The sequence below is a fragment of the Loxodonta africana genome, chromosome X (assembly GCF_030014295.1).
Source record: "Loxodonta africana isolate mLoxAfr1 chromosome X, mLoxAfr1.hap2, whole genome shotgun sequence".
Lineage (NCBI taxonomy): Eukaryota > Metazoa > Chordata > Mammalia > Proboscidea > Elephantidae > Loxodonta > Loxodonta africana.
In genome coordinates, this window is record NC_087369.1 from 54,680,499 (window position 1) to 55,257,214 (window position 576,716).

Consider the following 576,716-nt stretch of genomic DNA (forward strand, 5'->3'; position numbering starts at 1 on the left):
TATTGACTGACTCAAAGTGAGGAAAGGGACTATTCAAGCTCCACTGAACTGTGGATACACTCCTGCCTGTTAGAAATCAGCAGGGGCAGCCACAGCAGAGTAGTGCAATCCAGCCAGGAGGAATTCAAAGAGTACATCATCAAGTCATTGCCTGATGGGTCACGGGAGTAAACGCTCCCAGGCAGAGGCAGGTACCAGGGACCCCTCAGCAGAACACTTAACTCCACAATCAAAAAGCAAGCATAACTCAGCTCATGTCCCCTGAAATTACTCACCTCAGCTCCTTGGGTATGGGAAAAGTCCAGCAGTACCCCCTCAGTAGCAGCTGCTCAGGTCTGGAACTTTCTAACAAACGACTCCAAAAATGATTTGCTGACCACTGTTGTTCTCATGCTGCGGCAGTGATGGATGGCTGCAGTGCGACAGTTCCTCTGCACAAAAGCTCAGTGCTCAGACTTTGTTCTGTAAAACTGCCAAACAAGAAAGGGCATGGCAATCAGGAAGAAAACCATGGGAAAGGAGGAAGTGATGTGTAAGGAATAGGGTGGTGATGGGGCCAGTGAAGCATGAGTGGGCACGTACAGTGGTCTTCAGCTCCAAATACGACTGATGAATGGTGGGCAATTAACCACCCTCCATAGCCTCCCTCTCCTCCCCCCAGTGTTCTGAACCCTGGTTTGTTCTTCCACCAAACAATATCAAGAGTTCCTTGTCCTTCAGACTTTGCTGAGGGTCTTTACACCTCTAGGGTTCAGTGCAATATTAGGTGATTTGCAATAATTTTTACTAGTCATTCATGTTCATTGCCAAAACTGAAAAAGTGCAAGTAAACTAAAGAAAACTGAAATCACCACTGAAAGGTAACTGTTACAGATTGAATTGTGTCCCCCAAAAATGTGTGTCCACTTGGCTAGGCCATGATTCCCAGTACTGTGTGGTTGTCCACCATTTTGTCATCTGATATGATTATCCCACATGTTGTAAAATCCTAATCTCTATGATGTTAGTGAGGCAGGATTAGAGGTAGTTATGTTAATGAGGAAGGGCTCAATCTACAGGTTTAGATTGTATCTTGAGTCAATCTCTTTTGAGATATAAAAGAGAGAAGCAAGAAGAAAGGAGAGGGACCTCCTATCACCAAGAAAGCAGAGCCAGGAGCAGAGCGCATCCTTTTGGACCTGGGATCCCTGTGCTGAGAAGCTCCTAGACCAGGGGAAGACTGATGACAAGGATCTTCCCCCAGAGCCGACAGAGAGAGAAAGCCTTCCCCTGGAGCTGGTGCCCTGAATTTCTAGCCTCCTAAACTGTGAAAGAATATATTTCTTTTTGTTAAAGCCATCCACCTGTGGTATTTCTGTTACAGCAGCACTAGATAACTAAGACAGAAACTAATGTCAACATTTCAATAAGTATTCTTCTAGATTTCATATTCATACATACTGCCTCACCAACGCAGGATCACAGTGCACTTGCTTTTTTTAAAACCTGCTTTTAAACCTGTTCTTAAATTAAAAGAAAATTCCACAGCATTTTTAAAGCCCATGCAGTATTCCCGTTTGCATGTCATATTCTTAACTAAGTTCCTTTTTCTGGACATATAGTTTGTTTGCAAATTTTTGAATGCAGAAAATATAGTTAACATCTTTGCAGCTTTGTGCACGTTTATGATTGTTTATCATAAATTTATAAAAATGGAATTCTTGAAACAAAGAAGTTCTCAGGTTGTTAATGGTATATGAAGTAGATGTCTTTTAACACAAGTCACACAACTGTCCAGAAAAAAAAATACCATGTGCAAAATCCAGCAGAGCCCTAAGGGAACAAGCTGAAGCATCCAAGCCCGCTTCCAGATCATTCTCCCCAGCATGTAAGGGGTTTTCTAGGCTAGTAATTGTGGTATCGTGGCAGTATCCACTGATCTTCACCCTCCTAGTTCTGCCTTCCTAGATCTCCATCCTTTCCCCAGAGCAGAATAGAATTGCCATGTCCCAAGGGAGCTCCGAATTTACCCCTGCTTTTTGTTTCCCAGTGAACTCGAGGCAGCTTTTAAGAATTTAGGTCACAACCTTAAAAGGAATGTCTTAACTCCCTCTGTTCTGGCTGCTTTCTATTCCACCTGTAATTCACTTCATGTTTCTCCAATCCTTCACCTCCCCAGAAAAAAAGAACGAAGGGGAGGGAAGGGAAGGGAAGAGAAGAAAGAAGAAAAGAAAGCACTCTCACACAGTTCTTCCTCTGGAAACTGCACCTTATGTTTTCTTTACTTGTAGTTCACTTTGCTCTTTTTAATTATGTTTAAAATAATAAAAGTAAATTCATGTTTAATGTCTTAATATGCATGCAAATAACTAGCCAAAACAATCCCTATTTTTTCTCCCCCCAGCACCACAGTGTAGATGCACTCACATCAATTTAATATACTAAAAGCATTTACATATGTATCATTTTGTGTGTTTTTACACAAATGTCATCATATTCCTGCAACCCTCTTGCTTTCTCTACCTGATTATATTCTGGGTGGTGTTCCTTTTCAATACATAAAGTCTATTTCAGCTCCATTCCGTAGTATGGGTACATCGTTTAACTATTTCTCTTGATAGATATTCAGATTTTTATTTTTTTTTACTGGTGGATTTCAACTGCTGACCTTTTGGTTTGCAGCAGAATGCTTAACCACTGTGCAACCAGGGCTCTACTCCCCCAGAAGAAGACTATTGCTTCTTTGGTGTTTTTCTACACACTTGACTGCACTAGGTAATATCAGCCTTTTGGTTTCACACAGTAGAACCATTACAAAGCACAGGGCCTCATCCTAGTTTGAGTTAACCTTTATTAAGAGTTCAACTGTGCCTTGGCAATGTGCTAAGTACTGCCTTACTTCTTAAGAGTCTGGGCTCGGGAACTAACCGAGCAGTCTGCCTGTTCTGTCAGTTTTATTCAGTCAACCAATAAGTACTGAGCGTCTACTGTATCTGTTCTCCTTGTTTGATATACGACAGTGAACACAATCTCAGGATCCTTACTCTTGCAGGGCTTACTTATATTCTAGAAGGGGAGACACGCAATAAACAATAAACATGATAAATAAATCACAGGGTGAGTTGGAAAGGGATAAGTGCTATGCAAAAAAAAAAAAAAGGATCCCTCTGGTTTACTAGCTACGTGACTTTGGGCACGATAACGAGCCTCCCTGTGCCTGGTTTCTCCCTATAAAATGAAGATAATCGTAGTACCTACCTCACGGGGTTACTGTAAAGGCTAGTGCAAAACACTCAGAATGATGCTTGGCACTTACTAACCACTCAGAAAGTAAATATTCGCTAAATAAATCAATGGATCAATCAATCCATCGTTGACCCGCAGTTCCGCCCCCCATCCCTCACCCCCACGGCCCCCGTCACTCGCCCCCATAGGGGCGCTAACCAGTTACCACAGGAACCCTCCAACCTTTCCAGTCAAACCCGTCACCAACACCTCCTCCCCCTTACTTGGCTATTGAGAACCGGAAATGACGGAGGCGAATAACAACAACCAGTCTGAACTCGAGTTACTCTCCGGGGTGCAGACCACTTCCGCTTACCTTCCCGGGAGCCTGAGACACGCGCAGTAGGGGCTCGGAGGCGCCCATTCCCTGCAGCGAAGAGCTACAGTTTAGGGAGGCGCTTCTGGGCGGGGAGAGGCTATCGGGCTCACAGAGGACGGTGGCCAAGGTCCTGCTCCTGCCCCCTCACCGAGGCGGAAGCCCCTCTCCCAATTCCGCCTCCTGCGCGGTGGGGCCCTCCTCCTCTCTGTGCACCCGGGGGTGCCACGCGCCCCTCGACTCCCCAAAGCCATGATTTCCGCTTCCCTGAGCTACTTGGAACGGGAAGAAAGATAACCGTGCCTGCTGTGGTCAATAGCGGCACAATAGGAGCGGCTATCTTGGGAGGCGGGCCGGTTCCATACAGGAGCAAGGCTCTGATCTGGGGCTCAGCTTGTGCTGAGAATAGGGGTCCCACTGGGTGGGGGAAGTGCCTTGGGGGAGGGCTTTGGAGCTGGGCTCGAAGTCAAGCAACCTCCAGAAACGCGGGAAGAATCCTTGAGTCTAGATTCTCCTGCAACACGTTGATGAGCTGCTGTTTCTGGGCCCTCAGAACCTCTGGGAGAATCTGGTTTTTGCTTTTTTAAAATATGCAGCTGGTTGCGCACAGGTGTTCTGTCTGAGAACATCAGCCAGTGGCAACAGTACCCCCTCCCCTCCATTGCCTGCTAATAAGGGCTGCGTGCCCTTGAGGGAATTTTTCTGTTTCCTGTCAGGGTCTAGAGGGAAGCAGCCAAGTGTGTGCTCTGTTCTTGTTCCACCTGCCTGGTCACCCAGCAGGTCCCCTTGTGCCAGGCATGCAAAGGTGTCTGTCTAGACATAGCTTCTTCCCATGTCTGTACTAGAGCAAACGTATGTCAGGCACTGTTCAGAGACTCACGTGCCAGACAGTCATGGAATCCGCCATACATTTTTTTCATCTTCCATTTGAATTTGTTGCATTTGCCTTCTCTTTCCTCTCTGATGGGGCAAGAAACTTTTTCCCAGGGCTTTCAGTTGAGGAACAGTTCAAACCTGCAACCTCAAGCCTGAGTCCTTCTGGGAGGTGACCTTGTTTGAGCCCTGTGTTGAAGTCTCAAGAGAAGAGACTGTTTTTCAACCTTCTGGAATGTTAGCAGTGAATTTGTCACCCAGTATGTGTTTTCTCTATAGCGTAGGTACAGAAACCAAGCTGTTTGTTCCTAGAGACAAGGTTACCTGATAACCTTCTTTTTTAGGCACCACTGTCATGAGGCAGGGGAGGGTTAGTACAGTTTACATGACTTAGTGTCCTGAAGACAGTAAAGAAACCCCCAGCTCTAGAAACACTTGGTCTGTGGCCCTGGCCAACCTCTCCCTGTACCCTGATTCTACAGGAATAGGTGCTTCCACAGAAACAGAAGGGGCTGATGTTTCTGCTGGGGCCTGGCGAAGGACAGGCTGATGTCACTTAATGTAGTGCCAGAATATCCTAGTCATGACATTGGCATCTGGCAGCCCCCAAACATGCTGAAGTGTTCTCTCAGCCCAAACTCTTCCCAGGCTATTAGAATCTACCAATACATGGAAGATGAGGCTTGGATTCCATCTCTACCGTAACTGGCCCCTCGGGCCTCCAGTCACCACACCCACTGGACCGCCTGCCCTAAATGGCTGCTGGGATTGTTCAAGGCAAGCAATATCTCTGCAACCCCAAGTCCGGGACGTGAACTATGGTAGGCGCCTGGCGAATGATAGCAGCTTCCTTTGTCCTCTCCCACACACTGTGGAAAATGCTGGTGTAGTTGGTGTGTCTTCCCACACTGGGAGCTTCCTCTTTGCTTCCTCCTTGCACAATTTTACTAGTGCCTGGCACCAGCCTTGCCCTGATCACCGCTCATATCCAGGTGAAAACATTTTTTAAAGGAGAAATTAGGCTTCTTGTAAAGTTGAAATTCATCTTTTTTATTCCTGATGCTTCACTATTATCAGATTGGTACACGGTCTACAGTTACAACCATCCCAGAGGGGTGAACCTTCTGAAATCCAGTGTAACCCTTCCCTCAGCAAATCATTTTCTGAGTGATTTGTTAGAAAGTTCCAGATTCGAGCAGCAGCTACTGAGGAACTGGAGGGCAATGCTGAAAGTTTCCCACATTCAAGGAGCAGGGTTCCTAAGTAATTTTAGGGAGCATGTACTGAACGATGCTTGCTTTTTTGCTGTGCTGTTAGTCTTCTGCTGAGGGTCTGTGGTATCTGCCTCTGCCTGGAGGCGTTTCCTCCCATGACCTTGGCAGCAGCCCCATCAGGCAATGCCTTGACAGTGCTCTACTCTTTGAATTTCTCCTGATTGGACTGTATTGCTCTTTGCTAGGGCCACCCCTGCTGATTTCCACAAACAGGAGTGTATCCACAGTTTAGTGTGGTTGGAATAGTTCCTTTCCTCACTTTGAGCCACTCAATATTGTTCAAAAGCTTATGGTAAAGTCAGTGCTCATCTCATTTCATCTCATCTGCCAGATGTCTTTTCAAAGTTCACTTTTGCCATGACATTGTTTAATGTAATAAAAATATTGCCTATTGCCAAATATATGTTTACAGCTCTCCCTGCGTCTTTGAGACCTGTATTAGAATATCACTTCTTTCCTACTCGTAAATTATCTGTGTATGAATTTCCTGTTGGTTAATAATGTGTGAACCACAGAACAAAATCTTTAGTGTTTGTCTCCAGTGTGAATTATCACACAGTAAGCAAGGTATGAGTCGGAATTGACTCTACGGCAACGGGTTTGTTTGCTTTCTCTTTTCCTTTTTTAAGCTAGGGATGATGGAAGAATTACTGTTATCTAAATTTTATTTGTTTTCCAGTATGAATTATCTGGTGTTGTATGAGATATGAGCTATGGTTAAAAACACATACATTAACTTCATATTATTTCTATTTTATATGAGTTATATGATGTTTAGTAAGGGATGAATTCATTCTGCCCTTTCCACACTCACTGTATATATAGGTTTTTCTTCAGTGTGAGTTCTCTTATGCTGGCAAGGGTGCAGCCATGTCTAAAGGATTTTCAAAATTTAATACTTTTATAATACACTCTCCAGCATGAATTATCTCTATTAGCAAGGGTGGCGTCATATCTAAAGGCCTTCCCTCATTCATTTCATTTATTTGGTTTTACTTCAGTACAAATATTGTGATCTTGAACATAAGTTATGAATATTTACTAATTCCAGCATGTTTATAAGATTTCTCTCCAATATGAATTATCTACTGTTGAGTAAGTTGTGGGTATAGGCTAAGACCTTTTCAAGTTCCTTGCTTTAATAAGATTTCTAACCAATATGAACCTTTTCATGTGGAAAAAGCTGTGTTTCAGAACTAAATGATTTAAATTGTATGTTTTCTCTGCAATGTGTGTTATCTGATATGTAGTGCCTTATAAGCATTAACTAAAAGTCTTTGCTCTTCCTTATGTTATTGGGATTTTCCTCTAAATTAAATCCTTGTCCTTGAGCAAAACAGGTAAAATTGTTTTCACATTCATATTTCAAGTGTTTTTCTTATTCGTAAGCAACTTCCATTTATTACGATTAAATTTATTTGGGAATTTGTATCACGTATATAACATTGAAGTTCTTTTACTTTTTGTGCAAATGCTCTTTAAAAACCACTGACTTCGACACCCATTCATGATAAAAACTCTCAGCAAAATAGGAATAGAAGAAAATTCCTCAACAGAATAAAGGGCATTTATACAAAGCCAACAGCCAACATCATCCTAAATGGAGAGAGTCTGAAAGCATTCCTCTTGAGAACGGGAACCAGACAAGGATGCTCCTTATCACAACTTTTATTCAACATTGTGCCGGATGTCCTAACCAGAGCAATTAGGCTAGATAAAGAAATAAAGGGCATCCAGATTGGCAAGGAAGAAGTAAAAGTATCTCTATTTGCAGATGACATGATCTTATACACAGAAAACCCTAAGGAATCCTCCAGAAAACTACTGGAACAAATAGAAGAGTTCAGCAGAGTATCGGGATACAAGATAAACATACAAAAATAAGTTGGATTCCTCTACACCAACAAAAAGAACATCGAAGAGGAAATCACCAAATCGATGCCATTTACAGTAGCCCCCAAGAAGATAAAATACTTAGGAATAAACCTTACCTGAGATGTGAAAGACTTATACAAAGAAAACTACAGTACGCTTGGGCAAGAAACCAAAAGAGACTTACATAAGTGGAAAAACATACCTTGCTCATGGATAGGAAGACTTAACATTATAAAAATGTGTATTCTACCAAAAGCGATCTATACATTTAATGCAATTCCAATCCAAATCCCAACGACATTCTTTAATGAGATGGAGAAACAAATCACCAACTTTATATGGAAGGGAAAGAGGCCCAGGATAAACAAGGCATTACTGAAAAAGAAGAACAAAAAGGGAAGCCTTACTTTACCTGATTTTAGAAACTATTATACCACCACAGTAGTCAGAACAGCCTGGTACTGGTACAACAACAGATACATAGACCAATGGAACAGAATTGAGAATCCAGACATAAATCCATCCACATATGAGCAGTTGATATTTCACAAAGGCCCCAAAACAGTTAAATGGGGAAAAGACAGTCTTTTTAACAAATGCTACTGGCATAACTGGATATCCACCTGCAAAAAAATGAAACTAGACCCGTACCTCACTCCATGCACAAAAACAAGCTCAAAATGGATCAAAGACCTAAATATAAAACCTAAACGATAAAGATCGTGGAAGAAAAAAATAGGGACAATGTTAGGAGCCCTAATACATAGCTTAAACAGTATACAAAACATTACTAACGATGCAGAAGAAAAACTAGGTAACTGGGAGCTCCTAAAAATCAAACACCTATGCTCATCCAAAGACTTCCCCAAAAGAGTAAAAAGACTACCTACAGACTGGGAAAAAGTTTTTAGCTATGACATTTCTGATCAATGTCTGATCTCTAAAATCTACATGATACTGCAAAAACTCATCTACAAAAAGACAAATAACCCAAATAACCCAATTAAAAAACAGGCACACTTCACTAAAGAAGACATTCAGGTAGCTAACAGATACATGAGGAAATGTTCACGATCATTAGCCATTAGAGAAATGAAAATCAAAACTACAATGAGATTTCATCTCACTCCAACAAGGCTGGCATTAATCCAAAAAACACAAAAGAATAAATGTTGGAGAGGCTGTGGAGAGATTGGAACACTTATACACTGCTGGTGGAAATGTAAAATGGTACAACCACTTTGGAAATCGATTTGGCGCTTCCTTAAAAAGCCAGAAATAGAACTACCATACTATCCAGCAATCCCACTCCTCAGAATATATCCTATAGAAATAAGAGCCTTTACACAAACAGATATATGCACACCCATGTTTATTGCAGCACTATTTACAATAGCAAAAAGATGGAAACAACCAAGGTGCCCATCAATGGATGAATGGATAAATAAATTATGGTATATTCACACAATGGAATACTATGCATCGATAAAGAACAGTGAGGAATCTGTGAAACATTTCATAACATGGAGGAACCTGGAAGGCATTATGCTGAGTGAAATTAGTCAGTTGCAAAAGGGCAAATATTGTATAAGACCACCATTATAAGAACTTGAGAAATAGTTTAAACAGAAGAAAACATTCTTTTGTGGTTACAAGAGGAGGGAGGGTGGAAGGGTGGGAGAGGGGTATTCACTAATTAGTTGGTAGATAAGAGCTACTTTAGGTGAAGGGAAAGACAACACACAATACAGGGGAGGTCAGCACGACTGGACTAAACCAAAAGTTAAGAAGTTTCCTGAGTAAACTGAATGCTTCAAAGGCCAGTGTAGCAGGGGCAGGGGTTTGGGGACCATGATTTCAGGGGACATCTAAGTCAATTGGCATAATAAAATCTAGTAAGAAAACATTCTGCATCCCACTTTGAAGAGTGGCGTCTGGGGTCTTAAACGCCAGCAAGCAGCCATCTAAGATGCATCAATTGGTCTCAACACACCTGGATCAAAGGCGAATGACGAACACCAAAGACACAAGGTAATTACGAGCCCAAGAGACAGAAAGGGCCACATGAACCAGAGACTACATCATCCTGAGACCAGAAGAACTAGATGGCGCCTGGCTACAACCGAGGACTGCCCTGACAGGGAACACAACAGAGAACCCCTGAGGGAGCAGGAGAGCAGTGGGATGCAGACCCGAAATTCTCATAAAAAGACCAGACGTAATGGTTTGACTGAGACTGGAAGGACCCCAGTGGTCACGGACCCCAGACCTTCTGTTGCCCCAGGACAGGAACCATTCCCAAAGCCAACTCTTCCGACATGGATTGGACTGGACAATGGGTTGGAGAAGGATGCTGGTGAGGAGTGAGCTTCTTGGATCAGGTGGGCACTTGAGACTATGTTGGGATCTCCTGCCTGGAGGGGAGATGAGAGGATAGAGGGGGTTAGAAGTTGGTGAAATGGACACAAAAAGAGAGAGTGGAGGGAGATAGCGGGCTGTCTCATTAGGGGGAGAGTAATTGGGAGTACAGCAAGGTGTATATAAGTTTTTGTGTGAGAGACTGACTTGATTTGTAAACTTTCACTTAAAGCACAATAAAAATTACAAAAAAAAAAGAGTGGCTCTGTTTTTAGGTGCCGTCAAGTCGGTTCCGACTCATAGGGAAACAAAATTGTAAGGATGAGTTTTCTAAATTGGTTCTCAAATCTGGTAGTCTTAAAGATGTTGATGACTCTGCTTCCGGTAGTAAAGAGGGCACTGCCAATCCATGGCGTGAGGTGGCAATAGAAATACGCAAAATATCACCACCAATAGATCAGTTATTTGTAAAAGGTGAGGCTCTGGATGATTGCATGTGTGATATCTTTCTTCAATTTTGTCAGAATAAGAGGTATAAGGAAGCTGGTTGGTTGGTCTTACTTTCACTAGACAAACTGGTGAAAGAAAGAGATGCACTCAGGGCTTCACGGTCAAAGCTCAAGTGCCGCATAAATGACCTCAAAGTTTCTTGTCAGAATAAGAGGTATAAGGAAGCTGGTTGGTTGGTCTTACTTTCACTAGACAAACTGGTGAAAGAAAGAGATGCACTCAGGGCTTCACGGTCAAAGCTCAAGTGCCGCATAAATGACCTCAAAGTTTCCAATTGTGCTTTGAAAGAAAGCCTTATTTCTTGTGGTAACAGAGCTGATATTGCCAAAAACCAAACCCAGAGTCTTATTGTAAGAGTGGCTGGATTACAACACCAACTCAACTACCAACCTCAAGAAGTGTCTGAGGATAAAGTGAGGGCATTTATTGGGAAGAAATGAGATCCTGAAACTTTGGATGGGGACATATTGGCAGGTAATCAGGAAGGTGGAGACATTGAGCCCCTAAATTCCATTGAATCACACCTGCCAATAGAGCTGGCTCTGTCACTCCCATCTGAAGAAATTACTCCATGTTTGTCAGATAGACCACCTTGCCCCAAAAAAACCATTAGCCTCTCCACCCCCATCTAATGAGATTAGCCCAGCTGCCTCTAAAGAGCCCTTGTCTGAGTCATTGCTTGTGGCATCACTTCAGGCAGATGCTTTGCAAGACAATGCTGAACTTTCTCAAGACACTTCACCACTACCAATTTTGGCTTCTAGACCTGTTACTGGACTTAAGTCCCAGTGAGCCCCAAAAGGTAAAGTACAAAGTGTGACCCAGGAGGAGGTACACTACACTTCAAAAGAAATGCTTGACTTTTCTAATGAGTACAAACAAACCTGGGGAATATGTGTACGAATGGCTGTTAAAAGTGTGGGATAATGGTGCAAGGAACATAAAGATGGGTCGGTCTGAGTGTATTGATATGGGTCCACTAAGCACAGATTCTTCATTCAATGTTTCAGCTTGAGAAGTTAGGAAAGGATCTAATAGTTTATTTGGTTGTGTTGCTGAAGCAGGGATTACAAGGTGGCCTACTGGGTTTTTTACACTAAATCAAGTTGAAGTACCAGACCTGTAGAAAAAGGTATCCAAAGGCTTAGGGAAATTGGCATGCTAGAGTGAATTTATCAGGTTAGACCCACAGACCCACACAAGGAGTGCCCAGAGGACACACCTTTTACCACAACTGTGAGGAACAAATTTGTGAAGGGAGCTCCAGCATTCCTGAAAACTGCAGTGGCTGCTATTTTATGTAAATCAGATTTGAAAGTGGGAACTGCCCTAACTGAATTAGGACACCTAAATACAATGGGGCTGATTGGACCCCATAGTAGTAGGGGCCAAGTGGCTGCACTCAACTGACAAAGACATTATGGGTGTGGTTACAGTAATGGACAGCAGAATCAAAGCAGTAGTCAGAATAGCCTGACTCGTATGGACTTATGGCATTAGATGCTTAGTCACGGTGTGCCTAGGAATGAAATAGATCAGAAGTCTAATAAATATTTACTTTATCTGTATAAATGGGTGAATTGTAGGTAAAGTGAACAACATTCTAACTCGAATCGCCAGAATAGAGAGTCATGGTCCCTCAATCAATTCCCAGACTTGAGCGAGTTTAAAGATCCAAAACCCCTTGAATGAAGGGGAGGTCAGGTCCCCTTGAAGAAAGACTCCAATACATTGCCAAAAATTTATACAGTTAATCTCTCTCCCAGCCTTCCCCAAAGGGATATATGGCCTTTTACGAGAGTGACTGTTCATTGGGAAGAAGGAAATAATCAAACTTTTTGGGGATTACTGGATACTGGCTCTGAACTGAAACTAATTCCAGGAGAACCAAAAAAACACTATGGCCCACTAGTCAGAGTGGAGGCACATGGAGGTCAAGTTACTAATGGAATCTTGGCTCATATCCATCTCACACAATGGGTGCTCAAACCCATCCTATAGTGATTTCCCTAGTTCAAGAACGCATGATTGGAATAGATATACTCAGCAAATGGCAGAACCCCCACATTGGATCTCTGACAAATGGAGTAAGGGCTATTATGGTAGGAAAAGCAAAGTGGAAGCCATTAGAACTGCCCCTACTTAGGAAAACAGTAAACCAAAAGCAATACTACATTCCTGGAGAGACTGAAGATATTAGTGCCAACATCAAGGACTTGAATAATGCAGGAGTGGTGATTCCCACCACATCCTCATTCAACTCGCCTATTTGGGCTGTGCAAAAAATGGATGGATCTTGGAGAATGACAGTAGATTATAAAAAACTTAACCAGATGGTGACTCCAATTGCAGTTGCTCTTCCAGGTGTAGTTTCATTGCTTGAACAAAATAATACAGCTCCTGGTACCTGGTATGCAGCTATTGATCTGGCTAATGCCTTTTTCTCCATACCTTTTTTCAAAGGACCATCAGAAACAGTTTGCCTTCAGCTGGCAAGGCCAGCAATACACCTTCACTTGCCTACCTCAGAGCTACATCAACTCTCCAGCCCTATATCATAATTTAGTACGCAGGAACTTGATCACCTTCCCCTTACACAAGAGGTCGTGCTGGTCCATTACATGGATGACGTTATGCTGATTGGACCAAATCAAGAAGACGTCTCAATGACTCTGGATTTATTGGTAAAACATTTGTGTGCTACAGAAATTTCACCTTAGTGAAATTTCTAGGGGCCCAGGGGTGTGGAGCATGTTGATATACTCCTTCTAAAGTGAAGGATAAGTTATTGCATCTGGCTGCTCCCACAACTAAAAAGGAGGCACAATGCCTAGTGGGCCTCTTTGGATTTTGGAGGTAACATATTCCTCTTTTGGGTGTGTTACTCCGGCCTATTCACCAAGTGACTCAAAAAGCTGCTAGTTTTTTTTAAAATAATTTTTATTGAGCTTTAAGTGAACATTTACAAATCAAGTCAGTCTGTCATGTATAAGCTTATATACACCTTACTCCATACTCCCACTTACTCTCCCCCTAATGAGTCAGCCCTTCTGGTCTCTCCTTTTGTAACAATTTTGCCAGTTTCTAACCCTCTCTACCCTCCCTTCTCCCCTCCAGACAGGAGATGCCAACACAGGCTCAAGTGTCCACCTGATACAAGTAGCTCACTCTTCATCAACATCTCTCTCCAACACATTGTCCAGTCCCTTCCATGTCTGATGAATTGTCTTCGGGAATGGTTCCTGTCCTGGGCCAACAGAAGGTTTGGGGACCATGACCGCCGGGATTCCTCTAGTCTCAGTCAGACCATTAAGTATGGTCTTTTTATGAGAATTTGGGGTCTGCATCCCACTGATCTCCTGCTCCCTCAGGGGTTCTCTGTTGTGCTCCCTGTCAGGGCAGTCATCAGTTGTGGCCGGACACCATCTAGTTCTTCTGGTCTCAGGATGATGTAAGTCTCTGGTTCATGTGGCCCTTTCTGTCTCCTGGGCTCATAGTTGTCGTGTGACCTTCGTGTTCTTCATTCTCCTTTGATCCAGGTGGGTTGAGACCAATTGATGCATCTTAGATGGCCGCTTGTTAGCATTTAAGACCCCAGACGCCACATTTCAAAGTAGGATGCAGAATGTTTTCATAATAGTATTATTTTGCCAATTGACTTAGAAGTCCCCTTAAGCCATAGTCCCCAAACCCCCGCCCTTGCTTCGCTGACCTTTGAAGCATTCAGTTTATTCTGGAAACTTCTTTGCTTTTGGTCCAGTCCATTTGAGCTGACCTTCTGTGTATTGAGTATTGTCCTTCCCTTCAGCTAAAGTAGTTCTTATCTACTAACTAATCAGTAAAAAACCCTCTCCCACCTTCCCTCCCTCCCCCCCTCGTAACCACAAAAGTATGTGTTCTTCTCAGTTTATACTATTTCTTAAGATCTTATAATAGTGGTCTTATACAATATTTGTCCTTTTGCCTCTGACTAATTTCGCTCAGCATAATGCCTTCCAGGTTCCTCCATGTTATGAAATGTTTCACAGATTTGTCACTGTTCTTTATCGATGCATAGTATTCCATTGTGTGAATATACCACAATTTATTTAACCATTGATCCGTTGACGGACACCTTGGTTGCTTCCAGCTTTTTGCTATTGTAAACAGTGCTGCAATAAACATGGGTGCGCATATATCTAAAGCTGCTAGTTTTGAGTGGGGCCCAGAACAAGAGAAGGCTCTGCAACAGGTTCAGGTTGCCATGCAAGCTGCTCTGCCACTTGGACCATATGATCAGCCTAATCCAATGGTGCTTGAAGTGTCAGTGGCAGATAGAGATGCTGTCTGAAGTCTTTGGCAGTTCCCTATTTGTGAATCCCAGCTCAGATCTTTAGAATTTTGGAGCAAAGCCCTGCCATCCTCTACAGATAACTACGTTGCTTTTGAGAAACAGCTTTGGCTTGTTATTGGGCCTTAGTTAAGACTGAACGAATAACCGTGGGGCATCAAATCACCACACAGCCTAAGCTGCCAATCATAAGCTGAGCGTTGTCTGACCCACAGAGCCATAAAGTTGGATGTGTACAGCGGTACTCCATCATTAAATGGAAGTGCTATATACGAGATTGAGTCTGAGCAGGACCTGAAGGCACAAGTAAGTTACATGAGGAAGTGGTCCAAATGCCCATGGTCTCCACTCCTGTCACATTACATTTCATTTCCCAGTCTGCACCTATGGCCTTACGGGAAGCTTCTTATGATCAATTGACTGAGAAAGAGAAAACTCGTGCCTAGTTTACAGATGGTTCTGTGTAATATGCATGCAACATTTGAAAGTGACAGCAGCAGCACTACAGCCCCTTTCTGGGACCTCCCTGAAGGACAGTGGTGAAGGGAAATCCTCCCAATGGGTAGAACTTCTAGCAGTGCACCTGGTTGTTCTCTTTGCTTGGAAGGAGAAATGGCCAGATATGCAACTGTGTACTGATTCTTGAGCTGTGGCCAATGGTTTAGCTGGATGGGCAAGGACTTGGAGGGAACATGATTAGAAAATTGGAGACAAGGATTTATGGGGAAGAGGTATGTGGATAGACTTCTCTGAATTGGCCAAAGAAGTGAAGATATTTGTGTCTCAGGTGAATGCTCACCAAAGAGTGACCTCAGCAAAGGAAGATTTAACAATCAAGTGGATAGGATGACACATTCTATGGAAACCAGTCATCCTCTTTCCCCAGCTATTCCCATCATTGCTCAATGGGCTCAGGAACAAAGTGGCCATGGTGGCAGGGATGGAGGTTATGCATGGGTCTAGCAACATGGACTTCCACTGGCCAAGGCTGACTCGGCTACAGCCACTGCTGAGTGCCCAATCTGCCAGCAGCAGAGACCAACACTGAGTCCCTGATATGGCACCATCCCTCAAGGTGGTCAGCCAGCAGCCTGCTGACAAGTTGATTACATTGGACCACTTCAATCATGGAAAGGGCAGCATTTTTTTCTTACTGGAATAGACACTCTGAATATGGTTTTGCCTTCCCTGCATGCAATGCTTCTGCCAAAACTACCATCTGTGGACTTACAGAATGCCTTATCCACCGTCATGGTATCCCACACAGCATTGCCTCTGATCAAGAGACTCAGTTAACAGCAAATGAACTGTGGTAGTGAACCCATGCTCATGGGACTCACTGGTCTTACCACGTTCCCCAACTTCCTGAAGCAGCTGGCTTGATAGAATGATGGAATGGCCTTCTAAAGACACAATTATGGCATGAGTAAGGTGGCAATACCTTGCAAGATGGAGGCAATATTCTCCAGGAGGCTGTATATGCTCTAAACTAGTGTCCAATATATGGTGATGTTTTTCCCATAGCCAAGATTCATAGGTACTTACCATATCTAACCCCTGGCAATCGCTAATTTTTCTAATCTGTTCCATTGTTGTTATTCTTAGGTGCTGTCGAGTCAGTTCCAATTCGTAGTGACCCTATGTACAACAGAACAAAACACTGCCTGGTCCTGTGCCATCCTCACAACCGTTGCTATGTTTGAGCCCATTGTTGCATCCACGGGGTCAATCCATGTTGTTAAGGGTCTTCCTCTTTAGTGCTCACCCTCTATTTTGCCAAGCATGATATCCTTCTCCAGGAACTGGTCTCTCCTAATAACATGTACAAAATACGTGAGACAAAGTCTCACTCTCCTTGCTTCTGTGCAGCGTTCTGGCTGTACCTCCTCCAAGACAGATATGTTCATCCTTCTGACAGTCCGTGGTATATTCAATATTCTCTGTCAACACTGTAATTCAAAAGGATCAGTTCTTCTTCGGTCTTCCTTATTCATTGTCCAGCTTTCACATGCATGTAAGGCAATTGAAATACCATGGCTTGGGTCAGGCACACCTTAGTCTTCAAAGTGACATCTTTACTTTTTAACACTTTAAAAAGGACTTTTGCAGCAGATTTACCCAATGCAATATGGCATTTGATTTCTTGACTGCCGCTTCCATGGGCGTTGACTGTGGATCCAAGTAAAATGAAACCCTTGACAACTTCAGTATTTTCTCTGTTTATCATAATTTTGCTTATTGGTCCATGTGATGGTCAAGATTGTGTGTCAGCTTGGCTGGGCCATGATACTCAGTGTTTTGGCAGTTGTATAAAGTTGTGATCACTTCCCTGTTGAAATTTGATGTGTGATCACTCCTATGATGAAATCTACTGAGTAGTACCAGCAGAGGAGGAGCCTGTGGCGGCTCACCACTCCCTCACCCTTCGTCTCTTTGCCCTCCGCCACCTACTTCCTTCTTGCTCACCTTGCCAAGGTTTTTGGCTTGTTCTGGATCCTGTAACTGCCACTTGTTTGTCTGACCTCTGGTTCTTGGGATTAAGCTAGCAGTTTACCTGCCAATCTTGGGATTCGTCAATCTTCACAGCCTGTGAGCAAGAGCACTGCTTTCTGACCTGCCAATCTTGGGTTCACCAGTCCCTGTGGCTACGTGAATTAGGAGAAGCCTCTATCCTAATCCATGGGCTTGGGACATTCCAGCCTCTACAATCGCGAGAGCTGTTTCCTTGATATAAATCTCTCTATATATTTATATGCTTTACTGGTTTTGCTTCTCTAGAGAACCCAGACCAACACAGTCCAGTTGTGAGGATTTTGCTTTATGGTTGAGGTGTAATCCATACTGAAGGCTGTAGTCTTTGATCTTCATGAATAAGTGCTTCAAGTTCTCTTCCCTTTTGGCAACCAAGATTGTGTCATCTGCACATCACAGGTTGTTAATGAATCTTCCTCCAATCACGATGCTGCATTCTTCTTCACATAGTCCAGCTTCTCGGATTATTTGCTGAGCATACAGAATGAATAATTATCGTGAAAGGATACAACCCTACCTCACACTTTTTCCAGTTTTAAACCAGGCAGTATTCCCTTGTTCTGTTCAAATGGCTGCCTCTTGCTCTATGTACAGGTTCCGAATGAGCACAATTAAGTGTTCTGAAATTCCCATTCTTTACAATGTTATGCATGATTCGTTATGACCCACGTAGTCAAACACCTTTGCATTGTTAGTAAAACACAGATAAACATACTTCTGCCATTCTCTGCTTTCAGCCAAGAACAATCTGACATCAACAATGATACCCTTCATTCCATGTCCTCTTCTGAATCTGGCTTGAATTTCTGGCAGTTCCCTGTCGATATATGGCTGCGACCATTTTTGAATTATCTTCCGCGTAATTTTACTTGCCTGTGATATTAATGATATTGTTCAATAATTTCCATGTTTTGTTGGATCACCTTACTTTGGAATGGGCACAAATATGGATCCCTTCCAGTCGGTTGGACAGGTCGCTGTCTTCCAAATTTCTTGTCATGCATGAGTGAGCACTTCCATCACTGCGTCCGTTTGTTGAAACATCAATTGGTATTCCATCAATTCCTGCAGCCTTGATTTTTTGCCAATGCTTTCAGTGTAGCTTGGACTTCTGCCTTCAGTACCATCAGTTCTTGATCATATGCTACCTCCTGAAATGGTGGAACATTGGCCAATTCTTTTTGATAAAGTGTCTCTGTGTATTCTTTTGACGTGCTTTTTTTTGGTCTTTTTTATTGTGCTTTAATTGAAAGTTTACAACTCAAGTCACTTTCTCTTACAAAAACTTATACACACATTGTTATATGACTCTAGTTGCTCTCCCTACAGTGTGACAGCATACTCCTTCTCTCCACCTTGTATTTCCCCTGTTCATTCAACCAGCTCCTGTCCCCCTCTGCCTTTGCATCTCACCTCCAGAATGGAGCTGCCCACGTAGTCTCTTGAACTAAGAAGCATACTCCTCACCAGTATCATTTTATGTCTTGTAGCCCAGACTAATCTTTGTCTGAAGAGTTGGATTCAGGAATGGTTTAGTTTTGGGCTAACAGGGAGTCCGGGGACCATGACTTCTGGGGTCCCTCCAGTCTCAGTCAGACCATTAAGTCTGGTCTTTTTACTAGAATTTGAGGTCTGCATCCCGCTTTTCTCCTGCTCCATCAGGGGTTCTCTGTTGTGTTTCCTGTCAGGGCAGTCATTGGTGGTAGCAGGGCACCATCTAATTATTCTGGCCTTAGGCTGATGGACTCTCTGGTTTATATGAACTTTTTTTTTCCTTGGGCTGATATTTCCCCTGTGTCTTTGGTGTTCTTCATTCTCCTTTGCTCCAGGTGGGTTGAGACCAATTGATGCATCTTAGATGGCCGCTTGCTAGCTTTTAAGACCCAAAAAGCCACTCACCAGAGTGGGATGCTGAACATTTTCTTAATTAATGTCGTTATGCCAATTGACCTAGATGTACCCAGAACCACGGTCCCCAGGCCCCTGCCCCTACTACTCTGTCCTTCGAAGTGTTTGGTTTTATTCAGCAATCTTCTTAGTTTTAGGATTAGTCCAGTTGTGTTGAGTTCCCCTGTATTACGTGTTGCCCTTCCTTTCACCTAAAATAATTCTTGTCTACTAGTTACCGAAAACCCCCTCCTTCCCTTCCTCTCCACCCTCGTAACCTTCAAAGAATGTTTTCTTCTGTGTTTAAACCTTTTCTTGAGGTTTTATTATAACGGTCTCATGTTACTAATTTCACTCAGCATAATGACTTGCAGATTTTCCACGTCGTGAGATGTTTCACAGATCTGTTGTTGTTCTTTATAGTTGCATAGTATCCCGTTGTGTGAATATATCATAATTTGTTCATCCATTCCTCTACTGATGGGTACCTTGGTTGTTTCCATCTTTTTGCTATTGTAAACAGTGCTGCAATGGACATAGACGTGCATATATCTATTCGTATGAAGGCTCGTATTTCTCTAGGGTATATTCCAAGGAGTGGGATTGCTGGATATTATGATAGTTCTATTTCTAGCTTTCTAAGGAAGCACCAAATCAATTTCCAAAGTGGTTGTACCATTTTACATTCCAATCAGCAGTGTATAAGTGCTCCAGTCTCTACACAAACTCTCCAACACTATTATTTTCTGTTTTTTGGATTAGTGCTGGCCTTGTTGGGGGTGAGGTGGTATCTCACTGTAGTTTTTTTTTTCAATTTTTATTGTGCTTTAAGTGAAAGTTTGCAAACCAAGACAGTCTCATACAAAAACTTATGTACACCTTGCTATATACTCCTAGTTGCTCTCCCCCTAAGACAGCACACTCCTTCCCTCCACTCTATTTTCATGCCCATTTGGTCAGCTTCTGACCCCCTTTCCCCTCTCACCTCTTCTCCAGACAGGAGCTGCCCACATAGTCTCATGTGTCTGCTTGATCCAAGAAGCTCACTCTTCACCAGTATCATTTTCTATCCCACAGTCCAGTCCAATCCCTGTCTGAAGAGTTGGCTTTGGGAATGGTTCCTGTCTTGAGCTAACAGAAGGTCTGGGGACCATGACCTCTGGGGTCCTTCTAGTCTCAATCCATTAAGTCTTGTCTTTTTATGAGAATTTAAGGTCTGCATCCGACTGCTATCCTGCTCCCTCAGGAGTTCTCTGTTGTGTTCCCTGTCAGGACAGTTATCGGTTGTAGCCGGGCACCATCTAGTTATTCTGGTTGCAGGCTGATGTAGTCTGGTTTACATGGCCGTTTCTGTCTCTTGAACAAATAATTACCTTTTGTCTTTGGTGTTCTTCATTCTCCTTTGCTCCAGGTGGGTTGAGACCAACTGATGCATCTTAGATGGCCACTTGCTAGAGTTTAAGACCCCAGACGCCACTCGCCAAAGTGGGATGCAGAATGTTTTCTTAATAGATTTTATTAAGCCAATTGACTTAAAAGTCCTCTGAAACCATGGTCCTCAAACCCCGCCCATACTATGCTGGCCTTCGAAGCCTTCAGTTTACTCAGGAAACTTCTTTGCTTTTGGTTTAGTCCAGTTGTACTGACCTCTTCTGTATTGTGTGTTGTCTTTCCCCTCACCCTAAATAGTTCTTATCTACTATCTGATTAGTAAAAACCCCTCTCCTTCCCTCCCTCACCACTCTTGTAACCATCAAAGAATATTTTCTTCTCTGTTTAAACTATTTCTCAAGTTCTTATAATAGTGTTCTCATACAATATTTGTCCTTTTGCAACTGGCTTCTCATCGTAGTTTTGATTTGCATTTCTCTAATGGCTAATTATCATGAGAAATTCCTCATGTATCTATTAGCCTCCTGAATATCTTCTTTGGTGAAGTGGTCTGTTCATGTTCTTTGCCCATTTTTTAATTGGGTTATTTGTCTTTCTGTTGTTGAGGTTTTGCAGTTTCTTGAAGATTTTATGGATTAGACCCTGATTGGATTTGTTATAGCCAAGACTATAGGTAGTCTTTTTACTCTTTTGGTGAAGTCTTTGGATAAGCATAAGTGTGTGATTTTTAGGAGCTGCCAGTTATTTAGTTTCTCTTCTGGTGTTTGTGCATTGTTAGTAATGTTTTGAATACTGTTTATGCTATGTATTAGGGTTCCTAGCATTGTCCCTATTTATTCTCCCATGATTGTCATTGTTTTAGATTTTATATTTAGGTCTTTGATCCATTTTGAGTTCGTTTTTGTGCATAGTGTGAGGTACGGGTCTTGTTTCAGTTTTTTGCAGATGAACATCCAGTTATGCCAGCACCATTTGTTGAAGAGACTGTCTTTTCCCCACTTAACGGATTTGGGCCTTTGTCAAATATCAGCTGCTCATACTGGATGGATTTATATCTGAATTCTCGGTTATGTTCCATTGGTCTATTTATCTGTTGTACCAGTACCAGGCTCTTTTGACTACTGTGGCGGTATACTATGTTCTAAAATCAGGTAGTGTGAGGCCCCCCACATTGTTCTTCTTTTTCAGTAATGTTTTACTTATCCAGGGCCTATTTCCTTTCCATATGAAGTTCGTGATTTGTTTCTCCATCTCATTAAAACATGCCACTGGAATTTGGATAGGGATTGCATTGTATCTGCAGATTGCTTGGGGTAGAATAGACATTTTCACAATTTTGAGTCTTCCTATCCGTGAGCAAGGTATGTTTTTCCACTTATGTAGGTATCTTTTGGTTTCTTGCAGTAGTGTCTTGTAGTTTTCTTTGTATAAGTCCTTTACATCTCTGGTTGGATTTATTCCTAAGTATGTTATCTTCTTGGGGGCTGCTGTAAATGGTATTGATTTGGTGATTTCCTCTTCGACTGTCTCTTTGCTGGTGTAGAGGAATGCAACTGATTTTTGTATGTTTATCTTGTACCCTGATACTCTGCTGAACTCTTCTATTAGTTCCAGTAGATTTCTTGCAGATTCTTTAGGGTTTTCTGTGTATAAGAGCATGTCATTTGCAAATAGAGATACTTTTACTTCTTCCTTAACAATTTGGATGCCCTTTATTTCTTTATCTAGCCTAATTGCTCTGGCTAGGGCCTCCAGCACAATGTTGAGTAAGAGTGTTGATAAAGGACATCTTGTCTGATTCCCTTTTTCAAGGGGAATGCTTTCAGACTCTCCATTTAGGGTGATGTTGGCTGTTGGCTTTGTATAAATGCCCTTTATTCTGTTGAGGAATTTTCCTTCTATTCCTATTTTGCCGAGAGTTTTTATCATGAATGAGTGTTGGACTTTGTCAAATGCCTTTTCTTCATCAATTGATAGGATCATGTGGTTCTTGTCTTTTGTTTCATTTATATGATGGATTACATTAATTGTTTTCCTAATGTGGAACCACCCCTGCATACCTGGTGTGAATGCCACTTGGTCATGGTGAATTATTTTTTTGATATGTTGTTGAATTCTATTGGCTAGAATTTTGTTGAGGAATTTTTTACTAAGTTCATGAGGGATATTAGTCTGTGACTTTCTTGTTTTGTGGTGTCTTTACCTGGTTTTGGTATCAGGGATATGCTAGCTTCATAGAACGAGTTCGGGAGCATTCTAGCCTTTTCTATGCTCTGAAATACCTTTAGTAGTAGTGGTGTTAACTCTTCTCTGAGAGTTTGGTAGAACTCTCCAAAGAAGTCGTCATGGCCAGGGCTTTTTTTGGGGGGGAGCGGGGTAAGAGGTTTAATTACCTTTTCAATCTCTTGTTTTGTTGTGGGTTTATTTTGTTGTTCTTCCTCTGTTTGTTTAGGTAGGTAGTGTGTTTCTAGAAGTTCATCCATTTCTTCTAGATTTTCAAATTTGTTAGAATACAAATTTTCATAGTATTCTGTTATGATTCTTTTAATTTCAGTTAGGTCTGCTGTGATATGGTCCAACTCTTTTCTTATTAAGTTATTTGCTTCCTCTCCTGTTTTTCTGTTGTCAGTTTGGCTGGTGGTTTAACAATTTTGTTAGTCATCTTAAAGAACCTTATTTTGGCCTTGTGAACTCTTTCAATTGTTTTTGTATTCTCTAGTTCTTTTAATTCTGCTCTAATTTTTATTTTTTGGCCTCTTCCGGTGCCCGAGGGCTTCTTTTGCTGCTCTCTTTCTATTTGTTCCAATTGTAGCATTAATGTTTTGATTTTGGCTCTTTCTTCTTTTGAATGTGTGCATTTATTGCTATTAATTGTCCTCTGAGCACTGCTCTGCTGTGTCCCAAAGGTTCTGGTGGGATGTGTTTTCAGTCTCATTTGGTTCTATGAATTTCTTTATTCCCTCCTTAATTTCTTCTATAACCCAGTTGTTTTTGAGCAAGTTGTTCAGTTTCCATGTGTCTGATTTCTTTTCCCTGCTCTTTCTGTTATTGATTTCTACTTTTATGGCTTTATGGTCAGAAAAGATGCTTTGTCCTTTTTCTATGTTTTGGATTCTGTTAAGGTTTGTTTTATGACCTAATATGTGGCCTATTCTGGAGAGTGTTCCACGCGCATTGGAAAAGAAAGTATACTTGTCTTCTGTTGGTTGGAGTGTTTCGTATATGTCTATGAGGTCATGTTGGTTAATTGTGGTATTTAGATCTTCTGTGTCTTTGTTGAGCTTCTTTCTGGATGTTCTGTCCTTCACCAAAAGTGGTGTGTTGGAGTCTCCCACTATTATTGTGGAGCTGTCTATGTCTCTTTTCAGTGGTATTAGAGTTTGTTTTATGTATTTAAGGGCCCTGTCATTGAGTGTGTTAATATTTATTATGGTTATTTCCTCATGGTATATTGGCCCTTTAATCATTATATAGTGTCCTTCCTTATCTTTTGTGGTGGATTTAACTTTAAAGTCTATTTTGTCAGAAATTAATATTGCCACTCCTTTTTTTTTGATTGTTGTTTGCTTGATATATTTTTTTTGTCCTTTGAGTTTTCATTTGTTTGTGTCTTTAAATCTAAGATGTGTGTCTTGTAGGCAGCATATAGATGGATGATGTTTTTTAATCGATTCTGCCACTCTCTGTCTCTTTATTGATGTACTTAGTTCATTTACATTCAGCGTAATTATTGATAGGTATAGGATTATTGATAGGTATAAGATTAGTGCTGTCATTTTGATGCCTTTTTTTCTGTGTGTTGTTGGCAGTTTCTTTGTTCCACTTACCTTTCTGTGCTGAGTCATTTTTCTTTATATATTTCCTTTTCCTCTTTTTCATTATTGATTTTGTATTTGCTGAGTATGTTTTTCTTGTTTTTTATTTTGATGTGTAGGATTGTTAGTTTCCTTTGTGATTACCTTAATATTTACCCCTATTTTTCTAAGTTTCAAGCAATCCTTTATTTCTTTATACCACCTGGACTTCTTATCCATATGAAAGATCTGTGACTACATTTTTTAGTCCCTCTTTTTTGTTGTAATGTTGTCATCTTTTACATAATGATGTCTCTGTTTCCCTGCTTTGAGCATTTTAGCTTTTATTTATTTTTGTGATTTCCCTAACTGGATTGATATCTGGTTGCTCTGGCCTGTGTTCCAGTTTTGGTTTGTTATCTGATGTTATTGACTTTCTAACCGGGGGACTGCCTCTAGTATTTCTTGTAATTTTGGTTTGGTTTTTGCAAATTCCCTATAGTTCTGTTTGTCTGGAAATGTCCTAATTTCTCCATTGTATTTGAGAGACAGTTTTGCTGGATATTTAATTGTTGGCTGGCATTTTTTTTCCTTCAAGGCTTTATATATGTCATCCCATTGCCTTCTTGCCTGCATGGTTTCTGCTGAGTAGTCTGAGTTTAGTCTTATTGACTCTCCTTTGTAAGTGACTTTTCATTTATCTTTAGCCGGTCTTAAAATTCTCTCTTTATCTTGGTTTTGGCAAGTTGATTGTAATATATCTTGGTGACTTTCTTGTGGGATCTACCTTGTGTCAGGTTCAGTGAGCATCTTGAATAGATATCTTCTCATCTTTCACGATATCAGGGAAGTTTTCTGCCAACAAATCTTCAACAATTCTCTCTGTATTTTCTGTTATCCCCCCTCTTTCTGGTACTCTAATCACTCGTATGTTATTCCTTTTGATAGAATCTCACATCATTCTTAGGGTTTCTTCATTTTTTTTTAATTCTTTTATCTGCATTTTCCTCAAATATTTTGGTGTCAAGTGATTTATCTTCGGTCTCACTAATTCTGACTTCCATTTCCTCAGTTCTGCTCTTATGACTTTCTATTGTCTAATTCTAAAATTTTATTGTTAATCTTCTGAATTTCTGTTTGCTGTCTCTCTATGGATTCTTGCTGCATATTAAATTTGTCACTATGCTCTTGTATAATCTGTTTAGGTTCCTCTAATGCTTTATCTCTGCATTCCTTGGTTTGTTCTGCATTTTGCCTGATCTCCTTCCTGATCTTTTCAAGAGTTCTGTATATTAATCTTTTGTATTCTTCCTCTGGTAATTCCAGGAAGTTCTCTTCAGCTGGAAGATTTCTTGAGTCTTTGTTTTGGGATTTCATATTGACTGTTGTCTCCGATGCATCAATAAGTTATTGTATTCATTTATTTTATGTTTCCTTACTGTGTCCTAGCTTCTTGTTTTGTTTTGGTTTGTTTTGTTTTGTTAAGTCCAAATAGGCTGCTCAAGAGAGCTAGTTTGATTATTGGTGGCTTTGAAGCTCTAATTTCTTGTCACTAGGTGGTTAGAGCTGTTACTAGGTATGTGAGCCCAGGATTCCATTCACTTTTCTTGTATGGATTCAGCTCGGGTGTCCAGATAGTCAGTCACCAAGTGTGTGGTGCAGGTTCTCACGTATAGTCCTAGACAGGCGGGGTGATTGGTGTAGGCACAGGTATCTGGGTACAGTAGGGGGTCATGCACTGAGCAAGGCAGGGCCTGACAACTGCCCCTGAGTGTCTGTGAGGAAAGCATGTTCCTGTTCCTTAGAGTGCGTAGGTGGGTGGATTTTGCATCCAGACTATGGGCGTCCATTGCTGTTGGCTTTAAGGACTGGAGGCACCACTTATTCTTGGACCCCTCTCACAGGTGGCTAGGTGTCATGGGTTGAGCCACCAGTCCTTAGGCCGCTGATGTGGGTAAGTGAGGACCCTGCTTAATAGTCAGGGCAGTATCAAATGACACGAACTTGCCTCTTCTCCATGCAGCTGAAACAGTTGAAGTTAAGACTTCAGGTATATACCCTGTTGTACTGTGCTAATGAGGGCCTACGCTATCAAAATGGGCCCACATAGGTATACGCAGGGGTGAAAGGCATTCAAAGTCTGTGGACCCCTTATGCCTGTGCATAGGCAAAAGAGCTGTTTCTGCCCTGAGTTCCTAGCTTAGGGGAGCTGGCAGATTATTTTTTCACTGTTTCTTAATTTAGTCCCTCTCCAAGGCCTGGAGAATGTTTCAGGGTGAGTGCAGGGTGCTTCTTCTGGCCTAGGGGATGCAGCCAGCTGGGATCCAGTGTAGAGCTGGAAGGGAGCAGATAAGTGGGTGAGAGGTTTTTCCCAAAGGGGTATTTTTGGATCGTGGTAGGTTAAACACAGGTACTTATCATTTGCCAATTGTGGGCCATTTCCTGCTTGGTCTGGAGGGTTGAGCCGACTCTTCACCATTCAGCTTCCCCAGATGTGGAAAATGCATTAGAAATGCCTCTGCTTGCCTCACCATGCTTGCAGCAGTGGCAGAATCAGGCTGTGGTGTACCGGTTCCCGCTGAGTCAGGTCCGGCAACTCCTCAGTACTTCTGAACCATTTCTCCTTCCCCCAGCTGCTCAGTCCAATTCCTCAACTTTGCCTTCGATGTTCAGGGCTCCTAGCTTGTCATATATAATCGATTCACTTGTTTTTCATGTCTTTGTTGTAAGAGGGACCACAGGAAGTGTCTAACTACTCCACCATCTTGGTCACGCGTCTCCATCTGGTTTTGATGCTTCCTGCATGGTTTAATATTTCACCCTTAGAATCCTTAAGTATTGCAACTTGAGGCTTGAATTTTTTCTTCAGTTCTTTGAGCTTGAGAAATGCCGAGTGTGTTCTTTCCTTTTGGTTTCCTAACTCTGGGTCTTTGCACGTATCATTATAATACTGTACTTCATCTTCTTGAGCTACCCTTTGATATCTGCTGTTTAGTCCTTTTACATCATCACTTCTATTCACTTTAGCTACTCTATTTTCAAGAACAAGTTTCAGAGTCTCTTCAACACCCATATTGATCATTTCTTTCTTTCCTTTTTAATGACCTTGTGATTTCTTCATGTATGATGTCCTTGATGTTATCCCAGAACTCGTCTGGGTCATTAGTGTTCAGTGTGTCAAATCTGTTCTTGAGATGGCCTCTAAATTCAGGTGGAATATACTCAAGGTCATAATTTGGCTTTTGTGGACTCGTTTTGATTTTTTTCAGCTTCAACTTGAACTTGCATATGAACAATTGATGGTCTGTTCTGTAGTCAGCCCCTGGCCTTGTTCTGACTGATGATATTGAACTTCTGCATTGTCTCTTTCCACAGGTGTAGTCAATCTGATTCCTGTGTATTCCATCTGGTGAGGTCCACTTGTATAGTCACAGTTTATATTGTTGAAAAAAGGTATTTCCAATAACTGGATCATTGGTCTTGCAAAATTCTATCATGCAATCGCTAATGTTTCCTTTACCAAAGCCGTATTTTCCAACTATTGGTCCTTCTTCGTTTCCAACTTTTGCATTCCAATCACCAGTCGTTTTGAGAATGTTATATAAATGGATCCATACAGTTTTTGACCTTTTGAGAGTGGTGTATTTCACTTAGCATAATGCTCTCGAGATCCCTCTAATTTAAAAAAAAAAAATTTTTTTTTTATCAGTAGTTTGTTCCTTTCTTTTTTTTTGCAAACTAGTAGTCCATGGCATGAATTTACCACAGGTTGCTTAACCTTCACCTATTGTAAGTAATGATGAGCCGGAGTGGCACAAGCAGTTTACAATTGACTGCTAACTGACTGAAAGGTCATCAGTTCAAACCCACCCAGTGGCTCTGTGGAAACAAAGTCCTGGTGATCTGCTTCTGTAAAGATTACAGACAAGAAAACACTATGGAAGAGTTCTACTCTGTAACACATGGGGTCACCATGAGTCAGGGGCCAACTCCATGGCAACCAAAACCGATTGTAAGACATTTTCGTTGTTTCCAATTTGAGACTATTACAAATAAAACTACTGTGAACACTTGTGTACAGGTTTTTGTGTGGACATAACTTTTCATTTCTCTGAAATAAATGACCAGGAATGCAACAGTGTGGTTAGATTTTTAAGAAACTGATGAACGTATGTGTCATTTTCAATTTCCACCAAGAATGTATGAGATCCTGTTTTTATGTAGCCTCTCCAAAATTTGGTATTACCAGTATTTTTTATTTTAGCTGTTCTAGTAGACATGTGGGAGTCCCTGGGTAGCACAAAATATCAAAGTGCACAGCTTCTAACTGAAAGGATGGGGGTTCAAGTTCAACCAAATAGACCTCAGAAGAAAGACCTGGTGATCTACTTCCAAAAAATCACCCATTGGAAACTCTGTGGAGCACAGTTCTACTTTTACACACATGGTGTCGTCATGAGTTGGGATTATTGACTGGACGGCAACTGGTTTTTTTAGTAGGTTTGTAGTAACATCTCATTGTGGAAAATTTACATTTTATTAATGACTAGTGATGTTGAACATCTTTTCAAATGATTATTTCCTATTTGTGTACCCTTCTGGGTGAAATGTCTCTGTGTCTTTTGCCTATTTTCTAGTTAAATTGCTCTTTTGTGTTGAGGGTTGAGAGTTCCTTATAAGCTAGATAGTAGTCCTTTTTCAGATATGTGGTTTGCAAACAATTTCTCCCATCTATAGCATGTCTTTTCATCCTGTTAACAAGGGTTTTCAAGGAGTTAAATTTTTCAATTTTGATGAAGTCCAAGTTAACAATTTTTCCTTTTATGGATCGTTCTTTTGCCATCAATCTAACAACTCTTTGCCTAGCCCTAGAAGCCAAAGAGTTTCTCCTTTCCTGTCTTCAAAAACTTTTATAGTCTTACATTTAAGTCACTTTGATTTAATTTTGTATAAGTTCTGATACTTAGGTTGACTTTCTTTTGGGGGGGGCTATAAATGACCAATTCCTCCAGCACCATTTGTTGAAAAGGCTATCTTTATTCCATTGTTTTCCTTTTGCACTTTTGTAAAAAAATCACTTGTACATAATTTGTGTGGGGATATTTCTGAGTTCTCTATTATGTTCCATTGATTTATGTTTGCCTTCTCCTTTGCTAAGTCTACACAGCCTTGGCTACTATAGCTATCTAATAAGTCTTGAAATTGGGTAGAATGATTCCTCCCACTTTATTCTTCATTTTCAAAAATTGTTTTAGCTATTCAATTTCATTTGTCTCTATATAAATTTTAGAATAATAATTTCTATATCTATAAAATTATTTCTGGGATTTTGATAGGAATTGCATTAAACCTGTATATTAATTTGGGAGAAAACTGAAAATTTTACTATGTTGAATCTTCTAATCCATGAACATGGTGTTTCTCTGTATAAATTTAAATCTTCTTTTATTTCTTTCATCAGCATTTTGTAGTTTTCAGCATATAAGTCCTGTACATGTTTTGTAAGATTTACTCAGAAGTATTTTTTTTCAGCAATTGTAAATGGTATTGTATTATTAATTTTGGTGTCAAAGTGTTCATTGTAGTATATAGAGACACAATTGACCTTTTGTGTGTTGATCTGATATCTATCCTGTGACCTTGCTGAACTCACTTATTAATTCTAGGAATTGTTTTGTAGATTCTTTGTGACTTTTCATGCAGACAATCATGTCATCTGCCAACAGGGACAGTTTTATTTCTTCCTTTTCAATCAGTATCCTTTTTATTTCCTTTGCCTGCCTTATGTTATTGGCCAGGACTTCCAGCACTATGTCGAATAAGAGTGGTAACAGCATGCATCCCTGTCTTGTTCTCAGCCTTAGAGGATGTGATGGTTAATTTTTTGTGTCAACTTGGCTAGGCTATGGTGCCCAGTTATTTGGTCAAGTACTAGTCACCACATTGCTGTGAAGGTATTTTGTTGATGTGATTAACATTTACACTCAATTCACTCTAAGTAAAGGAAATCATCCTTGGTAATGTGTGTGGGTCTTATCCAATCAGTTGAAGGCCTTACGAGCAAAAACTGAGATTTCCTGGGCAGAAGAAGAAATCCTCCCTCAAGGCTGTAACATAGATATCCTGCCAGAGTTTTCAGCCTGCTGCCTGATCCAGATATTTTGGACTTGCCAGCCTCCACAATTGCATGAAACAATTCCTTCAAACAAATCTCTCTCAATCAATCTCTCCGTCTGTCTGTGTCTGTCTGCCTTCCTGCCTGCCCATCTGTCTGTCTGTCTATCTACCTAATCTCTTATTGGTTCTGTTTCTCTGTAAAACCCTAATACAGGAGGAAAAAGCATTCAGTTTTTTGCCTTAAAGAATAAGGTTAGCTGTAGCTATTTTAAAATAAGAACTAAGTTTGAAATTACTTGACCCCAACAGAAAAAAATGAAACTAACATACAAACCAAAAGAATTTCTAAATTTTATTCAGATGAAGTGTTTCTTTTCCACAGGAGATATTGGTTTCCTAAAGATCCCTCTAAGGTTAAGAAATACTATTATTAAAGCCATAAAGTGGTTGGAGTTTTTTTTTTTAAACCTTTATGCTTCCATTTAAATAGTATAAAGTGTCTCTTTGCTATGAATCCATGCCATGCCAACCAATAATGAAGAATGAAGAAAAAGGAAAATTCAGTAACACTTATCCTGTCATTATTTAAAATTTTTATATTTTGTTCACCACTAATTTTTTATTTTGATTTTTTAAAAAAGATTTCATTAAGATATTATTAATCTGAATTACTAAGTTTTTTGATTGTTGTTGTTAGTTGCCATCAAGTCTATTCCAACTCATGGTGATTCCATGTGTGCAGAGTAGAACTGCTCCGTAGGGCTTTCAAGGCCGTGACCTTTTGGAAACAGACAGCCAGGCCTATCTTCCAAGGCACCTCTGGGTGGGTTTGAACCACAACCTTTCATTTAGTAGTCTAGAAGTGCCTCATTCACGTCAACCAGTCCTGGCCTATGGATGATGAGGTGATTATTACCCTCATCTTTCTTTTATCTCTCAGTGTTCATATTTACGTTCTGATCTCCAACCATACTTCCCCCAGTCATTTGGTCTTAGTGTTATATTTGAATAAATTCATTCATTACCTCCAATCAATTCAACATCACACTCTATTCCTGAATTTTTAATTTTATTTTTCTCTTGATTGGCTTTTGTTGATGTCACTTTTCCAAAAGAGCTTGAGGGTACTATATTTACTGAGTACTTTTATATTTGATAACGTCTGTCTTTTGGCTTTATACTTGAATGGTACATTGAGTCACAATTTCTTTTAGATCTTTGTGGCCACTGCTCCATTGTCTTCAGGCGTTCAGCTTTGCTTTGAAAAAGTCTAAGCTAGCCTGACATTTTGTTCCTTATAAGAGATTTACATTGTTAAGAAAAATTATCCAAAATTTGGAAATAAAGCAAGATGACTGTAGGTCCTTTCAATGCCATCCTAGGGCATTTTTTTCAAAAGACCTGCCTTGGGATTGATTCCCTAAGAAAATGTACCTTTGTTTGATTTTACAGTTTGCTATTTGATTAGAACCCAGACATTGTCAAGTTTCATTTTAACCTATAGATTCCTGTCCAGGAGAAAAGATAACCTCAACGTTCCTGTAGGACATTAACCACTTTTGTATATAGCCTTGAAATCTTATTCTAACTTTTTTAAAAACAAATTTCTAGAAATACCTAGTTTCTCAAAATGGTCTTTGAACCAGCTTTGCCATCTTTTTGGTTACCTCATTAATTAACGAGTTGAATAAAATTTTTGACACATGTCCATCCTGTTTTTGTATGACTCATGTTTTTAAGTGTTTAAAATTATGCTTGACAAAATTTTCTATCCCTAGATACCTGAAGAATTTTTTTTCTTAATACTTGAATCTTGGTAATTTAACCAAAATGTGTTTCAGTGTTAATTGGTTGGTGTCTTAGTTTCGCCATGCTAGCATAACAAAAATACCATACGTGTGTGACTTTAAGGAATGTAAATTTACTTTCTCACAGTTCTGAAGGCTAAAAGTCCAAATCGGGGTCTTGGCTATGGCAATTCCTTCTGTGGGCCTCTCTCCTAGGTCCTGGTAACTGCCAGCAATCCTTGGTGTTCCTTTGCTTGTAGAGGGATCTTCACATGGCATCTGACTTCCCCTGTGTGTGTCTGTGTCTATTCTGCTCTTCCACAACCGTCTATCAGTTTGCGATACTGTGGTAGCTTATATGTTGCTGTGACGCTGGAAGCTATGCCACCGATATTTCAAACACCAACAGGGACACCCATGGACAGGCTTCATTAGAGCTTCCAGACTAAGACAGACTAGGAAGGAAGGCCTGGTGATTTACTTCTGAAAATTAGCCAGTGAAAACCTTACGAGTCACAACAGAATATTGTCTGATATAGAAACGTCAACAGGAAAGACCAATCAGTAGAAAAGGACATCATGTTTGGTAAAGTAGAGGGTCAACAAAATGAAGGAAATGCTCAATGAGATGGATTGACACAATAACCATGACAATAGACTCAAATATAAAGATGGTACCGGACCCAGCAACATTTCCGTTCTGTTGTACGTAAGGTCTCCATGAGCTGGAGTCAACTCGATGGCAACTAACAAAAACAAATAAGGTAGCGATGCCAGAACTGCCTTGGCAGAGTATTGAGTAAGGGGTCAAAAGGCTCAGAAAGGAGGGCATGTTAGAATGGACTTACTACATAAGGCCAGAGAATTCCCAACAGAACTACGTGCTACAGATTCCAGAGGACATTCCCTTTATTAAAGCGACAAGAAATCAGTAGAGAAAAAAACAACAAAATCAGCTGCCGTCGAGTCAATTCAGACTCATAGCAACTGTATAGGTCAGATAAGGAACGGCTCATAAATTAGAACTGCCGACCTTTTCGATAGCAGCCAAGCTCTTAACCACTGTGTTACCAGGGCTCCACTGGTGAAAGAGGTACTGATATCACTGTAAAGCTAATTGCAGCTGTCCTCAGTAGATCAGGGCTGATGGGAGGCGAGGCTTCCTAGAGGAGCTCCCTAAGATTACTAGGGATGATAGAACTCCAGAAAAGGAAGCCAGGGGGCAGCACTCTCAGAGGTAACGTGGACATAAAATTGCCATGCCTGGCAGCAAGACTAGAATGGCGACCAAGAACAGATCATCGCCCTTCTGCTGCTCTACAGTTGTTGATTTGGCCAATACATGTTATTTTCAATCTCCATCAAGAAGGAGAACCAAAAACAATTCATATAAGCCTGAGAGAGACAGCATTATAGATCTACTATTTTGTCCCAAGGCTATATTAACTCACCAGCTCTTTGTCGCAATATTGTCTGAAGGAACTTTGATGATTTCTACATTTCCCAGAACTTTACACTGCTTCACTGCACTGCTAATCAGACCTGGTGAACAGGTAGTAGCAAGTACTCTGGATGCCCTGGTAAAACATACATGTGCCAGAGAGTGGGAGATAAATCTTATGAAAATTCATAGGCCTGCCGTTTTAGTGGTGTTTTTAGGGATCCAGTGGTCTGGGACATTCTGGATTATCCCTTCCAAGATGTGATCCTGAAGGATGTGTGTCAACTTGGCAGGGCCATGATTCTCAATGGTTTGGCAGTTATGTTGTAGTTTGACAATCGTATAATAATGTGATCACTTCCATGATGGGATCTGCTGTGAGAAGCCAATTAGTTGAAGGGGAGTTTCCTTGGGTGTGTGGCCTGCGTTCAATACAGGTGAACTTTCTGACAAAGCTCGTGGGCTTTTGCTTGCTCTGGATCCTGCAGCTGGCTCCTGTTTGTCTGGCCTCTGGTTCTTGGGACTTGAGCTAACAGCTAACCTGGGGTCTTGCCTGCCAATCTTGGAATTCATCCATCTTCACAGCCTGTGAACCAGAGCCCTTGCTGTCTGACTTGCTGATCTTGGGTTCACCAGCTCCTGTGGCTATGTGAATCAGGAGAAGCCTCCAGCCTGACCCATCAACTTGGAACATTCCAGCCTCTACAACCCTGTGAGCTATTTCTTTGATACATACATACATACATACATACATGTATATATATTTACATTCTTTACTGGCTTTGCTTCTCTGGAGAACCTAGCCTAAGACACTAGGTAAAGAACAAGTTGTTTCCTCTTGTACCTCTTACCACTAAGGGTTACAGAACATGGTAGACCTCTTTGGATTTTGGAGGCAACCTATATCATTTTTTGGGTAACTTGAAAGGCTACAAGTTTTGAGTATGTGCTAGAGCTATCCACGGTGAATAAGGACACTGTATGGAGCTTCTGTCAGGTTCCAATACAAGAGTCATAACACAGACCCTATTTGGAGAAAGGCCATGCCATCAGAAGCAGAAAACTCCTCACCATTTTACAAGCAGTTCCTGGCATGTCCATAGAATAGAGTAGAGATTGAGCATGGGACAAGTGACTATGCAGTTGAATCAGCCTTTCATAAGTTGGTGTTATGGATTGAATTGTGTCCCTTCAAAATATGTGTTGAAATCCTAACCCCTGTACCTGTAAATAGGGCTCTGTTCAGAAATACGGGTTTTCTTTTGTTATGTGAATAAGGCCTTACTAGAGTAGAGTGGGTTCTAAACCTAATCACTTCTGAGTTATAAAAAAGCAGAATAGACACAGAGACACACACAGGAAGAAGACAAATGCCATATGAGCTGGTCTACAAGCCAAGGAAGAAAAGAATTCCCAAGGCTACCACAAGGAAGACAGAGATACGGCGAAGACCCTGATTTGGACTTTTAGCCTCCAGAACTGCGAGAAAGCAAATTTATGTTCTTTAAAGTCACCCACTTGTATTTGTGTTACAACAGCACTAGGTAACTAAGACAGTTGAGTATTGTCAGAACCACCAGGACATAAGTTCAGGTGGATGCAACAGCACGCTATCATATGATGAACCCAAGCAGTCCAGAGGGTACAAGTAAATCTCTCAAATCAGTGGCCTGAGCTCGTATGTTACTTACCTCCATTATATTGCCTATCCTTTGTCTCACATCTAGTGGCCTCACAGAATTCCCCAAGATTATATGATAGTGATGGATAAAACTTGAACCAGCTTCACAGATGGGTCAGTTTGCTATGCTGGTGTGAGACAAAAATGTACTACTACCACATTAGAGCCCAACTCAGGGCTGGCCCTGAAAGACAGGAAATCCTCCCAGTTGGGTAGAGCTTCAAGAAGTACACTGGTTTATCAATTTTGTGTGGAGGGGGAACTGATCCAGGGGAAGGACATACGTGGACTCCTTAGCACTGGTGAGTGGCTTGTCACGATGGCCAGGAGCCTTCAAGAAGCAAGAAGGGAAGAACAGAGAGAAAGGGGTCTGGGAAACCCGTGGAAGTGGGCACAAAGTATGCAGATTTTTGTATCTCGCTTCAGTGCCCACCTAAAAGCATCTACTGCAGAGAAGGCACTGGTCAACTGGGCAGACAGAATGACTAATCCAGTGGATGGCAGTCAGCCTCTGTCCTTAGCCACCCAAAGGGGCCTATGAATGGAGTAGCCATAGGGTTATAAGCCCAATAGCATGGGCTCATTTTTTTTTAATTTTTATTATGCTTTAAGTGAAAGTTTACAAATCAAGTCAGTCTCTCACACAAAAACACATATATACCTTGCCAAATACCCCCAATTATATACTCCCAATTGCTCTCTCCCCTGGTGAAACAGCCTGCAGCTTGGACTTCTTCCTTCAGTACCATCAGTTCCTGATCATATGCCACCTCTTGAAATGGTTGAATTTCGACTAATTCTTTTTGGTACAATGACTCCGTGTATTCCTTCCATCTTCTTTTGATGCTTGCTGTGTTGTTTAATATTTTCCCCACGGAATCCTTCACTATTGCAACTCGAAGCTTGAATTTTTATTTCAGTTCTTTCAGCTTGAGAAACACTGAGCATGTTCTTCCCTTTTGGTTTTTGCATCTCCAGCTCTTTGCACATGTCATTATAATACTTTGTCTTCTCGAGAGGCCCTTTGAAATCTTCTGTTCAGTTCTTTTACTTCATCAGTTCTTCCTTTTGCTTTAGCTGCTCGATGTTCAAGAGCAAGTTTCAGAGCCTCCTCTGACATCCATCTTGGTATTTTCTTTCTTTCCTGTCTTTTAAATGACCTCTTGCTTTCTTCATGGATGATGTCCTTGATGTCATTCCACAACTTATCTGGTCTTCCCGTCACTAGTGTTCAATGCATCAAATCTATTCTTCAGATGGTCTCTAAATTCAGGTGGGATCTACTCAAGGTCGTATTATGGCTCTTGTGGACTTGCTCTGATTTTCTTCAGTTTCAGCTTGAACTTGCATATGAGCAATTGATGGTCTGTTCGACAGTCAGCCCCTGGCCTTTTTCTGACTGATGATATTGAGCTTGTCCACTGTCTCTTTCCACAGATGTAGTCAATTGGATTTCTGTGAGTTCCATCTGGTGAGGTCCATGTGTATAGTCGCCGTTTATGTTGGTGAAAGAAGGTATTTGCAATGAAGAAGTCTTTGGTCTTGCAAAACTCTGTCATTCCATCTCTGGCATTGTTTCTATCACCAAGACCATATTTTCCAACTACCAATCCTTCTTTGTTTCCAACTTTTGCATTCCAATCACCAGTAATTATCAATGCATCTTGATTGCATGTTCGATCAATTTCAGAGTGTAGCAGCTGATAAAAATCTTCTATTTCTTCATCTTTGGCCCTAGTGGTTAGTGCGAAAATTTGAGTAATAGTCGTGTTAACTGGTCTTCCTTGTAGGCGTATGGATATTATCCTATCACTGACAGCGTTGTACTTCAGGATAGATCTTGAAACGTTCTTTTTGACGATGAATGCAACACCATTCCTCTTCGAATTGTCATTCCCAGCATAGTAGGCTATATGATTGTCTGATTCAGAATGGCCAATACCAGTCCATTTCAGCTCACTAAACGCCTAGGATATTGATGTTTATGCATTCCATTTCATTTTTGTCAATTTCCAATTTTCCTAGATTCATACTTCATACATTCCAGGTTCCGATTATTAATGGATGTTTGCAGCTGTTTCCTCTCATTTTGAGTCGTGCCACATCAGCAGATAAAGGTCCCGAAGGCTTTACTCCATCCACTCCATTAAGGTCGACTCCACTTTGAGGAGGCAGCTCTTCCCCAGTCATGTTTTGAGTGCCTTCCAACCTGGGGGGGCTCATCTTCCAGTACTATATCAGAAAATGTTCCCGCTGCTATTCATAAGGTTTTCACTGGCTAATGCTTTTCAGAAGTAGACTTCCGGGTCCTTCTTCCTGGTCCGTCTTAGTCTGGGAGCTCAGCTGAATCCTATCCTCCATGGGTGACCCTGCTGGTATCTGAAAACCGGTGGCATAGCTTCCAGGATCATAGCAACATGCAAACCCCCATAGTTTGACAAACTGACAGACACGTTGGGGCCTTCAGTTGTATCCAATGTCTAAAACTCAAAATCAGACTTTGTCTGGCATTCAAGCACTGTCAAATCTGGTCAAAGCCATCTTTCCACAATATCTTCCCCCCATTCCTTTCATACAGACTCAGTGTTTCCTACACATGCGCCCCTTACCCATTAGTCACCTTTGTACTTTATTCAAGCTATTTCTTCTGCCTTAAATACCCTTTTCTCTACTCACCCCCATTCCCATCTCTGCTTGCTAAACCCTGGCCATTCTGCAATGCCCTGCTCAAAACCTGCTTCTTCCTTTAAGCCTTCTTCAATTTCCTGTTGGAAATACTCTCTTGCTCTTCCAAAATCTCTTTAAAGCACTTACCGTGCTCCTGCTTACATAGCATTGTTAAATGTAGAAAGGCCCCAGCTCCCCTAATCCACTCTAGGCCTCTATCTAGGCCAAGAACATGGTCTTCTGTTTTATACCAATCATAGTACTTGACACAGTAGTGTAGTAGAGGTTGATGCTCACTCAATAAACATTAATTCATTAATTATTTCCCTGAGATACCTACCGTGAAAATATAGCAAAATTTCTTCCCTCCCACCACTACAGTCGTGAATGTCATTAAGCCTAGTAGAAAACTGACTGGATTCAAGATACCAGACAGGGGACTCTCTGCAACTCTGCAGAAAATCCTCATTACCAAAGGAATACTCCCAGAATGGACATGGGTGTGGGGCTCCCAAGGATCTTTGTTTCCTCCCCCCCATTTGCTTGCTAACATTTGTTCAGGCCTTGAGAAGAGCAAGGGTGGCCTCGCTCATTTGGTTTCCACACACTGGGGAGAAACCTTGAGAGTCAACCACCTAGTCAGAGTGACTTCACTCCTTTGGGCTTGAGCTGCAACTGAAGCCAGGAGCTCACGACACCAGAGCCTTCTAGACCCAGTTATCATTCTTCTTGCAGATGAATTTCCTGATTGGTTTATTTATTTTTTTTTGTTTTCCTTTGACAGGGGGGTAGGTAGGCAGAAGAAGGATTTGCTATGAAGGGAAATCAGGACAGGAAAATGTCAATGAACATCACAGACAGATAAAGAGGCTGGCAAAGGCCATCAACATTGGACTCAAAATGGTATCTCCAAAAAAAAAATCCAGTTGTCTTCAAGTCAATTCTGACACATACTGACCCCATGTGTGTCAGAATAGAAATGTGCTGTATAGGGATTTCAATAGCTGGTTTTTCAGAAGTAGATTGCCAGACCTTTCTTCAGAGGTGCCTCTGAGTGAACTTGAACCTCCAGCATTTTGGTTAGTAGCTGAGCACGTTAACTGTTTGCAGCACCCAGAGACTCATAAAATGGTCTCAGCTACATTGAAATACTAACAATAATAGCTGACACTTACATGGAGCTTACTCTGAGTCAGTTCTTTTCAAAATACTTCATGGATATTAACCCAATTTACTCCCCAAAACAGTCATAAGAGATAGGTTTACTTACTCTCCCCATAATAATACAGATGAGAAAACTGAGACACAGAGAGCTAAGTAACTTGCCTGAGACCACGCAGTGAGTAAGTGGCAGAGTCAGGCTTCAAACCCTGGGAGTTTGCACCAGAGCACATACTTTTAATCACCGTACCATGTTGAATCTCAGGAAGACAAGGAACTCCCTGCAGTTAGACCAAGAAGAGACCAGGTCACCACGGTGGAAGAACGCTCCTCTAAGTCAGAAATACAGAGACTATGATGCCAGAGGCTATAAACCAGTGAGGCTGGTAGTTGGACTAGATATTTTCAGTGTCATGAGTAAACATCGTTAATATGTAAATATTTCCCTATAAACACTTTATTTACTGATTGTATTAATGTAATAAGGAGAAAACAGAGGGCACTTCCAGATAGCTTTTTTTTTAACAGTGGAAAGTATCTTATACTTTTTATTTTTGAAGAAACTCATTTTGAGTGAAGCATTTAGTTAACTTTCCCTTTTCAAGAGTCTAATTGTCCTATAATCTAGAAATGGGTACATTAGGTTGACTTAAGAGCTTCAGAACTGGTCAGGAGGCACAAAATTGCTTTGAGGTAAAGCTTCAAAGTTGTTGGGAACTCCTGGTAGGAAAACATAAGACCGAGTGCTGCAACCCAGGCAACTGAATTCGTGCTGGAAAGTACAACAGCCCATTTTTTAGACACAGTAGACTTTTTTTTTTTTTAACATCTCACTAATGCTTTTAAAAAACACCATGGATTTTGACATCTATGAAATCAAGGCAGGTATTTATGAGTAGCACCTTTAAAACATTATTATAGCTTTTTTTCCATATAAAAATAATAGAACTCCATCATATATTTGGAAAAGAGAGAAGGAAAAAACAGGGTAACAGCAATGTTATTATATAAACGAAGACAACATTAAAACAATAAAGAGGAACTAAGAAATGTAATCATAGATCTTCCATATGGAGAGGAAGATACGGCAATACAAAGAAATAAAAGTTAGGTTTAAATACAGAAAGATGGGGTAAATAATGAGGTAACCACAAAGGAGACAAACTATCCTATATTTATCAAAATAAAATACAATAAAAAATAGAGATTCAGCAGAAACAAAATCAACAACAATGAATATGAGGAAAGGATAATAGATAAAGATAATCTACTCAGCACATAAATTTAAGTAGGAAAAAGAAACTGTCAACAACACACAAAAAAAGACATCAAACTGATAGCACTAAATTCATACCTATCCATAATTACGCTGAATGTAAATGGACTAAATGCACCAATAAAGAGACAGAGAGTGACAGAATGGATTAAAATACAAGATCCATCTATATGCTGCCTACAGGAGACTTAGACACACAAACAAACTAAAACTCAAAGGATGGAAAAAAATTATCAAGCAAACAACAATCTAAAAAGAGCAGGAGTGGCAACATTAATTTCTGACAAAATAGACTTTAAAATTAAATCCGTCATAAAGGATAAGGAAGGACACTATATAATGATTAAAGGGACAATATGCCAAGAAGATATAACCATATTAAATATTTGTGCACCCAAAGACAGGTCTGAAAGATACATAAAACAAATTCTATCAGCACTGAAAAGTGAGATAGACAGCTCCACAATAATAGTAGGAGACTTCAACAAACCACTTTTGGCGAGGGACAGGACATCCAGAAAGAAGCTCAATAAAGACATGGAAGATCTAAATGCCACAATCAACCAACTTGACCACATAGACATATACAGAACACTCCACCCAACAGCAACCAAGTATACTTTCTTTTCTAGTGCACATGGAACATTCTCTAGAATAGACCACATATTAGGTCATAAGGCAAGCCTTAGCAGAATCCAAAACATTGAAATATTACAAAGTATCTTCTCTGACCATAAGGCCATAAAAGTGGAAATCAATAACAGAAAAAGCAGGGAAAAGAAATCAAACACTTGGAAACTGAAAAATACCCTGCTCAAAAAAGACTGCATTATAGAAGACATTTAGGATGAAATGAAGAAATTCATAGAATCCAATGAGAATGAAAACACTTCCTATCAGAACCTTTGGGACACAGCAAAAGCAGTGCTCAGAGGTCAATTTATATCAATAAATGCACACATCCAAAAAGAAGAAAGGGCCAAAATCAAAGAATTATCCCTACAACTTGAACAAATAGAAAGAGAGCAACAAAAGAAACCCACAGGCACCAGAAGAAAACAGATAATAAAAATTAGAGCTGAATTAAATGAAATAGAAAGCAGAAAGACAATTGAAAGAATTAACAAGACTAAAAGCTGTTTCTTTGAAAAAATCAACAACTTTGATAAACCATTGGCCAAACTGACAAAAGAAAAACAGGAGAGGAAACAAATAACCCAAATAAGAAATGAGATGGGCGATATTACAACAGACCCAACTGAAATTAAAAGAATCATTACCAGATTAATATGAAAAATTGTACTCTAACAAATTTGAAAACCTTGAAGAAATGGATGAATTTCTAGAAACGCACTACCTACCTAAACTAACACAAGCAGAGGTAGCAAAACTAAATAGACCCATAACAAAAGAAGAGATTAAAAGGGTAATAAAAAAAACTCCCAACAACAACAAAAAAAGCCCTGGCCTGGACGGCTTCATTGCAGGGTTCTACCAAACTTTCAGAGAAGAGTTAATGCCAATACTACTAAAGGTATTTCAGAACATAGAAAAGGATGGAATACTACCAAACTCACTCTATGAAGCCACCATATCCCTGATACCAAAATCAGGTAGAGACACCACAAAAAAAGAAAATTTCAGACCTATATCCCTCATAAACTTAGATGAAAAAATCCTCAACAAAATTCTAGCCAATAGAATTCAAGAACATATCAAAAAAAAAAAAAGTCACCAGGACCAAGTGGGATTCAGACCAAGTATGCAGGGATGGTTCAACATTAGAGAAACAATGTTATCCATTACATAAATAAAACAAAAGACAAGAATCACATGATTTTATCAGTTGATGCAAAAAAGGCATTTGACAAAGTTCAACACCCATTCATGATAAAAAATCTCAGCAAAATAGGAATAGAAGGAAAATTCCTCAACAGAATAAAGGGCATTTATACAAAGCCAACAGTGAACATCACCCTAAATGGAGAGAGCCTGAAAGCATTCCCCTTGAAACTGGGAACCAGACAAAGATGCCCTTTATCACCGCTCTTATTCAACACTGTGCTGGAGGTCCTAGCGAGAGAAATTAGGCTAGATAAAGAAATAAAGGGCATCCAGATTGGCAACGAAGAAGTAAAATTATCTCTATTTGCAGATGACATGATCTTATACACAGAAAACCCCAAGGAATCCTCCAGGAAACTACTGAAATAGAAGAGTTCAGCAGAGTATTGGGATACAAGGTAAACATACAAAAATCAGTTGGATTCCTCTAAACAGACAAAAAGAACATGGAAGAGGAAATCACCTAATCAACACCATTTACAATAGCTCCCAAGAAGATAAAATACTTGGAATAAATCTTACCAGAGATGTAAAAGAATTATACAAAGAAAACTATAATACAATTCTGCAAGAAAGCAAAAGAGAGCTACAGAAGTGGAAAAACATACCTTGCTCATGGATAGGAAGACTTAACATTATAAAAATGGCTATTCTACCAAAAGCGCTCTATACATTTAATGCAATTCCAATCCAAATTCCTTAATGAGATGGAGAAACGAATTGCCAACTTCGTATGGAAGGGAAAGAGGCCCCAGATAAGTAAAGTATTGCTGAAAAAGAAGAACAAAGAGGGAGGCCTTCCTCTACCTGATTTTAGAACCTATTATACTGCCACAGTAGTCAAAACAGCCTGATACTGGTACAACAACAGATACATGCACCAGTGGAACAGAATTGAGAATCCAGACATAAATCCATCCGCATATGAGCAGTTGATATTTGACAAAGGCCCCAAAACAGTTAAATGGGGAAAAGACAGTCTTTTTAACAAATGGTGCTGGCATAACTGGATATCCATCTGCAAAAAAATGAAACAAGACCCATACCTCACTCCATGCACAAAAGCGAGCTCAAAATGGATCAAAGACCTAAACATAAAGACTGAAACGATAAAGATCATGGAAGAAAAAATACGGACAATGTTAGGAGCCCTTATACATGGCATAAACAGTACACAAAACATTACTAACGATGCAGAAGAAAAACTAGATAACTGGGAGCTCCTAAAAATCAAACAATTATGCTCATCCAAAGACTTCACCAAAAGAGTAAAAAGGTTACCTATAGACTAGGAAAAAGTTTTTAGCTACGACATTTCTTCTGATCAGTGCCTGATCTCTAAAATCTACATGATACTGCAAAAACTCAGCAGCAAAAAGACAAATAACCCAATTAAAAAGTGGGCAAAATATATGAACAGACACTTCACTAAAGAAGGCATTCAGGTAGCTAACAGATACATGAGGAAGTGCTCACGATCGTTAGCCATTAGAGAAATGCAAATCAAAACTACATTGAGATTTCATCTCACTCCAACAAGGCTGGCATTAATCCAGAAAACACAAAACAATAAATGTTGGAAAGGCTGTGGAGAGACTGGAACACTTATACTTTGCTAGTGGGAATGTAAAATGGTACAACCGCTTTGGAAATCAATTTGGCGCTTCCTTAAAAAGCTAGAAATAGAACTACCATACAATCCAGCAATCCTGCTCCTTGGAATATATCCTAGAGAAATAAGAGCCTTTACAGCAACATTGCAGCACTGTTCACAATAGCAAAAAGATGGAAGCAACCAAGGTGCCCATCAATGGATGAATGGATAAATAAATTATGGTATATTCATACAATGGAATCCTATGTATCGATAAAGAACAGTGAGGAATCTGTGAAACATTTCGTAACGTGGAGGAATCTGGAAGGCATTATGCTGAGTGAAATTAATCAGTTGCAAAAGGACAAATATTGTATAAGACCGTTCTTACAGGAACTCAAGAAATAGTTTAAACAGAGAAGAAAATATTTTTTGATGGTGACGACGGGGGGAGGGATGGTGGGTAGGAAAGGGGTATTCACTAATTAGGTAGTAGATAAGATCTACTTTAGGTGACCTGAAAGACAACACACAATACAGGGGAGGTCAGCACAACTGGACTAAACAAAAAGCAAAGAAGTTTCTGGAATAAACTGAATGCTTCTGAAGGCCAGCATAGCACGGGCAGGGGTTTGGGGACCATGGTTTCAAGGGACATCTAAGTCAATTGACATAATAAAATCTATTAAGAAAACATTCTACATCCCACCTTGGAGAGAGGCATCTGGGGTCTTAAACACTATCAAGCGGCCATCTAAGATGCATCAATTGGTCTCAACCCCCCCGGATCAAAGGAGAATGAAGAACACCAAGGACACAAGGTAATTATTAGCCCAAGACACAGAAAGGGCCACGGAAACCAGCAACTACATCATCCTGAGACCAGAAGAGCTGGATGATGCCCAGCTACAACCGATGACTGCCCTGACAGGGACAACAGAGAACCCCTGAGGGAGCTGGAGAGCAGTGGGATGCAGACCCCAAATTCTCGTAAAAAGACCAGACTTCATGGTTATGTCATCTGCAAATAAAGATACTTTTACTTCTTCCTTACCAATCTGGATGTGCTTTATTTCTTTATCTAGCCTAATTGCTCTGGCTAGGTTTTGCAGCACAATGTTGTATATTTTGCTGAGAGTTTTTATTATGAATGGTTGTCAGACTTTGTTAAATGCCTTTTCTGCATCAATTGATAAGATCATGTGGTTCTTGTCTTTTATTTATGTGATGGATTACACTGATTGTTTTTCTAATGTTGAACCGTCCCTGCATGCCTGGTATGAATCCCACTTGGTCATGGTGAATTATTTTTTGGATATGTCATTGAGTTCTATTGGCTACAATTTTGTTGAGGATTTTTGCACGTAAGTTCATGAGGGATATAGGTCTGTAATTTTCTTTTTTTGTAGTGTCTTTACCTGGTTTTGGTATCAGGGATATGCTGGCTTCATACAATGAGTTTGGGAGTATTCCATCCTTTTCTATGCGCTGCAATACCTTTAGCAGAAGTGGTGTTAACTCTTCTCTGAAAGTTTGGTAGAACTCTCTAGTGAAGACATCAGGGCCAGGGCTTTTTTTGTTGTTGTTGGTAGTTTTAAAATTACCTTTTCAATCTCTTCTTTTGTTATTGGTTTATTTAGTTGTTCTACCTCTGTTTGTATTAGTTTAGGTGGGCAGTGTGTTTCTAGAAATTCATCCATTTATTCTAGGTTTTCAAATTTGTTAGCATACAATTTTTCTTAGTAATCTGCTATGTTTCTTTTCATTTCAGTTAGGTCTGCTGTGATATCACCCATCTTATTTCTTATTGAGGTTATGTGCTTCCTGTCCTGTTTTTCTTTTGTCAGTTTGGCCAATGGTTTATCAATTTTGTTGATTTTTTTCAAAGAACCAGCTTTTGGTCTTAACTCTTTCAATTGCTTTTCTATTCTCTATTTCATTTAATTCTGCTCTAATTTTTATTATTTGCTTTCTTCAGGTACCTGAGGGTTTCTTTTGTTCCTCTCTTTCTATTTGTTCCAGTCAGAGGGATAATTCTTCGATTTTGGCCCTTTCTTCTTTTTGGATGTGTGCATTTATTGCTATAAATTGACTTCTGAGCACTGATTTAGCTGTGTCCCAAAGGTTCTGATAGGAAGTGTTTTCATTCTCATTGGATTCTATGTATTTCTTTATTTCATCCTTAATTTCTTCTATAACCCAGTGGTGGATTTAACTTTAAAGTGTATTTTGTCAGAAGTTAATAGTGCCACTCCTGCTCTGTTTTGATTGTTGTTTCCTTGACATAATTTTTTCCATTGTTAGGGTTTTAGTTTGCTTGTGCCTTTAAGTCTAAGGTGTATCTCTAGGAGGCAGCATATGGATGGATCTTGTTTTTTTAATCTGTCCTGCCACTCACTGTTTATTCATGCATTTAGTCCATTTACATTCAGCATAATTAAGGATAGGCATGATTTTAGTGCTGTCATTTTGATGTCTTTTTTTCGTGTGTTGGTGCCAGTTTCTTTTTTTCTACTTAATTTTTTGTGCTGAGTAGTTTAATCTTTTTTTTTTTAGTTTATCTTTATATACTGTGTTTTCCTCTTATTCGTTGTTAGTTTTGCTTTTGCTGAGTCTTTATGTTTTTCTTGTATTTTATTTTGATGTGTAGGATTGTTAGTCTCCTTTGTGGTTACCTTAATATTTACCCCTATTTTTCTAAGTTTAAACCAAACTTTTATTTCTTTATATGGCCTTGAATTCCTCTCCATATGAAAGATCTATGACTTTGTTTTTATACCCTCTTTATTGTTTCAATGTTGTCATCTTTCACATAATGACATTGCTGTTTCCCTGTTTTGAGCATTTTTTAAATTTTGATTTATTTTTTGTTTTCCCTCTCTGGGTTGATATCTGATTGCTCTGTCCTATGTTCTAGTCTTGGGTTGATAGCTGATGTTATTGATTTTCTCGCCAGAGAACTTCCTTTAGTGTTTCTTGTAGTTTTGGTCTGGTTTTTACAAATTCCCTCAACTTCTGTTTACCTGGAAATATCCTGATTTTGCCCTCATATTTGAGAGTCAGTTTTGCTGGATATATGATTTGTGGCTGGCAATTTTTTTCCTTCAATGCTTTATATAACTCATCCCATTGCCTTCTTGCCTGCATGATTGCTGCCAAGTATGTAGAGCTTATTCTTATTGACTCTCCTTTATAGATGACTTTTCGTTTATCCCTAACCACTCTTAAAATTCTCTTTTTATCTTTGGTTTAGGTAAGTTTGATTATAATATGCTGTGGTGACTTTCTTTTGGGATCTATGCTGTGTGGAGTTCGATGAGAATCTTGGATAGATATCTTCTAGTCTTTCATGATATCAGGAAATTTTCTGCCAGCAAATCTTCAACAATTATCTCCGTATTTTCTATTATCCCTCTCTGTTCTGGTACTCCAACCACTCATAGGTTATTCCTATTGATAGAGTCCTACATAGTTCTTAGGGTTTCTACATTTTTAAAAATTCTTTTATCTGATTTTTCCTCAGATAAATTGGTGTCAAGTGCTTTATCTTCAATCTCACTAATTCTCACTTCCATTGCCTCAATTCTCCTATGACTTTCTATTGGGTTGTCTAATCCTGAATTTTGTTAGTCTTTTGGATTTCTATTTGCTCTCTCCCTATGGATTCTTGTAGCCTGTTAAATTTGTCATTATGTTCTCATATAACCTTCTTAAGTTCCTCTATGGCTTTGTTTGTATGTTACTTGGCTTGGTCTGTGTTTTGTCTGATCTCCTTCCTGATCTCCTGAAGAGGTCTCTATATTAATGTTTTGAATTCTAAATCCGGTAATTGCAAGACCTTCTTTTTCTCCAGGAGGCTTCTTGGCTGTTTGTTTTGGTCACTTGCTGAAGCCATCATGCTCTTCCTCTTTATGTGATTTGACATTGACTGTTGTCTCTGAGCCATCAATAAGTTATTGTATTTATTTATTTTATATTTGTTTATTGTGTCCTATCTTCCTGTTTTGTTTTGATATGCCCAAATATGCTGGTCATGTGAGCTACTTTGATTATTGGCGCCTTTGAAGCTTTCATATCCTTTCACCAGGTGGTTAGAGCTGCTGCTAGGTATGTGAGCAAAGGAGTTCGTTTACTTTTCTTGTGTGGATTCAGCTCAGTTGTCCAGGTTGTTGGATACCGAGTGTGTGTTGCAGGCTCTCACCTACAGTCCTAGACAGGCAGGGCTACATAGGGGTTTTTGGAGCAGGCACAGTATCTGGCTGCAGTAGGGAGTTATGTGCTGAGCAAGGTAAGGGGCTGACAGCAGCCCCTGAGTGCCTGGGTGAAAAGCGTGTTCCTATTCCCTAAAGCTCATAAGTGGGTGAGTTTTGCTGCCAGACTATGGGCACCCAATGCTGTTGGCTGTAAGGGCTGGGAGGCACCTCTTATTCTCAGACCTCTGTCATGGGTGGCTAGGTGAAGTGGTTGGAGCCACCAGTCCTCAGGTCTCTGATGTGGGTAAGTGAGGACCCTGCTTAATGGGCAGGGAGGTATCAAATGTCAGGAACCTCCCACTCCCCCTTGGCTGTTGCAGTTGAAAATAGGTTTCAAGTATATACCCTGTTGTATTATGTTAATGAGGGCCTAAGCTGTTGAAATGGGCCCACACAGGTCTAGGCAGGGATGAAAGGCATTCAGTGTCCATGGACCCTTTATGCCTGTGCCTAGGCAAAGGGGCTGTGCCTGCTCTGAGGTCCCAGCTTAGGAGAGCTAGCAGATTACTTTTTCCTGTTTGTTATTTGTTAATTTGTTCCCTCTCCAAAGCCAGGAGAATAGCTTGGGGTGCAAGACGGGACCCACTTTTGGCCCAGGGGGTGTGGCAATCACTGAAGCCAGCCCAGAGACAGGAGTAGAGTGGGGAGGGAGCAGATTAATGAGAGAGAGGTACTTCCCAGAGGGGAAACGGTTTTTTTTTTTTTGATCAGCATGGTAGGTTAGACACTTGCACTTAACTTTTGCAGATCTAGCACTGCTTTCCCCTGGTCCCACAGGCTTGTGCAGACTCTCCTCTGCTTGGTTTCTTCTGGCGTGGAAAATGTATCCCGAGTGCTACTGCTTGCCTCAGGCCACGCATGTCGGCTGATCCAGCCTGCAGAGTGCAGGCCAAGTCAGGCCTGGCAAATCCCCACTGCTTCTGAACTGTCTCGCCCTCACCCTATCACTCAGTCTGACTCCTCACCTTTGTATTTTATGTTCAGGACTCCTAGATTGTCATATATACTCGATTCACTTGTTTTTTCAGGTCTTTGTTGTAAGAGGGACCACAGGAAGCTTCTGACTACCCTGCTATCTTGGCCCCACCTCTCTCACCAAAGGGTTTTAATCAGTTCCTTCTCTACCTTCAGATCGTATCTTAAGCGTCCTTCTGGTAAGTCTTCCCTACACACCCACACATGTACATGTACACATACAGAGTCTATAGCAGGTCCTTTTGTTATATACTTTCACAGAACTGTGCTCTTCTTAATAGCACTCAGCTCAGTTTGAGGTTATTCACACACTGGGAGGTTTATTTGGTTAAATGTGGTCTCCTCTCTTAGACTGAGAAGGCCATGAGACTGAGTACGGGGCTTGTTTTGCTCATCATACACTTTCTCTGTCCATCACTGCCCCAGGCACATAACTGCCACTTAACAAATATTTTTGAATAAGTAAATATCAAGATATGAAAAAATAAAAAGGTGATGTTTGGCCCTTTTTGAGGAATTTGATCTCTAGTTCAAGTTTTGATAGTAGAAAAGATGTGATTTTAGCACCCTTGTTTGTAATGTATGAAACCTCAATGAAAAAGAGAAAAGGTACCAAAATAAATGAACCAAAAGGAATACTTTTCTCATTTTCCCAGCCCAAAACCTTGGTCTCATATTTTTCTCAGCCAAGCCAGCAGATTCTGCCTTCCCAGCCTCCATGCATCCATCCCTTCCTTTCCCACTGCTATCTACTTCAAATTCTCCACTCCTACTGCCCCAACAGGTCTTCTGCCCTCAATCCCAGTCCACTGAACATACGCTAGCAAAATTATCTTTGGAAAGTCATATCTGCTAACATTACTTACTCCCTGTCATGGATTATGTCCCCCCAAAAATGTGTGTATTAATTTGGCTGGGCCATGATTCCCAGTATTTTGCAGTTGTCCTCCATTTTGTGATTATAATTTTATGTTAAAAAGGATTAGGGTGGGATTGTAACAGCACCCTTACCCAGGTCACATCCCTGATCCAAAGTAAAGGGAGTTTCCCTGGGGTGTGGCCTGCACCACCTTTTATCTCTCAAGAGATAAAACGAAAGGGAAGCAAGCATAGAGTTGGGGACCTCATATCACCAAGAAAACAGCACTGGGAGCAGAGCTCGTCCTTTGCACCTGGTGTTTCTGTGCCTGAGAAGCTCCTCGACCAGAGGAAGATTGAGGACAAAGACCTTCTTCCAGGGCTGACAGAGCGAGAAAGCCTTCCCCTGGAGCCGATGCCCTGAATTTGGACTTTTAGCCTACTTCACTGTGAGGAAATAAAGTTCTCTTTGTTAAAGCCATCCACTTGTGGTATTTCTGTTTTAGCAGCACTAGGTAACTAAGACTCTCCCTCAATAAAAATCATCAGTGGTTTGCTTTAAAAGACCAATTACCTAAAGAGCTGCCTCCCAGCAGTCACTTAGACAACCAATACTTATTGAACATCTACTATTGTGCTTGTTTCTGGCATTCAAGTTCCCTAATAACATAACCTACAAGCCTTAATAATTTGGATCTTCAGCCAAAGCCCAGCGGGAAGCCATGACAGGCTCTGAGCAGACTGGAATAAATCACTGACTTAAAATCAGAGGATGACAGTGCAGAAACAGAGACTGGCTGGGCAGCTTTCGCAGTGCTCCAGGGAACAGATGATGGTCACTGGGGCTGGAGTCATAGCATTGTCAATGAAGAGAAGTGAATGGATTGAAGAGATATTGAGGAGGTAAAACCAGCCTGACTTGGTGATAGACTGGATTGAAGAATAGGGGCTGAGAAAGAGGGAGATGCCAAGGAGGAGTCCAAAAGTTCTGACTGCATAATAGTTTGTTTTGCCATTCACATGTAAAAATTGAGAAGACCTTGAGAGGGTAAGTACACCTGTATTGTCTTCTATCCCCCTTTTCCAGAAAGGAAGCTGGAAATCTATCTGGGTCTGGAGCTCCAAGGAGAGGTCTGGGCTTGAATGTCAATTTGGGGTCATTGGAGAGGCCAGAAAGTGTGAGGAAAAAAAAGGACTTACGACTGAGCCTTAAGGAATTCTAAATTTGAATGACCAGGAAGAAGAGGATGTGCTCCCAATAACAGCAACAGCAATGACTGTAACTCATAATATTTGAAACTTACTGTCAGAGGCATATTAACCAGTAAGCAAGGTAAGCACAGGCTTACAGTAAGATGGTACGCAAGGCTTAATTGTGTTTACTTACTAATCTGTAGTGCACAATTTCACATGGGTTTCACCACATCTTTGCTTCCAAGCTGTGCCTGGGGCCCAGGAAGGTTTGGGACAGTTTCTTGAATCACTGTCAAGATGAATCATACAGCCATTTCCTCTTGAGTCCTGCTCTGCCCTGACTCGTTGCTGGAAGAAGGGCTCAGGTGCTTGCTGCTGTGGGGCCCTCACACTTCTCTCTCTCCTTCACACTACCCCAGCCTAAGGGAAAATTCTCAGTATAGGGGCCAGTGGAGCACTGCTCTTTCCTCTGCTTCTCCAAGATGTTCTGTTGAAGATCTCACATCCTCTCTATATCAGCTAGCTTTTACTGCATAACAACCTCCCCTAAAGGTAGTGGCTTACAGCAAACATCTATCATTTCTCCTAATTTTGTGGGTCAGCTGGGTGACTCTTCTGGCTTGGGTCAGTTTGCTTGGGGCTGGAGGGTCTAGGTCTTACTACTTAAAGTGTGGTGCATTAGCAGGACCCAGGGGTTTATTAGAAATTTAGAATCTCTGGTCCCACCGCAGGGCTAATGAATCAGTTTCTGCATTTTAACAAGATCCCCAGGGTTATTTGTATATACGTTAAAGTTTGAGAAGCATTGGTCTAGGATATCTTTTCTCAGTTGTCTGGTGGTTGGAAGGCTGTTTGGTCTGGGGATAGGGTAGTGTTGGGGCTCAGCTGGGATGGCTTCTTCTCTGATCCATGTGGTCTTTCATCCACCAGAAGGCTAGACCAGGCTTCTTCATATGGCAATCTCAGGATCTCAAAGAGCAGCAAGAGAGCAATCCCCAAGAGCAGAAACATTTTTCAAGCCTCTGCTTGTGTCATGTTTGCTACTGTCTGTCCCATTGACCAATGCCAGTGACAAGGCCATCTCAGAGTCCATGTGGGAAGGCTTTGCGAAAGGGCATGGATATTAACAAACAAACAAACCCATTGCCTCGAGTTGATTCCGACTCATAGCCACCCTATAAGATAGAGTAGAACTGCCCCATAGGGTTTCCAAGGCCGTAATCTTTAGGGAAGCAAACTGCCACATCTTTCTCCCGTGGAGCAGCTGGGGGTTTGAAGTACCAACCTTTTAGTTAGCAGTCAAGCACTTAACCACTGCGCCTCTGTAGATAGAGGAGGAGAATAATTTATGGTTATTTTTAAAATTTGCCATACTTTCCAGTACTGGCATTTAGAAAGAATCGCCAAGGGGACCTTTTGCATTCTGCTCAGCCAAATAACTTCGCTGAGACAGTGAGCGCAGAGCCTGCTTAAAATGGAAGAGGGAAAAGTGAAAACACAGGGAAGAAAGGAAGTTATAGATTAATATCAGAAAATAATATCTTCACCACAAAGGAGAAGATAGGTACAGAGGTAAGTGGAACTGTGGGTCTGGTGGTGGGAAATTGAGGAATTGACTAAGATGGTTTTATTTTCCCTATGAAGTAGGAGGTAAGGTCATCTGTTAACAATGGTAAGGGGAGGGGGTGTCAGTGGTCTTAGGAGAGTAGAGAAACTTTGAAATAGTCGTAATGGAACTTGAGACTGGCAATTGACATAAATGTATAACATTTCAGGAACCGTTTGAGGTTGATGATTATGAATTTATCTTGATGGCAATCTGTCCTATGGGGAAACTTTTTGCAATAATGCTTGCAAGCACAGAGAAAACCAAAAGCTACGTCTTAGGGCTTTTGTTAGATGAGTGATGAAAAGATAGAGTCCAAGGGACTTTAGGTTATTGGTAGAAGTTTTATTAAAATAATGGCCCATGGTCTCTTAGCCCCAAAGGAGAAAATTGAGTAGAAAGTGTGGATAGTGGTCAATGAAGTTGGAGAATAGGGAAGATTCAAACAAGTAGTTGAAAAGAGAGGGAATTGCGACAGAAAGCAGGATGCTTGAGCCAGTGATTTCAGAGGTGGAGTAGTTTCAGTGACAAAAAAGACCAGAGAAGATTTTTACAGATGTTTTTACTTTCTCAATTTGAACAGCCTTCTCCCTAATGGGGAAACCCTGGTGGCGTAGTGGTTAAGTGCTACAGCTGCTAACCAAAGGGTCAGCAGTTCAAATCCTTCAGGTGTTCCTTGGAAACTCTATGGGGCAGTTCTACTCTGTCCTCTAGGGTCACTATGAGTCGGAATCGACTTGACAGCACTGGGTTTGGTTTGGTTTGGTTTTCTCCCTAATGGAGATGAGTAGATTTGCTTTCTATCTTTTGTTAATCTTACAACACCTTCCTCATGGGGGTGAGATGAAGTTCTCCTTTCTTCCTTTATCATCCTGCTGAAATAGAGCAAAAATTATCCTTCTTGGTTCTCTTTTGGATTTCAGTAACTCTACATTTCATTCTGTTATACATAACGTCGTCACGGGCCAGAGCCGACTCAACGGCAACTAACAACAACAACAAAGCTTAATTTGCCTTTTGGACTTCCTGTCATTCCTCTTCTGAGTCATATATATACATATATATATATATAAACCCTGGTTGTGTAGTGGTTACTATGGCTGCTAACCAAAATGTCTGTAGTTCGAATCCACCAGATGCTCCTTGGAAACTCTACAGGACAGTTCTACTCTGTCCTATAGGTTTGCTATGAGTCAGAATTGCCTCGATGGCAACGGGTTTAGTTTAGTTTATATACATACATACACATATTTCATCTATCCTTGGGTACATGTCCCTGTTATGGGTCCTTTTAAAAACTGAGCTCCTGAGAAAGTTCACCAACCTGTCACTTTGGTTCTGTAAATGTCTTCTCTTGCAAGTCAGAATTAGGCTAGGTTATGCTGTGGTAACAATGATCCCCCTCCCGCCCCCTATCTCACGACTCCAGTAGGTAGGTAGGCACTAAAAATTATTCTCATTTTATAAGTGAATAAAACTGAGCCTCAGAATGTCTGTAAAATGTTCAGGGCCCTCAACCAGCAAAACCCTATGGAACACAACACTCAAATTCACAGAGGCTGGACCTTAACAATTAAACGCACTGCGTTAATGCGGTAGTACCTCTAACCTCTCCTGGACCACCATGCAACGTGCAGTCGTGTATGTTTATCTTAGTCGCAAAGTTTTCCTCTCAGAACTCAGTAACACCCAGTCTGGGGCTAATGGAGACGCTGGATAGAGATAGTGGACCGGTGGCTCCGCCCTAAATAGTGTGGAGGGGCGTGGATATCTGCCTAGCACTGAGATGGCCAGGAAGGAGACATAAAACAAGTGAGGTGGTGGAGTTCTCCTATTGGGGTCCGCGTCTAGTCATTGGGTACATTCTGTACACACGAGCCCCTCACTTGCCTAAAGTCAATTCATGAAGACTTGATTACGGAGGGGTTGGGAAAGGTGCGGTCTGGCTCGGTAAGCCCCAGCCAACGTCCCCACCCCCCGGCCGCCCCTCCCGGATCTGGCGGAGCCGGGCGGCGAACTCCGGCGGATAGAGGCGGGGAGAAGCTGCAGGGTTAAGGGCGGGGCAGCTGCCAAGCCGGCCAATAGGCGGCTCTCTAGGCTGGCCGAGCTGAGAGAGGGCAGAGGCTCCTCAACTAGCCCGCCACCTCCCAAGTTTCCCTTGTGGATGCACGTTCTGGAGGTTCTGCTCCTCCAGGCGCAGAGGGGCCCGAAGAGGCCGGAGGAGCGGCCACGGGACGGGATTTCTGAGGCAGGGGAGAGGACGGGCGCCCGACCCGCTGTGTGTGGGGGAGGGGCTCAGTGAACGATGAAGAGCCGCAGGCGGCGACGCCGGGAGTACTGCAAGTTCGCGCTGTTGCTGGTGCTCTACACGCTGGTGCTGCTCCTAGTCCCCTCCGTGCTGGACGGCGGCCGCGACGGGGACAAGGGCGCCGGGCACTGCATGGGCCTGCAGGGCAGCCTGGGAGTGTGGAGCCTGGAAGCTGCGGCGGCCGGTGAACGCGAGCAGGGTGCAGAGGCGCGGCCCGCTGCTGAAGGGGGCGCGGGTGAGTCCCCCGGGTCCCGGGGCAACCTCAGCGGCGCCGTCGGGGAGACGGTGTCTCGCGAGAAGCAGCACATCTACGTACATGCCACCTGGCGCACGGGCTCATCTTTCCTGGGCGAACTCTTTAACCAGCACCCGGACGTTTTCTACTTGTACGAGCCAATGTGGCACCTATGGCAGGCGCTGTATCCGGGAGACGCCGAGAGCCTACAGGGCGCGCTGCGTGACATGTTGCGCTCGCTCTTCCGCTGCGACTTCTCTGTGCTGAGGCTATATGCGCCGCTGGGAGACCCCGCCGCGCGAGCCCCGGGTGCAGCCAACCTCACCACGGCCGCCCTCTTTCGCTGGCGGACCAATAAGGTTATCTGCTCGCCGCCTTTGTGCCCCAGCGCACCCCGAGCCCGCGCCGAGGTCGGCCTCGTGGAGGACACCGCCTGCGAGCGCAGCTGCCCTCCCGTGGCACTGCGTGCCCTGGAGGCTGAGTGCCGCAAGTACCCGGTGGTGGTCATCAAGGACGTGCGCCTCCTGGACCTGGGTGTGTTGGTCCCACTGCTGCGTGACCCAGGACTCAACCTCAAGGTAGTGCAGCTTTTCCGCGACCCGCGGGCTGTGCACAATTCGCGCCTGAAGTCTAGGCAGGGGCTGCTGCGCGAGAGCATCCAGGTGCTGCGCACCCGCCAGAGGGGCGACCGCTTCCACCGCGTGCTGCTGGCGCACGGCGTGGGCGCTCGCCCTGGGGGCTCGTCCCGCGCGCAGCCCGCCGCCTCACGCACCGATTTCTTCCTGACTGGCGCGCTCGAAGTGATCTGTGAAGCATGGCTGCGCGACCTGCTTTTTGCGCGCGGTGCGCCCTCCTGGCTGCGGCGCCGCTACTTGAGGCTGCGCTACGAGGACCTGGTGCGGCAGCCGCGCGCCCAGCTGCGCCGCGTACTGCACTTCGCCGGGCTGCGCGCGCTCGCCGCGCTCGACGCCTTTGCGATGAACATGACGCGCGGCGCGGCCTATGGCGCGGACCGGCCCTTTCACCTGTCGGCGCGTGACGCCCGCGAGGCAGTGCACGCCTGGAGGGAGCGCCTGAGCCGAGAGCAGGTGCGCCAGGTGGAGGCCGCCTGCGCCCCAGCCATGCGTCTGCTGGCCTACCCCCGCAGCGGAGAGGAGGGCGTCGCGGAGCCGCCAAAAGACTTGGAGATATCGCTGGAGATGGAGGCCGAGGGCGCCACGTAGCCCCTCACTGTTACCCCCGGGGCGGATCCGGGTAAGGTGGTCCTTGGCAGGGCGGGGTGGAGAAGGGTCTTTCGGGAGCCTGGAATGGACTGCGCGGGGAGGGATGGGTTGAGGGAAGGGAGGGGACAATGTTCCATATCTCAACCTGTCAGAGCGGGTGAGGAAGCCCATCTGCTCTTAGGATTTAGGAAATACATTGGATCTCCATCTTAGCCAACTGCCTCCTCAGAGGACGACCCTGAGACGAGAGAGGTTGTCTCAGTGTGGACAAGGCGGAACCCAGTGTCCACACTTGAAGTCCAGTGCTCTTCCCGCTCCATGAAGTAAGAAGTAAGGTCATCTGTTAAGAATGGCAGGGGGCAAAAAAGAAGTGTCAGAGGTCTGAGGAGAGTGGAGAAGGTTTGACATAGTCATAGTGAAACCTGAGACTGGAAATTGACATGAAAAGTGTAAGATCAGGGACCGTTTGAGGGTGATGATTATGAATTTATCTTGATGCCAGTCTGTCCTGTGGGGACTTTTTTGCAATAGTGCTTGCAGGCACAGAGAAAGCCAAAATCAGAATTTGGTGGAAAGTGATGACTGTAATCCTATCTACTTCTCTGTCTGTTTCATATTCCTTCTCTGTGTCTGTCTCTGTCTCACGCACAGTTTCCTGGGCATTCCTCCAGATTAGCGAGCATGCAGGCACAGTCAGGCCATTCTTGCAACAGTTTTTGCCTGTTTGTATGTCTCAGGCACTGGTAAAGTGGAGTAAAATAGACTTTGCTTTCCCCTGGCTCATATGGCCTCTCTCCTTCCCTCCCCCTACCTCCTCCCCCTCCCCCTCCCTCCCTCCCTCCCTCCCTCCCTCCCTCCCTCCCTCCCTCCCTCCCTTCCTTCCTTCCTTCCTTCCTTCCTTCCTTCCTCCTTCCTTCTTCCTTCCTCCTTCCTCTCCATTCTGTCTCTCTCCCTTCCTAATGGTCAGCGTCTTTGCAGGATATTTGACCCTGTCTCCTTCACATCAGGTCGCAAAAGCTGCCTAGTCAGCTTCCTCTAATGCCAACAATATCTCAGGGTTGGATTTCCCCCACTCCGCCCCATCTGTTTGAGAGATGGAACCTTAGATTAGCAGTAGCGGCTTTGCCTGTGACTGCAGAAGAAGCTTTGTGAAACGAGCCCCCCCACCCCCTTAGTTTTTCTTTTACTATTTGTAAAGCTTCTGTCTTAAGAAGCTAAAATGGAGATTAAATGATCTAAAAAGGTGTCCAGTGTTTGGGTCAGTGTATGGACTGCACATTGGGCTAAGGGAAGAGTTTGTTCTGCAAAATGCTGACCTCGGGAGTCTGGTTAGTGGCATGGGAATTGGTTTCTCCAAACTTGGTGTGAGTTGGAACAGGACAGCCTACTGCTCTGTACAGTCCAGAGGAGAAGGAAAAGCGGGACTGAGTGGGTGGAAGTGACTTCAGTTTCCATTCATTATTTTATAGTGTAATTCAGCATTCCCCTGGGATGAAGCTCTGAGGACAAAGGTTGAAGATGTTAATGAAGATGGATTTTGTTGTTAATACAGCCAGGGTTTCAGAGAGATTTCGGAAGCTGACTAACACTGATTTTTCTCCGAGTAATCAAGTGGCATTCTTGGTCAGTTTCTGTAATTGCTAGGAACTCTGAGTTCTTTCCTGGAGTAATGGTAAGGCAGGCACACGGTGACTTGTCACATCTTAACAAAAACATCCTTTCATTTGCTAATCCTGTGTTTACAGATGTAAGGTAATGGCCTCTAACCCTCATTCACAGGCCTGAGGGAACTCCTCTCCAGGGCAAATGTTGCATTTTATGACTTTAAGAAGTGACAATCTCCTCAGATCTTTTACTTAAAAAAAAAATCTGAGTTAACATTTATTGAGTGCCTGCAGCCTGTGAGGTGCTGGCTGAGAATGAGGTAATGAAAATACAGAGGAGGGTTAGAGGATGTCATGGATTGAATTGTAAAAAAAAAAAAAGCCCACTGCTGTCGATTCGGTTCCGACTCATAGTGACCCTATAGGACAGAGTAGAACTGCCCCGTGGAGTTTCCAGGGTGCGCCTGGTGGATGCGAACTGCCGATCTCTTGGTTAACAGCCATAGCACTTAACCACTACACCACCAATTGTATCCCCCCAAAATATGTATCAACTTGGTTAGGACATGATTCCCAGTATTGTGTGATTGTCCTCCATTTTGTGATTTTCTTATGTGTTATAAATCATAATCTCTGCCTGTGGTTAAAGAGGCTTAGGATGGGATGTGACACCCCTGCTCAGGTCCAGTCCCTGATCCAATGTAAAGGGAGTTTCCCTGGGGTGTGGCCTCTTATCTTTTATAACAGATAAAAGGAAAGGGAAGCAAGCAGACAGGAGGGACCTCGTAGCACCAAGAATGAAGCACTGGGAGCAAAGCGCGTCCTTTGGGGCCGGGGTTCCTGTGCAGAGAAGCTCCTAGTCCAGGGAAAGATTGATGACAAGTACCTTCCTCCAGAGCCTGCAGAGAGAGAAAGCCTTTCCCTGGAGCTGATGCCCTGAATTTAGACTTCTAGCCTACTAGACTGTGAGAAAATAGATTTCTCTTTGTTAAAGCCATCCACTTGCACCAGATAACTGAGACAGACAGACTTTGTCCTCTAAGGAAGTTAGAGTCTGTATGGGTGACATTGACTGTGGGGGAAGACAACTGCTGCTGCTGTTTGGGAGGCCAATGGGGCTTCCTTTAGGGGGCCGCAGGGACAAAAAAAAGTTTGGGGGCAAACTTTAGGCTCTTCCATACTTCGGTGACTGAGCTCTTCTCTCCACATTTTCTCTGGAATTATTGGGCACTTACCATGCCACCACCCATCAGTGGATTTATTAAAATCCAGTTGAGATCACAAAAGTACAAATATTGTGTGACCTTACTTATATAAAAAGATAAGAACAGGCAAATGTATAAAAACCAAAGCTTATTAGTGGTTACCAGGGGCAGGAAGGAGGCGGGAGGGAGGGTTATTGCTTACGGAGTACTGAGTTTCGGTTTACTGTGGTGGAAAAATCACATTGCTTAAGGGTACGGTTGCACAGCCAGTTATTGTAATTGCTGTCAACAAGTTGTACACTTGTAAAAAGTTGAATTGGTAAAAGTTGTGTGATAGATATATTTACAACGACCAGAAAAAATAAAAAGAGTAGCTGCTGAGGCTGCCTGTGTACAACAAAACACCTCATGGGAGTTGTTCCCTTGGTTTGGAGGGTTAGGGCCATGGTTTCATGGGACATCCCAGTTAATTGGCCTAATAATGTGTTCAGTACTTCTGTTCTACCTCCTAGTTCATTGAGTATTTCCTGGGGACTTAAAAGCTTGCAAGTGACTATCCAAGGCACAACAATTGGTGTCTATTCTCCTGGAGCAGCAGAGGAAGGAGAGTCAAGAATAGGAGGAGGAAATGGAGCGCGTGACTAATTGCCTCCGTAAACAACTGCGTCCTTTGCCATGAGACCAGAAGAACTGAATGGTGCCCAGCTACCATTACTGAACATTTTAATCAAAGATTCATTAGAAGAGTCCTAATCAAAAGAGGAAAAATGCAGAACAGAATTTTGAAAACTAAACAATAATTGCTGCAAAAGACCTCTTTAAAGTGTTAAAAAGCAAAGGTGTCACTTTGAGGACTAAGGTGCACCTGACCCAAACCATGGTATTTTCAGTTGCCTCATATACATGTGAAAACTGGACGATGAATAAGGAAGACCAAAGAATTGATGCCTTTGAATCATGGTGTAGCTGAAGAATATTGAATATACAATGGACTACCAGAAGAACAAACAAATCTGTCTTGGAAGAAAGTACAGCCAGAATGCTCCTTAGAAGCTAAGATGGCAAGACTTCATCTCATGTACTTTGGACATGTTATCAGGAGGGTCAAGTCTCTGGAGAAAGACATAATGCTTGGTAAGGTAGAAGGTTGGTGAAAACGAGGAAGAACTTCAATGAGATTGATTGATCCAATGGCTGCAACAATGGGCTCAAACGTAACAACGATTGTGAGGCTGGCACAGGACCAGGCAGTGTTTCCTTCTGTTGTACATAGGCTTGCTATGAGTCGGAACTGACTCGACAGCATCTAACAGCAAGAACAGTAAACAAAAGTCTGCCATGAGCATTATGCTCTTTTAAGATCTACCTGTATGGGATCAAATTGACAACAGCAACTCAAAAGATTAGATAGGAGCCTTAGGGACAGTGAATTTATGTTAATGGGAGAGGAATAATTCAGAAAAGGACAGTGAAAATGTTTGCACAACTCAATATAATCAATGTCACTGAATTGTATGTGTGGGAACTGTTAAATGGGTGTATGTTTTGCTGTGCATATCCTCAACAACAACAAAAAATAAATAATTTAAAAAAGTGAAAAAAAAATCCAATTGGGGATGGCATGCCATGTATCCATGGTTTCTAGAAAGACAACATTATTGATGGATATTCCAAAAGCTGGCCACACTCTACTCTAGGGAAGGGGGAAGGAAAGGGGATGGATACTTATTGAAGGGCTGTGTGCCATGCATTGAGTTAGGCATCCAAGTCAAAGAGAAGTAACTTGTCCAGAGTCACACTTGGGCTGGTGAGAGTGGAACAGGGTTCAGTGTTAGACATCACAGATCATAATCTGTCCATTATGATACACCCTTACCTGGTCCTCCTTGGTGTCCCCTGGCAGCATTCCTGGCACCCTGGCCAGGCTTAGAGGCTAGTCTTGGGGGAGGGACACACTTAGCTTTATTATTAATATGTTTCAATCACTGAACTAATCAACAGTGTATTCCTGAGCTGCCGGCAGCACCTACACAGAAAAGTAGGTGACTCTACAGCTGTCTTCTCCATGGCCGTCCTCCCCATGGGGTATCTGTGTGTGTTTTCAGCCCAGCAGTGAAGAGAGGCTCCACGTGAATTATCCTCAATGACATTTTTATGGCTTATACCTGATAGCTGGAACTTACGGGGAGGGAGTCAGTGTACTTCTTTCAGTCTGAGTGGTGACTGAACCAAGTCACCAGGGACCTAGACCCTTTCTGTTTTTTGACTTTCATTCTCAAGCTCGTTCTCCTGCTTTCACAAGATGGTAGCCCCAGCTCTAAGCATCACATCCTCACACAACTACATAGGGTTGTTAAAATGCAGAAAAGAAGGAAGCTGGATAGTGGGTACCAGGTGGGGGTGGGAAGCTTTTTCCTCATGTGGCTCCTTTTCCTTTAATCTGGTTATAAAACCTTTCCCAGAACTCCCTGCCCCTGCAAATGTTATGTCTTATTGGCTAGAACTGGGTCATGTGTCCTGCCCTAGCCTAATAGTTAGCAAAAGCAAATGGAATAACCACGATTGGGTTAGGCCTCCTCCCCTGAGGCCTTTTATTTTTTAATGTCAGTGCCTGAACTCCACCCCCAGAGATTCTGCCTTAATTGCTCTGGGGTGGGGCTCAAGTATTTGCATGTTTTAAAAGCTCTCCCAGGTGATTCCACTCTAGCAGTGTTGCGACCCACTGGCTTGGACCAAGTATGATTCAGCCCATGGGCTGAGTCCATTGCCACCTGAACAAGATAAATGGCTATCGATGAACTGTGAACATTGTCTGCCACCATAATTTATGTGAAAGAACTTGGAGCTATGAAGTGTCAAGCAGATGTAGGGTATTACTATGGAAAGGGAAATGTCTCACTTAAATTATACATGGCCCCACTCATCACATCTCACATTCCTTCAAATGTTTTGTCGCCTGTAGTTCATTATCTAATAATCCACTATCCACTACTGTTTTGATCAGAGTGATATGATGTGCTGTCCTTTTTAGCATGTCTTCCTTTGACCTCTGCCCTTGGTAGGCCCCAAGATTTTATTCCTGTAGGCATTTTAGGTGCCATGGTCTTTGTTCTTGACAAAATACATGCACCCTCTGAACAAAATTAGGAAAGGAGGCAAGTGTGCTGTAATCTCAGCCCCAACAATCAGCTTTCTTTCTAAGTAAATCATCCAAACAGAAAAAGAAATGTCCACCCACTGTCAAATTCCTAACAAAAGCATTTGGAAAGTTATTCCATTTTAATGAGGATGTTGAGTCCCAAATGTTTTGTGTAGGCTTATGTATAAATATTACTGAAAGGAGAACCTCTTGCTTAAGCACAGACTGCTGAAGAACAGGCATTTGTTAAACATTGCTCCTGTACAGAATTTCTCATTCAACAAAATGTGTTTAAACTCCCAATAACAAATCAGCCTAGAGACTGTGTTTGAGCCAATGGACTGGAAGTTAGGATGGGTGTGTATGTGTGTGTGTGTGTGTGTGTGTGCGTGCGTGCCCGCACATGAGTGCACACAGACAGGTACTTGAGTGGCTGGGCTCCAGTAAGGTGTGATCAATAGTTAAAAATACGTCTATGTCCAAATCCTCATTGCCCCTGCTGAGGTTAGCGCTGCCTTTGATCAAGACATTCTTAGAACTCCTGTTTGAGCCTGCCTTCCCTGTGCATTCCTAGGACCCCCTCAATGAATGGTGGATTTGGTTTTTAGGAAAAATCAAGACTTATCAAGTCTGGTGAGTGAGATAGGGGAGGAGGCTGGTCCTGCAAAGTGAAATGTGGCCATAAAGTAGGGACAGAGCTATTCTTTTGCTCATATGAAGTCAGTTTAGGGCTCAGGAACCCAGCTCTTCTGGTCACTACTTAATTGACTTTGACAAGTCCCTAAATCTTTTTTGGCTTTAGTGTTCTTACCAATAATAAAAGGAGGTCGGACTAGAGGATTTCCAAGGTTTCTTGGAACTAACTGGAGGTGGAATTTATTGAGCGCCTATTTTGTGCACTGTGTTACATGCTTAATGCATACTGTCTCATCTAGTCCTCATCCCAGCTCTGTGCAGCAGGTAGGATCTCCATTTTATGGATGATGAAACAAGCTCAGAGAGGTTAGATAATTGTCAATGCTAACAAGGCCAGATGATGAAAATTCACGTGCTCTCAATTTTTTTTTTATTGTGCTTTAAGTGAAAGTTTACAATTCAAGTCACTTCTCACACAAAAACTTATACACACATTCTTATGTGACCCTGGTTGCTCTCCCTATAATGTGACAGCACACTCCTCCTCTCCACCTATATTTCCTGCGTCCGTTCAGCAAGCTCCTGTCCCCCTCTGCCCTCTCATCTCACCTCTGGACAGGAGCTGCCCACATAGTCTCATGTATCTGTTTGAGCTAAGAAACATACTCCTCGCCAGTATCATTTTATGTCTTATACTCCAGTGTACTCTTTGTCTGAAAAGTTGGCTTCAGGAATGGTTTTAGTTTTGGGCTAGCACAGAGTCTGAAGGCCATGTCCTCTGGGGTCCCTCCAGTCTCAGACCATTAGTCTGGTATCTTGTAGATTTAAGAGATTAGATGCTGATCAGATTTGTAGTAGCCAAAATTTTTTTCCCAGTCCGTAGGTTATCTTTTTACTCTTTTGGTGAATTCTTTGGAAGAGCGTAAGTGTTTGATTTTTAGGAGCTCCCAGTTATCTAGTTTCTCTTCTGGTCTTTGTACATTGTTAGTAATGTTTTGTATTCTGTTTATGCCATGTATTAGGACTCAGCATTGTCGCTATTTTTTCTTCCATAATCTTTATCATTTTAGATTTTATATTTAGGTCTTTGATCCATTTTGAGTTAGTTTTTGTGCACGGTGTGAGGTGTGGGTCTTGTTTCATTGTTTTGCAGATGGATATCCAGTTATGCGAGCACCATTTGTTAAAGAGACTGTCTTTTCCCCAATTAATGGACTTTGGGCCTTTGTCAAATATCAGCTGCTCATAAGTGGATGACGAATTTACGTCTAGATTCTCAATTCTGTTCCATTGGTCTATGTATCTGTTGTACCAGTACCAGGCTGTTTTGACTACTATGAAGGTATAACAGGTTCTAAAATCAGGTAGTGTGAGACCCCACTTTGTCGTCTTCTTCAGTAATGCTTTACTTATCTGTGGCCCCTTCCCTTTCCATGTAAAGTTGGTGAATTGTTTCTCCATCTCATTAAACAATTCCGTTGGAATTTGGATCGGAATTGCGTTGTATCTATAGATCACATTGGGTAGAATACACATTTTCACAATGTTGAGTCTTCCTATCCATGAGCAAGGTATGTTTTTCCGCTTACTTAGGTCTCTTTTGGTTTCTTGCAGTAGTATCTTGCAGTTTTCTTTGTATAGGTCTTTTACGTCTCTGGTTAGATTTATTCCTAAGTATTTTATTTTGTTGGGGGCTACTGTAAATGGTATTGATTTGGTGATTTCCTCTTTGAAGTTCTCAGTGTTGGTGTAGAGGAATCCAACTGATATTTGTATGTTTATCTTGTATTCTGATACTCTGCTGAACTGTTCTATTAGTTCCAGCAGTTTTCTTGTGGATTCTTTGGGGTTTTCTTTGTATGAGATTATATCATTTTCAAATAGAGAAACTTTTATTTCTGCCTTAACAATTTGGATGCCCTTTATTTCTTTTTCTAACCTAATTGCTCTGGCTAGGACCTCCAACACAATGTTGAATAAGAGTGGTATTAAAGGACGTCCCTGTCTGGTTCCCATTCTCAAAGGGAATGCTTTCAGACTCTCTCCATTTAGGATGATGTTGACTGTTGGCTTCGTTTAAATGCCCTTTATTATGTTGAAGAATTCCCCTTCTATTCCTATTTTGCTGAGAGTTTTTATCATGAATGGGTATTGGACTTTGTCAAATGCATCAATTTCTGCATCAGTTGATAAGATCATGTGGTTCTTGTCATTTGTTTTATTTGTGGGATACATTACATTGATTGTCTTTCTAAAGTCAAACCATCCCTGCATACCTGGTATGAATCCCACTTGGTCATGGTGAATTATTATTATTATTTTTTGATATGTTATTGAATTCTATTGAGGATTTTTGCATCTAAGTTCATGAGGGATATTGGTCTGTAATTTTCTTTTTTTGTGTTGTCTTTACCTGGTTTTGGTATCAGGGTTATGCTGGCTTCATAGAATGAGTTTGGGAGGATTCCATCGTTTTCTGTGCTCTGAGATACCTTTAGTAATAGTGGTGTTAACTCTTCTCTGAAAGTTTGGTAGAATTCTCCAGTGAAGCCGTCAGGGCTGGGGTTTTTTTGGTTGGGAGTTTTTAAACTACCTTTTCAATCTCTTCTTTTGTTATGCATTTATTAATTGTTCTACCTCAGTTTGTGTTACTGTAGGTAGGTAGTGTGTTTCTAGAGATTTGTCCATTTCCTCTAGGTTTTCAAATTTGTTGAAGTATAATTTTTCATAGTATTCTGTTATGATTCTTTTGATTTCAGTTGGGTCTGTTGTGCTGTCACCTATCTCATTTCTTATTCTGGCTATTTGCTTCCTCTCCTGTTTTCCTTTTGGCAGTTTGGCCAATGGTTCATCGATTTTGTCGATCTTTGCAAAGAAGAAGCTTTTGGTCTTGTGAACTCTTTCAATTGTTCTTCTATTTTCTATTTCATTTAATTCTACTCTGATTTTTATTATTTGCTTTCTTTTGGTGTCCGAGGGTTTCTTTTGTTGCTCTCTATTTGTTTGAATTGTAGGGTTAATTTTGGCCATTTTTTCTTTTTGGATGTGTGCATTTATTGCTATAAATTGACCTCTGAACACTGAACCCAAAGGTTCTGGTAGGATGTGTTTTCATTCTTATTTGATTCTATGAATTTGTTTATTCCACCCTTAATTTCTTCTATAACCCAGTAGTTTTTGAGCAAGGTATTGTTCAGCTTCCTTTTATTTGATTTTTTTTCCTTGCTTTTTCTGTTATTGATTTCAACTTTTTTTACTTTATGGTCAGAAAAGATGCTTTGTAATATTTTGATGTTTTGGATTCTGTTAAGGCTTGCTTTATGGCCTAATATGTGGTCTATTCTGGAGAATGTTCCATGTGTGTTGGAAAAGAAAGTATACTTGGCTGCTGTTGGGCGGAGTGTTCTGTATATGTCTGTGAGGTCCAGTTTGGTTGATCATGGCATTTAGATCTCCCATGTCTTATTGAGCTTCTTCTGGATGTTCTGTCCTTCACCGAAAGTGGTGTATTGAAGTCTCCTACTATAATTGTGGAGCTGTCTATTTCTCTTTTCAGTGCTGTTAGAGTTTGTTTTATGTATTCTGGAGCCCTGTCAATGGGTGCATAATATTGTTATGTCCTCCTGGTGTTTTGACCCTTTAATCATTGTATAGTGTCCTTCCTTATCCTTTGTGGTGGATTTTACTTTAATGTCTATTTTGTCAGAAATTAATCTTGCCACTCCTGCTCTTTTTGATTGTTGTTTGCATGGTATATTTTTTTCATCCTTTGAGTTTTAGTTTGTGACTTTAAGTCTAAGGTGCATCTCTTGTAGGCAGCATATAGATGGATCGTGTTTTTTTAAATCCATTCTGCCACTCTCTGTCTCTTTATTGGTGCATTTAGTCCATTTACTTCAGTGTAATTATTGATAGGTATGAATTTAGTGCTGTCATTTTGATGTATTTTTGTGTTGTTGACAGTTTCTTTGTTCCCCTTAATTTTCTGTGCTGAGTTGTTTTTCTTAATATATTTTCTTTTCCTCTTTTTCATTGTTGTTGATTTTGTATTTGTTCAGTCTTTATGTTTTTCTCTTGTTTTATTTTAATGTGTAGTATTGTTAGTTTCCTTTGTGGTTACCTTAATATTATCCCTATTCTTCTAAGTTTAAACCAGCCTTTTATTTCCTTATATTGCCTTGACTTTCTCTCCAATCTGAAAGATCTGTGACTACATTTTTTAGTCCCTGTTTTTTGTTGTAATGTTGTCATCTTTTACATAATGACATCTGTTTCCCTGTTTTGAGCGTTTTAGCTTTTATTTATTTTTGTGACTTCCCTATCTTGGTGTCTGGTTGCTGTGTCCTGTGTTCTCATCTTGTTATTTGACGTTATTGATTTTCTAACCGGAGGCTTCACTTCAGTATTTCTTGTAATTTTGGTTTGGTTTTTGCAAATTCCCTAAACTTCTGTTTATCTGGAATGTCCTAATTTCACCATCATATTTGAGAGACAGCTTTGCTGGATGTATAATTCTTGGCTGGGAATTTTTTTTCCTTCAGGTCTTTATATATGTCATGCCATTGCCTTCTTGCCTGCATGGTTTCTGCTGAGTAGTCCAAGCTTAGTCTTACTGACTCTCCTTTAGGTGACTTTTTGTTTATCCTTAGCTGCTCTTAAAATTCTCTCTTTATGTTTGGTTTTGGCAAGTTTGATTATAATATGTCTTGGTGACTTTTTTGGGGGATCTACCTTGTGTCAGGTTCAATGAGCATCTTGGATAGATATCCTCTCATCTTTCATGATATCAGGGAAGTTTTCTGTTAACAAATCTTCAATAATTCTCTCTGTATTTTCTGTTACCCCTGCTCTGGTACTCCAGTCACTCGTAGGTTATTCCTTTTGATAGAGTCCCACATAATCTTAGGGTTTCTTCATTTTTTAAAATTATTTTATTTGATTTTTCCTCAAATATGTTGGTGTCAAGTGCTTTATCTTCAGTCTCACTAATTCTGACTTCCATTGTCTCGATTCTGCTCCTATGACTTTCTATTGAGTTGTCTAATTCTGAAATTTTATAGTTAATCTTCTGGCTTTCTGTTTGCTGCTTCTCTATGCATTCCTGCAGCCTATTAAATTTGTCATCATGCTCTTCTGTAATCTTCTTAAGTTCTTCTATTGCTTTGTCTGTGTGTTCTTTGGTTTGTTCTGCTTTTTGCCTGATCTCCTTCCTGATCTCTTGAAGAGTTCTGTATATTAATCATTTGTATTCTGCCTCTGGTAACTCCAGAATATTTTCTTCATCCGGAAGGTTTCTTGATTCTTTGTTCTGGGAGCTTGCTGAAGCCATCATAGTCTGCCTCTTTATGTGATTTGATATTGACTGTTGTCTCTGAGCCATCAATAGGTTGTTGTATTTATTTATTTTATGTTTACTTAATGCATCCAAGCTTCTTGTTTTGTTTTGCTTTGATATGCCCAAATAGGGTGCTCAAGTGAGCTAGTTTGATTACTGGTGTCTTTGAAGCTCTGACATCCTCTCACCAGGTTGTAAGAGCTGTTACTAGGTATGTGAGCCCATTTACTTTTCTTGTATGGATTGAAGTCAGGTGTCCAGATAGTCAGTCACCAAGTGTGTGGTGCAGGCTCTCGCGTACAGTCCTAGATTGGCAAGGGTGATTGATGTAGGCACAGGTATCTGGTTGCAGGAGGGGGTCTCGCGCTGAGCAAGGCAGGGAGCTGACGATCGCCCCTGAGTGTGTGAGTAAAGTGTGTCCCTCTTCCCTAGAGTGCGTAGGTTCGTGGGTTTTGCAGCCGGACTATGGCACCGAATGCTGTAGGCTGTAAGGCCTGGGAGGCACCACTTATCCTTGGACCCCTGTTTTGTGTGGCTAGGTGGTGTGAGTGGAGCCACCAGTCCGCAGGCCCCTGATGTGGGTAGGTGAGGACCCTGCTTAATAGGCAGAATGGTGTGAAATTTCATGAACCTGCCTCTCCACCATATAGCTGAAACGGTTGAAGTTAGACTTCAGGTATATACCCTGTTGTAATGTGCTAGTGAGGGCCTACACTGTTGAAATGGGCCCACACAGGTCTATGCAGAGGTGAAAGGCATTCAAAGTCCCTGGGCCCCTTATGCCTGTGCCTAGGCAGATGAGCTACTTCTGCCTTGAATTCCCAGCTTAGGTGATCCGGCAGATTGTTTTTTCCCTGTTTGTTAATTTGTTCCCTCTCTAAGGCTGGGAGAATGGCTCAGGGCACATAACAAGTCCTACTTCCAGCCCAGGGGATGCAGCAGCCTCTAACCCTGGCTCAGACCCAGTGCAGAGCGGGAAGGGGGCAGGTAAGTGGGAGAGAGGTTTTTCCCAAAGGGGTGTTTTTTGATCCGAGCAGTAGGTAAGATGCATATACTTATCTTTTGCCAATCGAGCAACACTTTTTGCTGATTCTGGAGGCATGAGTAGACACTCGCCGCTCTGTGTCTCCCTTTGTGGAAAACACATCCCGGATGTCACTGCTTGGTTCACTGCTGGCGCCAGCCAATTCTGGCCTGCAGGGTACCGGTTTCTGCTGGGTCAGGTCTGGCAACTCCTTGCTGCTTCTGAACCATCTCTCCCTCCCTGTGCTGCTCAGTCCAATTCCTCAACTTTGCCTTTGATGTTCAGGGCGCCTAGTTTGTCACATATAATTGATTCACTTGTTTTTTGGGTCTTTGTTGTAAGAGGGATCACAGGAAGCATCTGACCACTCTGCCATCTTCACCCTGCCTCTGTGCTTTCTATTTTTAAATTAGTCTTTTTTAAATTTGTAGAAGTAATATAAGCACATGTTAGAAAAAAATTCAACAGTGTAGAAGGGTATAAAATTCCTGCCAGTCTCACTCCCTTGAAGCAATCTCTAAGTTTCTTGTGATATATGTGTAGAAATTTTTATGCAAACTCATATAAATTTATAGCCTTTTTATACACGAATGAGATTGGATTGCATTTATTGTTCTCGCTTGATTTATTTTTTCACTTAATACTTCGAAAATCTTCCTACATATTATTTTTAATGGCTATATAATGTTTCATTGTAGGAATATATTGTAACATATGTAAGTAGTTCCATACTGAGATACTGTAGCAAAATACATATAACATTTCATTGCTACATTTTATGTAGCATCTTTATATTATCTTTGCATACACGTGAGTATGTCTGTAAGAAAAATTCCTACAGTAAGGTAATCTTATATGTGTGTGTGTGTATGAATATATATACACACGTGTGTGTGTACATATGTATATATATAGCAAAAGGTGTATGTATTTTACATTTTGAGAGGTAAAGTTCTTCAAAGTTGCACCAGTTTTCACTCCTACCAGCTTCCTGTTTCTTAGAGTGTCTGTTTCCCAGACTTTCAACAATATGGATGTTTATCCAATTTGTTCATCTTGGCTAGTCCTTTCCCTAGCACTTGTCTGTCTGTGACCCTGTAGTTCATCTCAGAAGATGAATGACTACCTCACACCTCGGATTGGGGTAGCTAGGATGCCAAGATCAAATCAGCTTCTTAGCCTTTTTGCAATCTACATTTATTTGTTAAATATCATTTCTATGATTATCGTGAATGACTGTGCACATTTAGAAATAAAAATTGTCATCCCCTTACAAAACCACGCTTACATATGACGTCAGGGTTTACAAAGTTTCTTTTGAAGATGGCCTTCCAGAACTGTTGCAGTGGATTGTACTGGAACAGCAGCTCTTTCAGGAGACTGGGGAAATTAGGCTGATTTTAAATGAAGTTTAACGCTTCATACAAGGAGCCCTGGTAGTACAGCGATTAAGTACTCAGCTACTAATCGAAGGGTTGGTGGTTTGAACACACCCAGAGGCTCCGAGGGAGAAAGTCCTGACAATCTGCTCCTGTAAAGATTTGTTGTTTTTAGGTGCCATTGAGTCAATTTCGACTCATAGTGACCCCATGTGAGAGAGTAGAACTGCCCCATAGGGTTTTCTTGGCTGTAGTCTTTACAGGAGGGGCCCCGATGGTGCAATGGTTAAGTGCTTGGCTGTCAACCAAAAGGTGGGCAGTTTGAACCCACCAGCTGCTCCATGGAAGAAAAGACCTGGCATTCTGCTCCCATAAAGATTTTATCCTAAAAAACCCTACTCTGTCACATGGGGTCACTGTGAATTGAAAATCAACTCAATGGCACCTAACAACAACAACAACCCTTCATACATTTTCAGTACTATCCAGAGAGCCCTCTTTGTAGTCTCAGGGGAGGAAGGGCAAAAGTGCCGATCTGCCCCATTTGCAGTTTTTGAGGCAGGATTCAAAGGGTTTTCAAAGAGGTTTTTTAGTCTGGGTAGAGAATTTCTTCCCACGAGTACAAATGTAATAGAAGTAGTTGGGAGTGACGCTTTTAAAATAACATTATAAACAACTGGCTAAAATTCCTCAGTGTGCCCCTTGTCAGCCTATTCTTAGCTTGAGCAGCGCAGAAGAGAATGAAACTTAAAAAGCTAAACTGCCCGTGCTTTTTTGTGTCTGACATTCCAGTCAAACAAGGTGACTAATAAGTGAACCTCTGTCTCTGGGAAGTCTCGTGGCTCCTCATCCTCTTGCTTCGTAGTGGAACTGAGAGAACTTGCTCCATTGAAAGAAATGTTCAGCTTAGGGGCAGTATAGAATAAGAACAGTAGGGACTAAGAAACTGCCCTGGCCCAAATTCAAGAACACAGGGAAGTGGAACACTATTTGGGAGCCGAACAGGAAGCGGTTTCAATTGGATAAAAGTTGAGAGCTCAGTGATGCCTTCATGAGAATTGGAGTTCTTAAGCTTTGCTCCTCCCACCCCCCTCACCCCCCTCCCCTTTCAGCCCTGCAGGCACCAGGCCAGCAACCGGGTATGACATTTTCTACAGCTGGCCTTGTTCTTTTAAAGACCATCATGCCAGATGCTGAGAATAAATTATAGTGTTGGCTGATGGTGAATATTTTTAAATTAGGAGGTGAAGAGGCTGTGAAAGAGGACTACCACCTTTGAGTTCAATTATGAATATGTTCCAACTCAGTAGAATCCCCTCCCCCGCCTTGAAATGGACATGAGCAGCAAGAAGCTTTACTGTAGAATTACACTCTGAAAATAGACACTGAGGTAGAAATGTTTCTATTTGTGAAATCTAAGCCCTTTACGTGTTATGTTAAGGCAGATTGTTCCTGGAGTGTTAAAAGGAGGCCCAGAAGTCACAGGGAGAGCTGTGAGGACTCAGGGCAGTCTCTGGGGCCAGCCAATTGATGTTGTTAGTTGCCGTTGAGTTGACTCATGGTGACATTGCCTGGTCCTATGCCCAACCATTAAAAAAAAAAAAATTTTTTTAAGAGGCCTTAAATATGGCCTGAAATCGAAATGCCTGCAGGGACCTCTTTGGGAGATTTATGTTGTTTGATTGTGGTAACTAGCAGGCTGGAAGTAGGGAAACAAGCTTGCATGAAGGCCTGAAGTGTGTGATTCTGTTCTGAAATAGAACATCACAGAAGCGTTTGACTGTGGGCTCTTTTGTGTATGTGTAAAAATGATGAGCTGACAAAAGTTATGAGCAGCCCCAGAAGTGAACTGAGGGGCCAAATCAAAGAAGTCATTACCTACAAATAAGATAAACATGAGGAAAAAAATGCCCCAGAGCTTTGAGGTCACTTCCCCCATGACTGAAACCAGACTTTACAAAAAGGGAATCATTACTGTCTCAGAGAGACTATGGGAACTAAAGTCAAGACAACATTTTTAAAATAAATCTTTGTTTCAATGAACTGAGAGCTGGCCTATGTTAAGTATATAGATTTTATAAGCAATAGAAGTAGATGCTGCCTCTTGCTTTAATAAAGGATATCACCAATGAGGATGAATAAAGGAAACAATACATTTATTAGATTCTGCAAACAACAAAAACGTTATGCTTTGTTGTCTTTCTGTGCCACCCCCTCTCCTCAGCTGCTAGGAATTACAAAGAGGACTATTTTGCAAAAAGGGAAATGGCTGAAAATAAATATACGTCCCAGGGGCAGATTATCCAATAGCAAGGTAAGGTACCTTGCTTACCAGATCATCTGTAGTGAACAATTTCACATGTTTTCACCACATCAAAGATTCTGCTTCTAGGTATGGCTGGCATCTGTCTCTCTCCCAGCCTCATAGCACCTTCCTGCAGAATCAAAGCTTCTTTTTAAATTTACAGTCCATGACAGGGGCAGATGACCCAGTAAGCAAGGTAAGCATGGGTTTACTTGTGCTTACTTACTAATCTGTAGTGAAATTGTTTTGTTTCACTTGTTTTGCTTCTCTAAAGAACCCAACCTAAGAGAACTGGTTTGAAGCTTGTTCTTTTTTTTTATTTTTTGTTCTTGAGTGAGATAAAAAATGTGAGAAATTTTTAGCTGGGGGGGGGGAATCATAAAATTGGAAACATTTTATTTTATTCTTTGGGAAAATTTAACGGCCATTTAATTTTTGCACTGGCTGACTTGGGGCTTGAATGACTCACAGGGATTGAGGCTATTATTCTGAATTCTGGAGCATAGAGACTGGTCGTTTCGTTTCCTCCACGTGGGTGAGGCAGCAGGGGGCAGGAGTGTGGGTCATCTGCTCAGCTCTCATCATGGGCTGCGCAGGTCCTGGTAAGTGGCCTCTCCCCTAGCTTCCACCCCTCCATAAGAGTTTTGTTCCTTGTTTTTACTCAGTTCCTGTTTTTACCTGAGGCGAAAGTTATTTCAAGTTAAATGTGACTGAAGCTATTATTGACTATTGCAGGTATAACTGGCACCCCCTGCCACTGCCACTTAATTCTTCAAATTGAAAGCATGAGAATCTTTATACATTTCTAGACTATTAGGGGGTACAACTATATTAGCAAACCAAATGTTTCATACTAAATTTTGCTTTAGAGTCACAGTGAAGGAATGCTTGCACTTTGACATTTCTGGTATTTCAAGAATGATCTTCTTAACATTACCCCTAAGCAGCTTCCTTAAAAAAAAAAAAAGTTAATGGCTCTATTGTTGTAAATATTGTCAGTCATTTCCGTTTTCCTTGGCCCTGCATGTCACTGATTTGAGGTGAAAACAGGAAGGTTAAGAAAGCTTAACCTGGGTTAACAGATAAGCTTAGATGTTAACATCATCACAAAGGGTGGTTCCAGTTCAGGATGCTGGAAGAAGATCCCACAAGAGTGCATTATCGTTGAAAAGGAGGTTAAAGCCCTTTCTTGGCCCATTTGTTCTGGATTTGATCCAGGAGGAAGGCTGTTACAATAGGCTGGAAAGTAATTCAACTTGTGATAAGGGAACCTGCCGAATACCCGGAAATCTAAGCTCTCTCAGCTGAAATGCTAAGTCCCGGCATTGAATTTTAGCACCTGTGAAATTGCTTTTGATGGTAAATCCAGGGTGCCTCACCTGGTGAGGCAAGTGTGTGGGCAGTGACAGGATATAGAGGAGTCCAGTCACAGGAACTTACCTTCCAGAGGTGAGCCTCCAACTCTCCTGCTTGACACTGACTTATCTACTTGAAATTTAATTTATTATGCCATGGTTGGTGTGGTGGGCAGAGTGGGGGCCTGCCCTGAACACAGGGGCCCTGCTGAGCAGTGGTCCTACCTCAGATCTCTGGTACATGACCAGACTCCCCCCAGTGCTGCTGCTAACCTCATATCACCCAGGTGGGGCCCTCTGCAAGGGCACCCTTGAGAGCCTTGACCTTCTGCCTGTCCAGACCAGTTATTCCCTAGCCCTTGAAATACCACTTTTTTTTTAAGGTCCTTGCAGGCGGGACTCTGGTGGTGTAGTGGTTAAGAGTTTGGCTGCTAACCAAAAGGTCAGCAGTTCAGATCCACCAGGTGCTCCTTGAAAACCCTATGGGGCAGTTCTGATCTGTCCTATAGGGTCACTATGAGTTGGAATTGGCTTGACAGCAATGGGCTTTTTTTGGAAACCCTGGTGGCGTAGTGGTTAAGTGCTATGGCTGCTAACCAAAGGGTTGGCAGTTCAAATCCTCCAGGCTCTCCTTGGAAACTCTATGGGGCAGTTATACTCTGTCCTATAGGGTCTCTATGAGTCGGAATTGACTGGACGGCACTGAGTTGTTTTTTTTTTTGGAAGGTCCCCACACACTGAATGATGGGGGAGTGAGGAAAGGGAGCCCCCCAAGAACTGAGGCCCCTGCCAACCCTGCTCAGCCTCCAGCTCCCCAGGGCTGAGCTGGATCTGATGCCCAGACACAGCTGTTGAGAATGGGCCGGGGCCACCTCTCCTACCCTTTGACATTGTTTCCCTGTCCCTCGTAACCAAACGAGGGTTCTTGTCCTATCCTATAAGCCCATAGAAATAAGATGGATGCCACACCACCAGTTACAAGGGAAACAGAAGGTGGAAATTTATTGTCTGCGCAGACAAGGACTAAGGAGGGGTCTAGTGACCATAAGGCCATGTGCTCGCTCTCTGCGGGGGTTGGGGAGCTTTTTATTTCCAGTGTTGTCTGAGGGTTGGATTTGGTGCCCGGAACTCTCTGCCCTTAGCCCTCCCATGTCCACATTTGGAGGTCCGGATGTTGAATCTTGTTGGTGATGTTCAGGTCCAAACAGATTGAGGACACAGTGGTCCAGGTCCTGCGCATGCTCTAAAATCCTCGTTCACATGCGCGGGCTTCTGGCACCAAATTCAAACTGTAGTTATGGCTGCAGCGTGGTCAGGCCAAACCACAGTTAGAAGCTGTGGCTTGGCGGGCTGTGAGTGGGGTGGGGATCCGGCAGGGGAGGGGGGAGGAGGAGGAGGGGAGTCTCAGCGGAGGCTTCTGGGCCACTCCTGTGTGCCTGTTGGTCTATTCCTGGGAATCTCATCACTGCAGGCCCTGTGCCTTCCCAGTCTGTTTGACCCATACTGCTGTCCATAAACTGATATCTTACTAAAAAACAAGAAAGAAGGGTGGGTAAAAATTTACAAGTGCAATTCAAGGAGGGGAAGTGAAGTGGGCGTCCTGGTACAAGTTCCTAGAGCCACTAGGGAGGCCCAGGGCTCTTTACCTGACTTGAAACAGGGAACAAGAAGGGAAGGCCACTGAGATACGCAGAGCTACAGAACTACAAGTTCATTTGGTTCAATCTTCTGTTCTCAAACTTTAAAACCAGCAGGAAGTTGACTCTTTCCCTCCCCCACCTCAACTTCAAAGGTTGAAAAAAGTATGATTAAAATGCTAAGAGTGTGTTCCTAAGTTATTACACCGTAGCCAGGGGAGCCTCAGCTGAGCCAACTGCAATCCAGACTCTGTAAACCCAGAATTAAGTTTTCCTTTGAAGAGAACAAGGCTATTAGTGGGTTAACCAGCTGCAGTTATTTAAATACTCAGGAGAACTCTTGTAAAAAGGTAAAATACACCCAACTCATTGGAGTGTGACTTTGAATCTGTAAATAAACATAATCCATTAAAAAAAGTGAAAGCCAATTTATGAATTATTTGAATATTAAGGAATGATGTCACACGTAAATACCACATATTAAAAAGACCTTTTGTACATGCGTCTCAAAACCATGATATACAGAAACCTCTATAAATCCTGAAATGCATTGCAATAAGACAATTTTCTATTATTTATTATCATATAAAAACAAAAAAATAGGATAGGTTTTTAAGTAGCTCTGATTTATAAATAAATGGAAGGGTCTACCCTTGTTTCAGAGGGGACAGGTAGTAGCGCATATTTTCATTCTTCCCAGACTCTGGGAAAGCAGAAGGAGTTTTAACCAACAAGTTTGTTGTTTATTGTTAGTTGCCATTGAATCAAGTCCTACTCAAAGCAACTCCATGTGTGCAGAGTAGAACTGTGCTCCATAGTTTTTTTTAGTGGCTGATTTTCTGCAATTAGATCACCAGACCTTTCTTCTGAGACACTACCTACCTTTCGGTTAGCAGCCAAGCTCTTAAGCATTTGCGCCACCCAGGCACTCCCAAGAAGTTTAGCAGCTTAAAATTCTTCATTGTGAAAAATCTATCAGCTAGAATAAAAAGGACACAACTAGATACCTGGTCACTGTAGCTGCTGATAAACTGAGTGTTTGGCTTTTAAATATGCACCCACAGTTGAATATTTCATAGTTCCATATGAACAGGACTACATGGTATTAAGAAGAGTTGGGGCCTGGAGTGAATTAAATTACTAATTCTATATCTAAGGTACTAGGGGCTTAAGAATTTTGGGGGAACCGCACACTAAGAATCATGGACATACTTATGTTTTAAATACAACCAAATATCTTGAAAACTGTTAGGAAGTTAGCTGATAGTTTCTTTAGGGTCCACGTGGTGGGCTGCAGGCCCATGGAGGGATAAGTCAGAACTGGAAGGTATATGAGCATCCCTGGCCTAGTTTGGTGACATTCAAGAACTAGAGGGTGAAACTGGAGGATGGGAACCTATTTCTATTGTGCAAAAAAAGGGACTTGTGAGGTTGCCATGTATTCATTGCTGGCTGCCCGGCCTGGATTAGGAGAACTTCAGTACTCCAGAGGCAATAATAGTTCTTTGAGAGATCCTCTCTTTCATCTCCTCCCACCATGTATTGCCAGTGTTTTGGGTTTCTTTTATATAATTTTATTTATTTTGTTGTTGTCATTGAGAATATACACAGCAAAATGTACACCAATTCAACAATGTCACATTTAGTAACATTGATTACATTCTTCAAGCTGTGTAACCATTCTCACCCTCCTGAGTTGTTCCTTCCCCATTAACACAAATTCACTGACCCTGTGGTTCCTGTCTAATCTTTTGAGTTGCTGTTGTCAATTTGATCCCATATAGCTAGTTCTTAAAAAAGCATAGTGCTCAAGGCAGATGTTCTTCACTAGTTAAACTAAACTATTATTTGATTTTAAGAAGACTTTAGGGAATATTTTTGGTTTAAGGTTTAAAGATTATCTCACAGCAGTAGTTTCAGGGGTTCATCCAACCTTCATGGCTTGAGGAAGTCTAGATTCCTTGGGTATTTGAAATCTGTTCTGCATTTTCCCCCTTTTGATGAGGATTCTTCTATGGAGTCTTTGATCAAAACGTTTAGCAGTGGTTGCTGGGCACCATCCTGTTCTTCTGGTCTCATGGCAGAGGAGGCAGTTGTTCATGGAGGCAATTAGCCACACATTCCATTTCATCCTCCTAGTCCTGACTCTCCTACTTTCTGTGTTGTTCCAGGTGAATAGAAACCAATTGTTCTGCCTTGGCTGGCTGCTTGCAAGCTTTTAAGATCCTAGGCACTACCCATCAAACTAGGAGGTAGAACAAAGGTGCTAAATAGTTATTAGGCCATTAACTGGGATATCTCATGAAACCATGATCCTAACCTTGAAACCAAGAAACCAAATCCCATGAGATTTTTGGTTGTACATAAGCAGCCTCAGCAGCTACTTTTTTTTGTCATTCTTGTAAATGTATCTATCACACACCTTTTGCCAATTCAACTTTTTACACGTGTACAACTTATTGACAGCAATCAATAATTGGCTGTGCAGCCCTACCAATATGCTATTTCTATCACTTTTAACCCCTATTTTCTCCCTCCCTCCTGCCCCTGGTAACTACTAATATACTTTGGTCTCTATACATTTGCTTTTTCTTGTTTATTAGTATTAGTATACAATATTCATCCTTTTATGATTAACTTATTTCATTCAGTATAATGTCTTCCAGCTCCATCCATATTGTAGCATGTATCAAGACTTCATTTCTCCTACTGGCCAAGTAGTATTCCATTGTATGCATGTACCACATTTTGTTTATCCATTCATTTGTTGATGGGCATTTAGGTTTTTTCCACCTTTTGGCCATTGTGAATAGTGCTGTCATGAACATTGCTATACAAGTCTCTGTTTGGGTCTCTATTTTCAAGTCTTTTGGGTATATACCTAGGGGTAGAATTGCTGGGTAATATGATAGTTATATTTTTAGTTTTTTTAGGAACTGCAAAACTGTTTTCCACAACAGCTGTACCATCTTGCATTGCATTCCCACCAGCAATGAGTAAGGGTTCAAGTTTCCCCCCATCCTCACCAGTATTTGTTATTTTCTGTTTGTTTTGTTTATCTTAGCAGTCCTAGTGGGAGTGAAATGGTATCTCATTGTGATTTTGATTTGCATATCTCTGATGGCTAATGATGCTGAGCATTTTTTCATGTGTTTTGTGACCATTTGAATGTCCTCTTTGGTGAAATGTCTATTCAAGCAAGTACTTTGCCCAGTTTATGATTGGGTTATTTGTCTTTTTGTTGTTAAGTTGTTGAAGTTTTATATACATTTTTGGTTATTAGATTCCTCTCAGATATATGGTTTCTGAAGATATTCCCCCAATCAGTAGCTTGTCTATTCACTTTCTTGGTAAAGTCTTTTGATGAAGATAAATTTTTAATTTTTATGAGGTCCCATGTATTTATTTTGTCTTTTGCTGTTTGCTTGAACCCCCATGTGTCTGTCAGTTTGTCATACTGTGGGGGCTTGCGTTCTGCTATGATGCTGGAAGCTATGCCACCGGTATTCAGATACCAGCAGGGTCACTCATGGAGGACAAGTTTACAGCCGAGCTTTCAGACTGAGACAGACTAGGAAGAAGGACCCGGCAGTCTACTTCTGAAAGCCATTAGCCAGTGAAAACCTTATGAATAGCAGCTGAACATTGTTTGATATAGGGCTGGAAGATGAGCCCCCCCAGGTTGAAAGGCACTCAAAAGATGACTGGGGAAGAGCTGCCTCCTCAAAGTAGAGTCGACCTTAATGACGTGGATGGAGTAAAGATTTAGGGATCCTTCATTTGCTGATGTGGCACGACTCAAAATGAGAAGAAACAGCTGCAAACATCCATTAATAATAGGAACCAGGAATGTACGAAGTATGAATCTAGGAAAATTGGAAATCGTCAAAAATGAAATGGAATGCATAAACATCAATATCCTAGGCATTAGTGGGCTGAAATGGACTGGTATTGGCCATTTTGAATTGGACAATCATATAGTCTACTACGCTGGGAATGACAACTTGAAGAGGAATGGTGTTGCATTCATCGTCAAAAAGAACGTTTCAAGATCTATCCTGAAGTACAACGCTGTCAGTGATAAGATAATATCCATAGGCCTACAAGGAAGACCAGTTAATACGACTATTATTCAAATTTACGCACGAACCACTAGGGCCAAAGATGAAGAAACAGAAGATTTTTATCAGTCACTGCAGTCTGAAACTGATCGAACATGCAATCAAGATGCATTGATAATTACTGGCGATTGAAATGTGAAAGTTGGAAACAAAGAAGAAGGATCAGTAGTTGGGAAATATGGCCTTGGTGAAAGAAACAATACTGGAGGTGGAATGATAGAATTTTGCAAGACCAACGACTTCTTCATTGCAAATACCTTCTTTCACCAACATAAACGGCGACTATTTTTTTTTTTATATACATGGACCTCGCCAGATGGAACACGCAGAAATCCAATTGACTACATCTGTGGAAAGAGACAATGGAAAAGCTCAATATCATCAGTCAGAACAAGGCCAGGGGCCAACTGTGGAACAGACCATCAATTGCTCATACACAAGTTCAAGCTGAAACTGAAGAAAATCAGAGCAAGTCCACAAGAGCCAAAATATGACCTTGAGTATATCCCACCTGAATTTAGAGACCATCTGAAGAATAGATTTGATGCATTGAACACTAGTGACCGAAGACCAGACGAGTTGTGGAATAACATCAAGAACATCATCCATGAAGGAAGCAAGAGGTCATTTAAAAGACAGGAAAGAAAGAAAATACCAAGATGGATGTCAGAGGAGACTCTGAAACTTGCTCTCGAACGTCGAGCAGCTAAAGCAAAAGGAAGAATTGATGAAGTAAAAGAACTGAACAGAAGATTTCAAAGGGCGTCTCGAGAAGAAAAAGTAAAGTATTATAATGACATGCAAAGAGCTGGAGATGGAAAACCAAAAGGGAAGAACACACTCAGCGTTTCTCAAGCTGAAAGAACTGAAGAAAAAATTCAAGCCTCAAGTTGCAATAGTGAAGGATTCTGTGGGGGAAAATATTAAACAACACAGGAAGCATCAAAAGAAGATGGAAGGAATACACAGAGTCATTATATCAAAAAGAATTAGTTGATGTTCAACCATTTCAACAGGTGTCATATGATCAGGAACCGATGGTACTGAAGGAAGAAGTCCAAGCTGCCCTGAAGGCACTGGTGAAAAACAAGGCTCCAGGTATTGAAGGAATATCAACTGAGATGTTCCAACAAACAGATGCAGCGCTGGAGGTGCTCACTCGTCTATGCCAAGAAATATGGAAGACAGCTTCCTGGCCAACTGACTGGAAGAGATCCATATTTATGCCTATTCCCAAGAAAGGTGATCCAACCGAAGGTGGAAATTATAGAACAATATCATTAATATCACTCACAAGGAAAATTTTGCTGAAGGTCACTCAAAAATGGCTGCAGCAGTATATTGCCAAGAAACTGCCGGAAAATTCAGGCCTGTTTCATAAGAGGACTTGGAACCAGGGATATCATTGCAGAGGGATCCTGGCTGAAAGCAGAGAATACCAGAAGGATGTTTACCTGTGTTTTATTGATTATGCAAAGGCATTCGACTGTGTGGATCATGACAAATTATGGATAACATTGGGAAGACTGGGAATTCATTGTATTCTTTCACCATACCTATTCAATCTGTATGCTGAGCAAATAATCCGAGAAGCTGGACTATATGAAGAAGAACAGGGCATCAGGATTGGAGGAAGACTCATTAACAACCTGCTTTATGCAGATGACACAACCTTGCTTGCTGAAAGTGAAGAGGACTTGAAGCACTTACTAATGAAGATCAAAGACCACAGCCTTCGGTATGGATTGTACCTCAATATAAAGAAAACAAAAATTCTCACAACTGGACCAGTGAGCAACATCATGATAAACGGAGATAAGATTGAAATTGTCAAGGATTTCATTTTACTTGGATCCACAATCAACAGCCATGGAAGCAGCAGTCAAAAAATGAAGAGACACATTGCATTGGGTACATCTGCTGCAAAGGACCTCTTTAAAGTGTTGAAGAGCAAAGATGTCACCTTGAAGACTAAGGTGCGCCTGACCCAAGCCATGGTATTTTCAGTCACATCATATGCATGTGAAAGCTGGACAATGATTAAGGAAGACCGAAGAAGAGTTGACACCTTCGAATTCTGGTGTTGGTGAAGAATATTGAATATACCATGGACTGCCAAAAGAACGAACAATTCTGTCTTAGAAGAAGTACGACCAGAATGGATGGCAAGATTGCGTCTTACATACTTTGGACATGTTGTCAGGAGGGATCAGTCCCTGGAGAAGGACACCATGCTTGGCAGAGTACAGGGTCATCTGAAAAGAGGAAGACCGTCAATGAGGTGGATTGATACAGTGGCTGCAGCAGTGAGCTCAAGCATAACAACGATTGTAAGGATGGCACAGGACCGGGCAGTGTTTCGTTTTGTTGTGCATAGTGTCGCTATGAGTTGGAAGTGACTCAACGGCACCTAACAACAATAACAACATTCTTGAAAGAAGGCCTGACAGCATTGGCCCTGTTTGTTCTGAGAATTTTTGGTTTTAGTTTGCACATTTAGGTCCTTAATCCATGTTGAATTTGTTTTTGTGTATGGTGTGAGGCATGGACCCTGCTTCATTTTTCTGCATGTGGAAATCCAGTTTTCCCAGCACCATTTATTGAAGAGAATCTTCTTTCCCCATTGAATGGACTTAGCACCCTTGTCAAAAATTAGTTGACCATAGATATGTGGGTTTATTTCTGGACTCTCAGTTCTATCCTGTTGATCTATGTGTCTATTGTTATACCAGTACCAGGTGTTTTTTTTTTTTTTAGGCTGTTTTGATTACTGATATAGTATGTTTTAAAATTAGGAAATGTGAGTCGTCCTACTTTGTTCTTCTCTTTCAACATTGCCTTAGCTGTTTGGGGCCTCTTGCCATTTCGTATAAAGTTGAGGATTGTTTTTTTTATTTCTGTAAAGAGAGCTGTTAGAATTTCAATGGGGATCATGTTGAATCTATAGCTCATTTAGGGCAGTATTGACATCTTAACAATATTAAGTCTTCCAATCCACGAACATGGAACATCTTTCCATTTATTTATTTAAGTCTTCTTTAATCTCTTTAATCAGTATTTTATAGTTTTCATTGTCTAAGTCCTTCATGTCCCTAATTAGATTTATTCCTAAGTTTTTTATTCTCTTAGATGCTATTGTAAATGGAATTATTTCCCTAATTTCCCTTTCAGATTTCTCAATGCTGGTGTATAGAAACCCAACTGATTTTTGTTTGTTCATTGACCTTGTATCCTGCAACTTTGCTAAATTCCTCTGGTAGCTCTAGAGGTTTTCTTGTTGACTCTTTGGGATTTTCTATATGTAGGATCGTATTCCCTCACACAATCTGTCAGTTTGTCGTACTGTGGTGGCTTGTGTGTTGCTGTGATACTGGAAGCTATGCCAGCAGGGTCACCCTTGGCAGATGGGTTTCAGTTGAGCTTCCAGACTAAGACAGACTAGGAAGAAGGACCTGATGGTCTGCTTCTGAAAAGAATTAGCCAGTGAAAACCTTATGAATAGCAGTGGAACATTGTCTGATATAGTGCCAGAAGAAGAGCCCCTCAGGTAGGAAGGCACTCAAAGTACAAACAGGGAATGGCTGCCTCCTCAAAGTAGAATTGGCCAGAATGCTCCTTAGAAGCAAGGGTGGTGAGACTACGTCTCACATACTTTGGATGTATTATCAGGAAGGATCAGTCGCTAGAGAAGGACATCATGCTTGGTAAAATAGGTCAGCGAAAAAGAGGAAGACTGTCAACGAGATGAATTGACACAGTGGCTGCAACAATGGTTGCAAGCATAGCAATGATTCTGAGGATGGCGCAGGAACGGGCAGTGCTTCGTTCTGTTGTACATAGGATCGCTATGAGTCGAAACCGACTCAATGGCACCTGTCTAGTCATCTAGTGCTGGTATAACAGAAATACCACAAGTGGATGGCTTTAACAAAGAGAAATTTATTCTATCAGAATCTAGTAGGCTACAAGTCCAAATTCAGGGCATTGGCTCCAGGGGAACGGTTTCTCTCTCGGCTCTGGAGGGAGGAAAGTCCTTGTCATCAATCTTCCCTTTGTCTGGGAGCATCTCAGCACAGGAACCTCAGGTCCAAAGGACGTGCTGTGCTCCCAGCACTGCTTTCTTGGTGGTATGAGGTCCCCCACTCTCTGCTTGCTTCCCTTTCCCTGCCCTCCAGACTCTAGGTATTGGCCACACTATCCAGATTCTGAGTGGAGGCCCTTCGGCCCTGGGCTTCAGCTCCACCTTCCAGACGCACCATTCTCCTAGTCCACCTGAGTGGCGACTCCACAGTTAGAAACACCTGAGGCCATGGCTTCACCCTTTGAAACCCCAGAGGTCCTGGCCTTTTGAGACTGAGGCAGCTTGGCTTCTTGTGTTCCTTGTCTCTTCAGCTTCTGCTTCCTGGTTTCTTGGCTTTTGGGGCCTCATGTCCACATCTGCCCTGCTGGGGCAAGTGTTCCGAAGCTCTGTACCTTCACCGATAAGTGCCCAGAGGCACCCCACTCTGCCAGGAAGCCTCCTGTGCAAGTCACTGTGTGGGTTGGCTCCAGCACTGTGTTGCACTGGTCTCCTGGTTCTGCTGCTGCTGCTGCTGGCTCTCTGCTGCTGCCTCTTCTCCGCCACTGCAGGCTCTCTGCTGCTGCTGGTCCTCGGCCACTGCTGCTCCTCTATCAATTCATAGTTTCAGAACCACTTCCACATTTTTAGAGCAGCACCCCACTCTTGGTACCCAATTCTGTCTTAGTTATCTAGTGCTGCTATAACAGAAATACTACAAGTGGATGGCTTTAAAAAGAGAAGTTTATTTCTTCACAGTAAAGTAGGCTAAAAGTCCAAATTCAGAGTGTCAGCTCCAGGGGAAGGCTTTCTTTCTCTATCCGCCTTCTCATAGGAAAATCATAAGATGGAGGACAACCACACAGTACTGGGAATCATGGGAATCATGGCCTAACCAAGTTGACACGTTAGGTCCATGACAGCACGTAACAACAACAACAGGATCATAGCATCTGTAAATAGAGAATTTTACTTCTTTTCTAATCTGGATACCTTTTATTTCTTTTTCTTGTCTTATTGCTCTGGCTAGGACTTCTAATACAATATTGAGTAGAAGTGATGAGAACAGGCACCCTCATCTTGTTCCTGGTTTCAAGGGGAAAGCTCTCAGTCTTTCTCCATTATGTATAATGTTGGTTGTTGGCTTTTCCTATATACCCTGAATCATATTGAGGAATTTCCCTTCTATTCCAATCTTCTTTAGGGTTTTTGTCAAGAAATGGTGTTGGATTTTATCAAATGCTTTTTCTGCATCAGTAGAGATGATCATGTGGTTCTTTACTTTGTTCTATTGATGTGGTATATTATGTTGATTGATTTTTTAATGTTGCATTCCTAGAATAAATCCTACTTGGTCGTGGTGTATGAATCTTTTAATACTGCTGTTGGATTCTGTTCGTTAGTATTTTGTTGAGGATTTTTGAATGTTCATAAGAGATAGTGGCTTGTAGTTTTCTTTTCTTGTGGTGTCTTTGTCTGGTTTTGGCATCAGGGTTAAGTTTGTGTCATAGAGTGAATTAGGGAGTATTTCTTCCTTTCTTTTCTATCTTTTGGAAGAGTTTAAACAGCACTGATGACAGTTCTTCTCTAAACATTTGGTAGAATTCCAGTGAAGCCATCTGGTCCAGGACTTTTTTTGTTGTTGTCGTTGACAGGTTTTTGATCATTAATGTGATCTCTTCACTTGCTATGGGTCTGTTGAGACTTGTATTTCCTCTTGAGTCAATTTGTATAGGTTGTGTGCTTCTAAGAATTTGTCCATTTCATCTAGGTTATCTTGTTTGTTGCCATATGGTTATTGATAATATTCTCTCATAATTCTCTTCATTTGTATTGGGTCAGTTGTAATGTCCTTTCTTTCATTTTTTTCTTTTGATTATTTACATGTTTTCTCTCTTTTCCTTTTCACCCTAGCTAGAGGTTTGTCAGTTTTATTGATCTTTTCAAGGAAGCGACTTACGGTTTTATTGATTGTCTCTGTTGTTTTTCTGTTTTTGATTTTACTTATTTCTGCTCTGATCTTTGTTGTTTCCTTTCTTCTGGTAGGTTCAAGCTTAGTTTGCTCTTCTCTTTTTAGTTCCTGGAGTTTTGAGATAGGCTGTTACTTTGAGATCTGTCTTCTTTCTTTATGCAGGCATTTGTTGGTATAAAATTCCCTCTGAGAAGTGCCTTCACCGAATCCCATAAGTTTTGGTATTTTGTGCTTTCATTTTAATTTGACTTTAAGAAATTTGTGATTTCTTCCTTGACCCATTGGTAGTTTAATAGTGCATTGTTTAATTTCTAGATCTTTGTGTATTTTCCAGGTTTTTTTTTTTGTTATTGATTTCTACTTCACTCTGTTGCGATTAGAGAAAACACTTTGTATGATTTCAACCTTTTTAAATTTATCAAGACTTGCTTTGTGACCTAAAATGTGGTCTGTCCTGGGGAATGAGCCATGTGCTATGGAGTAGAATATAAATTGTGCTGTTTTGGGGTGTAGTGTTCTATATATGTCTGTTAAGTCTAGCTGCTTTATAGTGTCATTTGGGTCCTCTGTTTCCTTGTTGATCTTCTTTCTAGATGTTCTGTCCAATATTGAACGTGGTATATTGAAGTCTTTAACTATTGTTGTAGTACTATCTGTTTCTCCCTAAAGTTCCATCAGTGTTTGCTTTATATATTTAGATGCTCTGATGTTGGGGGGCATATATATTTATGGTTGTTGAATCATCTTGATTAATTGAAACTTTTATCACTATATAATGTTCATCTTTATGTCTTCTAATAGATTTAGTCATAAAGTCTACTTTGTCTGATATTAAGTTGCCACCCCAGCTCTCTTTTGGTTATTATGTGAATGGAATATTTTTTTCAATCCTTTCACTTTCAACCTGTTTGTGTCCTTGGGTTTAAGGTGTGTCTCTTGTAAACAGCATATAATTTGGATCATGTTTTGGGTTTTTTTTGTTTGTTTTTGTCCATTCTGACACTGTTTGCCTTTTGATTGGAGCATTTAGTCCACTTACATTCACTGTAATTATCAATAAGAAGTAACTTACTTCTGTCATTTTGTTATTTGTTTTTTGTGTGTCTTAAGCCGTTTTTATCTTTGTCCTTCACCACTGCTTGCTTTCGTGTTTTGTTAGTTAATTCTAATGAGCCTATTTGGTTCCCTTCTCCATTCCTTTTGTGTATGTTTTTTACATATTTTCTTAGTGGATAGGGCCCTGGTAGCACAGTGGTTAAGAGCTCGGCAGTTCTACTCTGTTTTATGGGGTTGCTATGAGTTGGAATTAATTTGATGGCAACAGGTTTGGTTTGGTTTTGGTTTTCTTAGTGGTTACCATAAATATTATATTTATCAGCTTATATTTATAACATTCTAGGGTAAGTTGGTACCAGCTTGACTTCAGTAACATACAAGAAATTCTTTATACCATTTTTCTCTCCCTTTTGTTGTTGTCATCAATATGTCTTTATATCTCTTGTGCCCTATAACATAATTTTATCCTTGCTTTTTATATATTATTAAAAAACATGAAGGACAAACCATTTAGAATTATCAAGCATGAATACCTTACTACTGGCCCTTATGCTTGTCCATGAATTTCCCTTTGTTAGGGATCATTCTTTTTATTTATAGCTTTGGGCTGCTTTCTCATGTACTGCCAGTGTTTTGATAAAAACTTTGAACTTGAATGAAAAGCAGCTTTTCAGGTAGATAAAAAAAATTTAAAGATGACTTTTAATAAAAAAGGTTTTAAAAAGATTGGGTTAATAGTACTCTTAATAAATATTTGTTGGGAAATGTGATCTGACCAGGCAACATTTAGCACTTGACATTTGACAGAAAGCCATTCTGAGTTACTGCTAAGCATGTTTTTTGAGGTCTTTAAAAGATCTCAAGTGGAGAGCTGAACACATTGCACAAAGGAACAGTGACAGAGGAAATTTTTTTTAATCTTTTTATTTTGAAATAATTATGGACTCACAGAAAGTTGCATGAAACAGTACAGAGAAGTCCAGTGTTCCCTTCACCCAGCTTCCTCCAAAGGTAACATCTGTAGATCACTAGGAAATTGACATTTGTACAATCTACAGACCCTATTCCATTTTCAGCAGTTTTTTTAATGCACTCATTTTTATGTTGTGTGTGTGCATAGATCTGTGCACTTTTAACATATAGATTCTTGTAAGCGCCACTACCATCAAGATACAGAACTGTTCTATCACCACAAAGACACTCTCTCACGTTATACCTTTATAGTCACACATTCCACCCCTTTCCCTGGCAAACACTAATCTGTTCTTTATAATAGTGTTATTTCAAGAATGTTATGTAAATGCAATCATTTGGGATTGGCTTTTTTCACTCAGCATAATTCTCTGGAGATCCATCCAGGTTGCTGCATATATCAATATTTTGTTCCTTTTTATTGCTGAGTAGTATTCCATGATATGGTTATGCCACAGTTTGTTTAACCATTCATCCATTGAAGGACATTTGGGTTGTTTCCAGATTTTGGCTATTACAAATAAAGCTGCTGTTAATATTCATGTACAGGTTTTTGTGTGGACATAAATTTTCATTTCTCTGAATGAGTGCCCATAAGTACAATTAATGGATCATATTGTGTTTAGTTTTATGAGAAACTATCAAAGTATTTACCAGAGTGGCTGTACCACTTTACATTCCTACCAATGATGTATGAGAGATCAGTTTCTCTACATCATCACCATCATTTGGTATAGTCAGTATATATTTTTTAAACTGTTTTAATGGGTGTATAGGAGTCCTAGTGGTGCGGTGGTTAAGAGCTATGGCTGTTAACCAAAAGGTTGGCAGTTCAAATCCATCAGCCGCTCCTTGGAAACCCTATGAGGCAAGTAGAACTGTGAGTGAGAATTGACTCGACGGCAACGGGTTTGGGTGTTGTTGTTGTTTTTTTTTTTTTTTTTTAGTAATGGGTGTGCAGTGATATCTCATTGTGTTTTTAATTTGCATTTACCTAATTATATTATTTATTTAATGTCTAGTGATGTTGAACATATTTTAATGTGCTTATTTGCCACCCATATATCCTCTGTGGTGAAATGTTGGTTCTCATCTTTGCCTGCTTTCTAATTGGATTTTTACTGTTGAGTTTTAAGATTTATACATTTGTTGTTAGATTTGTGATTGCAAATATTTTCTCCCAGTCTGTGTCTTGTCTTTTCATCCTCTTGACAAGGTCTTTCACAGAGCAAAAGTTTTAAATTTTGATGAAGTTCAATTTATCAGTTTTTTACTTTTGTGGATCGTTTTGGTGTCATGTCTAAGAATCCTTTGGGTCTAAGAATGCTAAGGCCCTGAATATTTTCTCCTGTTTTCTTGTAAAAGCTTTATATTTTCATATTTTGGTGTTTCTTAAAAAAATTAGGGGGGGCGGAGCCAAGATGGCAGACTAGGCAGACGCTACCTCGGATCCCTCTTACAACAAAGACACGGAAAAACAAGTGAATCCATCACATACATAACAACCTACAAACCCTGAACAACAAACACAGATTTAGAGACGGAGAACGAACTAATACGGGGAAGCAGCGATTGTTTCCAGAGCCTGGAGCCAGCGTACCAGTCAGGTACGGCACAAGCACAGAGAGCTGCTCCACCCCCCTGAACTAACCCCGGGAGCGAGACCAGCCAGTTCCGCGGGCGGCGTGGGACGCAGCCGGTAGGAGAAGTCCCCGGGAGGCAGTGACTGGTCTTGGAGCAGGAAGAGCAGCGTCCCAGCCGGAGAACCGTCCCGCCGGGATTTGGACTGGACGCAGGTACGGCATAAACACGGAGAGCTGCTCCACCCCCCTGAACTAACCCCGGGAGGGGGCCCAGCCGGGTTGCGCGGGCGGCATGGGACGCAGCCGGTAGGAGAAGTCCCCGGGAGGCAGCGACTGGTATTGGAGCGGGGAGAACAGCGTCCCAGCCTGGACACTCGGTCACGGCACAAGCACGGGGAGCTGCTCCGCCCACCTGAACTAACCCCGGGAGGGGGCCCACCTGGTTCGTGGGGGCGGCACAGCCACGCGGCTGGAGGGACGAGAAGTCCCAGGGAGGCAGCGACTGATTTTGGAGTCGAGAGTGCATCGTCCCAGTAGGGGAGCCTTGACGTTGGGCGTGGGGCTAGAAGCAGAGGATCTGACTGTGACTCCAGCGGGCCAGACCCCCCGGGGGCAATCTCCACACAGCCAGCACACATAGGCGACACGCCCACGGGAATCTCAGATATAATAGTCATTCCAAGCAAGACAAGCAACTCTGTCTATATTCTGAGGTGCTACTCTCCTATCTCTCTGTTCCCTCCCCCACCCTCCCCAGGCGGCTTCATTAACATCCGAATAGCCTGAGCCAGAGGGAGAACTCTGATAGGGATCTGACTGCATTTTTTTTTAGCGGGTTTTCTGGAAAAACTAGTTTCCCAGTGATGGCTCGGAGACAACAATCCATATCAAACCACTTAAAGAAGCAGACCATGACAGCTTCTCCAACCCGCCAAACAAAAGAATCAAAACCTTTCCCAAATGAAGATACAATCCTGGAATTATCAGATATAGAATATAAAAAACTAATTTACAGAATGCTTCAAGATATCACAAATGAAATTAGGATAACTGCAGAAAAAGCCAAGGAACACACCGATAAAACTGTTGAAGAACTCAAAAAGATTATTCAAGAACATAGTGGAAAAATTAATAAGTTGCAAGAATCCATAGAGAGACAACATGTAGAAATCCAAAAGAGTAACAATAAAATTACAGAATTAGACAATGCAATAGGAAGTCAGAGGAGCAGACTCGAGCAATTAGAATGCAGACTGGGACATCTGGAGGACCAGGGAATCAACACCAACATAGCTGAAAAAAAATCAGATAAAAGAATTAAAAAAAATGAAGAAACCCTAAGAATTATGTGGGACTCTATCAAGAAGGATAACCTGCGGGTGATTGGAGTCCCAGAACAGGGAGGGGGGACAGAAAACACAGAGAAAATAGTTGAAGAACTCCTGACAGAAAACTTCCCTGACATCATGAAAGACAAAAGGATATCTATCCAAGACGCTGATCGAACCCCATTTAAGATTGATCCAAAAAGAAAAACACCAAGACATATTATCATCAAACTCACCAAAACCAAAGATAAACAGAAAATTTTAAAAGCAGCCAGGGAGAAAAGAAAGGTTTCCTTCAAGGGAGAATCAATAAGAATAAGTTCAGACTACTCAGCAGAAACCATGCAGGCAAGAAGGGAATGGGACGACATATACAGAACACTGAAGGAGAAAAACTGCCAGCCAAGGATCATATATCCAGCAAAACTCTCTCTGAAATATGAAGGCGAAATTAAGATATTTACAGACAAACACAAGTTTAGAGAATTTGCAAAAACCAAACCAAAGCTACAAGAAATACTAAAGGATATTGTTTGGTCAGAGAACCAATAATATCAGATATCAGCACAACACAAGGTCACAAAACAGAACGTCCTGATATCAACTCAAATAGGGAAATCACAAAAACAAATTAAGATTAAATAAAAAAAAATACACATAACAGGGAATCATGGAAGTCAATAGGTAAAAGATCACAATAATCAAAAAGAGGGACTAAATACAGGAGGCATTGAACTGCCATATGGAGAGTGATACAAGGCGATATAGAACAATACAAGTTAGGTTTTTACTTAGAAAAATAGGGGTAAATAATAAGGTAACCACAAAAAGGTATAACAACTCTATAACTCAAGATAAAAGCCAAGAAAAACGTAACGACTCAACTAACAAAAAGTCAAACACTATGAAAATGAGGATCTCACAATTTACTACGAAAAACGCCTCAGCACAAAAAAGTATGCGGAAAAATGAAATTGTCAACAACACACATAAAAAGGCATCAAAATGACAGCACCAAAAACTTATTTATCTATAATTACCCTGAATGTAAATGGACTAAATGCACCAATAAAGAGACAGAGAGTCACAGACTGGATAAAGAAACACGATCCATCAATATGCTGCCTACAAGAGACACACCTTAGACTTAGAGACACAAACAAACTAAAACTCAAAGGATGGAAAAAAGTATATCAAGCAAACAATAAGCAAAAAAGAAGAGGAGCAGCAATATTAATTTCTGACAAAATAGACTTTAGACTTAAATCCACCACAAAGGATAAAGAAGGACACTATATAATGATAAAAGGGACAATTGATCAGGAAGACATAACCATATTAAATATTTATGCACCTAATGACAGGGCTGCAAGATACATAAATCAAATTTTAACAGAATTGAAAAGTGAGATAGATACCTCCACAATTATAGTAGGAGACTTCAACACACCACTTTCGGAGAAGGACAGGACATCCAGTAAGAAGCTCAATAGAGACACGGAAGATCTAATTACAACAATCAACCAACTTGACCTCATTGACTTATACAGAACTCTCCACCCAACTGATGCAAAATATACTTTTTTTTCTAGCGCACATGGAACATTCTCTAGAATAGACCACATATTAGGTCATAAAACAAACCTTTGCAGAGTCCAAAACATCGAAATATTACAAAGCATCTTCTCAGACCACAAGGCAATAAAACTAGAGATCAATAACAGAAAAACTAGGGAAAAGAAATCAAATACTTGGAAAATAAACAATACCCTTCTGAAAAAAGACTGGGTTATAGAAGACATCAAGGAGGGAATAAAGAAATTCATAGAAAGCAACGAGAATGAAAATACTTCCTAACAAAACCTCTGGGACACAGCAAAAGCAGTGCTCAGAGGCCAATTTATATCCATAAATGCACACATACAAAAAGAAGAAAGAGCCAAAATCAGAGAACTGTCCCGACAACTTGAACAAATAGAAACTGAGCAACAAAAGAATCCATCAGGCACCAGAAGAAAAAATAAAAATTAGAGCTGAACTAAATGAATTAGAGAACAGAAAAACAATTGAAAGAATTAACAAAGCCAGAAGCTGGTTCTTTGAAAAAATTAATAAAATTGATAAACCATTGGCTAGACTGACTAAAGAAATACAGGAAAGGAAACAAATAACCCGAATAAGAAACGAGAAGGACCACATCACAACAGAACCAAATGAAATTAAAAGAATCATTTCAGATTATTATGAAAAATTGTACTCTAACAAATTTGAAAACCTAGAAGAAATGGATGAATTCCTGGAAAAACACTACCTACCTAAACTAACACATTCAGAAGTAGAACAACTAAATAGACCCATAACAAAAAAAGAGATTGAAACGGTAATCAAAAAACTCCCAACAAAAAAAAGCCCTGGCCCGGACGGCTTCACTGCAGAGTTCTACCAAACTTTCAGAGAAGACTTAACACCACTACTTCTGAAGGTATTCCAAAGCATAGAAAATGACGGAATACTACCCAACTCATTCTATGAAGCCACCATCTCCCTGATACCAAAACCAGGTAAAGACATTACAAAAAAAGAAAATTATAGACCTATATCCCTCATGAACATTGATGCAAAAATCCTCAACAAAATTCTAGCCAATAGAATCCAACAACACATCAAAAAAATAATTCACCCTGATCAAGTGGGATTTATACCAGGTATGCAAGGCTGGTTTAATATCAGAAAAACCATTAATGTAATCCATCACATAAATAAAACAAAAGACAAAAACCACATGATCTTATCAATTGATGCAGAAAAGGCATTTGACAAAGTCCAACACCCATTTATGATAAAAACTCTTACCAAAATAGGAATTGAAGGAAAATTCCTCAACATAATAAAGGGCATCTATGCAAAGCCAACAGCCAATATCACTCTAAATGGAGAGAACCTGAAAGCATTTCCCTTGAGAACGGGAACCAGACAAGGATGCCCTTTATCACCGCTCTTATTCAACATTGTGCTAGAAGTCCTAGCCAGGGCAATTAGGTTAGACAAAGAAATAAAAGGTATCCGGATTGGCAAGGAAGAAGTAAAGTTATCACTATTTGCAGATGACATGATCGTATACACGGAAAACCCTAAGGAATCCTCCAGAAAACTACTGAAACTAATAGAAGAGTTTGGCAGAGTCTCAGGTTATAAAATAAACATACAAAAATCACTTGGATTCCTCTACATCAACAAAAAGAACACCGAAGAGGAAATCACCAAATCAATACCATTCACAGTAGCCCCCAAGAAGATAAAATACTTAGGAATAAATCTTACCAAGGATGTAAAAGACCTATACAAAGAAAACTACAAAGCTCTACTACAAGAAATTCAAAAGGACATACTTAAGTGGAAAAACATACCGTGCTCATGGATAGGAAGACTTAACATAGTAAAAATGTCTATTCTACCAAAAGCCATCTATACATTTAATGCACTTCCAATCCAAATTCCAATGTCATATTTTAAGGGGATAGAGAAACAAATCACCAATTTCATATGGAAGGGAAAAAAGCCCCGGATAAGCAAAGCACTACTGAAAAAGAAGAAAGTGGGAGGCCTCACTTTACCTGACTTCAGAACCTATTTATACAGCCACAGTAGTCAAAACAGCCTGGTACTGGTACAACAACAGGCACATAGACCAATGGAACAGAATTGAGAACCCAGACATAGATCCATCCACGTATGAGCAGCTGATATTTGACAAAGGACCAGTGTCAGTCAAATGGGGAAAAGATAGCCTTTTTAACAAATGGTGCTGGCATAACTGGATATCCATTTGCAAAAGAATGAAACAGGACCCATACCTCACACCATGCACAAAAACTAACTCCAAGTGGATTAAAGACCTAAACATAAGGACTAAAACGATAAAGATCATGGAAGAAAAAATTGGGACAACCCTAGGAGCCCTAATACAAGGTATAAACAGAATACAAAACATTACCAAAAATGATGAAGAGAAACCCGATAACTGGGAGCTCCTAAAAATCAAACACCTATGCTCATCTAAAGACTTCTCCAAAAGAGTAAAAAGACCACCTATAGATTGGGAAAGAATTTTCAGCTATGACATCTCCGACCAGCGCCTGATCTCTAAAATCTACATGATTCTGTCAAAACTCAACCACAAAAAGACAAACAACCCAATCAAGAAGTGGGCAAAGGATATGAACACACATTTCACTAAAGAAGATATTCAGGCAGCCAACAGATACATGAGAAAATGCTCTCGATCATTAGCCATTAGAGAAATGCAAATTAAAACTACGATGAGATTCCATCTCACACCGGCAAGGCTGGCATTAATCCAAAAAACACAAAATAATAAATGTTGGAGAGGCTGCGGAGAGATTGGAACTCTCATACACTGCTGGTGGGAATGTAAAATGGTACAACCACTTTGGAAATCTATCTGGCATTATCTTAAAACAGTTAAAAATAGAACTACCATACAACCCAGAAATCCCACTCCTGGGAATATACCCTAGAGATACAAGAGCCTTCATACAAACAGATATATGCACACCCATGTTTATTGCAGCTCTGTTTACAATAGCAAAAAGTTGGAAGCTACCAAGGTGTCCATCAACGGATGAATGGGTAAATAAATTGTGGTATATTCACACAATGGAATACTACGCATCGATAAAGAACAGTGACGAATCTCTGAAACATTTCATAACATGGAGGAGCCTGGAAGGCATTATGCTGAGCGAAATCAGTCAGAGGCAAAAGGACAAATATTGTATAAGACCACTAGTATAAGATCTTGAGAAATAGTAAACCTGAGAAGAACACATACATTTGTGGTTACGAGGCGGGGAGGGAGGGAGGGTGGGAGAGGGTTTTTTTATTGATTAATCAGTAGATAAGAACTGCTTTAGGTGAAGGGAAAGACAACACTCAATACATGGAAGGTCAGCTCAATTGGACTGGACCAAAAGCAAAGAAGTTTCCGGGATAAAATGAATGCTTCAAAGGTCAGCGGAGCAAGCGCGGGGGTCTGGGGAACATGGTTTGCGGGGACTTCTAAGTCAATTGGCAAAATAATTCTATTATGAAATCATTCTGCATCCCACTTTGAAATGTGGCGTCTGGGGTCTTAAAGGCTAATAAGCGGCCATCTAAGATGCATCAATTGGTCTCAACCTACCTGGAGCAAAGGAAAATGAAGAACACCAAGGCCACACGACAACTAAGAGCCCAAGAGACAGAAAGGGCCACATGAACCAGAGACCTACATCATCCTGAGACCAGAAGAACTAGTTGGTGCCCGGCCACAATCGATGACTGCCCTGTCAGGGAGCACAACAGAGAACTCCTGAGGGAGCAGGAGATCAGTGGGATACAGACCCCAAATTCTCATAAAAAGACCAAACTTAATGGTCTGACTGAGACTTGAGGAATCCCGGCGGCCATGCTCCCCAGACCTTCTGTTGGCACAGGACAGGAACCATCCCTGAAGACAACTCATCAGACATGAAAGGGACTGGTCAGCGGGTGGGAGAGAGACGCTGATGAAGAGTGAGCTAATTATATCAGGTGGACACTTGAGAGTGTGTTGGCAGCTCTTGTCTGGAGAGGGGATGGGAGGATAGAGAGAGAGGGAAGCTGGCAAAATTGTCAAGAAAGGAGAGACTGAAAGGGCTGACTCAAGAGGGGGAGAGCAAGTGGGAGTAAGGAGTGAGATGTATGTAAACTTATATGTGACAGAATGATTGGATTTGTAAACGTTCACTTGAAGCTTAATAAAAGTTATTAAAAAAATTAGAATAGCTTGTATTTGTCAATATTTAAATCTATGATCCATTTTGAGTCAATTTTTGTACAAAGTATGAGGTTTAGGTCAAGGTTTATTTTTTTGCCTATGGATGGCTGACTGCTCCAGCACCATTTGTCAAAAAGACTATCCTTCTTGTAGTGAAATGCTTTTGCATCAGTTAGCCGTACATGTGTGGATCTATTTTTGGGTTCTCTATTCTGCTCCATTGATCTGTGTGTCTGTTCCTCTGCCAGTACCACACTGTCTTGATTAATGTAGTTATGTAGTATTTTAGACGGCATTGGTGGTTCAGTGGTAGAGTTCTTGCCTTCCATGTGCAAGATCCAGGTTCAGTTCTCAGCCAGTGCACTCATGCACAGCCACCACCTGTCTGTCAGTGGAGATTTTTGAGTTTTTTATGATGCTGAAGAGGTTTCAGTGGAGCTTCCAGATTAGGAAGAAAAGGCTGATGATCTTCTAAAAATCAGCCAGTGAAAACCCTATGGATCACAATGGTACAATCCTTAACTGATAATGGGGATGGCACAGGACCAGGCCATGTTTTGTTCCATTTTGCATGGGGTTACCATGAATTGGGGGATGACTTTTTGACACCTAATAACAATGTAGTACCTAAGTATTTATTCTGAATAATTATAAATAGTATAAGTTTTTATATTGCTCATATATTCTATAACCTTGCTGAATTCACTTATTATTTCTAGATTTTTTTGTATATTCCTTGTGATTTTCTGTATAGACAATGTCATCAGCAAATATAGACAGTTTAATTTCTTCTTTACCAGTCAGTATGCTTTTTATTTCCTTTTCCTGTCTTATTCATTGACTAGTACTTCCAGTACTATGTTGAATAAGAGTGGTGAATGTGAACATCTTTGCCTTGTTTCCCATTTTAGGAAAGCATCCAGTCTTTCAACATAAGGTTAGATGTAGGTTTTTGTAGATATTCTATATCAAGCTGAAGAAGTTCCCTTCTATTCCTAGTTTAAGAATTTTTATCATGAATGAGTGTTGAAATTTGTCAAGTTTTTTTCCTGCATCAACTGATATGATCATGTGATTCTTCTTTAGCTTGTTAATATGGTGGATTACATGGATTGATTTTCAAATACTGAATAAGCCTTGCATCCTAGAATAAACTCTACTTGGTCATGATATAGAAACCTTTTTATATATTGTTGAATTTTTGGCTAATATTTTGTTGATTTTTGCATCTAAATTAGTGAGATATTGGCCAGTCATTTTCTTTTTGTATTGTCTTTGTCTGGTTTTGGTATCAGGGTAATACTGGCCTCATAAATTTTGGAAGAGATTGTATAGAATTGGTGTGAATTCTACTTTTAACATTTGGTAGGATTCTCCAGTGAAACCATCTGGGCCTGGAGATTTCTTTGGGAGAAGTCTTTTAACTATGAATTTAATATTTTTAGTAGTTATAAACCAAAAGCCCAATGCTGTCGAGTCAATTCTGACTCATAGGAACCCTATGGGACAGGGTAGAACCGCCCCATAGGGTTTCCAAGGAGCAGCTGGTGGATTCGAACTGATGAAATTTGGTTAGTAGCCAAGCTTTTAACCACTGTGCCACCAGAGCGCCTTAGTAGTTATAGGACTATTCAAATTATCTACTTCTTATTGGGTGAATTATAGTAGTTTTGTGCTTTTCAAGGTATTGCTTCATTTCATCTACATTGCCAAATTTATATGTGTAGAGTTATTCTTTGTTGTCGCTGTCAAGCGATTCCAACTCATGGTTACCCCATGTGTGCAGAGTAGAATTGCTCCATAGGGTTTTCAAGACTGTGACTTTTCAGAAACAGATCACCAGGCCTGTCTTCGGAAGTGCCTCTGGTGGGTTAGAATCGCCGATTTTTTGGCTAGTAGTCAACTGCTTAACTGTTTGCGCCACCCGGGGACTTCAGTTATACTTCAGAGTTATTCTTAGTATTTTTTAAATCCTTTAAATGTCTGCGAGGTCTGTAGTGAGATCCCATATCATTGCTGACATTGATTAATTTGTGTCTTCTCTCTCTTTTTTATTGTCTTGATAGAAGTTTATCTTTTTTTTTTAAGAACTAGCTTTTTGTTTCATTGATTTTCTCCATTGTACTGTTTTTCAGTTTCTTTGATTTCTGCTCTTACCTTAATTATTTCCATACTTCTGCTTGCCTTGGGTTTATTTTGATTGTCTCGTTTCTTGAGATAGGCACTTAAATTTATTGATTTGAGACTTTTACTCTTTTCCAATATAAGCATCTAGTTCTATAAATTTCCCTCTCAGCATTGCTTTAGCTGTGTCTCACAAACTTTAATATGTCACATTTCCACATTCATTCAATATATTGGTTTTTTTGGGGGGGTGTTGCTTGAGACTTCCTCTTTGGCCTATGGGTTATTTAGAAGTGTGTTCTTTAAACTCCAAGTGTCTGGAGAATTTCCTGTTATCTCTCTGTAATTGATTTCTAGTTTGATTCCATTATGTTTAGAGAACACACTCTGTCTTATTTCAGCTCTTTTAAATTTGTTCAGGTTCGTTTTCTGAATCAAGATATGGTCTATGTTGTCAACGTTTCACGTACACTTAAAAAGAATGTGTATTCTACTGTTATTGGGTACCCATTACCCATTACCATCCGGTTGATTCTGACTCATAGCAATCCTATAGGACAGAGTAGAACTGCCCATAGGGTTTCTAAGGCTGTAATCTTTTTTTTTAATGTAGATTTTTAAAAATTTTTTAAGTGAAAGTTTACAAACCAAGTCAGTCTCTCACATAAAAAATTATATATACCTTGCTATATTAAAATTTTTTTTATATATACTCTTAGTTGCTCTCCCTCTAAGACAGCACACTCCTTCCCTCCACTCTCTATTTTCATGTCCATTCAGCCAGTTTCTGACCCCCTCTGCCCTCTCATCTCTTCTCCAGGCAGGAGCTGCCTACATAGTCTCATGTGTCTCCACAGTCTCATGTGTCTCCTTGATCCAAGTTCACTCTTCACCAGTATCATTTTCTATTGCATAGTCCAGCCCAATCCCTGTCTGAATAGTTGGCTTTGGGAATGGTTCCAGTCTTGGGCTAACAGAAGGTCTGGGGACCATAACCTCTGGGATCCTTCCAGTCTCAGTCAGACAATTAAGTCTGGTCTTTTTATGAGAATTTGAGGTCTGCATCCCACTGCTCTCCTGCTCCCTCAGGGGTTCTCTGTTGTGTTCCCTGTCAGGGAAGTCATTGGTTGTAGCCAGGCACCGTCTAGTTCTTCTGGTCTCAGGCTGATGTAATCTCTGGTTTATGTGGCCTTATGGCCTTCTGATCAGAGAAGATGCTTTGTAATATTTCGATGTTTTGGATTCAGCTAAGGCTTGCTTTATGACCTAATATATGGTCTATTCTAGAGAATATTCCATGTGCATTGGAAAAGAAAGTGTACTTGGATGATGTTGGGTGGAGTGTGCTGTATATGTCTATGAGGTCAAGCATGTTGATTGTGGCATTTAGATCTTCCATGTTTTTATTGAGTTTCTTTCTGGATGTTCTGTCCATCACTGAAAGTGGTGTGTTCAAGTCTCCTACTATCATTTTCAGTGCTGTTAGAGTTTGTTTTATGTATCTTGCAGCCCTGTCACTGGGTGCATAAATATTTAATATGGTTATATCGTCCTGGTATATTGTCCATTTAATCATTATATAGTGTCCTCCTCTTTCCGTTGTGATGGATTTAACTGTAAAGTCAATTTTGTCAGAAATTAATATTGCCACTCCTGCTCTTTTTTGATGGTTGTTTGCTTGATATATTTTTTTCCATCCTTTGAGTTTTAGTTCATGTCTCTAAGGTGTGTCTCTCGTAGGCAGCATGTAGATGGATCGTGTTTTTTTTATCCATTCTGCCAGTGTCTCTTTATCAGTGCATTTAGTCTATTAACATTCTGTATAATTATGGATGGGTATGAGTTTAGTGCTGTCATTTTTATGTCTTTTTTGTGTGTGGTTGACATTTTCTTTTTCCCACTTAATTTTTTTGTGCTGAGTAGTTCATCTTTATATATTGTCGTTTCCTCTAATTTGTTGTTGTTGATTTTGTTTCTGCTGAGTCTCTATTTTTTTCTTGTATTTTATTTTGATGAATAGTGTTGTTAGTCTCCTTTGTGGTTACCTTAATATTTACCCCTATTTTTCTAAGTTTAAACCTAACTTTTATTTCTTTATATTGCCTTGTCTTCCTTTCCATATGAAAGATCTATGACTACATTTCCTAGTCCCTCTTTATTGTTTTAATGTTGTCTTCTTTTACATAACGACATCACTGTTTCCCTGTTTTGAGCGTTTTTTTAATCTTGATTTATTTTTGTGATTTCCGTATCTGGGATGACATCTGATTGCTCTGTCCAGTGTTCTAGTCTTGGGTTGATACCTGATATTACTGATTTTCTATTGAGAGAACTCCCCTTAGTATTTCTTGTAGTTTTGGCTTGGTTTTTATGAATCCCCTAAACTTCTGTTTATCTGGAAATATCCTAGTTTCGCCTTCATATCTGAGAGACAGTTTTGCTGGATATATGATTCTTAGCTGGCACTTTTTTTCCTTCAATGCTTTATATAAGTCATCCCACTCACTACCTTCTTCCCTCCGTGGTTTCTGCTGAGTAGTCTGAGCTTATTCTTACTCTCCTTTGTAGGTGACTCTTCATTTATCGCCAGCTGCTCATAAAATTCTCTCTTTATCTTTGGTTTTGGAAAGTTTGATTATAACATGTCTTGGTGACTTTCTTTTAAGGTCTACCTTATGTGGAGTTCGATGAGCATCTTGGATTGATATCTTCTCATCTTTCATGATATCAGGGAAGTTTTCTGCCAACAAATCTTTGACAATTCTCTCTGTATTTTCTGTTATCCCTCCCTGTTCTGATACTCCAATCACTCATAGATTATTTCTCTTGATAAAGTCCCACATGATTCTTAGGGTTTCTTCATTTTTTTTTTAATTCTTTTATCTGATTTTTCCTCAAATATATTTGTGCCAAATGCTTTATCTTCAGTCTCACCAATTCTGCTTTCCACTTGCTCAATTCTGCTCCTTTGACTTTCTATTGACTTGCCTAATTTTGTAATTTTATTGTTAATCTTCTGAGTTTCTGATTGCTGTCTCTCTGTGGATTCTTGCAGCTTATTAAATTTTTCATTATGTTCTTGAATAACCTTTTTAGTTTTTTCAGCTGCTTTATCTGTGTGTTCCTTGGCTTGTTCTGCATTTTGCCTGATCTCCTTCCTGATTTCGCTCCTGATGTCTTGAAGAGTTCTGTATATTAATCTTTTGTATTCTGCATCTGATAATTCCAGGAAGGCGCCTTCATCCAGAAGATCCCTTGATTCTTTGTTTTGAGAGCTTATTGAAGTGATCATGGTCTACTTCTTTCTGTGATTTGATATTGACTCTGTTCTCTGAGCCATCTGTACATTATTGTATTAGTTTATGTTTGCTTACTGTATCCTAGCTTCTTGCTTTGTTTTGTTTTGATATGTCCAAATAGGTTGCTTGAGTGAGCTGGCTTATTTTTGCCTTTGAAGCTCTAACGTCCTGTCACCAGGTGGCTAGAGCTGTTATCAGGTATATGAGCCTAGGAGTCCATTCAATTTTCTTGTATAGATTCAGCTCAGGTGTCCAGGTAGTTGGTCAGCAGGTGTGTGGTACAGGCTCTGTCTTACAGTCTTAGAGGTTCAGGGGTGATTGGTGTAGGTACAGGTATCTGGTTGCAGCAGGGTGTCATGCTCTGAACAAGGCAGGGGTCTGAGAATCATCCCCTGAGTGTCTGTGAGGAAAGTGCATCCCTGTTCCTTAGAGTGCACACTTGGGTGGGTTCTGCAGATGGACCTTGGGTACCCAATGCCTTTGGTTGTAAGGACTGGGAGGTACCAGTTTTCCTTGGATCCCTGTTGCAGGTGGCTTGGTGACCTGAGTGGAGCCATGAGTCCTTAGGTCCCTGATGTGGGTAGGTGAGGACCCTGTTTCATAGGCAAAGCAGTGTCAAACATCAAACACCCACCTCTCCACCACACAGCTGAAACAGTTGCATTCTGCCAACAGGGGTCTATTGTCCTGAAATAGGTCCGCACTGGTCCATGCAGTGGGAATGGTATTCAAAGTCCATGGACTGTTTATGCCTGGACAGGACCACTTCTGTGCTTAGCTCCCCAACTGTGAATTTATTCCTTCTCCAGGGCCAGAAGAATGGCTCAGGGCATGCAACAAGACCTATCTCAGACCCAGGGAAATTGACAGCCACTGAAGCCTGCTTTGGGGCTGGGGGTGCGGTAAAATATATGCAAGTACTTAGCTTTTGCCGAGAACACCATTCTTCTCTGGTTCTGGAGGTGTGAGTAGGCTGTGCAGCTGGCTGTTTCTCCCTGAGGAAACTGCAGCCGAACGCTACCACCGGCCCTCTGCAGTCGCTCCCGGGAATGGTGCCTGAGGGCTCCCAGCGATTCAGGTCCGGCAACTCTGCTCCGCTTCTAAACCATCTCTCCCTCCCCCTGCCACTCAGTCTGTTTTCTAACTTTGCCTTTGATGTTCAGGGCTTCTAGCTTGTCATAAATGTAATCGTTTCACTTGTTTTGGGGGGTCTTTGTTATAAGAGGGTTCACCGGAAGCGTGACTACTCCACCATCTCCAAGGCTGTAATCTTTATGGAAGCAAACTGCCACATCTTTCTCCTGCAGAGCAGCTGGTGGGTTCAAACTGCCAACCTTTCAGTTAGCAGCTGAGTGCTTACCAACTGCACCACCAGGACCCCTTTTATTGGGTATAAATGTCAATTCAATCCTGTTGGTTGATGGTATTGTTCAGTTCTTCTATATCCTTGCTCATTTACTATCTAGTGATTCTATCAGTTATTGAGAGAGGGTGTTGAAGTTTCCAACTATAAATGTGGACTTATGTTTCTTTGTTCTTTCAAGTTTTCCTTTAGGTAATTTGAAGCTCTATTGTTTGGTGCATACACATTTAAGATTGCTATGTCTTGCTGGTGTATTGACTCTTTTACTATATGTACTGTCCTTCTTTGTCCCTGGTAATTTTATTTGCTTTGAAATTTATTTTATCTTACAGTAATATACCCACTTTTCCTTTTTTTGATTAATATTTGCATAGTTTATCCTTTTTAACATGCTAATATCATTATATTTGAAATGAATTTCTTGTAGACAGCATATAGTTGAGGGTGGGGTAAAGAATTTAGATTTACCCAAAGTAAGGTGGCCTTTAACCTCGGTTCCTGAGAAAAAAAACCTTGGAATAATTGAGGTGCTTTTGTCTAGGACTTCCAGGCCACATCTGAAAATTTGTGCTGGTGAATGAGGGCTAGCAGACCAAAAAAGACTCACCTGGGAGGCCAATACCAACTAGCCTCAGGAAGCATGATTTATCCAGTCATGCAGGACTGGCCAATTAAAGCGCCAGAACAGGAAGACTCAGAGAGCTTCCTGGTCACTGAAGGGAGGGTGATTCCCCCTGTCAAACACAGAAGCTCCATGTTGGGTGTTGGGGACCCTTTGAGACCTTACGCATGTGTCTCTTCCTTATGATGATCTTGAGTTGTATCCTTTTGCTGTAATGACTTCCACAAATTATGTGAGTTGTTGCAGTGAATTATGAAACCCAAGGGCAAAGGGGGAGCCAGCAGGTGAAAGTGAAGGTGTCACGTGGAATCCCAAACTTGTGGCTGGTGTCTGTCTCTTTAGCTGTCTAAAGGACTGTATCCTTTTCGCCTGTCAGATCTGACCTTGCTCCAGGTGGCTAGGATCAGAGAGTGAGTGTGCTGCATGGGCAGCTGCTATCAGAAATGATTGAGAAGTAGAAAGGTAGGGACTGGATCAGTCTTCATATTTTGAGGATCGGATTCATGCTAATTCTTATCCATGAATATGATCGTCTGTTTTTATTCATTCTGCCAGTCTCTTTTAGTTTGTATATTTAGCCATTTACATTTAGTGTAATTGTTGATATGTTAAGGCTTAATTCTGCCATTTTATTATTTGTTTTGTGTTTGTTCCCTTTGTTTTCTGTTTCTCAACTCCCCTTTTCCTGCCTTCCTGTAGTTTACTTGAACATTTTTCAGAATTGCATTTTGATTTATCTGCAGTGTTTTTGAATGTATCTCTTTATATGCTTACTTTAGCGGTTTCTTTAGATAATAGATTATACATAATTTATCACACAGCCTACTAGTGTCAACATGTTATTACTTGGAGTGAAGTGTAGAAACCTTTCCTCCATTTAGGGTCCTTTATCCTTCCCCCTTTATAATATAATTATCTTAAGTATCTTCTCTCTATGTATTGAGAACCATACCATACAATCTTATAATTTTTGCCTCAACTATTAAACGTGATTCTGCCTAAGCGCCCATCAACAGATGAATGGATAAACAAACTATGGTACATACACACAGTGAAATACTGTGCAACAATAAAGAACAATGATGAATCTGCAAAACATCTCACATGATGAATCTGGAGGGCATTATGCTGAGTGAAATATATCAATCACAAAAGGGCAAATACTGTACGAGACCACTATTATAAAAACTAATTAGAAGGTTTACATACAGAAAGAAACAATCTTTAATGGTTATGGGGGGCTGGGGAGAGAAAACACTAACTAGACAATAGATAATTGGTAACTTTGGTTAACGGTAAGACAGTACACAGTACGGGGGAAGTCATCACAACTTGATCAAGGCAAGGTCATAGAAGCTTCATTAGACACATCCGGACTCCCTGACGGACTGAGTCACTGGGCTGAGGGCTGGGACCATGGTCTCAGGGAACATCTAGTTCAATTGGCATATCATAGTTCATAAAGAAAATGTTCTACATCCTACTTTGGTCAGTAGCGTCTGGGGTCTTAAAAGCTCGTGAGCCACCATCTATGATACTCCATGGGTCCCATCCCATCTGGAGCAAGGGAGAATGAAGAAAACCAAAGAAACAAAGGGAAGATTAGCCCAAAGGACTAATGGACCACAACTACCACAGACTCCACCAGACTGAGTCCAGCACAACTAGACAGTACCTGGCTACCACCACCAATTGCTCTGACAGGGATCACAATAGAGAGTCCTGGACAGAGCTGGAGAAAAATGTACAACAAAATTCAAACTCACAAAAAAAATACCAGACTTACTGGTCTGACAGAGACTTGGGAAACCCTGAGAGTATGGCCCCAGACACCCTTTTAAGTCAGTACTGAAGTTACTCCTGAGGTTTATCCTTCAGCCAAAGGTTAAACAGGTCTATAAAACAAACAATAATACACATACTTCAACCATGTATATGAGACTAACTGGGCACACCAGCCCAGGGGCAAGAATAAGAAGGCAGGAGGGGACAGGAAAGCTGGACAAATGGAAATGGGGAATCCAAGGTTGAGAAGGGGAGAGTGTTTTGACCCATCATGGGGTTGGCAACCAGTGTCACAAAATGATATGTGTATTAATTGTTTAATGAGAAACTAATTTGCTCTGTAAATCTTCACCTAAAGCACAATTTAAAAAAAAAACCTAAGAGGAAAGGATAGTCTCTATTTATTCATATTTTTACCCTTTCGGTTGTTCTTTCTTCATTTGTGATGTTCAAGTTTTGTTCTTTTATTATTTCCTTTTTATTGGAAAAACTTCCTTTAGCATTTTTTTACAGCAGTTTTGAACAATTTTTCTTAGTTTTCCTTCATCTAAGAATGCCTTTATTTCACCTTTATTCTTGAAAGATATTATTATTATAGAAGTCTGGATTCACAGTTATTTTTTTTCAGCACTTGAAAAATGGTGTGACATTTCCTTCTGGCCTCCATGGTTTCAGATGAGACATCCACTATCATTCAAATTGCTGTTCTCATAAGTAATGCATCATTTCTTTCTAGCTGCTTTCAAGATTTTTTCTTTGTCTTTACTTTTCTGAAGTTTGATTATGTGTTTTGGTATGTATTTCTCTGGGTTTATCTTGTCTAGGGTATGCTCAGCTTCTTGAATCTGTAGGTTTGTATCTTTTGCCAAATTTCAGGTAATTTCCAGCCACTGTTTCTTCAAATACTTTTTCAGCTCTGTCCTCTCTGGAATTCCAATAACACAAATAGTAGATCATTTATTGTAATCTCACAGGTCCCTGAGGCTCAGTTCATCTTTTTTCACTATATTCAGTTGATCAGATTGGTTAATTTCTATTCTATTTTCAAGTTCCCTAATTCTCTACTCTGTTATCTCTGTTTTGCTATTGAGCCCATCCAATGATTTTTTTTTAAAAATTTTTGCTTATTGTACTCTACAGGAATTTATATTTGGTTGTTGTAACATTTCTTTCTTTACTGAGACCTTTTGTTACAGATTGAACTCTGTCCCCCCAAAAATGTGTTATCAACTTGGTCAAGCTGTTATTCCCAATATTGTGTGACTGTCCACCATTTTGTCATCTGATGTTTTTCCTATGTGTTGTGGTTCCTACCTCTATGATATTAATGAGGCAAGATTAGAGGCAGTTATGTTAATGAGGCAGGACTCAATCTATAAGATTAGGTTGTATCTTAAGCCAATCTTTCTCGAGATACAAAAGAGAGCAGAGAGACATGGGGACCTCATATCACCAAGAAACAAGAGCTAGGAGAATAGCGTGTCCTTTGGACCCAGGATCCCTGTGCTGAGAAGTTCCATGACCACGGAAGATTGATGACAAGTACTTTCCTCCAGAGCCGATAGAGAAATCCTTCCCCTGGAGCTGACATCCTGATTTTGGACTTCTAGCCTCCTAGACTGTGACAGAATAAATTTCTCTTTTTAAAGCCATTCGCTTGTGGTATTTCTGTTATAGCAGCACTAGATAACTGATACCTTTTTGAAAAATTTGTTTCAATGTATCTTTTAATTGCTCATTGAAGTATTTTTATGATGTTGTTGTGTGCTGTCGTGTCAGTTCTGATTTATAGTGACCCTATAAGACAGAGTATAACTGCCCCATAAGGTTTTCTAGGCAGAAATCTTTATGGGAGCAGGTCACCAGGTCTTTTCTCCTGTGTAACTGCTGGTGGGTTCAAACTGCTGACATTTTGGTTGGCAGCCAAGTTCTTAACCATTGCACCACCAGGGCTCCTATTTTTGATACCCCAAAAAAACTCATTGCCATCAAGTCCATTCTGACTCAGCGACCCCACAGGACAGAGTAGAAATGCCCCATAGGGTTTCCAAGAAGCGCCTGGTGGATTTGAGCTGCCGACCTTTTGGTTAGCAGCCGAACTCCTAACCACTACGCCACCAGGATTTAGGTACTTTAAAATCCTTTTCAAATAATTTCATTATCTGTCATCTCAGTGTTGGCATCTGTCCACTGTCTTTTCTCATTCAAGTTGAAATTTCTTTGGTTCTTGGTTTGACAAGTGATTTTTTCATGGTCATTTAGGGTATTATGAGTCTCTAGGTCTAATTTAAATAGTCTATTTTACTACGCCTCCACTGACACCACGCTGGTGGAGGAAGGGGTGCACCACCTGTAACTGCCAAGTGTGAGTGGTAGTCTGGAAGTCCTGGCTTCCAAATAGGCCTCTGCTGACAGGAAGGGGGGATTTTTTTTTTCTGTAGTACTTGGCTGGGATAAGGTGGATATAATAAAAATATTTCTGTCTTTCTAGGCTGACTCTTGGTCTTTTAACTACAGATAACAGACTTTTCTTCGGGGTACTTTTTTTTTTGTCAATGACTATTGGTGTTTCTAGCCTGCTGGCTTCTTCAGTGCCCATTACAGGATATTGAGAAGGCAAAAAGGGAACTCATGGCCATGTTGTTCTTTAATTGCCAAGGTCCCTAGTCAGTCTACTTTCTTGTCTCCATCCTTTAAACTTGTTTTATCTTTGTTTCATATATTATGTTCAGGGTTTTAGCTGCACTTTGTGGGAGCAATAAGGAGACGTGCATCTATTCCACCTTGTCTGGAACCAGAAGTCAGCCCATCTGGAAACTGGTTTTTATTAAACTAAACTATACTGAAATTAAGTTGATTCTTTATGTAAATAACCTGTACTAACAATACTAAAGATTTATAGAAAGGGCTAAAGGAATTTATAAAATTACCTTTTCCTTAATGTGTGAGTCTTTATTGCACATTTTAAACCATCCTGAAAGTGCTTCTTTCTCAAAACTTACATTACTAGTTCTCTTAAGCTAATGGACAGTTTCACCTCATTAGAAAATAATACCAAATTTTTTACACATTCAGGATCGGGGAAGGTTCACAAGAAAGTGAGAAATTGTTAGCAGAAGTAGCACAAATGTACCCAGAGTCAGCCTACCCTCCACTACCCACACATATAGTAACTCAAGTAATGTGTTTAAATGAAAGAAAAAGTTCAGCTGCCATGAGGTAGGACTCTGAACTCATTGCTTATATACAGCCTTGTTTTACAGAACAGTTGATTGTTCTTGGCATGATTCATTTCACCAATATGAACCCATACACAAGTGAAGAATGGATGGTTACATGGTTGGTACCTAATGGTAGTTTCAATCACAGCACCCCCATACTCACCCTCCCAGCAGATCCCAGAAAGCTGAATTCTCCTCAACAGGTGCTCTACAGCAGCAGCTGCAGAAAACAGTAATGCTGACAGAAGTGGCCCCATCTTTTATCTTTACCTTCACCAGACAAATACCTCTTGAGTCACATTTTCTCTTGGTTTGTCTTCACAAACTAGAAATGACAGATACAGATTTGGTATGGATTTCCAGCATTGGATAGTGCAGTGTGGATAAGGAAGATTATAGGTTTCATATTTAAGAGGACTTACATCATCAGGGTTTAACAGGCTTCCTATTTATGAATTTATGTGTTCTGAAGTTCAAACATCCTTTGTTCCTTCCCTTCCAGGTCAGTTACCATGAACTGAGGCACTCCGTGTGCTGCCCCACCACTGAAGAAGCAGTGCTGTGGAGACAATCCACCATGCTGTCAGAGGCTGAAACTTGACTTGGTACCAACTCTGTACAACACTGCTGAGCAGGAATCTTGTGAGCTGTTAAATAATGATGGGCACACAGGCTGAGATGAAGTTTCCAGTAAGGAAGTGACAGTGCGATGTGGACAATTTTGGCCATAAGAAGAACTTTAGTTCCCAGCCTGAACCTGCCTCCGCTGGAGCCATTTGAACAACATGTCCTCACAACAAAGAGGAGATGTGATTTGGTACCATTTCACATCAGCAAGTGTCTGGACAAAAGCATCAATGTGAATAAGGGCCAAGTGCAGTCCTGTCTCTCTCGATTAAATTACTTAATATTAAATAAAAGTTCTGAGTGGTAGTGTTTTAAACCTGACTTACTCAGCTCTCTTTCAAATAGATCCCCTGGTTAGAACTTATTAAAAAACAGTATTTTTTATGTCCCTGGGGTAGGAGAACCCTAATGAACTGAAACACATTTTTATTGCTTTTAAATTATTCTATCTGGTGTTTTTGTAACTTTGGAGTCATGTTAATGACAGGATTTTTTGTTTTGTTTTGTTAGAAAGCAGCATTTATGATATAATTTAACAGCATGGGGTCAAGTAAAAGCCAGTCTGCATACAAAGGAATACAAAGGAAACTGTATATTGGGTTTAAGAATCTTTGGAATTATCCATTAACAACCTAAGCGTAAAGCTGAAATGCCAAATCCACTTGCCTAAATCTTACAAATTGGTGTTGCTAATACTCAGGGTTTTTTAATACTCAGTGATGCTTTGTACAGGGTTCTACACTCAAAGCCTGTAAAAGACTTATAGGTCAGGAGAAATCGTAGGCAGAGGTCAGGTTTAATGTATTTCTTTTAACCCTAAGGCACATTTTAAAAATTTCAAAAATCTGTTGCCATGATTTTTCAACCCTATTTTAAAACTGAATTTCTTCAAGCATCTAAATCAGGAGTCAGCAAAAACTTTCTCTGGAAAGGGCCACATTGTGGGCTATACAGTCTCTGTCTTAACTCCTCAGAGCTCTGCTGTCATTGCAGCATGAAAGCTTTCACACACAGTATGTAAACTAATGACTTTATTTACAAAAATAGGGCTAGATTTGGCCCATGGGAGGTAGTTTGCTAACCCCTGGAGAAGAATAGCTTCCACCCAGAAAAGAACTTCCTTGATAAAGAAAGGAAAAAAAGAAGACTAGGAATAAAATCAGCCTTTTCTGCTGACAGATGATACTTTTTTAAAACACAAAACAAGATTAGCTCAGCCAGTAAATCTTTTTATTTTCAGTTTTAAAAAAGCTTTGAGAAAAATTTGTTAAATATCAGTAAAGCGCAGGAAAACGTGGATAGCTTTAACAATATCAATCTAAACATACGCACAAAGGCAAACATTAAGTAAAATGATAGGGAGAGATACCACTTTAGGGGCTTAACTGCAGTTTTCCTTATTGCACAGAAAAATTGCTGATAACGCTAGATTTTCACAGTTATAACATACTTTAATGTTGAGATTTTTTAAAACCACCCATTTGTTACTGCTGAATGGAAGGAGAGAACAAAATTCTCCCCAATTATAGTATGTAAGTGTCTATAAACGTTCTCAGAAGATCACATCATCCCATGTTAAATTCATCCAATTCTATTTTTAAAAACTGCTTTTCAGCTACTAAATGAATCCTGGTGAACTTCCCGTTTACTTAATCATTTTAATAAACCAAACCAAACCCATTTGTAAAACTTCTAAGGAGGAAGTACGAGCTGTATTTTCTGTATAAATAAATAAATAAATAAAAGACAACCTAGGAGGAGCTGACCCTACTATGAAATCACTTTAAATGAGTGGTTCCATACACTTAACACCCAACACAACTGAAAATCATTCCTGTGCTTCTCCAAAGCCCTGAAATGGAATAACTACAAGAAAAATCGGCCCCTACACATCCATGCAATTAGACCACCACCCAGGAACACTTAGATCTTAACTCTTTGTAAGTGCTTTAGATGGCAGCTCTTGAGTTCTTCGTGCTACTTATAAGTCCTTTTCTGAGTTCCTCCAACACATAAAGGACCAGATAATTTTCCACTGGCAAAGAGTCCATTTGACCATGATGTTTGGCAATTCTTTTAATTCCTGTTAAAAAGTGGCCACCAGAATAAGAAAGTGACTTCCCTTATGTGTTCTCATATCTGCCTCAGACCTTTTCAGAAGGTGCCAGAGCAGGCTGACCTTCCTCCTCGTCTCCTTTCTACAAGGAACAGTTTTCTGTCTGCTCATGTAACAGAAAACCAGCTGCCTGTTTATTCCATCTGGGCCATGGTTATAGCATACCCTACTTGCAAAAATAAAACCAACATCAAAAACTTTGGTTTTGCTCTTTATAATTTTGGCTAGCACTAAGTAAAAAATCAAGATGTGTTTGTTAATTAAAATCTCTGCCTATGAAAATTGAAACTGGAAAAAATGGTTTATTTCTAGGTCTTGTTTTGAAAGATAGTCCAAGAATCTACTTGATTTTCCTAGTTAGACACTGGCATTGATTCCTAAAGTATTTCTCTGTCTTATTAGGTTTTAGAAAGGGGGAAGGTGTTTTCAGGTATCAAAGTGGTGAAAGCAACATTCAGATGGGTTACTTCTAAAATATAACTGTTGGCCACTAGATACCTTCAGCTTACTGTATCAGACACTCGCAAGCCAGACTCTTATTTAAAAAACTACATATGAGATCAAAACTCAGTAATACCATTCTAATGTATTTGACAGACTAACTCCTGTATTAACTAATCTAAGAACATCAAAAAGCAGGCGTGAAACTTGTCAAGTCCCCCACTTCTGAAGTGGAATAAGAAGTCATATACTTATTAAATCAGCAAGCCGACTTTGCAATAGCCCTCATAATTCCAGATCACATTTAGAGCTGATGGTAAGATCGGCTTTCTGATACATCTCTTAGAACTCACAATGGGGACCAAGGTAGGTTTCCAAGTGGATGATTTTCATCTCTGATGAGTAGCTTAACTGCCCTGCCACTGGCCTTCCCTAAGTGCATCAGTGGTGTTTCTACAGTTGGAAATAACTTGTTCACATTAAATATCTGACAAGAGTACATTAGCTTCCACTGAAGACAAAGAAAAGATGTGATGGAGGAGGGATGGTACACAGAATAGACCTCCACTTTGCCCTAGTTGAAATGTCTATGGATGGCTGAGATAACATTTTTCACATTTTCTAAAGAGATGTCATTTGTCAGTCAAAGAACAGAGGACATTTTAAGGTCTAGAGAACACAGCCTAAAGAACCCCTTGCCGTTTGCTTGACAAAATGTTTGATGTCACAGTGTGATTTTTGGCTTCAAGGCATCAATGCTTATTTGTCTGGGCACCCTAGTAAGTACCCTGGATGATCAGAGTCCATTTAATCATGTATGCCCTTCCGATACTTGTTTCCTAAGAAGAAATGCAACCTTAAATAAATTCCAAATTTCCTTCTCTAGAAGTAGTTTAGATTTCCTTATAATCCCCAAAAAGAGTATTAAAAGAAACGACAAGAATTTTGTTATTCCCTTTGTCAAAGTGTTATACAAAAATGTGCATCTTCCTAATTACCTGCTTCCCACACTGACAGCCACCATCTGACAGCAAAGCAGTCACAGCCTTCCACTTAATGTGGGACCTTTTCCCTGGCAGTAAGTGGGCCCACCCTTCATTCTGAGGAATACAACATGGATTTAAGCATGGGAACAAGTAGAGTCTGAAGAGAAGGAAAGTCTTTGACTGCAATACTAGATGAAATAGAAAAGATAGCTTCCAAGAAACTTTCACATTAGTCAGTAGCTCAGTTAAGACGAAACCTTTTTTCCATAAATGGGGACAAAGATGAAAGGTTTTAAATTCTCATACATATACTTATCACCCTTCTCCCCCCACCTTCATGCTTTAAGGTTTTCAAACATGACATTTTCGGTTGTACTTTATGGAGTATGTTCTTCACAGCTGCCCAATCTGTATTATTGATCAACATGGTTTGTTCCACTTGACTAACAATTTTAAAAATCCCTAACTTGCTAGGCCTTTTCTTCAAATAAGGTTCCAAATAAGAGTCTACTGCAGGCTCTTGACTAAAGGCTCTCAACCCTTGCTGCCCATTGGGACCGCCTGAGGTTCCGGAACAAAGTATGGATGCCCAGGCCCCACCCCAAACTGACTGAATTGAATCTCTGGTGGCAGGCCCTTGCATTGGTATTTTGGGAAAAAAAAAAACTGGCCAGATTTGAGAACCTCTGCTCTAGAACATTAGACTGATGAATTGCCTGCCATCTTCCCCTCTCCACAACTCAGAACAAATGTTTATAATGTGACTTTTTTACCCTCTCAGAAGAACTTTGTTAAGCTGCGTGTACCATTACTCATCAGTTTCAATCTAATTTTATGTGATTGGCAGCAGGTAGTTCACCTTGAATTAAATGGTTTCTGGGCTTTGTCTGCAGCTTAGGCATAATGCTTCTAGAGTTGGAAGCATTTTGATGAATGGACTCACCTTCCCAGAACCCCTTGAAAGGTCAGGATTATTCCCCACATCTTACAAACAGAAAAATTAGAATTATTGGTCAAAGTGACTTACCCTGATCCACTCAATAAAAAACGTAATCAAATAACTAATCCTAGCTAAATTTTGGTCATAGCTAATATCTATTTTTATACTGAAGTATGGGTCAGAATAAAATGTTTGCTATGAAGACTATGAGACCCTCTGGGGTAAAACACAACAATCTATGCATTGACCTAAGACTAGGATGGGAAACTCGGTGGTTATTTTTCCTTCCTATGAGGCTAATTTCTTACGATTTGCTGAAAGTTTCCTAGAAGACCCAAATGACAACAAACCCTTAAGGTTAGTGGGGACAGGATGTATCCTACCTGGTTGACTCTTAAGAACCATCATCAGGGTTTTTCTGTTAGCTTCTTTTCTCCAAAATTAATGTAAATAAATAAGCAACATATGAGAAAAGCTAGGCTTTATGAAAAGCCAACTACCCTATCTTCTACCCTGTCCAAAAAAAAAAAAAAGTCCTCACCTTTTAAGTTTATATGGCATAACAGTCATTACTGAGACTACTAAAGAAAAACTCCTGTGCTGGTTCTGGGCCAGAGCACATACATCCATCTCCAGCCTTCTGTTAAGCCTGGCAGCTGCTGTCTGTAGCCTGAAAACCCACTGCTGTCTAGTCGATTCCGACTCATAGCGACCCTATAGGACAGAGTAGAACTTCCCCATAGGGTTTCTTAGGCTGTAATATTTACTGTGTTCGAACCACTGACCTTTTAGTTAGCAGCCAAGCGTTTAATCACTGCAGCCTGAGACCACAACATAATAACCTCTTTTCCGGGGGCTCTCTAAGAAAGCTGTTTCCCTGGCTGTCAGTTGTAGGTTTTCTTAAGTCCTTCATTAGCCTAGGTAGCTCTGAGGCCTCATGGGGTTAGGTAAGTTGTTTAGCTTTTTTCAAGTTTACAAAGCCCATGGACAGTTATAAAATCAAAATGGACTTTATTGTAGAGAGAAAGGAAACAGGACTGTCTGATATAAAATTCATTCAATTATATTGAACCGTATGAAATTGTCGTTTCTGTTTTTCAAAAATGGTTGGGTATCAGCACTTTCATATGGTTCATACTAATTAATTTTTCTTGGTTTACACAAGACCATAGAGTGTAAAGCAATGTCTTATTTAAAAATTAACCATTTAAAATGAGTTAAGAAGATTAAATGTCTGATTTCATTATGGGTGTACTTGATTGGGACACTATTTTGTTTTTTACCATAATAAAAATGACATGTATGAAAGCATTTTTAAAAATTGGATTGCCAAATGTGATAGCACTAAAGCATAGAGACATGGGGAAAAACTCAAACTTTTCCAAGAATTCTCAGTATTTCACTTGCTTTAGGTAAGGGCGGGTAGAATAGCTTACCCTGAAATAATCCAGACTAAAAAACTAAGTTTAACTACACCCACACATTAAGCTGATGCAAGTCTCCCCAGATGCCTTCTCAACATGGCACTCAGTGGTGTGAAGACACCTGGATTCTTGAAAGTATTTTTATCTCAGAGTATCCAGAACCTTCAGTGGGTTGGATAATATTGAACTTTCCATTAACTCCCCTCTGATTCCTCATGTGGCCACTGAAATCTCACACGTTCACCAGCTCAAAGTTTGGAATTCTACCCAGTCTTTAGAATACTACCTTGCATTCTCTTTGCAGTAAGATTTCTTTCTCTTCTCTAAATACCAAGCCTTTTGCTCCTCAGGTTGCCTTCCCTTCCCCAGGTAAAAGCATCCCATAATTTCAGTGTGATTTCTAAATTCACAGTAGAGATCTCAGTCCTATTGAATCATTTCCCTGTCATGCCCTCGGAGCAAAGTTCAAGTATCAGGCTGTCAGTTCATAGGGTGGCCCTCAAGAGTTGAATTATTTTTGCAGTGTTATCAGCAGTTTGCAAATACCTCCTGTCCTCAGATTAAAAAAAACAACTGTGTAATACTTTTGCCTTTGGTTTTAAACATTTCAGTAACTGCTTCTTTATGGAGATTTCCAGAGAAGGAGCTACAATTATTTCCCCCATGTTGAAATGTTCACAGATATATTTTCCAATCTCCAGCCTAGACGGAACACAGGTAGCATAAAAGTCAGGAATGCTGATATGAGGTTGCAGTCCTGCAGACTTTGTCTCTGGAGCCTCCAATCAAATTGACTTTTCTTGTTTTCTGTCCCATTTAACACCAGCGTCCTATAATCCTTGCAGGTCTAACCTCAGTTGCCTTCCTTTGTCATCTTCTAGCCTGTTCTCCCCTAACGTCCCCTCCTAGAGCCCAAGCTAGACTAGCACTGCTGTGTATTAATATGAAGCCTCTCCTGGGAGGAATCCCCAACACCTGCCTCAGTTTATTCAGATATTGCAGGTGAGTGAATTAGGAGTCCATTAAAGCATGCTATTTTGTTTGTTTGTTTAACTCTGAAATAGCTCACTACTATGTGAAAAAGTGGAAATAGGTCTGCATTTGTCTTGATTTAGAAACACTTTAGCCCCACCATCTGCATCTTGGGTTAAATTTTAAGTGTTAAGATATCTTCAGACCCCAATAAAATAGAAGCATTAGTTTAGTTCTGTCAACACCCCACCTCAAACAACACTGGGGCCTGCGACCATCATCACCCCACCGGTGGGCCTACCCCATCGGTTCAGGGGCTCGGAGGAAAATCATGCATTATCCTCCAGAGGAAATACTAGGCGGGTACCGCGGCTTGAAACCTTTTGGTCCTCCATTCCCAGGTCCCGTTCCAGCACTTCCTCAGAGCTGCTCTTTGTTCTGCGGCCACCCTCGAGGCTTGTGGAGGCCGTGTGGGAGCCTGAGGAGCCATTCGCAGTCACTGTGCTGTCCCCGTAGGTCAGGGTGAGGTCGCCCTCAGTCAGGATAAAATCGGAGTCTTCCTCTCGCAGTGGCTCTTGGTTCTAAAAGGGCAACCAACAAAATCAATGGGAGACTGCTATCTTCCAGGGCTGGAGCCAACCCCAACTCCTCATCTGAGATTGTGATATTTGCCTGCCTTGAGCCTCTAGAGGGCTAACTGGATGTAAAATATAGGGTGCTATTCAATGTAAGCTACAGTTACCTGAACCAGGAGTCAGAACACCAGAAAGCAGCTCTGATTTCAAATGTGTGACAGCTTGGATTTAGGCACTAAAGGAAAAAAGGGGGACCAGCCTGGTTTTTCTGCTTCCCAAACCAAAAAAGGAAGGACAGGATTAGGTCTCTTGGAAAATCCTGCAAATAGGTTTAAGGTATTCTCTCCTCTGGGCAGGTATCCTGGGTGGGCCTCACACCCTACATAAACCATCCTAAACCCACCTTATTTACATTTGAACTACTCTTTGTCCTAGTCAGCAATTGAGGGAAGAGGACAAACCACAAATGATTTCCCTCCTATTTTCCCTCTCCTATTTTTTTTATTCCCACAAAGGAAACCCTGGTGGCATACTGGTTAAGTGTTATGGCTGCTAACCAAGAGGTCAGCAGTTTGAATCTGCCAGGCTCTCCTTGGAAACTCTTTGGGGGCAGTTCTACTCTGTCCTATAGGATCACTATGAGTTGGAATCGACTCGATGGCAGCGGGTTTGGTTGGTTTTGGACTCCCACAAAACAAAACCCTTATGGGAAGTCCTCCCTCTAAGTCCTCAGGTAGACAAGGCCAACTATAGGGAGGGAGAGTACAGAGAGAAGTAAATTTTACTGAGCCTCTATTATATGCCTGAAGCAGCCCTGGTGGCACAGTGGTTAAACGTTTGGCTGCTAACCTAATGGTCAGTGGTTCAAGCACACCATCTGCTCCGTGGGAGAAAGATGTGGCAGTCTGCTTCCAGGAAGGTTAACCAAAAAACCCAAACCCACTGCCGTCAAGTCGATTCCGACTCACAGTGACCCTATAGGACAGAGGAGAACTGTCCCATACAGTTTTGAAGGCTGTAAATCTTTATGGAGCAGACTGCCACATTTTTCTTCCATGGAGCAGCTGGTGGGTTAAAACCGCCAACCTCTTGGATAGCAGCTGAGCTCTTTAACCACCATGCCACCACGGCTCCAAAACAGAGCTGTGTCAGAAGTGGGATTCGAACCTACACCTCCATTTGCAGACCAGAAACCCTGAATGCAGGAAGTGGAAGCTTGAGTCTGACACTACCCGTAAAGATTACAACCTTGGAAACCCTATGGGGCAGTTCTCCTCTGTCCTATACGGTCTCTGTGAGTTGAAATCCACTTGACAGCAATGTTTTGTTTTGTTTTGTTTAATTATATGCCTGCCAGGAACTTCACATAAGCTCTAGTTTGATTCTTATCCCTCCCCTGTGAAGGGTGCAAACACTCATACTACAGAGAAGGAAACCTGAGCTAAGAGAACCTATGAAATCTGCCTGTGGTCATCTAGCTGATGGGAAACAGAGTTAGGATTTATGTTGCCTCCAGACTGGTTTACCCACATAAAAAAAAAAAAAAAAAAACACATAAAGGATGTGAAAAATCACCCCATCAGGAAAAGGACTGGAATGGCATCCCATGTTAAGCAGTATCATCGCAAAATAGACAAGGCTAAACAAGGCAGGCTTTAGCAAAGCCACAGTCATTTGAGACTAAAAGACAGTGGGGGCAGTGTTAGAAAATAGCATGAGGTCACAAAGAACTTCCATCTCCAATGGATTACCAGGCAAGACAAACCAAAACCAAACCCATTGCCATCCAGTCGATTCTGACTCATAGCAACCCTATAGGGAAGAGTAGAACTAGCCCCATAGAGTTTCCAAGGAGTGCCTGGTGGATTCAAACTGCTGACCTTTTGGTTAGCACCCACAGCTCTTAACTACTGCACCAGCAAGACAAGGGGAGGTGCAAAGCCCACTCTGCCACTGCACTGAGGTCTGTCAAACACTGTGAACTTCTTGAATAGCAAACACATACTTTCAACACACCACAGGTGTGTTCTTTTCTCTCCTGTTGCCTTCGGCCCGTCAACACTCACCTGAAGTCCTGCATCCTTGACACAACAGGTCCTCCTCAGTCCAGGATGCAGAACATGCTCATGGCCCTGACACTCATGGCTTGCACCCAGTCACACTGCCTGAAGCCACTAGCAGATACTCCTTTGTCAATGCCTCCCCATCTAGATTATCAACTACCAAACGGCAGTGACCTTATTCTCCTCTTGGCACTCTTCACTGTGCTTAACTTGCTAAATGCATACTTGTTAAATACACTGATCTAGGGAGGATTCATAGGTTTAGTCTACCTCACTTTCTCCCCTTCCATTTCTGTGCACTTATTGGTGACAAGCACATGCTTGTTTTCTGCATTGTTTCTCAGTGATGTCAACTCCTCCACAGTCCACATTGCTGGCACAGTGTGACTCCACTTAACCAATGCTCCAGCATTTTTAACATGCAAACACGCAAATCCTCTTGCTTACTGCCTCAAATCCTCACTGGAATGAGGCAGGGTGCTAATGTACAATTAAATAAAAAGCCTGGACTCATGCAAATATTTAGAGGACAATTCTAAAACTCACTCCAAATTCCCACATTTCCCCCTTTGTATTAGTTTTTAAAAGTCCTGAAATTCAATCTGCTCTACCATAGTTTTCTTAATAACAAATGAGGTCATGTGCCCCATCCAAGTTTCCAACTCCCAGGGGAGTCTTTCTTCCCTGTTTTAGCACGTCTCATTTCTCTCATTCATACATGTACTAAACAATGTTTTTGTTTATCTCTGTCAGTGTCTCTGCCAGGAATCTTGGCTCCCAATTGTCAAGGAGTCTTTTCTGGCATGTATTTTACTATTTTCAGGTTTGTAGCCACAGAAGGACAGAGAAGAGTACCGAGCAAGTGCGTGTAAGGGTAATACTGAAAAGTGGGGGAGTCCTGCCCCAGCACCACAGAGGAGCCCCAGAAATATGAACTCTGATGTGGCCTGCTCTGATTCCTCACAGTGGTAAGTAGGGCCAAATGCAGTGACAGCTGAAACAAAACAAGATGTTGACCCATTCCATTTAAGAAAATCACAGGTCCAGACAAATAGTACTCAAGGTGAGGTCATTCAGAAACAAGGACATATTAAAACCCAGAAGGAGAGTGATTTCCAAATCAAAGCCTTAATGAATGCTGTATGCAAATGATGAAACCAATCCACACCCTCAAATTCTAGATGATAGGATCAACAAGAGTTTTGTTAAGCTAAAAAAAGAAAAACTCTGTCCTATAGGGTCGCTATAAGTCAGAATCGACTGGATGGCAATGGGTTTGGTTTTGGTTTGTCTTGCCTGGTAATCCATTGGAGGTGGAAGTTCTTTGTGATTACCAGTGAAGGCTGCTATGAAAATGCAGTGAAATAACCCTGAGAACACCTGCAAACAAGAGTGCTGTGAAAATGTGCATTTTACATAAGCAGAGGTCTTTTTCACAAATGGAAGAACACTGTTTACCAGATGCCTATCAAATCTAAATGCTATCCATCTGTCAAGTCGATCATACTGTGGTGACTTGCGTGTTGCTGTGATACTTGAAGCTATTCCACCGGTATTTCAAATACAAGCAGAGTCACCCATGGTGGACAGGTTTCGGTGGGGCTTCCAGACTAAAGCAGACTAGAAAGAAAGGCCTGGTTAATTAACTTCCGAAAATTAGCCCATGCAAACCTTATGGATCACAACAAAACACTGTCCGATTCACTTGCTTTGGACATATCAAGAGGAAGAATCAGTCACTAGAGGAGGACATCATGTTTGGTGAAGGGCCAGCAAGGGTGAGGGAGATCTTCGGTGAGACGGATTGGCATAATCGCTGCAATGATGGACTTGAAAATGTCAGTGTTTGTCAGGATGATGCAGGACCGGGCAGTGTTTCATTCTGTTGTACATATAGTCGCCATGAGTTGGAGTCGAGAACATCCCTCCCTCCCTCCCTCCCTCCCTCCCTCCATCCTCATATTCAAGCAATTTAGAGATAGTGAAAATAATTAACGAACATCTTAGCTATCTCCTACATAAATCTGGTGAAGTACAGAATGCCCCAGGTAAGAACCACACAACAGTGTGTCAAACTGCTGTGAGAACTGCACAGTCACTAAACTCTACAGTGAGTCCCTCTACCTCTCTCAACTTGGGTTCCTCAATTACTGGCAATTTTTAAAAGACCTTGCTCCCTCTCTCTCAGCAGCAGGCTTCACCCAGTGTGTCTGGAACTGGCTAAGACCTTGATCAGGACCCCAGACCAAAGCAGCAGCAGCAGCACTGAGAGTAAATTTGCTTGTACCCCAAGTTACCTCAATTGTATCGGGAGTCCACAGCCCAAACAATACTCCAGGAAGGAAACCTTAAGTAGTCTCTCAAACTGCTGAGGGAAAAACTTTAAATTGACAAAACTAAATTTATTAAGTTTATGCTGAGTTCACACTAGTCTGTTGTGGTTATTGTTGTTGTTAGGTGCCATCGAGTTTGTTCCGACTCATAGTGACCCCATGTACAACAGAACAAAACACTGCCCAGTCCTGCACCATCCTCAAAATTGTTGCTACGTTTGAGCCCATTGTTGTAGCCACTATGTCAATCCATCTCGTCAAGGGTCTTCCTCTTTTTCACTGACCCCCTACCTTACCAAGCATGATGTCCTTCTCCAGGGACTTGTCCCTCCTGATCACATGTTCAAAGTACACAAGGCAAAGTCTCGCCATCCTCAATTCCAATGAGCATTCTGGCTGTATTTCTTCCAAGACAGACTTGTTTGTTCTCTGGCAGTCCATGGGCCATTCAATAGTCTTTGCCCATGCCATAATTCAAAGGCATCAATTCTTCTTTGCTCTTCTTTATTTATTGTCCAACTTTCACATGCATATGAGGCTATTGAAAATATCATGGCTGAGGCGGGGCCAAGACGGCAGAGTAGTCGGACACTTCTGGTGATCCCTCTTACAACAAAGACCCAAAAAAACAAGTGAAATGATTATATTTATGACAAGCTAGGAGCCCTGAACATCAAAGGCAAAGTTAGAAAACAGACTGAGCAGAAGGAGAGGGAGAGACGGTTCAGAAGTGGTGAGGAGTTGCCAGACCTGACTCGGCGAGAAGCCTCAAGCACCTGGAGCAGCCACAGCAGTGCTGGCAGTAGTGTTCCGGATACAGTTTCCTCAGGGAGAGACAGCCAGCCACACAGTCTACTCACACCTCCAGATTCAGAGAAGAATGATGCTCTCAACAAAAGCTAAGTATTTGTATATATTTTGCTGTGTCCCCAGCCCCCAAGCCACTTCAGTGGCTGTCAATTTTCCTGAGCCTGAGATAGGCCCTGCTGAGAATCCTGAGCCATTCTCCTGGCCTTGGAGAAGGAATAAATTCACAATTGGGGGAAAAGATAATGTGCCAGCTCCACTAAGCTAGGGAGCTCAGGACAGAAGCAGCTCCTGTCCAGGCACAAACAGTCCGTGGACTTCAAATACCTTTCCCCCTACATGGACCTGTGTGGGCCTATTTCAGGAGACTAGGCCCTTATTGGCAGACTGCAACGGTTTCAGCTGTGTGGTAGTAAGGTGGGTGTTTGACGTATGACACCACTTTGCCGATTAAACAGGATCCTCACCTACACACATCAGGGGCCTGAGAACTGGTGGCTCCAGCCACGTCACCTAGCCACCCACAACAGGGGTCCAAGGATAAGTGCTACCTCTCAGTCCCCACAACCAAAAGCATTCGGTGCCCATGGTCCAGCTGGAGAGCTCACCCACCTGTGGACTCTAGGGAATAGGGATGCGCTTTCCTCACAGACACTCGGGAGATGATTGTCAGCCCCCTGCCTTGTTCAGATCGTGACCCCCTGCTGCAACCAAATAACTGTACCTACATCAATCACCCTTGCCCCTCAATGACTGTAAGACAGAGACTGTACCACACACTTGAAAACCAACTACCTGGACACCTGAGCTGAATCCATACAAGAAAAGTGAATGGACTCCTAGGCTCATATACCTGATAACAGCTCTAGCAATCTGGTGACAGGACGTTAGAGCTTTCTTCGAAGGTGAAAATAATCAAGCTAGCTCATTCAAACAGCCTATTTGGGTATATCAAAGCAAAACAAAGCAAGAAGCTAGGATACAGTAAGGAAACATAAAATAACCTAACATAATAATTATAGATGGCTCAGAGACAACAGTCAGTACCAAATCACATAAAGAAGCAGACCAAGATTGCTTCAACAAGCTCTCAAAACAAAAAATGAAGGGATCTTCTGGACAAAGGTGCCTTCCTGGAATTACCAGATGCAGAATACCAAAGATTAACATACAGAACTCTTCAAGACATCAGGAACAAGATCAGGAAGGAGATCAAGCAAAATGCAGAACAGGCCAAGGAACACACAGATAAAGCATTTGAAGAAATTAAAATGATTATTCAATAACACAATGAAAAATTTAAATAAGCTGCAAGAATCCATAGAGAGACAAGAGTCAGAAATTCAGAAGATTAACAATAAAATTAAAGAATTAGACAACTCAGTAGAAAGTCAGAGGAGCAGAACTGAGCAAGTGGAAGGCAGAATTAGTAAGACTGAAGATAAAACACTTGGCACCAACATATTCAGAGAAAAATCAGATAAAAGAGTTTTAAAAAATGAAGAAACGCTAAGAATCATGTGGGACTCTATCAAAAGAAATAACCTACAAGTGATTGGAGTACCAGAACAGGGAAGGATAACAGAAAATACACAGAGAATTGTTGAAGATTTGTTGGCAGAAAACTTCCCTGATATCATTAAAGATGAGAATATATCTATCCAGGATGCTCATCGAACTCCATATAAGGTAGATCTCAAAAGAAAGTCACCAAGACATATTAAAATCAAACTTACCAAAACCAAAGATAAAGGGAGAATTTTAAGAGTGGCTAGGGATAAATGAAAAGTCACTTAAAATGGAGAGTCAATAAGATAAACTTCGACTACATAGCAGAAACCATGCAGGCAAGAAGGCAACGGGATGACTATATAAAGAATTGAAGGAAGAAAATAGCCAGCCAAGAATTATATATCCAGCAAAACTGTCTCTCAAATATGAAGGCAAATTAGGATATTTCCAGATAACTGGAAGTTTAGGGAATTCGTAAAAACCAAACCAAAACTACAAGAGATACTAAAGGGAGTTCTCTGGTTAGAAAATAAAAAATATCAGATATCAACCCAAGACTAGAACACAGGACAGAGCAACCAGATGTCAACCCAGATACGGAAATCACAAAAATAAATCAAGATAAAAAAATGCTCAAAACAGGGTGATAGCGATGTCATTATGTAAAAGAAACCTCATTAAAAGAATAAAGAGGGACTAATGTAGTCATAGATCTTTCATATGGAGAGGAAGGCAAGGCGATACAAAGAAACAAACTTTAGGTTTAAACTTAGAAAAATAGGGGTAAATATTAAAGTAACCACAAAGGAGACTAACAATCCTCCTCATCAAAATAAAATACAAGAAAAAAAAACACTCAGCAGAAACAAAATCAACTACAACAAATAAGAGCAAAAGACAATATACAAAGAGAAACTACTCAGCACAAAAAAATAAGCGGGAAAAAGAAACTGTCAACAACACACGAAAGAAGACATCAAAATGACAGAACTAAACTCATAAACCTATCCATAATTACACTGAATGTAAATGGACTAAATGCACCAATAAAGAGACAGAGTGGCAAAATGGATTAAAAAAAAAAACACGATGTGTCTATATGCTGCCTACAAGAGACACACTTTAGACTTAGAGACAAAAACAAACTAAAACTCAAAGGATGGAAAAAAAGTGTATCAAGCAAACAACAATCAAAAAGAGCAGGAGTGGCAATATTAATTTCTGACTAAATAGACTTTAAAGTTAAATCCACCACAAAGGATAAGGAAGGACACTATATAATGATTAAAGGGACAATATACCAGGAGGATATAACCATATTAAATATTTATGTACCCAATGACAGGGCTGCAAGATACCTAAAACAAACTCTAACAGCAATGAAAAGTGAGATAGACAGCTCTGCAATTATAGTAGGAGACTTCAACACACCACTTTCAGTGAAGGATAGAACATCCAGAAAGAAGCTCAATAAAAACACGGAATATCTAAATGCCACAATCAACTAACTTGACCTCACAGACATATACAGAACACTCCACCCAACAGCAGACAAGTATACTTTCTTTTCCAGCACACATGGAACATTCTCTAGAATAGACCACATATTAGGTCATAAAGCAAGGCTTAGCAGAATCCCAAACAATGAAATATTACAAAGCATCTTCTCTGACCATAAGCCAGAAAAGTAGAAATCAACAACAGAAAAAGCAGAGAAAAAAAAATGAAACACTTGGAAACTGAACAATAGCCTGCTCAAAAATGACTGGGTTAGAGAAGACATTAAGGATAGAACAAAGAAATTGACAGAAACCAATAAGAATGAAAACACTGCCTGTCAGAACGTTTGGGACACAGAGAAAGCAGTGCTCAGAGGTCGATTTATAGCAATAAATGTACACATACAAAAAGAAGGTCCAAAATCAAAGAATTATCCCTACCACTTGAACAAATAGAAAAATAGCAAAAAAAGAAACCCTCAGGCACCAAAAGAAAGCAAATAATAAAAATTAGAGCAGAATTAAATGAAATAGAGAATAGAAGAACAATTGAAAGAATTAACAAGACCAAAAGCAGGTTCTTTGAAAAAATTAACTAAATTGATAGACCATTGGTCAAACTGACAAAAGAAAAACAGGAGAGGAAGAAAATAACCCAAATAAGAAATAAGATGGGCAATATCACAAGCAGGGTTTGGGTTATATCACAAGAGACCCAACTGAAATTAAAAGAATCATATGAAATTACTAGGAAAAGTTGTATTCTAACAAATTTGAAAACCTAGAAGAAACAGATAAATTCCTAGAAACACACTACCTGCCTAAACTAACACAAACAGAGGTAGAACAACTAAACAAACCCATAACAGAAGAATAGATTGAAAAGGAGATTAAAAAACTCCCCCCCCCCAAAAAAAAACCCTGGCCCAGACGGCTTCACTGGACAGTTCTACCTAACTTTCAGAGAAGAGTTAACACCACTACTACTAAAGGTATTTCAGAGCATAGAAAAGGATGGAATACTCTCAAACTTATCCTATGAAGCCAGCATATCCCTGACACCAAAACCAGGTAAAGACACCACAAAAAAAAGAAAATGAGAGACCTATATCCCTCATGAACGTAGATGCAAAAATCCTCAATAAAATTCTAGCCAATACAATTCAACAACATATGAAAAAAAATAATTCACCGTGAACAAGTGGAATTCATACCAGGTGTATAGGAATGGTTCAACATTAGGAAAACAATGTAATCCATCATATAAATAAAAGACAAGAACCACAAGATCTTATCAATTGAACACAGAAAATGCATCTGACAAAGTTCAGCACCCATTCATGATAAAAACTTTCAGCAAAATAGGAATAGAAGGAAAGTTCCTCAACATAATAAAGGGCACTTATACAAAACCAACAGCCAACATCATCCTAAATGGAGAGAGTCTGAAAGCATTCCCCTTGAGATCGGGAACCAGATAAGGATGCCCTTTATCACCACTCTTATTCAGCATTGTACTGGAGGTCCTAGGCAGAGCAATTAGGCTAGATAAACATATAAAGGGCATCCAGATTGGTAGAAAGAAGTAAAAGTATCCCTATTTGCAGATGACATGATAGGATTGCTATGAGTCGGAATCGACTCGACGGCACTGGGTTGGGTTTTTTTTTTTTTTTTTGTATGATCTTATAGACAGAAAACCCTAACGAATCCTTAAGAAAACTACTGAAACTAATACAAGATTATCAGGACAGAAGATAAACATGCAAAAATCAGTTGGATTCCTCTACACCAACAAAAAGACCATCAAGGAGGAAATCACCAATTCAATACCATTTACAGTAGCCCCCAAGAAGAAAAAACACTTAAGAATAAATCTTTAAAAAATTTATTAAAATTTTAAATTAAAAATCGTAAAAGCTGTATAGAAAGAAAACTACAAGACACTACTGCAACTAACCAAAAGAGACCTACATAAGTGGAAAAGCATTCCTTGCTCATGGATAGGAAGTCTTAACATCATAAAAATGTCTCTTCTACTGGAAGCGATCTATAGATACAACGCAATTCTGATCCAAATTCCAATGACATTTTTTAGTAAGATGAAGAAACAAATCACCAACTTCATATGGAAGGAAAAGAAGGCCCAGATAAGCAAAGCATTACTGAAAAAGAAGAACAAAGTGGGAGGCTTCACACTGCCTGATTTTAGAACCCATTATACCACCACAGCAGTCAAACAGCCTGGTACTGGTACAACAACAGAAACATAGACCAATGGAACACAGCTGAGGATCCAGACATAAATCCATCCACATATGAGCAGCTGATATTTGACAAAGGCCCAAAGTCAGTTAAATGGGAAAAAGACAGTCTCTTTAACAAATGTTGCTGGCATAACTTTATAAACCCCTCCCAAAAAACAAACAAAAAAATAAACCCACGGCTACCGAGTCGACTCTGACTGATAGCGACCCTATAGGACAGAGTAGAACTGCCCCATAGAGTTTCAAAGGAGTGCATGGTGAATTTGAACTGCTGACCTCTTAGTTAGCTGCTGTAGAGCTTAACCACTATGCCACCAGGGTTTCCCATTAGCCAATAGAGAAATACAAATCAAAACTACAATGAGATTCCATCTCACTCCAACGAGGCTGGCATTAATCCAGAAAACAAAAAACAATAAATGCTAGAGAGGTTGTGGAGAGACTAGAACACTTATACACTGCTGGTGGGAATGTAAAATGGTACAACCACTTTGGAAATCGATTTGGCCCTTCCTTAAAAACCGAGAAATAGAACAACCATATGATCCAGCAATCCTACTCCTTGGAATATATCCTAGAGAAATAACAGCCTTTACACGAACAGATATATGCACACCCATGTTCACTGCAGTACTGGTAAGAACAGCACAAAGATGGAAACAACCAAGGTGCCCATCAATGGATGAATGGATAAATAAATTGTGGTATATTCACACAATGGAATACTACGCATCGATAAAGAACAATGATGAATCTGTGAATCATTTCTTAACAGGGAGGAATCTAGAAGGCATTATGATGAGTGAAATTAGTCAGTTGCAAAAGGACAAATATAGTATGAGACCACTGTTATCACAACTCAAAAAATAGTCTAAACAGAGAAGAAAATACTCTTTCATGGTTGAGAGCGGGGAGGGAGGGAGGGAGAGGGGTTTTCACTAATTAGGTAATAGATAAGAACTATTTTAGGTGAAGGGAAAGACAACACACAGTACAGAAGAGGTCAGCACAACTGGACTAAACCAAAAGCAGTTTTCTGAATAAACTGAATGCTTCGAAGGCCAGTGTAGCAGGGGTGAGGGTTTGGGGACCATGGTTTCAGGGGACATCTAAGTCAATTGGCATAACAAAATCTATTAAGAAAACATTCTGCATCCCACTTTGGAGAATGGTGTCTGGGGTCTTAAACACTAGCAAGCAGCAATCTAAGATGCATCAATTGGTCTCAATCCACCTGGAGCAAAAGAGAATGAAGAATATGGAAGACACAAGGTAATTAGTTATAAAGGGCTACATAAACCAGAGATTTACATCAGCCTGAGATCAGAAGAACTAGATGGTGCCCGCCTACAATTGATCACTGCCTTGACAGGGAACACAATAGAGAACCCCTGAGGGAACAGGAGAGCAGTGGGGTGCAGACCTCAAATTCTCGTAAAAAGACCAGACTTAATGGTCTGACTGAGAGTAGAAGGACCCCGGAGGTCATGGTCCCCAGACCTTCTGTTAGCCCAAGACAGGAACCATTCCCTGAAGACAGGGATTGGACTGGACTATAGGACAGAAAATAATACTAGTGAGGAGTGAGCTTGGATCAAGTAGTTACATGAGACTATGTGGGCAGCTCCTGTCTGGAGGGGAGATGAGAAGGCAGAGGCGGTCAGAAGCTGGCTGAATGGACACGAAAATAGAGGGTGGAGAGAAGGAGTGTTCTGTCTCATTAGGGGGAGAGCAACTAGGACTATATAAAAAAATAGCAAGGTATATATAAATTTATCTATGAGAGACTGACCTGATTTGTAAACTTTCACTTAAAGCACAATAAAAAGTAAAAAAAAGAAAATATCATGGCTTGGGTCAGGCGCACCTTAGTCCTCAAAGTGACATCTTTGCTTTTCAACACTTTAAAGAAGTCTTTTGCAGCTGATTTGCCCAATACAACACACTGTTTCATTTCCTGAATGCTGCTTCCACGAGCGTTGATTGTGGATCCAAGTAAAATGAAATCCTTGACAATTCCATTTATCATGATGTTGCTTATTGGTCCAGTTGTGAGGATTTTTGTTTTCTTTATGTGGAAGTGTAATCCATACTGAAGGCTGTAGTCTTTGATCTTCATTAGTAAGTCCTCTTCCCTTTCAGGAAGCAAGATTGTGTCATCTGCATATTGCAGGTTGTTAATGAGTCTTCCACCAATCCTAATAATCACATTCTTCTTCACATAGACCAGCTTCTTGGATTATTTGCTCAGCATACAGAGTGAATAAATATGGTGAAAGGATACAAGCCTGACGCACACCTTTCTTGATTTTAAACGATGCAATATCCCCTTGTTCTGTTCAAAAGACTGCCTCTTGGTCTACAGGGTCCTCAGGAGCACAATCAAGTGTTCTGGAATTCCCATGCTTTGCAATGTTATCCATAATTTGTTGTGATTCACACAGTCAAATGCCTTTGCATAGTCAATAAAACACCGGTAAACATCTTTCTGGTACTCTCTGCTTTCAGCCAAGATCCATCTGACATCAGTAATGATATCCCTTGTTCCAGGTCCTCTTTTGAATCCGGCTTGAATTTCTGGCAGTTCCCTGTCAATGTACTGCTGTAACCGCTGTTGAATGATCTTCAGCAAAATTTTACTTGCGTTTGACATTAATGATATTGTTCAATAATTTCCACATTCTGTTGGATAATTTTCTTTGGAATGGGCACAAATATGGATCTCTTCCAGTTGGTTGACCAAGTATATTGAACAATGCAGGATGCATCAAAAGCAGATGGAAGGAATACACAGAGTCACTGTACCAAAAAGAATTGGTGGACATTCAACCATTTCAAGAGGTAGAACATGATGAAGAACCAGTGGTATTGCAGGAAGTAGTCTAAGCTGCACTGAAGGCACTGGCAAAAAACAAGGCTCCAGGAATTGACAGAATACCAATTGAGATGATTCAACAAACAGATGCAGCACTCGAGGTGCTCACTCGTCTATGCTAAAAAATTTGGAAGATAGCCACCTGGCCAACCTACTGGAAGAGATCCACACTAGTCTAGGTTTCCCTAATCTATGAGCAAGGGAATAGTAAAGTTCAGACTAGAGGTTTTTGTTAGTTATGTTAGTATTACAGGAACATGAAAAGTGACCCTCATTAAAATTTAAATAAATGGAAGTCTTGAGGAATTGTTTGAAAGAGACTAGAGCTAGAAGACAAAGAATCATGTAAATGCAATGAAACAGGTCTTAATGTATAATCAGTTGGAGCTTCATTAGTGGGAGAAATAGAAATGCTGAGTCAGCACCCTTTGTCTCAGATGATAAAACACATCGGCGAGGTCCACAGTGTCATTTTGGACAGAAGTCAAAACTGAGCAAACTACTCAGCATTCAGAATAAGCAGTTTTTATTAAGTTATTATCAGGATGGACAACTATAAAATAAACAATCTATTGGTTTGTATCCTTCGGACATAAAAAGTAACTAGCATTATTGTTTAGGCTGATAGATATTACATTAAAAACTTACCACAAGGTGTAAAAAATCACTTAAAAACAGGAGCAGTTCAGGGAAGGAGCTAGGAATGCTGGAAGGGTCAGCTAACTTTAAGAAAAGGAGACATTAATGCTGTTCTCCATCACATTTGGTGAAAACTCAAAGAATAGACCGTGGCAGAACTGCATTTTTACCAGGCAGAACCTGCTCTCCCCAGGAGGTAAACCCAGTAGCCCAGTTGGGTTTGAATGTATAAAATTCTGTTGCTGCCCACCAGGCCTTTTCAGCTGGTGACTTGGCAGCTGTAACCCCTGTTGGGGAAGGAAGAGGACGCCATTCAAGAAGCTGCACCCTCAGGTCTTAGGTGTTCTGATGTGGCTGCTTCTTAGCACTCCAGACCTAGTGACCCTTCCTAGCTACAGGGCCCACGTCTGTTACCCCTTTGCACCACCTTAATGTACAGAACTTTTCGGAACTCCTCTGCCCCTCATTAAGACTTCACTGCTTAGAGCCCTTGTCTTTCAGATCTGGGCTTTGCATTCTGTTTTCTCATCACTAATCAAATAAACTTCAGGTTATTTGCTAATTATCTGAAGATTTGCACTGGGGTCTCAGCACTGCCAATTATTAATTGCGGGACCTTGGAAAATTCACAGCCTCACTGAGACTCACTTTCCTCATCTGTAATGCTGAAGTACCTGCTTATTCACAGTGTGGCCAAGTGTAAAATTAGCTTTTGTGAACTGTTAAGTTCTACACAAATTTAAGAAGTTATTCTAGCTAGGATAAAATTATTGTGTTAATGAGAAGATGCACAGGATAATGGAGGAGAGATGGGAAAGAAGGAAGGTCTTTTATCTCTCCTCTGGTCCTTCCATGTGAGTAGTTGTTTGCTCTCCCCACTCTCTGCCCCTTAACCCACATCGGTAGCTCAAGAGTCAGCCCCAAATCTAAGACTTCTGCCAGTGCAGATATTCTTTGCACACTGTGCCAAGTCTATTTCTAGAAACTGGAAATTGAAATAAAGGACCTAACCACATTAGCATAAACTTTTTATTAAAAATGATCCTTATATTTGTGAAATTCTTTTCTATGTCACAGTGTAATTTTATGTGCCTTATCATTTAATTCTCACAGCCAACCTATACTACTAGGCCCATTTTATAGACAAGAAAATTGAGCCCGAGACCACTTAAATGGCCTGTAAGGGCTTGGATTCAAATCTAGTTGTTCAGATTACAAATCAATTGTTCTTTCTACTACACCACAGCTGATGATATTGGGGAGCACCAATAATCATGGTTAAAGGGTTTCTCTATTACTGTGCAAAATATACAAACATATATAAGTTGGCTGTTTCCAGTCATTTTATTAGAGAAGCAAAATCTGTGGATTTGGAGGTGTGAATACAATCTTCTTCTTGGATAAGAGACTAGCTGGTGTGGTCAAAAGGGACACAACCTGGCATATTGTACTTACATCGTATACCTGGGGACTGGTTAGACATCGAGCCAGCAAGCCACACCAGGCTGGGAGAGTGGAGGTTAATGGGGGGCCACTGTGTGTGAGGATGGGCTTCAAGTAACTTTAAAAAGGAATTAAGGAAAAATGGGAAACACACACCCAACAAAATATGTCTAAAAAATTCAGAGTAAATTATCTAACATTCTACCCACAAAAAACCCTTTCCCCCTACTTTACCAGTACAATACAGAAAATACTTATAATGACAATCTGAAACAGTTTGAATCAAAGATTAAACTAGGCTCCAACAGTTTTAAATTAACTGTTAAATACCAGGTTGGTGATTCCCAATTTCCAGTTAAAAAGAATACTTGATTAGTTAGAACACCCTTCTTCCTTCTAAAGTTATGTTGAATCAGAGTTTTGTTTTCAATCAGTATTTCAGCTTTTGACACAACCAGCTCACATCTTGGACACAGAAGACAGTGTGCCCAGAGGTAGGGATGTTCCAGCTCCTGGGTCTTCTCTGCCCCTTGTTCTCTATGAATATTCTTGTTAAACCACTCTACCCAGAGTTGATACTCTGGGTAGAGTGGTTTAACAAGTGTTAGGGTTAGACAGGATCTGAGAAGTAACTGAGGCTACTACAAACAAAGAAACTGTGATTTGGTGAGGCGAAATGATTTAACTAAGGTTACTTGGTTCATAAATCTTCCAACATTCCATACGAGACTATTTTTCATTCTATCTGCTGCCTCTCTCCCAGACTCCAACACAGGGTTTTTGAACCTCGGCACTATTGACATAAGGAGTCCTGGTGGCTCAGTGTTTAAGTGCTCAGCTGCTAACCAAAAGGCCAGCAGTTTGAACCCACCAGTGCTCCGTGGGAGAAAAATGTAGCTGTCTGCTTCCCTAAAGATTACAGCCTTGGAAACCCTATGAGGCAGTTCTACTCTGTCCTAAAGGGTCGCTATGAGTCTGAATTGACGTGATGGCAGTGTTTTTTTTTTTTCTCCTATTGACATTTCGGCTGCCTAATTCTTTGTTGTGGGGGCTGCCCTGTGTACTGTAGTAGGATGATTAGCAGATACCTGGCCTCCCCCCAGGGGTGACAACCAAACTTGTCCCTGAGCATTGTTAAATGTCCCCTAAATCACCCCAGTTGAGAACCACTGCTCTCACTTGAAGTCCAACTGAGATATGAAAAGCTTGGCGTGTGTCCGTCTGTGAATATTTGCACTGCCAAATACATAGCCCTATGTTGGAAGCACCATGAGGCACCTATCAGGATATGATAGAGCTAGGACCAATTCTGATTTCCATAGCCTTTTTGGGTTTTTTTTTTAAAGCAATGTGGAAAAGGTGTAGACATTTAAATACAGGAATGGCCAAGCACTTTAAAGGAAGGTGAGAAGGTATAGCCATTTGGGTACTCAAGAGGATAACTATTTCAAGTACCACCACTTCCTATCTCTACTCTAAGAACAAGAGAAAAGAAGCTTTATCTACAGGAGGAGGTGAAAGGTAGACACTGGGATAAACTTTGAGCTGGGAATTACTCAACAAAGGAGGCCTGGGGGCTGTGCTGGAGTGCTTTACAAACAGAATAAACTCCCGTCTGGCTGCTGTCCTTTAACCCTATTCCCAGCATTGGCTCACTCTGGGAACAGTCCCTACAGGCCTATCAGCTATCCTGTGTCTTTAGCTCAGATGATGACAGAGGCTTGGATTTGTAGAATGACTAATACTAAAGGTTGAGAGGGGGAAACCAAAAGGCTACTTTTTAGTTCTCTGCCTCTGGCAGCTCAAAGAGAAGCTCCTCCTTCCCCAAATACAGAAGGCTCTCTAACAACTTCTTTAAAAAAGAAAAAAGTAATTTTATATGTATGTATATCTATATCTATCTACCTCTATTTATCAATATTTTAAGAAAATGTTCAAACTGATCCTTGTACTCTGGAAACCAGTGCCTTTCCTTAGCTAAAGGAATTTTTCTTCTATTATTATTTTTATATTGCTTTTCCTTCATAGTCTCTATCTTCTCCTTTCAGATCTTATTGAAATGATTTTGGAACATCTGGGTCTATTCTCCATATCTTAAAACTCTTCTCTTACATATCTCTAACTTTTTGCTCTAACTCTTGAAGATTTGTTTCTCAAATTTATCTTCCAGATCAACAATTTGGTCTTCAGTCATGTTCAAGTTATTAAACTCACCCATTACATTTTTTGTTAATTTCAGAAACCTTGGTTTTAATTTTAAAGAATTTTTTCTTGCTTGATTACTCCTTTTTCTAATGACCTGTTCTTGCATCATAACTGGAAAAGCCTCTCAACTCTAAGTATTTTATTAGAATAATTATATATATATATATATATATATATATATATATATATATATATATATATATATATATATATATATATATATGTGGAACTGTTTACCTCAGCACTCCCAACCATATATTATAAGCTACCTGCCCATTCGATCACTATGTCAACTTAAGAAACCATGAAGGTTTAACTTTTTGTTTTTGAATTTTCACTTGGGACCAGTTGAATCTACTAGAACAAGGCCTATCCTGCATGTGGCCCAGTTATGCCAGGATCAGACCACCCAAAGCCTGGATCAGACTTGGCCAAGTCCAGTCAGAAGAAATCCTCAAATGGATTAACTATCTAAGCACCACTTCCCTTTCTAAACACCACTCCCCTTTCTGACCACAGGATGGTTCGTTGTATAATTTCAATTAATTCACCTACAAAGTCGTATGTCCCCTGTACACAAAGCTCTGAAGAGCCACATGAGTCAACCAGGCTGTGGGTTCACTACTCTATTGATACAAAACACTCCTCTTGGCCAGAGGGATGCTCAACAGGACTACTTGTGGTTGAGTGACCATTGGTATGTATCCCAAAAGCTGTACCAAGCACACATCTTTCCCTAATCATGAGAAGTCGTTCACTGACAACTCAAGAGGATTTCATCGTCAATGTTTCCTGAATGTGTTTTGGTTAAAAGGATACTTGTGGTCAAAGCTGTACCACAGCCTGAATATCCATGCACTCTCTTGCTTTGTCCGGTTTCCTCTGGCAGAATCTGGACCATCCTAGGAACAAACAAGAGAGCAAATGCTTAGTTGCAGAAAAGGGACCTTAAAAAAGAAGGAAAAGTTTCTTTTTTACTAAAACTTTCAAAGATTTAGAATTCATAATAAAATATCTCGTATCACCAAAGTTTCAAAGATATATTGGGAGATAATGTTTTAGTAGAAAATAAATAAACCCAAAAGATAGACAAATCAATCACCATAGTTAAAAGGTTTGGCCATGTCTGTAGGAAAATCTACTCAATGTAGCACAAAATACAAAATTTCCTTTGATATTCTTATTGTAATTTTCCTCAAAGTACCTTTCAGCAGATTAATTATCCTAAAATAGTCTAGAACCTAACAGGCCAAAATTGATTTATAGAGAAAATTAAAGAAAGCTTCTGTAAAACCATCTTTTTAGACCTCCCAGAAGCTGCCCTGGAGAAACCATGCTTTGTTGAGTTTCCTGCCTAGACAAAGGTTCTCCGTGGTTCTTACCCAAGTGCCTACGTATTTTGTGGTCCACAGCACAGTAACTTGTTTCCCTACCAGCTTTTAGCAAGGTGGGGTCAGTGGGCAGGAAAACAGAGCCAGAACTACAATCCTGTTATTTTATCTACTCTCAAGTACCAAGTTCCTTTCTATTTTTCTCATACCTTTCCAACTCAAAAATACGCATCATTTAATTTCTAAAATAACCTGCAAAATCAAACATTCATTCAGGGTTTAGGAAATCTGTTCAGTACAAGCATTGGAAGCAGCAAATTAAAAAATTGGATTGACTGAAGCAATTTGAGAGCACCAAGGGAGTTTTAAGGAGCCCTGGTGGTGCAGTGGTAAAGCGCTCAGATGCTAACCAAAAGGTCAGCGGATTGAAACCACCAGCAGCTCTGCGGGAGAAAGATGTGGCAGTATGCTTACAAAAGAATTACAGCCTTGGAAACCCTATGGGGCAGTTCTACTCTGTCCTATAGGGTTGCTCTGAGTTAGAATAAACTCGACAGCAACATGTTTGGGTTTTTCATTTATTGGAGTTTTATGTTGCTGGATGACAAGTTCTGAAAGTACAGGTCGCTTATGAAGCACATTTTTATCTCATTATCTTTAATATTATAGGGAGAGACAATTCTATAGGGGAGGGACAATGATAATAACCAAATAAAATTTGAACCAAAATTACATGTAAATTCTACACTGTAATAGTAATAAAACAGACCAGTTGGTTGGGAGAAAAGATTAATCAGATACCTGTGGGAAGATAAGTACAGAGACAAGTAGAGAGAGAGATACTAGCAAACGATTTATTTAAATTCCTTTAGTTTCCAACAGTAAAAATTATTTAAAAAAACTGAGTCCCCATGGTATTTGAGGAACGTTTAAGATACAGAAATGATGTGGTTAAATGGGCCCTTCTATGGATGGGGAAATATTAACAAGGAGAGATCCTGGAGACCAATTTTATTTTATATTTTTATAAATCATGTGGAAAAAAGGGAGATACAGAAAAATCTCCATTTGTAGAAAACAATCATTTCTTTGAGTGATTAAACAATGACAACTCTTTGAAGATTTCAAAATGCCACATGACTGGGTAGAAAAGTAGTAGATGACCTTTTTAACAGGCAAGTATCTTTACAAAAAAAGTAAACAGTCTTTTATAAAGGGATACACTCTAAGTTCTCAGTTCTAAGTTCATATAGAATCTAACTAAGGAAAAAACTAACAAAATGACAAATATCATCAAGAAGAATATTATAAGGGGTGAGGCAACATGGTGCCATAGACAGACGCACCATGTCATCCCTCTGCAGCAAAGACCAGAAAAACTAAGTAAAACAGATAACAAACATCAATCCTGGAATCCTAAGCATCAAATGAAGAGACAAATACCTAAATCAAGCACCAAATGGAAGAATAAACTGACGGAGAACAGAAATCAAGGAGGGATACGGAGTGGCGCAGCATCTCCATCTTGGAACTCAGCCAGCGGTGACCCCAAACTGGGAGTATGAGAGAGCAACTTCACGGAGCCCCCAAAGGGAGACCCAGCACACAGTAAGTAACCAGAGAAACATGCTTTCTCATCCCTCACTCTTCTCCCTCATTCGCCACACCACCTCCACCCCTTCCCAATGGGTCACTCCACGCCACCTTGGCTAGAATACCACTGGCCTACTGCCACCCCAGGTCATCCCCACCCCCACCCACCAGCTCCCGCCATGCCTGTTTTTTTTTCTTCTTTCTTTTCCTTCTCCCTTCCACTTAGCCCCGTACACCATCTGCCCCCCTTCCCGTTGGAACATGCTGCAACACCATGGCTGGACAGCCACAGGCATACCACCACCCCAGGTCTACCCTGCTCCCAACCACCATGCCATTTTTTAATTTCATTAGTTTTTCTTTTTTTCCCTTTATTCCTCTTCTTTTTCCCTCCCACCTAGCCTTGTATGCTACCTCTACCCCTTCCTACCAGGCCATGCTCTACCACCACAGCTAGGCAGCCACTAGGCCCCTGCCACCCAGGGTCAGCCCCACCATCACCGGCCAGCTCCTGCCACATTTTTTTTCTTTCTCCCTTCCATCTAGCCCTATATGCCGCCTGCCTCCCTTCCCGCTGGAACACACTGCAAGGCCATGGCTGGAGAGCCACTGTCATGCCACTGCCCATAGTCTGCCCCACTCCCAACGTGCCACTTTTTAATTTAATTTTTCCCCTTATTTTCCCTTTCTTCCTTTTCTTTCTCCCTCCCACCTATCCCCATATGCCATCTCTACCCCTTCCTGCCAGCCTCCACTGCATCGCCACAGCTAGAGAGCCACTAACCTGCTGCTGCCCTGGGTTCGCCCAGCCCCACCTGCGGACTCCTGCTGTGCCTTTTTTTTTTTTTTTTGCTTTCTCTTTCTTTCTTATCCCACCAACCCTCGGGTCCACCCCGCCCCAACCTGCTGGCCTCCACTTCGTAGCCAGCTTTTTAATTTATTTTTATTTCTCTTTGTGATGGTTAAGACTGTGTGTCAATTTGGCTAGGCCATGATTCTCAGTGTTTATATTTGATCACTCCCATTATCGAATCTGCTGTGAGTAGCCAATCAGTCGAAAGGGGGTTTCTTTGGGGGTGTGGCCTGCATCCAAATATAAGGAGACGCCCTGGCATTTTTGCTCACTCTGGATCCTGCGGCTGCCTCCTGTTCATCTGATCTCCTGCTCTTGGGACTTGAGCTATCAGCTTATCTGCAGATATTGGGATTCGTCGATCTTCACAGACTGAGGGCAGGAGGCCTGCTCTCCAATCTGCCAATCTTGGGTTTGCCAGCTCCTGCAGCTACGTGAATCAAGAGAAGCCTCTATCCAGATCCACAGACTTGTGACGTTCCAGCCTCTACAATCGCATGAGCCGTTTCCTTGATATACATCTCTCTCTATATATATTTATAAGCTTTACTGGTTTTGCTTCTCTAGAGAACCCAGCCTAAGACATCTGGTACTGAGAGAGGTTCTAGAGGAATGAAATTGTAAGGATGAGTTTTCTAATTTGGTTCTCAAGTCTGGTTAGTATTAAAGATGTTGATGACCCTGCTTCCAGCACTGCTAATTCATGGTGTGAGGTGACCATACAAATACACAAAATATCCTCACCAGTAGATCAGGTATTGGTGAAAGGCAGGGCTCTGGATGAACACATGTGTGATATCTTTCTACAGTTCTGTCAGAATGAGAAGTATAACGAAGCTGGTTGGTAGTCCTACTTTAGTTAGACAAACTGGTGAAAGAAAGAGATGCGTTCAAGGCTTCAGAGTCAAAGCTCAAGTACCACATAAATAACCTGAAGGCTTCCACTTGTGCTTTGAAAGAAAGCCTTATTTCTTGTAGTAACAGAGCTGAAATTGCCAAAAACCAAACCCAGGGTCCTATCATAACAGTGACTGGATTACAATGCCAGCTCAACTGCCAACCTTGAGAGGTGTCTGAAGTTAAAGTAAGGACATTAATTAGGAAGAAATGGGATCCTGAAACTTAGGATGGGGACTTATGGGCACATAATCAGGAAGCTGGGGACATTGAGCCCCTAAATTCCATTGAATCACTCCTGCCAGCAGAATCACTCCCATCTGATGAGATTACTTCATGTCTGTCTGCTACACTACCCTGCCCAGAAAAACCATTAGCCCCTCCACTCCCATCTAATGAGATTAGCCTTAGCCCATCTGCCTCTAAAGAGCCCTTGCCTGAGTCATTGCCTGGGGCATTGCCTGAGGCAGATGCTTTACAAGACAATGCTAAATGTCCTTAAAACAAATCCACACTACCGGTTCTGCCTCCTAGACCTATAACTAGACTTAAGTCCCAGTAAGCCCCAAAAGGTAAAGTATAAAGTGTGACCCAGGAGGAGGTGCGCAACATTCCAAAAGAATTCCTTGACTTTTCTAATATATACAAACAGAAACCTGGAGAATATGTCTGGGAATGGCTATTAAAGGTGTCGGATAATGGTGCAAGGAACATAAAGATGCATCAGTTTGAGTTTATCGATATGGGTCCATTAACCACAGATTCGTTATTCAATGTTAGAGCTCGAGAAGTTAGGAAAGGATCTAACAGTTTATCTGGTTGGATTGCTGAAGCATGGATTACCAGGTGGCCTACGCTAAATCAAGTTGAAGTACCAGACCTGCTTTGGTATACTGTAGAAGAAGGTATCCAAAGGGAAACTGGCATGATAGAGTGGATTTATCAGGTTAGACCCACAGAACCACACCTGGAATGCCCAGAAGACACACCTTTTACCACAACAGTGAGGAACAAATTTGTAAAAGGAGCTCCAGGATCCCTGAAGACTGCTGGGATTGCTATTTTATGTAAATCAGACAGTGGGAACCACCCTAACTGGATTAAGACACCTAACTAAAATGGGGCTGATTGGACCCCATGGTAGTAGGGGCCAAGTGGCTGCACTCAATCAACAAAGACAAGGTGGGCGTGGTTACAATAATGGACAGCAGAATCAAAGCAGTAATCGGAATAGTCTGATTCATATGGACTTATGGCATTGGCTACTTAGTCATGGTGTCCTTAGGAGTGAAAAAGATAGGAAATCTATTAAATATCTATATTTACTTGATCTGTATAAACGGATGAATTCTAGGTCAAGTAAACAACAGTCTAACTCGAATTGCCAGAATAGAGAGTCATGGTCCCTCAATCAGTTCCCAGACTTGAGCAAATTTAAAGACCCACAACCCCTTGAATGAAGGGGAGGCCAGGTCCCCTTGAAGAAGGACTCCAATACACTGCCAAAACTATACTGTTAATCTCTCTCCTGGCTTCCCCAAAGGGATATACAGCCTTTTATAAGAGTGACTGTTCATTGGGGAAAAGGAAATAATCAGAGTTTTGGGGGATTACTAGATACTGGCTCTAAACTGATACTAATTCTAGGAGACCCAAAATGTCACTGTGGCCCATCAGAGTAGGGGCATATGCAGGTCAGGTTATTAATGGAGTCTTGGCTCATGTCTCTCTCACAGTAGGTCCAGTGGATCCCTGAACCCATCCTGTAGTGATTTTCCCAGTTCCAGAATGCATAACTGGAATGGATATACTCAGCAACTGGCAGAACCCCCACATTGGATCCCTGACAAATAGAGTAACATTTATTACGGTAGGAAAAGCCAAGTGGAAGCCATTAAAAAACCTTATCTAGGAAAATAGTAAACCAAAAGCAATACTGCATCCCTGGAAGGACTCCATAGATTACTGCCACCATCAAGGACTTTAAGGATGCAGGGGTGGTGATTCCCACCACAACCCAATTCAACTTGCCTATTTGGTCTGTGCAAAAAACAGATGGATCTTGGAGAATGATGGTAAATTATCAAAAACTTAACTAGGTGGTGATTCCAATTGCAGCTGCTGTTTCAGATGTAGTTTCATTGCTTGAGCAAATTAATACATCTCCTGGTACCTGGTATGCAGCTATTGATTTGGCTAATGCCTTTTTCTCCATACCTATTTCAAAGGAACATCAGAAGCAGTTTGCCTTCAGGTGGCAAGGCCAGCAATACACCATCACTTGCCTACCTCAAAGCTACATCAACTCTCCAGCACTATGTCATAATTTAGTCCACAGGGACATCGATGGACTTTCCCTTCCACAAGACGTCACACTGGTCCATTACATTGATGACATTATGCTAACTGGACCTAATAGGGAAGAAGTGTCAGTGACTCTACACTTACTGGTAAAACATTTGTGTGCTGGAGGGTGTGAATTAATCCCACAAAAGTTCAGGCACCTTCCACCTTGGTGAAACTTCTAGGGGTCCAGCGGTATAGGGCATGTTGAGATATTCCTTCTAAAGTGAAGGATAAGTTATTGCATCTGGCTGCTCCCACAACTAAAAAGGAGGCACAATGCCTAGTGGGCCTCTTTGGATTTTGGAGACAACATATTCCTCTTTTGGGTGTGCTACTCTAGCCTATTTATCAAGTGTCTCAAAAAGTTGCTAGTTCTGAGTGGGGGCCAGAACATGAGAAGGCTCTGCAACAGGTTCAGGCTGCTTTGCAAGCCACTCTGATACTTGGGTTACATGATCCAGCTGATCCAATGGTGGTTGAAGTGTCAGTGGCAGATAGAGAAACTTTTTGGGGTCTTTGGCAGGCCCCTATTGGTGAATCACAGCACAGACCCTCGGGATTTTGGAGCAAAGCCCTGCCATCTTCTGCACATAACTACTCTCCTTTTGAGAAACAGCTTTTGGCTTGTTACGGGACCTCAGTAGAGACTGAATGCTTAACCATTGGACACCAAGTCACTGTGCAGCCTGAGCTGCGCATCATCAACTGGGTGTTGTGTGACCCACAGAATTATAAAGTTGGAGGTGTACAGCATCACCCCATTATTAAATGGAAGTGGTATATACAAGATCAGGCCTGAGCAGGACCTGAAGGTACAAGTAAGTTGCATGAGAAAGTGGCCCAAATGCCCCTGGTCTCCACTCCTGTCACATTACCTTCCATTTCCCAGTCTGCACCTGTGGCCCCATGGGGAGTTCCTTATGATCAATTGACTGAAGAAGAAGAAAACTCATGCTTGGTTTACACATAGTTCTGTGTGATATACAAGCACCACTCGAAAGTGGACAGCGGCAGCACTACAGCCTCTTTCTGGGACCTCCCTGAAGGACAGTGGTGAAGGGAAATCCTCTCAATGCGTAGACCTTAGAGCAGTGCACCTGGTTATTCACTTTGCTTGGAAGGAGAAATGGATAGATGTGTGATTATATACTGATTCACAGGCTATGTCCAATGGTTTGGCTGGATGGTCAGGGACATGGAAGGAACATGATTGGAAAATTGGAGACAAGAATTTATGAGGAAGAGGTGTGTGGATAGACCTTTCTGAATCGGCCAAAGAAATGAAGATATTCATGTCTCATGTGAATGCTTACCAAAGGGTGACCTCAGCAGAGGATGATTTTAACAATCGAGTGGATAGGATGACACGTTCTGTGGAAACCACTCATTCTCTTTCCCCAACTACTCCCGTCACTGCTCAACGGGCACATGAACAACATGGTCATGATGGTGGGGAAGAAGGTTATGTGTGAGCCCAGCAACATGGACTTCCAGTCACCAAGGCTGACTTGTCTACAGCCACTGCTGAGTGCCCAATCTGCCAGCAGCAGAGACTAACACTGAGTCCCCAGTATGGCACCATCCCCCGAGGTGACCGGCCAGCAACTTGGTGGTAAGTTCATTACAGTGGACTACTTCCTTCATGGAAAGAGCAGCATTTTGTCCTTACTGGAATAGACACTTACTCTGGATATGGATTTGCCTTCCCTGCATGCAATGCTTCTGCCAAAACTACCATCCATGGACCTACCGAATGCCTTATCTACCATCATGGTATCCCACACAACATTGCCTCGGATCAAGGGACTCACTTCACAACAAATGAAGTGAGGCAGTGAGCCCATACTCATGGAATTCACTGGTCTTACCAAGTTCCCCATCATCCTGAAGCAGCTGGCTTGACAGAACAATGGAATGGCCTTCTAAAGATACAATTACTGCTCCAGCTAGGTGGCAATACCTTGCAGGGCTGGGGCAATGTTTTCCAGGAGGCTGTATATGCTCTAAACCAGCTGTTTCTCCCGTAGCTAGGATTCGTGGGTCTAGGAATCAACGGGTGGAAATGGGAGTGGCACCACTCACTCTTACTCCTAGTGACCCACTAGAAAGATTTTTGCTTCTTGTCCCCGTGACCTTATGCTCTGCAGGTCTAGAGGTCTTAGTTTCAAAAGGAGGAATGCCTGGAGACACATCACTGATTCCACTGAACTGGAAATCAAGAATGCCACCTGGCCACTTTGGGCTCCTTATGCCTCTGGATCAACAGGCAAAGAAGGGAGTTACCATACTGGCTAGTGTGACTGATCTTGATTACCAAAAGGAAATTGTACTGATATTACTTAATGGAGGTAAAGAAGAGTATATCTGGAATACAGGAGATCCCTTAGGGTTTTTCTTAGGACTGCCATGCCCCATGATTAAAGTCAATGGAAAACTACAGTAACCCAGTTCTGACCTGACTACTAATGACCCAGACTCTTCAGGAATGAAGGTTTGGGTCACCCCTCAGGCAAAGAATGATGACCAGGTGAGGTGCTTGCTGAAGGCAAAGGGAATACGGAATGGGTGGTTGAAGAAGGTAGTTCTAAATACCAGTTATGGCCATGTGACCAGCTGCAGAAATGAGGACTAACTGTTATGAGTATTTCTGGTTTGTATGTGTGTATCAAATATTTTTGTTTTCTTCACATAAAATATAAGATGTAAACGGGGCTAGTGCGTTTTCAGTTGTACGCATGTTAGCTGTATCATGTTAGGTGCACGTATGACTTTATAATTGTCTTTATTCAGAGATTATGTATGGTTTAAGGAGATGTGTATATGTGCCAAGATGACAAGGGGTAGTAGACTCTGATGGTTAAGATTGTGTGTCAGCTTGGCTGGGCCATGATTCTTAGTGTTTATATTTGATCACTCCCATGATTGAATATGCTGTGCAGAGCCAATCAGTTGAAGGGAAGTTTCCTTGGGGGTATGGCCTGCATCTGAATATAAGCAGGCATTCTAGTGTTTTTGCTCACTCTGGTTCCTGTGGCTGCCTCCTGTTTGTCTGACCTCCGGCTCTTGGGACTTGAGCTATAGCTTATCTGCAGATCTTGGGATTTGTCGATCTTCACAGCCTGAAAATGGGAGCCTTGCTCTCCAACTTGCCGATCTTGGGTACGCCAGCCCCTGTGGCTACGTGAATCGAGAGAAGCCTCTATCCAGATCCATGGACTTGGGACTTTCCAGCCTCTACCATCGTGTGAGCAGTTTCCTTAATATAAATCTGTCTCTATATATTTATAAGCTTTACTGGTTTTGTTTTTCTAGAGAACTCAGCCTAAGACACTCATTTTTCCTTTTCTTTCTCCCTCCAATCCAGCCCTGTCCTCCCCACATTCCCACTGGACTCCACTACACCACCACAGCTAGAGAACCACTGGCACACTGGCCCACCACTGCCCAGGGTCCGCCCTGCCTCCACTCATGGAAACCAGCAAGCTGCCTTATTTAAATTTCTTTCTTCCTCCCACCTAGCCCAGTATGTCACCTCTCCTCCCTTCCTACAGGCCTCCAAGGTCCACCACGCCCCCATTTGCTAGCCGTCACTGCACTGCCATTTTTTGTTTTCTCTTTTCTTTCTCTCTCCCACCTAGCCCTGTATGCCAACGCCCCCCTTCCCACTGTCCTCCACTGCACCACCATGGCCAGACAGTCACCATCCCACTGCTGCCCTTTGATCAGTGCAATTCCCACCCACCAGCCCCATCTCACTGCCTTTTTTTCCTTCCTTACTTTTCATCCTCCCTCCCACCTAGCACCATATGCAGCCTCTTCCCCCTTACTGCTGGCCCCCATTGCACCACTGTAGACAGAATGCCACCAGTGCACTACCTTGCCACTGCCCCAGGTCTGCCCCATGCCCATTTGCCAGCCCCCATCATGTCGCCATTTTTTTTCTTTTTGTTTTCGTTTTACCTCCCACTTAGCCTCATACATCACCTCCCCTGCCTTCCCAACAGCCCCAAGGCCTCTCTCCACTGGCTAACATTTTTTTCCTCTATTTTTATCTCTTTTCTTCCCCTCCCACCTAGCCCCATGTGCCACCCCCCTTTCCCACCAGTCCTCACTGTAATGCCATGACTAGAGCATTCTCAGCGCTCAGGACTGCCACTGCACCAGGCCCGCACTGTCCCTCCCCTCCTACCACTTGACCAGCTGCTGCAAGTGAGCCCATACCACTCCCCATCTGACACACCTGCCTGTAAGGTGAGGGGCTGTGAATGCTCCCACACTGCTGGACCAACATCAGGAGGCAGGCAGCACCTGCCCAGTCCGCCCTTAGCCACTTCGCCAAACCAGTGTAAAGTGAAGTGAGCTTGCTCTGCCTGCTGCTGCCCTTACTACTCAGAAAAAGGAGAGCCATCGTGCCCACAGACAAGTGAGCAGCAAAGCACACCTGGCCCACCTGCCGTAATATATCAAAAGAAAACCAAAAAGTAGGACAAAACAAACATACAATCAATAAATAAGGAAAATAATACCTTAATGTCTCAGAGACAGTAGGCAATATCAAAACATACAAAAAGCAGGACAAGGTGGCTCCAGCAAGTGACCAAAACAAAGATTCAGATGACCTTCTGGTAGAAGAAAAGGCAATGGAACCTGATATGGAATTCAAAAGACTAACATTTAGGGCTTTCCAAGAGACTAGGAAAGAGAGCAAGGAAAACACAGACAAAACTAAGGAAAAAATAGACAAAATCATGGAAAACACAGACAAAACAAACAAAAACATAGCCAAAATCAAGGAAAACATAGACAAACTAATAGAAGATCTTAGGAAAATAATACAAGAAGAAAACGTCAAAATAAATAAATAATTGGAAATCATACAAAAATAGCAACTAAAAATTCAAAAGATAAATTTTGGAAATGGACAACTCAATAGAAGGTTTTAGGAGCAAATTTGAAACAATGGAAGACAGTATGTGTGAGATTGAAGACAAATCTATGGATGCCACTTTGAGAAAAAAATCAGAGGAAAGAATGAAGACAAATTAACGAAACTCAAGAATTATGTGGAACACAATCAAGAGCAAAAATTTGCACATGACAATCCTGATCCAAATACCAACAGCATTCTTTAACGAGTTGGAAAAACTATTCACCAACTTTATATAGAAAGGAAAGAGACCCTAGATAAGCAAAGCGTTATTGAAGAAAAAAAAACAAAAACAAAGTAGGAGGTCTCACACTACCTGATCTCAGAACCCACTACACAGCCCCGGTAGTCAAAATATCTTGACAACAGCAGATACATAGAACAACGGAACAGAATCAAGAACCCAGATGTAAATTCATCCACCCACGGTCGGCTGATCTTTAACAAAGGACCAAATCAAATGGGGAAAAGACAGCATTTTTAAGAAATGGTGCTGACAAAATTGGATGTCCATCCATAAAAAAATGATAAATAGGACCCATACTTCACACCATACACAAACACTAACTCAAAATCGATAAAAGATCTAAATATAAAACCTAAAATGATAAAGATCATGGAAGAGAATATAGACATAAAGCTAGGGGCCTTAATACATGGCATAAATAGAATATAAACCATAACTAACAATGTACAAACTCTAGAAGAAAAATTAGATAACTGGGAGCTCCTAAAAATTAAACACTTATGCTCATCGAAACACTTCACCAAAAGAGTAGAAAGAGAATCTAGACACTGGAGAAAAAATTTTGGCTACAACATATCCAAGTGTCTAATCACTAGGATCTATAGACTACTTCAACACCTCCACAACAAAAAGACAAATAACCCAGTTAAAAAATGGGCAAAGGATATGAATACGCACTTCTCCAAAGAAGACATTTGGGTGTCTAACAGACACATGAGGAAATGCTCGCAATCATTAGTCATTAGAGAAATGCAAATTGAACCTACAATGAGATACTATCTTACCCCAACATTACTGGCAGGAATAAAAAACAAAAAATAACAATTGTTGGAGATGTTACGAGGAGACTGGAACTCTTATGCACTGTTCGTGGGAATGAAAAATGGTACAACCATTCTGGAAAACAATATTGTGCCTCCTTAAAAAGCTAGAAATAGAAATACCACATGATCTAGCAATCCCACTCCTAGGAATATATCCTAGGGAAATAAGAGCTGTCACACAACATATGCACACCCATCTTCATTACAGCATTGTTCACAATAGCAAAAAGATGGAAACAACCTAAGTGCCCATCAAAAGATGAATGTGTGAATGAATGGTACATACACACAATGGAATGCTAAAGAACAATAATAAATCTGTGAAACGTCTCACAACATGGATGAACCTGGAGGGTGTTATGCTGAGTGAAATATGTCAATCACAAAAAGAAAATAGTGTATTATAAGATTCCAGGAAAAGGTTTACACACAGAAAGAAACAATCTTTGGTGGTTACGAGGGAGAGGAGGGATGGGGAGGAGAAATCACTAACTAGATCATAGATAAGTGGTAACTTTGGTGAAGGGAGACAACACACAACACAGGGGAAGTCAGAACAACTTGACCAAGGCAAAGTCACAGAAGCTTCCTAGACATATCCAAACACCATGAGGGACTAAGTTACTGGGGCTGAGGGCTGGGACCATGGTCTCAGGGGACATCTAGGTCAATTGGTATAAAATAGTTCATAAAGAAAATGTTCCTTTGGTGAGTAACACCTGTGGTCTCAAAAACTTGCGGGTGGCCATCTAAGATACATCTATTGGTCCCATCACATTTGGAGCAAAGGAGAATGAAGAAAACCAAAGACACAAGGAAAACAGTTCCAAGGACTAATGGTCCACATGAACTACAGCTTCCACCAGCCTAAGTTCAGAAGAACTAGATGGTGCCCAGCTATTAACACCAACCACTCTGACAAGGATCACAATAGAGGACCCTGGCCACAGCAAGAGAAAAATGTAGAATTAACAACAAAAAAAAGACCAGATTTACTGGTCTGACACAGACTGGAGGAACTCCAGACTATGGACCTTGACACTCTGGTATCTGAGAACTGAAGCTACTCCCAAAGTCTACATTTTAGCCAAAGATTAGGCAGCCCTATAAAACAAATAATAACACACGTGAGGAACGTGTGTCTAAGTTCAATCAAGTATACAAGACCAAATCGGCAACATCTTCCCAAAAGCAAAGACGAAAAGGCAGAAAGGGACAGGAAAACTGGATGAATGGACACAGAGAACCCAGGTGGAAAGGGAAAGGCATAGAGTGCTGACACACTGCAGGGATTGCAACTCATGTCACAAAACAACTTGTGTATAAATTTTTGAATGAGGAACTAATTTGCACTGTAAACTTTCATTTAAAACAGAATAAAATTTTAAAAAAGGAAAAAAAACCAAAAGGGTACTATAAACCACCAAAGACAAGTCTCCCAAAGTCAGTCTTACCTGCTCCTCACCTAAAACAATAAAAAAACCCAGTGCCATCGAGTCGATTCCGACTCATAGCGACCCTACAACAAAATCTCTACTGTGTCATGCAAAGCCACAAAGAACTATTAACACCTGTAATACTTTCATTTTTTAATTTTTATTGTGCTTTAAGTGAAAGTTTACAAATCGTCAGTCTCTCATACAAAAATGTATATACACCTTGCTATGTACTCCTAGTTGCTCTCCCCTAATAAGACAGCACATTCCTCTCCACCCTGTATTCCCCATGTCCATTCACCCAGCTTCTGTCCCCCTCTGCCTTCTCATCTCCCCTCCAGACAAGAGCTGCCCCCATAGTCTCATGTGTCTACTTGCGCCAAGAAGCTCACTCCCCACCAGTTTCATTTTCTATCTTATACTCTAGTCCAATTCCTGTCTGAAGAGTTGGCTTTGAGAATGGTTCCATTCTTGGGTTAACAGAAGGTCTGGGGACCATGACCTCAGGGGAACACCTGTAATACTTAAGTTCTTGCCATCTCACCTCAAGGAACTTACAAGACTTATATAAGCCCCAAGAGAACCAATGCAAGTAACTAAAGCAAAGGGAGGACTTCTGTTCGAAGGCAAATTAACAAAAGGTCTTCTCAGGCTATAAAGAGATAGGCCCGCAGTCCATAAAATTGGATAAAGCAAATCCTGAAATGTAAAAAACAAACGGACAACCCGTAAAGATTACAAGGGGTAAATTTAGGAAAAATAATAAGTACAACTTTGTAAAAGGGGCATTAAACAACTTCTTATTCCAAGTAATGGTGCCAGAAGTATGAATAGGTACAGGAAGAACTTAGATACATGGTGGCTTTAGGGAAATCAGGAAGGCTGTATGGAACAGGATTTAGGCTGCTAACACAGACAAGCCAGTGGAGCCCTTCCTGTGGGGTCCAAACAGAACAGGGCTAAGCAAGGGTTAGAATGTGTATAGTTTGATCCTACAGTATGCAGTACAGCCTCTTTCCCAGGTTGCACTTGGAGACTAGGTTTTCCATTCATGTGCTGCCCACAGAAAAAGTGGGGACTTGCTCTTTCACCATGCCCCTCCTGAGAACTTGCCTTCTCACCAGATTTCATATGTCCATGTCTTAAGCTCAGGCTATGTCTTGAGCCTGGAACACCCTTTCTTATTCTCACCTTCTCCCACCTACAACACCTCGTTGGCCAACCCCTTTCAATATCTTTCAAGGTTGTACACAGCACTGGCTTCTCTGAGAAATGTTTCAAAAGCAACGGAGCACTCTAAGAGGTGTTAATATCACAGACTTCCTCAACAGACTAAAAGACACCAGTTGTCGAAGAGTTGATTCTGACTCACGGCAACCTCATGTATGTCAGAGAACTGTGCTCCATATGGTTTTCAATGGCAAATTTTTGGAAGTAGATCACCAGGTCTTTATTCAGAGGTGACTTTGGGTAGAATTGAACCTCCAACCTTCTGGTTAGCAGCTGAGTGTGTTAACCATTTGCACCACCCAGGGACTCCACATTTGGGGTAGCAAGGAAAAATCTACACTCCTTGGTGGGAGAGCAGACAAGGCTCTCCATCCTTACCCTTCATCACACTTTTACCAAGCCCTTAAGGATGGAGATTCAGCTGTCTTATTTGCAGATGTATTTCTAGAGCTCAAAATAATATCTGAAATATAACAGCTGCCCAATAGATATTTGTCAAATGAGTACATAAATTAATATTAATTCTGAGCCTTCTAGAAAAAGAATAGCAGAATGTGAAATCAGCGGCCCATGGAGACAATCAGAAGAACAAACAAAAAAATTGGGGAGGCAAGGGGTAGTAATTTGAGAAAAGGCACCTCAGCAAAGGTTTGAAATTAAACATTTAGGTAACTGAGCATCAAATTTCAGCCTGGAGGAAAACTGGAGGAGGACCCGGAAACACAAGCGAATCTAACTCACGCAGAAAGTCGTATGTCAATACAACTGTCCACAACTGATTTTCTAGTTTTCACACACACGATGGTTTCCTTTCCTCCACATTCCACTAATAACCTGCTTGTGTCCTTGTCCCAGGTTGAAAACATGGGCCTTGCCTGCTGATATGATAAAGTCGGGACACATTCAGATCCGTGCTCTTTCTTAGCTGCTCCAAAGGCAGCCTCATCAGTGAGTGCACTTCTGTAAACTTCAGGAAGGAAGTGAATGATGTGTCTGCATATCCAGCCAACACAAATCGCAGCTGTGTCTGGCATGAAAAGCACCCCCTTTAATGGTGTGGGAGGCCACCCCTAGGGCAGGACAGCTTGCTCCCAGCCGGGCTTGTTTTTGTTTTAGTCACAAAGTCACCAAGACCTCCAGAGAAACAAAGCAACTGAGTTTTTTGTTTTGTTTTATTTTAACAGTCACACTTGCCAAGGACATGAAGCTGAAGTCTGCCCACAATATTCTTATGTTTCCCTTATATGAAGCCAAAACTTCCAGCCAACAGCTCTGTTTTTCCCCCAAATGAGCTAATATTCTGTAGCTCTGTAGTCACAACTCTGTTTATAACCTTGGGCTTCTAGAATCAGTGAGGAAAATTGTGCTCATTATAAGAAATGCTTTACTTTCAAATATCAAGTTTTTGTTGGCTTATTTGTTTTCAGGAAGATCATTTATAAAATGAGGTAAAGAAAATTGCCCTTTCTTTTCTAATGGGGAACAAACATCTGGACTTTCCCCACCTCTGATTTCAGTTTCATGACAACACCGAGCATATGACCTGGATCCAATTCAAGGGAAACTGCAAGAACCCATGGTTTCACCCAAAAATGAGAAGCCCGTTTATTTCTCTGTTTCACTGTTTCTCATGACTCTGAGCCCTGTCGGTAGTAGTTCACTGGAATGAGAAGGCTCAGGCTAGGAGGATTTAGAGAAATAAGGCCCTTCCTGCACAAGGTATGAATCATTTCTAAGAGGGTGTCCTGAGGAACCAAGCTTGAAGTTCGTCTTTTTTTTTTTTTTTTTTAATTTTTATTAAGCTTCAAGTGAACATTTACCATTCCAATCAGTCTGTCACATGTAGGTTTACATACATCTTACTCCCTTCTCCCACTTGCTCTCCCCCTATTGAGTCAGCCCTTACAGTCTCTCGTTTCGTGCCAATTTTACCTTCTTCCTTCTCTCTCTATCTTCCCATCCCCCCTCCAGTCAAGAGTTGCCAACACACTCTCCCGTGTCCACCTGATTTCATTAGCTCACTCTTCATCAGTATCTCTCTCCCCCCCACTGACCAGTCCTTTTCATGCCTGATGATTTGTCTTCGGGGATGGTTCCTGTCCTGTGCCATCAGAAGTTCTGGGGAGCATTGTCTCTGGGATTCCTCTAGTCGCAATCATACCATTAGGTGTGGTCTTTTAATGAGAATTTGGGGTCTGCATCCCATTGGTCTCCCGCTCCCTCAGGAGTTGTCTGTTGTGTTCCCTGACAGGGCAGACATCGATTGTGGCTGGGCACCAACTTGTTCTTCTGGTCTCAGGATATTGTAGGTCTCTGGTTCAAGTGGCCCTTTCTGTCTCTTGGGTTCTTAGTTGTCGTGTGACCTTGGTGTTCTTCCTTTGTCTTTGCTCCCGGTGGGTTGAGACCAATTAATGTATTTTAGATGGCTGCTTGTTGGCATTTAGGACCCCAGGTGCCACAATTCAAAGTGGGATGCAGAGTGTTTTCATAATAGAATTGTTTTGCCCATTGATTTAGAAGTCCTTTCAAACCAAGTTCCCCAGACCCCAGCCCCTGCTTCGCTATCCTTTGAAGCTTTCATTTTATCTCGGAAACCTCTTTACTTTTAATCCTGTCCAATTAGGCTGACCTTCCTTGTATTGAGTGTTGTCTTTCCCTTCACCCAAAGCAGTTCCCATCTACAGATTGATCAATAAAAAGCCCTCTCCCTCCCTCCCTCCCTCCCTCCCCCCTTTGTAACCACAAAAGTATGTGTTCTTTTCCGTTTTTTCTATTTCTCAAGATCTTATAATAGTGGTCTTATACAATATTTGTCCTTTTGCAACTGACTCATTTCGCTCAGCATAATGCCTTCCAGATTCCTCCATGTTATGAAATGTTTCAGAGATTCGTCACTGTTCTTTATCGATGCGTAGTATTCCATTGTGTGAATATACCACAATTTATTTACCCATTCGTCCGTTGATGGACATCTTGGTTGCTTCCAGCTTTTTGCTATTGTAAACAGAGCTGCAATAAACATGGGTGTGCATATATCTGTTTGTGTGAAGGGTCTTGTATTTTTAGGGTATATTCCGAGGAGTGGGATTTCTGGGTTGTATGGTAGTTCTATTTCTAACTGTTTAAGATAACGCCAGATGGATTTCCAAAGTGGTTGTACCATTTTACAATCCCACCAGCAGTGTATGAGAGTTCCAGTCTCTCCGCAGCCTCTCCAACATTTATTATTTTGTGATTTTTGAATTAATGCCAGTCTAGTTGGTGTCAGATGGAATCTCATCGTAGTTTTAATTTGCATTTCTCTAATGACTAATGATCGAGAGCATTTTCTCATGTATCTGTTGGCTGCCTGAATATCTTCCTTAGTGAAATGTGTGTTCATATCCTTTGCCCACTTCTTGATTGGGTTGTTTGTCTTTTTGTGGTTGAGTTTTGACAGAATCATGTAGATTTTAGAGATCAGGCGCGGGTCTGAGATGTCATAGCTGAAAATTCTTTCCCAGTTTGTAGGTGGTCTTTTTACTCTTTTGGTGAAGTCTTTAGATGAGCATAGGTGTTTGATTTTTAGGAGCTCCCAGTTATCGGGTTTCTCTTCATCATTTTTGGTAATGTTTTGTATTCTGTTTATGCCCTGTATTAGGGCTCCTAGGGTAGATCCTATTTTTTCTTCCAAGATTTTTATCGTTTTAGTCTTTATGTTTAGGTCTTTGATCCACTTGGAGTTAGTTTTTGTGCATGGTGTGAGGTATGGGTCCTGTTTCATTCTTTTGCAAATGGATATCCAGGTATGCCAGCACCATTTGTTAAAAAGACTATTATTTCCCCAATTGACTGACACTGGTCCTTTGTCAAATATCAGCTGCTCATACGTGGATGGATTTATATCTGGATTCTCAATTCTGTTCCATTGGTCTATGTGCCTGTTGTTGTACCAGTACCAGGCTGTTTTGACTACTGTAGCTATATAATAGGTTCTGAAATCAGGTAGGGTGAGGCCTCCCACTTTCTTCTTCTTTTTCAGTAATGTTTTGCTTATCCGGGGGTTCTTTCCTTTCCATATGAAATTAGTGATTTGTTTCTCTATTCCCTTAAAGTATGACATTGGTATTTGGATTGGAAGTGCGTTGTATGTATAAATGGCTTTTGGTAGAATAGACATTTTTACTATGTTGAGTCTTCCTATCCATGAGCAGGGTATGTTTTTCCATTTAAGCATGTCCTTTTGAATTTCTTGTAGCAGAGTTTTATAGTTTTCTTTGTATAGGTCTTTTACATCCTTGGTAAGATTTATTCCTAAGTATTTTATCTTCTTGGGGGCTACTGTGAATGGTATTGATTTGGTGATTTCCTCTTCGGTGTTCTTTTTGTTGATGTAGAGGAATCCAAGTGATTTTTGTATGTTTATTTTATATCCTGAGACTCTTCCAAACTCTTCTATTAGTTTCAGTAGTTTTCTGGAGGATTTCTTAGGGTTTTCCATGTATACGATCATGTCATCTGCAAATAGTGATAGCTTTACTTCCTCCTTACCAATCTGGATACCCTTTATTTCTTTGTCTAGCCTAATTGCCCTGGCTAGGACTTCAAGTACGATGTTGAATAAGAGCGGTGATAAAGGGCATCCTTGTCTGGTTCCCGTTCTCAAGGGAAATGCTTTCAGGTTCTCTCCATTTAGAGTGATATTGGCCGTTGGCTTTGCATATATGCCCTTTATTATGTTGAGGAATTTTCCTTCAATTCCTATTTTGATGAGAGTTTTTATCATAAATGGGTGTTGGACTTTGTCAAATGCCTTTTCTGCATCAATTGATAAGATCATGTGGTTTTTGTCTTTTGTTTTATTTATGTGATGGATTACATTAATGGTTTTTCTGATATTAAACCAGCCTTGCATACCTGGTATAAATCCCACTTGATCAGGGTGAATTATTTTTTTGATGTGTTGTTGGATTCTATTGGCTAGAATTTTATTAAGGATTCTTGCATCTATGTTCATGAGGGATATAGGTCTACAATTTTCTTTTTTTGTAATGTCTTTACCTGGTTTTGGTATCAGGGAGATGGTAGCTTCATAGAATGAGTTGGGTAGTATTCCGTCTTTTTCTATACTTTGAAATACCTTCAATAGTAATGGTGTTAAGTCTTCTCTGAAGGTTTGGTAGAACTCTGCAGTGAAGCCATCTGGGCCAGGACTTTTTTTTGTTGGGAGTTTTTTGATTACCGTTTCAATCTCTTTTTTTGTTATGGGTCTATTTAGTTGTTCTACTTCTGAATGTGTTAGTTTAGGTAAGTAGTGTTGTTCCAAGAATTTATCCATTTCTTCTAGGTTTTCAAATTTGTTAGAGTACAATTTTATGTAGTAATCTGATATGATTCTTTTGATTTCATTTGGTTCTGTTGTGATGTGGTCCTTCTCGTTTCTTATTCGGGTTATTTGTTTCCTTTCCTGTTTTTCTTTAGTCAGTCTAGCCAATGGTTTATCAATTTTGTTAATTTTTTCAAAGAACCAGCTTTTGGCTTTGTTAATTCTTTCAATTGTTTTTCTGTTCTCTAATTCATTTAGTTCAGCTCTAATTTTTATTATTTGTTTTCTTCGGGTGCCTGATGGATTCTTTTGTTGCTCACTTTCTATTTGCTCAAGTTGTCGGGACAGTTCTCGGATTTTGGCTCTTTCTTCTTTTTGTATGTGTGCATTTATCGATATAAATTGGCCTCTGAGCACTGCTTTTGCTGTGTCCCAGAGGTTTTGATAGGAAGTATTTTCATTCTCGTTGCTTTCTAAGAATTTCCTTATTCCCTCCTTGATGTCTTCTATAACCCAGTCTTTTTTCAGGAGGGTATTGTTCATTTTCCAAGTATTTGATTTCTTTTCCCTAGTTTTTCTGTTATTGATTTCTAGCTTCATTGCCTTGTGGTCTGAGAAGATGCTTTGTAATATTTCGATGTTTTGGATTCTGCAAAGATTTGTTTTATGCCCTAATATGTGGTCTATTCTAGAGAATGTTCCATGTGCGCTAGAAAAAAAAGTATATTTTGTAGCAGTTGGGTGGAGAGTTCTGTATAAGTCAATGAGGTCAAGTTGGTTGATTGTTGTAAGTAGGTCTTCCGTGTCTATATTGAGCTTCTTACTGGATGTCCTGTCCTTCTCCGAAAGTGGTGTGTTGAAGTCTCCTACTATATATGTGGAGGTGTCTATCTCACTTTTCAATTCTGTTAAAATTTGATTTATGTATCTTGCAGCCCTGTCATTAGGTGCGTAAATATTTAATATGGTTATGTCTTCCTGATCAATTGTCCCTTTTATCATTATATAGTGTCCTTCTTTATCCTTTGTGGCGGATTTAAGTCTAAAGTCTATTTTGTCAGAAATTAATATTGCTACTCCTCTTCTTTTTTGCTTATTGTTTGCTTGATATATTTTTTTCCATCCTTTGAGTTTTAGTTTGTTTGTGTCTCTAAGTCTAAGGTGTGTCTCTTGTAGGCAGCATATAGATGGATCGTGTTTTTTTATCCAGTCCGTGACTCTCTGTCTCTTTATTGGTGCATTTAGTCCATTTACATTCAGCGTAATTATAGATAAGTAAGTTTTTAGTGCTGTCATTTTGATGCCTTTTCATGTGTGTTGTTGGCCATTTCATTTTTCCCCATGCTTTTTTGTGCTGAGACGTTTTTCTTAGTAGCTTGTGAGATCCTCATTTTCATAATGTTTAACTTTGTGTTTATTGAGTCGTTACGTTTTTCTTGGCTTTTTTCTTGAGTTATGGAATTGATATTCCTTTTTGTGGTTACCTTTTTATTTACCCCTATTTTTCTAAGTAAAAACCTAACTTGTATCCTTCTATTTCGCCTTGTATCACTCTCCATCTGGCAGTTCAATGCCTCCTATATTTAGTCCCTCTTTTTGATTATTTTGATCGTTTATCTATTGATTTCCATGTTTTCCTGTTGTGTGTATTATTTTGTTTATTTATTTATTTTTTAGAATTAGTCTTAATTTGTTTGTTTTTGTGCTTTCCCTGTTTGAGTTGCGTTGATATCAGGACGTTCTGTTTTGTGACATTGTATTGTGCTGGTACCTGATATTATTGGTCATCAGGCCAAACAATCTCCTTTAGCATTTCTTGCAGTCTTGGTTTAGTTTTTGCAAATTCTCTAAACTTGTGTTTATCTGTAAATATCTTAATTTCTCCTTCATATTTCAGAGAGAGTTTTGCTGGATATATGATCCTTGGTTGGCAGTTTTTCTCGTTTAGTGCTCTGTATATGTCATCCCATTCCCTTCTTGCCTGCATGGTTTCTGCTGAGTAGTCTGAACTTATTCTTATTGATTCTCCCTTGAAGGAAACCTTTCTTTTCTCCCTGGCTGCTTTTAAAATTTTCTGTTTGTCTTTGGTTTTGGCAAGTTTGATGATGATATGTCTTGGTGTTTTTCTTTTTGGATCAATCTTAAATGGGGTTCGATGAGCATCTTGGATAGATATCCTTTCTTCTTTCATGATGTCAGGGAAGTTTTGTGTCAGGAAATCTTCAACTATTTTCTCTGTGTTTTCTGTCCCCCCTCCCTGTTCTGGGACTCCAATTACTCGTAAGTTATCCTTCTTGATAGAGTCCCACATGATTCTTAGGGTTTCTTCATTTTTTTTAATTCTTTTATCTGATTTTTTTCCAGCTATGTTGGTGTTGTTTCCCTGGTCCTCCAGAAGTCCCAGTCTACATTCTAATTGCTCGAGTCTGCTCCTCTGACTTTCTATTGCGTTGTCAAATTCTGTAATTTTATTGTTAATCTTTTGGATTTCTACATGCTGTCTCTCTATGGATTCTTGCAACTTGTTAATTTTTCCACTATGTTCTTGAATAATCTTTTTGAGTTCTTCAACAGTTTTATCAGTGTGTTCCTTGGCTTTTTCTGCAGTTAGCCTAATTTCATTTGTGATGTCTTTAAGCATTCTGTAAATTAGTTTTTTATATTCTGTATCTGATAATTCCAGGATTGTATCTTCATTTGGGAAAGATTTTGATTCTTTTGTTTGGGGGGTTGGAGAAGCTGTCATGGTCTGTTTCTTTATGTGGTTTGATATGGACTGCTGTCTCCGAGCCATCACTGGGAAACTAGATTTTCCAAGTAGTCAGCTAAAAAAAAATGCAGTCAGATCCCTATCTGAATTCTCTCTCTGGCTCCGGGTATTCGGATGTTAATGGGGTCGCCTGGGGAGGGTGGGGGAGGGATCTGAGAGCTAGGAGTGTAGCACCACAGAATATAGAGCTGAACACCACGTTCACGCTCCGCCCCCGTTCGCCAAAATCCGGGCTGGACGGGTCCCTGGCTAGGACACTGCTTTCCTTGCTCGGAAACCAGTCCCTTCCTCCTGGGGACTTCCTCCGGTGCGCGGCACCGCTCGTGGGCACTGGGTGGGCGTTTCCCGCACGAACGGGTGGGCCCGCCCCCAGGGTCTATTCAGGCGATTATAATTAGATCCCGCGGTCACGCCCCGCCTGTGCGCGCGCCCAAATCCCAGCGGGATGACTTCCGGGTTGAGACGCTGCTTTCCCTGTTCGGGAACCAGTCACTTCCTCCCCGGGACTTCTCCTTCCGGAGCGCCACACCTCTCGCGCGAACTGGGTTGGCGTCACCTGCACGGCCAGGTGGGCCCGCCCCCTGGGTCAATTCAGGGCAATAAAAATGGACTCCGTGCTCACGCCCCGCTCGTGCGCGCGCCCAAGCCCCAGCAGGACGGCACCCCGTCTGGGACGCTACTTTCTGCGCTTCGGGACCAATCAGTTCCTCCGCACGGCCAGGTGGGCCCGCCCCCTGGGTCAATTCAGGGCAATAAAAATGGACTCCGCACTCACGCCCCGCTCGTGCGCTCGCCCAAGCCCCGGCAAGACGGCACCCTGTCTGGGACGCTACTTTCTGCGCTTTGGGACCAATTAGTTCCTCCCGGGGACTTCTCCTTCCGGTGTGCCACACCTCTCGCGCAAACTGGGAGGGCGTCACTCGCACGACCAGGTGGTCCCGCCCCCTGGGTCAATTCAGGGTAATAAAAATGGACCCCGCGCTCATGCCCCGCCCGCGCGCGCGCGCGTGCCCAGATCGCAGCGGAATGGCTCCCCGTCTGGGATGCTGCTTTCCCTGTTTTGAGACCAGACACCTCCGGGGATTTCTCCCTCTGGTGTGCCGTGCCACACGCGCGGACTGGGTGCGCGTCCTCCCGCACGAACGCGTGGGCCCCGCCCTGGGGTCACTCCAGGGAAACACAGCTGACCCCCCCCGCGCACCCCGTCGGCTTCTCGCCTAACTCCCGGCGGGACGGCACCCCAGCTGGGAGGCTGTTCTCCCCCCTCTCAGATCAGTCACTGCCTCCCGGGTGTTTCTCCCTCTGGCTGCGCCCCTACGCCACCCGCGCCAACCTACTAGGCTTCCTCCCGGGATGGGTTCGGGGGGGAAGGGGTGGGCCCCCTTTCTGTGCCGTCTGCCCCCCTGGGCTCTGCCCCAGATCGAGCTCCGAAGGTCACCTGCCTGGTGCGCTGGCTCCTAGTTCTGAAAACAGTCGCTGTCTGCCCGTATTTGTTCGTCCTCCGTCTCTAAGTCTGTGCTTGTTGTTCAGAGTTCATAGATTGTTATGTATGTGATCGATTCCCTTGTTTTTCCGAGTCTTTGTTGCAAGAGGGATCCGCGGGAGCGTCCACCTAGTCCGCCATCTTGGCCCCCCTCTCCCCTCGTCTTTTTTTTTTCCAGTCTGAGAAATCTTGAAAGATTTCCAAAACGCCAGCAGAACTGATTTTGAGGGTCCCTCTGTATGACCGTGTCCGAAGTTCGGACAGAAGGAGGTTAAGGGAAAACTGTTGCTCTAAATTACCTTCCACACAGTTCCCAGCTAAGGCTGGCAAATGGGGCACCATTAGGAGTTCAGCAGAAGTCACTGTCAGCCCTGTTCACAATGCCAAGTAAGCACAGTGCTCTCTGCCCCAAGGGTCCTCCATAAGCCATCAATAACACTGACTTTACTCATCCAGGCCCACCCGGGAAAGTTTCTGAGGCTCACTCCACCTAGAAGGACAGGCCCTACTTGAGCTGTCATTGCATGGACTTAATGCCAGAACTCTTAGCATTTAGGACCCACTGCTTTCTCAAACACTTCTATGGAAAAGTGACGGCAAGTTTGTTACTAATTCTAACGACAAGCCCAGTGTATCTAGTGTGCAGTCCTTATGATATATATATATATATATAGTAAGCTCAGTTACATGAAACCAACCAAACCATTTCATTTACTTCCTTTTACAGATGCTTGAGTGTGGAGGTAGGAGTAATGGACAAAGCAAAAGTGCTGGGGATGTTTTGACTGGTCTGGAACTGTCAAGGTAGTTTTTCTCCAAGCTCTGGCTATCCAGCTGACTCAGCCTATTTTTCTTACAAAATTAATCTTGGCTGGCCATAGTTCTATAGTGGATGCTTTGGAATAGGGTAACCATATCTTAACAGAGCCACCATTTTCCTTTCAACAAAATAAAGACTTGCATCACACTTTTCACTCAGGTTTTCTCAGAATGAGTTTCAAGATCTCCCAATATGTTGCTCTAAATTAGCTTCCAAGTACACAATTCCTGAACCCCTATTTTCTAAATTTCTTAACCAAAGGTAGAGTCAGATAGCAAATTTTCAAAAAGAACTTCTCATTAAAACCACATGTTCCCAATTGGCACAATGGCCAACTCTAATATAATCTCAAATGTCTTCTGGAACACATTCAAGTAGGTACCAAATCTCCAATGAAGCTCACTGAAAAATGTTTCCAAGGAGTCTAGAACTTTCAGAGGCCATGGCTCTGGTTCCTTAAGCTGAGACCTAGAATGGGTATGAATGCCATAAATGCTGTTATAAGCTGAACTATATCCCCCTAAAAGATATGTCTATGTCCTAACCCCCAGTACCTGTGACTATAACCTTATTTGCAAATAGAGCCTTTACAGATATAATGAAGTTAAGATGAGGTCATTATGTTGGGCTCTAATTCAATTATGACTGGTGTCCTTTTAAGAAGAGAAGAGATACAGACACACAGGGAGAACACCATGTGATGACGGATGCAGAGATTGGAATGATGCATCTACATACAAGCCAAGAAACACCAAGGGTTGCCAGCAATGCCAGAAGCTAAAAGAAAAGCATGGAACATATGCTCCCTTAGAATCTTTAGAGAAAGCATGGCCTTGCTGACATCTTGATTTCGGACTTCTAGCCTCCAGAACTATGAGAGAATAAATTTCTGTTGTTTTGAGCCTCTCAGTTTTTGGTACTTTGTTACAGTAGCCCTAGGAAACTAATGCAAATGCCTTATCAGGCTGTGACCGCTCTCAAAGAGAAAGCCATCAGAAAAAGCTATAATGGCATCCCCAAAGCAACACATTTTGGAAGACTTATTAAATCCAATTTGGTAGATGGATTCATTTGGAAGACCCTATGGAATTGGAAATATGCAGACTGGATTTAGAATTAAGTGCAACGATAAGTACAATTCAAAGCTGACAGAAAAAAAAAATGACACTGTACACGGTTTCACAGACAAGGCACTCATGTCGGCAGTAAAGATACCTGCTGCATTGTTTCATCTCTCACTCCCCCATCTATCCACCAAATACCTACTGAGCTCCCCCATATGCCAGGCACTGTGCTCAACACTGGGCGTTCAATTCTGGACAAAATTGTTCTGGACTCCCAAGGCCAAAGGAATAACATTTTTGTATCACATTTTTGCTCCCATCACAACCCTTCTTTCCCTACCTTGTCTGCCCAGGACATGCCAGCCTGGTGAAGGAACAAAACCTGGAGATGAATTCATTCTGACAGCACCATAACAAGGATGGTATGGCAGCTTTAAAACATGCCTACAAATTCTTTGACATTCTTCCCACGCAGAGGTTATGGTCTGTATCCCCTTCCCTTGAATCTGGGTTGGCCTTAGTAACCAATGGAGTGCCACAGAAGTGATGCTGTAATACTTCCAAGGCTAGATCAGAAACAGTGATGTAGCTTCCACCTTGCTTGTTGGGACGCTCACTTTTGGGACTCTGAGCTGTCATGTAAGAAATCTGGCAACCCTGAGACCACCACCTGTGAGGAAGATCAGGCCACATGTAGAAGCCACATGTAGGCATTCCAGCCAGCAATCCTAGTCTTTGAGTCCTCCCAGGCCAGGCAATGGACATATGAGTGAACAAGCCTTCAGATGATTCCGGCCCCCAGCCATCGAGTTACCCCCTGCTTTCAAGCTTTCCCAGCTGAGGCCCTGGAATTCATGGAGCAAAAGCAAGCTGTCCCTACTATGTCCTTTTAAAATTCCTGACCCAAAGTATCCATGAACATAATAAAGTGTTGTCTTGGGGCAGTTCGTTATGAAGCAATAGTAACTGCAGCATATGATCAAATCAAGGGCCAGCACCCTCCCCTCCCCCCACATGGTCTACATCCTGATTCCCTCTGCAGTCTCAGAAGCCCTGACCTGCTCTCACACTTGCCTCAGCGAGCCCCTCCCAGATGCTGCTATAAGGCTGTGCTACTCACTGTTTCTACAACCGGCCTTCCCAGCACTCTGCTCCAGGCCCACACTGCCGCGACACCCTGCCCAAGCCTTAATTGTTAGTAATGCTATGACTTCCAGCACCTAAGGGGGTGGGATCTGCTGTTCTACCACTGCTGGGCTGGAGGGGAACTCAGAGTGCTGTAGAGGACCCCAAGCCCTGGAGGAACAGGAGTGCTTGCAACCACTCAGTGTCTCTCCTCCCTTCTTCAGATTCCCTGGGCTGGATAGTCAAATCATATCCCTCTCCTTCCCTTGCCCAGGCACCACTGATAGACTCAGAACCAGTTATGATGAGTAAATCCCCAATATATCAATTCTGGAAAGTAAATACTCTTCGTGCTCAGCCCATCCCCTTAATATGTTGTTTAAGAACATAGAGATTGGGGTCAAATCCTGGCTCTATCATTTTCTAATTCTCTGACCTTAGATGACTCACTTAAACTCTCAAACTTCAGCTTCTAGTCACCTGAAATGGGGATAACAGCACCTACTTCTTAATGTTGTCTAGATCACAAGGAGGGAATCCACATAAAGGGCCTGGCATGTAATAGGTACTCAATACATTTCAGCTACGTTTAATGATGTCTTCTCTGGAAAGAAGTGTTTCTCATGACTTACCCCTTGTAAGACTTGAAAGCTGTCATTGTTGGGTGGTGGGTCTTGATCTGGGTCAACACCAACTCTGCAAATCACCAGGGAGAAACACAGGAAGAAAAACACAAAGTGTTAGCTTGGACTAGGGCAGCCATGTTGCCTGAATATAGCCAAGATGCTGATCATCTCCCCAAAGCAGAAGGAGTGGTTAGCTGAAAGGAGAGGAAGGCCATCATGCAACAGTTGTGTGAAAGAGGCCCCATACTGCACCAGATCCCAGAGGGGAGGAAGAGCACTATCCCGGGGGCTTATACTGTGAGCAAGGCTTCTGGAAAACAGCACACACTGGCAATGGTCCATCTGCCTTCCTGCACCAGATGGCCCCAGTTATCACCATGAGGGTCCCACTGCACTGGGCCTTTTCCTGTCTGCTGCTTCTTCACTTCCTCCTTGACCTTCTTTTATTTCCCTATCATTTGACAATAAAATTTTCATATACGCAGGGAAAAATTGAAAGAATTTATAGAGAACATTTGTGTACCCTTCCACCTAGATTTTACCATCAACATTTTACTGTATTTCCTTTATTACATATCTACCCAGTTCTCTGTCAGTCATGTTATTTTTTGGATGCATTTCAAATAAAGTTGCAAGCATCAGTATACATTCCCTAAATACTTCAGCATGCATATCATTAACTAGAGTCCTGACCTGCTTTTAATACTGGTGCTCCCACATCCTCCAGCAACAAAGAGGACCTGAGAATTCACACACTTGGGACCAACTACTGAAGAGCAGAAGGAAAAAGCAAAGTGGCAAAACCACTCATAACAAATTCCAGGAAATCACCAGGGTAGTTATCTTGGTCTAGTAACATGCCAGCCATTGCTCTATGCATCTGTAAGTTTTTATCACCCTACCGTCCTCATTCTGAGGCAGAGAACTGTGACACAGATGATGGTGGTGATGGGGGAGGAAACAAAAGATGCCAAGCAAGTTCTATATCTTCCTTCACTCCCTCCAGTGTAGCAAAAATGGACAGTATTCATTTTTAAAAGCCCCTAAAAAAATAAAATATGTAGGAATAAATCTAACCAGGGAAGTAAAAGACCTGTACAAAGAAAACTACAAAACACTACTGCAAGAAACCAAAAGTGACCTACATAAACGGAAAAACATATCGTGTTCATGGATATTGTGAAAATGTCACTTCTACCCAAAGCAATCTATAAACACCAACAGCATTCTTTGAAGAGATGGAAAACCTAATCATTAACTTTATATGGAAAGGAAAGAGACCCTGGATAAGTAAAGCACTATTGAAGAAAAAGAATAAAGTAGGAGGACTCGCACTACCTGACCTCAGAACCTACTATACAGCTACGGTAGTCAAAACAGCCTGGTCCTGGTACAACCGATACTTTGACCAATGGAACAGAACTGAGAACCCAGATGTAAATCCATCCACCTATGGTCACCTGATCTTCAACAAAGGCCCAAAGTTCATCAAATGGGGAAAAGACTGTCTTTTTAACAAATGGTGCTAGTAAAACTAGATCTCCATCCACAATACATAAAACTGGATGTCCATCACACCATAAACAAAAACTAATTCAAAATGGATCAAAGAACTATATATAAAACCAAAAAACTATAAAGATCATAGAAGAAAAAAAAGGTCAATCCTAGAGGCCCTAATATACGGCATAAACAGGATACAAACCATAACTAACAATACACAAACACCAGAAGATAAGCTTCTTTTAAATTTTTAAACACTTCTAAAAATTTAAACACTTATGCTCATCAAAAGACTTCACCAAAAGAGTAAAAAGAGAACCTACAGACTAAGAAAAAAATTGTGGCCATGACAAATCTAACAAAGGTCTAACCTATAAAATCTATAGAAAAATCTAACACCTCTACAACAAAAAGACAAATAATCCAATGAAAAAATAGGCAAAGGATATGAACAGGCACTTCAACAAAGAAGACATTCAGGTGACTAACAGACAAATGAGGAAACGGTCACAATCACTAGCCATTACAGAAATGCAAATCAAAACTACAATGAGATACCATCTCACCCCAACATCACTGGCATAAATCAAATAAAGAGAAAATAACAAATGCTGGAGAGGCTGTGGGGAGCTTGGAACTCTTATGCACTGCTGGTGGGAATGTAAAATGGTATAACCATTTTGGGAAACAACATGGCACTTCCTTAAAAAGCTAGAAATAGAAATACTGTATGATCCAGAAATCCCACTCCTAGGAATATATCCTGGAGAAATAACAGCCTTCACACAAATAGACATATGCACACCCATGTTCACTGCAGCATTACTCACAATAGCAAAAAGATGGAAATAACCTAAGTGCCCATCAACAGATGAAATGGATAAACAAACTATGGTACATATACACAATGGAATACTATGCAACGATAAAGAACAATGATGAATCTGCAAAACATCTCACAACGTGGATGAATCTGTAGGGCATTATGCTGAGTGAAATAGGTCAATCACAAAAGGGCAAATACTGTATGAGACCATCATTATAAAAACACATGAAAATGTTTCCACACAGAAAGACACAATCCTTGATGGCTACAAGAGAGGGGAGGGGTGGGGAGGGAAAAATACAAACTAGATCCTAGATAAGTGGTAACTCCGGTGAAGGGTAAAATAGTACACAATACAGGGGAAGTCAGCACAACTTGACCAAGGCAAGGTCATGGAAGCGTCAAAGCATGTCCAAACTGCTTGAGGGACTGAATTGCTGGGCTGAGGGCTGGAGACCATGGTCTCAGGGGACATCTAGCTCAATTGACAGAACACAGTTCATAAAGAAAATATTCTATATTCTACTTTGGTGAGTAGCATCTGAGATCTTAAAAGCTTGTGAGCCACCATCTACTGGTCTCACCTCTTCTAGAGCAAGGGAGAATGAAGAAAACCAAAGACACAAGGGAAATATTAGTCCAAAGGACTAAGGGGCCACATCTACCACAGCCTCCACCAGACTGAGTCCAGCACAACTAGATGGTGCCCAGTTACCACCACTGACTGCTCAGACAGGGATCACAATAGAGGGTCCCAGACAGAGCTGGAAAAAAATGTAGAACAAAATTCGAGCTCACAAAAAAAGACCAGACTTACTGGTCTGACAAAGAATGGAGAAACCCTGAGAGTATAGCCCCTGGACTCCCTTTTAACTCAGTACTGAAGTCACTCCTGAGGTTCACCCTTCAGCCAAAGATTAGACAAGCGCATAAAACAAAACAAGACTAAATGGGCACGCCAGCCCAGGGGCAAGGATGAGAAGGCAGGAGGGGACAGGAAAGCTGGCAACAGGGAACCTAAGGTCAAGAAAGGGAGAGTGTTGACATGTATGGGATTGGCAACCAATGGCACAAAACAATATGTGTACTAACTAGTTAATGAGAAACTAATTTGCTCTGTAAACCTTCATCTAAACTACAATAAAAAATAAATGGATGGTATCACAAGAGGTGAACAGAGAACACAGCTTTCGGCAGATGAGGTTTGATTTGATCTTGAAGACGGTGTTGAATGGGCTCTAACAGGGGTGTTATTTGCAGTCTGGTACTCAGGTGTTGACTCCTGTGAGCAGACAGTGGATGCATACAACCCCTATATGCGCACCTTATTTTTCCCCCTCTCTCTCCCACCTGTGATGTCCAGATATATCTTGAGAAAAGAAACTAATGGAGAAGGGGAATAGAAGACAACACAGATGTATCCACCCTCTCACAGTCAACTTCTACTCTCTCTTGTCCTCACAACTGGATCCTGAATTGGATCCGGGGGCCTTTGAGCAACAAATCTCACAGAGGTTGACATGAAATTTGTTGACATGAAAATCATCCAATTCAGGGGCCCAGGGACTGCCCACAAAAGTCATGCCACAGTCTCAGTTCCCCCAAAGTGCCTTATGTATAAAAGTGATAGAGGAGAGGTTGCATATGGAATTCCTAGCTATTCATCTTTAACCCCTGCCTGTTTTTAATCTCTTAATGCACAGAGTATATATAGAAAAATTCTTTATGTGGTGGCTTTGTCAGTATTTGTATGAGCAACAGCTAGGAATCCAATATTAGACCTTGTTCTGTAGAGTCTATAGTAACACAAAGCCACTGAATCCCTGACTAATTTACTCCAGTTAGCTCCCAGTCACCAGGGGTAGGCTCAGAGGGGTAGGGTGCTGGTTAATCCAGCATCTCTCAGAAGGCCTACCAGAACACCATGGACACAGCAGCCCTCAGCTTAACCAGAGACAGGCTATGGTGGGGCGGCAGCAACAAGATTATGTGGATGAAGGGGATGTCATAAAGTGCTGTATGGCCAAAGAGTATGGCAGTTCCTATCTATCACTAATAATCCTTTCTGCATCATGTATTTTGAAAATGATAAAACAAATTTGCTTTATCAGCCCAGAGGAAAAAGGAAGCCTGTGGGCAAGGGGAAAAGGCCTAAGTGTGCTCTGCACTATAATGAAGAAAATAAAATCAAGTATAGTAAAAGCTGCCAAATGAAACTTGGCTCCCTCTATTCTTTTAACGAATCTCTGCTAGGAGAAAAAAAAAATTCTGCTTAACAAGAATTGCTTGTAAAGACTAAATTTTGACTCTTTTCATTCAAGTCCTGCAAGTGTCAGTGGAACTCACCCATATAAAGAATGGAGTAAGACCAGAGCTCTGACTCAGGGCCCACATAGCCAGGCCAGAATTCAAAACAAAACATGAAACACTGCAATAATTTGACAAACTTACTAAGTTATGGTTACCCTAACCCCATCCCAGACTTGTCGGTGGTTTGAACCCACCAGCTGCTCTGCAGGAGAAAGATGTGGCAGTCTGGTTCTGTAAAGATTACAACCTTGGAAACCCTATGGGGCAGTTCTACTCTGTCCTGTAGGGTTGCTATGAGTCGGAATTGACTTGACAGCAACGGGTTTATCTCTAGCCATAAGAAAAACTAATCAGAAAAATCCGGACTGTGGGACATTCCACAAACAACTAGCCAGAATACTTAAACAACAACAACAACAAAAAAGAACCCTCAGTGTCATAAGGGGCACACACACCAAAAAAATCAAGGTGATTGTTAAGATTAAGAGACTAAAGAGACATGTAAACCAAAGTAAACTTTGATTGGATCCTGGATCAAGAGTGTGTGTGTGTATAAAATTCATGTTAATTTTCTTAGGTGTGACAACAATATTGTGATTATGTAAGAGACTGAATTACTAGGAGATACATACTGAGGTATTTGGGGGTACAAAGTCATGATGTCTGCAACATACTTTGAAATGGTTCAGAGAGAGAGGAAGAGAGAGATTGAGAGAACACAAAAATGATTTTAAAAATGACAAAAAGTTAACCACTGGTAAATAAAGGTTAGTACTTAGATATTCATCGTTCTTTCAATTATTTTTTGCAAATTTTAGATTTTTCATGATTAAAAAAATATTTAAGTATAGTCTTGGTGAAAATACTTCTAAAACACACCAGTCTATTTTCCTGTCTCTGTAATTTAATCTAATACTAATGATTCAGGATCTTGTATTATTTCAGGGTCTAAACACCACAAATTGTAAACATCCATGGGCATAGTGTGCTATAACTGGTTGAGTGAAACCTAACTGATTGTAGTCATTACATTATTTTCTTTTCCAGGTAAGTCCTGGAATGTTTTGTTGAGATTCTCTTTCTCCTAATAGTGAACGGCAAGGAGAAAAATGCTAGTTGAGACAAATAGTTAATCAAATCCCAACCCAAGCAGGCTTTTTCAGATCTGGTTGTGCACACCCCATGGAAATCCGTAGTTGTGAGTACAGTCCTAGCCAGTGTTCCCTTTCCTTGCTTCTACCACCTTTCTGCTGGGGAAGTTCATACCCTCGATGCAACCACTTGCTATCAACCACCTGTCCAAGATACAGTCCTGACAGCACTAAGCCCAAAAGGACCTCCTGGAAGGGCCCTGTAGGGCCTCTTGCAGGTCCCTGCTACTGGTCATTAAGTGCTGCAAAGGAGATTCCCTGAAAAAGGAAGCAAAGACCTGTTTCCCAGCTTGCTCCCACTTTTTAAATGCCAAGAGAAAACAGACTAGAGGTTGTTAGATACAAATAGAGTTACTTTGTGATTGCTTTCCCTATTCAAGGCTGTTTACTTTAGGATGATTTAATAATTACTTTGAAGGAGCCCTGGTGGTGTAATGGTGAAGTGCTCAGCTGCCAAAAGTTTGAGGGTTTGAACCCACCCAGCAGCTCTGCGGGAGAAAGACCTGGCAATCTGCTCACGTAAAGATTACAGCCTAGAAAACTCTATGGGTCAGTTCTACTCTGCTCTACAGGGTTGCTATGAGTCAGAATTGACTCGATGGCACCTAACAACAACAATAATTACTTTACTGGCAGGGTTGAGGGCCCCTTGGACTACTCCCCAAGGATGACACTGGGCCCTGTGGCTCCCTACAAATAGCCCCACCCTTGAGGCAGAGCCCAGAACCAAACTGGTCTCTGTGAACAGGAGATAAAGCAATGGGCCGGGGTGTTTGGTGCTGTGCTGGGCAGCAATAAAGTCCAGACACAGTGTTTTAATTATAATGCCTCAGGAGACTTGGGGGTCCCTTAACTTTCTGAAATTGCTAGTTTCAGACACACTGTCCACAGTATATATTTTTCTCCTGACTTGCTACAATGTTTTTGATCCAGCACACTATATAAACCTGGAACTTTTTGTACTGTTTTAGTATAGCATAGTTAAGCATTCTCCTGATGCATTACGGTCGAGGTCATCAGAGAATAGGTTGACAAAACCCTCAAGCAATGAAATAAACAGTCTTCCAGAATGAATTAAATTATCCTTATTTTCACTAGGAATGATTAAATACAGATAACTAATAATTTGTAATTCTGATTAATAGCCACATAAAATCTCAGAAATTTTGTTAACTGTTCTACTTTATCCAATGTATTTTTTAATTTGAATAACCAGGGTCCTGAATAATTTGAGGAATATGAGACAGAACCCTCATATTAAACCCTGAACACCAGATCATTATCTGAACTCTCTCATGTCCCGAGTATAATAACTTACTTACTTGAAGGATCTTGCTTCTTAAAGGTGGATGCTTCAAAGGAGAGAATTTCCTCTGCAGATTAACTAGTACCTGAAGTCAGGTCTAGAAAATTCACTTTTCTATTTGTGCGTGTGTGTGTTTTAAACAGTAGCAATTTGTGTGAACCCAGGGAGTATAAATCCTTCAATTAATTTCATGTGTGTCATTACTGCACACATCTGAAGCCTGGTGATTTCCTGAGATCCAGGCCCCATTACAGGTATTACTCAATGCTTTCATCATTGCCCTGGAGCGGTGAAATACTTTAGCAACGCTAAGAACAGAGTTCAAGCTTATCTTGCATTTGATTTATCTACCAGCACTGAGAATAGGGTCAGAAAGAAAGCTTGCTGACTAAAGATACAAAAAGAAAAGAAGAAACATTCAAGTTTTTACCTTGGTTGCCCAGACATTACCACACTTAAGTACAATTATATCATAAACTTGCATGGACACTGAAAGACAAACTGCATTAGAAGAATTTTTAACTATCTATTTGGTTTAAAAAATCTGTTTCTCATTATCTTCCGATTCAACACAATTAGGTACAAGTACAGAAATACATAATTTAAAAAACTACAACGGCATTGGTGTTTAATTAAGATGGTGTAAAAAAAATTTTTTTTAAGCCATACCCCAGTCATGGCTAAAATGTGAAATTCTAGCTCTCTTTTGAGTTAAAAGCCTTACTTACTAGATCATAAGCAGGATGTGGAAACCCTGGTGGCGTAGTGGTTAAGTGCTACAGCTGCTAACCAAAGGGTCAGCAGTTCAAATCCACCAGGTGCTCCTTGAAAACTCTATGGGGCAGTTCTACTCTGTCCTATAGGGTCGCTATGAGTTGGAATTGACTTGACGGCACTGGGTTTTTTTGGGTAAGCAGGATGTTGTGGAAAAAGTGAGCCTCTGAAAATGGGTTGCTCTTAACACGAAGTTCAGTTTTCCAAGAAGAAAACACTTGCCAACTCAGGTTTTTGATGTTGACAATGCATTGTCTAAACGAGGGGGAAAGGAGTAGAATCCCAGGAACACTGACACATCAATCCACCCAGAGAAAGGGTGGAAAAATTATTAGAATTGACCTAATTTCTTGCCCCTTTGTTAAAAGGTGTGTGCATGGGGGGGGGAGCATTAGGCACACACGGGAAGGAAGAAAGAGACAAACAGCATAAAGAGAAATATCTCAGGTTAGAAAGAGGAGAAAAGCCAGGCCCAGTTAATTCTTTTTTGAGGATGCCTTTGTGTCACCTGAAGTACTGCCAGCAGTGTTCATTCTGGTCCTCTTCGGAGGGCTCCTCAACGCCAACTCTGGGCAGCACAAGAAGGGAACGTGAGTGTACCAGGGATACCAGGGGAGCTAAGAGCTCTGGGGACATGACCTGGACCACATCCATCAAAGACTAGGCCATCTCACTTTAAATATAAATCCATACCTTCTCTTAAACTGTCCCCCATTCCATAAACCCAGAGAGGAGGAGAAACTGCTAAATATAAATTTAAAGCAAAAATGTCAGGAGCCAGGTTAAATGAAGATATGAAGCCAATCAGAAATGAAGACATGCCTCTCAAAATATAACGTAATTAAATCATATGAATAAATATAACTCATAAAAAATGAATTTATAGAATTTTTCAGGAATTTATCTATTTCATAAAACAAGATACATCCACATAAAAAAATAGAAAACAAAACATTAATATTTAAGTGACTTTACAGAAAGAGCAAGAAGCAGTGTATTACTGAAAATAGCAATGATAATTATGAAGACAAAGATAGCCATGTTGCCTGTAGGTTCAACCTGAAGGACAAGAGTCCAACTTCTGCTATTCTCTTTATCTTGTGGTCTTAGGGTTGATATGGTTCATTTTCACCTTGCTTAATAATTGCTGGGCTATTAAGAGTGCAGTTGAACTTCACCATCATGCTAGAGCAGGGCTTCTCAACTTGGCAGTACTGACATTTTGGGCTGGATATCTCTTTGTTGTGAGGGGCTGTCCTGTGCATTGCAGGATGTTTGGCAGCAACCCTGTCCTCTACCCACAAGATGCCAGCAGCACTCCCATCCCCAGTAGTGACAATCAAAAACATCTCCAGATACTGCCAAATGCCCCATGTGCCAAACCCAAAAAATCATTGCCGTTGAGTCCATTCCAACTCATAGCAACCCTATAGGACAGAGTAGAACTGCCCCATAGAGTTTCCAAGGAGCGCCTGGTGGATTCGAACTGCCAACCCTTTGGTTAGCAGCTGTAGCACTTAACCACTAGGCCACCAGGGTTTCCCGTTTATCCCTAGATAATTTTTATCACATTTATTTATTATTGCATTTATCACACTATGATCATCCCCATTTAACCAGTGAGGAAACTGAGGTTTAGAGAGGTTAAATAAGTTGCCCAAGGTCATAAAGGTAAAAAATGGTAGTGCCAACATTCTAACTCAGGCTGTCAGACCCCAGAGCCCCAGCTCTTTACCTTATAGGATACCGCCTTGGATTACAAGGTGGCATCTTTAAACTCTTTAAAAATATCCAGTTACAAATATTATCACATAAAAAGCTTAGGGGTTCTCCTTGCCATTTTTCCTTATGTTATCTTCCAAAGACTTCTATTGTAAATTCTCAGTCTAACATGATTATACCAAGCAGAGTGTTCTTACTTGTCCTCAAATGATTTTATTACTGTACTCTGTGGTGTGAAGGTTACCTGCTCATTTGGCTGACTGGGTGATCCCCCACCCCCATCACTACTTCATGGAGGTGAGGACTCCAAGGACGACCACTGTGCCACTAAAATGCACTCAGGACATGTACAAGGCTCATCTGCTGAAGTATTCCCATGATCACTGTCATAAATTGTCAAAATTATACCCTTTGTGAATAAAACATACCTGAGAGACTAAAAAAAAAAAAATACTATATAGTTTATGCTTTACCATAAAACAGATTATTTTGCCATTATGCTTTAAAATGCCAATCACAAAACACCAACATAAAAAGAAATTAGGCTTATGCAAAAACAATGATTTGGCTTTGTATTTTTAAGTTATATTTTTTTCTTATATACACACTTACTCACACACACCACTTACTATGGTTAAATCACAGTCAATTCCTGATTATTTATCGTAGAACTCCAAAACCCACCCTGGACTTGTGACTTTTGAGCAGCTACTTAATTTTTCAACAAGGCCTCTAACAGAAGCCTGGAGAAATGAGGAATGAGGACATAGTGATCCCACTAAGGTTACAGAGGTCAAAATACCACACTGAACTTTAGGGGGTTTCTGAATCAATTTAGAATAAGAACCTGGGTTACATAAACGATTAGTAGCGATTAAGTAATGCCACAACCCACTAGCAAGAAAAACCAATCAGTCTCACTACCTTTTTCACAGGGAATTTCTTTGGTACCTCTGTAAATGTCAGCTTCTATGCTGACATAATGGCTATTTATACATGTACATCTGGAAAAATGCAATGAACTGGTGCCATATGTATTTTTCAACAGGGAGATACTTTGCTTCTTTGTGTTGTCTAGGTAGAGTTGGACAGAAGAAAATAATAAAGGTAAGAGCAGAAATCTGTAAAATAGAAGACAGAAAATCATTAAATAAAAAGCTAATTCCTTAGAAAAACCAATAAAATTGACAAACTTCTACCAAGAATGACAAAGAGAAAAGGCACAAATTAGCAATATTAGCAGTGAATAGGAGATATCCCTATAGACTATGCAGACATCAAAAGGATAATAAATGAAAACCCTGGTGGCGTAGCGGTTAAGTACTATGGCTGCTAACCAAAGGGTCGGCAGCTCAAATTCGCCAGGCACTCCTTGGACACTCCATGGGGCAGTTCTACTCTGTCCTATAGGGTTGCTATGAGTCAGAATCGACTTGATGGCACTGGGTTTGGTTTTTTTTTAATGAACAATTCTACACACGTAAACTTGACAATTAAGATGAAATGAACTAACTTCACAAACTACAACAACTCATCCGATGTGAAATAGAAAATTTGAATGAATCTGTAACTATTAAAGAAATTGACTACTTATATCAGGTGGACACTTGAGACTGTGATGGCATCTCCTGTCTGGAGGGGAGATAGGAGGGTAGAGAGGGTTAGAAACTGGCAAAACCGTCACGAAAGGAGAGACTGGAAGGAGGGAGCAGGCTGACTCAGGGGGACAGTAAGTGGGAGTATGGAGTAAGGTGTATATAAGCTTATATGTGACAGACTGACTTGATTTGTAAACTTTCACTTAAAGCACAATAAAAATTATTTAAAAAAAATTATTAAAGGACAAATATAGATAACATTTGCCAATTAAAAAAAAAAAGAAAAGAAATTGACTACTGAAAAAGAAATCTCCAGGTCCAGATGGTTTCACTGGAGAATTCTGACAAATATTTAAAGAAAAGAATTAACACCAATTCTACAAATCTCTTCCAGAAAACAGAAGATTAGGGAACATGTCCCAATTCATTTTTCTGAGGCCAAGTGGGCAAAAGTAGTCCAAAAAAAAGAAAACTACACACCAAACTCCATGTGCCTGTCAATTTGTGCTACTTTGGTGGCTTAAGTGTTGCTGTGATACAGGAAGCTACGCCACTGGTATTTCAAATACCAGCAGGGTCACCCATGGAGAACAAGTTTCAGGGCAGCCTCCAGACTAAGACAGACTAGGAAGAAGGACCCGGCAGTCTACTTCTGAAAAGGTTAGCCAGTGAAAACCTTATGAATAGCAGAAGAACACTGTCTCATACAGTACTGGAAAATGAGCCCCTCAGGTTGGAAGGCACTCACTCAAAATACAACTGAGGAAGGGTTGCCTTCACAAAGTAGAGTCGACCTTAATGACACGAATGGGGTCAAGCTTTTGGGACCTTCATTTGTTGATGTGGCATGACTCAAAATGAGAAGAAACAGCTGCAAACACCCATTAATAATCAGAATGTGGAATGTACGAAGTACAAATCTAGGAAAATTGGAAATCATCAAAAATGAAATGGAACATATAAATATCGATACCACAGAAATTAGTGAACTGAAATGGACTGAGTAGGCCATTTTGAACCAGACAATCAAAGATAAAGATAAAGGGAGAATTTTAAGAGTGGCTAGGTATAAGCCAAAAGGAACCTACAAAAGGAGAGTCAATAAGAATAAGCTCAGACTACTTTGCAGAAACCATGCAACCAAGAAGGCAATAGGATGACATATATAAAGCACTGAAGAAAAAAAAAGTGCCAGCCAAAAATCATATATCCAGCAAAATTGTCTCCCAAATATGAAGGCAAATATAGGACATTTCCAGATAAACAGAAGTTTAGGGAATTTGGAAAAACCAAACCAAAACTACAAGAAATACTAAAGGAAATCCTCTGGTTACAAAGCCAATGATATCAGATATCAACCCAAGACTAGAACACAGGACACAGCAACCAGATATCAACCCAGATAGGGAAATCACAAAAATAAATCAAGATTAAAAAAAACACTCAAAACAGGGAAACAGCTATGTAATTATGTAAAAGATGACAACATTAAATCAATAAAGAGGGACTAAAAAATGTAGTCATAGATTTTTCATATAGAGAGGAAATCAAGGCTATATAAAGAAATAAAATTTGGTTTGAACTTGGAAAAATAGGGGTAAATATTAAGGTAACCACAAAGGAGACCAACAATCCTACACACCAAAATAAAATACATGAAAAACATAAACACTTAACAAAAAAAAATCAACAACAATGAAAAGGAGGAAAACACAATATATAAAGAAAAACTACTCAGCACAAAAAATTAAGTGGAACAAAGAAACTGGCAACAACACACGCAAAAAAAGACATCAAAATGACAGCACTAAACTCATACCTATCAGTAATTACGCTAAATGTAAATGGACTAAATGCACCAATAAAGAGACAGAGAGTGGCCAAATGGATAAAAAAACACAATCCATCTACATATTCCCTATAAGAGACAAGCCTTAGACTTATAGACACAAACTAAAACTGAAAGGATGGAAAAAAATATATCAAGCAAACAACAACCAAAACGGAGCATGAGTGGCAATATTAATTTCTGACAACACAGATTTTAAAGTTAAATCTACCACAAAGGATAGGGAAGGACACTATATAATGATTAAAGGGACATTATACCAGGAGGATATGACCGTATTAAATATTTACGCACCCAACAACAGGGCTTCAAGGGATGTAAAACAAACTCTCACAGGATTGAAAAGTGAGATAGACAGCTCCACAATTATAGTAGGAGACTTCAATACACCACTTTCACTGAAGGACAGAACATCCAGAAAGAAGTTCAATAAAGACACCGAAGATCTAAATGCTACAATCAACCAACTTGACCTCAAACACATATACAGAACACTCCACCAAACGGTTGTCAAGTATACTTTCTTTTCCAAAGTACATGGAACATTCTCTAAAATAGACCACATATTAGGTCATAAAGCAAGCCTTAGCAGAACCAAAACATCAAAATATTACAAAGCATCTTCTCTGACCATAAGGCCATAAAAGTAGAAATCAGTAACAGAAACAGCAGGGAAAAGAAATCAAGTACTTGGAAACTGAACAATACCCTGCTCAAATATGTCTAGGTTAGAGAAGAAATTAAGAACAGACTATAAATAAATTCATAGAGTCCAAGGAGAATGAAAACACTTCCTATCAGAACCTTTGGGACATAGCAAAAGCAGTGCTCAAAGGTCAATTGAGAGCAATAAATGCACCAAAAAGAACAAAGGGCCAAAATAAAAAAATTATCCCTACAACAAATAGAAAGAAAGCAACAAAAGAAACTGTCAGGCACCAGAAGAAAGCAAATAATAAAACTTAGAGCAGAATTAAATGAAATAGAAAACAGAAAAGCAATTGAAAGAGTTAATAAGACCAAAAGCTGGTCCTTCGAAAACATTAACAAAATCGATAAACCATTGGCCAGAAAAAAAAAAAGAAAATCAGAAGAGGAAGCAAAAAACCCAAATAAGAAATGAGACAGGTGATCGCAACACACCCAACTGAAATTAAAAGAATCATATCAGATTACTGTGAAAAACTGTACTCTAAGAAATTTGAAAACCTAGAAGGAATGGATGAACTTCTAGAAACACACTACCTACCTAAACTAACAGAAACAGAGATACAACAACTCAATAAACCCACAACAACAGAAGAGATTGAAAAGGTAATTAAAAAACTCTGACAAAAAATAGCCCTGGCTCTGATGGATTCACAGGAGAATTATCCAAACGTTCAGAGAAGAGTTAACACCACTACCAGTAAAGGTATTTCATAGAGCATACAAAAGGATGGAAAACTCCCAAACTCTTTTTTTGAAGCCAGTATACCCCTGAAACCAAAACCAGGTAAAGGCACCACAAAAAAAAGAAAATTACAGACCAACATCCCCCATGAACTACCGAAAAAGAAATCTCCAGGTCCAGACGGTTTCACTGGAGAATTCTGACAAATATTTAAAGACAAGAATTAACACCAATTCTACAAATCTCTGAGATACAAAAATCCTCAACAAAATTCTAGCCAATAGAACTTAACAACATATCAAAAAAATAATTCACTATGACCATACCAGTATACAGAGATGGTTCAACATTAGAAAAACAATCAATGTAATCCCTCACATAAATAAAACAAAAGATAAGAACCACATAATCTTATCAACTGATGCAGAAAAGGCATCTCAACAAACTCCAACACCATTCATGATAAGAACTCTCAGCAAAAGAAGAATAGAAGGAAAATTCCTCAACAGAATAAAGGGCATTTATACACAGCCAACAGCCAACATCATCCTAAATGGAGAGAGTCTGAAAGCATTCCCCTTGAGATCGGGAACCAGACAAGGAGGCCCTTTATCATCACTCTTATTCAACATTGTGCTGGAGGTCCTAGCCAGGGCAATTACGCTAAAGAAATAAAGGGTATCCAGATTGGCAAGGAAGAAGTAGAAGTATCTCTATTTGCAGATGACGTGATCTTATACACAGAAAACCCTAAAGAATCCTCAAGAAAACTACTGAAACTAATAGAAGAGTTCAGCAGAGTATCAGGATACAAGACAAACATACAAAAATCAGTTGGCTTCCTCTACACCAACAAAAAGAACGTCAAAGAAGAAATCACCATATAAATACCATTTACAATAGCCCCCAAGAAGATGAAATACTAGGAATAAATCTAACCAGAGAAGTAAAAGACCTATACAAAGAAAACTACAAGACACTACTGCAAGAAAACAAGAGACCTACATAACTGGAAAAACATACCTTGCTCATAGATAGAAAGACTCAACATTATAAACATGTCTCTTCTACCGAAAGCCTTCTACAGATAAAATAAAATTTCGATCCAAATTCCACTGACATTTTTTAATGAGATGGAGAAACAAATCTCCAACTTCATACGGAAGGGAAAGAGGCCCAGAATAAGTAAAGAATTACTGAAAAAGAAGAAGAAAGTGGGAGGCCTCACACTACCTGACTTTAGAACATATTACACCACCACAGTAGTCAAAACAGCCTGGTACTGGTACATTAATGGATTCACAGACCAATGTAGCACAATTGGAAATCCATAAATAAATCCATCAACCTATGAGCAGCTGATATTTGACATGGGCCCAAAGTCAGAAAAATGGGGAAAAACAATCATTTTAACAAATGGTGCTGGCACAACTGGATATTCATCTGCAAAAAAATGAACAAGACCCATACCTCACACCATCTACAAAAACTAACTTAAAATGGATCAAAGACCTAAATAAAAAAAATATAAAACCTAAAATGATAAAGATCACTGAAGGAAAAATAGGGACAATGCTAGGCATACTAAACAACCAGTGCCATCGAGTCGATTCTGACTCATAGCGACCCTCTAGGACAGACTAGAACTGCCCCATAGAGTTTCCAAGAAGCGCCTGGCGGACTTGAACTGCCAGCCCTTTGGTTAGCAGCTGTAGCACTTAACCACTACGTCACCAGGGTTTCCAATAAACAGGATAGAAAACATTACTAACAATGCACAAACTCCAAAAGAGAACCTAGATAACCGGGAACATAGCAAAAAATGTAATGGGCTCCAAGAATCCACAGAGAGACAGCAAATAGTAATTTAGAAGATTAAAAATAATATTTCAGAATTAGAGGAGGCGGAGCCAAGATGGTGGAATAGACAGACGCTTCCGGCGAGAGCTCTTACAACAAAGACGCGAAAAAAAAAGTGAAACAAGTATGTTTATGACAAGCTAGGAGCAATGAACATCAAAGGTAAGCTTAGAAAATGAACTGAGGGGCAGGGGGAAGAAGAGAAGGCTCAGAAGCAGAGAGGAGTTACTGGACCTGAATCACGGGGAGCCCTCAAGCACCATTCCTGGGAGTGGCTGCGGTGGGCTGTACTTGCATTTGGCTGCAGTTTCCTCAGAGAGAAGCAGCCAGCCACACAGCCTACTCATACCTCCAGAAGCACAGAATAATGACACTCTCAGCAAAAGCTAAGTACTTGTGTATATTTCGCTGTGTCCCCCCCACCCCCAAGCCGGCGCCAGTGGCTGTTGATTTTCCTGGCCCTGAGATAGGCCTTGCTGAGCACCTAGAGCCATTCCTCCGGACTTGGAGAAGGAATAAATTTGCAACTAGAGGAAAAGATAATTTGCCAGCTCCACTAACACGGGGAGCTCATAGGGACAGAAGCAGCTCCTGTCCAGGCATAAAAGGTCCATGGACTTTGAGTACATTTCCCCCCTGCATGGACCTGTGTGGGCCTATATCAGAATAGGCACTTGTTGCCAGGCTCCAACCATTTCAGCTGTGTAGCGGAGAGGTGGGTGTTTGATGTTTGACATTGCTTTGCCTGTTAAACAAGGTCCTCACTGACCCACATCAGGGACCTAAGGACTGGTAGCTCCACTCAGGTCACCCAGCCACCTGCGACAGGGGTCCAAAGATAACTGGTACCTCCCAGTCCTTACAACCAAAAACTTTGGGTGCCCACGGTCTGTCTGCAGAACCCACCCACCTGCACGCTCAAGGGAACAGGGACGCTCTTCCCTCAGAGACACTTGGGGGCCAGTTCTCAGCCCCCTGCCTTGTTCAGAGCATAACCCCCTGCTGAAATCAGATACCGGCATATATGCTAAACAACCCTGCCCCTCTAAGACTGTAGGACAGAGCCTGTACCACACACTTGATGATCAGATGCTTGGACACCTGAGCTGAATTCATACAAGAAAACTGAATGGACTCCTAGACTGATATACCTGATAACAGCTCTAGCCATCTGGGGACAGGACGTCAGATCTCCAAAGGAGAAAATAATCAAACTAGCTCACTCAAGCAACCCATTTGGGCATATCAAAACAAAACAAAGCAAGAAGCTACAACACAGTAAGCAAGCATAAAATGAACTAATGCAATAACTTATAGATGGCTCGGATACAACAGTCAATATCAAGTCACATAAAGAAACAGACCATGATCGCCTCAACAACCTCTCAAAACAAAGAATCAAGGGATCTTCTAGATGAAAGTGCATTCCTGGAATTACCGGAGGCAGAACACAAAAGATTAACATACAGAACCCTTCAAGACATCAGGAAGGAAATGAGGCAATGTGCAGAACAAGCCAAGGAACACACAGAGAAAGCAATTGAAGAAATTAAAAAGATTATTCAGGAACATAATGAAAAAACTAATAAGCTAGAAAAATCCACAGACAGAAAGCAATCAGAAATTCAGAAGATTAACAATAAAATTACAGAAGTGGACAACTCAACAGCAAGTCAGAGGAACAGAATTGAGCAAGCAGACGGCAGAATTTCTGAACTTGAAGATAAAGACCTTGGCACTAATAAATTTGAAGAAAAATCAGATAAAAGAATTAAAAAAAACGAAGAAAACTTAAGGATCATGTGGGACTCTATCAAGAAAAATAATCCACAAATGATTGGAGTACCAGAACAGGGAGGGATAACAGAAAATACAAAGAGAGTTGTTGAAGATTTATTGGCAGAAAATTTCCCTGATATCTTGGTGAAAGATGAGAAGATACCTATCCAAGACGCTCATCGAACTCCACATAAGGTAGATTTTAAAAAATTCACCAAGACATATTACAATCAAACTTGCCAAAACCAAAGACAAAGACAGATTTTTCAGAGCAGCTAGGGATGAACGAAAAGTCACCTACAAAGGAGAGTCCATAGGAATAAGCTCCGACTACTCGGCAGAAACCATGCAAACAAGAAGGCAATGGGATAACTTATATAAAAAATTGAAGGAAAAAAATTGGCAGCAAAGAATTATATATGCAGCACAACTGTCTCTCAAATATGAAGGTGAAATTGGGACATTTCCAGGTAAACAGAAGTTTAGGGAATTTGTAGAAACCAAACCAAAAACTACAAGAAATACTAAAGGGAGTTCTTTGGTTAGAAAATCAATAATATCAGGTATCAACCGAAGACTAGAAAGCTGGGCAGAGCAATCAGAAGTCAAGCCAGAAAGGGAAATCACACAAAAAAGATTAAAAAATGCTCAAAACAGGGAAACAGTGATGTTATTACGTAAAAGAAGAAAACATTAAATCAGTAAAGAGGGATTAGGAAATGTAGTCACAGATCTTCCATATGGAGAGGAAGACAAGTCGATACAAAGAAATAAAAGTTAGGTTTAAATTTAGAAAAACAGGGGTAAATAATAAGGCAACCAAAAAGGAGACAAACTATCCTACTAATCAAAATAAAGTACAAGAAAAAAATAGACTCAGCAGAAACAAAATCAACAATGAATATGAGGAAAGGACAATATATAAACATAATATACGTGCCACATAAACTTAACTGGGAAAAAGAAACTGTCAACAACACACACAAAAAAGACATCAAAATGATAGCACTAAATTCATACCTATCCATAAACACCCTGAATGTAAATGGACTAAATGCACCAATAAAGAGACAGGGAGTGGCAGAATGGATTAAAAAAAAAGATTTGTCTATATGCTGCCTACAAGAGAAACACCTTAGACTTAGAGACACAAACAAACTAAAACTCAAAGGATGGAAAAAAATATATCCAGCAAACAACAATCAAAAAAGAGCAGGAGTAGCAATATTAATTTCTGACAAAATGACTTCAAAGTTAAATCCATCATAAAGGATAAAGAAGGACACCATATAATGATTAAAAGGAGAATATGCCAAGAAGATGAAACCATATTCAATATTTATGCACCCAGTGACAGGGCTGCAAGATACATAAAACAAGCTCTATCAGCATTGAAAAGTGAGATAGTCAGCTCTAAAATAATAGTAGGAGACTTGAACACAACACTTGTGGTGAAGGACAGGACATACAGAAAGAAGCTCAATAAAGACACGGAAGTTCTAAATGCCACAATCAACCAACTTGACCTCATAGACATTTACAGAACACTCCACCCAACAGCAACCAAGTATACTTTCTTTTCCAGTGCACATGGAACATTCTCTAGAATAGACCACATATTAGGTCATAAAGCAAGCCTTGGCAGAATCCAAAACACTGAAATATTACAAAGCATCTTCTCTGTTCATAAGGACACAAAACCGGAAATCAAATACAGAAAAAGCAGGGAAAAGAAATCAAACACTTGGAAACTGAATAATATCCTGCTCAAAAAACACTGGACTATAGAAGACATTAAGGATGGTGTAAACAAATTCATAGAATCCAATGAGAATGAAAACACTTCCTATCAGAACCTTTGGGACACAGCAAAAGCAGTGCTCAAAGGTCAATTTACAGCAATAAATGCACGAATAGAAAACGAAGAAAGGGCCAAAATCAAAGAATTATCCCTAAACTTGAACAAATAGAAGGAGAGCAACAAAAGAAACCCTCAGGCACCAGAAGAAAACAAATAATAAAAATTAGATCACAACTAAATGAAATAGAAAACAGAAAAACAATTGAAAGAATTAACAAGACCAAATGTTGGTTCTTTGAAAAAGGCAACAAAATTGATAAACCACTGGCCAAACTGACAAAAGAAAAACAGGAGAGGAAGCAAATAACCCAAAGAAGAAATGAGATGAGCGACATTGCAACAGACCCAACTGAAATTATAAGAATCATATCAGATTACTATGAAAAATTGTACTCTAACAAATTTGAAAACCTAGAAGAAATGGATGAATTTCTAGAAACACACTACCTACCTAAACTAACACAAACAGAGGTAGAGCAACTAAATAGACCCATAATAAAAGAAGAGATTGAAAAGGTAATCAAAAAACTTCTAACAAACAACAACAACAACAAAAAAAAACCTGGCCCGAATGGCTTTACTGCAGATTTCTACCAAACTTTCAGAGAAGAGTTAACACCACTACGACTGAAGGTATTTCAGAGCACAGAAAAGGACAGAATACTCCCAAACTCATTCCATGAAGCCAGCATATCTCTGATACCAAAGCCAGGTAAAGACACCTCAAAAAAAAATTACATACCTATATCCCTCATGAACTTAGATGCAAAAATGCTCAACAAAATCCTAGCCAGTGGAATTCAACAACATATCAAAAAAATTATTCACCATAACCAAGTGGGATTCATACCAGGTATGCATGGCTGGTTCAACGTTAGAAAAACGATTAATGTAATCCATCATATAAATAAAACAAAAGATGAGAATCGCATTGTTTTATCAAGTGGTGCAGAAAAGGCATTTGACAAAGTTCAATACCCATTCATGATGAAAACTCTCAGGAGAAGAGGAATAGGAGGAAAATTCCTCAACAAAATAAAGGGCATATATACAAAGGCAATAGCCAACATCATCCTAAATGAAGAGGCCTTGAAAGCATTCCCCTTGAGATCGGGAACCAGACAAGGATGCCCTTTATCACCACTCTTATTCAACATTGTGCTGGAGGTCCTAGCTAGAGCAACTAGGCTAGATAAAGAAAAAAAGGGCATACAGATTGGCAAGGAAGAACCAAAAGTATCTCTATTTGTAGACGACATGACCTTATACACAGACAACCCTAAGGAATCTGCAAGTACTGAAGCTAACAGAAGAGTTCAGCAGAGTATGGGGATACAAGATAAACATACAAAAATCAGTTGGATTCGTCTACACCAACAGAAAGAACATCGAAGAGGAAATCACCAAATCAATACCATTTATAGTAGCCCCCAAGAAGATAAAATACTTAGGAATAAATCTTACTAGAGATGTAAAAGACTCATACAAAGAAAACTATAAAACACTTCTGCAAGAAACCAGAGACCTACATAAGTGGAAAAACAAACCTTGCTCATGGACAGGAAGACTTAACATTATAAAAATGTCTATTCTACCAAAAATGACATTTTTTAATGAGATGAACAAACAAATAACCAACTTCATATGGAAGGGAAAGAGGCCCTGGATAAGTAAAGTATTACTGAAAAAGAAGAACAAAGTGGGAGGCCTTACTGTACCTGATTTTAGAACCTATTACACAGCCACAGTAGTCAGAACAGCCTGGAACTGCTAAAACAACAGATACATAGACCACTGGAACAGAATTGAGAATCCAGACATAAATCCATCCACATATGAACAGCTGATATTTGCCAAAGGCCTAAAGTCAGTAAAACGGGGAAAAGACAGTCTTTTTAACAAATGGTGCTGCCATAACTGGACATCCACCTGCAAAAAAATGAAACAAGATCCATACCTCACTCAATGCACAAAAACGAGCTCAAATTGGATCAAAGACCTAAATATAAAATCTAAAACAATAAAGATCATGGAAGAAAAAATAGGGACAATGTTAGGAGCCCTAATACATGGCCTAAACAGAATACAAACCATTACTAACAATGCAGAAAAAAACTAGATAACTGGGAGCTCCTAAAAATCAAACACTTATGCTCATCCACAGACTTCACCACAAGAGTAAAAGGATTACCTAGAGCTGGGAAAAAGTTTTTAGCTATGACATTTCCGATCAGCGCCTGATGTCTGAAATCCACATGATACTGCAAAAACTCAACTACAAAAAGACAAATAACCCAATTAAAAAAGGGCCCAAAGATATGAACAGACACTTTAGTAAGGTAGCTAACAGATACATGAGGAAATGCTCACAGTCATTAGCCATTAGAGAAACGCAAATCAAAAGTACAAGGAGATTCCATCTCACTCCAACAAGGCTGGCTTTAACCCAAAAAACACGAAATAATAAATGTTGAAGAGGTTGTGGAGAGATTAGGACACTTTCACACTGCTGGTGGGAATGTAAAATGGTAGAACCACATTAGAAATCAATTTGGCACTTCCTTCAAAAGCTAGAAATGGAACTACCATATAATCCAGCAATCTCACTCCTTGGAATATATCCTAGAGAAATAAGAGCCTTTACACAAACTGATATATGCACATCCATGTTCACTGCAACACTGTTTACAATAGCAAAAAGATGGAAGCAACCAAGGTGCCCATCAACCGATGAATGGATAAATAAATTATGGTATATTCACACAATGGAATACTACGCATCGATAAAGAACAATGATGAATCTGTGAATCATTTCTTAACATGGAGGAATCTGGAAGGCATTAGGCTGAGTGAAATTAGTCAGTTGCAAAAGGACAAATATTGTATAAGGCTACTATTATAAGAACTCAAGAAATAGTTTAAACAGAGAAGAAAATATTCTTTGATGGTTATGAGAGTGGGGGGAGGGAGGGAGGGGGTATTCACTAATTAGATAGTAGATAAGATCTACTTTAGGTGACGGGAAAGACAACACACAATACAGGTGAGGTCAGCACAAGTCGACTAAACCAAAAGCAAAGAAGTTTCCTGAATAAACTGAAGGCATCAAAGCCCAATGTAGCAGCGGCGGGGGTTTGGGGACCATGGTTTCAGTCAATTGGGATAATAAAATCTATTAAGAAAACATTCTGCATCCCACTTTGAAGAGTGGCATCTGGGGTCTTAAACACTAGCAAGTGGCCACCTAAGATGCATCAATTGGTCTTAACCCACCTGGAGCAAAGGAGAATGAAGGACACCAAGCACACAAGGTAATTACGAGCCCAAGAGACAGAAAGGGCCACATAAACTACAGACTACACCACCCTCAGACCAGAAGAACTAGATGGTGTCTGGCTACAACCGATGACTGCCCTGACAGGGACCACAACAGAGAACCCCTACGGGAGCAGAAGAGCAGTGTGATGCAAACCCCAAATTCTCATCAAAAGACCAGACTTAATGGTCTGACTGAGACTAGAAGGACCCCGGTGGTCATGGCCCGCAGATCTTCTGTTGGCCCAGGACAGGAACCATTCCCAAAGCCAACTCTTCATTCAGGGATTGGACTGGACTGGTGAGGAGTGAGCTTCTTGGTTCAGGTGGAAGCTCAAGACTATGTTGGCATCTCCTGTCTGGAGGGGAGATGAGAGGGTAGAGGGGCTTAGAAGCTGGCAAAATGGACAGGAAAAGAGAGAGTGGAGGGAGGAGTGGGCTGTCTCATTAAAGGGAGAGCAATTGGGAGTATGTAGCAAGTTGTATGTAAGTTTTTGTGTGAGAGACTGACTTGATTTGTAACCTTTCACTTAAAGCACAATAAAAAAATTTTTTTAAGTTTTAGAATTAGACAATTCAATAGAAAGTCATAACAGCAGAATTGAGGCAATGGAAGTCAGAATTAGTGAGACTGAAGATCTAACTTGGTGCCAAGATATGTGAGGAAAAATCAGCTAAAAGAACTTAAAAAAATGAAGAAATCATAAGAATTATGTAGAACTCTATCAAGAGGAATAACCTACGAGTGATTGGAGTACCAGAAGACGGGGTGGTTAAGAGAAAATACAGAGAGAACTGCAGAAAATTTGTTGGCGGAAAACTTTCCTGATATCGTGAAAGATGGGAAGATATCTATCCAAGACGCTCATCGAACCCCATACAAGACATATCACAAAAGAAAGTCACCAAGATATATTATAATCAAACTTGCAAAACCAAGTATAAAGAGGGAATTTTAAGAGCAGCTAGGGATAAACAAAAAGTCATCTACAAAGGAGAGTCAATAAGACTAAGCTCAGACTACTCAGTAGAAACCATGCAGGCAGGAAGGCAATGGGATGACACATTTAAAGCCTTGAAGGAAAAAAATTGCCAGCCAAGAATTAGATATCCAACAAAATTGTCTCTCAAATACGAAGGCAAAATTTGGATATTTCCAGATAAACATAAGTTTAGGGAATTTGTAAAAACCAAACCAAAACTACAAGAAATACTAAAGGGAGTTCTCTGGTTAGAAAATCAGCAATACCAGACACCAACACAAGACTAGAGCACAGGACAGAGCAACCAGATGCCAACCCAGATAGGGAAATCAGAAAAATAAATCAAGGTAAAAAAAATGCTCAAAAGAGGGAAACAGTGACATCATCATGTAAAAGATGACAACATTAAAACAATAAAGAGCGACTATAAAATATAGACATAGATCTTTCATATGGAGAGGGAAGTCAAGGCTATATAAAGAAATAAAAGTTAGGTTTAAACTTAGAAAAATAGGGGTAAATATTAACATAACCACGAAGGAGACTAACAATCCTACACATCAAAATACCATACAAGAAAAACATAAAGACCACTATTATAAGACCTCGAGAAATAGTTTAAACACAGAAGAAAATATTCTTTGATAGTTATGAGGGTGAGGAGGAAGGGAGGGAGAGAGGTATTCACTAATTAGATAGTAGACAAGAACTATTTTAGGTGAAGGGAAAGACAACACACAATACAGGAGAGGTCAGCACAACTGAATTAAACCAAAAGCAAAGAAGTTTCATGAAGAAAACGAACACTTGGAAGGCCAGAGTAGCAGGGGCGTGGCTCTTGGGACCATGGTTTCAGGGGACATCTAAGTCAACTGGCATAAAAAAATCTATTAAGAAAACATTCGGAGGCGGGGCCAAGATGGCGGACTAGGTGGATGCTACCGCGGATCCCTCTTGCAACAAAGACTCGGAAAAACAAGTGAATCGATCACATACATAACAATCTATGAACTCTAAACAACAAGCACAGATTTAGAGACGGAAAACGAACAAATACGGGCAGACAGCGACCGTTTTCAGAACTAGGAGCCAGCGTACCAGGCAGGTGACCTTCGGAGCCCGATCTGGGGCAGAGCCCAGGGGGGCAGACGGCACAGACAAGGGGCCCAGCCCTACCCCCCCAAACCCATCCCGGGAGAGAATCTAGCTGGTTGGCGCGGGCGGCGTAGCGGTGCAGCCGGAGGGAGAAGCACCCGGGAGGCAGTGACAGATCTTGGAGCGGGGAGAGCAGCGTCCCAGCCGGGGAGTCTTCCCGCCGGGAGTTTGGCGGGAAGCGGGCGGGGCGCGAGCGGAGGGGGGTGTCAGCTATATTTCCCTAAAGCGACCCCGGGGCGGGGCCCACACGTTCGTGCCGGGGGACGGCCACCCAATTCGCGCGTGTGGCGCGACGCACCGGAGGGAGAAGTCCCCGGGAGGAAGTGACTGGTCTTGGAGCGCGGAGAGCAGCGTCCCAGCCGGGGAGCCGTCCCGCTGGGATTTTGGCGAACGCGGGTGGGGCTTGAGCGCGGGGTCCAATTATATTCCCCTGAATTGACCCAGGGGGCGGGCCCACCTGGTCGTGCGGGTGACGCCCACCCAGTTCACGCGAGCGGTGCCGCGCACCGGAGGGAGAAGTCCCCGAGAGGAAGTGACTGGTCTTGGAGTGCGGAGAGCAGCGTCCCAACCGGGGAGCCGTCCCGCTGGGATTTTGGCGAAAGCGGGCGGGGCGTGAGTGCGGGGTCCAATTATATTCTCCTGAATAGACCCTGGGGGCAGGCCCACCCGTTCGTGCAGGAGACGCCCACCCAGTTCACGTGAGCGGTGCCGCGCACCGGAGGGAGAAGTCCCCGGGAGGAAGTGACTGGTCTTGGAGCGCGGAGAGCAGCGTCCCAGCCGGGGAGCCGTCCCGCTGGGATTTTGGTGAAAGCGGGCGGGGCGTGAGCGCGGGGTCCAATTATATTCTCCTGAATAGACCCTGGGGGCGGGCCCACCCGTTCGTGCAGGAGATGCCCACCCAGTTCGCGCGAGCGGTGCCGCGCACCGGAGGGAGAAGTCCCCGGGAGGAAGTGACAGGCCTCGGAGTGGGGAGAGTAGCATCCCAACCGGGGAGCCGTCCCGCCCGGATTTTGGCGAACGGGGGCGGAGCGTGAATGTGGTGATCAGCTCTATATTCTGTGGTGCTACACTCCTAGCTCTCTGATCCCTCCCCCACCCTCCCCAGGCGGCTCCATTAACATCCGAATACCTGGAGCCAGAGGGAGAATTCAGATAAGGATTTGACTGCATTTTTTTTACTGATTACCTGGAAAATCTAGTTTCCCAGTGATGGCTCGGAGACAGCAGTCCATATCAAACCACATAAAGAAGCAGACCATGACAGCTTCTCCAACCCCCCAAACAAAAGAATCAAAATCTTTCCCAAATGAAGATACAATCCTGGAATTATCAGATACAGAATATAAAAAACTAATTTACAGAATGCTTAAAGATATCACAAATGAAATTAGGATAACTGCAGAAAAAGCCAAGGAACACACTGATAAAACTGTTGAAGAACTCAAAAAGATTATTCAAGAACATAGTGGAAAAATTAATAAGTTGCAAGAATCCATAGAGAGACAGCATGTAGAAATCCAAAAGATTAACAATAAAATTACAGAATTTGACAACGCAATAGAAAGTCAGAGGAGCAGACTCGAGCAATTAGAATGCAGACTGGGACTTCTGGAGGACCAGGGAATCAACACCACCATAGCTGAAAAAAAATCAGATAAAAGAATTAAAAAAAATGAAGAAACCCTAAGAATCATGTGGGACTCTATCAAGAAGGATAACCTGCGGGTGATTGGAGTCCCAGAACAGGGAGGGGGGACAGAAAACACAGAGAAAATAGTTGAAGATTTCCTGACACAAAACTTCCCTGACATCATGAAAGACGAAAGAATATCTATCCAAGATGCTCATCGAACCCCATTTAAGATTGATCCAAAAAGAAAAACACCAAGACATATGATCATCAAACTTGCCAAAACCAAAGATAAACAGAAAATTTTAAAAGCAGCCATGGAGAAAAGAAAGGTTTCCTTCAAGGGAGAATCAATAAGAATAAGTTCAGACTACTCAGCAGAAACCATGCAGGCAAGAAGGGAATGGGACGACGTATACAGAGCACTGAAGGAGAAAAACTGCCAACCAAGGATCATATGTCCAGCAAAACTCTCTCTGAAATATGAAGGAGAAATTAAGATAATTACAGATAAACACAAGTTTAGAGAATTTGCAAAATCTAAACCAAGACTGCAAGAAATGCTAAAGGAGATTGTTTGGCCTGATGACCAATAATATCAGGTACCAGCACAATACAAGGTCACAAAACAGAACGCCCTGATATCAACGCAACTCAAATAGGGAAAGCACAAAAACAAACAAATTAAGACTAATTCTAAAAAATAAATAAATAAACAAAATAATACACATAACAGGAAATCATGGAAATCAATAGATACACGATCACAATAATCAAAAAGAGGGACTAAATATAGGAGGCATTGAACTGCCAGATGGAGAGTGATACAAGGTGATATAGAAGGATACAAGTTAGGTTTTCACTTAGAAAAATAGGGGTAAATACTAAGGTAACCACAATAAGGAATATCAATTCCATAACTCAAGAAAAAAGCCAAGAAAAACATAACGACTCAACAAACACAAAGTTAAACATTATGAAAATGAGGATCTCACAAGCTACTAAGAAAAACGTCTCAGCACAAAAAAGCATGTGGAAAAATGAAATGGCCAACAACACACATGAAAAGGCATCAAAATGACAGCACTAAAAACTTATTTATCTATAATTACGCTGAATGTAAATGGACTACATGCACCAATAAAGAGACAGAGAGTCACGGACTGGATAAAGAAACACGATCCATCTATATGCTGCCTACAAGAGACACACCTTAGACTTAGAGACACAAACAAACTAAAACTCAAAGGATGGAAAAAAATATATCAAGCAAATAATAAGCAAAAAAGAAGAGGAGTAGCAATATTAATTTCTGACAAAATAGACTTTAGACTTAAATCTGCCACAAAGGATAAAGAAGGACACTATATAATGATAAAAGGGACAATTGATCAGGAAGACATAACCATATTAAATATTTATGCACCCAATGACAGGGCTGCAAGATACATAAATCAAATTTTAACAGAATTGAAAAGTGAGATAGACACCTCCACATTTATAGTAGGAGACTTCAACACACCACTTTCGGAGAAGGACAAGACATCCAGTAAGAAGCTCAATACAGACATGGAAGACTTACTTACAACAATCAACCAACTTGACCTCATTGACTTATACAGAACTCTCCACCCAACTGCTGCAAAATATACTTTTTTTTCTAGTGCACATGGAACATTCTCTAGAATAGACCACACATTAGGTCATGGAACAAATCTTTGCAGAATCCAAAACACCGAAATATTACAAAGCATCTTCTCAGACCACAAGGCAATGAAAGTACAAATCAATAACAGAAAAACTAGGGAAAAGAAATCAAATACTTGGAAAATGAACAATACCCTCCTGAAAAAAGACTGGGTTATAGAAGACATCAAGGAGGGAATAAGGAAATTCTTAGAAAGCAACGAGAATGAAAACACTTCCTATCAAAACCTCTGGGACACAGCAAAAGCAGTGCTCAGAGGCCAATTTATATCCATAAATGCACACATACAAAAAGAAGAAAGAGCCAAAATCAGAGAACTGTCCCTACAACTTGAACAAATAGAAACTGAGCAACAAAAGAACCCATCAGGCACCAGAAGAAAACAAATAATAAAAATTAGAGCTGAACTAAATGAATTAGAGAACAGAAAAACAATTGAAAGAATTAACAAAGCCAAAAGCTGGTTCTTTGAAAAAATTAACAAAATTGATAAACCATTGGCTAGACTGACTAAAGAAAAACAGGAAAGGAAACAAATAACCCGAATAAGAAACGAGAAGGACCACATCACAGCAGAGCCAAATGAAATTAAAAGAATCATTTCAGATTACTACGTAAAATTGTACTCTAACAAATTTGAAAACCTAGAAGAAATGGATACATTCTTGGAAAAACACTACCTACCTAAACTAACACATTCAGAAGTAGAACAACTAAATAGACCCATAACAAAAAAAGAGATTGAAACGGTAATCAAAAAACTTCCAACAAAAAAAAGTCCTGGCCCAGACGGCTTCACTGCAGAGTTCTACCAAACCTTCAGAGAAGACTTAACACCATTACTATTGAAGGTATTTCAAAGCATAGAAAAAGACGGAATACTACCCAACTCATTCTATGAAGCTACCATCTCCCTGATACCAAAACCAGGTAAAGACATTACAAAAAAAGGAAATTTTAGACCTATATCCCTCATGAACATAGATGCAAAACTCCTCAACAAAATTCTAGCCAATAGAATCCAACAACACATCAAAAAAATAATTCACCCTGATCAAGTGGGATTTATACCAGGTATGCAAGGCTGGTTTAATATCAGAAAAGCCATTAATGTAATCCATCACATAAATAAAACAAAGATAAAAACCACATGATCTTATCAATAGATGCAGAAAAGGCATTTGACAAAGTTCAACACCCATTTATGATAAAAACTCTTACCAAAATACGAACTGAAGGAAAATTCCTCAACATAATAAAGGGCATCTATGCAAAGCCAACAGCCAATATCACTATAAATGGAGAGAACCTGAAAGCATTTCCCTTGAGAACGGGAACCAGACAAGGATGCCCTTTATCACCGCTCTTATTCAACATCGTACTTGAAGTCCTAGCCAGGGCAATTAGGCTAGACAAAGAAATAAAGGGTATCCAGATTGGTAAGGAGGAAGTAAAGCTATCACTATTTGCAGATGACATGATCGTATACATGGAAAACCCTAAGGAATCCTCCAGAAAACTACTGAAACTAATAGAAGAGTTTGGAAGAGTCTCAGGTTATAAAATAAACATACAAAAATCACTTGGATTCCTCTACATCAACAAAAAGAACACCGAAGAGGAAATAACCAAATCAATACCATTCACAGTAGCCCCCAAGAAGATAAAATACTTAAGAATAAATCTTACCAAGGATGTAAAAGACCTATACAAGGAAAACTATAAAACTCTGCTACAAGAAATTCAAAAGGACATACTTAAGTGGAAAAACATACCCTGCTCATGGATAGGAAGACTTAACATAGTAAAAATGTCTATTCTACCAAAAGCCATCTATACATATAACGCACTTCCAATCCAAATACCAATGTCATATTTTAAGGTGATAGAGAAACAAATCACTAATTTCATATGGAAGGGAAAGAACCCCCGGATAAGCAAAGCATTACTGAAAAAGAAGAAGAAAGTGGGAGGCCTCACTCTACCTGATTTCAGAACCTATTATACAGCTACAGTAGTCAAAACAGCCTGGTACTGGTACAACAACAGGCACATAGACCAATGGAACAGAATTGAGAACCCAGATATAAATTCATCCATGTATGAGCAGCTGATATTTGACAAAGGACCAGTGTCAGTCAATTGGGGAAATGATAGTCTTTTTAAGAAATGGTGTTGGCATAACTGGATAAAATTTGCAAAAAAATGAAACAGGACCCATACCTCACACCATGCACAAAAACTAACTCCAAGTGGATCAAAGACCTAAACATAAAGACTAAAATGATAAAGATCATGGAAGAAAAAATAGGGACAACCCTAGGAGCCCTAATACAGGGCATAAACAGAATACAAAACATTACCAAAAATGATGAAGAGAAACCAGATAACTGGGAGCTCCTAAAAATCAAACACCTATGCTCATCTAAAGACTTCACCAAAAGAGTAAAAAGACCACCTACAGACTGGGAAAGAATATTCAGCTATGACATCTCCGACCAGCGCCTGATCTCTAAAATCTACATGATTCTGTCAAAACTCAACCACAAAAAGACAAACAACCCAATCAAGAAGTGGGCAAAGGATATGAACACACATTTCACTAAAGAAGATATTCAGGCAGGCAACAGATACATGAGAAAATGCTCCCGATCATTAGCCATTAGAGAAATGCAAATTAAAACTACGATGAGATTCCATCTCACACCAACTAGACTGGCATTAATCCAAAAAACACAAAATAATAAATGTTGGAGAGGCTGCGGAGAGATTGGAACTCTCATACACTGCTGGTGGGATTGTAAAATGGTACAACCACTTTGGAAATCCATCTGGCGTTATCTTAAACAGTTAGAAATAGAACTACCATACAACCCAGAAATCCCACTCCTGGGAATATACCCTAGAGATACAAGAGCCTTCACACAAACAGATATATGCACACCCATGTTTATTGCACCTCTGTTTACAATAGCAAAAAGCTGGAAGCAACCAAGATGTCCGTCAACGAATGAATGGGTAAATAAATTGTGGTATATTCACACAATGGAATACTACGCATCGATAAAGAACAGTGACGAATCTGTGAAACATTTCATAACATGGAGGAACCTGGAAGGCATTATGCTGAGTGAAATGAGTCAGTTGCAAAAGGACAAATATTGTATAAGACCACTATTATAAGATCTTGAGAAATAGAAAAAACGGAGAAGAACACATACTTTTGTGGTTACAAAGGGGGGAGGGAGGGAGGGAGAGGGCTTTTTGTTGATCAATCTGTAGATGGGAACTGCTTTGGGTGAAGGGAAAGACAACACTCAATACAAGGAAGGTCAGCCTAATTGGACTGGACTAAAAGCAAAGAGGTTTCCGGGATAAAATGAAAGCTTCAAAGGTCAGCGGAGCAGGGGCTGGGGTCTGGGGAACTTGGTTTGAGGGGACTTCTAAGTCAATTGGCAAAATAATTCTATTATGAAAACATTCTGCATCCCACTTTGAATTGTGGCGCCTGGGGTCCTAAATGCCAACAAGCGGCCATCTAAGATACATCAATTGGTCTCAACCCACCTGGAGCAAAGGCAAAGGAAGAACACCAAGGTCACACGACAACTAAGAACCCAAGAGACAGAAAGGGCCACATGAACCAGAGACCTACATTATCCTGAGACCAGAAGAACTAGTTGGTGCCTGGCCACAATCGATATCTGCCCTGTCAGGGAGCACAACAGACAACTCCTGAGGGAGCAGGAGACCAATGGGATACAGACCCCAAATCCTCATGAAAAGACCATACCTAATTTTATGACTGCGACTAGAGGAATCCCAGAGACAATGCTCCCCAGAACTTCTGATGGCACAGGACAGGAACCATCCCCGAAGACAAATCATCAGGCATGAAAAGGACTGGTCAGTGAGGGGGAGAGAGATGCTGATGAAGAGCGAGCTAATTAAATCAGGTGGACACTGGAGAGTGTGTTGGCAACTCTTGACTGGAGGGGGGATGGGAAGATAGAGAGAGGGGGAAGATGGCAAAATTGGCACGAAACGAGAGACTGAAAGGGCTGACTCAATAGGGGGAGAGCAACTGGGAGAAGGGAGTAAGATTTATGTAAATCTACATGTGACAGACTGATTGGAATGGTAAATGTTCACTTGAAGCTTAACAAAAATTAATTAAAAAAAGAAAACATTCTGCGTCCAGCTTTGGTGAGTTGCGTCTGGGGTCTTAAACATTAGCAAGCAGCCATCTAAGATGCATCAATTGGTCTCAACCCACCTGGAGCACAGGAGAATGAAGAACACCAAAGACACAATGTAATCATGAGCCCAAAAGACAGAAAGGGCCACATAATCAGAGACCACACCAGTCTGAGACCAGAAGAACTAGATGGTGCCTGGCCACAACCGATGACTGCCCTGACAGGGAACATAACAGAGAACCCCTGAGGGAGCAGGAGAGCAGTGGGATGCAGACCTTAAATTCTCGTAAAAAGACCAGACTGAAGGTCTGACTGAGACTAGATGGACTCCAGAGGTCATGGTCCCCAGACCTTCTGTTAGCCCAAGACTGAAGCCATTCCCAAAGCCAACTCTTTAGACAGGGATTGGACTGGACTATAAGATAGAAAATGATACGGTTGAGGAGTGAGCTTCTTGGCTCAAATAGACACATGAGACTATGCGGGGAGCTCCTGTCTGGAGGGGAGATGAAAAGGCAGAGGGGGACAGGAGCCGGCTGAATGGACACGGGGAATACAGGGTGGAGAGGAGGAGTGTGCTGTCTCATTAGAGGAAGAGCAACTAGGAGTACATAGGAAGGTGTATATAAATTTTTGTATGAGAGGCTGACTTGATTTGTAAACTTTCACTTAAAGCACAATAAAGAAAAAAAGAAAGACCAGATTTGTTGTCCTGACAGAGACTGGAGAAACCTTGAGAGTATGGCCCCCGGACACCCTTTCATCTCAGTAATGGAGTCACTTCTGAGGTTCACCCTTCAGCCAAAGATTGGACAGGCCCATAAAACGAAACAAGATTAAAGGGGCACACCAGCCCATGGTCAAGGACTAGAAGGCAGGAGGGGACAGGAAAGCTGGTAATAGGGAACCCAAGGTTGAGAAGGAAGAGTGTTGACATGTCATGGAGTTGTTAACCAATGTCTTAAAACAATAATGCATACGAACTGTTTAACGAGAAACTAGTTTGTTCTGTAAACCTTCATCTAAAGTACATTAAAAAAAAACCTAAGAAACAGTGACATACGTCTCTTAAAGTATATGTATATGTGTGTGTATGTGTGTGTATATATATATATATAAGCATTTAGAATAGCATCTAGCATATAACAAGGTGTCAGGAATGACTCCTATGCTCCTATGGTGGACACTGTTGGTTGCCTGCTTTCTCCTTCCTAACAGCTCCCAGCCTGTTTCAGGCAGCCTTGTTTCAGGCAGTTGGTGTTTCTCAGGGAACACTGCCCACTCTCAGCTCTGGAGAGGACTGATTGATCCAATGGCCCACTTTTTGAAAAGGGTTAAGAAAAGTGAAAAGTCTCATAGGTGAACTCTCTACTCTCAGTGAAAAACTGTTTGGTCTTATATATGTTGGGGGAGCATGGGGGAAAAGGACCCATAAATAGCATGAAAAACACACATGATTTCATCAGGCTCTGAACATGTGGGGTACCTACGAGGTGATCAGACAAATAGGAACAGGAAGTAACCTCAGTGCAAAGGTTCTCAACTGTGGGCAGAATAAACTTCTTTCTTGCCCTCATTCTGCTACACAGAACAAAGATGGTGCCCTCTCATTTCTTGTGTTTAGAGCCAAGGGATTATATTTTTTTTCTTTTCAGGTTTATATTCCCAAAGATTGATTTTTTCCTTAATCCAGCCCTTGAGATTCATGCCAGGGAAGTGAAATTCTGATCATATCAAATTTTATGACATAAACAGAGTTGCTAGCGGAGCAAGCTTTCTTACAGGCAGTACAGCACAGTAGTTAAAAGTGTGGACTGCCTGGGTTCAAATCCCAGCTCGTCCACTTAAAGCTTTGTGACCTTGGGCAAGTTACTTCTCTGTGCCTCAGTCTCCCCATCTCTAAAATTGAGATAATAGTAGTAGCTCCCTTGTAGGAATATTATGAGGATTATCTTAATATATGTATGGCACCTGCAGCAATACCTGCAACACAAGTGTTAGTTACTATTATCGCTGTCACCAAGAAGCCATGCATCGGCTCCTCAGCCCCAGCTGGGTCTGAGACGCACAAGTCCAGAAATGGTGCTGCTGGCAGTGGTCAAGCCCAGGAATACCTCTCCACCATTAATATAAAAGTCCCAAAGGGAGATGACTATTTTCTCAAATTCCAGTTTTCTCCTTGACTCCAAGGCTGACTGGGAGATTTTTGTTTTCTCACCTCCACATTGTGTAAGCTCTGCAGCTAAGTACCCTGTGCTTTCTACAGTGTAGAGAAGGGAATACGTACTAAAAGCTAGCAGAGAAAGGAAAACAAACCACCTAAAAATAACCCAAACCACCCAAGGCTGCCACCCTGTGGCTTTTCAGAGAGTTATTTTCCACCGCTTAGCACTACCAAAGTGTCTTCTTGTTCCCAGTCATGCTCACACTCTGCAGACCAGAAACTGTGACAGGTGGCCAGGGTACCTCCATTGATACAGAGTATGCACGACACTTTAGAGCTGGAAAGAACCGTGACATAATCTAGCTAAGTGCCTTCATTTAAAGTTGAGGAGAAATGTGGCCCAAGACATGAGGGGCTTGTCTGAAGCCAGAACCAGAATTAGGCTATGGACCTCTTGAATCCTGTTCCAACATCCTCTTTACCATAAGGTGCTGGAGCTCACTAGCACAGCTGTAGAACTCAAATACCGTTAAAAAATCAAACTCAGGTCAGTGTCCATGAATGACAGGTAGACCCATTTTGCCCCTATATTCTGACACAGCTGCAAAACCACAGGTGGAGAATGTCCATGAGACTGCAACAGGTGAGGGTTATGCAGGAAATGTCACCTTTTCGTGCACTCATAGAAAAAGAGGCACAGCATACAGTTTCATACCAACATAAAATTATTAACTTCCTCTTTCTATTTCTGGCTGATAAGCTTGGGCATTTTTAAGACCTAAAGTTTCATTTCAAAGGAATATGAAATACTAGACATTGTCAATGGCTAGCTCTATTGTCTCTCCTACATCTTTAAGGCTTTTTTAAATTTATGCCCTAATATCACTATTCTAGCAAGTTCTGGGAATTTCTAATTCTTTTTTTTTTTTTTTGTACCAACAAAAATTTTAATGACATTTTTTTTTCTCCTGGAAAAGTTAATACTCTGAACTTTATACTTTTTTTTTTTAATCTCCAAAACAAAAGCTGTAAAAACCTTCCACAAAATAAGCTGTAGCATACCCTGCTTGGGCATATTGAAGATTTCCAAGAACAGTAGCAACTACCATATTTAGACACAAAGCTGGCCTTGGCTTCAAACCAACCTTATATTAAGCCATGACAACATGGGTGTTGTGCCTCCACCAATGATCCAGACCGTGAAGAAGACGATGAGCAGGGTGGTCGTGAACATCATCTGGCGAGCGTAGGAGGCTGTATCTCGGATGGCTAAGGTAAATGCCATGGCTCCCCTGAGGCCTGCAGAGACCAAGAGGAAGATGTCCTGGTTATACGGATAAATGGCAATGTCTTCTCAAAATCCACTGCTGCCACTCAGGGCTGATAAACTGGATCCATTTATGCTTAAGGAGCCAAGTCATTTACTCAGAAAGAAGAGCCTTAAAGGAGTATGATTTTCTCATGTTTGGAGCTTCTTTTTGCAAAATTCCCAAAAGCAATGAGAAAAACACTGCACTACTTTGCATGGTACATTTTAGAATAGTGCTCTTTTTATTACTTAAATAATTCTCCTGTTAGAACTATAAAGTAAAAAGAAATATAAACAGAAAAATAACATAAATTCTCTAACTCTGTGATCCAAACACTACCCAAGCACTTACAAAGTCATTATAAACTTGAGAAAGAGGCTAAGTATGAATATGCCAGATGCAAACACACCACAAACCACAAAAGAGTTCAGCATTTCCTTAGCAAAGGAAGAAGCCAAGCAGAAAAGTTACAATACAGGTAGCCCCCGGGGTTACGAACGTCCAACTTACGTACAACTCATAGTTACAAACAAACCCCCATGAAGCCTATCATACTAAAAATTCGAGGTACATACAATGGTTCATAATAATAAATGGACACTACTTTGTGACATGCGTCAAAACATTATTATTATTACTGTATTATGTTAAAGATGTGTTACTGTATCTGGGTGTGTTTCTTTAATGCTTTTTATGCATAGAAAGGTACACTATATACTAAGACAAACATTTGACTAACAGATGTTAAATCCGAGCTGTTCATAACCGTTCCGACTTACATACAAATTTGACTTAAAGACAGACTTAGGAAAGGAACTCATTCATAATCCAGAGACTGCCTGTATAACATGATCTACATCAGGGACAGCAAATTTTTCTGTAAAGGGTCACATATGAAACATTTTAGGCTTTGTAGGCCAAGAGGCAAAACTAAGGACATTATGTAGGTATTTACATAAAAGAGAGGAAACAAAGTTTCACAAAATTTTATTGACAAAAATCAAGACTATAATAATTGAACACAATTTTTTTTAATACAGGTCTACTAACAAAAAGTACAGAATTCATTTTGGGGGGTAATTTGCTTAATTGGGTTTAAAAGTTAGTGTTGCCAGTCATCAAATAGATGAAGCATTGGTAGTTCAAGGGTAGAATTTTCAGTTTCCATGTGGGAGACCTGGATTGGATTCCCAGCCAATGCACCTCATGTGCAGTCACCACCCCACCCACCTGTTAGTGGAGGCTTGCATGCTGCTATGATGCTGAACAGGTTTCAGCAGAGCTTCCAGACTAGGATGCACTACATCCAAAAATCAGTCCATGAAAACCCTATGGAGCACAACGGTCTGATCTGTAGCCAACCATGGGGATGGTGCAGGACTGGTTACTGTTTCATTCCGTTGTGCATGGAGTCACCATGAGTCAGGGGTCAACTTGATGGCAGCTAATAACAACAACAACAATCATCAAAATGATTGTAAATGTTCATCTGTAGAAGCCATTCTTAATTTGTGGGCCATATAAAAACAGGCAGCAGCCGGATTTGGTTCAGGGGTGTAGTTTGTTGACCCCTGAGCAATATTAACAGGTTTTAAGATAAGCACCAACATTTTCATGTTTTAGAGTTTATCTTTCTAATGTCCTTTTTACTTCCTCATGCCATGTTCATAATTTGCTTTCTGGTAAAAACTGAATCCACAGTCGTTCGTACATATCTAGTAAAAAATTTTATTCACCGTGAGCAAGATTCCATATATTATATGAGAGAATGAGAAATTATACCTACTATATCTCTCTGTACACTTATATCCCAATAATTGCACAATTTCATTTATTGAGTACTTCACAGTGATTCACCAAAGAACAGTGACTCAATAAGAGTTACACAAAAAACAGAGCAAAGTAAATGTTTTCTATTAATCTGTCCTAGCGAAATATTTATACACATATAGGTCATCCTACAGCCAGCTATGACATAGATCAATTTAAGCCTTCAAAGGGATATTGTCTCAAAGAAGAAAACTTGGCAGTCAGAAGGAGACAACAGAAGATGTATTTTTCTTTATTTTATTAAGCAAACATTGTAAGCAATATGACAGTGAAATCTGAGGTATTTCATAGCCCTGAAGAATGAGCTCCTTTCGATAGCAATATTTTCTCCAGCAAACTGAAAAGCAGAACTTTAAAACAATTTTTGAGGTTTTTTTTTGTGTGTGTGTGCTTTAGATGAAGGTTTACAGAGCAAATTAGTTTCTCATTAAACAGTTAATACACAAATTGTTTTGTGACATTGGTTGCCAACCCACAACATGTCAATGCGCTCCGCTTCTTGACCTTGGGTTCCCCATTACCAGCTTTCCTGTCCACTCCTGCCTTCTCATCTTTGCACCTGGACTGGTGTACCCATTCAGTCTCTCTCTCTCTCCTTTTTTTTTTTTTTTATGGCCCTGTCTAATCTTTGGCTAAAGAGTGAACCTCAGGAGCAACTTCAGTGCTGAGTTAAAAGGGTGCTCGAGGGCTGTACTCTTGGGGTTTCTCCAGTCTCTGTCAGACCAGTAAGTCTGGCTTTTTTGTGTGTGTGTGAGTTAGAATTTTGTGATACATTTTTCTCCAGCTCTGTCCTGAACCCTCTAATTTGATCTCTGTCAGTGAAGTCAGTGGTGGTAGCTGGGCACCATCTAGCTGTACTGGACTCGGTCTGGTGAAGGATGTGGTAGTTGTGGTCCATTAGTCCTTTGGACTAATCTTTCCTTTGTGTCTTTGATTTTCTTCATTCTCCCTTACTCCAGATGGGGTGAGACCAGTGGAGTATCTTAGGTGGCCGCTCATAAGCTTTTAAGACCCCATATGCTACTCACCAAAGTAGGATGCAGAATATTTTCTTTATAAACTATGTTATGCCAATTGAGCTAGATGTCCCCCGAGACCATGGTCCCCAGCCCTCAGCCCAGTAATTCTGTCCCTCAGGCAGTTTGGATGTGTCTATGAAGCTTCCATGGCCTTGCCTTGGTCAAGCTGTGCTGGCTTCCCCAGTATTGTGTACTGTCTTACCCTTCACCAAAGTTACCACTTATCTATTGTCTAGTGCTTTTCCCACCCTACCCTTCCCCTCCCTCATAACCATCAAAGATTGTTTCTTTTTGTGTAAAACTTTTTCATGAGTTTTTATAATAGTGGTCTCAATAGTGTTTGTCCTTTTGTGATTCACTTATTTCACTCAGCATAATGCCCTCCAGATTCATCCATGTTGTGAGATGTTTCACAGATTCATCATTGTTCTTTATCATTGTGTAGTATTCCATTGCATGTATATACCATAGGTTGTTTATCCATTCATCTGTTAATGGGCGTTTAGGTTGTTTTCATCTTTTTGCTAATGTGAATAATGCTGCAATGAACATGGGTGTGCATGTCTATTCCTGTGATGACTCTTATTTTTCTAGGATATATTCCTAGGGGTGGGATTGTTGGATCATATGGTATTTCTATTTCTAGCTTTTTAAGGAAGCGCCATATCCTTTTCCAAATGGTTGTACCATTTTGCATTCCCATCAGCAGTGCATAAGAGTTCCAATCTCCCCACAGCCTCTCCAACATTTGTTTCTGTTTTTTTGATTCATGCCAGTAATGTTGGGGTGAGATGGTATCTCATTGTGGTTTTGATTTGCATTTCTCTTTTTTAATGGCTAGTGGTCCCAAGCATTTCCTCATGTGCCTGTTAGCCCCCTGAATGTCTTCTTTGGTGAAGTGTCTGTTCATATCCTTTGCCCATTTTTTAATTGTATTATTTGTCTTTTAGTTGTAGACGTGTTGGATTTTCCTGTAGATTTTAGAGATTAGACCTTTGTCGGATTTGTCTTAACCAAAAAAATTTTTCCCACTCCATAGGTTCTCTTTTTACTCCTTTGGTGAAGTCTTTTGATGAGCATGAGTGTTTAATTTTTAGAAGATCCCAGTTATCTAGCTCATCTTCTGGTGTTTGTGTATTGTTAGTTATGGTTTGTATCCTGTTTATGCCGTGTATTAGGGCTTCTAGCATTGACCCTTTTTTTTCTTCTACGATCTTCATAGTTTTTGGTTTTATTTTTAGGTCTTTGATCCATTTTGAATTTGTTGTTGTGTATGGTGTGAGGTACCAGTCCTGTTTCATCTTTTTTGCAGGCGGACATACAGTTTTTCCAGCACCATTTGTTAAAAAGACTGTCATGGGAATAAAACAGAGAATACCTAATGGAACAGAACAGTGGGATGCAGATCTCAAATTCTCGTAAAAAGACCAGACTTAATGGTCTGACTAAGACTAGAGGGACTCCGGAGGTCGCAGTCCCCAGACCCTCTGTTAGCCCAAGGCTGGGACCATTCCCAATGCCAACTCTTCAGACAGGGATTGGACTGGACTATAAGACAGAAAATGATACTGGTGAGGAGTGAGCTTCTTGGCTCAAGTAGACACATGAGACTATGTGGGCAGGTCCTGTCTGGAGGCAAGACGAGAAGGCAGAGGGGGACAGGAGTTGGCTGACAGGGAATACAGGGTGGAGAGGAATGTGCTGTCTCATCAGGGGGAGAGCAGCTAGGAGTACATAGCAAGGTGTGTGTAAATTTTTGTATGAGAGACTGACTTGATTTGTAAACTTTCACTTAAGCACAATAAATAAATAAATAAAAAGACTCATCTCCCCATTTGATGGACTTTGGGCCTTTGTCGAAAATCAGGTGACCGTAGGTGGAAGGATTTATATCTAGGCTCTCAATTCTGTTCCATTGGTCAATGCGTGTGTCACTGTACCAGTACCAGGCTGTTTTGACTACCATAGCTATATAGTAGGTTCTGAGGTCAGGTGGTGTGAATCCTCCTACTTCATTCTTCTTCTTCAATAGTTGCTTTACTTATCCAGGGCCTTCCCTTTCCATATAAAGTCAATGATTAGTTTTTTCCATCTCTTTAAAGAATGCTGTTGGTATCTGGATCGGGATTGCATTGTATTTGTAGATTGCTTTGGGTAGAACTGACATTTTCAGAATGTTGAGTTTACCTATCCATGAGCATGGTATGTTTTTCCATTTACGTCGGTCTCTTTTAGTTTCTTGCAGTAGTGTTTTGTAGTTTTCTTTATATAGGTCTTTTACATCCCTGGTTAGATATATTCCTAAGTATTTTATTTTTTTAGGGTCCATTATAAATGGTATTGTTTTCCTGATTTCCTTTTCTTAGTTCTCTTTATTGGTGTATAGGAATCCAATTGGTTTTTGTACATTTATCTTGTAACCTGCTACTCTGTTGAATCTTTCTATTAGTTCCAGTAGTTTTCTTGTGGAGTCTTTTGGGTTTTCTAAGTATAGTATCATATCATCCACAAATAGGGACAGTTTTACTTCTTCCTTACCAATTTGGATGCCTTTTATTTCTTTTTCTTGATTTATTGCTCTAGCTAGGAATTCCAGCACAATGTTAAATAGGAGTGGTGATAAAGGGTATCCTTGTCTTCTTCCTGATCTCAAGGGGAATGTTTTCAGCCTCTCTCCATTAAGAATGATGTTGGCTGTTGGTTTTGTATAAAAACCAAAAAGCACCAGAATTCTTCTGTTGCTTGCCTTCGTTTTCCTTGATCTCTTTCCTAATCTCTTGGAGAGCCCTAAATATTAGTCTTTTGAATTTCATATCAGGTAATTCCACTGCTTTTTCTTCTACCAGAATGTCATCTGATGATTTATTTTGGTTGCTTATTGGAGCCATCTCATCCTGTTCTTTTAAATGTTCTGATATTGTCTACTGTCTCCGAGACACCAAAACAAAAACCAAACCCGTTGCCATTGAGTCAATTCTGACTCATAGCAACCCTATAGGACAGAGTAGAACTGCCCTGTATGGTTTCCAAGGAGCGTCTGGTGGATTTGAACTGCTGGCCTTTTGGTTAGCAGCCATAGCTCTTAACTACTACGCCACCAGGGTTTCCTGGTTTTGTATAGACCCCCTTTATTATGTTGAGGAATTTCCCACCTATATCTATTTTATTGAAAGTTTTTATCAGGAATGGGTATTGGACTTTGTCAAATGCCTTTTCTGCATCAATTAAGATGATCACGTAATATTTTTATTTAGGGGGTGGATTATGTGGATTGATTTTCTAATGTTGAACTATCCTTGCAAAAAAAAAAAAAAACCCAGTGCCGTCGAGTCGATTCCAACTCATAGCAACCCTATATAGGACAGAGTAGGACTGCCCCCTAGAGTTTCCAAGGAGTGCCTGGAGGATTTGAACTGCCAACCCTTGGGTTAGCAGCTGTAGCACTTAACCACTACGCCACCAGGCATACCTGGTATGAATCCCTCTTGGCCATGGTGTATTATTATTTTTTCATATGATGCTGAATTCTATTGGCTAGAATTTTGTCAAGAATTTTTACATCTATATTCACGACAGATATTAGGTCTGTAATTTCCTTTTTTTGTGTTGTCTTTGCCTGGTTTTGGTATCAGGGTTATGCTGGCTTCATAGAATGAATTCCGAAGTATTCCTTCCTTTTCTATGTTCTGAAATAGTTTGAGTAGTACTGGTGTAGGCTCTTCTCTGTGTTTGGTAGAATTCTCCAGTGAAGGCATCTGGGCCGGGGCTTTTTTTTTTTTGTTGGGAGTTTTTTTTTTTTCTTTAAACCTTTTCAATCTCTTCTCTTGTTATGGGTCTGTTCAGATTTTCGAGTTCAGTTTGTGTCAGTTTTGGTAGGTAGTGTGTTTCTATAAATTTGTCCATTTCCTCTAGGTTTTCAAATTTGTTGGAGTATAGTTTTTTATAATGCTCTGTTATGATTCTTTTTATTTCAACTAGGTCTGCTGTAATGTCCCCAATTTCATTTCTTATTTGGGTTATTTGCATCCTCTCCTGTTTTTCTTTTGTCAGTTTGGCCAATGGTTTGTTAATTTTGTTGATCCTTTCAAGAACCAACTTTTGGCTTTATTGATTCTTTCTATTGTTTTTCTATTCTCTATTTCATTTATTTCTGTTCTAATCTTTATTATTTCCTTTCTTCTGGTGGCTGTGGGCTTCTTTTGCTGTTTTCTTTTGATTTGTTCTAGTTGTGTAGCTAATGTTTTGATTCTGTCCCTTTCTCCTTTTCTGATGTGTTCATCTACTGCTATAAATTGACCTCTGAACATTGCCTTTCCTGTGTCCTAAAGGTTTTGGTATGATGTGTTTTCATTCTCATTTGATTCCAGGAATTTTTTGATTCCATCTTTGATTTCTTCTATTACCTAGTAGTTTTTAAGCAGGGTGTTACCCAGTTTTCCTGTACTTGATTTTTTTTTCCCCTTGGCCTTCCTGTTCTTAATTTCTACTATTATGGCGTTATGATCAGAGAAGATACTTTGTATTATCTCAATGTTTTGGATTTTGTTGAGGGTTGGTTCGTGGCCTAAGATGTGGTCTATTCTGGAGAACGTTCCATGTGCATTGGAAAAGATCATGTACTTTGCTGCTGTTGAGTGAAGTGTTCTGTATATGTCTATGAGGTCAAGCTGGTTGAGTATGGCCTTTAGATTTTCTATATCTTTGTTGATTTTCTTTCTAGATGTTCTGTTCTTTACCAAGAGTGTGTGTTTAAGTCTCCTACTATTATTGTGGAACTGTCAATTTCTCTTTTCAGTGCTGTTAGAGTTTGTTTTATGTATTTTGGAGCCCTATCATTGGGTGTGTGGATATTTATTATGCTTATGTCTTCCAAAAAAAAATTTTTTTTCTTCATGGTGGATTGTCCCTTTAATAATTATATAATGTCCTTCTTTGTCTTTTATGGCAGATTTTGTTTTAAAGTCTATTTTACCTGAGATTAGTATTGTCACTCCTGCTCTTTTCTGGTTGTTGTTTGCTTGATATATTTTTTCTATCTTTTGATTTTTAGTATATTTATGTCTTTGTTTCTAAGGTGTGTCTCTTGTAGACAGCATATTGATGGGTTCTTTTTTTATATCCATTCTGTCACTCTCTATGTGTACATTTAAGCCATTTACATTTGTGTAATTATTGATAGGTGTGTTTATTGCTGTCATTTTGTAGTGCTTTTTTTTTGTGGTACTGTTTCTTTGTTCCTCTTACTCTCCTGTGCTGAACTCCTTTTGCTTGTGGATTTTTTTTTTCATTTCTTTTGTTTTTGTAGATTTTGTGTTTACTGAGACTTTATGTTTTTCTTCTTCATTTTTCTTTCGATGAATAGGTTTGTTGACTTTCTTTGTGGTTACCTTGAAATTTACCCCATCTTCCTAAGTCTGAACCAGTCTTTTATTACTTGATATCGCCTTGACCTTCTCTCCATTTGAAAGTTCTATACCAACACCATTTATTCCTTTTATTGTTCTGAAGTTGTTGTCATTTAGAGATTGATCTCTCTGCTTCCCTGTTGTAAATCTTTTAGTTTTGTTTTATCCTTGAAAGTTCAAGACTTAGGTTGGTATCTGGTTGATGTAGTCTTACATCCTAGATTCAGGGTGTTATTTGATATTGTTGGTTCTCTAACCAAAGGACTCCCTTTAATAATTCTTATTAAGTTTGGTTTGGTTTTTACATACTTCCTTAATTTCTGTTTATCTTGAAATGACCTAAATTCACCATCATATTTGAGTGAGCATTTTGCAGGATATATTATTCTTGGTTGGCAATTTTTTTCTTTCAAGGTTTTAGGTATGTCATCTCATATCTTATCTGCATGGTTTCTGCAGAGTAATCAGAGCTTAGTCTTATTGTTTCCCCTCTGTATGTGACTTTTCATTTTTCTCGAGCTGCTCTCAGGATTCTTTCTTTATCTTTGGCTTTAGAGAGTGTGATTATGATATGCCTTGGTGATTTTCTTTTGGGGTCTATTCTATATGGGGTTCAATGAACTTCTTAGATGGTGAGCTTTTCATCTTTCGTGATATTAGGGAAGTTTTCTGTAAGCAAATCTTCAATGATGCTCTCTGTGTTTTTTGTTTTCTCCCCATTCTGGAACTCCAATCACATGCAAAATTTTTGCTTTTGATTGTATTCCACATCATTTTCAGGGTTTCTTCATTTTCTTCATTCTTTTCTCTGATTTTTCTCAAAGTGGTATCCAATGATTTGTCTTCAATTTTGTGAATCCTGTCTTCTATTACTTCAAATTTGCTCCTAAAACCTTCTATGACAATGTCTATTTCTGAAATCTTGTTTATCTCTTTGATTTCTAATTGCTGTTTCTGTATGATTTCTAGTTGTTTTAGTTTGACATTTCGTTCCTGTATCATTTTCCTGAATTCTTCCATTGCTTTCTCTCTCTTTTCCAGGATTCTTCTGTATTTTCCATGATTTTGTCTACTTTTTTCCTCACTTTTGTCTGCATTTTCCTTCATCTGTTGGATAACCCTGAATACTAGAGTTTCAAATTCCCTATCAGGTAGTTCTAGTGCCTTTTCTTCTACCAGAAGGTTATCTGGTGTTTTATTTTGGACGCTTTCTGGAGCCATCTTGTCCTGTTTTTTTTTTTTTTTTTATGTTTTGATATTTGTGAGCTGTCTTCAGGACATTCAGGACTTATTTTCTTAATTTATTGACCATAGATTTTTTGTTTTGTCCTGCTTTTTTGTTTTATTTGGTTATTTCTGGGCAGGCGTGCGGGGCAGTCTTTGTTACTTGCTCATCTCTGGGCACAATACTTCTCACCAAGTCCAGGTGGAAAGGGTCGGTTGCTCAGCTATGGTACAGCACAGCAGGTCCATAAGGGGTGTAGGGGCAGGGATGGGTAGTTTGCAGCACAAACTGGGGCTGACGGGGTGGTATTGGGGGTCAGTGTAGGGCAGGTTCCAGAGGACTGCATCAGTGCACAATGCAGATAGGCAGGAGGGAAAGGGTAGCAAGTACTGTGCAGAGCTAAGTGGGTGGTGAAAGAAAAAAAAACAATGGAAAAAAATTTTTTTAAGTAAATAAAATGTCAGCACGGTAGTATTCCAGGAGTGGGTGTGGAGCCGACCCTGTGAGGCCTTGTCTCGGTGGCTCTCTAGCTGAGTAGTGTGGTTCGGTCTGTCTAGAAGGGTGTGGGCAGTACACAAGGCTATGTGGGCAGGAGAAAGGAAAGGAAAGAGGGGCAAGACAGAGAAGAAACCAAACAACCAACAAACAAATTAAAAATAATAAAAACAACAACAAAAATATATGGGGGGAGCCAGCTGTTGGGGGCAAGGGGAGTTGGGGTAGTGGAGAACTGATGTCTCTCTCGCCAGGTGGCACAGCATGGCCTGTCAGGAAGGGGCAGAGGCAGTGCAAGGCCGAGGTGGGAGGGAAAAAGAAAAGGGAGAAGCAGAAAGATAAAGAAAAATAAAAAATATGGCACTGAGGAAGGCAGCCTTTGGGGGCAACACAGGCCCAGGGAGGCTATATGCCAGAAGCTCTCTAGCCGAGAGGTACAGCACAGCCCTTCATGAAGGGGGTGGTGGTGCACAGGGCTAGGTGGGTGGGAGAAAGGAAAGGAAGGAAGGGAAAGAAAGAGAAGAAACAACAAAAAGAAAAAAAACAAGCAGAAAATAAATAAAATGGCGCTTAGGGAGCTGTTCTGTGATGGCGGTGCAGACCTGGGATGGCCATGTGCGGTGATTCCATAGCTAAGTGGTACAGCATGGCCCCTTGAGAATGGGCGGGGCTGATGCACAGGGCTGGATGGGTGAGAGAAAGGAAGCAAAGGAAAGAGAAAAGAAACAGTGAGAGAGAGAGGGAAGAAAAAGAAGACAAAGCAAACAAACCAAAAAATCACAGCCCATTAAGAAGGGGAGGGGATGACACAGGGGAGGGGGCTAGGTGGACAAGAGAAAGGAAAAGAAGGAAGGGAAAGATAGAGAAGCAACAAAAAAGCCAAAAAAAAATACCAAAAAACAAACACACAAACAAAAAAAAATGGTGCTGAAGGGGCCAGCTGGTGGGGGCTGGGTGGACCCTGGTGGCAGTGAGCTGTTTTCTCTGGCTGAGTGTCTGTGACCTGTTGAAAAGCAGCAGAGGCCGTGTAGAGGGAAAAAGGGTGGGGGATGGGAAAATGTGTATCCCTGGTTACCGGGTGCTCTGTCGCCTATTGGGAGCTCCATGAAGTTGCATTCCTGTACTCCCTGTCCATGGTCTTTGGTGGATGAGGTCCAAGATGGCGAATCCAGGTGGCAGTGACCTGGTATCTCTCTGACGGAGCAACTGTGGCCCATTGGGAAGTGGCAGAGGACTCGTACAAGAAAAAAGGGTAGGGGGTGGGAAAGCATGTATCCCTGGTTACCAGGTACTCTGTCTCTTGTTGGGAGCTCTGGTAAACTACCTTCCCGTACTCCCTGTCTCCATTCCTTGGTGGCTGTAGTCCAAGATGGCAAATCCATGCTGTGTTAGCTTGTAGGGGACCTCCACTCCATAGCTCTCCTCATTATCTGTTCTCTGTCAGTTTCTTATTCTATTCGGTGCTTGATCGAGTTCTTTATTCCTCCATTTGGTGCTTAGGGTTCCAGGACTGATGTTTGTATCTGTTTTACTTAGTTTTTTGGGTCTTTGCTGCAGAGGCACGGCATACTGCTCCTATCTATAGAGTCATGTTGGCTCCACCTCCCTAAAATAATTTTTATTGGCTCTATCTCTAAACAGCACTGTGTACTCCTCAATCTTTTAGTACAGAAGAGCATGAATATATTTTAAGTTTATCTACAATTTATCTTTCTCTTTTCTACTGGCATTTTCCTAATAGAAAAGTAGGATCTTGTCATAAGCCTGTTTCCCAACTGCTCTTGAATAAAGCCCAAACTCTTTGGCACAGCACTGAAGCATTTCCATGATCTAGATTTTAGAGCAGGGTTCTCAAAGTGTAGTCTTCAGACCAGCAGCATCAGCTGAGAACTTGTTACAAATACAGATTCTCAGGCCCCACTACAGACCTACTACATTATACACTCTGGGGGTGAGGCCCAGCCATCTATGCTTTAACAAGCCCTCTTGGTGATTCTAATGCAACCTAAAGGTTGAAAATCACTAGTTTAGACACACTTTTCTTCCCCATCCTCCCCCTCTTTGTTCATCATTCCCTGTGTCTTACATTTAAACCAGGCTGCTAATCTCCCTTAAAAGGCCACACATGGCAATGCTTCTCTTCCTTTTCAACTGCTGCCTCCTGAAATTCATGTCTTTCAAGACCAGTTTGAAGGCTGTCTCCTTTGTGAAGATGGTCCTGAACCCTCCTCTTCCTGTCCACATTTATTTCCTGCCTCGTTTGTGCAATTCACCTTCCTCTCTTGGGAGAAAGACGGCTTTATGTAAACCTGTCTCCCCCCAGTGGACTGTGAGTTACTTGAGGGAGCTTTGAATCCTCCACAACCTAGCACTGTGGCTTATAAAAAGAAGATGCTCAAGAAATGTTTGTCAGAGTGAAAGGAAATAATTAGAAAAGCTGGCAATTAGGGCAGGTTTCTATTTACAGTCAGATGCAAGCTAGTACTAGACAAAGCAACTGCTTTACTGAGAAATACCCGTTGGCATGATTTCAGTAGGACTCCATACAGGTGGCTGCCACTCCCTCTGCCCTCTTGTTCAGCCCCTTATTTCCTCCCACACACATGACAGAGGCACCTTTATGGGTCAGAGTAGCCTTTGGGCCCCAACATCTTTTCCCTCTGTTCTGTCTCTAACTTGGGTCTTATCTATACAAAGTCTGATGCTCACCACCCTCAGTGCAACATCTACTCATGCCAGTTGCTCTCTCCTTTCTTTACTTCCACCTACTTCTTTATTGCCCTTTGCCCCCTCAGTGGCTTCTCCACATCTCTGAGTTTTACGGTGAAAAGGGTGGCATCTGGGAGATGGTGCAAATCAACAGTAAATCAAGCAGAGCTATAACAGCTGTTATCTTCAGGCTTTGGGTCCATCTTGCTGATGTGAATGTATTTTATTTCTTTTGCTCTATAGAAAGTTAGTGGTAGGAGGGACCTCAACTATTAGTCTAATTTCATTATTTTACAAGTGAGGATACTGCATCCAGGAGGTACTGAGTTACTTGATCCATGCTCTTTCTCATTAAAGAGCTATTTTCCTTCTAATTTTAGGTCTGGAGCCCTTATGGAAACTTAAGGGTTATGGACATCTATTAGAAAACAGACCAGCACTTTAAATACTTTATATCTTCAGGTCCCTTGGGCGGTAGAGATGAAATGAAGATGCAAGTATGTTAGGGGAAAATGCTCAGATGTGGTGATATATGTTTTGCAAAATGAATACTCAGTTGTACATCTGTGTACTCAGCACTGCAAGGGATACAAAAGAGCCAGAAACTTTAATTTTTTTTATGAGCCTTATTCGTAATATTTTAATCATATTATCATTGCCCACTGTATAAAACTCATTTTCTTTACATTCATACTTTCATTTTTACCTGAAAACATCATCATGTGTTGAAAATTCCAGCCAATCTTATGCCTTCTGCCCAAGTTGAGGAAGAAGGAAAGTGGGTAGATATGTGCAGCTCTGCCCAGGAAGATGGCAACCTGACCACCAGGTAGAAGTTAAGGACCCAACAGTTCCAGAATGGCTCTTTCACACAGCCTCTGACTGAGCAGAGAATTTTAGGGTTGCTGTGGCACCTTGTTATAATCAGGAGAGCTGCACAAAGAAGCCAGCCTATTTAGTTTCCCTCTAAACAAGTCTCTCAGCAAGTGGAATCCAATTGGCCAACTTTCCCAACCTTGTAGTTCATAGAGTTAACGTCTAGCCTATTAAACATACTGTCGCAACTTTTTGACTTAATCAAACTGGTACTGAGCACATCCCGAATCTATCTAAAAATTAGGCAAGAAATACCACGGCAAGAGTGGGGGCCTGACAGAAGTAAACAGTGTGTTGGGCTCTATTAGAAAAAAAAAAAGAAGCAAAAAATATTAGCTCCTAATCCAAGTTATAAAGAGAAAGTTTTCTGGGTAAGAGCTCACAAGCTGCACTTGGAAATAAGCATCAGGGACTCTAATGACCAGGAAGAGCCTGCAAATAAGAGCTGGGGAAACAAAATATTCAAAACACTAAGACACATTCAAATCATTCACGAGCATCAACCTGAGGAAATTTCTCTACCTGAGTCGCTAAAATGTCTTTTGGATATGTAAGAAATGGAAAAGGGGGAGTGTGGAAGAGGAACTCTACTGTGGAAACCAAAGAATTCAGGGAAACTGGTGATTCATTACATGCTGAGTTTAGAACTGAGCCCAGCAGACTTCCACACTCCGCTGTTCAGAGAAGGAAACCACTGCGGGAGCCAGAGGAACAGGGAGCTTCCGTTTAGGCAAAGCACCAGCTGCAGGAGTTGCAGCTGTTTCAGACAGGCCTGAGGGAAGAACTATCCTCTGCCTCATCTAGGGCAGGGCATTGACTGTTTTTCTTTCCTTTTGTTTCATTTTGTTTTAACAGAAGGAAAAAGGTAGTGCTTATAAAATATATTCTATACCAGAAGCAAAGCAAAGCTCTTAAATGGCAAGAGGCCTTGGGGATTCACAGACTGCATGGGTGACCCCACTCACCCCTAGACTGGGCCCTCATCTGTAAACAAGTGTTGTAGATCTCAATAGCTCTCTCACAGGATGTTGTGCTGGGAATAAAAATGAAAACAACATGGAAGGTCTTTCTTAATGAAGTTTATAAAAAAAACCTGATCCCTCACATTTCTAGCTATTAGTCTGTTGAGGGTGTAAACCCAAGAAATGAGCCACCAGCTTAAGCATATCACATTGTAATTAGAAGGATCCAGCATTGCATTAGGGCCACTATCACTATCTAGGTCATCTGCTCTGTGAGTGTCAGTTACTTCTGCACAATAAAGGAAAAGCCCAGAAGAGAAAAAACACTCCTGTTTTGCCAGCATTCTAAGACCTGAGAATACTTATGAGTCCTTAGAAAAGGCAAAAGCGGATGCCCAACACTGGGGGACTCCTGCTGAATATCTTGCAATCAAGGCTCAACTGGATTGCTATCGCTCCAAGTCCCAGAAAAGTTCACTTTAATGAAAGCAATAGTATCTGAGGCCAAGTGAGCACAACTCTCAGCTGTCGGTCCATTTCCTGGCATCCACATCCCTCCTCACTTGAGAGAAGTCAATTAAAAAGGTACCTCTCTTCCAAAAACTGTACTAACCATGGGACTAAATCAAGGAACCAAGTATTTTTCCATTTTATCTTTTTTATCCCTTCCTTTTCTATTCTTTTTTTTTTTTTCAGTACTTATGAGTACAGTTTTATTATAGCAATAGGATTCAAATCAGAACCAGCCAACTCTTCCCTTTCTTTTTTTTTGGACAAAAGAGCATCTTCCACCATGACTCTAGAGCAGTAGGTAAGCTTAGGTGAAAGCATGGTCACTGCCCGTAGGCTTTCCTGAGCAGTGGGAGGAAGGGCTGCCCACACTGGGTACACAGCTGAAAGCAACACTAACAGAGCCTTCAGGTCATTTAAATCAGGGAATTGCTAAGCTTGGAATTCATGTAGCAATGAAATATCAAAAACAATTCTGGGGACTGACAGGGTGGCTGACTTTTTGACTTGCTAAAAAGGACACTTTAAAAGACAAACTACCACCTGCCAAGTACCATCTTTCCAGAAAATCCACCTTACACAGAAAATGCAGAAAGGACTATCTTAGAATAAATGCCTGTCCTTTACATTAAATACATTTAACTTTATGAAACCCCTCTTAAGCCCTTTTTTCCCCCTCATAAAAACATCATGAACTAGCACTGGCCAGTCATCCACCCAGCAGTGGTCACCTCTCTCTGTAGAAAACAGTGAAAGGAAAAAAGGATACAAAAGCTCCAACGATGAAAATGGGGCTGAAAACGTGCTTCTGGAAGGTAAACAGTGCCAAGCCCATGTAGGAGAAGATGAAGTTCTCTGCCAGGAAGTGCAACACCTCAAAAAGCTGTGTGGGGAGGAGAAAGGAAACTGTAAACCCTGTGGTTCCACCTTCCTTGTATTAACAAGTAACTCATGAGTGCTGAGGACTTTCTCTCACCTGCTTGGTTCTACTTCTTGATTCCACTGACAGATTGTTGTAAGTGTAATGAGCTTGTGTGATTCCACAGAAAAGTACAGCTACGACACCTATCAAGAGATAAAAATGAAAGTCAGTGGGGAAAAGGGGGGCAGGGACAAAACCCTGCTGAAACAAAAAGTTAAAGTAGGCAAACCCGGCAGATCCAACTTCCTGAATATTTTGAAAGTTTCCTATAATTGAAATCTTTGTGTATGGAAAGCTCTCCTTGCCCCCACCACTCATATCAACCTTTCCTTCTCCAAACCCTGCTTTCCTTCAAACTTCTCCCTTTGTTCCAGTTTTAAGGGCATTCTCACCCCACCTCTAAACTCCCACTGAATTTGCCATCTGTATTTGGCATTTAGCATTCATCCCCTCAAAGAGGCTGTGAGGACCTTTTGTCATATTTATACTTTTATCATATTTACACTTTTGTCATGTTTCTCTCTGTTCTTTGAATGAATTTAATTTCAAACCAATACTTTATATTTTTGCATGGTCTGGGGCTTCAGACAAGAATTACCACCTTCTGAACAGATTGAGAGTAATATTTCATTTATCCAGACCCAACTGATCTAGATTTGTGGTTAACAGTAACCATTTTGTTGTTGAAGACAATTGACACACATAGAACTTTGCCTATACGTTTAAGGATAATTGTCAAGTCTTAAAGGAGTGGCGTCTTTTGTAATGTTGCATATAGATGCGTTACAGTATTTTGAAAAGATGATACAAGGACTTCCTGACTATCTGGATTATGTATCGTTTTCCTACTTGAGATTTCTAACAGAAAAGGTCAGTGATTTACTTTTCTAAAGACAGAATGTGAGTACCAGGAGTTAAAACCACATGATTAACCACACTAATAATGCATGAAACTGGCACCATGTTGCTGTTGTTGTTGTAGTCGTTAGCTGCTGTTGAGCCGGCCCCAACTCATGGCAACTCCATGCGTGATGGAATTGGATTGTTATGATCCAAAATCATGGCATTTAAAACCAATAATTAAACAGACCAGAGACAAAACAATGAGAAAATGTGTGCACACTCATCTGAGTAGATATAAAATTAACTTTAAAAGAACACATATTTTGCTTGTTATCGTTATTGGTTGTAAAATAACATAGCAATCTAGGGGAGGATACAAATAAGACTTTAATAGATTCAGTAATCTTTGCAGCCAAACATCTACTTACAGTTAGGATGAGTATTCAAACACATTATTGAGTTTGGAATACTAAACTTTGTCCTTTAAAAAGATGGATAGTTTTTGTAACCTAACTTATTCATCAAGGCAAAACACCAGCCATGCCCAACAATCTCCCATATGAACACTCCTAAAGAAGTTAATCAACTCTGTGTAACTGCTATTTAATTATTATTAATTATTCCCTCCCCTCAAGCTCCCACAGCCTCTGCTACAGTGAGGGGAAGGGCAGCCCAATGGCAGAGAAAACCCACCTGTAAACCCACAGGCTTCCGCCAAGAGAAACGTGCTCCAGGACATCAGGAAGAAGAGTGCTGTCTCCAGCAGGGGGAAGCAGTGCAGCTTGGTAAACTTGGTCACGTCAGCATCCTGTCAAGGAATGCAGCTCCAGGCATATGGCTCAAGGTCACCAAGAACCACAGTCCATTAGCCCAGGGTCCTCTCCCTAAGGCCTACCTTTTCCCTTCGACTCTTCTTTTGGGGACAAAAACTGCTACGTATTTTTTAAGAAATAAAAATTAAGCTTTCTAAAGGAGCCCTGGTGGTGCAGTGGTTAAAGCAATCAACTGCTAACTGAAAGGTCAGCGGGTGGAAACCACCAGCGGCTCCAGGGGAGAAAGACATGACAGTCTGCTTCCATAGATATTTACAGCCTTGGAAACCCTAAGAGGTCATTATGAGTTGGAATCTACTCAACAGCAGTGGGTTATCAGAGCCCTGGAAGCACAGTGGTTAAGAGCTTGGCTGCTAACCAAAAGGTTGGCAGTTCGAATCCACCAGCTGCTCCTTGGAAACCCTATGGGGCAGTTCTACTCTGTCCTATAGGGTCGCTATGGGTTGGAATCAACTAGACGGCAATGGGGGTTTTTTAAAAGGAACTGGCTTTCTGCGCTCCTTACAACACTCATGTTCTGAGATGCACAGTCTTGGCCTAAGGCTTGACTGGAATGTTAGCGCTGGCAGTGCTGGGCGTGCCTTGGGCAGGTCTGGGAAAACAGGCCAGTGAAACTCTGACCCCATGGACTACTACAGGCTGAGGCCACAGCAGGTGCTTACTGAACAAATGCCTAAGAAAGAAAGAAGGAATGTACAACTCCAGAGGCAGCTCCAAGGTGCTGGTGTCACCTTTTGGGACCAGACATGCCCCTCCTAACACTGCCATTCCACAGGGGGCCAGCAGAGAACCATCTCATAAGTGGTTTCATTGGGCAATATAAGTTCCCAGGGCATGAAAAGGGCCTCTGTGAAGAAAGCAATCTAAATCTGTGGCGCCCAATATGGTAGCTACTAGACATACTGTGACGACTGAACACTTAACATAAAACTAGCCTGAATTGAGATGTGCTGTTAGCATAAAATATACACCAGATTTCAAAGACTTAGTGCAAAAATTGAAAGTATAAAATTCCATTAATAATTTTTATACTGATTACATGTTGAAATGATATGGCTTGCATTTGTGAATTGCTGATGTAAATGCACAGGAAAGAAGACGTGATAAAGGGCTCAGAAACACGCGTGGGAGGGCTACCCGCCCCACCTCTTCCATACTTTGTTTTTATTCTTTTCTTTAATTGAGGTGAAATTTACATAACATAAATTAACCATTTTGAAGTGGCATTTAGTACATTTACGATGTTGTGCAACCACTACCTCTATCTAATTCCAAGATATTTTCATCACCTCAAAAGGAAATCCTGCACCCATTAAGCAGTCACTCCCCATCCTGCCCTCCCCCAGCCCCTGGCAACTTTCTGTCTGCTTTCTGTCTCTATGGATTTACCAATTCTGGACGTTTCATATAAATGGAATCATACAATATGTGACCCCTTTTGCCTTTTATACTTTTTCAAAAGTAAACACTGTGCAGTCCTGACTTAAGAAAGGCTGACTTCAGTAATTCCCACTGGTAGCCCCCAGCTAGTTATGGCCATGTTAACACCATATGGCCCTGAACAGTAGGCGGCAGCAGCAATCCTGAGGCTAAGTATTTCACAGTCTGCTTCCTCTTGGCCTTCTGGCCTTCCTTCCGTGAGATAATCCTTGATTCTCAGCCACCACCCCCAGTTCTCAGCTCCCTTCACTCCCCTAAAACTGAAGTTTCCCTTAAGCTCTCATCTCCAACCAGTTCATATGAAAGGGAGAGAAAACGCAAAAGTCTACAGAGTTGCACTACCAAAAGTGTTCTCAGCCTTAATTAGCTAGGGACTCAACCTCCATGTTTCACTAAAGGGACACATTTCAGGATGCATGACAGCCCAGTGGAACAATCCATTTCAGATTCTTATCTGAAAGGAAGAGCTAAGAACCTTCTTTTTAAAAGCCTAATGCCACATAAGAGTACCCAAGTAAGAGCAGAAACTACGAAAAGGATATTAGAGCAGTCACAACACCAGTCACAGCTCCCATGGTAAAAGAGCCACTAAATATACCTAGAAAAATGCCAACTGACTTAAAAAAGGCAGCAGCATCAAAGGCGTGAGTGTTCAGCCCCGCTGGCTGGTAAGCAACAATAGACCTGGAGTTAAAAAAGAAGAGAGAGTTAAAAGATTGCACTGGCTTTACCTAGAAACATTTACAAACAGAGATACCTATACTCTGTGAGCACTACCCATTGTATATTCACTTAAGGTGTTAGCATTCTGATCACTGCCGACTGGACAAAGCAACACAACTGTACCAACAAAACTGATAAATCTCATTTAGAAAAAAAAACTCAATTCAATATTGAACACTTTAAGACAGGTCTCTCCATTTAGCCCAAAGCATTCAGGAAACCAGAGTCTTTCTTCCTGGGCAGAAATATTGTTACTTACAACGACAGTATAATGAGATAGAAATACTGTTACTTACGAGGACAGTACAATGGCAACAGCATCATTTAGGACGCTTTCTCCAAACAGAAGTGCATAAAGGTCCACGTCTGCATGCAATTCATTAAATATTGCCAGTACGGTCACTAAAAATTCCAACAAGCACATAAATTAGCTTCAGTTTCTGACCTTAAACCATTGATTACAGATTTATAGAAGCACTTCCCATCTTAGGTGGGAATGGGTGGTTTGGGAGAGAGAAAAGGAATCAAACATGGGTTGTCTGTCTATGGCAGAAACTAACATGGCAATATTCCTAATCTTAATGAGGTTTGATGTGATGCTTGATTCTAATAACACTGTACCAAAACACTACACTTTCCACTGTAATCTCATCACACTTTAAACATACCTCTATTTACACGTTGCTGTCAAGTCGATTCCAACTCACAGCGACCCTGTAGGACAGAGTAGAACTGCCCCGTAGGGCTTCCAGGGCTGTAATGTTTATAATCTTTACGGAAACAGACTGCCACATCTTTCTCCCGTGGAGCAGCTGGTGGGTTCGAACCACTGACCTTTCGGCTAGCAGCCAAGCACTTAACCACTGCGCCACCAGAACTCCTTCAATACCTCTATTAGAGAACTTAAAAAATGATCACAATTAATGTGATTTGGCTCCCCCAACCAAAAAAAACCAAACCCATTGCCATCGAGTCGATTCTGACTCACAGTGACTTTGCAGGACAGAGTAGAACTGCCCCATAGGGTTTCCAAGGAGTGGCTAGTGGATTCGAACTGCTGCTGACATTTTGGTTAGCAGCCATAGCTCTCAACCACTGTGCTACCAGGGCTCCTTGGCTCCCTCAGTGGGTTGAAATCTCTTTGATGGCAAGAACCCTATTTCATTGACCACTGTACTCCCAGAACTTAGCATAGAACCAGGGCACGAAAAAGGCTTTAATAGAGGTTTGTGGAGTAATGAAAGTCTTCATTTATGACCCAAAAAATGACAGACTATACATAATTCCCCATCTTATATTTTTGCAGAATTCTCAGGCATTTAAAAACCAGGTAAGTCTCTAAATAGGCAGTCCTCAAACTTTTTGATCTCAAGACATCTTTACACCCTTAAAAATTACTGAGGTCCCAAGGAGCTTTTGTTTCTGTAGGTTATAGCTTTCAATATTTACTGTATTATTAAATAAAACAAAATAAAAACTATTAATTAATTTAAAATTAATAATAAACTCATTATATCATAACAAACATATTTCAATGCAAAATATTTTCCAAAACAAAAAAAAGTTTTGTGACAAGAGCGCCATTGTTTTACATTTTTGCAAATCTCTCTAATGTCTGCATTAATGGAAGACAGGTGGTTCTCATCTGTTTCTGCATTCGAGCAACAGATAGATATTTAACATTGCATAACCTCTGGAAAACCCACTGTGCATGTGTGAGAGAATGAGAGTAAAAAAGGCAAATAATTAGTATTATTAAAATAGTTTTGATCTTATGGACCCCCTGAAAGGGTTTCAGGAATGCCCAGGAGGCCCCAGACCACACATTTTGAGCCACTGCTTTAGAGCAGGGTTTCTCAACCACAGCACTATTGACATAATTATTGACACAATTCTTTGTTGTAGGGGGGCTGTTCCATGCATTGTAGCATGTTGCGCGGTATCTCTGGCCTCTGTCCACAGGATACCAGTAGCTCCCCTCCTCCCTTAATTGTGACAACCAAAAATGTCTCCAGACATTGCCAAATGACCCCCAGTGGTAAAAACTGCCCTGGTAATGAACCACTGCTCTAGATATATATACATACAGCTATGATGCCTCTCTCAACACTCACACATAGCTACCTTCTCCTTTGTGAGCTTAAACCGTAAGGATTTTAAAAGCTAAAAACTCACTTTCCCAGCCTCCATTGCAGTGAGTGCTGCCTCCTTCTGCCTGGAAGAGGAAGGAGAGGCTGGATATGGCACAGTCGTCTTGCCTCCACTGCACAAGTAGCGTGTAACTGAAATCCAAGGGTAGTACAGTAGAAAGACCTAGTGCCTGGATACCCGATTGTAGTGTGAGCCATGGCATCAGCCTTGGACTGTTACCCAAGGTAGACACATATTTTAAGCTAGTATTAGCCCAGGATTTTCTGTTACTTGCAGCCGAAAGTATTATTAATGGACACTATTAGAAAACCAAATCAACGTATAGTCTAATGAGTCACTATAAGCCAACCACTCTTGTAACTACCATCCAACTCAAGAAACAGAACTTTGTCAGCCATCCTGGAAGCCGCCCCTCCCTCTACGTTCCATCCCAATCTTAAACCCTTTCCTTTGCTAATCTATCTTTAATAGTAATCACTTCCTTGCATTTCATTATAGTTTGATCACCCAGAGGTACATTCTCTGATACTATAGTTTGGTTCTGCCCATTTTTTTAAACTTTTTTATGTCTCCTTTTTTCTATAGGTTCCTCCCCCCCCCCCGTTCCTTTGTCAGCTCTCTTTTCATAACACCCTATTGTCTAGTTCTCTCATTTCTGAATTTTCCAGTCCTGATGTATGCAGTTCTTCCATAATTTCTATCATTGTCTTAATTTCCTTTAGTTCTTTTTAGAATATTAATAAAGTTTGTCTGCTTTCAGGGCCTATTTTTTCTGGTATGACTTAATTATCTGTAGAGAGGTTATCCTCATTTTTTCTTACAATATGTTTGCAAGGAGTTCAACCTCAATCCACTTCTGCTGCTCATATTGAAGTGAGATGGGTAGGAGTGAAATGAGCCCAGAATAATGTTCCTAGCTTCATGGCTGTAGGGTTCCCCCTTCTGGCTTTATATTGAAGTATTACAAACACAGCATCTCTGTAGAGCCACCTGGTGGTACAGTGGTTAAGAGTCTGGCTGCTAACCAAAAGGTCTACAGTTTGAATCCACCATCTGCTCCTTAGAAACCCTATGGGGCAGTTCTACTCTGTTCTGTAGGGTTGCTATGAGTTGGAATCGACTCCACAGCAACAGGTTTTTGGTCTTATAAAGCCACCTCTCCAGTACTTTATAAAATCCACTTCCTCTTGTCCCCTCCTCCATTAGTATTTGAGCTTGCTTTCTGCCTTTTTTTTTTTTCTCCTTAGTGCCTTGTCAGTCTGGGGTCGTAGCTGTTCATCTTTACGGAGCTGTTCTGTCCTTCCAAAGGGTTCTTCACTGGGTATTTTTGAGAGCCCTGAAGGCCCAGGTCACTCCAGCAGCCTCTAACTTCCTCTAGTATCCTTGTACTTGCCCGCAAGCTAAGCCTGCAAAGTCCCCTCCCAGTTTTAACTGTTATCAGATATGCCCAAAAAGTTCTTTACTCCCAGTGGGGACTCTCCCTTTTGAGTGTTAACACCTGTGGGAAACCTCTGGGTCCCTGACAAGCAAAATGATCAGCAGCCCCCTTTTCTCCCCTCCACTTTCTCCTGCACAGCTGCTTGCTATTCCTATGCCTAAGTCTCACTGCTGCTGGCAGTTTGACCCCCACGCCCAGTTTATCTTTTGGGATTGATGGGGATATACTGTCAGGTAGTTTTGTCTCTATCTTTTTTTAAAGTCCTGCTTTCTCTATTTTTCTTAGGGATTAAGGGAGATTCCAAAGCTACATTGCCCACATCACTTCTTTTTCAAAACATTTAATTCATTTTATTGAAGGTAAGTAAAGAATAATTTGGATTTGAAAAATGTCTCTATATCATGAGGTTGCTCCGGATAATTATATACCCAAAACCAAACCCACTGCCATTGAGTTGATTCAGACTCATAGTGACCCTACAGGACAGAGTAAAACTGCCCCAATAAGGTTTCCAAGGAGCAGCTGGTGGATTCGAACTGCCGACCTTTGGGTTAGCAGCCAGTCTCTTAACCTCTACACCACCGGGCTCCTTATTATACACATAGCTGCTAAAATCACTATTTTAAGCATTCAGATGCTAAACAAACATCAATAGGATGTAGTTCTTAAAGAACATGCCATCTTCATAATACAAATGTTAACACAAAACGCAAAGTCAATCTCTTTTCTTCACCCTTATGTACAGCTTATCAGGTTACACAACAGGAAAATCTTTAGCAATCAGGCTAAAAAAAGTCCTTATTTTTGAGTTATTTATTATATGAATTATATTTGTGACTCCTTACAAAAAGTGATTGTTACACTGTTGTTGGTTGTCTTCAAGTTGATTCTTACTCATGGCAAGCCCATGTGTGCAGGGTAGAACTGTTCCATAGAGATTTAAAGGCTGTGACCTTTCAGAAGCAGATCACGAGGGTGGGGTCCAACCACTAACATTCCTGCTAGTGGATGAACGCTTAACTGTTTGCGCCACTCAGTGACTCCAAAGCCTTTACGTAAACCTAGTTTGTTGTGATACAGTAGATAATGAAGATCTGCCTTGTTTTTAACCCAATGTTAAAGAAAGGATAACAATGTTAATTATAACAACAACAATTATTAAGGACTTACTATGAAGCAATTGCTATGCTAAGCATCTTGCAATCTCATTTAGTCATCATAAAACCCTGTAAAAGATGGATAGTACTATCATTTCCCCTAATTTACAGTTGAGAAAACAGCCTCTGTACGATGGGCTGTTTTATGCTACAGTATCAAAATTTTCAAAATCTCAATGATTTAACAAAACAGAAGCTTTATTCCTTGCTCATATGACATGCCCACCATGGATTGGGCCAGGAGGCCTCTGTTGACATCAGTCACTTGGGATTCAAGACTGATGGAGTCTTGGCCAGGGTTGGCTCTCCAATAGACCTGGGTTATAGAACTCTATCAGTCAAGGTCTTGGCAGGAAACAGAAGGTACCCTCAAGTTGAAAAATATGAGGAGAGTTTAATAAAGGGACTGTTTATATAAAAGCGCAGTCAGAGCACAGGGAAACCACAAGGGATAGTCCAGTACTTCAGACCAGAAACAGGTAAGCTTTTTTTTTTAACCATCCCTAGGCCTGACGTGTCAACGGGAAGGAGTGATTACCAGAACCTGGAGCTGTATGGAGAGGGTGGCCTGACAGGAGCAGTGACTTTTGATCAAGGGACACAGTCAGCCTACAGTGACCCCGCATCTCCACCTCACCCTTCTTCCAGACTCCTGCCAGTGCTCCCCCACGGACAAATGCAATGGGAAACCAGAAGGCAAAGAAACCTTTGACATATTCCATACAAGTCAGCCTTCAGGGACACAGAGGTGAATGGAGAAGGGCGGCAAGTAAACTTGGAGGGGCAAACAGAAGACAACCAACACAGCCGCCACTATGAGAACTTAGCACACCAAAGTCTAAAGATTTACTAAAATGATGGTTTGGGCTACATGGTTTCCAAAAGCCCCATCTATTTTCTTTTTCTAAAATACTACAGTTACTAATGATAAAAATAATATATAGTTAACGCATTTATCCATGACAATAAGATCATATGCATAATTAATAATAATAACAGTTAATACTTACGTAGCACATAGATCTGAATTTGACTAGTCTGAATTTCAACTTCTCGTTCTCCCTGCCCATCCACCTTATAAAACAGATCAGGAATTCTGCCAAGCCCTTCCTGAGCAATTCTGTGCCTGGCCAAGAGGAGGAACATGGGTGCTGACAATCAGGAGATGAGGGGGTGTGGATGACAGACTGGGTAAGTGGCTTCACATGTGGGGATTAAATAGACTGCTCCCCCAACAGCAGAACCCTTATAATCAGAGAGTAGGGTTACAACAGCTGTTTCTAACTGGACATGAATTGAAAAATTGCAATTAACTGACTGAAGACCACTGGTACGGGTATTTAAAAAGCAGTGGGGCCTTTAAAGAGAATGTAGTACTAAGTGTCACAATCCCAGGTTGGAGTGCTATAATAGGGAAAGCACAACTTATTTTTCATATTTGGTAGGGCTTTGGCAGAAGATTTTTTAAATTGTGCTTTAGATGAAAGTTTACAGAGCAAATTAGTTTCTCATCCAACAACTTATAAACAAACTGTTTTGTGGCATTGGTTGCAATCCCAGGGATGTGTCAACGCTCTGCCCTTTTCCACCCCAGGTTACCAGTTTGCATTCATCCCATTTTCCTGTCCCTTCCTGCCTTCTCAACTTTGCTTTTGGGCAGATGTTGTCCATTTGGTCTCACTTACATGACTGAGCAGAGATGTATGTTGCTCACGTATATTACTGTTTGTTTTATGGACCTGTGTAATCTTTGGCTGAAGGGTGAACTTCGGGAGTGACTTCAATTCTGAGATAAAAGGGTATCTGGGGGCCACAGTCTCGGGGTTCCTCCAGTTTCTGTCAGACCAGTAAGTCTAGTCTTTTTTTGTGAATCTGAATTTTGTTCTACATTTTTCTCCTGCTCTGTCTGGAACCCTCTATTGTAATCCCTGTCAGAGTGGTCAGTGGTGGTAGCTGGGCACCACCTAGTTGTTCTGGGCTCAGGCTGGAGAAGACTGTGGTAGTTGTAGTCCATTAGTCCTTTGGACTAACATTTCCCATTTTCTTTATGAACTATGTTATGCCAATCGAGCTAGATGTCTCCTGAGACCCTGGTCACCAGCCCTCAGCCCAATAACTTGGTCCCACAGGGTGTTTGGATGTGTCTATGAAACTTCTATGACTGCCTTGGTCGCATTGTGCTGAATTCCCCTATAATGTGCACTGTCTTTCCCTTCACAGAAGTTACCACTTATTTACTATCTAGTTAGTGATTTCCCCTCCCAGACTCTCCCTTTCCTCATAACCATGAAAGATTGTCTTTTTCTGTGTGGAAACCTTTTCTTGAGTTTTCATAATAATAGTGATCTCATACAGTATTTGTCCTTTTGTGATTGACTCATTTCACTCAGCATAATGCCCTCCAGATTCATCCATGTTGTGAGATGTTTCACGGATTCATCATTGTTCTTTATCATTGTATGGTATACCACTGTGTGTATGTACCATAGTTTATCCATTCATCTGTTGATGGGTACTTAGGTTGTTTCCATCTTTTTGCTATTGTGAATAATGCTGCCATGAACATGGGCATGTATATGTCTATTCGTATGACTGCTCTTATTTCTCTAGGATATATTCCTAGGATTGTGATTGCTGGGTCATGTGGTATTTCTAGTTTTTGATGAAGCACCATAATGCTTTCCATAGGGGTTGTACCATTTTATATTCCCACCAGCAGAAAGAGTTCCAATCTCCCTGCAATCTCTCTAACGTTTGTTATTTTCTGGTCTTTTGATCTTTGCCAGTAATGTCAGGGCGAGATGGTATCTCATTGTAGTTTTGATTTGCATTTCTCTAATGTCTAATGATCACGAGCATTTCCTCATGTATCTGTTAGCTACCTAAAGTCTTCTTTGATGAACTGTCTGTTCAAATCCTTTGCCCAATTTTTAATTGGATTATTTGTCTTTTTATTTAGAGATTAGGCCCTTGTCAGATATGTTATACCCCAAAATTTTTTCCAAGTCTGTAGGTTCTCTTTTTACTCTTCTGGTGAAGTCTTCTGATGAGCATAAGTGTTTAATTTTTAGGAGATCCCAATTATCTAGTTTACCTTCTGGTGTTTGTACATTGTTAGTTATGGTTTGTATCCTATTTATGCCATATATTAGGGCCTTTAGCATTGTCCCTATTTTTCTTCCATGATCTTTATTGTTTTAGGTTTTATATTAAGGTCTTTTATCCATTTTGAATTAGTTTTTGTGTATGGTGTGAGATGTGGGTCCTGTTTCTTCTCTTCTTTTTTACAAATGGACATCCAGTTTTGCTGGCAAAGTGATGTCTTTTCCCCCATTTAATGGACTATGGTCCTGTGTCAAAGATCAGCTGACCGTAGGTGGATGGATTTACATTTGGGTTTTCAATTGTGTTCCATTGGTCTATGTGTCTGTTGTTGTACCAATACTCGGCTGTTTTGACTACTGTGGCGATATAGTAGGCTCTGAGATCAGGTAGTGTGAGGCCTCCCACTTTGTTCTTCGTCTTTAGTAATGCTTTACTTACCCAAGGCCTCTCTCCTTTCCATATAGTTAACGATTAGTTTTTCCATCTCATTAAAGAATGTTGTTGGCATTTGGATTGGGATTACATTATATCTGTAGATTACTTTGGGTAGGACTGACATTTTCACAATGTTGAGTCTTCCTATCCATAAGCATGGTATATTTTTCCATTTATGTAGGTCTCTTTTGGTTTCTTGCAATAGTGTTTTGTAGTTTTCTTTGTATAGGTCTTTACATCCCTGGTTAGATTTATTTCTAAGTATTTTATTTTGTTAGGTGCTACTATAGGTGGTATTGTTTTTCTGATTTCCTTTTCGTAGTATTCTTTGTTAGTGTATAGGAATCCAACTGATTTTTGTATGTTGATCTTGTATCCTGCTACTCTGTTGGATCTTTCTATTAGTTCCAGTAGTTTTCCTGTGGAATCTTTAGGGTTCTCTGTGTATTGTATCACTTCTTCTGCAAATATGGATAGTTTTACTCCTTCTTACTAATTTAGATGCCCTTTATTTCTTTTTCTTGCTTTATTGCTCTAGCTATGACTTCCTCAACAATGTTAAATAGGACTGATGCTAAAGGGCATCCTTGTCTTATTCCCATTCTCAAAGGGAAAACTTTCAGCCTCTCCATTGAAAATGATGTTGGCTGTTGGTTTTATACAGATGCCTTTTATTATGTTGAGGAATTTTCCTTCTATTCCTATTTTATTGAGAGTTTTTATCAGGAATGAGTGTTGGACTTTATCAAATGTTTTTTCTGCATTGACCGAGATGATCATGTGATTATTTTCTTTTGTTCTATTTATGCTGTGGATTATGTTGATTGATTTTCTAATGTCAAACCATCCTTGCATACCTGGTATGAATCCCACTTGGTTGTGGTGTATTTTTTTATTAATATGGTGAATTCCATTGGCTTGAATTCTGTTGAGAATTTTTGCATCTGTATTCATAAGAGATATTGGTCTGTAATGTTCTTTTTTTGTGGTGTCTTTGCTGGCTTTGTTATCAGGGTTATTCAGGCTTCATAGAATGAATTCAGGAGTATCCCTTCCTTCTCTACACTCTGAAATAGATTGAGTAATAATAGTGTGATCTCTTTTCTGAATGTTTGGTAGAATTCTCCAGTGAAGCCATCCAGGCCAGTGCTGTTTTTTTGTTTGTTTTGGGGAGTTTTGTTTATTTGTTTGTCTTTTTACATTTTCAATCTCTTCTCCTGTTATGGGTCTGTTCAGATTTCTAACTCAGTTTGAGTTAGTTTATGTAGGTAGTGTGTTACTAGAAATTTGTCCATTTCCTCTAGACTTTCAAATATTTTCAAATATGTTGGAGTATAGTTTTTCATAGCTCTCTGTTATGATCCTTCTTATATCATTTGGGTCTGTTGTAATGTCCCCCATCTCATTTCTTAATTTCCATGATGCACCTGAAGTTACTATGACCCTCTTTTATGACTTTTGCCTAACCCAGTATGGCCAGCCAATAGTCCCATAATGCTGGAATAATGGGTATTCCATTGTTCCAACATGCCTGCTATGCCAACTAGGGGCATTTGTATTTTGGTGGAAATCTATAATTACACTTTAAGAAAAATGCTTTAGTGGTGAGATTCCTAATTTAAAGTAAAAAAGTAGGGAAAGCACGTGCTACCTATCACTTAGCCTTCTCCACACGTACGGGACTTTTTCCCATGATAAAGCCCCTTTTTCACCCACCTAGCTCCAAATATTCCTCATTTAACTATTCTAAATCTTGGAGAAGAGATATGACATGGAGTTTACACTAACCTATCTTCTATAAGTTTATAGCTAATCAGATAATATGCTCTATATATGATTATGTTTTAAGTTTTTCAAGAATTACTTGGATCTAAAGTTTTTTAAGGAAATTGTACTGTATATTCTGTATCTGTCTGTGTCTTTATCTATAATTAAATTATTTATCATTTAGAAGAAGCAATCAATGAGTTCAGTCAGTTCTACTCAAAAATTAACCAATGTACATTATTCTCCACCTAAATTTTTTTTTTTAATTTTTATTGTGCTTTAAGTGAAACTTTACAAATCAGGTCAGTCTCTCATACGAAAATTTACATACACCTTGCCATACACTCCTAAATGCTCTCCCTCTAATAAGATGGCACAGTTCTTCCCTCCACTCTCTTTCCTTGTGTCCATTCAGGTACCTTCTGGCCCCCTCTACCCTCTCATCTCCCCTCCAGACATAGGATGCCAACATAGTGTCATGTGTCCACTTGATCCAAGAAGCTCGTTCTTTGCCAGTATCATTTTCCATTCCCTATTCCAGTTGAATCCCTGTCTGAAGAGTTAGCTTTGGGAATGGTTCCTGTCCTGGGGCAACAGAAGGTCTGGGGGCCATGACCACTAGGGTCCTTCCAGTCTCAGTCAGATTTAAGTCTGGTCTTATGAGAATTTGGGGTCTGCATCCCACTGCTCTCCTGCTCCCTCAGGGGTTCTCTGTTGAGTTCCCTGTCAGAGCAGTCATCGGTTGTGGCCAGGCACCATCTAGGTCTTCTGGTCTCAGGCTGATGGAGTCTCTGGTTTATGTGGTCCTTTCTGTCTCTTAGTCTCATAATTACTTTGTGTCTTTGGTGTTCTGCAGTCTTCCTTGCTCCAGGTGGGTTGAGACCAATTGATGCATCTTAGACGGCCACTTGCTTGCATTTAAGACCCCAGACGCCACTCTTCAAAGGGGGATGCAGAATGTTTTGTTAATAGATTTTAATATGCCAATTGACTTAGAGGTTCCCTGAAACAATGATCCTGAAACTCCCACCCCTGCTACGCAGGCCTTAGAAGCGTTCAGTTTATTCAGGAACTTTCCTTGCTTTTGGTTTAGTCCATTTGTGTTGACCTCTCCTGTATTGTGTATTGTCTTTCCCTTCACCTAAAATGAAACTTATCTAATTAGTGAATACCCCTCTCCCTCCCTCCCTACTTCCTCTCGTAGCCATCAAAGAATATTTTCTCTCTGTTCAAACTGTTTCTCCAATTCTTATAATAGCGGTCTTATACAATATTTGTCCTTTTGCAACTGATTTCACTCAGCATAATGTCTTCAGATTTCTCCATGTGATGAAATGTTTCATGGATTCAACATTGTTCTTTATCGATGCATAGTATTCCATCGTGTTAATATACCAAACTTTATCCATTCATCCATTGATGGGCACCTTGGTTGCTTCCAACTTTTTGCTATTGTAAACAGTGCTGCAATGAACATGGGTGTGCATATATGTGTTCGTGTAAAGGCTCTTATTTCTCTAGGATATATTCCAAGGAGTAAGACTACTGGATTGTATGGTAGTTCTATTCCTAGTTTTTTAAGGAAGCACCACATCGATTTCCAAAGTGTTTGTACCATTTTCATTCCCACCAGCAGTGTATAAGTGTTCCAGTCTCTCCACAACCTCTCCAACATTCATTGTTATGTGTTTTTGGATTAATGCCAGCCTTGTTGGAGTGAGATGGAATCTCATTGCAGTTTTGATTTGCATTTCTCTAATGGCTAATGATCCTGAGCACTTCCTCATGTATCTGTTAGTGGTCTGAATGTCTTCTTTAGTGGAGTGCCTGTTCATATAGTTTGCCCATTTTTTAATTGGGTTATTTGTCTTTTTGTGATTGAGTTTTAGCAAAATCGGTTAGATTTTAGAGATCAGGTGCTGATCGGAAATGTCATAGCTGAAAACCTTCTCCCAGTCTGTAGGTAGTCTTTTTACTCTTTTGGTGAAGTCTTTGGATAAGCATAGGTGTTTGATTTTGAGGAGCTCCCAGTTATCTGGTTTCTCTTTGGCATTTTTAGTAATGTTTTGTATCCTGTTTATGCCATGTAACGTCCCTATTTTTTCTTCTATGATCTTTATTGTTTTAGACTTCATGTTTAGGTCTTTGATTCATTTTGAGTTAGTTTTTGTGCATGCTGTGAGGTATTTTTTTTGTGTGTGTGTGAGGTATGGGTCTTGTTTCATTTTTTTGTAGATGGATATTCAGTTATGCCAGCACCATTTGTTAAACAGGCTCTCTTTTCCCCAATTAACTGCCTTTGGGTCTTTGTCAAATATCAGCTGCTCGAATGTGGATGGATTTATGTCTGGATTCTCTATTCTGTTCCACTGGTCTATGTGTCTGTTGTTGTATCAGAACCAGGCTGTTTTGACTACTGTGGCGGTATAATACGTTCTAAAATCAGGTAGAGTGAGGCCTCCCACTTTGTCCTTCTCTTTCAGTAATGCTTTCCTTATCCGGGGCCTCCTTCCCTTCCAAATGAAGTTGGTGATTTGTTTCTCCATCTCATTAAACAATGTCGTTGGAATGTGGATAGGAATTGCATTGTATCTATAGATGGCTTTTGGTAGAATAGACATTTTTACTATGTTAAGTCTTCCCATCCATGAACAAGGTATGTTTTTCCACTTCTATAGGTCTCTTTTGGTTTCTTGTACATCTCTGGCAAGATTTATTACTAAGTATTTTATCTTCTGGGGGCTACTGTAAATGGCATTGATTTGGTGATTTCCTCTTCAATGTTCTCTTTGTTGGTGTAGAGGAATCCAACTGATTTTTGTATGTTTATCTTGTACGCTGATAATCTGCTGAACTCTTCTATTAGTTTCAGTGGTTTTCTTGAGGATTCTTTAGTGTTTTCTGTGTATAAGATCATGTCATCTGCAAATAGAGATACTTTGACTTCTTTCTTACCTATCTGGATGCCCTTTATTTTCTTTATTTAGCCTAATTGCTCTGGCTAAGACCTCCAACACAGTGTTGAACAAGAGTGGTAATAAGGGGCATCCTTGTCTGGTTCCTATTCTCAAGGGGAATGCTTTCAGACTCTCTCCATTTAGGGTGATGTTGGCTGTTGGCTCTGTATAAATACCCTTTGTTCTGTTGAGGAATTTTCCTTCTATTCCTATTTTGCTGAGAGTTTTTATCATGAACGGGTGCTGGACTTTGTCAAATGCCTTTTCTGCATCAATTGATAAAATCATGTGATTCTTGTCTTTTGTTTTATTTATGTGGTAGATTACATTACAAATTGTGGTAGATTACATTAATTGTTTTTCTAATGTTGAACCATCCTTGCATACCTGGTATAAATCCTTCTTGGTCATGGTGAATTATTTTCTTGATATGTTGTTGAATTCTACTGGCTAGAATTTTGTTGAGGATTTTTGCATCTATGTTCATCAGGGATATACATCTGTAATTTTCCTTTTTCATGGTGTCTTTAGCTGGTTTTAGTATTGGGGATATGCTGGCTTCATAGAACGAGTTTCGGAGTATTCTGTCCTTTTCTATGCTTTGAAATACGTTTAGTAGTAGTGGTAACACCACTACTTCTCTGAAAGTTTGGTAGAACTCTGCAGTGAAGACATCAGGGCCAGGGCTTTTTTTTTGTTGGGGGTTTTTTGATTACCTTTTCAATCTATTCCTTTGTTATGGGTCTATTTAGTTGTTATTCTTCTGTTTGTGTTAGTTTAGGTAGGTAGTGTGTTTCTAGGAATTCATCCATTTCTTCTATGTTTTAAAATTTGTTAGAGTACAAGTTTTCTTAGTAATCTGATATGATTCTTTCAATTTCAGTTGGATCTGTTGTGATATCGCCCATCTCATTTCTTATTTGGGTTGTTTCTGTTCCTGTTTTTCTTTAGTCAGTTTGGCCAATGGTTTATCGATTTTGTTAATTTTTTCAAAGAACTAGCTTTTCTTCTTGTTAACTCTTTCAATGGTTTTTCTGTTCTCTAATTCATTTAATTCTGCTCTAATTTTTTTATTATTTCTTTTCTTCTGGTGTCTGATGGTTTCTTTTGTTGCACTCTTTCTATTTGCTCAAGTTGTAGGGACAGCTCTTTGATTTTGGCCCTTTCTTCTTTTTGGATGTGTGCATTTATTGATATAAATTGACCTCTGAGCACCGCTTTCACCATGTCCCAAAGGTTCTGATAGGAAGTGTTTGCATTCTCATTGGATTCTATGAATTTCTTTGATTGCTCCCTAATGTCTTCTATAACCTAGTCTTTTTTGAGCAGGGTATTGTTCAGTTTCCAAGTATTCGATTTCTTTTCCCTAGTTTTTTGTTATTTATTTCTACTTTTATGGTCTCATGGTCTGAGAAGATGCTTTGTAATTTTTCAATGTTTTGGATTCTGCAAAGGCTTGCGTCTATTCTAGAGAATGTTCCACGTGCACTAGAAAAGAAACTATACTTTGTTGGGTGGAGTGTTCTGTATATGTGCATGAGGTCAAGTTGGTTGACTGTGGCAATTAGATCTTCCATGTCTTTATTTAGCTTCTTACTGGATGTTCTGTCCTTCACCAAAAGTGGTGTGTTGAAGTCTCCTGCTATAATTGTGGAGCTGTCTATCTCACTTTTCAATGCTGTTCGAGTTTGTTTTATGTATCTTGCAGCCCTGTCACTGGGTGCATAAATATTTAATATGGTTATATCTTCCTGGTAAATTGTCCCTTTAATCATTATACAGTGTCCTTCTTTATCCTTCATGGTGGATTTAACTTTAAAGTCTATTTTGTCAGAGATTAATATTGCCACTCCTCTCTTTTTTGATTGTTCTATGCTTAATATTTTTTCCCCATCCTTTGAGTTTTAGTTTGTTTGTGTCTCTAATTCTAAGGTGTGTCTCTTGTAGGCAGCATATAGTTGGATCATGTTTTTTTATCCAATCTGCAACTCTGTGTCTCTTTATTGGTGCATTTAGTCCATTTACATCCAGTGTGATTATAGATAGGTATGAGTTTAGTGCTGTCATTTTGATGCCTTTTTTTTGTGTGTTCTTGACAATTTCATTTTTCCATTTATTTTTTTGTGCTGAGTTTTTCTTTGTAAATTGTGTGTTCCTCTTTTTCATTGTATTTGAGTTTATTTTTGCTGAGTCCTTATGTTTATCTTGGTTTTTATTTTGAAATATGGAATTGTTAGTCCTCTTTGTGGTTACCTTTATATTTACCCCTGTTTTTCTAAGTATAAACCTAACTTGTATCACCCTATATCGCCTTGGTTTCCTCTCCATATGGAAAATCTATGCCTCCTGTATTTAGTCCCTCTTTATTGATTATTGTCATCTTTTACATGACATCAATGATTCCCTGTTTTGACCTTTTTTTTATTAATTTTATTTTTGTGATTTCCCTATCTGAGTTGATATCAGGATGTTCTGTTCTGTGTCCTTGTGTTGTGTTGATATCCGATATTATTGATTTTCTGACCAAAGAATTTCCTTTAGTAATTCTTGTAGCTTTGGTTTGGTTTTTGCAAATTCTCTAAGCTTGTGTTTATCTGTAAATGACTTAATTTCACCTTCATATTTGAGAGAGAGTTTTGCAGGATATATGATTCTTGGCTGGCAATTTTTCTCCTTCAGTGCTTTATATATGTCATCCCATTGCCTTCTTACCTGCATAGTTTCTGCCAAGTAATCCAAACTTATTCTTATTGATTCTCCTTTGTAGGTGACTTTTTGTTTATCCCTGGCTGCTTTTAAATTTTTCTCTTTATCTTTAGTTTTGGCAAGTTTGATGTTAATATGTCTTGGTGATTTTCTTTTGGGATCTACCTTGTATGGGGTTTGATGAGCATCTTGGATAGATATCCTTTCATCTTTTGTGATGTCAGGGAAGTTTTCTGCTAACAGATCTTCAACAATTCTCTCTGTTTTTTCGGTTATCCCTCCCTGTTCTGGAATTCCAATCACATGCAAGTTATTCTTCTTGATAGAGTCCCACATGATTCTTAGGGTTTCTTTATTTTTTTTAATTCTTTTATCTGATTTTTCTTCAAATATATTGGTGCCAATTGCCTTATCCTCCATATCCCCAATTCTCCATTCCAATTCCTCAATTCTGCTCCTCTGACTTCCTATTGAGTTGTCTAGTTCTGTAATTTTGTTAATCTTTTGAATTTCTGAATGCTGGCTCTCTACAGATTCCTGCAGCTTATTAAATTTTTCATTATGTTCTTGAATAATCTTTTTAGTTTCTTCAACTGCTTTATCTTTGTGTTTCTTGGCTTCTTCTGTTCATTGCCTTATTTCATTTCTGATGTCATCCCTGAAGTTCTGAAGCGTTCTGTATATTATTCTTTTGTATTCTATATCTGGCAATTCTAGGAATATATCTTCATCTGGGAAAGATCTTGAGTCTCTGTTTTGGTGGTTTGTAGAAGCAATCACAGTCTGCTTCTTTATGTGATTTGATGTTGACTGCTGTCTCTGAGCCATCTATAAGTTATTTTAATAATTTTTTAATATTTGCTCACTGAGTCTTATCTTCTTGTTTTGTTTCAATATGCCCAGATGGGTTACTAGAGTGCGCTAACTTGATTGTTGGAGCCTTTGAAGCACTTATGTCCTGTTACTAGATGGTTAGAGCTGTTACCAGGTATAAGAGCCTATGAGTCCATTCACTATTCTTGAATAGAATCAGCTCAGGTGTCCTGATGGTCGGTCACCTAGTGTGTGGTGTAGGCTCTCACCTATTATCGTAGAGGAGTAGTGGTGGTGGTTGTATGCACTGGTTTCTGGTAGCCACATGGGTCACACTCTGAGGAGGGGAGGGCACTGACAGACTTCCCCCAAGTGCCAGTAAGGAAGGAGTGTCTCTGTCCTCTAGAGTGCTCTGGTGGGTGGGCTCTGCAGCTGTAGCTTAGGCACCCAATGCTTGTACCTGTAAAGACTGGTAGGCACCACTATCCTCTGACTCCTTTTGCAGGTTGCTAGGTCATGTGGATGGAGACTCTGCCCTCAGTTCCCTGCTGTGGGTCAGTGAGGGCTCTGCTTAATAGCAGAGTGGTATCAGACCTCCAAAACCTGCCTCTCTACTGCTCAGCTGAAACAAGTACAGTCAGACCTCTAACAGAATTGCCTTTGCATTAAAATAGCCACCTGGTTCCATGTAGGGGTGAAAGCCAAAGACTGTGGCTCTCTTATGCCTGGACTGAAGCTGCTTCTGTTCTGATCTTCCAGTTTAGGGAAGTCAGGAAAGGACTTTTCCCCTGATTGTTAATTGCTGCTTTTCCCAGGCTAGGAGAATGGGTTAGAAAAAAGCAGCATACTTCTATCTTTGGACCAGGGAATTTGAATGTTAATGAAGCCAGCTGGGGCAGGGAGGGGAGAGATCAGGTAGACAGGAGAGGGTAGTGTGGTAGAATAGACAAAATCACTTATCTTGTGTGGGGAGGGCTGTTTTATCTGAGATTCCAGAGGGGTGTGTAGCCTGTGTGCACTGGCTGGGTCCCTGCTGAGATTGCCCCAGGGTGTTAGGGCTGCCGTCCAGTGCTTGCCTTGTCTCAGGAAGGCACCATCAACCCCATCACACTCGCTCCAAAGCCCAGCACCAAGGTATCAGGGCTGGAGTGCTGCTTCTGTGTGGTCTCTCGCTCCCCTGTCACTGAGGTTGGTGTGTAGCCTGTGTGCGCCGGCTGGGTCCCCGCTGTGATTGCCCCCGGGGTTAGGGCTGCATCCCATGCCTGCCTTTTCTCACGAAGCCACCATCAGCCCCGCCGCAGTTGCGTCAATGCCCAGCACCAAGGGATCGGGACTGGGGCACTGTGTGCCAGGCTCCGGAACTAGTCGTTGCTTCTGTGTGGTCTCTCGTTCCCCTGTCACTTACGTCAGTGTGTAGCCTCTGTGCGCTGGCTGGGTACCCGCTGAGACTGCCCCAGAGGGTTAGAGCTGCATCCCATGCTTGCCTTGTCTCAGGAAGCCACCATCAGCCCCACCACACTGGCACCAAAGCCCAGCACGAAGAGATCAGGGCTGGGGCACTGCATGCTGAGGTCCGGAACTAGTCGCTGCTTCAGCGCAGTCTCTCACTCCTCTGTCGCTCAGGTCGATTCCTGAGTTCTGTGTTTGATGGTCAGGGTTCATAGATTGTCATGTATGTAATCGATTCACTTCTTCGAGTGTTCGTTGCAAGAGTGTTCGTTGCAAGAGCATTCAGCGGAAGCTTCTGCCTAGTCAGCCATCTTTGTCCTGCCTCCTTTTCTTCTTTTTTGATGTGTGTTTGTGTTTATTGCTATAAATTGACCTCTGAGCACTGCCTTTGCTGTGTCCCAAAGATTTTGGTATCTGTTTTATTCTAGGAATTTTTTATTCCATCTTTGATTTCTTCTGTTACCCAGTGGTTTTTAAGCAAGGTGTTATTCAGTTTCCAAGTTTTTTTTTTCTTTGCTCTTCCTGTTATTAATTTCTACTTTTATGGCATTGTGAACAGACAAGATGCTTTGTATTATTTCAACGTTTTAGATTTTACTGAAGGTTGTTTTGTGGTCTGATATACGGTCTCTTCTGGAGAATGTGCCATGTTCATTGGAAAAGAATGTGTATTTTGCTGCTGTTGGGTGGAGCATTCTATATATGTCTATGAGGTCAAGTTAATTGATTGTGGCTTTCAGATCTTTGGTATTTTTTTGAGTATTTTTCTAGATATTATGTCCTTTGCTGAAAGTGGTGTGTTAATGTCTCCTACTATTATTGTGGAACGGTCTATTTCTCTTTTCAGTGCTGTTAGAGTTTTGTTTTTTGTTTTTATGTATTTTGGGGCCCTGTCAGGTGCACAGTTATTGACTAAGGCTATGCCTTCTTGGTGGATTGTCCATTTAATCCTTATATAATGTCCTTCCTTGTCTTTTATAGTGGATTTTGTCTTAAAGCCTCTTTTATGAGATTAGTATTGCCAATCCTGCTCTTTTCTGGTTGCTGTTTGCTTGGTATTTTTTTCCATTCTTTGACTTTTAATATATATATGTCTTTGTGTCTAAGTTGTGGCTCTTGTAGACAGCATATTGATGGGTCTCCTCTGTCTCTTTATGGGTGCATTTAAGCCGTTTACATTCAGTGTGATTACAGGTAGCTGTAAGTTTATTTCTGTCATTTTGCTCTGTGTTTTTGTGGTGCTGATATTTTCTTTGTTCCTCTTACTTTCCTGTGTTGAGTTCCTTTTTTTGTGGAATTTCTTTTGTTATTATAGATTTTGTGCTTATTGGGTATTTATGTTTTTCTCCTTTTTTATTCTGATATGTAGGTCTGTTAACTATCTTTGTGGTTACGCTGAAATTTATGCTTATCTCCCCAAATTTAAACCAGTCATTTATTACTTGATATCACTTTGATTTCCTCACCATTTGAAAGTTCTATACGTACACCGTTTATTCCCCCTTTTATTGTTTTGATGACTCTGGCTCCGTGTTTTAAATCTTTTAGTTTTGCTTTATTATTGAGGGTTCTTTACCTAGGTTGGTATCTGGTTGATGTTATCCTTTGACCTCAGGTTGTTATCAGATGTTGTTAGTTCTCTAACTGAAGGACTCCCTTTAAATTTCTTTTAAGTTTGGTTTGGCTTTTATAAATTCCCTTAATTTCTGTTTATCTGGAAATGTCCTAATTTAACCATCATGTCTGAGAGAGAGAGTATATATTATTCTTGGTTGGCAGTTATTTTCTTTCAAGGTTTTATATATGTCATCCCATTGCCTTTTTGCCTGTATAGTTTCTGCTGAGTAATCAGAGTTTAGTGTTATTGTTTCCCCTTTGTAAATGACTTACCCTTTTTTTTTCCAAGCTGCTCTCAGGATTTTTTTTGGCAAGTGTGATTATGGTATGTCTTGGTGACATTCTTTTGGGGTCTATCCTACATGGGTTTTGTTGAGCTTCTTCGATGGTCACCTTTTTATTTTTCATGATATTAACGAGTTTTTTTTTTGCCAGCAGATCTTCCACAATCCTCTCTGTGTTCTCCATTTTCTCCCCCAGTTCTGTAACTCCAATCACATGCAAATTTTTGCTTGACTGTGTTCCACATAATTCTTAGGTTTTCTTCATTCTTTTCTCTGAGTTTTCCTCGAAGTGGCATCCATTGATTTGTGTTCAAACTCGCTGATTGTGTCTTCCATCATTTCAAATCTGCCCCTAAAAGAGTTGTCCATTTCTGAAATTTTGTTGTGTATCTTTTGGATTTCTGGTTGCTCTTTTTATATGATTTCCAATTGTTTATTTTATTTTGTTCTTGTATTATTTTCCTGAATTATTCTGTTGCTTTGCCTTTGTTTTCCTTGATCTCTTCCCTAATCTCTTGGAGAGCCCTAAATATTAGTCTTTTGAATTTCATATCAGGTAATTCCACTGCTTTTTCTTCTACCAGAATGTCACCTGATTCTTCATTTTGGTCACTTGTTGGAGCCATCTCGTCCTGCTTTTTTATATGTTCTGATATTGTTTACTGTCTCAGAGATACCAAAACCAAAACCAAACCCATTGCCGTGGAGTCGATTCCAACTCATAGCGATCCTGTAGGACAGAGTAGAACTGCCCCATACAGTTTCCAAGGAGTGCCTGGTGGATTCAAACTGCCGACCTTTTGGTTAGCAGCCATAGCTCGTAACCACTATGCCACCAGGGTTTCCATGTCTCTGAGATATTCAGGTATTATTATTATTATTTATTATTGATTGCATGTTTGTTCCACTCTACTTATTTGTTTTGTTTTGGTATGTCTGGGCAGGCAGGCCAGGCATGCTTTGTTGCTTGCTCGTCTGTGGGCATGATAGCACCCACCACCTTGTCTGGATGGGCAGGGCAGGTTGCTCAGCTGGAATGCAGTGAGGAAGGGCCAGCAGGCAGAGAGTGCACAGGGCCAAGACACTCAGCTGCAGGACATCTGTATAGGGCCAGTGGGAAGGGTGGGATGCAGGGCTGGGTCACTCAGCTGTGGCGCAGTAGGACTGGCATGCAGGGGTAGGGGTGTGCAAATGGGTTGCTCAGCTGTTGTGCAGTAGGGTGGAGCTGGCAGGGGGAAAGGTTACAGGCCAGCATGCTCTGATGCAGAGTGGCAGGGCAGAGCCAGTGAGGAGGGAGGATCATGGTCCAGGGCACTCAGTTGCAGCACAGCAGGGCAGAGCCAGCAGGGAGGGAGAGGGCACAGGGCTGGGTTACTGGGCTGTGGGACATCAAGGGAGGGAGGGGCACAGGATGCTCTGCTGCAGGGCAGCAGGGTAGAGCTGGCGGGGAGGGAGGGGGTGCAGGTATGGGGCTTCGTTGCTGGCTTTGGCAAAGCGGTGCATGGCTAGTGGGGAGAGAGGAGGTGTGGGTACAGGACCAAGTCCCCTGGCTGCAGCACAGTGGTGCAGAGCCAGCAGGGAGGGAGCTGCATGGGCCGGAGTGCTCAGCTGTGGATTGGAGCTGGTGGGGAGGGAGGGATATGGGTCAGAGCACTCAGCTGTTGGGCAGCGGGGTGGAGCTAGTGATGAGGGCAGGGGCGTGGGCACGGCGCTGGGTCACCCAGCTGTAGCAGCTTGGAGCCAGTGGGGAGGGAGGGGTTTCAGGCCAGGATGCTCAGCTGTGGGACAGCAGGGTGCAGCTGACAGGGAGGGAGCGGCACAGGCTGGGGCACTCAGCTTAGGGGTAGCAAAGCAGAGCCGGCAGGGAGGGAGGGGGCACAGGTCTTGGTCACTCCACTGTGACGCAGCCAGACTGGCCGGCAGGGTGGGAGGTGTACAGAGCTGAGTCTCTAGGCTGCAGCACAGTGGGTTGTGTCTGATGGGAAGAGAGAGGCAGGAGGAGAGCAGGAGGGGGGAGAATAGGTCTAGATGAGGGGGATAGGGGAGGTTTGTACTGTGGTCCCTGGCAGTCAGGACTCCTGGGGTGGGATGGTTTTGCCACCACTTGCCAGAAGGGTTGGAGTTGTAGGAGCATGCTCCTCTGGTTGCTGTATGAGAGCGTATGGGCACTTCCTTGAGCTGTAGCCAGCAAATGGGACTTTGCTTCACTCTGGGTGTGTACACATCGTTCCTCTGTCTTCTATTGGGAGTTCTGTCAAGGTGCCTTCCTGTGCACTTTGTGCGGGCTTTTTGGCTTTATCTCAAGATGGCTGCACTGTGCCACGCCAATTGGAACCCCCACTCCATATCTCTACTGGTTCATCGTTTCCAGTTTGTTCTTCTCAGTGGCTTCTGGTCTAATACTTTCACTTAAAGTTCAGGGTTCCAGGATTGCTGTCTATATCTCTTCTGCTTGGTTTTTTGGGTCTTTGTTGGAGAGGGATGGCTTGGTGCATCTGACTTGTCCAATGTCTTGGCTCCGCCTTGCAGAAGATTTTTTAATACTTGGAAATCTTCCTTTTACTTCCAGGAAATAATTAAGGTTCCCTGGCTTGATATTATGGAAACAAAATAACAAACCCCACATTCTAGAGGTGGGGTAGGGTACTATTACTTAGCAAAGAGCTTATAAGAATTAAATAAATATCTTAAGAAGTTAAAACAAAAAGCAGTGGGAAAAAAATCAAAGAATGGCAGATATAAAAAGAAGGAAAACTCAAGAACCTGAATTTGTTCATTCAACTAACTTTTCTTGAACACTTCATTATGTACTAAAGAGCACTTAGCACTTGCAAACATTTGGTACAAGGCAGCAATTATCACTGTGTACAAAACAGATTTTACTTAAAGAGTTATGGGAGCAGGTAACTGAGGGAGTATGGGAAGAATAACAGGTAGGTGGCATATTTGAACTGAGTCTCAAAGGACAGAATAAGACCAACTAGTCTGGATGATGTAACTAGAGAATCAAAGACTGCACAGATCACAGATTTTCAAACCTATGAGTATGAGTAGGCCTGATTAACTCAAGGGGAATCACTTTATAATGGTTCACGGAAAGGAATAGCACTCATTTTGTCTGGTAGCTGCCTAGAAAGGCACCTTGGGTTAGAAATGTATTGTCTTTCCTTAACTCTGGAACCATCTGAAGTTATAGTCCACAAGGATGGCACATGGTACCCATGACACATAACTAGAGTGGAAATGGCTTCCAATAACAGAGCAGCCTACACCACCCCACACATATGGTGTTACCTTTAGTGGGAATACCAAAGACCAGCGTCTTGAACCAAGTACAGTGTAATGAGGGACTAGGACCTTATTCTTTCATATCAATCAATACCACGTCATATTCCAAAGTCTGAATTTTTGTTTGATGCACCAGACACAGAAAATCAATTTGGTTTTGTGGTCCTCTCTAAGTCTGTACTTAAGTTTGTATCTCTTTTATGACCCAATATTTCAAACAACAGACTTTTTAGGAGGCTGCTGAAATCACTTTTAATTTACAAAAACATTCTACATTTCAGAAAGATTTCCATTATAAAAGTAGTTAAAATTAATGTCCTGATGCTTAATAAGTTTAAACTTTCTAGTTTCTATAACTTTTATTTATATAAAACCCTTGCTGTGCCAATTTGCATAGGCCAAATAAAGGTGGTACAACATGGTAATGCCTTCCATTATTTTCTACTACAGCACAGACACATTGAAGGGAAGTAAACAACTACAAAGATAATCTAGAAAAATAAGCCTCTCTATCCAATTAAATAAAGCAGTACTAATAGCTCAGGAAACAATATCGGTAATCTCTACATTAAATCAACCTCCCGTTGTTAGTTAGCGGTATTGGTAAGAAGTTAGTAATGAAGTTATAGACAAATATAGTTAGTATAATATTTCCAAAGAGACAAAACATCCTTCTCAGACTTACAAAAAAAAAACCTGTTTTTCAATAAACATAGATTTGGAGATAGTCACAGACACAACAGTATTCAAATAATAAAGCTACATTTGCATGCTCTTTAGGAACATGCTTGAGTTAAGTGATGACCTATTATTTATTTAAAAACAAAACACAGGGACAAGAGAATCTCTGCCTGGGTCAGTAGATGGAGACCAATATAATTAACAAATACTGTGCTTAATGCTTAATGCGTTATTTCATTTAATCTTTTCAACACCCCCAGGAAATAGGGGCCATTATTACTGCTTTATAGATGAGGAAACTGATCTGGAGGAGATAAAGTGTGCCCAGGCCACCCAGTCAGTGACTGGCATGGCTGTGACTCCACAGCTCACATTCTTTTCACAAACCAAGCTGCTTCAACCAGAAAAGTCTTCAATACCACTTTACTTATAGAGTGCTTGTAATAAAGCCTGGGGGTAAGAGAACTCAGTGTTTTTTTGAACATTGAGAGTCTTCAGAATCACGTAACTGTCTAGAGCTGCACTGCCCAATATGGTAGCCAGTAGCCACATGGGACTATGTAAATTTAAATTACTTAAAATTAAATAAAATTTCAAATTCAGTTATTTGGTCACACAAGTGCTCAATAGCCCCATGTGGTTACTGCCTATCATAATGGACTGGGCAGATTGTTGAACATTTCCCTCATCACAGAAAGATCTTTTGGATAGTGCCAGCCCAGGGACCCGCCAGAGGCATGGCCAAGTGAGGGAATGTTATCTTTGAGGTCATTACTATCCAGAATGTTACAGGGCAGTGTAGACATCGAGAAGACCTTTCCAACTCCACTGTTAGGACAGGCAGGGCCAGCCATTTTTCCATAAATTCTTTCCCTAAGATGTACTCTCATTAGTTGACATTCCCATATTAGAGAAAGGAAAAGCTATAAATGCTATTTATGTGAACTGATTTGATTATGGGTTCCAATTTGGAGAGGGGAGTTTTTTTTTATATATAGATTTTGAGCTTCAGGGGAAGAGGAAAAAAAAACTAATTCCACTTTTAAGAACTGGTTCAACTTATGCTTGAAAAATACAGGGTAAGAGATTTATGGGTAGGAAACATTGTCAGTGTACATTCATGCAGGAACACTGCACAAAAGGAGCTTACAAATTAAGTTACATTCACTACAGGTGCCCATGTGTGTTTCCACTAAGAAAAGATAGTATTTAAATAAAATTACATGTTTCCTAAAAGAAGGCATAATTCTTACCAAATTAGTCATTATAAAGGAAAGACAAAAGGGAAATGCATGCCCTTCCCAGAAAAGCCATCCAAGTCTCTTAGACCCACTTACTAGCCGCTTTCTCCACCATTCCATGTTAATACTACGGTCTCCTACAAAAGTTAATGATTGTTCTTAACTTTTTAAGGTTCAGATAATGGAATATCATAATGATAAGACCAAATATGCAAATACCTGGGTCAGTGGCAGAGATAATTGCTCCAAAAAAGAGACAATCCGTGTAGTAGAATTTATCCGAGAGCTGTCCCACAATCTTCATCAGCTTCACCACACCATACATGAGATTTCTGTAAAAACGGAAGGTATAGTAAATCAGTAGGATGGCGTCCTAGAGAACACAAAGAGAAAATAAAATCCAGTAGCCTGGCAAATATGCAAGCGGCATGGTACTAGAATAGTGTGCTTCAAGGGTGATTCGTGAAAACATCAGGCAACTTCTATGGCTGAACACTTACCAGAAATATGGGCAAATAGGACTTTGGCACCAAGCAATGATTTGCGGTCAACATCATCTTGTAAAACATCTGAACATTTCATTTTTTAAAGTTGTGCTCACTAACGACTGTAGCAGCTATAAAGTATGGTCTTTAACAACTGCCAGCTGCCATTGGTTCTGATTCATGGTGACTCCATGTATGTCAAAGTAGAACTGTACTCCATAGGGTTTTAAATGGCTGTGATCTTTCAGAAGTAGATCACCAGGCTTTTCTTCTGAGGCACTTCTGGATGGATTCGAACCACCAATATTTTGGTTAGTAGCCAAGCACTTAACCATTTGTGCCACCCAGGGACTCCTTCAACAACTGTGGCAGCTATAAAGCATGGTCTTCAATTAGTAACAAAGTTAAGGCATCTTAAGAAACTGGGACAGAGAGGGGAAAGGGAGAGGGGGAAAGAAACTTCAGGTTTAATAAATTGCTATGAAACTCACAGAACTCTAAGATAGTGCACTTAAAGTCATGGAAATAAGTGAACTGGATGAAGCTGGAGAGAATGGAAAATTGAGTTGTCACAAAGATCCAAATGATTGACGTATTACTGCCTTCTCTGCCAACAATAGCTTCAAAGAAGGGAAAAGACGCAAACCTCTCCAAATGTCCTATTAAAACATCAGTAGCCATTAAGACACTTTGTATGGGTTAGGCAGTCCAGCAGCAGCCCTCCTTATGCTGTGGTCCAAGAGGGACCGCCAAGTTAAATATTTTAGCTTGGCTTGAGCACATTTCCTATAGGACAGCTTACAGATTGGGAGGAGTGAGAAGTGTTAAAACGCCTAGTATATGTACTAAGGATGTGGGTTATGAGGGGGTGCAAGCAGCAGCGGGGGTCAGGGGAGTAAAAACAATCATGGTAATGACTCATTGTACCCTAGAGTCAGTCCTCTAATAATTAGATTATTGATGTTAAAGACCATGTCATCACTTACCTTTGTATCCTGGGTGCCCAGAACAGTGATTGACTAAGGTATGAGCTCGAGAACTATTTACAGAATTGAATCTTTTTTGAGAATAAACAGCTATAACATAAAGGTTGCCTACTGTGTGCTGGGCATTGTTCCAGCACTTAAACATTCCCATTTAAATTCACAAGGAGCCCTGGTAGCACAATGGTTAAGCACTCTGATGCTAACCGAAAGGTTGGTGGTTCAAACTTACCAGTTGCTCCACGGGAGAAGACCTGGTAATCTGCTTGTAAAGATTTACAGCCTAGGAAACTCTATGGGACAGTTCCACTCTGTCATACAGGGTCTCTATGAGTCAGAATTGGCTCAATGGCACAAAACAACACAGCATCATTTAAATTCACAGTAACTCCATGGTACATATTTGATTTCTCCCTATTTTGCTTATCAAAGGCTTATTTCATCTACCTTTTAAATATTTCCTGAAACTAGACGTTCCTCTCCATTTCCTTCCACCACACTCACATACCTAGGAAGTAGACTTCTCTCTGGCAGCCTTTTCGCCATCTTATTTCCCATCTTCCCCAACAATAGTTATCTAACATTGTCACTCTTCAATGGCTTGTCATTTCTTAAGGGACAAAGTTCCAGATCCCCCGTTTTTGATGTCAAAAAAGCCCTGGCCCCTGCCTTTATTTTCAGCTTTCTAGCTCTCTTTTTTTTTTTTAATATTTATTGTGCTTTAAGTGAAAGTTTACAAATCAAGTCACTCTCTCATATGAAAATTTATATACACCTTGCTATATACTCCTAATTGCTCTACCCCTAATGAGACAGCATACTCCTTCCTTCCACTCTTTTCGTGTCCATTCAGCCAGCTACTGACCCCCTCTACCCTCTCATCTCTACTTCAGACAAGATATGCCAACATAGTCTCATGTGTCTACTTCATCCAAAAAGCTCATTCTTCACCAGTATCATCCTCTATCCCATAGTCCAGTCTAAACCCTGTCTGAAGAGTTGGCTTTGGGAATGGTTCCCATCTTAGGCTAACAGAAGGTCTGGGGACCATGACCTCCGGGGTCATTCTAGTCTCAGTCAGACCATTAAGTCTGGTCTTTTTACAAGAATTTGGGGTCTGCATCCAACTGCTTTCCTGCTCCCTCAAGGATTCTCTGTTGTGTTCCCTGTCAGGATAGTCAGAGGTTGTAGCCGGGGAAAATCTAGTTCTTCTGGTCTCAGGCTAATGTAGTCTCTGCTTTATGTGGCACTTTCTGCCTCTTGGGCTCATAATTACTTTGTGTCTTTGGTGTTCTTCATTCTCCTTTGATCCAGGTGGGTTGAGACCAACTGATGCATCTTAGATGGCCACTTCCTAGCGTTAAAGACCCCAGACGCCACTCTCCAAAGTGGGATGCAGAATCTTAATAGATTTTATTATGCCAATTGACTTAGACGTCCCCTGAAACCGTGGTCCCCAATCCCCCTCTCCTGCTACACTGGGCGTTGAAGCATTCAGTTTATTCAGGAAACTTTTTTGCTTTTGGTTCACTCCAGTCGTGCTGACCTTACCTGTATTGTGTGTTGTCTTTCCCTTCACCTAAAATTGTTCTTACATACTGTCTAATCAGTGAAAATCCCTCTCCCCCTCCCCTTGTAACCATCAAAGAATATTCTCTTTTCTGCTTAAGCTACTTCTCGAGTTCTTATAATAGTGGTCTCATACATTATTTGTCCTTTTGCAGCTGACTAATTTCACTCATCATATGCCTTTCAAGATTCCTCCATGTTATGAAATGGTTGACAGGATCATCATTGTTCCCTATTGATGTGTAATATTCCATTCTGAAAATTTACCATAATTTATTTATCCATTCATCCGTTGATGGGCACCTTGGTTTCTTCTGTCTTTTTGCTATTGTAAACAGTGCTGCAATGAATATGGGTGTGCATATATATGTTCGTGTAAAGGCTCTTATATCTCTAGGATATATTCCAAGGAGTGGGATTGCTGGATCGTATGGTGGTTCTATTTCTAGCTTTTTAAGGAAGTGCCAAATCGATTTCTGAAGTGGTTGTACCATTTTACATTCCCACTAGCAGTGTAGAAGTGTTCCAGTCTCTCCACAACCTCTCCAATGTTTATTATTTTGTGTGTTTTGGATTAATGCCAGCCTTGTTGGAGTGAAATGGAATCTCATCGTACTTTTGGTTTGCATTTCTCTAGTGGCTAATGATCCTGAGCATTTCCTCATGTATCTGTTAGCTACCTGAATGTTGTCTTTAGTGAAGTGTCTATTCCTATCCTTTGCCCATTTTTTAATTGGGTTATTTGTCTTTCTGTACTTGAGTTTTTGCAGTATCATGTAGATTTTAGAGATGAGGTCCTGATCGGAAATGTCATACCTAAAAACTTTTTCCCAGTCTGTAGGTAATTTTTTTACTGTTTTGGTGAAGTCTTTAGATGAGCATAGGTGTTTGATTTTGAGGAGCTCCCAGTTATCTGGTTTCTCTTCTGCATTGTTAGTAATGTTTCGTATATTCTTTATGCGATGTATTAGGGTTCCTAGTATTGTCCCTATTTTTTCTTCCACGATTCTTATAGTTTTAGATTTTATATTTAGGCCTTTGATCCATTTGGAGTTCGTTTTTGTGCATGGTGTGAGGTATGGGTCTTGTTTCATTCTTTTGCAGATGGATATTCAGTTATGCCAACACCATTTGTTAAAAAGACTGTCTTTTCCCCACTTAATTAACTTTGAGCCTTTGTCAAATATCAGCTGCTCATATGTGGATGGATTTATGTCCAGATTCTCAATTCTGTTCCATTGGTCTATATATCTGTTGTTGTACCAGTACCGGGCTGTTTTGACTACTGAGGCAGTATAATAGGTTCGAAAATCAGGTACAGTGAAGCTTCCTGCTTTGTTTTTCTTTTTAAGCAATGCTTTCCTTATCCAGGGCCTCCTTTCCTTCTATATGAAGTTGGTGATTTGTTTCTCCATCTCATTAAAAAATGTCATTGGAATTTGGATCGGAATTGCATTGTATCTATAGACCGCTTTTGGTAGACTAGACATTTTTACAATGTTAAGTCTTCCTATCCATGAGCAAGGTATGTTTTTCAACTTATGTAGGTCTCTTGGTTTCTTGCAGTACTGTCTTGTAGTTTTCTTTGTATAGGTCTTTTACATCTCTGGTAAGATTTATTCCGAAGTAATTTATCATCTTGGGGGATATTTTAAATGGTATTGATTTGGTGGTTTCCTCTTCGATGTTCTTTTTTGTTGGTGTACAGGAATCCAACTGATTCTTGTATGTTTATCTTGTATTCTGATACACTGCTGAACTCTTCTATTAGTTTCAGTAGTTTTCTTGAGGATTCTTTAGGGTTTTCTGTGTATAAGATCATGTCATCTGCAAATCGAGATACTTTATTCTTCTTTGCCAGTCTGGATGCACTTTATTTCTTTAGCTAGCCTAATTGCTTCGGCTAGCACCTCCAGCACAATGTTGAATAAGAGTGGTGATAAACAGCATCCTTGTCTGGTTCCTGATCTCAAGGGGAATGCTATCAGACTCTCTCCATTTAGGAAGATGCTGGCTGTTGGCTTTGTATAAATGCCCTTTATTCTGCTGAGGAAGTTTCCTTCTATTCCTATTTTGCTGAGAGTTTTTATCATGAATGTGTGTTGAATTTTGTCAAATGCCTTTTCTGCATCGATTGATAAAATCATGTGGTTCTTGTCTTTTATTTTATTTATATGATAAAAAAATTATTAATTGTTTTTCTAATATTGAACCATCCCTGCATACCTGGTATGAATCCCACTTGGTCATGCTAAATTATTTTTTTTTGACATGTTGTTGAATTCTATTGGATAGAATTTTGTTGAAGATTTTTGCATCTAAGTTCATAAGGGATATAAACCTATTGCCGTCGAGTTGATTCCGACTCATAGTGACCCTACAGGACAGAGCAGCACTGCCCCATAGAGTTTCCAAGGAGCGCCTGGTGGATTCGAACTGCTGACCTTTTGGTTGGCAGCTGTAGCTCTTAACCACTAGGTCTGTAATTTTCTTTTTTTGCGGTGTCTTTTTTTTTTTACCTGGTTTTGGTATCAGGGACATGCTGGCTTCAAAGAATGAGTTTGGGAGTATTTCGTCCTTTTCTATGTTCTGAAATACGTTTAGTAGGAGCGGTGTTAATTCTCTGAAAGATTAGTAGAACTCTGCAGTGAATCCGTCTGGGCCAGGGCTTTTTTCTGTTGGGAGATTTTTGATTACGTCTTCAGTGGGTCTATTTAGTTGTTCTACCTCTGTCTGTGTTAGTTTAGGTAGGTAGTGTGTTTCTAGAAATCCGTCCATTTCTTCTAGGTTTTCGAATTTCTTAGGGTACAATTTTTCATAGTAATCTGGTATGATTCTTTTAATTTCAGTTGGGTCGCTTGTAATATCGCCCATCTCTTTTCTTATTCAGGTTATTTGCTTCCTCTCCTGATTTTCTTCTGTCAGTTTGGCCAGTGGTTTATCAATTTTGTTAATTTCTTCAAAGAGCTAGCATTTGTCTTCTTAACTCTTTCAATTGTTTTTCTGTTTTCCACTTCATTTAGGTCTGCTCTAATATTTATTATTGCCTTTCTTTTTTTTCTTCTACTGCCTGAAGGTTTCTTTTGTTGCTCTCTATTTGTTCAAGTTGTAGGGATAATTCTTTGATTTTAGCCCTTTCTGCTTTTTTGGATGTGTGCATTTATTGATATAAATTCACCTCTGAGCACTGCTTTCACTGTGTCCCAAAGGTTCTGATCGGAAGTGTTTTCATTCTCATTGGATTCTCTGAATTTCTTCATTCCATCTTTAATGTCTTCTATAACCCAGTCTTTTTTGAGCAGGGTATTGTTCAGTTTCCAGGTGTTTGATTTCTTTTCCCTGCTTTTTCTGTTATTGATTTCTGCTTTTATGGCCTTATGGTCAGAGAAGATGCTTGTAATACTTCATTGTTTTGGATTCTGCTAAGGGTTGCTTAATGACCTAACATGTGGTCTATTCTAGAGAATGTTCCATGTGCACCAGAAAAGAAAGTATACTTTGCAGCTGTTGGGTGAAGTGTTCTGTATATGTCTATAAGGTTTAGTTGGTTGACTGTGGTATTTAGATCTTCCATGTCTTTACTGAGCTTCTTGCTGGATGTCCTGTCCTTTACTGAAAGTGGTGTGTTGAAGTCTCCTATTGTAATTGTAGAGCTATCTATCTCACTTTTCAATGCTGTTAGAGTTTGTTTCATGTACCCTGCAGCCCTGTCATTGGGTGCATAAATATTTAATATGATTATATCCTCCTGGTATATTGTCCCTTTAATCGTTATATAGGGTCCTTCCTTATCCTTTGTGGTGCATTTTACTTTAAAGACTATTTTGTCAGAAATTAATATTGCCACTCCTGCTCTTTATTTTATATATATATATGACATTTTGTTTATTCATTTATAGCTTGATGTACAATTGGGTTGTTTCCACCTTTTTTTAAAAAAAAATAATTTTTACTGTGCTTTAAGTGAAAGTTTACAAATCAAGTCAGTCTCTTACACAAAAACCCATACACAACCTGCTACATACTCCCAATTACTTACCCCCCCCCATGAGACAGTCTGCTCCCTCCTTCCACTCTCTTTTCATGACCATTTTGCCAGCTTCTAAGCCCCTCTACCCTCTCATCTCCCCTCCAGGGAGGAGATGCCAACATAGTCTCAAGTGTCCACCTGATCCAAGAAGCTCACTCCTCACCAGCATCCCTCTCCAACCCATTGTCCAGTCCAATCCATGTCTGATGAGCTCGCTTTGGGGATGCTTCCTGTAGTGGGCCAACAGAAGGTCTGGGGGCCATGATCACCAGGGTCCTTCCAGTCTCAGTCAGACCATTAAGACTGGTTTTTTATGAGAATTTGGGGTCTGCATCCCACTGTTCTCCTGCTGCCTCAGGGATTCTCTGTTGTGTTCCCTGTCAGGGCAGTCATTGGTTGTGGCCAGGCACCATCTAGTTCTTCTGTCTCAGGATGATGTAGTCTCTGGTTCATGTAGCCCTTTCCGTCTCTTGGGCTCGTTATCATCTTGTGTTCTTGGTGTTCTTCATTCTCCTTTGATCCAGGTGGGTTGAGACTAATTGATGCATCTTAGAAGGCCGCTTGCTAGCATTTAAGATCCCAGATGCCACTCTTCAATGTGGGATGCAGAATGTTTTCTTATTAGATTTTATTATGGCAATTGACTTAGATGTCCCCTGCAACCATGGTCTCCAATCCCCTGCCCCTGCTTTGCTGACCTTTGAAGTATTCAGTTTATTCAGGAAACTTCTTTGCTTTGGTTTAGCCCAGTTGTGCTGACCTCCACTGTGTTGAGTGTTGTCCTTCTCTTCACCCAAAGTAGTTCTTGTCTACTATCTATTTAGTAAATACGTCTTTCCCACCCTCCCTTCCTCCCCCCTCTTGTAACCACAAACGAGTGTGTTCTTCTCAGTTTAAACTATTTCTCAAGATCTTATGATAGTGGTCCTATACAATATTTCTCCTTTTGCAACTGACTAATTTCACTCAGCATAATGTCCTGCTCTTTTTTGATTGTTGTTTGCTTGGTATATTTTTTTCCATCCTTTGAATTTTAGTTTGTTTGTGTTTCTGAGTCTAAGGTGTGTCTCTTGTAGGCAGCATACAAACAGATTGTGTTTTTTTATCCATTCAGCCACTCTCTGTCTCTTTATTGGTGTATTTAGTCCGTTAACATTCAGCATAATTATGGATAGGTATGAGTTTAGTGCTGTCATTTTGACGTCTTTTTTTGTGTGTTGTTGACAGTTTCTTTTTCCCGCTTAATTTTTTGTGCTGAGTAGTTTATCTTTATATATTGTCTTTTCCTTTTTTTCATTGTTTTTGATTTTGTTTCTGTTGAGTTTCTATTTTTTTCTTGTATTTTATTTTAATGAGTAGGATAGTTAGTCTCCTTTGTGGCTGCCTTAATATTTAGCCCTATTTTTCTAAGTGTAAACATAACTTTTGTTTCTTTATATCGCCTTGTCTTCCTCTCAATCTGAAAGATGAATGACTACATTTCTTAGTCCCTCTTTATTATTTTAATGTTGTCTTTTACGTAATGACGTCGCCGTTTCCCTGTTTTGAGTGTTTTTTTAAACTTGATTTATTTTTGTGATTTCCGTGACTGGGCTGACATCTGATTGTTCTGTACAGTGTTCTGGTCTTGAGTTGATACCTGATATTACTGATTTATTACTGATTTTCTAACCAAAGAACTCCCTTTAGTAATTCTTGTAGTTTTGGTTTGGTTTTTATGAATTCCCTGAACTGCCGTTTATCTGGAAATATCCTAATTTCACCTTCATATTTGCGACACATGATTCTTGGCTGGCAATTTTTTTCTTTCAGTGCTTTATATAACTCATCCCATTGCCTTCTTTCCTGCATGGTTTCTGCCGAGTTGTCCAAGCTTATTCTTTGTAGGTGACTTTTCGTTTATCCCTAGCTACTCTTAAAACTCTCTATTTTTGGTTTGGCAAGTTTGATTATAATATGTCTTGGCAACTTTCTTTTAAAATCTACCTTATGCGGAGTTTGATGAGCATCTTGGATTGATATCTTCTCATCTTTCATGATATCAGGGACGTTTTCTGCCAACAAATCTTCAACAATTCTCTCTGTATTTTCTGTTATCCCTCCCTGTTCTGGTACTCCAATCACTCATAGGCTATTTCTCTTGATAGAGTCCCACATGATTCTTAAGCTTTCTTCATTTTTAAAAATTCTTTTATCTGATTTTTCTTCAAATATATTGGTACCAAGTGCTTTATCTTCAAGGTCACCAATTCTGCCTTCCACTTGCTCGATTCTTCTGCTCTGACTTTCTATTGAGCTGTCTAATTCTGTAATTTTATTGTTAATCTGAATTTCTGATTGCTGTCTATGGATTTTTGCTGCTTATTAAATTTTTCATTATGTTCTTGAATATCCTTTTTAATTTCTTCAACTGTTTTATCTGTGTGTTCCTTGGCTTGTTCTGCATATAGCCTGTTCTCCTTCCTCATGTCTTGAAGAGTTCTGTATATTAATCTTCTGAATTCTGCATGCAGTAATTCCAGGAAGGCACCTTCATCCAGAAGGTCCTTTGATTCTGTGTTTTGAGAGTTTGTTGAAGCGATCATGGTCTGTTTCTTTATGTGGTTTGATATTGACTATTGCCTCCAAGCCATCTATAAGTTATTGTATTAGTTTATTTTATGTTTGCTTACTTGTATCCTAGTTTCTTGCTTTCTTTAGTTTTGATGGGCCCAAATGGGTTCCTTGAGTGGGCTAGCTTATTTTTGCCTTTGGAGCTCTGACATCCTGTCACCAGATGGCTAGAGCTGTTATCAGGTATATGAGCTTATAAGTCCATTCACTTTTCTTGTGTGGATTCAGCTCAGGTGTCCGGGCAGTTGGTCTTCAAGTGTGTGGTACAGGCTCTGTCCTACAGTCTTAAAGGGGCAGGAGTGTTTGGTGTAGGTACCAGTATCTGGTTGCAGCAGGGGGTCATGCTCTGAACAAGGCAGGGAGCTGAGAACCGCCCCCCGAGTGTCTCTGAGGAAAGTGCATCCCTGTCCCCTAGAGCGTACAGGTGGGTGGGTTCTGCAGATGGACCATGGGCACCCAATGCTTTTGGTTGAGGACTGGGAGGTACCAGTTATTTTTGGACCCCTGTCGTGGGTGGCTGGGGTGACCTGAGTGGTGCCAGCAGTCCTTATGCGCCTGATGTGGGTAGGTGAGGATCCTGTTTAATAGGCAAAGTAGTGTCAAATATCAAACACCCACCTCTCCACTGCACAGCTTAAACAGTTGCAGTCCACTAGCAAGGGCCTATTCTCCTGAAATAGGCCCACACAGGTCCATGCAGGGGGGAACATATTCAAAGTCCAGGAACCGTTTAGGCCTGGATGGGAGCTGCTTCTGTCATGAGCTCCCCAGGCTGGTAGAGCTGGCGTATTATCTCTTCCCCCTGTTGTGAATTTATTCCTTCTCCAAGTCCAGGAGCATGGCTCAGGGCACTCAAATGGGCTCATCTCTGCCCCAAGGAAATCAACAGCCATTGATGCCAGCTTGGGGGTGGGGGGCATGGTAAGATATAAGCAAGTACTTAGCTTTTGCCGAGAGCGCGGATCTTCTCTGGGTCCAGAAGTGTGAGTAGACTGTGTGGTTGGCTGCTTCTCCCAGAGGAAATTGCGGCCAAACACTACTACCAGCCCACCGCAGCCACTCCTGGGAATGGTGCCTGAGGGATTCCAGCGATTCAGGTCCGGCAACTCCTCTCCACTTCTGAACTGTCTCTCCCTCCCCCTGCTGCTCGGTCCATTTTTTTAACTTTGCCTTTCATGTTCATTGCTCCTAGCTTGTCATAAATAATCATTTCACTTGATTTTTCGGGTCTTTGTTGTAAGAGGGATCGCTGGAAGCAGCTGGCTATTCCGCCATCTTGGCCCTGCCTCACTAATTTTTTTTAATTAACTAAAGTCCTTAATTTATTCAGATTTCCTTAGTTTTTACCTAATGCCCTTTATCTGGTCTAGGATCCCATCCAGGGCCACATTACATATAGTTGTCACATCTCCTTAGGCTGCTCTTGCCTGTGACAGTTTTCTTAGACTTGCTTTGTTTTTGATGATCTTGATGGTTTTGAGGAATACTGGTCAGGTATATTGTAGGATGCCCCTTTGTTGGGATTTGTCTGATTTTTTGTCATGATTAGACAAAGGTAACACATTTTAAGGAGGAAAACCACAGAGATAACGTGGCGTTCTCAACACATCACAACAAGTGTATGTCCTATCAACATGATTTATCCCTATGGATGCTACCCTTAATCACCTGGCTGAGGTAGTGTTTATCAGGTTTCTCCACTGTAAAGTTACTCATTTTTCCACTTCTGTACTGTACTCATTTGAAGTTACTTCGTGCAGCCCTCACTCAAAGGAGGCTAAGCTCCACCTCCTTGGTGGGAGACAGTGTATCTATATAAATTATTTGGAGATCTTCTGACAGGAGATTTGTCACTTCTCCCCCATTTATTCATCTAATCATTATTTATATCAGTATATACTCAGGGATACTTATTTTATACTTTGTGTTATAATCCCATAAAATGTTATTTATATTGTTGTTTAAATTATTGCAGCTTTGGCCACTGGGACTCTTTCGGGTTGGCTCTTGTGTCCCTTTGACATGCCCCCATTCGTTTGTTTGTTTGAACACTTCCTTACTTTCTGGCACTACAAGATACTCTGGGCTCATCAGCCATTTCTGCAATGGAGGGGCTCTGGTTCCTTTTATTGGAGGATTGTATTAGAAACCAAGATCTTGGCACTGGGGGCAATTTTATTTAATTTTAATTCATCTTGGTTTTAATTTATATAGCCACATATGGCTAGCAGCTCCATATTGGACAGTGCAGCTTGATATCTTAACTGCCATCATCACAAACATCAAAATACTGAGCTCTGTGGATCAGAGTCACTTACCCGATAATGAAGCAGGAAACAGCAGTCCCCAAGAAGGCATAGGCCAGAATAGACCCAAGATTTCTAAAAAAGTGTCTCTGAATAAAACAAAAAATGAATCAATTGTGATTTTTGGCAGTGAGTATAAGAAATACATTAAAAGTCTCTATAAAGTAGAACTTTACTTTCTGCTTCCACTACATAAAGCAATAACTGAAGTAATTCCTAAATAATGCTATTTAGCCTTAAACATCATAGTTTTAAAACATCCTCTGCCCTGCCAATCACTGAGCAAGCAATCAAGGGCTTAGTAAATTTTCAGAAAAACTGCCCTGGTTGATTATATTAAATTATATTAAGAGTTGTGCATGTGCGTGTTTCATAAATAGACCAATCATTTCCATAGATTTAACTCAAATCATTTTACTCTGGTGATTAAGAAGTGATTCAGCTAGTCACTTCAAGTTCTTACGGTGCCTTAGAAGATCACTGCACACATAAGTTTGAAACTAATCAAGCGTGAATTCTCTAGCTAAGGAGCTTTATGCTTAATTCAGTATCAGAAAACAGAATGCCCTAAGTATCTATCTGCTCATGGGATCTGAGGTGCCTCCTGATATTAATCTGGATTAATCTTTGTGACCTGGGAAAGAGGGACAAAAAGGATAGATGTGGATAAACGAGAAAACAGTAAATTCCATTCAAGATGGGCAAGTGTATATAGGAAGTAACTCGTGCCAATATAAGATCTTGCGATTATTCAGGAAAAGGTGGCAAAAGTGCAATCTTTTCAGTGCTTTGCACGTTTATTGATTTCTTTAAAAGTATATAAACATATATATTTTTTAAAAAACCTATTGTCATCGAGTTGATTCTGACTCACAGTGATCCCATGTGTTACAGAGTAGAACTGTTCCACAGGGTTTTCTTGGCTATAATCTTTATGGAAGCAAATCGCCAGCTCTTTCTTCTGCAGTGCCACTGGGTGGGTTCGAACCACCAACCTGTAGGTTAGTAGACAAGCACAACTCGTTTACACCACCCAGGGACCTTTAAACATGTATATATATATATATATATATATATATATATATATATATATATATATATATATATATACACACACATACATACATACATATACATACATAATGTTGTTAGAAGCTGCCAAGTTGGCCCCAACTCATGGCGACCCCATGCAAAACAGAACAAGATGCTGCCTGGTCCTAAGCCATCCCCATGATTGTTTGCAGATCAAACCATTGTGATCCACAGGGTTTTCTTTGGCTGATTTTCAGAAGTAGATCCCCAGGCCTTTCTTCCTAGTCTTAGTCTGAAAGCTCCACTGAAACTTGTTCAGCATCATAGCAACACACAAGCCTCCACTGGCAGATGAGTGGTAGCTATGCACGAGGTGTACTGGCTTGGAATCAAACCCAGGCCTCCCACATGGAAGGTGAAAATTATACCACTGAACCAGCACTGCCCCCACACATACAAAACACATACACACACAGAGAGAGATACATGGATCTATTTCTCATAAGTGATTAGGCCTGTGGGATATTCTAGACAGGGAATCCTGACTTAGGGCTCTCATTCCTCAAGGTATAAGCTATTCTCATTTGAAAATCAGATCTAACAAAAACAAACAAAATTCCCCAAACACCCTAATCAAACAGGGACCAGGAACATACTATCTAAAAAAGAAAAAAAAGGCAGGAGAGCCCCCGCATTACAGCTGAGCAACATCAAAGAGCACAGGAGGAACTAGCCTGGACCAGGCAGCCACTATGAAGTATGACCAGGGAGAGGGCTGTGGGCATCCTCTGGCCTGAGTCTAGACAGAGGATCTGAGGCCTTGGCTTCGGTCCTCCTCAATGCTTGCCCCAACCTGTCACCAAGGCTGCAGAGCAGGTGTCAAGGAATGCCTGTTGCCCCTAAGCCTCCTGATCAGAAGAGACTCCTTCAAGGGCTTGCCACACACTGACACTCACCAAACGAGGGTACTGCCTGTACATATTATGGACATATTATGCTTGCCTCTTAAATCATGGACCCCAGTCATTTTTTTTAAAGCTAATGTATTTATATACCAATGTTTTTTTTAAAAAAAAAAAACTAATTAAATTAAAAAAAATCAACAACTGTGAGTCTCCTTCCCTGAAAGTTCCACCAATGGTTTAAGTCAGGAAGGGCTGGGAGTGTATCAAGAAAAGCACCTGAGACCAATGAAACTCATGTGAAAACATCCAGAAAAAGTTTTAATCCCAAATGGCTACTTCCCCTTGCCGCTAAGCTTTCTTTTGGATACCCATCCGTATGGTTAGTTTGAATGTATTCAATAAATTCATATGCAGGGTATTAGCCAAAGCAAAAAAAATTAGGAATGTAAATTCGCTACCAAAAATACATTCATAATATATTCCAAAGTCACACCACACACACACAATTACCCATCGCTTATTCTATCTGCTGTTGTGAGCCAAAATTTTACTATATCTTGAAAAGATAAACCACCTATTTGTGCATTAGATTGAGTACTTAAATATATACTTCACAGTTTACAAAGTACTTTCACATTTATTAGCCCATCCAATTTTCACAACTCCATCACAAAGGTATAATTTCGACTATTTTATATGAGAGAAATTTAAGGCTCAAAGGTGTGACGTGACCTACCTGAAGCCACACGTGAACTAAACTGCAGCACCAGAACTGGGAAGCAGATCTCCTGCCCCAAGTACATCGCACAAGCTTCCCTTCTACCCAGCTCCTTGAGTCCCATCCTTTTGGGGAAGAAAGGGCAGGAGGTGTTGAATGGAATCCTGTTTATTCCATTCTACTTTCTCTACAACACAGCCATGGCTGGTTCAGAGTCTCCCCTACTTTTCCCTCTCAGTTATGACATGCCCTGGTAAAGCCTTCAAGAATCTAAGCCTAAAACAGATCAGGATGAGAAGGTCTGGTGAAAATCCACATGACATCTCAATTCCTACCTGTACCATTCTCAGCCTTACATTCCTATTCCTTGGGAAGCCCTAACTTCTCCCATTCCTACTGACAAGTTGTAACATGTTATATTGTGTGTGTGTGTGTGTGTGTGTGTGTGTGTGTGTGTGTGTTTGGTGGAGAAGTTCACCAAAAAGGAAGGCTTCTACAGGTGAACTGTTTCCCTGCCAATGCCCTGGAAGCAAAATTTGTGTAGTGGCACAAAATCAAAGATAATTCCAACGATTTTTTTTAAGTCAGAAAAAAGCCCATTTCTGCATGATGATTGTGCATAGGTCAAAGTGTCTGAATATATGTTTACATATCAGCAGTTAAACAGTGAAATATTTATTACATTTAATTGACAACAGGTTTAATCAGAGTTGGCAACCATATAAGAGTTACTTAAATGCCTTTATAAGGACTATTTAAAATGAAGAGACTAAACTAACAGCTGATAGCCTAAAAGACTAGCATTTCAAAAACTCAAATTGCAAAATGTTATTTGGTTTTCTTCTGAGAAAATGGGGCTGACAAAGGGAAGGCTCTGCAAAAATGAAGGTGTTTTTCAACCTTTAGAATGACTTCCGCAATCTATGATTTGGTTTCATTTTGTTATGGATTGAATTGTGTCCTCAAAAAATATGTGTCAACTTGGCTAGGCCATGATTCCCAATATTGTGTGATTGTCCACCATTTTGTCATCTGATGTGATTTTCCTGTGTGTTATAAATCCTACCCCTATGATGTTAATCAGGCAGGATTAGAGGCAGTTATGTTAATAAAGCAGGACTCAATCTACAGGATTAGGTTCTGTTTTAAGTCAATCTCTTTTGAGATATAAAAGAGAGAAGCGAGTAGAGAGGCATGGGGACCTCACACCACCAAGAAAGCAGAGCTAGGAGTGGAGTGTGTCCTTTGGACCCGGGGTCCCTACGCTGAGAAGCTCCTAGACCAGGGGAAGATTGAAGACAAGGACCTCCCCCAGAGCCAACAGAGAGAGAAAGCTTTCCCCTGAAGCTGGCGCCCTGAATTTGGACTTCTACCTTCCTAGACTGTAAGAGAATAAACTTCTCTTTGTTAAAGCCATCCACTTGTGGTATTTCTGTTATAGCAACACTAGATAACTAAGGTACCTCTTAAAGCAACTACAACTGTGATTATAGGATAAGATTAGTTATTTAAAATACCAAATTAATTTTAAGAACTATCTATATGGGATCAAACTGACAATATCAACTCGAAAGATCAGATAGGAATATTAGGGGGCAGTGAGATTATATTAATGAGGGAGGAACAACTCAGAATAGGAGGGTGAGAATGGTTGCACAACTCAAAGTAATTAATATCACTGAACTGTTTTTTTTATACATACAGAAACATGAATTGGTGTATGTTTTGCTGTGTATATTCTCAGCAACAAAATTAATTAATTAAAAAATATTGATCAACTACTTGACAAGAAGAGGAGTTCCCAAATTCTCCGTTTAGATAAAGAATAACATTATTTGTACCTGTAATAACCATCTCCTTTCTGATACCTGTCAACAGCTGACATGCAGTTCAGATGACTGTGACAACTCCATAGGTTAGGAAGAAAAAAGGTATGTTTTTTGTACAGAAAATCTAAATTGGGAGGTAGTGTAGCACAGAGGAACAACCCAGAGCTCTAGAGTCAGAGTCAGTCCCACGCCGTATACAAAACCTCATAGACATCACTTAATCATTCTAAGTTCAGTTTCATCACTAGTAAAATGCCGGCAACTCTACACGTCTGTGAAGACACAAATGTGTGCTGGAGTAGTATGGAGGAATGGACAGACTTCTGCTCCTCAAGCATCCATCCACTGCGGAGAGGGGGCTTAAATGTCCCATCCCCCTGGAAGGTGATATAGTAAGGTGAGGTCACTTGGCCTCTGAAGGGGGAAACTGGCTTGACCCTGACTTGCAGTCTCGACCCTCTGGTGCAAGGTGGGAGACAGTTCTTGCGCCTCTTGCCTCCATACTGTGAGCCAAACAGGCAGCCTTTGTAGGCCTTGCAGCTTCTAGGGTCTCTTTCAGCCTCCACTTGTGACTGTGACTTGCTTGGCAGCTGAAAGACATGCCCTGTCTTCAATTCATGAAATAGGTACTAAAGAGCCCCATTACAGCCTCAGGTCTAAGCTACATCCTCCAACACAGGTTAGCAGGGACTCTGGATCATAAATCCATCATCCAATCACCTGTTAGCTCCTTGTGTCTGTTTATCAATGAGTTGGAAACTAGGGGTAGGGGGGAGTCAGTGAGCTAATCTCCAACCACCATCATCTGTAAGATCTTACAGAGTTATTGTGATGATTAGAAACAATACATGTATAAACTCAAGTAAGGAATATATGCAAAGTTCCTAAAACACAGCAGATGCTTAATAAACTGTAACTATACTTACATTGGTTGAAAATAGTTTTAAAGCCTAAAAATTGCAGAATTGCTTTGACAAAAGAACCAGCCTAACGTGTGAATGTCCTCTCATAAAGTGAGTTGTGAAGCATTTTCTATTTTCTGAAAGATTTTGTTTAGGATTGGTATTACTTCTCTAAATCCTTGATAGAATTCACCAGTGAAGCTCTCTGGACTTGTGAGCAGGTTTTGAATTATGAACTCAATTTCCTTAATTAATATAAGGCTGTTCAAGTTTTCCATTTCTTCTTTGCTCATTTTGGTAATTTGTGTCTTTCAAGGATTTTGTCCGTTTTACCTGAGTTTTCAAATTTATTGGCATAAGTTGTTTATCCAAACCAAACCAAACCCGTTGCCATCGAGTCAATTCCAACTCATAGCAACCCTGTAGGACAGAGTAGAACTGCCCCACAGGGTTTCCAAGGAACGGCTGGTGGATTTGAACTGCTGACCTTTTGGTTAGCAGCCAAGCTCTTTACCACTGCACCACCAGGGCCCCAAGTATTGTTTCTAATCATCACAATAACTCCGTAAGGTCTTACAGATGATGGTGGTTGGAGATTAGCTCCCCCCACCCCTGGTTTCCAACTCATTGATAAACAGACACAAGGAGCTAACAGGTGATTAATATCTGAATGGCCTGTGGTGATGTTTCCTTTTTTATTCCTGATATTTGTTGTTGTTAGGTGCCATCAAGTCGGTTCTTACTCATAGCAACCATATGTGCAACAGAAGGAAACACTGCCCGGTCCTGCGCCATCCTCACAATCATTGTTATGCTTGAGCCCACTGTTGCAGCTACTGTATCAATCGACCTCATTGAGAGTCTTCCTCTTTTTTGCAGACCCTCTACTTTACCAAGCACGATGTCCTCCAGGGACTGGTTCCTGATACAGGTAATTTGTAATCTTTCTTTTTTCTTGATTGATCTAGCTAGAGCTTTATCAATTTGGAGGGCATTCTCAAGTTTATAAGAATTTTACTGGGGTTTTGTTGGCAGTGAGGATCTCTCTTCTTTAGGCTGACTGAAAAAGTTTCTCTTTAGTACCCATTCAGGAAGAAAGCTGAAATAAGCTCCATTGCTGTTGTCTGAGGGAGGCCCTTTTAGAGGCTAAATTTTCAAATGATACCCCCAAAATGGGGGAAAAGGGAGCCACCTACACTGTTTGTAAAGGAGAGGCTTGGGCCTAACCTTGCCACTAAGCCCAATAACCCTCAATAATAAGGATAATTAGATTTTATAAAACTTTTTTTATGATTTTTATTGTGCTTTAAGTGAATGTTTTCAAATCAAGTCACTCTCTCACACAAAACTTATATACACCTTGATACATATTCCCAATTACTCTCCCCCTAATGAGGCAGCCCGCTATCTCCCTCCACTCTCTCTTTTTGTGACAATTTCGCCAACTTTTAACCCCCTCATCTCTCCTCCAGGCAAGAGATGCAAACATAGTCTCAACTGTCCACCTAATCCAAGAAGCTCACTCCTCACCAGCATCCCTCTCCAACCCACTGTCCAGTCCAATACCTGTCTGAAGAGTTGGCATCAGGAATGGTTTCTGTACTGGGACAACAGGAGGTCTGGGAGCCATGACCACCGTGGTCCTTCTAGTCTCACTTAGACCATTAAGTCTAGTCCTTTTATGAGAATTTGGGGTCAGGATCCGACTGCTCTCCTGCTCCCTCAGGGGTTCTCTGTTGTGTTCCCTGTCAGGGCAGTCATCGGTTGTAGCCAGGCACCATCTAGTTCTTCTGGTCTCAGGGTAATGTAGTCTCTGTTCCATGTGGCCCTTTCTGTCTCTTGGGCTCGTAATTACCGTGTGTCCTTGGTGTTCTTCATTCCCCTTTGAACCAGGTGGGTTGAGACCAATTGATGCATCTTACATTGCTGCTTGCTAGTGTTTAAGACCCCAGACCCCACTCTTCAAAGTGGGATGCAGAATGTTTTCTTAATAGATTTTATTATGCAAATTGAATTAGCTATCCCCTGAAACCATGGTCCCCAAACCCCTGCCCCTGCTACACTGGCCTTCGAAGCATTCAGTTTATTTAGGAAACTGCTTTTGGTTTAGTCCAGTTGTGCTGACCTCGCCTATATTGTGTGTTGTCTTTCTGATCACCTAAAATAGCTCTTATGTACTATCTAATTAGTGAACACCCCTCTCCCACCCTCCCTGCCTCCCCCATCTCCTAACCACAACAGAATGTTTTCTTCTCAGTTTAAACTATTTCTCAAGTTCTTATAATAGTGGTCTTATACAATATTTGTCCTTTGGCAACTGACTAATTTCACTCAGCATAATGCCTTCCAGGTTCCTCCATGTTATGAAATGTTTCACAGGTTCCTCATTGTTCTTTACCAATGCGTAGTATTCCACTGTGTGAATATACCATAATTTATTTATCCATTCACCCATTGATGGGCACCTTGGTTGCTTCCATGTTTTTGCTATTGTAAACAGTGCTACAGTAAACATGGGTGTGCATATATCTGTTCGTGTAAAGGCTCTTATTTCTATAGGATATATTCCGAGGAGTGGGATTGCAGGATCTCATGGTAGTTCTATTTCTAGCTTTTTAAGGAAGTGCCAAATCAATTCCAAAAGTGGTTGTACCATTTTACATTCCCACCAGCAGTGTCTAAGTGTTCCAATCTCTCCAAAGCCTCTCCAACATTAATTATTTTGTGCGTTTTGGATTAATGCCAACTTTGTTGGAGTGAGATGCAATCTCATTGTAGTTTTGATCTGCATTTCTCTACTGGCTAATGATCGTGAACATTTCCTCATGTATCTGTTAGCTACCTGAATGTCTTCTTTAGTGAAGTGTCTATTCATATCTTTTGCCCATTTTTTAATTGGGTTATTTGTCTTTTTGCTGTTGCGTTTTTGCAGTATCATGTAGATTTTAGAGATCAGGCGCTGATCGGAAATGTCATAGTTAAAAACTTTTTCCCAGTCTGTAGGTAGTCTTTTTACTCTTTTGGTGAAGTCTTTGGATGAGCATAGGTGTTTGATTTTTAGGATCTCCCAGTTATCTAGTTTTTCTTCTGCATAATTAATAATGTTTTGTATACTGTTTATACCAAGTATTATGGCTCCTAACGATGTCCCTATTTTTTCTTCCATGATCTTTATCATTTTAGATTTTATATTTAGGTTTTTAATCCACTTTGAGCTCATTTTTGTGCATGGAGCGAGGTATGGGTCTTGTTTCATTTCTTTGCAGATGGATATCCAGTTCTGCCAGCACCATTTGTTAAAAAGACTGTCTTTTCCCCATTTAACTGTTTTGCGGAGTTGTCAATATCAACTCTTCATATGTGGATAGATTTGTCTGGATTCTCAATTCTGTTCCATTGGTCTATGTATCTGTTCTTCAGTAATGCCTTATTTATCCGGGGCCTCTTTCCCTTGCATATGAAGTTGGTGATTTCTTTCTCCATCTCATCAAAGAATGTCATTGGGATTTGGATCAGAATTGCATTAAATGTATAGATCGCTTTTGATAGAACAGACGTTTCTATAATGTTGTCTTCCTATCCATGAAAATGTATGTTTTTCCACTTATGTAGGTCCCATTTGGTTTCTTGCAGAAGTGTACTGTAGATTTCTTTGTATAAGTCTTTTACATCTCTGGTAAGATTTATTCCTAAGTATTTTATCTTCTTGGGAGCTACTGTAAATGGCATTGATTTAGTGATTTCCTCTTCGATGTTCTTTTTGTTGGTTTGGAGAAATCCAACTGATTTTTGTATGTTATCTTTTACCCTGATACTCTGCTGAACTCTTTTGTTAGTTTCAGTAGGTTTTTTTTTGAGGATTCCTTAGGGTTTTCTGTGTAGAAGATCATGTCGTCTACAAATATACTTTTACTTCTTCCTTGCCAATATGGGTGCCCTTTATTTCTTTATCTAGCCTAATTGCTCTGGCTAGGACCTCCAACACAATGTTGAATAAGGGCACTGATAAAGGGCATCCTTGTCTGGTTCCCGTTCTCAGGGGGAATGCTTTCAAGCTCTCTCCATTTAGGATGATGTTGGCTGCTGGCATTGTATAAATGCCCTTTATTATGTTGAGAAATTTTCCTTGTATTCCTATTTTGCTGAGAGTTTTTATCAGGAATGGGTGTTGAGCTTTGTCAAATGCCTTTTCTGTGTCAACTGATAAAATCATGTGATTCTTGTCTTTTGTTTTATTTATGTGATGGATTACATTACTTGTTTTTCTAATGTTGAACCATCCCTGCATACCTGGTATGAATCCCACTTGTTCACGGTGAATTTTTTTTTTGATACGTTGTTGAATTCTATTGGCTAGAATTTTGTTGAGGATTTTTGCATCCACGTTCATGAGGGATATAGGTGTATAATTTTCTTTTCTTGGGGTGTCTTTGCTTGGTTTTGGTATCAGGGACATGGTTGCTTCATAGATTGAGTTTGGTAGTATTCCATCCTTTTCTATGCTCTGAAATACCTTTCCCTGAAAGTTTGGTAGAACTCTGCAGTGAAGCCGTCCAGACCAGGGCTTTTTTGGGGGAGTTTTTTGATTATCTTCTCAATCTCTTCTTTTGTTATGGGTCTATTTAGTTGTTCTACCTCTGTTTGTATTAGTTTAGGTAGGTAGTGTGTTTCTAGGAATTCATCCATTTCTTCTAGGTTTTCAAATTTGCTAGAGTATAATTTTTCATAGTAATCTGATATGATTCTTTTAATTTCAGTTGGGTCTGTTGTAATATCGCCCATCTCATTTCTTCCTTGGGTTATTGGCTTCCTCTCCTGTTTTTCTTTTGTCATTTTGGCCAGTGGTTTATCAATGTTGTTGATTTTTTCAAAGAACCAGCTTTTGGTCTTGTTAATTCTTTCAAATGTTTTTCTGTTTTCTATTTCATTTAGTTCAGCTCTAATTTTTATTATTTGTTTTCTTCTGGTGCCTGTGGGTTTCTTTTGTTGCTCTCTTTCTATTTCTTCAAGTTGTAGGGACAGTTTTTTGATTCTGGCCCTTTCTTCTTTTTGGATGTGTGCATTTATTGATACAACTTGGCCTCTGAGCACCGATTTTGCTGTGTCCCAAAGGTTCTGATAGGAAGTGTTTTCATTCTCATTGGATTCTATGAATTTCTTTATTCCATCCTTAATGTCTGCTATAATCCAGTCTTTTCTGAGCAAGGTATTGTTCAGTTTCCAAGTGTTTGATTTCTTTTCCCTGCTTTTCCTGTTATTGAGTTCCACTTTTATGGCCTTATGGTCAGAGAAGATGCTTTGTAATATTTCAATGTTTTGGATTCTGCTAAGGCTTGCTTTATGGCCTAATATGTGGTCTATTCTAGAGAATGTTCCATGTGCACTGGAAAAGAAAGTATACTTGGTTGCTGTTGGGTGCAGTGTTTTGTATATGTCTATGGTTTTTTTTTTATGAGGTCAAGCTGGTTGATTGTGGCATTTAGATCTTCCGTGTCTTTATTGAGCTTCTTTCTGCATGTCCTGTCGTTCACTGAAAGTGGTGTGTTGAAGTCTCCCACTATTATTGTGGAGCTGTCTATCTCACTTTTCAATGCTGATACAGTTTGTTTTATGTAACTTGCAGCCTTGTCATTGGGTGCATAAATATTTAATATGGTTATATCCTCTTGGTACATTGTCCCTTTAATCATTATATAGTGTCCTTTCTTATCCTTTATGATGGATTTAAAGTCTATTTTGTCAGAAATTAATATTGCCAGTCCTGCTCTCTTTTGATTGTTGTTTGCTTCATATATTTTTTCCATCCTTCGAGTTTTATTCTGTGTGTGTCTCTAAGTCTAAGGTGTGTCTCGTGTCGGCAGCATAGAGACGGATCTTATTTTTTAATCCATTCTGCCACCCTCTGTCTCTTTGTTGGAGCATTTAGTCCGTTTACATTCAGGGTAGTTATGGATAGGTATGAATTCAGTGCTATCATTTTGATGTATTTTGTGTGTGTGTTGTTGCCAGTTTCTTTTTCCCACTTAATTTTATGTGCTGAGTAGATTATCTTTATATATTGTCCTTTCCTCATATTTGTTGTTGATGATTTTGTTTCTGCTGAGTCTCTATTTTTTTCTTGTATTTTATTTTGATGAGTAGGACAGTTTGTCTCCTTTGTGGTTACCTTATTATTTACCCCTATTTATCTAAATTTAAACCTAACTTTTATTTCTTTGTATCGCGGTATCTTCCTCTCTGTATGGAAGGTGTATGATTACAGTTCTTAGTCCCTCTTTATTATTCTAATGTTGTCTTCTTTTATACAAAAACATCACTGTTACCCTGTTTGGAGCTTTTTTTTTTTTTAATAATCTTGCTTAATTTTTTTGGATTTCCCTGTCTGGGTTGACTTCTGGTTGCTCTGCCCCGTGTTCTAGTCTTGGGTTGATACCTGATATTATTGATTTTCTAACCAAAGAACTTCCTTCAGTTTTTCTTGTAGTTTTGGTTTGGTTTTTACAAATTCCCTAAACTTGTGTTTATCTGGAAATGTCTTAACTTCACCTTCATATTTAAGAGACAGTTTTGTTGGATATATGATTCTTGGCAGGCAATTTTTTCCTTCAATTTTTTTTAAATACGCCATCCCATTGCCTTCTTGCCTGCATGGTTTCTGCCGAGTAGTCTGAGCTTATTCTTATTGGCTCTCCTTTGTAGGTGACTTTTCTTTTATCTCTCGTTGCTCTTATAATTTTCTTTATCTTTGGTTTTGGCAAGTGTGATTATAGTATGTCTTGGTGACTTTCTTTTAAGATCTCCCATATGTGGAGTTCGATGAGCATCTTGGATAGATATCGTCTCATCTTTCACAATATCAGGGAAGTTTTCTGCCAACAAATCCTCAACGATTGCCTCTGTATTTTCTGTTATCCCTCCCTGTTCTAGTACTCCAATCACTCGTAGGTTATTTCTCTTGATAGAGTCCCACATGATTCTTAAGATTTCTTCTTTTTTTTAATTCTTTTATCTCATTTTTCTTCAGATATATTAGTGCCAAGTGATTTATCTTCAAGTTCAGAAATTCTAGCTTCTACTTGCTCGATTCTGCTCCTCTGACTTTCTATTGAATTGTCTACTTCTGTAATTTTATTGTTAATCTTCTGAATTTCTGATTGCTTTCTGTCTATGGATTTTTCCAGCTTATTAAACTTTTCATTATGTTCCTAAATAATCTTTCTAATTTCTTCAATTGCTTTATCTGTATGTTCCTTGGCTTATTCTGTGTATTGCCTCATTTCCTTCCTGATGTCTTGAAGGGCTCTGTATATTAAACTTTTGTATTCTGGATCTGGTAATTCCAGGAATGTACTTTCATCTAAAAGATCCCTGGATTCTTTGTTTTGAGAGCCTGTTGAGGTGATCATCTTCTGTTTCTTTATGTGACTTGATATTGACTGTTGTCTCCAAGCCATCTATAAGTTATTGTATTAGTTTATTTTATGTTTGCTTGCTGTGTCATAGCTTCTTGCTTTGTTTTGTTTTGGTATACCCCTGTGCATTGCTTGAGTGAGCTAGCTTGATTATTTTCGCCTTTGGAGATCTGACGTCCTGTCCCCAGATGGCTAGAGTTGTTATCAGGTACATCAGTCTAGGAGTCCATTCAGTTTTCTTGTATGAATTCAGCTCAGCTTTCCAGGTAGCTGATCATCAAGTGTGTGGTACAGGATCTGTCCTACAATCTTAGAGGAGCAGAGGTGACTGGCCTATATACCGGAATCTGATTGCAGCAGGGGGTCACACTCTGAAAAAGGCAGGGGGCTGAGAACCACCCCCCGAGTGCCTCTGAGGCAAGAGCATCTCTGTTCCCTAGAGCATGCAGGTGGGTGGGTTCTGCAGAGAGACCATGGGCACCCAAAGTTTTTGGTTGTAAGGACTGGGAGGTAGCAGTTATCTTTGGACCCCTTTTGCAGGTGGCTGGGTGACCTGAGTGGAGCTACCAGTCCTTAGGTCCCTGATGTGGGTAGGTGAGGACCTTGTAATGTCAAATTTCAAACACCCACCTCTCTACCACACAGCTTAAACAGTTGGATTCTGCCAACAAGGGCCTATTCTCTCAAAATAGGCCCACACAGGTCCATGCAGAAGGGAAAGGTGCTCAAAAATCCATGGACGGTTTATGCTTGGACAGGAGCTGCTTCTGTCCTGAGCTCCCCCAGTTAGTGGAGCTAGCAAATTATCTTTTCCCCCAATTGCAAATTTTTTCCTTCCCCAAGGCCAGGTGGATGGCTCTAGGTGCTCAACAGTGCCTATCTCAGGCCCAGAGAATTCAGCCACTGAAGCCAGCTTGGGGGTGGGGGGGCACGGTAAAATATATGCAAGTACTTAGCTTTTGCCGAGAGTGCCGTTCTTCTCAGGTTCCTGAGGTGTGAGTAGGCTGTGTGGCTGGCTGCTTCTCCCTGAGGAAACCGCAGCCAAACACTAGTACCAGCCCACCGCCACCGCCACTCCAGGAATGGTGCCTGAGGGCTCCCCACGATTCAGGTCCGGTAACTCCTCTCCACTTCTGAAGTCTCTTCCTCCCCCTGCCCCTCAGTTCGTTTTCTAAGCTTTCCTTTGAAGTTCAGGGCTCCCAGCCCGTCACAAATATACTCATTTCACTTTTTTTTTTTTCAGGTCTTTGTTGGGAAGAGGGCTTGCTGGAAGCGTCTGTCTATTCCGCCATCTTGGCTCCCAATTTTTTTTAACTTTTTATTTTGGAATAATTAGAAACATAGAATTATAGAAGTTGCAAGGAAGTATAGAAAGGTCCTGTGTATACTTCACCCAGTTTCTTCCATTGGTTACTCCTTTTGTAATTATAGTACAATAACAAAACCAGGAGTTTGACATTGATGCAATGTATGTATAAACTTCTATGCCATTTTATTATGGGTAGGTGCATGTAATCACCACCAGAATCAAAATACATTAATTATTTCTTAATCATGAAGCTCTCCCCCTTGTTACCCCTTTATTGTCACACCCACTCTCTACACTCCTACCATCTCTAACTCCTGGCAACCACTAATTTGTTTTCCGTGTATATTTTGTCATTTCATGAGTGCTATATAAAGTAAATCATACATTATGTGACCTTTTGAGATTGGCATTTTTCACTCAGCATAATTCTCTGGAGATCCATCCAGGTTGTTGCGTGTATCAATAGTTTGATCCGTTTTACTGCTGAATAGTATTCCAATATATGGATGTATCACAGTTTGTTTAACCATTTACTTATTGCAGGACATTTTGGTTGTTTCCAGTTTAGGGCTGTTACAAATAAAGCTGCTATGAACAATCATGTACAGGTTTTTTGTGTGAACATAAGTTTTCATTCTCTGGGGTAAATCCCCAGGAGTACAATTGCTGGGTCATATGGTAATTCCAACTAAGATTTTATAAGAAACTGCCACACTATTTACCAGAGTGGCTGTACCATTGTACATTCTTACCAGCGATGTATGAGATTCAGATTTTAAAACAGAAATGAATCACTGGTGATGAGTCAATTATAGTCTCTGAACAGGTACAAAAAACACAGTAATAAGGAACCCAAGAGAAGGCAAAGAACTAGATAATTATGTAAGTAAATTAACACAGAGATTCACATGATTTAAGAAATACTGGCAACTCACTGCCCCCTAAGGCTCCTATCTAATCTTTCAAGTTGCTGTTGTCAATTTGATCCCATATAGATAGTTCTTAAAAGAGCATAATACTCAAGGGAGACTTCTTTTACTAGTTAAGCTAAACTACTGATTGGTTTTAAGAAGACTTCAAGGAATATTTTTGGTTTAAAGATTATCTCAGGGCAATAGTTTCAGGGGTTCATCCCAGCCTTCACGGCTCCAGAAAGTCTGGAGTCCATAAGAATTGTCAATTCTGTTCCACATTTTCCCACTTTTGACGATGATTCCTCTTTAGAGTCCTTGATCAAAATGGTCAGTAATGGTAGCCGGGCACCATCCAGTTCTGGTCTCATGGCAAAGGCGGCAGTTGCTCATGGAGGCAATTAGCCACACATACCATTCCTTCCTTCTATTCCTGATTCTCCTTCCTCTGTTGCTGCAGAACTTTAGGGGTCAATAAGTTTATGTTAATGGGGACAGGACAACTTGGAAAAGGAGGGTGAGAATGGTTGTACAACTCAAAGAATGTTATCAATGTCACTGAATTGTACATGTAGAAACTGTTGAATTGGTGTATGTTTTGCTGTGTATATTCTCAACAATAACAACAAAATAAAGAAAATTTTAAAAAAGAAAGAAATACCAGTAAAAAACCTCTTACCTTCTTTAAACTGTATCCAGCGTGGAAAATAATTGGAGGCAGCAGAATATTGAAAAACACCTCTGGATCAAATGTTACCTAAAAGTTTTTTTTAAAAAAGACAATTTTTAATTTAATACCAACTAGAGCAATAATCTTTTTTTTTTTTTTTTTTAGAGCAATAATCTTAGGTTTCCATGAGTCAAAGCCAACTCAGTGGTAACAGTGCTATACCATTTGCTTAATATTCACTTAGGTTGAAATATTTAGAGCAAATAACATAAATGTGGCAAACCATAGACTTATCACAGGAGAAAAGCCACAAAACAGCCTCCCCTGTAGACTGACATATTTTCTCCACACAATACTCCTCACTTCTGATCTTTGTGTGTTGCTTGAATATATATTAAGATACAACAGTTCAATGCAATTTTCAGAACTCGCAGAAAGTTTCTGGCCAATGTTTATAAACAAAAAAAATCTTGATTTTTATCAAATACTTATAAAGGCTTAGCTGCAACAAAAGATGCAATAATGATTTTTTTATTTCCCAAATCCTCTTACAGAATCATTTATAGACATTACTGAATTTAATCCTCTTTTGAGTGACCAGCCTTCTGTGACACTTAATGTGGCCTACATCAAAGTCACCAGTAATGCCAGTGGCTTCCTGAATATCAACATAAATTCAGCAACTCTAAGGGGAATGAAATAGATTTGATACAGGGAAATTACTCGGAAACTATCAAACAGCAAAATCTTATCGCATCCAAAAAAGAATTAAGCATCCTATAAGCCTGCTGAGTTTTTTTAAAAGAATATGTTCATGTTGGTGTATTTACTGGCTTTTATTTCAGTTAATTATCTTAAATCTTCATTCTAATGATGAAAACTAAAGTTTACTTATTTGGGAAACTAGAAATATTAATATGCCTAATTAAGAGTAGAATGGTTCTTTCAGATTATATTTTATTCTATCTTCTTGCTGAAGACAAAAATAGTCTGAAAAGCAGCGACTGTCAGAATGAGAAAGGGCCTTGGACAATACCACCAATTGCCGTCGATTCCAACTCATGGCAACTCCATATGTGTCAGAGTAGAACTGTGCTCCATAGCATTTTCAATGGCTGACTTTCCTTTCTTCCAAGGTGCCTTTGGGTAGACTTGAACTCCAAACTTTCAGTCACCAGCCAAGCACATTAACCATTTGTACCACCCAGAGACTTGACAGTACCTACTCAATATGAGGACACTGGGCCCAAAGAGGGTGGGACTTGATGGAAGTCATCCAGTAATGTATGAACTAGTACAAGGGCTTTCTGATACCCAATCCAATGCTCTTTGTACCTATCAACCTGCCTCGACATGCCTCTTCTCCCCTCAACTAGCAACAATAATCTTGGCCTTGTTTGTTCTCCCACTTTTGTTTTGTGTGAGAAAATATTAAGCAGAGGGGATTGAATAAACATTTTTTCTAAAGGTGACAGAGCAAAAGTCAACTTATCTTCATTATGATCTAAAAAAATGGAAACAAGTTGGGATCGTTTCCCTTTTTTCTCCTGTTATATCCACTATGAAGGACCCAGCTGTCATCTAAAAACAGCCATTAGCATGGTATTTACCATGGGTATTTTTCTCAGTTGCATTTAATTTCACAAGTGTTTATGGAAATCCTATGCATTCCTTTGAAGGGTTAATAGCAAATAACACATGAGTACCGCCATTAGGGACACAGAAAAGATGGTCAGATTTAACGCTCCAGGTCAAGACTAATTTTCTTTAAGGATTAGAGTAGATTCTGAGAGCAAGAACTACACTCTGCCTTGACTGCAAGCCTTCACACACATTAACCTTGTTCTATATTCAAAGGGGGGCTCCCCATAACTTGGATTCCCCAGACTACTCTGCAGAAGCCTTCCTGCTGATAAGCTCTGGTCTATAAGGTAATGGAATGTATGTCAAATACAGATCTCTTGCTTATCCCGGAAATTACCCATGTGAGGAAACACAGAATCCTTTTTCCTGTGGGGTATTTTAGCTACCTCCAACATCAAATGAAAAACAATTTTTGGACTCCAATTCCAAAACAAGACTTTCTTCCCCGGAAGATACATTAAGCCTTAGGCATCAATCACCATTGAGAGTAGGCACCCAATAAATATTTGTAGAATACAGCAAAAGAACACTGAAGAACTAAGAATTACACTTCTGAGCCATGAATAAATAAGCTAAAAGTGAAATAAATCTTATTTTAAGAAAGAAACAATCTCATCTCTAACCCACAACAAGGATAATGGACATAGTAAAGCAGAGATTGGGGTTGGAGAGACAAACTGCATGGGGATGTACAAACAAACGCATGGAACAGTCAGCGCCCATGTCAGCTCCTGAACCTTACAAGCTCGAGGTGGTTACCAAGCTGAAAGGCTTGGGTTCAGATCTGATTTCCTTCGTCTCCTCATCACAGGCCAAAAGCTTCTTATCAAAACTGAGAACCAGGAATTACTGATATTCCAGGAGTTTGACAAGATTTCTTTTCATAGAGTCAAGATAGAGTCAGGAAATAAAATTCATATCAGGACAATGATGGCTGATTGTCCCCTGCTCACCTTCCTGAGCATGTCATTCTGCTCTACACTGTTGATCTTTCCAGGGCTGATTTCTCCTTTCAGGGTGTATTCGAAGAACTTCCCACTGACATTCACTAATAAGGTGCTGAAGGCCCTGTCTTCCTGAGTGCAGCTGAGGGACTTGTCATGGCCACTGGTGGCAGGGGTGCCATACCTCAGGATCACCCCAACGATGAGTCCTGAAACAGAGAGGGGAAAAATATCAGGCTTGTAGAAGGACAGAGAGAGTGTGGAACTAATGGCACAGTCAAGTTTCAACAACTAAGAAATTCAGAAGTGGTGTTTTAAGTGTATATCTTAGGAGCAACTCCACAGTCCTTCAGAAAAAGTTATGTATCCTTGCATTCTGGTTTAAGTCCCTTCAGTCATGAGGACAACAAGATGGGACAGTACACTTGGTAGTTCTCATGGCACTTTCAGCACTTTTAACAACTGATAATGTCTCATTTCTTGGGCGTTTGGTGGAGCAAGATGGGATGATAAGCAAACCTTTTTTTGCCAAGGACAGCACAAAACAGAGCTGCTGAGCTCTTTCATTTTCACCAGCAGCATCCCTCAAGCCAGTCCTGCTGCCATCTGCCAGCAAGGACCAGCCACTGGAATTTCGAGTTGCTATAAATGCAACTTGCTTTGCCACACACCAGAAAAAGGAACAAAATGAAATGCTTTTGCTTAGGTCATTCCAAGCCCTGGGTATTATGGAGAAAGTAATCACATCCCTTAGGGAGCTAAACACCACAGTGCAAATTTGAGCAATTATGATTCAGGGACTGTACAGCTGGCTTCTTGGGATTGTGGCTATGACACAGCTAAGCTAATCAGCTGTGAGTCTTTAAGTCTCATTCAGTTCTTAGTAGAAATTTTAAGGATAGATAACAGCAAAATAGTGTATAAACATTCGATTCTGTGAGTGAGGAAGGACGGCTGCTCACCTGGTCCTGGACATGTGCCAGACATGCCCAAGTAACAGCGAGTGAAGTGTGCAAAAGCATAAATGACGACCAGACACTTTCAACAATTCTCTCCTTAGAGGAAAATTTCACACTTCTCTCTCTAGCCAGTTCTTTTCTAGCTATATTAAAAGATAGAATGGCAAAATGTTCCCCCATCTCATTTTACCATTTATGGAGAAAGCTATATGAAAGAACAATGTTTATAATAGTCTACGTATAATGTTTTAAACTGTCTTTTAACACCAAGACTTATGAGAACTCAAAAGACATTGTTGAATAGCAAATAATATATAAAATCTAGAAAAATACAGTTCTTTAAGACAAAAATCTATGTCTGATTGATTTATCTTTATTATGACTATTAACAGCTACTTAGAGTTTGTTTAAAAAAACTGAGTTGTAAAGTTTTATCACAAATTAAAAATGATGTACTTAATAATTTCAACTTGTCCAGATATAAAACAATTTTAAAACCTTATTTAAGATGCATGAGAAAAACTAAAATTTTTTTAAAAAACATGCTTAGTTGCAAAAGGACAAATATTGTATAAGACCACTATTATAAGAACTCAAGAAATAGTTTAAACAGAGAAGAAAATATTCTTTGATGGTCATGAGAAGGGGGAGGAAGGGAGGGTGGGAGAGGGATATTCACTAATTAGAGAGTAGATAAGAACTACTTTAGGTGACGAGAAAGACAGCACACAATACAGGCGAGGTCAGCACAACTGGACTAAATCAAAAGCAAAGAAGTTTCCTGAATAAACTGAATGCTTCAAAGCCCAACATAGCAGAGGCAGGGGTTTGGGGACATCTAAGTCAATTGGCATGATAAAATCTCTTAAGAAAACATTCTGCATCCCACTTTGGAGACAGGTGTCTGGGGTCTTAAACGCTAGCAAGCAGCCATCTAAGATGCATCAATTGGTCTCAACCCACCTGGATCAAAGAAGAATGAAGAACACCAAGGACACAAGGTAATTACAAGCCCAAGAGACAGAAAGGGCCACATAGACCAGAGACTACATCATCCTGAGACCAGAAGAGCTAGATGGTGCCCAGCTACAACCGATGACTGCCCTGACAGGGAACACAACAGAGAACCCCTGAGGGAGCAGGAGAGCAGTGGGATGCAGACCCCAAATTCTCATAAAAAGACCTGGCTTAATGGTCTAAGTGAGACTAGAAGGACCCTGGTGGTCATGGCCCCCAGACCTTCTGTTAGCCCAGGACAGGAACCATTCCCAAAGCCAACTCTTCAGACAGGGTTTGGACTGGACAATGGGTTGGAGAGTGATGCTGGTGAGGCATGAGCTTCTTGGGTCAGGTGGACACTTGAGACTATGTTGGCATCTCCTGCCTGGAGGGGAGATGAGAGGGTAGGGGGGTTAGAAGCTGGCAAAATGGACACAAAAAGAGAGAGTGGAGGGAGGGAGCGGATTGTCTCATTAGGGGGAGAGTAATTGGGAGTATGTAGCAAGGTGTATATAAGTTTTTGTGTGAGAGACTGACTTGATTTGTAAACTTTCATTTAAAGCACAATAAAAATTTTAAAAAACATGCTTATCATTACCAAAAAGATATGTCTTTATGAAAAAAATAATTCAGAAAAACCCATGATACAGACAATTCTAGTTATCTGGTCAACAGGCAAGCACTTGAGGTCTTCAGTGCCAGTCTTTTGCTCATTTCTTATTGCTGGAATTTCACATTTGTTTCTTATTAAATTACTAAACTGGGTGATGGTAAGCTGGCATTTACTCCGCCCTCTCCTTCTCAACTTCAGTAGTGCATGTATTCTCAGCTGGTTTTCTCCTTGCCATATTGTGTTTTAGGGTTTCCTGGGCCTCTGAGTTGTAAACTGAAGTTGCGTAGGTGCCTACATGGAGGTGGCTGCTGACCTTGAGTTTCATTCATCTCCTTGATTTTCCTTACCTTCTTCATGTCATCTCAGTAAAGAGGAGCCCTGCAGAATTGTGGTCTAGAACCCCAATACATAATCTATCTCAGTGGTCTACCTTGCTCTCCTGCACAAAAAATATACCAACTCACGGGGTATACTGCTCACTCAAGGTAGAGTTTGAGTGACTTCCCAAACATTTTAGATTCATACTTATTACCATCATAGTACCTGATACAAAAGGATGGAGTCACTGCTATCCTACAGTCATGGATTGAACTGTCTCCCCCAAATATATGTGTCAGCTTGGCTAGGCCATGATTCCCAGTATTGATTGTCTTCCATTTTGTGATTTGATGTAATTTTCTTGTGTTGTAAATCCTGATCTCTGCCTGTGGTTAATAAGGCAAGATTAGGTTATGTTAAAGAGGATTAGGGTGGGATGCAACACCCTAACTCAGGTCACAGCTCTGATGTAAGGGGAGTTTCCCTGGGGTGTGACCTGCATCACCTTTTATCTTACAAGAGATGAAAGGAGAGAGAAGAGAGCAGAGAGGTAGGGACCTCATACCACCAAGAAAAAAAGAGCCAGGAGTAGAGCACATCCTTTGAACCTGGGATCACTATACTGAGAAGCTCCTAGACCCAGGGAAAGGTTGATGACAAGGACTCTCCCCAAGAGCCAACACAGAGAGAAAGCCTTCCCCGGAGTTAGTACCCTCAGTTCAGACTTCTAGCCTCCTAAACTATGAGAGAATAAACTTCTGTTTGTTAAAGCCATCCACTTGTGGTATTTCTGTTATAGCAGCACTAGATAACTAAGACAACTACTAAGTCCACATTTAGTGTCTTCCACTTCAAGAAAGAGCAGGATATTAGGACTGTAGAGGGATACTTTAGTGAGAAGATGATAAACACTTAGAGAAAACATGAACAGCCTATTTGCATCTGCTATATCTGGAAGGCATCTTCTGAGAGGGAACATTAAGAGATAATAACTGTAAGGAATTAAAAACACAACGTTAGATAGAAAATGCTCAAAAAGATGAGCATTTTCAAAAAAAGATGAATATACACAAAAGACTTGAAAGCAGAGACTCAAAAAGATACTTGTACACCAATGTTCATTGCAGCACTATTCACAACACCATAAGGTGGAAACAACCTAAATGCCCATCAACAGATGAATGGATAAACAACAGAATACTACTCAACCAGTAGGAGAAATTTATACACAATACATGCTACAGTATGGATGGGGCTTGAAGACATTATGCTGAGTGAAATAAGCCAATCACAAAAGGACAAATACTGTATGACCTCACCTATATAAATATACAAGAAAAGGAAAATGGATAAAGACCAAAGTTTATTACTAGTTACCCCAGGGGGAAGGTAGGGGAAAAACGGGGGTTAACTAAATAAATAAAAAATTCGATGGAAAAATCACATTAAATAAGGGTAGGGTGGCACCTACCACTCGTCTGTCAGCTTTTCATACTGTGGCGACTTGCACGTTGTTGTGGTGCTGGAAGCTATGCCACCATTATTTCAAATACCAGCAGGGTCACCCATAGTGGACAGGTTTCAGCTGAGCTTCCAGACTAAGACAAACTAGGAAGAAGGACTTGGCAATCTAGTTCTTAAAAAACTGGCCAGTGAAAACCTTATGACTAGCAGCAGAACATTGTCTGATACAGTGCCAGAAGATGAGCCCCTCAGGTTGGAAGGCACTCAAAATGAAACCGGGGAAGAGCTACCTCCTCAAAGTAGAGTCAACCTTAATGATGAGAATGGAGTCAAGCATTTGGAACCTTCATTTGCTGATGTGGCACGACTCAAAATGAGACAGAACAACAGCAAATATTCATTAGTAATTGGAAACTGGAATGTACAAAGTATGAATCTAGGAAAATTGGAAGTCATCAAAAATGAAATGGAATGCATAAAGATGGATATCCTAGGCATTAGTAAGCTGAAATGGACTGGTATTGGCCATTTTGAATCAGGCAATCATATGGTCTGCTATGCCAGGAATGACAAATTAGAGAGGAATTACGTCACATTCATCATCAAAAAGAACATTTCAAGATCTATCCTGAAGTGCAACGCTGTCAGTGACAGGATGACATGTATATGCCTACAAGGAAGACCAGTTAATACCACTATTGTTCAAATTTACACACCAACCGCTAATGCCAAAGATGAAAAAATTGAAAATTTTTACCAACTTTGGCAATCTGAAATTGATCAAACATGCAAACAAGATTCATTGATAATTACTGGTGATTGGAATGAGAAAGTTAGAAACGAAGGATCAGTAGTTGAAAAATATGGTCTTGGTGATGGAAACCAACCTGGAGATTGTATGATAGAATTTCACAAGACCAACTAATTGGAAATACTTTCAGTCAACAACATAAATGGCAGCTACACACATGGGCCTCACCAGATGGAATACACAAGAATCAAACTGACTACATCTGTGGAAAAGACGATGGAGAAGCTCAATATCATCAGTCAGAACAAGGTCAGGGGCCAACTGTGTAACAGGCCACTAATTGCTCATATGCAAGTTCGAGTTGAAGCTGAAAAAAATTAAAATAAGTCCACAAGAGCCAAAATACAACCTTGAGTGTATCCCACCTTAATTTAGAGACTATCTCGAGAATAGATTTGAAGCCTGAATATTAATGACCGAAGACCAGATGAGTTGTGGGATGACATCAAGGACATAATACATGAAGAAAGCAAAAGGTCATTAAAAAAAAGGAAAGAAGAAAAGACCAAAATGGATGTCAGAAGAGACTCTGAAACTTGCCCTTTAATGCAGAGTAGCTGAAGCGAATGGAAAATATGATGAAGTAAAAAAGCTGAACAGAAGATTTTAAAGGGCAGCTTGAGAAGACAAAGTGTTATAATGAAATGCGCAAAGACCTGGGATTAGAAAACCGAAAGGGAAGAACATGCTTGGCATTTCTCAAGCTGAAAGAACTGAAGAAAAAAGTCAAGCTTCAAGTTGCAATATTGAAGGATTTTATGGGTAAAATACTAAATGACGCAGGAAGCATCAAAAGAAGATGGAAGAAATACACAGAGACACTGTACCAAATTGGCTGATGTTCAACCATTTCAGGAGGTGGCATATGATCAGGAACTGATAGTACTGAAGCAAGAAGTCCAAGCTGCACTGAAGGCATTGGTGAAAAACAAGGTTCCAGGAATTGAGGGAATGCCGATTGATATGTTTCAACAAACTATGCAATGCTAGAAGCACTCGCTCATCTTTGCCAAAAAATTCAAACTGGATTCGGAAGAGGACATAGAATGAGGGATATCGTTGCTAATGTCAGATGGATCTTAGCTGAAAGCAGAGAATACCAGAAAGATGTCTTCCTGTGTCTTATTGACTATGCAAATACATTCGACTGTGTGGATCATGACAAATTATGGATAACATCGCAAAGAGTGGGAATTCCAGAAGACTTAATTGTGCTCATGCAGAAACCTGTACATAGGCCAAGAGGCAGTCATTTGAACAGAACAAGGGGATACTGTGTGGTTTAAAATCAAGAAAAGTGTGCATCAAGGTTTTATCCTTTCACAATACTTATTCAATGTGCATGCTGTTTTAGCAAGTATTAGCATGTCGTGCTGATGGTATACAATTGCCAACTTTTCTAATTTTCAAAAGAAAGATATAACAAAAAGCCCTTTTATCCAATTTCTGTATATGCCCATCCAAAAACTGGTGGTATGACAAAGGAATTTAATCATGGGTAAAGTGTGGTTCAAAAATCCCATGGGAACAAAAAGACAAACAACCAAATTAAAAAATGGGCAAAGAACTCAAACAGGCATTTCTTCTATTAATATATACAAATGGTCAATAAGCACATGAAAAAATTCTCAACATCATCAGGGAAATGCAAAATCAAAACTACAATCAGATACCACTTCACCCCCATCTAGGATGACTAGTGTAAAAATAAAAATTATAAAAAATAAAAACGAAATATGGCAAGTTTTTGAAAGGATGTGGAAAAATTGGAACCTTCATACTTTGCTGATATGAATGTAAAATGTTACAGTCATTGTGGAAAAGAGTTTGGCACTCCCTTAAAAAGTTAAATATAGAATTACCATAAACCAAAAAACCAAGCCCAATGCCATTAAGTCAATTCCAGCTCATAGAGTTTTGATGCCTTTGAATTGTGGTGTTGGCGAAAAATACTGAATATACCATGGACTGCCAAAAGAATGAACAAGTCTGTCTTGGAAGAAGTACAGCTAGAATGCTCCTCAGAAGTGAAGATGCTGAGACTACATCTCACATACTTTGGACATGTTATCAGGAGGTATCAGTCCCTAGAGAAGGACATAATGCTTGGTAAAATAGATGGTCGATGAAAAAGAGGAAGACCCTCAATGAGACAGATTGACATAGCAGCTGCAACAATGGGCTCAAGCATAGCAATAATTCTGAGGATGGCACAGGACTGGGCAGTGTTTTGTACTGTTGTGCGAGGGTCACTATGAGTCAGAACTGACTCGATGGCACCTAACAACAACAACTCATAGAGACCCTGTAGGACAGCAAAAAAACTGCTCCATACAGTTCCCAAAGCCATAATTTTTACAGAAGCAGACTGCCACATCTTTCTCCCATGAAGCAGCTGGTGGGTTCAAAACACCAACCTTTCGGTTAGCAGCCAAGCACTTAACCACTGACCCACCAGGGCTCCTTAAAATTAACATACGACACAGCACTTCCATTCCTAGGTATATAATTAAAGACACTTGTACATCAATGTTCATAGCAATATGATTCATAATACCTAAAAGGTAGAAACAACCCAAGTGTCCATCAACAAATGAATGGATAAACAAAATGTGTATATCCATACAATGGATTATTTTTCAGTCATAAAGAGAAATGAAGTGCTGATATGTGGATGAACCTTGAAAGCATAATGGTACATGAACTAACTTTAAAAAGGACAGATAATGTATGAGCCCATTTATATGAAATATCTAGAATAGGCAAAAGCACAGAAACAAGAGTTTACTGGTAGTTGCTGGGGGGAGAAAGAAATGAGGAGTTATTGATTAAGGGGTACTGAGTTTCTGTCTGGGGTAATGAAAAAAACTTTTGGAAATAAATAGTGATGGTGGCTGCACAACATGGTGAATGTAATTAACGTCACTGAGTTGCACACTTAAATGTGGTTAAAACAGCAAATTTTTTGTTGTATATATTTTGCCAAAACAAAAATACATGCATATCGTGATGGTTAATGTTATGTTTCAACTTGGCTGAGCTATGATTCTCAGTGGTTTGGCAAATATTGGACTGATTTCTCTTCCATAATGTAATACAATATAATCACCTCCAAGAGATCTGATATAATGAAATCACCTACATGATGAGATCTGATATAATATAATCACCTCCATGATGAGATCTGCTGTGAGCAGCCAATCAGTTGAAATGGGAGTTTCTTTGGGGGTGTGGCCTCCATCCAGTATATAAATGGATGTTCCAGCAAGGCTCATTCTCATTCTGGATCCTGCATCTGACTTGTCATCATCTGGCCTTGGTTCTTGGGACATGAGCCAGCAGTCTGCCACCTGACCTGCAGATTTGGGGATCGGCCAGCTCCCGCAGCCCTGTGAGCCAGCAAACTGTTTCTGAACTCCCAGTTTTGGGATTTGCCAGTTCCCACAGAACCGTGAGCCAGCAGCCTGCCATCTGACCCGCCAATTTTGAGCTTGTCAGCCCCTGAAACCACATGAATCAGGAGAAGCCTCCAGCCTGATCCCTGACCCACAGATTTTGGAACTTGCCAGACTCCACACCTGCATAAACCATTTCCTTGAATTAAATCTCTCTCTGTATATTTATCATTTCATAAAGATGATAAATATATAGAGAAAGAGTCGACTTGAGGGCAGTGGGCTTGGTTTTGGTTACATATACTCATATATGTTTCTCTAGAGAACTCAACCAAAGACATCTGGTACCAAGAGTGGTTCTAGAGGAAAAAAATCATAAGGATAAGCTTTCTGAATTGGTTCTCAAGTCTTGCTAGTCTTAAAGGTACTGATGACTCTGTGTCCAGTAGTGAAGAGGGCACTGCTAATCCATCGCGTGAGGTGGCAGTAGAAATACGAAAAATATCACCACCAATAGATCAAACATTTGTGACAGACAGGCTCTAGATGACTGCATATTTGATAGTTTTCTACAATTTGGTCAGAATGAGAAATACAAGGAAGCTGGTTGGTTGGTCCCACTTTCGCTAGACAAAGTGGTGAAAGAAAGAGATGAGTTCAGGGCTTTGGAGTCATGCCTCAAGCACTGCATAAAGACCTGAAAGTGGTCACTTGTGCTCTGAAAGGAAACCTTCTTTCTTGTAGTAACAGTTAATATTGCCGAAAACGAAACCCAGAGTGGTTGAATTACAACACCAATTGTATTCCAACTTCAAATGGTGTCTGAAGTTAAGGTGAGGACATTTGGAAAAAATGGGAACCTGAAACTTGGCAGATAATCAGGAAACTCGGGACACTGAGCTCCTAAATTCTATTGAAATCATTCCTGCCAACAAAACCTCCCCTCTTACTCCTATCTGAAGAGATTACTACGTTTTTGTCTACTAAGCCACCCTCCCCAGTAAAACTATTGGTTCTTCCACACCCAACAGATAAGATTAACCCAGTTGTGCCTGAAGAGTCTCTGAGGTATTGCCTGAGGTGGTGCCTGGAACACTGTCTGGGGTACTGCCTGAGGCAAATGTCTTACAAGACATTGTTGAATGTCCCATCACCCACCCCCACCACCCACTTTGGCTTCTAGACTTATAACTAAAGTCCCAGCAAACCCCAAAAAGTGAAGTACAGAGTGTGACCCAGGAGAAGGTATGCTACACTCCAAAAGAACTGCTTGAGTTTTCTCATATATGCAAACAGAAATCTGAGGAATATGTGTAGAAATGGCTATTAAGTGTGTGGCATATTAGTGCAAGGAACATAAAGTTGGATCAGTCTGAGTTTACTGACATGGGCCCACTAACCACAGGTCCTTCATTCAATTTTTCAGCTCAAGAGGTTAGAAAAGGATCTAATGGTTGGTTCACTGGGGCTTAGATTAAGTGGTGGCCTACACTAAATCAAGTTGAAATGCCAGACCTGTCTTGGTATATTATAGAAGAAGGTATTCAAAGGTTTAGGGAAATTGGCATGTTAGAGTGGATTTATCAGGTTAGACCTACAGACCCACACATGGAATTTTCAGAGGGCACACCTTTTACCACAGCTGTGAGGAACAAATTTGTGAAGGGAGCCCCAGCATCCTTGAAGACTGCTGTGATTGCTATTTTATGTAAGTCAGATTTGACAGTGGGAACTGCCCTAAGTGAATTAAGACATCTAACTACAGTGGGGCTGATTAGACCCTGTTTTAGTTATCTAATGCTTCTATAACATAAATACCACAAGTAGATAGCTTTAACAGAAATTTATTCTCTCACAGTCTAGGATGCTAAAAGTCTGAATTCAGGGTGCCAGCTCCAGGGGAAGGTTTCCTCTCTCTATCAGCTCTGAGGGAAGGTCCTTGTCATCAATCTTCCCCTGATCTAGAAGCTTCTCAGCCCAGGGACCCCAGGTCCAAAGGACATGCTCCCCTCCTGGTTCTTCATTCTTAGTGATAGGAAGTCCCCGTCTCTCTGCTCATTTCTCTGTTTTATATCTGAAAAGAGATTGACTCAAGATACAACCTAATCTTGTAGATGGAGTCCTCCCTCATATTAACATAACTGCCTCTAATCCTGCCTCATTAACATCCTAGAGGTAGGGTTTACATAGGAAAATCATACCAGATGACAAAATGGTGTACAATCACACAATACTGGGAATCATGGCCCAGCCAACTTGACACATTTTTTGAGGACACAATTCAATCCATGACAGACGCCATGGTGGTAGGGGCCAAGTGGTGGCACTTAATCGACAAGGACAAGGTAGGCGTGGTTACCACAATAGACAGCAGAATCAAACCAGTAATCAGAACAATCTGACTCATACAGACTCATGGCGTTGGCTACTTAGTCATGGTGTCCCTAGGAGTGAAATCTACTAAATATTTACTTGATCTGTACTAGAATTCTAGGTCAAGCGAACAGCAGTATAACTTTGATCACCAGAATAGAGTCACGGCCCCTCAATCAATTCCCAGACCTGAGCCAGTTTACAGACCCACAACCCCATGAAGGAAGTGAGGCTGAATCCTCTTGAGGAAGGACCCCACAACGCTGCCAAAAATTTATTTTCTTAGTCTTTCTCCCTGCCTTCCCCAATGGAAACTGCAGCCTTTTATGAGAGTGGCTGCTCATTGGGGAAAAGAAAATAACTGGACTTTTCAGGAATTACTGGACACTGGCCCTGAACTGACACTAATTCCAGGAAGCCCAAAACATTGCTGTGGCCCACCAGGCAGAGTAGGTGCATATAGAGGTCAGGTTATTGGTGAAGCCTTAGCTCAAGTCCATCTCACAGTGGGTCCAGTGGGTCCCTGAACCCATCCCGCAGTGACTTCGCCGGTTCCAGAATGCATAATGGGAATAGATATACTCAGCAATGGTAGAACCCCCACACTGGATCCCTGACATGTGGAATAAGGGTTATTAGGATAGGAAAAGCCAAGTGGAAACCATTAGAACTGCCACTACCTAGGAAAATAGCAAACCAAAAGCAATACCGCATTCCTGGAGGGATTGCAGAGATTACTGCCACCATCAAGGATCTGAAGGATGCAGGGGTGGTGATTCCCACCACATCCCCATTCAACTCACCTCTCTGGCCTGTGCAAAGAACAGATGGATCTTGGAAAATGACAGTGTATTACTGTAAACTTAGCCAGGTGATGACTGCAATTGCAGCTGCTGTTACAGATGTGGTTTCATTGCTTGAGTAAATTAATACATCTCCTGGTACTTGGTATGCAGCTATTGATCTGGCCAATGCCTTCTTCTCCATTCTGTTTTTGAGGACCACCAGAAGCAGTCTGCCTTCAGCTGACAAGGCCAGCAATATACTTTTACTGTCCCACCTCAGAAGTGTATCAACTCTCCAACCCTATGTCATAATTTAGTCCGCAGGGACGTTGGTCATCTTTCCCTTCCATGAGACATCACCACTAGTCCATTATATTTATGATATTATGCTAATTGGACCTAGTAAGAAGTACCAACGACCAAGACTTATTGGTAAAACATTTGTGTGCTAGCCCAAGACAGGAGCCATTCCCAAAGCCAACTCTTCAGACAGGAATTGGACTGGACTATTATAGGATAGAAAATGATACTGGTGACAAATGAGCTTCTTGGATCAAGTAGACACACGAGACTATGTTGGCATCTCCTGTCTGGAAGGGAGATCAGAGAGCAGAGGGGGTCAGAAGCTGACCAAATGGACACAAAAATAGAGAGTGGAGGAAAGGAGTGTGCTGTCTCATTAGGGGAAGAGCAATTAGGAGTATATAGTAAGATGTATATAGGTTTTTGTATGAGGCGCTGACTTGATTTGTAAACTTTCACTTAAAAGAAAAAAAAATTTTTTTTTTAAAAAGCACAATAAAAATTTAAAAACTTTTGTGTGCTAGAGTGTGGGAAATTAACTCAACAAAAATTCAGGTGCTTCCACCTCAGTGAAATTTCTAGGGGTCTGGTGATGTGGGGCATGTCAAGATATTTAGTAAGTTGTTGCATCTGGTCCCTCCTACAACTAAAAAGAAGGCACAACACCTGGTAGGCCTCTGTGGCTTTTGGAAGCAACACATCACTCATTTGGGTGTGCTACTCCAGCCTATTTATCAAGTGATTCAAAAGGCTGCTAGATTTGAGTGAGGCCCAAAACAAGAAAAGGCTCTGCAACAGGTTCAGGCCACTGTGTAAGCCACTCTGCCACTTGGGCCATATGATCCAGCTGATCCAATGGTGCTTGAATTGTCAGTGGCAGATAGAGATGTTGTTTGAAGTATTTGGCATGCCCCTATGATGAATCACAGTGCAGACCCTTAGGATTTCGAAGCAAAGCCCTGCCATTCTCTGCAGATTACTCTCTTTTTGAGAAACAGCTTTTGGCTTGTTACTGGGCCTTAAAAAAACCCAGTGCCTTGGTAGAGACTAAATGCTTAACCATGGGCCACCAAGTCACTATGTGGCCTGAGCTGCCCATCATGAACTGGGTGTTGTCTGACTCACAGAATCAGAAAGTTGGACACGTGCAGCAGCACTCCGTCATTAAATGGAAGTGGTATATATATGTGATCGGGCCCGAGCAGAACCTGAAGGCACAAGTTACAAGAGGAAGTGGCTCAAATGCCCATGGTCTCCACTCCTGTCACATTACCTTCCCTCTCCCAGTATGCACCTCATGGGAGTGCCTTATGATCAGCTGATCCAGGAAGAGAAAACTCCTGCCTGGTTTACAGGTGGTTCTGCACAATATGGAGGCACCACTTGAAAGTGGACAGCGGCAGCACTACAAGCTCTTTCTGGGACCTCCCTGAAGGACAGTGATGAAGGGAAATCCTCCCAATGGGCAGAACTTTGAGCAACGTACCTAGTTGTTCACTTTGTTTGGAAGGAGAAATGGCCAGATTTGCAATTATATAATGATTCATGGGCTGTGGCCAATGATCTGGCTAGATGGTCAGGGACCTGGAAGGTACATAATTGGAAAATTGGTGACAAGGAGGTATGGGGAAGAGGTATGTGGATAGACCTCTCTGAATGGTCCAAAGAAGTGAAGATATTTGCTTCTCATGTGAATGCTCACTGTGATAGTTAATGTTATGTGTCAACTTGGCAAGAACATGATTCCCAGTATTATGTAATCATCCTCCATTTTGTTATCTGAGGTAATTATCCTCCATTTTGTGATATTATATAATTATCCTCCATTTTATGTGTTGTAAATCCTAACCTGTATATGTCAATGACACAGGATTAGTGTGGGGTGTATCTTGAGTCACACTCTTACTACAGAGTATGACTCAGGTGACACTCTACTCAAGTCACACCCTTAGTCAAGTCACTCCTTTACTCAAATATCTGACGTAGGGTGAGTTTCCTTGAGGGCGTAGCCTGCATCCAATATATGGATGCTCTGGCAAAGCTCTCTCTCACTCTGGATCCTGAATCTGGCTCATCAGCATCTGACCTCTGGTTCTTGGGACTTGAGCCAGCAGCCTGCCACCTGTCCTGCTGATTCTGAAATTCACCAACTTCTGTAGCCCTATGGGCCAGCAGCCTGCCATCTGACCTGCCAATTTTGGGTTCGTCAGCCCCTGCAACCACATGAGTCAGGGAAAGCCTCCAGCCCGACACCTGACCCATGGATTTTGGGACTTGCCAGTTTCCACAACTGCATGAGCCATTTCCTTGAATTAAATCTCACAATATATATTTATATAATACATTTCATTGGTTTTGCTCTTCTAGAGAACCCATCCTAAAATACATACATACATGGAAAAAAAAAATCCTATGGGGCCACTAAAGTAGCCAGTTCCATTAGTCTGGTGCCATTTCTGCTGTCATGACTGATTGAGGTTGTTGGGAGGAGAGTTGGACAAGTGGACACTCATTTTAGGTATCCATCACCTGTGATATTTAGATGTCAAAAAAAAATTTTTTTTTATATTAATAAGCTGCAAAGTCTTTGTTAAGGAGGAGGGGACCAGGTGATGGATGCACTGTCCTCTTCTAATGAGATCCTGCCTTCTCTGATACAAGCAATTGTGGGTAGAGGATCACCAGTTCAGTTTGGCCACAACTGTGGGGTTGTTTCTAACACTGTAGGTATTGCTCTGAGTTCTAAAGCTTCAGCTAAAATTCCGAGAAAGAGTCTTATTCCACGTCTAGTTATCCAGTGTTTGAAGATAATGATAACCATTTCTAATTCAGTGACTAAAGAGAATCCAATGGATTCCAACAGTGACAATGACTTTTCAGGTTTGGGGGTCATTTACATGACCTTGGTTTTGAGAATGAATGTTAGAGCATTTTTCAATAGCTTTTTTTACTTTTTCTGCTCCTTACTATGCAGTTGTGCTATTCACTGATACATTAGTTAAAAGGAAAATTCATTTAAAATGTTTGTTGCTTGCTTTGAGTGTGCAGTGAAATACCCACTTTTTAAAAAGTTTTATTGAAGTACAATTCACGTATCATAAAATTCACCCATTTTAAGTGTACGATTAAATTATTTTTAGTATATTCACAGAGTTATGCAACCATTGCCACAATCTAACTTTAGAACAGTTCCGTTTGCTGTTACTCCCTGTTCACCACTGCCGTCCCCAGGCAACTACTGATCTACTTTCTGTCTCTATAGATTCGCCTATTCTGGACATTTTATATAAATGAACTTATACATTATGTGGTCTTTTGTGTCTGGCTTCTTTCACTTTCAAGGTTCATCCATGTTGTAGCATGTATCAATAGTTCATTACTTTTTATTGCCTAATAGTATTTCACTGGATGGATATACCACATTTTATTTATCCATTTATCAGCCGATGGACATTTTGGCTATTGTGAACAATGCTGCTACGAACATTCATATTCAAGTTTTTGTGTGAACATATGTTTTCAATTCTCTTGGAGTGGAATTGCTATGTCATATGGTAAATCCATGTTTAACATTTTAAGAAACTGCCAAACTCTTTTTCATTTTTGAAACAGTGTACCATTTTATATTCTTATCAGCAATGTATGAGGGTGATAGTTTTACTATAAGCTTGGCAACACTTGTTTTTTGATTATATCTGTTTTAGAGGGTGTTAAGTGATATCTCACTGTGGTTTTAATTTGCATTTTCCTAATGCCTAATGATGCTGAGCAGCTTTTCATGTGCATATGGATCATTTGCATATCTCCTATGATGAAATGTCTATTCAAATCTTTTGTCCAGTTTTTAAATCAGGTTATTTGTCTTATTGAGTTGTAAGAGTTCTTTATTTATTCTAGATACAAGTCCTTTATTGAATATATGATTTGAAAAATATTTTCACTCAGTCTTCAGCTTCTTTGTTTTACTTTCCTGATGCTGCCTTTCTTTTTTGTTTTTAATTGTCATACAATAAAATTGATTTTTTTCTTTTGGTGTACAGTTCTATGAATTTTAACATATGTATAGTTTTTTTTATAGATTCATATAAGCACCACCACAATAAAGACACCAGTCCCATCACTACCAAAAAACTCCCTTGTACTATCCCTTTATTGGCAAAATGGCTACAACATGGACTCGAACATGCCAGCCACTATCACACTACCTTGATAACTGTAGCTTTGTAGCAAGTTTTGAAACTGAGAAGTTAAAGTCCTCCAAATTTGTTATTATTTTTCAAAATAGTTTTGACTCTCCTGGGACTTTTTCATTTCCATGTACATTTTAGTTCAGCCTGTTGATTTCTGAAAAATATTGTAGAATCCTATTGCTTGGTAGAAAACACTCTCATTGAAAATTAGGACCAAGGAGGCAGACTGGTGATGGAACTTTTAACAAGAGTAGTCTAGTATGGTACCCAAGTATGGGCTGATTACACATGCCTCATTCTGGGTGGGACATGTGCTGATTCAACACCATCACAGGCTAGAGAGATTATTTCTGCCTAATCTGGGGCTACAGTCTCAGGAAGCCCACTGTTGCCACATACCTAAACCACGCTCTGCAAACTCTGCCACTAATAAACAAGACATTTTGAGCTCTACCCACCTGGCTCTTTTATCTGCCAACTGGGTTCAAATATTAGCAGGGGATACGGTATCATTAATTGGATCCCTCAAATCTCAACAAATGGATGTCCATCCATATTCTTAGACATGTTTTCTTTAAAATGCTTTAAAAAGAAAATTCACACACTTGTTTGAGCAGAAGATAATGGGAGCCCAGTGGATTCCTGGATTATGTTTCAGGACTTTTCAAGTATAGCACCAGTTTTCTTTTTTATATCATGTGTATGGATATTTATTTATGCCTCACACTGACATTTCCCAAAATCAAGGACAGTGTGCCTGTGGTTGAGTCATCATTCAATGCATTTTTATTGCTGTTTTGTGTATTTCCTCTTTAATTAAACACATTAATCAAATTCAAGTCAATGGCCTAAGGTCTAGACTAGAAAGGTCACTATAGCAGATTATCACATGTTTTCTCTACCCGTTTGTCACTTTAAAGCCTAGGCCAAGACTTTCAGCTAAAGATCAGCTCCCCTTTGAGATCAATCAATTAATCTTTCCTCTGAGCCTCTACCTGGGACTCTCTTCCTACTCTCCCCTCCCTAACTATCTTCTCTGGGTTAACTTTTAATCATCCTTCAAGTCACAATGCAGATATCAGTTCTTCCAGGAAGGGATGTCCTTCCTGGTCCCCAAGACTGGATTGGGTGCTCCACAATCATGGATGCCCTCACAGAATTCAACATTAAAGACACTCCCTGGAATTGTTCAGTGTACAACCTACACAACCTTATGTGGCATCCCTGCTCATAATGCATCTCCAGAACATAGTGACTACACTATCTGAGCAATGACTGCACTGCACTGTGACTGCCTTTTAATTGCCTGCATCCCCTCAGGACTAATTTCTCTGAGGGCAATGCTCAGTGAATACTAGCCAAGCCATCCCTTCATCTGACATACCAGAGCCACACAATAAAGTCAGACTATGGAGAGTCACCTTAAGTGAGCTATGGGAAAACAGCCTTAGTTCTGACCCTTCAGGAAGCAACTACCTATTTTCAAACCCCTACTTATAGGGTGGAAACCCTGGTGACGTAGTGGTTGAGTGCTACAGCTGCTGACCAAAAGGTCGGCGGTTCAAATCCACCAGGCGCTCCTTGGAAACTCTATGGGGGCAGTTCTACTCTGTCCTATAGGGTCGCTATGGGTCATAATCGACTCGATGGCAATGGGGGCATGGGACCTATAGGGTCGCTATGAGTTGGAACCGACTTGACAGCACCAAACAACAACATCTGCCACCCATCTCTCAGTTTGTCATATTGTGGTTGCTTGCATGTTTCTATGATGCTGGAAACTATGCCACCAGTATTTCAAATAACCAGCAGGGTCACCTGTGATGGAGAGGCTTCAGCAGAGCTTTCAGACTAAGACAGACTAGGAAGAAAGGCCTGGTAATCTACTTCTGAAAATGAACCAAGGAAAACCCTATGAATCACAACAGAATATTGTCTAATATAGTGCTGGAAGATGAACCTCCCGGGGTTGGAAGGCACTCAAAACACACAGTGGCTGCAACAATGAAGCATTCAAGCACTCAAGCATACCAGCAATTGGTGAAAATGGAGCAGGACTGGGCAACACTTCATTCTGTTGTACATGGGGTTGCCATGAGTCAGAGTCAACTCAATAGCAACGAACAACAAAAATATCTGCCATAAAAAACAAGGGCACCCACATTTAACCAGCTTTTAGAATTTGGTCCAAATGGATAAATACAGTTCAAGCGCTCTCACAGGTTTAAAAAAAATGGCAGCACTTTTGCTGCTTCCATTAGTTTTATGAAGCATATTATAGAATCTACCTTCTCGGAAGCTCTGAAGTTAAACAACATAGCAAACAAACAAATGCACTAATTACAGTTATCTTAGGGAGCCGTGAAACTGGAAGACACAACAGCAACTACATCTGCTGCTCCAATTACTCTGATTACTAAGAGATGGCTGCATCTCAAACTGAAATAAAAGAAAATACATAAAGACATACATAAGTGAGAAGGGAGGGTTTTGAGAGCACATGGTAAAATAAATGAACAAAGCAGCTATATTTATCTCAGTTTTAATCTATGATGGCATTTTTAAAAAATCAAAATACAACCTATTTAAGAATTCATCTGAATTCAAAGACTGAGAACCAAAATAAACTATCTTTCTGAGAAACCACAGGTGGCTTTTCTAACGATCAACAACATACCTACAGCTATCTTACACCCCACCTCCCAAATAGGAAACATTTCACAGTAGAAAGGTTAAGGTCCCAAACGCCTAGTCCAGAGATGTTTTTGTTTCTTTGTTTTTCCTTTTTTCCCCACACCACCATTATAATGAGTTATCTTGATCTTTCAAAGGAAATTTTCTCCACATGACTTCCTGGCATAAACTCCATTTTTGTAGAAAGAATTATTCTATGGCACTAACCAAGAAACTACCACACCTCTGCTCTTTCTGATCAAAACTGATAGAGCCAGATGAAAGATTAATTTTCATTAACACTTTTTAAAAAATCACATACTTTGAGGGACAATGAAAATTTGCTGTGTTTAGAAATTTAGTCACAGTCATACAATATATAATTTTTTATTTAGATGGCCAATATGACGATTCTAAAAAAGGTGGACAAATATTTAAATTCAAATTATTATATATACTAGTAAGATAACTATAAGAAGACTATGAAGCATCCCTTTCTAAGCTTTATTATGAAATCTATCAGACACATAAAAACATAGATATAGTACTTATAAGGGATAAAGAATAATACAATTGGAAAGGGATACACAAGGGGCTTTAGAGATACTGGTAATTTTCTGTTTCTTAAGTTGGACAATGAATACACTGGTGTTTATTTCATTATTCTTTTACCTGTATGTAAGTTATATATACTATTTTGAATACTGAAGGTATTTTCATAAGAATTTATCAAGATAAGAATTGTTTATCAGGCATCTATGTGTCTACAACTCAGCTTAACCAATAGCATTTACTAAGAGAGCTAAACACATATGAATCCCTCCCCAGTCAAGTCCCCCCTCTTCTTCCCACACCACCCCCTGCTAACCATTATTCTGAATTTGGTGTTTATTCATGCTGTTATAGTTTTTTTGTTTTGTTTTTAGGGCTGGAATTTTTTTTTTATGCTTTAGGTAAAAGTTCACAGTACAAATTAGTTTCTCATTCAAAAATACATACATAAATTGTTTTATGACATTGGTTGCAATCCCCAAATTGCATTAGCACTCTCCCCTTTTCCCTTTCCAACAGGGTTTCCCTGTACATTCATCCAGTTTTCCTGTCATTTCCTGCCTTCTGGTCTTTGCTTCTGGGCAGGTGTTGCCCACTTGGTCTCGTATACTTGATTGAACTAAGAAGCACAGTCTTCACGGGTGTTATTGTTTTCAAGTCCTCTCTAATCTTGGCTGACAGATGGACTTCGAGAGTGGCTTCAGTTCTGAGTTAGCAAGGTGTCTGGGGGCAATAATCTGGGGGGTCCTCTAGTCTGTCAGACCAGTAAGTCTGATCTTTTGTGTGTGTGTGTGAATTTGAATTTTGTTCTACATTTTTCTCCCACTCTGTCCAGGACCCTCTAGTGTGATCCCTGTCAGAGCAGTCGGTGGTGGTAGCCAGGCACCATCTAGTTCTTCTGGGCTAAGGATGGTGGAGGTTGTGGTTCATGTGGTCCATTAGTCCTTTGGACTTTTTCTTGTATCTTTGGTTTTCTTCATTCTTTTTTTCTCCCAACAAGACAGGACCAATAGATGTATCTTAGATGGCCGCTCGCAAACTTTTAAGACTGCACATGCTACTCACGAAAGTAGGATGTAGAACATTTTCTTTATGAACTATGTTATGTCAATTGACCTAGGTGTCCCCTGAGACCAAGGCCCCCAAGCCCTCGGCCCCAGTAACTCAGTCCCTCAAGGTATTCAGATGTGTCTAGGAAGCCTCTATAACTTGGCCTTTGTCAAGGCGTGCTGACTATATTTATGCTATCTTTCCCTTCATCAAAGTTACCACTTACCTACTATCTAGTGATTTTCCCCTCCCCACCCCTCCCTTCCCTCCTAACCATTGTTTTTTTGTGTGTGTAAACTTGGGTTTTTATAATAGTGGTCTCATACAACATTTGTCCTTTCGTTATTGACTTATTTCACTCAGCATAATGCCCTCCAGGTTCATCCATGTTGTGAGATGTTTCGCAAATTCATCATTGCTCTTTATCATTGTGTAGTATTCCATTGTGTGTACGTACCATAATTTCTTTATCCATTCATCCATTGATGGGCACTTAGGTTGTTTCCATCTTTTTGCTATTTTGAATAATGCTGCAATCAACATTGGGCATGCATATGTCTATTCATGTGAAGCCCCTTATTTCTCTAGGATATACTCCTAGGAGTGGGATTGCTGGATTGTATGGTATTTTTATTTCTAGTTTTTTAAAGAGGCGCCATATCACTTTCCATTGTGCATGTACCATTTTTCATTCCCACCAGCAGGGCATAAGAGTTCCAATCTCCCCACAACCTCTCCAACATTTGTTATTTTATGTTTTCATTTTTTGATTAGTGCCAATAATGTCAGGGGTGAGACGGCATCTCCTTGTAGTTTTGATCTGCATCTCTCTAACGGCTAATGATTGGTAGCCACCTGAATGTCTTCTTTGGTGAAGTGTCTGTTCATATCCTTTGCCCATTTTTTAATTGGATTAGTCGTGTTTTTGTTATTGAGGTGGTATTCTATAGATTTTAGAGATTAGACCCTTGTCAGATACGTCATAGTCAAAATTTTTTTCCCAGTCTATAGATTCTCTTTTTAGTCTTCTGATGAAGTATTTTGATGAGCCTAAGTGTTTAATTTCCTAGGTGCTCCCAGTTACCTAGTTTCTCTTTTGGTGTTCGTGCATTGTTAGTTATGGTTTGTATTCTATTTATGCCATGCATTAGGGTCCCTAGCGTTGTCCCTTTTTTTCTTCCATGATCTTTATCGTTTTCGGTTTTATATTTAGGTCTTTGATCCATTTTGAGTTAGTTTTGGGGTATGGTGTGAGGTATGGGTTCTGTTTCACTTTTTACAGATGGACATTCAGTTACGCCAGCACCATTTGTTAAAAAGACTCTCTTTTCCCCATTTAATGGGCTTTGATCATTTGTCAAATATCAGCAGACCATAGGTGGATGGATTTACGTCTGGGTTCTCGATTCTATTCCATTGGTCTATGTGTCTGTTGTACCAGTACCAGGCAGTTTTGCCTACCATGGTCTCCTACTTTGCTTTTTTTCTTCAATAATGCTTTGCTTATCTGGGCCTTTCTATACAAAATTAGTGATTAGCTTTTGCATCTCATTAAAGAATGCTGTTGGTATTCAGAACAGAATTGCATTATATCTGTAGATCACTTTGGGTAAGATTGACATTTTCACAATGTTGAGTCTACCTATCCATGAGCATGGTATGTTTTTCCATTTATGTTGGTCTCTTTTGGTTTCTTGCAATAATATTTTGTAGTTTTCTTTGTATAGGCCTTTAACATCCCCGGGTAGATTTATTCCTAAGTATTTTATCTTTTTAGGAGGCTATTATAAATGGTATTGTTTTCCTGATTTCCTTTTCGAAGTTTTCTTTGTTGGTATATAAGAATCCATCAGATTTTTATATGTTGATCTTGTATCCTGCTACTCTGCTGAATCTTTCCATTAGTTCCAGTAGTTTTCTTGTGGAATCTTTAGGGTTCTCTATGTATACGATCATATCTTTCACAAATAGGAACAGTTTTACTTTTTCCTTTCCAATTTGGATGCCCTTTATTTCTTTTTCTTGCCTTCTTGCTGTAGCTAGGACTTCCAGCGCAATGTTAAATAGAAGTGGTAATAAAGGGCATCCTTGTCTTATTCCTGTTCTCAGGGGGAATGCTTTTCAGCCTCTCTCCATTGAGAATGGTGTTGGCTATTGTTTTTCTATACCAAAAAAGCCCAGTGCTGTTGAGTCAATTCCGACTCATAGCGACCCCATAGGACAGAGTAGAACTGTTCCATAGAGTTTCCAAGGAGCGCCTAGCGAATTCGAACTGCCAACCCTTTGGCTGAGGAATTTCCCTTCTATTCCTATGAGAGTTTTTATCAGGAACGGGTGTTGGACTTTATCAAATGTCCTTTCTGTGTTGATTGAAATGATCATGTGATTTTTTTTTTCTTTTGTTCTATTTATGTTGTGAATTACGTTGATTGATTTTTTAATGTTGAACCATCCTTGCGTACCTAGTATAAATCCCACTTGGTCATGTTGTATTACCTTTTTGATATGATGCTGAATTCAACTGGCTAGAATTTTGTTGAGAATTTTCGCATCATGAGAGATATTGGTCTGTAATTTTCTCTTTTTGTGGTGTCTTTGCCTGACTTTGGTATCAGGGTTATGCCAGCTTCATAGAATGAATTTGGGAGTATTCCTTCCTTTTCTATGCTCTGAAATAATTTGAGTAGTGCTGGTGGGAGATCTCTGAATGTTTGGCAGAATTCTCTGGTGAAGCTGTCCAGGCCAGGACTTTTTTTTTTTTTTTTTTACCTCTTCGATCTCTTGTTATGGGTCTGTCCAGATTTTCTATCTCAGATTGTGTTGGTTTAGGTAGGTAGTGCATTTCTAAAAATTTATCCATTTCCTCTAGGTTCTCAAATTTGTTGGAGTACAATTTTTCATAGTATTCTGTTATGATCCTTTTATTTCAGTTGAGTCTATTGTAATGTTCCCTATCTAATTTCTTATTTGAGTTTTTTGCTTCCTCTCCCGTTTTTCCTTTGTCACTTTGGCCAACAGTTTGTTGATTTTTTTTTTTTAATCTTTTCAAAGAACCAACTTTTAGTCTTGTTGATTCTTTCTACTGTTTTTTCTGTTCTCTATTTCATTTATTTCTGCTCTAATCTTTATCATTTCCTTTCGTCTGGTGCCTGTGGGCTTCTTTTGCTGTGTCCTTATAGTTTCATTACAGATATACGTTGTTTAATTTTACATATCTTTGAATTCTATATGCCATGAATGATGCTGTAGCTTGCTCTTTGTTTCACTCCACAATATGTTTGTGAGAGTTATATGTATTGACACGTAGCTCTGGTTCATGCATTCTCACTGCTGTGTAGTATAGTCCTTCTGCCTGTCTGTGACACTTTCTGGATAATTTCTTTTGATCCATTGTCCATTTCACCAATTCTTATGTTCTATCCACTGAGTTTGTTATTTCAATGACTATTATTTCTTGAAATTCTATTTGGTTCTTTTCCAAATATGCCTGCTATTTTATTTCCCAACAGAATCTGAAATAACAGCTTTGGATATATTTGCAACACTCAGCTCTGCACTCTATGGCTGATGCTCACTTATGCCAATCTACTTAATGAGATATATAACAACAAATTGTTATAAAAGGCTAAAGGTCTCATCAGAAAGGTACCAGCTAAATAAATTGTGGTCCATCCACATAATGGAGTCTGTAGCCATGATGGAGTCCCTGAGTGGTGCAAACTTTTAATGTGCTCAGCTACTAACCAAAAGGTTGGAGGTTTGAGTCCACCCAGGGATGCCTCAGAAGAAAGGCTTGGTGATCTACTTCTGAAAAATCAGCCATTGAAAACCCTGTGAAGCACAATTCTTCTCTAATATACATGGGATCATGAGTCAGGATTGACTCAACAGCAACTGGTACTGGTAAAAAGAATGCAGCAAATCTATATCCTATGCATTAAGTGTAAAATGCAAAGTGTGCAACAAGTTGTATAGCATGCTACCTTTTGTATGGGAGATAAAAGAGAAAACATATCCCAGCCTTGTAAATCCATCAGAAATCTTTGGAAGGGCATACACCACAAGAGACTGCAACAGTGGTTGTCTCTAGGAAGAGAACTTAAAATGGTATACCATGTACAATATATATTTCCTATTAAAATACAAATGTAGCTAAATACTAAAGTAAGCCTCTGCTCTTGGCACATGCTGTCCACTTTGCCAGGCATGTCTCCTAGTCTGACCCCATCTCCCTCCCCTGTCTACCTGATCAGTTCCTAGTCACCCTTCAGGACTCAGCTGAAACAGCACCACCTTTGTCAGACTCTCACCAACCAATCTCAGGCAAAGTTAACCACTCTTTCTTTTGTGCTGCCTTTGTCCCCACAACTGTTACTGCATGTCCATCTTCTCCATGAGATTGTAAGCTCCACTGAATACAGTATAATGTCTGGAACATGGTCATCAGTCAATAAATGTTTGTTGAAAGAATGAAATAATGAAAATCGTAAACTGTATTTGACTACAAATAACATTAACAAATTATACACGTATGAAAATGCCAGCTCCCTAAATTATAAATATAATGCTTTTTTCCTCTTGCAATTTATGTCCACATCTTGGCAAGCAACAAAACAGTATCTAGAAAGATTAGAACTTTGCGTTTTTGTTGCAATTTCCTGAGTCATGAAATTGGTATTCAAAGTATTCAAAGTCAACAACCAGAGTCATCATTAATGACATAACACAAAACACTTTGCACCATATATCCAGCAAAATCCTTCATATGCTTACAAGGGCAGAATAAAATGTAATTACTAAGTGGTTTTAACTCAGCCCATTTCTAAAATACGCCATATTTAACAGGCTACTTGATAAAGAGCTTAATTTAAAAAATCGTTTTAAAACAAAATACATAGTGGAGAAACACAATATAAAATCTGTTGTTCATCCTCCTAAGAGTACGAAGCAGATCTTCTCTGCATTCCAGGAGGGGAGGGCTCTGGGCTGGGAGCTAAGGAACTGTGCAGTTGGTGGCGACAAAGAACTGCCCTCGCGAGCATCCCCTCCCCCCAGCTGGAAACACATAACTAAGATAAAGTCAGTCAAGCTGTGAGAAACACTACAAAACAAAGGCATGGAAAGGTGACATGGAAGGAACAGAATAATTCCTTCAGGTGAGAAAGTAGTTGAGGAAAGCCTTCACAGCAAAGGTTACTTCTCGGTTGGGCCTTTCAAGATTAAACAGACTTTTATGGAAGAAAGAGAGGGTGTGAATGATGTTTCAGAGAAAACATCATTCTCTGATGGCAAAGTGAACAGAGAGGCAGGGCTAGAATGTAACCTGTGCTTGTGAGAAGGGGGAATGGTAGAAACTAAGTGTCAAGAAGAGTTGTGCAGGGAAGACAGTGAGCCATCCTTGTAAGCTAAGCTCACCAGATCAGACTTTATCCCATAGGAAACAGGAGGCCACAAAGACTTCTGGGCTAAGAAAGGACAAAATCTGGACTGACTTTTAGAAGATACTGTATCAGCAGTATGGAGGATTAACTGCAGGAGAGTGAGTCTACAAACAAGAGCTTTATCAAACTTTCCTGAAACCATTATGCCTCCTGGAGGGGAAAAACTAAAATAATTTTTCCAGTTAAGAGGATCCCCTGTGCCATCGCATATTTCTCCACCTCTTGATTTTTTACAAATTCTAGTTACAGTTCAAGGTTCACACAAACAGGACCCAGAACAGTCTGAAAAGTTATGCATTCAAAGCTATAAATTAAGAAATATTTAAGAGATGTACAGACATATGAACCAAGTACAGTTGTAGGGACCTTACTTGGATCTTAAATCAAACTAATGGAAAAAAAAAGTCAATTTGGGAAATGTGAACTCACCAGGTATTCGATAATACTAAATTACTATTATTTTTGAAGGGTGACAAAGTATGTAGTTATTTTTTTTAAAGATTCCTTATCTTTTGAAGATAAATACTGAAATATTTACAAATAAAATGATACGATGTCTGGGGTTTTTATCAAAATAATCTTGACGTGGGATAGGGTAGTTGTATGTGTGAGGTGGGAGAGAGGTACAGATGAAACAAGATTGGCTATGTTGTTGTGGTTAGGTGCCGTATAATTGGTTCTGACTAATAGTGACCATATGTACAACAGAAAAAAACATTGCCTGGTCCTGTACCATTCTCACAATTGTGGCAATGTTTGAGCACACTGTTGCAGCCGCTGTGTTGCTCCATCTCGTTGAGGATCTTCCTCTTTTTTTTTTATTATTAACTTTTATTGAGCTTCAAGTGAACGTTTACAAATCAAGTCAGTCTGTCACTGACTTGATTTGTAAACGTTCACTTGAAGCTCAATAAAAGTGCTGACCCTCTACTTTACCAAGCATGATGTCCTTCTTCACCATCCTTGCTTCTAAGGGGCTTCAGGCTGTACTTTTTCCAAGACAAACTTGTTTGTTCTTCTGACAGTAAATGGTATGTTCGATATTCTTTGCCAACACCATAATTTAAAGCCATCAATTCTTCTTTGGTCTTTCTTATTCATTGTCCAGCTTTCACGTGCATATGAAATGACTGAAAACACTATGGCTTGGGTCAGGTGCACCTTAGTCCTTAAAGTGACATCTTTCCTTTTTTTTTTTTAACACTTTGAAGAGGTCTTTTGTAGCAGATTTGCCCAATGCAATGCGTCATTGCATCGTCTGATTTCCTGACTGCTGCTTCCATGGGCTTTGATTGTGGATCAAAGCAAAATGAAATTCTTGACAACTTCATTCTGTTCTCCGTTTATCAAACTTTTCTCCATTTATCATGATATTGCTTACTGGTCCAGTTGTAAGGATTTTTGTTTTCTTTATGTTGACCTGTAATCCATACTGAAGGTTGTAGTCTTTGATTTTCATCAGTAAGTGCTTCAAGTCCTCTTCACTTTCAGCAAGCAAGGTTGTGTCACCTGCATATCGCAGAATATTAATGGATCTTTCTCCAGTCCTGATGCCAAGTTCTTCTTCACATAGTCCAGCTTCTCGGATTATTCGCTGAGCATACAGATCGAAAAGTATGGTGAAAGGATACAGCCCTGACACACACCTTTCCTGACTTTAGAGTATCCCTTTGTTCTCTTTGAATGATTGCCTCTTGGTCGACATACAGGTTCTTCATGAGCACAACTAAGTGTTCTGAAATTTCCATCCTTTGCAATGTTATCCATAATTTGTTATGATCCACACAGTTGAATGCCTTTGAATAGTCTATAAAACACAAGGAAACATCTTTCTGGTATTCCCTGCTTTCAGCCAGGATCCATCTGACATCAGCAATGATATTCCCTGTTCCACGGCCTCTTCCGAGTCTGGCTTAAACTTCTGGCACTTCCCTGTTGATGTACTGCTGCAACCACTTTTGAATGATCTTCAGCAAAATTTTACTTGTGTGTGATATTAATGATATTGTTTGATAATTGCTGCATTCTGTTGGATCACCTTTCTTTGGAATGGGCAAAAATGTGGATCTCTTCAAGTTGGTTTTCCAGGTAGCTGTTTTCCAAATTTCTTGGCATAGACAAGTGAGCACTTCCAGTGCTGCATCTGTTTCTTGAAACATTTCAGTTGGCATTCCATGAATTCCTGAAGCCTTGTTTTTCGCCAATGCCTTCAGTGCAGCTTGGACCTCTTCCTTCAATACCATCATTTCTTGATCATATGCTACCTCCTGATACAGTTGAATGTTCACCAGTTCTTTTTGATGCAGTGACTCTGTGTATTCCTTCCATCTTCTTTTGATGTTTCCTGTGTCGCTCAAAATTCTCCCCATAGACTTGTTTGATATTGCAATTCAAGGCTTGAATTTTTTCTTTGGTTCTTTCAGCTTGAGAAATGCTGAGTGCGTTCTTCTTTTTTGGTTTTTCAACTCCAGATCTTTGTATATTTCATTGTAATACTTTACTTTGTCTTCTAGAGCTGCCCTTTGAAATCTTCTGTTCAGCTCTCTTCATCATTTCTTCCTTTGCTTTAGCTATTCTACATTCAACAGCAAGCTTCAGAGTCTCTTCTGACATCCATTTTGGTCTTTTCTTTCTTTCTCGTCTTTTCAGTGACCTGTTGCTTTCTTCATGTATGATGTCCTTGATGTCATTCCACTTATCTGGACTTTGGTCAATACTGCTCAATGTATCAAATGTACTCTTGAAATGGTCTCTAAATTCAGGTGAGATATACTCAAGGTCGTACTTTGGCTCTCGTGGACTTATTCTAACTTTCTTCAGCTTCAACTTGAATTTGCACATGAGCAATTGATGACCTGTTCCACAGTTGGCCCCTGGCCTTGTTCTAACTGATGATATTGAGCTCTTCCATCATCTCTTCCCACAGATGTAATCAATTTGATTCCTGTATATTCCATCAGGCAAGGTCCACGTGTACAGTCACCATTTATGTTGCTGAAAAAAGGTATTTGCAATGAATAATTTGTTATTTTTGCAAAATTCTATCATGCAATCTCCAGCATTGTTTCTATTACCAAGGCCATATTTTCCAACCACTGTTCCCTTGCCTTTGTTTTCAACTTTTTATTCCAATCACCAGTAATTATCAATGCATCTTGATTGCCTGTTTGGTCAGTTTCAGACTGCAGAAGTTGGTAAAAATCTTCAATTTCTTCATCCTTGGCATTAGCTGTTGGTGTGTAAATTTGAATAACAGTCGTATTAACTGGTCTCCTTTGTGGGCATGTGGATATTATCCTATCACTGACAGCGTTGTACTTCAGAATAGATCTTGAAATATTCTTTTTAACGATGAATGCTACATCATTCCTCTTCAATTTGTCATTCCCGGCATAGTAGGCCATAAGATTGTCTGATTCAAAATGGCCAGTACCAGTCCATTTCAGCTCACTAATGCCTAGGATATCAATCTTTATGTGTTCCATTTCATTTTTGAGAACTTCCAATCTTCCTACATTCATACTTCGTACATTCCACATTCCTATTATTAATGGATGTTTGTAGCTGTTTCTTCTCATTTTGAGTCATGCCACATCAGCAAATGAAGGTCCCAAAAGCTTGACCCAAACCCCATCATAAAGGTCAACTGTACTTTGGGGAGGCAGCTCTTCCTCAGTCATATTTTGAGTGCCTTCCAACCTGAGGGGCTCATCTTTTGGCACTATATCAGACAATGTTCTGCTGCTATTTATAAGGTTTTCACTGGCAAATTTTTTCAGAACTGGACCACCAGGTCCTTCTTCCTAGTCTGTCTTAGTCTGGGAGTTCAGCTGAAACCTGTCCACCATGCCTGATCCTGTGGATATTTTAAATACCAGTGGCATAAATTCCAGCATCACAACAACGTGCAAGGCACAACAGTACAACAAATTGACAGACTGACCATGAGTTGATAATTCATGAAGCTGGATGATAACTACATGGGATTGACTAAGCTATTGTCTCTACTTTTGTGTGTTTGAAAATTTCCTTAACAAAAAGTTAAAAGTTTACGTCACCCACTCAACATGAAGGTTTAATGAAGTGACTCCAACAACTGTAGATCCAGCAGAGGCTTCCTCTGTCCTCCAGAACCTACAACCAAACTTCACTTGACATCTCCAGCCCATGTCTGACTCAACAGGTCCAAGTGGTAACTCTCATTTCTCTCCTGTAAACATTGTTCCTCTTCCTATTCCCCATCCAAGTGAAAGGCACCATTATCCACTCTGTCTCTCAGGCCAAATACCTGTGAGTCATCCTTCTCTCATTCACCAACAGAGTGGTCCTCTAGTTCTACATGGTGACAACCATTCTTCTCACATGCACTTCTTTTTTTTTAAATAGCCTCTTAGTCTCCCTGCATCCATCTCACTCTCCTTGATAGGTGACCTCAAAACTACTGCAAGGATAACCAAACCAGTTGCCATCAAGTTTATTCCAACTCATGGCCACTCCATGTGTTTCAGAGTAGAGCTGTACTTCATAGAGTTTTATTTTTAATTTTTTATTGTGGTGAAAATATATATAACAAAACATGACATTTCAACAATTTATACATGTACAATTCAGTGACACTGATTGCATTCCTCAAGTTGTACAACCCTTCTCGTTATCCTTTCCCAAATCATTCTACCATCATTAACATAAACTCAATGCTCCCTAAGCAAAAACTCCTCCTTTTCCCCCACCCCTGATAACCACTGATAATCTTTGCTTATTTCATTTAAGTGAGATCATATAGTATTTGGTTTTTTTGCAACTGACTTATTTAACTCAAGCATATTGTTTTCAAGGTTCATCCTTGTTGTAGACGCATCAGGACTTCGTTTCTCTTTAAAATGAGTAGCATTCCATTGTGTGTACATACCACATTTTGTTTATCCATTCATCTGTTGATGGACATTTCAGTTGTTTCTACCTTTTAGCTATTGTGAAAAGTGCTGCAATGAACACTGGTGTCCAAGTTTCTGTTTCCATTACTGCCTTCACTTGTTCTGGGTACATACCTAGGTTTAGGATTTCTGGGTCATATGGTAGTTCTATGTTCAACTTTTTGAGGAACTGCCAAACTGTTTTCCACAGTGGCTGCACCATTTTACGTACCCATCAGCAATGGATTACATCTCTCCAATGGATAATGACTTTGAGCATCATTTCATATGCTTGTTGGCCATTTGAATATCCTATTTGGTGAAGTGTCTGTTCAAGTCCTGTCATAGATTGAATTATGTCCCCCAAAAATGTGTTTATCAACTTGGTTAGGCCATGATGCCAAGTTTTGTGTGGTTGTCCTCCATTTTATGATTGTAATTTTCTGTTGAAAGGATTAGGGTGGAATTGTACACACCACCCTTACTCAGGTCACCTTCCTGATCCAAGGTAAAGGGAGTTTCCCTGGTGTGTGGCCTGTACCACCTTTTATCTCTCCAGAGATAAAAGGAAAGGGAAGAAAGCAGAGAGTTGGGGACCTCATACCAGCAAGTAAGCAGCACCAGGAGCAGAGCACATCCTTTGGACATGGGGTCCCTGCACCTGAAAAGCTCCTAGACCATGGGAAGATTGAGGACAAGGGCCTTCTTCTAGAGCCAAAAGAGAAAAGAAAGCCTTTTCCTGGTGCCAACGCCCTGAATTTAGACCTGTAACCTACTAGACTGTGAGAAAACAATTTCTTTTTCTTAAAGCCATCCACTTGTGGTATTTCTGTTATGACAGCACTAGATGGCTAAGACAGGGCCTCTACACAAAACTGATGGGGTGGGGCTGCCATGCCCAAGGGGGCAGAAAAACAGGGCCTGCCTGGCCACCACTCAGATGGACTAGGAGAACGAAGCCACCCAAAGCTGAGGGAGCAGAGCTGCTGTCCCAATAGGCCTGGAAGGCGGAGCTGAAGCCCAGGGCCAAGGGATTTCCACCCAGAATCCAGAGAGCAGCTAACACCCAGCATCTGGAGGGTGCCACCATTGCCCAGATAGTCTCAGAGAAGAGAGAATTATTTTCAAGTCTTGAGAGCTAATGTAATTGGTTCTACTGGGTTTGGGACTTCCTTGGTGCCCATTATCCCTTCTTTCCTTCCAATTTCTCCCATTTGTAATGGAAATGTCTACCTTGTACCTGTTCTACCACTATACCTTGGAAACAGATAACTTGTAGTCTAGATTTCACAGGTTCACAGATGAAGAGGAATTTTGCCCCAGGGTTGAATATGCCTTAAGTCTCACCTATATTTGATTTAGATGATTCATAAGAACAGATTTCAGACTTGGAGTAGATTTAAGACTTTTGTGATAATGGGGTGAATGTGTTTTGCATATAGCAAGGACATGAATTTTTGAGGGCAAAAGGGTAGAATGTTATAGATTGAGTTATGTCCCCCCAAAATTTGCTGTAAATCCTAATCTCTATGCCTGTGGTTATAATCCCATTTGGGAATGAGCTGTCTTTGTTATGTTAATGAGGCAGGATTAGTGTAGGGTATATCTTGAGTCACTCTCTTTTGATATAAAAGAGGTTAAACAAGCAAGCGAGTAAGCAGAGATGGGGAAGAGAGAAGCCAAGCCATACAAAGATTGCCCAGGAGCAGAAGCTCAAAAGAGAAAAGGACCTTCCTCCAGAGCCGACAGAGAGCGCCTTCCCCATGGGCTGGCACCCTGAATTCAGACTTCTAGCCTCCTAAACTGTAAGAAAATAAACTTGTTTGTTAAAGTACCCATTTATGGTACTTCTGTTATAGCAGCACTAGAAAATTAAGACTAGTTCTTTGCCCATTTTTTGATTGGGTTGTTTGTCCTTTTGTTCTTAAATTGTTCCTTAGGGCTTTTGATGGCTGATTTTTCAGAAGTGGATCACCAGACCTTTCTTCCAAGGCAGCCTCTGGGCAGACTTAAACCACCAACCTTTTGGTTAGCAGCCAAGTGTGTTAACCATTGGTACCACCCAAGGACTCCACTGCAAGAATGGTAATTCTGAAATAAACATCTCCCATCTTTTCCTGCCTAGCATAAAATCTTCCAGTGGCTTCTCACCAACTATAGGACAAAAAAAAAGCTCAAACTCTTCAGCAAAGCAAAACCTGTTGATCTCTTTTGTGCTTATAACGTACTGGGGTTTTACTGATACCATCCTAGTCAATTCAGTTCTCACAAGGTCATTAAGCTTATTTAGAGCTAAGGAAGGATCTGACTAGTGAGTGGCACACCAGCATGCATTTGACTTCCACAGTTAGAGCAGATGACCTCTTGAGGTGGGGTGGTCAGACAAATCTTACCTGGTCACCAGCGAGAATCCTTTTAATCCTGTGTTCATGCCAAGGCCTACCTAACTGCCCCCACAGGAGATGTGACCTGAGGCTCACATATTTACAGTTGTTGGCTGACCAGATGGGCAAAATGTGGCCACAAAACAGAATTTTTCTCTGTGAGACTAAATGACCTATTAAAGCTCAAACTCATACCTAATCAGCTGGCCTTCTCTCTAATATCAGAGTGACAGCACCTAAGCAAAGGAACCCAAACAGATATTAACCATAAAAGGAGGAGAAATTAAACTACAGAAAAGAGCATACTCCATGGTAAGAATAACAAATAGGGACATCTTTATTAAAGGTACTCAAAATAAGTTAGCAAAATACAAGTGAGGAGTATTTGGAGAATATGCCAGTGTGGGATTTATATTAACTTTACTGAAAGAATTTGGTCTTTGCCCTTGGTTCCTGAGAAATAACCTCTAGAAGCTCAGGTGCTGTCAAGTTGACTCCGACTCATGGCAATCCCACATGTGTCAGAGTAGAACTGTGCTCCATAGGGCTTTAAATGGCTGTTATCTTTTAGAAGTAGAAGATCATCAGGACTTTTTTCTGAGGTATCTCTGGGTGAACTGGAAACTCCGACCTTTTGGTTGGCAGCTGAGGGCTTTAACCATTTGCACCACCCAGGGACTCTGGATAACCTCTAAACCCCCAATAATCATCGGTGTCTTTGCTGAGGGCTCCAGACCACACAGATTATACTAACAGGTTATACTAATAACCTTAGAAGGTGGGGGAGGGGGGGCTGGCCAGGCCAGAAAGACCCACTGTATGATATCAACCTTGTGATCACCTCATGATATCAACTGACCTCATGGGAGTTTGGGAATTGTGCAGTGAGATCCCCAATAAAAGCTCTGGACACAGGAGCTCCATGGACTTCCTGGTTGGTGAAAGACATTGATGCACGTGGGAGAGTAGTGTGTCCCTTTTGGGAACACAGAAGCTCTGTGATGGGAACCCTGCCAGACTCACCTTATGCTTCCCTTCTTTATACTGTTCCTGGGTTTTATCTTTTTCACTGTAATAAAACTGTAATCATTAGTACAGCACTTTCCATGAGTTCTGTGAGTCACAATGAATTATTGAACCCAAGGGAGCAGAAGAAACCAGCAGGTCAGGAGTAAGGTGGGCTGTAAGCTTTTGGCTGGTATCCTGAGGGGGACAGAGTAAACCTCCAAATTTGTAGCCAGAAAGTCATAAGTGAGAGAGGCCCTGGAGACTCCTGAGCTTACAGCTGGCATCCGGAAGGGGTAGTGGGAAAACCCCAAATATATAGCCAGCTGGTCAGAAGTGAGGGTGTGTGGGGACTTCCAAGCTTGAGGTTGGCATCTGAGGTCTTAGGCAGGTTGGGCAGTCTGAAGAATTGTTCCCTTTACCTTGTGAGGTCTGAACTGGTGGTTAGGATCAGAGGAAGAAGTGTTATATCTGCAGTTGGTATCATACCAGAAGTGAAACAGAGAGGAATAGAAATAAGAAGTTCTTTTGGATTGATCAACACATTTTGGTGTCAGAGAAATGAGAAGTGGAATTTGATTTTTATTTTACCTTCACAGCCAGCCACCAGGGAGCTGAGCCCAAGATGCTCTTTTCCAGCACCATCAACTATGTCATTTGTTTTCCTTCAATGTGCTTCGCAATTACCCAGTCCTAAACTATAGCCATTACTTGCAGAGAGCTGAAAAATGTCTCCCTGATCTCAAAACATTAATATCAAGTAATAATGAACAGAACGAAGAGATGCCTAAGACTGGTGATAGTAATCAATTTAATGACAGCACATACAACTGGTAAAGCAACAAGTTATACGTTCAACAAATATTTATTGAGCAGCCTACCACATACTGGGAATACAGCAGTCAACAAAACTAATAAAAATCCTGCCCTCATAGTGCTTACGTTATAGAAGGGAAAAGAATGCTTTAAAAACAAGATAAACAAGTTAAATAGTATGTCACAAGCACTAAGGAGGAAAATAAAGAAGGGAAGAAGCACAGGTAGTATTGTAGGAGAGACTGGGGTAGGGCGGTGGTGCAGTATTAGACATCAAAGAAAAGAAAGCTTCACTGAAGACAAAAGGTAATAAACCACCATAATGCAACAGGTTATCTGCTCATCTTCTTCTTTTATTCTCTGCCAGTTACTTTCTTTCATGCTTTTTAAAGCAAAATGCCGACATCTATAACCCTGGTGGCATAGTGGTTAAGTGCTACAGCTGCTAACCAGAACGTCGGCAGTTCGAATCCACCAGGTGCTCCTTGGAAACTCTATGGGGCAGTTCTACTCTGTCCTATAGGGTCGCTATGAGACGGAATCCACTCAACAGCAACGGGTTTGGTCTGGTTTTGGTTTATTACTTCAATTAAGGCCCCTAGGTGGCGCAGGAGCCCTGGTGGTGCACCAGTTAAGAGCTCAGGCTGCTAACCAAAAGGCTGGCAGTTCGAATTCACCAGCCACTCCTTGGATATCCTATATGGCAACTGTTTCTACTATGTCCTATCGGGTCACTATGAGTTGGAATTGACTCAACAACAACAGGGCTGGTTTTGGTTTTAGGTGGCACAAACAGTCTGTGCTCAACTGCTAACCTAAAAGTTGGCAATTCAAACCCACCCAGCAGCTCCATGGAAGACAGACCTGGCGATTCGCTTGCATTAAGATCACAGCCAAGACAGAGCAATTAGATGTCAACCCAGACAGGGAAACCACAAAAATAAATCAAGATAAAAAAACGCTCAAAACAGGGAAACACAGATGTTATTATATAAAAGAAGACAACATTGAAACAATACAGAGGGATAAAGAAATAAAGTGATAGATCCTTCATATGGAGAGGAACACAAGGCAATACAAAGAAATAAAAGGTAGGATTAAATTTAGAAAAAGAGGGGTAAATAATAAGATAACCACAAAGGAGACAAACTATCCTACGCAACAAAATAAAACACAAGAGAAAATAGACACTCAGCAAAAACAAAATAAAAAACAATGAATATGAGGAAAAGACAATATAAAAAGCTAAACTACTCAGCACATAAAATTAAGTGGGAAAAAGAACTGTCAACAACACAAAAAAAAAGACATCAAATCACAGCACTAAACTCACACCTATCCATAATTACGCTGAACATTAATGGACTAAAGGCACTAATAAAGAGACAGAGAGTGGCAGACTGGATTAATAAATACATTCCGTCTATATGCTGCCTACAGGAGACATACCTTAGAGACACAAACTATTCTATCTATTCTATTCTATCTCAAAGGATAGAAAAAAATATATCAAGCAAATAACAATCAAAAAAGAGCAGGAGTAGCAATATTAATGTCTGGCAAAATAGACTTTAAAGTTAAATCCATCATAAACGATAAGGGAGGACACTATATAATGATTAAAGGGACAATACACCAAGAATATAACCATATTAAATATTTATGCAGCCAATGACAGGGCTGCAGCATACATAAAACAAACCCTATCAGCATTGAAAAGTGAGACAGACAGCTCCACAATTATAGTAAGAGACTTCAACAAACCACCTTCAGTGAAGGACAGGACATCAATAAAGAGGCTCAATAAAGACAAAGAAGATCTAAATGCCACAATCAACCAACTTGACTTCATAGACATATACAGAACACTCCACCCAACAGCAGCCAAGTATACTTTCTTTTCCAGTGCACATGGAACATTCTCTAGAACACACCACATATTAGGTCATAAAGCAAGCCTTAGCAGAATCCAAAACATTGAAATATTACAAAGCATCTTCTTTGACCATGAGGCTATAAAAGTACAAATCAATAACAGAAAGAGCAGGGAAAAGAAATCAAACACTTGGAAACTGAAAAATACCCTGCTCAAAAAAGACTGGATTACAGAAGACATTAAGGATAGAACAAAGAAATTCATAGAATCCAATGAGAATGAAAACACTTCCTATCAGAACCTTTGGGACACAGTGAAAGCAGTGCTCAGAGGTAAATTTTATATCAATAAATGCACACATCCAAAAAGAAGGGCCAAAATCAAAGAATTATCCCTACTACTTCAACAAATAGAAAGAGAGCAACAAAAGAAACCCACAGGCACCAGAAGAAAATAAATAAGAAAAATTAGAGCTGAACTAAATGAAATAGAAAACAGAAAAACAATTGAAAGAATTAACAAGACCAAAAGCTGGTTCTTTGAAACAATCAACAAAATTGATAAACCATTAGCGAAACTGACAAAACAAACACAGGAGAGGAAGCAAATAACCCAAATAAGAAATGAAATAGGCAATATTACAACAGACCCAAGTGAAATTAAAAGAATCATATTGGATTACTTTGAAAAATTATACTCTAACAAATTTGAAAACCTAGAAGAAATGGATGAATTCCTAGAAACACACTACCTACTTAAACTAACACAAACAGAGGTAGAAAAACTAAACAGACCCATAAAAAAGAAGAGATTGAAAAGCTAATCAAAAAACTCCCAACAAAAAAAAAGCCCTGGCCCCGATGGCTTCACCACAGAGTTCTACCAAACTTTCAGAGAAGAGTTAATACCACTACTACTAAAGGTATTTCAGACTATAGAAAAGGATGGAATACCACCAAACTCATACTATGAAGCCACCATATCCCTGATACCAAAACCAGGTAAAGACACCAGAAAAAAAGAAAATTACAGATCCATATTCGTCATGAACTTAGATGCAAAAATCCTCAACAAAATTCTAGCCAACAGAATTCAACAACATATCAAAAAAATAATTCACCACGACCAAGTGGGATTCAGACCAGGTATGCAGGGATGGTTCAACATCAGAAAAACAATTAATGTAATCCATCATATAAATAAAATGAAAGACAAGAATCACACGATTTTATCAATTGATGCAGAAAAGGCATTTGACAAAGTTCAACACCCATTCATGATAAAAACTCTCAGCAAAATAGGAATAGAAGGAAAATTCTTCAATATAATAAAGGGCATCTATACAAAGCCAACAGCCAACATCATCCTAAATGGAGAGGGCCTGAAAGCATTCCCCTTGAGAAAAGGAACCAGACAAGGATGCTCTTTATCACCACTCTTATTTAACATTGTGCTGGAGGTACTAGCCAGAGCAATTAGGCTAGATAAAGAAAAAAAGGGCATCCAGATTGGCAAGGAAGAAGTAAGAGTACCTCTATTTGCAGATGACATGATCTTATACACAGAAAACCCTAAAGAATCCCCAAGAAAACTACCGAAACTAATAAGAGTTCAGCAGCATATCGGGATACAAAATAAACATAAAAAATCAGTTGGATTCCTCTACACCAACAAAAAGAACATCGAAGAGGAAATTACAAAATCAATACAGTTTACCATAGCCCCCAAGAAGATAAAATACTTAGGGAAAAATCTTAGCAGAGACGCAAAAGACCTATACGTAGAAAGCTACAAGACACTACTGCAGGAAACCAAAAGAGACCTGTACAAGTTGAAAAACATACCTTGCTCATGGATAGGAAGGCTTAACATTGTAAAAATGTCTATTCTATCAAACGCCATCTACAGATATAAAGGAATTCTGATCTAAATTCCAAAGACATTTTTTAATGAGATGGAGAAACAAATCACCAACTTTATGTGGAAGGGAAAGAGGCCCCAGATAAGTAAAGCATCATTGAAAAAGAAGAACAAAGTGGGAGGCCTCATTCTACCTGATTTTAGAACCTATTATACTACCACAGTATTCAAAACAGCCTGGTACTGGTACAATAACAGATACACAGACCAATAGAACACAATTGAGAATCCAGGCATAAATCCATCCACCTATGAGCAGCTGATATTTGACCAAGGCCCCAAATCAGTTAAATGGGGCAAACACAGTCTTTTTAACAAATGGTGCTGGCATAACTGGATATCCATCTGCAAAAAATGAAACAAGACCCATACCTCACAGCATGCACAAAAACTAACTCAAAATGGATCAAAGGCCTAAACATAAAATCTAAAATGATAAGGATCATGAAAAAAAAAATAGGGACAATGCTAGGAACCCTAATACATGGCATAAAGAAAATGCAAAACATTACTAACAATGCAGAAGAGAAACTAGATAACCGGGAGCTCCTCAAAATCAAACACCTATGCTCATCCAAAGACTTCACCAAAAGAGTAAAAAGATTACCTACAGACCGGGAAAAAGTTTTTAGCTACGACATTTCTGATCAGCACCGGATTTCTAAAATCTACATGATACTGCAAAAGCTCAACTACAAAAAGACAACCCTATTAAAAAATGGGCAAAAGACATGAATAGACACTTCACTAAAGAAGACATTCAGTTAGCTAACAGACACAAGAGGAAATGCTCAGGATCATTAGCCATTAGAGAAATGCTAATCAAAAGTACAATGAGATTCCATCTCACTCCAACGAGGCTGGCATTAATCCAAAAAACACAAAATAATAAACATTGGAGAGGTTGTGGAGAGACTGGAACACTTATCCACTGTTGGTGGGAATGTAAAATGGTACAACCACTTTGGAAATCCATTTGGCATTTCCTTGAAAAGCTAGAAATAGAACTACCATACGATCCAGCAATCCCACTCCTTGGAATATATTCTAGAGAAATAAGAGCCTTTACACGAACAGATACATGCACACCCATGTTTATTGCAGCACTGTTTACAATAGCAAAAACATGGAAGCAACCAAGGTGCCCATCAACGGATGAATGGATAAATTATGGTATATTCACAGAATGGAATACTACGCATTGATAAAGAACAGTGAGGAATCTGTGAAACATTTCATAACATGGAGGAACCTGGAAGGCATTATGCTGAGTGAAATTAGTCAGCTGCAAAAAGACAAACACTGTATAAGACCACTATTATAAGAACTCAGAAAATAGTTTAAACAGTGAAGAAAATATTCTTTGATGTTTAAGAGACGGGGGAGGGAGGGAGGGAGGGAGGCAGGGAGAGGAGTATTCACTAGTTAGTAGATAAGAACTACTTTAGGAGAAGGGAAAAACAACACACAATACAGGGAAGGTCAGCACAACTGGACTAAACCAAAAGCAAAGGAGTTTCTTGAATAAACTGAATGCTTCAAAGGCCAGCGTGGCAGGGGCAGGGGTTTGGGGACCATGGTTTCAGGGGACATCTAAGTCAATTGGTATAATAAAATCTACTAAGAAAACATTCTGCATCCTACTTCGGGGAGCAGCGTCTGGGGTCTTAAACACTAGCGAGCAGCCATCTAAGATGCATCAATTGGTCTCAACCCATCTGGATCAAAGGAGAATGAAGGACACCAAGGACACAAGGTAATTACCAGCCCAAGAAACAGAAGAGGCCACATAAACCAGAGACTACATCAGCTTGAGACCAGAAGAACTAGGTGGTGCCTGACTACAACTGATGACTGCCCTGACAGGGAACACTCAGAGAGCCCCTGAGGGAGCAGGAGAGCAGTAGGATGCAGACCCCAAATTCTTGTAAAAAGACCAGACTTAATGGTCTGACTGAGACTAGAAGGGCCCTGGTGGTCCTGGCCCCCAGACGTTCTGTTAGCCCAGGATAGGAACCATTCCCAAAGCCAACTCTTCAGACAGGGATTGGACTGGACAATGGGATAGAAAAAGATGCTGGAAAAGAATGAGCTTCTTGGATCAAGTAGAAACTTGAGACTATGTTGGCATCTTCTATCTGGAGGGGAAATGAGAGGGCAGAGGGGGTTAGAAGCTGGAGGAATGGACATGAAAAGAGAGAGTGGAGGGAAGAGCAGGCTGTCTCATTCGGGGGAGAGCAATTAAGAGTATATAGCAAGGTGTATATAAATTTTTGTGTGAGAGACTGACTTGATTTGTGAACTTTCACTTAAAGCACAATAAAATTAAAAAAAAAAAGGATTAAAGCCAAGAAAACCCTATGGATCAATTCTACTGAAGAATGGGCCAGCAGTAGTGGTGGGAAGACAGGGATATCCCTACCAAGGAAATGGACCCATCAGCCTTTTCCAGTCTATATACGAGTGTATCATAACCAATTGACTCTGTTCTTATTCTTTTCTCCCTAAGCGACCTTTTGACAACAACCTGGGTTCCCCTGCTGCTTGCCTATATAGAAAAAATGCTCTGCTCTGCCTGAACGTACATTCTGCTATGATTAACAATAAAATCTCTTAACATAAATTAATACACTGGCATTCTGGCTTAGGTTCAGGCTGTCTGAGTGTGATTAACATGAGCCTGCCCCTGAGACTGAGTCACTCAGGCTGCTGACAATTTCAGCTTTTCAGCCACCAATGTCATGACTATGGTCTGGGCCATGAAGAAGTGACCAGGGTACATGCTACCTATGGGGCCTCTTGCAACTTGTCAGCCTTCTCCTGGCAACACCTGCCTCACAGGCCCCATAAAACTGTAACAGCTTATGTACAGCGAAACACCTCACAGGATTTGGTTCCTTGGTTTGGAGGTTTAGAGTCATAATTTCATGGGACATTCCAGTTAACTGGCCTAATAACATGTTCAGCACTTCTGTTCTACCTCCTGGCTCATTGCACAGTGCCTGGGGTCTTAAAAGCTTCAAGCAGCCATCTAAGGCACAACAATTGGTCTCTATTTCCCAAGAGCAACAGAGGAAGAAGGATAATCAGGATCAGGAGGAGGAAACGGAATGTGTGGCTAACTGTCTCCATGAACAATTGCCTCCTTTGCCATGAGACCATAACTGGATGGTGCCCAGCTACCACTACTGAACATTTTGATCAAAGGTTCTATAGAACAATCCTGATCAAAAGAACATAATTTCAAATTATCATGGACTCCAGACTTCCTGGAGCCATAGAGGCTGGATGAACCCTTGCAACTACTGCCCTGAGAAAATCTTCAAGCCTTAAACCAAAAATATTCCCTGATGTCTTCTTAAAACCATAGTTTAGCTTAACTAGTAAACAATGTCTGCCTTGAGCATTATGTTCTTTAAAGATCTATCTATATGGGATCAAACTGACAACAGCAACTAAAAAGATTAAATAGGATACCTAGGGGACAGTGAGTTTATGTTAATGGGGGAGGAACAACTCAGGAAAGGAGGGAGAAAATGGTTGCACAACTCGAAGAATGTAATCAGTATCACTCGATTGTACATGTAGAAACTGCTGAATTGGTATATGTTTTGCTGTGTATATTCTCAACAACAAAAATAAAATTAAAATTTTAAAAATTGCAACAGTATCTATCTTACAAGTTCTATTTCTCAGCTCACACCTATAGCAACAATTATGGCTATGTCCTCCAGATTTGTTTTAAAGGTGAACCTACGACATCAATATTTTTTCCTAATTCAATCACTTAATAATGGTTTAAAGCATTCACAGAGATCTCAAATATGGAATCTTAATCTTCATCACTAAATTAACTCCGTTCTACTCTGACATAGCTGACTGAGCATTACACACAGAAGAAAGAGACTCCCTTATGGTTTAGCGTAGACAGAGAAAGCAGGCTGTATTCCTCTCCCGCCTAGTCCCATTCCCTCCCTTTCACTTCTGAGGCAACCATTATCATTAATTGTAGTCTGTATCGTCCAATGTTCCCTAAATATGTTGTTATTAGGTATCATCGAGTTGGTTCTGACTCATAGCAAAGAACAGAACTCATATGAAGAACAGAACAAAACACTACCCGATCCTGTACCACCCTCACAATCATTGTTATGTTTGAGCCCATTGTTGCAGCCACTGTGTCAATCCATCTCATCGAGGGTCTTCCTCTTTTTAACTGACCATCTACTTTACCGGGCATGATGTCCTTCTCCAGGGACTGGTCCCTCCAGACAAGATGTTCAAAGTACGTGATATGAAGTGTTGCCATCCTTGCTTCAAAGGAGCATTCTGGCTGTACATCTTCCAAGACAGATTTGTTCATTCTTTTAGCCACATCTTTCAAAAAAAATTTTTTTTTCTCCTGTGGAGGAGTTGGTGGGCTCTAAATGCCAACCTTTTATTCGGCAGTTGAGCACTTAACCACTACACCACCAGGGCTGCTGCTTCTTCTGGCAGCCCATGGTATATTTAATATTCTTCACCAACACCACAATTCAAATGCATCAATTCTTCTTTGGTCTTCCTTATTCATTGTTCAGCTTTTCCATGCACATGTGGCAATTGAAAATACCATGGTTTTGGTCAGGCACACCTTAGTCCTGAAAGTGATATCTTTTGCTTTTTGACACTTTAAAGAGGTCTTCTGCAGCAGATTTGTCTAACGCAATTTGTCATTTGACTTCTTGACTGCTACTTCCACGGGAGTTAATTATGGATACAAGTAAAATTAAATCCTTGACAACTTCAATATTTACAACGTTTAGCATGATGTTCCTTACTGGTTCAGCTGCAAGGACTTTGTTTTCTTTATGTTGAGTTGTAATCCACACTGAAGGTTATTGTCTTTGATCTTCATCAGTAAGTGTTTTAAGTCCTCTTGCTTTCAGCAAACAGGGTTCTGTCATCCGCATATCACAGGTTGTAAATGAGTCTTCCTCCAATCCTCATGCCCCATTCCTCTTCATGTAGTCCAGCTTCTCAGATTATTTGCTCAGCATACAGATTGAACAAGTATGGTGAAAGGATACAGCCCTGACACACACCTTTCCTGACTTTAAACCATGCAGTATCGCCTTGTTCTCTTTGAATGACTGCCTCTTTGTCGACGTACAGGTTCCTCATGAGTACAATTAAGTGTTCCGGAATTCCCATTCTTCGCAATGTCACCCATAATTTGTTATGATCCACACAGTCGAATGCTTTTGTATAGTCAATAAAACACTGGTAAACATCTTTCTGGTATTCTCTGCTTTCAGCCATGATCCATCTGACATTGGTAATGATATCCCTTGTTCCAGGTCCTCTTCTGAATCCAGCTTGAACTTCTGGCATTTCCCTGTTGATATCAGAAACTCTGGTGGCATAGTGGTTAAGTGTTACGGCTGCTAACCAAAAGGGTTGGCAGTTCAAATCCGCCAGGCGCTCCTTGGAAACTTTATGGGGCAGTTCTACTCTGTCCTACAGGCTTGCTATGAATCAGAATCAACTTGACAGCACTGGGTTTGGGTTTTTTTTTGGTTTTTTACTGCTGCAACCACTTTTGAATGATCTTCAGCAAAATTTTACTTGTGTGTGGTATCAATGATATTGTCCAGTAATTTTCACATTCTGCTGGATCACCTTTCTTTGGAATTGGCATGTTATGGATTGAATTGTGTCCTCCAAAAATGTGTGTCAACTTCCCAGTATTGTGCGCTATTTTGTCATCTGATGTGATTTTTCTATGTGTTGTAAATTCTACCTCTACAATGTCAATAAGGCAGGATTAGAAGCAGTTAAGTTAACGAGGCAGGACTCCACCTACAATACTAGGTGGTGCCTTGAATCAATCTCTTTTGACATATAAAAAAGAGAAGCCAGTAGAGAGACAGGGGGACTTCATACCAACAAGAAAGCAATGCCAGGGGCAGAGTGCATCCTTTGGACCTGAGGTTCCTGTGCTGAGACGCTCCTAGACCAGGGGAAGACTGATGACAACCAGAACCAACAGAGAGAGAAAGCCTTCCCCTAGAGCTGGCACCCTGAATTTGGGCTTCCAGCCTCCTAAACTGTGAGAGAGTAAGTTTTTCTTTGTTAAAGTCATCCACTTGTGGTATTTCTGTTATAGCAGCACTAGATAACTAAGACAGGGCACAAACATGGATCTCTTCCAGTTGGTTGGCCAAGTAGCTGTCTTCCAAATTTGTTGATATAGATGAGTGAGCGCTTCTAGTGTTGCAGCCGTTTGTTGAAACATCTCAATTGGTGCTTCATCAACTACTGGAGCCTTATTTTTCGCAAATGCCTTCAGTGCAGCTTGGACTTCTTCCTTCAGTATGATTGGTTCTTGATCATATGCTACCTCTTGAAATGGCTGAATGTCGACCAATTCTTTTTGGTATAATGACTCTGTGTATTCCTTCCATTTTCTTTTGATGCTTCTTGAATCGTTTAATATTTTCCCCATAGAATCCTTCACTATTGCAACTCAAGGCTTGAATTTTTTCTTCAGTTCTTTCAGCTTGAGAAATGCCGAGCGTGTTCTTCCCTTTTGGTTTTTCATCTCCAGTTCTTTGCACATGTCATTATAATACCTTACTTTTGTCTTCTTGAGCTGCGCTTTGAAATCTTCTGTTCAGTTCTGTTACTTCATCATTTCTTCCTTTTGCTTTAGCTACTCAACATTCAAGAGCAAGTTTCAGTCTCTTCTGACATCCACTTTGGTCTTTTCTTTCTTTCCTGTCTTTTTAATGATCTTTTGCTTTCTTCATGTATGATGTCCTTGATGTCATCCCACAACTTGTCTGGTCTTCTGTCATTATGTGTTTAATGCATTAAATCTATTCTTCAGATGGTCTCTAAATTCAGGTGGGATATACTCAAGGTTGTACTTTGGCTCTTGTGGACTTATTTTAATTTTCTTCAGCTTCAACTTGAACTTGCATATGAACATTTGATGGTCTGTTCCACAGTCAGCCCCTAGCCTTGTTCTGACTGTTAATATTGAGCTTCTCCATCATCTCTTTACACAAATCTAGTCTATTTGATTCCTGTGTATTCCATCTGGTGAGGTCCACATAGTCACCATTTATGTTGTTGAAAAAAAGTATTTCTAATTAATAGGCCATTGGTCTTGCAAAATTCTATCATGCAATCTCTGGCATGGTTTCTATCATCAAGGCCATATTTTCCAACTACTGATCCTTTACTTGTTTGTTTCCAACTTTTGCATTCCTATCACCAGTAATTACTGATGCATCTTGATTGCATGTTTAATCAATTGGACTACAGAAGTTGGTAAAACTCTTCAATTTCTTCATCTTTGGCATTTGTGGTTAGTGTGTAAATTTGAATAGTAGTCTTATTAACTGTTCTTCATTGTAGGCATATGGATATTATCCTATCACTGACAGCACTGTACTTCAGGATAATCAATCCAAAAACCAAACCCAGTGCCGTCGAGTCGATTCCGACTCATAGCGACCCTATAGAACAGAGTAGAACTGCCCCATAGAGTTTCCAAGGAGCGCCTGGTGGATTCGAACTGCCGACCCTTTCTTTGGTTGGCAGCTGTAGCACTTAACCACTATGCCACCAGGGTTTCCATACTTCAGGATAGATCTTGAGATGTTCTTTTTGACAATAAATACAACGCCATTCCTCTTCAATTTGTCATTCCTGGCACAGTAGACCACATGACTGTCCCATTCAAAATGGCCAATATCAGTGCATTTCAGGTCAATAATGCCTAGGATATCTATCTTCAAGTGTTCCATTTAATTTTTTAAAACTTGCAATTTTCCTAGATTCCTAAATATACATATCCATACATATATAATATTCTTTTGCTTGTTTTTACTTACATAAATATTATCATATAGTATTAGGAAATAGGATTGGCTGCTGGAACAAAGACCAAAATAATAGTGACTTAAGACAGAAGTTTATCTTTTTCTCACATAAGAATCAGAGCATAAGTATTTCAGGGATGAAATGATAGCTCCCCCTGTCTTATTGCTCTGCCATCCTTGGGGGTTGCCCTCATCTGCATGGCCAAGAGCACTCACCACCAGGTTCACATTTCAGGCAGAGGGAAATAAGAGAAGGGCAAGGGCAGGCACTCTTCTTCCCTTTAAGGGCACAGCCTATAAGTTGCACACACTACTTCCACTCACATCCCATTGGTCATGTGCACATTTGGCTGCAAGAGAGTCTGGAAAATAGTCTTCATTCTAGGAAGTCATTTTCCCTCCTAAAATTCTATTACTATGGGAGAAAGAAAAAGCAGATACTGGGGGACAAGTAGCATTCTCTGCCATACTTACTGGATGGATCTTGCTGTATCTCTCCTTTTACATCCATTGTTACATTTTGAGAGTTACCAATGTTGAAACACGTAAGTTCATCCACGTTCATTGCTGTTTAGTTCTATGTTATACACTTAGTCTTATACAAGGGCTCATGTGACAGATTTGCTTCAGAATTTGATATAGGAATACACTATAATTTATTAAACCATTCTCCCACTGCTAGACACCTGGGCCTTTTAAGTACACTATATTTACAAAGTGTTTGAATCACATTAGGGGAAATGTTAAATTAGTTTAATGGTAAACTATATGGATCTGTCTGAGGTACACTCTGGTTGTTTTGTAAAAGCCTTTAAGGAATCTTACAACAAGCCCATTAAAATAGAAACTGAGAATATAAAACTATACAGAAGGAAGAAGTAAATTGATTGACCTCCTAGACTTTATGGTTATTGTAACAAAGCATTATATGATATTCTGAGTTTCTTGACAACTAAAGCAAAAAAAAAAAAAAAGACATGCATATCAACGTGAGGGTCCTGCTCAGAAAGGGGACATCCATGAGAACCTGACCATTCAGGAAAGGCGAATTTCTCCTCCAGAGCCTGGTCGCGTCCCTGCAGTTCAGTACTTTTGGAGGTCATACCATTAGTGACTCTGTTAATAGCAGGAGATTTTCCTCTCTCCTGTAATTAATTCAAGGTTTCAAATCATTTAGGAGAAGTGAAAAGATACTAGTTATTTCTGTGAGTTTTTTTTCCATAACTATAAAATGCCCAAACATAGTATCTGCCTTTTCATTTTTACTCTTATTCAGTAGCTATTTTTTTCTAAACCATGGTTACAATATACAACCCCAGTATACTATGTATTTTTGCTTCCTTTTGTTTCTCTAAGTAGCTTGCCCAAAGCAGAAAAAGTACATTTTAGTATGTTAAGAGACAATAGTTTCAAATCCATTAGTGGAGGATAATAGCTACTTAGTAAATACTCACTTTGTATTAGGGGTTTTACTAAGAACATTCTCTCTTAATATTCACCACAAGGGTTATTACTACCACTTTACAGTTAAGAAAACTTGTTCTTCATGATTAAATAACTAGCCTATGGTGGCATAACTAGTAAACTGCAGAACCAGGATTCAAACTTGCACACTTTAACTCCAAAGGCAGAGTTCTTTCTGTTATTTCCTGATGCCTCCCAGGTGACAAGTGAATTATGCATAGAATTTTGCTCAGCTTTGTAAATAATGTGCCTATTATATTAAACTTCAAAACCTCCTCTCAACATAATGGCCATAATGAAGTCCCCTCAGTCTTATTTCCAACTGTATTCTACAAGGACCCCGTTCCCCTATCTGATTGTTTGTCTCCACTCAACACATTCATTTGACAAATATTTTCTGATCTCTTACTTTGTCCCAGGTGCTATTCTAGGCTTTGGGAATATCAGTGAACAAAACAAATAGACATTCCTACTTTGATGGAACTTATTTACATTCTAATAGAGGGAAAAGCAAAATAAATATATTACATGGTATGCTAGAACGTGGTAAGTGCTATGGTAACAAAGCAGGGAAAGAATTAAAGAAAGCTTTTAGTGTGTGTGTGTGTGTGTGTGTGTGTGGGTGGAGGGTTGTAATTTTAAGAAAGAACCAAGAGAAACTGTGGGGGAAAAAAGCTTGATCCTAGAAGTTTATTTCATTTTCAGTTCAACGGCAGACTAGACACAGTGGAAGAGAGAGTTGGTAAACTAGAAAATAAATCTGTTAAGATAGATTCATTCATTGAGCAAATTAATACTTATTGAGCATCTACTATATATCAGGCATTTTGCCAGATGCAATTATCCTATCTTTGTACCTTCACAAAATTCCTTTCAGTTCCAGGTTGAGCCTCAACTCTCTAAAGCCTACCCGAGCTCCTTGTTCACGTTGTTACCTCATTTCTTTAAACGACTACCCTATGTATTATTTTTAAAACAATAAATACTTATTAATAACACAGTTAAGCCCAGCTCTTAAATTGTTCCATCTCCCTAACTAGACTGTAAACTCCTTGAGGACTGGCCCTATAGATAAGATTTTTTTTATATCTCCCACGTGGAATAGCAGCATAATTAACAAGCATAGAGTAGACTTTCAATAAACACTTGACCAGTTTGATATCCTGGTGGCTTAGTGATTAAGAGCTACGGCTGATAACCAAAAGGCAGGCGGTTCAAATCCAGCAAGCGCTCCTTGGAAATTGTATGGGGCAGTTCTACTCTGTCTTATAGGGTTGCTCTGAGTCAGAATCGATTTGACGGCAATGGGTTTCGGGTTTTTGTATAAATGAACAGGAGCCCTGGTGGTGCAGTGGTTAGAGTGCTTTTTCTCTATAGTGGTTCAAGTACAGTTAGCTCCTAGAAATGTTTAGAATATTGTTAATAATGATATCATGACTCACTGACTTCAAAATTAAAGTACGAGACCAGTGATATAGGGTTAAGTTCTGGATCTAATCAAATACTTGTGAATATGTTATCGTTCTTAGTTAAGAATGACAAATGCCACATATAGTGTATTTTTCAGTCTTGAGCAGTCTTTACACATACATTTCCTAATTTTATCCTGTCAAGAACCCTCTAAAGTAGGCAGTACATATATTAGTCTTATTTTATAGATCAAAATGCTGAAATCTGGAGATATTAAATGGTCTGCTCAAATATAGATGGGTAACAGAGTGAAGCAGTGAATCAGGCCCAAGACTTCTGATCCATAAGCCAGTGCTCACACGCAAAAACCTAGATGCAAAATACATCTTCAAGTGGACTGTTGATAAATTAAACATTTGCAGGGTGACTCGACGGCAGTGGGAGTGGTTAGTGGGAGAAGGCTCTGACTTGTAGTAACATTTGGTAAAGACATGCTGATTTTAAAAGTACCTAAGCTTTTTTTTTTTAAGCTTATCACAAATAGAAATAAGCCAGTTTCTTTATTAAAAAGAACAAAAAACCAAAGTATATCTTGTTGTCTGCCTTCAATAAACATTTACTGAACGTTTCTCAGTGACCAGATGCTGAAGGCCCTGGGTGACTCAGCCAGGATCCTACTCTGTAAGACAAGAAGCATGAGTGCTGTAATAGAAGCGTGTTCTATGGAAACACAAAAAGGAGGATTAATTACCTTGCCCAAATCTACTCTCAAACTCATCACTGACTCACCTAAAGATGCTTTAAATACAGAACTGTTAGGAATCTAAGCCTATCGTGAAGACACTAATTTTTCTGATTCAAAATATCCATCATTACCATCAGCAAATTGGAGATCTAACTGATTTACACTCAAACAAGAAGGGGTGTCTCTGAAATAAACAGGTAAATACTATCCAAGTGGTATTAAAACCTTATTTGGAGCTATTTTGATAGTAATTTAGTCTCTAACGATTCATTTTTCTTTTTTTTCTGTTTCTGATTCCAGTTCCTTGATGTTTTGGTAATGGGCAATCCACACTGTCCTGAAGTCATTTGGCTTCCAGATAAAGCTAAATCTGTGATTAAAAGGGTAAGGGCTGCCCAGGACAAAAACAAAACAAAAAATTCAAGCACTAGTTCTCTATCCTGGACATCTGGTCATATGAGCCATGTCAAAATGCATTCACCAAAATAATCTAACTGTATTCCCAAAGAAATTATAAAGTAATTGGGGAGGGGGTGTCACATTCTTGAGCAAGTAATCAGCATTGCAGACAGGATCTATGTCATAAAAAAGCAAAGTGGTGACTACATTCTATACTCTTAGAATATACTCAAACAGGGCTCCGACTCCTATAAAACAGGCACATTCAATACATACTTTAATTATACAAGGGGTCTGGTGACTAGAAATCCCACATACTACCCACAAGAATCAACTTACTGTTTCTTTTGTTCATTTCTATTGTGTTTGGGTAATGAAGTGTTTTAAAATCATTAAGAAAAAAATCACTGCTCAAGGAAGTCTTAGCAGTCCTCTTCTTAAATATGTCAGTAAATATTAAAGTAGGATCATCCAAAATCTTCATTCATCTTGGAAACATACTTTAAATATTTACCCAACTGATTAAAGTGGGCTAAACTAAAAATATAAATCCAGTTAAAACATCAATGAACACAGTAAGTAAAGGCACAGAAGAAAAGCCACAATAATAATAATTTTAAAAGTTCTTTTAAAAGAAACCATAGAAAAAAAGCTTAAAATTTAACCCTGCTTTTGGCCAACAAGAAGAAAATGGAAGGTTTTCTATTTTAGCCTAAGGGTAGATAAATCAAAAAATTATCTTATTGATCCTGGGCTTTAAGAAGAATCTGTCTTAGGGTTATTGTGGAATTTGGGGGAGGGAAACTAAGGTCAACAACAGCCTTAATAGCATTTTTCTCCAAAATGCAAAGGTGTTACACATATAAGCAGCTCTCGGAGAGAACTAAATACCTAAGGTTCGTTTGGTTGCGTTAAGTGCAATTCCAGGGGTGAGAGAATGGGAGGCAAAGTAATATGATCCAATCTGTCACTTCCTGGCTTCAAAAAAATTTCTGAAGAATTAATAATATATTTCTTAAGAATATTCCTCCCTTAAATACCAAATTTCTCACAGCAGGATTATCGACAAACATGATTACGGTCATTGTTGAAAACCTCAATAGCTGGTAATTTAAAAGATCTCCAGGGCTTCCAGATGTGTCAGTCATAAAGGTGTTTGGTATAAAAAATCAAAGATCCCAACTTGTATATTCTTGCCTGCTGAAGACAGGCTCTAAAATCACAAACAAGATTTTCTTCAGGAAGCAACTCTGGTTCCAGCACTTCACCAATTATTTGATTTAATTACCAAAACAATTATTTGATTTAATGACCAGCACCTCATCATTCCCACATCCCATGGCTTCCCAGTCCTGCCAGTTCTAATTCTCAAGCATTCTTCCTGGACATCCCTTCCTATTATCACTACTCTGTTTCAAGTCTCCTGCCTGAACTTTCCCCAATAATTTCTTAACTGCTCCCTGCTTCTCACCTGGTCCCCCAATTATCCATTCTCCAACAACCACCAAAATAACTTCTTTGAATCACAAACGCTAGTCTTACCACAGTTCTACCCAAAATTCTTCAGTGGCGTCATCGTCCATGGAAAAAGAAATTCAAGCTCCTTAACATGGCATTCAAGGCCCACAAAGACCTGGCATCTGCCACCTCTCCCATTTCAGTTCCTACCACCACTGGCTACCCCTTCTCATAAACACTCATCATATTCAACCCCTCAGAGTTTCCCACACACACCTTGCTATCCTTGTGCATCTGGCAATATTGTCCTCCAAGACCTACCTCACAGCATTGGCAGAGAAGAGAAAAGGAGATAGTGGGCCTATCATCCAAATAAACCCCAAGGATCTGAGATGGCATACCAAAGCAAAATCATCTACACATTTAGACTACTAAGACTATATCCTGAATTTCCAGGGCAAAAGCTCCCCAAAAAGACATACAACATCACATGAATGGATGTTAAAGGCAAGGTCTCTAGGTACAAGAACAAATGGATTGAGCAAAGGACTTCAAATCAGCACTCCCACAAGATAATTATATCTGATCTAAATACATAAATGATATTAATATTAGTTTTAAAATACATTTTTGGCTCTGCTGATTATCTTTGTGATTCTATTTGAAGATATAATTTTATTTACCTCTGAGTTAATCTTATAAAATTCCAGGAAGATAATTTTTATTCTTAATAGAGTTTAATATAATAGTCTGTTTAGATTCATGTGCCCCAATAGATAAAGCTCTTTCTACCTCTAAAATGAAATTATTTAATGAGAATTTCCAGGAAGAAACTTTATTAATAATTCTCCAGGACAGTAGAGAACATACAAGAGGTACTTCCACTGTACTATTCTAACCAGCCAGCAGAAGAGTAGAATTTTCAAAGATGCAAATAGTTCCCCTTGGTCATATTATGCTAGATAGAAATCAGAGCTGCAAGAGAATAGGAGGCTGAAGGAACAGGGCACACCCCTCAACCTCTGGTTTTTCTGGCTTCAAAAGCTAGAAGCAAATTATTCTTAAAAAAAAAAAAAAGGCAACCATCCATTAAGCTTCCAAGAAAAAAAAATGAATTTGCTTCGAAATTCAATTTCCCGTTGAGTCATCTTCCGATACTGCATAGTTTTAAATTATTACGATTATCACAACATAGCATGACTTCCGAAGTAAAGGCCCAGGGTTGAGAAAAGACCCTCCCTGCCACATGTCACCGCCAACCAACCAACAACAACGGAGACTCTCATGCAACCAATATTTGAGCAACCACGAAGAAGACAATCAAGGGCCTTGCCTTTATGGATCTTATAGTCCAGTGGCAGTAGGGAGAAATAGCTAATAAATAACTTAAACAAAGAGAAGAGATAATTACATACTGTGGTAAGTATAGTTAGTGAAGGCAATTGTGACACTCTCTAGCAAGATCATTTTTTTTCCATTGTTTCCCATACCCTCAATCAACATATAACTTCGCTCATGGTTTGAACTATTAAATGCACAAACACTAGAACAAACACGGGTTTCCTATTCCAATCTAAGGGCTGACAAGTCAGAAAACTATTCTGGTAGTTCTACACCATAAGAGGTGCCCGCTGGCACAGTGGTTAATAGATGGGCTGCTAACCAAAAGGTCAGCAGTTCGAATCCACCAGCTGCTCCTTGGAAGCCCTATGGGGCAGTTCTACCCTCTCCTGTAGGGTCACTATGAGTCTGAATTGACTTGATGGCAATGGGTTTGGTTTTTTTCTTTTTTGTTTATGCTCTAAGAAGGAGCCATGGTGGCACAGTGGTTAAGTGCTTGGCTGCTAAGCAAAAAGTCGGCAGTTTGAACCCAACAGCCTGCTCCTAGGGAGAAAGATGTGGCAGTCTGCTTCTGTAAAGATTACAGCCTTGGAAACCTTAATGGGCAGGGGCCCTGGTGGCACAGTGGTTAAGGGCTCGGCTGCTAACCAAAAGGTCTGCAGTTTGAACCCGCCAGCCACTCCTTGGAAACTCTATGGGGCACTTCTACTCTGTCCTATAGGGTCACTACGAGTCAGAATCGACTGGACAGCAACAGGTTTTGCTTTTTGGTTCTACTCTGTCCTATAGGGTTGCTATGAGTTGGAATCGACTGTGTGGCAATGGGTTTTTCGTTTTTGGGTTTTTTTTTTTTAATGCACTAAGAAGAGGGTCCCTTCATGGTACAAATGGTTTGTACTCAACTAATAACCTAAAGGTTGGCAGTTGGAACTCATCCAGCAGCACTGCAGAAGAAAGGCCTGGTGATCTGCTTCCGTAATGATTACAGCCAAATAAACCTTATGGAGCAGTATTACTCTGTAACACATGAGATTACCATGAGTCAGAATCGACTCAACGGCAACAGGTTTGGTTTGGTTTTTTATGCTTTAAGAAAAATCTGCCTTTTTTTTTTGTGGAAATGATGGTGGAGGGCACTAAGCCTTAGGCCACATTAGCCTTAATAGCATTTTTCCTCAAAATATAAAAATGTTCTACAAACATGGACTTCAAAACAAACATAAAGCCTTAACTTAGAGCTTCATTATGCTTTAGAATCACCACTGTCTTAATGTTTAAACATCAGTTTAAGTCCTCTAATAAGGAAGAAATGCACCTTTGTTTATGACTTTCAATAAATATAAACGCAATGAGCTACAGCTTTAAAAAAGAAAAAAACTTGGTTCCTGTGAACATGAGAGATCTCACGTACAACTAAGAACTGTTGCCACCCAAAATCTTAATTACCAGAATAATTCTAAGATTATTTGTAAAAACTAAAATTTAATGAGGAGAGAAAAGGGTTTTATCAATCTCATTTACGATGTTTAATTTAAGTACTATACATAAAGAGTTGGAGTACTAAATAAAGTAACTAAATGAGAGAGATGCTGATCACAAAGTCTTTCCACAGGCATGTACACCAATAAAACCATTAAAAAATTACATTAAATGGTTGATTTGAGAACTCCAAAATTTTATAAAAAAGAACAGTTATTTCTGCTTTGTGCTTATACGTCATTGTTAACACTGGGACTATGATTTACTAGATGCCATATACAAGTTGTGTTTTGGGCTTCGCGGCAGAAGTATGGGGAAAACCTCCAGAAGAATTCATCCACGGTAAGCAGGTGACATTCTGTCCTTTTAGGTCACCACATGGAACCAACTATCACTCACAGCTTCAGTCAGAGAGTAGAAACCAAATCATCACTTTGTAGCAAAGAATAAAAATCAGGATGAAAAATTACATTTAATCTACCTACCTAGCAAAAGAAAGATGAAAAAAAGAAAAAAACATAAAATCACCACCATAAGTAACTATAAGATTTAATATGGGTGTGGGGAGGTAACATAATTACTATATCATAAAGTTCACCTTGGAAAAGAAACAATTTGCTTCCTTCGCTATGACTGCCATACCTGGGTGAGGTAGCACATGTATTTACAATGAGATATCTTCTATGCAAAGGCATAAAAACGAAAATAAAGCAATGTCTGGACCCCTGAACACACCCCAAGTGCACACCATCGCTCAGACCTTGACTGGATATCTTCCCAAAGCAAACCCACTCACTCCTCCATGAAGACGCAAAGTAGAAGACATGTAGAAGCATCAAAGCTGGGGTCCCTTCAAAGGATGCCATGGAGAGGGGAAAATACACCCTCTAACCTCAAACATTTGGGGAGAGATTTCTCAGAGGCAAAGGGGGTCAACAGATGTGATATGAGGCCCTAAAACTATAGTTCAGGCCTTCCCTGGTGGTAAGGTAGGTGAACAGGCCAAAGGATAGGTATTGTCCTCACCTACATACAATGTAAGGAATCCGTGCATCCTGGAAATGGCTCATTGCTACATGACACAATCTTGTGCAGCTGTAACCACTGCATGAGTGTTCTGACTCAGTCATCAACAACAGATTTTAAAAAACTATTAATCCCATTCATTTCCAATGAGACAGAATAGGGGAAGAAAAGCTATAGGAATAGGAAGGGTTCAGAGCGGGGATCCTGGAGCCAGACTGCCCAGGTTCATATCTGGGCTTCACCATTTACTAAGCTAGATGACCTCAGGCAAGTTACCTTACCTCTTTGTGCCTTTGTTCCCCACATCCTCGATCAATATATAACTTCATGGTTTGAACTATTAAATGCACAAGGACAGGTTTCCTATTCTAGTCTAACGGTTGATAAATGAAAAAACTATTTTGATCACCCTATGCTCTAAGGAAGGAGCCCTAGTGGACTCCTCATCAGTAAATTGTAAATGGTATTAAGTTGCTATAATAAATGATATTAATTAAATAAGTTAATATTTATAAAGTGCCTGGAATAGTGCTTGGCACATAATAAGCACTAAGTGTTTGTTAACTTAAAAATAAAATTTAAATTGTTCATAAAACCAGGAAAAGCCCTGGCCCCATTCAGACCTCTCATCAGAGCTGTAGCTGGAGTTCTGTTCTCCCTTTTACCAGAACCACTAAAGGAATCTCAGTACAGGTATCCCCCGCTTTTTGAAAATTCGCTTTACCCCACTCCGCTTTCACGGAAGCAAGCGGAAACAGCATTCAGCATTTGTTTTGCATCTAGCTGTTAAAGAGGCAGAACGCACCCCAAGCATCTAGAAAACGTTGCCAACCTCCTTCCCCCACCCACCCCCCAGGAACTACACTCAGCATCTCAGCATCAAGCCGCCATAGCTTTGAACTGTGCCTGTGCACATCTGTCTTTATTTCAACTTATTTTGTGTATCCATTAGCAAGATGTGTCCTATGGTATCAGAAGAGCCTAAGAGAGCTCATAAGGGTTTTATGTGTCATTTGGTATGATTTGGTAGGTTATTTTTTGGGTCTAGGAACGCTCAAAAAATTTTCCCATATAAATTAACAGTAATTGCTTCTTGTACTTTATGCCATTTTGGTTTACGAAAGGCTTCATAAGAACTCTCTACTATTGGATATAGAGTGAAACCTGTACTTGTTAGGGGTGCATATGGTTACTATTCTCACCATCTAGTTACTACAATCCCAATTCAGATACCCTTCAGCCCCAACACAACCCCTCTAAAAAGCTCCCCAGCTCATAATGCTAACCTTTCATTTCAAGGCTTCAGTGAGGTAACACAGCTACAGGTATGGGTTTAAGCTGGCAAATCAGACTCCCAAGACATAAACAGGTTTTCATTTAATAAAATATCTACTTAGCTTTATGCAGAAGCACTTGGTTGCTAACCAAAAGGTTGGCAGATTGAACCTACTCAGTAACTTTGCAGGAGAAAAATCTGACAATCTGCTTCCGTAAACATTACAGAAAAAAAAAATTTTTTTTTCTTTACAGGCTAGAAAATCCTATAGGGCAGTTTCACCCTGTCACATGGGGTTGCTATGAGTTGAAATCAATTAGACAGCATCTAACAACAACAACAATATAAAAGGAATACAGGACAGGAAATATATCAGGGACAGCATGTTCATCTCAGTGGAAGGCCTGGTAGCTACCCAAGTACACAGCTTCTTCTGACTCCTTACCCACACAGGTCATGTATGATTGTCCCGGATGAGAGCCAAGATGTCTGTGGATTTGTTCATGGTGAGAAGCCACAGCCTCTTTTCCTACCAATCTTTCATACCACCCTCATGCAAGCCAAAGGCCCACATGCCAATTCATGGCTCCCCAACCCAGGTGCAGCCCCATAAACAACCAAGGCAGACAAAACATTCCTCAATTATCTTTACTGTTTTCAAAGACACAGTGTGTGGGAGACCAAGGTCATTCTCAGGCAGGCTTACATTAACCCAAGCCTTTACTTACAAAGGCCAATCCATTTTTTTTTAATAGAATGGAGTCTCAGAGCCTCAGAAGGGCAATTGAGGGCCCCAGCAATCTATTCTCTGAATACATTTCCTGTATCATCTCCCAAAATGATCCCCACATGCCCTCAACTCAGCCACGAAGTCTGACTTACCTTTCAATTCACTGTACACAGTCGTGCTCTGCTCAGAATGTCAACTCACTGGGGGCAGAAATCTTTGCTTAATTTCCTCTTCCCACCACCTGCCACTGCAGCACAGTCCCTTAAACATTAAAACCTCAGCAAAACATTAACTGGGTGTAAGAAACTATCGAAGCTGGGTCACAATTCTGCTACAGTGAAGGAAACAAATCATTTTAAAAGTCCCAATGTCTGGATGACTGATCCTTAGATACATGAAATGTTAAAGATAGACAAGACTATAAAAAAAAAAAGACTATAGCTTCATCCAAATCACTCTCTTGATTCCCAGAAGAGGAGAAGGAATCCCAGAGGGATCATAAATCTAATTTCTAAATAAGCCCCTTCACATAGTTGCCCACAATAATGATTCTTGTGAGTAGGGCTTATGGCCCTGAACAAGTAGTCAACAAATACTTGGGTATTCAACATATGACTTAATTTTGTGAAATTCATGGTGGGGCTTACTAGGGTCTCTTCACAGAAAGATTGAAATCTATAATTAACAGAAAATATCAAAATAAACACAAGGAACCAATCAGTATAAATTAGGGATACCCCAAAGTTTGACTTAGGCAAACATCAGCTCCAGTCTTCAGAATGCCTTCTGCAATGTCATTTTGGATATTCCTTAACTGTCAGCAACTAATGACCATGTGATGGCATAGGTTATCATCACTTGTAACTAGTATTGCAACATCAGTAATATAAACAAGGCACATCATTTGGATTTATTATTATGCCTACTTGTAACTTGGAGTAAAAATCTCCTTACATGTTTTACATGTAGAAATTCTATCAATCTCTTGAGAGATACATTCATCTATATTATTTTAAGAGCAAAATGCTAATTAATCACGGTGGGGGTTGTTCATTTAACATACAAATAGTAAACTTATTAATAATGTATTAAGATTATTAATACACAAAAAGCACAAACCATAAAAGAAAAAACTGATGAATTGGACTTTATAAAAATTTAAAACTTCTATTCTTCAAAAAACACTGTTAAAGAAACACAAAAACAGGCCACAGACTGGGAGAAAATATTTGCGAACCACTTGTTTGAATTTGTATCCAGAACATATGAAAAATACTTACAATTCAATAAGAAGATGACAAAAACCCAATTTAAGAATGGGAAAAAGATTTGAAGAGAGACTTCAGCAATTGCCGTCAAGTTGATTCTGATTCATGGTGACCCCATGTGTTGTTGGCGTAGAGTTGTGTTCCATAGGGTTTTCAACGGCTGATTTTTTTTCCCAAAGTGGATTGCCAGGCCTTTCTTCCAAGGCACCTCTAGGTGGACTTGAACCATGAACCTTTTGGTTACCAGCCAAAGATGTTAACCATTTGTACCACCAGGGACTCCTTAGAAGGTATATGGTGGTAAATAAGCATATCAGGAAACACAAATTAAATCCACAATGAGCTAGCACTCCACACTCACTTTTAAAAAATCATTGCCATCGAGTCAGTTCCAGCTCATAGTGGTCCTATAGGACAGAGTAGAACTACCCCATAGGGTTTCTAAGGAGCAGCTAGTGGATTTGAACTGTGGACCTTTTGGTTAGCAGCCAAATGCTTACCAATGCACCACTGGCACACACCCACTACAATGGCTAAAATTAAAAATTCTGAAATAATAAAAGTTGGTAAGAAAGGATGTGGAGCAACTGGAAATCTTATACACTGCTCCTGTAGCCACTTTGAAAATGTTTGGCAAGTTTTTATAAAGTTAAACATGCTCTTACCATGAAACTCAGAAATCTCACTCCTGATATTTATCCAAAAGAAATGAAAACACATGCCCACACAAAGCAGGCAAATGTTTATAGCACCTTCATTTATAATACTCCAAAACTGAAAACAACCCAAATGTCCAACAACTGGTGAATGTGTAAGAAAACTGTGGTACATCCATACAGTGGAACAGTACTCACCAATAAGAAAAACGATAAACTACTGACACGCACAACAACACGGATGAATCTCAATAACACTATGCTAAGTGAAAGAAGCTAGACACAAAAGTCTACCTACTATATGATTTCATGTACATGAAGTTCTAGAAAAGGCAACACTATAGCGACAGAAAACAGAGCAGCAATTGCCAAGGGCTGGGGGTGGGAGAAAGGCCTGGTCTACAAATGTGTGTGAGGACTTTTCAGGGGGATAGAAATGTTCTACATCTTGATTATGGTGGTGGTTATACAAGCGTATATAATATTTGTCAAAGCTCATCAAACTGCATACTTAAAAGGAGTAAATTTTATTGTATGTAAATTATACCTCAATAAACCTGGCTTCTAAAAAGGAATATGTTAAGATATAAATAAGTAAACAGTCAATATTTGTTGAATAAAGAGTACAATAGCTAACTAAAGGAAAATAATATATCTGTTTGAGCCAAAAAGAATCCATAAAATTTTAAGTAATAATACAAGATAGAAGAGTAGATATTAAATGAATCATAATTCTAATCTTTTTAGAATTGTTTGGTACGTTAGCACTGATAATATTACAAATAAACTTTGAGAGTTGCATTTAATTTTTAGTTATGTCTTTGGTATCATGCACGTACAATCTAGCAGCTGACAGTGCTGAAAAATTACTTCTTGCTCTTGTAACGCAAAGCTTTAAAAACGGGATTACTGACATTTTTAATAAAATTACAATAACAATATTGTTGTGTGCCATCAAGTTGGTTCTGACTCATAGCAGCCCTATGTGACAGAGTAGAACTGCCCCATAAGACTTCCTAGGCTATAATCTTTACAGGAAAAGATTGCCAGGTCTTTCCTCCCACAGAGAGAGGCTGGTGAGTTCAAACCGCTGACTTTTCGGTTAGCAGCCAAGCACTTAACCATTGCATCACAGGGCTCTGCAAAAAAAAAAATCAGGTTTATTTAACTCAGAGGTTCATCCTAAATTGGTGATATTTTGATCTTGGCCACATATTGATTTTTAAAAAGTGGACATTCAACATTTCCCCAAAATATTCAGTGTGCCCCTAACACGAATAATTATTCTGTTAACTTTCAGGGTTTCAAGTTCTGGTTCATGCTCGGCTAGCCTCCACCAAAACAGTGTCAAAGCACACTATGGGGTTCAGCTTTCACTGCATCCAAGTACTTATGATAAAGCCACCACTACAGACATTTATACTAGAAACCCAAATATATTTTCAGTAATTTGATTTTTCACATTAATTTTCAAAGTACTTCATTACAAAGTGAAATACAGTAAAAGAATTTGAAATTTTCAGGAAACATCCTGGGCTACGAAAATGAAGGTAAAGAAAATGAAAAACAATGTGGCTAAGCATACTTTAAATTTTTTTTTTTAAGAAAGAAAAAAAATCCAGAACAACAGCACAGTTCAAAGATATAATGGATCAGAAGGCCTCATTTATAATGGTAACAAAAACATAAAATATTTCAGAATAAACCTAATAAGAAATGTGCAAAACTCATGAGGAAAACTCAAAAACACTCCTGAAGAACATGAAAGGTTTGAAAAAATGGAAAGGTATAGCAGGTTCTTGAACAGGAAGAATCAACATCATAAAAATGTCAACTGTCCCCATGTTAATTTATAAATTCAGTGTTGTCCCAATAAAAGTACCAACAGGCATTTTAATGGAACTTTTTTAATCAAGCTGATTCTAGATTCATGCATAAAACTAAACAAACAAGGAAAACTCAGGGTAAAAAAAGAGCAATAAGGGGACACTAGACCTACCAGATTTTAAAAATACACTCTAATTCATGAACAGAAACATACCAATGGACCAGAATAGAAAGTCCAGAAACACATACAGGTATTTAACATATGATAGAGATCAATGAGGTTGATATGGACTTTTCAATGATTGGTGCTGGGACAACTGGATAGCCATTTGGGAAGCACCTTTCTAATAATGGAGTCTAGACATCTAAAAAGAAAAAAAATTGAAAACCTGGGCTACTTAACAATAACAATTAACATCTAAGAGGGGAAAAATACATGTGCAAAGTAAAAAAACAAGAACAGAAAAAATATTTGGAATTAAATGCGGATAAAGGGCTGACCTCTCTAATGTGCAAAAAGCTCCTAGAATCAAGAAAAATACAAACTCATAGAAAAAATAAGCAAAGAACATAAATTAGGCAATTCACAGAAAAAAAATACAAATGACCCTTAAATTTTTGAAAAGATATTCATCATTACAGGCATACTTCGGAGATATTGCGGGTTCGGTACCAGACCACTGCAATAAAGAAAGTCACAAGAATTTTTTGGTTTCCCAGTGCATATAAGTTATGTTAATGATACAGTGTAGTGTGTTACGTGTGTGATAGCATTACGTCTAAAAAAAACAATGTACATATCTCAATTAAAAAATACTTTATTGCTAAAAAATGCTAATCATCATCTGAGCCTTCAGGGAGTTGTAATCTTTTTGCTGGTGGAGGGTCTTGCCTCAATGTTGATGGCTGCTGATTGATCAAAGTGGTGGTTGCTGAAGGTTGGGGTGGCTGTGGCAACTTCCCAAAATAAGACAAAAATGAAGTTTGCAGCATCGACTGACTCTACCTTCCAAGAAAGGTTTCTCTGTAGCATGCAATGCTGTTTGATAGCATTTTACCCACAGTAGAACTTCTTTCAAAACTGCAGTCAGTCCTCTCAAATCCTGCCACTGCTTCATCAACTAAGTTGATGTAATATTCTAAATCCTTCGTTGTCATTTCAACAATGTTCACAACATCTTCACCAGGATTAGATTCAGTCTCATGAAACCACATTTTTGCTCATCCATAAGAAGCAACTCTTCATTCATTAAAGTTTTATCATGAGATTGCAGCAATTCAGTCACATCTTCAGGTTCCACTTCTAATTCTAGTTCTCTTGCTATTTTCACCACATCTGCAGTTACTTCCTCCACTGAAGTATGAACCCCTCAAAGTCATACATGAGAGTTGGAGTCAACTTCTTCCAAACTCCTTTTAATGTTGATATTTTGACCTCCCCCCACGGATCAGGAATGCTCTTACTGGCATATAGAATGGTGAATCCTTTCCAGAATGTTTTTAATTTACTTTGCCCAGATCCATCAGAGGAATCACTATCTATGGCAGCTATAGCCTTACAAAATGTATTTCTTAAATAATAAGGCTTGAAAGTCAAAATTACTCCTTGATCCACAGGCTGCAGAATGGATGTTTTGTTAGCAGGCATGAAAACATTAATCTCCTTGAACATCTCCATTGGAGCTCTTGGGTGACCATGGGTATTGCCAATGAACAGGAATATTTTGAAACAAATCTATTTTTCTGAGCAGTAGGTCTCAACAGTGGGCTTAAAATATTCAGTAAACCATGTTGTAAACAGATGTGCTATCATCCAGGCTTTGTTGTTCCATTTATAGAGCACGGAGTAGATTTGGCATAATTTTTAAGTTACGGGCCCTAGGATTTTCAGAATGGTAAATGAGAATTGGCTTCATCTTAAAGTCTCCAGCTGCATTAGCCCCTAACAAGAGAGTCAGCCTGTCCTTTGAAGCTTTGAAGCCAGGCATTGACTTCTCCCTAGCGATGAAAGTTCTAAATGGCATCTTGCAATATAAGGCTGTTTCATCTACATTGAAAATCTGTTGTCTAGCGTAGCCGCCTGCATCAATTCTCTCAGCTGGATCTCCTGGGTAACTTGCTGCAGCTTCTACATCAGCACTTGCTGCTTCATCTTGCATTTTTATGTTATGGACACGGCTTCTTTTCTTAAACCTCACGAACCAACCTCTACTAACTTCGAACTTTTCTTCTGCAGTTTCCTCACCTCTCTCAGCCTTCACAGAATTGAAGAGAGTTAGGGCCTTGCTCTGGATTAAGATTTAGCTTAAAGGAATGTTGTGGCTAGTTTGATCTTCTATCCAGATCATAAAACTTTCTCCATATCAGCAATAAGGCTGTTTCACTTTCTTAGCATTTATGTGTTCACTGGAGAAGCATTTTTAATTTCCTTCAAGAACTTTTCCTTTGCATTCACAGCGTGACTGGTGCAAGAGGTCTAACTTTGGGCCGATCTTGGCTTTTGACATGCCTTCCTCACTAAGCTTAAACATTTCTAGCTTTTGACTTAAAGTGAGAAATGTACAACTCTTCCTTTCACTTGAATACTTAGAGGCCATTGTCGGGTTTTAATTGGCCTAATTTCAATATTGTCATATCTCAGGGAATAGAAAGACCCAATGAGAGAGAGAGAAATGGGAGAACAGCCAGTTAGTGGGGCAGTCAGAACACACAACATTTATCAATTAAGTTCACCATCTTATATGGTTGTGGTTCATGGCACCCCAAAACAATTCCAACAGTAACATCAAAGATCACTGATCACAGATCAGCATAACAGATATAATATTAATGAAAAAGTTGGAAATATTGTGAGAATTACCATAATATGACACAGAGACACAAACTGAGCACATGCTGTTGGAAAAATGGTGCCAATAGACTTGCTCAAAGCAGGGTTGCCACAAAGCTTCAATTTGTAAAAAACAATATCTGTGACGCATAATAAAGGAAAGTGCAATAAAACGAGGTATGCTTGTACTTATGAGAGAAATGCAAATTAAAACAACACTGAAACACCACTTCCTAACTTTCAAACTGGCAAAATTCCAAGTTTAATAACACACCATGTTGGCAAGACTGCAGGAAAACAGACACTCTCATACATTGCTGGTGAGAGTGAAAAATGGTACAACCTCTAATGAAAAGAATCTGACAATATTATCCAAAATTGCAAATGCATTTTTATTTACCTTTTAATCCAGCAATCCCACTTCTAGGAATCTATCCCACAGATATACCCACATATATAAGATATTCAAGGTTATCTATTGCAGTATTATTTGACTACCATAAAACTGGAAACATCCCTAGTGCCCACCAACAAGGGACTGAGTAAATATGGTAAAACCATACAACAGAATATAGCACAGCTATAAAAGAAAAGAATGAGGAAGACTTCTTCCTACTAATATGGCAACATCTCTAACCAAACCACCAAACCCACTGCCATCGAGTCAATTTCTACTCATAGCCACCATATAGGACAGAACAGAACTGCCCCGTGGGGTTTCCAAGGCTATATAATCTTTACAAAAACAGGTTCTACATCTTTCTCCCGAGGAGTGACTGGTGGGTTTGAAGTACTGACCTTTCAGTCAGCAGGTGAGCACTTAACCACTGTGCCACCAGGGCTCCTTGGCAACATCTCTAGAATAACGTAAATGAAAAACACAAGGTAAAGGACACATGGTATACTATCTTTTGGGATAGAAAGAGTGGAAATTAGCATATATATTTGTACTTGCTTGTATTTATGTAAAGAAACACTGGAAGGTCAAACAAGAAACTAACAATAATGGTTTCTACAATGCCAAGGAGAAATGAAGCAGATGGTGTGTAGCCTTCCAATGTGTACCTTTTAAATTTGCTTTTATATTTGAACCATGTAAATGTATCACCTGTTTAAAAATTTTAAAATTCACAAAAAGAACTTGAGGGCAAAAATAGGCCAGACTAAACAATATATTATTAAGAGCTATATATATATATATACATTTTTTTATATATACAAGTTATAAAACTATAATGAAAACCAAGGGCATAAAGCTAACACAAAATTTAGGGTACTTCCAGAACGGCACAGTAACTAACCTGGCAAATCCTCTCACCAAAAAGTTAACAATAAAACTGGACAAAACTGTTAATTATTTCAGGATTCTCGAAATCAACTAAAGGCATACAGGGTTATTCATGAAAAACTACTAAATTTTGGGTAAAAACAGTAGGAAGTTGGTGTTTGTTCTTCCCTGGGGCAGCTTCCATCTCCCACGCCCAGCTTGGTAAGCGTTATAGTTCTACCACTGTGGGGCAAGCCATGAAAACCAGCAGACATCCTTGCCTTATTCCATGCGTTAGTGCAAAACAACTCAGTCTTTCACCATTAAGTATCACATTCACAGCTTTTGCTTTATGTTTATTGGAGTTATGCTTTTAGGTGCATATACATTCATAATTTTTATATCTTCCTGATGAATTGGCCCTTCTATCATGAAATGTCCCTATTTGTCTATAGTAATATTTCTTGTCTTAAAGTCTCTTTTGTCTGATATTAATACAGTTACTCCACTTCTTTTATGATTAATGCTTGTTGGCATATATTTCTCCATTTTTTATTGCCAACATACTTGTGTGTGCATGTATCTGTGTGTGTATCCATCTAAACCAGTGGTTCAATAGAGGGCAATTATGACCCTTCATATGACATTTGGCAATAGTTGGAGAAATTTTTGGTTGTCACAACTGCACAGCTGTTAAAGGCATCTATCTAAAGGATAAAGACTAGGAATGCTACTAAACATCCTGCTATGCACAGGATAGCCTCCACACCAAAGAACTATCCAGTCCGAAATTTTAATGGCACCAAAGTTGAGAAACCTTGATCTAATGTGTGTTTCTTTTAGACAGCATGTAGTTGAATCTTGAGTTGCACCCTCTCCCCACCCAGTGTTACAGTGCACTAAAAAAGAGGAACAGGGACTTCTGGCCAACATGACTCAATACACGGAAGCACCATGCTGTCCCTCCACAGCAAAGACCCGAAAAACTAAGTAAAACAGAGACAAACATCGATCTTTGAACCCTAAGCATCAAATGAAATAAAGAACTCAGCCAAGCACCAAATGGAATAAGAAACTGACAGAGAAGAGAGAGAGAGAGAGATACCTGTGGAGGTCCCCCATCAGCTAATGCAGCAGGGATTCGCCATCTTGGACTCCTGTCAGAGATTGGCAGACATGGAATATGGGAATGCAGCTTCACGGAGCTCCCAGGGGGAGATGGAACACCCAGTAACCAGTGATATATGTGTTCCCACCCACTATTTTTCTCCCCCCTGCTACTAACCCTCCTCTGCTTCCCACCAGCCAGAGTCTCTTGTCCAAGAGGCACTAGCTTTGACCCCTTGCTGCTTGGATTCGCCCCGACCACACCGGCTGGCTCTCAGAATGCCATTTATTTGTTGCTGGTGTTGCTTTTTCCTTTTCTTTTGGTTTCTTCGTTGCCTCTCACAATCTCCTCCTCCTTTCTCTTGAACACCTGGCTCCGTGTGCCACCTTTGCTTCTTGAAAAGCTGTGAAGCACCACTCGACTGGGTAACAGCTTCCTCGGCCCACTGCCACGCTGGTAGAATGCCCAGGGCTTTTTCTTTTTTTTGCTTTGTTTTGTTTCTTTTCTTTTTCTATTCAAGGCTTGGGAGCCCCTTCTAGCTGGGCAATATTGTGTGGCTTCAGAACACTCCCCAGTCTACATAGCCACACTAGTGGGATCTCTGGGTGCATTTCTTTTTTCTTTTTTCCTTTTTATCTTTCTTCATTTCTCAGTTTCTTGTCTCTCTATACTTACCTTTTTTTTAATTTTTACTGTGCTTTCAGTGAGTTTACAAATCAAGTCTGACTCTCTTACAAAAATTTATATAAACCTTGCTATATACTCTTAATTATTCTCCCCCTAATGAGACAGCATACTCCCTCGCTCCACTTGCTCTTTTTGTGTCTGTTCGGCCAGCTTCTGACCTCTTCTGCCCTTTCATCTCCCCTTCAGACAGGGGGTGCCAACATAGTCTCATGTGTCTACTTGATCCAAGAAGCTCATTCTTCACCAGTATCATTGTCTATCCCACAGTCCAGTCCAGTCCAGTCCAGTCGCTGTCTGAAGAGTTGGCCTTGGGTATGGTTCCTGTCCTGGGGCAACAGAAGGTCTGGGGGTCATGACCTCCGGGGTCCTTCCAGTCTCAGTCAGACCATTAAGTCTGGTCTATTTATGAGAATTTGAGGTCTGCATCCCACTACTCTCCTGCTCCCTCAGGGGTTCTCCGTTGTGTTTCGTCAGAACAGTCATTGGTTGTAGCCAGGCACCATCTAGTTCTTCTGCTATCAAGCTAATGGAGTCCCTGCTTTATGTGGCCCTTTCTGCTTCTTGGGCTCATAATTACCTTGTGTCTTTGGTACTCTTCATTCTCCTTTGCTCCAGGTAGGTTGAGACCAATTGATGCATCTTAGATAGCCACTTGCTAGCATTTAAGACCCCACATGCCACTCTTCAAAGCAGGATACAGAATGATTTCTTAATAGATTTTATTATGCAAATTGACTTAGATGTCCCCTGAAACTATGGTCCACAAACCCCCGTCTCTGCTACGCTGGCCTTCGAACCATTCAGTTTATTCAGGAAACTTCTTTTGCTTTTGGTTTAGTCCAGTTGTGCTGACCTTCCCTTTACTGTGTGTTGTCTTTCCCTTCACCTAACATACTTCCTATATACTATCTAATTAGTGAAAACCCCTCTCCCTCCCTCCCTCCCTGGTCTCGTAACCATGGAAGAATATTCTCTTCTCTATTTAAACTATTTCTTAAGTTCTTATAATAGTGGTCTTATGCAATATTTGTCCTTTTGCAACTGACAAATTTCACTCAACATAATGCCTTCCAGATTCCCCCATGTTATGAAATGATTCATGGATTCATCATTGTTCTTTATCAATGCGTAATATTGCATTGTGTGAATATACCATAATGTATTTATCCATTCATCCGTTGATGGGCACCTTAATTGCTACCATCTTTTTGCTATTGTAAACAGTGCTGCAATGAACATGGGTGTGCATGTATCTGTTCATGTAAAGGCTCTTATTTCTCTAGCATATGTTTCAAGGAGTGGGACTGCGGGATCGTATGGTAGTTCTATTTCTAGATTTTTTTAAGGAAATGCCAAATCGATTTCCAAAGTGGTTGTACCATTTTACACTCCCACCAACAGTGTATAAGTGTTCCAGTCTCTCCACAACCTCTCCAACATTTATTCTATTGTGTTTTTTGGATCAAGGCCAGCCTTATGGGAATGCGATGGAATCTCATTGTACTTTTGACTTACATTTCTCTAATGGCTAATAATCATGAGCATTTATTTCCTCATGTATCAGAAAGCTACCTGAATGTCTTCTTTACTGAAGTGTCTATTCATATCCTTTGCCCATTTTTTAATTGGATTATTTGTCTTTTTGTAGTTGAGTTTTTGCAGTACCATGTAGATTTTAGAGATCAGGTGCTGATCGGAAATATCATAGCTAAGACGTTTTCCCAGTCTGTAGGTAATCTTTTTACTCTTTTGGTGAAGTCTTTGGATGAGCATAGGTATTTGATTTTTAGAAGCTCCCAGTTATCTAGTTTCTCTTCTGCACTGTTAGAAATGTTTTGTATACTGTTTATGCCATGTATTAGGGCTTCTAACATTGTCCCTATTTTTTCTTCCATGATCTTTATCATTTTAGATTTTATATTTAGGTCTTTGATGCATTTTGAGTTAGTTTTTGTGCATGGCGTGAAGTATGGGTCTTGTTTCATTTTTTTGCAGATGGATATCCAGTTATGCCAGCACCATTTGTGAAAAAACACTTGTCTTTTCCCTATTTCACTGACTTTTGGCCTTTGACAAATATCAGCTGCTCCTATGTGGATGGATTTATATCTGGATTCTCAATTCCGTTCCATTGGTCTATGTATCTGTTGTTGTACCAGTACCAGCCTGTTTTGACTACTGTGGTGATAGAATAGGTTCTGAAATCAGGTAAAGTAAAGCCTTCAACTTTGCTCTTCTTTTTCAGTAATGCTTTACTTATTTGGGGACTCCTTCCTTCCATGTGAAGTTGGTGATTTGCTTCTCCATCTCATTAAAAAAATGTCATTGGAATTTGGATCAGAATTGCATCGTATCTACAGATGCTTTTGATAGAATAGACATTTTTACAATGTTAAGTCTTCCTATCCATGAGCAAGGTATGTTTTTCAACTTAAGCAGGTCTCTTTTGGTTTCCTGCAGTAGTGTCTTATAGCTTTCTACATATAGGTCTTTTGCATCTCTGCTAAGATTTTTTCCTAAGTATTTTATCTTCTTGGGGCCTACGGTGAATGGTATTGATTTGGTGATCTCCTCTTCAATGTTCTTTTTGTTGGTGTAGAGGGATCCAACTGATTTTTATATGTTTATCTCATATCCAGATACTCTGCTGAACTCTTCCATTAGTTTCAGTAGTTTTCTTGGGGATTCTTTAGGGTTTTCTGTGTATAAGATCATGTCATCTGCAAACAGAGATATTTTTACTTCTTCCTGACCAATCTGGATGCGCTTTCTTTATCTAGCCTCTTTGCTCTGGCTAGGTCCTCAAGCACAATGTCGAATAAGGGTGGTGATAAAGGGCATCATTGTCTGGTTCCCGATTTCAAGGGGAACGCTTTCAGACTCTCTCCATTTACGATGATATTGGCTGTTGGCTTTGTATAAATGCTCTTTATTATATTGAGGACTTTTCCTTCTATTCCTATTTTGCCGAGAGTTTTTATCACGAATGGGTGTTGAAATTTGTCAAATGCCTTTTCTGCACCAAATGATAAAATCATGTGGTTCTTGTCTTTTGTTTTATTTATATGATGGATTACATTAATTGTTTTTCTAATGTTGAACCATCCCTGCATGCCTGATATGAATCCCACTTGGTCATGGTAAATTATTTTTTTGATATGTTGTTAAATTCTATTAGCTAGAATTTTGTTCAGGATTTTTGCATGTAAGTTCATAAGGGATATAGGTCTGTAATTTTCTTTTTTTGTGGTGTCTTTATTTTTTTTTTACCTGGTTTTGGTATCAGGGATATGCTAGTTTCATACAATGAGTTTAGGAATCTTCCATTCTTTTCTATGTTCCGAAATACCTTTATTATTAGTGGTGTTAGTTCTTCTCTGAAAGTTTGCAAGAACTCTGCAGTGAAGCCATCCGGGCCAGGGTTTTTTTGTTGTTGTTGGGAGTTTTTTGGTTACCTTTTCAATCTCTCATTATGATTCTATTTAGTTTTTCTACCTCTGTTTGTGTTAGTTTAGGTAGGTAGTGTGTTTCTAGGAATTCATCCATTTCTTCTAGGTTTTCAAATTTCTTAGAGAACAATTTTTCATAGTAATCTGATATGATTCCTTTAATTTCAGTTGGGTCTGTTGTAATATCACCCATCTCATTTCTTATTTGCGTTATTTGCTTCCTCTCCTGTTTTTCTTTTGTCAGTTTGGCCAATGGCTTACCAATTTTGTTAATTTTTTCAAAGAACCAACTTTTGGTCTTGTTAACTGTTTCAATTGTTTTCCTGTTCTCTATTTCATTTATTTCTGCTCTAATTTTTATTATTTCCTTTCTTTCAGTGCCTGAAGGTTTCTTTTGTTGCTCTCTATCTGTTCAACCTGTAGGCATATTTCTTTGATTTTGGCCTTGTCTTCTCTTTGGATGTGTGCATTTATTCATTTAAATTGACCTCTGAGCACTGCTTTCGCTGTGTTCCAAAGATTCTGATAGGAAGTGTTTTCATTCTCATTGGATTCTATGAATTTCTTTATTCCATCCTTAATGTCTTCTTTTTTGAGCAGGGTATTATTCAGTTTCCAAGTGTTTGATTTCTTTTCCCTGCTTTTTCTGTTATTGATTTCTACTTTTATGGACTTATGGTCAGGGAAAATGCTTTGTAATATTTCAATGTTTTGGACTCTGCTAACACTTCCTTTATGACCTAATATATGGTCTACTCTAGAGAATGTTCCATGTGTACTAGAAAAGAAAGTATACTTGGTTCCTGTTAGGTGGAGTGTTCTGTATATGTCTATAAGATTGAGTTGGTTGATTTTGGTTTTAGATCTTTTGTGCCTTTACTGAGCTTCTTTCTAGATATCCTGTCCTTCACCGAAAGTGGTGTGTAGAAGTCTCCTTCTATAATTGTGGATCTGTCTATCTCACTTTTCAATGCTGTTAGAGTTTACATATCTTGCAGCCCTGTCATTGGGTGCATAAATATTTACTATGGTAATATCATCCAGGAATATTGTCCCTTTAATCATTATATAGTGTCCTTTCTTATCCTTTGGGGTGGATTTAACTTTAAGCTCTATTTTCTCAGAAATTAATAATGCCAATCCTGCTCTTTTTTGATTGTTGTTTGCTTGATATATTTTTTTCCATCCTTTGAGTTTTAGTTTGTGGCTCTAAGTCTAAGGTGTGTCTCTTGTAGACAGCATATAGATGGATCATGTTTTTTATCCATTCTGCCACTCTCTGTCTCTTTATTGGTGCATTTAGTTCATTAACATTCAGTGTAACTATGGATAGGTATGAGTTTAGTGCTGTCATTTTGATGTCTTTTTTTGGTGTGTTGTTGAAAGTCTTTTTCCCACTTAATTTTTTGTGTTGAGTACTTTATATATTGTCTTTTCCTCTTCTTCATTGTTGTTGATTTTCTTTCTGCTGAGCCTCCATTTTTTCTTGTATTTTATTTTGTTGACTAGGACAGTTAGTCTAAGTGGTTACCTTAATATTTACCCCGATTTCTCTAAGTTTAAACCTAACTTTTATTTTTTTTATATCGCCTTGTCTTCCTCTACATATGGAAGATCTCTGACTACATTTCTTAGTCGCTCTTTATTATTTTAATGTTGTCTTCCTTTACATAATGACAACGCTGTTTCCCTGCTTTGAGCATTTTTTTAATCTTGATTTATTTTTTGTGATTTCTCTATTTGGGTTGACATCTGATTGCTCTGTCCAGTGTTCTAGTCTTGGGTTGATACCTGATATTACTGATTTTCTAACCAAAGAACTCCCTTTAGGATTCTTGTAGTTTTCATTTGGTTTTTACGAATTCCCTAAACTGACATTTATCTGGAAATTTCCTAATTTCACCTTCATATATTTGAGACACAGTTTTGCTGGATATGTCATTCTTGGCTGGCATTTTTTTTCCTTCAATACTTTATATAAGTCATCCCATTGCCTTCTTGCCTGCATGGTTTGTGCCAAGTACTCCAAGCTTATTCTTATTGACTCTCCTTTGTAGGTGACTTTTCGTTTACTCCTAGCTGCTCCTAAAATTTTCTCTTTATCTTCAGTTTTGGCAAGTTTGATTATAATATGTCTTGGTGATTTTCTTTTTAAAATCTGCCTCATGTGGAGTTCGATGAGCATCTTGGATTGATATCTGCTCATCTTTCATGATATCAGGTAAGCTTTGTGCCAACAAATCTTCAACAATTTTCTCTGTATTTTCTGTTATCCCTCCCTATTCCAGTACTTCAAACACTTGCAGGTTATTTCTCTCGATGGAGTCCCACATGATTCTTAAGGTTTCTTCATTTTTTTTTAATTATTTTATCTGATTTTTCTTCAAATATATTGGTGCCAAGTGATTTATCTTCAGGGTCACCAGTTCTGCCTTCCACTTGCCTAATTCTGCTTCTCTGACCTTCTATTGAGTTGTTTAATTCTGTAATTTTACTGTTAATCTTCTGAATTTCTGACTGCTGTCTCTCTATGGATTATTGTAGCTTATTAAATTTTTTATTTTATTCTTGAGTAACCTTTTTAATTTCTTCAACTCTTTTATCTGTCTGTTCCTTGTCTTGTTCTGCATATTGCCTGATTTCCTTCCTGATGTCTTGAAGATTTCCGTACATTAATCTTTTGAATTCTGCATCCAGTAATTCCAGGAATGCACCTTCATCCAGAAGATCCTTTGGTTCTTTGTTTTGAGAGCTTGTTGAAGCCATCATGGTCTGTTTCTTTATGTGGTTTGATACTGACTGTTGTCTCCGAGCCATATATAAGGTATTGTATTAGATTATTTTATGTTTGCTTACAGTATCCTAGTTTCTTGCTTTGTTTTGTTTTGATATGCCCAAATGGGTTGCTTGAGCAAGCTAGCTTGACTATTTTCGCCTTTGGAACTCTGACATCCTGTCACCAGATGGCTAGAGCTGTTATCAGGTTTATGAGCTTATGAGGACATTCACTTTTCTTGTGTGGATTCAGCTCAGGTTTCCAGGTAGCTGGTCATCAAGTGTGTGGTAGAGGCTCTGTCCTACAGTCTTAGAGGGGCAGGAGTGTTTGGTGTAGGTACCAGTATCTGGTTGCAGCAGGGGGTCATGCTCGGAACAAGGCAGGGAGCTGAGAACCGCCCCCCAAGTGTCTCTGAGGAAAGTGCATCCCTGTTCTCCAGAGCATACGGGTGGGTGCGTTCTGCAGATGGACCATGGGCACCCAATGATTTGGTTGTAAGGACTGGGAGGTACCAGTTATCCTTGGACCCCTGTCGTGGGTGGCTGGGTAACCTGAGTGGAGCCACCAGTCCTTATGCCCCTGATGTGGGTATGTGAGGACTGTTTAATAGGCAAAGCGGTGTCAAGTATCAAACACCCACCTCTCCACTGCACAGCTTAAACAGTTGCAGTCCACTAGCAAGGGCCTATTCTCCTGAAATAGACCCACACAGATCCATGCAGGGGGTAAAGGTATTCAAAGTCCATGGACCGTTTGTACCTGGACAGGATCCGCTTCTGTCCTGAGTTCCCCAGGTTAGTGGAGCTGGCAAATTATCTTTTCCCCCATTGTGAATTTATTCCCTCTCCAAGTCCAGAAGCATGGCTCAGGGTGCTCAAATGGACCTACCTCAGGCCCAGGGAAATCAACAGCCACCGAAGCTGGCTTGGGGGCAGAGGGTGCGGTAAAATATACGCAAATACTTATCTTTTGCCAAGAGCACCGTTCTTCTCTGGTTCCGGAGGTGTGAGTAGGCTTCGTGGCTGGCTGCTTCTCCCTGAGGAAACTGTGGCCAAATGCTACCACCAGCCTGCCGCAGCCACTCCTGGGAATGGTGCCTGAGTGATCCCAGCGATTCAGTTCCAGCAACTCCTCTAAGCTTCTGAACCGTCTCTCTCTACCCCTGCTGCTCAGCCCATTTTCTGTCTTTGCCTTTGATGTTCAGGGCTCCTAGCTTCTCATAAATATAATCATTTCACTTGATTTTTCAGGTCTTTGTTGTAAGAGGGATCGCAAGAAGCATCTGGCTATTCTGCCATCTTGGCCCCACCTCCTATACTTACCTTCTTTTCCTGACTCCTGAATACCTCGTACTGTGTGACATCTCCACCCTCTCTAGCCAGGCTGTACTATGCAGTCTGTGGCCACATTCATGGTCTTCACAGCTGTACTGGTGGGATCCCTGGAGGCTATTCTTTTTTAGAATTTATATTTATTTTATTTTTCCCTTTTTCTTCTTTTTTTCTGTTTTTTCTCCATTTCTCATTTTTTCATCTCCACTCCAATGGCAAGCTTCCTTGGCACTTTTTGTTTGTTTGTTTGTTTTTGCTCCTTGTTTCTCTCTCCTGTCTCTCATACCCATCTTAGTTCCACACATCACAACCTCCCTATTCCTACCTGCCTATCTGCACTGTGCACTGAACATCACACCCCCAAGCAGCAAGGCATGTGCTGCCCTGCACTGATTCCCAGCCCACTCTGTTGGCCCTAGTACATGCCACAAACAATCTATGCTAGCATCTCCCCTTCAGATGGTCCTGCCCTCCTGCACCATAGCTGAACAACTGGCCCTGCTCACTGAATAAGGAGGTGAAAATTATTGTGCTGGCATATGAGCAAACAACAAAGAACATACAGCCTGCCTGCTCAGACATAACGAAATAAAACAAAAAAGCAGGATGAAACAAACAAATCTACAATCAATAAATGAAGAAAATAACTACTGAATGTCCTGACAACAGCCAACAATATCAAAACATATAAAAGAAACAGGTCAAAATGGTTCCAGTAGTCATCCAAAATGAAACACCAGATGACTTTCCAATAGAAAAAAAGGCACTAGAACCACCTGATAGGGAATTCAAATGTCTAATATTCAGAGCTATCCAAGAACTGAATCAAAAACAAACAAAAATGAGGCAAACATAGATGAATTCATGGAAAAGGCAGACAAACTCATGGAAAATACACACAAAAAAAAGATTCAGGAAAATAATACAGGCACAAAATGCCAAAATAGATTCACAACTAGAAACCATAAAAAAACAACTAGAAATCCAAAAGATGAAAAAAAAAATTTCAGAAATGGACAGTGTCATAGAAGGGCTGAGCAGCAGGTTTGAAATGATGGAAGACGGGATCAGCGAAGTTGAATACAAACACTTGTATACAACTCCGTTTGAGGAAAAATCAGAAAAAAGAACAAAGAAAAATGAAGAGACCCTGAGAATTATGTGGGATACAATCAAGACCAAAATTTGAGAGTGATTGGAGTTCCAGAACAGTGGATGAAAACAGAAAACACAGAGAGGACCACTGAAGAATTACTGACAGAAAACTTCCTTAATATCATGAAAGATGAAAAGTTGACCATCCAAGAAGTTCAACAAACCCCATATAGGACAGACCCCAAAAGAAAATCAACAAAACACATCATAATCACACTCATTAAAACCAGACAAAGAAAGAATCCTGAGAGCACTCAAGAAAAATGAAAAGTCACATACAGAGGAGAAACAATAAGACTAAGCTCTTATTATTCAGCAGAAACAATGTAGGCAAGAAGGAAATGGAATGACATATATAAAACAGAAAGAAAAAAATTGCCAACCAAGAATAATATATCCTGTAAAATTCTCGTTCAAATATGAAGCTGAAATTAGGATATTTCCAGATATAACAGAAATTAAGGGAATATGTAAAAACCAAACCAAACTTACAATTATTATTAAAGGGAGTCCTTCGGTCTGAGAACAAGCAACATCAGACCAAAGCCTGAAGCTAGGATGCAAGATTGCACCAGCCAGATACCAACCTAGGAAATGAACTCTCAAGGACTATATAAAACCAAAAGAATTACAACAGAGAGCCAGAGAGGTTAATCTATAAATGATAACGACGTCAGAACAATAAAAGAGAGAATAAACGGTGTAGGTATAGAACTTTCTAATGGAGAGGAAGGCAAGGCAATACCAAGTACTAGTACACTGGTTCGAAACTAGGAAGATAAGGGTGAATTTCAAGGTAACCACAAAGAAAGTTAACAAACCTACTCCTCACAATAAAGAAAAAAAAAAAAGATGATGTCTCAGTAAAAACAAAATCTACAAAAATGAAAGAAATAAAAAAAATCCACAAAGAAAAGGAATTCAGCACAGGAGAGTAAAAGGAATAAAGAAAACCTCAGCACCAAAAAAGAAAAAAAGCACTACAAAATGACAGCAATAAACCCACACCTATCAATAATTACACTGAATGTAAATGGCCTATATGCACATATAAAGAGACAGAGAGTGACGGAATAGATTCAAAAAACAGGATCCATCAATATACACTGTCTACAAGAGACACACCTTAGAAAAAAAGACGTAAATTTATTAAAAATCAAAACATGGAAAAAATATATCAAGCAAACAGCTACTAAGAAAGAGCAGGAGTGGCAATACTAATCTCAGATAAAATAGACTTTAAAACAAAATTCATCATAAAAGACAAAAAAGGACACTATATAATGATTAAAGGGACAATCCAGGATGAAGACATAACCATAATAAACATCTATATGCCCAATGACAGGGCTCCAAAATACATAAAACAAACTCTAACGGCAATGGAAAGAGAAACTGACAGTTCCACAATAATGGCAGGAGACTTCAACACACCACTCTCGGTAAAGTACAGAACATCTAGAAAGAAAGTCAACAAAGATACAGAAGAGCTAAAGGGCACAGTCACCCAACTTGACCTCATAGACATATATAGAACACTCCACCCAACAGATGCAAACTACACATTCTTTTCCATTGCACATGGATCATTCTCCAGAATAGACCACATCTTAGCCCACAGAGTAACCCTCAACAAAAACAAAATATTGAGAGAATACAAAGCATCTTCTCTGACCACAATGACATCAAAGTAGAAATTAACAACAGGATGAGCAAGAAAAAAAAAATAAGTTACATGGAAACTGAATAATACCCTGCTTAAAAACCACTTTTTTTTTTTTTAAACCACTGGGTAATAGAAGAAATGAGAGATGGAATCAAAAAATTCCTAGAATCGAATGAGAATGAAAACACACATACCAAAACCTTTAAGACACAGCAAAGGCACTCCTTAGAGGTCAATTTACACCAATAGATGCTGTCATGGATTAATTATATCCCCCAAAAAATGCATGCATCAATTTGGCTAGGCCATGATTCCTGGTATTCTGTAATTTTCCTTTATGCTGTAAGTCCTGCCTCTATGATGTTCATGAGGCAGGATGGGCAGCAGTTGTGTTAGTGAGGCAGGACTCAACCTACAGGATTGGATGGTGTCTTGAGGCAATCTCTTGAGATATAAAAGATAGAAGCAAGCAGATAGACAGGGGGACCTCATACCACCAAGAAAGCAGCACCAGGAGCAGAGTGCATCCTTTGGGCCTGGGGTCCCTGTACCTGAGAAGCTCCTCGACCAGGGCAAGACTGAGGACAAAGAGCTTCCTCCAGAGCTGACAGAGAATGCCGTTCCCTGGAGCTGACACTCTGAATTTGGACTCATAACCTACTAGACCGTGAGAGAATAAATTTCTCTTTGTTAAAGCAAGCCACTTGTGGTATTTCTGTTACAGCAGCACTAGATGACTAAGATAGATGCACACATCAAAAAAGAAGAAAAGGACAAAATCAAAATGTTAGCTACACAACTTGAACAAATAGAGAAGAGCAAAAAAAAAAAAAAAAAAAGGCCACAGCCCAGCCACCAGAAGAAAGGAAATTATAAAGATCAGAGCAGAAATAAATGAAATAGAGAATAGAAAAACAATAGAAAGAATCAACAAAACCAAAAGATAGTTCTTTGAAAGGATCAACAAAATCAACAATCCACTGGCCGAATCAACAAAAGAAAAACAGGGGAGGATGCAAATAACCCAAATAAGAAATGAAATGGGGGACATTACAGCAGACCCAACTGAAATAAAAGGGATCATAACAGAGTATTAAGAAAAACTATACTCCAACAAATTTGAAAAACTAGAGGAAATGGACAAATTTCTAGAAACACACTACCTACCCAAACTAACACAAAATGATGCTGAAAATCTGAATAGACCCATAACAAGAGAAGAGATTGAAAAGGCAATAAACCCCCCCCCCAAAAAAAAAGCCCTGGCTCAGATGGCTTCACTGGAGAATTCTACCAAACATTCAGAGAAGAGTTTACACCACTACTAATCAAACTATTTCAGAACATAGAAAAGGCAGCAATACTTCTAAATGCATTCTATGTAGCCAGCATAAGCCTGATACCAAAACCAGGCAAAGATACCACAAACAGAGAAAATTACAGACCAATATCTCTCATGAATATAGATTCAAAAATTCTCAACAAAATTCTAGCCAATAGAATTCAGCATCATATAAAAAAAAAATACACTACGACCAAGTAGGATTCATACCAGGTATGCAAGGATGGTTCAATATTAGAAAATCAATCAACATAATCCACCACATAAACAAAAGGACAGAAAAGAATCACATGGTCACCTCAATCAACACAGAAAATGCATTCGACAAAGTCCAACACACATTCCTGATAAAAACTCTCAATAAAATAGGTATAGAAGGGAATTTCTCAACATAATAAACCACTGGCCAACATCATTCTTAATGGAGAGAGGCTGAAAACTTTCCCCTTGAGAACAGGAACAAGACAAGGATGCCCTTTATCACCACTCTTATTTAATACTGTGCTGGAAGTCATAGCTAGAGCAATAAGGCAAGAAAAAGAAATAAAGGGCATCCAAATTGGCAAGGAAGAAGTTAAACTGTCCCTATTTTTTTTTTTATGATACTACACATAAAAAACCCAAAAGACTCCATGAGAAAACTGCTGGAACTAATAGAAAGATTCGGCAGAGTAGCAGGATACAAGGTAAACAAACAAAAATCAGTTGGACTCCTAAATACCAATAAAGAGAATGATGAAAAGGAAATCAGGAAAACAATACCATTTACAATAGCCCCCAAAAACCAAAATACTTAGGAATAAATCTAACCAGGGATGTAAAAGACCTATACAAAGAAAACTACAAAGCACTACTGCAAGAAACCAAAAGAGGTCTACATAAATGGAAAAACATACCATGCTCATGGATCTATAGACTTGACATTGTAAAAATGACAATTCTACCCAAAACAATTTGCAAATACAATGCAATCTTGATCCAAATACCAACAACATTCTTTAACGAGTTGGAAAAACTAATCATTAACTTTATATGGAAAGGGAAGAAGTCCTAAATAAGTAAAGCACTACTGAAGAAGAATAAAGTAGAAGGATTTGCACTACCTGACTTCAGAACGTACTATACAACTACAGTAGTCAAAATAACCTGGTACCGGTACAATGACAGATACATTGACCAATGGAACAGAATTGAGATCCCAGATGTAAATCCATCCACCTACAGTCACTTATCTTCAACAAGGGCCCAAAGTCTATCAAATGGGGAAAAGGCGGTCTTTTTAACAAATGGTGCTGGCAAAATTGGACGTCCATCAGTAAAAACATGAAACAGGACCTATAAACCTCACACCATACACATAAACTAATTCAAAATGGATCAAAGACCTAAATATAAAGCCAAAAACTATAAAGTTCATGGAAGAAAAAATAGGATCAACGCTATAGGCCCTAATACACGGCATTAACAGGATACAAACCATAACCAACAACACACAAACTCCAGAGATAAACTAGATAACTGGGATCTTCTAAAAATTAAACACTTAAGCTCATCAAAAGACTTCACCAAAAGAGTAAAAAGAGAACCTACAGACTGAAAAAAAAATTTTTGGCTGTTACAAATCAGACAAAGGTCTGATCTCTAAAATCTACAAGAAAATCCAACACCTCTACAACAAAAAGACAAATAATCCAATTAAAAAATGTGCAAAGGAAATGAACACTTTCAAGCGGCCAACAGATACATGAGGAAATGCTCGTCATCACTAGCCATTAGAGAAATGCAAATTAAAACCACAATGAGATAGCATCTCACCCCAGCATTACTGGCAGGAATCAAAAAAACAGGAAATAACAAATGTTGGAGAGGTTGCAGGGAGATTGGAACTCTTATGCACTGCTGGTGTGAATGCAAAATGATTCAACCATTTTGGAAAACGATATGCTGCTTCCTTAGAAAGCTAGAAAACCATATGATCCAGCAATCCCACTCCTAGGAATATATCCTAGAGAAATAAGAGCCGTCACACAGATAGACATTTGCATATCCATGTTCAGTGCAGCAGTGTTCACAATAGCAAAAAGATGGAAACAACCAAATGCCCATCAACACATGAATGCATAAACAAACTATGGTACATACACACAATGTAGTATATCGCAACAATAAAGAACAATGATGAATCTGTGAAGCATCTCATAACATGGATGAAACTGGAGGACATTATGCTGAGTGAAATAAGTCAATCACAAAAAAACAAATATTGTATGAGACCACTAGTGTAAAAACTCATGAAAAGGTTTACACACAAAAAGAAACAATCTTTGATGGTTACGAGGGAGGGAAGGTGTCATGGATTGAATTGTGTCCCCCCCAAAAAGTATGTATCAACTTGGTTACGCCATGATTCCCAGTATTCTGTGGTTGTCCTCCATTCTGTGATTGTAATTTTATGTTAAAGAGCATTAGGATGGGATTGTAACACCCTCACTAGGTCACATCCCTGATCCAATGTAAAGGGAGTTTCCCTGGGGTATGGCCTGCACCACCTTTTATCTCTCAAGATAAAAGGAAAGGGAAGCAAACAAAGTTGGGAACCTTATACCACCAAAAAAAACAGTGCCGGCAGCAGAGTGCGTCCTTTGGACCTGAGGTTCCTGCGCTGAGATGCTCCCAGACCAAGGGAAGACTAATGACAAGGACCTTTCTCCAGAGCCGACAGAGAAAGAAAGCCTTCCCCTGGAGCCGTCGCCCTGAATTTGGACTTCTAGCCTACTGGACTGTGAGCGAATAAACTTCTCGTTGTTAAAGCTAAATACTTGTGGTATTTCTGTTACAGCAGCACTAGATGACTAAGACAGAAAGGGTGGGAATGGAAAAACACTAAATAGACAATAGATAAGTGGTAACTTTGGTAAAGGGTAAGACAGTACACAGTACGGGGGAGGCCAGCACAACTTGTACAAGGCAAGGACATGGAAGCTCCATAGATACATCCAAACTCCCTGAGGGACGGAATTGCTGGGCTGAGGGCTGTGGGGACCATGGTCTCGTGGAACACCTAGCTCAACTGGCATAACATAGTTTATAAAGAAAATGTTCCACAGTCTACTTTTGTGAGTAGCGTCTGGGGTCTTAAAAGCCCATGAGCAGCCATCTGAGATACAACACTGGTCTCACCTCTTTGGGAGCAAGGGAGAATGAAGAAAACTAAAGACACAAGGGAAAGATTAGTCCAAAGGAGTAATGGACCACAACTACCACAGCCTCCACCAGACTGAGTCCAGTACAGCTAGATGGTGCCTGGCTACCACCACTGACTGCTCTGACACGGATCGCAATAGGGTGTCCCAGACAGAGCTAGAGGAAAATGTAGAACAAAATTCTAACTCACAAAAAATGACCAGAATTACTGGTCTGACAGAGACTGGAGAAACCCCGAAAGTATGGCCCCAGATACCCTTTTAGCTCAGTAATGAAGTCACTCCTAAGGTTCACCCTTCAGCCAAAGATTAAACAGGCCCATAAAGCAAAACAAGACTAAAGGGGCACACCAGCCCAGGTTCAAGGACTAGAGGGCAGGAGGGAATGAGAAATCTGATAGAAAGGAACTCAAGGTCAAGAAGGGAGAGTGTTAACATGTCGTGGGGTTGTTAACCAATGTCATAAAACAATATGTGCACTGTTTAATGAGAAACTAGTTTGTTCTGTAAAACTTCATCTAAAGTACAATAAAAATATATATAAATAAATGAGGGGAACAGTGGGCAAATCCTACCTTCATTCCTAACTGTATGCTAAGGATCAGCATGAATCCAATTCCCACCAGGAAATGGATCCAGTCTTCACCTTCCCACCTCTCCATCCTTGTCACTGGCCACCCGAGCAGCACTCTTTCTCTGACTCTAGCCACCCAGAGCTATTTAGGAGCTCACAAGAAAAAAGGACATCACCTTTCAGACAAGCTGCCCGTGCAGCCCTTCTCTGATCTAACCACCCCAAGCAGCTGAAAGCACACAAGTTAAAAGGACACTGTCCTTCAGACTGCCAAATAGACAGACGCTGTCATTCACTATACTGGCTCTCACTGTCTCTGTGGGCTCATCAGTTCTTGGAATGGCTCACAGAATTCACATAATATCTATACTTAAAGTTACCTATTTATTATAACCAGAAAGGATACCAATCAGGAGATGCACAGGGCAAGGTCTAGGAGGGGTCCCTGTACAAGGCTTCCATTGTCCCCAGGGACATGACACCCTCCCAAGAGCAAATGGTCTCGCCAATCTAGGAAGCTCCAAGCTATTCCCTTTTATTGCCTTCATTGCATAGTCATGATTGACTGAAACACTGAATATACGTGATTGAAATCACACTCCCGGCCCTTCGCTATAAGTCGGAATCCACTCAAAAACATGTTTAGTTTTTTGGTTTTGGCCCTTCCTGAGGTTAGCTAACCAGGTGTGGTTTGCACAGATTCTCAAGTATTGCCTAGCTGTTTTATGTTTTAGGTAACAAAGACACCTTGATTGCTCAGGAGATTCCACAGGTTATCTTTCAGGAACTAAAGACAAAGGCGAAATAAACTTTTTTGCCTCACAATTTCTGCCTCTGATGGCAGTGTTTAATCCAGTCACACTTAATCTAATTATTCATATGGCTGAATTTATGCCTGCCATTTTGCTATTTATTTTCAACATGCTTCATGTCATTTTTGGCAGTTACCATATTTTTATGCAAATATTGTGCATGTTATATACATATATATACTCTTTTTTTTTTTTTTTTGCCAACCATCCTCTCCCCTTGCAGGGTATTTTTGTAAGCACGCTATCCTAATTTTTTTAACACGTTGCTGTAGAAAAAAATCAGTATAGCATGCTTATGGAAATACCTGGGGGGGGTGCAGTTGGCAAAAAAATGTATAACACGTTATTTGCATAAAAATGCAATATTTGTTTACTGTCCCCTTGTGTGTGTTTTTTTTTAGAAAATATATTTACGGTGTATAATTTTACTTCCTTTATTGGTTTTTCTCACTATATTTTTTTAATTATTTTATTAGTGGCTGCTCCAGGGATTACAAAAGTCAATTTATCACAATCTACTTTAGTGTGATTCTAATTTAATTTCAGTATAATACTGAAACTTCAATTCTAGCTCCATTTCTGCACCCCCTCCTTCATGTTAGTATCTTAAAATAGATTTAATTTATATATGCGATATACCCAGTAATACAGCATTATAATTATTTTTTAATTAAATCATAAGTCTTTTAAAGATGTTTAGAGAAGAAAAATACACATATTCATATTACCTTTTATAGCTACTCATATATTTACATTTTCCAGTGCTCTTCACTTTCTTATTTGATTTGAGTTATTGTACAGTGTCATTTCCATACGGTCTGAAAGACTACCTTTAGTATTTATTATAAAGCAGATCTACTAGCAACACATTCTCTTAGTCTTTGAGAATGTCTTTATTTTACAACTTTATTGGGGTATAATTTAGATTCCATAAAATTTGCCTAATTTAAGTGTGCAATTAAATTATTTTTAATAAATTTATCAAGTTATACAACCATCACAATTCACTTTTAGAATATTTCCATCATCCCCATAAGATCCTTGTGCCTATTTATAGTAAATTCTTGTTCCCACCCCCAGTGCTGAGCAACCACTAATCTACTTTGTGTTTCTATACATTGGTCTTTTCTAACCATTTCATATAAACGGAATCATACACTAGGTGGCCTTCTGCATCTGGCTTGTGCCTGTTGTTGATAGGTGCCACTGAGTCAGTTCCGACTCATAGCGACCCCATGTACAATAGAACGAAACACTGCCCAGTCCTGTGCCATCCTCAAAATCATTGTTATGCTTGAGCCCATGGTTGCAGCCAATGTGTCAACCCATCTCATTGAGGGTCTTCCTCTTTTTCGCTGACCTTCTACTTTACCAAGTATGATGTCCTTCTCCAGGGACTGGTCCCTCCTGACAACATGCTCAAAGTATGTGAGACAAAGTCTCTCCGTCCTTGTTTCTAAGGAGCATTCTGGCTGTACTTTTTCCAAGACATATTTGTTCATTTTTTTGGCAGTCCCTGATATATTCAACATTCTTTGTCAACACTATAATTCAAAAGCATCTATTCTTCTTCAGTCTTCCTTATTCACTGTCCAGCTTTTGCATGTATGTGAGACGACTGAAAACATCATGGCTTGGATCAGGCCCACCTTAGTCTTCAAGGTGAAATCTATTGTTAATCGTATATACATAGAAAGTTTAGAAATTAATATCCAATCAAGGATTCTAATCAGTTTGAAATAACGGATGCTCCTACCTGAGTTGCTATAATTCCCATTAAAGAATGTGTTTTTATTAACATATATATTCTGATCACACATAAGTGTTTGATGTTCACTTGGCCTTTTGAGGTAGAAAAAACTGCTTAAACCTGTATCATACCTTTGACCTTGTGTCACCGACCCAGCCTGGTCCTCCATACCAGTAGAGGAGACTTATAATACAGTAAGGGTTTAACTGTCTTACTCCCCTGGAGATGTCCTCATTTACAGGAACCCAATCCTAATTAGGAATTTCTCAAACACTGCCTGAATTGTAGAAATTAAAGAAACTGTAGAAATTTTAGAAACACTGCTACAAAAACAAATAACATGGATTCAGGGAGATTAGTGCTCTTCACAGCCAACAGCTTCTCTGGCTGAACTCATCAAAATGGGACCTATGATTAGAGAAATGCAAATTAAAACTACGATGAGATTCCATCGCACTCCAACAAGGCTGGCATTAATCCAAAAAACACAAAATAATAAATGTTGGAGAGGCTGCGGAGAGATTGGAACTCTTATACACTGCTGGTGGGAATGTAAAATGGTACAACCACTTTGGAAATCTATCTGGCGTTTTCTTAAACAGTTAGAAATAGAACTACCATACAACCCAGAAATCCCACTCCTTGGAATATACCCTAGAGAAATAAGAGCCTTCACACAAACAGATATATGCACACCCATGTTTATTGCAGCTCTGTTTACAATAGCAAAAAGCTGGAAGCAACGAAGGTGTCCATCAACGGATGAATGGGTAAATAAATTGTGGTATATTCACACAATGGAATACTACGCATCGATAAAGAACAGTGACGAATCTGTGAAACATTTCATAACATGGAGGAAGATGGAAGGCATTATGCTGAGTGAAATCAGTCAGAGGCAAAAGGACAAATATTGTATAAGACCACTATTATAAGACCTTGAGAAATAGCATTAACTGAGAAGAACACATACTTTTGTGGTTACAAGGGGGGAAGGGAGGGAGGGAGAGGGTTTTTTACTGATTAATTAGTAGATAAGAACTGCTTTAGGTGAAGGGAAGGACTATACTCAATACATGGAAGGTCAGCTCAACTGGACTGGACCAAAAGCAAAGAAGTTTCTGGGATAAACTGAATGCTTCAAAGGTCAGCGGAGCAAGGGCAGGGGTTTGGGGACCATGGTTTAATGGGACTTCTAAGTCAATTGGCAAAATAATTCTATTATGAAAACATTCTGCATCCCACTTTGAAATGTGGTGTCTGGGGTCTTAAATGCCAACAAGCGGACATCTAAGATGCATCAATTGGTCTCAACCCACCTGGAGCAAAGGAGAATGAAGAACACCAAAGTCACATGATAACTATGAGCCCAAGAGACAGAAAGGGCCACATGAACCAGAGACCTACATCATCCTGAGACCAGAAGAACTAGTTGGTGCCCGGCCACAACCGATGACTGCCCTGACAGGGAACACAACAGAGAACCCCTGAGGGAGCAGGAGATCAGTGGGATGCAGACCCCAAATTCTCACAAAAAGACCATACTTAATGGTCTGACTGAGACTAGAGGAATCCCAGCGGTCATGGTCCCCAAACCTTCTGTTGGACCAGGACAGGAACCATTCCCGAAGACAACTCATCAGACATGAGAGGGACTGGACAGTGGGTAGGAGAGAGATGCTGATGAAGAGTGAGCTATTTGTATCAGGTGGACACTTGAGTCTGTGTTGGCATCTCCTGTCTGGAGGGGGTATGGGAGGATAGAGAGAGTTGGAAGCTGGCAAAATTGTCACGAAAGGAGAGACTGGAAGGGCTGACTCATTAGGGGGAGAGCAAGTGGGAGTACGGAGTAAGGTGTATATGAACTTGTGTGTGACAGTTTGACTTGATTTGTAAACGTTCACTTTAAGCTCAATAGAAGTTAATAAAAAAAGGGGGGCCTATGAAAAAAGACATTGTTACAACAGCTTATATCACTTTGCTTACAGAGATTAATGTGTAAATTAAATTACAGTGTTAATTACACATAAAAAGGATCCCTCCTTCTCTCCTCACATCCACCACTTCTCTCCCTGAATAATACATAATAATTCAATAAAACAGCACTGACAGATCAAAGAGCTGATGTAGGTTTTTTTTTTAAATACATATGCTTAACATTTAAAATTTGAGCAAGTGTTTATCATAATTACCGCATCCTGTCTGTTAGGCATATATTAACATAACAGCTCCAGGTTGTGCCTCAACACCTAGCTTCCTTTCCCCTAGTCTGCTGATAGAGATATTGGTTATTGAACCTGACCATATGGCTTTTTTTTCCCTCCCTTCTGGACCATATCTAGGTATTGAATACAGTACATACCAGTAATAGGCATTCAATTTGAGAAAGGATCTTCATGCCAGTCCTGGGCCTGTGTGTCCTCAGATCCATTTACTGCCCTTTTATTGCTTTGCTGCATGTTGTGGGGAGAGGGGAAGGAATAGAGAAGCGGTGACACCTATAAACTACATTTCCAGGCCCCCTTCCAAGTGGCTTCAAGTTAGATTCATCCAGTGAGAGGTACATGTAAGAGACTAGATGGTAGAAGGAAGGGAGAAGCCCAGGTATTTCTGCCTTTCCCTCCACTGTGGCCTACATTTCAAGTGATGGCTTTATTCTCCGTGGCTGAAGCTCCCACCAGACAGACCTCCCTCCTGGTCCATGTCTCACCGGGCAATTCCAACAATGGTTCCAGTTCCTGCCAGATGGCCTCATCCCAGGCTCTACAATACTATCTTCTCCCTGTGTCCCCCTCTAGCCCTATGGATGACAGCAGCTTCCTGCTGTTGGTCATTTCTAGGTTGCTTCAAACCACCCTGTTTGGCTTCTCAGCTCTCTCGATGCTTTGGTTACCAGTTGCTCTCTACTGAACTACCTGCCTCTTTTCCTAACTGGACCTGGAGGACTTCACCTGCTACTAAGAGCTCCACCCTTTATCAGATTACCCCACAACGGATAAAAATGACTACAGAATTACCATCTTGTCTGCCTCTCCTTTCAGTGCTATCATAAACACTCTGCACAACATTGCCATTGAAAATAGACAATTCTATTATTGGTAGCATCGAAGTGAATCATTCTGGCTCATCCATAGCCTACTCTATTAATGAATACAGTTTTTCTTTCTCTAGTTCTCTCAGAAGCAAAAATGTACAGTAGCCAACAGAATTCTAAACTAAAATAAGATAGTCTGTGGTAGGCTTATTTTAAGTGTGCATCTGTGGGTATATAAACACACATACCTGCATATATACAAAGACACAAACACACAAAGCTCACAGTTCAAGAAAAATAAACATCACAAGATAGCATGTGTGTGCATGGGAAGTTACAATGATAATAAAGATCAAAACTTTCTTATGGGATCAAGGTTTCCACTTCTAGACATGACAGAGAAACAAGGAATAGATCTACCCTCATGCCTAAAACAATCAGGAAAAAAAAAGACAAAATACAGGAAATGACGGTTTTTAAGCCACTGACATCAGGCAATGAAGGACAAGTGATCCTAGAGAGATGGGAAAAAATAAGTGAGCCCTATGATTGCCCCCAACTTACTGCCTTCAGAGTTTCTAGGCAGCAGCACAGGGATGGGAAACTGACAAGACTCCTTGAATTGACAAATCTGAGAATCTGGAAACAAAGGCAGCTAAAGTTCACAGAAGAGAGTACCAGAAAGGAGACCTGCACAGAGTGAAAATCCTGGAAATCTGCAGAGGGTCCCTCCCTAAAGTATTCAACCAATGATTAATCAGCACATGCATATGCAGGGAAAGAACAATCTAAAAGGATTAGAGAAAACAATACCTGGCACTCACAAAGGGCCAGGAATAGTACCTGTTCCCACTAGCCAGATTGGAAAAATTCACAATTCACAGGGCATTGGGTAGAGTATTCAGGAAGGTCTTGCCTCGCTAATGGGAATAATTAGCCCTAGACTAAGCACTGTTCCAGACCTGCGTAACAAATCATAAAAGTGAGACCCCAAAGGATCAAATTATTTCCAAGTACATTAACTGAATCCAGGAACAATGCTCAAGATGATTTACAGAAATACAAAAACGTTCAGCACCAAACAAGGTAAAATTCACAGTGTATGACATCCAATCAAAGATTAGCAACTATGCAAAGAGGCAGGAAAATACAACCCATTATAAGGAAAATAATTGGCTGAAACTGACTCAAATGTTAGAAGTAGCAGAAAGAGGCATTAAAAGTTATACCATGTTCTATATGCTAAAAGGGTTAAGCAGATATTCATTTATATAAGTTTCTTTGTAAATCAAGGAAATATACCTTTGACATTTTTTTCTCAGTTAGTTGGGAAAATATTTTGTTTATGGTAGTTTCCCATGTAGAATTTTTTGGTTTTATAAACTTGTTACATGGTCAAACATATCAATCTTTTCCTTTACGACTCCTGGGTTTTCTTTCCTGATTAGAAATTATAAATAAATTCACCTACACTTACTTTGGAGCCCTGGTGGAGCAATGGTTAAGAGCTCAGCTGCCAACTAAAAGGTCAGCAGTTCGAATTCACCATCTGCTCCCTGGAAATCCTATGGGGCAGTTCTACTCTATTCTATAGGGTTGCTATCAGTCAGAATCAACTCAATGGCAACAAGTTTACTTACTTTAGGAATCCTGGTGGCAGAGTGGTTAAGCACTCAGCTGCTACCCGAAAGGTCGGCAGTTTGAACCTACCAGCCACTCCACAGGAGAAAGATGTGGCAGTCTGCTTCCATAAATTTTACAGCCGTGGAAATCCTATGGGTCAGTTCTACTCTGTCCTATAGGGTCACTATGAGTCAGAACTGACTCAATGGCAATGGGTTTGTTTTGGTGGATATTTACTTTTAAAAAAGTCAACTAGAGACAAGGAAGATATAAAAAAGACCCAAATGGAGTTTCTAAAGGTAAAAACTACAATGTCTGAGATGACAACAACACTAGATATGAGTAATGGCAAAGTAGACATTTCAGAAGAAAAGCTTAGTCAGTATGACCGCATAGCAACAGAAACTATCCAAAATGAAACACATAGAGTAAAAAAGAATCTAAAACTATGAAAGAGCATCAGTGAGCTGTGTAACAATTAAAGCAGTCTAATATTAATATACAGGTAATTGCAGTCTTCAAAGGTGGTAAGGAAAGGACATAAAGAATATTGGAATATTTCACAGCTTAAAATTTTCCAAACTGAATGAAAACTACAAAACCACAGATCCAAGAAGCTCAATAAGAAACATAAAGAAAACTACATCAAGGTAAATTATAATCAAATTGTTCAAAACCAGTGATAGACAAAAAATCTTAAAAACAGCCAGAGAAAAAAGACATGCTACAAACAGAAGAACAAAGATATTTGTGTTGTTTTCCCTGTTGGGCTATTATGAATAATGCTCCTATGAATATACGTGCACAAGTTTTCGTATGGACATTTGTTTTCATTTCTGTTGGGTATATACTTTAGGAGTAGAATTGCTGGTCATACTTTTACTTTTTTTTTTTAAATAATTTTTATGGTGCTTTAAGTGAAACTTTGCAAATCAAGTCAGTCTCTCACACAAAAACCCATATACACCTTGCTACATACTCCCAATTACTCTCCCCCTAATGAGACAGCCTGCTCTCTCCCTCCATTCTCTCTTTTCGTGTCCTTTTCGCCACCTTCTAACCCCCTCCACCCTCTCATCTCCCCTCCAGGCAGGAGATACCAACATAGTCTCAAGTGTCCAACTGATCCAAGAAGCTCACTCCTCACCAGCATCCCTCTCCAACTCATTGTCCAGTCCAATCCATGTCTGAAGAGTTGGCTTTGGGAATGGTTCCTGTCCTGATCCAACAGAAGGTCTGGGGGCCATGACCACCAGGGTCCTTCCAGTCTCAGTCAGACCATTAAGTCTGGTCTTATGAGAATTTGGGGTCTGCATCCCACTGCTCTTCTACTCCCTCAGGGGTTCTCTGTTGTGTCCCCTGTCAGGGCAGTCCTCGGTTGTAGCCGGGCACCATCTAGTTCTTCTGGTCTCAGGATGATGGAGTCGCTGGTTCCTGTGGCCCTTTCTACCTCCTGGGCTCTTAATCACCTTGTGTCCTTGGTGTTCTTCATTCTGCTTTGATCCAGGTGGGTTGAGACCAATTGATGCATCTTACATGGCTGCTTGCTAGCCTTTAACCCCAGACGCCACTCTTCAAAGTGGGATGCAGAATGTTTTCTTAATAGATTTTATTATGCCAACTGACTTAGATGTCCCCTGAAACCATGGTCCCCAGACCCTTGCCCCTGCTACACTGGCCTTCGAAGCATCCAGTTTATTCAGGAAACTTCTTTGCTTTTGGTTTAGTCCAATTGTGCTGACCTCCCCTGTATTGTGTGCTGCCTTTCCCTTCACCTAAAGTAGTTCTTATCTACTGTCTAATTAGTGAATACACCTCTCCCAACTTGCCTCCCTCCCCGCTCTCGTGCCACAAAAGAATGTTTTCTTCTCACTTTAAACTATTTCTCAAGTTCTTATAATAGTGCTCTTATACAATATTTGTCCTTTTGCAACTAATTTCACTCAACATAATGCCTTCCAGGTTCCTCCATGTTATGAAACGTTTCACAGATTCCTCACTGTTCTTTATCAACATGTAGTACTCCATTGTGTGAATATACCATAATTTATTTATCCATCCCTTGATGGGCACCTTGGTTGCTTCCATGTTTTTGCTATTGTAAACAGTGCTGCAATAAACATGGGTGTGCATATATCTGTTCATGTAAAGGCTCTTATTTCTCTAGGATATATTCCAAGGAGTGGGATTGCTGGATTGTATGGTAGTTCTGTTTCTAACCTTTTAAGAAAGCGCCAAATGGATTTCCAAAGTGGTTGCACCATTTTACATTCCCACCAGCAGTGAATAAGTGTTCCAATCTCTCCACAGCCTCTCCAACATTTATTATTTTGTGTGTTTTGGATTAATGCCAGCCTTGTTGGAATGAGATGAAATCTCGTTGTAGTTTTGATCTGCATTTCTCTAATGGCTAATGATCATGAACATTTCCTCACACATCTATTAGCTACCTGAATGTCTTTTTTAGTGAAGTGTCTATTCATATCTTTTGCCCACTTTTTAATTGGGTTATTTGATTTTTGCAGTTGAGTTTTTGCAGAACCATATAGATTTTAGAGATCAGGCGCTGATCAGAAATGTCATAGCTAAAAACTTTTTCCCAGTCTGTAGGTAGTCTTTTTAATCTTTTGGTGAAGTCTTTGGATGAGCATAAGTGTTTGATTTTTAGGAGCTCCCAGTTATCTAGTTTTTCTACTACATTCTTTATAATGTTTCCTATACTGTTTATGCCATGTATTAGGGCTCCTAACGCTGTCCCTATTTTTTCTTCCATGATCTTTATCATTTTAAATTTTATATTTAGGTCTTTGATCCATTTTGAGTTAGTTTTTGTGCATGGAGTGAGGTATGGGTCTTGTTTCATTTTTTTGCAGATGGATATCCAGTTCTGCCAGCACCATTTGTTAAAAAGACTGTCTTTTCCCCATTTAATTGATTTGGGGCCTTTGTCAAATATCAACTGCTCATATGTGGATGGATTTATGTCTGGATTCTCAATTCTGTTCCATTGGTCCATGTATCTGTTGTTGTAACAGTACCAGGCTGTTTTGACTACTGTGGCGGTATAATAGGTTCTAAAATCAGGTAAAGTATGGCCTCCCACTTTCTTCTTTTTCACTAATGCCTTATTTATCCAGGGCCTCTTTCCCTTCCATATGAAATTCATGGTTTGTTTCTCCATCTCATTAAAGAATGTGCTTGGGATTTGAATCGGAATTACATTAAAATGTATAGTTCGCTTTTGGTAGAATAGAAAGTTTTATAATGTTAAGTCTTCCTATCTGTGAGCAAGGTATGTTCTTCCACTTTTGTAAGTCTCTTTTGGTTTCTTGCAGAAGTGTGCTGTAGTTTTCTTCGTATAAGTCTTTTACGTCTGTGGTAAGATTTATTCCTAAGTATTTTGTCTTCTTGGGGGCTACTGTAAATGGCATTGATTTGGTGATTTCCTCTTCGATGTTCTTTTTGTTGGTGTAGAGGAATCCAACTGATTTTTGCAGGTTTATCTTGTTTCCCGATACTCTGTTCAACTCTTCTATTAGTTTCAGTAGTTTTCTGGAGGATTCCTTGGGGTTTTCTGTGTATAAGATCATGTCATCTGCAAATAGAGATACTTTTACTTCTTCCTTGCCAATCTACATGCCCTTTATTTCTTTATCTAGCCTAATTGCTCTGGCTAGGACCTCCAGCACAGTGTTGAATAAGAGTGGTGATAAAGGGCATCCTTGTCTGGTTCCTGATCTCAGTGGGAATGTTTTCAGGCTCTCTCCATTTAGGGTGATGTTGGCTGTTGGCTTTGTGTAAATGCCCTTTATTATGTTGAGAAATTTTCCTTCTATTCCTATTTTGCTGACAGTTTTTATCAGGAATGAGTGTTGAACTTTGTCAAAAGCCTTTTCTGCATCAATTGATAAAGTCATGTGGTTCTTGTCTTTTGTTTTATTTATATGGTGGATTACATTAATTGTTTCTATTGTTGAACCATCCCTGCATACCTGGTATGAATCCCACTTGGTCATGGTGAATTATTTTTTTGATATCTTGTTGAATTCTATTGGCTAGAATTTTGTTGAGGATTTTTGCATTTACGTTCATGAGGGATATAGGTCTATAATTTTCTTTTCTTGTGGTGTCTTTTCCTGGTTTTGGTATCCGGGATATGGTGGCTTCATAGAATGAGTTTGGTAATATTCCGTCCTTTTCTATGCTTTGAAAATACCTTTAGCAGTAGTGGTGTTAACTCTTCTCTGAAAGTTTGGTAGAACTCCGCAGTGAAGCCAACCGGACCAGGGCTTTTTTTTGTTGGGAGTTTTTTCATTACCTTTTCAATCTCTTCTTTTGTTATGGGTCTATTTAGTTGTTCTACCTCTGTTTGTATTAGTTTAGGTAGGTAGTGTGTTTCTAGGAATTCCTCCATTTCTTCTAGGTTTTCAAATTTGTTTGAGTGTAGTTTTTCATAGTAATCTGATATGATTCTTTTAGTTTCAGTTGGGTCTGTTGTAATATCGCCCATCTCATTTCTTATTCGGGTTATTTGCTTGCTCTCCTGTTTTTCTTTTGTCCCTTTGGCTGATGGTTTATCAATTTTGTTGAGTTTTTCAATAAACCATCTTTTGGTCTTGTTAATTCTTTCAATTGTTTTTCTGTTTTCTATTTCATTTAGTTCAGCTCTAATTTTTATTATTTGTTTTCTTCTGGTGACTGTGGGTTTCTTCTGTTGCTCTCTTTCTATTTGTTCAAGTTGTAGGGACAGTTCTTTGATTTTGGTCCTTTCTTCTTTTTGGATGTGTGCATTTATTGATATAAATTGGCCTCTGAGCACCGTTTTTGCTGTGTCCCAAAGGTTCTGATAGGAAGCGTTTTCATTCTCATTGGATTCTATGAATTTCTTTATTCCCTCCTTAATGTCTTTTATATCCCAGTCTTTTTTGAGCAGGGTATTGTTCAGTTTCCAAATCTTTGATTTCTTTTCCCTGCTTTTCCTGTTATTGATTTCCACCTTTATGGCCTTATGGTCAGAGAAGATGCTTTGTAATATTTCAATGTTTTGGATTCTGCTAAGGCTTACTTTATGACCTAATATGTAGTCTATTCTAGAGAATGTTCCATGTGCACTAGAAAAGAAGGTATAGTTGGTTGCTGTTGGGTGGAGTGTTCTGTATATGCCTACGAGGTCAAGTTGGTTGATTGTGGCATTTAGATCTTCCGTGTCTTTATTGAGCTTCTTTCTGCATGTCCCGTCCTTCACTGAAAGTGGTGTGTTGAAGTGTCCTACTATTATTGTGGAGCTGTATATGTCACTTTTCAATGGTGATTGAATATATGTCACTTTTCAATGGTGATAGAGTTTGTTTTATGTATCTTGCAGCCTTGTCATTGGGTGCATAAATATTTAATATGGTTATATGTTCTGGGTGTACTGTCCCTTTAATCATTATATAGTGTCCTTCCTTATCCTTTATGATGGATTTAACTTTAAGGTCTATTTTCTCAGAAATTAATATTGCCACTCCTACTCTTTTTTGAATGTTGTTTGCTTGATGTATTTTTTTTTCCATCCTTTGAGTTTTAGTTTGTTTGTGTCTCTAAGTCTAAGGTGTGTCTCTTGTAGGCAGCATATAGACGGATCTTGTTTTTTAATCCATTCTGCCACTCTCTGTCTCTGTACTGGTGCATTTAGTCCATTTACATTCAGGGTAATTACGAATAGGTATGAATTTAGTGCTATCATTTTGATGTCTTTTTTTGTGTGTTGACAGCTTCTTTTTCCCACTTGATTTTATGTGCTGAGTAGATTTTCTTTGTACATTGTCGTTTCCTCATATTTGTTGTTGTTGATTTTGTTTCTGCTGAGTCTGTATTTTTCCCTTGTATTTTATTTTGATGAGTAGGATAGTTTGTCTCCTTTGTGGTTACTTTATTATTTACCCCTATTTTTCTAAATTTAAACCTAACTTTTATTTCTTTGTATCGCCGTATCTTCCTCTCCATATGGAAGGTGTATGATTACATTTCTTAGTCCCTCTTTATTATTTTAATGTTGTCTTCTTTTATATAATAACATCGCCGTTACCCTGTGTTGGGCTTTTTTTTTTTAATCTTGCTTTGTTTTGTTTTTTTTTTCGATTTCCCTGTCTGGGTTGACTTCTGGTTGCTCTGCCCAGTGTTCTAGTCTTGAGTCAATACTTGATATTATTGATTTTCTAACCAAAGAAATCCCTTTAGTATTTCTTGTAGTTCTGGTTTGGTTTTTACGAATTCCCTCAACTTGTGTTTATCTGGAAATGTCTTAATTTCACCTTCATATTTAAGAGACAGTTTTGATGGATATATGCTTCTTGGCAGGCAATTTTTTCCCTTCAATTTTTTAAATATGTCATCCCATTGCCTTCTTGCCTGCATGGTTTCTGTCTAGTGGTCCGAGCTTATTCTTATTGGCTCTCCCTTGTAGGTGACTTTTCTTTTATCCCTCGCTGCTCTTGTAATTGTCTCTTTACCTTGGTTTTGGGAAGCTTGAGTATAATATGTCTTGGTGACTTTCTTTTAACATATACCTTATGTGGAGTTCGATGAACATCTTGGATAGATATCGTCTCATCTTTCACAATATCAGGGAAGTTTTCTGCCAACAAATCCTCAACAATTTTCTCTGTATTTTCTGTTATCCCTCCCTGTTCTTGTACTCCAGTCACTCGTAGGTTATTTCTCTTGATAGAGTCCCACATGATTCTTAAGGTTTCTTCATTTTTTTTAATTCTTTTATCTGATTTTTCTTCAAATATATTAGTGCTAAGTGATTTAAGTGATTTATCTTCGAGTTCAGAAATTCTAGCTTCTACTTGCTCAATTCTGCTCCCCTGACTTTCTATTGAGTTATCTAATTCTGTAATTTTATTGTTATTCTTCTGAATTTCTGATTGCTATCTGTCTGTGGATTTTTCCAGCTTATTAAACTTTTCATTATGTTCCTGAATAATTTTTCTGATTTCTTCAGTTGCTTTATCTGTGTGTTCCTTGGCTTGTTCTGCATATTGTCTCATTGCCTTCCTGATGTCTTGAAGGGTTCTGTATGTTAAAATTTTGTATTCTGCATCTGCTAATTCCAGGAATGCACTTTCATTTAAAAGATCCCTGGATTCTTTGTTTTGAGAGCCTGTTGAGGTGATCATGGCCTGTTGCTTTATGTGACTTGATATTGACTGTTGTCTCTCCGAGCCATCTAGAAGTTATTGTATTAATCTATGCTTGCTTACTCTGTCACAGCTGCTTCCATTGTATTGTTTTGGTGTACCCCTATGGGTTGCTTGAGTGAGCTAGCCTGATTATTTTCACCTTTGGTCCTGTCCCCAGCTGGCTAGAGCTGTTATCAGGTATATCAGTCTCGGAGTCCATTCAGTTTTCCTGTATGAATTCAGCTCAGGTTTCCAGGTAGCTGATCACAAAGTGTGTGGTACAGGCTCTGTCCTACAGTATTAGAGGGGCAGGGGTGATTGGCCTATATGCCGGTATCTGATTGCAGCAGGGGGTCACACTCTGAACAAGGCAGTGGGCTGAGAACCAACCCCCGAGTGTCTCTGAGGGAAGTGCATCCCTGTTCCCTACAGCGTGCAGGTGAGTGGGTTCTGTAGACGGACCACTGGCACCCAAAGTTTTTGGTTATAAGGACTGGGAGGTACCAGTTATCTTTGGACCCTTGTCATGGGTCACTGGGTGACCTGAGTGGAGCTACCAGTCCTCAGGTCCCTGATGTGGGTAGGTGAGGACCTTGTTTAATAGGCAAAGCAATGTCAAACGTCAAACACCCACCTCTCTACCACGCAGCTGGAATGGTTGGAGTCTGCCAACAAGGGCCTATTCTCCCGAAATAGGCCCACACAGGTCCATGCAGCAGGGAAAGGTGCTCAAAGTCCATGGATGGTTTATGCCTGGACAGGAGCCGCTTCTGTCCTGAGCTCCCCTGTTTAGTGGAGCTAGCAAATTATCTTTTCCCCAGTTGCAAATTTTTTCCTTCCGCAAGGCCGGGAGGATGGCTCTAAGCGCTCAGTAGCACCTATCCCACGCCCAGGGAATTCAGTCGCTGAAGCCGGCTTGGGGGTGGGAGGGTTGTGGTAAAATATATGCAAGTCCTTAGCTTTTGCCCAGAGCGCCATTCTCAGGTTCTGGAGGTGTGAGTAGGCTGTGTGGCTGGCTGCTTCTCCCTGAGGAAACTGTGGCCGAATGCTAGTACTAGCCCACCGCCGCCGCCACTGCAGGAATGGCGCCTGAGGTCTCCCCGCTTTTCAGGTCCAGTAACTCCTCTCCGCTTCTGAACGGTCTCTTCCTCCCCCGCCCCTCAGTTCGTTTTCTAAGCTTGCCTTTGAAGCTCAGGGCTCCCAGCTTGTCACAAATATACTTGTTTCACTTGTTTTTTTCATGTCTTTGTTGTAAAGAGGGCTTGCCGGAAGCATCTGTCCATTCCATCATCTTGGCTCTGCCTCCTCCAAAATGTTCTATTTGACAATGAATGCAATGCCTTTCCTCTTCATTTTGTCATTCTTGGCATAGTAGACCATATCATTGTCTGATTCTAAATGGCCAATACCAGACCACTTCAGCTCACTAATGCCTAGGATATCAATATTTATGAGTTCCATTTCACTTTTGACAACTTCTAATTTTCCTAGATTCATACTTCATATGTTCCACATTCTGATTATTAAAGGATGTTTGCAGCTGTTTCTTCACATTTTGAGTCATGCCATATCAGCAAATCAAGGTCCTGAAAGCTGGACTCCATCCACATCATTAAGGTCAACTTTACTTCGAAGAGACAGCTCTTCCCCAGTCGTACTTTGAGTGCCTTCCAACTTGAGAGGCTCATCTGCTGACACTATATCAGACAATGTTCCACTGTTATTCATAAGGTTTTCACCGGCTACTTTTTTCAGATGTAGACCACCAGGTCCTTCTTCCTAGTCCGTCTTAGTCTGGAAGCCCTGCTGAAACCTGTCCACCATGAGTGCGACCCTGCTGATATTTTGAATACCGATGGCATAGCTTCCAGCATTATATCAGCACACAAGCCACCACAGTATGACAAACTGACAGATGATAGAAGCAGCAAAAGCACTGGGGAAAATCCAACATCCATTCCTGATAAACACTCTCAGCAAGTAAAAATAGAAAGAAACTTCCTCTGCTTTATAAAAGGCATCTACTAAAAGCCTACAGCTAACATTAATGGTGAAAGACTGGCTGCTTTCCCCCTAAAATAAGAGACAGGGGTGTCCACTATCACCATAACACTTCTATTTAACATTGTACTGAAGGTTCTAGCCAGTGCAATTAGACAAGAAAAATATAAAGGCATCCAGATTGGAAAGAAGTAAAGCTGTCTTTATTTGCAGATGACATGATCCTCTACGTAGAAAATCTGATGGAATATATACACACAAAAAAAGCTACTAAATCTAATACATGAGCTTAGCAAGGTTACAGGATACAAGATAAATACACAAAAATCTATTGTATTTCTATATATTAGCAACAATTAGAAACTGAATTTATAAAAACAATACCTAGTACAAGACCATTACAAATATAAAATACCTGTATAAATACAAGAAACCTATATACTGAAAACTACAAAACATTGCTGAGCTAAATTAAAAAAGCCCTAAATAAATGGAGAAATACACCATGTTCATCAATCAGAAAATTCAATATACTGACAGTTTCCATTCCTCCCCACTCAGATTCCAAGAAATCACAATCAAAATACCAGCAAGACATTTTCCAGCTATATACAGACTTTCAAATTTATATAGAAAGGCAAAGGAACTAGAATAGCTAAAACAATTTCGAAAAAGAAGAATAAAGTTGGAAGACTCACACTTCTGATTTTAAGACCCACTGTAAAGCTACAGTAAACAAGATGGTGTGGTATTGAAAGAGCTAAATACACACATCAGTGGAACATAATAGAGAATCCAGAAATAGATCCATGCAAATATGGCCAGCTGATTTTTCACAAAGGTGCAAAAGGAAGTCAAGAAAAAGACTGTCTTTTTGACAAAAATGATGGAACTATGGAACAACCATATGTAAAAAAAACCTCATTCCTTATACAAAAAGTAACTCAAAATAAACCATAAATCTAATAATAAAAATTTTAGGAGAAAACGTCCTTGACCTAGGGTTAAAGCATAGACATTTTACACATGACATCAAAAATATAATCAATAAAAGAAAAAATGATAAATTGGACTGTAAAACATTAAAAACTTTTACTTTACAAAAGACAATGTTAAGACAACGAAAAGAAAAGCTTGCATACTAAAAGAGAATATTTGCAAATTATGTATCTAATAAAGGACTTGCATCCAGAATACATAAAGAACCCTCAGAACTCAACAGTAAGACGATACACAATACATTTAGAAAATTGGCAAAAGATCTGAACAGTACTGTAATCAAAGAGGATATAGGAATGGCAATTAAGCACATGAAAAGATGTTCAACATTAGGGAAATGCAAATTAAGACACCATGAGATGACATTACACATCTATTTAAAAAAAAAAAGATGCCATGGAGCCGATTACAACTCATGGTGACCCTATGTGTGTCAGAGTAGAAGTGTGCTCCATAGGGTTTTCAATGGTTGATTTTTCAGAAGTAGATCACCAGAACTTTCTTCCGAGGTGCCTCTAGGTGGACTCGAACCTCCGACCTTTTGATTAGCAGTCAAACACTTTAATCATTTGCACCACACATCTATTAAAATGGCTAAACTAAAAAATGCTGACAATAAATACCAAGTGCTGGTGAAAATGCAACTGTAATTTTCATCCATTGCTCATTAGAATGTACAGACTGGAATGTACAGCCACTCTGGAAAACTGCTTGGCAGTTTTCATATGAACTTAAACGTACACTGACTTACCCTATAACCCACCAATCTCACTGTTCAGGATTGAACTGTGTCCCCCCAAAATATGTATTGTAAATCCTAACCTCTATGCCTGTAGTTATAACCCCATTTGGGAATGGGTTGTCTTTGTTATGTTAATGGGACAGGGTTAGTGTAGGATATGTCTTAAATCAATCTCTTTTGAGGTATAAAAGAGATAAACAAGGGAGAGAAGCAGATATGAGGGAAGAGAGATGCCAAGCCACATGAAGACTGCCCATGTGCAGAAGCTCAGAAGAGACAAGAACCTTCCTCCACAGCCAACACAGAGAGGAAGCCTTCCCCTAGAGCGAGTTCAGACTTCTAGCTTCCTAAACTGTGAGAAAATTAATTTCTGTTTGTTAAAGCCACCCACTTGTAGTATTTCTATTATAGCAACACTAGATAACTAAGACAGAATTTGATACTGGGAGTAGGGTGCTGCTCTAACCTACCCAAAAAAAAACCCAGTGCCGTTGAGTCAATTCCAACTCATAGCGACCCTATAGGACAGAGTAGAACTGCCCCACAGAGTCTCCAAGGAGCGCCTGGCTCTAACCTAAATACCTAAAATGTGGAAGTGGTTTTGGAATTGAGTAATCGGTAGAGGTTGGAAGAGTTTTAAGGTACCTAATAGCAAAAACCTAGATTGCCTTGAAGAGACTGTTGGTAGAATTATGGATGTCAAAGGCAGTTCTGGTTAGGGCTCAGAAGGAAGTGAGGAGAGCTATAAAGTCTTTATCATCTTAGAGAATACATATGGCACCAGCAACAGAATATTGCTAGAAATGTGGAGGTTAAATGTGCTTCTGGTGACCCTTGAAAAGAAAATGATGAACATGTGATTGGACAAGGGAGAAAAGGTGATGCTTTTTATGCAGTGGCAAAGAACTTGTCTGAATTATTTTCAAATGTTTGGTGAAGGTAGAACTTTTAAGTGATGAACTTGGATATCTGGCTGAGAAGATTTCTAACCAAGATCTTACAGGGGCTATGTGGTTTCTGCTTGCTGCTTTTAGTAAAATGGGAGAGGAAAGAGATAAACTTAAAAATAAACTGTGTAAAATGAAAAACAAAATTTTAAAATTTGGAAAATTCTGTTGTACAAACTAAGGACACATGTCCTAGAATTTTCACCAAGGACATGGCTATACAATCTTTTGTTAAAAAGATTATGCCTATGACTGATGGATCTAACCAACTACCACAGCAGAAAACTCATCAGCTTAGACTGAAAGGAAGAGAGAAAGAACAAAAGGACAGAATGCTGTCTACCTCTCAGAATTCTACAGGCAGGAAACAGGCCAAACGGGCTACACCTGTTGTCTTCCAAGAAAAGAAAAGGACCGTCCCTGGAGCAGCTCAGAGATCAGCAGAACCATTGGAAAGCGCACAAGAGGCAGGGCCTTCTCGGTTTCAAAGGCAGGGCCATGGTCTCCTGGATCTCAAAGAGTGGGGCCTCCTAGGTTTCAGAGTCGGATCTTTGCCAACTCAGTTCCAGAGTGTGGGGCTACCATTAAGGTATGCGAGGGGGATGGGGCCACTGCCCAAAGCTGAGGGGGCGGGGCTTCCATACCCAAGGGACAGAAGAATGGGGCTTGTAGGGTGAGGGGGTGGAGTCCCCATTCAGATAGACTAAGAAAACGGCACCGCCCAAAGCTGAGGGAACACAGTTGCTGTCCCAGTAGGACTGGAAGGCAGACTTGAAGCCCAGGGCTGAGGGATTTCCACCCAGAATCCAGAGAGTGGCCAACACCTAGTGTCTGGAGGGTGGAGCCATTGTTCAGATGGTCTCAGAGAAGAGAGGATTCTTTTCAAGCCTTGAGAGTTAATGTAATTTGTTCTGCTGAGTTTTAGACTTGCTCAGTGCCTGTTATCTCTTCTTTTCCTCTAGTTTCTCCCATTTGTAACAGAAATAGCTACCTTGCACCTGTTCCACCATTGTACTTTGGAAACAGATAACTTGTATTCTAGATTACACAGGTTCATAGGTTCACAGATGAGGAGGAATTTTGCTCTAGGGATGGAATAAGCCAAAAGTCTCGCCCATATTTGATTTAGATGATTCAGAAGATGAGATTCTGGAATTGGAGTTGATTTAAGACTTTTGGGATGATGTGATCAGGTGAATGTGTTTTCATGTGGCAAGGATATGAATTTGGGGGGCCAGAGTGTGGAATGTTATGGATTGAATCGTGTCTCCCAAATATACGTATTGTAAATACTAACCTCTATACCTGTAGTTATAATCTCATTTGGAAATGGGTTGTCTTTTTTATGTTAACAAGACAGGATGAGTATAGGATACGTCTTAAGTCAATCTGTTTTGAGATATAAATGAAACAAGCAAGGGAGAGAAACAGAGATGAGGAAAGAGAGATGTCAAACCACATGAAGATTGCCCAGGAGCAGAAAGAAGCTCAGAAGAGACAAGACCTTCCTCCACAGCCGTCACATAAAGAAAGCCTTGCCCTAGAGCCAGCACCCTAAATTCAGACTTCTAGCCTCCTAAACTGTGAGAAAATAAATTTCTGTTTGTTAAAGCCACCCACTTGTGGTATTTATGTTATAGCAGCACTAGATAACTAAGACACCCACTTTTAGGTATTTACCCTAGAGCAATGAAAATTTACACGAAAACCTGTACACTAATATTTGTAGCCATCCTATTCATAATCACTACAAACTGGAAATAACCTAAATGTCCTTCAACCGGTGAATGAATAAACAAACTAGGGTATATCCATACAATAGAACACTACTCAAAAATAAAAAGGAATTATTGATATAAGCAACAACTTAGATGAATCTCAAAGGCATTATGCTGAGTGAAAAGCTAATTCCAAAAGGTTACATACTGAGAGACTGGAACACTTATACACTGCTGGTGGGAATGTCAAATGGTACAACCACTTTGGAAATCCATTTGGCGCTTCCTTAAAAAGCTAGAAATAGAACTACCATACGATCCAGCAATCCCACTCACTGGAATATATCCAAGAGAAATAAGAGCCTTTACACGAACAGATATATGCACACCCATATTTACTGCAGCACTGTTTACAATAGTAAAAACATGGAAGCAACCAAGGTGCCCGTCAACGGATGAATGGATAAATAAATTATGGTATATTCACACAATGGAATATTATGCATTGATAAAGAACAGTGAGGAATCTGTGAAACATTTCATAACATGGAGGAATCTGGAAGGCATTATGCTGAGTGAAATTAGTCAGTTGCAAAAGTACAAATATTGTATAAAACCACTATTATAAGAACTTGAGAAATAGTTTAAACTGAGAAGAAAACATTCTTTTGTGGTTACGAGAGGGGGAGGGAGGGAGGGAGGGTGGGAGGGGGCATTCACTAATTAGATAGTAGATAAGAACTACTTTAGGTGAAGGGAAAGACAACACACAATACAGGGGAGGTCAGCACAACTGGACTAAACCAAAAGCAAAGAAGTTTCCTGAATAAACTGAATGCTTTGAAGGCCAGCATAGCAGGGGCAGGGGTCTGGGGACCTTGGTTTCAGGGGACATCTAAGTCAGTTGGCATAATAAAATCTATTAACAAAACATTCTGCATCCCACTTTGAAGAGTGGCGTCTGGGGTCTTAAATGCTAGCAAGCAGCCATCTAAGATGCATCAATTGGTCTCAACCCACCCAGATCAAAGGAGAATGAAGAACGCCGAGGACACGAGGCAACTACGAGCCCAAGAGACAGAAAGGCCCACATGAACCAGAGACTACATCATCCTGAGACCAGAAGAACTAGATGGTGCCCGGCTACAACTGATGACTGCCCTGACAGGGAACACAACAGAGAACCCCTGAGGGAGCTGGAGAGCAGTGGGATGCAGACCCCAAATTCTCATAAGAACAGACTTAATGGTCTGACTGAGACTGGAAGGACCCCGGTGGTCGTGGCCTCCAGACCTTCTGTTGGCCCAGGACAGGAACCATTCCCGAAGCCAACTCTTCAGACATGGATTGGACTGGACAATGGGTTGGAGAGGGATGCTGGTGAGGAGTGAGTTTCTTGGATCAGGTGGACGCTTGAGACTATGTTGACATCTCCTGCCTGGTGGGGAGGTGAGAGGGTGGAGGGGGTTAGAAGCTGGTGAAATGGACACAAAAAGAGAGTGGAAGGTGAGAATGGGCTGTCTCATCAGGGGGAGAGTAACTGGGTATATATGAGTTTTTGTGTGAGAGGCTGACTTGATTTGTAAACTTTCACTTAAAGCACAATAAAAATTATAAAAAAAATGTTACATACTGTATGATTCCATTTACATGACACACTTAAAAAGAAAAAACTATAGTGATGAAGAACAGTTCAGTGGCTTGCAGGGTAAAATGGGAACATGAGAGTTTTTTAGGGTAATGCAACTAGCCTGTATCTTGACTATGGAGGTGCTTGCACATATATATATATATATATATATGTATATGTATGTTAGAATTCATAAAACTAAACATCATAACAGAAAAGTCCATCTTATTTAAAAAAAGATGACTGATAAATCTTAACAAATTATTTTAAAAATATAAAATAGTGTAGATGAAACCAAAGAATCCTCAAGAACACAAAAAGCTAACAGCCAGTTCACACCACATGTTACTCTGCAGTCAAGTAAGAGTTAACACAGCAGGCCTGAGGATGCTCTCTGTAGAAGGGCCTGTGACTGGCCTTTGCAATAGCTCCTGGGAACTCGGCCGGCGGAATATTCCTTCTGCTACTAATTCATAAGGTTCATTTTCATGTCTGGAAGAAAATGTTTTCAATGCACAGTAATATGCCAAGTTATAAATCAGGGTTCTATTAGAAAGATAAAGGGGAGAATGGATATTGAGATATAACAGGAGTCTCTGCTGCACCTGATTAGTTCTACAACTCAACACAAAGTAATCTGAGCACCAACCCTTTTAATAACTCAAGTTAATTTGAGGTAAATATGTCTTTACCTAAAACATATTTTTTAGGAGTGGTGGGGAGGGTTAGGAAAGAACTGTTCAGTATGAACCTAAACTCTACATATGATCACTTACACCCTAATGAGATGACATTTCTCACTTTCCAGCTTCTCAGTGAAAATATGTTACAGGAACTTACAGTAAAACTCAAAAGATCAGCCCCCAGGACATTTACTCCCTTTAGTGATTAGGAACATGTCAAACAAATTTAACAAAACATAAGACTTATACTATTCTTCCCTAGAGATTGTAGCATTTCTGAAAATATAGAATCTTTACTTTTTTTAAAAAACACCATGCAGAGACAGAGAGGGCCACATGAACCAGAGACCTACATTATCCTGAGACCGGAAGAACTAGTTGGTGCCCGGCCATAATCGATGACTGCCCTCACAGGGAGCACAATAGGGAACCCCTAAGGGAGCAGGAGATCAGTGGGATGCAGACCCCAAATTCTCATAAAAAGACCATACTTAATGGTCTGGATGTGACTAGAGGAATCCCGGCGGGCATGGTCCCCAAACCTTCTGTTGGCACAGGACGGGAACCATCCCTGAAGACAATTCATCAGACATGAAAGGGACTGGACAGTGGGTGGGAGAGAGATGCTGATGAAGAGTGAGCTAATTATATCAGGTGGACACTTGGGACTGTGTTGGCATCTCCTGTCTGGAGGGGGATGGGAGGATAGAGAGAGTTGGAGGCTGCCAAAGTTTTCACGAAAGGAGAGACTGGAAGGGCTGACCCATTAGGGGGAGAGCAAGTGGGAGTAAGGAGTAAGATGTATATTAACTTATATGTGACAGACTGACTTGATTTGTAAACGTTCACTTGAAGCTCAATAAAAGTTAATTAAAAAAAAAAACACCATGCAGCTTAGCAGCTAAATACACAATGTTCTGCAAAAACACATTTACATCTTTACCTATCTCTTCATTCTCCATCCTTAAACAGTCCACTGCAATCCAGGGAGATGTTCTCACGCTCAAAGTTTTGCTTCTCAGAAAGAGGCCCCAGGTAAGTAAAGCATTACTAAAAAACAAGAACAAAGTGGGGGGCCTCACACTACCTGATTTTAGAACCTATTATACCACCACAGTAGTCAAAACAGCCTGGTACTGGTACAACAACAGATACATAGGCCAATGGAACAGAATTGAGAATCCAGACATAAATCCATCCACATATGAGCAGCTGATATTTGACAAAGGCCCAAAGTCAGTTAAATGGGGAGAAAACAACAACTATTTTAGGTGAAGGGAAAGACAACACACAATACAGGAGAGGTCAGCACAACCGGACTAAACCAAAAGCAAAGAAGTTTCCCGAATTAAACCAAACACTTTGAAGGCTAGCGTAGCAGGGATGGGGGTCTGGGGACCATGGTTTCAGGGGACGTCTAGGTCTATTGTCATAATAAAATCTATTAAGAAAACATTCTGCATCCTACTTTGGAGAGTGGCGTAGGGGGTCTTAAATGCTAGCAAGCAGCCATCTAAGATGCATCAATTGGTCTCAACCCACCTAGAGCAAAGGAGAATGAAGAACACCAAAAACACAAGGTATTTATGAGCCCAAGAGACAGAAAAGCCCACATAAACCAGAGACTACATCAGCCTGAGACAAGAAGAATTAGATGGTGCCCAGCTACAACCGATGACTGCCCTGACAGGGAACACAACAGAGAACCCCTGAGGGAGCAGGAGAGCAGTGGGATGCAGACCTCAAATTCTCATAAAAAGACCAGACTTAACGTTCTGACTGAGACTAGAAGGACCCCGGAGGTCACGGTCCCCAGACCTTCTATTGGCCCGAGACAGGAACCATTCCAAAAGCCAACTCTTTAGACAGGGATTGGATTGGACTGTGGGATAGAAAATGATGCTGGTGAGGAGTGAGCTTCATGGATCAAGTAGACACATGAGACTAAGTGGGCGGCTCCAGTCTGGAGGGGAGATGAGAAGACAGAGGGGGCCAGAGGCTGGCTGAATGGACAAGGAAATACATGGTGGAAAGAGGGAGTGTGCTGTCTCATTAGGTAGAGAGCAACTAGGAGTGTATAGAGGGGTATATATAAATTTTTGTATGAGAGACTCACTTGATTTGTAAACTTTCACTTAAAGCAAATAAATTTTTTTTAAAGTTTTCCTTCTCAAAAACTCCACTGTCAGTGTGAATCTGAGGCACAAGAACTTGAAGGGAAGAACTTTTAATGCTAAGAAGTGCTACAACATCTTATTTTTTTACTAACAAAATATTTAAACAAATATTTTCAGAGTACCTACTATATTGTGAGGACGCACTCCTTCAGACAAGCCTGGAGGCTATGATCTTCCCCTTTCCAGCATCTTTGAGCTGGAAGCCTAATGATTTTCTCAAGCAGGGTTAAAGGGATATGATCCTGGGCGAGGCGCCAAGATGTCTGCACACCCTGCCTCAGTGGTCAGGCGGGAAAATTCTCCATGTAAGGTCATATAGGATGGGGGTATAAAATAGCTGAGGGAACATACGAGCAGTTGATATTTGACAAAGGCCCCAAAACAGTTAAATGGGGAAAAGACAGTCTTTTTAACAAATGGTGCTGGCAGAACTGGATATCCATCTGCAAAAAAATGAAAAAAGACCCATACCTCACTCCATGCACAAAATCTAACTCAAAATGGATCAAAGACCTAAACAAAAAATCTAAAACGATAAAGATCATGGAAGAAAATACAGGGACAATATTTTATACATGGTATAAACAGTACAGAAAACATTATAAAGAACGTAGAAGAAAAACTAGACAACTGGGAGCTCCTAAAAATCAAACACTTATGCTCATCCAAAGACTTCACCAAAAGATTAAAAAGACTACCTACAGACTGGGAAAAAGTTTTTAGCTATGACATTTCTGATCAGCGCCTGATCTCTAAAATCTACATGATACCGCAAAAACTCAACTGCAAAAAGACAAATAACTCAATGAAAAAATGGGCAAAAGATATGAATAGACACTTCACTAAAGAAGACATTCAGGTAGCTAACAGATACATGAGGAAATGTTCACAATCATTAGCCATTAGAGAAACGTAGATCAAAACTACAATGAGATTTCATCTCACTTCAACAAGGCTGGCATTAATCCAAAAAACACAAAATAATAAACGTTGGAGAGGTTGTGGAGAGATTGGAACACTTCTACACTGCTGGTGGGATGTCAAATGGTACAACCATTTTGGAAATCGATTTGGCGCTTCCTTAAAAAGTTAGAAATAGAACTACCATACGATCCAGCAATCCCACTCCTTGGAATATATCCTAGAGAAATAAGAGCCTTTACACGAACAGATATATGCACACCCATGTTTATTGCAGCACTGTTTACAATAGCAAAAACATGGAAACAACCAAGGTGCCCATCAACAGATGAATGGATAAATAAATTATGGTATATTCACACAATGGAATACTACGCATCGATAAAGAACAGTGAGGAATCTGAGAAACGTTTCACAACATGGAGGAACCTGGAAGGCATTATGCTGAGTGAAATTAGTCCGTTGCAAAAGGACAAATATTGTATAAGACCACTATTATAAGAACTTGAGAAATAGTTTAAACTGAGAAGAAAACGTTCTTTTGTGGTAATGGGCGGGGAGGGTGGGAGAGGGGTATTCACTAATTAGATAGTAGATAAGAACTACTTTAGGTGAAGGGAAGGACAGCACACAATACAGGGGAGGTCAGCACAACTGGACTAAACCAAAAGCAAAGACATTTCTTGAATAAACTGAATGCTTTGAAGGCCAGCGTAGCAGGGGCAGGGGTCTGGGGACCATGGTTTCAGGGGACATCTAAGTCAACTGGCATAATAAAATCTATTAACAAAACATTCTGCATCCCACTTTGAAGAGTGGCGTCTGGGTTGTTAAACGCTAGAAAGCAGCCATCTAAGATGCATCAATTAGTCTCAACCAACCTGGATCAAAGAAGAATGAAGAACGCCAAGAACACAAGGTAATTACGAGCCCAAGAGACAGAAAGGGCCACATGAACCAGCGACTCCATCATCCTGAGACCAGAAGAACTAGATGGTGCCCGGCTACAACCGAGGACTGCCCTGACAGGGGACACAACAGAGAGCCCCTGAGGGAGCAGGAGAGCAGTGGGATGCAGACCCCAAATTCTCATAAGACCAGACTTAATGGTCTGACTGAGACTGGAAGGACCCCGGTGGTCATGGCCCCCAGACCTTCTGTTGGTCCAGGACAGGAGCCATTCCCGAAGCCAACTCTTCAGACATGGATTGGACTGGACAATGGGTTGGAGAGGGATGCTGGTGAGGAGTGAGCTTCTTGGATCAGTTGGACACTTGAGACTATGTTGGCATGTCCTGCCTGGAGGGGAGATGAGAGGGTGGAGGGGGTTAGAAGGTGGCGAAAAGGACACGAAAAGAGAGAATGGAGGGAGAGAGCAGGCTGTCTCATTAGGGGGAGAGTAATTGGGAGTATGTAGCAAGGTGTATATGGGTTTTTGTGTGAGAGACTGACTTGACTTGCAAAGTTTCACTTAAAGCACAATAAAAATTATTTTAAAAAAATAGCTAAGGGAGGTATTTTTTGGTCTCTTGGGCTATGGGTAGCGCATATAGCATTAAGGTTATGACCTACCTAAGTGGACCTACCTGGCTAGTTGAAGGCAGGCTCCCATTGTATCCCTCACCCATGATGCTAGGTGAAAGAAAGGCAGGCGTGGAAGAATCTATACCTACTAGGACAGTTTCCAGAAGCCAGGGGGAGAACAGCGTGTCATATAACTGTTGCATTTAAGTCTTCCACCCACAACATGAGCGGGGTGTGCGTGGAAGTCATCATTTTCTCCTGGACAGCTTATGAGCCAGGGGGAAATACTCACCTGTTGTGTACAGTCTGCTTCTTATTGTGTGTAATAAAAGCTACTTTCCATGTGCTGAAATGTGTTCAAGCTCTGATCAGAAAAATGTGATAGAAATGGAACATACTGGTTATTGGTGACCTTTTTCTAATGACCTCCTGGCTATCTAGAAATCAAATACAACCTGAGAGTATACCGCAGATTTGTCATTTTGCACACAGTTTTAGCACAGCAGAGCAGGGTCTGATGACGTTGTCTCTCATATGTGTTGAGAGTCAATGTGTGATGCAAGCAGTTAACGTACTTGGGTGCTAACCCAAAGGTTGGAGGTTTGATTTCATCTAGAGGTGACTCAGAAGAAAGGCCTGGCAACCTACTCTCAAAAAAATCAGCCATTGAAAACCCTATGGAGCACAGTTCTACTCTGACACACATGGGGTCGCCATGAGTTAGAACCAGGTCCACAGCAACTGACTTGGTTTACTATACGTCAGGCACTGTTCTAGGGGCTGGGAAGAGAGATATTCCTGCCTGTCTGGGGCTTATATTCCAAAGTATTTTGGAAAAGCTCTCCAGAGATTCTGAGATATCCATCACAACTAGCATAGTAAGAGCAGAGGCAGGAGTGCTCCCCAAACCCAGATCTACCCCCACCACCACCTCTGTGACAGTGATCTCCAGAGATAAGAAAGCTTTTATGCAACTGCTCCCACTGAAGGCCTGGAGCAGCGGCTATGAACCAGGTTCTAAAGGGTTCAGTCATGGCCTATGGAAGCAAGGCAGGACTTCCAACCAGTTGGAAGTGGTTCAGTCATGGCCAAAAGAAACAAGGACTACGTACATGTTGCATAGCAACCCAATCTTTTGCACCTTGGCTATTGATCTGAGTAGGAGACAGGCAGAGGTGCCTTGCTCAAGGATGGCAGCCGACCGCACTGCTTTGAATGTGCGTCACTCTCCACAGTCCTGCCAATAATCTAATCTCCCACATCAGGAAACTTTCAGGAGCCTGATATGGGAGTTTGGATTATTGCCAGGACTGTGGAGAGCGACACACATTCAAAGCCATGCTATCGGCCATCATCTTCAAGCAGGGCACAGCTACCTGCTTGCTACCTGTTTCCTATTCATGTCAAAAGCCATTGTGCAAGGGATTTGGTTGCTATACAATGCTTATGCAGCCCTTGTTTCTATCAGCCATGACTGATAGAACTGGTTCAAAGCCCTGCTCTGAACATCTCTTGGCATTTTTGCCTAACATTGGTAGTCAGAGCCTTCTGTCACATCAATGGAGTAACTTGGAGTGTGTGGCCTTTGGGGTGAAAATGAGCAGGCATTTTGGCCCGACTCAGGTTCAAGACTCCCAGGCCCATCTAGCAAAGGAAAACTGAGTTCTCCACATGAACCAGCTTCACTCCTTATAGTTCTACACTGGAGCATGGGGCCAAAGCCCCAGGTAATGGTAAAGGGTCACTTTGCTGCTTTTATACAGTGGACCCTGAAAGAACCGAAACCCAATAGGACTGCCTTGTTTTTCCAGGTCTCACAAGTTTTCTGCCTTTGACAGGGTGCAGTCTTACCACTTTTCTATTGCTCATTTTAGTGGAAAATATTTGAGTTTTTCTTCTCTGATAGGTTTCCGCCTTACACAGGTTCCAGTTTTCACGTGTGTTACTGTACTCTAGGCATAGATTTTCCCTCAGAGACCTCATGGAAACAAGTAATCAAAACAGGATTCAGGTTCAACTCTATTCTGGCCAAATACATCCTAAACCATATTGATCTTATCCTTTAATAGATCCCCACTTCCTCATTTTAAACATGGGACCCTAAACAATGAGGTACTTGACCTAAGTTTCAATTTCTTCATCTGACAAAATGGAACGAATACTACAGTCTTCATACATTTGATATGAAGGTTAAATAGCTTAAAGTTTGCAAAGTACTTAATACAGTGCCCAGCTATTACAGCAGGTGCTCAATAAATGGTTGTTATCATTTTTGACTATTTATATTAACAATCAACATAGTGAAAGTACTTGAAGGGTGAAATTTAAATATCCTAATGAGTCTCAAACTTCAACATGCCAAAAGAACAAAAACACACCCTGATAATGTGTTAAAACACATTTCTGGGCCCACCTTCACACATTCTAAGTCAGTAAGTCTGGAGCAAAACCTGAAAATTTGCTATTTCCAACAAGCACCCAGATGATGCCGATGCTGCTGGTCTCAGGACCACACTCCAAGTAACACTGGTAAAGCGGTCTATGGAAATAACTTCATAATTCCAGATGAATACTCTCTTCAAACTGGGTTACTTAAAAGGCAAAACTAAGTTGATAACCAACATGCAAAACAAACCACACAAAAATCCTACTATTTCATATTTCTGGATTATATATGACAAAGTCTTCATCAAATATGGCAACAGCAACTGGCTAGCTGGTTTCCAAACCTGTCTTCTTCCTCCAGCTAGACTATACTTCCCTGCCACCCCTACAGTTAGATATGGCCTTGTGACCAAGTTCTGTCCAACAGAATCAAGAAAAACAGAGTGGAACACTTCCAGGCTTAGCACCTAAGTCCGCCCTGTATGAGTCTTTTTCTTTCCTCATTCATTGGCTGGAGGGGGAGGATTCCAAGAACGAAAGGGATGATGAGGAGTCCCTGGAGGTGCAAATGGTTAACACACTCAGCTGCTAACCAAAAGATTGGTGCTTCCAGTCCACCCATAGGTGCCTGCAAAGAAAAGCCTAGCAATCTACTCCTGAAAATTCAGCCATTGAGAACTCTGTGGAGCACTGTCCTACTCTGACACACTTGGGGTCATCATAAGTCAGAGTTGACTTTACTGCAACTGGTTTTAAGGGATAAGGAAACCACAAGAGGGAAGGCACCTGGTCCATGAATCACCACTTGCAGAGTCACTTGCCCGACACCATTACATGAGTGAAAATTAAACTTCTCTTAAGTACAGGAGTCCTGGTGGCACACTGGTTAAAGTGCTCAGCTGCTAACTGAAAGGTCAGTGCTTTGAACCCACCAGCTGCTCCATGGGAGAAAGATATGGTAGTCTGCTTTTGTAAAGATTACAGCCTTGGAAGCCCTGTGGGGCAGTTCTACTCCACCCTATAGGGTTTCTATGAGTCAGAATCCACTGGCTGGCAATGGATTTGGTTTGGTCGGTTTATGTTATGTCACTTAAATTACCCTAATACAACTATCCATACTGAATAAAAGTCAAGCAGCACGCTTTAACCAAAAGAGAAAGGTCTCCTAACATATATTCTCTTATAAGTGAAACACTGGCAATATTTTTAAAAGACAGATGAACTTAAAAATCAAACAAAAAAAACTGAACTTAAAACAAAGTTACTAATTCTCAAATCATGTAAGCCTAGTATCTTAGGGCTCTCTAGAGAAACAAAACCAGTGAGATAATAGATGTATCTATATGTATCTATCTATATATACCTATAGCTATATCTATTCTATATCCAGAGAGAGCGAGAGAGAAATTTATTGATTGATTTACTTCAAGGAATTGGCTCACCAAATTCTGGAGGGCCGGCAAACTGAAAATCTGTAGGTAAGGCAACAAGCTAGAGACTCCTGCAGGCTTGTGTTCCCAAATTCGAAGGTCAGACAACGGGGAGAGTAAAAAGTGAGAGAGTTCTATAAATGGCAAAATGTCCATTTCTAGTCTGGAGGCAGAATACACCCTAGGAAAACTCTCTTTTTCCTCTTAAGGCCTTCAACTGATTAGATGAGGCCCACTCACATTATGAAAAGTAATCTGCTTAAGGCCAACTGATTTAACCACATGTAAACATCATAGGAAACCCTGGTGGTATAGTGGTTAGGACCTAGGGCTGATCACCAAAAGGATGGCAGTTCAAATCCACCAGGCACTCCTTGGAAACTCTACGGGGTAGTTCTGCTCTGTCATATAGGGTCGCTATGAGTTGGAATCGACTCAATGGCAACGGGTTTCATTTTGGTTTGGGAACTACTTCATAACAGCAACTAGATTAGTGTTTTACCAAACAACTGGGCATGATAGCCTAGCCAAGTTGATACATAAAATTAACCATGACACCTAGCATCATCTCACATAAACTAATTCAAACAGTGTTAATTGATGCCAGAAGCAATTTAATAGGAGTACAAGCAGGATGCGTATAGCCTCACCTATACAACCTTTCAGCCAGGGATGTTAACAAGTAACAGATTAACAGGGAAGTTAACTTGTTTCCCAAGTCTTCTATTTTTAAATGACAATTTCCAAACATACAGAAAAGTTGAAAGAAGAGTATAAAACACACCTCTTTTACCCACCATCTAGATTTAATGATTGCTAGTATTTTGCCATACTTGTTTTCTGTATATGTGTGAGTGTATAAGGACATCATATTTGGTAAAATAGAGGGTCAGAGAAAATGAGGAAAACTTTCAATGAGACAGACTGACACAATAGCCACAACAATGGACTCAAACTTACCAACAATCACGAAGATGGCACAGGACTGGGCAACATTTCATTCTGTTATACATAAGGTCACCATGAGCTGGAGTCAACTCGACAGAGACTAACAACAACATTTTTTTAAATAAGATATAATATTATATTATATTATATTATTTATATATATATTGTTTTCGGTGAAAGTTTATAACATTTTTTGACTAGACCTTTTGAAAGTAAACTGCAAACATTAAGACACTTCGCCCCTAAATACTTCAGCCTGCATCTTCATTATCACACCTAAGAAAAATAATTCCTTAATATCTTCTAATACCCAGTCCACATTCATATATTCCTAACATCCCCAAAACATCTTTTATAGCTCATTTTCATGAATTAGGGGCCAATCAAGGTTCTTGTGTTGCATTTGGTTATGTCTCTTTGGTCTCCTTTAATCTAGAACACTCATCCTCCCTTTTTATTTCCGTTGACATTGACCTTTTGAAGACACCAGGACAATTATCTTGTAAATTGCCCCATATCCAGGATTTGATGGTTTTCTCATGGTGTCTTATAACTTGTTTCTCTATCCCCTATTGTTCCTGTAAATTGAACCACCCAATTGCTGTTGAGTCGATTTCAATTCATGGGGACCCTACGTACGTCAAAGTAGACTATGCTCCACAGAGTTTTCAATGCTGACTTTTCGGAAGTAGGATCGCCAGGTTCTTCTTCCAAGGAGTCTCTGGGTGGACTCAAACCTCCAACGTTTGGGTTAACAGTCAATCACAAAGATGTACCTAAATCATTGATTACATTCAAATTAAGTATTTATGACAAGAATACTCTATAGATCATGCTATTTGCTTCTTACTGCATCACATCAAAACCAAAAAAAAAAAAAACCCATTGCCGTCGAGTCAATTCTGACTCATAGCGGCTCTATAGGACAAAGTAGAACTGCCCCATAGAGTTTCCAAGGAGTGCCTGGTGGATTTGAACTGCTGACCTTTTGGTAAGCAGCCATAGCTCTAAACTACTACGCCACCAGGGTCTCCATCACATCAGGAGGTACATTATACCAGAGAGTCCCACTCTGAGTAATGAGCAATTTGATCACCTGGTTAAGACAGTGACTGCCAGGCCTCTCTACTGTAAAGGTACTTTCTTTCCTTTGCAATAAGAAAGTAATTGGTGGGGTGATAGGTTGATACTCAGCACTGTGTGAGTACTGTGTGCCCCAACAACCTTTCGCCTATGATTCTGGCATTCATTGAAGATCCTTATCTAAAGCAATTATCATTGGGGGTTGCAAAATGGTGATTTTCTAATTACATCATTCCCAAAATGTTAACTTTTGAAAATTCTAAGACACGCTTTTAGGAAATATCATTTTTCTAATTTTTAAGATGCAAAATTTTACTTCCATTTATAACTTTTAAATAATAACTAAAAGTATTGTTTATGGTAAGAGATTCCTTAGGGGGAAAAAAACATTTTAACATCAAAGGGAAATGCAACCTAACCACATAACTACAGTTTAGTATTTCTAAAAAAAAAAAAAAAATTTAATGCATTTTTCGGCTCCCTGGGTTACACAAGCTGTTAAGCACTCAACTAGTAGACTAAAGGCTGGTGGTTCAAACGCACCCATGGGCGTCTCAGGAGACAGGCCTGGAGGTTTACATCTGAGAGGTCAAAGCCTAGAAAACCCTATGGAGCAGTTATACTCCACTCTGCACACATGGGGTCGCCATGAGTCAGAATTGGCTCAATGGCAATTCACAACAACAAATGCATTTTTTTGCTACATAAAAGTTATTTGTTTTATTGTTTAACAAATTTTTAAACTTGTTAAACAGTATGTGTATATATATATATATTCAGGCCATTCAGAAAAGTATAAAGGGAAAAGTAAGACCTCCCCTTCTTCTCCAACAACAGCTCCCACTCCCAAGCAATAATCATTGTTAAATTTATCTATCTTTCCAGGAAGGATACATGTATCATATATAAATCATATGTATCATGTATAATATGTATATGCATCATGTTTATGTAGTACATAATTATTAAAAGAACGAATGGGATAATACATACATACTGTTCTGCGTATTGCTTTTTCTGCAACACTATGTGTGGACAGCTCCTTTAGGAGGACACTGCAAAATACTTTGTTCTTTTTACTGGTTACATAGTATTCCTCAGTAGGACTCTTCGGTAATTTAACCAGTCCCTTCCTGATGAATATTGAAATTTATTTCTGCTGCACTAAATATTGCTATCCATATAAGATAGCAAACTTGTGCAAGTATTTCTGAAGGATTAAGTCCAAGAACTGAAACTGCCGGATTAAGGGGTATGTGCATTTTAACTTTTCTAGGTATTAACAAAAAAGTTACAATTCTCCTTACTCCCACTAACTGTGCCCTAAAGAATTTTAAAATTATAGCAAACCTCTACTGAACAAACCTCAAGTAACAAAGCTTGCCAAAGAATCAAAAAGTCTAAAGTGGGAATAGGAACTAATATTTACTGAGTACTTAGGTGACAGATACTACACTTTATTCTTTACAATCTCTCAATAATATAACAATCCTGTGAGGTAAATGACATTATCTCCATTTTCCAAAAGAGGAAACTGAGGCTCAGAGCACTTAAGCCCCTTGCTCAATGTTACACAGCTTTATAAGTGACAGGACCAGCATTTGAACCCAAGGGTATCTGGCACCAAAGCAAGACCTGTATAGGGCTTCCCCAACCGGGGCTAAAGTGAAGGGTTCTAAAAGGGAGGGGGGTCTGAAATGTCTGCTCACAGGCTCAAATGTTAATTTCATGCTACCGCAAGGAATCATATTTTCCCCTTTCAGACGTTGCCTACTAACCCACTCGGGCTATGCTTAATAACTCAGCTCCAACACAGCAACGATGAGTCCATAGTCCACAGAACCTAGACAGGCCCACTAACACGTACTTGGAAAGTTGACAGGCGTGGAGAAGGGGGAAGTGAGAAACAGGTGGTAGGCTGGCATGTCATAATCAGATATTTTGGCTCCATGTCAGCTGTCACAAAAACATTTTGGGAAAAGTGGAACTACTGTACACATAAGATAGAATCACAGTTAACTGACACAGTCTGTTTATACCACCTTTCCCTGCCTCAAACACTTGCTGTTTCTGCTGCACAAATACAGTGGGCCTAGTAACTTTTTTTAGTAACTTTAGGATGGACTTAATCACACACAGAGCAGAGAGCTGGTATAAGCTCCCTTTCCTGACAAAACAGGTTAGACTGGCCAGCTACAGATGCAGGGTCTGGGAGGCTGCTTTCAACAGCCCTAGAGAGTCAGGTCTGTGATCACCTTCCCTTAGAGCTGCCTGGGTCTTTGTGAAGGCGGAATGCTTATAACTGTGGGTGGGGGAGTTTCTTAAGCACATCTCTTATACTCCTTAGGTCCTTTGCACCCAAGCAAGCTCTTATTACAGGATCTATTTGTGCAAAAAAACAAACAAACCAAACCCGTTGCCATCGAGTCAATTCTGACTCATAGCGACCCTACAGGACAGAGCAGAACTGCCCCATAGAGTTTCCAAGGAGCGCCTCGTGGATTCAAACTGCCGACCTTCTGGTTAGCAGCCATAGCACTTAACCACTACGCCACCAGGGTTTCCGTTTGTGAAAAGTACTCCTAACATATCATCAACTAATCTTTGGGGATAATAGGAAAAAAAGAAGGAAGCAGAGAAAGAGAGGGAGGAAAACTCTTTCCCCTTTCCCCATTTTGTCTCCATTCCGGGCACAAGGCTCCAGAAGTCCCATGGATACAGTCAACAATTAAAAGGTCACAGAAATTGATAACATAACGTGAGTTAAATAGGGAGAAGTGGGTGTCAAACTGGTTTATTTGAGGCATACTTTAAAATGCCATCGCAAATGACATAGACTGGAGACATGGACACATTATTAAGCGATACACTTCCACAGTTCAAAATTCAAAAAGCACTAAAGGGTATATAGTGACATCTCCCTCCCACCCTTACCTCACAACCATCCAGTTGCCCCCCGCCAGGAAACCAATGTTATTAGTCTATTGTGTGTCTTTTCAGAGATATTTCATGAATGTAACAGTAAATACGTACACACTACAATTTATTTTAAATATTAAAGCCTTTCTTCTCAGATTTAAGTGCCATTTAAATATAAAAAGGTGGCAGAAATTAGATTTTTTTTAATTTTCAAAGCAAAGGGTTTTTGAAATTCAGTTGAACTGTTTTATTCATAAAAATTTACAAACATTTAAGAGTTAAACTGTTTACCTCCAGAAATTAAGTTGGGTACCAAGCACACAGCAGACACTTAGACATTTCCTTAGGTCTTTCTGCTCTTTGGAAACCCTGGTGGCATAGTGGTTAAGTGCTACAGCTACTAACCAAAAGGTCGGCAGTTCAAATCTACCAGGTGCTGCTTGGAAACTCTATTGGGCAGTTCTACTCTGTCCTATAGGGTCACTATGAGTCGAAATCGACTCCACGGCAACAGGTTTGGGTTTTTTTTTGGTTCTGCTCTTTATTACTCAGAGGCAAAAGAACAATTACTCACTTCCTCTATTGATATGGAGAAATGAAATCTTGTTTCTTACTCCTAAGAAACAGAAGTGAAGTCCTGAAAATATGCATTTACATAAATGTTCAAAGATTTTCAAACTCATTTTTTTTTAAATCAGAATCCCTATCCCAATAATCTCCAGCATATAATGAATTGGCTAAACAAATGCCATCAGAATTCAGATTTGGGGGCTTGAAACGGAAGGTCAAATATTCTTGAGTGAAAGAGAGAAATTTTTTTTTCACAGTTACAGGCAATCCACATCAAAATATTAATATATGGCACAATCCAGGACATCACATATTGACAAACTAAAATCCGAAGACATAGAACAAAATTACACCCAGATGCTATGAGATGATGTTCAGTTTCCTGAACAATCATCAATTAAGCCAGATTTCAGTAACATGATCGTTCACAAAATGAAACAGCACACTGTACCATGAACCCAATGACTAAAAGACAGAGGTGAGTTTAAAAGTACATGTCAGCAAAGGAAAATTCTACTGTCGTTTTTAAGCCTTAAGAATACAGAGTACTCATCAGAAAATATATTCTTAAATCCCAATTTATTTTCCATACACTTGAGTCTGTCAGATCTACCTCCTAAAGGCATTTCACTTTGTACTTTAATGAACTAGATCTAGGGGTTATAAAATATTTTCCTGGTGTAGGATTTACAATCAATGTTACCCAAAGAATTTGGTCTCTGTCCTTGGTTCCTGAGAGATGATCTCTAAAACCTTGTAATTTCCCCAGTGATTGACGTGTCTTTGTTGAAGGCTCCAGACCACACTTACCTAAAAGGCTATGCTAATGAGGTGACTCAGGTGGGTGGTGGCCATGCTGGAAAGACCCACCAAATGTTATCAGCTGACGTCAGGAGAGAGAGATAAGATTCAATCGGCCATGCCTGTGTAATGAGGTCTGAGTAAAAGATTCTAGACATAGAAGCTCCATGGGCTTTGTTGTTGGTGAGACACATTGGCGTACATGGATGGGTATCAAGTCTCTTTTTTGGGACAAGGAAGCTCCACTTTGGGAACCCTCCAAGACTTCACCCCTATGTGTCTCTTCATTTGTATCCTTTTCGCTGTAATAAAAATATAATCCTAAGTATAGCACTTTCCTGAGTTGTTCTAGAGAATTATCAAACCCAAGGGAGTAGTGAGAGCCAGCAGGTCAGAAGAGAGGAGAGCCTGAGGGCTCCAAGCTTGTAGCTGGCATCTGAAGTCTTGAGCAAACTTGGCAGTCTGGTGGACTGTGGAGTCTTAACCTTAGCTTGTGAGGTCTGACCTAGCTTCAGGTGGTTAGGGCCAGAAGAAGCACTGCATGTGCAGTTGGAAGTAGAACATAATTGAATTGAACAGGAATCTAATTTCTTCACTCGGTATAAGAAGTGGAATAGACTGCATTATATTAATACCCTTACACATGGCTATCTATATACAGGTATGCAGAAACCTTGGTGGTATAGTGGTTTAAGAGTTTGGCTGCTAACCAAAAAGTCAGTAGTTCGAATCCACCAGGCACTCCTTGGAAACCCTATGGGGGCAGTTCTACTCTGTCCTATAGGGTCGTGATGAGTCAGAATCAACTCAACAAGAATGGGTATACACTCTGTGAAATAGGACATTACATGATTTGGACACTGTAGAACACCTGTGTCCACGGGGTGCAGGACTCCCAGGTGTACTGGCATGGGGACTATTGTGCAGCCCAGGCAGCTCCTGCTGTGGATGCCTCAGGTGAGCGTTCATCTGGGTTCCATCCGGCTGTTGCCATCTTCTCTACTAAGCCAACTGCAGGGAAGGCCAACTTGCCTGTGAGAACCTGCCTGGAGAGGTGACAGTGCAAGCCAAGAGGGCCAAGGGCACTCAAGCCACGGCTGAGGCATCCTGGGCACATACCTTTCCATCAGTGCCCTATAGGACCACACCGAGTACAGCAGGAGCAGAGGGGAACCTGGGTTGAGAGTTTGGGCCTGGGCCTCCATCACCACAGACTAGGTGGCTTCTGGATGGCTCACAGCAGCCAGGCGGAAGTAGGGCTCTGGCCTCAAGGTGGGGATCTGGAGTCCTGGCTCTCAGACACACCTGGGTGCCCTGACACACGGATGTATATACAGTCGGACATTGCGAGAAAAGACATTAAGCGACACATGCCTGTACCTATAAAGGCAATCTTCATTTGCATTATGGCTCAGAGTCAGTCGCCTGAAAAGATAATGTGCTTCAATTCTCCAGCCCACTATCTGTTCAGAAAACCTCCCCACTTACCTGCAGCCCCGGCATAAGTCATTTGTTAGTGACTGATACAACCATTTTTTTTTTTTTTAGATACAACCATACATAGAGCTCAAGAACAGCCAGTTATCAAGGCCAAAGTTTGTGTTCAGACCTATAACTTGGAATAACCAAACTCAATTAGACATGGACCTGTTTCAATTCAAGATCTGTTTAGGCCACTACCTCTTAAAAACTGGAGGGTTCCGTATAGCTCTGTGTAACTTTGTCCCATACACAGTTTGTCTGGGAAGGCCTGGTGGCTATGAGCCCAGCTACCAACAACCAACCAATAACCATGAGAAGCAAGGCCCAGGGCCAGGGTAATTTTCACATTAAAGATTAAAGTGCCTGCTTTCCATTCTCTACCAGGGAACCCTGGATGGAAAGTGAGTGGAGAGATCCCTTCATCACAGGTGATGAAGTAAAATGTTCCCTGTTAGGAACAGTTATCTACTTCACATGAGGATACCAACCTAAGCTTTAACTCCACTGAACTAAATTCAAAAAGAAAGTACTTTGCTTCAGTTCAAGATATGTATGTGTGTTGGGGTGGGGGGGTAGGGCATAGGCCAAATAAACCCATGACTCAGATTATGGCTAACTGACATCCATGTAATAACTGGAGATTTGCACTGACCACTGTGCATGTAAGACACTGTGCCATTAAATCCCAAAAAGGATGGTAGCATCAGTCCACCCTTCACAACAAAAGAAAGCTGACTCCAGAATTAAAATCCTGCTTTTCCTCTCCATACACTCCGAAATGGATCTTCAAAGTCCTGCCCATGTTACAATCTGAGGAATACAAAACCTCCTCTTTTCTTGGAGAAGGCAAGTAACTGGGCATAAATTACCACTGGGACATATAAGCTCAGGAGATGTGCCTGTCTCCCCGCCTGGGCCTGACAGTGATGCACCGCGGTGTGCTAAACCATGCTCACCCTTCACAGCACTTCACACTCAACTGAAAATGCACTAGTGGACGGAATTCACAGGCCGATTTTCTCCCCCAACTATCCTGAAGCCGTAGCTCCCCAAGGGACATGGCTTGGTGGGAGAGACGACCCCTCCCCGTAGGTCGCCCTAGACTTTATCAACACGAAACCTGGGAACAGACCTCAGAAGCGAGTGCCCACCCAGGCTGACCATGGAGGTGGCATCCGACAGGCCCCGCCAGCCCACTTCCAAGCCAAGAAACCCTCAGTCCTCGCCCCCACCCGCACTGTGGCCTGGCCCCTGGAGTGGTGCAGTTTCTGTGAAGTCGCCCACCTTCCACCCCTGCACACACACCCTGTTGAGCTGAACTGGGGCATGGAGTGGAGGTAATGGGAAACGACACAACTGAGCCAGAACTGGCGAACAGGACTGGTCCGCCTTTGTGCCTTTCATTTTCCTGGGTTCCAGGTGATAAAACGTTGGAACGGTGTGGATTTTTTTTAACGGTATTAGAAAGGCAGAAAATGCAGACAGTTGACCTTGGGAACCACCACCGTCGCAGCGGGAAATGGAAAGGAAACGAAACACGTTGGCAAGTGAAGGGGAAGCACAGCGCAGCGCGGGCAGCAGTGCAGCGGCCCGGCCGCATGAGGAGAGTTTGGGGGGTGATGGTTGGGGGTAAGGGGTAGATGGGGGTAGAGGGCGCTCACCATAGATCATGGCCAGTCCAGTCTCGTGTAGGAAGCGCACCCGGCGGTGCTTGAAGAGCCAGATGGTGAGGATGGTGAGCGTGAGCAGCAGGATGAAGGTGAGCAGGCTCACGCTGTCTTGCCGATGGCTTTCCTCCGCCTCCTTCTCAGTTGCAAGCTCCTCCATGGCGCTGCTGTCCTCGGCCACCGCCCCAGAGGAGGAGACCGAGGCCGCAGCACGCAGCCCCCGACTCAGCAGCAGCGGCAGCAGCAGCAGTCGCGGTAGCAGCGCCCGGACGACCCGCCCCGGGCCAGAGCGTGCCGCGTCACCAGGCTCCATGGCCCTCGGGCCTCCTGCGCCTCCTCCGCGCGAGGACCAGCAGCTCACGCTGTCGGCGGGTTCCCGCTGCGCGGCCGATTTGCCCGAGTAGCAAAGGCCGCAGCAGCTCCTCCTTCTCCTCACGCCAGGCTGGGGCTGTGCTGGGAGCTGCGCGGGGGAGGGGCGCGCGCAGTGCGCAGGATCCCCAAGCGCCGCCCCCCGCCCGCGCACCTGTTCGTCCCCCCGCCGCGCCCCGCACGAACTGTGGGACGAAGGCCGGGTCAGCTGTTGCCCTCGGACCTACGGGCTGGGCCAGCGGTCCCTTTGTCTCATTGTGCACTGCACCAGGTCCTTGGGTACCTGGCCATCGTCTGCGGTCGCGGGGCTGGATCATGGGCAGTTGCAGCTGCACTTCCTAAATGGGACGCCAGAGATCGCCCGTGTTTGGCACCACGAGAGCTGTGCAGTAGTTGAGTCCTGGCTCTGGCGCCACCGCCAGGTGTGTGACCTCGGGCCAGTATGTAGCGCCCTGGGCCCAGCAAAGTGGGGGTTCTGGAGGAGCAGTGAAGCTGTGTTACCTCTTACACCTCTCTTTCCTCACCTCTCAGAGTGCCTTCAACTCTCGGACTTGCAGAATCTGCTAGGCTTCATTCAAACCTCCGCTCTAGTCTAATCCATTGTGAGGATCAGATAACCAAAACCAAACCCGTTGCTGTCAAGTCGATTCCAACTCACAGCGACCCGATTGGACAGAGTAGAACTGCCGCATAGAGTTTCCAAAGAACGCCTGGTGGATTCAAACTGCCCACCCTTTGATTAGCAGCTGTAGCTCTTAGCCACTACACCACTAGGGTTTTGAATAAGGGGTTAGAATTAGGAAAGAGTGTTAAAACAGCTCCTTCAGCCTTTGAGGAATAAACTGACTTCTTATTCTGGACTGTGCAGCTAACCTTCTTGGGGAAGGGGGTTGAAGCAGAGAAAACTGAACACTTGCCATTCTAGGTAGATGAGCAACAGGCATTCCTAAAGCTGAGTCAATGAGCCTGGGGGTGGGGGACAAGGAGATTTCCCAGGTGGCCTTTTCATGTTGACCTCCTGGTAGTTCAGAGGGTCTTTGGAAGATTCTTAGGACCAGGCGCAGCTCTGAGTAAAATTATGAAGTGAACTCAGGAGGAGAGAGACTCTCAGAACAAATCCTCAAAACTAGAGCTTTTGATCCACCTTGTTAGTCTGGTCAAGGAATAAAAGAGAGATCAAATTATTAATAACTGAATCCTTAGTGCTTAGTACTGTGCTCATAAGTGTTTATTGAACCACTCTGAAATCCATACCAACTGCCTATGTTCTCCCTCCCAGAGGAGTTTCCATTTTTAAGAGGATTTGCTGAAGAAGGCAATACTTAAGGAAAAGAATAATAGGGAAGAGATGGCATTGGGTAGGAAACATATTTAGAACATGGCACCCTTCCTGGTTGCCCTGTAGGTGACACTCTCTCAAGTCTGCTTAGTCTCTTCTTTACAGCAGAGGAGTCTCTTCATCTAGATTCTGGCTATCATCTTTCCTATCCCTCCAGACTGTCACCCGGCCCCTGCAAAAATACATATACCCTGAAGTTCCATCCGGGGTCCCATTCAAATTTCAAACACTAAAAACCTGGATGGTTATAGAAAAAGCTATATAAGAACAGAAAAACTTGGTCTAATTCATGGAGACTCACTAAAATCCATGTTTGCAAAAAAAAAAAAAAAAAACTGGCCTTATCGATCATAATATTACACCCTCTTGAGGTCCCAGAAGTCAAAGAACGAACTTCTCTCTATAGCTCACGTAAGGACAACTTAGGCTCTACCTTAAAAGTACAGAGTTCATAGTATTTGTAGCAGATTGTATTTCCAGAAATGGCTGCAACCATTTCCAATCCAACATGCCCTTCCAGAAGAGGTGGCATCTGTGTTTCCTCTCCTTGAACCTTGGTGGACCTTTGTGACTGCCTCAAACAACAGAATGTGGCAATGGGTTGGGATTGCCTTTTATTTGTAGATTGCTTTGGGTAAAATAGACATTTTCACAATGTTGAGTCTTCCTATCCATGAGCATGGTATTTTTTCCTTTTATGTAGATCTCTTTTGGTTTCTTGTAGTAGTGTTTTCTTTGTATAGGCCTTTTTTCTTTGTATAGGCCTTTTACATCCCTGGTTAGATTTATTCCTAAGTATTTTATTTTTTGAGGGGCTATTATGAATGGTATTGTTTTCCTGATTTCCTTTTCATTGTTCTCTTTATTGGTGTATAGTAATCCAACTGATTTTTGTATGTTTATCTTGTATCGTGCTACTGGGCTGAATCTTTCTATCAGTTCCAGTAGTTTTCTCATGGAGTCTTTTGGGTTTTCTATATATAGCATCATATCATCCACAAATAGGACAGCTTTACTTCTCCCTTTCCAATTTGGATGCCCTTTATTTCTTTTTCTTGCCGTCTTGCTGTAGCTAGGACTTTTAGCACAATGATAAATAGGAGTGGTGATAAAGGGCATCCTTGTCTTGTTCCTGTTCTCAGGGGGAATGTTTTTCAGCCTCTTTACATTAAGAATGATGTTGGCTGTTGGTTTTATATAGATGCCCTTTATTATGTTGAGGAATTTCTCTTCTATACTTATTGAGAGTTTTTATCAGGCATGGGCATTGCACTTTGTTGAATGCCTTTTCTGCATCAATTGAGATGATCATGTGATTCTTTTGTTTATGTGGTGGATTACGTTGATTGATTTTCTAACATCAAACCATCCTTGCATAACTGGTATGAATCCCACTTGGTCATGGTATTTTTTTTTATATGATTCCGAATTCTATCAGCTAGAATTTTGTGGAGAATTTTTGTGTCTATGTTCATGAGAACTATTGGTCTGTAATTTTCTTTTTTGTGGTGTCTTTGCCTGGTTTTGGTATCAGGGCTATACTGGCTTCATAAAATGAATCTGGAAGTATCCCTTCCTTTTCTATGTTCTGAAATAATTTGAGTAGTACTAGTGTAAGATCTTCTCTGAATGTTTGGTAGACTTCTCCAGTGAAGCTATCATGATTCCTGAGGCTAGATCATAAAAGGCAATCCAGCTTTTTCCTGGTACATGCTCGAGCTCTTGCTCTCTCTCTCTCCACTCCCTTTGGAGCTCCTGAGATGCCATGTAAGAAATGTAGCTACCTTAAAGTTGCCATGCCAGAGAAACCACATAAAAAGACCATATAGCAATAGAGAGAGATGCCAGAGACCCCAGCTTTTTTAGTGTTCCCAGCCCAAATGCCCCACAGGTGAATGAATGAGCCTTCAAATGATTTCATTCCCAGCACACACAAGAGACCCCAAGTCAGAACCACCTAGCTGAACCTAATCAATGCCTGAAACTGTGAGAGGTAATCATAGAATGACTGATGTTATTTTAAGCTACTGTTTGAAGCTGATTTCTTCCACAGAGGTTCCACAGAGATAGATGGCCAGAAGAGTATTTGTACTGGTTTCACTGTCTCACAGTGATGGAGGCTAGTTGTCCAAATTCAGAATGTCAGCAGGGCCATATTCTCTCCAAATGCAGCATAACTCCATCATCACATGGGCCTCTTTTTTCAGTCTGTCTCTCCTCTTTCATGAGGATACCATTCACATGGAATTAGGACCCACCCTACAGCCCCCAGACACCCTTTTAACTTAGTAATGAAGTCATTCTTGAGGTTCATCCTTCAGCCAAAGATTAGACAGGCCCATAAAACAAAATGACTAAAGGGGCACACCAGCCCGGGGGCAAGGACTAGAAGGCAGGAGGGGACAGGAAAGCTGGTCATAGGGAACCCAAGGTTGAGAAGGGAGAGTGTTGACATGTCGTGGATTTGTTAACCAATGTCATAAAATAGTATGTGTACCAACTGGTTAATAAGAAGCTAGTTTGTTCTATAAACTCTCATCTAAAGTACAATAAAATAAATAATGTCACTGTATATAAATTTAAATAATGACACTTTAAAACGTTTTAAAAGCCTCGAGTATTTTCTCCTTGTCACGTGTTAACAAACCCTTTGATTATCCTTGGACATTCTCTAATTTTATATTAGTTTAAGGAGATGATTAAGGCCTAAAGAAGTCCCCTAGAGATATGCTTTGAGTTCAGTTACCATAAAACGTGGTAGGATGTGAGGAAAGCCAAAATCTTATGTTCAGGCACACCTACAGGGCACTATGAAGTCTATGGGCATATATATAGCAGCATGATTAGGGGCCTGTTTTTCTAGAACTAGGCATGTGGAATTAAGTATTCAAAAAGAGGTTTGCAATGGATTTTCACAAATTAGCTGGAGAGTTACTAATTTACTCAGGATTTAATAAGAAAAACTACTTAAAGTATTTACAACAGAGGAAATTTCGTGCAGATGATATAGGTAATAGAAGAGCTGAGACATCAACTGGGGAATATGATGAACCCCTAGAATGTAGCAAACTGAAGCCTCTAGGCTGGAGAAACAAAAACAGGAGAATATTTTATAGGTGACCAGGGGTCAGGGTCATGTGCAAGAAGCTGGAACCGTGGCATGCTGTAGTGTTAGCTTCTGCCTATGGGAAGAAATAGTAAGAGAGTTGAAGGCAGCAGGAGGGGAGAACGGCTTTCTTCCTTTTTCTTGCTGTTCCTGTCTGCTTTGCCCCAGCAGCCAGCTTACTCCAGCCTCCAGCTTCCTTTCAAGCTCCCAGAGTGAGCCTCATCAGCAGTAGAATATCAATTCTCCAGGGTCCCTCCTCTGACCCCTTAGAGTCTGGGAACCCTACCTCTTCCCTATTGTTCTCCCAACCCTAGGGATAGTAGCTGCTTCTTGTAGTTTTCATCTCTGGGTTATCTCAGAGTTGCCTTTTTGCTCTGTCAGACCTCCAATACCTATGTAATCAATTCCTATGTTAAACCTCCTCTGTTGAAATATCTAGTTCTTTCTGTCTTCCTGACTGGACTCTGACTGAAAATTCAGTCTCTGGAGATTTGCAGTATAAGAGTCAGAGGGAAACCAGTGGCAAAGCTGATCCTGAGTTCCTTGTGTTCATTTTGCTTCTGCTTGAATTTGTTCCTGCATTTGAGAATAAAGCCAAAATTCCTGAGTGTGATGCATAAGGCCCATGGTAGACTTTGTGGTGGTCCCTAACATTTCTAATTCCCTTCCTCCAAACACGGGGAAGATTGGATTTCTCACCTTCTTGAAGTTTGTGGTAACTTTGTGACTTGCTCTCGCCAATGAAATGACAGCAGAAGTGATTAGACTCATTTCAGGGCAGAAATATTTAAGAACCGATGCGTGATTATTTGTGCTCTCTTGCAGTGATGACTCCTTAAAACTAAGCTTGAGGTGGTAGCATCATACTGTAGAAAAGCCAGGGTATAACATACCATCTAAGAGAGAATTCTTTTTTTTACTTTGGGCTTATTATTACAGTATAATCTAGCCATACATTCGTGATTCGCCCCTGCCTACCTCTCTAGCCACTCCCCCAACTTGCTCACTCTTTCTTAAGTGCATCGGGATACTCTACATCTTTGGGCTGTTGCATATGCTCCTCCTTTTGCCTTACCAATCAGTTTGACCTGGCACCTGCTACTAGTTGCTCAAAGCCCAGTTCCGATGTAACCTACTCCAGGAAGCCTTTGAGGACCTCCTTAATCTGGGTTAGGTACATTTCCTATATTTTCCCCTAATATCTCATGTTTACATCTAATATGACGTTTGCCATGTTGTATCATATTATATGATTATTTGTTGATATCCTTGCTTTACATTAAGCTCTTTGGAGGCAGGAATTGAGGTTTTGTTTTAATTTTTGTTGGTTTTTATTTAGTTCTATCTCTAACATGGAGCACAATGCCTGGTACAGAGTAATGTTCAAAATATATTTGTTGAAAGAATGATCATTGTTATTAGCTGCCGTGGCGTTGCCTCTGACTCATGGCCACCCTATGCACAATGACACTAAATGCTGCCCAATCTTGCACCATCTCCATGATCGGTTGTAGATCAGACCATTGTGATCCACAGGGTTTTCATTGTCTGGTTTTCAGAGGTAGATTGACAGGCCTTTCTTCTTAGTCCATCTTAGTCTGGGAGCTCCGCTGAAACCTGTACAGCATCCTAGCAACACGTAAGCCTCCACTGACAGATGAGATGCGTTGTCCAGGAATCAAACCCAGGTATCCCTCATGGAACACGAGAATTCTACCACTGAACTATCAATGCCCCCATGATTAAACATATATAAATGAAGCAGTGGATATGTTTTAAAAATATTTGGCTATGTACATATAATACAATTTATTGGTAGTCATTTTTGTAAATTCTATATTTTTCCAAAGTTCTTCATGTGGATTCTTAATCATCTTCTTTATTTAGCATTTATATCTTCTTAGTTATCAATTGCTTTTTTTACATATATTTTGTGTTCCTTTTTTGTTTGTTTTTTGCTCTGTTTCTATAGAATATTATCTGGCAGCATTCACTTAGTTGATCTATGTTGGAAAATGCATGTAGTTAAAATTCAGTGAAGTCCTGGGAAACTAAAAGGGTTAAAAAATCTCTTATATATTTAATGCTACAATACCCTATAATATGTTTTTCAGCCATTTTTCATCTATTTTAACATTGCCAAATCACAACATCTCCATTTTTTACTCTATTTCCAAAGACAAAAAAATCCCTCCCAATTTAATTTTAAAATATACCAGTTCAGATTCTCTAGAAAAAAAGCAAAGTCATTTCTAGGCACTTGTAGTTTTATGTTTCTCATTATACACATTGAGATTTCTCTAAATGTGAGGTCAGCTAAGGCAAAGCCTTGAGAAACCTCCAGATTCCTTTTTTTTAACGCTTGATATCTTTATTTTTTAAATAATATTTTATTGTATTTTTAGTGAATCCAGATTCCTTTTAATGATTTTTAAAATAATCTGAAAATATTTGAGCAAATGCTAGAGGGAATACCCTTATTAGCGAGATGTTTTAAAATCACAAAGAGCTGTGAGGAGCTCAAGATACTCCTTAAAGCTTGTTGTGGATTGCATTATGTCCTGCTAAAATATGTGCATGGCATAGTGTGGTTAAGTGCTAAGGCTACTAACAAAAGGCTGGCAGCTAGAATACACCAGGCGCTCCTTGGAAACCCTATGGGGCAGTTCTACTCTATATTCTATAGGGTTGCTATAAGCCGGAATTGCCTCGACGGGTAGTAAAAAATGTGCTATAAATCCTAACCCTTATGAGTTGGAATTGACTTGACGGTTTTATACCTGTGGTTATAATCCCATTTGGGAATGAGTTTTCTTTGTTATGTTAATGAGGCAATATTAGTATTTATGTCTCTTTTTGTGATATAAAAAGAGCAGATTAAGCAAGCAAGTAGAGATGGAGGAAGATAGGTGCCACACCGCATGAAGATCACCAAAGAATCAAGAACAAGGACCCCCTAGTGACTGGAGGTTTAAGGACCACATCTCCTTATGATTAAGAGATAAGCACTGCAGCTCCAACCATCAGGTGGTCTAAGTTCAGAGCAGGAAGAAGGGGGAAGGGCCGCTCCAACCTCTTCCTTTATCAAGAAAGCAAAAGCTTTCCCAGATCCTAAATCCCTGGGGCCCAGGAGACTTCTGCTTGGTGTCATTGTTCAGACCTTGATTAAGTGGTCACCTCTGGTTGAAAGAGAAGCCGGGAAAACAAGAAACAAGTTTGTCAAGATTAGCTTAGTGCAGTTGTGAGCCATTGCCTGGGCAGGGCACATTGCTGCTTCAAAGAAAATCGAGGCTTCCTTAGCTATCAGGAGCCCTGGTGGTGCAGTCATTTAAGCGTTAGGCTGCTAATCAAAAGGTTAGCAGTTTGAATCAACCAGCTGCTCCTTGGAAACCCTATGGGGCAGTTCTACTCTGTCCTATGGGGTCACTATGAGTTGGAATTGACTTGACAGCAACAGGTCTGTTTTTCTTTTTAATTAGCTATCAAGAATGGCATGAGAAGGCAAGTACCAAGCCTCAGCAAGATTGTTTAGGAACATTGTAAACAATTATAAGGCAACTAATTTTTGCTGGGGCTTTTATTTAGAATGTGGCATGAAGGGGTGGCACAGCACCTACTAAGTATTCTTTTCCCTTCTGCTGAAAAAACGAAGACCAGCTTCATGCAAATCATCTTTGTCAGCATTTGTTATTCAGCTCCTACAAACCTATTTTGGCAGTATTAATTTCAATGAGAGCCACTTATTTGCAACCGAGTCAGAGACAAGTCATTGTCCTCCAATAGCCCCTTCTTTTCTACCTTTCTTCCTTACTAACAGAAATGTAGTTAGTGTGCCCAACTAAAACAAAAACAAAACTGCATTTCTCAGCCTCTCTTGCAGGAAGATATGGCCAAGGGACTAAGTTCTGTTCAGTGAAACATGAGTAAAGCATTGGGTGGATCTTCCAGGCAGGATCCTTAACAAGGAAGGGATGCATGACCTTTTGTCCTTCCACTTTTCTTCTTTCTTCCAGTCTGCAAAATAGACTTGATGGCTTGAGTACCACCTACCAACTTAGACCATGAGGTGCCCTTGAAGATGGAAGTCATGTGCTGAGTTTGGTAGGGCAAAAAAATAAGAGACTGGTTCCCCAATGACAGCCCAAAGATACTATACCATCCATTGACAGCCTACCTCCAGATTTCCTTTACTGAGAGAAATTTCTATCTTGTCATTTGAGGTAAAGGGATTTTTGTTTTTCCGCCAAACTTAATCACAACTGACATAGTAGGATAACCTCCTTCAGAAAATTCTTCATTCTTTAATGTGTTTAAGATAGTAAACTCCAGAGCATGAGTGACACTTTCCACTCCAAGGTAAGAATGGACCTACCTACAGAGCCCATGTTCTATAACAGGTGCTGTTGCCGCTTATCTGATCTGTCTGATGGGTGCACCAAATGCAGATTTCTATCAACACACATCAGAGGTCACAGGTTGGCCAAATAAGCACATTTTTTTGGCCAGCACACTTGTTTATCTTGTTAATATTAATAATGTTGTCGTGTTGTTATTTTGGTATTATTGTTGGTATTTTAATACAGATAGGGGATATGCACTGTCCAGTTTCCCATGCCGCCCACCCCCCCAACTCTGTGTTTTCTCACAGTGAGTGTTGCATCTACTGAGCTCCTGACAGCATTAGTGAGAACTACCCCCTAAAATACTTCTTTCAACTTTAGACTTTATAAATGAAGAAAATAGAGATAATTAGTTAAAGAATGTCTGAGCTCACACTATGAAACAGTTCACTAACAATGAACTTAACTATGAATGTATTGCTGGGGTGGGTTTGGGGGGTATTGATTTAAAAAAAAAAACAGTTGCCATGGAGTTGATTCTGACTCATGATGACCCCATGCATGTCAGAGTAGAACTGTGCTCCAGAGGGTTTTCAATCGCTGATTGATCAGAAGTAGATTGCCAGGCCTTTCTTCCAAGATGTCTCTGGATGGACTCAAGCCACCAATTTTTCAGTTAAAAGCCAAATGCATTTATCATTTGTACCACCCAGGAACTCCAGTGTATTGATAACATGATAAATAATATACCTTGTGCCTCAGATGTTAATTTCTAATTTCTTCGCATTAAGAGAAATCCTTAGGATGTAATTAAGGGAAATGTTTCTATCTTAGCCTGTTAAATTTCAGTTGGGACTGTGTCAGTCTGGTGTTTTCTTGTACCTTATCTGTAATGATTTTCTCAAGATTTCTAACTGCTGCTGCTTACCAGTAACTGCTGAATAGATTGTACGTTGCAAGTTGGTCCCACTTGAATGTAAGCTCTTTGAGGCTAGAAATCATGTCTGTTTTACTCACCCAAATCTCTCCAGCACCTAGACACAGGACCTAACACTTAAAACTTCCATATGTGGTTGTGAAGGTTTTTTTCCAGAGTGCAGGCCAAAGGGATAGCAGGTTACCACCCCCTTGCCTTCCAGTCAGTTCTGACTCGGTGACCCTATAGGACAGAGTAGAACTGCCCCATAGACTTTCCAAGGCTGTATATCTTTATGGAAGCAGATTGCCACATCTTTCTCCCTCAGAGCAGACTGGTGGGTTTGAACTGCTGACATTTCGGTTAGCAGCTGAGCACTGAACCACTGCACCGCCAGGGCTCCTTTGATAGCAGGTTACAAAAAAAAACTCATTGCTATTGAGTCAATTCTGACTCATAGCAACCCTATAGGACAGAGTAGAACTGCTCCATAGGGTTGCCAAGGAGCGACTGCTGGATTTCAACTGCCAACCTTTTGGTTAGCAGCTGAGCACTTAACTACTGCACTACCAGGGCTCCTTGATAGCAGGTTAAACCAAATCAAATGAAATCCATTGCCACTGAGTCAATTCCGACTCATAGTGACTGTATAGGACAGAGTAGAACTGCCCCATACAGTTTCCAGGGGTTGGCTGGTGGATTCCAACTGCCTACCTTTTCGTTACCAGCTGTAGCTTACCATAGCTCTTAACCACTGTGCCACCAGGGCTCTGATAGCAGGTTAAACCAAAAACCAAACCCACTGCCATCGAGTCGAGTAGAACTGCCCCATAGAGTTTCCAAGGAGCGCCTGGAGGATTTGAACTGCTGACCTCTTGGTTAGCAGCCGTAGCACTTAACCACTACGCCACCAGGGTTTCCGATAGCAGGTTAGCCAGGATTAAAATCCAGCCTTTCCTGTTCAACAAGCTTGAACCCTAGTAGAGGCTGCTTCCATTTGAAGAGGGAAGACTTTTTGTAATTTTCACAAAGGTGCTCTGGGCGCCCCAAGCTGAGTGAGGAGAGCTACACCGACCCAGAAGGTGAGCATTTTTCTAACTCACACAGAGGTTCCCTGGGGAGTAGCAGCATCCCTGGAGGCACTCGGAAGCAGTTTTGAAATGAACGAAGTCCCTCCTATGAACATTCTGTAGTTCTGGCCACAGCTCTGGCTCTCCCAGGGAGGTCTTTCTTCCCTGAGCGTTGTGTTTCTATTCATTCCTATACATTCTGCTTAGCAGCAGGACATATTATAAAGATTGTATTATGTGCATTTACATTTTATAAACTCGTGAGATATAAAGGAAACTATTAACAAGCTATGCCCCACAGGAATTTTTTGGGGTGATGGCAATGTTCTGTTCTTGATTGAAGTTTGGGTTACATAGGTGTATACATTTGTCAAAACTCATGGAATGGTCCACTTAAGACTTGTGCATTTTATTATATGTAAATGTTACCTCAAAGGAAAAAAATTAACCATAAGTAAATATTAAACCAAACCCACTGCCTTCGAGTCGATTCTGACTCATACTGACCTCATAGGACAGAGTAGAACTGCCCCATAGGGTTTCCACAGCTGTACATCTTTAGAGAAGCAGACTGTCACATCTTTCTCCCACAGAGCATGGAGTAGCTGGTGGGTTCAAACCGCTGACCTTTCAGTTAGCAACCAAGCACTTAACCACTGTGAAACCAGGCCTCCTAAGCAAATATTAAACACTCGTTAATATTATGCATGCTCAGGTATTTAAGGGGGTATGTACTGATGGTGTAACTTATGTTGAAATGCATCAAAAATTAGATGGATTAGGACAACACTCAATACGTGGAAGGTCAGCTCAACTGGACTGGACTGGACCAAAAGCAAAGAAGTTTCTGGGATAAACTGAATACTTCAAAGGTCAGCGGAGCAAGGGCGGGGGTTTGGGAACCATGGTTTAAGGGGACTTCTAAGTCAATTGGCAAAATAATTCTATTATGAAAACATTCTGCATCCCACTTTGAAATGTGGCGTCTGGGGCCTTAAATGCTAACAAGCGGCCATCTAAGATGCATCAATTGGTCTCAACCCACCTGGAGCAAAGGAGAATGAAGAACACCAAGGTCACACGACAACTAAGAGCCCAAGAGACAGAAAGGGCCACATGAACCAGAGACCTACATCATCCTGAGACCAGAAGAACTAGTTGGTGCCCGGCCACAATCGATGACTGCCCTGACAGGGAGCACAACAGAGAACCCCTGAGGGAGCAGGAGATCAGTGGGATGCAGACCCCAAATTCTCACAAAAAGACCATACTTAATGGTCTGGCTGTGACTAGAGGAATCCCGGTGGTCATGGTCCCCAAACCTTCTGTTGGCACAGGACGGGAACCATCCCCGAAGACAATTCATCAGACATGAAACGGACTGGACAGTGGGTGGGAGAGAGATGCTGATGAAGAGTGAGCTAATTATATCAGGTGGACACTTGGGACTGTGTTGGCATCTCCTGTCTGGAGGGGGGATGGGAGGATAGAGAGAGTTGGAGGCTGCCAAAGTTTTCACGAAAGGAGAGACTGGAGACAGGCTGACTCATTAGGGGGAGAGCAAGTGGGAGTAAGGAGTAAGATGTATATTAACTTATATGTGACAGACTGACTTGATTTGTAAACGTTCACTTGAAGCTCAATAAAAGTCAATAAAAAAATTAGATGGATTACTAGCTAGAGCAATAGGGCAAGAAAAAGAAATAAAGGGCATCCAGATAAAGGGCATCCGAATTGGTAAGGAAGAAGTAAAACTATCTTTATTCATGGATGATAGGATACTATACATAGAGAACCCCACAAGAAAACTACTGGAACAAATAGATCCAGCAGAGTAGCAGGGTATAAGATAAACATGCAAAAATCGGTTGGATTCCTATACACCAATAAAGAGAAGGATGAAAAGGAAATCAGGAAAGCAATACCATTCATAATAGCCCTTAAAAAAATAAAATACCTGGGAATAAATCTAACCAGGGACATAAAAGCCTATACAAAGAAAACTACAAAACACTACCGCAAGAAACCAAAAGAGACCTACAAAAATGGAAAAACATACCATGCTAAAGGATAGGAAGATTCCACATTGTGAAAATGTCAATTCTACAGAAAGCAATCTACAAATACAATGCAATCCTGATCTGAATACCAACAGCATTCTTTAACAACATGGAAAAACTAATCATTAACTTTATATGGAAAGGAAAGAGGCCCCAGATAAGTAAAGCATTACTGAAGAAAAAGGACAAAGTAGGAGGCGTTATTGTTATTGCTATTATTACGCTAAACTAGTTGAGCTGAATTTTCTGCCGCTTGCAACCAAGAGTTCAAACGAATACAGTGATTGTTGTAATAGTTAAAGTCCCACTGTCATTTGACAGAGGCAATTCTCTTAGATCTTAATAGTGCTCCTTGGGTTTAAGCATCTCAGTTTGAGATGCTGAGCTGACATCAACACTGAAGCCTGACCTGGCACTAGGATTCAGGAACTGATGAAGCTGCTCTTGCTTAAATGGTCCCAATTCATCCTCCTTTTATGCATCTCTGCTCACATCTGGCTTCAGAATGTTGAAGTGGAGCATTCTGTCAACATTCTAGGATACTTGATTATTTGGCATGGAGGCTATATCCTCCAAAACACTAAGGGATATTTTCTCCTGTGGAGCAGCTGGTAGGGAGCAGCTGGTGGTTTTGAACCTCCGACCTTTTGGTTAGCAGTCAAACACATTAACCACTGTGCCGCCAGGGCTCCTTATCCCACTACCTAGATTCTTGTATAGTTGATTTGGAAACCCTGGTGGAGTGGTGGTTAAGTGCTATGGCTGCTAACCAAAGGGTCGGCAGTTCAAATCTGCCAGGCACTCCTTGGAAACTCTATGGGGCAGTTCTACTCTATCCTATAGGGTCACTATGAGTCGGAATCGACTTGATGGTTTTTGGTATAGTTGATTTATCACACATCTATCCATCTTTCCTACCTGTCTTAGTCATCTAGTACTGCTTTAAAAGAAATACCACAAGTGGATGGCTTTAACAAAGAGAAATTTATTTTCTCACAGTCAAGTAGGCTAAAAGTCCAAATTCAGGGCGTCAGCTCCAGGGGAAGGCTTTCTCTGTTGGCTCTGGAGGAAGGTCCTTGTCCTCAGTCTTCCCGTGGTTGGGCTTCTCAGGCCCAGGGACCCCAGGTCCAAAGGACATGCTCTGCTCCTGGTGCTACTTACCTGGTGGTATGAAGTCCCCCAAAAATGTGTATATCAATTTGGCTGGGCCATGATTTCCAGTATTGTGTGGTTGTCCTGCATTTTGTGATTGTAATTTTATGTTAAAGAGGATTAGGGTGGGATTGTAACACCCTTACCCAGGTCACTGTCACAATCCAATGTAAAAGGAGTTTCCCTGGGGTGTGGCCTGCACCACGTTTTATCTCCCAAGAGATAAAAAGGAAAGGGAAGCAAGCAGAGAGGTGGGGACCTCATACCACCAAGAAAGCTGCACCAGAGCGGAGTGTGTCCTTTGGACCTGAAGTTCCTGTGCTGAGATGCTCCCAGACCAAGAGAAGACTGATGACAAGGACCTTCCTCCAGAGCTGACAGGGAAAGCCTTCCCCTGAAGCTGATGCCTTGAATTTGGACTTGTAGCCTATTAGACTGTGAGAGAATAAATTTCTCTTTGTTAAAGCCATCCACTTGTGGTATTTCTGCTATAGCAGCACTAGATGACTAAGACACTACCCTTTATCAAACCATCTAATTAAAAAAATTTTTTTCATGCCAACTTTATCACGTGTATTTTTGTTTCCAAGACAAACCAAAAACAAATTAAAAGACAAAATATTTGAATAAAAACTAACCAACCACCAAATCCAAGCTTTATAATTATTTTGAACAATATGATATGGGAATAAATTTATGAAAAGCATACAATGGTATCAATGGAACTATTTCTAATACCTAAAAACAGACTGCAGGAAGCCATTGAATAAAAGTAGGGTAAACGTAACGGCTTCCTCAAAATTGTCTGAAAAAAAATTAAATCTAATAAGATAAATTAAATTATTAAAATGAAAAAAAAAACTTTGAAAATAAAAGGTACTGGCAGTAGGAAGCAACAGAAAAGGACAGATATGACTTACCAGATTTTCTTCAAAGGAGCACTTAAAACTTATTATATAACTCTTTGGATAAGGAGAGTTCTAAGAAAGCATTCAATGTCCTGCTGCTATTCCTAAGGTTTTCACTGGCTAATGCTTTTCAGAAGTAGGCTGCCAGGTCCTTCTTCCTAGTCTGTCTTAGTCTGGAAGCTCAGCTGAAACCTGTCCTCCATGGGTGACCCTGCTGGTATTTGAATACTGGTGACATAGCTTCCAGCATCACAGCAACACACAAGCCCCCACAGTACGACAAACTGACAGGCCCGTGTTGAAGAGCAAACACTAAGACTAAGGTGTGCCTGACCCAAGCCATGGTATTTTCAATTGCATCATATGCATGTCCAAGCTGGACAATGAATAAGGAAGACCAAAGAAGAATTGATGCCTTTGAATTGTGGTGTTGGCGAAGAATATTGAATATACCGTGGACTGCCAAAAGAACGAACAAATCTGTCTTGGAAGAAGGGCAACCAGAATGCTCCTTAGAAACAAGGGTGGCGAGACTGTGTCTTACATACTTTGGACGTGTTGTCTCTCCTGAGATCAGTCTCAGGAGAAGGACATCATGTTTGGCAGAGTACAGGGTCAGTGGAAAAGAGGAAGACCCTCAGCAAAGTGGATTGACACAGTGGCTGCAACAACGAGCTCGAGCATAACAATGATTGTGGGGATGGCGCAGGACCGGGGATGGCGCAGGACCGGGGATGGCACAGGACCGGGCAATGCTTTGTTGTGTTGCGCATAGGGTCGCTATGAGTCAGAACTGACTTGACGGGACCTAACAACAACAACAAAAAAGCATTGGTTTGGAAACAGTGACAGATGTTGACGGAGTGTACTAGGAAGAAAAATATTGCGTCTTCTTATATCACCAGGGGATACATATCTTAGTGATATTAAAAAAAAAAGGAGGGGGTGTTAGGTATAATATTTAAAAGAGAAACATTGCATCAATGGTAACAAAAGGAAATGAGATAAATTATAACCAAGCCTGTAATTTTCCTACTGGTGGCTATTTTTACCTCAATTCGTTTTTTTTTTTTTAATTTGCTTAAGGTGAAAGTTTACAGAGCAAATTAGTTTCTCATTAAACAGTTAATACACAAATTGTTTTGTGACATTGGTTGCAAACCCCGTGATGCGTCAGCACTCTCTCCTTCTCCACCCCAGGTTCCCTGTTTCAATTCATCCAGTTTTTCTGTTCCTTCCTGCCTCCTCATCTTTGTTTTTAGGCTGGCATGCCCATTAGTCTCGCATACATGATTGAACTATGAAGCAAGTCCCTCTCATGTGTTATTATTGGCCATATTAAAAAAAAAAAAAAAACATTGCTGTTGAGTCGATTCTGGCTCATAGCGACCCTACAGGACAGAGTAGAACTGCTCCCATAGAGTTTCCAAGGAACGTCTGATGAATTCAAACTGCCAACCTTTTGCTTAGCAGCCGCCGCTTTTAACCACTACACCATACTGGCCATATAGACCATATAAAAAAAAGACCATATAGGCCATATAAAAACCTGTTTAATCTTTGGCTGAAAAGTGAACCTCAGGAGTGACTTCAGTACTGAGTTAAAAGGGTGTCTGGGGGCCACACTCTTGCGGTTTCTCCAGTCTCTGTTGGACCAGCAAGGCTGGTCTTTTGTGTGTATGTGTGTGAATTTGAATTCCATTCTACGTTTTTCCTCCCGCTTTGTCCAGGACCCTCTGTTGTGATCCCTGCCATAGTAGCCGGTGGTAGTAACCAGGCACCATCTAGTTGTTCTGAGCTCAGTCTGGTGGAGGTTGTAGTGGTTGTGGTTCATTAGTCCTTTTAACTGATCTTTCCCTTGTATCTTTGATCTTTATTCTCCTTTGCTCCAGCGGGGATGAGATGTATCTTAGATGGCCGCTTGCAGGTTTTTAAGACCCTAGTCGCTACTCACCACAGTCAAATGTCAGACATTTTCTTTATAAAATCTGTTATGCCAATTGAGCTAGATGTCCCCCAAGACCATGGTCCCCAACTGTCAGCCTAGTAGTTCGGTTTCTCAGGACATTTGGAAGTGTCTGTGAAGTTTCTATGGCTTTGCTCTGGTCAAGTTGTGCTGACTTCCCCAGTATTGTGCACTGTCTTACACATCACCAAAGTTATCACTCATCTACTATTTAGTTAGTGTTTTTCTTTCCCCAACCCTCTCCTCCCTTGTGACCATCAAAGATTATTTTTCTGTGTGTAAAACTTTTCATGAGTTTTTATAATAGCAGTCTCATACAGTATTTGTCCTTTTGTGATTGACTTATTTCACTTAGCATAATGCCTTCCAGATTCATCCATATTGTGAGATGTTTCACAGATTCATCATTGTTCTTTATCATTGTGTAATATTCCATCATGTGTATTAAACCATAGTTCATCCATTCATCTGTTGATGGACATTTAGGTTGTTGCCATCTTATTGCTATTATGAATAATGCTGCAATAAACATGAGTGTACATAATGTCTATTCGTGTGACAGCTCTTATTTCTCCAGGATATGTTCCTAGGACTGGGATTGCTGGATTGTATGGTATTTCTATTTCTAGCTTTTTAAGGAAGTACCATATCATTTTCCAAAATGGTTGTATCATTTTATATTCCCACCAGCAGTGCATAAGAGTTCCAACCTCCCTGCAACCTCTCCAACATTTTCTGTTTTTTTTTATTTGTGCCAGTATTGTTGGGGTGAGATTGAAGCGGGCAGTCATGACAGGGTTATTGACCATCCCACAATAGTTGTTTTTCAGAAAAGTCCACTCTTGCTACGTTTTTACTACAACTTTTACAACACCTCACCATGATTGGTTGATTCCCCAGGTTCCCTCTCTTCTCCTGGCAGGAGGCCGAGCTGCAGATGCACTAACTCTGAATCTACCCGCTATATGAACTTCCTGGGGTGGCAGTAGAGAGCCATTGCCATTTTTTTAGGGCTGTGCATAATATTTTTAAAGCTGTGTGCAAAAACTTGCTCACAAAAATTACACGGACTGCGCACGCATCACAAAACTGAAGATCCTCCCCTCATTGTTCATGCATACGTATGTCACTCCTTATATAAGGAGCAAATCTGCCTTAGTCCAGGAAGCTGGCAGCCTTAGGTCATGAGACCCTGCCTGCCTCTCAGTTTGCAAACTGTGAATAAACCTTTCTGTTCTTCCAACTCTGTGTCTGGCTGACTTCGATTTGCTAGTCTGCTGGACAAAAAAAAAAAAGACAAGGACCTATTAATTGACGGCTTCAAGACGGTATCTCATTGTAGTTTTGATTTGCGTTTCTCTAATGGCTAATGGCTAGTGATTGCGAGCATTTCCTCATGAGTCTGTTAGCTGCCTGAATGTCTTTTTTTTTTAAGATTCTTCTTTTTAATTGCACTTTAGATGAAGGTTTACAGAGCAAATTAGTTTCTCATTGAACAATTAATACACACACCGTTTTGTGACATTGGTTGCCAGCCCCAAGACATGTCAGCACTCTCCCCTTCTCAACCTTGGGTTCCCTATTACCAGCTTTCTTGTCCCCTCCTGCCTTCTTGTCCTCACCCCTGGGCTGGTGTGCCCACTTAGTCTCATTTTGTTTTATGGGCCTGTCTAATCTTTGCGTGAAGAATGAACCTCAGGAGTGACTTCAGTACTGAGTTAAACAGGTGTCTGGGGGCCATACTCTCAGGGTTTCTCCAGTCTCCGTCAGACCAGTAAGTCTGGTCTTTTTTTGTGAGTTAGAATTTTGTTCTACATTTTTCTCTAGCTCTGTCCTGGACCCTCTGTTGTTATCTCTGTGAATGTCTTCTTTGGTGAAGTGTCTGTTCATATCCTTTGCCCATTTTTTAATTGGCTTATTTGTCTTTTTGTTGTAGAGGCATTGGATTTTCCTATAGATCTTAGAGATTAGACCTTTGTCGGATATGTTATAGCAAAAAAATTTTCCCAGTCTGTAGGTTCTCTTTTTACTATTTTAGTGAAGTCTTTTGATGAGCGTGTTTAATTTTTTAGGAGATTCCACTTACCTAGCTTACCTTCTGGTGTTTGTGCATTAATTACGGTTTGTGTACCGTGTTTGCCATGTGTTAGGGTTCCTCATGTTGACCCCATTTTTTCTTCCATGATCTTTATAGTTCTGGGCTTTATATTTAGTTCTTTAATCTATTTTGAATTGGTTTTTGTGTATGGTGTGAGGTATGGGTCTCATTCCATTTTTTTACAGATGGGCATCCAGTTTTGCCAGCACCATTTGTTACAAAAGGCTGCCTTTTCCCCGTTTAATGGACTTTGGACCATTGTCAAAGATCAGGTGGCGTTAGCTGGATGGGTTTATACTTGGGTTCTTGATTCTGTTCTGTTGGTCAGTGTGTCTGTTGTTTTCCCAGTACCGGTCTGTTTTGACTACCATAGCTGTATAATAGGTTCTGAGGTCAGGTAATGTGAGGCCTCCTACTTGGTTCTTTTTCTTCAATAATGCCTTACTTATTTGGGGCCTCTTTCCTTTCCATATAAAGTTGATAATTAGTTTTTCCATGTCATTAAAGAATGTTGTTGCTATTCAGATCAGGATTGCATTGTATTTGTAGATTGCTTTTTTGGGTAGAATTGACATTTTCACAATGTTAAGTCTACCTATCCATGAGCATGGTATGTTTTTCCATTTATGTTGCTTTCTTTTGGTTTCTTGCAATAGTGTTTTCTAGTTTTCTTTGTATAGGTCTTTTGTGTCCCTGGTTAGATTTATTCCTAATTTTTTTAAGGGCTATTATAAATGGTATTGCTTTCCTGATTTCCTTTTTGTAGTTCTCTTTGTTGGTGTGTAGGAATCCAACCGATTTTTGCATGTTTATCTTATATCCTGCTACTCTGCTGAATCTTTCTTAGTTCCAGTAATTTTCTTGTGGAGTCTTTAGGGTTCTGTATGTATAGTATTCTATCACCCATGAATAGGAATAGTTTTACTTCTTCCTTACCAATTTGGATGCACTTTATTTCTTTTTCTTGCTTCCTTGCTGTAGCTAGGACTTTTAGCACAATGTTAAATAGGAGTTGTGATAAAGGTCATCCTTGTCTTGTTTCTGTTCTCATGGAGAATGTTTTCAGCCTCTCTCCTTAGAGAATGATGTTGACTATTGGTTTTGTATTTAAAAAAAAATCCATTGCCATCGAGTCAATTCCTACTCATACCAACCATAGGGTAGAACTGCTCTATGGAGTTTCCAAAGAGTGGCTTGTGAATTCAAACTGCTGACTTTTTGGCTAGCACTTGTACCTCACTGTAGCTCTTAACCACTGTGTCTCCTGGGTTTTGTATAGATGCCCTTTGTCATGTTGAGGAATTTCCCATCTATTCCTATTTTATTGAGAGTTTTTATCAGGAGTGGGTGTTGGACTTTATCAAATGCCTTTTCTGTGTCAATTGAGATGATCATGTGACTCTTGTTTTATTTATTTGGTGGATTACGTTGATTTATTTTCTAATGCTGAACCATTCTTACATACTTGGTATGAATCCCACTTGTTTAGGGTGTATTTTTTTTATATGATGCTGATTTTTATTGGCCAGAATTTTGATGAGAATTTTTGTACTATATTCATGACAGACCGTTGCTGTTGTTAGGTGCCATCGAGTCAGTTCAACTCATAGCGACCGTATGTACAACAGAATGAAACACTGCCCGGTCCGGAGCCATTCTTACAATCGTTGTTATGCTTGAGCTCATTGCTTCAGCCACTGTGTCAATCCACCTCGTTGACAGTCTTCCTCTTTTCCGCTGACCCTGTACTCTGCCAAGCATGACGTCCTTCTCCAGGGACTGATCCCTCCTGACAACATGTCCAAAGTATGTAAGATGCAGTCTCACCATCCTTGCCTCTAAAGAGCATCTTGGTTGTACTTCTTCTAAGACAGATTTGTTCATTCTTTTGGCAGTCCATGGTATATTCAATATTCTTCGCCAACATCACAATTCAAAGGCATCAATTCTTCTTCGGTCTTCCTTATTCATTGTCCAGCTTTCACATGCATATGATGCGATCAAAAATACCATGGCTTGGGACAGGTGCACCTTAGTCTTCAAGGTGACATCTTTGCTTTTCAACACTTTAAAGAGGTCCTTTGCAGCAGATTTACCCAATGCAATGTGTCTCTTGATTTCTTGACGGCTGCTTCCATGGCTATTGATTGTGGATCCAAGTAAAATGAAAACCTTGACAACTTCAATCTTTTCTCCATTTATCATGATGTTGCTCATTGGTCCAGTTGTGAGGATTTTTGTTTTCTTTCTGTTGAGGTGTAATCCATACTGAAGGCTGTGACCTTTGATCTTCATTAGTAAGTGCTTCAAGTCCTCTTCCCTTTCAGCAAGCAAGGTTGTGTCATCTGCATAAAGCAGGTTGTTAATGAGTCTTCCTCCAATCCCGATGCCCCATTCTTCTTCATATAGTCCCGCTTCTCGTATTATTTGCCCAGCATACAGATTGAATAGGTATGGTGAAAGAATACAACCTGAAGCACACCTTTCCTGACTTGAAACCAATTGATATCCCCTTGTTCTGTCTGAACAACTGCCTCTTGATCTATGTAAAGGTTCCTCATGAGCACAATTAAGTGTTCTGGAATTCCCATTCTTCGCAATGTTATCCATAATTTGTTATGATCCACACAGTCGAATGCCTTTGCACAGTCAATAAAGCACAGGTAAACATCCTTCTGGTATTCTCTGCTTTCAGCCAGGATCCATCTGACATCAGCAGTGATATCTCTGGTTCCACGTCCTCTTCTGAAACTGGCCTGAATTTCTGGCAGCTCCCTATCGATATACTGCTGTAGCTGTTTTTGAATGATCTTCAGCAAAATTTTACTTGTGTGTGATATTAATGATATTGTTCTATAATTTCCATATTTGGTTGGATCACCTTTCTTGGGAATAGGCATCAATATGGATCTCTTCCAGTCAGTTGTCCAGGAAGCTGTCTTCCATATTTCTTGGCATAGACGAGTGAGCACCTCCAGCACTGCATCTGTTTGGTGAAACATCTCAACTGATATTCCATCAATTCCTGGAGCCTTGTTTTTCACCAATGCCTTCAGAGCAGCATGGACTTCTTCCTTCAGTACCATCAGTTCCTGATCATATGCCACGTCTTGAAATAGTTGAATATCGACTAATTCTTTTTGGTATAACAACTCTGTGTATCCCTTCCATCTTCTTTTGATGCTTCCTGAGTCTTTTAGTATTTTCCCCATAGAATCCTTCAGTATTGCAACTCGAGGCTTGAATTTTTTCTTCAGTTCTTTCAGCTTGAGAAACGCTGAGCGTGTTCTTCCCTTTTGGTTTTTGCATCTCCAGCTCTTTGCACATGTCATTATAATACTTCACTTTGTCTTCTCGAGACGTGCTTTGAAATCTTCTGTTCAGTTCTTTCACTTCATCAATTCTTCCTCTTGCTTTAGCTGCTCGATGTTCAAGAGCAAGTTTCAGAGTCTCCTCTGACATCCACCTTGGTCTTTTCTTTCTTTCCTGTCTTTTCAATGACCTCTTGCTTTCTTCATGGATGATGTCCTTGATGTCATTCCACAATTCATCTGGTCTTCGGTCACTAGTGTTCAATGTGTCAAATCTATTCTTCAGATGGTCTCTAAATTCAGGTGGGATATACTCAAGGTCATATTTTGGCTCTCGTGGACTTGCTCTGATTTTCTTCAGTTTCAGCTTGAACTTGCATATGAGCAATTGATAGTCTGTTCGACAGTCGGCCCCTGGCCTTGTTCTGACTGATGATATTGAGCTTTTCCATTGTCTCTTTCCACAGATGTAGTCAATTTGATTTCTGTGTCCATCTGGCGAGGTCCATGTGTCGCCGTTTATGTTGACGAAAGAAGGTATTTGCAATGAAAAAGTCATCGGTCTTGAAAAATTCTATCATTCGATCTCATTTCTATCACCAAGGCCATATTTTCCAACTACTGATCCTTCTTCTTTGTCTCCAACTTTTGCATTCCAATTGCCAGTAATTATCAATGCATCTTGGTTGCACGTTTGATCAATTTCGGACTGTAGCAGCTGATAAAAATCTTCTATTTCTTCATCTTTGGCCCTGGTGGTTGGTGCGTAAATTTGAATAATAGTCGTAATGGTCTTCCTTGTAGGCGTATGGAGATTATCCTATCACTGACAGCATTGTGCTTCAGGATAGATTTTGAAATGTTCTTTCTGATGATGAATGCAACACCAATCCTCTTCAAAGTTGTCGTTCCCAGCACATGTGATTGTCCAATTCAAAAACGGCCAATACCAGTCCATTTCAGCTCACTAATGCCTAGGATGTTGATGTTTATGCGTTCCATTTCATTTTTGACGATTTCCAATTTTCCTAAATTCATACTTTGTACATTCCAGATTCTGATTATTAATGGGTGTTTTCAGCTGTTTCTTTTCATTTTGAGTTGTGCCACATCAGCAAATGAAGGTCCTGAAAGCTTTGCTCCATCCACGTCATTAAGGTCAACTCTACTTTGAGGTGGCAGCTCTTCCCCAGTCATCTCTTTAAGCACTACATCAGACAATGTTCCGCTGCTGTTCATAAGGTTTTCACTGGCTAATGCTTTTCAGAAGTAGACTGCCGGGCCCTTCTTCCTAGTCTGTCTTAGTCTGGAAGCTCAGCTGAAACCTGTCCTCCATGGGTGACCCTGCTGGCATCTGAATACCGGTGGCATAGCTTCCAGCATCACAGCAACATGCAAGCCCCCACAGTACAACAAACTGACAGACACATGGGGGTTCCTGAGAGATATTGGTCTTTAATTTCTTTTTTTCTTGTGGTGTCTTTGCCTGGTTTTCATTTCAGGGTTATACTGGCTTCATAGAATGAATTTGGAAGTATCCCTTCCTTTTCTATGTTCTGAAATAGTTCCAGTAGTAGTGGTGGGAGATCTTCTCTGAATGTTTGATAGAATTCTCCAGTGAAGCCATCTGGGCCAGGACTTTTATTGTGTTGTGTTTTTTTTTTTTAATTACCTTTTCAATCTCTTGTCTTATTATAGGTCTGTTAAGATTTTCTACTTCAGTTTGTGTTAGTTTAGGTAGGTAGTGTGTTTCTAGAAACGTGTCCATTTCCTCTAGGCTTTCAAATTTGTTGGAGTATAATTTTTCATAGTACTCTGTTATGATCCTTTTCATTTCAGTTGAGTCTGTTATAATGTCCCCTATTTAATTTCTTATTTGGGTTATTTGCTCCCTCCCCTATTTTTCTTTTGTCAACTTGGCTAATGGTTTGTTGATTTTGTTTTGCTTTACAAAGGACCAACTTGGTTTTGTCGATTCTTTCTACTATTTTTCTATTCTCTATTTTGTTTATTTCTGCTTTGATCTTTATTATTTCCTTTCTTCTGGTGGTTGTGTGCTTCTTTTGCTGTTCTCTTTATATTTGCTTGAGTTGTATAGCTAACGTTTTGATTTTGTCCCTTCTTTTTTGGTGTGTGCATCTATTACTATAAATTGACCTCTGAGTACTGCCTTTGCTGTGTCCCAGAGGTTTTGGTATGATGTGTTTTTATTCTCATTTGATTATAGGAATTTTTTGATTCTAGCTTTGATTTTTTTCTATTACCCAGTGGTTTTTAAGGAAGGTGTTATTCTATTTCCTTGTATTTGATTTTTTCCTTGCTCTTCCTGTTATTAATTTCTACTTTGATGGTGTTGTGATAAGAGAAGAAGCTTTGCATTACTTCAGTGTTTTGGATTTTATTGAGGGTTGCTTTGTGGCCTAAGATGTGATCTATTCTGGAGAATGTTCCATATGCTTTGGAAAAGAATGTGCACTTTGCTGCTGTTGGGTGGACTATTCTATATATGTCTATGAGGTCAAGTTGGTTGATTGTGGCCTTTAGATATTCTGAATCTCTGTTGATTTTTTTCTAGATGTTCTACCCTTTAGTGAGAGTGGTGTGTTGAAGTCTACTACTATTGTGGAACTGTCAATTTCTCTTTTCAGTGCTGTTAGAGTTTGTTTCATGTATTTTGGAGCCCTGTCATTGGGTGTGTAGATATTTATTATGGGTATGTACTCACGGAGGATTGTCCCTTTAATCATTATATAATGTCCTTCCTTGTAGTTTATGGTGGATTTTGTTTTAAAATCTATTTTATCTGAAATTAGTATTGCCACTCCTGTTCTTTTTTGGTTGCTGTTTGCTTGATATATTTTTTTGATAGATTTATGTCTTTGTTTCTAAGGTGTGTCTCTTGTAGACCCTATATTGATGAGTCCTTCTTCTAAAATCCATTTTGTCACTCTCTGTCTCTTTATGGGTGCAATTAAGGCATTTACATTCAGTGTGATTATCGATAGGTGTGAGTTTGCTGTCATTTGGTACTGCTTTTTTTTTTTTTGTGGTACTGGCATTTTCTTTGTTCCTTTTACTCTCCTGTGCTGAATTTCTTATGTTTGTGGATATTTTTCATTTCTTTCATTATTTTTGTAAATTTTGTGTTTAATGAAACTTTGTTGTTCTTCTTTATTTTGATGAATAGGTTTGTTAACTTTCTTTGTGGTTACCTTGAAATTTACCTACAGAAATAAATTTAATTTTTCTTTGGAAAAATGTTTGTACTGTCAAAATTCAGTGTCCTGAGGCAGAGCCAAGATGGCGGAATACACAGATGCTTCCATTGAGCCCTCTTTACAACAAAGACCCCCCCCCAAAAAGTGAAACGAGTATATTCGTGACAAGCTGGGAGCCCTGAGCATCAAAGGCAAGCTTAGACAATGAACTGAGGGGCACAGGAAGGAAGAGACCGTTCACAAGCGGAGAGGAGTTACCAGACCTGAATCCCAGGGAGCCCTCAGGCACCATTCCTGGAGGGGTGGCGGTGGCGGCTGGCTGGTCCTAGAGTTCGACCACAGTTTCCTCAGGGAGAAGCAGCCAGCCACACAGCCCACTCACACCTCCAGAACCTGAGAAAAAGGGCACTCTCGGCAAAAGCTAAGTACTTGCGGATATTTTACCCTCCCCCCTCCACCCCCAAGCCAGCTTCAGAAGCTGAATCCCTAGGCCTGAGATAGACACTGGTGAGCACCTGGAGCCGTCCTCCCAGCCTTGGGGAAGGAAAAAATTTCCAACTGGGGGGAAAAGATAATTTGCTAGCTCCATAACTGGGGGAGCTCAGGACAGAAGCGGCTCCTGCCAGGCATAAACCATCCATGGGCCTTGAGCACCTTTCCCTTCTGCATGGACCTGTGTGGGCCTATTTCGGGAGAATAGGCCCTTGTTGGCAAACTCCAACCACTTAAGCAGTGTGGTGGAGAGGTGGGTGTTTGACGTTTGACATTGCTTTGCCTATTAAACAAGGTCCTCACCTACCCACAACAGGGACCTAAGAGCTGGTGGCTCCTTTTGGGTCGCTCAGCCACCTGCAACAAGGGTCCACGGATGACTGGTACCTCCCAGTCCCTACAACAAAAACTTTGGGTGCCCATTGTCCCTCTGCAGAGCCCACCCACCAGCACGCTCTAGGGAACAGAGACGCATTTTCCTCAGAGACACTTGGGGGTCAGTTCTCAGCCTCCTGCCTTGTTCAGAGCGTGACCCCCTGCTGCAATCAGATATGGGTATATACGCCAAACACCCCTGCCCCTCTAAGACTGTAGGACAGAGCCCGTACCACACACTGGATATCAGCTACCTGAAAAGCTGAGCTGAATTCATACAAGGAAACTGAATGGACTCCTAGACTGATATACCTGATAACAGCTCTAGCCAGCTGGGGACAGGACACCAGAGCTCCAAACGCAAAAATAATCAAGCTAGCTCACTCAACCAACCCATAGGGGTATACCAAAACAAAACAAAGCAAGCAGCTATGACACAGTAAGCAAGCATATACTAATACAATAACTTATAGATGGCTCGGAGAGACAACAGTCAATATCAAGTCACATAAAGAAACAGACAATGATCACCTCAACAGGCTCTCAAAACAAAGAATCCAGGGATCTTTTAGATGAAAGTGCATTCCTGGAATTAGCAGATGCAGAATACAAAAGTTTCATATACAGAGCCCTTCAAGACATCAGGAAGGCAATGAGGCAATATGCAGAACAAGCCAAGGAACACACAGATAAAGCAACTGAAGAAATCAGAAAGATTATTCAGGAACATAATGAAAAGTTTAATAAGCTGGAAAAATCCACAGACAGACAGCAATCAGAAATTCAGAAGATTAACAACAAAATTATAGAATTAGACAACTGAATAGAAAGTCAGAGGAGCAGAATTGAGCAAGGAGAAGCTAGAATTTCTGAACTCGAAGATAAATCACTTGGCACTAATATATTTGAAGAAAAATCAGATAAAAGAATTTAAAAAAATGAAGAAACCTTAAGAATCATGTGGGACTCTATCAAGAGAAATAACCTACGAGTGATTGGAGTACAAGAACAGGGAGGGATAACAGAAAATTGTTGGCAGAAAACTTCCCTGATACTGTGAAAGATGACAAGATATCTATCCAAGATGCTCATCAAACTCCACATAAGGTAGATCTTAAAAGAAAGTCATCAAGACATATTATAATCAAGCTTGCCAAAACCAAAGGTAAGAGCAGCGAGGGATAAAAGAAAAGTCACCTACAAGGGAGAGCCAATAAGAATAAGCTCGGACTACTAGGCAGAAACCATGCAGGCAAGAAGGCAATGGGATGACATATTTAAAAAATTGAAGGAAAAAAATTGCCTGCCAAGAAGCATATATCCATCAAAACTGTCTCTTAAATATGAAGGTGAAATTAAGACATTTCCAGATAAACACAAGTTGAGGGAATTCATAAAAACCAAACCAAAACTACAAGAAATACTAAAGGGATTTCTTTGGTTAGAAAATCAATAATATCAGGTATCGACCCAAGACTAGAACACTGGGCAGAGCAACCAGAAGTCAACCCAGACAGGAAAAACCAAAAAAAAAAAAAGCAAGATTAAAAAAAAAAAGCCCAACACAGGCTAATGGCGATGTTATAATAAAAAAGAAGACAACATTAAAATAATAAAGAGGGGCTAAGAACCCTTATCTTTCTAGGTTTGAACCAGTCTATTATCATTTGGTATCTCCTTGCCTTCCTCTCCATTAGAAAATTCTATACCTATACTGTTTATTCCCTCTTTTATTGTTCTGACGTTGTTGTAATTTACAGATTAACCTCTCTGGTTCCCTGTTGCAATTCTTTTGGTTTTGGATAGTCCTTGAGAGCTCGTTTCCTAGGTTGGTATCAGGCTGCTACAATCTTGCATCCTACATTCAGGCTGTGGTCTGATGTTGATTGTTCTCAGACTGAAGGAATCGTTTAAGAATTCTTGTAAATTTGGTTTGGTTTTTACTTATTCCCTTAATTTCTGTTTATCTGGAAACATCCTAATTTCACCATCATATTTGAACGAAAGTTTTGCAGGGTATATTATTCTCGGCTGGCAATTTTTTTCTTTCAAGGTTTTATATATGTCCTCCCATTGCCTTCTTGCCTGCAAGGTTTCTGCCAAATAATCAGAGCTTAGTCTCATTGTTTCTCCTCTGTATGTGACTTTTTGTTTTTCTAAAGGTGCTCGTAGGGTTTTTTCTCTGTCTTTGGTTTCAGCAAGTGTGATTATGATATGCCTTGGTGTTTTTCTTTTGGGATCTATCCTATATGGGGTTCGGTTGAGGTTCCTGAATGGTCATGATATTAGGGAAGTTTTCTGTCAGCAATTCTTCAATGATTCTCTCTGTGTTTTCCATTTTCTCTCCCTGTTCTGGAACTCTGATCACTAGCAAATTTTTGCTTTTGATTGTATCCCACATAATTCTCAGGGTTTTTTCATTTTTCTTCATTCGTTTTTCGGATTTTTCTCCAGAGTTGTATCCAAGAGTTTGTCTTCAATTTCACTGATTCTGTCTTCCATCATTTCAAACCTGCTCCTCAGCCCTTCTATGACACTGTCCATTTCTGAAATCTTGTTGTTTATCTTTTGGATTACTTATTGTTGTTTTTGTATGATTTCTAGTTGTGAATTTATTTTTGCATTTTGTTCCCGTATTACTTTCCTGAATTGTTCCATTTTTTGTCTGTATTTTCCATGAATTTGTCTGCCTTTTCCAAAAATTTGTGTAGATTTTCCCTCATTTTTGTCTGTGTTTTGCTTCAACTCTTGGATTACACTGAATATTGGAGATTTGAATTCCCTGTCTGGTAGTTCTAGTGCCTTTTCTTCTATTGGAAAGTCATCTGGTGTTTTATTTTGGATGCCTACTGGAACCATCCAGTCCTTTTTTTTTTTTTTTTTTTAATGTTTTGATATCGTCTGCTGTCTTCAGGACATTCAGTGGCTATTTTCTTTATTTCTTGATTATAGATTTGTTTGTTTTGTTCTGCTTTTTTGTTTTATTTGGTTACACCTGAGCAGGCAGGCTGTGCGTCCTTTGTTGTTTGCTTATCTGTAGTCACGATTCTTTTAACCTCCTTGTCTAATGGGCCGGGCGAGTCATTTGGCTATGGTGCAGCAGGGCAGGTCCAGCTGAAGGGAGGAGCTGGGATGGGTTGTTTGTGGCACGTACTAGGACTGACAGGGTGGGCCAGGAATCAGTGCTGGGCAGGTTCCAGTAGGCCGTGCCTATGCTGCTCGGGGGTGTGATGTTTAGTGCACGGTGCAGGTAGGCAGAAAAGAGGAGGGAGGTTGTGATGTGTGGAGCTAAAAGGGGTATGGGAAAAAGGAGAGAGAAACAGGAGCCAAAAACAAGCAAAGAAAAAAAAAAGAGTGCTAAGGTACCTTGCCATTGGAATGGAGAGATGAGAAATGGAGAAAAGCAAAAAGGAAAAACAAAAGGGAAAAAGAAAGAAAAAAATAACTAGATAAAAATTTGGAAAAGAAAAAGAAAATCCCTCAGGAGTCCCAGAGTCCCACCAGCGGGGCTGCTAAGACTGGAGAAGTGACTCCCAGGCTGTGCAGTATAGCATGGCTAGAGTGGGTATAGATGTCATACAGCACCAGGCATTCAGGAGACAGGAAAAGAAGATAAGTGTAGCGAGACGAAAACTGAGAAATGAAGAAAGACAGAAAGGGAAAAAGAGAGAGAAAAGAAAAAAAAGACAAGAAATGCCCCCCATGGATCCCATGTATGTGGCTGTGCAGATTGGGGGAGTGGCTCCTAAGCCATGCAGTGCAGCCTGGCTAAAAAGGGCTCCCAAGCTGCAAAAAGAAAACAAACAAACAAGACAGAACAAAGCAAAACGGGAAAAAAAGCCCCAGGGATCCCACCAGTGTGGTGTCCCAGGCTGGGGGAGTAGTTCCCCAGTTGAGCGTGGCTTCACAGCCTTTCAAGAAGAAGCAAAGATGGCACACAGAGACAGTTGTTCCAGAGAAAGGAGGGGGAGGTGGTAGGAGGCACAGAAGAAACCAAAGGAGACGGAAAGAACCAACACTACCTCAGGGGCCTGGACAGGGTAGGCAGGGTGAATCCAAGCAACCTGAGGCCAAAGCAGTTGCATCCTGGCCAAGAGGCTGTGGCTGGTGGGAAGCAGAGGCAGAGGGTGGGGGTGGGGGGTGGGGGGGTAAGGGGCAAGAAACGGGAGGGTTAGGAAAGTGTATACGGCTTGTTACCAGGTGCTCTGTCTCCTGCTGGGAACTTTGTGAAGCTGCTTTCCTGATCTCAGACATGGGTGGGGCGAATCCAAGCAGCACGGAACCTGCAATTCCCAGCCTACCGAGCCACTGCAGCCAGCCTGGAAGCTCGGAGGTAGAGCAGTGGGGAGAAAATGGGGGGTGGGAAAGCATGTTTCGCTGGTTACCAGGTGCTCTGTCTCCTGCTGGGAGTTCCACGAAGCTGCTTTCCTGTGCTCCCTGTCTGCCGATACCAACAGGAGTCCAAGATGACGGATCCGTGCTGCCTTAGCTGATGGGGCCCTCCCCACATACCTCTCCTCGCTCTCTGTCCTCTGTCAGTTTCTTATTCCATTCCGTGCTTGGCTGAGTTCATCTCTTCATTTGGCACTTCAGGTACCAGGAATGACATTTGTCTCTGTTTTACATAGTTTTTTTGAGTCTTTGCTGTGGAGAGAGGGCATGGTGCTTCGGTCTATGGAGCCATATTAGCCAGAAGTCTCCACTTTTTTTAAAATAATATTTTATTGTGTTTTATTTGAAAGTTACTCAGCAGATTAGGTTCCCCTTTACTAATTTGTTGAGAGCCGTGAGTGGTTAAGCACTCGGCCACTATCTGAAAGGTCTATGGTTTGAACTCGCCAGCCACTCCGCAGGAGGAAGATGTGGCAGTCTGCTTCTGTAAAGATTTACAGCCTCGAAAACCCTATGGGGCAGTTCTACTCTGTCCTAGAGAGTCACTATGAGTTGGAATAGACTTGATGGCAATGGGTTTGGTTTTTAACAATTTTTATACAAATTGTTGCATGCCATTGGTTACAATTTTTACAATGTGTCAACATTCTAATTATTTCCATTTTATTCTGTTTTCACTGATGTAGCTTCCTTTTGCCTCCTTGCCCTCTCATCTTCGCTTTTGGGTAAACGTTGACCGTTTGGTCTCACATAGTAAATTGCTTAAGGAAGCACATTACTCATGAGTGATGCTGTTTATTTTATAAATTTGGCTGGAAGGTCGCCTGCAGAAATAACTTCAATATCAAGTTCCAAAGTTATCTTAGGGCAATGGTCTTGGGGGTTTCTGTAGTCTCTATCAGTGGGACACTCACTTTTGAGGCCCTGAGTTGCCATTTAAAAAATCTAACTATCAGGAGGGGGCCAAGATGGCTGACTAGGTAGACGCTACCTCGGATCCCTCTCGCAACAAAGACTAGAAAAACAAGCGACTCGATCACATACGTGACAATCTACGAACCCTGACCAACAAACACAGATTTAAAGAGTTGACCTGAGTGACAGAGACTGAGAACGAACAACTACGGGGAAGCAGCGACTGTTTTCGGAGGCTGGAGGCAGCGTCCCAGTCAGGAAACCTCGGCGCCAGGCTTTGGACTGGGTGCAGGGGAGCTGAGCACGGCATCCTGTGATGGCCCAAACACAGGGCGCAGCCCTACCCCCCTGAACTGACCTCGGGAGGGGGCCCAGACGGTCCGCGCGGGCAGCTTGGCAACGCGGCTGGTGGGAGGAGAAGTCGCTGGGAGGCAGCAACTGGTTTTGGAGCCGGGAGTGCAGTATCCCAGCCGGGGATCCTTGGCGCAGGGCTTTGGACTGGGCGCAGGGGAGCTGAGCACGACATCCTGTGATGGTGCAAACACGGGGAGCAGACCCAGCACCCTGAATTGACCTCAGGGGAAGCCCAGCCAGTGCACACAGGCAGCGCAGCGATGCGGCTGACAGGAGGAGAAGTCACCGGGAGGCAGTGACTGTTTTTGGAGCCAGGAGTGCAGCGTCGCAGCCGGGGAACCTTGACGCTAGACTTTGGACTGGGCGCAGAGGAACTAACCCCGGCTTCCGAGACAGCGCAAGCACGGGACGCGGGCCTGACCCTTGCGGGCAATCTCTAACCAGCCAGCACACACAGTCGACGCGCCCCTCGGGAATCTCAGATAAAACAATCATCCCAAGCAAGATAAGTAACTTTGTCTATATTCCTACTCTCTCCTGTTTTTCTGAACCCTCCCCTCCCCTTCCCAGGCGGCTTCATTAACATTGGAATTTCCTGAGCCAGAGGGAGAACTGCTCCACGGTTTTCTCTTTTCCTTTTTTTTTTTTTTTTTTTGGTCTTTTCCTAACCCATTCTTCTGGCCTGAAAGAAGCAACCACAAAAAACCCAGGGACCAAAAATCCTTCCCTAATTGGACTAAAAACACAGAACCAGCTCCAGCCAAGCATATGTGATCCAGAGTCTCGGGCTTTCATCCCTACAGGGAACAAGGTGGCTATTATAATGCAAAGGCATTTCTGATAGGGATCTGACTGCATTTGTTTTAGCGGATTTACTGGAAAGACAAGTTTCCCAGGTCTGATATCTCTGCATATTCAACAGAGCCCTCACTGACCCACAACAGGGAACTGAGGGCTGAAGCTCCCCCCAGACCACTTAGCCTCCTGCCTTAGGGGTCTAAGGAGGGTGACACCTACTAATCTGTAGAGGTACTTGCATTGGGGGCCTAAGGTACAGCTGCAGAGCCCACCCACCAAGGTGCTTTAGGAATAGAGACACACCTACCTCACCGACACTTGGGGGAAGCCTGTCAGCATCCTGCCCTGCCCCCACTGGAGTGTGAAGCCCTGCTGTTACTGGAATCTGGTGCACACAACTATCACCACTACTTCTCAAGGTGGATAGGTGACAGTGTGCATCACACACTCGATGACCCAAAATCAGATTCTACTCAAGAATAGTGAATGGACTCAGGCATATATATCTGGTAACAGCCCAAACCAGCTGGTAATAGGTCATAAGTGAGTCAAGGGCTCCAACAATCAAGACAGCGCAATCTAGTAGCCCATCTACATATATTGAAAGAAAACTAAACAAGATAAGACTCCTTGAGCAAATATAGAATAAATCACTACAATATCTTAGTGATGGCTGGGAGACAGCAGTCTATATCAAACCACATAAAGAAGCAGACCATGACTGCTTCTACAACCCCCAAAACTAAAGAATCAAAATCTTTCCCAAATGAAGATACAATCCTGGAATTATCAGATACAGAATATAAAAAACTAATTTACAGAATGCTTCAAGACATCAGGGATGACCTCAGAAATGAAATAAGGCAAGCTACAGAAAAAGCCAAGGAACACACTGATAAAACTGTTGGAGAACTAAAAAGATTATTCAAGAACATAGTGGAAAAATTAATAAGTTGCAAGAATCCATAGAGAGACAACATGTAGAAATCCAAAAGATTAACAATAAAACTACAGAATTAGACAACGCAATAGGAAGTCAGAGGAGCAGACTCGAGCAATTAGAATGCAGACTGGGAAATCTGGAGGACCAGGGAATTAACACCAACATGGCTGAAAAGAAATGAGATAAAAGAATTAAAAAAAATGAAGAAACCCTAAGAATCATGTGGGACTCTATCAAGAAGGATAACTTGCGTGTGATTGTAGTCCCAGAACAGGGAGGGATAACAGAAAACACAGAGAGAATAGTTGAAGATCTGCTGGCAGAAAACTTCCCTGACATCATGAAAGAAGAAAGGATAACTATCCAAGATGCTCATCGAACCCCATTTAAGATTGATCCAAAAAGAAAAACACCAAGACATATTATCATCAAACTTGCCAAAACCAAAGATAAACAGAAAATTTTAAAAGCAGCCAGGGAGAAAAGAAAGGTCTCCTTCAAGGGAGAATCAATAAGAATAAGTTCAGACTACTCAGCAGAAACCATGCAGGCAAGAAGGCAATGGGATGACATATACAGAGCACTGAAGGAGAAAAACTGCCAGCCAAGGATCATATATCCAGCAAACCTCTCTCTGAAATATGAAGGCGAAATTAAGATATTTACAGATAAACACAAGCTTAGAGAATTTGCAAAAACCAAACCAAAGCTACAAGAAATACTAAAGGATATTGTTTGGTCAGAAAACCAATAATATCAGATACCAGCACAACACAAGGTCACAGAACAGAACATCCTGATATCAACTCAAATAGGGAAATCACAAAAACAAATTAAGCTTAATTAAAAAAAAAAACGCTCAAAACAGGGATTCATTGAAGTGAATATGTAAAAGATCACAATAATCAAAAAGAGGGACTAAATACAGGTGGCACAGAACTGCCATATGGAGAGGGATACAAGGCAATATAGGACAACACAAGTTAGGTTTTTACTTAGAAAAATAGGGGTAAATATTAAGGTAACCACAAAGAGGTATAACAACTCCATAGCTCAAAATAAAAACCAAGAAAAACGTAACGATTCAACAAACATAAAGTCAAACACTATGAAAATGAGGATCACACAATTTACAAAGAAAAACGTCTCAGCACAAAAAAGTAAGTGGAAAAATGAAATTGTCAACAACACACATAAAAAGGCATCAAAATGACAACACTAAACACATACTTATCTATAATTACGCTGAATGCAAATGGACTAAATACACCAAAAAAAAGAGACAGAGAGTCTCAGACTTGATAAAGAAACACGATCCATCTATATGCTGCCTACAAGAGACACACCTTAGACTTAGAGACACAAACAAACTAAAACTCAAAGGATGGAAAAAATATATTAAGCAAACAATAAGCAAAAAAGAAGAGGAGTAGCAATATTAATTTCTGACAAAATAGACTTTAAAGTTAAATCCACCACAAAGGATAAAGAAGGACACTACATAATGATAAAAGGGACAATTGACCAGGAAGATATAACCATATTAAATATTTATGCACCCAGTGACAGGGCTGCAAAACACATAAAACAAATTTTAACAGAACTGAAAAGTGAGATAGACACCTCCACAATTATAGTAGGAGACTTCAACACACCACTTTCGGAGAAGGACAGGACATCCAGTAAGAAGCTCAATAGAGACATGGAAGACCTAATTACTACAATCAACCAACTTGACCTCATTGACTTATACAGAACTCTCCACCCAACTGCTGCAAAGTATACTTTTTTTTCTAGCGCACATGGAACATTCTCTAGAATAGACCACATATTAGGTCATAAAACAAACCTTTGCAGAATCCAAAACATCGAAATATTACAAAGCATCTTCTCAGACCACAAGGCCATAAAAGTGGAAATCAATAACAGAAAAACTAGGGAAAAGAAATCAAATACTTGGAAAATGAACAATACCCTGCTGATAAAAGACTGGGTTATAGAAGACATCAAGGAGGGAATAAAGAAATTCATAGAATGCAACGAGAATGAAAATACTTCCTATCAAAACCTCTGGGACACAGCAAAAGCAGTGCTCAGAGGCCAATTTATATCGATAAATGCACACATACAAAAAGAAGAAAGAGACAAAATCAGAGAACTGTCCCGACAACTTGAACAAATAGAAAGTGAGCAACAAAAGAATCCAGCAGGCACCAGAAGAAAACAAATAATAAAAATTAGAGCTAAACTAAATGAATTAGGAAAAAAAAATTTTTTTTTTTATAATGAATTAGAGAACAGAAAAACAATTGAAAGAATTAACAAAGCCAAAGGCTGGTTCTTTGAAAAAATTAACAAAATTGATAAACCATTGGCCAGATTGACTAAAGAAATACAGGAAAGGAAACAAATAACCCACATAAGAAATGAGATGGGCCACATCACAACACACCCAACTGAAATTAAAAGAATCATATCAAATTATTATGAAAAAATGTACTCTAACAAATTCAAAAACCTAGAAGAAATGGATGAATTCCTGGAAAAACACTACCTACCTAAACTAACACAATAAGAAGTAGAAGAACTAAATAGACCCATAACAAAAAAAGGGATTAAAACGGTAATCAAAAAACTCCCAACAAAAAAAAGCCCTGGCCCGGATGGCTTTACTGCAGAGTTCTACCAAACTTTCAGAGAAGAGTTAACACCACTACTACTAAAGGTATTTCAAAGCATAGAAAATGACGGAATACTACCTAACTCATTCTATGAAGCCACCATTTCCCTGATACCAAAACCAGGTAAAGACATTACAAAAAAAGAAAATTACAGACCTATATCCCTCATGAACATAGATGCAAAAATCCTCAACAAAATTCCAACCAATAGAATTCAACAACATATCAAAAAAATAATCCACCACGACCAAGTGGGATTTATACCAGGTATGCAAGGCTGGTTTAATATCAGAAAAACCATTAATGTAATCCACCATATAAATAAAAAAAAAGACAAAAACCACATGATCTTATCAATTGATGCAGAAAAGGCATTTGACAAAGTCCAACACCCATTTATGATAAAAACTCTCACCAAAATAGGAATTGAAGGAAATTCCTCAACATAATAAAGGGCATCTTTTTATACAAAGCCATCAGCCAACATCACTCTAAATGGAGAGAGCCTGAAAGCATTTCCCTTAAGAACGGGAACCAGACAAGGATGCCCTTTATCACCGCTCTTATTCAACATTGTGCTAGAGGTCCTATCCAGAGCTATTAGGCTCGACAAAGAAATAAAGGGCATCCGGATTGGCAAGGAGGAAGTAAAATTATCTCTATTTGCAGATGACATGATCTTATACACAGAAAACCCTAAGGAATCCTCCAGAAAACTACTGAAACTAGTAGAAGAGTTTGGCAGAGTCTCCGGTTATAAGATAAACATACAAAAATCACTTGGATTCCTCTACGTCAATGAAAAGAACATCGAAGAGGAAATCACCAAATCAATACCATTCACAGTAGCCCCCAAGAAGATAAAATACTTAGGAATAAATCTTACCAAAGATGTAAAAGACCTATACAAAGAAAACTACAAAGTACTACTACAAGAAACTAAAAAGGACCTACTTCAGTGTAAAAACATACCCTGCTCATGGATAGGAAGACTTAACATAGTAAAAATGTCTATTCTACCAAAAGCCATCTATACATACAATGCACTTCCGATCCAAATTCCAATGTCATTTTTTAATGTGATGGAGAAACAAATCACCAACTGGAAGGGAAAGAAGCCTCAGATAAGTAAAGCATTACTGAAAAAGAAGAAGAAAGTGGGAGGCCTCACTCTACCTGATTTCAGAACCTATTATACAGCTACAGTAGTCAAAACAGCCTGGTACTGGTACAACAACAGGCACAGAGACCAATGGAACAGAATTGAGAACCCAGATATAAATCCATCCACATATGAGCAGCTGATATTTGACAAAGGCCCAGTGTCAGTTAACTGGGGAAAAGATAGTCTTTTTAACAAATGGTGCTGGCATAACTGGATATCCATTTGCAAAAGAATGAAACAGGGCCCATACCTCACGCCATGCACAAAAAGTAACTCCAAGTGGACCAAAGACCTAAACATAAAGACTAAAACGATAAAGATCATGGAAGAAAAAGTAGGGACAACCTTAGGAGCCCTAATACAAGGCACAAAACATTACCAAAAATGACGAAGAGAAACCAGATAACTGGGAGCTCCTAAAAATCAAACACCTATGCTCATCTAAAGACTTCACCAAAAGAGTAAAAAGACCACCTGCAGACTGGGAAAGAATTTTCAGCTATGACATCTCCGAGCAGCATCTGATCTCTAAAATCTATATGATTCTGTCAAAACTCAACCACAAAAAGACAAACAACCCAATCAAGAAGTGGGCAAAGGATATGAACACACACTTCACTAAAGAAGATATTCAGGCAGCTAACAGATACATGAGAAAATGCTCTCGATCATTAGCCATTAGAGAAATGCAAATTAAAACGACGATGAGATTCCATCTCACTCCAACAAGGCTGGCATTAATCCAAAAAACACAAAATAATAAATGTTGGAGAGGCTGCGGAGAGATTGGAACTCTTATACACTGCTGGTGGGAATGTAAAATGGTACAACCACTTTGGAAATCTATCTGGCGTTATCTTAAACAGTTAGAAATAGAACTACCATACAGCCCAGAAATCCCACTCCTCGGAATATACCCTAGAGAAATAAGAGCCTTCACACGAACAGATATATGCACACCCATGTTTATTGCAGCTCTGTTTACAATAGCAAAAAGCTAGAAGCAACCAAGGTGTCCATCAACGGATGAATGGTTAAATAAATTGTGCTATATTCACACAATGAAATACTACGCATCGATAAAGAACAGTGAGGAATCTGTGAAACATTTCATAACATGGAGCAACCTGGAAGGCATTATGCTGAGTGAAATTAGTGAGAGGCAAAAGGACAAATATTGTATAAGACCACTATTATAAGATCTCAAGAAATAGTATAAACTGAGAAGAACACATACTTCTGTGGTTACGAGCGGGGGAGGGAGGGAGGGTGGGAGAGGGTTATTTACTGATTAGTTAGTAGATAAGAACTACTTTAGGTGAAGGGAAGGACAATACTCAATACATGGAAGGTCAGCTCAACTGGACTGGACCAAAAGCAAAGAAGTTTCCAGGATAAATTGAATGCTTCAAAGGTCAGCGGAGCAAGGGTGGGGGTTTGGGGACCACGGTTTGAGGGGACTTCTAAGTCAATTGGCAAAATAATTCTATTATGAAAACATTCTGCATCCCACTTTGAAATGTGGCGTCTGGGGTCTTAAATGCTAACAAGTGGCCATCTAAGATGCATCAATTGGTCTCAACCCACCTGGATCAAAGGAGAATGAAGAACACCAAGGTCACACAATAACTATGAGCCCAAGAGACAGAAAGGGCCACATGAACCAGAGACTTACATCATCCTGAGACCAGAAGAACTAGTTGGTGCCCAGCCACAACCGTTGACTGCCCTGACAAGGAGCACAACAGAGAACCCCTGAGGGAGCAGGAGATCAGTGGGATGCAGACCCCAAATTCTCACAAAAAAACCATACTTAATGGTCTGACTGAGACTAGAGGAATCCCGGTGGTCATCGTCCCCAAACCTTCTGTTGGCCCAGGACAGGAACCATTCCCAAAGACAACTCATCAGACATGGAAGGGACTGGACAGTGGGTAGGAGAGAGATGCTGATGAAAAGTGAGCTATTTGTATCAGGTGGACACTTGAGACTGTGTTGGCATCTCCTGTCTGGAGGGCGGATGGGAGGATAGAGAGAGCTGGAAGCTGGCAAAATTGTCACGAAAGGAGAGACCGGAAGGGCTGACTCACTGGGGGAGAGGAAGTGGGAGTATGGAGTAAGGTGTATATAAACTTATATGTGACAGTCTGACTTGATTTGTAAACGTTCACTTGAAGCTCAATAAAAATTAAAAAAAAATCTAACTATCCTGAGGCCACCTTCCTGTGAGAGAACCCAGGCCACATGGAATGGTCACATGGAGGGATTCTGAATAACAGCCCCAGCCAATGACCAGTATCAAACACCACACATGTGAATGATGATGCCTACATGTGATTCTGACCCCCAGCCTTTGAGTCGCCTGAGGTATCAAGTCTTCCCAGTTGAGGCCCTGGACATCATGGAGCAGAGATAAACCATTCCCACTGTGATCTATCTGAATTCCTGACCCACAGAATTAGCGGCCGTAATAAAATGGTTATTTTAAGCCACTAAATTGTGGGGTAGGGAATGCTGGTGTCGTAGTGGTTAAGTGCTACAACTGCTAACCAAAAGGTTGGCAGTTCAAATCCACCAGCTGCTCCATGGAAGCCCTATGGGGCAGTTCTATTCTGTCCTATAGGGTTGCTATGAGTCAAAACTGACTTGACGGCAATGGATTTGGCTGTTTTTTTGGGGGGTTTAAATTGTGGGGGTAATTTCTTACCAAGCAATGGTAACCAGAACATACATGATACAAAGTTGAAATGACAAATGCTCAGGACTGTATATGTATATTTATAGAATATGCTCTTGTGTATCTTTTGGCTTTTCGGGAATCTGGAAATGATCTAAAGGAATTCTCCCTCTTGGACAATTAAAAAGAACTTCTGGATTAGAAGCATAATTTTAGGGGTCTACCATGTGCTGCATTTTGAGAGGCAAGTATATGACAAATGAAGCTAGGTCATGTAAAAATGTCTGAGAGTGAAAATGCCTCAGAGAAAGGGTCAAATCAGCCATCAACCACACAACTTTGATTCCTGGTCATAAATACTATGTGGATGTTTTGTAATTTATTCTGGTTGGCAATAGGTTTTTGCTTATTTTTGCATTGACTAAACATAAGACACAGGTTAACCCAGTCATGCGAGTCATAAAACATATCAAATAATCTTAGTTAAAATAGTTTTTAAAGCTATGAATTTCCTCTCTGTATAAGATAATATTCTTTAGATAATGTTTCCAGATACCCTCAAATGAGGAGAGTATATCAGCATTTGAGAAATCCAAATGAAGTCCTTTTATTTTCATAGAACCTAAGGTAATTTACATTGTTAACAAACAGAAGAAGTGAGGAATTCCACATTAGGTTTTAATTAGAATATAAGGACCCAAGGAATGGAAGGAACTGAAAACACCATCTCAGACAATGTCAATAAGCAATGTCTCCTGAATTATGGCTAAAATTCTATGGGCTGGACTAATGAAAATATCTACCTACGACCCCACATGCATCTGTCAGTTTGTTGTACTCTGGGGGTTTGCATGCTGCTGTGATGCTGGAAGCTATGCCACCAGTGTTTAAACACCATCAGGGTCACCCATGGCTGACAGGTTTCAGCTGAGCTTACAGACAAAGACAGACTAGGAAGAAGGACCTGGCAGTCTACTTCTGAAAAAAATTATCAGTGAAACATTGTCTGATATAGTGTCAGAAAATGAGCCCCTCAGGTTGGAAGACACTCAAAGTACAACTGGGGAAGAGCTGCCTCCTTAAAGTAGAGTCAGCTTTAATGACCTGGATAGACTCAAGCTTTCAGAACCTTCATTTGCTGACGTGGCACAACTCAAAATGAGCAACTGAAGATTTTTACCAATTTCTTCAGTCTGAAATTGATCAAACACGCAATCAGGTTGCATTGATAATTACTGGTGATTGGAATGCAAAAGTTGGAAACGAAGAAGAATCAGTGTTTGGAAAATATGGCCTTGGTGATAGAAACGATGCCAGAGATCAAATGATAGAATTTTGTAAGATCAATGGCTTCTTCATTGCAAATACCTTTTTCACCAACATAAACAGTAACTGTACACATGGACCTCATCAGATGGAATACACAGGAATCAAATTGACTACATCTGTGGAAAGAGACAATGGAAAAGCTCAGTATCATCAGTCAGAACAAGGCCAGGGGCCGAATGCGGAAAAGACCATCGATTGCTCATATGCAAGTTCAGGTTGAAGCTGAAGAAAATTAAAGTCCACGAGAGCCAAAGTACGACCTTGAGTATATCCCACCTGGATTTAGAGACCATTTTTTTTTTCAAGAATAGATTTGATGCGTTGAACACTAATGACCGAAGACCAGATGAATTGCGGAATAACATCAAGGACATCATACATGAAGAAAGCAAGAGGTCATTAAAAAGACAGGAAAAAAATAAAAGACGAAAATGGATGCCAGCAGAGACTCTGAAACTTTCTCTTGAACGTAGAATAGCTAAAGCAAACAGAAGAAATGATGAAGTCAAAGAGCTGAACAGAAGATTTCAAAAGTCAGCTCAAGAAGACAAAGTAAGGTATTATAATGGCATGTGCAAACACCTGGAGTTAGAAAACCAAAAGGGAAGAACACACTTGTCATTTCTCAAGGTGAAAGAACTGAAGAAAAAATTCAAACCTAGAGTTGCAATAGTGAAGGATTCTATGGGTGAAATATTAAACAATGCAGGAAGCATCAAAAGAAGATGGAAGGAATACACGGAGTCACTGTACCAAAAAGAATTGGTCGACGTTCTACCATTTCAGGAGGTAGCATATGGTCAGGAGCCAATAGTACTGAAGGAAGAGGTTCAAGCTGCACTGAAGTCATTGTCGAAAAACAAGGTTCCAGGAACTGACAGAACACCAACTGAGATGTTTCAACAAATGGATGCAGCGCTGGAAGTGTTCAGTCATCCATGCCAAGAAATCTGGAAGACAGATACCTGGCCAACCAACTGGAAGAGATCCATATTTATGCCTATTCCAAAGAAAGGTGATCCAACAGAATGTGTAAAATTATTGAACAATATCATTAATACCACACACAAGTAAAATTTTGCTGAAGATCATTCAAAAGCGGTTGCAGCAGTACATCAACAAGGAACTTCCAGAAATTCAAGTCGCTTTCAGAAGAGGATGTGGAATGAAGCATATCGTTGCTGATGTCAAATGGATCCTGGCTGAAAGCAGAGAACGCCAGAAGAATGTTTACCTGTGTTTTATTGACTCTGCAAAGGCACTCAACTGTGTGAATCATAACAAATTATGGATAACATTGCAAAGAATGGAAATTCCAGAACACTTAATTGCACTCATGAGGACCACGTACATAGATCAAGAGGCAGTTGTTCAAACAGAACAAGGGGATACTGTATCATTTAAAGTCAGGAAAAGTGTGTGTCAGGGTTGTATTCTTTCACCATACCTACCCATTCAATCTGTATGCTGACCAAATAATCAAAAAAGCTGGACTAGATGAAGAACAGGGCATCAGAATTGAAGGAAGACTCATTAACAACCTGCATCACGCAGATGACACAACCTTTCTTGCTGAAAGTGAAGAGGACTTGAAGCACTTGCTGATGAAGGTCAAAGACTACAGCCTTCAGTATGGACTACACCTCAACACAATGAAAACAAAAATTCTCACAACTGGACCAATAGGCAACATCATGATAAATGAGAAAAGACTGAAGGTATCAAGGATTTCATTTTATTTGGATCCCCAATCAACACTCAATGGAATCAGCAGTCAGGAAATCAAAGGACATGTTGCCTTCGGCAAATCTGCTGTGAAAGACCTCTTTAAAGTGTTTTTTTAAAAATAAAGATGTCTTCTTGAAAACTAAGGTGTGCCTGACCCAAGCCATGGTGTTTTCAATTGCCTCATATGCATTCGAAAGCTAAACAATGAATAAGGAAGATGGAAAAACAACTGACGCCCTTGAATCACGGTGTTGGCGAAAAATATTGAATATACCTGGACTGCCAAAAGAATGAACAAATCTGTCTTGGAAGAAGTACAGCCAGAATGCTCATTAGACGCAAGGATGGCGAGACTATGTCTCACATACTTTGGACATGTTATCAGGAGGGATCAATCTCTAGAGAAGGACATCATGCTTGGTAAAGTAGAGGGTCAGTGAAAAAGAGGAAGACCCTCAACGAGATGTATTGACACAGCAGGTGCAACAATCGGCTCAAGCATAGCAATGATTTTGAGAATGGCACAAGACCGGGCAGAGTTTCATTCTGTTGTGCATAGGGTCTGTATGAGTCGGAACCTATTCTTCGGCGCTAAAAACAATAGCATCACATATGACATCACTGCAGCTATTATAATCAGATACTTAGGGAAATTGTTTGAGATCACCTGCCAAAAACATTCCTCAAGGTTTCCACTTAGCCTCTGAAAATCTTTGTTCAACACCCAACTCCTCTCTCAGGTGAACTGTTCTCTTCTGAATGACTGAAGTCACCTAGTTTCACTAAACATGAAAACTGTATATTGCAATAATTTCTCTTCCTGTTTGATGACATTGGGGATCTTCTAATGAATACTGTGGCAAGACAAGTTGGAAGAAGCTCAAAGAAGCTATCACTTCCATCAGTGATAGCTATTGAGGTCACAGGGCTAAAAAAAAATGAAAAGAGGAAGTATTTATTGAGGGCTTAAAGGTGGTAGTTACTATTATTATCAGATAGAAAACCAAAGCCAGGAGAGATTAGGTAACCTGCTCAAAAACACATAATCAGAAAAGAGTAGGGACAAACGTGTGCGTCTGTGTGTGTGTGTGTGTGTGTGTGTGTGTGTGTGTGTGTCTGTATGTGTATGACCTTGGGCAGATGTCATCACTTCTCTGAGTCTTTTTTTTCATTATTTTTTTTATTGTGCTTTAGATTAAGGTTTACAAAGCAAATTAGCTTCTCATTACATATTACACAAATAATACACAAACTGTTTTTGTGACATTGATTGCCAACCCCATGATGTGTCAGCTCTCCCCTCCTCAACATTGGGTTCCCTGTTACCAGCTTTCCTGTCCCCTCCTACCTTCTTGTCCTTGTCCCTGGGCTGATGTGTCCATTTTGTCTCATTTTGTTTTATTGTTGTTGTTAGCTGCCATTGAGTCAATTCCGACTCACAGCGTTTTGTTTTACGGGCCTGTCTAATCTCTGGCTGAAGGATGAACCTCAGGAGTGACTTCAGTACTGAGTTAAAAGGGTGTCCAGGGGTCATACCCTTGAGGTTTCTGCAGTCTCTGTCAGACCAGTAAGTCTGGTCTTTTTTTTGTGACTTAGAATTTTGTTCTACATTTATCTCCAGCTCTGTCTGGGACCCTCTATTGTGATCAGGGGCAGGGACAAACTTTGAACACAGGCACCTTTAACTACGATGCAGTACTGCTTCTCAGATAGACCTTAAGAAAAATGGGGCCTAGAAACAGCACAAGACACTTGAATACACAAGACCGTGGTTGCCACCTATCACATCCAAGGAAAAACAGAAGAATCAAGGAGATCATGAGGTGCTTGCTTTGCCTCTTTCTTTTCCATTTCTTCTACCTGTTTTCACACAACAATTCTAGCATTTGTCTTTCTATTCCTTGTTAACCCATTCATTCCCTACGTCTCTACTCACTCTTCATGTAGCCCATCCACCTGCACTTAATGCAGAGACCTACCCTTCCCTATACCAGTTGCTAGAAGGACTCAACAAGGCAAGATGTTTTCACAATAGAATTTTATAAATTGCCATTTAAATGTGAGGTATTATTTTTCACATTAACTTGATTTCAGGACCTGTCCTACCACCCTTCTTGGAATAGACTACGACTCCTTAAGGATCAGAAGAAATAGGATCTTATTCTTAGAGCTTTTTAAAATCGGTGTGACCAGCAGCTCACACAAAAGAAATTACCTCCACACACTCTGGCCTGCTTCCTACTCTGCACTGACCTCCGTGTATCGGAAGGCTGACCATCCTATACCCTCTTTCTCCATGCCCTCTTCCTTTTATTGGGAATGGTTTCACTCCTGTATCACGCTTCCCTTCTTAGTCTTCCATACTTCCCTGCTCCCTGTTAACCAATCCTGGATCTGTGCCCTTCATTTTAGACCACAGACTCTAATCTTAGGCTTCCAGAAGACCCTGCCACATTTTTTTTTTCTGCTGGGAAGCACACTATGTACCAACCCACCCAAGCCCCAGCAGATGTTGGTTCCTAGCCCCAAAGACCCAAGGAGCAAGTCCAGCTAGAGCCTTTCCTAAAAACCCATCACCATCAAGTCAATTCTGACTCATAGCAACCCTGAGGACACAGTAGAACTGCCCCATAGGATTTCCAAGGAGCAGCTAGTAGATGAGAACTTCCGACCTTTTCGCTAGCAGCCGAGCTCTTAACCACTGCGCCACCAGGGACTTTCCTGACCTGGTTCCCTGCTGCCACCTACTGGCTATATTGATGCATCTTTGCTCGTGTTTCCTATTCAACAAAAGGAGTTAGCCTTTTCCATCCTATTATCCATCATGGGATAAGATTTTACTCTACTTCAATGTTTTCCTTATACTATTTTTACCCTATCCTGTTTTTAAAAGAAACAACCTTTCACAAATCGGTGTGCAGGTTGCAGGTAGTCTCATCAGCCTTGACCACATACTTAGAAAAATCTCCTCTCTGTATTTGAGCACTGCAATTTGCAAAGAAACAAAAGAGAGTCCCAAAACGCATATCAGTTCTCATTATCTCCCTGCAGCAGTTATATTATGTTCAAATAAGGTAATTGTGGATAATATATAAAATACCAAATACCAAGTTTTCACTGACATTTGTGAAATGTTTCAAAAATCTTTTGAAAACTTTTCAAAATAAAATAAGACCATTTATTGCTGTTATTTTAACTTCATCTTTAACACAGACATAAAAATGAGGCCTGCAGTAGTCACTATGAGTCGGAATCGACTCGATGGCAGTGGGTTTTTGGGTTTAGTAGTACAACAAGAATTACTTTACAGACTCTTGGGCCCTTTTGAAATAAGGAGAGCCAAGAATGGAAAGTAAATTTTGTGTTTATAGACAAAACTAGTCTGTAAATAGGCAAAACTGAAACGCATAAAGGTCCAAGCCTGTACATCGGGGAATACAGGGTTAAAATGAAGTGTTGGTGACGACATCTTTACACATTGTTAAATGTTTCTTTTACCTCCCCTGGCTTTGCCTTCCCACCTCACATTACATGCAGGTGAGGTCAGTGGCACTGGAGATAACATTTTTAAGCAGGGGGGCTCTAAGAGAACATTGGTGGTGCAGTGGTAGAATTCTTGCTTTCCATGCAGGAAACCTGGGTCTGATTCCTGGCCAATGCATCTCATGGGTAGCCACCACCTGTCTGTCAATGATGGCTTGCGTGTTGCTGTGATGCTGAACAGGTTTCAGTGGTGCATCCAGACTCAGACAGACGAGTTAAAAAGGCCCGGAGATCTACTTACAAAGATTAACCACTGAGGAGGCGGGGCCAAGATGGCAGACTAGGTGGACGCTACCGCGGATCCCTCTTGCAACAAAGACTCGGAAAAACAAGTGAATTGATCACATACATAACAATCTATGAACTCTGAACAACAAACACAGACTTAGAGATGGAGAACGAACAAATACGGGAAGACAACGAATATTTTCAGAGCCAGGAGCCAGCGCATCAGGCAGGTGACCTTCGGAGCCCGAGTTGGGGCAGAGCCCAGGGGGGCAGACGGCACAGACAAGGGGCCCAGCCCTAGCCCCCGAACTCATCCCGGGAGCGAGACCAGCTGGTTGGCGTGGGCGGCGTGGCGGCGCAGCCGGTGGGAGAAGTCCCCAGGAGGCAGTGACTGGTCTTGGCGCGGGGAGAGCAGCGTCCCAGCCGGGGAGCCGTCCCGCCGGGAGTTTGGTGGGAAGCGGGCGGGGGCGAGCACGGGGACCACCTACATTTCCCTGAATTGACCCCGGGGGGGTCCAGTCTTCGTGCGGGAGGGGCCCACCCAGTTCGCGTGAGCGGCGTGGCGCGCCGGAGGGAGAAGTCCCCGGGAGGCAGTGGCTGGTCTTGGAGCGGGGAGAGTGGCGTCCCAGCCGGGACACGCAGTCGCACCCGGTTCGCGGGAGCGGCGCGCGATGCGGCAGGAGGGACAGGGAGCCCCCGGAAGGCAGCGACGGATTTTGGAGACGGGAGTGCACCGTCCCAGTGGGGGAGCCTTAACCTTGGGGGTGGGGCTGACAGCGGAGGATCTGACCGTGACGCCAGTGGGCCAGACCCCCCGGGGGGCAATCTCCACACACCCAGTACATGTAGGCGACGCGCCCCGCGGAAATCTCAGATATAAGAGTCATTCCAAGTAAGACAAACAACTCTGGCTATATTCTGAGGTGCTACACTCCTAGCTCTCTGATCCCTCCCCCACCCTCCCCAGGCGGCTCCATTAACATCCAAAAAGCCTGAGCCGGAGGGAGAACTCTGATAGGGATCTGACTGCATTTTTTTTAGTGGATTTTCTGGAAAAACTAGTTTCCTAGTGATGGCTCGGAGACAGCAGTCCATATCAAACCACAGCTTCTCCAACCCCCCAAACAAAAGAATCAAAATCTTTCCCAAATGAAGATACAATCCTGGAATTATCAGATACAGAATATAAAAAACTAATTTACAGAATGCTTAAAGACATCACAAATGAAATTAGGCTAACTGCAGAAAAAGCCAAGGAACACACTGATAAAACTGTTGAAGAACTCAAAAAGATTATTCAAGAACATAGTGGAAAAATTAACAAGTTGCAAGAATCCATAGAGAGACAGCATATAGAAATCCAAAAGATTAACAATAAAATTACAGAATTAGACAACGCAATAGGAAGTCAGAGGAGCAGACTCAAGCAATTAGAATGTAGACTGGGACATCTGGAGGACCAGGTAATCAACACCAACATAGCTGAAAAAAAATCAGATAAAAGAATTGAAAAAAATGAAGAAACCCTAAGAATCATGTGGGACTCTATCAAGAAGGATAACTTGCGTGTGATTGGAGTCCCAGAACAGGGAGGGGGGACAGAAAACACAGAGAAAATAGTGGAAGAACTCCTGACACAAAACTTCCCTGACATCATGAAAGACGAAAGGATATCTATCCAAGATGCTCATCGAACCCCATTTAAGATTGATCCAAAAAGAAAAACACCAAGACATATTATCATCAAACTTGCCAAAACCAAAGATAAACAGAAAATTTTAAAAGCAGCGAGGGAGAAAAGAAAGGTCTCCTTCAAGGGAGAATCAATAAGAATAAGTTCAGACTACTCAGCAGAAACCATGCAAGCAAGAAGGGAATGGGACGACGTATACAGAGCACTGAAGGAGAAAAACTGCCAACCAAGGATCATATATCCAGCAGAACTCTCTCTGAAATATGAAGGAGAAATTAAGATATTTACAGATAAACACAAGTTTAGAGAATTTGCAAAAACCAAACCAAGGCTACAAGAAATGCAAAAGGAGATTGTTTGGTCAGATGACCAATAATATCAGGTACCAGCACAATACAAGGTCACAAAACAGAACGTCCTGATATCATCTCAAATAGGGAAAGCACAAAAACAAACAAACTAAGATTAATTCTAAAAAATAAATAAATAAACAAAATAATACACATAACAGGGAATCATGGAAATCAATAGATAAAAGATCACAATAATCAAAAAGAGGGAATAAATATAGGAGGCATTGAACTGCCAGATGGAGAGTGATACAAGGCGAAATAGAAGGATACAAGTTAGGTTTTTACTTAGAAAAATAGGGGTAAATAATAAGGTAACCACAAAAAGGAATATCAATTCCATAACTCAAGAAAAAAGCCAAGAAAAACGTAACGACTCAACTAACATAAAGTTAAACATTATGAAAATGAGGATCTCACAAGCTACTAAGAAAAACGTCTCAGCACAAAAAACTATGTGGAAAAATGAAATGGCCAACAACACACATGAAAAGGCATCAAAATGACAGCACTAAAAACTTATTTATCTATAATTACGCTGAATGGAAATGGACTAAATGCACCAATAAAGAGACAGAGAGTCACGGACTGGATAAAGAAACACGATCCATCTATATGCTGCCTACAAGAGACACACCTTAGACTTAGAGACACAAACAAACTAAAACTCAAAGGATGGAAAAAAAATACCAAGCAAACAATAAGCAAAAAAGAAGAGGAGTAGCAATATTAATTTCTGACAAAATACACTTTAGACTTAAATCCACCACAAAGGATAAAGAAGGACACTATATAATGATAAAAGGGACAATCGATCAGGAAGACATAACCATATTAAATATTTATGCACCCAATGACAGGGCTGCAAGACACATAAATCAAATTTTAACAGAATTGAAAAGTGAGATAGACAGCTCCACATTTATAGTAGGAGACTTCAACACACCACTTTCGGAGAAGGACAGGACATCCAGTAAGAAGCTCAATATAGACACGGAAGACCTACTTACAACAATCAACCAACTTGACCTCATTGACTTATACAGAACTCTCCACCCAACTGCTGCAAAATATACTTTTTTTTCTAGTGCACATGGAACATTCTCTAGAATAGACCACATATTAGGTCATAAAACAAATCTTTGCAGAGACCAAAACATCGAAATATTACAAAGCATCTTCTCAGACCACAAGGCACTGAAACTAGAAATCAATAACAGAAAAACTAGGGAAAAGAAATCAAATACTTGGAAAATGAACAATACCCTCCTCAAAAAAGACTGGGTTATAGAAGACATCAAGGAGGGAATAAGGAAATTCTTAGAAAGCAACGAGAATGAAAATACTTCCTATCAAAACCTCTGGGACACAGCAAAAGCAGTGCTCAGAGGCCAATTTATATCCATAAATGCACACATACAAAAAGAAGAAAGAGACAAAATCAGAGAACTGTCCCGACAACTTGAACAAATAGAAAGTGAGCAACAAAAGAACCCATCAGGCACCAGAAGAAAACAAATAATAAAAATTAGAGCTGAACTAAATGAATTAGAGAACAGAAAAACAATTGAAAGAATTAACAAAGTCAAAAGCTGGTTCTTTGAAAAAATTAACAAAATTGATAAACCATTAGCTAGACTGACTAAAGAAAAACAGGAAAGGAAACAAATAACCCGAATAAGAAACGAGAAGGACCACATCACAACAAAGCCAAATGAAATTAAAAGAATCATTTCAGATTACTACGAAAAATTGTACTCTAACAAATTTGAAAACCTAGAAGAAATGGATGAATTCTTGGAAAAACACTACCTACCTAAACTAACACATTCAGAAGTAGAACAACTAAATAGACCCATAACAAAAAAAGAGATTGAAACGGTAATCAAAAAACTTCCAACAAAAAAAAGCCCTGGCCCAGACGGCTTCACTGCAGAGTTCTACCAAACCTTCAGAGAAGAGTTAACACCACTACTACTGAAGGTATTTCAAAGCATAAAATAAGACGGAATACTACCCAACTCATTCTATGAAGCTACCATCTCCCTGATACCAAAATCAGGTAAAGATATTACAAAAAAAGAAAATTATAGACCTATATCCCTCATGAACATAGATGCAAAAATCCTCAACAAAATTCTAGCCAATAGAATCCAACAACACATCAAAAAAATAATTCACCCTGATCAAGTGGGATTTATACCAGGTATGCAAGGCTGGTTTAATATCAGAAAAACCATTAATGTAATCCATCACATAAATAAAACAAAAGATAAAAACCACATGATCTTATCAATAGATGCAGAAACGGCATTTGACAAAGTTCAACACCCATTTATGATAAAAACTCTTACCAAAATAGGAATTGAAGGAAAATTCCTCAACATAATAAAGGGCATCTATGCAAAGCCAACAGCCAATGTCACTCTAAATGGAGAGAACCTGAAAGCATTTCCCTTGAGAACGGGAACCAGACAAGGATGCCCTTTATCACCGCTCTTATTCAACATCGTACTTGAAGTCCTAGCCAGGGCAATTAGGCTAGACAAAGAAATAAAGGGTATCCGGATTGGCAAGGAGGAAGTAAAGCTATCACTATTTGCAGATGACATGATCGTATACACGGAAAACCCTAAGGAATCCTCCAGAAAACTACTGAAACTAATAGAAGAGTTTGGCAGAGTCTCAGGTTATAAAATAAACATACAAAAATCACTTGGATTCCTCTACATCAACAAAAAGAACACCGAATAGGAAATAACCAAATCAATACCATTCACAGTAGCCCTCAAGAAGATAAAATACTTCAGAATAAATCTTACCAAGGACGTAAAAGACCTATACAAAGAAAACTACAAAGCTCTACTACAAGAAATTCAAAAGGACATACTTAAGTGGAAAAATATACCCTGCTCATGGATAGGAAGACTTAACATAGTAAAAATGTCTATTCTACCAAAAGCCATCTATACATATAACCCACTCCCGATCCAAATTCCAATGTCATATTTTAAGGGGATAGAGAAACAAATCACCAATTTCATATGGAAGGGAAAGAACCCCCAGATAAGCAAAGCATTACTGAAAAAGAAGAAGAAAGTGGGAGGCCTCACTCTACCTGATTTCAGATCCTATTATACAGCCACAGTAGTCAAAACAGCCTGGTACTGGTACAACAACAGGCACATAGACCAATGGAACAGAATTGAGAACCCAGATATAAATCCATCCATGTATGAGCAGCTGATATTTGACAAAAGCCCAGTGTCAGTTAATTGGGGAAAAGATAGTCTTTTTAACAAATGGTGCTGGCATAACTGGATATCCATTTGGAAAAGAATGAAACAGGACCCACACCTCACACCATGCACAAAAACTAACTCCAAGTGGATCAAAGACCTAAACATAAAGACTGAAACGATAAAGATCATGGAAGAAAAAATAGGGACAACCCTAGGAGCCCTAATACAGGGCATAAACAGAATACAAAGCATTACCAAAAATGATGAAGAGAAACCAGATAACTGGGAGCTCCTAAAAATCAAACATCTATGCTCATCTAAAGACTTCACCAAAAGAGTAAAAAGGTCACCTACAGACTCGGAAAGAATATTCAGCTATGATATCTCAGACCAGCGCCTGATCTCTAAAATCTACATGATTCTGTCAAAACTCAACCACAAAAAGACAAACAACCCAATCAAGAAGTGGGCAAAGGATATGAACACACATTGATATTCAGGCAGCCAACAGATACGTGAGAAAATGCTCCCGATCATTAGCCATTAGAGAAATGCAAATTAAAACTACGATGAGATTCCATCTCACACCAACTAGACTGGCATTAATCCAAAAAACACAAAATAATAAATGTTGGAGAGGCTGCGGAGAGATTGGAACTCTCATACACTGCTGGTGGGATTCTAAAATGGTACAACCACTTTGGAAATCCATCTGGCGTTATCTTAAACAGTTAGAAATAGAACTACCATACAACCCAGAAATCCCACTCCTCGGAATATACCCTAGAGATACAAGAGCCTTCACACAAACAGATATATGCACACCCATGTTTATTGCAGCTCTGTTTACAATAGCAAAAAGTTGGAAGCAACCAAGATGTCCGTCAACGGATGAATGGGTAAATAAATTGTGGTATATTCACACAATGGAATACTACGCATCGATAAAGAACAGTGACGAATCCCTGAAACATTTCATAACATGGAGGAATCTGGAAGGCATTATGCTGAGCGAAATGAGTCAGAGGCAAAAGGACAAATATTGTATAAGACCACTATTATAAGATCTTGAGAAACAGAAAAAACTGAGAAGAACACATACTTTTGTGGTTACGAGGAGGGGAGGGAGGGAGGGAGGGAGAGGGTTTTTTACTGATCAATCAGTAGATAAGAACTGCTTTGGGTGAAGGGAAAGACAACACTCAATACAAGGAAGGTCAGCCCAATTGGACTGGACTGAAAGCAAAGAGGTTTCCGGGATAAAATGAATGCTTCAAAGGTCAGCGGACCAGGGGCTGGGGTCTGGGGAACATGGTTTGAGGGGACTTCTAAGTCAATTGGCAAAATAATTCTATTATGAAAACATTCTGCATCCCACTTTGAAATGTGGCGTCTGGGGTCCTAAATGCTAACAAGCAGCCATCTAAGATACATCAATTGGTCTCAACCCACCTGGAGCAAAGGCAAAGGAAGAACACCAAGGTCACACGACAACTAAGAACCCAAGAGACAGAAAGGGCCACATGAACCAGAGACCTACATCATCCTGAGACCAGAAGAACTAGTTGGTGCCCGGCCACAATCGATGACTGCCCTGTCAAGGAGCACAACAGAGACCTCCTGAGGGAACAGGAGATCAGTGGGATACAGACCCCAAATTCTCATAAAAAGACCGTACCTAATGGTCTGACTGCGACTAGAGGAATCCCGGTGGCAATGCTCCCCAGACCTTTTGTTGGCACAGGACAGGAACCATCCCCGAAGACAACTCATCAGACATGAAAGGGACTGGTTAGCGGGTGGGAGAGAGATGCTGATGAAGAGAGAGCTAATTAAATCAGGTGGACACTGGAGAGTGTGTTGGCAGCTCTTGACTGGAGGGGGGATGGGAAGATAGAGAGAGAGGGAAGACAGCAAAATTGGCACGAAACGAGAGACTGAAAGGGCTGACTCAATGGGGGAGAGCAAATGGGAGAAGAGAGTAAGATACATGTAAACTTACATGTGACAGACTGATTGGAATGGTAAATGTTCACTTGAAGCTTAATAAAAGTTAATTAAAAAAATAAAAAAATAATCATGAATATATAAAAAAAAAAAAGATTAACCACTGAAAACCCTGTGGATTACAATGTTCTGATCTGCAACGGATCATGGGAATGGAGCAGAACCAGGCAGCATTTTGTCCCGTTGTGCATAGAGTCACCATGAGTCAGGGGCTGACCCTATGGCAGCTAACAACAAGAGTTGGGAAGAGAGAGAGATCTCAAAGTTGATGGTAGAGTCTGAGCAGCATTCTAGGAATTCAGCCCTGGGAAAGATAATGACTTTCTTGTGGTTAGGGAGAAAGGATCCAAGAAATCTGGAAAAGAGCCAGGTTACAGTCAGTGATGGCTTCAGTATTTGTTTTGATAGGAAGAGTCTACAGTGGCAATCTGTGGAGTAGGAAGGTCTTCTGGGGATCAGTCTTGGAGCTGCATTTGTATAATAGTTTACATAAAACTGAGAAAATGTTGATTGCCCTTCAAAGCATGGGGGAGCTGATGAAGATTACAGGGAGCTTCAGTTTCTCCATGGGTCACAGCATTCTGCTGCACTCTGTTCTGGTCAGAGGTAGAAGTGAGAAGCTGTACTTAATTCCAGGGAAGGGGTTGGTGAAATATCCCTGCCTGGGTGGAGACTTCTCCCTTAGCTTTGTTCTTGTGTTCCATGGAGTCGATTCTGACTCAGCAACCCTATATGACAGAGTAGAACTGCCCCATAGAGTTTTCTACGCTGTACTCTTTACAGAAGAAGATCGCCAGGTCTTTCTCCCACAGATGGGCTGGCGGGCTCAAGCCTCCAACCTTTCGGTTAACAGCCAAGTGCTTAGCCATTATGCCACCAAGGCTAAATTAATGAAAATTACAGAAATCTCACTGGAGCCTTAGCTCTCTGCTTGGAAACCCTGGTGGCATAGTGGTTAAGTGCTACAGCTGCTAATGAAAAGGTCGGCAGTTCGAATTCACCAGGCCCTCCTTGGAAACTCTATGGGGCAGTTCTACTCTGTCCTATAGGGTTGCTATGAGTCGGAATCGACTCGGCGGCAGTGGGTTTGGTTTTGGGGTTTATTATCTGACGTCTTAGAGCTCATTGAGACTCTGGATCCACGTCAAGATTGTGAGTGGGGAGCCAACTTATAGACATTGCCCTGAGAGGTGAGAAAAGAAGGTCTTTAGTAAATGTTAGCATGAAAATGTCACCATAGACTTGATACTTTCAGGTGGAGGGGTCAGATAGATCAGTTCATGCATTATCAGGTAAACTTCTTGTTCTTGCCAAAAGGAATCTGGAAATATCAAATTGTTTGCAGTGACAAATGTCAGTGCTACCAGGGAAAAACAGATGCTAGTAGGAAGAATCAGTGTGAGATATCACCAAAAAATACTGTCAAATCCTAATAAAATAAGAACAATTATTAATCAAATTCAATGTAACGAAAATTTTTAATCCCTGGTCAATGACTTGATAGTGATTTTTTGAGCACTTGTGTACTCAGTGCTTTAGCATTCATCCTCACAACAATCTTATGAAGTCTGCAGGACACCATACCACCATCATCATCATCCTTATTTTACACAAGAGGGAAGTAAAGCTCGGGAACATTAACTTGCCTGTCGTCAGAAGATTCCCTGAGATTCTAACCCAGGCAGTCTGACTTCAAACCCTGTGCTCTTAAACACTGTGTTATTTTGCTTTCTGTGGTCCCTATGTTTACTTATAAAACGTTAATGCTTTAAAAGTTCTTTACTATAAATTTCTACGTGTGCACCTCAGTTTGGAATAGGCATATATTGTAATATCATTGGTTAAATACTCAGCATCCCTCCCCTATTCTGCTTCTTAAAGAAACCCCAGTTTTATTTAAGTATCCGCCTCTCCCTGTTCAGCCATGTGAAGGCGAGCCCGTCTCAGCTTGAGGGATGGATGGGTCCTGAGAAGTCTAGGTCAGTTGTAGTAATCCCATTGCCCATGCCAGAGGTGCGTAAACTCAGATTTAAGCCAATTAATACAGTATTTCCCCCCGGAAACTGTTATTGGTCCAGAAGTGGGCTTGTGACCTAAATTAGTCCAAAAGGTGTCAAGTAGAGAACGTTCATTCCTTGATTTGGTTAAAGATATTCTTTTTTCTCCTCATCTTCCACCTACTGCTGCTGCTCTTCCCCCTCCTGCTGCTGCTACTCCTCCTCCTCCTCCTTTTCTCTTTCTTTTCTCCTCCTTTCCCACCCTCCCCCCCCCATATAGCTGCCTAAATGAGATGGCACCAGTGATCCTTAGAAAGAGTCATGGAACCCAAACCTATCTTAACCAATCCATCCACAAGAAACCTTCAACTTGGAACGGACCAAAGTCACACACCCCACTCTTCTCCTTGACCCATGACAACTCCAATATTGCTTCAGTTCAGGGAGTTACCTAATTTTGAGGTACTCACTGATGCACGTGAGCTGAATAAAGCCTGTAACTTCTATTCTAGTCACCTTAACTACTTTTTTCTTCATTGACAGTTTGATGGTGAAACTTGGATAGGGTCTGAATGAGCCCTGATTTCTGATGAGGTTCCAGACAAGGAGAGAGAGCACTGGTGGACACTTGCTTCCTCCCTTCTCAGGACCACTGTTGAATGCAGAGGTAAGTCCTGCTTCCAGTCCTGTGCTCCAGTTTTTCAATGCAGTGCTGAAGTTGCAGGCTTTGATTCTTTGAAAGGCTTAAGCTATTATCTGAACGAGTCACTGTCCCTATTTTCCAAATAGGCCACCAGAAATGAGGATTTAGCAAACCTTAATAGAAACAATGAGGAGCATTAGTGGTTTAGTGGTAGAATTTTCACCTTCCATGTAGATCAGGTTCAATTCTTCGCCAATGCACCTCATGTTTCTATGATGCTAAACAGGTTTCAGCGGAGCTTCCTAATGAATATGGACTAGGAAGAAAGGCCTGTAGATCTGCTTTGGGAAAATCAGCCAATGAAAACCCTATGAATCACAATGGTTCAATCCAAAACCAATCACGTGGATGGCGTAAGACAGAGCAGCATTTCATTCTATTGTGCGTGGGGTCCACATGAGTTGGGGGTCAACTAGATGGCAGCTAACAACAATAATAGAAATAATACCCCATCCAGACATTCTAAAGCCCTAGAGTTAGGAGAAAGTCTTTTAAAGGCTCTCCCTAAAGTTTTTCCCCCTCTTATTGACTAGAGAATAATCTAGTCCTGTCAATAAGGATGTGATGAACCTATCTCTAACTTTAGGGATTGATTAGAGACCACCTATGATCTCCAGATTCTTTTTGTTAATAGACTTAAGCCTGAAATATCAGATGCTGTTCAGAAGCATAAAATAGTTGACAGACTACGTCCATCCATGAGTTATAACACTTAACCCACCATTTTGAAGACAGCATAAGTCTTAGATATCTAGTGCTGCTATAACAGAAATACCATAAATGGGTGGCTTTAACAAACAGAAATTTATTTTCTCACAGTTTAGGAGGCTAGAAGTCTGAATTCAAGGTGCCAGCTTTAGGGGAAGGTTTTCTCTGTCAGCTCTGGGGCAAGTCCTTGTCTCCTTTCAACATCTGTGGGCCCGGCATTCCTTGGAGATTTCCATAGGTCTTAGCATCAATCTTCCCCTGGGTCTAGGAGGTTCTCAGTGCAGGGACCCCTGGATTCAAAGGATGCACTCCACTCACAGCTCTTTTTCCTTGGTGATAGTGAGGTCCTTCTTCTCTCCACTCACTTCTTACTCCTTTTATCTCTGTAAGGTAAAAGGTGTGACTCAAGCAAGGGTGTGAGTTGAGTCACACCCTCTTGTAAGGCTGCGACTCAAGATGCACCCCGCTCTGATCCTGCCTCATTAGCATGTAGAGGTTAACATTTACAACACATCACAAAATGGAGGATAATTACATCAGATCACAAAATGGAGGACAACCACACAATACCAGGAATCATGGCCTAGCCAAGTTGACACATATTTGGGGGGGGGGACACAATTCACTCCATGACAGCATAATAAACAATTATTACACACCAACAACAAATGCCAAAGATGAAGAAATTGAAGATTTTTACAAACTACTGCAGCCTGATGTTGATCAAATGTGCAATCAAAATGTATTAATAATTACTAGTGATTGGAATGCAAAAGTTGGAAACAAAGAGAAAAGATCAGTACATGGAAAATACAGCCTTGGTGAGCCTTGATGATGGAAACGATGCCAGAGACAACATGATAGAATTCTGTAAGACCAATGATTATTCATCAGAAATACATTTTTCAGCAGCATAATTGATAACTATACATATGGACCTCAGGGGATGAACTACAGAGGAATTAAGTCAACTGTATCTGTGGAAAGAGACAATGAAGAGGCTCAATATCATTAGTCAAGACAAAGCCAGGGGCTGACTGTGGAACTGACCATCAACTGCTCATATGCAAGTTCAAATTGAAGCTGAAGAAAATCAAAGCAAGTCCATGAGGGCCAAAGTATGACCACCTAAATTTAGAGACCATCTCAAAAATAGATTCAGTGCACTGAACACTAATGACCAACTACCAGAAGAGTTGTGAGACGACATCATACATGAAGAAAGTGAAAGGTCATTAAAAAGACAAGAAAGAAGGAAAAAACCAAAATGGATGTCAAAAGAGACTCTATAACTTGCTTTTGAGTGCAGCAGAGTAGCTAAAGTGAATGGAAGAAATGATAAAGTAAAAGCACTAAGCAGAAGATTTCAAAGGGTGGCTAGAGAGGACAAGGTAAAGTATCATAATGAAATGTGCAAAGAGCTGGAGTTAGAAAACCAAAAAGGAAGAACATGACCAGCATTTCTTAGACTGAACAAATTGAAGAGAATATTCAAGCCTCAAATTGCATTATTGAAGGATTCTATGGGCAAAAAATTGAATGACTCAGGAAGCATCAAACAAAGATGGAAGAAATACACAGAGTCACTGTACCAAAAAGAACTGTCTGGTGTTCAACCATTTCAGGAGGTACAATAAGCTCAATAACCAATGGTACTGAAGGAAGAAGTTCAAACTGCATTGAAGGCATTGGGGAAAAACAAGGCTCCAGGAACTGACAGAAAACCAATTGAGATGCTTCAACAAATGGATGCAATGCTGAAAGAACTTACTTATCTGAGTCGAGAAATTTGGAAGACCACTACCTGGCCAACCAACTGAAAGAGAGACCCATATTTGTGCCCATTCTAAAGAAAGATGATCAAACAGAATACAGAAATTATCAAACAATATCATTAATATCACATGCTAGCAACTTTTTGCTAAAGATATGGGGACCATGGTCTTGGGGGACATCCAGTTCAATTGGCATAACATAGTTTATAAAGAAAATGTTCTACATCCTACTTTGGTGAGTACATCTGGGGACTTAAAAGCTTGTGAGGAGCCATCTAAGATGCTCCACTGGTCCCACCCTGTCTGGAGCAAGGGAGAATGAAGAAAACTAAAGTCACAAGGGAAAGATTAGTCCAAAGGACTAATGGACCACAACTACCACAGCCTCCACCAGACTGAGTCCAGCACAACTAGATGGTACCTGGCTACCACCACTGACTGCTCTGACAGAGATCACAATAGAGGGTCGCGGACAGAGCTGGAGATAAATGTAGGACAAAATTCTAACTCACAAAAAAAGACCACACTTACTGGTCTGACAGAGACTGGAGAAACCCCAAGAGTTTGGCCCCTGGACACCGTTTTGACTCAGTACTGAAGTCACTCCTGAGGTTCATTCTTCAGCCAAAGATTAGACAGTCCCATAAAACAAAATGAGACTAAATGGGCTCACCAGCCCAGGGGCAAGGATGAGAAAGCAGGAGGGGACAGGAAAGTTAGTAATGGGGAACCCAAGGTTGATAAGGGGAGAGTGTTGACACATCGTGGGGTTGGCAATCAGTGTCACAAAACAATATGTATATTGTTTAATGAGAAACTAATTTGCTCTGTAAACCTTCATCTAATGCACAATAATAAACAAATAAAATTTTGCTAAAGATAATTTAAGAACAGTTGCAGCCTTACACTGACAGAAATTCAAGCTGGATTCAGAAAAGGCCATGGAATGAGGGATATCATTGTTGTTGTCATATGGATCTTGGCAGAAAGCAGAGAATACCAGCAAGATGTTTACCTTGTGCTTTATTGACTAGCCGAAGGCATTCAACTGTGCGATCATAACTAATTATGGATAACATTAAGAAGAATGGGAATTTCAGGACACTTAATTAAAGCTCATGCAGAACCTGTACATGCATGGATCAAAACAGTCATTTGAACAAAACGAGGGAATACTATGTGATTCAAAATTGGAAAAGGCATGCAGCAAGGTTGTATCCTTTTACTTTGCTTACTCAATCTGTATGCTGAACAAACAATCTGAGAAACCGGACTGTATGAAGAAGAACATGGCATTAGGATTGGAGGAAGATTCATTAACAACCTGTGATATGCAGATTACACAACCTTCCTTGCCAAAAATGGAGATGACTTGGGGAACTTACTAATGAAGGTCAAAGACTACAGCTTTCAGTATGGATTATGCCTGAATGTGAAGAAAACAGAAATCTTTGATAAACAACATCACAATAAATGGAGAAAACATTGAAGTCAATGATTTCATTTTACTTGTATCAACAATGTCCATGGAAGCAGCAGTCAAGAAATCAATTGCATTGCCCAATTGCATTGGGCAAATCTGCTGCAAAAGACCTCCTTAAAGTTTTTAAAAGCCGAGATGTCATTTTGATGACAAAGGTACACCTGACGGAAGTTACAGTGTTTTCATTTGCCTCATATTCAGACAAAAGTTGGATAATGAAAAAGGAAGACAAGAAGAATTGATGAGTTCAAAGCTGTGGAATGCCAAAAGAATGAACAAATCAGTCTTAGAAAAAATATAACCAAAATGTTCCTTAGAAGCAAGGATCACGAGACTTCGACTGTCCTCCTTTGGACATGTCATCAGGAAAGATTAATCAATAGAAAATGACATTATGTTTGCTAAAGTAGAGGGTCAATGAAAATGAGGGAAACCCTCAATGAGATGGATTGGCACAATAGCGGCAACAAATGAACTCAAATATACCAACAATCATGAAGATGGTGCAGGACTGGGCAACATTTCATTCTTATTTTAAGGTCACCAAGAATCAGACAAGAATCTGAGCTGACTTGACAGCAGCTAACGACAACAACAACATAATAAACAAAGCAAAACTTCACACTACAAACTTATGGCCTTACAGCTTAAACAACTTACAGAAAGCAAAAACAAAACAAAACCTGTTGCCGTCAAGTTGATTCTGACTCACAGCAACCCTATAGGACAGGGCAGAACTGCCCCATAGGGTTTCCAAGGAGCAGCTGGTGGATTCGAACTGCTGAACTTTTGGTTAGCAGATGAGCTCTTAACCACTGCACCACCAGGGCTCCACAGAAAACAAAAGGCCTCCACAAATACAACACAGATAGAAAAGGATACTTGCAGATATTGCAAAGAAGAAGGCCACTGGGCCAGCAATTATCCTGCTTTGGCCAGGTAATGAGCTTAACAGGCTGCTCAATCAGAAACAAAATGACATGCTTCTAAGGAAGGTATCCTCCCCTATCCCCAGTTGTCTTTGGATTATCAAGGAGAAATAACTCTATTAGTAAATGGCCACACAACCTTGTTTTTAGTAGACATTGTAGCCACATTCTCCACCATTAATTCCTCCCAGTTTCCCACCACCACCCTTCCTTGGTGTAATAAAGAAGATCTTAATGGTGGGGTTTATCAATGAAACACATTCTCTCTCTCTCTCTCTCTGCGCCCCTGTCCCCTAGGAACCCTTAACTTCTCAACATGCTTTTCTCCTCAGTTTTTCTACTTCCCCCATCCCCACTAGACTATTAGGACAAGCTCTTTTGGCTAAATGTGGAGCCGCTCTTAGGTGCACATCTGAAGGACTTTTTCTTGATCTCCCAGATTCAGATAACCCAGTGTATCATCTTACGGTGGCTTCCCTTGACCACCCTGCACTCTTGTATCCCCAACTTTCTTCCACCTTAGAATCACCTCAATTTTATGATTTACTTTCCTCAGTACCTGATGTCCTCTGGTTTGCATAATTTACAAATGTGGGTTAAAGAAAGAATATAGAAGCCTTACAAGTCACTAGAGATCCCACAATACCTCTGACTAAATTGCCCCGTAATCTCCTAAAACACAAAGTACCAGAGAGACTATAACCCACTGTTGCAGATTTCATAGCTAAGGACTTTCTCATTCCTTGTACCAGTCCCTGTAACACTCCTATCCTCCTGGTAAAAGCCTAATGGACACGGGTACTGCTTTATACAAGACTTAGGGGCTATAAATTATATACTGTACCCACATTTCCCTGTCTTCTATATCTCCAAATTCAACACATATCTCAGTAGTAGATCTCTATTCAGACTTACTTAGTATTCCCTTACATCCTGACTCCAAATACCTTTTCCTTTCACATGGGAGAGACAACAATACAGCCAGACTGTGATGCCACAGGGCTTCACTTAAGCCCCCTCATATTTGTCTCATTTTCTCAACCATGATCTCCAAGACTTACAATTTCCCCGTTCTTCTACCTTGATCCAATATGTAGACAACTTACTCTTACATTCACCTGTGCTAACCTTTTATCAAGAGAACTTTATTTCTTGAAAATTTTCCAACAACAAAAAAGAACATAAATCTTGTAAGGATAAAGTACAATTTTGTCACACCCAAATTTACTATTCGGACCGTGATATATCCCAAGAAGGCATATCCCTTTCAGCAGATAGAATTACCAAATAAACAACCAAAAACCAAACCCATTGCCACTGAGTTGATTCCAACTCACGGTGACCCTACAGGACCGAGTAGAACTGCCCCATAGGGTTTCCAAGGCTGTAAATCTTTACGGAAGCAGACTGCCACATCTTTCTCCCATGGAGCGGCTGGTGGGTTTGAACCTCCGATGTTTTAGTTAGCAGCCTAGCTCTTCACCACCGTGCCACCAGGGCTTCTTAGATAGAATTCCCAAACCAAAACCAAACCCATTGCCGTCGAGTCAATTCCAAATTTCCCTTGCCCTACTGCTAAAAGACAACCTAGAAGATTTCTCGGACTTATATTCTGTTGTTGTTGTTGTTATTAGGTACCTTGGAGTCAGTTCTAACTCATAGCGACCATATGTACAACAGAACAAAACACTACCCTTTCCTGCACTATCCTCACAATCATGGCTGTTTAAGCCCATTATTGCAGCCATGGTGTCAATCCATCTCGTTGAAGATCTTCCTTTTTTTTTCTGCAGAACATCTACTTTACTAAGCATGATGCCCTTCTCCAGGGACCGGTCCCTCCTGATAACATGCCCAAAGTATGTGAGACGAAGTCTCGCCATCCTTGCTTCCAAGGAGCATTCTGGTTGTACCTCCTCCAAGACAAATTTGCTCATTCTTTTGGCAGTCCATGGTATATTCAATATTCTTTGCCAGTACCATAATTCAAAGGCATCAGTTCTTCTTCGGTCTTCCTTACTCATTGTCCAACTTTCCCATGCATATGAGGTGACTGAAAACATTAAGTTGAATTTGGGTCAGGCTCACCTTAGTCCTTAAAGTGACATCTTTGCTTTTTAACTCTTTAAAGATGTCTTTTGCAGCAGATTTGCCTAATGCAATGTGTAGTTTGGTTTCTTGACTGCTGCTTCCATGGGCATTGATTGTGGATCCAAGTAAAGTTAAATCCTTGATGACTTCAATCTTTTCTCCATTTATCATGATGTTGCTTATTGATCCATTTGTGAGGATTTTTGTTTTCTTTACATTGAGGTATAATCCATACTGAAGGCTGTGGTCTTTGATCTGCACCTGTAAGTGTTTCACTTTTAGCAAGCAAGGTTGTGTCATTTGCATATTGCAGATTGTTAATGAATCTTTCTCCAATCCTGATGCTCCATTCTTCTTCATATAGTCCAGCTTCTCAGATTATTTGCTCAGCATACAGACTGAATAAGTATGGTGAAAGGATACAACTCTGATGCACACCTTTCTTGACTTTAACCCAGGCAGCATCCCCTTGTTTTGTCTGAACAACTGCCTCTTGGTCTCAGTACAGGTTCCTAAGGAACACAATTAAGTGTTTTGGAATTCCTATTCTTTGCAATCTTATCCATAATTTGTTATGATCCACACAGTCGAATGCCTTTGCATAGTCAATAAAACACAGGTAACCATCTTTGTGGTAGTCTCTGCTTTCAGCCAGGATCCACCTGACACCAGCAATGATATCCCTGGTTCCACGTCTTCTTCTGAATCCAGCTTGAATTTCTGGCAGTTCCCTGTTGCTGTACTGCTGCAACCATTTTTGAATGATCTTCAGCAAATTTTACTTGTGTGTGATATTAATGATATTGTTTGATAATTTCTGCATTCTGTTGGATCACCTGTCTTGGGAATGGATACAAATATGGATGTCTTCCAGTCGATTGGCCAGGTATAGCTGTCTTCCAAATTTCTTGGCATAGATGAGTGAGCACCTCCAGCACTGCATCTGTTTGTTGAAACATCTCAGTTGGTATTCTGTCAGTTTCTGGAGCCTTGTTTTTCACCAGTGCCTTCATTGAAACTTCTTCCTTCAGTACCATTGGTTCTTGGTCATATGCTAACTCCTGAAATGGCTGACTGTCGACTAATTATTTTTGGTACAGTGACTCTGTGTATTCCTTCCATCTTCTTTCGATGCTTCCTATGCTGTTTCATATCTTTCCCATAGAATCCTTCAATATTGCAACTCGAGGCTTGAATTTTTTCTTCAGTTATTTCAGCATGCATACGATGCCATTTCCCTTCAATTTGTTAATCCCAGCAGAGTATACCATATTATTGATTCAAAATGGTGAATACCAGTCTATTTCGGCTCATTAATGCCTAGGATATTGATCTTTTTTGTTGCATTTCATTTTTTACGACTTCCAATTTTTTGGGATTCATACTTTACACATTCCACATTACAATTCTTAATAAATGTTTGCAGATGTTTCTTCTCATTTTGAGATGTGCCACATCAGCACATGAAGGCCCCAAAAGCTTGACTCCATCCACATCATTAAGTGGACTCTACTTTGAGGAGGTAGCTCTCCCCCAGTCATATTTTGAGTGCCTTCCAACCTGAGGGGCTCATCTTCCAGCGCTATATCAGACAATGTTCCACTGCTATTCACAAGGTTTTTCACTGGCTAATTTTTTCAGAAGTAGACTGTCAGGCCCTTCTTCCTAGTCTGTCTTAGTCTGGAAGCTCAGCTGAAGCCTGTCCACCATGGGTGACCCTGCAGTATTTGAAGTACCGGTGGCATAGCTTCCAGCATCAGAGCAACGTGCAAGCCACCACGGTATGACAAACTGACAGACTCATGGGGATAAGATATTCTAGGCAGTGAATTCCCAACTTTACTGAACTAGTTGCCCCCCTCTATGACATGACCAAAAATAATACCCCTGAGCTTGTACTTTGGGAGATCACTACAGAGTTAGCCTTTGACCAACTCAAGACTACTATCCAGGAACCTCCCTCTCTGGATCACCTAAAATAAATCTTTTTTTCTGTTTCTACATGAAAGGAATAGACAAACTATTGGAGTTTTAACTCAGAAACATAATGAAATCAGAAAGTTACAGGGGATTACAGTCTCTTTCAACCCAGTAGCTAAAGCATATCCTTTCTGCCTAAGGGCAATAACCACAGCTTCAAAGTTAGTGGAAGCCACCTCTGATTTGGAAACCCTGGTGGTGTAGTGGTTAACTGCTATGGCTGCTAACCAAAAGGTCAGCAGTTCGAATCCACCAGGTGCTCCTTGGAAACTCTATGAGGCAGTTCTACTCTGTCCTATAGGGTCGCTATGAGTTGGAATCAACTTGATGGCAATGGGGTAATGGGTACCTCTAATTTAATTTGGGGGTCACCTCAGATGGTAACCAATGCTCTTCAGACTCTTTTATAAAATAGTCAACCTTTCTCAGCTTCCAGACTCATTTCCTATGAATTGTTGCTTCTATTCCCAGGTCATATCACCATCCATTGATGCCATACTCTCAATTCAGCTACTTGATTCCCTCCTCCAGAGGAGGAATAACCTCATGATTGCTTAACCCAAGAACTTTCCTTGCCTTTCTGTGATCTCCTTGAAACTCTTCTACAAGACTCAGAGTTATTTGTAGATGAGTCATATCCCCAAGATTGAACAAGAGTATTTTCAAGCTGGGTATGTTATCATCACTTCCTAGGAACTTATCTAATCCAATCTTCTTCCAGGAGTCAAGTCAGCACAACTAATCAAATTTATAGGCTTGAGCCTACGACTTAGCAAGGAATCAAAGGGTCAACATGTACACGGACTGCAGACATGTCTTCTGTGGTTCATGAGTTCTGCATGGTAAGGAAAAAACGAGGTTTCCTAACTGCTGCTGGTCCACATATTAAGCACAGTGAGTGAGCAAGATTGAACTTTACTAGATGTCAAGTAAAGCTCATACTAAGGAACAAATCTGTGAGGCAAAAGAAAATGCCTTGGCTTACCAGTATGCTAAACAAGCTGCTCCTTCCCAAGTTTGATTAGTTCCACAAATTAAAGATGATTTGGTTACTCCATATCATTTCTATGAAACCTTGAGCAAACTGCAGTCACAAACACCAGATTCTGAAAAAGGATATTAAGAAAAGTCTGGGTGTGTGTGCTCTCCACTCAGATGGGTTAGGGAGACGCAAAGAAAATCCCTTGATCTCACCAGACCGTCTGAAATGGAGATTAATGAAAAATTTGGACACTATGACCCAAGTTTTAAAGACACCTTAAAAATTATGTTGGGACAAAATTGGTGGGGAAATTTTAAGCAGGTAGTAGAGGGGAAAAAAATTTTTTTTTTAGAGGGGGTCTCCAGTGAATGTTCCACCTGCCAGACTCACAACCCTGGAGAAACCGGGACATGGGCAGGAACCACAGCCTCAGAGATATCATGAGCATTTACAAATGGATATTATATAACTTTCTACATCATAAGGTTTTAATATGTACTTACTATTTTCTGCTTTTTCTTTAGATGTCTAAACATTTTCCCTTGTTGAAAAGCAATGGCTCTTACTGTGCTTAAAACAAATGTTAGATTTTGTCTTTACTACTTCAGGAATCCCTGCTTACCTCTCTAGTGACAGGGGAAATCGTTTTATAGGAACCATAATTAAGGAACTTTGTAAAGTGTTGCCTATGGGCCCAAAACTAAACTATTCTTACCATCCTCAATTCTCATAAGAGAATAGAAAGAGGTAATGGTACTTTAAAATTAAAACTTGCTAAACTCTCTGAAGACTAACACAACTACTCTGGCCTAAGATACTCCCATTGGTCCAAATGGCTCTCCAGTCTGCCCCTTCTGGCAAACATAGATCATCATCTTATGAGCTTGTCACAGGCAGGCCAATGAGATTGGGCATTACACTCCTATTTTAGGCTCCACTTTATGGCAAGCAGATATGGCTCAATACTGTAAAGGACTAATACAATATACTCAGACTCATCACCAACAGGTTGAAGCTACCTTCCCTAAGGAGCCACCTTCTGAGCCTCCATATGACTTATGACCAGGAGACTTAGTCTACTGGAAGAGAGACAAATGAAAAACTGCTCTGGGGCCCCACTAGAAGGGTATCTATCAGATTCTCATTACCATTAACACTCAAAGTTAAAAAAGATTAGACCATTGGGTCCACATCTTCCAGCTAAAGAGATATTGACCTCTGATCATCTTGACATCTACTTTAACCACAGACCTTAAACCAAGAGTTTCTCAAAAATCTTTTGAGGTGACACAAATGAGAGACCTTTCCTAAAAAAATTGGAACAAGAAGATGACCTCAGAGAGGGAACAGCTTCTTCCCAAATGACAGCACAAAACCCCTGTCTCATCTTCATTTCTCCCTTTTCATTCTAGCCTTGTTTCTCATTCCTCATCTTTGTGCATCTGTATAGGATTTCCTTCAAGTGCTGATCATAGAAATTCTTCCTGTATTTGCTCTGTTGTTTCTATTTCCTCTCCCTATTCTTCTCTTTCTTGCCCTCTTTCTCCCCTCTCTCTTCCTCAATAACCAAAGTCTTTGGCATTTTTTGGCTCAGACTTATGCTTATGAAACTAGTATCACCTATGATTATTGGTTCTGCTCACTTTTTCCTGCCAGTTCCATTGCCTTTTTACAAATACCTATTCCCTACTCTGAGAGAAATCTTTCCACATTTACTGCTGCCATTGGGGGCATGGTCCCACCCAAATTGGATTTCTGACAAATTTACAAGATTAACACACCCTATCCTGTATACATTTGAAGAGGGATCCTCTAGAAAGGAAACATTTATTTTTGTCCTAAATTAGAGAACTTAAGCTATTTTAGAGAAACTTGCTAGGTTATTGGCCTAGCTAAAAGGGGTGGATATTGTTGGTTTAGCCCCAATATCAGGTCCACCCAGGCAAGCTTAAGTGATAAAAGAATACATGTTTTTTCCACCCTGGAGAATCCCCCAAGCAACTCATATTTTGTTTTGAGGTTCAATGGTTATTGATTTTTGCCAGCCAGTTGGACAAGGAAATGTTATTTTGCCCAACTCTTTTACCTTCTCCAACTGTATAATTGGACTGAGTTTGAACAATTATCACCTCTTTATATAAAAAGTCAAATTTCAGATCCTGAACAAGAAGAACAATCCATGGTTGATGGCAAACACACTCCTCTGCACAACATCCATTCTCAGCAGGTGATGAAAATGGACTGTGTGAAGAAGCCAAAAGAACTCGAATCAATCTAAATGCGAGTCCCACTGCCAAGAACAGATTTTATGCTGCAGTTATCCCTGAAGGAGAAACCCTGTGAACTACTGAAGATTTCAATTCAATGCCTGAATTTTCCATGCTCTTATTCATGGATGTCACCAAAAGTATCAACATACTCACTTGAAAAATGCAGCAACTCTATAAGACTATTGTCCATCATCAACTAGCATTAGACATCATCCTGGCATCTAGAGGGATGCACACATGCACTTGTCAGTGATGACTGCTGCACATACATTCCCCCTGAAAACTTTACATGTCTTTTTAGTGAATCAATGTATCCATGAAAGCAACTATTTTGTCAAGTGAACAACTTAGTCCTGACCTCTGGGACTATGGGCCACCATCAGGCAGCTGAGGATGGGACATCTTTTCCTTACGTTCTAAACGTGGATACCATCCTGATGATGCACTTTTCTCCAAAGGCCAGTGATTACTTTTGTGGATTTTTTTTCTTGACAGGAATACCCCTAACCAAATGCATATTATCCTGTGTAATTAAGACCAGCAATACTGTCCTGTCCAAACAGATAATCTAAGCTATGTATAGTAAACAAAAGATCAAAGAACAAAGTGGCCCTCCAACTCACTATAGGGGCCTTATTAACTTGAGTCTCAAGCCTTATACATCCCTGTCATTTTGTTTTCTCTTTCAGTAGTTTCAGCCAGCAAAGAAAAGAGTTCATCTCGCTTGGCCAAGAGGAAGGGCTGTAAAAGAAACAGTTTCCAGTTTTCCTTGTTTTGGAATTTGCCTCCGTTTTTTTGTTCTCTTCTCCCCCCACCACCATTTTTTTTTCAATATTTTCTTCCCATGAATCTTGGCAAACCACAAGTATTACAAAAACAGCTCTCAAAGAACTGTTCTACTAGAGACTTACATCATCCTGAGACCAGAAGAACTAGATGGTGCCCGGCCACAACCGATGACTGCCCTGACAGGGAGCACAACAGAGATCCCCTGAGGGAGCAGGAGAACAATGGGACGCAGACCCTGAATTCTCATAAAAAGACCAGAATTAATGGTCTGACTGAGACTAGAAGAATCCCGGTGGTCATGGTCCCCAAACCTTCTGTTGGCCCAGGATAGGAAACATTCCCGAAGACAACTCATCAGACATGGAAGGGACTGGACAATGGGTTGGAGAGACATGCTGAGGAGGAGTGAGCTACTTGTATTAGGTGGACACTTGAGACTGTGTTGGCATCTCCTGTCTGGAGGGGAGATGGGAGGTAGAGAGGGTTAGAGACTGGCAAAACAGTCACAGAAGGAGAGACTGGAAGGAGGGAGCGGGCTGACTCATTAGGGGAAGAGTAAATGGGAGTATGTAGTAAGGTGTATATAAGTTTATAAGTGAGAGACTGACTTGATTTGTAAACTTTCACTTAAAGTACAATAAAAATTATTTTAAAATATATATATAAAAAAATTTTTTTATAGTAAAAGAAAATACAAGGGAATTAAAATGGTACACTAAACCAAAAACCCATTGCTGTCAAGTTGATTCCACCTCATTACGACCCTATAAGACAGTGTAGAACTGCCCCATAGAGTTTCCAAGGAAAGCATGGTGGATTTGAATTGCCAACCTTTTGGTTAGCAGCTGTCATGGATTGAATTGTGTCCCCAAAAAATATGTGTCAACTTGGTTAGACCATGAGTGGTTGTCCTCCATTTTGTGATTGTAATTTTATGTTGAGAGGATTAGAGTAGGGTTGTAACACCACCTTTACTCAGGTCACCTCCCTGACCCAAGGTAAAGGGAGTTTCCTTGGGGTGTGGCCTGCAGAACATTTTATCTCTCAAGAGATAAAAAGAAAGGGGAGCAAGCAGGGAGTTGGGACCTCATACCGCCAAGAGAGCAGCACCAGGAGCAGAGTGCATCCTTTGGACCCAGGGTCCTTGCACCTGAAATGCTCCTGGACCAGGGGAAGATTGAGGACAAGGACCTTTCTCCAGAGCTGAGAAAGGCTTTCCCTGGAACTGATGCCCTGAATTTGGACTTTTAGCCTATTTTACTGTGAGGAAATAAATTTCTCTTTGTTAAAGCCATCTGCTTGTGGTATTTCTGTTATAGCAGCACTAGATAACTAAGACAGCAGCCATAGTTCTTAACCACTACATCACCAGGGTTTGCACTAGGAAATATCTATTTAACACAATGCAGAAATTTTTTAAAAAGCATATAAGACATATAGAAAACAAAAAGCAAAGTGGCAGGTGTAAATCCAAATTTATCAGTAATTATAGAAAATGTAAATGGACTAAATTCTCCAACCAAATGTCAGAGACTAGCAGAATTACATTTTAAAAAATGATCCAACTACATACTGTCTACGGGAGACTCACTTTAGATTCAAAGACACAAATATGTTGAAAGTAAATTAATAAGAAAAGATATTATCATGTAAAAAGTAACTAAAAAGAGATGGAGTGGCTATACTAATTTCAGACAAAATAGACTTTAAGAAAAAATTGTTACTAGAGACAAAAAGGACACTTTACAAAAGGGTCAATCAATATATCAAGAATATGTAACAATTATAAACATACATGCACCTAACAGAGCCCCAAAATACATGAAGCAAAAACTGACAGAAGTTAAGGGAGAAATAGACAATTCAACAGTAATAGTAGGAGATTTCAATGATTGGAGACTTCTTCGATGATAGATAGAAAAACTAAACAGAAAATCATCAAGGAAATAGAGGACTTGAAAACACTATAAACCAAGTAAACAGATATCAGTAGAATACTCCACCCAACAATGATAGAATACCTACTCTTCTCAAGTGCACATAAAACATTATCTGGGAGAGACTATATGTTAGGCCATAAAATAAGTCTTAACAAATTTAAAAAGACTGAAATCATACTATGTATTTTCTCCAACAACAATTAAATGAAATTAGAAATCGGTAACAAAAGAAATTTGGGAAAGTCACAAACATATGGAAATTAAACAACACACTCCTAAATAACTAATAGGCTAAAGAGGAAACCACAAGGAATATTATGCAAATTCTTCGAGATATTTGAAAACAAAAACGCCATATACCAAAGCTTATAAAACTCAGTAAAAGCACTGCTCAGAAAGAAATTTAAAAAGCCAAACATCTATATTTAAAAAGATCTCAAATCAATAACCTAATCCACCACTTTAAGAAGTAGAAAAAAAAACTGCAATGCAAACACAAGCAAGCAGAAGGAAGCAAATAAGTATTACAGTGTAACAAGTGAACTAGAGAATAGTAAAACAATAGATTAAATCAACAAAAAGCAAAAATTAGTCATTAGAAAAGATCAACGAGAGGCGGAGCCAAAATGGCAGAGTAGTCAGACGCTGCTGGTGATCCCTCTTATAACAAAGACTAGAAAAAACAAGTGAAATGATTATATATATGATAAGCTAGGAGCCCTGAACATGGAAAGCAATGTTAGAAAATGGATAGAGCGGCAGGGGGAGGGAGAGACAGTTCAGAAGCTGAGAGGAGTTGCTGGACCTGAATCACCAGGAACCCTCAGGCACCATTCCCTGGAGCAACTGCGGGGGGCTAGTGATAGGATTCTGGACACAGTTTCCTCAGGGAGAGACAGAAAGCCACACAGCCTACTCACATTGCCTGAACCAAAGAAGAATGGTGCTCTCCACAAAAGCTAACTAGTTGAATTTATTTTACCAAGACCCCAGCCTCCAAGCCCACTTCAGTGCCTGTCTATTTCCCTGGGCCTGAGATAGGTTCTGCTGCATGTTCTGAGCCCTTCTCCCAGCCTTGGAGAAGGAATAAATTCACAATTCTGGGAAAAGATAATCTGCCAGCTCCACTAAGCTGGGGAGCTCAGGGCAGAAGCAGCTCCAATCCAGGCACAAATGGTCTGTGGACTTTGAATACCTTTCACCCCTGCATGGACCTGTGTGGGCCCATTTCAGGAGATTAGGCTTTTTGTTGGCAAACTGCAACTGTTTCTGTTGTGTGGTGGAGAGGTGGGTGTTTATGTTTGACACCAATTTGCCTATTAAACAGGATCCTCACCTACCCACATCAGAGGCATAAGTACTGGGGGCTCCACCCACATCACCTAGTCACCCACGACAGGGGTCCAAGGATAAGTGGTACTTCCCAGACCTTACAACAAAAAGTATGGGGTGCCCACATACCAGCTGGAGAACCCACACACCTGTGTACTCTAGGGAACAGGGACACAATTTCCTCACAGACACTCAGGGGATGGTTGTCAGCCCCCTGCCTTGTACAGAGAGTGACCCCCTGCTGCAAAGAGATAACTGAACCTACACCAATCACCCCGCTCCTCTAAGACTATAAGACAGAGCCTGTACCACACACTTGATGACCAACCACCAGGACACCTGAGCTGAACTGATACAAGAAAAGTGAATGGACTTCTAGGCTCATATATGTGGTAACAGCTCTGACCATCTGGCAACAGGACGTTAGAGCTTCAAAGGCAAAAATAATCAAGCTAGCTCACTCAAGCAGCCTATTTGGGCATATCAAAGCAAAACAAAGCAAGAAGCAAACATAAACCAATACAATAATGTTAGATGGCTTGGAGACAACACTAAATATCAAATGACATAAAGAAGCAGACCATGACTGCTTCAAGAAGCTCTCAAAACAAAGAATCAAGGGATCTTCACAATGAAGGTGCATTCCTGGAATTACCACATGCCGAATACAAAAGATTAATAGGCAGAACTCTTCAAGACATCAGGAACGAGATGAGTGAGATCAGGCAAAATGCAGAACATGCCAAGGTACAGAGAGATAAAGCAGTTGAAGAAATTAAAAAGGTTATTCAAGAACATAATGAAAAATTTAATAAGATGCAAGAATCCGTGGAGAGAAAGCAATCAGAAATTCATAAGATTAACAATAAAATTACAGAATTAGACAACTCAATAGAAAGTCAGAGAAGCAGAATTGAGAAACTGGAAGGCAGAATTGAGGTTGAAGATAAAACACTTGGCACCAATATACTGGAAGAAAAATCAGATAAAAGAATTTTTTAAAAAATGAAGAAGCCCTAAGAATCCTGTGGGACTCTATCAAGAGAAATAACCTACGAGTAATTGGAGTACCAGAACAGGAAGGGATAACGGAAAATACAGACAGAATTGTTGAAGATTTCTTGACAAAAAACTTCCCCAATATCATGAAAGATGAGAATATATCTATCCAAGATGCTCATCAAAATCCATATAAGGTAGATCGCAAAAGGAAGTCACCAAGACATATTATAATCAAACTTTCCAAAACCAAAGATGAAGACAGAATTTTAACAGCAGCTAGGGATAAATGAAAAGTCACCAATAAAGAAGAGTCAATAAGAATGAGCTCAGACTACTCAAAAGAAACCATGCAGGCAAGAGGGCAATTGGAGGATTTATATAAAGCACTGAAGGAAAAATAATTGCCAGCCAAGAATCATGTATCCATCAAAACTGTCTCTCAAAAATGAAGGCGAAATTATGACACTTCCAGATAAACAGCAGTAAAAACCAAATCAAAACTGCAAGAAATACTAAAGGGAGTTCTCTGGTTAGAAAATCAATAATATCAAATATCAACCCAAGACTAGAACACAGGACAGAGCAACCAGATGTCAACTCAAATAGGGAAATCACAAAAACAAATCAAGATTCAAAAAATGCTCAAAACAGGGAAACAGTTTAGTCATTATGTAAAAGACGAGAACATTAAAACAATAAAGGGGGACTATTTTTTTTTAAAGAAATGTAGTCATATATCTTTCATATGGAAAGGAAGTCAAGGCGATATAAGGAAATAAAAGCTGGGTTTAAACTTAGAAAAATAGGGGTAAATATAAGATAACCACAAAGGAGACTAACAATCCTACTCATCAAAAAAAAAGGAAAAAAGGAAGACTGAACAAAACAAAAATTAACAATAACAAATAAGAAGAAAAGACAATACATAAAGATAAACTACTCAGCACAAAAAATTAAGTGGAAAAAAGAAACTGTCAACAACACAAAAAAGAAGACATCAAAATGACAGAACTAAACTCATAAAAAAAAACTCATACCTATCCATAATTATAAAACCCAGTGCCATCGAGTCGAATCCAAATTATACTGAATGTAAATGGGCTAAAACACCGATAAAGAGACAGAGAGTGGTAGAATGGATAAAAAAAAAAAACCACGATCCGTCTATATGCTGCCTACAAGAGACATACCTTAGACTTAGAGACACAAAAACTAAAACTCAAAGGATGGAAAAAAAATACGTCAAGTAAACAACAATCAAAAAAGAGAATGAGTGGTAAAATTAATTTCTGAGAAAATAGACTTTAAAGTTAAAACCATCACAAAGGATAAAGAAGAACAATATATAATGATCAAAAGGACAATATACCAGGAGGATATAACAATATTAAGTATTTATGCACCCAATAACAGTGCTTCAAGATACATAAAACAAACTCTAACAGCATTGAAAAGTAAGATATAAAGCTCCACATTAATGACAGGAGACTTCAACACACCACCTTCACTGAAGACAGGACATCCAGAAAGAAGCTCAATAAAGACACAGAAGATCTAAATGCCACAATCAACCAACTTGACCTCATAGACATATAAAGAACACTCCACCAAAAAGCAGCCAAGTATTGACTTTCTTTTCTAGTGCACATGGAACGTCCTCTAGAATAGACCACATATTAGCTCATCAATCAAGCCTTAGCAGAATCCAAAATACTGAAACATTACACAGCATCTTCTCTGACCATAAGGCCATAAAAATGGAAATCAATAACAGGAAAAGCAGGGAAAAGAAATCAAACACTTGGAAACTGAACAATACCCTGCTCAAAAAAGACTGGATTATACAAGATATTAAGGACGGAATAAAGAAATTCATAGAGTCCAATGAGAATGAAAACACTTCTTATCAGAACATTTGGGACACAGCGAAAGCAGAGCTCAGAGGTCAATTTATATCAATAAATGCACACCTCGAAAAAGAAGGGCCAAAGTCAAAGAATTATCCCTACAACTTGAACAAATAAAAAGAGAGGAACAAAAGAAACCCTCAGACACCACAAGAAAACAAACACTAAGAATAAGAGCAGAACTAAATGAAATAGAAAACAGAAAAACAATCGAAAGAGTTAACAAGACCAAAAGCTGATTCTTCAAAAAAATCAATGAAATTGATAAACCATTGGCCAAACTGACTAAAGAAAAACAGGAAAGGAACAAAATAACCCAAATAAGAAATGAGATGGGCGAAATTAAAACAGACTCAACTGAAATTAAAAGACTCATATAGGATTACTATGAAAAATTGTACTCTAACAAATTCAAAAACCTAGAAGAAATGGATGAATTCCTAGAAACACACTACCTACCTAAACTAACACAAACAGAGGTAGAACAGCTAAATGAACTCATAACAAAAGAAGAGATTGAAAAGGTAATAAAAAAAAAACTCCAAACAAGAAAAAGCCCTGGCCCGGACAGCTTCACTGCAGAGTTCTAATAAACTTTCAGAGAACAGGTAACAGCACTACTACTAACGGTATTTCAGAGCTTAGAAAAGGGTGGAATAATCCCAAACTCACTCTATGAAGCCAGCATATCCCTGATACTAAAACCAGCTAAAGACACCACACAAAAAGGAAATTACAGACCTATACCCCTCATGAACTTAGATGCAAAATCCTCAACAAAATTCTAGCCAATAGAATTCAACAACATACAAAAAAAATAGTTCACCATGACCAAGTGGGATTCATACCAGGTATGCATTGATGGTTCAACATCAGAAAAACAATTAATGTAATCCATCATATAAATAAAACAAAAGGCAAGAATCACATGATTTTATCAATTGATGCAGAAAAGACATTTGACAAAGTTCGACACTCATTCATGATAAAAACTCTCAGCAAAATAGGAATAGAAGGAAAATTCCTCAACATAATAAAAGGCATTCATACAAAGCCTAGGAAATCCTGGTGGAATAGTGGTTAAGTGTTATGGCTGTTAACCAAAGAGTTGGCAGTTCAAATCCGCCAGGCACTCCTTGGAAACTCTATGGGGCAGCTCTGCTCTGTCCTATAAGGTCGCTATGGGTCAGAATCAACTCGACGGAACAGGGTTTGGTTTTTTTTTGGAATACAAAGCCAATAGCCAACATCATCCTAAATGGAGAGAACATGAAAACATTCCCCTTGAGATCAGGAACCAGGCAAGGATGCCCTTTATCACCGCTCTTATTCACATTGTGCTGGAGGTCCTAGCTGAGAAATTAGGCTCGATAAAGAAATAAAGCGCATCCAGATTGGCAAGGAAGAAGTAAAAAATATCTTTATTTGCAGATGACATAATCTTATACACTGAAAACCCTAAGAAATCCTCAAGAAAAGTACTTAAACTAACAGAAGAGTTCAGCAGAGTATAAGGATACAAGACAAACATACAAAAATCATTTGAATTCTTCTACACCAACAAAAAGAACATCGAAGAGGAAACCACCAAGTCAATACCATTTACACTACCCCCTAAGAAGATAAAATACTTAGGAATAAATCTTACCAGACATGTAAAAGACTTATACAAAGAAAACTACCAAACACTTCTGCAAGAAACCAAAAGAGACCTAGGTAAGTGGGAAAAACATACCTTGCTCATGGATAGGAAGACTTAACATTATAAAAATGTCTATTCTACAAAAAGTGATCTATAGATTTAAGGCAATTCCGATCCAAATTCCAAAGACATTTTTTTAATGAGATGGAGAAACAAATCACCAACTTCATACGGAAGGGAAAGAGGCCCTGGATAAGTAAAGCATTACTGAAAAAGAAGAACAAAGTGGGAAGCCTCACTCTACCAGATTTTAGAAGCTATTATACACCCACAGTAGTCAAAACAGCCTGGTACTGGTATAACAACAGATATATAGACCAATGGAACAGAATTGAGAATCCAGGCATAAATCCATCCACATATGAGCAGCTGATATTTGACAAAGGCCCTAAGTCAGTAAAATGGGGGAAAAGACAGGCTCTTTAACAAATGGTGCTGCCATAACTGGATATCCATCTGCAGAAAAATGAAACAGGGACCCATACCTCACACCGTGCACAAAAACTGACTCAAAATGCATCAAAGACCTGAATATAAAATCTAAAATGATAAAGATCATGGAAGAAAAAATAGGGACAATGTTAGGAACCCTAACACATGGCATAAAGAGTACACAAAACATTGCTAACGATGCAGAAGAAAAACTAGATAACTGGGAGCTCCTAAAAATCAAACACCTATGCTCATCCAAAGACTTCACCAAAACAGTAAAAAGATTACCTACAGACTAGGAAAAAGTTTTTAGCTATGACATTTCCAATCAGTGCCTGATCTCTAAAATCTACATGATACTGCAAAAACTTAACTACAAAAAGACAAATAACCCACTTAAAAAATGGGCAAAAGAAATGAACACACACTTCACTAAAGAAGACATTCAGGCAGCTAACAGAAACACGAGGAAACGCTCACAATCATTAGCTATTAGAGAAATGCAAATCAAAACTACAATGAGATTTCCTTTCACTCCAACAAGGTCATCTCACTCCATCAAGGCTGGCATTAATCCAAAACACACAAAATAATAAATGTTGGAGAGATTGGAACACTTATACACTGCTGGTGGGAATGAAAAATGGTACAACCACTTTGGAAATCCATTTGGCGTGTCCTTAAAAAGCTAGAAATAGAACTACCATACAATCCAGCAATCCTATTCCTTGGAATATATCCTAGAGAAATAAGAGCCTTTACACAAACAGATATATGCACACCCATATATGGAAGCAACCAAGGTGCCCATCAACGGATAAATGGATAAATAAAGAATAGTATATTCACACAATGGAAAACTACACATCAAAAAAAAAAAACAGTGATGAATCTATGAAACATTTCATAACATGCAGGAATCTGGAAGGCATTTTGCTGACTGAAATTAGTCAGTTGCAAAAGGACAAATATTGTATAAGACCACTATTATAAGAACTCGAGAAATAGTTTAGACAGAGAAGAAAATATTCTTTGATGGTGACGAGTGCGGGGAGGGAGGGAGGGTGGTAGACGGGTATTCACTAATTAGATATTACATAAGAACGACTTTAGGTGATGGCAAAGACAACACAGAATACAGGCAAGGTCAGCACAACTGGACTAAGCCAAAAGCCAAGAAGTTTCCTGAATAAACTGAATGCTTTGAAGGCCAGTGTATCAGGGGCGGAGATTTGAGGACCATGGTTTCAGGGGACATCTAAGTCAATTTTCATAATAAAATCTATTAAGGAAACATTCTGCATCCCACTTTGAAGAGTGGCGTCTGGGGTCTTAAACACTAGCAAGCAGCCATCTAAGATGCATTAAATGGTCTCAACCCACCTGGACCAAAGGAGAATGAAGAACACCAAGGACACAAGGTAACTACGAGCCCAAGAGAAAGAAAGAGCCACAGAAAGCAAAGACTACATCAGTCTGAGACGAGAAGAACTAGATGGTGCCCGGCTACAACCGATGACTGCCCTGACAGGGAACATAAGAGAGAACCCCTGACAGAGCAGGAGAGCAGTGGGATGCAGACCTCATATTCCTGTAAAAAGACCAGACTTAATGGTCTGACTGAGACTAGAAGGACCCCGGTGGTCATCGCCCTCAGACCTTCTGTTGGCCCAGGACAGGAACCATTCCCAAAGCCAACTCTTCAGACAGGGATTGGACTGTCTCACTCGTGACAGATGCCAGTGAGGAGTGAGCTTCTTGGATTAGGTGGAGACTTGAGACTATGTTGGCACCTACTGTCTGGAGGGGAGATGAGAGGGTAGAGGGGGTTAGAAGCTGGCAAAATGGACACGGAAAGAGAGAGTGGAGAGAGGGAGTGGGCTGTCGCATTAGGGGGAGAGAAACTGGGAGTTTGTTGAAAGGTATATATAAGTTTTTGTGTGAGAGATTGACTTCATTTGTAAACTTTAACTTAAAGCATAATAAAAAAATTTTTTAAAGACACGGAAGATACAAATGCCACAATCAACCAACTTGACCTCATAGACACATGCAGAACACTCCACCCAACAGCAGCCAGGTATACTTTCTTTTCTAGTGCGCATGGAACATTCTCTGGAGTAGACCACATATTAGGTCATAAAGCAAGCCTGAACAGAATCCAAAACATAGAAATATTACAAAGCATCTTCTCTGACCATAAGGCTGTAAAACTACAAATCAATAACAGAAAAGGCAGGGAAAAGAAATCGAACACTTGGAATTGGAACAATACCCTGTTCAAAAATGACTGGGTTATAGAAAACATCAAGAATGGAATAAAGAAATTCAAAGAATCCAATGAGAATGAAAACAATTACTATCAGAACCTTTGGGACACAGCTAAAGCAGTGCTCAGAGGTCAATTTATATCAATAAATGCACACATACAAAAAGAAGAAAGGGCCAAAATCAAAGAATTATCCCTACAATTTGAACAAATAGAAGAGAGAGCAACAAAAGAAACCCTCAGACACCAAAAGAAAGCAAATAATAAAAATTAGAGCAGAATTAAACGAAATAGAGAACAGAAAAACAATTGAAAGAGTTAACAAGACCAAAAGCTGGTTCTTGAAAAAATTAACAAAATTGATAAACCATTGACCAAAATGACAAAAGAAAAACAGGAAAGGAAGCAAATAACCCAAATAAGAAAAGAAATGGCGAATATCATGACAGATGCAACTGAAATTAAAAGAATCGTATCAGATTACTACGAAAAACTGTACTCTAACAAATTTGAAAACATAGAAGATGGATGAATTCCTGGAAACACATTACCTACATAAACTAACACAAACAGAGGTAGAACAACGAAATAATCCCATAACAAAAGAAGAAATTGAAAAGGTAATTTAAAAACTCCAAACAAAAAAAGCCCTGACCCTGACGGCTTCACTGGAGAGTTCTACCAAACTTTCAGAGAAGAGTTAACACCACTACTACTAAAGTTATTTCAGAGCATAGAAAAGTATGGAATAATCCCAAACTCATTCTATGAAGCCAGCATAACCCTGATACCAAAACCAGCTAAAGACACCATGCAAAAAGGAAATTACAGACTGATATCTCTCATGAACTTAGATGCAAAAATCCTCAACCAAATTCTAGCCAACAGAATTCAACAACATATAAAAAAATATTTCACCATGACAAAGTGAGATTCATACCAGGTATACAGGGATGGTTCAACATTAGAAAAACGATTAATGTAATCTATCATATAAATAAAACAAAAGACAAGAACTACATGATCTTATCAATTGATGCAGAAAAGACATTTGACAAAGTCCAATACCCATTCATGATAAAAACTCTCAGGAAAGTAGGAATAGAATGAAAATTCCTCAACATAATAAACGGCATTTATATGAAGGCCACACCCAATATAAATGGAGAGAGTCTGAAAGCATGCCCCTTGAGAACGGGAACCAGACAAGGATGCCCTTTATCACCACTCTTATTCACATTGTACTGGAGGTCCTAGCTGGAGCAATTAGGCTAGATAAAGAAACAAAGGGCATCCAGATTGGCAAGGAAGAAGTAAAAGTATCTCTGTTTGCAGATGACATGATCTTATACACAGAAAACCCTAAAGAACCCTCAAGAAAAGTACTGAAGCTAATAGAAGAGTTCAGCAGAGTATCAGGATACAAGATAAGCATACAAAAATCAGTTGGATTCCTCTACACCAACAAAAACAACATAGAAGAGGAAATCAATACCATTTACAGTACCTCCCAAGAAGATAAAATACTTAGGAATAAATCTTACTAGAGATGTAAAAGACCCATACAAAGAAAGCTACAAGACACTACTGAAAAAAAAGAAACGAGACCTACATAAGTGGAAAAACATACCTTGTCTATTCTACCAAAAGCGGTCTATAGATGTAATTCTGATCCAAATTCCAAAGACATTTTTTAATGAGATGGAGAAACAAATCACCAACTTCATACGGAAGGGAAAGAGGCCCTGGATAAGTAAAGCATTACTGAAAAAGAAGAACGAAGTGGGAGACCTCACTCTACCTGATTTTAGAAGCTATTATACACCCACAGTAGTCAAAACAGCCTGGTACTGGTACAACAACAGATACATAGACCAATGGAACAGAATGGAGAATCCAGACATAAATCCATCCACATATGAAAAAAAAAAAAAGCAGCTAATATTTGACAAAGGCCCTAAGTCAGTTAAATGGGGAAAAGACAGTCTTTTTAACAAACAAACAAAAAAAAAACTGGCATAACTGGATATCCACCTGCAAAGAATGAAACAAGACCCATGCCTCACACAATGCACAAAAACTAACTCAAAATGGATCAAAGACATAAATATAAAATCTAAAATGATAAAGATCATGGAAGAAAAAATACGGACAATGTTAGGAACACTAATACATGGCATAAAGAGTATATAAAACATTACTAAAAGTGCACAAACACCAGAAGAGAAACTAGATAACTGGGAGCTCTTAAAAATCAAACACTTCACCATAAGAGTAAAAAGATTATCTATAGACTGAGAAAAACTTTTTAGCTATGACATTTCTGATCAGCACCTGATCTCTAAGACCTATGTGATACTGCAGAAACTCAACTACAAAAAGACAACCCTATTAAAAAATGGGCAAAGGATATGAACAGGGACGTCACTAAAGAAGACCTTCAGGTAGCTAACAAAAACATGAGGAAATACTCAGGATCATTAGCCAGTAGAGAAATGCAAATCAAAACTACAATGAGATTTCATCTCACTCCAACAAGGCTGGCATAAATCCAAAAAACACAAAATAATAAATGTTGGAGAGGTTGTGGAGTGATTGGAACACTTATACACTGCTGGTGGGAATGTAAAATGGTACAACCACTTTGGATATCGATTTGGCGCTTCCTTAAAAAGCTAGAAATAGAACTACCATGAGATCCAGCAATCCCACTCCTTGGAATATATCCTAAAGAAATAAGAGCCTTTACACAAACAGATATATGCACACCCATCTTTGTTGCAGCACTGTTTATAATAGCAAAAAGATGGAAGCAACCAAGGTGTCCATCAATGGATGAATGGATAAATAAATTATGGCATATTCACACAATGGAATACTATGCATCGATAAAGAACAATGATGAATCCATCAAACATTTCATAACATGGGGGAATCTGGAAGGCATTATGCTGAGTGAAATTAGTCAGTTGCAAAAGGACAAATATTGTATGAGACCACTATTGTAAGAACTTGAGAAATAGTTTAAAGACAGAAGAGAGGATTCTTTAATGGTTACGAGAGTGTAGGGGGAGAGGGGTATTCACCAGTTAGATAGTAGACAAGAACTATTTTAGGTGAAGGGAAAGACAACACACAATACAGGAGAGGTCAGCACAACTAGACTAAACCAAAAGCAAAGAAGTTTCCTGAATAAAATGAATGCTTCAAAGGCCAGCATAGCAGAGGTGGGCATTTGGGGACCATGGTTTCAGGGGACATCTAAGTCAATTGGCATAATAAAATCTATTAAGAAAACATTCTGCATCTCACTTTGGAGGGTGGTGTCTGGGGTCTTAAATGCTAGCAAGCAACCATCTAAGATGTGTCAATGGGTCTCAACCCACCTGGGTCAAAGAAGAATGACGAACACCAAGGACACAAGGTAACTATGAGCCCAAGAGACAGAAAGGGCCACATAAACCAGAGACTACAGACTACATCAGCCTGAGACCAGAAGAACTAGATGGTGCCCGGCTACAACGTCTGACTGCCCTGACAGGGAACACAAGAGAGAACCCCTGAGGGAGCAGCAGAGCAGTGGGATGCAGACCTCAAATTCTCATAAAAAGACCAGACTTAATGGCCTGACTGAGACTAGAAGGACCCCAGAGGTCATGGTCCCCAGACCCTGTTAGCCCAACACAGGAATCATTCCCAAAGCCAACTCTTCAGACAGGGATTGGACTGGACCATGGGATAGAAAATGATACTGGTGAGGAGTGAGCTTCTTGGATCAAGTAGACCCATGAGACTATCCCGGCAGCTCCTGTCTGGAGGGGAGATGAGAGGGCAGAGGGGGTCAGAAGCTGGCCGTATGGACACGACAATAGAGGGTGGAGAGATGGAGTGTGCTGTCTCATTGGGGGAGAGCAACTAGGAGTATATAAAAAACCAAAAACCAAACCCAGTGCCGTCGAGTCTATTCCAACTCATAGCGACCCTATAGGACAGAGTAGAACTGCCCCCCATAGAGTTTCCAAGGAGTGCATGGCGGATTCGAACTGTCGACCCTTTGGTTAGCAGCCGTAGCACTTAACCACTGCGCAACCAGTGTTTCCAGGAGTATATAGCGAGGTGTATATAAATTTTTGTATGAGAGACTGACTTGATTTGTAAACTTTCACTTAAAGCACAATAAAATTTTTTTTTAAAAAAGATCAACAAAATTCACAAACTTCTAGCTTGACTGACCACAAGGAAAAGAGAAGACATAAGTTAATAATGTCAGGAATGAAAGCAGAGACATCACTACCTACCTTAAATAAATAAAAAGGATTATAAAGGAATACTATCAACAAGTGTATGCATCAAATTGGATAACCTAAAATAAACGGAGAAATTCCTAGAAAGACACAAAATACCAAAACTGACTTAAGAAATAGAAAATCAGAATAGATCTATAAGAAGCAAATAAACTAAATCAATAATCAAAACAATTGCTACAAAGAAAGGTAGGGCCAGATGACATCACTGGTGAATTCTAGCAAACTTAAAGAACACCAATCTTTACAAACTCTCCCATAAATTAGAACAGGAGGGAATGCGTCCTAACTCATTTTATGAGGTCAGTATTACTTTGACATAAGGAGCCCTGGTGGCACAGTGGTTAAGTGCTTGACTGCTAACTTAAAGGTTGGAGTTTTGAACCCACCAGCTGCTTCATGGGAGAAAGATGTGGCAGTCTGCTTCCATAAAGATTACAGCCTTGGAAACCCTGTGACGCAGCTCTACTCTGTCCTGTAGGGTTGCTATGAGTCAGAATCGACTCTATGGCAACCAGACAAAGACGACACAAGAAAACTACAAACCAATATCCCCTCTAAATGTAGACAGAAAAATCTCAACAAAATACTAGCAAACCAATTCCAACAGCATATAAAAAGGATTATAGACCATGACCAAGTGGGATTTATCCCAGGAATGCAACATTGGTTTAACATAAGAAAATCAACCAATGTAATACACCATATTAATAGAATAAAAAACAACAACAACAACAACAACAAAACCACATGACTGTCTTAATAGATGCAGAGAAGGGATTTGACAAAACCCAGTGACCTTTCATGATAAAAAGCACTCAAGAAACTAGGAATAGAAGGGAACTTCCTCAACCTAATAAAGGTCATCTGAGAAAAACCTGCAGCAAACTTCACACTTACCGGTGAAAGACTAAAAGCTTTCCAAATACGATCAAGAACAAGAGAAGAATGTGTGTTCTCACCACTTCTACTCATCATTGTACAGAAGGTTCTAGGCAGGGGAATTAAAAAAAAATTTTTTTTTTAAGAAAAATAAATAAAAGACATCCAGGTTAAAAAGAAGGCCTAAAACTATTGCTATTCAGAGATGAAATAATCTTATACATAAAGAACCCTAAGGAATCCAGTCCCCACCCTACCACATCCTCCAAAAAAAAGCTATTGTTTTTGATAGGTGCCGTCGAGTCGGTTCCAACTCATAGTGATCCCATGCACAACAGAACGGGACACTGCCCAGTCCTGCGCCATACTCACAATTGCTGCTATGCTTAAGCCCATTGTTGCAGCCACCGTGTCTTCCTTTTTGTCACTGACCCTCTACTTTACCAAGCATGATGTCCTTCTCCAGGGACTGGTCCCTCCTAATAACATGTCCAAAGTATGTGAGAAGCAGTCGTGCCATCCTTGCCTCTAAGGACCACTCTGACTGTACTTTTCAAAGGCGTCAATTCTTCTTTGGTCTTCCTTACTTATTGTCTAGCTTTCAGATGCATATGATGCGATTGAAAACACCATGGCTTGGGTCAGGTGCACCTTAGTCTTCAAGGTGACATCTTTACTTTTCAACACTTTAAAGAGGTCTTTTGCAGCCAATTTGCCCAATGCAAATGCGTCTTCTCATTTCTTGACTGCTGCTTCCATGGCTGTTGGCTGTGGATCCAAGTAAAATGAAATCCTTGACAGCTTCAATCTTTTCTCCGTTTATCATGATGTGGCTTATTGGTCCAGTTGTGAGGATTTTTACTTTCTTTATGTTGAGGCATAATCCATACACCTCAGTAAGTGCTTCAAGTCCTCTTCACCTTCAGCAAGCAAGGTTGTATCATCTGCACATTTCAGGTTGTTAATGAGTCTTCCTCCAATCCTGATGCCCCATTCCTCTTCATACAGTCCAGCTTCTTGGATTATTTGCTCAGCATCAGATTGCGTATGTATGACGAAAGGATACAACCCTGACGCACACCTTTCTTGACATTAAAACCATGAAGTTTCCCCTTGTTCTGTTTGAATGACTGCCTCTTGATCCATGTACAGATTCCTCATGAGCACAATTAAGTGTTCTGGAATTCCCATTCTTCCCAATGTTATCCATAATTTGTTATGATCCACATAGTCGAATGCCTTATCATAGTCAATAAAACTCAGGTAAACATCTTTCTGGTATTCTCTGCTTTCAGTCAGGATCCATCTGACATCAGCAATGATATGCCTGGTTCCACGCCCTCTTCTAAATCTGGCTTGAATTTCTAACAGTTCCCTGTCAATATACTATTGCAGCCTCTTTTGAATGATCTTCAGCAAAAATTTGCTTGCATGTGACATTAATGATATTGTTCAATAATTTCTGCATTTGGTTGGACCACCTATCTTGGGAATAGGCATAAATATGGATCTCTTCCAGTTGGTTGGCCAGGTAGCTGTCTTCCAAATTTCTTGGCATAGATGAGTGAGCACTTCCAACACTGCATCCATTTGTTGAAACATCTCAATTGGTATTCTGTCAATTCCCAGAGCCTTGTTTTTTGCCAATGCCTCCAGTGCAGCTTGGACTTCTTCCTTCAGTACCATCATATGTTACCTCCTGAAATGGTTGAATGTTGACCAATTCTTTTTGGTATAGTGACTTTGTGTATTCCTTCCTTCACTTAGCATGGTGTTTTCAAGGTTCATCCACGTTGTTGTTAGGTGTCATAGAGTCAGTTCTGACTCATAGAGACCCTATGTACAACAGGACGAAACATTGCCTGGTCCTGTATCATTCTCACAATCGTTGCTATGTTTGAGCCCATTGTTGCAGACACTATCAGTCCATCTCATTGAAGGGCTTCCTCTTTTTCACTGACCCTCTATTTTACCAAGCATGATGTCCTTCTCTGGGGACTGGTCCCTCCTGATAACATGTCCAAAATACATCCTGACTTCTAAGGAGCATTCTGACTGTACTTCTTCCAAGACAGCCTTGTTCATTCTTCTGTAAGTCCTTGGTATATTCAATATTCTTCACCAACACCATAATTCAAAGGCATCAGTTCTTCCATCTTCTTTATTCATTGTCCAGCTTTCACATGCATATGAGGCGATTGAAAATACCAGCGGCTTGGATCAGGCGTACCTTAGTCCTCAAAGTGACATCTTTACTTTTTAACACTTTAAAGAGGTCTTTTACAGCAGGTTTGCCCAATGCAATGTGTCATTTGATGTACTGAATGCTGCTTCCATGGGTGTTGATTGTGGATCCAAGGAAAATGAAATCCTTGACAACTTCAATCTTTTCTCTGATTATCATGATGTAGCTTACTGGCCCAGTTGTGAGGATCTTTGTTTTCTTTGTGTTAAGACATTATCCATACTGAAGGCTGTGGTCTTTGATCTTCATTAGTAAGTGCTTCAAGTCCTCTTTCCTTTCACAAGCAAGGTTGTGTCATCCTCATGTCACAGGCTGCTAATGAGTCTTCCTCCAATCCTGATGCCATGTTCTTTTCCATATAGTCCAGTTTCTCACATTATTACTCAGCATACAGGTTGAATAAGTATGGTGAAAGGATATAACCCTGATGCACACCTTTCTTGATTTTAAACCACATAGCAACCCCTTGTTCTGTTCGAACAACTGCCTCTTGGTCTATGTACAAGTTCCTCAGGAGCACAATTAAGTGTTATGGAATTTCCATTCTTTGCAATTTTCCCCATAATTTGTTATGATCGCCACAGTTGAAGGCCTTTGAATAGTCAATAAAACATAGGTAAACATCATTCTGGTATTCTCTGCTTTCAGCCAAGATCCATCAGACATCAGCGATGATATCCCTTGTCCCGCATCCTTTTCTGAATCTGGCTTGAAGCTCTGGCAGTTCCCTGTCATTGTACTGCTGCAACTGCTTTTGAATTATCTTCAGCAAAATTTTACTTGTGTGTGATATTAATGATAAAACCAAAAACCAAACCCATTGCCATCGAATCGATTCAGACTCATAGCAACCTTATAGGACGGAGCAGAACTGCCTGTTGGGTTTCCAAGGAGCTGCTGGTGGAACCTTTTGGTTAACAGCCTGAGCTCTTAGCAACTTTGCCACCAGGGCTCTGATATTAATAATATTGTTCAACAATTTTCTCATTCTGTTGGATCACCTTTCTTTGGAATGGGAACAAATATGGATCTCTTTCAGTCTGTTGGCCAGGTAGCTGTCTTCCAAATTTCTTGGCATAGACAAATGAGCACTTCCAACATTGCATTTGTTTGTTGAAACATAGAGCCTTGTTTTTCACCAATGACTTCAGTGCAGCTTGGACTTCTTCATTATCATTGGATCTTGATTCTAAGCTACCCCCTGAAATGGTTGAACATGATGTTTGCAGCTGTTTTTCCTCATTTTGAGTTGTCCCACACCAGCAAATGATGGTCCGGAAAGCTTTACTCCATCCATATTATTAACGTCAGCTCTACTTTGAAGAGGCAGCACTTCCCCAGTTATATTTCAAGTGCCTTCCAACCTGACAGGCTCATTTTCTGGCACTATGCCAGACAATGTTCTGCTGCTATTCATAAGGTTATCATTGGCCAATTTTTTTAGAAGTAGATTGCCAGGTCCTTTTTTCTAGTCTGTCTTAGTCTGTAAACTGCACTGAAACCTGTCCACCATGGGTGACCCTGCTGGTTTTTGAAATACTGGTGGCATAGCTTCCAGCAACATGGAAGCCACCACAGTATGGCAAACTGACAAACTTGTGGTTGGATTCATGCTGTGGCATGTATCAATACTTCATTCCTTTTTATGGCTAAAAACATTCCATCCTATGGATATACCACATTTTTTGTCCATTCATCAATTAACAGACATTTGTATTGTTTCTACCTTTTTGCTCTTATGAATAATGCTGCTGCAAGTATTTTTGTACAAATTTTTGTGTGGAAGTATGTTTTCATATGAGGGAAAGAGGTGTGGGGAGCAACTGTTTAATGGGTATGGAGTTTCATTTTGAAGCGATGAACATGTTCTAAAATTACATAACTGTGATGTTTGCACAACCTAGTGACTATATTATAAAACACTGAGCTGTATACTTTAAAGTGGTGAATTTTATGGTATGTGAATTATAGCTCAACAAATAAAAGATAGCAGGAAATATTAATAATAAACTTTTTCCAGTTAATTTGACTACTTGGATGAAATAGACACATTATTTGAAAGACACAAGCTACCATAGCTCACCCAATAAGATATAGACCAACAAAATAGCCTCATGTCTATTAAAGAAATCGAATTTGTAATTAAGAATCTTCCTACAATGAAAACTCTAGGAACAGGTGGCTTCGGCAGCGAATTCTATGAAACAATTAAGGAAAAAATAATACTGATTCTACCCAAAATCTTCCAGAAAATTGAAGAGGCAGGAACTCTTCCCCACTCCTTTTATGAGGCCAGCATTGGCTCGATATAAAGCTAGTCAAAGACATTACAAGAAAAGGAAACTAAAGGCGAACATCCTCTTGAACATAGATGCAAAAAAAATTCTTAACAAATTTTTAGTAAATCTAATCTAACGATATGTAAAAATGATAATACATCATGGCCAAGTGAGTTTATCTCAGCAATGTAATGTTGATTTAACATGTGAAAATCATTCCAGGCAGTTCACCATATTAACAAATCTGTATTCGTTTTTTATTGCTGTTATAACAAATTATCACAAGCTTAGTGGCTTAAAACAATACAAATTTATTATCTTACATTTCTGGACATAGTAAGTTCTGGAGTCAAACGTCTGAAATGGGTTTCACTTGTCTAAAATCAAAGTGTTGACACGGCTGCATTCCTTCTGGAGGCTCTAGGGAGAATCCATTTCTTTGCCTTTTTCAGTTTCTAGAAGCTGCCAATTTCCTTGGCTTGTGGCCCCCTTTCATTTTTAAGCTAGCAATTGTATCACTGCCCTCTACTTTCACAGTCACATCTCTTTCACTGCCTCTGTTTCTCTTGCCTTTTTCTTTCACTTATAAGGACCCTTTTCATTGGGCCCACCCAGATAATCCAAAATAATCTTTGCACCTGAAGATCTTTAACTTTATCACATCTACAAACTCCTTTTTGCCATGTTCACAGGTCCCAGGGATTAGGATGTGGGGATCCTCGTGGGGCCATTATTCTGCCTACCACAAAACTAAAAACAAATCAAAAAACTGAAATTATCATCTCAATTGATTCAGAAAAATCATTTGATAAAAATTCAATATTCATTCCTAATAACGCTCTCAGCAAACTAGGAAAGGAATGAGACTTCCTTAACCTGACAAAAGGCATCTTTAGAAAACATATATCTAATGCCACACTTAATTCTAAGGAAATGAATGATTGCCCACTAAGATCAGGAACAAGACAAGGATGTGTACTCTCACTACTTTTATACAACATTGTACTGGTGGTTCTAGGAAGTACAATAAGGAAAAAAAGAGAGAGAAAGGAAGGAAGGAAAGAGGGAGGGAGCAAGCAAGCAAACAAGAAAGAAAAAACAAAAAGTCATTTGCATTGGAAAAAAATAAGTAAAACTATATTCACAGATAACATAATCACCTATGTAGAAAATTCTATGGGTTCTTTAAAAAAAAAACCTATTAGAACAAAGAAGTGTGTTTAGCAAAGTTGCAGGTTTCAAGATCAATATTAAAAAATCAATTGTATTTTTATGTACTAACAATGAGAAAATAAAATTTAAAATAACACGGTAGCATCAAAAATTGCTCTGCTTAAGGTTTAATCTGACAAAAGATGTGCAAGACAAGTACAATGGAAATGACAAAACATTGCTGAGAGAAATTAAAGAAAACCTAAATAAATGGAGAGATGTTCATAAGTCAGTACTGCTAAAGCATCAACTCTGCCCAAACTGATCTATACATTTGTCTTAGGCTGGGTTCTCTAGAAAAGCAAAACCAGTAAAGCGTATAAACATATAAAGCAAGAGATTTAAATCAAGGAAATGGCCCATGGGATTGTAGAGACTGGAATGTCCCACGTCCGTGGGTCAGGGTGGAGGCTTCTCCTGATTCACATAGCTGCAGGGGCTGGCGAACCCAAGATCAGCAGGTCAGAGAGCAGGGCTCTTGCTCACAGGCCGCAAAGATCGATGAATCCCAAGATTGCAGGCAAAACCACAGGTAAGCTGCTAGTTGAAGTCCCAAGAACCAGAGGTCAGACAAACAGGAGCCAGCTCCAGGACCCAGCGCAAGCAAAAAGCCTTCAAGCCTTGCCAGAACGTCCACTTATATTTGATGCAGGCCACATGCCCAAGGAAATTCCCTTTCAACTGATTGGCTACTCACAGCAGATCCCATCACGGAGGTGATCACATCATTATACAACTGCCAAGCCACTGAGAATCACGGTCCAGCCAAGTTGACACACAACCCTCACCATCACAACATTCAATGCAATCACAATCACAATTCCAGGAGAATTTTTGTAAATTTGACAAAGTGATTTCAAAATTCACAAGGAAATGCAAAGGGGCAAATATATCCACAACACCACAGTACTTAGGTATGACACCAGAAGCACAATCCATAAAAGAAAAATAAATCATCAAAATTAAGAACTTCTGAGAGGCGGGGCCAAGGTGGTGGAGTAGTCAGACGCTTCCTGTGGTCCCTCTTACAACAAAGACCAACAAAAACAAGTGAATCCACTATATATGACAATCTAGGAGCCCTGAACATCAAAGAAAAAGTTGAGGAGTCAGACTGAGCAGCAGGCAGAGGGAGAGACAGTTCAGAAGTGGCGTGGATTTGCCAGACCTGACCTGGCCAACACCCTGCAGGCTGGATCGGCCAGTACATGCAGGCTGAGACAAGCAGTGGTGCTCAGGACGTGTTTTCCACAACAGAAGAAACCAACCTGCAGAGTCTGCACAAGCCTCCAGAACCAGGGGGAAGTGTCACCGGATCTGTGAAAGTTAAGTGCAAGTGTCTAACCTACCCCCTGCAATAAAAATAACCCTTCACTTTCTGGGAAATACGTTTCTCCCCTTCACTCAACCCCTCCCCACTCAGCTCCTGTCCCAGTCTGGCTTCAGCAATTGCCATGCCCCCTGGGCTGGAAGTGGAACCCGTTGCACATCCCAAGCCATTCTCCCAGCTTTGGAGAGGGAACAAATTAACAAACAAATAAAAACAAGAAAAAATAATCTGCCAGCTCTCCTAAGCAGAAACCTCAGGGCAGGCAGAGCCCCTTTGCTTAGGCACAAGCATAAGTGTAGACCTATTTCAACAGCATAGGCCCTCATTACCATAATTCAGCAGGGAATATACGGGAAGCCTATTTTCAACTGCAATAGCTAAGGGGGAGTGGCAGATTCATGACATTTTACACCGCACTGCCCTTTAAGCAGGGTCCTCATCTACCCACATCAGGGGCCTGAGGACTGGTGACTCCACCCACTCCACCTAGCCACCCATGACACGGGTCTAAGGATAAGTGGTGCCTCCCAATCCTTACACCCAACAGCATTGGGTGCCCAAAGCCAGGCTGCAAAACCCACCCACCTATGTGCTCTAGGGAACAGGGACATGCCTTCCACCCAGGCACTCAGGGATAGCCATCAGACCCCTACCTTGCTCAGCACATAACCCCCTACTGCAGCCAGATACCTGTGCCTGCTCCAATCACCCCTATGTAGCCCTGCCTGTTTAGAACAGTAAGCGAGAGCCTGCACCACACACTCAGTGACTGACAACCTGGATACCTGAGCTGAATCCACATAAGAAAAGTAAATGTACTCCTGGGCTCACACACCTAGTAGCAGCTATAACCACCTGGTGAGAAAACCTGAGAGCTTTAAAGACACTGATGATCAAAGTAGCTTACATGACCAGCCTATTAAAAGCATATTGAAACAAAGCAAAACAAAAAGCTAGGACACAGTAAGCAAACATAAAATAAATAAATAACTTATTGATGGCTTGGAGAAAACAGGCAATATCAAATCACATAAAGAGGCAGACTATGATGGCTTCAGCAAGCAAACAACAACAAAGAAACAAGAAACTTCCTGGAGGAAGAAAAGGTCTTGGAATTACTGAAAATAGAATTAAAAAAAGTTAATATACAGAGCTCTTCAAGAGATCAGAAAGGAGATCAGGCAAAATGCAGACCAAACCAAGGAACACACAGACAAAGCAACAAAGGAAATTAAGAAGGTTATACAAGAGCAAAATGACAAATTTAACAGGTTGCAAGAATCCACAGAGAGAGAGAGCAAACAGGAATTCAAAAGATTAACAATAAAATTTCAGAATTAGACAACTGGATGGAAAGTCATAGGAGCATAATTGAGGCAATGGAAGTCAGAATTAGTGAGACTGAAGATAAAGCACTTGACACCAATTTATTTGAGGAAAAATCTGTTAAAAGAATTTTAAAAAATGAAGAAACCCTAAGAATTACGTGGGGTTCTATCAAGAGGAATAACCTACAAGTGAGTACCAGAACGGGGGGGATAACAGAAAATACAGAGAATTGTTGAACATTTGTTGGCAGAAAACTTCCTTGATATTGTTAAAGACGAGAAGATATCTATCCAAGAAGCTCATTGAGCCCCACACAGGGTTGATCCCAAAAGAAAGTCGCCAAGACATATTATAATGACACTTGCCAAAACCAAAGATACACACAGAATTTAAAGAGCACCGAGGGATAAATAAAAAGTCATATACAAAGAGTCAATAAGACAAAGCTCAGACTACTCAGCAGAAACCACACAGGCAAGAAGGCAATGGGATGACATATATAAAGCCTTGAAGGAAAAAAAAAATTGCCAGCCAAGAATTATCTATCTAGCAAAACTGTATCTCAAATATGATGGCAAAATTAGGGCATTTCCAGATAAACAGAAGTTTAGGGAATTTGCAAAAACCAAACAAAAATTACAAGAAATACTAAACGGAGTCCTCTAATTAGAAAATCAATAACATTGGATAACAACCCAACACTAGAAAACAGGACACAGCAACCAGATATCAACCCAGAGAGGCAAGTGACAAAAATAAGTCAAAGTTAAAACACTGAATATAGGGAAACAGAGACATCCATATGTAAAAGATGACAACATTAAATCAAAAAAGAGGGACTAAAGAATGTAGTCATAGAACTTTCATATGGAAATGAAGTCAAAACGATATCAAGAAATAGACAATTGTTTTAAACTCAGAAAAATAGAGGTAAATTTTAAGGTAACCACAAAGGAAACTAACAATCCTACACATTAAAATAAAAAAAGCAAGAAAAACATGGAGACTCTGCAAACACAAGATCGACAATGGTAAAGATGAAAAGAAAATACATAAAGAAAAATGACTCAGCACAGAAAATTACGTGGAATGAAGAAACTATCAACAACACACAAAAAAAATACATCAAAATGGAGGCGGAGCCAAGATGGCAGAATAGACAGATGCTTCCGGCAAACCCTCTTTACAACAAAGACCTGAAAAAACAAGTGAAATGAGTATATTTGTGACCAGCTGGGAGCCCTGAGCTTCAAAGGCAAGCTTAGAAAATGAACTGAGGGGCAGGGGAGGAAGAGACCATTCAGAAGCGGAGAGGGAGTTACAGGACCTGAATCGCGGGGAGCCCTCAGGCACCATTCCCAGAGTGGCAGCGGCGGGCTGGTACTAGTGTTCAGCCGCAGTTTCCTCACGGAGGAGCAGCCAGCCACACAGCCTACTCACACCTCCGGAACCTGAGGAGAATGGCGCTCACGGCAAAAGCTAAGTACTTGCATGTACTTTAACGTGACCCCCTACCACCAAGCTGGCTTCAGGGGCTGAATTCCCTGAGCCTGAGATAGGCACTGTTGAGCACCTAGAGCCCAGCCTTGAGGAAGGAAAAAAATTGCATTTGGGAGAAAAGGTAATTTGCTAGCTCCACTAACTGGGGGAGCTCAGGGCAGAAGCAGCTCCTGTCCAGGCATAAACCGTCCATGGACTTTGAGCACCTTTCCCTTCTGCATGGACCTGTGTGGCCTGTTTCAGGAGAATAGGCCCTTGTTGGCAGACTCCAAATATTTCACCGGTGTGGGGGAGAGGTGGGTGTTTGATGTTTGGCATTGCTTTGCCTATTGGACAGGGTCCTACCGCCATCAGGGACCTAAGGACTGGTAGCTCCACTCAGGCCACCCAGCCACCCATGACAGGGGTCCAAAGATAACTGCTACTTCCCAGTCCTTACAACCAAAAACTTTGGGTACCCATGGTCCATCTGCAGAACCCACCAAACTGCACACGCTAGGGAACACGGATGCACTTTCCTCAGAGACATTCGGGGGTTGGTTCTCAGCTCCCTGCTTTGTTCAGAGTGCGACCCCCTGCTGCAATCAGATACCAGTATATACGCCTATCACCCCTGCCCCTCTAAGACTGTAGGACAGACCCTGTACCACACACTTGATGAACAGCTACCTGGAAACCTGAGCTGAATTCATACAGGAAAATTGAATGGACTCCTAGACTGATATACCTGATAACAGCTCTAGCCAGCTGGGGACAGGACATCAGAGCTCCAAAGGCGAAAATAATCAAGCTAGCTCAAGCAACCCATAGGGATATACCAAAAAAAAGCAAGAAGCTATGACACAGTAAGCAAGCATAAACTAATACAGTAACTTATAGATGGCTCAGAGACAACAGTCAATATCAAGTCACATAAAGAAACAGATGCTGATCACATCAACAGGCTCTCAAAACAAAGAATCCAGGGATCTTCTAGATGAAAGGTCATTCCTGGAAATACCAGATGCAGAATACAAAAGTTTAATATACAGAACCCTTCAAGACATCAGGAAGGAAATGAGACAATACACAGAACAAGCCAAGGAACACAAAGATAAAGCAACTGAAGAAATTAGAAAGATTATTCAAGAACATAATGAAAAGTTTAATAAGCTGGAAAAATCCATAGACAGACAGCAATCAGAAATTCAGAAGATTAACAATAAAATGACAGAAGTAGAAAACTCAATAGAAAGTCAGAGAAGCAGAATTGAGCAAGTAGAAGCTAGAATTTCTGAACTCAAAGATAAATCACTTGGCACTAATATATTTGAAGAAAAATCAGATAAAAGAATTTTTAAAAATGAAGAAATCTTAAGAATCACATAGGACTCTATCAAGAGAAATAACCTACGAGTGACTGGAGTACCAGAACAGGGGGGGACAACAGAAAATACAGAGAAAATTGTTGGAGATTTGTTGGCAAAAAATTTCCCTGATATTGTGAAAGATGAGAAGATATCTATCTAAAATGCTCATCGAACTTCATATAAGGTAGATCTTAAAAGAAAGTCACCAAGACATATTATAATCAAACTTGCCAAAACCAAAGGTAAAGAAAGAATTATAAGAGCAGCGAGGGATAAACAAAAAGTCACCTACGAAGGAGAGCCAATAAGAATAAACTCGGACTACTCGCCAGAAACCATGCAGGCAAGAAGGTAATGGGATGACATATTTTAAAAACTGAAGGAAAAAAAATTGCCTGCCAAGTATCATATATCCAGCAAAACTGTCTCTTAAATATGAAGGTGAAATTAAGACATTTCCAGCTAGACACAAGTTTAGGGAATTTGTAAAAACCAAACCAAAATTACAAGAAATACTAAAGGGATTTCTTTGGTCAGAAAATCAATAATATCAAGTATCAACCAAAGACTAGAACACTGGGCACAGCAACCAGAAGTCAACTCAGACAGGGAAGTCCAAAAAAACAAAGCAAGATTAGAAAAACAAAAAAAAGCTCAAAACAGGGTAACAGCAATCTTACTATATAAAAGAAGACAACATTAGAATAATAAAGAGGGACTAAGAAATGTAATCATACACCTGCCATATGCAGAGGAAGATATGGCGATACAAAGAAATAAAAGTTAGGTTTAAATTTAGAAAAATAGGGGTAAATAATAAGGTAAACACAAAGGAGACAAACTATCCTACTCATCAAAATAAAATACGGGGAAAAAATAGAAACTCAGCAGAAACAAAATCAACAACAACAAATATGAGGAAAGGACAATATATAAAGAAAATCTACTCAACACATAAAATTAAGTAGGAAAAAGTGGAAATCAATAACAGGAAAAGAAGTCAAATATTTGGAAACTGAACAATACCCTGCTCAAAAAAGACTGGATTATAGAAGATATTAAGGATGGAATAAAGAAATTCATAGAATCCAATGAGAATGAAAACAATACCTTTGGGACACAGCAAAAGCGGTGCTCAGAAGCCAATTTATATCAATAAATGCACACATAAGAAAAGAAAAAAGGGCCAAAATCAAAGAATTATCTCTACACCTTGAACGAATAGAGAGCAACAAAAGAAACCCACAGGCACCAGAAGAAAACAAATAATAAAAATTAGAGCTCAACTAAATGAAATAGAAAACAGAAAAACAATTGAAAGAATTAACAAGAACAAAAGCTGGTTCTTTGAAAAAATCAACAAAATTGATAAACCAGGGGCCAAACTGACAAAAGAAAAACAGGGGTGGAAGTAAATAACCCGAATAAGAAATGAGATGGGTTATATTACAACAGACCCAAATGAAATTAAAAGAATCATATCAGATTACTATGAAAAATTGTACTCTAACAAATTTGAAAACCTAGAAGAAATGGGTGAATTCCTAGAAACACACTACCTACCTAAACTAACACAAACAGAGGTAGAACAACTAAATAGACCCATAACAAAAGAAGAGATTGAAAAGGTAATCAAAAAACTTCCCCCCCCCCCAAAAAAAGGCCCTGGTCCGGACGGCTTCACCGCAGAGTTCTACCTAACTTTCAGAGAAGAGTTAACACCACTACTACTAAAGGTATTTCAGAGCATGGAAAAGGACGGAATACTACCAAACTCATTCTATGAAGCGAGCATATCCCTGATACCAAAACCAGAAAAAGGAAATTACAGACCTACATTCCTCATGAACATAGATCCGAAAATCCTTAACAAAATTCTAGCCAATGGAATTCAACAACATATCAAAAAAATAATTCACCATGACCAAGTGGGATTCATACCAGGTATGCAGCGATGGTTCAATATTAGAAAAACAATTAATGTCATCCACCACATAAATAAAACAAAAGACAAGAATCACATGATTTTATCAATTGATGCAGAAAAGGCATTTGACAAAGTTCAACACTCATTCATGATAAAAACTCTCAGCAAAATAGGAATAGAAGGAAAATTTCTCAACATAATAAAGGGCACTTATACAAAGCCAACAGCCAACATCACCCTAAATGGAGAGAGCCTGAAAGCATTCTCATTGAGATCAGGAACCAGACAGGGATGCCCTTTATCACCGCTCTTATTCAACATTGTGCTAGAAGTCCTAGCCAGAGCAATTAGGCTAGATAAAGAAATAAAGGGCATCCAGATCGGTAAGGAAGAAGTAAAAGTATCTCTATTTGCAGATGACATGATCTTATACACAGAAAACCCTAAGGAATCCTCCAGAAAACTACTGGAACTAATAGAAGAGTTCAGCAGAGTATCGGGATAAAAGATAAACATACAAAAATCAGTTGGATTCCTCTACACCAACAAAAAGAACACCGAGGAGGAAACCACCAAATCAATACCATTTACAGTAGCCCCCAAGAAGATAAAATACTTAGGAATAAATCTTACCAGAGATGGTAAAGAAATATACAAAGAAAACTACAATATACCTTGGCAAGAAACCAAAACAGAACTACACAAGTGGAAAAACATACCTTACTCATGGATAGGAAGACTTAACATTATAAAAATGTCTATTCTACCCAAAGCGATCCATACATTTAATGTAATTCCGATCCAAATTGCAACGACATTCTTTAATGAGATGGAGAAACAAATCTCGAACTTCATATGGAAGGGAAAGAGGCCCCGGAAAAACAAAGCATTACGGACAAAGAAAAACAAAGTGGGAGGCCTTAACCTACCTGATTTTAGAACCTATTATACCACCACAGTAGTCAAAACAGCCTGGTACTGGTACAACAACAGATACATAGACCAATGGAAAAGAATTGAGAATCCAGACATAAATTCATCCGCATATGAGCAGTTGATATTTGACAAAGGCCCCAAAACAGTTAAATGGGGAAAAGACATTCTTTTTAACAAATGCTACTGGCATAGCTGGATATGCACCTGCAAAAAAATGAAACTAGACCCATACCTCACTCCACGCACAAAAACAAGCTCAAAATGGATCAAAGACCTAAATATAAAATCTAAAACGATAAAGATCGTGGAAAAAAAAATAGGGACAACGTTAGGAGCCCTAACACATGGCATAAACAGTATACAAAACATTACTAAAAATGCAGAAGTAAACTAGATAACTGGGAGCTCCTAAAAATCAAACACCTATGCTTATCCGAAGACTTCACCAAAAGAGTAAAAAGGTTACCTACAGAACGGGAAAAAGTTTTTCGCTGTGACATTTCCAGTCAATGTCTGATCTCTAAAATTTACGTGATACTGCCAAAACTCAACTACAAAAAGACAAATAACCCAATTAAAAAATGGGCAACAGATATGAACAGACGCTTCACTAAAGAAGACATTCAGGTAGCTAACAGATACACGAGAAAATGCTCACGATCCTTAGCCATTAGAGAAATGCTACTTAAAACTACAATGAGATTCCATCTCACTCCAACAAGGCTGGCATTAATCCAAAAAACACAAAAGAATAAATGTTGGAGAGGCTGTGGAGAGACTGGAACACTTATACACTGCTGGTGGGAATGTAAAACGGTACAACCACTTTGGAAATAGATTTAGCACTTCCTTAAAAAACTAGAAATAGAACTACCATACGATCCAGCAATCCCACTCCTTGGAATACACCCTAGAGAAATAAGAGCCTTTATACCAACAGATACATGCACACCCATGTTCACTACATAACTGTTTACAATAGCAAAAAGATGGACTCATCCAATCAACAGATGAATGGATATATAATGTCATATTCACACAATGGAATACTATGCATCAATAAAGAACAGTGATGAACCTGTGCAACTTTTCATAACGTGGAGGAATCTGGGAGGCATTATGCTGAGTGAAATTAGTCAGTTGCAAAAGGACAAATATTATAAGAACCGAAGAAATAGTTTAAACAGAGAGAAAATATTCTTTGACGGTTACGAAAAGGGAGAAGGAGGGAGGGTGGGTGGGGGTATTCTCTAAAGTAGATAAGAACTACTTTAGGTGACGAGAAAGACAGCACACAATACAGGCTAGGTCAGCACAACTGGACTAAACGAAAAGCAAAGAAGTTTCCGGAATAAACTGAATGCTTCGAAGCTGGCGTAGCAGCGGTGGGTGTTTCGGGACCATGGTTTCAGGGGACATCTAAGTCAACTGGCATAATAAAATCTCTTAAAAAAACATTCTGCATCCCCCCTTGAAGAGAGATGTCTGGGGTCTTAAATGCCAGCAGGCGGCCATCTAAAGACGCATCAATTGGTCTCAACCCATCTGGATCAAAGGAGAACGAAGAACACCAACAACACAAGGTAATTACAAGCCCAAGAGGCAGAAAGGGCCACATAAACCATAGACTACATCAGCCTAAGACCAGAAGAGCTAGACGGTGCCTGGCCACAACCAATGACTGCCCTGACAGGAAACACAACAGAGAACCCCTAAGGGAGCAGGAGAGCAGTGGGATGCAGACCCCAAGTTCTCGTAAAAAGATCAAACTTCATGGTCTGACTGAGACTAGAAGGACCCTGGTGGTCATGGCCCCCAGACCTTCTGTTGCCCCAGGACAGGAACCATTCCCAAAGCCAACTCTTCAGACACAGATTGGACTGGACAATGGGTTGGAGAGGGATGCTGGTGAGGTGTGAACTTCTTGGATCAGGTGGACACTTGGGAATATGTTGGCACCTCTTCCCTGGAAGGGAGATGAGAGGGTAGAGGGGATTAGAAGCTAGCGAAATGGACACGAAAAGAGAGCGTGGAGGGAGGGAGCGGGGTATCTCATTAGAGAGAGAGCAATTGGGAGTATGCAGCAAGGTGTATATAAGTTTTTGTGTGAGAGACTGACTTGATTTGTAAACTTAAAGCACAATAAAATTAAAAAAAATTTTTTTCACCTGGATATGGTGATCAGGACAAGGTTGGTGCCAGGCACTAGTAAAATTGTGCAAGGAGGAAGCTCCCAGTATGGGATGACACACCAAGTACACCAGCATTTTCCATAGCGTGTGGGAGAGGACAAGAGAAACTGCTACCGTTTGCCAGGCGCCTGTCAAAGCCCACGTCCTGGACTTGGGGCTGCAGAGATGTTCCTTTGAAGAATCCCAGCAGTCATTTAGGGCCGGTGGTCCTGTGGGCATGGTACAAAAGAGGCGACTGAGGCCTAAGGGGCCAGTAGCAGTGGACATGGAATCCAAGCCTTCTCTTCCTCGTATTAGTAGGTCCCAATAGCCTGGGAAGAAATTAGGCTGGGAGAACACCTCAGCATGTTTTTAGGCTGCCGAATGCCAACATCATGACTAGGATATGCTGACATTAATTAGCAACATTAGGCTGCCCTTCGCCAGGCCCCAGCAGAAGCATCAGCCCCTTCTGTTTCTGTGCAGGCACCAGTTCCTATAGAATCAGGGTACGGGGAGAGGCTGGCCAGGGCCACGGACCAGGTGTTTCTGGAGCTGGGGTCTTCTCTACTGTCTTCAGGACACTAAGTCATGCAAACTGTACTAACCCTCTCCTGCCTCATAACAGGGGCGCCTAAAAAGAAGGTTATCAGGTAACCTTGCCTCTAGGAACAAGCAGCTTTGTTTCTGTATCCAGATCATCATTTACATATGCACACAGAATACACACCAAAAAACCAAACCCTTTGCCGTCGAGTCAATTCCGACTCACAGTGAAACTATAGGACAGAGTAGAACTGACCACAGCGTTTCCAAGGCTGTAATTTTTTAAAAATAATTTTTATTGTGCTTTAAGTGAAAGTTTACAAATCAAGTCAGTCTCTCACACAAAAACCCATATACACCTTGCTACACACGCCCAATTACTCTCCCCCTAATGAGACAGTCTGCTCTCTCCCTCCACTCTCTCTGTTTGTGTCCTTTTCGCCAGCTTCTAACCCCCTCTACCCTCTCATCTCCCCTCCAGGCAGGAGATGCCCACACAGTCTCAAGTGTCCACCTGATCCAAGAAGCTCACTCCTCACCAGCATCCCTCTCCAACCCATTGTCCAGTCCAATCCATGTCTGAAGAGTTGGCTTCGGGAGTGGCTCCTGTCCTGGGGCAACAGAAGGTCTGGGGGCCATGACCACCGGGGTCCTTCCAGTCTCAGTCAGACCATTAAGTCTGGTCTTATGAGAATTTGAGGTCTGCATCCCACTGCTCTCTGGCTCCCTCAGGGGTTCTCTGTTGTGGTCCCTGTCAGGGCAGTCATCGGTTGTAGCTGGGCACCATCTAGTCCTTCTGGTCTCAGGATGATGTAGTCGCTGGTTCATGTGGCCCTTTCTGTCTCTTGGGCTCATAATCACCTTGTGTCCTTGGTGTTCTGCATTCCCCTTTGATCCAGGTGTATTGAGACCAATTGATGTATCTTAGATGGCTGCTTGCTAGCGTTTAAAACCCCAGACGCCGCTCTTCAAAGTGGAATGCAGAATGTTTTCTTAACAGATTTTATTATGCCAATTGACTTAGATGTCCCCAGAAACCATGGTACCCAGACCCCTGCCCCTGCTACGCTAGCCATCAAAGCATTCAGTTTATTCAGGAAACTTCTTTGCTTTTGGTTTAGTCCAATTGCGCTGACCTCCCCTGTACTGTGTGCTGTCTTTCTCATCACCTAAAGTTGTTCTCATATTAAATCTACTATCTAATTAGTGAATGCCCCCTCTCACCCTCCCTCCCTCCCCCGTCTCGGAACCACAAAAGAATGTTTTCTTCTCAGTTTCAACTAGTTCTGAAGTTCTTACAATAGTGGTCTTACACAATATTTGTCCCTTTGCAACTGACTCATTTCACTCAGCATAATGCCTTCCAGGTTCCTCCATGTTATGAAATGTTTCACAGATTCCTCACTGTTCTTTATCGATGTGTAGTATTCCATTGTGTGACTATGCCATAATTTATTTATCCATTCATCTGTTGATGGGCACCTTGGTTGCTTCCATGTTTTTGTTATTGTAAACAGTGCTGCAACAAACATGGGTGTGCATATATCTGTTCGTGTAAAGGCTCTTATTTCTCTAGGATATATTCCAAGGAGTGGAATTGCTGGATCGTATGGTAGTTCTATTGCTAACTTTTTAAGGAAGCACCAAATCGATTTCCAAAGTGGTTGTACCATTTGACATTCCCACCACCAAGGCTGTAATTTTTACAGAAGCACACTGACACATCTTTCTTCCCTGGAGCAGCTGGTGGGTTTGAACCACAGACCTTTAGGTAATCACTAGTCATCACTGACATGTGTGTGAGAGCTAATTCAGATTCTACAAAGTCCGGAGTTGGTATCTAGTTAGCATATTCATGCATACTGTCATGGATTGAATTGTGTCCCCCAAAAATGTGTGTCAACTTGGCTAGGTCATAATTCCCAGTATTATACAGTTGTCCTCCATTTAGTGATCTGATATAATTTTCCTATGGGTTGTAAATCCTAACCTCTATGATGTCAATGGACCAGGATCAGTGGCAGTTATGTTAATGAGGCAGGGCACACTCTTCAGAATTAGGTTGTATCTAGAATCAATCTCTTCTGTAATATAAAAAAGAGAAGTGTGCAGAGAGGAGGGAGACCTCATTACCACCAAGCAAGAAGAGCCAGGAGTGGAGCTCAGCCTTTGGACCAGGGATCCCTGCGATGAGAAGCTCCTAGACCAGGGGAAGATTGAAGACAAGGACCTTTCCCCAGAACCGAAAGAGGCAGAAAGACTTCCCACAGAGCAGGCACCCTAATTTGGACTTCTAGCTGCCTAAGCTGTGAGAGAATAAATTTCTCTTTGTTAAACCCATTCAACTTCTGGTATTTCTGTTATAGCAGCACTAGATAACTAAAAAACTAACTATGATAGCATTTTCATTTCAGAAAAAAGTGAAAATGCAAAGGTTGATTTCAGTTGCAAAAGGGAATAAAGGAGACATTTCAGGTAAAAGTTATCCATAATAAAAAGAAAAACACTGCAAAAGAGGAGATAAATGTTGCAAACCTGGTGAAGATTTCCATTTGAAGTCAGTGGTTTTTAAACAAGAGCATTTTCACAGAAGAAATAAAAGAACCTCAATATTACATACGTGATAAAAATTCTCAAATAAGTTTAATCATAATAAAAGAAAGTTGCTTATGTAGAAGAAAAATGCTTGAAATATGATGAATGTGAAAAGAACTTTACCTATTTTGCTCAAGGGCGGAGATTTAATTTTGAGGAAAATCCCATAAACGTAAGAAAGAGCAAAGACTTTTAGTTAATGCTCAGACGTCACCAAATATCAGATAACACACAGTGCAGAGAAAACATACAATTTAAATCAATTTGTGAACACATTTAATTCTGGATCACATCTTATTCCACATGAGAAAGTTCATATTGGATAGAAACCTTATTAAAGTAAGGAACACGAAAGGGCCTTAGCCAATACCCACACCTTATTCAACAGTAGAGAATTCAAATTGGAGAGAAATCTTATAAACATGTTGGAATTAGTAAATACTCATATCTTATTGAAAATCACAGTATTTGTGCTGAAGCGAAACCAAATAAATGAAATGAATGAGGGAAGGCCTTTAGACATGACTCCACTCTTGCTAATATGAGCTAATTCATGCCGGAGAGTATACTAAAGAAGTATTAAATTTTAAATCCTTTAGACATGGCTGCATCCTTGCCAGCATAAGAGAACTCACACTGGAGAAAAACACTATGTATATAGTGAGTGTGGAAAGGGTAGAATGTATTCATCCCTTACTCAACCTCAGATAACTCATATAAAAAAAAATAAGAAATAATATGAAGCTAATGTATGTGTTTTTAACCATAGCTCATATCTCATACAACACCAGATAATTCATACTGGAAAACAAATAAAATTTAGATAACTGTAATTCAGCCATCATTCCTAGCTTAAAAAAAAAAAAAAAAACAGAGCCGTTGCCATCAAGTTGATTCTGACTCCTTTCTAGCTTAAAAAAGTATGTGATAATTCACATTGGAGACAAAAATTAAAAACTTTGTTTTGTTGTTCATGCATTATTAACCAACAGGAAATTCATACACAGGTAATTTACGAGTAATAAAGAAGTACTGGAAGTGCTCACTTGTCTATGCCAAGAAATTTGGAAGACTGCTACCTGGCCAACCGACAAGAGGAGATCCATATTTATGCCTACTCCAAAGAAAGGTGATCCAAAGAAATGTGGAAATTATTGAACGATATCATTAATATAACATGCAAGTAAAATATTGCTGAAGATCATCCAAAAGTGGTTGCAGCAGTACATCAACAGGAAACTGCCAGAAATTCAAGCTGGATTCAGAAGAGGATGTGGAACAAAGGATATCACTACTGATGTCAGATGGATCCTGGATGAAAGCAGAGAATACCAGAAAGGTGTTTACCTGTGTTTTACTGACTAGGCAAAGGCACTCGACTGTGTGGATCATAACAAATTATGGATAACATTTCGAAGGATGGGAACTCCAAACACTTAATTGTCCTCATGAGGAACCTGTACATAGATCAAGAAGCAGTTGTTTGAACGGAACAACGGTATACTGTGTGGTTTAAAGTCAGGAAAGGTGTGCTTTGGGGTTCTATCCTTTCACCATATTATTCAATCTGTATGCTGAGCAAACAATCCCAGAAGCTAGACTACATGAATAACACAGCATCAGGATTCGAGGAAGACTCATTAACAACCTGCATTATGCAGATGACACTACCTTGCTTGCTGAAAGTGAAGAGGACCTGAAGTACTTACTGATGAAGGTCAATGAGCACAGCCTTCAGTATGGATTACACCTCAGCATAAAGAAAACAAAAATTCTCACAACTGGACCAGTAAGCAACATCATGATAAACCAAGAAAAGACTGAAGTTGTCAAGGATTTCATTTTACTTGGATCACCACCCATGGAAGCAGCAGTCAAGAAATCAAATGACGCATTGCATTGAACAAAATTGCAGCAAAATATCTCTGTAAAGTGTTAAAAAGCAAAGATGTCACCTTGAAGACTAAGGTGCGCCTAACCCAAGCCATGGTGTTTTCAATTGCCTTACATGCATGCAAAAGCTGGGCAACGAATAAGGAAGACAGCAGAAGAACTGACACCTTTGAATTATGGTGTTGGTAAAGACACTGCATATACCATGGACTGCCAGAAGAACGAACGAATGTCTTGGAAGAAGTACAACCTGAATGCTCCTTAGAAGGAAGGACATCGAGGCTATATCTCACATACTTTGGACATGTTATCAGGAGGAGCCAGTCCCTGGAGAAGGACATCATGCTTGGTAGATGGTCAGCAAAAAAGAGGAAGACCTTCAACAGGTAAAGATATTGCATATACCATGGACTGCCAAAAGAACAAACAAATCGGTCTTGGAATAAGAGCAACCAGAATGCTCCGGAGAAGCAAGGATGTCGAGGATAGGATTCACATACTTTGGATGTGTTACTGGAGGGGCCAGTCCCTGGAGAAGGACATCATGGTTGGTAATGTAGAGCATCAGTGAAAAAGAGGAAGACCCTCAATCAGATGGGCTGACACAGTGTATGCAACAATGTGCTCAAGCATAACAAAAATTATGAGAATGGTGCAGGACTGGGCAGTGTTATGTTCTGTTGTACATAGGGTGGCTATGAGTCAGAACCAACTCGATGGCATCTCACAACAACAACAATAAAGATGTAAGTATTCTAATGCAGGCTTCAAAGAAGCAAGGAAAACTGTAAACATATATTTGGTCATAGGCAATGTTTTTATTACATTAAATGATGTCATGGCAAAAGTGACCTTTGAAGCAACCAGATATCAACCCAGATAGGGAAATCACAAAAATAAATCAATATAAAAAGCACTCAAAACAGGGAAACAGCAATGTCATTATGTAAAAGATGACAACATTAAAGCAATAAGACTATAAAATGTAGTCATAGATCTTTCATATGGAGAGGAAGTCAAGGTGATACAAAGAGACAAAAGTTTGGTTTAAACTTAGGAAAAGAGGGGTAAATATCAAAATAATCAACCACAAAGGAGACTAACAATCCAACACATCAAAATAAATTACAAGAAAAACATACAGGCTCAGCAAAAACAAAATCAACAGCAATGAAAAAGAGGAAAAGAATATGTAAAGAAAAACTACTCAGCACAAAATATGTAGGAAAAAGAAGCTGTCGACAACACACAAAAGAAGACATCAAAATGATGGCACTAAACTCATATCTATCCATCACTACTGCTGAACCTAAATGGCCTAAATGCACCAATAAAGTGACAGAGAGTGGCAGAATGGATTAAAAAAATACAATCCATCTGTATGCTGCCTACAAGAGACACACCATAGACTTAAAGACACAAACAAACTAAAACTCGAAGGATGGAGAAAAATATATCCAGCAAGCAACAATCAACAAAGAGCAGGGGTGGCAATATTAATTTCTGACAAAACAGACTTTAAAGTTAAAATCAACCACAAAGGATAAGGAAGGACATTATATAATAATTAAAGGGTCAATATACCAAGAGGATATAACCATAATAAATATTTACACACCCAATGACAGGGCTTCAAGATACGTAATACAAACTCTAACAGCATTGAAAGGAGAGATAGACAGCTCCACAATTATAGTAGGAGACTTCAAAAAACCACTTTCAGTGAAAGACAGGACATCCAGAATGAAGCTCAATAAAGACACAGAAGATCTAAATGCCACAGTCAAACAACTTGACCTCATAGACATATACAGAACACTCCACTCAACAGCAGACAAGTATACTTTCTTTTCCATCGCATATGGAACATTCTCCAGAACAGACCACATATTAGACCATAAAGCAAGCCTTAGCAGAATCCAAAACATTGAAATATTACAAAGCATCTTCTCTGAGCATAAAGCCAAAAAAGCAGAAACCAATAACAGAAAAAGCACAGAAAAGAAATCAGTTACATGGAAACTGAACAACACCTTGCTCAAAAAACTACTGGGTTATACAAGAAATTAAGGATGGAATAAAGAAATTCAGAGAATCCAATAAGAGTGAAAACACTTCCTATAAGAACCTCTATAGCAGTACTTAGAGGTCAATTAACAGCAATAAATGCACACATCCAAAAAGAAGGGCCAAAAATCAAAGAATCATCCCTACAACTAGAACAAATAGAAAGAGAGCAAGAAAAGAAACCCTCGTCCACCAGAAGAAAGCAAATAATAAAAATCAGAGCAGAATTAAATGAACTAGAGAATAGACAAAGAATGGAAAGACTTAAAAAGACCTAAAACCTGGTTCTTTGAAAACATCAACAAAATCCATAAACTACTGGCCAAACCGGCAAAAGAAAAACAGCAGAGGAAGCAAATAACCTGAACAAGAAATGAGATGGGCAATATCACAATAGACCCAAATGAAATTAAAACAATCATATCAGATTACTATGAAAAACTGTACTCTAACAAATTTGAAAAACTAGAGAAAATAGACAAATTTCTAGAAACACACTACCTACCTAAACTAGACAAATAAATAAACCTATAACAAAAGAAGAAATTGAAAAGGCAATTTAAAAATCCCAACAAAAAAAAAGCCCTGGCCCTGACGGCTTCACTGGAGAATTTTACCAAACTCTCAGAGAAGAGTTAACACCACTACTAGTAAAGATATTTCAGAACATAAAAAAGGATGGAATAATCCCAAATTCATTGTATGAAGCCAACATATCCCTGATACCAAAACCAGGTAAGGACACCACAGAAAAAGGAAATTATAGACCTATATCCCTCATAAACTTAGGTCCAAAAATCCTCAACAAAATTCTAGCCAATAGAATTCAACAACATATAAAAAAATAATTCACCCTGACCAAGTGGGATTCATAGCAGGTATGCAAGGATGGTTTGACATTAGAAAAACAATCAATGTAATCCATCATATAAATCAAACAAAAGACAAGAGCCACATGATCTTAACAATTGATGCAGAAAAGGCATTTGACAAAGTCCAACACCCATTCATGGTAAAAACTCTGAGCAAAATAGGAATAGAAAGAAAATTCCTCAACATGATAAATGGCATTTATATTAAGCCAGCAGCTAACATCATTGTAAATGGAGAGAGTCTGAAAGCATTCTCCTTGGGAACGGAAACCAGACAAGGATGCCCTTTATCACCGCTCTTATTCAACATTGTGCAGGAGGTGGTAACCAGAGCAATTAGGCTAGATAAAGAAATAAGGGGCATCCAAATTGTTAAGGAAGAAGTAAAAGTATCTATTGGCATATAACATGATGTTATACACAGAAACCCCTGAAGAATCCACAAGAAAACTACTGAAACTAAAAGAACAATTCAGCAGAGTATCAGGATACAAGATAAACACAAAAATCAGTTGGATTCCTCTATACCAACAAAGAGATCGTCAAAGAGGAAATCACCAAATCAATACCATTTACAATAGCCCCCAAGAAGATGAAATACTAGGAATAAATCTAACCAGAGGCATAAAATACCTATACAAAGAAAACTACAAGACACTACTGTAAGAAAACAAAAGAGACCTACATAAGTGGAAAAACATACCTCGCTCATGGATAGGAAGACTGAACATTATGAAAATGTCTATTGCACCCAAAGTGATCTATAGATACAATGCAATCCCGATCCAAATTCCAATGACATTTTTTAATAAGATGGAGAAACAAATCACCAACTTCATATGGAAGGCAAAAGGCCCTGCATAAGTAAAGTATTACTGAAAAAGAAGAGCAGAAGTAGGAGGCCTCACACTACCTGATTTTAGAACACATTATACCACCACAGTAGTCAAAACAGCCTGGTATTGGTACAACAACAGATACATAGACCAATGGAACAGAATTGAGAATCCAGACATAAATCCATCCACATATGAGCAGCTGGTATTTGACAAAGACCCAAAGTCTGTTAAATGGGAAAAAGACAGTCTCTTTAGCAAATGGTGGTGGCATAAGTGGATATCCACCTGCAAAAAAATGAAACAAGACCCGCACCTTACACCATGCACAAAAACCAACTAAAACGTATCAAAGACCTAAATAAAACATCTAAAACAATAAAGATCATGGAAGAAAAAATAGGGACAATGCTAGGAGCCCTAATACACAAAACAAACATTATACAAAACATTACTAACAATGCACAAACACCAGAAGAGAAACTAGATAACTGGGAGCTCCTAAAGATCAAATACTTATGCTCATCCAAAGACTTCACCAACAGAGTAAAAAGACTACCTACAGACTGGGAAAACGTTTTGGCTACGACAAATCTGGTCAGTGTCTTATCTCTAAAATCTACATGATACTGCAAAAACTCAACAACAAAAAGAAATAACCCAATTAAAAAATGGGCGAAGGATATGAACAGACACATGAGGAAATGCTCATGATCATTAACCGTTAGAGAAGTGCAAATCAAAAGTACAATGAGATACCATCTCACCCCAGCAAGGCTGGCATTAATCCAAAAAACACAAAATCGTAAATGTTGGAGAGGTTGTGGAGAGACTTAATACACTGCTGGTGGCAATGTAAAATGGTGCAACCACTTTGGAAAGTGACTTGGTGCTTCCTTAAAAAACTAGGAATAGAAGTACCATACAATCCAGCAATCCCACTCCTTGGACTATATCCTAGAGAAATAAGAGCCCTCACATGAACAGATATATGCACACCCATGTTCACTGCAGCAATGTTTAGAATAGGAAAAAGGTGGAAACAACCAAGGTGCCCATCAGCGGTTAAATGGATAAATAAATTATGGTATATTCACAGAATGGTATCCCACGCAACGATTAAGAACAATGATGAATCCATGAAACAGGTCATAGCATGGAAGAATCTGGAAGGTATTATGCTGAGTGAAATTAGTCAGTTGCGAAAGGAGAAACATTGTAGGAGACCACTATTATAAGAAGTCGAAAAATAGTTTAAACAGAGAAGAGAATATTCTTTGATGGTTATGAGAGCAGGAAGGGAGGGAGGGAGAGGAGTTTTCACAAATTAGATAGTAGATAAGAACTATTTGAGGTGAATGGAAAGACATCAGACTGTATAGGAGAGGTCAGCACAACTGGACTAAACCAAAAGCAAAGAAGTTTCCTGAATAAAATGAACACTTCGAAGGCCAGCGTAGCAGGGGTGCGGGTTTGGGGACCATGGTTTCAGGGGACATCTGAGTCAATTGGCATAATAAAATCTATTAAGAAAACATTCTTCACCCCACTTTGGAGAGTGGCGTCTGGGGTCTTTAACGCTAGCAAGTGGCCATCTAAAATGCAACAATTGATTCTCAACCCACCTGGAGCAAAGGAGAATGAAGAACACCAAAGACACAAGTAATTATGAGCCCAAGAGACAGAAAGATACTACAACAGCCTTAGACCAGAAGAACTAGATGGTGCCTGGCTACAACTGATGACTCCCCTGACAGGGACCACAACAGAGAACCCCTGAGGGAGCAGCAGAGCAGTGGGATGCAGAGCTGAAATTCTCATAAAAAGACCAGACTTAATGGCCTGCCTGAGACTAGAAGGACCCCGGAGGTCATGATCTCCAGAACTTCTTTTAGCCCAAGACAGGAACCATTCCCAAAGCCAACTCTTCAGACAGGGATTGGACCGGAGTATGGGTAGAAAATGATATGGGTGAAGAGTGAACTTCTTGGATGAAGTAGACACATGAGACTACGCGGGCAGCTCCTGTCTGGAGAGGAGATGAGAGGGCAGAGTGTGTCAGAAGCTGGGCTAATGGATAAGAAAATAGAGAGTGGAGGCAAGGAAAGTGCTGTCTCATTAGGAGAGCAACTAGGAGTTTATAGCAAGGCATGTATTAGTTTTGGGTATGAGAGACTGACTTCGTTTGTAAAGTTTCACTTAAAGCAGAAGAAAAATTTTAAAAAAGGACCAACTTTTCAAAAACCACATGTCAAGTGTTACGTAAGTCATGTATTATATAAGATGCACCCAAGATGAAATAGATAACCTGAATAGCCCTGTATCAATGAAAGAAATTGAATTCATAGTTAAGAACTCACCAAAAAAGAAATCCCCAGATAATGAAAATTTCAGTAAATATTTTTTTAAAAAGTACAAATTCTACACAATCTTTTCCAGAAAATAGAAGAGGAAGGAATGCTTTCCAACTCATTTCATGCAATCAACACTCTCCTGATACCAAAATCAGACTAAGATTATGTAATAAAAAAAAGGCCAATAGCTTTCATAAATACAGATATAGAAATACTTAAAAAAATACTAGCAAATCAAATACAGCAATATATAAAAAGAGTAATACACCATGATCAAGTGGAGTTTATCCTGGGAATGTAAGATTTGTCTGATAATGGAAAATCAAACAATGTAACTTACCATGTTAACAGCCTAAAGGAGAAAAAGCCACATGATCATTTCGATGCATTCAGAAAAAGCATTTGGCAAAGTGCAACATTTATTTGTTATGAAAAGTCTCAGCAAAATAGAAATAGACATGAACTTTCTCAACTTGGTAAAGGATAGCTACAAAAAACTTACAGCTGACATCATGCTTAATTGTGAAAGACTGAATGCTCTTCCCAAAGATAGGGAACAAGGCAAAGATATCCACCATAACTATTCTTGTTCAAAATTGTACTGGAAGATTTAGCCACTGCAGTAAAAGAAAGAAAAGGCAAACAGGTTGAAAACGAAGAAAGAAAATTGCCCCTATTCATAGATCCTCCCCCCCCACCCCCACCCCCCCGCTGCTGCCCCCATTCCCGTTGAGTCGATTCTGCCCCATAGGGTTTCCAAGGAGCAGCTCGTGTGTTCGAACTGCTGACCTTTTGGTTAGCAGCCAAGTTCTTAACCACTGCACCATTAGGGTTCCATTCACAGATACAGACATGATTGTTGTTATGGATTGAACTGTGTCCCCTCACAATGTGTATCAACTTGGCTAGGCCATGATCCCCAGTATTGTGTGGTTGTCCACCATTTTGCAATCTGAAATGATTATCCTATGTGGTGTAAATCCTAACCTATGATGTTAACAAGGCAGGATTAGGGGCAGTTATGTTATGTTACGTTAATCAGACAGGCCTAAGAGAGAATCGAGCAGAGAGGAGGGGAACCTCATGCCACCAAGAATGAGGAACCAAGAGGGAAGCGTGTCCTTTGGACTTGGGGTCCCTGCCCTGAGAAGCTTCTAGACCAGGAGAAGACTGATGACAAGGATCTTCCCCAGAGACAACAGAGAGAGAAAGCCCTCCCCTGGGCCTGGCACCCTGAATTTGGACTTCTAGCCTCCTAGACTATGAGAGAGTAAATTTCTCTTTGTTAAAGCCATCCACTGTGGTAGTTCTGCTATAGCAGGACTAGATAACTAAGATAATTGTCTTGCCAGAAAATACCAAGGAATCTACAACAAAGTTCCTAGAACTAATAAGTGAGTTTATCAAAGTCACAGTATACAAGGTCAACACACAAAAATGAGTAGTATTTCTGTATACTAGCAATGTACAATTGGAAACATAAATAATACCATTTACCATAGCTTCAACAAAAATGAAGTACTTAAATATAAATCTAACAAAACATGTACAGGATCTGTTTGCTGTGAACTACAAAACTCCGATGAGAGAAATCAAAGAAGACCTAAGTAAATGGAAACATATATTGTGTTCATGGATTGGAATACTCTTCATAGTAAATACATCGATTCTCACAAACTGATCTGTAGGTTAATGCAATATCAATCAAAAGCCCAGCATGATGGTTTATAAAGACAAACTAATACTAGAATTTATACAGAAGGACAAAGCAACTAGAATAGCTAAAAGAATTTTTAGAAAGATTAATAATTTTGGAGGAAATACAGTACTTAGTTTTTAAATTATATGTACTATAATCATATTTTGGGGGGTTATTTTATACATATATTTATTTATATATAACAATGCACTGAAGGCATTGGTGGAAAACAAGGCTCCAGGAATTAATGGAATACGAATTGAGATGTTTCAACAAATGGATGCAGCATTGGGAATGCTCACTCATCTGTGCCAAGAGATTTGGAAGACAGTTACCCCACCAACTGACTGGAAGAGATCCATATTTGTGCCCATTCCAAAGAAAGTTGATCCAACAGAATGCAGACATTATCGAACAATATCATTAAAAACACACACATGTAAAATTTTGCTGAAGGTAAATTCAAAAATGGTTGCAGCAGTACATCAGCAGGGAACTGCCAGAAATTCAGGCTGGATTCAGAAGAGGACGTGGAACAAGGGATATCATTGCTGATGTCAGATGAACCTTGGCTGAAAGCAGAGAATACCAGAAAGATGTTTACCTGTGTTTTATTGATTATGCAAAGGCATTTGACTGTGTGGATCATCACAAACTATGAATAACATTGTGAAGAATGGGAATTCCAGAACACTTCATTGTGCTCATTTGGAACCTGTACATAGGCCAGTCATTTGAATAGAACAAGGGATACTGTGTGGTTTAAAGTCAGGAAAGCTGTGTGTCTGGGTTGTATCTTTTCACCATACTTGTTCAATTTGTATGCTGAGCAAATAATCCGAGAAGCTAGACTATATGAAGAAGAACGGGGCATCAGGATTGGAGAAAAACTAATAACCTGCAATATGCAGATGACACAGTCTTGCTTGTTGAAAGCCAAGAGAACTTGAAGCACTTGCTGATGAAGATCAAAGACTACAGCTTTCAGTATGGATTACACCTCAATATAAAGAAAACAAAAATCCTCACAACTGGACCAATGAGCAACACCATGATAAATGGAAAAAAGACTGAAGTTGTCAAGGATTTCATTTTACTTGGATCCACAGTCAACTCCCATGGAGGCAGCAGTCAAGAAATCAAGTGACATATTACACTGAGCAAATCTGCTGCAAAAGACCTCTTCAAAGTGTTAAAAAGCAAAGATGTCACTTTGAGGACTAAGGTGTGCCACATCCAAGCCACGATATTTTCAATCACCTCATATGCATGTGAAAACTGGACAATGAATAAAGAAGACCAAAGAAGAATTGATGCACTTGGATTATGGTATTGGTGAATAATATTGAACATACTCTGGACTGCCAGAAGTCCGAACAAATCTGACTTGGAAGAAGTACAACTAGAATGCTCCTTAGAAGCAAGGATGGAGAGACTTTGTCTCATATAGTTTGGACATGTTATCAGGAGAGATCAGTCCCTGGAGAAGGATATCATGCTTGGTAGAGGGTCAGCGAAACAGCGGAAGACACAGTGGCTGCAACAATGGGCTCAAACATTGCAATGATTGTGAGGATGGCGCAGGACTGGGCAGTGTTTTGTACTGTTGTACATAGGGTCGCTATGAGTTGGAACTGACTCGGCCACTCCCAACAACAACAAATAGCAGTAACATACATATATATACATATAAAAAAAAAAAAATTTACATATATACACATACATATTTACTAGTATAGTACATAAAATTATATGTGCTGTAAAGCTACAGTAGTTAAGACAGTATAGTTTTGACAAAGGTATACCCACAAAAATCAATAGACTAGAATCACACAAATATGACCATTTGATTTTTGACAAAGGTGCAAAAGAATTCCAAAGGAAAAACAATAGTCTTTTTTAACAAATGGTGCTAGGACAATTGATCATCTACATGCAAAAAGTAAACCTTGACCTAATCTTCACTCTGTGTTTAAAAAATGAATTCAAAACAGGTCCTAGATATAAGACATAAAACTATAAACGTTTTGAAGAGAACACAGGAGAAAATCTTTATGAACTTAGGTTAGGTGAAGAGTTCTTAGACATCCTATCAAAAGTATGAGCATAAACAGAAAGGGCCACATGAACCAGAGACTTACATCATCCTGAGACCAGAAGAACTAGTTGGTGCCCGGCCACAACCGATGACTGCCCTGACAGGGAGCACAATAGAGAACCCCTGAGGGAGCAGGAGAATAGTGGGATGCAGACCCCAAATTCTCATAAAAAGACCAGACTTAATGGTCTGACTGAGACTAGAGGAATCCTGGCGGTCATGGTCCCCAAACCTTCTGTTGGCCTAGGACAGGAACCATCCCCGAAGACAACTCATCAGACATGGAAGGGACTGGACAATGGGTTGGAGAAAGATGCTGATGAAGAGTGAGCTACTTGTATCAGGTGGACACTTGAGACTGTGTTGGTATCTCTTATCTGGAGAGGAGATAGGAGGGTAGAGAGGGTTAGAAACTGGCAAAATTGTCACGAAAGGAGAGACTGGAAGGGCTGACTCATTAGGGGGAGAGTAAGTGGGAGTATGGAGTAAGGTGTATATAAGCTTATATGTGACAGACTGACTTGATTGTAAACGTTCACTTAAAGCTCAATAAAAATTATTTAAAAAAAAAAAAAACACATGAGACCCACTTGCTATTCATATCAGCCTTAAACACTTATTTTCTGGTTGTCGGGCCCCCAGCCCATTGGGAAGGGGAGTGAGAGACCCAGCTGCTGGGACCGAGTCTGCTCCTGACTCGCAGTCCAGGCTCACCACCCCACTCGCACCCCAGGAAAATCATGTCCCCTGTTCCGTAGGGTTCCTGGATACTGCTAAGCGTGGGCCCAGCCATGCCTTACACTTACGGCATTGTTATGAAACAAACACACAGAAAAACATGTAAAATGTCGATGGAGTTAAGAATAATATTCCTACATTTCCTGAGCACTTACTGTGTGCCAGGCTGCGCTAAGAGTTCTCCGTGCCACCTTTTGAAGCAGGTACCACCATGCATATAGTAGTCCCTGGGTGGAGCAAACACTTAAACACTTGACTAGTAACTGAAAGTTTGGCAGCTCAAACCCACCCAGAGTTGCCTCAGAAGAAAGGTCACAGCCACTGAAAACCCTATGGAGTGCAGTTGCACTGGGCGACACATGAGGTGGCCAGGAGTCGGGATCTACTTGAAGGCAGCTGGTTTATCACGCACATGTTGCGGATGAAGAAACCGAAGCTCAGAAAGGCCAAGTAACCTGCTCAGGGTCACACAGCTGGGGTGAGGCAGGCAGTGCGAACCCAGATCTGGCACTGAGCCAGTGTCTCGTGGTTTGACCGTCGGTCCTGTCACCTCCTGGCACATGCCAGGCTGAGCTTAGGCCCATTATAACCTGGGGCAATTGATATCAAGCTATTGAGCCAGGGTTTAAAGACAATCTTTTTACTTATTTTTTTAAATACACTTTGTTTCTAAATAGGGCATTCGAGAACAATTAAGCTAATAAAATCTGTTTTTAATTCAAAAAAGAAAACATTGTGCATCCCACTTTGAAGAGCGGCGTCTGGGGTCTTAAACGCTAGCAAGCAGCCATCTAAGATGCATCAATTGGTCTTAACCCACCTGGATCAAAGGAGAATGAAGAACACCAAGGACACAAGGCGATTACGAGCCCAAGAGACAGAAAGGCCCACATGAACCAGAGACTACATCATACTGAGACCAGAACTAGATGGTGCCCGGCTACAACCAATGTCTGCCTTGACAGGGAACACAACAGAGAACCCCTGAGGGAGCAGGAGAGCAGTGGGATGCAGACCCCAAATTCTCATAAAAAGACCAGACTTAATGGTCTGACTGAGACTGGAAGGACCTTGGTGGTCATGGCCCCCCGACCTTCTGTTGGCCCAGGACAGGAACCATTCCTGAAGCCAACTCTTCAGACATGGATTGGACTGGACAATGGGATGGAGAGGGATGCTGGTGAGGAGTGAGCTTCTTGGATCAGATGGACACTTGAGACTATGTTGGCATCTCCTGCCTGGAGAGGAGATGAGAAGGTGGAGGGGGTTAGAAGCTGGCGAAATGGACACGAAAAGAGAGAGTGGAGGGAGAGAGTGGGCTGACTCATTAGGGAGAGAGTAATTGGGAGTGTGTAGCAAGGTGTATATGGGTTTTTGTGTGAGAGACTGACTTGATTTGTAAACTTTCACTTAAAGCACAATAAAAATTATTTTAAAAAAGCAATGAAAACAAACAAAAAAAATTAGAACTAGTAAGAGTTCAGTTAAGTTTCAAGATACAAAATCAATATAAAAAATCAATTGTGTTTCTCTACACTTACAATGAACAATCCAAAAATAAAATTAAGAAAACAATTCTATTTACATCAAAATTTTAACACACTTAGGGATTAATTTAACAAAACTTGTACTCTGAAAACTACAAAACATTGTTGAAGAACGATTTAAAAGATCTAAATAAAAGGAAAAACATTCCATGTTCTTGGATCAGAAGATAATGTTCCCCAAATTGATCTACAGATTCAACACAATCCCTATCAGAATCCCAGCTGATTCTTTGCAGAAATTGACAAACTGATTCTGAAATTCATATAGAATTGCAAGAGACCCCAAATAGTCAAAACAATCTCAAAAAAGAAAACAAGCAGAAGGATTCACGTTTCCCAATTTCATAACTTACTACAAAGCAATGGTAATCAAGACAGTGTAGCACTGGCACAATGATAGACATAGAGGTCAGTGGAATAGAATTGTTGTTGTTAGGTGCCATTGAGTTGGTTCCGACTTACATCAATCCCATGTATAACAACAAACGCTGCCCCCTCCTGTGCCATCCTCACAATAGTAGGTATGTTTGAGTCCACTGTTGCAGCCACTGTGTCAATCCATCTTGCTGAGGGTCTTTTTCTTTCGCTCAACCTCTACTTTACCAAGCATGATGGCCTTCTCCAAGAACAGGTCCTTCCTTCTTACACGTCCAAAGTACGTGAGATGAAGTCTCACCATCCTTCCTCTAAGGAGCATTTTAGTTGTACTTCTTCCAAAACAGGTTTCTTTGTTTTTCTGACAGTCCATGGTGTATTTAATATTCTTTGCCAACACCATAATTCAAAAGCATCAATTCTTCTTCAGTCTTCCTTTTTCATTGTCCAGCTTTCACATGCTTACGAGGCGATTGAAAACACCATGACTTGGGTCAGGCCCACCTTAGTCATCAAAGCCACATCTTTGATTTTTAATACTTTAAAGAAGTTTTTTGGAACAGATTTAGCCAATGCAATATGTCATTTAATTTCTTGACTGCTGCTTCCATGGACATTGATGGTTGATCCAAGTAAAATGAAATCCTTGACATTTTCAATATTTTCTGTTTATCATGATGTTGCTTATTGGTCCAGTTTTGAGGGCTTTTGTTTTCTTTATATTGAGGTGTAATCCATACTGAAGCCTTTAGTCTTTGATCTTCATCAGTAAGTGCTTCAAGTCCTCTTCACTTTTGGCAAGCAAGAATGACAAGGTTGCATCATTGGACCCACCAGCCACTTGACAGGAGAAAAATGTGACAGTCTGCTTTCATAAAGATTACAACTTTGGAAACCCTATGAGGAAGTTCTATTCTGTCCTATAGAGTTGTTATGAGTCACAATTGACTCAATGGCAATGGAATAGAATTGAGAGTCAAAAAAATAAAACTATGTGTCTATGGTGAATTGATTCGCAACAAGTGTTCCAAGACCAGTCGATGGGGGAAAAATCACTTTTAAAAAAATGGTGCTGGAATAGTGGGATATCCACATGTGAAAGAATGAAGTTGGACTTTTACCTCACATCATATAAAATATTTAACTCAGAACGGATCAACACATAAATGTAAGAGCTAAAACTATAAAATTCTTAGAGGAAAACACAGGGGTAAATCTTCATGACCATGTATTTGGCAAAGGATTCTTAGATATGACATCAAAAACATGAGCAAAAAAATAATAAATTTGACTCTATCAAAATTAAAAACTTTTTGCTTCAAAGGACATTATCCAGAAAGTGAAAAGACAACCCAAAGAATGGGAGAAAACATTGGCAAATCATATATCTAATAAGGGACTTGTATCCTGAGTACATAGAGAACTCTTAAAGCTCAACAATAAAAAGATAAATAATCCAATTTTTAAAATGACCAAAGAATTTGGAGAGAGATATCTACATGCAAGATATCCAAATGATCAGTAAGCACATGAATACATGCTCAACACCATTAGTCATCAGGGAAATGTAAATCAAAAGTACTTTGAAATACCACTTCACATCTATGAGGATGCTATAATCAAAAAGTCAAATAATAACAAGTGTTGGCAAGGGTGTGGAAAACAACTTGGTGGTTCCTCAAAAAGTTAAACATAGAACTACCATATGACCCAGCAATTCCACTTCTAGGTATATGTCCAAAATAATCATAAACAGGTATTCAAACAAAAACCTGTACACAAATGTTTATAGCAGTACTATTTGCAATAGCCGAAATGAGGAAATAATAAAAATGTCCATCAATTGACACATGGATGAACAAAATGTGACATATCCACACAATGGAATATTTTCAGCCATAAAAAAGAATGAAGTACAGGCAGTCCTCAACTTATGACAAAGTTCCATTTTGAGGATTCCACCATAAATTTGTTCTGATATAAGTCGAATACCTCATTTTTTTTGCAGTTTTCATTATTAGTGCCTTTTATAATCCATATCTCCATAAATCCAGTGGCATTTCTTCCAAGCAGCAGAATGAGTCTGTCTTTAAATGCCTTGAAACCAGGCATCAATTTCACCTCTTTGTGAATATAGGACCGTTTGTGTATCCTTTTCCAAAACAAGCCTATTTCATCCACTTTGAAAATCTGCTGTGGTAGATATTCTTCATCTTGTATTATCTTGTCCAGCTCATCCTTGAATTTTTTGACAGCTTCAATGTTGGCCTTTCTGCTTCTCCAATGATACACACGTTATGTAAGCCAAATCTGCATTTGAAGCAATGAAACCAGTCCTTGCTGGCATTAAAGTACTCAAGGTAGTCTTCTTCTCACTGTTCCTTCAGGTTTTCAAAAGACTGAGTGTTTTCATTTGATTCATCAGTAAACTCATAGGAATTCTCTTCGAGATTTGGTCTTCTATTCAAATCATCAACAGCTTCTCATCTTGTGGATTGGCCCTTGCCTCTTTGTTAAAATTGTTGATTTTATGCCAATTGCTCCTTTAACTGCTTCCAAAATCCGATTCTTATCCTTAATGATTGTCAAAACGGTTGAATGAACAGTTCTTCCTCATGTGCTATTCCACTTTCTTTCCATTTTTAGAGGCCTTAATGATCTTCATCTTTATATCCACGTGTCATGGATTGAATTGTGTCCCCCCAAAATATGTGTCAATTTGTTTAGGCCATGATTCTCACTATTTTGAGGTTGTCCTCCATTTTGTGATTGATATAATTTTCCTAGATGTTGTAAATCCTAGTCTCTAACTGTGGTTAATGGGGCTAGACTGGATTATGTTGAAGAGGATTAGGGTGCATTGTAACACCCTTGCCCAGGTCACATCCCTGATCCAATGTAAAGGGAGTTTCCCTGGGGTGTGGCCTGCACCATCTTTTATCTTACAAGATATAAAAGGAAAGGGAAGCTAACAGAGCAGGGGATCTCACACCACCAAGAAAGCAGTGCTGAGAGCAGAGTGCATCCTTTGGATCTGAGGTTCCTGCGCTGAGATGTTCCCAGACCAAGAGAAGACTGATGACAAGGACCTTCCTCCAGAGCTGACGAAGTGAGAAAGACTTACCCTGGAACCAGCACCCTGAATTCGGACTTATAGCCTACTGGACTGTGAGAGAATAAACTTCTCTTTGTTAAAGCCATCCACTCGTGCTATTTGTTATAGCAGCACTAGATGACTAAGATACCACATAAGAGCCCTCCTTACCTTTGTTTTTGGATTACAACTTTCAGTGGCATGACTTCTTTTGCTAGACACATTGTTGGGTGTATAAGCAGTGCAGGTGTTACAGTTAGAGAAACTTGAACAACTCAACTTCAGATTAACAACTGATGCTTCTTATGGTAGGAAATGCTATAGGCCTGGTCTACAATGAAGTCAGCGTCAGTGTCATAACAATGAAATCAAAGTCACAAGGGCTTTTGGGTGCATGCACAGTTCAATTGTTGTATGTCGTTAGAGTCGCACATCGCCCAACTTTATGTCCGTTATGACTTCTGACATCGACACCAACTTCATTGTAGATCAGGCCATAGCCTACTATATGGCAGTGTTTTGAACAGTAAACCATAAAATTGAACATCCGCGAGTGAACATCTGAGAATGATAACATCAGCAAATTACGAGCTATAACATTGTATGTAGTACATATTATTAACGATAAAAAAATAACAATAAGATGTACCAAAAAACAAAAATAAAAAACCCAAACAGTCATAAGTGCAGTTAGTTGTAACTCAAATATATTGTAAGTCAGGGACTACCTGTATGGACACGTGCTACAACATGGATGAACCTTGAAAACATTATGCTAAAAGAAGCCAGTCACAAAATACCACATATTATTATGATTCCAGTCATATGAAATGGTCAGAATAGGCAAATCTATACAGACATAAAGTAGACTAGTGATTGCTTAGGGCTAGGAGAATGGGGACATAGGCAGTAATAATTAAAAGGTATGGGGTTTCTTTTCGAAGTGGTGAAAATGTTCTAAATGTCCTAAAATTGGCTGTATTGATGGCTGCATATTTGTAACTATATTAAAAACCATTGAATTGTACACTTTAAATGGGTGAATTGCATTATTACGTGAATTATATCTCCATAATGCTATGAAAAAATAGTCCCTATTTTTTAACACTGTAAATTTATCAATCAAATATTTGGTTATCCTGAAATGCATTTCTTTTTAATTTGAAAAAGTTCTAGATTTCTAAACATTATACATAACCACAGATCAATTATCATAACCAGGAAATGAATATTGGTACAATACTGTTAAGAAAAGTGCTAACATAATTAGAACTTCACCACTTTTTCCACTAATGTTCTTGTCTTAGTCTGGGTTCTCTAGAGGAAGAAAATCAGTAAAACACATATAAAAATATATAGAGAGAGATTTACTTCAAGGAAATGGCTCACACAATTGTGGGGGCTGGCAAATCCCAAATCAATGGGTCGGGCGGAAGGATGGAGACCTCTGCTGGCTCACGGGGTTTTGGGGGCTGGTGAATCGAAAATCTGCAGGTCAGGAGGCAGGCCAGAGGCTTATGTCTCAAGAACCAGAGGTCAGGGGATGAAAACAGTGCAGGGTCAAGAGAGAGAGCTTTGCCAAAACATCCATTTATATACCAGAGGCTGACCACACCCCCAGGGAAACTCTCCTTTCAACTTATTGGCTGATCGCATCAGATCACATCATGGGAAGTGATTACATTATAATACATTAAGGAAGAGCAACAACCATTCTAGCATCTGCCACAACCACTGAGAATCACAGCCTAGTCAAGTTGACACATAACATTAACCATCACAGTTCTTTTCTATTCCAGAATCACTTCTAATCTGTGACAGTTCCTCAGTCTTTCCTTGTCTTTATGATTTTGACACTTCTGAAGAGTACAATTCAAGTATTTTGTAAATGTCTCTCAATTTAGCTTGTCTGATACTTCTCATGATTAGATTGAGGTTATGTGGTTTTGGCAAGAGTGTCATAGAAGTGACGTTGTGTCCTTTTCATTGTGTCTTGTTGGGAAATACATGTTGTCAACATGTCTTTTTTAAATATTTTTTTCTTGAGGTAAAATTCACATGCTATAAAATTAACCATTAAAAAGTGCACAATTCAGTGGCATTCACAATGTCATTCAACATCACATCTGTCTAATTCCAAAATATTTTTATCACAGCAAAAGGAAGCCCTGTACCCATTAAGCATTCTCTTTCCATTTGCTTCTTCTCCAACCTCTGACAACCATTAATTCAAGGTCAAGAAGATTTACACTTATGTATTATTCTAAGAGTTTTATAGTTTTAGCTCTTACATTTAGGTCTTTGATTCAATCTGAGTTCATTTTTGCGTACAGTTTTAGGTAGGGATCCAGCTTTATTACTCTGCATGTGGCTATCCAGATGTCCCATCACCATTTGTTGAAAATTATTCTCTCCCCCATTGAATGGTCTTGGCACCCCTGTTAAAAATTAATTCACCATAGACATTTCACCAAAGAGGATATTCAAATGGCCAACATACGAAAAGATGCTCAAGATCTTTAGTCATCAGACAGTTCAAATCAAGACCACAGTGAGATACCACTTCACTCCTGCCAGGATAGCTAAGATTAATAATAACGGAAAATAACAAATATTGGTGAGGATGTGGTGAAATTGAAATCTTATCCATTGCTGATGGGAATGCAAAATGGTACAACTGTGGTGGAAAACAGTGTGGCAGTTCCCCAAACACTAAAAACAGAACTACCATATGGCCCAGCAATCCTACTCCTAAGTATATACCCAAGAGACTTGAGGGCGGCAATGCAAACAGACATATGTACACCAAAATTCATTGCAGCACTATTCACAATAGCTAAAAGGTGGAAACAATGTAAATGTTCATCAGTAGACTAATGGATAGGCAAAATGTGGTACATACATTCAATGGAAAGAAACGAAGCCTTCATACATACTGCAACATGGATGAAACTTGAAGATACTATGCTGAATGAAATAAGTCAATCACAAAAGAAAAAATATTGTATGATCTTGCTTATATAAAATGACAAGAATAGGCAAATATATAGAGACCAAAGTTTGTTAGTGGTTACCACGGATGGCAGGGAGAGAGTGAGAGGGGGAACCATTGTTGGGAAGCAGTAAATTTCTGTGATAGAAAATTGTGCATCAATTAAGTGTAACGGTTGCACAACCAATTAATGTAATTGATATTACTAAATTGTACACCTTAAAAGGTTGAATTGGCAAATGTTGTGTTATATATATATATATATATATTTATTAAAAAACAGCTGTTGAAAGGATTGGACTGGAATGTAAGACAGAAAATGATACTGGTGAGGAGTGAGCTTCTTGGATCAAATAGACACACAGGACCATGTGGGCAGCTCCTTTCTGGAGGGGAGATGAGAAGGCAGAGGGGGACAGAAGCTGGCTGAAAGGACATGGAAATAGAGGGTGGAAAGAAGGAATATGCTGTCTCATTAGGGGGAGAGCAACTAGGAGTATACAGCGAGGCATATATAAATTTTCACATGAGAGACTGACTTGATTTGTAAACTTTCACTTAAAGTACAATAAAAAATTTTTTAAAAAGTTGAAAAATCCAGGGCATTGACCCTTAGAAAGGTTAAGGAAAAAAAAAAAACAGCTGTTGAGGCTGCTTATGTACAATCAAATACCTCATGGGGTTTGTTTTCTTCCTTTGGAGGTTTAAGGCCCTGGTTTTGAAAGACATTTCCATCAGTTGGCCTAATATTGTTTCTCAGTACACCTGTTCTACCTCCTAGTTTGTTGCTTAGTGACTAGGGTCTTAAAAGCTAGCAAGTGGCCATTGAAGGTACAATGGTTAGTCTTTGTTCACCTGAAGCAACAGAGCAAGAAGGAGAGCCAGGAATTGGAAGAAGAAATAGAACTATCTCTGGTTGCCTCCATGAACAACTGCCTCCTTTGCCATGAGACCAGAACTGGATGGTGCCCAGCTACCACTGCTGAACGTTTTGCTCAGACTCTATAGAAGAATCCTGATTTTAAAAAAAGGTAGGGGGGAAGGATGCAGAATAGAATTTCAAATTCTCAGTAGTCTCCAGACTTTCTGGAGCCATTGAGGCTGGATGAGTCCCCGAAACTATTGCCCAGAGATAATCTGTAAACTTTAAACCTAAAAAAATCATTTCTTTTATAAGGATCAGCACAAAGCTAGTTCCTATGAGGCAGAGGTTAAGATGTCCCAAATGTCTAACTTTTCCAAGCCACTGTACCACTCCATCATCTCTAACATCAACTACTCTCTCTCGCCTCCATACTCTCCCTCCTGTCCTTGGGTTCTCTAATTCTCTGCAAGTCTCACAGAACTCAGGAACCATATAAAAGAAACAGTTCATGCGGTTGTGGAGACTGGCAAGTCCCGAATTCGTGGATCAGGGGTAGAATTCTCCCTGGCCCTCAATCTCTGCCCAAAGGCACTCAGATTTCTTGCTCCATGGGCCGGGCAGCCCACTGCGCCGTCTCCTGCAGGTCTCTGTTGCTGGTCTCTGCTGTGGGTCTCTCCTTCTTTGGTGGTAGTGGGCTCTCCCCTTTGTTCTGGAATTGGCTATCTTTTAAGGCAAAACTGACCAATCCCCTTGGTAGGCTACAATTACTCTATCACACAGTCACCCAGGTGGGAGTTACAAGACCATGACTAGAAAGGCCACACACAAAGGTAATTAATCCACCGCAAAACCTTAAACCAAAACTGTGCCCCGAAGTCTTCTTTGAACCAAAAAGTAGCTTATTTTAATTAGTAAAATACATCTGCTTTGAGTATTGTGCTCTTTTAAAGATTTATGTATGTGAGATCAAATTGACATCATATATGATAGTATATAGTATAAACAACTGATTTTTGTTGATCTCGTATCCTGCAACTTTGCTGAACTCATTTATTAGCTTGGTTTTTTTTTTTTCTTTTTGTCTTCTTTTTTTATGTGTAAGATCATGTCATCTGAAAATTGAGATAATTTTACTTCTTTTCAAATTTGGATGCCTTTTATTTCCTTTTCTTGCCTAAATGGTCTAACTAGAACTTCCAGTACAATGTTGAGTAGAAGTAGTGAAAGCAAGTATCCTTGTCTTGTTCCTGATCTTGAGGAAAAAGCTTTCACTCTTTCACCATTGAGTATAATGTTAGCTGTAGATTTTTCATAAATGCCCTTTATCATGTTGAGGAAGTTCTCTTCCATTTATTGAGTGTTTTTTATCATGAAAGGATACTGGATTTTGTCAAATGCTTTTTATACATTAAAAGAGATGATCATGTGATTTTCTCTGTATTCTATTAATGTGGTGTGTTACATTGATTGATTTTTGTATGTTGAACTACCTTTGCATTCTTGAGATAAATATCACTTGATTGTGCTGCTGGATTTGGTTTGCTAGTATTTTGTTAAGGATTTTTGCACCTATACTCATAAGGGATGTTGACCTATAACTTTCTTTTCTTGTGATGTCTTTGTCTTATTTTGGTCAGGGTAATGATAGCCATATAGAATGTGTTAGGAAGTATACCCTCCACTCTATTTTGGGAAGAGTTTGAGAAGGATTGGTATTCTTCTTTAAAAGTTTGGTAGTTGGGCACAACAGCCCAGGGGCAAGGATGAGAAGGCAGGAGGGGACAAGAAAGCTGGTAATAGAGAACCCAAGGTCAAGAATGGGAGGGTGTTGACATGTCGTGAGGTTGGCAACCAATGCCACAAAACAATGTGTGTATTAATTGTTTAATGAGAAACTAGTTTGTTCTGTAAACCTTCATCTAAAATACAATTTTTTTTAATTAAAAAAAAGTTTGGTAGAATTTGCCAATGAAGCCACCTGGTCCTGGATTTTTCTTTGTTGGGAGGTTTTTGATTACTGATTCAATCTCTTGTTAGTAGGTCTGTCAAGCGATTTTTTCTTAAGTCAGTTTTGGAAGTTTGTGTGTTTCTAGGAATTTGTCTACTTCACTAGATTATCTGTTGGCATACAGTTGTTCATAGTGTTCTCTTATAAACCCTTTTATTACCATAAGATCTGTAGTAATGCCCTCACTTTCATTTCTAATTTTAGTAATTTGAGTCATCTCATTTTTTTCTTGGTCAGGCTGGGTAAAGTTTTGTCAATTTTTTTTCTCTTTTCAAAGTACCATCTTTTGGTTTTGTTGATTTTATTTTTTCTATTCTCTATTTCATTTTTCTCTGCTCTAATCTTTATTACTTTATTCCTTCTACTAACTTTGGGTTAGCTTTCTCTTCTTTTTCTAGTTATTCAGCCACTTTCCTATGTATGGGCATTTACTTTGTTTCCAATATTTTACAATTGCAAGTGATGCTGTAATGAATATCCTCATGCATGTGTGTTTTGGTATTGTTCAAGATGTAGATTTCTAGATGCGAGATTTCTGATTCAAAGATTAAGAGCAAATGTAGTTTCATTAGGTTTTTTCCAACTCCCCTTCAGAAGGGTTATACCAGTTTCCCTTCTCACCAGAAATATACAAGAGTGCTTATTTTCCCACAGCCTCACCAACAGAATATAATGTCATACTTTTAATTTTTACCAGTCTAATAGGTGAGAAAAGGTATCCTGGTGTTTTTTAAAAGTGCACTTCTCAAGTTATAAGTTAATTTGAACTTTTCAAAAATTTTTTTGATGGCCATTTTACATCTTTCTGGTAAATTGCCTGTTCATGTATTCTTCACATTTTTCAATGAGTTTTTTAGTCCTTGTTTCTCAATTTTTAAGAGTTCTTTATACCAGTGGTTAACAAAGTAGGATCCCTGGGCCAAATCTGGCACACCACTCCTTTTTTTGAGTGTGCTTTTTTATTGTTTTATTTTGGTAAAAATATATACAACAAAACGTTTGCCAATTCAACATTTTTACATGTATAATTCAGTGACATTGATTACACTCATCATTTGCAACCATTACCTCTATCCATTTCCAAATTATTCCACCACCATTAACAGAAACTCAGTGCCTCCTAAGCAATGACTCCCCATTCCCCACTCCCTACCACCCCTGGTAACCACTAATAAACTTTGGTCTCTACATTTGCCTATTTCATACAAGTGGGATCATACAATATATATCCTTCTATGACTGATTTACTTCACTCAGCATAACGTTTTCAAGATTCTTCCATGTTGTAGCATGTATCGAGACTTCATTTCTCTTTATAACGGACTAATATTCCATTATATGTATAGACCACATTTTATTTATCTATTCATCCATCCATGGGTGTTTATGTTGTTTCCACCTTTTTGCTATTTTGAACAGTGCTACAATGAACATTAGTATACAGGTTACTGTTTGCCTTCTTGCTTTCAATTATTTTTGGTATATACCTAGGATTGGGATTGCTGGGTTATATGGTAGTTCTATCCTACATGAGTCGGAATCGACTCAACAGCAGTGGGTATGGTAGTTCTATGTTTAACTTTTGGAGGAACTGGCAAACTGTTTTCCACAGCATCTGTACCATTTTTCATTCTTACCAGCATGAATGAGGGTTCCAATTTCTCCACATCCTTGCCAATACCTGTTATTTTTCTTCATCATAGCCATTCTAGTGGGAGTGAAGTGGTACCTCATTGTGGTTTTGATTTGCATCTCCCTGATAGCACAATGGTTAAGACCTCAGCTGCTAACCAAAAGGTTGGTAGTTCGAACGCACCAGTGGCTCCACAGGAGAAAAGACCTGGCGATCTGCTTCTGAAAAGATTACAGCCTACAAAACCTTATAGGGTGGTTCTACTCTGTTATATAGGATCACTGTGAGTTCTAATTTACTCAACGGCACACAACAACAATGATTAATGACATCAAGCATCTTTTCATGTACTTGTTGGCCATTTGTATGTCCTCTTTGGTAAAATGTCTATTCAATTCCTTTGCTCATTTTTATTGGGTTATTTGTCTTTTTATTGTTCAGTTATAGGTATTCTTTATATATCCTAGATTTAAACCTTTATCAAATATACAGTTCCCAAAAATCTTCTCCCAATCTATAGGTTGTCTCTTCCATTTGTTGATAAAGTCCTTTGAAGCACAAAGATTTTAATTTTGATAAAGACCAATTTATATATTTTGTCTTTTGAATCTCATGCTTTTGGTGTCATATCTAAGGATCCATTGTTGAAAACCAGGTCCTGAAGCATTATCCCTATGTTTTCTTCTAAGAGTTTTATGGTTTTACTTCTCACATTAAGGTCCTTGTTCCATTTTGAGTTAATTTTCCCCTTTCTGACTGTAAAGTCAGAGTGTTTGAACAATTTATCATCTCTTTAAATAAGGAATCAAATCCTAGTCCCCGAACAAGAAGAGCAATCTACAGCTGAAGGTGAGCACACCCCTCTGCAAAACACCCATCCTCAGCAGGTTATGAGAATGGATTGTGTGAAGAAGCTAAAAGTATTGTAATCAATCTCGATGCAATTCCCCACCACCAGGGAGGGGTTTTATGCTGCAATTATCCCTAGAGGAAATCCCCATGGACTATGGAAGAAGTTAAGTTCAATGCCTGACTTTCCCATGCTTTCATTTGTAAAGTCACTTGAACCATGAATGATGTCACCAAAAGTATTGACATACTTACTTGAGAAATGAAAGTACTCCAGAAGGCTGCTGTTCATCCTTGACAGGCATTAGACAAAAAAAAAAAAAAATTTCTAGAAGAGGCACATACACAGTCATTAGTGACAATTGTTGCATGTACATGCTCCCAAACCTTTCTGATGTACTTTTGGTGAATCACTGCATCCATGAAGCCAACCAAAACATTCCTTGAGTGAACTACTTAGTCCTGACCTCTGGGACCCATGGGTCATCACTGAGTGGCTGGGAATGGGACTGATTTCCTATAATATTCTCAACCAGGTGATAGTTCTTGCTGTGCTTTTTTCTCCAAAAGCTAGTGGTCATTTTTCTTTTTCTCCTGTTAGGAAATCCCCTCATCAAGTGCAGCGAATCATGTCTAATCAAAGCCAGTGGTACTGCCCTGTCCAAACAGATGACTCAAGCTATGATTAAGAAACAAAAGATCAAAACTGTCCCATCCAATCACTATGGGGAGCTTCTTTACTAGATTCCTAAAACTTATACATTGGAAACCCTGGAGGCGTAGTGGTTAAGTGCTACAGCTGCTAACCAAAGGTCGGCAGTTCCAATCCACTAGGTGCTCCTTGGAAACTCTATGGGGCAGTTCTACTCTGTTCTATACGGTCACTATGAGTCGGAATCGACTCGATGGCACTGGGTAGGTAGTAGTAGGTAGGACACGTCCTTATGATTTTGTCTCTTCTCTCAAAAGATTTGGCATATGATGAAAGTTGTTCATTTTGGCCAAGAGGAGGAAATATAAAATAAAGGAGATCCCAGTTTTCCCTGCTTAGACCTTTGCCTCCTTTTTCCCCCTTTCTTCACTTTTCCTTTTTTTTTTCTTTTCTATCTCTTTGTTCCCCAACCTTAACTGGCATTAGCCAGCTAACAGACAACCCACAAGGTTTACTACAAAGATATGTCTCAAAAGAACTATTCTGGAAGCCCACTCTTCAGACAAAGATTGGACAGGAATACCCAAAAACAAAACCCAGTGCTGTTGAGTTGATTCCGACTCATAGCGACCCTAAAGGACAGATTAGAACTGCCCCATAGAGTTTCCAAGCAGTGCCTGGCGGATTCAAACTGCCAACCCTTTGGTTTGCAGCTGTAGCACTTAACCACTACACCACCAGGGTTTCCTAGACAGGAATATAAAACAAAAATTAATACACATGAGGAATGTGGTTCTTAGTTCAATCAGATATATGAGACCAAATGGGCAGCTTCTGCCCTATGTATAAGTGACAAAGGATTGAATCCAGAATATATAAAGAATACTACAAATCAATTAAACAAAAGAAAAACAACCCAGTGGAGAAGTGGGCATAAAACATGAACGGGCATTTTATAACATAGGCAACACAAATGATCTATGAGCATATGAAAAGTTGCTCAATCTCATTAGTAATCAGGGAAATTTAACTAAACACCACAGTAAGATACCATTTTATAACTACTACACTGACAAAAATGTTAAAGTTTGACAATACCAACTATTGATCAGGATATGACTAAAAAATTTCATCCACTACTTATGTGAGTGTAAATTTGTACAATTGCTTTAGAAGGCAATTTGACTTTTTTAAAAAATAAAGTTGAACATTAGTAAACCCTAACAACTCAGTCATTCTACTGCAAACTTCTCAAACTCTGTACTGACATTTTATTTTTTTATTTCGAATCTGTCCTGGACTACTACTTCAGTATGATACAATAAAAATAAATTCTTAGGGGAAAAAAAGCAGGCCAACTTAGACTTATTATAGTTTTTAAATTCTCTACAACAATGAACCTCCTTATTGCCTGTACCAAAGGCGATCCACTCCCACTGCCTCACCTCCCCACTTGCTACCCACTGAATCCATTTTTCCACTGTTCAAAACATCACTTTTATTATATCTCAAATTCCTATTTCTGGATTTTCTATTCCACCGGTCTGTCTATTCATATGCTATTTCCACACTGTTTTAATCCTTAAAGCTTATCATATGTTTTTAATATCTGATAGTTCTGGTTCCTTATCATTGCTCATCTTTTTTCAGATTTTTTCTGGCTTCTTTTTTCCATATGAATTTTGGGATCAGCTTGTTTAGTTATAATCATTAACTTCTTTATTTATAATTTTTTTCAAGGTTTTCTTTTTAGCTAATAATCGAGACTTCTGGATTCAACTATACTACTAATCAAATTAAGATTAGAACAATTTAAAGCTTATAGTACTTTATTTCCATATTATGAGGTCTTTCATATACCAAGATAAGGGAAAATTTCTCAATCACTCTATTTACTATGATTTTAAAATGTATAATTTTAGTTGTCCTTTGAATAGGTAATAAACTCAACTAGCACAAAATTCAAAAAGAACAAAAAGGTTCACAGTGAAAAGTGTCCATCTCATTGCTGTTTTCCAGACAACCATTTCTCCTCCCAAGAGGTAACCTGTGTTGCCAGCCTTTTTAAAAGATAGTCTAAGCATACACAAGCAAATATATGGATATATTTTTCCTTTTTTATACAAATATTAACACACTTTATGCACTGTTATGCACTATGCTTTTTCAACCTAACAGTATTTTTAGTAAATCATTCCAGATTTTAAAAAATAAATAAATAAACAAAAACAGGTCCGTTGCCATTGAGTTGATTCTGACTCATAACGACCCTATAGGACAGAGTAGAACTTCCCCAGCGGGTTTTCAAAGAGCAGCTGGTGGATTCAAACTGGTAAGCAGCTGAGCTCTTTAACCACTGTGCCACCACTTCCTTCTCTCCTCTCCCCAATGGCTGCATAGGATTTTATTGAAGAAATGTAGCACAAAGCACAACTATTGCTGGACATTAAAAAAAAATTTTTTTTTTGTTTAAAATCTATTGCTATTCATACTGTATGGTTCCATTTATATGAAATTCTAAATACTGCAACCTAATCTACAGTGAGAGAAAGCAGCTGAGTGGTGACTGGAGATGGAAATAAAGAGATATGACATCTGTCAAAATTTGTTGATTCGTACCCTTTAAATGCTTGAAGTTTTTTGTGCCTAAATTAGATTCCAACAAGATTACTTTTTAATAAATCTATTGCTATTACAAAAAAAAATTTTTTAAGCAATGCTGTAACTAACTTTTACATGTGTGTCCATTCTCTCCATCTCTACCTGTCTTCTTAAATATTTTATTTATTATGATTTCACAGTATCTAATTTTGTTTCTTTTGAAAAGAATGATTTTGGTACAAAATAAAAAATGTACTATTTTTTTATTGGTCGTGCACTTCTTTTTTTGTCTTTCTCCCCATCTGACTCCCACCCTCAAGAGAGAACAGAGACCTTGTCTATCTCATTCGCCACCATATCCCCAGAGAACAGAATGATAACTGAAACATAGTACATGTTCCATAAAATATCTGTTGAAGTAAAGAGCATTAAAAATATGTTTTCACACAAAAAAGAAAACTACAGACTAATATCCCTCATGAACATAGACAAAAATTCTCAACAAAATTCTAGCCAATAGAATTCAACAGCATATCAAAAAAATAATTCCCCATGACCAAGTGAGATTCCTACCAACTATGTAGGGATGGTTCAACATTAGAAAATCAAACAATGTAATCCATCACATAAATAAAACAAAAGAAAATAACCACATGATCTTATCAATTGATGCAGAAAAGGCATTTGACAAAGTCCAACACTCACTCCTGATAAAAACCCTCAGCAAAATAGGAACAGAAGGGAAATTCATCAATATAATAAAGGGCATTTATACAAAGCAAATAGAAAACATCATTCTAAATGGACAGACTGAAAATATTCCCCTTGAGAAAGGCAACCAGACAAAGATGCCCTTTATCACCATACTTATTCAACATTCTGTTGGAATTCCTACCTACAGCAATAAGGCAAGGAAAAGAAATAAAAGGCATCCAAATTGGTAACGAAGAGGTAAAACTAACTATTCATATTCACAGGTGATTTGATCTTATACACAGAAAACCTCAAAGAATCCACAAGAAAGCTACTGGAACTAATAGAAGATTTCAGCAAAGTAGCAGGATGCAAGATTAACATACAAAAATCAGTTGTAATCCTCTATGCCAACAAACAGAACTTCAAAAATGAAATCACTAAATAAATACCATTTGCACCCAAGAAAATAAAAAACCCAGTGCCATCGAGTCGATCCAGAAGATAAAATATTTAGGAATAAATCTAACCAGGGACATAAAAGACCTATACAAAGAAAACTTCAAAACAAAAAGAGGCCTACATAAGTGGAAAAACATACCATGCTCATGGATAAGAAGACTCAACATTGTGAAAATGTCAATTCTATACCCAAAGCGATCTATAGATACAATGCAATCCTGATACAAATACCAACAGAATTCTTGAAAGAGATGGAAAAACAAATCAGCAGCTTTATATGGAAAGGGAAGAGGTCCTGGATAAGTAAAATGTTACTGAAGAAAAAGAACACAGCGGGAGGCCTCACACTACCTGATTTAAGAACCTGTTATACAGCCACGGTAGTCAAAACGGCCTGGAACTGGTATAACAACAGAAACACAGACCAATGGAACAGAACTGAGAACGCAGACATAAATCCATCTACCTACAGCCATCTGATATTTAACAAAGGCCCAAAGTCTGTTAAATGGGGAGAAGACAGTCTTTTTAACAAATGGTGTTGGCGTAACCGGATGTCCATCTGTAAAAAAAAAAAAAAAGAAAGAAACAATATCCATACCTCACATCATACACAAAAACTAATTCAAAATGGATCAAAGACCTAAATATAAAATCTAAAATGATAAAGATGATGGAAGGGGAAATGCTAGGGGCCCTAATATATGGCATAAATAGAATACAACCCTTAACTAATAATGCACAAAAACCAGAAGAGAAACTAGATAACTGGGAGCTCCTAAAAAGTAAACACTTATGCTCATTAAAAGACTTCACCAAAGGAGTGAAAAGAGAACCCACAGGCTGGGCAAAAAAATTTGGCAATGACTTATCCAACAATGGTCCAATCTCTAAAATCTGCAAGATGCTGTAACAATTCATAACTGGCATAACTGGATATCCACCTGCAAAAAAATGAAACAAGACCCATACCTCACTCCATGCACAAAAACGAGCTCAAAATGGATCAAAGACCTAAATATAAGACCTAAAACGATAAAGATCATGGAAGAAAAAATAGGGATAACGTTAGGAGCCCTAATACATGGCATAAACAATACTGTTACATTAATAAAATGCAGAAGAAAAACTAGATAACGGGGAGCTCCTAAAAATCAAACACCTATGCTCATCCAAAGACTTCGCCAAAACAGTAAAAAGATTACCTACAGACTGGGAAAAAGTTTTTAGCTATGACATTTCTGATCAGTGCCTGATCTCTAAAATCTACATGACACTGCAGAACCTCAACTACAAAAAGACAACCCAATTCAAAAATGGGCAAAAATATGAACAGACAATTCACTAAAGAAGACATTGAGGTAGCTAACAGATACATGAGGAAATGCTCAGGATCATTAGTCATTAGAGAAATGCAAATCAAAACTATGATGAGATTTCATCTCACTCCAACAAGGTTGGCATTAATCCAAAAAACACAAAACAATAAATGTTGGAGAGGCTGTGGAGAGGTTGGAACATTTATACACTGTGGTGGGAATGTCAAATGGTTCATGCCCTTTGGAAATCGATTTGGCACTCCCTTAAAAAGCTAGAAATAGAACTACCATACGATCCAGCAATCCCACTCCTGGGAATATATGCTAGAGAAATAAGAGCCTTTACACGAACAGATATATGCACACCCATGTTTATTGCAGCTCTGTTTACAATAGCAAAAAGATGGAAGCAACCAAGGTGCCCATCAATGGATGAATGGATAAATAAATTATGTTATATTCACACAATGGAATACTACGCATCGATAAAGAACAGTGAAGAATCTGTGAAATATTTCATATCATGGAGGAATCTGGAAGGCATTATGCTGAGTGAAATTAGTTGCAAAAGGACAAATATTGTATGAGAACACTATTATAAAAACTCAAGAAACAGCTTAAACAGAGAAGAAAATATTCTTTGATGGTTACGAGAAGGGAGAGCGAGGGAGGCAGGCAGGGAGGAAGAGGGCTATTCACTAATTAAATAGTAGATAAGAACTGCTTTAGGTAACAGGAAAGACAACACACAATACAGGCAAGGTCAGCACAACTGGACTAAACCAAAAGCAGTTTCCTGAATAAACTGAATGCTTTGAAGGCCAGTGTAGCAGGGGCTGGGATTTGGGGACCATGGTTTCAGGGGATATCTAAGTCAATTGGCATAATAAAATCTATTAAGAAAACATTCTGCATCTCACTTTGGAAAGTGGCTTCTGGGGTCTTTAATGCTAGCATGCGGCCATCTAAGATGCATCAATTGGTCTCAACCCACCTGGATCAAAGGAGAATGAAGAACACCAAGGACACAAGGTAATTACGAGCTCAAGAGACAGAAAGGACCACATGAACTAGAGACTATATCATCCTGAGATCAGAAGAACTAGATGGTGCCCGGCCACAACCGATGACTGCCCTGACAGGGAACACAACAGAGAACCCCTGAGGGAGCAGGAGAGCAGTGGGATGCAGACCCCAAATTCTCATAAAAAGACCAGACTTAATGGTCTGACTGAGACTAGAAGAACCCCGGTGGTCATGGCCCCCAGACCTTCTGTTGGTGCAGGATGGGAACCATTTCCAAGGCCAACTCTTCAGACAGGAATTGGACTGGACAATGGGTTGGAGAGGGATGCTGGTGAGGAATGAGCTTCTTGGATCAGGGGGACACTTGAGACTATGTTGGTATCTCCTGCCTGGAGGGGAGATGAGAGGGTAGGGGGGTTAGAAGCTGGTGAAATAGACACAAAAAGAGAGAGGGGAGGGAGGGAGTGGGCTCTCTCATTACGGGGAAAGCAACTGGGAGTATGTAGTAAGGTGTATATAAGTTTTTGTGTGAGAGACTGACTTGATTTGTAAACTTTCACTTAAAGCACCATAAAAATTAAAAAAAAAATGGAATAGACTGGCCTACAGCTGGGGCCTCAAAACTGTGTTATGTCAGCATCTAAGAAACAAACAATAACCCCAATTATATTACAATTGGCCCCTTGAATACCTATCTGACATCATTTTTGAACCTGACCATTTGTGTTGAATGGCCTGGTAGGTAGAATAGACTCCCAAAGAATGGGAGTATATAGTATAGAATGTGAGGAAAGTAAAAAATAAAAAGGAGGAAAACAAGTACAAGTATAGGAAGTCTTTGTAGGCTGGGTCCTGCTGGGAGGAACCTCCAGAAACTGGGGTTGGGCCAGAGCTCAGTGTAACCTCAGACTCTCCCCTGGTGGACCACAGTCTGGGAAGACTTCCTGGAGTTGAATCTTGGGTTTCCTTTGGAGAAGGAAACTTGGGAGGTTTCCTGTGTTTGGAAAGACATGAGGAGAAGCAGACACGTCGGTGAATGCTTTTCTTCTTGTTAACTCCAGAGTTCCGAGCACTTGACTCCACCATTGCTTTTTCTTCTGCTATAAAAGTGCCGCGCCCCAGATAGGAGCTGACTCTGGACCCTAGCACGAAGATGACACTTGGAACAGAGTTATAGCTGGCCTGAAAATGAGAAATGAAACTTGGTTGATGAATTAAAAAAAAAAGCTAGAAATAGCATATGATTCAGCAATCCCATTCCTAGGAATATACCCTAGTAAAATAAGAGCAGTCACACAAATAGACATATGCACATCCAGGTTCATTGCAGCACTATTCACGACAGCAAAAAGATGGAAAGAACTTAAATGTCCACCAACAGATGAACAGATAAACAAAATATGGTACATACACACAATGGAATAAAATGCAATGATAAAGAACAATGATAAATCTGGAGGGCATTTTGCTAAGTGAAATAAGTCAGTCACAAAAGGACAAATATTGTATGAGCTCACTATTATAAAAACTCAAGAGAGAAGTGGGGCCAAGATGGTGGAGTAGTCAGACACTTTCTGAGGTCCTCTAACAACAAAGACCGAAAAAAACAAGTGAATCAATTATATATGACAATCTAGGAGCCGTGAACATCAAAGACAAAGTTGAGGATTCAGACTGAGTGTCAGGGAGAAAGAGAGACAGTCCAGAAGCAGCAAGGATTTGCCAGACTAGGACTGGCTGGCACCAGCACCCTGCAGGCTGGATTCGCTGGCGTGCATGGGCTGAGGAAAGCAGTAGCACTCAGGACTTGTTTTCTACATCAGGAGGAACTGAACAGCAGAGAGTCTCCTCAACCCTCCAGAATCAGGGAGAAGTGGCACTCAATCGGCGAAAGATAACCCTGCAGATCAAAAAAAAAGTTCTCACATTTGGGTGGTATATCTCTCCCATTTACCTGCCCCCTCCCCACTCTGCTCTAGGTGTGGCTTCAGCGATTGCTCCCCCCCCCCCGCCATGCTAGAAGTAGAACCCATCGCACATCCTGAGCCATTCTTCCTGCTTCGGAGAGGGAACAAATTAATGAACAGGAAAAATTAATCTGCCATCTCCCCTAAGCCAGGAACTCAGGGTGGGTACTACCTAGGCACAGGCATAAGAGGTCCACAGATTTTGAATGCCTTTCACCCCAGCAGAGACCTATCTGGGCCCATTTCAACAGTGTAGGCCTTCATTAGCACAGTACAACAGGGTATATACCTGAAGCCTGTTTTCAACTGCACCACCTATAAGGGGGAGTTGCAGTTTTGTGACATTTGACACTGCCAGCCCATTAAGCAGGGTCCTCACCTACCCACATCAGGGGCCTGAGGACTGGTGGCTCCACCCATGCCACCTACCTGTCCAGACAGAGGTCCAAGAATAAGTGATGCCTCCTGGTCTTTATAGCCAACAGCATTGGGTGCCCATAGTCCAGCTGCAAAACCACCTACCTACACGCTCTAGGGAACAGGGACACACCTTTAACACAGATGCTCAGGGGCAGTAGTCAGTGCCCTGTCTTGCACAGCATATGACCCCCTACTGCAGCCAGATACCTGTGACTAATCCAATCACCTCTGCCCACCTAGGAGTGTAGGTGAGAACCTGCACTGCACACTCAGTGACCAACAACCTGGACACCTGAGCTGAATCCACACAAGAAAAGTAAATGGACTCCTGGGCTCATATACATAGTAACAGCTGTAACAACACAGTGACAGGACATGAGGGCTTCAAAGACATCAATAATCAAACTAGCTCATATAACCAGCCTATTTGGGCATATCAAAACAAAACAAAAGCAGATAGGATACAGTAAGCAAACATAAAATGAATAAATATAATAACTTATTGAAGGCCCAGAGACAACAGTCAATAACAAATCACATAAAGAGGCAGACCATGATGGGTTCAGCAAGTGACCAAAACAAAGAATCAAGGAATCTTTTATAGAAAGAGAACTTCTTGGAATTACCAGAGGTAGAATTCAAAAGATAAATATACAGAGCTCTTCAAGAGATCAGAAAGGAGATCAGGCAAAACACAGACCAAGCCAAGGAACACATAGACAAAGCAACAGAGGAACTTAAGAAGGTTATACAAGAGCATAATGACAAATTTAACAAGCTGCAAGAACCCATAGAGAGACAACAAACAAAAATCCAAAGGATTATCAATAAAATTTCAGAATTAGACAACTCAATAGAAAATCAAAGGAGCAGAATTGAGGCAACAGAAGTAAGAATTACTGAGATGGAAGATAAAGTATTTGACAACAGCTTTGAGAAAAAATCAGGTTAAAAAAATTTTTTTAAATGAAGAAACCCAAAGAATTATGTGGAACTCTATCAAGAGGAATAATCTACGAGTGATTGGAGGACCAGAAGAGAAGGGGATAACAGAAAATACAGAGGGAATTGTTGAACTTTTGTTGGCAGAAAACTTCCCTGATATCATGAAACATGAGAAAATATCTATTCAAGAAGCTCATCGAACCCCACACAGGGTGGATCCCAAAAGAAAGTCACCAAGACATAATCAAACTTGCAAAACCGAAGATAAAGAGAGAATTTTAAGAGCAGCTAGCGATAAACAAAAAGTCGCCTACAAAGGAGAGTCAATAAAGCTAAGCTCAGACTACTCAGCAGAAGCCATGTGGGCAAGAAGGTAATGGGATGACATGTATAAAGCCTTGAAGGAAAAAAATTGCCAACCAAGAATTACATATCCAGAAAAACTGTTTCTCAAAAGTGAGCTTCTTGACTGTAGTAGACACATGAGACTATGTGGGCAGCTCCTGTTGGAGGCGAGATGAGAAGGCAGAGATGGACAGGAGCTGGCTGAATGGACAAAGGGAATACAGGGTGGTGAGGAGGCGTGTGCTATTTCATTAGGGGGAGAGCAACTAGGAGGACATAACAAGGTGTATATAAGTTTTTGTATGAGAGACTAACTTGATTTGTAAACTTTCACTTAAAGCACAATTAAAAAAAAAACTGTCTCTCAAATATAACGGTGAAATTAGGGCATTTCCAGATAAACAGAAGTTAAGGGAATTCTTAAAAACCAAACCAAAACTACAAAGAAATACTAAAGACAGTCCTGTCTTTAGAAAATTGATAACATCAGGTAACAACCCAAGACTAGAATACGGGACAGAAAACCAGATATCAACCCAGACAGGCAAGTCACAAAAATAAATCAAAGCTAAAACACTGAAAATAGGGAAGCAGAGACATCAATATGTAAAAGATGGCAACATTAAACAAAAAAGAGGGACTAAATAATGTAGTCATAGAACTTTCATATGGATAGGAAGTCAAGGCGATATCAAGAAATAAATGATTGGTTTAAACTTAGAAAAATAGAAGTAAATATTGAGGTAACAACAAAGGAAACTAATAATCCTATACATCAAAAAAAAAAAACAAGAAAAACATAAAGACTCAGCAAATACAAAATCAACAACAATGAAAAAGATGAAAAGAAAGAAGAAAAATGACTCAGCACAGAAAATTAAGTGGAACAAAGAACCTACCAACAACACACACACACACAAAAAAAAAAACATCAAAATGAGAGCTCTAAACTCACACCTATCAATAATTTCACTGAATTTAAATGGACTAAATGCACCAATAAACAGAGAGTGGCAGAATGGGTTAAAAAACACCATCCACCTATATGCTGCCTACAAGAGACACACTTTATACTTAAAGACACAAACAAACTAAAACTCAAAGGATGGAAAAAAATATCAAGCAAACAACAATCAAAAAAGAGTAGGAGTGGCAATATTAATCTCTGACAAAACACACTTTAAAGCAAAATCTACCACAAAGGATAAGGAATGACACTATATAATGATTAAAGGGTCAATACACCAGAAGGACGTAACCATAATAAATATTTACACACCCAATGACAGGGCTCTAAAATACATAAAACAAACTCTAATAGCACTGAAAAGAGAGATAGACAGCTCCGCAATAATAGTTGGAGACTCCAACACACCACTTTTGGTGAAGGACAGGACATCCAGAAAGAAGCTCAGTAAAGACACAGAAGATCTGCAAGCAACAGTCAGCCAACTTGACCTCACAGACATACACAGAAGACTCCACCCAAAAGCAGCCGAGCATAGTCTTTTCCAGTGCACGTGGTACATTCTCCAGACTAGACAACATATTAGGCCACAAAACAAGCCTTAACAGAATCCAAAATATAGAAATATTACAACATTTCTTCCTGACTCTAAAGCCATAAAAGTAAAAATCAATAATGGAAAAAAATCAAATACATGGAAACTGAATGACACCTTGCTCAAAAACTACTGGGTTATAGACAAAATTAAGGACAGAATAAAGAAATTCACAGAATCAAATGAGAATGAAAACACATCCTACCAGAAACTTTGAGACAAAGCAAAAACAGTGCACACATCCAAAAAGAAGAAGGTGCAAAAATCAAAACATTAATCCTACAACTTGAGCGAATAGAAAGAGAGCAGCAAAAGAAGCCCTTGGGCACCAGAAGAAAGGAAATAATAAAACTTCAAGCAGAATTAAATCAAGCAGAGAATAGAAAAACAATTGAAAGAGTTAAACACCAAATGCTGGTTCTTTGAAAAGATAAGCAAAATCAAACTGACAAAAGAAAAACAGGAGAGGAAGCAAATAACCCAAATAAGAAATGAGATGGGTGATACAACAACAGACCCAACTGAGTTAAAAGAATCATGACAGAATACTACGAAAAATTGTACTCCAACGAATTTGAAAATCTAGAGGAAATGGATAAATTTCTAGAAACACACTATCTACCTAAACTAATACAGAGGTAGAATAACTAAATAAAAACAAAAGAAGAGATTGAAGAGGTAATTTAAAAACTCCCAACAACAACAACAACAAAAGCCCCAGCCCTGACAGCTTCACTGGAGAATTCTACCAAACTTTCAGAGAAGAGTTAACTCCACTACTATTAAAGGTATTTCAGAGCATAGAAAAGGATGAAATACTCCCAAACTCATTCTATGAAGCCAGCATAACCCTGATATCAAAACCGTGTAAAAAAAAATGTGAGACACCACAAAAAAGAAAACTACAGACCAATATCCGTCGTGAACATAGATGCAAAAATCCTCACCAAAATTCTAGCCAATAGAATTCAACAACATATCAAAAAAAAAATTCACCATGACCAAGTGGAATTCTCACCAGGTGTGTAGAGATGGTTCAACATTAAAAAAAAAAAATCAATGTAATCCATCATATAAATAAAACAAAAGAAAATAACCACATGATCTTATCAATTAATGCAGAAAAGGCATTTGATAATGTCCAATACCCATTCATAATAAAAACTCTCAGCAAAATAGGAATAGAAGGAAAATTCCTCAACATAATAAAGGGCATTCATACAAAGCCAACAGTCAACATCATCCTAAATGGAGACAGTCTGAAACATTCTCCCCATGAACAGGAACCAGACAAGGATGCCCTTTACCACCGTGCTTATTCAACATTGTGCTGGAGGCAATTAGGCTAGAAAAAGAAATAAAGGGCATCCAAATTGGTAAAGAAGAAGTAAAAGTATCCCTATTTGCAGATGATATGATGTCATACACAGAAAAGCCCAAATAATCCATAAGAAAACTACTGGAACTAATACAAGATTTCAGCAAAGTATCAAGATACAAGATAAACACAAAAATCAGTTGGATTCCTCTACACTAACAAAGAGAACTTCGAAAAGGTAATCAACAAATCAATATCATTTACAATAGCAGCCCTCAGAAGATAAATACTTAGGGATAAATCTAACCAGAGATGTAAAAGACCTATACAAAGAAAACACAAGACACTACTGCAAGAAACCAAAAGAGACCCATGTAAATGGAAAAACATACCTTGTTCATGGATAGGAAGATTCAACATTGTGAAAATGTCAATTCTACTCAAAGCAATCTACAGATACAATGCAATTCCAAGCCGAATTTCAATGATATTTTTTTAACGACATAGAGAAACAAATCACCAACTTCATATGGAAAGGGAACAGGCCCCGGATAAGTAAAGCATTACTGAAGAGATGAACAAAGTGAGAGGACTCACACTACCTCACTTTAGAATCTATTATTCCACCACAGTAGTCAAAACAGCCTGGCACTGATACAACAGATACATAGACCAGTGGAACAGAATTGAGAATCCAGACATAAATCCATCCACATATGAGCAGCTGAAATTTGACAAAGGCCCAAAGTCCATTAAATGGGGAAAAGACAGTCTCTTTAACAAATGGTGCTGGCATAACTGGATATCCATCGCAAAAATAAATACATAAACAAATAAATAAGACCCATACCTCACACCATGCAAAAAGACTAGCTCAAAATGGATCAAAGACCTAAATATAAAATCTAAAATGACCAAACACTTTAAGGGACAGAGTAGCAGGGGCAGAGGTCTGGGGACCATGGTTTCAGGTCGACTGGCATAAAAAAGTGTATTAAGAAAACAATCTGCATCTCACTTTGGTGAGTGGCGTCTGGGGTCTTAAAATCTAGCAAGCAGCTATCTAAGATGCATCAATCGGTCTCAACCCACCTGGAGCAAAAGAGAATGAAAAACACCAAAGACACAAGGAAGATATGAGCCCAGGAGAAAAAAAAGGGTCATATAAAGCGGAGACTCCAACAGCCTGAGATCAGAAGAACTAGATGGTGCCCAGCTACCACCAACGTCTGCTCTGACATGGAACATAACAGAGAATCCCTGATGGTGCAAGAGAAAAGTGGGATGTAGACCTCAAATTCTACTAAAAAGACCAGATGTAATGGTCTGACTGAGACTGGAGGGACCCCAGAGGTCATGGCCCCTGGACTCTCTGTTAGCCCAAAACTAAAGCCATTCCTGAAGCCAACTCTTAAGACAAAGATTAGACTGAACTATAAGACATAAAATGATACTGGTGAGCAGTCTGCTTCTCAGCTCAAGTAGACACATAAGACTATGTGGGCAGCTCCTGTCTGCAGGTGAGATAAGAAGGCAGAGGGGAACAGGAGAGGGTTGAATGGACACGGGAAATACAGGTTGGAGAGAAGGAATGTGCTGTTAAATTGCAGGGAGAGCAACTAGGATCACATAACAATGTGTGTATAAGTTTTTGTACAAGAAAATGAATTGTAAACTTTCACTTAAAGCACAATAAAAAAATCTAAAACGATAAAGATCATGGGAGAAAAAATAGGGACAATGCTAGGAGCCCTAATACATGGCATAAACAGAATACAAAACATAACTAACAATTTACAAACATCAGAAGAGAAACTAGGTAACTGAAAGTTCCTAAAAATCAAACACTTATGCTCATCCAAAGACTTCACCAAAAGAGTAAAACTGGGGAAAATTTTTGGCTACGACAAATCTGATCAGGGTCTAGTCTCTAAAATCTGTAAGATACTGCAAAACTTCAACAACAAAAAGACAAATAACCCAGTTGAAAAATGGGCAAAGGGTATGAACAGGTACTTCACCAAAGAAGACATTCAGGCTGCTAACCGATACTTGAGGAAATACTCACAATCATTGGCCATTGAAAAAAAAAAAAACCCACTGCCATCGAGTTGATTCTGACTCATAGTGACCCTATAGGACAGAGTAGAACTGCCCTGTAGACTTTCCAAGGAGCACCTGGCGGATTCGAACTGCCGACCTTTTGGTTAGCAGCCATAGCACTTAACCACTATGCTGCCAGGGTCTCCCGTTAGAGAAATGCAAATCAAAACTACAATGAGATACCACCTCACCCCAATAAGGCTAGCATTGATCCAAAAAACACAAAATAATAAATGCTGGAGAAGTTGTGGAGAGACTGGAACACTTATACACTGTTGGTGGGAATGTAAAATGGTACAACCACTTTGGAAGTTGATTTGGCCCTTCCTTAAAAAGCTAGAAATAAACGTACCATAGGATCCAGCAATCCCACTCCTTGGAATAGATCCTAGAGAAATAAAAGCCATCACACGAATAGATAAATGCACACCCATATTCATTGAAGCACTGTTCACAATAGCAAAAAGATGGAAACAACCTAGGTGCCCATCAATGGACAAATGGATAAACAAATTGTGGTATATTCACAGAATGGAATACTATGCAATGGTAAAGAACAACAAACCCTCGAAACATTTCATAGCATGGATGAATCTGGAGGGCATTATGCTGAGTGAAATTGGTCGGTCGCAGAAGGACAAATATTGTATGAGACCACTATTATAAAAAAAAATAAGAACTCAAGAAAAGGTTTAAACACAGAAGAAAACATTCTTTGTTGGTTGCAAGGGTGGAGAGGGGTATTCACTAACTAGATGGTAGACAAGAATTATCTTAGGTGAAGGGAAGGACAACACACGATATAGGGGAAATCAGCACAACTGGACTAAACCAAAAGCTAAGAAGTTTCCTGAACACAACGAAACACTTCGAGGGACAGCATAGCAGGGGTGGGTGTCTGGGGACTATGGTTTCGGGGGAAATCTAGGTCAATTGGCATAACAAAGTTTAATAAGAAAATGTTCTGCGTCTCACTTTGGTGAGTGGCATCGGGGGTCTTAAAAGCTAGGGAGCGGCCATCTAAGATGCAGCGATTGGTCCCAACCCACCTGGAGCAATGGAGAATGAAGAACAGCAAAGACACAAGGACAATATTGGCCCAAGAGACAAAAACGGCCACATAAACCAGAGACTCCATCAGCCTGAAACCAGAAGAACTAGATGGTGCCTGTCTACAACCAAGATGGCACTGACAGGGAACACAACAGAGAGTCCTTGATGGCAGAGGAGAAAAGTGTGGTGCAGAATTCAAATTCACATAAAAAGATCAGACTTACAACTGGCAAAATAATGCTATTATGAAAACATTCTGTATTCCACTTTGAAATGTGGTGTCTAGGGTCTTAAATGCTAACAAGCGGCCATCTAAGATGCATCAATTGGTCTCAACCCACCTGGATCAAAGGAGAATGAAGAACACCAAGGTCACATGATAACTAAGAGCCCAAGAGACAGAAAGGGCCACAGGAATCAGAGACTTACATCATCCTGAGACCAGAAGACCTAGATGGTGCCCGGCCACAACCAATGACTGCCCTGACAGGGAGCACAATAGAGAACCCCTGAGGGAGCAGGAGAACAGTGGGATGCAGACTCCAAATTCTCATAAAAAGACCAGACTTAATGGTCTGACTGAGACCAGAGGAATCCCGGTGGTCATGGTCCCCAAACCTTCTGTTGGCCCAGGACAGGAACCATTCCCGAAGATAACTCATCAGACATGGAAGGGACTGGACAATGGGTTGGAGAAAGATGCTGATAAAGAGTGAGCTACTTTTATCAGGTGGACACTTGAGACTGTGTTGGCATCTCCTGTCTGGAGGGGAGATAGGAGGGTAGAGAGGGTTAGAAACTGGCAAAATTGTCACGAAAGGAGAGACTGGAAGGGCTGACTCATTAGGGGGAGAGTAAGTGGGAGTATGGAGTAAGGTGTATATAAGCTTTTATGTGACAGACTGACTTGATTTGTAAACGTTCACTTAAAGCTCAATAAAAATTATAAAAGAAAAAAATATCAGACTTAATGGTCTGACTGAGACTGGAGGAACCCCAGAAGTCATGGCCCCCAGGCCCTCTGTTAACTCCGAACTAAAACCATTCCTGAAGCCAACTCTTCAGACAGATTAGATTGGCCTATAAGACATAAAATAATAGTTGTGGAGAGTGTGCTTCTTAGTTCAAGTAGACACGCGACACTAAATGGGTACCTCCTGTCTGGAGGCAAGATGAGAAGGCAGAAGGGGACAGGAGCTGGTTGAAAGGACACAGGAAATCGGGGGTGGAAAGGAGGAATATACAGTCACATTACAGGGATAGCAACTTGGGTCATATAAACAATGTGTGTATAAATTTTTGTATGAGAAACTAACTTGAGCTCTAAACTTTCACCTAAAGCACAATAAAAATAAATAAATAAATAAAGAACTCAAGAAAAGGTTTACAGACATAAAAAAGCATTCTTTGACTGTTACAAGGTTGGGAAGAGAGGGAGAGGGGAAATCACTAACTAGATAGTAGACAAGTATCAACTTTGGTGAAGGGAAGGACAACATACAACATAGGGGAAGTCAGCATAACTGGACCAAAGCAAAAGCATAGAAGTAGACACAACCAAACACTTTGAGGACCAAGTTGCTGAGGCTGGGGGCTAGGGACCATAGTCTCAAGGGACATCTAGGTCAACTGGCATAACATAGTTCATAAAGAAAATGCTCTACATTCCACTTTGGTGAGTAGTGTCTGGAGTCTTAAAACTTGTGAGCGGCCATCTGAGATACATCTATTGGTCCCATTCCATCCAGAGCAAAGGAGAATGAAGAAAACCAGAGACACAAGGAAAATATTAGCCCAAAAGACTAAAGGAGCACATCAACCAGAGACTCCACCAGCCTGAGACCAGAAGAACTAAATGGTGCCCAGCTACCACCAACAACAGCTCCGACAGGGATCACAACAGACAGTCCCGGACAGAGTGGGGGAAAAATGTAGAAGAGAATTCAAATTCACGAAAAAAGACCAGACTTGCTGATCTGACAGAGACTGGAGAAGCCCCCGAAACTATGGCCCCCAGACACTCTGATAACCCATTCTGGAAGTCCACTTTTCAGACAAAGATTAGACAGGCCTATAAAACAAACAATAACACACGTGAGGAACGTGCTTCTTTGTTCAGTCAAATATATAAGACCAAATGGCAACTCCTGTCCAAAAGCAGGGTGAGAAGGTAGGAAGGGACAGCAACGGTACAAATGGGCACAGGGAACCCAGGGTGGAAAGGTGGAGCATGCTGTCACATTACGGGGATTGTAGCCAATGTCACAAAACAATGTGTGTATAAATTTTTGAATGAGAAATTAACTTAAGCTGTAAAGTTTCACATAATGCATAATTAAAAAAACAGAAAGAAAAAAAATGTTTTCAAACTTCACTCCTAGGGATTCTGATTCAGTAGGCCTGTGATAGGTTCTGGGAATCCCTATTTTCAATAAGCTCCTCAGGTTTAGCACAACACTGTGATTCAGGACACTCTAACTACTCACCCAGGTAACTGCAGCCTTCTTCCTCTTTCCTGAACGCCATACCCCTTCTTAAAACATTGCAATGTTGTGGTAGATTATTTCCAAAGATTACTCCAACCATCCCTCTCATCCTGCATGCCTTTTTTAATGTGACTTTGCTGTTCCTCTTATCAAGAGATGGAGCCTATTTCTCTCCCCAAGGAATATGGTTTGGCCTTGTAATTTACTTTGACAAATAGAATGTGATGGAAATTATGCTGTGCCAGTTCAAGGCCTTAAGAAGCCTTGCAGCTTCCATTTTGATTCTCTTCAAACTATGTAGAGGAGAACTGAGGGATCCAGCTGAAAGCCTGCACCAATGTTCCGGGCTTTAGCCCTTGTAGCCACGCCAGCTGACACCACACAGCAAAGAGGTGAGCTACACTTGCTAAGCCTTGCCCAAATTCCTAACCAACAGAATTGTGAGCAATTAAATAGCATCTGTTTTAAGGCCTTAAGGGTTTTTTTGGTTGGTTGGTTGGTTGGTTAGTCAGTTGGTCAGCTATTATTGTGGTGAAAATATACATAACAAAACATATACCCTTTTACTATCTACGTGTACAGTTCAGTGACGTTGATTACATTCTTTAAGTTGTACATTCATTCTCACTATCTTTTTCCAAATCATTCCACCACCATTAACATAAACTAGATACCCCCTACACAAAAACTCACTCCCTGTCTCACCTTTGGTAACCACTAATAATCTTTGTTTTCTATGTATTTGCTTATTGCATATGTGAGATCATGCAATGTTTGTCTTTTTGTAACTGACTTATTTCTCTCAGCATGATGTTTTCAAGGTTCATCCATGTAGTGGCATGCATCAGGACTTCATTTTTCTTTATGGATGAGTAATATTCCGTTGTGTGTATATACCACATTTTGTTTATACATTCATCCGCTGATGGATATTTCGGTTATTTCCATCTTTTAGCTATTGTGAAAAGTGCTGCAATGAACATTTATATACAGGTTTCTGTTTGCATTCATGCTTTCACTTCTTTTGGGTATATACCTAGGTTTGGGATTGCTAGGTCATAGGGTAGTTCTATATTCAACATTTTGAGGAACCGCCAAACTGTTTTTCACATTGGCTGTACCATTTTGCATACCCGCCAGCAATGTATGAGGGTTCCAGTTTCTCCACAACCTTGATAACACCTGTTGTTTTCTGATCGTCGCCATTCTAGTAGGTGTCGGGTGGTATCTCATTGTAGTTTTGAGTTGCATCTCTCTAGTATAGGGTCGCTATGAGTGGGAATTGACTCGACAGCAATCAGTTTGGCTAATAGGAACCCTGGTGGTGTGGTGGTTAAGAGAGCGGCTGCTAACCGGAAGGTAGGCAGTTTGAATCTACCAGGCACTCCTTGAAAACCCTATGGGGCAATTCTATTCTGTCCTGTAGGGCCGCTATGAGTTGGAATCAACTCAATGACAATGGGCTTGGTTTTTGTTTTTGAACGACTAATGACGTTGAGCATCTTTTCATGCATCTGTTGGCCATTTGAATATCGTCTTTGGTGAAATGTCTGTTCAAGTCCTTTGCCCATTTTTTGATTGAGCTGTTTGTCTTTTTGTTGTTAAGTTGTAGAAGTTTATATATACGTAAAAAATGATGATGGAACGACAAGGCGTCGGACCTCCTCTTCTAACTTCATAAGGGGAGAGGAGAATCATTATCAGCATCAGAAGCCCAAGGCTGATTCTTGTGAGGTGGAAGTCAGACCTACCTCCACCTTCCAACCTTTTTTACCATTTCTGACACCAACCGTCCCTTCCACATCACTCTCTACTTCTCTTCTGGGTTCAATAATTCTTTGCAATGGCCACACAGAACTCACAGAATAATATTCACGATTATGTGATTTAGTAGGGAAGTAACAGGTTACAATTCAGAAGCAAGTGTTACAAAGCTCTTTAGCTCCACCAATAAGTGCCTGGGGGCACCCCACTCGATCAGGAAGCCTCCTGCCCAAAGGCACTCAGCTCTCTTATTCACTGTAGCCGCCTTGCTCCGTGGGCCAGGAAGCCCACCACACTGTCTTGTACTGGTCTCCTGGTTCTGCTGCCATTGTTTCTCTGCTGCTGCTTCTCACCATCTTGCACTGTCTCTAGTGTTACAGCTCTCTCTCTTGGTTCTAGGAGATTCTCAGCACAGGGACCCCATGTCCAAAGGACACACTCCACTCACGTCTCTTCTTGGTGGTAGTGAGGTCCCCTCTTTCTGCTTCTGGGATGGCTCATTTTAAGCCTGGTAGGATGACAAAACTGACCAATCCCCTCGTTAGGGTTTCATACACCTTAGTTACATTATTAGCAAGCTATCTATTCCCCTTAGTGGGCCACAAGCATCTTATTTGCATAGTCCACCCAATCATTTCGTGGGAGTTACAAGACCATAGCAAGAAAGACCATATAAAAGCAATACATCACACTGCAATATATATAGCCTATTGGACCATTATCAGATACAGGCAGTCCACAGGTTACTTGTCCTTTCAACTCATAATGACCCTACAGGACAAAGTAAAACTGCCCCATTGAGTTTCCAAGGAGCACCTGGTGAATTCAAACTGCTGACCTTTCGGCTAGCAGCCTTAGCACTTAACCACTACGCCACCAGGATTTCCACTTGTCCTTTAATGTTATGTAAATTTGCCCTCACTTTGAAAGGATTGAACAAACCCCTACTCACAAGAAATACTTAATCACAATCACCTTCACTTGCTGCATGTGCAGATTTTAAATAACTGAAAAGACTTCAAGCCCTTTCTTGGATTAAAATAAGGCTAAATAAGAATTGTATGCACCTGTTTCAACTTACCTACAAATTCAACTTAAAGACACAGGAACAAATCTCCTTCATAACCCAAGGACTTCCTGTATATGGGTCCTGAAAATTTTCTCCCAATCTGTAGATTATCTTTTTGCTTTTTTGATAAAGTCCTTTGATGAACAAAATATTTAATTTTTATGAGGTCCCATTTATCTGTTTTGTCTTTTGCTGCTTGTGCTTTTGTTATTATATCTGAGCCCTTAAGTTTTGGGGTAGATCATTATACAGCTATGGATAACTGAAACAAATGTTATTACAATGCTTTCAAGATATATTTCTAATTCCATAAAGGGCTTGAAAGGCTTGTCATGATCTGACCCCTGGTCATCTCTCTAACCTTACTTCCTGCTAAAAGCTCTCAAGTCCCCCAAAACTTACCTAAACTTCCAGGCTTCAGGTACTGTTCCATTTGGCTCCTGACTTTGGAGTGAGACAGCCCTGGGGTTGTACAAATTTTATCAAATGGTATGATTTTGGTCAAGTTACCAAAACGTTCTTGGTTTTGTTTTTTTCACCTCTGAAATAGGAATAATAGCATTACCTCACAAGGTTGTTGTGTGACTTCACTTTTATGATGTGATATAAATGAACAGAACTGTTAAACTTATGTGGATTGATGCTGACTTCTCATTCCTTAAGGACAGACATTTAGGTATCTGTTAGTTTCACTTATTACAACGATGTAGGATTAGGTGGTAAAAGGACCCAAGTTTTAAATCCCTGATAAAGCCCTAGTGGACTCTGCCTCAACCAGGCCTCCCTTTGGACTGAGAGGAGAAAAGGATTAGATACGCCCATGAAATCCCCAAATTATCTCCAGCCAATCTATTGATATACTGCACGGTAAAGTTGTCTCGGGATCCTGATTAAGCAGAATCATAGAGAGTGTTGAACCTGATTCTTTGATTATAGTTTTTATGTTTTGACTTGTTTTTTCTTCCAACATACGTGCCATCGTTGGGATCTCAGTTAATTCTTCCTCTGAAAATGCAGATAAATCTCTTAATTTTGTCACTTGTTGGGGCTTCGTCTTTAACTACTTACAAAAGATCACAGCTATTTAAAACCCTGTGGACTGCAGTTCTACTCTGACATGTATGGGGTCGCTATGAGTCGAAATTGACTCAACAGCAACTGATTATTTCACCTTTAACTTACATCATTTATCTGTTTATAACAACTTGTATTGTGATTGGGGGACAGCGTTTTAGTGGGATTTTTTGTTGCTGTTGTTTTGCAGAGGAAAGGCAACTTTCTATTTACCATTTCCACTTTAAGCTTCTGTAAGACTCTTCGTTTTTTGTTTTTGACAACAGGCGTGAACAACTCCTGGTAGCCAAGGAGATAGAATCGTTACTGTGGTGTGGGAGCTGAAAACATTCAGATGTGTCACATGATTAATTAATCAGCTGTATTATTTTTCCATCTTCCTTGCTGCCCTGGTTATTAACAAGCAGCATAATTTATCCCTCAGAGACCCTCAGAGTGACATAATAGTATTTTTAAAAACAGAACACCAGAGCCTACTTAAAAAGTGAAATAGTCTGGTGTTTTATGGCAATCTAATGGTGATTTACAACTTACTATGTAATATGAAAAAAATGAAAAAACCCTAAGAGATGGGAAGTATTGATGGGTTTTGTTTCTGTTTTAAAGAACCTTAACTTTTTCCATACTATGCATAATCCCCACTTCTTCTCTTTCCGATTTCTTTAGAACGCATTCCAGTCAGACTTTTGTCTCTACTTCTATACCAAAACTTCTCTTATATAAATCACTAGTGACTTCCATGAAACCAAATTCTATGGTCACTTAGTTCTACATGAAAGACTTTCTTCCTTTGGCCCACGGGGCCCTACACTCTGGAATTTTCTCCTACCTCACTGGTTACTCCTGATCATTTAAATTTTTTTTTAATTTTGAAATAATTTAAGACTCACAAGAAGTTGCAAAAACACTACAGAGAGACCCCATGTACTCTTCATCCAGGTTCCCCCAAAGATAACATTTTACCAAACCATAGTAAATAATCAAAACCAGGAAATTAACATTGGCACAATAATCTTAATGAAATTACAGACTTTATTTGGATTTCACCAGTTTTTACATGTACTTTTTGGGGAAGGGTGGTATATAGTACACATTTATGTAACCACCACCACAATCAGGACATAGAACTGTTCTATCACCACAAAGAAACACTCTACCCTTCTTCTGGCTGAGCAGTATTCCATTGTATGGCTATACCACATTTCAGTTGTTTAAAGCTTTTGACTATTTTAAGTAAAAGCTGCTATGAATATTTAAAAAATTTTTTTTTCTTTTTTTTTTTATTACCCATAGAAAATAGCATCATTTCTTTCTGTCTACTTTTAATATATTTTTCTTTGTCTTTAGTTTTCAGAAATTTGATTATGATGTGTCTGAGTGTGGATTTCTTTAGGTTTATCCTGTTAGGGTTTGCTTAACTTCTTGAATCATAAGGTTTACGTCTTTTCCTAAATTTTGTTATTGTTCCACAGGTCTCTGAGACTGTTCATTTTTTTAATCTATTTTTTTCTCTGTTGTTCATATTGGCTAATTTCTATTGATCTGTCTTTACGTTCACAGATTCTTTTCCCTGTCATCTCCATTCTGCCACTGAGCCCATCAAACGAGTTTTTTAGCCTTTGCAGTACTGTTTTGGTTTGCCTGTGTGCATGCTATGGTTCTAAACTTTCCATTTGATTCTTTTTTATATCTTTTATTTCTTTGCTGAGACTTTCTATGTTTTCATTTGTTTCAAGATTGCTCATGATTGCTTGTTGGAGCATTTTTATGGTGGCTACCTTAAATTTCTTGTCAAATAATTCCAGCATACGTGTCATCTTGGTGTTTGCATCTGTTAATTGCTTTTTCTCATTTGAATTGATATTTTCATGGTTCTTGGTATGATGAGTAATTTTTTACCGTATCCTGTACAGGTTGAGTGCATTTTATGGGACTCTGGTTTCTGTTCAAATCTTCTATGATAGCAATCAACCTGTTTAGGTTAAGAACATATGTTATCTTTCTTTTGTGGGCTGTAGTTTAAATACCTGTTTAGTTTTCAAAGTTTTTGCAGTACTGTTTTGATTTGCTCATGTGCATGCTACCCAGAGTCAATCTGAAACCTGAGTGATGTTCCAGACCACTGTTCAGTTCTGAAACCTTTTGCTGTGTTGTTTCTGGTTAGTTTCATGCATGGGCTGCTCAAGGGTCTGTCCAGGATTTTATATACAGATTTTGAAAATTACTTTCTCTAGATCCTTCCTCTCAGTAATCGTCTCCCCACTTTTGAGTTAGAAGGAGCAGCAGCACTGCTTCATTATTGCACAAAGGAGATGGTGGATAAGGCTCCACTCATAGTCTCTATGGCCATAAATCAACGCTCATGGAAGCAACAGTCAAGAAATCAAACGATGTATTGGATTGGGCAAACCTGCTGCAAAAGACTTCTTTAAAGTATTAAAAACAAAGATGTTGCTTCGAGGACTCAGGTGCGCCTGACTCAAGCAATATTTTCAATCATCTCATATGAATGAGAAAGCTGGACAACAAATAAGGAAGACTGGATGAGAATTGACGATGCTGAATTATGGTGCTGGCAAAGAATATTGAAAGTGCCATGGACTGCCAGAGGAATGAACGAGTCTGTCTTGGAAGAAGTACAGCCAGAGTACTCCTTGGAGGCAAGGATGGCGAGAATTTGTTTCACATACTTTGGACATATTATCAGGAGGGACCAGTCCTTGGAGAAGGACATCTTGCTTGGTAAGGTAGAGGGTCAGCAAAAAAAAGGAAGAGCCTCGATGAGATGGATAGACACAATGACTGCAACAATGGACTCAAACATAACAACAATTTTGAAATGGCACAGGACCAGGCAGTGTTTCTTTCTTTTGTACATAGGGCTGCTATGAGTTGGAACCGATTCAACAGCACCTAACAATAATATAATCTTTGTGTGTGTGTGTGTGTGTGTGTGTGTGTGGTATGTATTCACATTCTAGATATGAGTTCTTCATAGGTTATATGTATTGCAATTATCTCTGCTGTGTGGATTGCCTTTTTACCCTCCTAACGGTGTCTTTGATAAATACAAGTTCTTTTTTTTAAATTACAAAAGTCATGCATTTATTATTGTGGAAAATACAGATGAGCATTATATGACATAAAAATTATCCCTACACTCAGCTACAGACATTACCATCATTTTAAACATTTTGGTGTATGTTCTCTCAGCTTTTTTTGGGGGGTGGGGGGTCTATATTATGCTTATAATCTTGAAAATAAATCTGAATTTATTTTCAAACATTACTTTATTGAGATTAAGGTGAAAATTTACACAGAAAATTGGTTCCAATTTAACAATTTCTACACAAATATTCAGTTACATTGGTTACATTTTTCAGATTGTGTCATCATTCTCATCCATTTCTACTGGATACCATTTAGGAAGCACATTCTGACAATAGACCCATGTACCTGGGCTTTATTTTTAGAGGATTAAGGAGAGAGAGCAATTGTGTCTTATAAGGATGACTTAAAGTGTAATTCCTTTCACTTGAAAGTTGGCTGGGCAACTTAATTTGAACACCTTAGTATGCCTTCTGGACCTATCAGCTTTCTTGAAATCCTCCAACTTTTTTTCCTAAATTTTATTTATTGTGTTGTTCTTGTTGAGAATATACACAGCAAAACATACACCAGTTCAACTATTACTACATGAACAATATGGCGACATTGATTACATTCTTCAAGTTGTGCAACCATTCTCAACCTCCTTTTTTGAGTTGTTCCTCATTAAGATGAACTCACTGTCTCCTAAGGTTCCCATCTAATCTTTCAAGTTGCTATTGTCAATTGGATTCCATATAGATAATTCTTACAAGAGCATAATGCTTAAGGAAGACATATTTTACTAGTTAACCTAAACTATTGTTTGGCTTTAATATGACCAGGAGATATTCTAGTTTCAGATTTAAAGATTATCTCGGAGCATTAGTTTCAGGGGTTCATCATGACTCCATGGCTCCAGAAAGCTACGAGAATTTGAAATTCTGTTCTACATTCCCCCCTTTTGATCAGGATTCTTCCATAGAATCTTTGATTAAAACGTTCAGTAAGAGGAGGGGCCAAGATGGATGACTAGGTAGAAGCTACCTCGGATCCCTCTTGCAACAAAGACTCGGAAAAACAAGTGAATTGATCACACACCTGACAATCTACAAACCCTGACCATCAAACACAGATCTAAAGAGTTGACCTGAGTAACAGAGACTGAGAACGAACAACCACGGGGAAGCAGTGACTGTTTTTGGAGCCTGGAGCCAGCGTCCCAGTCAGGAAACCTTGGCGCCGGGCTTTGGACTGGGCACAGGGGAGCTGAGCATGGCATCCTGAGACGGCGCAAACATGGGACGCAGCCCTAACCCCCAGAAGTGACCTCAGTGGAAGCCCAGCCAGTGCACGCAGGGTGACGCGGCTGACAGGAGGAGAAGTCACCGGGAGGCAGCGACTAGTTTTGGAGCCTGGAGTGTGGCATCCCAGCCGGGGAACCTTGGCGCTGGGCTTTGGACTGGGAGCGGAGGAACTAACCACAGCTTCTGAGACAGCACATGCACGTGACGTGGGCCTGACCCTCAGAGGCAATCTCTACCCAGCCAGTGCACACAGTTGACGCGCCCCTCAGGAATCTCAGATAAAACAGTCATCCCAAGCAAGATAAGTAACTTTGTCTATATTCCAGGGTGCTACTCTCTCCTATTTATCTGAACCCTCCCCTCCCCTTCCCAGGCGGCTTCACTAACGTTGGAATTTCCTGAGCCAGACAGTAAACTGCGCTGCGGTTTTTCTTTCTTTCTTTTTTTTTTGGTCTTTTCCTAACCAATTCTCCTGGCCTGAGAGAAGCAGCTACAAAAAACCCAGGAACCAAAAATCCTTCCCTACTTGGACTAAAAACACAGAACCAGCTCCAGCCAAGCATATGTGATCCACAGTCTTGGGCTTTCATCCCTACAGGAAACAAGGTGGCTATTATAACACAAAGGCATTTCTGATAGGAATCTGACTGTAATTGTTTTAGCGGATTACTGGAAAGACAAGTTTCCCAGGTCTGATATCTCTGCGTATTCAACAGAGCCCTCACTGACCCACAACAGGGAACTGAGGGCTGAAGCTCCCCCCAGACCACCTAGCCTCCTGCCTTAGGGGTCTAAGGAGGGTGACACCTACCAGCCTGTAGAGGTACTTGCATTGGGGGCCTAAGGTACAGCTGCAGAGCCCACCCACCAAAGTGCTTTAGGAATAGAGACACACCTACCTCACTGGCACTTGGGGGAAGCCTGTCAGCATCCTGCTCCCCCCCCGGAGTGTGAACCCCTGCTGTTACTAGAATCTGGTGCACACAACTATCACCACTACTTCTCTAGGTGAATAGGTGACAGACTGCACCACACACTTGATGACCCAAAATCAGATTCTACTCAAGAATAGTGAATGGACTCTTAGGCTTATATATTTGGTAACAGCCCAAACCAGCTGGTAATAGGACATAAGTGATTCAAGGGCTAGAACAATCAAGACAGCGCAATCTAGTAGCCCATCTACATATATTGAAAGAAAACAAAACAAGACTCAGTGAGCAAATACAAAATAAATCACTACAATATCTTAGTGATGGCTCAGAGACAGCAGTCGATATTAAACCACATAAAGAAGCAGACCATGATTGCTTCTACAACTCCCCAAACTAAATAATCAAAATTTTTCCCAAATGAAGATACAATCCTGGAATTGCCAGACACAGAATATAAATGTAATCCACCATATAAATAAAACAAAAGACAAAAACCACATGATCTTATCAATTGATGCAGAAAAGGCATTTGACAAAGTCCAACACCCATTTATGATAAAAACTCTCACCAAAATAGGAATTGAAGAAAAATTCCTCAACATAATAAAGGGCATCTATACAAAGCCAACAGCCAACATCACCCTAAATGGAGAGAGCCTGAAAGCATTTCCCCTGAGAACGGGAACCAGACAAGGATGCCCTTTATCACCGCTCTTATTCAACATTGTGCTAGAAGTCCTAGCCAGAGCAATTAGGCTAGACAAAGAAATAAAAGGCATCCGGATTGGCAAGGAGGAAGTAAAATTATCTCTATTTGCAGATGACATGATCTTATACACAGAAAACCCTAAGGAATCCTCCAGAAAACTACTGAAACTAATAGAAGAGTTTGGCAGAGTCTCAGGTTACAAGATAAACATACAAAAATCACTTGGATTCCTCTACATCAACAAAAAGAACATGGAAGAGGAAATAATCAAATCAATACCATTCACAGTAGCCCCCAAGAAGATAAAATACTTAGGAATAAATCTTACCAAGGATTTGGTAAAAGACCTATACAAAGAAAACTACAAAGTACTACTACAAGAAACTAAAAAGGACCTACTTAAGTGGAAAAACATACCTTGCTCCTGGATAGGAAGATTTAACATAGTAAAAATGTCTATTCTACCAAAAGCCATCTATACATACAATGCACTTCCGATCCAAATTCCAATGACATTTTTTAATGTCATGGAGAAACAAATCACTGACTTCATATGGAAGGGAAAGTTTTCCTCGGGTAAGTAAAGCATTACTGAAAAAGAAGAAGAAAGTGGGAGGCCTCACTCTACCTGATTTCAGAACGTATTATACAGCCACAGTAGTCAAAACAACCTGGTACTGGTACAACAACAGACACATAGACCAATGGAACAGAATTGAGAACCCAGATATAAATCCATCCACATATGAGCAGCTGATATTTGACAAAGGCCCAGTGTCAGTTAATTGGGGAAAAGATAGTCTTTTTAACAAATGGTGCTGGCATACCTGGATATCCATTTGCAAAAAAATGAAACAGGACCCATACCTCACACCATGCACGAAAACTAACTCCACGTGGATCAAAGACCTAAACATAAAGACTAAAACGATAAAGATCATGGAAGAAAAAATAGGGACAACGTTAGGAGCCCTAATACAAGGCATAAACAGAATACAAAAGATTACCAAAAATGACGAAGAGAAACCAGGTAACTGGGAGCTCCTAAAAATCAAACACCTATGCTCATCTGAAGACTTCACCAAAAGAGTAAAAAGACCACCTACAGACTGGGAAAGAATTTTCAGCTATGACATCTCCGACCAGCGCCTGATCTCTAAAATCTATATGATTCTGTTAAAACTCAACCACAAAAAGACAAACAACCCAATCAAGAAGTGGGCAAAGGATGTGAACACGCACTTCACTAAAGAAGATATTCAGGCAGCTAACAGATACATGAGAAAATGCTCTCGATCATTAGCCATTAGAGAAATGCAAATTAAAACGACGATGAGATTCCATCTCACTCCAACAAGGCTGGCATGAATCCAAAAAACACAAAATAATAAATGTTGGAGAGGCTGCGGAGAGATTGGAACTCTTATACACTGCTGGTGGGAATGTAAAATGGTACAACCACTTTGGAAATCTATCTGGCGTTTTCTTAAAAAGTTAGAAATAGAACTACCATACAACCCAGAAATCCCACTCCTCGGAATATACCCTAGAGAAATAAGAGCCTTCACACCAACAAATGTATGCATACCCATGTTTATTGCAGCTCTGTTTACAATAGCAAAAAGCTGGAAGCAACCAAGGTGTCCATCAAAGGATGAATGGTTAAATAAATTATGGTATATTCACACAATGGAATACTACACATCGATAAAGAACGGTGACGAATCTGTGAAACATTTCATAACATGGAGGAACCTGGAAGGCATTATGCTGAGTGAAATTAGTCAGAGGCAAAAGGACAAATATTGTATAAGACCACTACTATAAGATCTTGAGAAATAGTATAAACTGAGAAGAACACAAACTTTTGTGGTTACGAGGGGGGGAGGGAGGGAGGGTGGGAGAGGGTTATTTACTGATTAGTTAGTAGATAAGAACTACTTTAGGTGAAGGGAAGGACAATACTCAATACACGGAAGGTCAGCTCAACTGGACTGGACCAAAAGCAAAGTTTCCGGGATAAACTGAATGCATCAAAGGTCAGAGGAGCAAGGGCGGGGGTTTGGGGACTATGGCTTAAGGGGACTTCTAAGTCAATTGGGAAAATAATTCTATTATGAAAACATTCTCCATCCCACTTTGAAATGTGGCGTCTGGGGTCTTAAATGCTGACAAGCGGCCATCTAAGATGCATCAATTAGTCTCAACCCACCTGGATCAAAGGAGAATGAAGAACACCAAGGTCACACAATAACTAAGAGCCCAAGAGACAGAAAGGGCCACAGGAACCAGAGACTTACATCATCCTGAGACCAGAAGAACTAGATGGTGCCCGGCCACAACCGATGACTGCCCTGACAGGGAGCAGAACAGAGAACCCCTGAGGGAGCAGGAGATCAGTGGGATGCAGACCCCAAATTCTCATAAAAAGACCAGACTTAATGGTCTGACTGAGACTAGAGGAATCCCAGTGGTCATGGTCCCCAAACCTTCTGTCGGCCTAGGACAGGAACCATTCCCGAAGACAACTCATCAGACATGGAAGGGACTGGACAATGGGTTGGAGAAAGATGCTGATGAAGAGTGAGCTATTTGTATCAGGTGGACACTTGAGACTGTGTTGGCATCTCCTGTCTGGAGGGGAGATAGGAAGGTAGAGAGGGTTAGAAACTGGCAAAATTGTCACGAAAGGAGAGACTGGAAGGGCTGACTCATTAGGGGGAGAGTAAGTGGGAGTATGGAGTAAGGTGTATATAAGCTTGTATGTGACAGACTGACTTGATTTGTAAACATTCACTTAAAGCTCAATAAAAATTATTTTAAATTTTTTTCAGTAATTGTAGTTGGGCACCATCCAGTTCTACTGGTCTCATGGCAAAGGAGGCAGTTGTTCATGGAGGCAATTATCCACACATTCCATATCCTCCTCCTATATTTGAATCTCCTTCTTCCTCTGTTGCTCCAGGTGATTAGAGACCGATTGTGCCTTGGATGGATGCTTGCAATCTTTTAAGATTCCAAGTACTACACAACAAACTAGGAGGTAGAACAGAAGCACTAAGCATGTTATTAGGCTTATTAACTTGGATGTCCCATGAACCATGACTCTAAACCTCCAAACCAAGGAATTAAATTCCATGAGATGTTTGGTTGTATATAAGCAGCCTCAGAAGCTATTTTTTTTGCTCATTGTCATAGATATATCACACAATTTTTGCCAATTCAAATTTTTACAACTGTGCACTTTATTGACAGCAATTACAATAATTGGCTGTGCAACCCTAACCTTAATCAATGCAATTTTACCATTGTCATTAACCCCATTTTCCCTCAGTCCCTGGTAACCACTAATAAATTTTGGTCTCTCTGTATTTTTTTTTATATATTTGCCTCTTCTTGTCTTTTTGTATAAGTGAGGTCATACAATATTTGTCCTTTTGTGATTGGCTTATTTCACTCACCTTAATGTCTTCAACCGCCATCCATACTGTAGCATGTATCAAGACCTCATTTCTAAAAACAGGACCCATAAATATGCTGCCTACAAGAGATACAACTTAGAAACAAAGACATAAATATATTAAAAATCAAAGGATGATTGTGTTGAAAGTCCTAGCTAGAACAATAAGGCAAGAAACAGAAATAAAGGGCATCCAAATTGGTAATGAAGAAGTTAAACTCTCCCTGTTTGCAGATGATATGATACTATACATAGAAAACCCAAAAGACTCTGCGTGAAAACTCCTGGAACTAATAGAAAGATTCAGCAGAGAGCAGGATTCAAGATAAACATACAAAAATCATCTGGATTCCTATATACCAATAAAGAGAATGATGAAAAGGAAATCAGGAAAACATAGCCCCTAAAAAAATAAAATACTTGGGTATAAATCTAACCAGGGATGTAAAAGACCTATACAAGGAAAACTATAAAACACTACTGCTAGAAACCAAAAGACATCTACATAAATGGAAAAACATACCATGCTCATGGATAGGTAGACTCAGCATTGTGAAAATGACAATTCTACACAAAGCAATTTACAAATACAATGCAATCCCAATCCAAATACCAACAACATTCTTTAAAGAGATGGAAAAAACTTATCACTAACTTTTTATGGAAAGGGAAGAAGCCCCAGATAAGTAAAGCACTAGTGAAGAAGAAGAATAAAGTAGGACTCATCCTACCTGACCTCAGAACCTACAATATAGCTACGGTAGTCTCGTACTGGTACAACAAAAGATACATTGACCAATGGAACAGAATTGAGAACCCAGATGTAAATCCATCCACTTATGGTCACCTGATCTCCAAGAAGGGCCCAGAGTCTATCAAATGGGGAAAAGACAGTCTTTTTTAACAAATGTCCAGGTAAAACTGGATGTCCATCTGCAAAAAAAATCAAATAGAACCCATACCACACACCATATACAAAAACTAACTCAAATGGATCAAAGACCTAAATATAAAGCCAAAAACTATGAAGTTCATAGAAGAAAAAATGGGATCAATGCTAGAGGCCCTAATACACAGCGTTAAAAGGATATAAACCACAGCCATCGACACACAAGGTCCAGAGGATAAGCTACATAACTGGGACCTTCTAAAAATTAAACACTTAGTCTCATCAAAAGACCTCACCACAAGAGTTAAAAGAGAACCTACAGGGAGAGGGTGGACGCTCCCGCGGATCCCTCTTGCAACAAAGACTCGGAAAAACAAGGGAATCGATCACATACATAACAATCTATGAACTCTGAACAACAAGCACAGACTTAGAGACGGAGGACGAACAAATACGGGCAGACAGCGACTGTTTTCAGAACTAGGAGCCAGCGCACCAGGCAGGTGACCTTCGGAGCTCGATCTGGGGCAGAGCCCAGGGGGGCAGACGGCACAGAAAGGGGGCCCACCCCTTCCCCCCCGAACCCATCCCGGGAGGAAGCCTAGTAGGTTGGCGCGGGCGGCGTAGGGGCGCAGCCGGAGGGAGAAACACCCGGGAGGCAGTGACTGATCTGAGAGGGGGGAGAACAGCCTCCCAGCTGGGGTGCCGTCCCGCCGGGAGTTAGGCGAGAAGCCGACGGGGCGCGTGGGGGGGGGGTCAGCTGTGTTTCCCTGGAGTGACCCCAGGGCGGGGCCCACGCGTTCGTGCGGGAGGACGCGCACCCAGTCCGCGCGTGTGGCACGGCACACCAGAGGGAGAAATCCCCGGAGGTGTCTGGTCTCAAAACAGGGAAAGCAGCATCCCAGACGGGGAGCCATTCCGCTGCGATCTGGGCACGCGCGCGCGCACGCGCGCGCGGACAGGGCATGAGCGCAGGGTCCATTTTTATTACCCTGAATTGACCCAGGGGGCGGGACCACCTGGTCGTGCGAGTGACGCCCTCCCAGTTTGCGCGAGAGGTGTGGCACACCGGAAGGAGAAGTCCCCGGGAGGAACTAATTGGTCCCAAAGCGCAGAAAGTAGCGTCCCAGACAGGGTGCCGTCTTGCCGGGGCTTGGGCGAGCGCACGAGCGGGGCGTGAGCGCGGAGTCCATTTTTATTGCCCTGAATTGACCCAGGGGGCGGGCCCACCTGGCCGTGCGGAGGAACTGATTGGTCCCGAAGCGCAGAAAGTAGCGTCCCAGACGGGGCGCCGCCCTGCTGGGGCTTGGGCGTGCGCATGAGTGGGGCGTGAGCACGGAGTCCATTTTTATTGCCCTGAATTGACCCAGGGGGCGGGCCCACCTGGCCGTGCAGGTGACGCCAACCCAGTTCGCGCGAGAGGTGTGGCGCTCCGGAAGGAGAAGTCCCGGGGAGGAAGTGACTGGTTCCCGAACAGGGAAAGCAGCGTCTTAACCCGGAAGTCATCCCGCTGGGATTTGGGCGCGCGCACAGGCGGGGCGTGAACGCGGGATCTAATTATAATCGCCTGAATAGACCCTGGGGGCGGGCCCACCCGTTCGTGCGGGAAACGCCCACCCAGTGCCCACGAGCGGTGCCGCGCACCGGAGGAAGTCCCCAGGAGGAAGGGACTGGTTTCCGAGCAAGGAAAGCAGTGTCCTAGCCAGGGACCCGTCCAGCCCGGATTTTGGCGAACGGGGGCGGAGCGTGAACGTGGTGTTCAGCTCTATATTCTGTGGTGCTACACTCCTAGCTCTCAGATCCCTCCCCCACCCTCCCCAGGCGACCCCATTAACATCCGAATACCCGGAGCCAGAGAGAGAATTCAGATAGGGATCTGACTGCATTTTTTTTTAGCTGACTACTTGGAAAATCTAGTTTCCCAGTGATGGCTCGGAGACAGCAGTCCATATCAAACCACATAAAGAAACAGACCATGACAGCTTCTCCAACCCCCCAAACAAAAGAATCAAAATCTTTCCCAAATGAAGATACAATCCTGGAATTATCAGATACAGAATATAAAAAACTAATTTACAGAATGCTTAAAGACATCACAAATGAAATTAGGCTAACTGCAGAAAAAGCCAAGGAACACACTGATAAAACTGTTGAAGAACTCAAAAAGATTATTCAAGAACATAGTGGAAAAATTAACAAGTTGCAAGAATCCATAGAGAGACAGCATGTAGAAATCCAAAAGATTAACAATAAAATTACAGAATTTGACAACGCAATAGAAAGTCAGAGGAGCAGACTCGAGCAATTAGAATGTAGACTGGGACTTCTGGAGGACCAGGGAAACAACACCAACATAGCTGGAAAAAAATCAGATAAAAGAATTAAAAAAAATGAAGAAACCCTAAGAATCATGTGGGACTCTATCAAGAAGGATAACTTACGAGTAATTGGAGTCCCAGAACAGGGAGGGGGGACAGAAAACACAGAGAAAATAGTTGAAGAACTCCTGACACAAAACTTCCCTGACATCATGAAAGAAGAAAGGATATCTATCCAAGATGCTCATCGAACCCCATTTAAGATTGATCCAAAAAGAAAAACACCAAGACATATCATCATCAAACTTGCCAAAACCAAAGACAAACAGAAAATTTTAAAAGCAGCCAGGGAGAAAAGAAAGGTTTCCTTCAAGGGAGAATCAATAAGAATAAGTTCAGACTACTCAGCAGAAACCATGCAGGCAAGAAGGGAATGGGATGACATATACAGAGCACTAAACGAGAAAAACTGCCAACCAAGGATCATATATCCAGCAAAACTCTCTCTGAAATATGAAGGAGAAATTAAGATATTTACAGATAAACACAAGTTTAGAGAATTTGCAAAAACTAAACCAAGACTGCAAGAAATGCTAAAGGAGATTGTTTGGCCTGATGACCAATAATATCAGGTACCAGCACAATACAATGTCACAAAACAGAACGTCCTGATATCAACGCAACTCAAACAGGGAAAGCACAAAAACAAACAAATTAAGACTAATTCTAAAAAATAAATAAATAAACAAAATAATACACACAACAGGAAAACATGGAAATCAATAGATAAACGATCAAAATAATCAAAAAGAGGGACTAAATATAGGAGGCATTGAACTGCCAGATGGAGAGTGATACAAGGCGAAATAGAAGGATACAAGTTAGGTTTTTACTTAGAAAAATAGGGGTAAATAAAAAGGTAAACACAAAAAGGAATATCAATTCCATAACTCAAGAAAAAAGCCAAGAAAAACGTAACGACTCAATAAACACAAAGTTAAACATTATGAAAATGAGGATCTCACAAGCTACTAAGAAAAACGTCTCAGCACAAAAAAGCATGGGGAAAAATGAAATGGCCAACAACACACATGAAAAGGCATCAAAATGACAGCACTAAAAACTTACTTATCTATAATTACGCTGAATGTAAATGGACTAAATGCACCAATAAAGAGACAGAGAGTCACGGACTGGATAAAAAAACACGATCCATCTATATGCTGCCTACAAGAGACACACCTTAGACTTAGAGACACAAACAAACTAAAACTCAAAGGATGGAAAAAAATATATCAAGCAAACAATAAGCAAAAAAGAAGAGGAGTAGCAATATTAATTTCTGACAAAATAGACTTTAGACTTAAATCCGCCACAAAGGATAAAGAAGGACACTATATAATGATAAAAGGGACAATTGATCAGGAAGACATAACCATATTAAATATTTACGCACCTAATGACAGGGCTGCAAGATACATAAATCAAATTTTAACAGAATTGAAAAGTGAGATAGACACCTCCACATATATAGTAGGAGACTTCAACACACCACTTTCGGAGAAGGACAGGACATCCAGTAAGAAGCTCAATATAGACACGGAAGACCTACTTACAACAATCAACCAACTTGACCTCATTGACTTATACAGAACTCTCCACCCAACTGCTACAAAATATACTTTTTTTTCTAGCGCACATGGAACATTCTCTAGAATAGACCACATATTAGGGCATAAAACAAATCTTTGCAGAATCCAAAACATCAAAATATTACAAAGCATCTTCTCAGACCACAAGGCAATGAAGCTAGAAATCAATAACAGAAAAACTAGGGAAAAGAAATCAAATACTTGGAAAATGAACAATACCCTCCTGAAAAAAGACTGGGTTATAGAAGACATCAAGGAGGGAATAAGGAAATTCTTAGAAAGCAACGAGAATGAAAATACTTCCTATCAAAACCTCTGGGACACAGCAAAAGCAGTGCTCAGAGGCCAATTTATATCGATAAATGCACACATACAAAAAGAAGAAAGAGCCAAAATCAGAGAACTGTCCCGACAACTTGAGCAAATAGAAAGTGAGCAACAAAAGAATCCATCAGGCACCCGAAGAAAACAAATAATAAAAATTAGAGCTGAACTAAATGAATTAGAGAACAGAAAAACAATTGAAAGAATTAACAAAGCCAAAAGCTGGTTCTTTGAAAAAATTAACAAAATTGATAAACCATTGGCTAGACTGACTAAAGAAAAACAGGAAAGGAAACAAATAACCCGAATAAGAAACGAGAAGGACCACATCACAACAGAACCAAATGAAATCAAAAGAACCATATCAGATTACTACATAAAATTGTACTCTAACAAATTTGAAAACCTAGAAGAAATGGATAAATTCTTGGAACAACACTACTTACCTAAACTAACACATTCAGAAGTAGAACAACTATATAGACCCATAACAAAAAAAGAGATTGAAACGGTAATCAAAAAACTCCCAACAAAAAAAAGTCCTGGCCCAGATGGCTTCACTGCAGAGTTCTACCAAACCTTCAGAGAAGACTTAACACCATTACTATTGAAGGTATTTCAAAGTATAGAAAAAGACGGAATACTACCCAACTCATTCTATGAAGCTACCATCTCCCTGATACCAAAACCAGGTAAAGACATTACAAAAAAAGAAAATTTTAGACCTATATCCCTCATGAACATAGATGCAAGAATCCTTAATAAAATTCTAGCCAATAGAATCCAACAACACATCAAAAAAATAATTCACCCTGATCAAGTGGGATTTATACCAGGTATGCAAGGCTGGTTTAATATCAGAAAAACCATTAATGTAATCCATCACATAAATAAAACAAAAGACAAAAACCACATGATCTTATCAATTGATGCAGAAAAGGCATTTGACAAAGTCCAACACCCATTTATGATAAAAACTCTCATCAAAATAGGAATTGAAGGAAAATTCCTCAACATAATAAAGGGCATATATGCAAAGCCAACGGCCAATATCACTCTAAATGGAGAGAACCTGAAAGCATTTCCCTTGAGAACGGGAACCAGACAAGGATGCCCTTTATCACCGCTCTTATTCAACATCGTACTTGAAGTCCTAGCCAGGGCAATTAGGCTAGACAAAGAAATAAAGGGTATCCAGATTGGTAAGGAGGAAGTAAAGCTATCACTATTTGCAGATGACATGATCGTATACATGGAAAACCCTAAGAAATCCTCCAGAAAACTACTGAAACTAATAGAAGAGTTTGGAAGAGTCTCAGGATATAAAATAAACATACAAAAATCACTTGGATTCCTCTACATCAACAAAAAGAACACCGAAGAGGAAATAACCAAATCAATACCATTCACAGTAGCCCCCAAGAAGATAAAATACTTAGGAATAAATCTTACCAAGGATGTAAAAGACCTATACAAAGAAAACTATAAAACTCTGCTACAAGAAATTCAAAAGGACATGCTTAAATGGAAAAACATACCCTGCTCATGGATAGGAAGACTCAACATAGTAAAAATGTCTATTCTACCAAAAGCCATTTATACATACAACGCACTTCCAATCCAAATACCAATGTCATACTTTAAGGGAATAGAGAAACAAATCACTAATTTCATATGGAAAGGAAAGAACCCCCGGATAAGCAAAACATTACTGAAAAAGAAGAAGAAAGTGGGAGGCCTCACCCTACCTGATTTCAGAACCTATTATATAGCTACAGTAGTCAAAACAGCCTGGTACTGGTACAACAACAGGCACATAGACCAATGGAACAGAATTGAGAATCCAGATATAAATCCATCCACGTATGAGCAGCTGATATTTGACAAAGGACCAGTGTCAGTCAATTGGGGAAATAATAGTCTTTTTAACAAATGGTGCTGGCATACCTGGATATCCATTTGCAAAAGAATGAAACAGGACCCATACCTCACACCATGCACAAAAACTAACTCCAAGTGGATCAAAGACCTAAACATAAAGACTAAAACGATAAAAATCTTGGAAGAAAAAATAGGATCTACCCTAGGAGCCCTAATACAGGGCATAAACAGAATACAAAACATTACCAAAAATGATGAAGAGAAACCAGATAACTGGGAGCTCCTAAAAATCAAACACCTATGCTCATCTAAAGACTTCACCAAAAGAGTAAAAAGACCACCTACAGACTGGGAAAGAATATTCAGCTATGACATCTCAGACCCGCGCCTGATCTCTAAAATCTACATGATTCTGTCAAAACTCAACCACAAAAAGACAAACAACCCAATCAAGAAGTGGGCAAAGGATATGAACACACATTTCACTAAGGAAGATATTCAGGCAGCCAACAGATACATGAGAAAATGCTCTCGATCATTAGTCATTAGAGAAATGCAAATTAAAACTACGATGAGATTCCATCTGACACCAACTAGACTGGCATTAATTCAAAAATCACAAAATAATAAATGTTGGAGAGGCTGCGGAGAGACTGGAACTCTCATACGCTGCTGGTGGGATTGTAAAATGGTACAACCACTTTGGAAATCCATCTGGCGTTATCTTAAACAGTTAGAAATAGAACTACCATACAACCCAGAAATCCCACTCCTCGGAATATACCCTAAAAATACAAGACCCTTCACACAAACAGATATATGCACACCCATGTTTATTGCAGCTCTGTTTACAATAGCAAAAAGCTGGAAGCAACCAAGATGTCCATCAACGGACGAATGGGTAAATAAATTGTGGTATATTCACACAATGGAATACTACGCATCGATAAAGAACAGTGACGAATCTCTGAAACATTTCATAACATGGAGGAATCTGGAAGGCATTATGCTGAGCGAAATGAGTCAGTTGCAAAAGGACAAATATTGTATAAGACCACTATTATAAGATCTTGAGAAATAGAAAAAACGGAAAAGAACACATACTTTTGTGGTTACAAAGGGGGGAGGGAGGGAGGGAGGGAGGGAGAGGGCTTTTTATTGATCAATCTGTAGATGGGAACTGCTTTGGGTGAAGGGAAAGACAACACTCAAAACAAGGAAGGTCAGCCTAATTGGACAGGATTAAAAGTAAAGAGGTTTCCGAGATAAAATGAAAGCTTCAAAGGATAGCGAAGCAGGGGCTGGGGTCTGGGGAACTTGGTTTGAGAGGACTTCTAAATCAATGGGCAAAACAATTCTATTATGAAAACACTCTGCATCCCACTTTGAATTGTGGCACCTGGGGTCCTAAATGCCAACAAGCAGCCATCTAAAATACATTAATTGGTCTCAACCCACCGGGAGCAAAGACAAAGGAAGAACACCAAGGTCACACGACAACTAAGAACCCAAGAGACAGAAAGGGCCACTTGAACCAGAGACCTACAATATCCTGAGACCAGAAGAACAAGTTGGTGCCCGGCCACAATCGATGTCTGCCCTGTCAGGGAACACAACAGACAACTCCTGAGGGAGCGGGAGACCAATGGGATGCAGACCCCAAATTCTCATTAAAAGACCACACCTAATGGTATGATTGCGACTAGAGGAATCCCAGAGACAATGCTCCCCAGAACTTCTGATGGCACAGGACAGGAACCATCCCCGAAGACAAATCATCAGGCATGAAAAGGACTGGTCAGTGGGGGGGAGAGAGATACTGATGAAGAGTGAGCTAATGAAATCAGGTGGACACGGGAGAGTGTGTTGGCAACTCTTGACTGGAGGGGGGATGGGAAGATAGAGAGAGAAGGAAGAAGGTAAAATTGGCACGAAACGAGAGACTGTAAGGGCTGACTCAATAGGGGGAGAGCAAGTGGGAGAAGGGAGTAAGATGTATGTAAACCTACATGTGACAGACTGATTGGAATGGTAAATGTTCACTTGAAGCTTAATAAAAATTAAAAAAAAAAAAAAAGAGAACCTACAGACTGTGAAAAAAAAATTGGCTATTACAAATCAGACAAAGGTGAAATTTCTAAAATCTATAAGAAAATCCAACACTTCTACAACAAAAAAAGACAAATAATCCAATTAAAAAATGGGCGAAGGAAATGGACACTTCACCAAAGAAGAATTTGAAGCAGCCAACAGAACATGAGGAAATGCTCACGATCTCTAGCCGTTAGAGAAATGCAAATCAAAACCACAATGAGATGCCATTACTGGTACAAAACAATAAACCAGAAAATAACAAACTTTGGAGAGGCTGCAGGGAGATCGGAACTCTCATGCACTGCTAGTGGGAATGCAAAATGATACAACCATTTTGGAAAATGATATGGCGCTTCCTTTGAAAGCTAGAAATAGAACTACCATATTTTTATGATCTAGCAATCCCGCTCCTAGGAATATATCCTAGAGAAATGAGAGCCTCACACTAATAGACATATGCGCACTCATGTTCATTGCAGCATTGTTAACAATAGCAAAGAGATGGAAACAGCCTAGATGCCCATCAACAGATGAATGGATAAACAAACTGTGGCACATACATACAATGGAGTATTACACAACGATAAAGAACAATGATGAATCTGTGAAGCATCTCATAACATGAATGATTCTGGAGGGCATTATGCTGAGTGAGATAAGTCAATCACAAAAGGACAAATATTGTATGAGACCACTACTGTAAAAACTCATCAAAAGGTTTACATATGAAAAGAAACAATATTTGATGATTATGAGGGAGGGGAGGGGTGGGGATGGAAAAACCCTTAATAGACAATAGATAAGCGGAAACTTTGGTGAAGAGTAAGACAGTACACAACACTGGGGAAGCCAGCAAACTTGTACAAGGCAGGGTCATAGTAGCTCCACAGACACATCCAAACTCCCTGAGGGACCAAATTGCTGGGCTAAGGGCTGTGGGGACCATGGTCTCAGGGAACACCTAGCTCAACTGGCATAACATAGTGTATAATGAATATGTTCTACATTCTACTTTGGTGAGTAGTGTCTGGGGTCTTAAAAGCCTGTGAGCAGCCATCTAGGATACTCCACTGGTCTCACCTCTTCAGGAGCAAGGAAAAATGAAGAAAACTAAAGATACAGGGCAAGATTAGTCCAAAGGCCTAATGGACCTCATTTACCACACCCTCCACCAGACTGAGTCCAGTACAACGAGATGATGCCCAGCTACCACCACTGACTACTCTGACAGGGGTCACAATAGAGGGTCCTAGACAGAGCTGGAGAAAAATGTAGAAAAAAATTCCAAATAAAAAAGAAAGATCAGACTTGCTGGCCTGACAGAGACTGGAGAAACCCCAAGAGTATGGCTCCTGGGCACCCTTTCAGCTCAGTAAAGAGGTTACTCCTCAGGTTCACTCTTCAGCCAAAAATCGAACAGGCCCATGGAACAAAACAAGACTAAAAGGGCACACCAGCCCTGGGGCAGGGACTGGAAGGCAGGAGAGAACAGGAAACTGGTAATAGGGAAACCACGGTTGAGAAGGAAGAGTGTTGACATGTCGTGGGGTTGTTAACCAATGTCATAGAAGAATGTGTGTATTAACTGTTTGATTAGAAACTAGTTTGTTCTGTAAACCTTCATCTAAAGTACAATTAAAAAAATCACAGGATGGAAAAAATATATCGAGGAAACAGCAACCAAAAAAAGAGCAGGAGTTCAATACTAATCTCAGATTAAATAGATTTTAAAACAAAATCCACCATAAAAGGCAAGGAATGACATTACATAATGATTAAAGGGACAATCCACCATGAAGACATAACCATAATAAACATCTGCACACCCAGTGACAGGGCTCAAAATACATAAAATCAAACTCTAACAGCACCGAAAAGAGAAATTGACAGTTCCACAATAATGGTAAGAGACTTCAACACACAACTCTCAGTAAAGGACAGAACATCTAGAAAGAAACTCAACAAATTTGCAGAAGATCTAAAGACTACAATCAACCAACTGGACCTCATACACATATATAGAACACTCGACCCAACAGCTGCAAAGCATACTTTCTTTTCCAACACACATGGAACTTTCTCCAGAATAGACCACATCTTATGCAAAAAACAAAGTAACCCTCAACAAAATCCAAAACACTGAGATAATACAAAGCATCTTCTCTGATTACAACACCATAAAAGAAATTAATAACAGCAAGAGCAAGGGAAAAAATCAAATACATGGAAACTGAACAACACCTTGCTTAAAAACCACTGGGTAATAGAAGAAATCGAAGATGGAATAAAAAATTCCTAGAATCAAATGAGAATGAAAACACATCATACCTTTGGGACACAGCAAAGGCAGTGCTCAGAGGTCAATTTACAGCAATAGATGCACACATCAGAAAAGAAGAAAGGGACAAAATCAAAACATTAGCTCTACAACTCAAACAAATATAAAGAGAACAGCAAAAGGAGCCCAAAGCCACCAGAAGAAAGGAAGTAATAAAGAACAGAGCAGAAATAAATGAAATAGAGAATAGAAAAACAGAAAGAATCAACAAAATCAAAAGTTGGTTCTTTGGAAGGATCAACAAAACTGGCAAACCACTGGCCAAATTGAAAAAGAAAAACAGGAGAAGATGCAAATAACCAAAATAAAAAAATTAAATGGGGGACATTACAACAGACCCAACTGAAATAAAAGGGATCATAACAGAGTACTAAGGAAAACTATACTCCAACAAATTTAGAAACACAGGAAATGGACAAAATATCTAGAAACACACTACCTACCTAAACTAACACAAACTGAGGTTGAAAATCTGAACAGACCCAAGACAAGAGATTGAAAAAGTAAAAAAAAAAAAAAAAAAAAAAACCTCTCCCAACAACAACAACAAAAAAGCTCTGGCCCAGATGGCTTCACTGGAGAATTCTACCAAAGATTCATAGAAGAGCTTGCACCAGTACTGATCAAACTATTTCAGAACAGAAGAGGAAAAGATACTTCTGAATTCATTCTATGAAGCCAGCATAATCCTGATAAAACCAGGCAAAGACCACCAAAAAAAGAAAATTACAGACCAATATCTCTCATGAATATAAATGCAAAAATTCTCAACAAAATTCTAGCCAAAAGAATTCAGCATCCTATCAAAAAAAAGTATTAATATACTCTGACCAAGTGGGATTAATACCATGTATGCAAGGATGGTTCAATGTTAGAAAATCAATCAATGTAATCCACCACATAAATAAAACAAAAGAATCACATGATCATCTGAAAGGCATTCGATAAAGTCCAACACCCATTCCTGATTTTAAAAACTCTCAAGAAAATACGTATAGAAGGGAAATTCCTCAACATAATAAAGGGCATCTATACGAAACCAAGAGCCAACATCATTCTTAACAGAAAGAGGTTGAAAACATTCCCCCCGAGAACAGGAACAAGACAAGGAAGCCCTTTATCACCACTCCTATTTAACATTGTGCTGGAAGTCCTAGCTACAGCAATAAGGCAACAAAAAGAAATACAGGGCATTCAAATTGATAAGGAAGAAGTAAAACTGTCCCTATTTGAGGATGATATGATGCTATCCATAAATAGAGAACCTTAAAAGACGACACAAGAAAACGACCAGGACTAATAGAAAGATTCAGCAGAGAAGCAGAATACACGATAAACATACAAAAATCAGTTGGATTCCTATACACCAATAAAAAGAATAC

At 40.3% G+C, this 576,716-nt stretch overlaps 2 protein-coding genes across 3 annotated transcripts; one reads left to right on the forward strand and one right to left on the reverse strand.

The window, feature by feature from the left end:
• Window positions 1–54,957: 54,957 nt before the first annotated feature.
• CHST7 (carbohydrate sulfotransferase 7) lies at window positions 54,958–111,416 on the forward strand. The gene is made up of 2 exons (XM_003417972.4): window positions 54,958–56,657; window positions 110,069–111,416. The coding sequence occupies exon 1, from the start codon at window positions 55,166–55,168 to the stop codon at window positions 56,624–56,626; it is 1,461 nt and encodes a 486-aa protein (XP_003418020.1). The 5' UTR covers window positions 54,958–55,165; the 3' UTR covers window positions 56,627–56,657; window positions 110,069–111,416.
• Window positions 110,562–400,343, reverse strand: SLC9A7 (solute carrier family 9 member A7). Of its 2 annotated transcripts, XM_010597732.2 has the most exons (17): window positions 399,895–400,343; window positions 275,717–275,916; window positions 273,129–273,206; window positions 257,444–257,520; window positions 245,665–245,777; window positions 220,653–220,758; window positions 220,176–220,317; window positions 218,054–218,159; window positions 216,572–216,660; window positions 216,365–216,478; window positions 213,954–214,065; window positions 200,400–200,553; window positions 172,546–172,605; window positions 164,174–164,237; window positions 136,110–136,192; window positions 133,098–133,203; window positions 110,563–117,653 (listed from the first exon to the last, which is right to left on the reverse strand). In XM_010597732.2, exons 1-17 carry the CDS (start codon window positions 400,211–400,213, stop codon window positions 117,402–117,404), a joined length of 2,175 nt encoding a protein of 724 aa, XP_010596034.1. In that variant the 5' UTR covers window positions 400,214–400,343; the 3' UTR covers window positions 110,563–117,401. The 2 variants fall into 2 exon arrangements, with proteins under 2 accessions (XP_023413692.1, XP_010596034.1); XM_023557924.2 differs by lacking the exon at window positions 172,546–172,605 and having other exon boundaries at window positions 110,562–117,653.
• Window positions 400,344–576,716: the final 176,373 nt, after the last annotated feature.

Excerpts from the sequence above, each read along its gene's own strand:
- SLC9A7 (XM_010597732.2), bottom strand. The coding sequence starts at position 400,213 with ATGGAGCCTGGTGACGCGGCACGCTCTGGCCCGGGGCGGGTCGTCCGG. Across the intron at positions 172,606-200,399 it reads TTGTCATGGCTTAATATAAG|AGTTGGCGTTGAGGAGCCCT; the intron begins GTTGGTTTGAAG and ends TGTGCTGCCCAG. Across the intron at positions 136,193-164,173 it reads GCTTTCAAGTCTTACAAGGG|GATGGTCCAGATTCTGCCAG; the intron begins GTAAGTCATGAG and ends GTTTGTTCCTAG.
- CHST7 (XM_003417972.4), top strand. The coding sequence starts at position 55,166 with ATGAAGAGCCGCAGGCGGCGACGCCGGGAGTACTGCAAGTTCGCGCTG.